The sequence below is a fragment of the Nothobranchius furzeri genome, chromosome 1, assembly GCF_043380555.1.
Source record: "Nothobranchius furzeri strain GRZ-AD chromosome 1, NfurGRZ-RIMD1, whole genome shotgun sequence".
Classification (NCBI taxonomy): domain Eukaryota; kingdom Metazoa; phylum Chordata; class Actinopteri; order Cyprinodontiformes; family Nothobranchiidae; genus Nothobranchius; species Nothobranchius furzeri.
This window is the reverse complement of record NC_091741.1, coordinates 92,761,793-93,338,508: the sequence shown is the minus strand read 5'-3', so window position 1 is coordinate 93,338,508 and position 576,716 is coordinate 92,761,793. Positions and strand designations below refer to the sequence as shown.

Sequence of the window (576,716 nt, the reverse complement as noted above, 5' to 3'; positions counted from 1 at the left end):
TGACATCCAGACTCAGTTCAGAAACGTGCCTCTAAAGGAGGACAGCTTCTCGGATCTGAACCTGTATCTGCTGATCGCCATCGTGTCGGTGTCGGTCGTCTTTCTGCTGAGTCTGATCAGTCTAATAGCTGTCAGATGCCACAGGACAGACGGTGGTTTCAGCAGGTACAGCGCCCCGATGATCACCACCCACCCTGACGGGAGCTGGTCTTACTCTAAAGCTACTCAGCAGTATGACGTGTGTTTCAGCTCAGACACACTGAAGAGTGACGTAGTGGTTTTCCCCGCCCCGTTCCCGCCTGTAGATGCTGAACTGATCAGTATTAATGGAGGAGACACTTTTACCAGAACTCAGACCTTACCTAACAAAGACAAGGTGAGTCCGAGTATATTTCAAAATGTTGTACAATTTGCTAATAAACCCACAACCACGAATTTTAGAAACGGAGGAAGGCACTCCTTAACCAAACTATCTATCCATCTATCTATCTATCTATCTATCTATCTATCTATCTATCTATCTATCTATCTATCTATCTATCTATCTATCTATCTATCTATCTATCTATCAATCTATCTATCTATCTATCAATCTATCTATCTATCTATCTATCTATCTATCTATCTATCTATCTATCTATCTATCTATCTATCTATCTATCTATCTATCTATCTATCTATCTATCTATCTATCTATCTATCTATCTATCTATCTATCTATCTATCTATCTATCTATCTATCTATCTATCTATCTATCTATCTATCTATCTATCTATCTATCTATCTATCTATCTATCTATCTATCTATATCTATATATATATCTCTCTATATATATATATATACATATGTGTGTGTGCGTGTGTGCGTGTGCGTGTGCGTGTGTGTGTGTGTGTGTGTGTGTGTGTGTGTGTGTGTGTGTGTGTGTGTGTGTGTGTGTGTGTAGTACCAAGAACTTAATTTAGCACTTGGTTATTAAAAATAAGATATAGCGCTGACTGGATAAACGTTATTTTCTAATGCTGCTAATCTTTCTTTTTTTTTTAAATCATGTTAAATGTGCTGATTGTCACAAATGGTTTGAAAATAGTCGTTGCAAGTTTTACGTAGAAAGATAAATGTTAGAGAAAATAGGCTGAAACCTCCGAGAGCCGTCCATGGTGCTGAATTCACGAGTCTGGCCCCGAGCGCCAGACAAACGTCGCTTGTTTTAAAAGTGAACTGAAACTCCTCTCTTTCCCATGTACATTTGCGCTCGCGTGCACACACACACACACACACACACACACACACACACACACACACACACACACACACACACACACACACACACACACACACACACACACACACACACACACACACACACACACACACACCTTCTACATTCAATAGTGGAACTAGAGATTAATTTAGAGTTTTATTTATTTATTTTTAATATAAATTCAGGAGACAATTACAATGTATTTGTTTCTTTTTTAGAGATAGCAGCTGGTGTCGCTGAAGACCACAAATATCTGCGTGTTTCTTTTTTTTCTGCTCAGGCTCCTCCTCTCCATGTGTAGTCACGGCAGAAGATCCGCGGCTTTGTGACTAAGCACACAGCTCAGCGATGTCCAGGAGAACGGACAGGACTTGGTTGAAAAATTACATTAACGAGAACATGTTCAGAATTTAGATTTTTTATTTTATTGCGTGGTAGCAATGGGACGTGAAGGACAAAAAGTCCCATACTGGATACAAATAATAGCGGTGCTTTGTTCCTGCGGCGCGTCTGCAGCGCAGCTCTCTTTCTCCGTTTCCGAGGAGGCTGACAAAGGAACGGTGGTGGGAAACCTCGCTAAGGATTTACACATCAGTGTCGACGAACTGGAAAAACGCGATTTACGAGTGGTCTCTGGGAATTCTAAAAGGCTTTTTGACGTGGATTTACGAGCTGGCACCTTATTTGTTTGCGACAGAATTGATCGTGAAGAGCTCTGTCCAAATACGGCAAAATGCTCTCTCAATATAGAGGCCATGCTGAGCAATCCGATGCATCTGCACCGCATAGAGGTCCTGATTACAGATATTAATGACAACGCGCCATCTTTTCGTGAAAAGGAAATGACTTTAAACATTTCAGAATCTTCTTTTACCGGTGAGAGGTACTTACTCCCGATGGCAAATGACGCCGACACGGGGAGTAACACGGTGAAGAACTACAAGCTGAGTCCGAACGAATATTTCTCTCTGGATGTGCAAAGTAGCGGGCAGATCAGCGAGTCTGCCGAGTTGGTGCTGCAGAAATCTTTAGACAGGGAGAGGAAATCTGTTATCCTCCTGACTTTAACTGCTTTTGATGGAGGAAAACCGCCCCGGACAGGAACATTAAAAATAACTGTACAGGTTATGGATATCAATGACAACGCTCCGATTTTTAGCCAGTCTCTGTACAAGGCCCAGGTCCCTGAAAACGCCCCACTTCAGACTTCTATTCTGACCGTGAGTGCTACAGATCTAGATGAGGGCATTAACTGTGAAATAGTGTATTCGTTTATTGAAAGAGGAAACTTCAATCCTAAATCTTTGTTCTCAATAAACCCAGACACAGGGGAAATAACTGTTATAGGAAACATAGACTATGAAGAAAATGCAGCTTATGATATTCGTATTCAGGCAAAAGACAAAGGCACACCTTCAAGAAGTGTGCATGGCAAACTATTAGTGGAGGTAATTGATGTTAATGATAACACTCCTGAAATCCTTGTCACATCTCTGATGAGTCCAGTTAAAGAAGATGATGAATTAGGAACAGTTGTTGCTCTGGTGACTGTAACTGACAAAGATGGTGGCAACAATGGTCTCACTGATGCAACAATTGTTGGGCCCGTCCCTTTCAAACTCAAGCTAAATTATAAAAACTATTACTCATTAGTTGTTGACGGGCCTCTTGACAGAGAGAGTATTTTGTGCTATGATGTCACCATTATAGCTACTGATGAGGGGAGTCCGTCTCTCTCCAGTACAAATATTCTTACTATTGACATATCTGATGTGAATGATAATGCCCCTTTATTCTCAGAGCCTGTAAGTATTGTATTTGTGAAAGAAAATAGTGCAATAGGGTCTACTATTTCCCACATTACTGCATCAGACCCGGACACAGCAGACAATGCTAAAATAAGGTATTCACTATTAGGTGATCTTTCAATTAATATTCCAATAACTTCAATTGTAAATATAAATGCTGAAAATGGAGACATCATCAGCCTGCAGTCTTTTAACTACGAGGAGCTAAAAACATTTCAGTTTAAAGTTCAGGCCACAGACTCTGGTGTTCCTCCACTCAGCAGCAACGTGACTGTTAACGTTTTAATCCTGGATGAAAATGACAACAATCCAACAATTCTGGCTCCTTATTCTGAGCTGGGTTCTGTTAACAGTGAGACCATCCCCTATTCTGCTGAAGCAGGGTACTTTGTAGCAAAGATCAGGGCTGTGGACGCAGATTCTGGATACAATGCGCTGCTTTCTTATCACCTGACGGAGCCCAAAGGAAACAACCTGTTCAGGATCGGAACCAGCACCGGGGAGATCAGGACTAAGAGGAGGATGAGCGACAACGACCTGAAGAGTCACCCCTTGGTGGTGCTGGTTTCTGATAACGGAGAGCCTTCTCTGTCAGCTACTGTGTCTATTGATGTGGTGGTGGTTGAAAGCACAGCTGACATCCAGACTCAGTTCAGAAACGTGCCTCTAAAGGAGGACAGCTTCTCGGATCTGAACCTGTATCTGCTGATCGCCATCGTGTCGGTGTCGGTCATCTTTCTTCTGAGTCTGATCAGCCTAATAGCTGTCAGATGCCACAGGACAGACGGTGGTTTCAGCAGGTACAGCGCCCCGATGATCACCACCCATCCTGACGGGAGCTGGTCTTACTCTAAAGCTACTCAGCAGTATGACGTGTGTTTCAGCTCAGACACACTGAAGAGTGACGTAGTGGTTTTCCCCGCCCCGTTCCCACCTGTAGATGCTGAACTGATCAGTATTAATGGAGGAGACACTTTTACCAGAACTCAGACCTTACCTAACAAAGAAAAGGTAAGATGTGTTCCACTTTTTTTTTACATAAAAAACAACATATTTTGATATTATGTAGAGCTTTCCCTTCAGGAAAAATAGTTTCCTTGGTCAGGACTTGGCCCTTTGGATTTTTCTATGAGCACTGTCCATGGTCCTGAACATCTTCAGTGTAGTAGGGCCTTGTCGCTCCTAACTCCGCCATCATGTGTGTCAACAGAGAAACAATAATATTTATTATAATGTGTTGAGGAGATTTGATCAGTTTAAATAAACAGGTTGGGAATGTAAATGTCTCCTAATTTCAACAACATAACAACAATCACATTTGGATAACTTAATCAAATAATTTTTAAAGACAATTGTAAATGTATTTAAAAATATGTTGTGGCAACATCAAATTGCTCAACCTTTTGCATTCCAAATAAAGTAAATGTACATACCGGTAGGCTATTTCAGAATGCACAGTCAAAATCAAAAATCCTAAAATATGGTGATTTAAGTATATCTTGTTGATATTTCATCCTTTGTGGACATTTGCATTTCTGTCCTGTAAACTCTCAAAGTGAATTTTCAAAAATAAGGAGCATATTAGAACATTTCATCACTTAATGCTAGTACGTTGAATTGAAGGTGACTGTGTGCTTTAAAAAAAAGTTCAGTTTCCTTCATTTGACCATAGATTACTGAGACCTGAGTGACTGACAACTTTGACTTTCCATCATTTATTCTTTTGCTTTTGCTACATTTAATAAATGAGGCATCTCAGATAGACAATATAAACTATATTTTATTGCATTTTAGAACTCTATAGTGATAACAGAATAAAAAAATACATAATCTTTTGCATTCAGACATTTGCTCACTTTTTGTTTCCTGCACTTATATTATATATCTATACACCCATGCCCATACTCACCATTAGTGCTGCTATCGTTCTGCTGTTTGTAGAAAAAGAGGCTCCACACTCAGAAATCAGCTATCACACTGAAACACAAAACAACCTTCTATATTTGAAATTAATTTATCTGCACCATTTTGATGCTTTTACATTCATTTTCTTGAGCTGCATGTTTTAAATGAGGTGATGATTGATTATGCTGGTCTACTGTTTATTTTTTAATGATCATTTACATTTCATTATAGTCACATGTGCACTGTACCAAGTGTTCTTCTATGTCTCAGTATCTTACACCCACATTTCTAGTCTGCTCTGTCCTGTCCTCCTTGCTGCTGGATTTCTTCCCCTCCCCCACCCTTCACTCTCCTGAAGAAGGGGAGCAGCTGAACAATCTAACAGGAAATTAACACTATTTCTGCAGGCATGTATGCTATCAGCTCTGAAGCTCTGTAAACATGATTGAATATGTTTTCATTACCATCCTGAATATATTTACAAAATCCTGTTTGGAGTGAAGTCACGTGCATTCCTGTAACATTTAGCAGCATAGAGTTGTGGCATTTTGCTATTGCTGGTGGGCATTGCTCACACAATGTTGGTGAGACTCAGTCGTGCACTTTGTTGAAATGGATTCGTGATGCTTTGAATCGCTGAGACGCTATGACCTCATTTCAGGGAGTGGTTTGGTGTAAACAAACGTGGCCTGATCTGTTGAAACACTGGTCATTTGATTTTTTTTCACTGAGGAAAATAAAGGGAATCAGAGCTCTGTGAGAATCAAGAGACGAGTGTGAGTCTGTGCTTCTTTTAACTGGGTCAGAGAGTGATTTAAACATGGCCGCACTCAACATGCACCATCTGACTGAACCGGTGTGTTATGTGTGTGCGTGCTCTTTGATCCCCTTTATACTGTGCATGCACAAGCTCCGAGCACTCCTAAAACCATGTCTGGATCCATCTCTCTGTGTTTGTGTGCTGCAGTTCTCTCTGTGTGTGCAGGCAGGGATAGGGGGGAGGGGCAGGTAATTTTCCGCTACCCTTTGCAGCAGCAGCAGGGAGCTTCCGTTCCGATCGAGGTATCAGCAACTCCATTCGGTTCAGCTCTCCGGTCCCTCTCGCTCTCCTCTGCAGCTGGGCGGGGCAGAACAACTCTTACTGTCATTCACAGCTGCAGGAGGAAAAGGGGAAGAGAGGCTTTTAGGCAGATGGTAACCTTCAGATCATTATGCAGTTTATTTTATGTGGTCGTGTGCTGCCTGCATTAGACGGATGTTTAGGAGATGTGTTGATAACAATAGTGATAGTGATAAATAATATACACAGTTATTCATTAATTTAAATAAAAGCTTAATTTCCTCAATAGTTTCCGAAAAGCTAGAGTTCAGAGTCGCAAAAGCTTCTAACCTTCACTCCCCCCATGCAGCAAATTACATGAAATTATTAATTTTACAGTGCATTATTGTTGTTACTAGAGCTTTAGATTTGTATCCTGATGCGGAAGCTTTATATTGCAAATCATTTATCCAGATGTGCTCAACAGCTAGACTAAAGGGGTGGCATTAAAATATCCTGACCCTATAAACATACTGTCTTATAAAAAAGTGACTTGGACATTAAATTAGAGTTTCTGATGCAGACATTTCATGAAGCACTTCCTGTTTTCCTCCTTCACAAGGGTGTGTCCTTTGTGTGAGAGTGAGGTTAGTGCTGCTATCCGTATGGTTACCATGGAGACTGCTCTGAGCTGTAATGAAATGATGAGCCAATCTGCTTCCAGGGAGTTGCCCGTATGTACCCACCCCCACTGAGACTTCCATCCCAGCGTGTGCATGCAACCTGACAGGAAACAGCACGCACACAAAGAAAACAGAAAAGAGACTAAAACAAAATGCATGCAAAAAGGTGCAGTATCCTCATCAGAACTGTTTAGTCAGCTAGACAATAGAAGATGTGAGCAAAGGAAATTGGGAAAATAGTGTAAGGATAGAAAATCTGTTTCAAAATGGGAACAGGTTTTAGAGGGAGTTATTAATTCAGCAGCACAGAATCAAGCCTCGAGCATTGAGAAAACTGGAGGATTTGAGGATGAGTTGGATAAAAAAAGAGAGAGAGAGAGAGAGAGACATTAAATGCATGCCCTCCAGCTGAGTGAGAACACCACAGGCTTACAATTGGTCACAGATAAAAAGAGGAACTTATCACCAATCCCCTACTTTCACCAAGCTTTCCTCCATGCTGCTTCAGTGGCATCGGTCTGTTTTGGTTGTCATTAGATTAGCTTTGTCATGCTCAGAACCCCAGCCTCCATCTTCTCCCATCTGGCTGGAATGAAAAGCCAGGCCAGTCTGAGACGGAAGTATCGAAAGCCTGCCTGCATTTCCTGATAGCTTTGTTCAGCTCCACAGTGAGAATTTGTTTGATTCATGGTTGAATCAGGGAAAACCGAGGAGCTGTTTAACCCTCACTAGCTCCCACGAGGAGGGATTTGTTCTGCATTTTTGTTGTCTCATGCCCTTTTACTTTTGGAAGAAAAGGTACACACGGGATCAGAGTAAATACAGAACGCGCTTTCCTTGCAGTTGCCATGCACCCAAGTATTGTGGTTTCCAGGGGACTTTGTCAGGGAATTATAGATGGGAAATTTATTCAGCCTGGAAATTAAAGATGTGAAACCCCAATTCTGTTCTACACGATGGTGAGCCATTTTGTAAAGACTCATTTAAGCATTTTTTTTAGAAAGACTGATGAACAATCTGTTTTAATTCCCTAAGATATAGTATTAGTTCAGTGGAGATTTTTGTGGGCACTATTTTATTTTACAAGAACATTCTCTGAAGAGATAATACTTCTTTAGCACATATTTATACATTCTTTTGTGTGGCACAGTGGGTAAAAAATATAGTTAAATGTATTAATGTCTTACTGAAGTTGTTTCTTTAGAATATTTGCCTATGGTGGTGTAGTTGCTAAAACGCTTGACCAATGGTTTAGATCCGCGTCTCTCCACTCTCCTCTTCTCTGTCTCTGTCTCTGTCTCTGTCACACACACACACACACACACACACACACACACACACACACACACACACACACACACACACACACACACACACACACACACACACACACACACACACACACACACACACACACACACACATTGATGGGATTATGTTTTAGTGCTCCGGCTTAATGATAAAGCCTGGGTGGATGGGCAGAGAGGTGGAGATCACGTGTCCACCCCTTGTACTACCGATATTTTCCAACAGAGGGACCAGTTTCACTGTCTCCCCCACCTTCTGCCTCTCCTGGCTCAGGCTCTCTCCCACCGACATCAGGAGTGACTTTGCAGTGCTGTTGCTATTGACCTTTTCCTTTATACTGACTCATTACTCCTAATATACAACTGATGTTACAATTTTCCCAGTAATAATGCTTTGTAGTTGCATGGGTTATTTTATGCTCATGTCCATTAGTACAGATACAACTGGAGCGAAGCCCTGAGAATCCTTTAAGTGATAAATCATTTTGTGGTAACTGCATGTGGTCCACCATTAGGAACTATAATTACTTATTTTACATTTCTCATAATCATATCCATTCAGAGGATATATTAAAAAACGGTATGATATGTATGGCCTTTGAGGATCAGATTTATACACCACAGCCCTACTTGCACTAAACAGTTTTTAAAGGATTATTTTCCCTATTATGCAAACATGTTCAGATAGGTTAAGATTAAATGAAATAAAGCTCAGTTGTAAGATAACAAGCCTAATTTCAGAATCTTTGATAATGGAAGTGAGCTAATAATTCTTGTTTTTGCCCTGTATGTCCTCCATCTACCTGCGTCCGTTCCCTGAAATAAATCTGTTCATGAAAGCTCTCGGCTGGAGACGGTTTCATGACATTTAAAAACAAAAGGGGACAACTGCTAAAGATCTTCCGACATTTATTCAGACATGATGACTTTGTCCTCAGATAACATTATTGTTGTTCTGTGCACATCTCAAGAATGAGTGTAATGGCCAACAGGCTCAAATGCCCTTTACGTTTGCATGACTGCCTCTGTTTGAGGGAATGATGTAAGGAGTCCAGCCTCATGATAGCCCCACCATGACCTGCTTCTTTGTAGTTCTCTTTGTAATCTGACTCACTAAAATGGGGTTTTCCACAGAAAAGTCTCCTAGGGGAAGTCATACAAATGGCTTTTAGAGTGGCTGCTTACAGTATTAATGAGGTTTGAGAGGACATTATTAATCTAGTGGCAAAACCGAATAATTTATACATTTGGGGGATTTATAATATGACAGTTAGGGGAAACAAAGGGAATATCTTCCCTTTTAAAATCTGAATTATTGTTTTATTAATTGCTTACACCGTTCTGCATTTACAAAGCTGTTATTTATTTTTTATTTTTTGTTGCATCCACTTTTCAGTCCATAACTATTGTCATTTTCAGTAAAACTCGATATTTCTCTCAGACAATTCTCTGCTGGAACAGCAGCTGACGATTAGTGTTGCATTCGGTCAAAAGCCAGAGAAAATTCAGTGTCTGCAAGGATTGGGAACAAAAATCCGTTAAAATTTTCAAAGTTCCAACAGAGATCTACTGACAACTCATTAGTGTCTTGTTCAATGTAAATAATAGCAAAATATTATTAGGAAATTATATAATTTGACAAAAAAGCAGACTATTGACTTTTTAATTAGCGTTTGATGAAGCGAGACAGACATCTGTCTGCAGGTGTTGATAACATTATCTACAGCACTCTTGAGTAAACAAAGTAATCTACAATTCTGAGACATGCAAATATTACTGAAACAGATGGACACATTTTGAGAAGGTATATGACAGGTATTCGAAGAAAATATGGTATGAGGAAAGCTGACGGTGAGAAGGACAGGAATGTTAACTAGATAGCTATCACCTATTTTCTTTTACTTTAAAAACACAAAAGTTTAAAAACGCTATAGAAAATATGTTTAATTTTAGTTATGTTAGATAAACATAGTGAGATTTTAGTCCCCATTGAAAAGAAAATGATGATGCTATAATGAAATAAATAAATATGCAGTTTAATCAGATTAAAACATAATAACATGCTGTCATCGTATGCACTTTGACATTATAATCTACCAAATATGTCCCTAAAAACCAACGTTACCCTTCCTCTCAGCCTCACTGCCTTATTTGTTGCTTTTTGACTTTGAAGAGTTTCAGCATCCTTTAGCACCATCAATGTGAGTCACTGTCTTCCCGGATGCCAGGCTCTGTCATCGCTGTGGGCAAGTGTAGCGTGGGTGAGAGTGGCAAAACACCAGAAAAAGGAATGGATGATGTGGGAGTTAGACACTTATCTTGGCCCAGTGGCTGCAGTGAAGCAAAAGGATCCAGGGTTTCACAAAGTCATTTCTGCACACCGTACAATGTGTTTTTATTGCATCAGCATGCTTTAAATGGCATATAACCCTCATTACAAACCCAGTTTCGAAAAAATAATAATACTAATTAGTAAATAAAATGTATTAAGGGTTGTTCAAACCTTATAACGGACAAAGGAAAAGATTTTGCATTTTTTAACAAAGTTTATAAATCTTTAAATTGAAAAACAAATGATTTTGGGAAAACGACATTTAAACTAACATTGTCTCATGTTTCTCAGATTTTTAGTTAAACATTTTTATCTTTTTGGACATGAGCACTTTTAGCTTGTCTTAATCCGTCTTTAGTCTTATTGCTGATTGAGTTGATTTTGGAGTTTTTAGGGTGAAAGATCAACAGAAAATTACATGAAGATTGAACAGTCTGCACAAAAGTTGTCTATTTTATTTATCCTTGTGTTTTACCAGATGTAAATGAAGGTCACATCTGGAGCATCTTGTCTGTGACCCGGTTAAGGTCTTCAGCAGCGTACAGCGTCATGACGTCACAGTCTTGTGCTTTTAACTAAGACAGTGGACATTGTAGCAAAACAGGTCTGCGTCTGCTCAGCTGCAGCACCGGAGTCCAAAATGTGCAAAACATTGTCATTATTAAATTAGGATATCATAGATGAATAATGCATTAATTGAAGAATTGTTAGTTCAAGTTAGAGCAGCCATTTACCCTTATATTGGCAATATTTATTCTTCCTCGTGTGAGTGCGTGCGCGTGTGCGTCAGGATTTAAATTAATCTTTTTTAGATCGATGCCTTTTGTTAAATAACTCTCTCTCTCTTGTATTCTAACGCTCTGCTTCGGGTTTTCTCTGGCTCGTTCTCCATCATTAACTGGAATCAGGGAGGAACTTCTACCGGCGGAGTGGTTAATAAAAATCAGTTGTTCATAACAGGGCGGTGGCACTGACAAGAGAGAGGAGGAAAAATACAGAAAAAAAAACGTTTTAAAATCCTCGAAATCTGCGCTCGGCTTTTCCCGTCTGCTTCATGCTGCATTTAGCTGCGCGCATACACAACGCATGCTTATAAAACTCGAAACCTTTTTGTTATTTAGTGGTTTAACGCTTATTTGGTGTTCGATCGGAGGTGCTGAATGCAGCCAGCGCTGTCGGAGTGGTTCTTCCTCCCCCTCTTTGCCCACCGACAGCATCACCGTCACAGGCAAAGGAGGAGAGGGAGACCAATCGCAGCAACAGAGGAATGGAGACAGCTTTGCAATACAGGTAGACTGTATTGAAAACAACAGCCATACAGACAATGAAAAACATGGATGCACAGGAGAATTTTTTTTGGCAAAGGGAGGAGAGGATGCAGTATTTACCCTGCTCATAGCCGGAGTTATGCAGAGACTATTTCTCTGGTTTTAATGAGGCGGGTGGGGACCCGCAGCAAGCCGGAAAGGCGGAAAGATTTCTCTAAATCATGTTTTATTTCTGCTTGCCTGCGATGGCTGTGACAGTACGATGCTGCTACAGTGTAATGGAGTACGTGACTTTTTCTTTATTTCTGCTTTTCTTCGTGTTCAGTGGCTTAACTAACGCACTAATTCAATACTCCGTTCCGGAGGAGCTGGAAAATGGAGCGCAGGTTGGCGACATCGTTCGGGATTTGGATCTGGATCTGGGAAAACTTTCCACCCGACGCATCCGAATTACATCGGACAGTGGACGGAGATATTTCACCATAAACCACAAAACCGGGAAGCTGGTGGTGAGTGACCGCATTGACCGAGAGACCGTTTGTGGATTTAGTGGCACCTGTTCGCGCAACCTGGAGGTGGTCTTAGAGAACCCGCTGGAAAGGCACAACGTGGAGGTGGAGATCTTAGACGTGAACGATAACGCACCACAGTTCCCTCGAGATGAATATCAACTTGAGGTGTCGGAGTCAGCTCTCACGGGCTCGCGGTTCCACATCGAGGGAGCCCAGGATGCTGATGACGGTTCCAACTCAGTGAAGCAGTACAGACTCAGTCCAAACGAACACATTTCTTTAGAGTCTTCTAAAGCCTTTTCCAATAATAAACAAATTGAGCTCATCCTGAAGAAGCCCTTTGACCGGGAGCACATGCCCTCCCATCAGCTTGTCCTGACAGCTGTAGATGGAGGCACCCCACAGAGAACTGGCACAGCCAAAATCAACGTCCGTGTCCTTGATGCCAATGACAATGTCCCTGCTTTCAGCAGTTCTGTGTATAAAGTAAAAGTTTTTGAGAACTCTCCAAAAGGGACACTTGTGATCCGATTAAATGCAACAGACCCGGACGAGGGCTCAAATGGAGAGGTTTTTTACTCTTTTAGCAGTTACACACCTGAACGAGTCAGGCAGATGTTTTCTATGGACATACATACAGGGGAAATTAGGGTGAAAAATAACATAGACTATGAGGAAACCACCTCCTATGAAATGTACATTCAGGCTATGGACAAGGGTCCAGCCCCTGTGGCAGTGCACTGTAAAGTCGTTGTGGAGGTTTTGGACGCCAACGACAACATTCCTGAGATTGTTTTGTCTTCACTCTCCAGCCCTGTGCGTGAAGATGCTCGGGCTGACACAGTGGTGGCATTGATCAGCATCAATGATCGGGATTCTGGACAAAACAAACAAGTGACCCTTGAGATCATGCCCAACCTGCCTTTCAAGATCAAGTCCTTCCGAAACCACTACACCGTTGTAACATCTGCTTTCCTAGACCGAGAATCCATCTCATCCTACAATATCACAGTCAGCGCTGTAGATGGAGGAGCTCTGCCTCTTTCTGCTGAAATGACATTCAGGGTAGAAGTTGCAGATGTTAATGATAACCCACCTCGCTTTGAGCAGACATCCTATACTGTTTACATAACAGAGAACAATGCTCCTGGTGCATCTCTGTGTGTTGTCAAGGCAACGGATGCTGATGATGCAGAAAATGCACGCATCACCTATACTGTTCTCAATGATAACAATCATGGTATCCCTGTGGCCAGCTACGTCAGCATCAAACCCAACACAGGTGAGGCCTACGCCCTCCAAGCCTTTGACTTTGAAAAGCTGCGGGAGTTTCACTTTCAGATTAAAGCCCAGGATAATGGTGTGCCTCCTCTCAGCCGTGTGGCCACAGTATATGTTTACATTATGGATCAGAATGATCACGTGCCAAGGATTGTCTACCCTCCTGCCAACGGGAGCCACACAACCGAAACTATCATGAAGAATGCAGAAGCAGGAGTACTAGTTAGTAAGGTTACAGCATGGGATGGTGATGCGGGGCAGAATGCCTGGCTGTTTTACGACCTGGATCCGACCAGCACAGTCCTCAATCTATTTAAGGTGCATGAGTACACGGGTGAGATTCGCACCACAAGGAGGGTCATTGAGGACAACTCTACCACCTTTGTTCTGACAGTCGTGGTTTGTGACCATGGCATGCCTCCACTCTCCGCCACCGCCACCATCCATGTTCATGTGATGGAGCTGCTTCCAAAGTTGACCCCTGACACAAAGCGCATTGTGAGGCCTGACAGCCCACTAATGTTTTCCCCTGTCACACTTTACCTCATCATAGCCCTTTGTGCCACAACTTTTGTATTTCTGGTCACCGTCTTTGTTCTAGCCATTGTGCGGTGTCATGAGTACTGCACCAAGACTGGCTCATGCTGTCCATGTTGTGTCTCCCAGAAAAGTATGCCAGAGGGCGGCACCTCTGCAGGTGGTGGAGGAAGAGCTGTAGGTGGAGGAGCTACAGCAACACAACAAAACATCAACGTTGCTCTTCGACGTGACCTCAAAGTGGAGCCACATTATATTGAAGTGCGAGGAAATGGTTCTTTGACTAAAACTTACTGTTACAAGACATGCTTGACTGCCACATCAGGAAGTGACACGTTTATGTTCTATAACACGGGAAGGCCGCACAGTGGCACCTGGGGGTCAGGGTATGTCACCAGCCACAGTGGACAGAGCCAGATATTTGTACGGCGTCTCAGTATGCCAGATGCAACTGCCATTCAGGTGTGTGTCTGCAGCAATTTTGTGAAATGTTTTGAAAACTACACTAAAGATTTTCTTTTAAAACGTATTGCAGAATTTCTGTAGCTTTTTAAAAAAAGTGTTTGATATTTAGTTTAAAATGAGAATCTGACATGTGAGTTTCTGTAATGCAATTCCATAATTAACAAACAGATCACATGATTTTCTTGTTTAGGTTGTCTCAACGTTATTCACAATCTTTATGAAAATATCAGATAATAATGTATTTATCCCAGGTATGAAGTTTGGAGAATTTTTTACTCACATTTCTAAATTCAGTCCGAACAGTCCAGTAGATTCTAGAATCTCAGTGACTTACAAAGTCACACAATATCTCACAGAGTCAGTCGTCTATAGTGGATCGTATGCTACAGTTGTAAAGTGAGTTCAGAGAGCACTGGATACTTGTCCTGGATACTTAAAGGCAAATGAAAACTAGTGCTGAAGTGCCACCAACTTCACAGCATCTAAACCATAGTCTTGCATTTATGTGCTTTTCTCATAGTAAACAGTTTTTAATAAACTTAGAATTTGGTGAAGAAAATATAAATAGCAACTGGGTTTTGACGTTTAGCTCAAGTTAGAAATGACCTGGTATTTCAGCACCCACAGTGACAGGGTGTTTAAAAATGTTTTGAATGGTTAACATTGCTGGTAATTGCTAATGATGCATTTTTACTATATCAATACATTATTTTTATTTAGCTGAAGAGTCTGTCTGAGCAGGGTAGGAAAGAGTAGAGAATAAAAGTGACTATAAAAGCAATACGGAAACGATTAAGGTTGTTGTGATGCTATAACTTGGCTCGATCCTTATTACATGCAAGTCATGTTTGAGCTTGCTGTGTAATTAAATAGCAGCAATGTGTTTTCCAGCTCTGTGTGTGTGGATTGGCTGCCTAAAAGCTGGTGAGGCGGGGGATAGAAGGTGATTGGACACAGTGTTGTTGGTGGAGGTGTGAGCTCTGTCTCCATGCAAGGGGATTTCACTCAGGAAGAGGCCAGAAATGAAGAAAAGGATCGGAAAGGGGCCTAGCAAAACATTTATAATGTTTTTCTTTTTCTTTCCTTTGTATTTTTCATATGCATTTGTTGTTTTAAATGGTAACATTCCAGTTCGGTCAATTCGATTCCCCTTGGGTGCATACTAAGCTGCAGACAAGTTTATATTACAGATGCTTGTATTCTATGCAGATCCCCACAAACACCATATGGCCAAATAACCCAGTCTTCTTTTGGAAAAAGCCATGCAACTATTGACAAAAACATAGCTGTTTAGTTTCATTTGTGGATAATCACTTTTTTAGTACATTATGGCTTTTTGCCTTGTGCAGGAATTTAAATAAGCAACATGTTTCCCACAGAGTAAATACTTCCACACTAATTCTCTTATTTGTCCAGTAAACTATTGATCCACACTCTTTGTGCTTTTGAATGGTCGATTGTCTTCATCTAATGGAGTTTCACCCTGATGCTGCTATGCTATGATTCTTTGTGAACCGTATATATTTTCTTTTCTTTTTTCTTTGGATCACTCCAGGAGGAATAAGCTTCTCTCATTAGGACTAAATATTGAGTTTCAAGTGTGATGAATGTGCACTGCATTTGCAGAGAGGTCAATGCAGCTTCAGCAGCATGTGAACATCTGTCAAATTTGAATGGAAATTAGATTGCAAATGAACTGCTTGGCCAACCTATGAGAATATTGTGTCCTCATTCAGGTTGGTTCAGCTCAGTAAAGCTTGAGATGAGAGAAAATGCATTCTCATCCTGCTTATTTGGTTAGATTACCAGCATTTTGTTCTTCCTTTTTGGGGTGATCTTCCATGGAACCGCATAGGATTGTTTATTTATTTACCTAAACAAAATCCTTCTGGTTTAAATAGCTTTTTTTATTTACTATTGCATCAAAAGAACAATGTGAATGGTTCATTTAATGTCAGTATGCTACATTCCATGCATCCAGGTAGAGGATTTGGTCACTAAGTGTCCTTCTGTGTTCCTTGGTTGTAGGACTGGTAGAGTGTCAGTGCTGAGGAAGATAAGTTGATACTTGCGTTCCACCTATGACCTTCACAGAACCAAAATGACAGGCTGGTGGGTGTAGAGTAAAATATAGACAGAGTTCTGCATAGTTACCATGGTGAAACCTGCCATATTGTGTCAGGCAGTGATGAAACTCAAGGTTATGATCAGAGTGAACACGATGAAGCATGGGAAGGTGGACAGCAAATGAAAGAAGCTAGTGAAAAAGACAAGGAAGGGAAGGAATAAGAGGCATTAACAGGAATTGTTTTGAAATATTGAAAGTCTGTGTTAAAAATAAATCAGATTAGGCTATGTTGAAAACATTTTGTAACTTATTTCTCCTTTTTGGGTTGTTTTTATGCCAGACCAGATAATTGAGAAAAGATGGAGGACATTTAGCCTGTGTCTGTAAAATTTAGTTGGGTCTGTTAACAATGCACCTATCAACAGGAGAACTCCTGAGCCTTGCTGTGTTAATGGGCTATGCAGCAATAGGAAGATGTACTCTGGGTGAATTGCTTCAGGTCAATTGTGCTACAGCAGGATCAGTTGACGTAAAATCTTTAAATGTCCTTTTACTTTTCAAAGTCAAAAACATAAGGAGAGGGAGGGGGTAGTAGGGGTGAGGTGAGCGGTATAGATCAGCAAGAGGGGAGATGCATGCATCAACAAGATTACATTAATCTGCTCATTACTCACTTCTCTTGAAAGGCAGGAGAAAGCTGTCACTTCTTGATTCCATGTGTGTGTATGTGTGGAGCCAATCCACAAGCAGTTCTCACCATGATTTATTAATGAGGCGGCATTGGCTTTCACCTGTACTTAAGACTCAATTCCTCTCATCTTCTCTTGCAGCCAAAGGTGCCTAGCTCGGACTGGAGATACTCAGCCTCCCTGAGAGCAGGAGGTGTAATGCAGAGGTAAGCAACTTTTTTTTTCTTTGCTTAAACTACTCCATTAGTCACTTCACTTGAAAACATAAAAATTCCTATTTATATAATCTGATAAATTCCAAAAATGTTTTAATGCACAGACCAGCTCATCACTTTAAATTCATTTTTATATATTGTTTTTTTTTCACCCTGAAGTTGATTCCATCCATCATAACCTTGCAAATTAATACATAATCCTAATAATAACTAAACAATACTTGGAATGGCATTGTGATGCTCGAAGTACTTATTTTTTTAAACATAATGAGACTTTGAACAAAAATGAAATAAAAATAAACACCTTGGAACACAGTCTAATAAACAACTCCAATCCTCTTTGCAAACTACCAACATCTTAAAAGTGCTGTTCTAGATTAATAACCCTAAACTTTACAACAAATAAGTTCTGCTTCATTTATTTTTTTCACAAGCTAAATGATCTTAAAGTCTTCAAAAATGTGTCCTTCACAACCATCTCAGCTACAGTAATTTGATTCTTTTTCAGATGTAATGATTTAAATTACTTGTTATTTAATAAGCCATAAGACATAGGATTCCATAGGAAATATGAAATCAACCTTATGGATCTGTGGGTACTGTTTAACCAGAAGATTGGAACTTTTTATTGCAGGGATTAGATAACAACCTCATATTAATTCAGAAACAACAGAAGAAAGAGAGAGTCAAGTTTAAAATTTTAAAGATTTATAACTAAACAAATTAAAACTAGACTAACTTTAACACTAAATGTATGGTGTAACTAAGGTGAATGAGACGGAGAATGGCGTAGTGTGGAATGTTGCTCAGAACCAGCAAATCCAAAGAAATGATTAGTTCTGATGGGAAGTGAAGGTGATGTCTTCGCGCTAAGCTTTGGTTAGGAGATTCATAAACACATTCGACGCCATTCTTGTCGGCCTACATACCCTTAGCAGAAGTCCCCGTCTAGATCAGGAGGTGAAGAGGTCCAGCAGAAGTCCCCGTCTAGATCAGGAGGTGAAGAGGTCCAGCAGAAGTCCCCGTCTAGATCAGGAGGTGAAGAGGTCCAGCTTGACCTTTTAGAGCCGAAGTCTGTAGGAACAGTCGCGGCAGCCGACCACCAGTCTTGAGATACTGCCGGGTCACAACAGTTTGTGGGCATCTAGCGAGACCCGAACCTGGGTCGTGATGGTTCAGCTTTTATTCTGAAAGGAACCGTTGCAGCAGTTGGAACAGCAACAGATTTTATCCAGCTTGTCGTTGGTTCTTTTGGCTGAAGAGGAAAGTTACGGATTTGCCACTCCAACAATTTCTAGAATGCTTTGAACTGGTGTTAAAGATGACGTGGGCATAGTTTTATACTTCGGATGTTTTGGTTTATGGTCGAATGAAAAGATGACAGATTTACCAAGCACCACCAAAACCACGCCTCCGTCAGATCTGGCAGATTCTGATTGGATCAGTAAAGCAATGTGTCGTCTCTTGACGCTACCTGAGATCAGTCCTAGTGGAAAAATTTAAAGTCATCTTACTTATTATATACTATAGGATTATAATAAATTAATATTTTGATTTCACAGATTGGTCACATCTTATTATTGACTAACACTTTGTTTGATTAGCTTTATTAAAATAGAGTTCTTTGATTTATTAAAAGGAAAGAGTTCATTCTTTATTCTTCTCTTGAGCTGGAAAGAAAGCAGTTTATAGCAAATGCATGGGACCTTGAGGCCATATCTCATGTAGACTGGTTCTGTGTCAGAGGAGAGGGGGAAAATGACTTTTGGTGTAAAACAGTCATTTCATTTTGTTACACAGACCTGATTCTGTTCAAATATCTAACAAATACAAATAGGAAAATAAGTAATTGTAATGATTTTTGCTTTTCCTTGTTTAACTGATAATTGAATGAGACCAAAAATCTGATTTGAATCAGCGATATTCATTGTCTATCTCAGTGTTACCATAGACAGATGGAGGACTGACAGGAGGGTAGAGTGAGCTGGACGGCGGTCAGGGATGTATGAAGGGTAGGCTGTTGGGTGGACAGATGAATTATCAGGGACATGGTGACTCCTACATGACCCCCCCCCCCCCCCCCCGTTACTGCATCACCCACAAGACCCTGAAAACTGAGTCAAGGGTCAATATAGTGAAATGTCACAAAAGTATAAATAGTCACAGGTCTGATGTGTATCCTGTGTTTATTTTGTCACACACAACCATCTTTTATTTTTGAAAATATAAACCACAATTTTAACCTTAAAACACAAGTGGAATTTCAGTGTTTTTGACAAGACTGTTTTATTTTATGGTTATGAATATGAGAAAAACTAAGATACTCATGTTTAAACAGACATGCTAGTTGCTGCTGGTATCTACACTGCTAGTGCACATGGTGTAAAAATATATAGTCTCTGCAGGTATATACTGTCTGGGGTAGTTTAGATATCTACATACAAATACATATCAACGTATCCACATGTACCAGCTAATGTCCACACTGTTTATAGCAACAATCATTGTTGTCACAGACTCCCTTTTAATTATACTAATCAGAAAGAATGAACCTGAGTGAACCAATAATTCATACTAGTTCTGCTTCCTGACTCACTGATTTATCTTCTTTTTAAACATCTTTGAAGGTTGATCTGTTTATGCTGTGACATAATCAGGTCTTGTATGAAATATATTTAGGATTGCACACAGCTGTTGTAGTGGCCGTAAAGGACAAGAGGTCATCTGTACAAACAGTACAGAGCTGAATTGTGAATCTTTGGGTTAAGAGCTTGATTGTTGATTGGAAACTTCATGTGTTCCCATCAGCTCCTCAAGAGTTTTGTTGTGAAGACTGTTTCTAGGCAGAGCTAGAATGCATTGCGTGCAGAAGTGGTTATCAGATAAGTTTATGGCCAGTGGTCCAGGCTTCTAATAACAGTATTTAGACAGGGCTATTAATTCTTAAAGTCCAACTGCCAAGTTAAAGCTAACTTTGGAAAGATCTGTTATGAACTGGAAAAGTCCAACCAAATGTCAAAGACTTGTAATACCATTGGAACATCATCAAGTTAGGGGAGTCATCACTGTGGCGCATGCACGCGCAGCTCGTGCTTGAGCAGAAGTATATGAAATAAAGTGCTGTGTTCTTGTCTTTGGTATTTGGTCCAAAAGGCTGTTTGTATGTTATGAGCAGATTTGACTCATTAAAGACCCGCTGTCAAATGGTAGGCCCTTCTCCAACTCTTTTTTAAAACCACTCAACCCTCTACACTATTATGTTACAACAGCAACGTTTCCATCTCTATTTAATCTCTAAACAAAAACTAAAACGTACTTGTGGACCTACTAAAACATTAAAATGTTGAAAATTGATGAGAAAACCGATTAAATTGAAAATAAGAATGATTTGATTGTCATCAATAAAATATGATTCAGTAATTATTAGATCTGGATAAGCTTTAGAAATGAAGCTCATTTTATTTAATTTTTGGTGTCTTATTTTAAGCTTTTAGATAAAATTATTTGATAACACAAAAAACAATTGTTTTGATAATATATATTTAAAAAGAAACCCCTTTATATTTCATGCAAAACAACATGAACTTTTATGATTGCACTGTTGCAATAAACCAACCTTTTAAGGGAATATGCTCCTTTACATGCCATGAAATCATTTTGTGGAATACTAAATCATTAAATTATTTTAAAGGGGTGGTTAATTGAAAACCCATTTTTAAAGGATTATTTCTGATTATAAACAGTCACTCTGAGATTTTCATGCAGGCTGAACATGAAAACCATCTCCTACACTTGTCTCCTGCATTAGCTTCTGATAGAAAAAAGACAGAGAAACATCTGGATGTGATAGGCATGCCAGATCTACGTCACACTGTCACTTAACATTCATGGACTGACCTATCTTGACTTGCGACAGGAAATGCTGTTGTTGTTTTACCATCCAGGAATTAGCAGCAGATGTCTCGGCTAGTAGAAGCTAGCCGTTGTTAGCAACTCCACCACACAGCAGAAGCTCCTCTTGGCTTGAATTAATTGTGAAGATAAAACATCCACGCTGCAAGTCAGTGATAGAGTCATGTTGCTGTTAACAAATCTGGGGTGAGAAGTCCAAATATCATTAAATACGAGTCCAAAGCCTGCTGTCTGAAGCTCAGCTTTGACATGGGCAACTTTTAATTCCAAAAAATGGTATATATGTTCCCCCGAGAACATCTTACAAGACCTTCATTCCTAATAGAGATCACTGCAAATGTATTGATAAACATGAAGTCGAGTCTCTTTGGATTGTAACAGAATATCTGTTGTAGTTTTGTAGCACAACAGAGAGTGTGATTTTTTTTCAAGTAAAAGAAAAGGTGCTGAAATTCACCAGACCAAGTGTGAAAATGCAAGAAGGACCTTCTGTAGTCCATAATCTGGGGAACGTAATACAAATGTAGCATCAATTCATTCTAATCTTTATGGGATCAGGATTTTTTTTTTCATGTATCAATTCAGTTTACAGAGGTAAAAATACAGTTCCACAACATTGTTTTATTGATTCTCAAATTCATAAAAAATCCACAAATACAGATTTAGTAACTTCAGAATGTCAGCTCACCACCTATCTTTGGATGCTGTAGAATTAAGAAACCTTCTCCGTTTTTTAACATTTTGATGTGCATCTTTTACATTTCAGTTCAGTGCACATGGAAGAGTCGTCGGTCATGCAGGGAGCTCAAGGCGTCCTGGTGCAGAACTGGCCCACTGCATCGAGTGCTGCTGGTAAGAATCTGTCAAGATGCTCTCACCTAAACCACGTGTCAGATAATGGGTACCCTAGTCTTAAGACTCAAATTGCACTCACCATTGTTTCTGTTTAAGTAGTGTGACAAGACAAGAAATAAAAAACTTCCATTTCTTTCCAACGTTATCTTCCAGCTTTTCAATAAAAATGATCAGGTAAAGATAAGCAAAGTGGGATATTTCACTAAAGATATTTAGCTTAGTTCTTTATTAGTATTATTTTGCTGTTATCACTAATTAAACTTTGAGTCACATTTAGTTGAATTTAGAAGTAAAAAAAATGGGTTTCTGAAAATATGACAGCAATGGTAAATAATTTAGGGAGAGCAAATGAAACTTTTATTATAGATGCAATGTAAGAACAACAATACACGGGCATGCACAAAAATGAAATGAATAGTTTGGTTCTCATATTGTTAAATACATTTGTTCTGTTAGAGCAAGTGTTATTGTTAGTCAAAACAATTCTGAATCAGTCGTTTCTGCACTGACATGAGCTGTCTCTTCACAGCTGACATGCATCTTCCCATAAACCTGTTTTCTAACTGCAAATTAAACTCATTCTTTATTGATGTGGGCTTTATTTCTCTGAGAGTTTAAGAGACGTATAAACGTAAGGTTTGCTGGCAGCACATTAAGACTCAAGACTTCATATGGACTTGTTATATGGACTTTGCTTTGATTTATTGCCCAGTCATAAAGATGTTTACAAATCCATTTTCACTATATTTGGTCACATAAATACAATTTGTGGTGACAAAGGAGGTATGGAACATCCAAAGTGAACATTTGATAATAAAGAAGAAAAAGGAGGATTAGGAGTGAAATACAAAGCAGTAAACATGAGACACATAAAACTAATCTATAGAGGCAACATTAAGTAATTGCAATGAACATTGAGCCGGACCAATCTGGTATCCATTTTATAGACAGGAGGCAGTGGGCTAGGCATGAAAACAAACTACCCACGCTAACGAATGTGTCTTTCTATCTGAACTCATGTACGTGCAGCCTCCTCCGCTCTGTCATCGATTTCTTGCCTTTGCTGAGGACTTACAGCTTACAGGCACTTCAAAACACAAGTGATAGAAAGGAAAGAAAAACAGACAGAATGAAAGATGGAGGGAACGAGACAGACAGTGGTGACGTCCTCAGGGTAGGTCAGTAGCAATAAGATCAGCTTGCAAGGATTAAAGATGGTCTCATCTGGCTGTTGTTGTTAAAGACAACATGCCGTGCACACGCATTAAAATCACCTTAACCCCAGGGCTGATTGCTCCTTCTGTTTTTCATTGCTGTTCAGGTTAGGAATTGAGGAACAAGCTGGAGGCGACATTAGTTTCATGTTCAATTTGAGCAGTTCATGACTAAGCTTGTCAAACATCTGAAAACCTTTGATTCTATCTGAGTTGCTGATGGACGGGAGAATCATTTCATTCTGCTGATCCCATCTGAGGAACGAGGGAAATGGAGATATTGATTGGATGTGACCTGTCGGCTCCTTCTGCGTCACAGGCTGTGCTATTTAAAGCCGCATCTTCTCATTTGTCAGTCATCCTCTCATATTAAGGGAGTTTTCAGTGAATGAAATGTTTCAACTTAGGTGCAGTTTACCTACAGGGTTCCATCTCTTCAATGAAACACAGGAAGCTGAAAAACACCCGTGTGTGTGTGTGTGTTTTTCTTTTCCATTTTGGATCTGCAGCCGCATGTGCTCATAAGCAGTCAGTGTGTGTTTGGTGATGTCTTGTGTCGCCATATTTGCTGGACAGTCTCATTGTAAGTGTGTGTTTTGTCTGATGTTTTGTGTGCTTCGCCGGCTGTGGCAGATGGTGCACAGCAGACGCCCAGATTAACAGAACCACATTAGTGAAATCAGGCTTCTGCTTGGTGTAGAAGTCACCCTCCCTGCCTGTTCATCACTCCCTGTGTGTCTGTCCCTTTATCACAGATTGTGTGGTGAAAAAAGGGCAGCGCTATATTAAAACAAACCATCCTTCCAGACTGGAAGAGAAGATGGAGGGTGATGGATGACTTGAAAGCCCCCCCCCCCCCGAAAGAAAAAAAAAACAATCACTGTCAGATATAGCAATAGATTCTTTTTCGAGGAGGTGACAGTGACTAAATCAAAGTGACATTTGAGAGAGCCTGCAAAATAAAAATAAAAAAGGAAAAAAGGAAAAAGCAAACAAAAAAGAGGGAGGGATTCACAGGGATGCTGTTGCTAAGGGAGAAAAAGCTTCCAGCATTATTCTCCCATCACCATAAGCACAGCCACCAGCCTGCCTCACAGAAGGGCTTTGCTTGCCTCCTGGAAACCATTTGTGCCCCCCACCCCACCCACACCACCCCCCACCCATCACCCCTTAATCACACTGGCATGAGAGGGACGAAGTGGGGCATTTATTCAAGAGCTGAAGCAAACATGAGGTGCTGGACAAAAGGTTCCCAAGGGGAGGAAATAGGGGGGAGATAAAATCAAACAGACTGTATCTTTAGATGAAGGATGTGACACTGGCAGATAAAATCTAAATTGAACAAGCAGGTAGTGAGCACAAGATAGGAGAGGGAAACAGAGGACAAGCTGTTAAAAGAGAAAGATGATAACAGACACAGGAGTGTGACCTAAATTCACTTGGGCGTTGGTCTGTTGCAGATATGGATGCGGGTTTACTGTTTTGACCTAAAGCTTACACGCACACATTAAAGCATTCAGCACTTATATGGACACAGAGGAAGCCAGCTCTGATTAGTGTTAGCAGTTATCAAGAGCAGTTGGCAGATTTTGAAGTAAATATAGACTCAATGTTGAAAGCTAAAAGGCAGAAAGATGTTGAGACCAGATTCATGCTGCATTAGATCCTTCTTTGGCTAAAAGCACAAATAAAGAAGCTGCATTCAATTTTTAGGATTGTCAACCCATAAATGTACTTTGTTAAACCCATATGTTCCTAGGGTGGCAATAAAATAACTCTGAATTATGATGAAATTATGTTTTCAGTTACCAACATTTCAGTTAAAACACGGATAAAACACATTTTAGGCACAAAGATAAGGCAAAGCGATGATTCTGGGATCTTTCACTGTTCCTGAATCCTTCCAGCCCATCTGTCTCCTTTTCTCTGGTGTTATTTCGTGTTCTTTTATTAGCATGCTGTTGCTTTGTTCTATTCGGTGCTGCCATCATCTTTAAATATCATGCCAGCACACTCTCTCTCTCTCTCTCTCTCTCTCACTCTCTCTCTCTCTCACTCACTCTCTCTCTCTCTCTCTCTCTCTCTCACTCTCACTCTCACTCTCTCTCTCTCTCTCTCTCTCTCTCTCTCTCTCTCTCTCTCTCTCTCTCTCTCTCTCTCTCTCTCTCTCTCTCTCTCTCTCTCTCTCTCTCTCTCTCTCTCTCTCTCTCTCTCTCTCTCTCTCTCTCTCTCTCTCTCTCTCTCTCTCTCTCTCTCTCTCTCTCTCTCTCTCTCTCTCTCTCTCTCTCTCTCTCTCTCTCTCTCTCTCTCTCTCTCTCTCTCTCTCTCTCTCTCTCTCTCTCTCTCTCTCTCTCTCTCTCTCTCTCTCTCTCTCTCTCTCTCTCTCTCTCCACAAAAGGTAGAAAAAATGAATTTCACAGTTTATTACGGCAAAAATGATTTCTTCTAATGATCCAAAGTTCAGACACCTAACATTTATCGTAGCACTGATCGCTTTCTGATTTGTATTTGATCAGCATGACCATATGTTCAATGGCAATCTGCCCCAAAATATCTGCGCAAGATCTCGCACAAAATCATGTTTTATATTCAATAATCTTTTGACAACATTCATCAGTACTTTTTTTGCTAAGAACTCTCTTTGCTGTTAGCAGAGTTGGGAATTTATGGTAATTTATGCAGGCACTCTGAAATATTCAGCTATCCTCGAAGAGGGAGCAGTAAAACAGAGATATGAATATGAATCATATTTCTGAGTTAACAACAGTAACTCATTTTGGTTTTCAAATAAGCATGCCTCAAACATAAAGATATGCCCTTTTAGACCAGGTGTGGTCCCACTGCAAAAAAAAAAAAAAAAAAAAAACATTACATCTAAGTTTAATTCCAGCTTATTTGCACGATTTGAGACACAGAACAACACACGCCCACAGAAAACACCACCACCTCCACACGACCAGCCTCTGTGCCTGTCTGTTGCCAGCGTGAAGAGGACACTCATCACCATCAACGCCCGGAAAGCAGCAGTTTCGGACAACATCCCTGGTAGTGTGCTGAAAGACTGCGCAGAGGAGCTGAAGAATGTCTTCACAGACATCTTTAACACCTCGCTGAGGCAAGCCACTGTCCCATCATGTTTCAAGACTGCCACCATCATACCTGTACCAAAGAAACCATCACCAGCTTGTTTCAATGACTACCGCCCTGTGGCACTGACACCCATTATTATGAAGTGCTTTGAACGACTAGTCATGTCACACATCAAATCCACCCTACCCCCCACTCTGGACCCATACCAGTTCGCATACAGAGCGAAATGATCCACAGAGGATGCAATCTGCTCTGCCCTCCACCCAGCCCTAACTCATCTGGACAAGAAAGACTCGTATGTGAGAATGCTGTTCATAGACTTTAGCTCAGCATTCAACACCATAATACTACAACAACTCATCTGTAAACTGGACAGACTAGGCCTCAGCACCTCCCTTTGCAACTGGCTGCTGGATTTCCTCAGCCAGAGGCGGCAAGTGGTGCGTGTGGGCAACAAGGTCTCAAACAGCATCACCCTGAGCATGGGGGCTCCACAAGGCTGTGTGCTCAGTCCTCTGCTCTTCACCCTGTTGACACATGACTGCGCACCAACCTATAGCTCCAACCACCTTGTGAAGTTTGCGGACGACACAACGCTGGTAGGACTCATCACCAAGGACGATGAGACCCACTACAGGAAAGAGGTTGAGCTCCTGACCACTTGGTGCAGAGACAACAACCTCCAGCTAAATGTTAGTAAGACCAAGGAGATCATTGTCAACTTCCAGAGAGGCCACAACAACTACCCCCCATTGACCATCGACGGCGCTGCGGTGGAGAGAGTGAGCAGCACGAAGTTCCTGGGGGTGCACATCAGGGAGGACCTCTCCTGGACCACCAACACAGCTTCACTGGCCAAGAAAGCACAACAGTGCCTCTACTTCCTGCGCAAACTCAAGCGGGCAAGTGCTCCACCACCCATCCTGATCACATTCTACAGAGGAACTATTGAAAGCATCCTCTCCAGCTGTATCACTGTGTGGGGCGGTAGCTGCACTGACTATAACAGGAAAGCTCTACAGCGCATTGTGAGAACGGCTGAGAGGATAGTTGGTGCACCACTCCCCTCCCTGCAAGACATTTACACCACTCGCCTCACCCGCAAAGCCATCACAATTGTCAATGATGCCACCCACCCTGTGCACTGTCTGTTCAGCCTCCTGGCCTCTGGAAAGAGATACAGAAGTCTCCGCTCCCGCACTACCAGGCTCACCAACAGTTTCGTCCACCAGGCTGTGAGACTGCTGAACTCTCTTCCCTCACAGATCCCAGCCAGCAGAATCACCAGGGTGACAGGGGTATAGGATGACAGACTGGACCCTACACCACACCCCACACACACACACACACACACACACACACACACACACACACACACACACACACACACACACACGCACACGCACACACCACACACCACACACACACACACACACACAAAAAGGAAATAGTGGTTGAACCAATAATGGGGTAAACATTTCTGATTGTAAAAAACTACCTCTGCATAGAAATTGCACACACCTGCTGCTATATGTTTTGTATATTATTAGCGATATTTACCTGTTTAATATTATCTTATTGTTAGGGATGTTTTTTGTTTTGTTATTGTTGTGCATCTGCACTTTATGTAAATGTCTACGCATGGGACAGTCTGAAACGTAATTTCAATTCCTTGTATGGCAAGCACATTCGAAGAATTGACAAATAAAGTATTCTATTCTATTCTATACTATTCTAATTTCCACCTTCCTGTCCTTCCAATTTTGCGATGGGCATCATATTTTTATCTGCATCGGCACCCTTCTCGTCTCCTTTTCTACCACCTCCTCCGTAAGTTATGTAACACTGCACTGCAGTTCACTGTGCCTCAGCCCAACTGGCTGATGGGAGGGCAGGAAAAGGGGGTGAATTAAATAGATGCGGCTAAATGGAGCACTTGTGATTTGAGTCACTGTGAAAACCACAAGGGGAGGGCACAAACATCAACACACTGGGAATGATGACTTCACAAATTAAACTCAACAGAGCATAGCTTAAGCTGTAAAGATGCATAGTGAGTGCCATGATTCTCTTTAGGGTTCTGTTCATGAGACATTGGGGTTAATTTCATCCATGTGCTTAAACAGCAATGACAGTGAAACTTATGTGCAATTTATATGAATGTAATGTGCAAGAAGGTTATCAGTGACGGACGAGCAGTTTGATACCCAGTCACATTAGAGTTGCCGTGAACATTGATGTGCATGATTAAGACTGGTGTCAGTAACTTGCAGGGCTGGGTGTTGGCTGATAACATTTTCACGCTGAATTAAGGAAAAGGTCACAGCAAATCAGAGATAAGCTGAGAAGGGAGTGGAAGACAGAAAAAATAAAATAAGTCGAGCAGAATGAAGAGAGAGGTAAAATAACAGCAATACACTAATCAAAAATCACAAACCTCACTCCAGCATTGGATTAGGAGTTTTTGATTTGATCTAGAAATACATGAGAAAATAAAAATATGTAAATCTAGTCATTCAAATTGTGTACTTAAGACATGGTTGGAAAAACATGCAACCCTTTGTTTACACCATCTCATTTTCAGTTGAATCAGAGCTGAATGCAACCTGACCAAAAATGTCATGTATATTTTAAAGTCAACATAAGACATCGTCACTTTTTGTTTGCATTACTCTGTCCTGCTTTACTCGTTTCCATCTGTCTGCTTTCAGCATGACTCATCACTCTCTTGGGTGTAATTGTGTTTATTGCTGCAAGTTTCCCATGGGCACTACTGTCTCGTCAAGTTTTCACAATTGGTTAGACAGGTAGTATTATAGAACCAAAGGAAGGAACACTTTAGAGCAAAGCCCTGCCCTGTATTGTGGTATTATGGCTTCTCATTTATGAATATTTATGCTGTCTATTTAGCTTTTGGTTTATATGTAAAATTGAATCAGATTCAAATCACTGGAGGGAGTCAAATGAGGACATTTTCTCTGACAAAAGTCTTGTTTGTTAAATAAGTGTAACTTTTTCTGTCTCAGTGTCTAAATGTCAAACAAGCACTGTCTGGCTTTAGGCTTGTCCTGTCCTAAATATCTTGATCTCTTTGTCAAATAATGTGCTTTCTGCAGCACCCAAGTTCCATCGTATCATTGGTTTAGCTAAAATGACCAGCTTTAGCACACAGCATGGTGGTACAGTCTGTACTACTGTTTCCTGGCAGCAAAAACTTTACCATTTCAAATCCCACCTGTGCATCCTTTTTTAATGCAGAGTTGGCATTTCCTCCCCATGGATCTAGTTGCACTTTACATTGGTTACCTAAACATAAATAAATATGAAAAGAGAAAAATCCAGGTTCAGGATCCAAACCAGTTTTAGCATATCCACCTAGATGCTGTAGTGCTACACAAACAGACTCTACCTCCCAATGACGTCACAATTGCTGTGTAACTTTGGTCCTGCCATGCAGTAAAGAAAAGAAAAGAAAGAAGTTAAAGTCTTTCCACAAACTTGACATCTTTGCCCTGGGTCCTTCTAGAGGCCAGTTTTATGTCTTCTGGTTGGATGGAGCATTGTTTAGTTAATCTTCCCTTTGGTAAGCAATCAGAGTAAAGTATAGCAAGTGGGTCATTGCACTGAAGAGGAAAGCAAAATGACAGATTGTTTATTTTTCCCAGCTATATATATTTGGTTATACTGTTTGAATATCAGCAAAAGTGTGTGTTTTATGGCAGATGACTGCAGCAGAACATTGCATATGTGATGGAGGTATCTCAGATTTGTCACTGACATAACATCAAAAGTCATCAATGACCCACAAAATTAATATTAAAATTATACTCTGTGAGTTAAAAAAATGCAATTAAGACATAAAATATAGCTGATATTAAATTCTTTAAAAAATGTCAGGACATGAGATACATGTTACTTATTCACCTATATCTTTCTAATTACACAAACAAGAACCAAGGGATTTCCAAACATGTATTTTATCAAATAATAAAAGGTGTAAAGATGCTGAAACAAAATCTGAATGCACATTCATTGTTTGAACATGCATGGGAATAACTAGAAAGAAACAATAGATTTTTTCTGTCTGTGCTCTTTTTGTCAGATGGTGAAGGAGGAGAGGTTTCACCCCCGATGGGTGCCGGCGTAGACAGCAACAGCTGGCACTTTCGTTACGGCCCAGGTGGGCCCGGTGGACCCCCGCAGCACCTGAAGCCTGGCGAGGTTCCTCCTGAAGCTTTCATCATTCCTGGCTCACCCGCCATAATATCCATCAGACAGAACCAGGGAGGAGAGGACGACAAGAGCGATTTCATCACCTTTGGAAAGAAAGAGGAGGCCAAGAAAAAGAAGAAGAAGAAGAAGGAGAAGGAGAAGAAAGACAAAAAGGATAAGGGGAAGGATGATGGGGATGAGTAAAGCTGTAGAAAAAGAAAGCAAGTTGCAAAGGATAAAAGGGCGTTGCTAAAACAGAGGTACCAACCAAAGTTCACTGGGCAAAAAGAGAATCTTATTTACTACCTATCGTCATTGAAACATTGCAGAGTGTTTACTCTTGGTCCTGGCCTTACCAAGATTTATTTTACCTTCAGTTATCTACTGATGTAAATTATATATCTTGCCTTTATTCAACTAAAGATTAAACAGACAATAAAAGGATTGTTTTTTCTCTCCATGCCCCATGTGCCTATGCCCCCTTAGTCGAGCCGAGTCATGTCACAATTTTGCGAAACAAAGAACCACTCTTTGCCCCTGTCTTGATTTGTTTCTCCTTTAGCCCAATGGGTATGTTGGCACCTCTGTCTTACCCCCTCCCCAATGTGTAAAGCATCCTCCCAACAAGGAGACTAATGTTTTGAATAAAACAACAAAAAACTGTGCCAGCTTAAGGAAAAGAAGACACACGAAGAAGACTGACACAGTTGCATGCAGTCTGGAGCTGGACACACTACTTGTAAATAGCACAGACAAGAGTCACTGAAACTAAGGCTAATATAACACTGCTGCAGATTCACTGGTAATTACCAACAGTGTTATCGGAAATCTGAACGAAACCACATGTACACACACATCCACACGTTCAAACACCAACTTATTATCCATGACAAAATGGACTAGGAAAGCACTTGAGGCCTAAAAAGAGGAAGAGAGGAGAAAGGAGAGAGAATAAACTGACGTACAAGAAATGTGCTTAAAACTGGACACCGCAAGCTTGTTGCCCTGCACTATCACCTCTTACGTGCAAATATACGTCAGCTCTCTCAGGATGGAAGCAGAATTGATTGCAATCACTTTATATTTGCTCACTGCATTGAAACAACAACAAGCTTCATCTCTTGCCAGAACCCCAGCTGAGGATTATGGAGATCACTGGGGAAAAGAAGGAGGAACAAAGGAAGATGCTTCATGTTTTCCTGAGCATCAAAGAGGGTAGAGTCCAGCTGAGCTGGCTGGAGCCTTGGAAGTCTTTTAGTGGACTCTAAAGAAACATCACTTTTTCTTCTCTTCCTGGTGCAGGAAAAGCCTGATGCTTTCTACTCTGAATGTTTGGTAGCAACCAATCCTCACCTAATACCTTGAGTTTACAAACAATCACCTGCTTGTACTTGCTCCCAGCTGCCACAAACCAAATTTTACCCCAGCTACTGTTTTTCCCCTAGTTACTCGTCCTGCATTGACTGACTCTCATAGAATATTTTTGATTTATTATTGTTGTTTATTCTTTGTTTGAGATTAATTTTTACACTGTCAGTTATTGTCTTCATCCCAGTTTCATGCCTTACCTGCCCACTATGAATTTACCCTCAGACATTGACCCAAACCCCTGCTCTGACCCCCTTCTCAGGATCACTTCTGGGGACGGCCTGCTTTGAACATTGTGGTGTGCTGAGAACAGCATGGAGTAATGTAGACAGGGGCCTGGGGAGAACCAGTCAGGGGTCTGGGCCCTGAATCTTTTTCAGATGTTACTGAAGTGCAAAACGGTTCAGTGCTTTTAACTTGTGAATACTACAGTATGTGGTTAATTTCCTGTTTGTAGACACTGCTGAGAGGGAAGCAGGTGGGAGGAGACTGTGAAGAGATGGGATAAAGCGAGGACTGGTGCACCATCGGCGGAACCTTCTTCTTCATGTATATTAGAAGAAAGGTTAACAAATTTGATTGTTTAGTAACACAGAGTCTCATTTTCGCATCTATGTATGCTGTAAAGGTAGCGTAGACCTTCTGTAGATTGTCTCAAAAGTACTGATGGGGGGGTCTAGATTTCACACCCCAAAGCTTTATCCTATAAACTCTATCACAGGCTGTTCTGAAAAGGGACACATTCACAGCTCAACACCTGCTTCGGTTGGTTTCCCTCCTTTTGCCTGTAACTTAATGCCATGTCCAAAAAGTTTGTTATTTTTCTTTTTTGGCTCAGTATGATGTCACTTCATTAGGTGGCTGCTGCATGTACTGCTCTAAGGAAACACATACTATATAGAGAAATATATATATATAAATATAGCTCGATAGATTACTATGATTTAATTATTTTCTAATATCATTTTTCTTCATTTTTCACACAGGAACTATTTGTGTGTACAGCTGTTTCTGCCAAACATCTATGTAAAACAATCTTCACGCTCCACAGATGTTTACTGGCATCCACTAACCTTCTCTAGGTATTTGTAAATGATATAGTGTGATACCTTTCAATGCAAGTTTTTTTTCTCTCTCTCTCTTTTACCAACAGGGGTTCTGCATTTAAGAACAAGCAAAGCAAGAAAAAAAATCACTCTGTGTCTGGCTTTGACATGATGATCTAACACTGTATTATTGTATCTGAAATATGTATGTTCTTATGAAGAGCTATCACTTCCCTTTCACTCTCATGAAAAGAAAAAAAAAGAAAAGAAAAAAGTGTGTTAAAAGAAAAATAGCAAAAAAAAATATATGTTAGTGTATGCTTATGTTTGGTGAGCATTCATGCTGTCAATCTTTCCCAATGTATGGTGGTGAACTATGGTGGCGATGTGCTGTCCAAATTGGATCAGCAGAGATTTGTTGTGAAACCTTTTCTTGTACACCCTTTCATCAACTGTAACAGTGATGTAGTGAATTTCATTTATTTCATTTACTTTTTTAATTTTTTTGTTTTACCTAAATTGATACAGTGGTAATGTGTTTGGTTTAAAAATCACCAATAAAATTTCTTTTGTAAAAGAAATGTTGAATTTATTGTTTGGGAATTAATACTTCATCCTTAGCAGTCAGAAAGGATCACACGGACAGAGACTGATTACCTCCCCCCCAAGTTTGTAGGGAAAAAAACAATCATTTAGATGCATGACAGTCAGCATGAGACAAACCTTTCTAGGCAGTAGATTCAATTTGTTACCTTGTCTTGCAAATTTTCACTTTCCCAAAATGTTATTCATTTTTAAATCCCACATTGATGTGTGGAATGAAAACATATTGCCACTTTATTTGGACTGAAATACTGAGAAAATGCCACTGTTACTTTAAAAACATATTCAGAGAAAACGTATTGTCTACATAATTCAAAGGTGGCTGACTGAGATAGGAGGGGTTCAAGATTTCTACAATCTATAAATCTACAATTTGTTAAGCTCCTACAGGAAGCAAGGAAAACTGTTTCCGTGGTTACAGCTATATAGGGAATTATTTCTATAGCAACAACCTGATATATGTACCCGACATGGGCATGTTGACAGCAAGGTGCTCCTTATGGGCTCAAGGGTGTGTCCTCGTCAGACGACTCAGAAAAAAACTCTGCAGGTTAGTCTGGGTGGTGAATCCATGATGAAACACCACAAACACTTAACAGATATAACAAAGCAAAAAGATGGAGTCTTGTAGAGAATCTCTTAAACAAAAGCACTTTACACCCACATTTCCAAAGTGCCTTCGGCTACCCATTCTCTAGAGAATTCATGAAATGTGCGCTGGTATTTTCAGAGTGTGTTTGAGACATACAAACACATCTTAAAGGTGCAGCCTCCAGTTTTTTATCTGCAAGACTAAGCATCCGTAATTTATGAACATGATACATGAAAGAAAGAGCACAGCATTCAAAATCTGTTATCCAATTTAGACATTGCCCAATCAAAAGACACGTTTCTATACAGCATAATCACATGCAATAGCATGCTTTCACTTCACACATGAACACAGGAATCAATATATTTTGTTTTAAGGCTTAAGTGGTTGCCAGCTGCAGTGACTCAGCAAAATCATTAACCTGCAAGACAGAAAGTTCTTTAAAAGGAGATGGTAAGATATAGATCAACACTATTATTAAATTATTATTCTAACAGTGAGCTGCTTATAATATCACATACTCAGAAAATGTGTTTGCTTAATTAATAAACACCAAATTAATTATTTTCTTTGTGTGAACTAAAATGTATTTTAAACCGACAGAGGCTGATACCTGAAGCCTGCTGCACATGAGAGCAAACTGCTGAACAACCTCGAATGACTTTTAGCTCAGCAGATACCTCGCTGTGTGCCCCTGATTTTCACTGAGTTTTCTGCCTTACAAGATGCTGAGGTGAAAATCTAACCGGTTTGAAATTTTTCGCCTTAAGCGATTACTCAGCGTGTGCGCACTATGTGAGCTGCAGGCTGACTCATTCAATCAATAAGATTTTATTTATAAAGCGCTTTTCAAGCAAACGTGCGACTCAAAGTGCTTTACAAAATTAAAATGACCCCAAATTCCCTTAACTGTTTAAAAGCAATAACAGTCACACACACACACACACACACACACACACACACACACACACACACACACACACACACTAGTGGCCAATCAAATTGCGTTATTCACTCACATGATTCCAAGAATGACAGCCTTCTTCTCCTTCTTCTTCTCCTTCTTCTTCTTCTTCTCCTTCTTCTTCTTCTTCTTCTTCTTCTTCTTCTTCTCCTTCTTCTCCTTCTCCTTCTTCTCCTTCTTCTTCTTCTCCTTCTTCTTCTTCTCCTTCTTCTCCTTCTTCTTCTTCTCCTTCTTCTCCTTCTTCTTCTTCTTCTTCTTCGAGTTAGGCAAGCTGGACACCTAAAAGGCATATTGCTGCCACAACAACCACCCCCACCAGTGAGCCAGCACGACCCAACACAACAAGCACACAAACCGAGCGGGTCCTCCAAATCAACAACAAAGTAGCTAATAAGACGGCAGTCCATGATTACAAAAAACAAAAACAAAAAAATTAAACTAACACCCCCCACCCACCCCCACCCCCCCCAAAAAATAAACAGAAGAAAAGAAAATGTACCATGGTTCACCAATGATTGCAACTACATGCATTAAAGGTGATAATAGCAACTCAGACAATTTCAGTAAACACTGACAGATTTGCATATATAAAACAACAATTGGAAAATAACACTAAAACAGTCATCTTCATAAAATAGAGTTTTTCATGGGTACCATGAAAGGCGTTCGTTGACTGTGATGAGTTCTGAAGGGACAACGTAAAACAAAATGACACATGCTGTTTTAAATTACATCTTGCAAATGAAGAAATGTAAGTGAGTTCAAATAAATTATGTTTGTATAGTCAAAAATAGGAAGCAGAAGCAGAGTCACAATATGCTTCCGTTATTCAAAGTAAAAACAATAAATTGTGTTCGTAAGCAACTACAGATCTTATGAGAAACTGCCTGGATATGATTTTTGAAGAATAAGTCTGGTTCTATCTGTTACAACCCCCATGCCATGCAGCTGGTGGTCCAGTGTTTTATGTAGCCTTTTCTTTTGATTTCTTATTCCTGTCTTCCTCCTGCTGCTGTTTACATCAGAGTTGCACTGGGCACCACAATGAGATCCACATACTTGGAAACAAGATGGCAGCCTCCACAGTGCATACCGTTACCATGGGAGCAACAATGAGATCCGGCATTAGCCCCTTCACCAAAGATCCCTCCACGCTGTGCCAGCTGTGCTCGATTGGACTGATTGTTTCAAAGACACCAGAGAAGATTATAAAAAATGTATATATTTTGGAATATTAGACATTTGTATTTATTTTATTTAACACTTATTCTAACGGTGCCATTATAATTTCAGAGAATGAGGAAAGCAGCAGCAGCAGTGAGGCAAATGAGTAGCCTGGCCAGCCAGACTCTCTCTAACTCTGCACAGAGACTGAGGCCTAGTCCACACGTAGCCGGGTTTTTATTAAAAACGAATATCCGCCCCTCCAAAAACTTGCATCCACACCACCTCGTTTTTAAAAAAAAACAACTCTGTCCACACGTACCCGGATAAATACGTTGTTAAGGACATGCCAGACCTGTAGGCGGCAGTACTTCCCCCGTTCTTAACCTCGTCCTTCGTCTGTGGTCTTCCGCAAGGAGCAGTAATTCCGCTTGCAAAAACAAACAAGCAAAAAGAGCTTGGACAATTGATAAAGCGAGTGCAGCTCTGAGGGCATCCAAGTTGTCGGCTAGTGTAAACACAGGTCGCACACGTGATGTCAGCATTTTTTTTGTCGCGGAAAGTGACGTTGCGGACCTTAAAACTCCGGTTCTCTTTCTTAACATTCGTTTCGATGTCTCACTATGGGATACGCCACTCCGCGGATTCCTCAGAAGCACTTATCTCAATACGCCAATCCTGATTGGCCAGTGACCGTGACGTACGCGTCACCTGCTACTATAAGTAGCAAGCGTCCCAACGCACACACCATTCAATCACCTCTTCTCGCTTCGGTGGTCGCTTATCTCTAAGGTAAGTTAACTCAACTGTTCACAGACGGAGCCAGCTAATATCCTCTCCGTCGCCGAACGTTAACTTACTGTCCTTCTGTCCTGACCTTCACCATAGGCTCGGGGCATAACGAGCAGCTTCACACTCCAGTGCACCTGTTCGTTATCTTGCTAACACACCAGTTAGCCCACATGGAAGCCGCTCCTCCCACCAGAGGAGTCGACGGCGCAGGAGCTCGCCTCGGTACCTGTGGGAACAAAATCTCAAGCAAAGACCCGCACAAGGTCTGCTCGAGCTGCCTCGGGCTGGAACACACCCAGCTGGCATTGGAAGTCCCCGGGTCATGTGAGAGCTGTGCTTGCTTCACCCTGAAGAGCCTTCGCCGGCGGCTAGCGCGCCAAGCTAGCCTGTCGGGGACGGACCCTTGCCTGCCGGCCCCTGGGCCACCGCCTGGGGACACCAGCGAACATGTCCTCCCGGAGCCGGAACCGTGTGCCGAACTCAGCTGGGGCTCACAGCTCGTACCAGCCGGTCCGAGCCACCCCGTCGAGGACGTGTTGGAGTTGGACTACGGAGACGACGCGGACACCTCGGAACTCTTCATTTCAGAGGAGGACGAGGATGACGACGTTTTTCTCCCCATCGCTCAGGCCTCCATGCCTAGCTTTCCGTCCTCTCCCAGGGATGGAGCGGCTTCTCCGGCCGCCCACCTGGACATGCAGTCAGTCTGCCGACGCGCTGCGACCAGGCTCAACATCCCTTGGCCCACCGTGGTCACTGAGGCTGTCAGATCCCGCTATGAGGGAAAGAAGCTGCCTCAGGCCACAAGGGCGGCAAAGCCTCTCCTTCCCGCCTTCCCGGAGCTTCTCCAAGAAGTGAGGTCCTCCTGGGACAAACACCCTTTCAGCTCCAGGTCTCCTGTCCAAGGAGCCTCCTCGTTGGACTTCGAGGGGATGGAGAAGGCTGGCATGCTTCGCATGCCGCCGATGGAACCGCTGGTTGCAGCACACCTGCACCCACGGCTCTCGGCAACTTCCTCCAGGCCTCCCGCTCTCCCTGCGAAGGCGGACCGCTTCCAGGTGGCGCTGAACGAGAGGGCGTACAAGGCTGCCGCCATCTCGGTCCTAGCTTTGAATGTCTCCTCCATGCTCTCGGCGTACCAAGCAGAGCTCTGCGAGGACATGAATACAAAGCCGGACCCGGAGGTGTGGGAGGAAATCACCGTACTGACCGACATCTGCCTGCATGTGCAGCGCTGCGCGGTCCAGGCTACGGCTAAAGCTATGGGCATGATGGTGCTTCAAGAACGTGCACGATGGCTGAACCTCACCAACTTCTCTAATAGAGAGAAGGAGGACATTTTGGACATGCCAATCGTGCCTGAAGGCATTTTTGGCTCTGCCCTGGCATCAATGCAGCAACAGTGTGAGGCCAAAAAGAAAGAGGATGAAGCCCTTCATCTCTGCCTTCCCCGTAAGCCCTCACCGGCGCTGCCGGCTCGCCCGAACCTTCCTCAGGCAGCTGCCAGAGCCTCAGTTCCGGATCCCAAAGCGCCCAAAGCCTCAAGCTGTCCAACCAGCTCCTTCGGGCTCAGCGCTTCGACCAGTTTGGCCTCAGAGATCCGGCAACCAAGCCGCTTCGCCGTCGGGACAACCCACCCGACCCGGTGGTCAGCAGGTGAGGAAGAAGAAGAGGGCAGCCTGACGGAGTTCTTTCCCTCCCGACGCTGCAGCTGGCAGTTCCCCGTTCGCCAGCTCCTCCTGTTCGATGTTGCCATGGTGCCTTCTCCCCCCCTCACGGAACCCCTCCGGCAGAGTCCCCGAGCGGTCCAGGGTGGGGCCAGGACGTGCAACCGGCTGTGCTGGCTCAAAACACACGTCACAAGCACTCACAGTTTTTTACAAACATGTCACGCTCAAGGAGCATTAAAACGTTCGCTGACGCATCCAGACAAAATGTCAAGGGTGCAGCAAAAATCAATAAAAATGTTACCCATGAGCGGAACCAGGCGGGGGCGGCCCCTGGCGGACTTACCCGCCAGCCACGGGTCGTCCCCGTAAGCCTGGGCCGTCAAAGCACAAAGCCCCCGCGCATGCGCAGTGGTTGCCACGAGCACCGCTGCCCCACAACCTCTGGAGGGAGCTGCTGCTCCGTGTGTCACGGCTGTGTCACCGCTCTCCACTCACATGGAGGAATGGAAAGCGGTTTCTGCTTCACGTTGGGTGCTGAGAACTATTTCGAGAGGTTACAGGCTCCAATTCGCCTCAGTTCCTCCTCGATTCTCCGGCGTAGTGTTCTCCCACGCCCAGGGGACGTCAGCTCACATCCTTCAGGGAGAAATCTCCTCCCTGCTGGAGAAAGGAGCGATATGCATTGTGCCTCCCGATCGGTCTCAGAGCGGTTTCTACTCCAGGTACTTCCTGGTCCCGAAACGGGGAGGGACCGGGATTCGCCCGATCCTGGATCTGAGGGCCCTGAACCGATGCCTCAGAAAGTACAGATTCAAAATGCTCACGCTCTCATCCCTTTTGCGTCTGATTCACCAGAACGACTGGTTCACCTCAATCGACCTGAGGGACGCATACTTTCATATTCCCGTGTACCCTCCACACAGGAAATTTCAGAGGTTTGCCTTTCAGGGAGTGTGTTACGAATACACCGTGCTCCCATTCGGCCTCTCGCTGAGCCCGAGGGTGTTTGTCAGGTGTATGGAGGCGGCGATCTCCCCTCTGAGAGGGAGGGGCATTCGGCTGGCCACGTATTTAGACGACTGGCTCCTGCTGGCACGATCCAGAGAGGAGGCAGCGTCTAACACGCTGGTTGTGATCCCTCACTTGTGTGGTCTGGGTTTCAGAATAAACTGGCAGAAAAGCGCTTTACTCCCCTCCCAGAAAATAACCTTTCTAGGTCTGAATCTGGACTCAGGGGCGTTCACGGCCGGTGTTGAGCCATAAATCGACTCGCTGCCAAAAACTGATTAGCCACCGCGGGATCGCGCACGGTTAGGGCAATTGCATTTCTAGACGAAATTCCCCAGGATTTTGCCCTAAAACTCAGCATATCTAGCAATATGGACATTCGGAAAGCAGAGGTAACCTCTTCCGGTACTTAAACAGATGTTTATCGCGGATATTAGTTTTTCCAGTTCGGAAGTTGTTTTAAGTGTTGCTATTTGTCTTAAACGTTCACAATGAGGATATATTAATCCTTTTTGCAATATTTGCGATTGAAAGACGGATTGTGGTAAGAACTGGCTATCTTTATGCTACAGCCTTGATACAAAAAATAAATAAACAATGTAAAATTGAATGTAAACGTATAAATGGAAATAAACATTTCTCCAGCGATTTGATTTATCCCCCATTCCTTTCTTTAGTCCACTTGACATGGAGCCACGGTTAACTAGTTTGGGGCACATTTTTACTTGAAAAATAGTATTTAAACTGATCAAGCTTTGGCTTTAATGACACTGTGTAGGTTACTATCTATACATTACGTTGCTCTATTTAAAAGTAACAAGATAAAAGCACTTCAGCACATGAAATTAAGATTGTCACTTGCCAAATAGAGACTACACCCCCCTGTTTACTTATAAGAAACGCCTAAAAATATCTTTAAATTCTTTTTTGATGATTAATTGTAGACAACTAAAGTGGCATTTTACTTGCCAAAAAGTGATTAAATCACTCAGATTTTCATGGAGCCTAAAATTGACCAAATAAAGGTTTTATGTATTATCTGTTGATGTTACTGTACTCATACTGTCTACTGTATCATCAAAAACACCCCAAAAATGGCAAAAAAAAGATAATTTCCCTTGCCAAAAATTGATCACAGTGTCCTGATCACATGTAAAGGGTTAAACTTACCTAAATATTACTTTATTTATTATCTCTTGATGTTATTAGTGCCATCACAGGATGCTGGGTGTCTTTCACATTCATAAACACCCCAAAAATGGCAACAAATGATCATTTCCCTTGCCAAAAATTGATCACAGAGTCCTGGTCACGTGTAAAGGGTTAAACTTACCTAAATATTACCTTATTTATTATCTCTTGATGTTTTTAGTCCCATCACAGGATGCTGGGTCTCTTTCACATTCATAAACACCCCAAAAATGGCAACAAATGATCATTTCCCTTGCCAAAAATTGATCACAGAGTCCTGGTCACGTGTAAAGGGTTAAACTCACCTAAATATTACCTTATTTATTATCTCTTGATGTTATTAGTGCCATCACAGGATGCTGGGTGTTTTTCACATTCATAAACACCCCAAAAATGGCAACAAATGATCATTTCCCATGCCAAAAATTGATCACAGTGTCCTGGTCACGTGTAAAGGGTTAAACTCACCTAAATATTACCTTATTTATTATCTCTTGATGTTATTAGTGCCATCACAGGATGCTGGGTGTTTTTCACATTCATAAACACCCCAAAAAATGGCAACAAATGATCATTTCCCTTGCCAAAAATTGATCACAGTGTCCTGGTCACGTGTAAAGGGTTAAATTTACCTAAATATTACCTTATTTATTATCTCTTGATGTTATTAGTGCCATCACAGGATGCTGGGTGTCTTTCACATTCATAAACACCTCAAAAATGGCAACAAATAATCATTTCCCTTGCCAATAATTGATCACAGAGTCCTGGTCACCTGTAAAGGGTTACATTTACCTAAATATTACCTTATTTATTATCTCTTGATGTTATTAGTCCCATCACAGGATGCTGGGTCTCTTTCACATTCATAAACACCCCAAAAATGGCAACAAATGATCATTTCCCTTGCCAAAAATTGATCACAGAGTTCTGGTCACGTGTAAAGGGTTAAACTCACCTAAATATTACCTTATTTATTATCTCTTGATGTTATTAGTGCCATCACAGGATGCTGGGTGTTTTTCACATTCATAAACACCCCAAAAATGGCAACAAATGATCATTTCCCATGCCAAAAATTGATCACAGAGTCCTGGTCACGTGTAAAGGGTTAAATTTACCTAAATATTACTTTATTTATTATCTCTTGATGTTATTAGTCCCATCACAGGATGCTGGGTCTCTTTCACATTCATAAACACCTCAAAAATGGCAACAAATGATCATTTCCCTTGCCAAAAATTGATCACAGAGTCCTGGTCACCTGTAAAGGGTTAAATTTACCTAAATATTACTTTATTTATTATCTCTTGATGTTATTAGTGCCATCACAGGATGCTGGGTCTCTTCCACATTCATAACCACCCCAAAAATGGCAACAAATGATCATTTCCCTTGCCAAAAATTGATCACAGAGTCCTGGTCACGTGTAAAGGGTTAAATATACCTAATATTACTTTCTGTATTTTCTCTTGACGTTATTAGTGCCATCACAGGATGCTGGGTCTCTTCCACATTCATAAAAACCCCAAAAATGGCAAAAACTAACTAAATAAATAAATAAAAAATGACAGTTTCACTTTTTTGAGCTTATATATATATATATATATATATATATATATATATATATATATATATATATATATATATATATATATATATCACTTTCTTTTGTTTTTGTTATCATGGTAGGCTGAATTGTTTCAAGGCAACAAACTTTGCTCATAGCTCACTGGCCAATAGCGTTAATTAGTAGGCAAGTTGGTTAATTGCATCAACTGTCGGCGCATTTTGCAGTGCAAGATGGATGCAACCTTGCATTTTCAAATTTTGGCTTTCAAAAACGAAGGAATATATCCCCCTGGTCTTTCTCTTTCACAGAAGTCCAACTTTCGTAGAAAAGCCAAGAGTTTTGAGGTCCAAGGTATGTTTATTGCTTTCATAACCAGTTTTTCTGCTCATTACACAACCGCAAAGTCTGCTATGTTTTAATTATTATTTTTTGACCAGGTTGTAGAATGTGTAAGTTGGCTTTACGTATACTTAACAGGGTTATCTTTATGATCGGGGCACGGCAGAGCCTCCCTCGTCCGACCAAAGTGCTCGACTCGGGTCATACTCGGACCCACGACCCAGCGCGAGAAACGCAACTAATGGTTATCCTTTTGAGCTCCAGGGGGGATGTCAGAGCCTCCCTAGTCCGACAGAAGTGCTCGACTCGGGTCATACTCGGACCCACGAGCCAGGGCGAGAACCACATATTTAAAATTTTTATTGATGTCAGTTGTACTGTAGCTTATTCACTATTACTTCTAGACCCTGCAACCAACTCTAAAATAATTTTTGCCACCATTTGTTGTTAAGTATAATTTGGATCTATTTAGCATGCTACACAATGTGACAGGAATTATGGAATTATGCTACATTTCTTCATTGTCAGTCTCTGGTCCCCTCATTTCGGGAAGATACACCCCTTGTGTTGGCAATATGATTTGGTATCCTACAGGGTAGTGTTACAACATGCACTGTGCAATCAGTTATGTAAAAAAAAAATCAAAATTTAAATATTTTTGCTTGAAAAACTATGGACAACAGTGAATGAGACAATCAGTGGTTTGGTGGACTCTTCTTGTAGACAGCATGGACGTAATTTTGGGGGTGGGTGGGGGGGACATGTCCCTCCATCCTTTCCAAACTCAAGGTTTGACGCCTGCACTTTTTACCATCCAAAAACAATATTACGCTATATTAAAATGACACTGGTTGAGCTCTAGGACCAAGCGGAAACCAAATGTTTGTTTTGAAGCCTGTTTCCCTTTAGAGCATACTGTAAGGACCCCCCCCCCCCCCCCCCCCCCCCACCACCACCACCACCACCACTTCTAAAGTGAAAATTATGTCCATGGTAGACAGAATATGTAGGCCTTATGTACATGCTCCATACTAAGAATGTTTTAAAAGGTCAGTCATGAGTACAGCGTTATTTTTTTCTCCACGAAAACAAGTATGCAGTGTAAAGTATCAAATCAAGAAAAAACCTATTTATATTCCTTCATTTCGATCCATATTGTACTTTTTTTGTACGTTGTTAATCAAAAGTATTCCTGTTTTGCTCTTTAGAAAAAAACTATTTATAGACCAGTAACTTCAAGTGTATTTGTGTGATTTATCTTGAATGCTGTTCATCAAATAGTATGAAATATTTTTTCCCAGGCTCTTTCGAAGCATGCCAGATGCAACATTGATATATGTTTTAAAAATGTTATGTGAAATTTTCATATTATATATGTGATGAATGAATATAAAGTTTTATATTGTTAATTATGATTTTTATCGCCTGTCACAGATGGAGAATTGTTCTATGTTCGACATGCTGGCAAACCAAATTCCTTAAAAGCAAAAGTGTTGGTTGGCCAACAGCAAGCCAACGAAATTTTCCTTGATTGCCATGCTGCCAGCAGGGGAGCTCATTGTGGGCAAAAAAAGACCAGGGAGGCAATCTCTAAAAGGTTTTATTGGCCTGGAATGTCTGAGGACATAACATTGTGGGTCAGTGTTCAGTCACATTCTTGATGTCTTATCAGACCTATGTAAGGTTGAAATACATCTGTAAATATCAATCAACTGAAATCACATTGATTTTTAATTCATTTAAAAAAGTACGTAATTTAATGTTATCTTTAAAACTTCCTCTCAGGTGAGTCACTGTGTGGAATGCCAGGCCAGCAAAACTGTGATCAAACAAAAGGTGGAGTACACACCAATAAAAGTAAGATAGATCTATATCTCCCACTCTGCTGTCTTTATATATATATATATATATATATATATATATATATATATATATATATATATATATATATATATATATATATATATATATATATATATATATATATATATATATATATATATATATATATGTATATATTTGTATATATATATATATATATATATATATATATATTTGTATATATTTGTATATATATATATATATATTTGTATATATTTGTATATATATATATATATATATATATATATATATATATATATTTGTATATATTTGTATATATATATATATATATATTTGTATATATATATATATATATATATATATTTGTATATATATATATATATATATATATATATATATATATATATATATATATATATATATATATATATATATATATATATATATATATATTTGTATATATATATATATATATATATATATATATGTGTGTGTGTGTGTGTGTGTGTGTGTGTGTGTGTGTACTGCACTTTTCTGGACTGAGATATTTATCACAATATTGGCTAAATGACACTTGAGACTGATATCTGTATTTCTTTTTGCAAAGGTTATCAAGCCTTTTGAACTACTTGGGATGGATTTGATTGGGAAACTGAAGGCTACGTCTGGTGGATATCAGTACATATGTGTGCTGATTGATTATTACACCAAGTGGCCTCAAGCATATCCCTTGAAAAGCAAAAGTGCAGACGAAGTCACCCAGTGTCTATTAAAGTTTGTGTACCAGTTTGAAGCACCTAAAAGAATCCTTACTGATCAAGGGAAGGAGTTTGTCAATGAGGGAAGTATTGGTGCAAACCAGTTTGGCTCAAACACAAAATGTTTTTAGACATTAATTGTAGCTGTTGTCTTACACTGTATAATTTTTATTTATTGATTATAGTTTTAAAGTAATGTGTACATTTAAATTTAATTATAACAGATCAATCAAAAGTTGTGTCAAATGCTGGGCATTCGGAGAAGCCTTTGTGCTCCATACCATCCCCAGACAAATGGACTGGTGGAACGAATGAATGGCACAATACAAAGGTATATTATCTCTTTCAAATTTGTATATGTTTCTTAGCTTTAAACTGCTATCTTTGTTTGTTTGTTTTTTGGTTACAATTATCACTTGATTTTAGATCACACTTCACTCTGATTTTTGTTTTACCATTTAGATGCCTGAGTAAACTTGTGCAAAACAAACCAGAAGGGTGGGACAAGCATTTGGATGCCGTCTTATTCGGCCTCAGAACCAAGCGTCAGGTGACAATGAAACTGTCACCCTATTTTATGATGTTTGGCAGAGAAGCTAGATATCCATCTGAAATCCCTGATGACTACAGGGTGAGGTTTCATCACAAATGTATGGCATTAACTTGTTTTCATGTCATATGAAGTCTATGCACTTAATTTTTTTCATAATTTTTATTTAAAAGGTTGATAATAGTGTGGAGGACAATTTGTCCATAGAAGAGGCTACAGAAAACATCATAAAACGAGATGAAGCCATTCAAGCTGTGTTGTCCTCGAAGACAAACAAAAAAACCAAAACAAAAAGCAAAGGCAAGGTCTCCCCTATCTTTCAGGTAGGGATGACAGTGTGGCGACTCAATGTGAGGAGCCAACAGAGAAAGGGGGGAAAGTTAGATCCTAACTACCTCGGCCCCTACACAATTGTTGGGATAATTGGAAAAAGTGTGGATCTCCAGGACAGTAAAGGTATGATCACTCCCAAGATCAACATGGATCATCTTTCGCCTTTCACGGAGCAGAAACCCAAGGTACCCCGGAAGTGTAACGAGGATCCATTAATCAATCCATCTACTTCTGAGACTACCATTGGATCCCCCGCCCCCATGACAACTGCTCCACCTTCTGCTCCATCCACATCCCCCATGACAACCGCACCACCCACACCCCCTGTGACAACCGCACCGCCGTCTGCTGCGTCCAAACCCCCTGTGACAATCGCACTACCTTCTGCTTCACCCACATCCCCCATGACAACTGCTCCACCTTCTGCTCCATCCACATCCCCCATGACAACCGCACCACCCACACCCCCTGTGACAACCGCACCGCCTTCTGCTGCGTCCAAACCCCCTGTGACAATCGCACTACCTTCTGCTCCACCCACATCCCCCATGACAACTGCTCCACCTTCTGCTCCATCCACACCCCTTGTGACAACCGCACCACCCACACCCCCTGTGACAACCGCACCGCCTTCTGCTGCGTCCAAACCCCCTGTGACAATCGCACTACCTTCTGCCCCACCCACATCCCCCATGACAACTGCTCCACCTTCTGCCCCACCAACACCCCCTGTGACAACCGCACCACCTTCTGCTGCGTCCAAACCCCCTGTGACAATCGCACTACCTTCTGCTCCACACACATCCCCCATGACAACTGCTCCACGTTCTGCCCCACCAACACCCCCTGTGACAACTGCACCACCCACACCCCCTGTGACAACTGCTCCACCTTCTGCTCCATCCACACCCCTTGTGACAACCGCACCACCCACACCCCCTGTGACAACTGCACTGCCTTCTGCTGCATCCAAACCCCCTGTGACAATCGCACTACCTTCTGCTCCACCCACATCCCCCATGACAACTGCTCCACGTTCTGCTCCACCCACACCCCTTGTGACAACTGCACCACCCACACCCCCTGTGACAACTGCTCCACCTTCAGCTCCACCCACATCCCCCATGACAACCGCTCCACCTTCTGCTTCACCCACCGCTACACCCACTGCTCCTGAGACCACAGGGACTTCCACCACTTCAGTTGATCCATCCATTATTCAAAGTAAGTATAACAAGTTGAAACAAAACTGTTTTTTTTTTTTCAGTTTTGTCACACAGTGTGTTATTTACATTAGAAAACTGTACCCCCAAAATTTTTTTCCATAAATATTTTAAAAAACATGACTGACTCCATTTGTCTGAACAAAACATTTTCATGTTTGTGAGTGTTATAACTGAAAGAAAAAATTGAAAGTCAGCATAAGGGTGGTGTCATGTTAGGCACACAATGTTGTGAAATGCAAAAAAGTATAGTGTTCATATTTGTCAACACTGCTTTTGATTATGGATTGAAACTCAGACACTAAAACGTGAAAAACACAATTACTTTAAGCACCTTAATATATTATTAATTGATCAATGAAATATATAGAACCAAAGCAGTTCAAATAAGACCAGTTTAAATACTAAAGCATTTAATTTTTTTTTCTTTTTTTAGTTGTTAACGATGCATGGAAGGGGAAAAATATGTATGTGCTGTTGTCCAAGATTGGACCATATAAAATATTCTTCAGTGACATACATAACACTGGTCCACAGAAGGAACTGGAAAGTGAGGTAAGTATTCCTTTATTTTTGGGTGAACTTTAATTTCTCTGCTTTAGTAATTGAATTGTATGTGCTTTTTAATAACAGGTTATCAATTCCTACCTGACACTGCTTGTCAAAAAATTCAATGAAAAAAGTTGTGAAAGGGCCTTTGTGATTGACTCATTTGAGATGACAAAAATCTGGCAACAGAACAAGCCAAAGATGAAGAAGGTATGACTGTTTTTTTTTTATATATCTGGGAAAGTTGTAGTTTCTTTAAAAGAAACGTCAACACTCTTATTTTTTTCTGATGTTGCCTCAGATGGACCCAGGGCTTTACAAGTATCTCATTGGAGTGGTGAATAAACAACATCATTGGGTGCTTGTGGTAAAGTTTAATTGCTTAATTTACTATTTTAAAATTAAAATGTCCTTTAATCTCCTATGTACCATTACATACTGCCATGGACAAAATTGTTGGTACCCTTCAGTTAATGAAGGGAAAAAGGAAAAAAGTCACAGAAGCAACCTGAATCTGAGAAAAGTAATTTTAAATTCTATGAAATTCAACTAATAAATGTCAGACATTTTTAATAATGCTTTAGCAGAATTATTAAAACTTATTTAACTCATGAAACAGGTCTGGACAAAAATGATGGCACCTGAAACAGAAAATAATGTGACCAAAGGGACATTTTATTGAAACGCGTGTCCACTAATTAGCAATACAGTTGACTAGGGCTACAGGTAGTCACTGGGGTGCTTGGTGTTATCGTGTGGATCACACTCAACATGGACCACAGGAAGCGGAGGAAAGAGCTGTCTCAGGAAAAAGTTAAAGAAAATGATAGAGCAGCATTTATAGGTAAAGGATAAAAGACCATCTCCAAGCCGCTGGATGTTCCTCTGACTACAGTAGCATGTTATTCAGAAATTTAGGATCCATGCGACTGCAACCAACCTCCCTGGACATGGCTGCACGAGAATTGATGACAAATCAAAGAGACGAATAATAGGAATGGTAACAAAAGATCCCAGATAAACTTCTAAAATGATCCAAGCCGAACTTGAAGTTCAAGGAGCATTCGGGTTAGGTCTCACCATCTGTCGTTTTTAGATCCTAAATGGACTTAATGGGAGAGTCACCATTATTGACAACAAATCATAAAAAACAGACTGAAATTTGCCAAACGGCATGTAACAAAACCACATAGCTTCTGTAAAAACGTTCTATGGTCTATGGACAGATGAGACTAAAAGAAAACTTTTTGCCAATGCTCATCGACTCTATGTTCACAGATGGAAAAATGAAGCATATAAAAAAACAAATAAATAAAAAAACACTGTCTCTACTATAAAACATGGAGGAGGTTCTGTTGTATTCTGGTTCTGCTTTGCTGCATCAGGCTCTGGGTGTCTTTAATAAGGAAAGGGTTCAATTAAATATCCAGACTATAAACAGATTCTAGAGGTAAATGTGCTGCCAGGGTCCGAAAGCTGTTCTCAGTTACAGATTGTGGGTCTGGAAACAGGACAATGGCACAAAACACAACTAAAAACAACCAAGAATGGCTGAGAAGAAAACATTGGACTATTTTAAAGTGGCCTTCTATTAACTCTAACCTAAATCCACCTGAGCATCTTTGGAAGAAGCTAAAACTTGCCACCTTGAAAAGGCGCCCTTCAAACATGAGACACCTGAAGCAGTTTGCTGATGAGAAATGGGCCAAAATCTCTGCTAAGAGGTGCAGAAGTCTCACTGACAGGTACAGGAATCGTTTGGCTGCTGTGATTGCCTAAAAAAGTGCTGCAACAAAGTATTAAGTTAGGGGTGCCATCATTTTTGTCCAGTTCTGTTACATGAGTTTATTTTTTTAATAATTCTGTTGAAGCATTGTTGAAAAACAATGTCTGACATTTGTTAGTTGAATTTCATAGAAATTTAATTATATGTCAAATTCAGGTTGCTTCTGTGACTTTTACTTTTTCCCTGCATTGACTGAAGGGTAACAATAATTTTGTCCACATTTGTATGATCTTAATTTCACTTTATATTTTTGGGTCCAACAAAAATACAGGTCATGCTACCAGGAGAAAGGAAGAGTCTCTTCTTGGACCCTTTGGGCGAGGGCAAGCTGGACATCAGTCACTGCAGGAACATTTCCAGGTAAGGATGTTTTTATCAATATTAATTTAAATTGGAAGACCAAATGCAGTAGGGTGCATGGACACAATCAAGCTTCCTAAATGCATCTCTATTTCAGATCATTCATGAGACTCACAGGATTAAACGTTTCTCGATGGGCATGTGAAACTGTTTCTCATCCAATTCAACAAGACGTCACTTCCTGTGGTGTCTATGCTTTAAAGGTATTTCCTCTTTTGGCAAACCAAAAAGTATTACTATGAATATTAGTATTATCCTTGATAAGGTCTTGCACCGTTTCTACCACAGTGATTGCCTGACATACAAAAAATTAAAAGGAAGACGATAAAAAGGTTGTTTTAGTTTTAAACCTTTAAAAAATAAGCTGTAGATCACACATTGAATGAGTGTAACAAGAAAAAAATGTTGGTGTCAATTCAATATTGTATGTCATACAAGTTAAACTAATGTATTTGTGTAAAAAGCAAAACTTTAATTGAATGTACATGTAATCCAGTTTTTATTTACATATGAAATTCATTATTACACTGTTGCTTTACCAGTTTGCAGAGTGCATTCTCAGTGGCATTTGACAACTCACCAAAAGCAATCAATGCTATTAGAGAGCAGATTGCTGTCTGCCTCTTGGAAAACACAGGTATCTTGGTGAAATATCATGCACATGTAAAACTCCTTAAATTTATGGTCCTGAAACTGCATATATTTTTGAGTGAAACAATATTAAATACACAAGACTATTAAATTATAATTTATTATAATAATTATATAATTATAATTTATTTTTCATGTACATGCATAGATGACTTGACAGGAGTGTGTCATCTTTGTGGCATGACATACGGCGACACTCACTGGGTAACTTATCAATATTCTTAGTCATGAATAGACTTTTAAGAATATTACAATACACTGTAATAACATTGCATCTCATTGAGTTTAAGCTAAACTAATGTGATTGTTTTAAAGTATCTTAAGAATTTTTCGAACTGAATTATTTTTACTTATTTAATTTATGTACTTTTTTGTCCTCTTGTCTCCAACAGATTGGATGTGATGTGTGCCCAAGATGGTACCACCAAAAGTGCCTGAGTAAGCCACCAAAAAGAAAGAAAGAAGAATATGTCTGTGAAGCATGTCTGTAAAGACACTGTATATGGTTTGATTAAACATATTTGTACCTATTTCTGTGGTTAATTGTAAATAGTTTCTTGAAATGTTTCTCCTATTTTAACTGTAAATCCTTCTAGCTGTTATATTTATAACAAGAAACAAATATTCGGACGGAATATTTTCATGTTTATTCGAATATGATTGTGGAACACACCCAGCATCATAATAAAGAAGGTAATATTTAGGTAAATTTAACCCTTTACAGGTGACCAGGACACTGTGATCAATTTTTGGCAAGGGAAATGATCATTTGTTGCCATTTTTGAGGTGTTTATGAATGTGGAAGAGACCCAGCATCCTGTCATGGGACTAATAACATCAAGAGATAATAAATAAGGTAATATTTAGGTAAATTTAACCCTTTACAGGTGACCAGGACTCTGTGATCAATTTTTGCCATGGAAAATGATCATTTGTTGCCATTTTTGGGGTGTTTATGAATGTGAAAAACACCCAGAATCCTGTGATGGCACTAATAACATCAAGAGATAATAAATAAGGTAATATTTAGGTAAATTTAACCCTTTACACGTGACCAGGACTCTGTGATCAATTTTTGGCATGGGAAATGATCATTTGTTGCCATTTTTGGGGCGTTTATGAATGTGAAAAACACCCAGAATCCTGTGATGGGACTAATAACATCAAGAGATAATAAATAAGGTAATATTTAGGTGAGTTTAACCCGTTACACGTGACCAGGACAATGTGATCAATTTTTGGCAAGGGAAATGATCATTTGTTGCCATTTTTGGGGTGTTTATGAATGTGAAAGAGACCCAGCATCCTGTGATGGGACTAAAAACATCAAGAGATAATAAATAAGGTAATATTTAGGTGAGTTTAACCCTTTACACGTGACCAGGACTCTGTGATCAATTTTTGGCAAGGGAAATGATCATTTGTTGCCATTTTTGGGGTGTTTATGAATGTGAAAATCACCCAGCATCCTATGATGGGACTAATAACATCAAGAGATAATAAATAAGGTAATATTTAGGTGAGTTTAACCCTTTACACGTGACCAGGACTCTGTGATCAATTTTTGGCAAGGGTAATGATCATTTGTTGCCATTTTTGGGGTGTTTATGAATGTGAAAGAGACCCAGCATCCTGTGATGGGACTAATAACATCAAGAGATAATAAATAAGGTAATATTTAGGTAAATGTAACCCTTTACAGGTGACCAGGACTCTGTGATCAATTATTGGCAAGGGAAATGATCATTTGTTGCCATTTTTGGGGTGTTTATGAATGTGAAAAACACCCAGCATCCTGTGATGGCACTAATAACATCAAGAGATAATAAATAAGGTAATATTTAGGTGAGTTTAACCCTTTACACGTGACCAGGACACTGTGATCAATTTTTGGCAAGGGAATTGATAATTTGTTGCCATTTTTGGGGTGTTTATGAATGTGGAAGAGACCCAGCATCCTGTGATGGCACTAATAACATCAAGAGATAATAAATAAGGTAATATTTAGGTAAATTTAACCCTTTACAGGTGACCAGGACTCTGTGATCAATTTTTGGCAAGGGAAATGATCATTTGTTGCCATTTTTGGGGTGTTTATGAATGTGAAAGAGACCCAGCATCCTGTGATGGGACTAATAACATCAAGAGATAATAAATAAGGTAATATTTAGGTAAATGTAACCCTTTACAGGTGACCAGGACTCTGTGATCAATTATTGGCAAGGGAAATGATCATTTGTTGCCATTTTTGGGGGTGTTTATGAATGTGAAAAACACCCAGCATCCTGTGATGGCACTAATAACATCAAGAGATAATAAATAAGGTAATATTTAGGTGAGTTTAACCCTTTACACGTGACCAGGACACTGTGATCAATTTTTGGCAAGGGAATTGATAATTTGTTGCCATTTTTGGGGTGTTTATGAATGTGGAAGAGACCCAGCATCCTGTGATGGCACTAATAACATCAAGAGATAATAAATAAGGTAATATTTAGGTAAATTTAACCCTTTACAGGTGACCAGGACTCTGTGATCAATTTTTGGCATGGGAAATGATCATTTGTAGCCATTTTTGGGGTGTTTATGAATGTGGAAGAGACCCAGCATCCTGTGATGGCACTAAAAACATCAAGAGATAATAAATAAGGTAATATTTAGGTGAGTTTAACCCTTTACACGTGACCAGGACACTGTGATCAATTTTTGGCAAGGGAAATGATCATTTGTTGCCATTTTTGGGGTGTTTATGAATGTGGAAGAGACCCAGCATCCTGTGATGGCACTAAAAACATCAAGAGATAATAAATAAGGTAATATTTAGGTGAGTTTAACCCTTTACACGTGACCAGGACACTGTGATCAATTTTTGGCAAGGGGAATGATCATTTGTTGCCATTTTTGGGGTGTTTATGAATGTGGAAGAGACCCAGCATCCTGTGATGGCACTAATAACATCAAGAGATAATAAATAAGGTAATATTTAGGTAAATTTAATCCTTTACAGGTGACCAGGACTCTGTGATCAATTTTTGGCAAGGGAAATGATCATTTGTTGCCATTTTTGGGGTGTTTATGAATGTGAAAGAGACCCAGCATCCTGTGATGGGACTAATAACATCAAGAGATAATAAATAAGGTAATATTTAGGTAAATGTAACCCTTTACAGGTGACCAGGACTCTGTGATCAATTATTGGCAAGGGAAATGATCATTTGTTGCCATTTTTGAGGTGTTTATGAATGTGAAAAACACCCAGCATCCTGTGATGGGACTAATAACATCAAGAGATAATAAATAAAGTAATATTTAGGTAAATTTAACCCTTTACACGTGACCAGGACTCTGTGATCAATTTTTGGCATGGGAAATGATCATTTGTTGCCATTTTTGGGGTGTTTATGAATGTGGAAGAGACCCAGCATCCTGTGATGGCACTAAAAACATCAAGAGATAATAAATAAGGTAATATTTAGGTGAGTTTAACCCTTTACACGTGACCAGGACTCTGTGATCAATTTTTGGCAAGGGAAATTATCATTTGTTGCCATTTTTGGGGTGTTTATGAATGTGAAAAACACCCAGCATCCTGTGATGGGACTAATAACATCAAGAGATAATAAATAAGGTAATATTTAGGTGAGTTTAACCCTTTACACGTGACCAGGACTCTGTGATCAATTTTTGGCAAGGGAAATGATCATTTGTTGCCATTTTTGGGGTGTTTATGAATGTGGAAGAGACCCAGCATCCTGTGATGGCACTAATAACATCAAGAGATAATAAATAAGGTAATATTTAGGTAAATTTAACCCTTTACAGGTGACCAGGACTCTGTGATCAATTTTTGGCATGGGAAATGATCATTTGTTGCCATTTTTGGGGTGTTTATGAATGTGGAAGAGACCCAGCATCCTGTGATGGCACTAAAAACATCAAGAGATAATAAATAAGGTAATATTTAGGTGAGTTTAACCCTTTACACGTGACCAGGACTCTGTGATCAATTTTTGGCAAGGGAAATTATCATTTGTTGCCATTTTTGGGGTGTTTATGAATGTGAAAAACACCCAGCATCCTGTGATGGGACTAATAACATCAAGAGATAATAAATAAGGTAATATTTAGGTGAGTTTAACCCTTTACACGTGACCAGGACTCTGTGATCAATTTTTGGCAAGGGAAATGATCATTTGTTGCCATTTTTGGGGTGTTTATGAATGTGAAAGAGACCCAGCATCCTGTGATGGGACTAAAAACATCAAGAGATAATAAATAAGGTAATGCAAATAGAAAAAATGCTGGAAGTGCTGCAGGGGTGTGAGAAATCTTATCTGGTGCTCTCACTGGTGCTCTTCAGCCAAGGGATCCACATAAATGTTGGCAAAAGGAGATCTGAGGCACTCAGGAGGTACACAAATAAAAAGCCTTTATTAGTACATGGCTTAAATTGTTAAAAACATCAATGCCAACGCGTTTCAGCCCACAGGGCCTTCATCAGGGCTCAAAATGGTTGTATACTCACTCACCCCCATGTTAAAAAGGCCAATCAATGACACCTGCCAAAGCTGGGCAGGTAGACTGCATTCTGATTGGATGGCCAGTACAACACAAAAACTTTTTACATCTAAACAATCCTATTGTAAGGATGAATACTTACAAATATGAAATTTAACTTCTAGAATTTGAGAAAAAATTATAAATATGGTACACAAATTGTAAGAAAACATGAGATTATAAATAAGGAGCTAAATCTAATTCTCCATTAAGACCTGGGAAATTAGTAGCTTTTAGTGTGTAAATCCAAAAAGATTCTCTTTGCAAGAGTTTTTTAAGCCTATCTCCTCCTCTAATTGAATTTTTTATATGTTCAATCCCTGTGATTTTAAGAGAGTTACAGCTTCCATGATTTGTGTCTTTATAATGCACTGCCATAGGATATAGATGATTACCAGATCTGATTGCTTGTTTGTGCTCTGCAAGTCTTGCTTTTAACTTGCGTTTAGTTCTTCCAATATAGAAGCAACCACACGGGCATTCTAGTCTGTAGACCACGAACGAAGTATTACAGTTGATGAATGTATTAATGTAAAAAGTACGTCCTGTGAAAACATCAGCAAAACAGTTAGTGTTAGTCATGTTGTCACAGTGAACACAATTTCCACATTTATAGTTGCCTTTTCGAGTTGATAACCAGGTTTTTTGTTGCTGTGGAGGAAGGTGACTTTGAACAAGTTGATCATTTAATGTTGGGGCTCGTCTGAAGCTGATAGTAGGAGTATCTGGGAGAGCTTCCCTAAGAACACTGTCAATTTTCAGTATGTCCCAGTTTTTTGTAATTATTTTTTTGATCTTGTGGGCTTGATCACTGAATTGGGTCACAAAATAAACACCATCTGATCTTTGTTGGTTCTTCTCTTTAGGTACCAATAGCTGTTCTCTTGGCAGGCTTTTAGTCTTATTATACGCTTTGAGTATCGTTCTTTGCTGGTATCCTCTTGTTGTAAAGCTCTGGCCCATAACTGTAGCATTTCTTTCAAATTCTTCTACTGTGTCACAAATACGTCTAAGTCTTTGAAACTGACCAGTGGGAATGTTGTTTATTAACCATGATGGATGGAAACTGTCTGCTCTGAGGATTGTATTACGGTCAGTAGGTTTTCTAAAAATAGAAGTGTGTAAATCTCCATTATCAGATTTTGAGATTTTTATATCTAGGAAATTAATTTCTGATGAGGAGAAGTCTAGGCTGAGTTTCAAACTTTTGTTAGTTTTGTTAAGATATGAATGGAATTGAAATAGTTCTGATTCTGAACCAGACCACAGCAGAATAATGTCGTCAATGTATCTTCCCCACCACATCATCTTATCAGCATAGACATTACGATCAGAGTATACATATGTTTCTTCCCAAAGTCCCATAAAAAGATTAGAGTAATTGGGTGCAAAGCATGCTCCCATTGCTGTACCTTTTTTCTGTCTAAAAAATTGGTTCTGAAACAGAAACACATTGTTACATAGAGTCCACTTCGCCAGCTGAAGGATGAAAGAAGAAGGAGGCATATCTTCTGAATGTCTTTGGTCCAGGTAATAGGTTAGTGCTTCTAGTCCTTCTGTGTGGTCAATGTTAGTGTATAGCGCCTCCACATCCATAGTAACAAGAAGTCCAGGTCCTATGTTCCTTATATCATTCAGTTTGTTCAGTACTTGAGTAGTGTCTTGAACAAAAGAGGGCAGTTCAGAAACAAATGTTTTAATGAAAAAATCTACAAACTGTGAGGCTGGTTCTGTGATTGATTCATTGCCACTAATTATTGGTCTGCCTGGTGGATTCTCCAAGTTCTTATGGATTTTAGGGAGCATGTAGAAGGAAGGAATTCTTGGGTGCTCATTCAGTAGAAAGTCATGTTCTTTTTGTGAGATCCATTGTTCATTTTTAGCGTGTAAAAGCATCTCCTTAAGTTCAGTCTTTATTTGCTCTGTTGGATTCATTTGAATGTGTTCATAGTATTCACTGTTATCCAACTGTTTCTTAGCTTCTGTGACATATTGGTCTCTGCCCCACACAACTACCGCTCCTCCTTTATCAGCTCTCTTGATGATAATGTCTTCATTAGCTGATAACCTCTTAATTGCATCTCTTTCTTTGTTTGTGAGATTATGCTTCGTTTTATTTTTAGATGCAAAGAGTTGATCAACTTCTTGTGTAACTTTTTTGTAGAAGACATTCAGAGTCTGATTACATATGTTGGGTATAAAGGTGGACTTGGGTCTGAATGGGGTTCTCCCACCATCTTGCTGTATATGGTCTCGAGAAGCTGCTTGACTTGGATTCGTATGGTACCAGACTTTCAGCTGAAGATTACGGTGAAACTTGAACAAATCTATTTTGGTCTGGAATTCTTTAGCCGTGTTCTTAGGAGCAAACGTGAGACCTTTTGATAAAACAGAGATCTGACAGGTTGAAAGAGGAACCCCTGAAATGTTAATTACTTGTTGATCTTCATCTTGTCTCTGCTTCTGGTATGTCGACTGTAACTTGTGAATCCTTGATGACTTGCTTCTCCCTCTTCTTGTCTTACGTTTTTTTGTCTCTGCTTGTTTCTTTGGGATCTGGTGCCTAAAAAAGTAGATGGTGAGGATTCTAATGTCTCCGGGTGATCCTCATCACTGCTAGGCAGTTGGAAGGAAACAGTTCTTCTTCGTTGTGACTGAGTTTGAAAGCTTTGTCTTTGTTTCCACATGTAAACTTTATTATCTTTGTAGTCTGATACGTCTCTATTGAATTTCCTCAGCTTTTCTTGTTTAACTTCCCTTTGTAATTTTTCTAAATCCATTTGCAGTTCTTTTTCAAAAGGGATTTGTTGTGTTTTGAAATTAGTAGAGATTTCTTCTTTCAAAGTGGCAATTTCATTTTGAATTTGAGTTTTCTGTTTTTTTGCCTCTTGTATTAGGAGAAGCATGAGATCTAGGGAGCATTTATTGAGTATGGCCTCCCATTTCCCTTTGAAGTCTGAATCTTCTGTTCCAAATGATGGAAATTTTTTAATTCTCAGTCCTCTTGGTATCATTTTCTCTCTCCAGTAATCAGACAATGTAGTCATATGTAGTTGTAATTTCAAATCTTTTTCAGAGAGTCTTTTAACTTCAGAGAGTAGTTTTTTAGCATCTGTAGTTATTGCAGAGCTCTGGTCAAATAGGGTATCAGAAATGATAATGCTCTCACCTTCTTCTTTTGAATATGAGAAGTATCCAGTAGCCATTTTTGGATGAGAAGAAGGTAAGTCCCCAACGTTGAAAAAACGGAGCTACTTCAGCCAAGAACAATCCCTTGATGTCCTTAAGAAATGCAAATAGAAAAAATGCTGGAAGTGCTGCAGGGGTGTGAGAAATCTTATCTGGTGCTCTCACTGGTGCTCTTCAGCCAAGGGATCCACATAAATGTTGGCAAAAGGAGATCTGAGGCACTCAGGAGGTACACAAATAAAAAGCCTTTATTAGTACATGGCTTAAATTGTTAAAAACATCAATGCCAACGCGTTTCAGCCCACAGGGCCTTCATCAGGGCTCAAAATGGTTGTATACTCACTCACCCCCATGTTAAAAAGGCCAATCAATGACACCTGCCAAAGCTGGGCAGGTAGACTGCATTCTGATTGGATGGCCAGTACAACACAAAAACTTTTTACATCTAAACAATCCTATTGTAAGGATGAATACTTACAAATATGAAATTTAACTTCTAGAATTTGAGAAAAAATTATAAATATGGTACACAAATTGTAAGAAAACATGAGATTATAAATAAGGAGCTAAATCTAATTCTCCATTAAGACCTGGGGAAATTAGTAGCTTTTAGTGTGTAAATCCAAAAAGATTCTCTTTGCAAGAGTTTTTTAAGCCTATCTCCTCCTCTAATTGAATTTTTTATATGTTCAATCCCTGTGATTTTAAGAGAGTTACAGCTTCCATGATTTGTGTCTTTATAATGCACTGCCATAGGATATAGAGGATTACCAGATCTGATTGCTTGTTTGTGCTCTGCAAGTCTTGCTTTTAACTTGCGTTTAGTTCTTCCAATATAGAAGCAACCACACGGGCATTCTAGTCTGTAGACCACGAACGAAGTATTACAGTTGATGAATGTATTAATGTAAAAAGTACGTCCTGTGAAAACATCAGCAAAACAGTTAGTGTTAGTCATGTTGTCACAGTGAACACAATTTCCACATTTATAGTTGCCTTTTCGAGTTGATAACCAGGTTTTTTGTTGCTGTGGAGGAAGGTGACTTTGAACAAGTTGATCATTTAATGTTGGGGCTCGTCTGAAGCTGATAGTAGGAGTATCTGGGAGAGCTTCCCTAAGAACACTGTCACTTTTCAGTATGTCCCAGTTTTTTGTAATTATTTTTTGATCTTGTGGGCTTGATCACTGAATTGGGTCACAAAATAAACACCATCTGATCTTTGTTGGTTCTTCTCTTAATAACATCAAGAGATAATAAATAAGGTAATATTTAGGTGAGTTTAACCCTTTACACGTGACCAGGACTCTGTGATCAATTTTTGGCAAGGGAAATGATCATTTGTTGCCATTTTTGAGGTGTTTATGAATGTGAAAAACACCCAGCATCCTGTGATGGGACTAATAACATCAAGAGATAATAAATAAGGTAATATTTAGGTGAGTTTAACCCTTTACACGTGACCAGGACTCTGTGATCAATTTTTGGCAAGGGAAATGATCATTTGTTGCCATTTTTGAGGTGTTTATGAATGTGAAAAACACCCAGCATCCTGTGATGGCACTAATAACATCAAGAGATAATAAATAAGGTAATATTTAGGTGAGTTTAACCCTTTACACGTGACCAGGACTCTGTGATCAATTTTTGGCAAGGGAAATGATCATTTGTTGCCATTTTTGGGGTGTTTATGAATGTGAAAGACACCCAGCATCCTGTGATGGCACTAATAACATCAAGAGATAATAAATAAAGTAATATTTAGGTAAGTTTAACCCTTTACATGTGATCAGGACACTGTGATCAATTTTGGCAAGGGAAATTATCTTTTTTTTTAGCCATTTTTGGGGTGTTTATGATGATACAGTAGACAGTATGAGTACAGTAACATCAACAGATAATACATAAAACCTTTATTTGGTCAATTTTAGGCTCCATGAAAATCTGAGTGATTTAATCACTTTTTGGCAAGTAAAATGCCACTTTAGTTGTCTACAATTAATCATCAAAAAAGAATTTAAAGATATTTTTAGGCGTTTCTTATAAGTAAACAGGAGGGTGTAGTCTCTATTTGGCAAGTGACAATCTTAATTTCATGTGCTGAAGTGCTTTTATCTTGTTACTTTTAAATAGAGCAACGTAATGTATAGATAGTAACCTACACAGTGTCATTAAAGCCAAAGCTTGATCAGTTTAAATACTATTTTTCAAGTAAAAATGTGCCCCAAACTAGTTAACCGTGGCTCCATGTCAAGTGGACTAAAGAAAGGAAGGGGGGATAAATCAAATCGCTGGAGAAATGTTTATTTCCATTTATACAACGTTTACATTCAATTTTACATTGTTTATTTATTTTTTGTATCAAGGCTGTAGCATAAAGATAGCCAGTTCTTACCACAATCCGTCTTTCAATCGCAAATATTGCAAAAAGGATTAATATATCCTCATGGTGAACGTTTAAGACAAATAGCAACACTTAAAACAACTTCCGAACTGGAAAAACTAATATCCGCGATAAACATCTGTTTAAGTACCGGAAGAGGTTACCTCTGCTTTCCGAATGTCCATATTGCTAGAAATGCTGAGTTTTAGGGCGAAATCCTGGGGAATTTCGTCTAGAAATGCAATTGCCCTAACCGTGCGCGATCCCGCGGTGGCTAATCAGTTTTTGGCAGCGAGTCGATTTATGGCACAACACCGGTCTCTCGACACCGCGCGTGAACGCGCTCTCGCTCTGCCTGGCGCGCTTCCGCCTACACAGTTCGGTGCGGTTTGCGTTATGCCTCAGGCTTGTGGGTCTCATGGCGTCGGCTATATCAGTGGTACCACTCAGCCGTCTACACATGAGAGATTTTCAACGCTGGGTGGCTTCTCTGGGTCTCTCTCCAGTGTGCCACAGAGCGCGCAGGGTGACGGTCTCTGCAGCGTGCGTCGCGGCGCTCCGCTGTTGGCGTCACCCCTCCCTCTTGGCACAGGGGGTGCCTTTGGGGTTGGCTCTCGTGAGGAAAGTGGTCACGACAGATGCGAGCCTGTCAGGTTGGGGGGGCTCCTGGATGGTCGCTCTGTCAGGGGTGTGTGGAGCAGAGAGCTCTGGGGCAGGGGCAGATTTAGGACTGAAGAAGATCCGTGGCTTAACACACGCGCGCGCGCACGCACGCAGACGTGACACGCACTAGTCAACATCATATATATTTGTCTTGTACCACATCATTTTAATCTGAAGCTACATATTAAGCATATTCAGGGCAGAGTATTGTTCCTGTTAGTGTTTAGTGTGAGATGATAGTAAATATTCCCTTTCTTTCTCCATCAACTTTACCTGATAGTAAGCTAACTTTAGGCAAACCAGCAGCACAACAAATATTTTCAAATAAGACTCACAAACCTGAGTCAACACCAGTCTCATCAAAGCTGGGGTTCTGTTGTTGTACTTTTGGTCTAAAAAAACGTCCTTATGTCCATCTTTACTCATGCGTTTCAGGCAGAGACTGTAGAAGAAGCCAGCTGCTGAAGGGCTTCTTCTTCAGTGGTGGAGGCTCAGGCAGGCTGTATACAAACTACTGCCAGCTGCGCCCTCTCTGTTGGACTTTGGTACTGCATGTTACTTCCGCGATTTAGATCCGGGGCTTATCATGAAAGATCCGGGGCTTCAGCCCAAGTAGCCGGGCCTAATGCCGCCCCTGCTCTGGGGGACACACATAAATTATCTGGAAGTCCTCGCGGTCTTTCTGGCCCTGAGGCGCTTCCTGCCTTTTCTCTCCGGCCATCATGTCCTAGTGAGAACAGACAACACCACGGCTGTGGCTTATATAAACCGCCAGGGGGGGCTGCGCTCCATGCGGTTACACACGCTGGCACGCAGACTGATCCTATGGTGCAGCAGGCATCTCCTCTCAATCAGAGCCACCCATGTCCCGGGTGTTCTGAATCGGGGGGCGGATCTGTTGTCCAGAGGGACACCCCTGTACGGGGATTGGAGCCTGCATCCAGCTGTGTTGGAACAGATTTGGATCCGGTTCGGCACAGCCATAGTGGATCTTTTTGCCTCCAAGGAGAATGCTCAGTGTCCACTGTTTTTCTCCCTGCGCGACCGAGACGCTCCACTCGGCGTGGACGCGCTGGCGCACGACTGGCCACGGAGACTGCTTTACGCTTTTCCCCCAGTGGCCCTGATACCACCCACCTTGCTGAGGGTACGAACCCAGCGCCACACTCTCATTCTGGTGGCCCCATACTGGCCAGCCATGCATTGGGTGGCGGACATTTTCCAACTCCTGGAGGGCCAACCTTGGAAACTGCCGCTTCGCAGGGACCTGGTGTCCCAAGCGGGAGGCTCGATCTTCCACCCTCATCCAGAACGGCTGGCCCTGTTGGCCTGGCCCCTGAGGGGTGCGGGCTAGTGTCAGCAGAGCTGCCCCAGGCAGTCATTCGAACCATTCAGAATGCTAGGGCCCCCTCCACTAGGTCCCTATATGACTGTAAATGGAGGGTGTTTGAAGCCTGGTGTCAGGGCAGGGAGGTCTCACCCTTCCAATGCCCGGTGAACGTCATTCTGTCTTTCCTGCAAGACTTGCTAGATGGGAAGAAGGCTTTCTCCACCATTAAAGTGTACCTAGCAGCCATTTCCGCCCGACACTTGGGTTTTGGGAAGAAATTGGCAGGTCAACACCCCCTGGTGTGTAGCTTCATGAGGGGCGCGCGCAGGCTTCTCCCTGTGTCTCGACCCCTGGTGCCCTCATGGGACCTGTCCTTGGTGCTGTCGGCCCTCTCCGGGCCTCCATTTGAACCTATGGACGGCCTGGACCTTAAGATCCTGTCTCTTAAGGTGGTGCTACTCCTGGCTTTGGTATCTGCAAAGCGAGTTAGTGACTTACAGGCTCTCTCTGTGCACCCATCCTGCACCCAGTTTGCACCCGGTGACATGAAGGTGTCCTTGAAGCCCAACCCTGCCTTTGTGCCTAAGGTAGTGGGCTCCTTTTCTCCTATTATCCTCACAGCTTTCTACCCACCGCCCTTCTCCTCTCCTGAGGAGGAGCAGTTGCACAAGCTGTGTCCGATTCGCAAGCTCAAGGAGTATGTGAATCGGACGGAGAACCTTCGCAGGGGGGACCAGCTTTTTGTGTCATGGGGTGGGCCTCGTAAGGGGAAACCCGTCACAAAGCAGCGGCTTTCCTACTGGATTGTGGAGGCTATTTCTATGGCTTACACCTGTCAGGGCATTCAGGCACCTGTAGGGCTCATGGCCCATTCTACTAGGGGCCTGTCTGCTTCTTGGGCCCTTTTTCGGGGGCTGTCAATCCAGGAGATTTGTGCTGCAGCAAGTTGGGCTTCTCCACTTGCATTTGCACGCTTCTATAAGCTTGATGTTTCGGTCCCTGCAATGACTCACACGATTCTGAGTGTCGGGTCTTTGGCGGGCCAAGACGTATCCCTGTAGGTTGGTGATCGCTGGATAAGCTGTCTGGCAATACGGAAGTCTCCATATCCCATAGTGAGACATCGAAACGAATGTTAAGAAAGAGAACTTTAGGTTACTGTCGTAACCCCGGTTCTCTGAGTAACATGAGTGAGATGTCTCACCAGACAACCCTTCTTGCTGGGCGAAGCGAGAAGAGGTGTTTATCTTGAATGGTGCGTGCGTTGGGACGCTTGCTACTTTTAGTAGCAGGTGACGCGTACGTCACGGTCACTGGCCAATCAGGATTGGCGTATTGAGATAAGTGCTTCTGAGGAATCCGCGGAGTGGCGTATCCCATAGTGAGACATCTCACTCATGTTACTCAGAGAACCGGGGTTACGACAGTAACCTAAAGTTTTGTCTGTCAACACGCAGACACCCAAAATGGAGAAAACGCAGATCTTCACTTTGGCCAGAGTTTTTAAAAAGATCTGTTTTCGTGTGAAAAAACTCCGTTTTCGTGTGGATGACAGGCCAAAACGTAGAAAAATATCTACGTTTTGGCAGATCCCCAGCTACGTGTGGATAGGGCCTGAGTCTGGTAACTCTCGGCAAAGAGCACCATGAGAGGCGGGAATAGCCAACTCAAATATAACCAATCAGAAAAAAGGCAGAAATGATGACTATATCGAGCGATGCTGTAGTTTTTTTTACCGGTAGTAAGATGGCATCTGGTGTACACATAAATGATAGTTTTCATCTTTGTAGTAAAAATCTAAGAAGCCACAGAGTTATAAGCAATTCTGTTTTAATATTTGAACAAAAACTACAAGACAGGGCAGTTTCCGACAGATGTGCGTGTTTGAGATTAAATTTAAGCCAAGAACGAAAAAAGTCGGTGCGTATTTGCAGAACATGTGCAAACGTGGTAGCACGTCTCGAAAGAGATTTGCCTTTATTGAAAAAATGGCAGGAAAATGAAAAAAAACATCACATCAGAGGACCAAACTTCACCAAGAACAGAGAAAAGAGACCATACAACACCATCGAAAACACCAAGGGCTACTAAAAAAGTTCGCTGTAGTCCTCTGCCACAGACATCCGAATCACGGCGAAGCTTGATGCAGGTGAGCATAAACCTATTGTGACATTTGTTTGTGTATGACTGTATTTGTCAGGTGGGGCCTTTGACTCCTCCCCTCTCCTGGAACTTCTTTTGATGCTATACATCTTCGTCCCCCCTCCCCCTGCCACACCTGGTGTGAGGGGTTGTGCCTTGGTCTGCCTGAGTGTTAGTGGCAACCGGGTCTGGGGGTTTAAGATTTTGGCATCTACCTGATCAATCCCGGTGGCTGCCTGGTGGGGTCTGGGTCCCTGGGCTCTGCTGGGTCCCCGGCGGGGGTGGTCGCCCCTGGGTCCCGGGTCGCTGGGTCCCGGGCTCGGCCAACTAGGGGGTGGGAGGCTGCGGGCGGGCCTGTGGGCTTGCTGCTGATGTCTCCCGGGAGTCTGCCGGCTGCTGGTTGTGGCCCCCCGGGGCGATCCTCTGTGCCTCTCGATGGGGGCGGGGGCCTTTCTGGTTGCAGTCTCCTTGGGGTTTCTGTGTTCTGGGGCAGCGCCTGGATCTCTGGGACTTGGAGCTCCCCCCGTCTCCTACGCATCTTTGGGGGTCGATCTGTGGTCCCTCGCACTCTCTATTGGATGCTTTTATGGAGAAACCTTACATAAACAAGTGCCTGTACACACACAGGTGCTCACATGATGCTCTCAAAAGTATGGGCTTGGGCACGTTAAACACAGGTCTTAAGACTATGGTGGGCACTTAATGCACTGTGATTTATTATCGTGATTCTTCAGTTAAACAATGTTGATTATATATTTCTTCATCAAATTGACGCAGTGATAGCTAGATCTTGTTGTATTGTTGTTGTGTCCCATTTTTTTTTTTGCTCTTTTGCTTTTTTTGTCTTTTTCTGCAGGTCTAGAAGCAGACTCTTGTTCATTATTGTTTATTTTTGTGGATCCTCCTCCTCCTCTCTCCTCACCTTTTGTTTTCCTTTCTCTGTCACCTCTGTCTCCGTGTCTGGTCGGAATTACAAAGCATTCAAAAACAATAACAATAAAGTTTTAAGTATCAGGCGTGACATTAAAAGCAGACACTTTGATGCTCCACCTGAGAGTAAATCTGTAAGGCTTGTTACCAGCATTCAGACATCAATTCTGTTTGCTTCACAGCCAGACAGAACACGGTAAAAAAAAAAAAAAAAAAAAAAAAACTATCGTGACATGTAAAGTTCGCTGGTCTGGGAATTGTAGCGTAATAATAGTACTTAGAATGAAACTGTCATTTTTCTATTGTGTTATCATGGCAACACGCATTAATCACCATTTTAGTGTTAACAATATTCTTTAAAGTTGGAAATGTGTATAATTCTAAATCTTTATATTTCCAATGAAGATTGCATGTGCAATCTAAGTATATTTCTGAGCTCTATGACTCTACTAAACACCCACAATGTGCCTGTAGTGTTTCTGTTCCTGTGTTGAGTGACTTCATACATACATACATGCATTTGTTTGTGTGTGTAACTTTTTCTGTTGTAGAAATAACGTATGCAAGCCATTTGTTAAATACAATTCCCAACCCAGCATAATGAATTAATTATATGTATGTATGTATACATGTTTAAAATCAGTATTTTGTTTTATCCAGATGACCACACAGTACAATCATGTAACTGTTTCTGCACAGCCTGAAGCTGGGATAATACAGCATCTTAGCACATGCAACTGGAAATCGGCAGTCAATTTAATTTCAAAACATAAAGAACTCATGGAAGAAATGAAAATAATAATGATCAGCATCATCCACGAAGAATGCAAGGGACTCACTAAGGCTGAAAATGGGTGCATGTTGTGAAAAACAACTCCAGAGGACTTGAAAAAGTTCTCTTTTGAAACTTTATTCACGGACTTTCAACGCTTTCACCTTTCTGGTCTGTTTTCAAAGCTGTAACAGAAGACAATGTGTCTGCTACTTGTGCTGCTGCATCAATAGCACTAAGGGGACGAGAGCTTCGGATGTCTGCCTTTGCATACTACATCAATGGTATACTGCAACATGGTGGAGCAAAAAAAGCCGCTTTCACAAGGCTCTCAGAAATGGGCATTACAACAGTCTTCAAAAATGCTGTAGGCAAGCAAAAAGAAATTGCAGCTACATGTGGAGAAGAACTGCAGCTCCTGAAAGTCAGCAATGAACTGTTCCTCAGATCAGAAGCTGAATGCGATGCAGACAAGCTTTCTGCTGTGTACAAGAGCATGGAGGATCTTGCAGCATCAGGTAAGAGCTGTCAGTATATAATGGCATATTTGTACAACTCAGTTTATACATATACCATTTTTTGTTTACAACAGAAGGCAGGGTTGACGGCTGTAGCATCATGAATGCCCTGTTTTTGACGTAAAGGTCTTGATCTGCTGTGTCTGCTCGAGTGGAGACATAATGTCTCTGACACAGGCCTAATCTGCATGATATATTGGCCAAGGACTTTCATGCACTCTGCTCATCTGAACTGCTTCACCTTTTACAGCTAAAGACGAAGACGAAGAACTCTCTTGATAAACACATAATCAAACAACTGAAGCTCCCAGGAGGGGGCATGAAATCCTCTAGACCTCACAGCAGGATCCTGAGGGCAAGGCAGCGAGCTGGGGCCTCAATCAGGTGGCATGGCTGGACCGCAAGACGCAGATCCAAAGGAGATCTAGAGATGGCCGGAAAGTTGATATACTGTAGAGGAGCAGAGTGAGAAAACCAGGATCAGCGGCAGGTACTCAACAATCCAGTCAGAGCAGGTGCACATCAGGATACACTGGGTCCACAGGCAGAGGCTCAAGTGAAGGGAAGCAGTAGAGGAGCGGGGAGATGAGCCCTATCACCCAGAGAACATTGGCGTGCGTAGGGGGTCTACTCCACCAAATTTCCAGGACTTGTGCAGATCCCGTGGCAAAACCAGGGCAGGGTGGACAGCAAGGAGAGAAGAATGTGTTCGACCACCCGGAAACAGCTCGGATGCGCCAAAACTCCTTCTGCTTGAATGAAGACAAAGCAAAAAAATAAAATAAAAAATCCTCCAGGCAGGTGTTAAAGCTCACCACAGGGTCAGGTTGGTCAGATCATTCTGTCACGGTGCAGTGTAGGTGGTGGTGGACCCATGTGTGGTGGAGCTGGACCAGGAGGCAGAAATGCAAATAGTGGCGGGTGGGTTGATACAGCAGGAGCAACGTAACAGGGTGAAAACGCACTGATCTGACAAAGGACAAGTGCAAAACAGGGAGTATAAATACACAAGGATAATCAGAAAAACATGGGCAGGATAACAAGGGGCAGGAGAGTCCAATAAACTAATTAAGGGTAAAACAGACCAAGGCCTACGTAGCCGGGTTTTTTTTAAAAACGAATATCCGCCCCACCAAAAACTTGCATCCACACCACCTCGTTTAAAAAAAAAAAACTCTGTCCACACGTACCCGGATAAATACGTTGTTAAGGACATGCCAGACCTGTAGGCGGCAGTTCTTCCCCCGCTCTTAACCTCATCTGTGGTCTTCAGCAAGGAGCAATGATTCCACTTGCAAAAACAAACAAGCAGAAAGCGCTTGGACAATTAATAAAGCGAGCGCAGCTCCGAGGCATCCATGCTGTCGGCTAGTGTAAACACCGGTCGCACACGTGATGTCAGCATTTTTCTGTCGCGGAAAGTGACGTTGCGGACCTTAAAACTCCGGTTTTGTCTGTCCACACGCAGACACCCAAAACGGAGAAAACGCAGATCTTCACTTTGGCCGGAGTTTTTAAAAAGATCCGTTTTCGTGTGAAAAAAGTCCGCTTTCGTGTGGATGACAGGCCAAAACGTAGAAAAATATCTACGTTTTGGCAGATCCCCGGCTACGTGTGGACAGGGCCCAAGAGTCAGAGGGGTTGGAGCAGATCCTGACAACAGCTTCCAGAATAATTGCCTAAATAACTCAAAATTACTTCTGAGTTGTGCTACTAAACTAAATTTGCAAGACAGTTTTATAACATTTCACACAATCTGATCTGTTTTATAAAAATGTTTTAAAAATGAAGGGACTTTTTTTCAATAGCTCCTAGGTTAATAGATTGTAATATCCAAAACCAATTCTCAATGATGTTACTAATGTTGACCAATGAGACACAGCAGTTTTTAATATTTCAGAAGATCTGACCTTTATTAGGAATTTTGTCAAAAATTAAGCGATTTTTTTTTCAATACGTCCTAGGTTAATTGATCTAAACACCCCAAACCATTTCTCAAGGATGTTACTAAGCTAGACCAATGAGACACAGCAGCTTTTAACACATTTCATACAATCCAATCTTTTTTATTAGGATTTTTATCAAAAAATAAAGTGATTTTGTAATGACCAGACTGGAGAGACCCGTGAAGACAATGGAGACACAGTAAGGCGCTTTGAAGTTTTTATTATGGAACATACAGAGTAATGTTAACAGTCTGAAGGAAGGGCTGCAGAGGCTTGGTCAGGAGGAGAGCGGTCAGAGGTAAGAGCCAGGGAGACCAGTGTAGTTCCAAAAATGGACAGGCAAGAAGCAGAGTCCAGGATCCAGTGCTGAGGTCAGAAATCCAGGTAATCCGATGCACTAGCTAATCCAGGCAGGGTGTAGGCGAAGGGGTAACCCAGAGGTTCATAACAGGGTCGAGATGCGAGAGCAGTGGGTCAAGAGCGCTGGAGAATACAGTATACTGGCAAATGCTTTCAATAATCTGGTGCTGGTTTGGTGTTAGTCCTAGTGTTTTATAGGAAGCATTGCAGGTGGAGCTGATGGGGAGTTACTGTGAGGCAAGTGGTTTGGATGAGGTTGATGGTGAGCTGGTTGTATTTGCTGGGGAAACGGGGCTTGGCTGGAGCAGGGGCATGACAGATTTCTTTCAATAGCTCCTAGGTTAATTGATTTTAATATTCAAAATCATTTCTCAATGATGTCACCAATGGAGTCCAATGTGACACAGCAGTTTTTATAACATTTCACAAGATCCAACTTTTTTATTGGGATTTTTATAAAAAATTAAGTGATTTCTTTCAATAGCTCCTAGGTTAATTGATTTTAATACCCAAAATGATTTCTCAATCGTGTTGCTAAGCCAGACCAATGAGACACAGCAGTTTCTAACACCTTTAATACAATACCATCTTTTTTTATTAGGATTTCTTTTAGAAAATAAAGTGATTTATTTCAATAGCTCCTAGATTAATTGATTTCAATACCCAAAACCATGTCTCAATGATGTCACAAATGGAGACCAATGAGACACAGCAGTTTAATAACATTTCACAAGATCCAACCTTTTTATTAAGATTTTTATCAAATATTAAGCTATTGTTTTTTGATAGCTCCTAGGTAAATCAGTCAAAAAACCCAAAACCAGGGAGACTGGCAAGATGGTGACCTAGTAGGCAGCACAGACAAGGGCTCCAAGATTTTCCTAACTCACTTATCCTTTTGTGTGGGCTCAAACTGCAAAAGAGTACTTGGCATGAACATTGGTGACTATTTTAAGAAAAACTCTACCAATATGCCAAAACCGAAGGGTAAAAGGAACGAAGCTGCCGAAGAAAACCAACGAGTTGACCCCGAAGCTAACGGAGGGCAAGCTAGCGTTGGCACTGACTCAACCGGGGGGGGGAAGTCGGAGGCTAACAAAATAATTCAGGCTCTCACAGCAGTCACAGACAACAGGATAGCTGGAGTCAAGCTACAGATTGAAAAAAATGGAGACTACCGTTGCACAGATGGTGGACAAAAAAATAGCTGGCATAACGCAAATGATAGAAACACACATAGCCTCTGTGCTAGAGGCCGTCGCAGCTCGACATGCTGAAATACAAACACTGACTGGGAGAATGAACTCAGCAGAAAAGCAACTGGATACCATAGACAAGAATGTGTCTGCCTCAAGCGAAAATACTATATTTGGAGAAAGTTGTTAATCAGCTGAAGGATCACACTGACCAACTCGAGAATTACTCTCCGAGTGATGGACTGCATCCACAGACTCCGCCAGAACGGGCCACCGCACAAACAGAGGATCCATTTCTTCAATGACTATCCAGCAGTGAGGAGCTCCGTGTCTGTGAGTTGTACCACGTTAACAAAGGCAAATAAACCATATATTACCGGCATTGTTGTTCAAGGAACCGCTTATGCATAAGATAAGAGGAAGAAGAACTTGTTACTGAAAGGATACTCACCTCCACGTCGACTATTTCTAGCTGGCTAGCTTACAGTCATCTCAGCTAAACTTTTGAAATGGCAAAAAGAGTACCGAAAAATTCCAAAGAGGAAGCCTCTTTACTGCAACGAGGTATGCAGGACTTTGATGCTGCTTTCACTCCACTAACTGTTACACCCACAAAGAGCCCTGATACAAAAAAAGCAAAATCAGCTAACATCTCGCCTGAAGGAACATCTAACGATGACATCTTGAAAGCCGTAATGGAACTATCTGGCTGCTTTGCAGCGCTAGAGCAAAAAATAACTAAAAATACAGAAGTCATCGCTAATGTCTGTGATCAGCTAAAAGCGGTTGAAATGCATGTACAGAAGAACGAAAACATGATTAAAGTGGTATCAGAGCAGTTGGTTAAGGAGCAGCAAAGAAGTGATGATGCCGAATGATACAGCAAACGCTGGAACCTGCGGCTGTATGGCAAGAAAGAAACACCGGGGGAAAACATCAGAGAGGAGATAATGAAGCTCTTCGTTGCGCATGCACCAGAGGATGAGGAAAAGTTGGATTTCCTTGTTGATACTGTGCACAGGGTTGGTGTAGTCCGGGACAATTCCACTCGACATGTCATTATTCAGTTCACTATGCAAGCTTTCAGAAACAAGATCTGGAAGGTATCCCGTGACAACAAAACACTTAAAGAGAAGAAACTGTTCCTGAAGGAAGATCTGACACAGGCTGACCGGATGGAGCGAAATCGGTTGTGGCCAATAGTGGAGGAAGCCAGGAGGCAAGGAAAGCGTGCTGGCTTCAGAGGCCCTCATGCTTACATAGAAGGGAAAAAAGTTACTCGCTAGACGTTGATTTAAAGCTGTGTAACGATGTAGATTTAAAGCTGTGTAACGATGGATGCTGGTAAAATTATTTTCAGTTAATACTTGAAAAAGGTTTAAAAATGCAAATAAATCAAATGGGTACTTGCAGTTAAGGTTAAAGGTTTGTCAGTACAAATCTTTTATTATTTTTCTTTTTTCTTCATCTTTTTTCTTCTCAGTGAGTGTTATTGACATCAGCAATTTGTTCAAACATGACAAGTTTTAGTTTTAAGGCACTAAATGTTTGTTCAGTTAATGTTAGGGGTCTACGGGAAATCACAAAAAGAAAGGCAATTTTCATATTTTGTAGGAACTGCAATGCAGACTTCGTTTTTCTGCAAGAGACTCATTCATGCAAGGATGACGAAAAGTTTTGGAAGTCACAATGGGAGGATTCCATATTTTTTTCTCATGGCTGGCACGGCAATTCTGTTAAATAGATTTTGTGGTGACATACTGCAGTCTGTAATGTCAAATGAAGGTCGCTGGTTTATGTTGGCTGTGAAATTGGATAACCAACATTTTATTTTTGGAAATGTTTATGGCCCAAATAATTCATCTCATGCGAGAACTGTTTTTCAGGAATTTTCTTTAAAGTTGGATTTTTTGAAAGCAAAATACAATAACCCCATTTTAATTATTGGTGGTGACTTTAATGATGTTTCAGATGATTTTGTGGACCGTCTTCCTCCAAAGTTTACATCAATAAGTTTCAAACATACTGAATTTTTGAGCGCAAATTACCATCTTACAGATGTGTGGAGATATATGAACCCTGGCGCTACACAATATACATGGTCCAATTCTAGCAGGAGTTCCCAGTCACGAATAGATTTATGGTTAATGTCTACACATGGATTACAATATGTCACAGATGTTTCTCACTCACATGCCCCATTATCGGATCATAAATTAATAAGTCTTAGATTAAAAGGAATTTTAAAAACAACCAAGTAGTAGGGGCTATTGGAAATTTAACAATGACCTTTTGGATGATAGAAAATTTAAGGAAAGTGTTTCATTTTTGGTTGAGAACATTTTTAAGGAAAGGGAGATTGATCCAATTCAAAAGTGGGAGTTTTTCCAAATATAAGGTTCGGGAAACAGCAATAAAACGTTGTAAAGAAATAAAGAAACAGAACACAAATAAAATGCAACATTTAATTGTTAAATTAGAGCCCCTAATATCTAAGCAAGACTTGTCTGAAAGTGAATTAAAAACTGTCCAATCTAAAAGATGAACATGATAAAATGTATGTCAATTTAGCTAAAGGTGCATTCATAAGGTCTAGAGCTAAATGGTTAGAGAAAGGAGAGAAAGATTCTAGTTACTTTTTTGCTCTAGAATAAAGAAACAGGAAAAGAAACAACATTGTGGCTCTTAATATTAATGGTATAATAAACTTAGACCCTGCTATGATCGCCAATTATAATACCTTATTTTACAGTGATTTGTATTCTACAAAATTTTATCAGACTAATTGTGACAGATTCTTCAATTATATTAGGATGTTTACACCTCAACGGATTTCTTCCCAAATGTCACATTAGCTCTAATATTAGACTAGTGTTGGATCTAATCGATTATTCAAACTTTATAAACTCCAATGCTTTGATGATTTTCCTTGACTTTTATAAGGCATTTGATTCGATTGAACACACCTTCGTTTTACAAGCACTTCGAATTTTAGGTTTCGGAGAGTCATTTATTAGTGTTATTAAAATGCTTTATAAAGATATAAACAGCTCAATTATTTTAAATCCGCAGATGTCTGGGACGTTTCCAATATTAAAAGGTGTATGACAGGGCTGCCCAATTTCTTGCTTTTTGTTTCTGATTGCCGCTGAACTTTTGTTTTTAAATATTTCACACAATCCAAATATTCATGGTTTAGAAATTTTTAATAAAGAAGTTAAGATGTCCCAATTGGCAGATGACACAGTCTTGTTTCTTAGAGATAAATCACAGATACCAAATGCTCTACATGCAATACAGGAATTTTCAGAAGCTTCAGGACTGAAGCTAAATGTTGATAAAAGTGAATTTTTATGTTTATATGCAACCGATGACCAATATATGTTCAATATTCCCATCAAACAAACTGTTTGATATTTAGGAATTCACATAATAAAAGACAAAATGATGAGACAACCATTAAATCTGCAATCAAGGATTAAAAAAACTCATTTGATTCTTAATATGTGGCTGCAAAGGGACCTCTATTGTTGGCAGGGTGTTGTTAAAAGCGGAAGGCATATCAAGGTTAGTATATCCCGCTCTCTCCCTTCATGTTAATGATACAACTGGTAAATGTCACGATCTGCCCCTGCCTTCCTGACTGTGTCTCTCTCCTGCCCTGATTGATCCATATTGTTCTCACCTGTCCCTCGTTAACCTGCCCATGTGTTCCTTATTTCCCTGTGTATTTATACCTCCCTCCTTGTGCCAGTCTTGGTCAGATCATTGTTGTTTGTCGTGTTGTTCTCGTTGTTCCTGCCGTATCCTGTCATTAAACCCATTTTTACTTCATCCGTGCCTGCATTCCTGCCTCCTGGTCAGCTCCACCACACGTGGTCCATCATCTCCACCATCACAACATGACAGAATGATCTGACCAACCTGATCCTGTGGTGAGCTCTGCAACATCTGTTCTGGAGGATTATTTTTTTCTTTTTTCTCCATTTAGCAGAGGGAGATTCTGACTCAAGGGTTTTTGGCGCATCCTACCTGTTTCCGGGGTGGTCGAACCATTGAGGGGGTTCGGCGCATCCTACTCGTTCCCGGGGTGGTCGAACCCCTTCTCCTCTTCTGCTTTCTGCCCCGTCCTGTTTTTTCCGATGGAAGCCGAGGATCCTGGAGTTTTGATGGAGGTAAAAACCCCTACGCATGCCAACATTCTCCGGGGTGGTAGGGCTGGTCTTCCTGCTCCATATTCTGGTTCTCTTCACCCGAGCCTCCGCCTGTTGGATCCAGTCGAGTCACCGTGTGCACCTGCTCAGGACTGTTGCTGAGTGCCTGCTACCGCTCCTGGTTTCCTCGCGTCGCTCCTGCTGTTTCGTCCCACATCCTGGTCCACGCCTGCAAGGTCTATGCCTGCGGGTCCTTCATGCTGCAGTCTCTGCTGGGTCCCACGCCTGCTGTTGCAGTTCTCTGCTGGGTCCCACACCGGCTGCTGCAGTTCTCTGCTGCGTCCCACGCTGGCTGCTGCAGTTGAAGTGTTCCTGTCCCAAGTCAAGTGTTCCTGTCCCAAGTCAAGTGTTCGTGTTCCTGTCCCAAGTCAAGCGTTCGTGTTCCTGTCCCAAGTCAAGTGTTCCTGTCCCAAGTCAAGTGTTCCCAGTCTCCTGTGTTGTCTGGCCTTGTGGGCGTCTGGTATCCGCCCCTTAAGGGGTGGGTACTGTCACGATCTGCCCCTGCCTTCCTGACTGTGTCTCTCTCCTGCCCTGGTTGATCCATATTGTTCTCACCTGTCCCTCGTTAACCTGCCCATGTGTTCCTTATTTCCCTGTGTATTTATACCTCCCTCCTTGTGCCAGTCTTTGTCAGATCATTGTTGTTTGTCGTGTTGTCGTTCCTGCCGTATCCTGTCATTAAACCCATTTTTACTTTATCCGTGCCTGCATTCCTGCCTCCTGGAACTCTCCACCACACGTGGTCCATCATTTCCACACCCTCGCAACGTGACAGTAAAGAAATTAACAGTTTATTTGTAAACTTTGTCTGGAAGAACAGGTATCATCATTTAAAAAATGACATACTCTATCTGGAAAGAGCAAAGGGGGGGGGCTTAGAACTCTTAAATTTTTCCACTTAAACAACACCTTTAAAGTCAAATGGATTAAAAAATGTCTAGAAATGCCAGAATCTTTGTGGAATTTTATTCCACACAACATATTTAAAATGGTAGGGGGTTTAAATTTTCTGTTACATTGCAACTTTATTATTTCTAAATTACCAGTGAAACTTTCAATGTTTCACCAACAGGATTTACTTGCGTGGAAATTATGCCATACACATAATTTCTCCCCACACAAAGAAATATTATGGAATAATGGTAATATTACCATAAACAACAAAAGCTTATACAAAATTAATTGGGTTGAGAAAGGCATCATTTTTGCTGCAGATTTATTTGATGATAACGGAAGCCTTCATAGCTATGAAAACTTTTTGAAAACTAAGGATTTTCCAGTGAAATACAGAGAATTTGCCTCGGTCGTGAGAGCCATTTCTTCAGGCATAGTTGTGTTAATGAGAGCACACTCTGTTTATCAGAGATTTAGTTTGCAGATGCCTTCTCTAAAAGTTGGGGGTATTGATTTATTAGACAAGAAATGTTCAAATCAGCATATAAGGAAGGTTTTATGTTGTTCTGATACGGTGGCACCCAAAGGAAAGTTTTTCTGGAACACACAGTTTGATATAAATTGGAAGAAAGCATCATTGCCAATTCGTTTGATCTTTCACAGAATTTAACAAAGCTGAATAGCAACAGCGTTAAATTCTAGTTATGTAGATTAACAACGCTACATAAAATGGTGAGCCTTTGCCAGTCTTGATCAGAGCAAAACACCCTGTTTTTGTGTTTTATTTTCAATAATTTATAAAACGGGGAGCTGTGTCTCTTTAATTTTCTCCCTCCAGAACGCCCGGGAGGGACGCTTTTTACAGTAACACTGGCTTCCGGCATAAACTTCCGGTAGTCCAAAACACAGCAAAGATAGCCAAGTCTGTAAGAAGCAAGCGCTTCAAATTACATTCTAACTCCTAGAAGTAAGTGAATGTGTGTTTACTTGCGCATTTATTTGTCACCTTGTCTGTACACGTTGTGTCACTCCTGAGTCAGAGAAACTCGTTTCTCTCTCTTCAAGTTAGCACAAAGCTAATCGCTAGACAGTCTGATCAACTGTTAAATAGCACCTTTTCCGGCAAATACCCGGACTCTTCCGAGCCTTCGGAACAACCAGACTGTGGTCTGAAGAGTGACCATGCTCAAACTCGCACTTTCACCCGCTTAGCTAGTGACTAGCACAGCCTGCTACTGTCCGAACGCCACAATAGCGGTAAGCGTTTGCGCCTGAACACCGCATAATATACGCTAAAGCCGGCCTAAGACAACGAGAACCAGTGCACAGGTCCGTTGCAGTCAAAGAGGTTGTCCCCATTGGACATAAACTAACCTATTAAGTAGGGATGAGCCGGATACTCGTTTCAGACGAGTATCCGGTACGGATAAAGCATTTTGACGAATACGAGCATGAGACGAGTAAACCTCGGAAATCTCTGTAATCGTGCTTAAGGAAAATCCTCATTGGGTAACTGACAGTCCACGCTCTGTGATTGGCCAGTCACATAGAGCGCCCACCCCTCCCTACACACAAAACTCTCTAGCCGGCCGGGAGCGCATGCACACACAAAGACAGTAACGGATCTTGCTGTGCTTGCTTCACTGATGCTCACGTTTCTTCAGTTTTCCCTAGGTTTTCTTCAGCTCACCTCTTTTTCAGTTGAATATTTAAAGTAACTTTTTTTGTAACTTACTGTACATGGTGCATTTGACAAGACAGAGCTGACGTGCTGCATTAACTCACTACCTCCGCTCCGGTCGGGTTTTAATTTTTTTTTTAACTCCATCTCTCTCCCTCTCACCCTCTCTATCTCTCTCAGACACACACACCTTAATCAACATTGTTTTGTTTAACTTTGTGTGGGGCAAAATGCCAAGAACGTTAGGAAAAAAATCAGTTTAATCAAATTAAAATACAAAATATATATATAAAGTTGTGTCTGGTTCTAGCATTTCATATTTCCTAGTTCCTACTGCATGAGTTCAGATGTATTAATCCATGCACTTAAATATTAATGTTCTGATTTTATTGAAAAACTTGTTCTGTAATAATTTCTTTACTATTGTGATAAAAAATATTTAATCTCAATTCTGAGGCAGCTCTGTAAATAGTTTTCAAATAAACAATACACATATCAACTTCTGATCATTCCATATCAATTTCAGACTTAAAATAATGTATTGATGTAAACCACACCCACTTCCGGTTAAACCACGCCCACTTACGGGTTATGTCACGCCCATTCCGAGTACAGATACAGATAATTTAGTTGGTTGAACAGATACAGATAGTGGTGTACTAGCTCATCCCTACTATTAAGTCCTGATTCCACAAGCGTCTGGCTGCAGACATCAGCTGGCATCTTTGCGGTGACCAGAAATGACGTACCCGGAAAAACAAGACATCGCCGGAAGTCGTTACCTTTGCAGGAAGTAGTTTGGATTTCACAAGAAAAACCATACCGTGTTGTTTTTCTCTTCGATATGTATATAAACATATACATATCGAAGAGAAAAATTATATGGTGGGTCATTACCTTAACCAGAAGGCATTACTTTCACAGGAAGTATTTTTTTTTAAACAAAACTTACCGGAAAAAGATTTTTATTTCGGATTTTTTTTTCTCTTCAAATCTGGACTGGCAGACTTTTAAATAACGTCGTTAACTATGTTGTATGAAAATTGAATATTAAATCCCTTTGTCATTCAGACAGGGATTTGTTATGACAGTAGCACACACACACACACACATATATATATATATATATATATATATATATATATATATGTTTATGTTTATGTGCTTAGCAGACGCTTTTACCCAAAGCGACTTACAATTTTTTTTTTTTTTTACCTATAGGGCGTGTTGTGATCTGTGGGGGAAACCGGAGTACCCGGAGAAAACCCACGCATGCATGGGGAGAACACGCAACTTCCCGCAGAAAGGCCGCAGCCGAGTTTTGAACCTGCGGCCTTCGTGTTGCGAGGCAAAAGCACTAACCACTACGCTTGATGTTATAAATATATATATATATATATATATATATATATATATATATATATACGTTGATTTTTTTTTCTCACTATTCTGTTTAAGTGCATTGAAAGCCTAAAATTCTGTATAATTAATGAGCATCCGACACACGTGACCGCCACCTCTGACCCACGTGACCACAGAGCTAGCTCCATGGAAAGGCCTCAGTACAGCCTCGGTCTCTCCTGGAAACTGTTTCGGGATTTTGAGTCTCTGTGCTTGTGTATTCTGTTTTGGATATTATTGGTGCAATTGTTGGACAAAATGACTTGCTGTGGTATTAATTGCACTAATAGAGCATCCAAGGAGTCTCCACTTCATTTTTTTTGGTAAGTTAAATTATATGTATGTATTTTAGGTCACTGCCGCCTTTAAACTAGCTGAGTTTATCGAAGTAGCTAGCTAACTATCATTTTAACATGTAGCATGTACTGTTTAACCATGAAATTTAGATGTAAAATACGGTAAAATACTTAATAGGGCATATGTCGATGGGTAAAACCCAGTGCATTTAACATAAAAATGGGTTGAAATCGTTGAAATATGACAGAGCGCTTGGAGGGACACTTCTGTGTTCCATTCTTCCATCCGGTTCTCCCCAGTGGTCAGGCCGGTGCATGTCTGACCGATGCAGCGCCTAGCAGCTACGCGGGCTGACCGTTCGTGGAGCTCTCGGACTTGGAGACAGATCTGACCGGAGAAATACTATAACTCGGTGAGTTGTTTGATAGTGCTTGATGTTAGTCTCCAGAAGTCTATAGGGCATACAGGGTTTCCCTTAAATCCCACCGCCACGCCCACAAGATCCCAAGTTTTTTTGTTTTTGTTGGCGCTGTTTTCTGAAGAAGCAGCGGGAACTACTATGTGGTCGCTTGTGATCACAGCCGGCGGGCAGCAAGGAGGAGCAGGCAGGGCAAGGTGAAGTTACAGCATAAGTTACTGAGTTTAAAATTAGATAGGTAGCAGTGGATATAATACCTTTTGGTTTACATGTTTCAATAGCGTTAAGATAAACGAGTGTTGACGATCTTGACAGGGTTTCCTCCAGTGCTTACTAGGCCAGGTTTTCCTCCCCCCACCAGGCTAATCATCACTTATTCATGTAAAATTTATTTATTTTTTCATGTCTGACTTTAACCGCATCTAATACTGTATTACGGCGTGAGCGCAACAGCGACAACTTAAGATCGATGTATGAGCAGCCTGAGAGGTCGGGTGTTTCATCTGAACCCTTAAAACCTCCAGCAGGGTACGCTGCACTGTTGATGTGTAAGCGCGCGGTGCTAACAACTTAGCAACGTGACATGCCTCACAGAAAGCGTAAAAACATGTTGGACGCTTCTTCTGAAGCGGGAAAATAACACCTCTTCTTAAGCAGAGCACGACGCCGCCTCGACTCGTTCACGGCTGAGCCGGACTGAGCTCGATAACATTGACCCAGCACAGCCACTGGGTCGTTGGAGCTGCCACAGGGCCTGCCTGAAGGAACACCAGCAGGTTTCATCAGACTCGTAAAGTTTCTTGTTTTTGCTGGGGACCCCCTGTATTTTACCGCTCCCTCCTGCAGTCTTCCCCTATTAAAATTTAAAATGATTCTGTAAATTCCATGTATCAATAGAAAAAATCTCTGCCTCTGTCAGCTGCAGTAACTGTAGTCTCCAAATAATAAATGAGGACCATTCATCTGTGTATCTCTTGTGATCCGCATTACCATACCATACCATACCAACTTTATTTATAAAGCACATTTAAAAATGGCATGGCAGCCGACCAAAGTGCTGTATTAGTGATATTCTCAGCACCAGAACAGTGAAGCAACAGATTCCTGAGTTTGTTAGTAAATTTATTTATTAGGTGCATCTAACCTGTTATTTTTCTCCCGCTCTTTTTTCTTTTTTTTTTTTTTTTTTTGGTGAGGCTTATATTGAGGTACGCTCGAGTACATAAATTACGGTAAGTTTTTTTAATCCCATATGCTTAATAAGTTCTTTGTATGAAGTTTTCCTCTAGGTGATCCAGAGAGGCTTGACCTTTGGGTAAGCAACCAAAGAAGAGAGTGCTGGACTCCCAATTCACACTCCCGCTTGTGCAGTGAACACTTTGAGAGTCATCGCTTCACCACGGACTCCAGGGTACAAACACATTACTTCATATTTTGGTTGAGATTAAAAAAATTGAAGCATTAGCTGTTTATATTATGTTTTTTGTACATAAGACTTTTTAACAGACAAATTTGTCTCTCATTCTCCTCCACCTCTTCATGGGCTCGCCACCTCTAAACCCATGTTTCCTGTCATTTCCGTCTACAAATAAAACGCTTGCTGTGCATCTTTTCACTCCTCCAGTCACGGGGAATAAAAATGTTCATGTTTTTAGAGTTTTTTTGCGAGGCGTTCTTCAAGTTTCTCCCATGTCTGCCGCTAGTTATCCTCGGCTCTTTGTTTTTGAGTGCGCAATGGTGGCGGTATAGACGACAGCGGCGTCCTGACCAATCACAAGCTTGCGCTGTCCGTCTCGTTAAACGGATGTTTAAAAAAGTGGGCTTGACTCTGTGCGTACTTGCGTGCCTGCTGGGGCCCTACGCAAGGACGGATAATGGAGTTGCGTGTTACCGCACTGACACAGGAGAAGCATGAATCAGGCTTAAGATCAACCCTCCTATATTCATGAAACCAAAGGAGTCCAATTGCCTTCTTTAAAAATCCATTTGATGTCATACTGAACAACTGTTGTATTTGATTCTAATTTTAATGATTCTGTTTCAGGTGGAAATGCTGTGTGATTCCTGTGTCCTGTGGCCCATGACCTGTGTCAGCCCGGTTCTGGATGTAGCCTTGCTGAGTTCTCTGTAGCAAGGTTTTCTGGTGCTTGGGGCCGTTCCAGAGTGCACCTGATCCTTGGAGGTCTAACACTTCACATCCCAGCACACGCACGAACACATGCTTGTTGATATTTGTTGTTCATGATGTTTGTGGTTCATGGTTTACATGTTTATAGTTGTTCATCCCACGTTTTCTTGATGATTCTTAGAAATGTTTCTTCACAGATGCAGCTGCTGGTTGCTGTTTTTTATGTTGGTTTCCTGGTTGTTTTAATTTTTCTCTTATTTACTTGTTTATCCTCTATCAACAGTCTTTATTCCATATTGTATCAGCATTTACATGCTGATGTGGTGATACATAACCCAAACCAATATTACAAAAACATAATGTTTTATTCAAGGGGAACCTCGTACACATTAAGGCTTCTCTTGATAGAGCAAATCTGTTCAGCACATTCTGACAGACAGATCACCATTCTTCTGTCATGTTGCTGTACAGGACATTTTTAGTTTTTCTTTTTAAAGATAAATAGTATTACATTTAAAGAGCAATACTTTCACATTATCATTTTCCCACACTTTCTGTATACCTGTATTTTATTGTTTTTCAATAAAGAATGACAAATTATTTAAGTTTATGTTTTTTTTAGCACACAAATATCTATCTGTAAAAATATCTACAAAGCTAATATTTACATAACAAGTATGATTTGGTTTTGCAATACAGCACTCTGTTTATTTTAGTAAGATTTTTAAACCAAGTAAAGTTAGTAAAGAACACATTTCTATTGGCTGCTAAGAAACTGTTGGACTTAAAACAGGCCTGTTGTAGAAACAACTTGGCATAAATGATTCTTCCTTACTTTTTTGTCTTAACCAATTAATTCCAGTAATTGAGCAAAAACATTTATTTTTTTACATCACATTTTATAAAATAACAGGACACAAAGTGTCGGGACATTTAAAAAATACTTAAAATAATAAAAGGGGCCCAGAGAGCTGCAGAGTGAGTGGAACATTGGGTTGTGAATGAAGAACAGTTCTCAACAGTGTGATATGAGGATGTAGAAGGTGAAGCCAGTGCAGGTCCTCCTTCATGTTCACCAGATTCACACTGCTGACCACCTCCATGTCATTGCCGCCACAGTGGATGAGAAGAACGTTAGGAGCTGCTCTTCCATGCATGGAGTTGAAAAAGAAGGAGAGAAGGTCTTTCCACCTCAGTCCGCCCCAACCGAACCAGGAGACACAGACGTCATGGAGGTTGTGTCAGAGGGTCTCTGCAGCTCTGGGCACCATGCCTCACTCAGCTGTCACAGATGATCCAAATGGCTATGGAGAAAAAAATAACAGGTTTGGCCTAGCTGTTTAAAGTACAAAATCATACATGAAGTGGTCAAGGCAGGTATTTGGAACTTACACTTGCTGCATTGTGTAGCTGATGTTGGAGACACAGGCTGCCATGGTGACCTTTTAACAAGGGATAAGCCGGATACTCGTTTCAAATGAGTATCCGGTACGGATAAAGCATTTTTGACGAATACGAGCATGAAACGAGTAAAACGAGTCAATATCTGTAATCGTGCTGAAGGAAAATCCTCATTGGGTAACTGACTGTCTTCACGCTCTGTGATTGGCCAGTCACATAGAGCGCCCACCCCTCCCTACACACAAAACTGCAGCCGGCCGGGAGCGCAGTCTGTCCTGTTCATTCACGCACACACACACAGACAGTAACGGATTTCGCTGTGATTGCTTCACTATTGCTCACGTTTCTTCAGTAGTTCCTAGGTTTTCTTCAGCTCGTCTCTTTTTCGGTTGAATATTTAAAGTCACTTTTTTCGTAACTTAGTGTACATGGTGCATTTGACAAGACAGAGCTGACGTGCTGTAGTCACTACCTCCGCTCCGGACGTTTTTTTTTATTTTTTTGATCTCTCTCTCTCTCTCTCTCTCTCTCTCTCTCTCTCTCTCTCTCTCTCTCTCTCTCTCTCTCTCTCTCTCTCTCTCTCTCTCTCTCTCTCTCTCTCTCTCTCTCTCTCTCTCTCTCTCTCTCTCTCTCTCTCTCTCTCTCTCTCTCTCTCTCTCTCTCTCTCTCTCTCTCTCTCTCTCTCTCTCTCTCTCTCTCTCTCTCTCTCTCTCTCTCTCTCTCTCTCTCTCTCTCTCTCACACACACACACTCACACACACACACACACACACACACACACTAATCAACATTGTTTTGTTTAACTTTGTGTGGGGAAAATGCCACGAACGCTAAGAAAAAAATCAGTTTATTCAAATTAAAATATATATATAAAGTTGTGTCTGGTTCTAGCATTTCATATTTCCTAGTTCCTACTGCATGAGTTCAGATGTATTAATCCATGCACTTAAATATTAATGTTCTGATTTTACTGAAAAACTTGTTCTGTATTAGTCTCCATACTCAAAACATGTTGTGACCAGTTTGGGGGTGAAAATTGATGCTGGACTTAAATTTGATGCTCACATCAACTCTGTGATCCGGTCCAGTTTCTTTCACCTGAGACGCCTTGCAAAAATCAAGCCCTTGCTGTCAAGAGCCCACCTGGAGCGGGTACTGCATGCCTTTGTAATTTCTAGGCTTGATTACTGCAGCTCTCTATTTGCAGGGTTGTGTCAGTCTTCACTGCGTCGCCTACAGGTTGTGCAGAACAGCGCAGCCAGGTTCTTGACTGGGACCAGGAAACGGGACCACATCAGTCCGGTTCTGGCCTCCTTGCACTGGCTTCCGGTTCGCTATCGTTCACAATTCAGACTCCTCGTCTTTGTTTTTAATTTCTTCCAGGGTGGTGCTCCCCCCTATCTGGCCACGCTCCTGGACAGACATTCCCCATCACATGCTCTGCGCTCCTCTGACCAAGGCCTGCTCGTTGTTCCTCGTTCTAGGTGTCGTACTCGCGGGGACCGGGCTTTCTCAGTACTAACACCATCACTTTGGAACCAGTTGCCACCCTCAGTTAGGCTGTCCCCATCTCTGCCAGTCTTCCAGAGCCGCCTAAAAACACACCTCCTCCGCTTGGCGTTCCCTGAATGTATTTGAGTTAACCGTCATTTATGCTGATTTTATCACAGTCTTCATTGGTTCAATTTTTCCCTTGTTTTACACATTTGTATTCTACTAGAATGTTTCACCTTTTTTGTAATTTGTAATCTGTAATTTGAATTGCTTTTATTTTCTGATTTATTCACTTTATTTGACTTTGTACTGTACAGTGTTCAGCGCCTTGGGCTTCCTGACAGGGTTGCGGAAGGCGCTTTATAAATAAAGCTTTGATTGATTGATTGATGTTGGCCCAAGAGACTATCTACACTTATTTTTCTTTTGTTTGCCTTTTCCTTATTTCCCTTTGTAATGAGGTCCAGTTGGAAATCACCAGTGATTTGGTGGGAGTGTGGCTGCCGTCAGCCACAGTCATGCAGTTTTGAGATAATTTTATGGTTCAAGTTACGATAAATAAGCTAAGAATACTTTATTTAATAAATCAGATTAATGTATACGTTATGGGGTTTAAAAGCACACATTTAAATGGTTTACAGAATTTTTCCAGGGTGGAACCAATGTTTAGTTTGTTGTTTGAGGGTTGACAATATTTCAGTTGCACGCCACATTTGATAGGGGGCAGTGTAGCGTTATGAAGATTATAATTGTCTGCCCTTAACAGCTGCCCCTTCACACAGTAACATCGCCAAGGTCGGACGCTTGGTTCAGTATGTTTACATTCCAGGAGAAGAGACAGAAGAAGAGAAGAAGAACACTTTCCTTTAATTAAAGTACTTTATTCGTGATAAAGCTAATCAGAGCATATGTTGATCATTAATAATCAGGTGAATGATCTGTGAAATAAAGATGTCATGAGTTATGTGTTTAATGAATAAACAGGACTGCACCAGACAGACTGATCTACATTACCATGGAAACGCAAGACACATTGTTTTCAACCAATCAGAACTTTCGTCTGTCGTAGAGAGAACCTGGGTTGTTTACTTAATTTGTCCAATCCGGTCTACTAAGATTTATAAACAACTGGGAGATATAAAACAAGGCAACGCCATTTTATATTCAGTTCCATATTAACCTCAGTTCCGTTCACTTGGAGGTCCTAAGGATTTCCATCGTCATCATTAAGAAAGTTACAGGCTGGCCAGCTGTACTTTCTATTTTAAGCTGAGAACTGTCAAGCTGGAGATTTCCGTCGTTTTAACAACATGACGACGTTCCTTCAAAATAAGAGTGAACTTGCTGACGCCTGCCGACTGCTACCGGAGCCGACCCACAGACGGGCTTTGTAGTGCTGCGACCGCTGTTTCACCAGCTCCGGTACATCCGAGGTCTGAGGACCTGGCATTTCCTGATCTACACGGGAGACTCCATAGGTACGTGGTCACGGCATAAAATGGCGGCTCATGTCATCAGCTTCTGAAGCCTCGTGGTAGCCTAGTCATAACAACCAGATTCGCTACGTCAGCCTAGAGATTCTGAACAACACACACACACACACACACCAACACGAAAACTCCAAATCCATTTGCATCCATCATTGAGATAGTCCTGGTAGATTGTAAGAAATTATAATTATAGAAATTAAAGATTCTTAAACGATCCCAACTCTCTCTTTTCTTGTCTCTCAATCAATACAGAGTGTTTAAGTAAACTCCCTGATGATAAAAACGACCACTTCTGATTATAATACTTAGATCTAATTACAGTGTATAAAAATACAACTTCAGATCATTACAGCAGCATGCTTTCTGTCAGGTTCGTTGGCAGATCTGAAGCGTGACTGAGAGTTCTGTTGCCCAGACGCGGAGAGATGGAGATAGCCGGCGTGGTTATCTCCTGAAGGTGTAGTTTGAGGGTTTAGAGGGCTGGTAAGCCTGGAGACTCGATACAAAGTCTGGTGAGAAACGATGACTGAGCAATGAATGAAACGCCGGCACTTCCTTAAGTAGTGTCGGCGTGATGATGTCAGTCGCCACGTTAGTGGCAGGAATGAATGGAATGCAGTCAGCTGGAGGAGTTCGTGACAGGACCCCCCCCCTCTAGGGACGGCACCCGAAGTCCCAGGACGGCGGGCCCAGAAGTCTGTTAGCAGGGCAGGATCGACAAACGAGCTCGTAGGCTCCCAAGAGCGTTCCTCAGGCCCGTACCCCTCCCAGTCCACGAGGTACTGCCAACCTCGTCCCCGGCGGCGGGCGTCCAGTATCCTGCGGACCGTGTAGGTGCGATCCGCCTCAACACCGCGGGGCGGAGGCACCCGGACCGGTGGAGGGTGGAGAGGAGAGGAGATCACCGGCTTAAGCTGGGAGACGTGAAAGACCGGGTGGATCCGGAGAGTAGCCGGGAGGCGTAGACGGCAGGTGACCGGATTGATGACCTTGAGGACAGGGAACGGACCCAGGAAGCGAGGAGTGAGCTTCCGGGAGCCAGCCGGCATCCTCAGGTTAGCGGAGGAGAGCCACACCTGGTCGCCAGACCGGAAGACGGGGCCAGGCCGGTGGCGGCGGCGATGCTGACGGGCATACTCCGTGTTGGCCCGGGTGATGGCCGCACGGGCCCGGATCCAGGCGAGCCGACAGCGGCGGACCAGCGTCTGGGCAGCAGGGACCTCCACCTCCGGCACCTGATGATCAAACAGAGGAGGCTGATAACCGTAACAGGTCTCGAAGGGAGACAGACTCGTGGCAGAGGAGGTCTGGAGGTTGTGTGACAGCTCCGCCCACAGGAGGAAGCGGGGCCAGGTGGTCGGCTGGGACGAAGCGAAGCAGCGCAGGTAGCGTCCAAGCTGCTGGTTAGCTCTCTCTGTCTGACCGTTTGTCTGCGGGTGGTATCCAGAGGACAGACTGGTGGAAGCACCGACCAGGCGACAGAATGCCTTCCAGAAGCGTGAGGCGAACTGGGGTCCTCGGTCGGAAACCACGTCCTGAGGGAAACCATGGAGCCGCACCACCTGTTCCAGGAGCAGTTCGGCCGTTCTCTTGGCAGTGGGGAGGCCGGCCAGGGCCACTAAGTGCACGGCCTTGGAGAAACGGTCCGTGATAGTCATTATAGTGTCCAGGTGGTCGACCACCGGCAGTCCCGTGACAAAGTCCAGCCCGATGTGTGACCACGGCCGTTTGGGCACAGGGAGAGGCTGCAACTCTCCAGCGCCGGGTCGGTTGGAGGACTTGGAGCGAGCACACACATCACATGCAGCTGTAAACTCGCGGACGTCCTTCCTCATGGACGGCCACCAGAGAGCCCGACGGAGGAACTGGAGGGTACGGGCTTGTCCTTGATGTCCCGCGAGCCGCGAACAATGCCCCCACGTGAGCGCCTCTTGCCGGCAGGAGGCGGGAACGTAGAGACGGTTCGGTGGGGTCTCCGGCGGCGCTGGATCGCCAGGAAGTGCCGCCTGTATGGACTGCTCCAACGGCCATTGGAGGGAGGCCAGGAAGCGCTGAGTCGGCAGAATGGTCCGAGGCTCCGGGGGGGCGGCATCTGGTGCGAAACGCCGAGAGAGAGCGTCCGCCTTGAGGTTCTTGGAGCCGGGCCGGTAGGCGATATGGAAGTGGTACGGCTCGAAAAAGAGGGCCCACCGAGCCTGTGGAGGGTTGAGCTGGCGGGCAGTCTGTAGATGAATGAGATTCTGGTGGTCGGTCCAGATCAGAAAGGGATCGGTGGTCCCCAGGAGCCACTGCCTCCATTCCTCCAGCGCCCACTTTATTGCCAGCAGCTCTCTGTCGCCGACCCCGTAGTTCTGCTGTGTGGGGGAAAACTTCCGGGAGAAGTAGGCACATGGGTGGAGCTTAGAGTCTGGACCCCGTTGCGAGAGAACGGCCCCCGCTCCCACATCTGAGGCGTCCACCTCCACGACGAAGGGCCGGGTCTGGTCCGGGTGGAGGAGGATGGGTTCCTTAGTGAAACGTCCGACCAGCTCATGGAAAGCACGGACAGCCTCTGGAGTAAGGCGAAAAGGGCGAGGCTGATTGGTGGTTTTGGTGAGTGAGGTCAGTGGCGCTGCGAGGGAACTGAAGTTGCGTATAAACCTCCGGTAAAAGTTCGAGAAACCCAGGAAGCTTTGCAGCTGCTTCAGGGTCGTGGGTAGAGGCCACTGAGCTACGGCCTGAACCTTCTGGGGGTCCATCTTCAGGCCCTGGGAGGAGATGGTAAAACCCAGGAAGGAGGTGGACTCCTGGTGAAACACACACTTCTCCAGTTTGCAGTAAAGTCCATGGTCCAGGAGGCGGGACAGAACAGCTCGAACATGACGGATGTGCTCTTCGGCCGTGCGGGAGTAGATGAGGATGTCATCTAGATAAACAAAGACCCAGCGACCCAACATGTCTCTCAGCACATCTGTGATGAACCGCTGGAAGACGGCGGGGCTGTTGCAGAGTCCAAAAGGCATCACCAAATATTCATAGTGGCCAGTGGGCGTGATAAAAGCGGTCTTCCACTCCTCACCTTCCTTAATACGGATGAGGTTATAGGCGCTGCGCAGGTCCAGTTTAGTAAACACTGCGGCTTGTGTGATGGCGTCCAGAGCGGTGCCCATGAGAGGGAGAGGGTGACGGTCCCGGATCGTTATTTTATTTAACCCTCGATAGTCTATGCAGGGCCGGAGATCCCCCTCCTTCTTTTTAACAAAGAAAAACCCCGCGGCCCCGGGGGAAGTTGAGGGACGGATGAATCCCTTCTGCAGGGCATCAGTTATATAATTGTCCATAGCCCGGTTTTCCGCCGGAGAGAGGGAGAACAAGCGACCCCGAGGGGTGGTGGTGCCGGGCTGGAGCCTGATCTCCAGGTCGTAGGGTCGGTGAGGAGGTAACCTGGTAGTGGGTTCTTTAGCGAAGACCTGAGCGAGGTCGTGGTATTGAGGAGGGATGAGCGTCAGGTCTACGTCTGTGGGAGGGGCTGCTCCAGTCCGAGGTGCAGGGGAGTCCCGGTGGTTATGGCAACCCGTGCCCCAGACCAGGACTTTACTGGTGGACCAGGAGATGTGAGGCTCATGGCGGCAGAACCAGGAATGACCCAGGATGAGAGGCGTAGCCGGAGCCTGGATGACCAGGAAGTGGAGGGTCTCCCGGTGTTGGTCAATAGTCATGTGGAGACCCTGGGTTCGGTGGGTGAGAGGGTACGGCATGATGGGCCGGCCGTCCACAGAGGTCACGGGAATGGGTCGGTCGAGGGCGGTGAGGGGTATATTGAGCCGAGTAACCAGTCCGTGGTCGATAAAACACTCCGCAGCCCCAGTGTCTAAAAGTGCCTCCAGTCTGGTCAGGCCTTGGTCCAGGTGGAGGGAGACCGGGAGAGTGGTTCGGTGTGGAGCCGGAAAAGTGGAGACTCCGGGCGGGACAGCTCCTACTCCGACCCGGAGGGACCTTTTCCCGGTCGTTTTGGGCACGTGCCACGGTGGTGACCCAAATCCCCACAGTAAGCGCATCTTCCCTCCTGGTAGCGCCGTGCCCGTTCCTCAGGGGGAAGATGTCCCAGCTGCATCGGCTCCTCCGTCGGTTGGTGAGCCGGCCGGCGGGGTGACGTCCTGGTGTGTACGGGGACTGACATGGTGCTCGGCCGGTTCAGGATGCAGCGGTCCAGTTGGAGAGCCAGATCCACTGCCAGGTCCAGGGAGGTTGGGACCTCGTGCCCGATCATGCCCTCCCGGATTCTCGGTGACAGTCCCTCCAGGTAAACTGCCTTTAGGGCGGCGTCATCCCACCTCAACCGAGCTGCTGTCGTCCGGAAGCGAGAGGTGTACTGAGCCGCCGTCTGGGAGCCCTGGCGAAGCTGAAGCAGCCGCGTCTCGTCCGAGACCTCGCTGCTGGGGTGCACAAAAGTCTTTTTCATCTCCTTTACAAAAGTCTCATAGTCATTGCAGGCAGGAGATTTCTGATTGTAAAGAGCCGCCGCCCATTCACCGGCTCGACCTGTCAGCAGTGAGGTCAGCAGGGCGACGCGAGAGCAGGATGTGGGGTAACGTGCCGGCTGGCACTCGAAAGTCATGGCCAGGGTCGCCAACATGCCCTCCGGGGATCCCCTGGTTCCGTCCCACTTCTCTGGAAGGCTGAGGCGTGGTTCCATCCTGTCAGGAACAGCTGCGGTCTGACGTTGCAGAGCGGTGGTCAGCTGGAGTACTAGCTCGGTGAGTGACTCAATCTTGGTGGCTTGGCGATCAGCTATGGCACGGAGCTGGTTCATGTCTGCCGCATGCTGATCCAAGATTGCGCGCTGTTGAGCCACTTCGGCACGCAGACGCGCGAACTCCGCTGGGTCAACTTGGGGCTCAGTCATCCTGTCAGGTTCGTTGGCAGATCTGAAGCGTGACTGAGAGTTCTGTTGCCCAGACGCGGAGAGATGGAGATAGCCGGCGTGGTTATCTCCTGAAGGTGTAGTTTGAGGGTTTAGAGGGCTGGTAAGCCTGGAGACTCGATACAAAGTCTGGTGAGAAACGATGACTGAGCAATGAATGAAACGCCGGCACTTCCTTAAGTAGTGTCGGCGTGATGACGTCAGTCACCACGTTAGTGGCAGGAATGAATGGAATGCAGTCAGCTGGAGGAGTTCGTGACACTTTCCCCTATCATTCGTTGGTAGAGCTATGCAGACGCATGCAACAACGTTTTCCAGCTGTGGAAAGGAGTGACACTGCAAGATGTGTTTTTTATTAACCCCTGCAAATTAGTGCGGCCAATGAGGTTTGCAATGTGTGTTTATGTTGTGATGGGAAAATAAGATGTTTGTTCACCAGGGGTGCGCGAGCTGCCGCTAGGGCATGCGCAAGGTGAAAAGTGTAATGGCTGCGGAGCTCAGAGAAGTCTGTCACCTTTAGCGTAGCCAGAAACTCATTTGTGGGTGGGCCTACGAAAAAGTAAGCAGGCCCAATAAATGCTACTGAAAACAAGTATATTTTGCTTGTGTGTGTGTGTCCTCCGCATGTGCCCTAGCTTCATAATAATAATGCGCTCCGAGCTTCAGCACTCTGGCCTGCGCACGCTGTTAATGGCAAGATATGTTCCGTATTTGATCCTTTTTATCTGTGTTGGAGAAATCTGAAGGTGGTGAGTCATTCTGGCAGATTGTAACTAACACCCTGTCTCATGCAGGTGTTCTAACATTGTAAATCTCACACAAAGAACATTGTGGATGTAACAAAATAAATCAAGAAATCATTACCATCTGAGCATTTTAGCATTATTATTTTAGCACACTGACTGTGGGACATCATTCTAAACGTGTCAGACTATTAACAGTGCGCTGAAGATCTGAAGTTCATAGTGCGTCTGTCAGAGGTCAGACGCATTCCAGTGGAACCACGGCTCACGGGTGCACAAGTGAGCACATCTGGGCTGGGCAGAAGTAATTTTACAACATTGGTTTAAATAGCACCAATAACGAGACACAGTGACTTGAGCGGCTCATGGAGCAGTGCCGCACACTAGGGGCTGCACGACTTAATATTTTTAAAAGTCGACTGTCAAGTAATGAAAATCGAGTCGACTTTGACTAGTTGTTGATGACGTCATACACCTGAAGCGGTGCGTGCGGGGGGGTGGGGGTGGGGGGGCACAGGAGTTTTTGACAATTAAATTGCGCCCACATTGTCAGTTAAACACACCTATTTTAACAGCGGTAGTTTCTGCATCTATACTGCTCCACTTCAGCTCTCCCCCATCCCCATGCGCCTGCAGCCTCTCAGTGTTCCTGCTGCTCTAAACATTGAAATAATTATTTCATTTTCTGTTCCTCACTTCTGATTACCTTCAGTGGTGTCGGTTTGTTGCAACCAGCAGGTACAAAAACTAGCTTGTTTTTATTTGACTATTTTTCTGTCCTGTCTCTGTTTATTGTCTTCCTGCATCTCCTCTCAATCCTAAAGAAAAACAGCTGTGTGGATTCATATATATTCACCTCATGAGTTACCTTTGAACTGCAGTTCTAAAAGATCTACCGACCGCAAAAACAGCGGACTGCACGCTGCTCGCCGACCGCATCAGTGAGGTGAAGTTATTGGAGGACAAAACAGGTGATACGCCCCCAATCCACAGCAGCGAAACGCATCAGGCACAAATAAAAGACAGAAAACATCAAAAGAAATGAGCCGACATGATCGCGTGTTAAAAGGTGGCGACAACTAATTTGATGTTACTGTTGCCGTGCTCAGGACGCAGAAGTCTGGAGTGCGTAAACAATCAGAGCTTTGCATGCACAAGCTGGTTAAGATTAGGATGTGGGTGAGGAGAAGGTTAAATTGCAAGAGGGTAAACGTCACAATTTAGTTAAATGTCCGTTTTACGGCGGGCATCAGTACTGACGCTCTGGCACAGCACGTTGCCTCCCGATGCGCAGGGGCTCGTCACCTGCTGTCTTTTCTGAGGACTGCATCTTGTCGCTCATTATCACGTGACAGCGACTAGTCGCTGAAAGGCATAAAAAGTCACTACAGAGCAGTGAAGTCGACTAGTTCATACAACCCCTACCGCACACACACAGACACATAATGATTCAACAAGCCCACGCTGCACAAACTCCGGCGCTGCGCTGTGCCGTCAGACTGAAGGCAGAAATGAGCGCTGCCTCCTCCGTGATAAAAACTTTTAAGAGGTTTTATAAAAACATATTTCGTTCAAGGTCTAATTAAGACATTAGCTTCTAATTTGGGATGACATATTAAAATCGAGTCCGCTCCAGCCAGTGACTCCTCATGAACCTGATCACAACTCATGTTACTGCAGCATTTGTTATTCCAGTCCGCGTGGCAGCGGATCGCAGATTCAGCCACACCATAAAACAGCAATAAGTCGGTCTGAGGCAAAAGTGAACCTCATGGCTATATCTTTTCCATCTTTTCCCCTATAGACATTTGATTATGCACAAGTAGGTGGCCAGTTCAGGCTTACGCAGAACAGAAGGAAAGAGAGCGCTCTGGCCACAGGTTAAACGTTCCTGCTTTAAGAAAACTGTTAAACTGCATTTTTTATGTGCTACCTGGGCACTCTAAATATTGATTTAAAATTAAATCAAAGGAAACTTTAATGGTATTGAATGTTTATTAATTACTATTTCAAAAATGCATAATACATAAAAATGAAAGTGATGGGGAAAAAGGTTGACCATATTTTTTAACCCTGTCTGTCGAGTGACTGTTTAGCTTGATGTCTGATGTATATATATATATATATATATATATATATATATATATATATATATATATATATATACACATCTACATATATACAGCCATGCCCAGATGTGGGGCTGGGGGGTGCGTCAACATGGTCGGTACATAGAAGGGGGTGCGCGGCTAAATAAGTTTGGGAAGCGCTGCTCTAGTTTATCCAATCCAGCAAGAGCATAAAACAAAAGCAGAGTATTTGGACTTTCACGAAATCTTTTCTTTTCTAAACTAACACAAACCATTCATATTTTGTCAGACACTTCCACGAGTAAAGCAACCACACCCAGCAGAGCTTTCACACTCACATAAAGAGTAGAAAAACACACTTTAGAGCAACATTTCATGCCAAGCACACAAACACAAAGACATTATTATTTATCTATTAATCATAATCAATATTTCTCATATATTCACTTTTTCCAGCTGGTAAAAACAATTATCAAGCTTGTGCACTTCAATATATATATATATATATATTACTTTAAAAACTTTTATTTTTAACTTATGGTTTTCTGTTTAAATACTAATCAGAACAGGATTACAGAATTTGAAGTTTGTGTAACTGTAAACATTAATTTTAGCACTGCAGTGAATTTTACAGCTGTCATGTTCTGAGGTATGTGCTTGACCCAAGACATGCAGAATCAGAGACCGGAGACAGGTTTGATAGTAAAAGGTAAAAATGATATTTATTTAACGGGAAACTAAGGGCGCACTGAAGTCCAGGTATCCAAATCAGGAAACGGCGTCTACAGGGAAACAGAAGTGAGTATGGGTTTTGTAGTTCCGGGAGACTTTATTTGTAGGCGGACTTACTATGCAGAAGAAGAGTTGTTTGGAGGGGGAGTGAGCCGGGGTGATATCCAAGATGGGGAAACGGTCCAAGATGAAGGTGAGTCGGAGAGTGAGCGAGGATATCGATCCGGAGAGGGAGCATGAGCGAGGTGGAGAGCGGGTCGGCAGGCGGAGGAGACAAAACAGGAATTAACCAGAGATTTCCTTCCAGGGGCAGAGCGAGTTATCCAAGAATCCAGGAACCTGAGGTAAGTATCAAACATCACATGAGCGAATAATCCAAGAAGTCAAAAATTCAAAAATCTAAGAGCAAACAGAGCGAAAACTCGGGGGGCAAGCGACTACCAGTTAACGGCAATCATCCGGCGTCGTAGTCTGGTCTTCCTCCTCCTTATAAAGCCGGCCCGCTGATGAGAAACAGCTGTTGCCCCCTCTCCTGCAATCAGAGCTCAAAGGTGGTGAATGATGTGACGAGTACTCACCCTGGCTCATGACAACAGCTCTGAGTTACACCTATTTTTTTTTAAAGCTTTTCTAGTATTTTAAGCAATCTGATCCTTTTTCCATCGGACCTTCATACACACACACATTCTTCCTTCAGCGCTGACATACACACACACACACACACACGCGCGCGTGCACACACACACACTTCTCCAGCGCTGGCAGGCACACACACAGAACTCCCAAGATTTGGAGCCCGTTCAACAGCCTCTTTGCTGCAAACTTCAAGACGTCATCATCAGGCCTCTCTTGCTTTGCCAAAAACTCTATTAAATTTACCAATCCCCTGGGATAACCGAACTCAGCAAAGCCTTTTTTTTTCTTCACAACTTTCAGCGCTTTTTCCCAACTGCTACCTCAGATTCCCGTCTTTGCTCGCCTTTACCGAGGCAATCGACTGGATCTCAGGATGTTGACATTTTGTCCTCCCAGGACCTTATCAGCTGTTGAAAATATTTTCCAATTTTCGCTGTCCCACCTTTAATTTGTCACTTAAATTTTTTCTGTCATCAAAATGACACAGCTGATTTCACACAGTGTGAAAAATTTTACACAGCTGTTCTGGACAAGTGCCTTCGTGTTATAATTTCTCAATTATGAGCAGGACATGTAATTCTCAAAGACCAGTCCACACCCCACGGAGGAACTCCAAAACTGAACAAAAATTGTTCTTACCTCTGGGGCCCCGGGGTCACCTCCGTAGACTGTGGATCGATCCGAAGAGCACGTCTAAACTCCCCCAATCTGGGGTGCCAGAATGTGGTTCTTTTCCTTATCAAAATACAAGAGAATGAGACAACTTTGCCCTTACAGCGTGGGGCTTTTTATTTGTATAGTTCATCAATACATCACCAGTAACTTGGGACAGCATTCAGCTAGACCACACAGGGCCTCTGGCTGCATTTCAGAAAAGCCTCCTTACACCAAAAATGCGACCCCAGTTATACTTTTTACTGACGTCAGTCCTGCATAGCTTAGGAAATGGGTCTCACATACACATGAATTGGAAACTGTTTGGGGAGACTTTCCCGTGCAACAAGGCAGGAACCATCTGGCGCTGACTTCCGATAAACATTCATGATAAATGTTATTCTTACTGGAAATTATGCAAACTGGACTGGAAAACAGGATACTAAACATCACGTACCCAAACACAGCTCTTGGCACCTACAGTGTCTGAATGCCTCTTTTAAGAAATAATTTAGCTTAACTGCAAACCAAATTCTTTCACCCAGAATGCGTTTTTCTCTCTCTAAGATAAAACCTTCTGAGACCTACACATTCAAACACACACGCTTCATGTTTAGTTTCATCCAGACACAAATTGCTTTAATACCAAGGTTTTAATACCAAAGCTTTTATAAATTGTCATTTATGAATTGTCTTTTAAATTGTCATCTTTAAATTGTTAATAATAAATTCTTAACTTTTTAAACCTGACTCTTCTTTGAATAAAACACAGAGTGGTGTGTATTGATCACTGAACGAGCAAAGATCTCTTTAGATCTTCTGAATTAATAAATAAACTTTTGCCATTAATTTAAATCTCTTAAATTAAATATTAATCTTTTGATCAAATATAGACCAAGCCAGTTGGTGTATGAACTTCTATTGATTATATAAATATCCGTGGATATGATATAAGTTTCATTGCCAATTCATTTGATCTTTCTCAGAATTTAACAAAGCTGAATAGCAACAGTGTTAAATTCTAGTTATGTAGATTAACAACGCTACATAACATGATATTCATTTGCAACTTCAATCATTGAGCACAGACTAATGAAACATTTCATTATATTATAATTATAAGTAGCAATAAACAGACGTTTATTTAATGATTATCTAGCTTATAAGTTTTAGAAGTTCATATTTAATTTAGGAAGTCATTCTTTGATTTAGCAACTGATCCGAGCTGCGAGTGTTAGGCATGAAGAGTACTGTAGGACGATAAGGATGGACCTTGAGGAGAGAACATTATTGTTGACAATTCGTTTGTGTTCAGAGCTGCAGAGAGGCTCTGAGATCCAGCTGATGGGATGAAGGCAGGCCAATTTAAAGGGAACGCATGCAGTCTTGTGTCTCCTTTTTGACCAGATGTTGAATGGTCAAACAGTACCTAAAAACTGACCATCGCTGGATGTTACACTTTTAATATGAACATAAGACAAACAATAGTTAAACAAAAGTTGTCAAGACAGAAACATGCAATGATTGATCAACCAAGAAATCTTGAATTCAAGCGGTTAAAACGTTTTCAAATCACAGCTAATAGATCTTAAACTTTGCCATCACTGTTATTTCTAAAAAACAGTTTTCTAATAATTGTTCAAAAGTAAAGCAGATGACAGAGACTAATCAGCCTAACACAGTTGAATGTTTGTTATTGTTAGATCTTACGAATGAAAGGTGATCCCACGTTGTCGTGATTGAAGACATTGTCTATTAGTGCATCCACAGGCAGCACAAAAGTCAGGCATGCTTGTTGTGTTTCACGTGTATTTCTGTAAAAACAAAGCCAGCAATTTCCACTATTTTAATATACTTCAATCTAAGTTTTTTAAATTTTTTTAACAAAGTAAGCCACCTGGAAAACAAGGGCAATTTTACCCTCAGCTTCCACTGAGGTAAAACATTGTAGCTAAGTGGCGCAGCCACAGCAGCCTTGTCTTCTCTAAGCCAAGTTAGACAGCTAATAAACACATAAAACACCCACCAAGACAGCCATTTAGACAAACATTAGGTTTTCGTACACTTCTTAGTTTTGTTTAACCATACGAACCCTATAAAAATATTGATTGTGGTCTCTCTCTCCACCTAACGTGCAAAAGAGCTTCGCCGGGAAACATTGTTCACAATTATGTTGTGTTTCAAAAGTAATAGCAGTAATTTCAACATGTGTAAGTATCCCGCGTCAAGTCTATGTATCATACGGTTTGTAATAAGGCAAACCGTTTGTAAATCCGTTAATATTTCATCGAGTTATATAAGTATTTTTATTTGAGCCGTGCACTCACCCTCAGCTAGAGAATGGTTTGCTGTCCGAAGTAAGATGACCACCGTGTAAGGATGCTGTTGACTCCCAGTTAGGGCATCAAGTTAATATATATGATATCTATATCTATGACTGCTATAGGGAGCCTAAAGCCTGATTTATGCTTCTCCGTCTGCGTCAGTGCGGAGACACGCAACGCCATTATCCGTCCTTGCGTAGGGCTCCGGCAGGCACGCAAGTACGTACGGAGTCGAGCCCACTTTTTTAAACATCCGTCGAACGAGATGGATTACCCAAGCTTGTGATTGGTCAGGACGCCGCAGTTGTTTACAGCGCTGCCATTGCAAAGAGAGCCGAGGATAACTAGCGGCAGACACGGAGAAGCTTGAAGAATACCTTGCGAAAAAACTGAAAATATGAACGTTTCATCCTCCCGTGACTGGAGGAGTGAAAAGATGCGCAGCAAGCATTTTATTTGTGGACGGAAATTACAGGAAACGTGGGTTTAGAGGTGGAGAGCGCATGAAGCGGTGGGAGAATGAGAAACAAATATGTCTGTGTTAAAAGTCTCTTATATACACAAAAAACACAATATAAACACACGATCTTGGACCGATACATGACAGGATACCACAGAACAGCGCTACGCCCTCTGTTGTCCTGCCAGGCAATTGCTTTGCAACACTCTCCAGGAGACGGAGAAGTAAAAGAGCAAAACGCTTCCATCAATCCGTGCGTGTCTGTCCCTTGCAGAGCTGATGGAGAAGCATAAACCAGGCTTAAGTCACGCCCATCTACTTCTGGACCATGGGTCCCTGGAAAAACGAAAAAATGAATGCTAGTCAATGAGGCTAAAAATGCTATTTTCTAATTCCACTTTTTACGTGCCATGGATCTCACATATGATGCCCATGAATTTTAATTACGCATTTTGATACCAAGAACCCACTTATTTTCAAATGGGGAAAACATTATTTTAGGTTTCGTGTGAAAATAAGTCCAGGAATACAAATGTGCTTCACAAAAGTGATGTCATTGATCCAGACACAGAGAAAAAAACAGAGGGAAAATGGCTGTAGGTTTAGCGAATGTAAAATCCTTCCTTCAGGAGGGGAAAAAAAAAAACACCATAAATCTGGTCATGTGGTAAGTAGCAGCTACGCATGAAGAGATTCTGTAGTGACATCATATATACAAAGTGCCAATATCTAATTTGTTGTCATGTTAATTATGAACTTTTACAAGCTGAAAAATCTCAAAGTATGTGACAGGCATGGTCAAAACACCCATCATTAGTTTTCATTTAAATTTCAGTAAAACACGTGTGCGATCCAGTCTATAAGGCAGGGGTGGGGAACCCTGGTCCATGGAGGGCTGCTATCCAGCATATTTTTGTTTCAACCATGCTTCAACACACCTGATTTCAATCAACAGGCTTCTGTAGAGATTGATGAGCTGCTGAACAGGTGAATCAACCACTGAATCAGAAGTGATGGAGCAAAGACATGCCTTGGATGACCAGGGTTCCCCACACCTGGTCTAAGGCAAAGCAGATTAGAAAATAGCTCTTTTAGGCCAGTTGACTTGCATTAATTTTTTCGTTCTTCCGGGGACCCATGAGCTGACCGGAAAGGGAGGAGACTTAAGCCCCCTTCAGACAGGCCATGAAAAACGGAAAGGTTCCGGACTCTGTCTGTAAGACCTTTGTGTCTGAATACAAACATCCGAATAACGTGTTCCGGAATTTATCCGGACAAAGCCCCTAGTAACAGGTCCGGACTTGTTACGGACAGGGTGGCTGATTCAGACTGGTGAGGTAAAGTTCCGAACAAGGGGGAGGAGGAGGGGACTGGGGGACGCTGTGTGCACCAAGATTGCCCGCTGCTGTAGAATGCGGCGAACCACGGCAGCTCGCCTCCTACGGTACCGTCTAGACGCACGACGGAGCACTTCACACCGCTTCAGTGATTCCTTTAACCATTGAGCTTCATCATCCAGGTCTCTTATGCGTGTTCGTGTGCGCAGAATTATGCTTAAGCGCCTCGTGATTTTTATCTTGAGAGGCGCTATAGAAATGATATTTTCTTCTTCTTCTTAACATAAGTCCGATTCTCTCCCCCCACCCCCACCCCCACCCCCCCCACCCCCGCCGCCGTCAGACATCTGGAACTTCCCTGCTGTGTGAACGCAGCCGAAAGGACAAGTTCCGGTACAAAAGTGGTGTGTCTGAAAACACAGTTCCGGTTAAAAAAACGGATTGAATTGTCCGCAAATGTTCCAGAATGTCTATCTGAAAAGGGCTTTAGGGTCCCTATCCCTTAGCTACGAAAACAGCCAATGGCTATAACTATGAATTGCTGTGACAGCACCCACTGCCTGGACGGACTCCTTTACGTTAAAGGTTTTGTGATAGGTCAACACTTAACTGAGAAGCATTGTTTTGGCAGTTTATAAGTACTGTAATTTAAAAAAACAAGTTCATATTTGAAACTTTGTTCATATTTGGTGTTTAATGAATGTCTTTGGTGTACTCGTCGGTTATCTCCAATTGAAGTAGTGTTTGAGGTATCTGTTCTGTAAACTGTAGTGATGCAAAATCATGCCTACTTATCAGCACTAGTATGCTCTACATACTACGACATTTACTTTTTGAAAGAAAAAAACCCTCCAATTTTTAGTGAATTTTTAAATCTTTGTAATTTCAATCATATACTGTAAACTAATGACACAAAATCATGTCTACTCATCTACCCTTATCTGCTATACATAGTACAACATTGATTTTTGGGGGGGAAAATGCATCTCTGATTTGTCATGAGTTTTTTAAACTTTGTAATTTCAGTAACTCCTACACTATAAACTCTAGTGACACAAAATCATGTTCTTCTCATCAACACATACCTGCTCACATTCTACAACATTGGTTTTTTGAAAAAATGCATTTCTCATTTGTCATGATTTTTTTTTTAACTTTGTAATTTCAATAGCTCCTACACTGTAAACTCTAGTGATGCAAAGTCATACCTGCTCATCAAAACATATGTGCTCTACATACTACAATATTTACAGTTTATAAAAAAAGCATCTCTGATTTTTCATGATTTTTTAAATCTTTGTATTTTTACTAGCTCCTACACTTCATGCCAGCTGATCAACACTAACATGCTTCACATACTACAACGTTGATTTTTTTTGGGAAAACATAATTCTCTGATTTGTCAGTCATTTCAATAGCTCTTACATTGTAAACCCTCTTGACACAAAACCATGTCTACTCATCAACACTTACCTGCTCTACATTCTACAATGTTGATTTTTGGGGGAAAAATGCATCTCAGATTTTTCATTCAATTCAATTCAAATCAAGTTTATTTATATAGCGCCACATCACGACAAGAGTCGTCTCAAGGCACTTCACATAGTAAACATTCCAAAACAGGTCAGTTCATTAAGCCAATCAGGAAAAAAGTGCATCGACTTGTGTCAAGTGTCTTTACAGCAATCCTCATACTAATCAAGCATTTAGTGACAGTGGAGAGGACAACTTCCTTTTAACAGGAAGAAACCGCCAGAAGATCCTGGCTCGGTATAAGCAGCCATCCGCCACGACTCACTGGGGGTCGAGCAGACAAAGCAGACACACGCACACACCAACACGGACCCACCCACACACACAACATATATACCAAGTAGTGTTTCTATGGTTACATAGTGATTTCTTAGTAAATATTTTATTTAGTGAGAGATAAACATTTTTTCTATTTAACTACATTTTTGGTTCATTTTAAAACACAGAAAAAATTATTTTTTACTTTGCTGACAGTTTCGTTTGCTGACTTTAAAACTTCCTCAGAGCTGACGCTGATGGTGGCGTCACTTCCTTCTCCATTTATCCGCGGGCAGCAGAGGACGTTGTCACCCTCTGCTGCCCGCTCTCCCCTCACCGATGACACAGTCTCATGCACGATCCAATGTGTAAACCCCATCGTCTCTGTTCATGGTCCCATATCCACATCTCCTTGTCTCTATGGCTTTCTTTATCCATCTTTTGTACTTCAGTGTGTGAATGTGTGTGTGAATGAGTGGCTGTGTTGTACCTGGGGGGGAGTCCAGGACTCTAAAAAGCGCTATAAATACAGGCCATTTATCTTTTTTTTTCTCTGTTGTTCGGTGTTTATGATCCTTGTGTTGTCCAAGTCCATTATATGGGTTTCTCTCGTGCAGTGATCTGTTTGTTACACATGACTTCTTTATTGTACTTTCTGCTTCTTGTTTTGCTGCGCTTGTGTGTCTTTCACTTGTTTCTCTCTCACATTCATTTCTATTTTCTATTGTTTGTGTGTTGAGTTGGCATCCGGTTTCTCCTATGTATTTTTTATGTCAGAGTTTACATGGGATTTCGTAAACGACACCACACTTATGTCCTGCTGGTTTCTTGTCTTTTGGGTGTAAAATAAAAAATAAAAACCTTACTGTGTTTTAAAAAGAACCAAAAATGCAGTTAAAAACCAGGCACAGCAAGAACATACCAAAGATGTTTTCTATTCATCCTAGTGAATCTATAATTGAACAGGCAAATTAGTAGTAGCACATTCAATGTCTAAGAAAGTAAAATGTTATTATCAGGAGAGGAAGAATTTTTAAGTGGTTAGAAGCAGTGTTCAAGCCAATGGCCCCCTCCATGAGGCTACCACAGCTCAGCAGAACACCATTGTAGCTTCTTCTGGGGAGAAAAACACTTAGAGAAAAAATAGAAATGGCAGGAAATAATGCAGTTAAAGAGCAGATTGGAGAAGAAAGTAGTAGAGTGTGGAAAGTGGTCAGTATGTCCTCCAGCAGTCTAAGCCAATAGCAGCATAACTACAGAGATAACTGTAGTGTAATGGTTTATGGCTCTTTTATTAAAGAGGAACCATCCTACAGAATAATCTGGAATATTGATTTTTACAAATTAATAACCAAATGTTATAGAGATAAGAAGACTCAAAGGTTGTTTTCATCGATAAACTGACGATCATATCCGTGTGTCTGTGTTTCAGTTCAATGAAAAGACAAGTTTGAAATTTGAGTTTTAATTCTTCAATTTAAACTAATGATTTGAAATGACAATCATAGGAAAAATAATCAACATTGGCAACCTTGTTGGACAATCTTTAACAGTTGATATTCTAAGCTTGCACAAATAGACCTTGTGTTGGATGTGCTAAGATTGAGGATGATATAATTATGAATGCATGCATGCAGGTGTCTGAGATTGCTTCAGGGAGAGAAAAGGTGAATCTGAAACGTTAAGGTTTAGGTGCGGTTAAACGAGGTGGTTCGGTGCCGCATCGGTTAAATGAGCTGGTTCAGTGCCGCATTTAAGGTTTAGGTGCAGTTAAACGAGCTGGTTCGGTGCTGCATCTGTGAAATGAGGGTTAAGGTTAGGATGAGGGAGAGGGGAAGGTTATAAATAGTGAAACGTTAAGGTTTAGGTGCGGTTAAATGAGCTGGTTCGGTGCCGCATCAGCGGATATCTAATCACGTCAGTTTTACGCTGCATTGGGATCTGCAGTTACAAAAGGGGAAAACCCCTTTTCGCACATAAGTAACGAAAAAGGGCACTTTTGGCATCTGGGGTCTGACGTGGAGGGTGGCTGACCAAGCGTTTGTTTCCGACGCTTAGGGTGTGAGAATGTGTTGCGGAGGATGTTTATCCAGGTCACACCTTGGCTGGCTGAGGAGACAAAGGTGTGCGACGGTCCAGTCCAGATTTGACCTCGGTTCACGTTGCTGAAGCGGTCGGCAGATGCGCTTTCTCAAGTTTAAATTAACTCAGAAATCAAAGACTCTGGACGAGTCTGCATTAGCTGGCTGCATTTCAGCTATCCTGTCTGGCTTGACAGAAATAGCGTGGGGGGAGAAAAGAGCCGTCAGGGCTCCTTTCCCCGTGGCGTTGGTACCGCACGTCCTCTCTCTTTCGTTGACAATCTCGTTCTGACTAACTTACCAAAAACCACTTCTCTTCCCAAAGCCAACTTGTGCGTCAGAGCAAATGTGTTTTGGAGTTACTGTGGATACAGACCTGTGTGAGCGGGTGTGAAGGGCATCACTAAACATCTCCCAAAAACATTATTTAATTAAGTATTGATTCATTATAGTTCATTATGATTACCCAAAGCATAATAATAATTAATTTGATTAAAATACATGTATAATGAGCAAAGTGATAAATTGATTATTTAGCATTAATAAACAAAGAAAGCGTAAGACTCTTTTTATTATGACTAGATTGTGTGAGAATTCCTTCTTCTTGAGCTGCAGGTGTTAGATGTTGTGGCTTTCTTCAGACTTGCTGTCGGCTCAGGTCTTAATCTGTGGGTGAAAGTTGCTGCGTGACCCAGCCGGGCAAATACGACCTTTGGCACAGAAAAACCCATACTTCCTCACGTTACATAACTCTGGATAACCTCGCCTTTTAGATGGAGGCATGTTGGAGGCAGGGCAAGGGAGAGCCATCTTTACCATCTGTATTCTCCATCTCCCTCTACTCCCTCACTTGTCCAAATCTGGGCTAACATCAGATTGTAACCATCTGCCCTTTCAAATTAAAATGTTTTAAGCCCAGTCTTAAAAGTAAGGTGTCTGTCTCACAGACTAAAGCTGGGAGCTGGTTCCACAATAAAGGAGCCTGATAGCTAAAAGATCTGCCTCCCATGCTATTTTTAGATATTCTGGGAACCACCACACATTTTTAATTCATTGCTATTTTAATAGATCCCACACTGTAAACTCTAGTGATGCAAAATCATGTCTGCTCATCAACACTTACCTGCTCTACTTACTAGAATGTTGATTTTTTTTTTTGAACAAAAATAATTGTCTGATTTGTCATGCATTTTTTAAAACTTTATAATTTTCCATAGCTCCTACACTGTAAACTTTTGTGGCACAAAATTGGGGCTGCTGATCAACACTAACATGCTCTACATACTACATCGTTGACTTTTAGGAAACAAATGCTTCTTAGATTTTTCAAGAATTTCTTAAACACTGTAATTTCAATAGCTCATACACAGTAAACTCTAGTGACACAAAAGCATGCATTCTGATCAACATGTACCTGCTCTACAAACCTGTATTTTTTAGAAAAAAAAGCATCTCTGAATTTTCATGAATTTTTAAACCTTTGTAATTTCAAAATTAAAGACAGATAAACAAATCATTTGCCACATTAGCAAGACTATCCCAGACTTAAAGAGACTTTGTTTCAACACCTTAAATTAACTGCTGGAATTTCTCCTCAGCATTCATTTTTATGTAAATATTTCCTCATTAAATATAGACATTATTCTTTGTTTACGATCAAAAAGATGCAGGAATCATATGCTGTAAGCAGACTCCAGGGGCAGCATGTTTATATGCGGCATTACTATTGTGTAACGTAATTTTTCAGAAAAATAAAGTAACCAACACAGAAAGAAGACACTAAGAGGAAAGCAGTGTTATGACCACAGGTTAAAAACTGTTGAACGTAAGCAAAAATAAGCCCTGAAGTCCTAGGAATGGGTGATAACAGACATACACATTACTCAAAAATTGTTGTGGCCCTATATGGTGCTTGTAAGTGTTCTTTTTGCCTTTTAAGGAACAGTGAAATTGATGTAAAGATATCAAAAAGTTGTTTTTATTGTGCATTTAATGGAGGGGAAAGGAGCCCTGGTCCTGGAGAGCCGCTATCCAGCATGTTATAGAGGCTACCCAGCATCAACACACTTGATAATAATCAGCAGGTGATTAATATGCTTCTGTAGAGCCTCATAAGCTGCTGAACATGTGAATCAACTGTGTTGTAGAAGGGAAACATCTAAAACGTGCTATATAGCGGCTTTTCAGGACCAGGGATCCCTACCCCTGCTTTTATGAGTGAATGACTGGATGAATAACTTTAGAGCAGTGGTTCACAACTTTTATTCCCACAAGCACCCTCTTGTTTGTCTCCAACATGACCCAAGCCCCTTACAAACACAGTCCTTATGCACATACTGTTACGACCCATCTAGGTGGGCCATAATGACATAAGAGTGTGGAATCCCCTTTCAACTGCCACCAAAACAACCACTGGCTCTAAAAATATAACCAAGGCATTTATTTACCAAAACGGCAGTTTATACTCTTTACACTCAAATGTACAGGCTAACAGAAATGAAGCTCTAATTCAACAACTGAGGTGGGAAATCAAAATAACCCCCAAATTCCACTACCTCCGCTCCGCTGCGCTCCGCTCCGACACGAACGCCGGAGCAAAATCGGTCCCGTTGTAGTCAATCAGAGCTATTCCACTACTGCGACCGTGCTCCGGCAGTGCGGCGCGTTCCGGCGTCTGGCAAAAATAGAATCGATCCTATTTTCGCCGGACGCCGGAGCACGGTTGCAGTAAATGGACAGAAATCACAACCGTCCAACAGGAAAAGGAGCGGGCACAACTTCCGTTTTTCACAATACATCGATAAACAAAAGGCGTTTTTTGTTTCATATGCACAGGTTTAACAACTTTTAACAACTATCAGTGGCGGCTGAAGTTTAAATGCACAAAAGTAAGCCATAAATACAGTTTCCACTATCAAAGTAGTCACACTTTGTTGATCCAAACACTGCTGATCTGTCAACACAAATGATGGGCAGATTAAACAGTTCATTTCGATGCTTCTCCCACACAACGGGTGTTTGGATCTAACTTCCGCGTTTATTGCTCGGACTGTATCGCAAGATCTCGAAAATCCCGCGCATGCTTATTTGCCCACCTCAGGTCTCCGCACCGGAGCGGAGCCGTTGTAGAGCGGGTAGCAGTAAAAATTGAGTTCGGAAGCGAGCGGCTGCGGAGGGCGGGGGCGGACCGGAGCGGAGCGGAGGTAGTGGAATTTGGGGGTAAGAGTGAGCCAACGCCTAAAATAACAAACAAAAATATCTCACTGAGTTGTTGTCTAAAAATGTAAAGAAAGAGAGTGAATAGTGTTGGTCTTTCTTCTGTTAGACCAAGCACAGGTACGGAGAAGATGGAGTTAAACACCTTTTGAGTTGGCAGAATATGGAGTCAAATGATCAGAGAAGTCCAGTCACTGTTTCACCGCTCGAGAGGGGGAGAGCCTTTACAACTTCCAGCAGGTCCCGCGATCTGCTCCTGACAGTTGCTTCGGACAGACTCTCGCCGTTCTGCTGAAAACGGCTGATTTTTATTGAAGATTACAGGAATGTTACATACGCAGTTTGCCATGTACATACGTCATTGGTCATGACAGGTAAAAAATAACAGCCTTGTTAGTGGACAGTTTAATACATCACTAGAACATGCATCCTTGAGAGTACTAGGAACATCCTGATACATGAAGATACATTTCACCGGTGCCGAGAGGAAAGTGAGAGGAGCTGGAACGTGCTCACTCCCTTCAAGGTTGCAGAACAGAACATGCTGCTGTAAATCTTTGTGTAGAGGCCTTGAGTATCTGAGCAAGTGTCCATAGCATAGAGTAATACAAATGAGCTTATAAGGTAAATATAAAAGAAGCTTATAAGGTAGATACATATATTTTCAATCCCCCTTTTGAACTCTTTTAAGAGTTCAACAAAGATGTAGGAAATCAAAACAACAACACCAAATTTCATCAAAAAAATCTAATAAGCAAAGTTTTAAAATACCAATACAAACAATCAATCAGTTTAAAATACCAATACAAACAATCAATCAGACTACAGCTTCTCATATTTCTAGCAGTAAACTAATACAAAAAACATGATCATATATGTAACTGAACATGTTACAACATGAATGGATCGCATGCTCACCCGTATGAGGGCGAAAAACCCTAATTGTCGTACGTTAATAGGGAAAATTCCCCCATGTCGTCCCATTTTGGGACGAACACCTTTTGGCACAGAGTGGGCATGCATAAGTCAACAATGATCAAAAAAAATAAAAAAACAACACAATCAAAAACTCATAGAAATGAACAGGTGAAAGGATTGTTACATAAATCACTGAACATTCTCACACTCTAACAACATCTTCTTCATCATGAGAGTCATCACTATCATCAGAGGGTTCCACTCCCAAATTGATGTTAGGATTGGCTAGTAACAAGGGCATCTGGATAATTGGGTCAGCAGGTGGAGGAGAGATGGCAATGGTAATCAATCTGTACATTCAGAATTGAGTTTGGAAATGCAATGAGTATAAAAATATATCTCAACTAAACAGGCAAATGAATAATAATATAAAATGAGTAGAGGGTGTAAAATATAACCCTTGTAAAATAAATGAGGGTGTTAAATAGAACCCTTGTAGAATGCTCGTAGGGTGGTTACTTCTTCCCCCTGTTGAGGTCCCTTCACTGGCTCCAGGCAGCTGCAGGGGGTGATGATATCACGATTCTCGTCCTGCAGGATGTGATGGTAGCTTGGCACGCTACCTCGTCCTGCAGAATTGGTAGCTTGGCACGCTACTGTAGTCAGCTACTTCTCTTCCTGGTTTTTGGATCCTTCTTTTTTTGGTCAGGCAGATGTCAGCTGCTTCTCGTCCTGGTCCTTGGGTCCTCTTTCTGGTCAGGCAGATGTCGGCTGCTTCTCTTCCAGGTTAGGCTCCTCCCTCTGTGACAGGTTCTCTTGGACCTCGGTCAGGGTGCGGTGTGGCTCTTCCGCTGCAGCACACTGGATCCAATGGTACCATGAGTCTCCTTTGCCGTCCAGCCGGACAGCGTGTGACATCCTCTCTGTGATCCTGTAGGGTCCGGTCCACCTCGGTTCCGTCCACTTCCTTTTGGTGACTTTCAGCAGGACCCAGTCTGTCCCAGGTTGTGGAGATGGGGCATCTGTGGTGGTACGATCAGCCTTAACCTGTAACGAGAACTGAGAGACAAGACTATGCAACAGGTTATAATATGACCTTGAGTCGAGGGAGTCAGTCAGGTCAGCAGTCAGAGGTAGTTTTGTGGCAGGTCCTGGAAACGGCCGTCCAGTCTGTAGTTCAAAGGGAGTGAACCTTGTGGTTTTGTTAACTGAGCTCCGTGTGGACATCAGAGCAAGGGGCAAAGCATCTAACCAAGTTAATTTGGTCTGTGCACAGATTTTAGCCAATTTGACCTTTAGCGTTTGATTCATCCTTTCCACCTTTCCCTGGGACTGAGGATGATACACTGAACCAAACTTGTGTTTCAGTCCCAGCATGGTTCCAACCTCTTGTAGATCTTTGTTCTTAAAATGTGTCCCATTGTCCGATCTAATTTTTTCCGGGAACCCGTGTTGGGGAATGTAATGATTGATCAAACATTTGATGACTGTTTTGCTGTCTTCTTTTTTCGCAGGCCAAGCCTCCGGCCATCCAGTGTAGGCATCTACACACACTAGGAGATACCTGTAGCCTTTTACCCTGTCAATCATATCTGTGAAATCTATGATTATCTCTTTTCCAGGGCATGTTGGTATTCTTAAATTGACCTTGGATTGGTTTCAGGGTAGGTTTAATGCCAAACTGAGTACACTCTGTACAAGTTTTAACCAAATATCTGGCCATGTCTGTTAGGTATGGATGCCACCAGGGGGACAAATTTCTCATCATCTGTGCAACACCAACATGTCCAACACCATGTGCTTCTTCCATTGCTGTTTGCCTGATGCCAGGTGGTAGTATGGGTCTACCATCTGGACTTCTCCAAACATCTGTGTTAGTGGCGCCTCTTGCCAACCATAAAGTTTTTTCCTGTGCTGAAGCTTGATCTTGCATGTCTTTCAGTAGCTGCGTTTACATGTGCAAAATGTCTTTAATCCGATCATTATTCGGATTAGAATATGACTGTGCACATGGGCCCTGGAAATTTAAATCCGATTATGTCAAGTGTTTACATTCGTCATAAATTTGATCGGAATAAACCATTTTGTCATGCGCAGATCGATCTATTACGCTGAAAAAGACCGTAGAAGAAGAAGTAGCAGACTTCCGCTGTAAACAAACATGGCTGCGTGTATGTAAAAATGGAGCACGACGATGTTTTTCGGAGCGTAATTTTATTTTTTGTCGTCACAATTTTACAAATACAAACTAAACTTTTTGTAATTTTCCAGATGTTAAATAGGGGGAGACAGCAGGATGAAAATTTCTTAATACCAAGAACCGTAACTTTAGTCCCCCCTCCTCCTGCAAAGACAAGGAGCCACTGGATGAAAGTGAGGAGTAAAGACTGGTGGGAGAGGATTGTTCTTTTGGAGTTCACCGATCAAGAGTGGAAGCAGAATTTCCGCATGTCACGTGCGTCATTCATGAAACTTTGCTCGTTAATGGAGAGTTATATGGCTCCCGAGGACGTTACTGTGAGGGCTGCTGTTCCTGTCGTCATGCGGATTGCAGTAGTTCTGTATAAACTGGGTAGCTGTGCAGAATACAGAGTCGTGGCGAACCAATTTGGAATAAGTAAAAGCAGCATAACGAAGTTTGTTTACATGTTCTGCAAAGGCATGGTGCAGGGTCCAATCAAACAGTTGATCCGTGCACCAACTGAGGAAGAGGCAAAAGAGATAGCCAGACGGTTTGAAGCATCCCATCACATTCCACAAATAATGGGGCTTATCGATGGAACACACATTCCCATCCTTCCTCCTTCAGACGGCTACAAGGATTTTGTAAATCGTAAAGGATGGCCATCCTACGTACTCCAGGCTGTTGTAGATGACAAATTCAGGTAAAAATTACTACTCAATTACCTGCCATGTTCAGAAATAAATTAGTGGGGGTAGATTTTTCAGTAACCTGAGACCTCAAACTGCACCAAATTATTAGAATTACCCCTTCGTTTACAGCAAATCATGTGCACAATAAAGCAGTTTAATTTGTTTCATTTATTCCTCTCATGAAGGTTTTGGAACATCAGCTGTAAAATGCCAGGCAGTGCACATGATGCAAATGCCCTACGCCAGTCAGACCTCTTCAAAAGGGCTCATCTCCTACCCAAAGTAAGAAAACATGTTTTTGAATGGAGAGAGCCGCTTGAAATGACTGCTTGACTGGAGTTAAAAATACATCAATATGTGCTTGTAAATCACATATTAGTAAAAAATTACTTCATTCCCTTTTCTGTAACAGGGCATCAAGACCATTGGGGGGAAAGACACCAATCTTTTAATAGTTGGAGACCCTGCCTACCCACTTCTTGACTGGCTGATCAAAGGATATTCAAACTCACCTCGGCTGACTCCGGAGCAGGAGTCCTTCAACACCTACATCAGCTCAGTCAGGGTTGGAGTGGAAATGACTTTTGGATTGTTAAAGTCAAGGTGGAGGGTTCTGCTAAAAAGAAGTGACTTTCACTTCACCTTTGCACCGACCATGATTGCCACATGCTGTGCACTGCACAACTTCTGTCAGAATGAAGAAGATCAGGCCAGCAACAGCTGGTTGGAGGAGGCCTGTGATCGGGCAATTAATTTTCCTCAACCCAACCAGCCAGTTAATCTCCAGTGCAGCAGTTGTGGAAGCAGCACTAGAGAGGTGTTGACTACCTATTTGGCCACAACATTCCCACTCCGAACGGGACACCTACACTAAGTGTTTCTTGGTTCCAGATTTACAAAAAAAGTTCTAAGTTACACATTTTAAGTTCAGAAAAATGTTTCCCCAAGTACTGAAAGGCATTATTTCCCCGGTTTGTACATATTATAGCACAAGAACAATGAAGCATTACTTTGTGCTTAAAGCACTATTTATTAATCCATTCAATTAAATGAACATTCTGCTGTACTTTTTGAACTTGACAGCTAGTGTTGTGTGAATACTCCTGAGACTCGAAATTAAACATTTTCCAAAGCATTTAAAGTTAAAAAAAAAAAGCATATACAGCGCTTTTTCATGTGGTGAACTCTGTGGAATTTTTTTGTCATCTAGGTCACCAAATCAAACAAAACATAAATATAACATGTTCTGACCTCAGAAACGTTTTTTTTCTTCTTCACCTGAGTTATACTTCAAAAATACTGGAACATATGAAGAGTACTTTAAAGAAAAGTTCGTACTTAGCTACTATTGTGAACATAAATAAAGTGCAAAAATACGTCTCCAGAACATCTACTCTATATTACTCAAGTTTGCTAATGCACTGCAACTACCATGGGAAGTTGCAGAAACCAACATGTCACAACTGAATTGTTTAAAATAACATACTACAGAACAGAATTTCAAATTGTGAATATCATTTTAGCTCAAATCTTGTAGGGTGTAGTCAGAATTGTAATTATTACTGTAGTGTTGTGCATTTTGGCCAAACTCAGCCGACCCAACGTAGTTGCGGTAATGGTGCTGCTGAGAGGAGTATGGAGCTACTGGTGGTGGAGGAGGTGGACGAATGATGGTTCTTAGGCCATCCAAAAGGTGGTCGACGAGTCGCTCATTTGACCGGGAACTCTCTTCAATGAACCGTGTGACAAGACGCTCCTCTCTCTGCAGTCTTCTTTCCTGATGTTCTTCAACCCACCTATTTTGGGACTCTTGCATTTTTTTCATAAATGCTTGCTGTTCAGTCGACCAAGTGCACATAGCTTTGGCATATCCAGATGAGCTTGATCTTTTTCCTAAAAGTTAAAAAGAATTATAAGTGTGTGATATAGAAGACACACTGTTTACAGTGGGGATGGGGAGCTGCTGACGTCAACTGAGGCTATAGTCGGACGGTGGAAGGAATACTTTGAGGAGCTCCTCAATCCCACCAATGCGCATTCCGAGGAGGAACCAGAGCTGGGAGGCCTGGGGATGGACTGTCCGATCTCGGGGGCAGAAGTTGCTGAGGTAGTCAAACAACTACACAGCGGCGGAGCCCCGGGGGCGGATGAGGTTCGTCCTGGGTATCTCAAGGCTATGGATGTTGTAGGGCTGTCATGGTTGACACGTCTCAACAACATTGCGTGGTCATCGGGGGCAGTTCCTAGGGAGTGGCAGACCGGGGTGGTGGTCCCCATCTTTAAGAAGGGTGACCTGAGGGTGTGTTCCAACTATAGGGGGATCACACTCCTCAGCCTCCCTGGAAAGGTCTACTCCAAGGTACTGGAGAGGAGGGTCCGATCGATAGTTGAATCTCAGATAGAGGAGGAGCAATGTGGTTTTCGTCCTGGCCGTGGAACTGTGGACCAGCTCTATACCCTTGCAAGGGTGATGGAGGGGGCATGGGAGTTTGCCCAACCAATCCACATGTGCTTTGTGGATTTGGAGAAGGCTTATGACCGTGTCCCCAGGGGCACCCTGTGGGGGACGCTCCAGGAGTATGGGGTGGGTGGCTTTCTGTTAAGGGCCATTCAGTCCCTTTACCAGAGGAGCGTGAGTTTGGTCCGCATAGCCGGTAGTAAGTTGGACCTGTTCCCAGTGAGGGTTGGACTCCGCCAGGGCTGCCCTTTGTCACCGGTTCTGTTCATCACATTTATGGACAGAATTTCTAGACGCAGCCGTGGTGTGGAGTGTGTCGAGTTTGGTGGCAGGAGAATCTCGTCTCTGCTTTTTGCGGATGATGTGGTCCTCCTAGCTTCATCCAGCTCTGACCTTCAGCTCTTGCTGGGTAGGTTCGCGGCCGAATGTGAAGCGGCTGGGATGAGGATCAGCACCTCCAAATCTGAGACCATGGTTCTCGACCGGAAAAGGGTGGCTTGCCACCTCCGGGTCGGGGGAGAGGTCCTACCTCAAGTGGAGGAGTTTAAGTATCTCGGGGTCTTGTTCACGAGTGAGGGTAGGAGGGATCGGGAGATCGACAGGCGGATTGGTTCGGCGTCTGCAGTGATGCGGACGCTGAGCCGATCTGTCGTGGGGAAGAGGGAGCTGAGCCAGAAAGCCAGGCTCTCGATTTACCGGTCGATCTACGTCCCAATCCTCACCTATGGTCATGAGCTTTGGGTAATGACCGAAAGAACGAGATCGCGGATACAAGCGGCCGAAATGAGTTTCCTCCGTAGGGTGGCCGGGCTCAGCCTTAGAGATAGGGTGAGGAGCTCGGACATTCGGGAGGGACTCGGAGTAGAACCGCTGCTCCTCCGGATCGAAAGGAGCCAGTTGAGGTGGTTTGGGCATCTGGTCAGGATGCCTCCTGGACGCCTCCCTGGGGAGGTGTTTCGGGCATGTCCTGCCGGCAGAAGGCCCCCGGGTCGACCCAGGACACGTTGGAGAAGTTACATCTCCAATCTGGTCCGGGAACGCCTTGGGGTCCTGCCGGAGGAGCTGGTGGACAAGGCCGGGGAGAGGACGGCCTGGAGCTCCCTAGTTGGGATGCTGCCCCCGCGACCCGGACCCGGATAAGCGGAGGAAGACGAGACGAGAGACGAGATATAGAAGACTGAATGTAGAAAAAAAATACACTGCCACCTATACAAAAAGAAAACATAGAATTATTGTGAAAATCAAACGTGGCTTTAGTGACCCCCAAACTAAATATTTAGTTAATAAGCTAAATGATCATTTTTTCATACTTAGGTATAAACTGTGACATTTATCAATTAATGAATAACATAGTAAAAATATTACATAGAAGAATAAACTCCCATTCATATTTCCTATAACAGTCCAAATAACCAAATAAACGAAATTTACTAGTGTTAATCTGGACTGGACATTTGGCTTTATAGCCTGCCATAGTCCCTTACTCAAGCAGTTAAACATGTGTCATCTCCAACAACAAAAAGCTATTATACTTTGACCTAATTTAGTCTCTCGAGCGATAACTTACTCTTTTTAATGGATTCACTAGATGGATGAGAACTGTCTCCTCCGTTTGTGGGCATCTGTTCAGTGGCTTCTGCTGCTTCGCTGCTGGATTCATCTGAATGACAAAAACCCAAGTCTGAAATTTGATATTCTCAAAAACGTTGTATGTTTTTTAAATGTGAGGTTTACAAACTTACCACTAATGCTATCTTCAGTAGCATCAAGGCTCTGGCTCACGGGTGTGTTACATCTGTCTACCACCTCGTCCTCGAACCCAACGTCCACGCCAAATAAAGGCACATTTGACAACGGCCTCGCCGCCATGAATTCGTCTATTGCGCGGTAGAAGGGAAAACTGGAAGGGTCGAACCCGCTTCTGCTGTTGTGATTCTTGGCTTTGTAGTACGCGGTCTTCAAACTTTTCCATCGGTTTTTTATCTGTTCAACCGTTCGATCGATCCCCGCTTCCTTCAAGCGCTCATGTACTTGAATGAATAACTCAGAGTTTCTAGACTTCCTACCATCAAGTCTTTCTACAATTTTTAGTTCTTTGAGTACATCCAGCAATGCATTTGTGTCCGAAACAGACCAGTTTTGTTTCGCACCCGCCATGTTTTCCGACTTCCGTAAACGACAACGTAACGTACGTAAACGTGTGACGTTACTGACATGCGCAGTGATGCGCAGTAGTCACTCGAGTGTTTTCATGCACCATGATCGGATTAACAATCGGCATAACCCAGCTGTCTCAATCGGAATGAAAAGTTGATCCGATTGAGTTTAATCGGGTCAGAGTATTCTGAATGGCTTGTTTACATGACGCATTTTAATTCCGATCAGGCTTTTATTCCGATTAAATGTGTCCATGTAAACGCAGCTAGTGTTTCTCTTGTGATGGAGATTCTAGGATCAATGCTTTTTTCAACAGTTACTGTTTCAACCACTAGGTTATATACAGGAAGATATTCAGCTGTTATCTTGGCAGCTCTATCTGCCTCCTGATTTCCCTTAGATACAAAGTCAGAGCCCTGACTATGTCCTTTGCATTTTATCACCGCCGCTTCTGCTGGAAGGAATAAAGCTTCTGCTAGTTCCCTCATCTCAGACTCATGTTTTATGGGTTTCACCCCAGCAGTCACAAAGCCAGCTCTCAACCATTGTTTCAATTCAACATGTACGGCTCCTACAGCATAAGCTGAGTCACTGTAAATATTTACCTTTTTCCCTGTGCTCATTTTGAGAGCTGCAATAATAGCTAATACTTCTGCTCTCTGTGCTGACTGTTGTCCTTTCAGCTTTTCCGCTCCTGCAGTGAACCACTCGCCTGTAGGGAGTTGCTCTACTACTGCCCAGGCGGCTTTTAATCCATCATTGTCATCTCTGTAGCAGCAGCCATCTGTGAACCAGTTCTTATCAGGATTTTGTAGTGGGATTGCACTTAAATCTTGCCTGACTTTTTCTTCTATTGCTGTTCTTTGTTCGCACGAATGAGGTTCCCCATTACCCATGTGGTCTGCCATGTTTATCCCTTCATGTGTGTAGGTGATGTGTGGGGCCTCTAGGATCTTACTGATTTTTCTTTGTCTTAGTGGGGTCATGGTGAAAGCTTGTGATGCTTGTGATGCTTGTGAAGCTTGTGATGTTAGCTACTACACTGTGTGTTGTAATTACTTTCAGAGGATAGCCCATTACAATATGTGCTGTTTTTTGTAAAATTTTTGCAAGGCCTGCTACATGTTGTGTGCAGGGTGGGTGTCTTTTTTCCATGTTATCTAGCATGACACTTATGTACATCAAGAGTTGTCTCTGACCTCCCCCTTTTTTCTGGAACAGAACTCCATTTACATGAGTTTCTGATCCAGAAACATCAAGGAAAAACGTAGACTTGTAGTCTGCAGTAGCTAAATCACTAGCGGTTGAGAGTTGTTGTTTGAGTTTTATGAAAGCTTCTTCTGCTGGAATAGTCCAGTTCAGGTGAGCTGTGAGTTGACGCATACCAAAAGGTGCTATAAGAGCACGTAGTGGGGCAGTGAGACCAACATAGTTAGGGATGAAGTGTCTACTGTAGCCTGTTAGGCCTAGGAAGGATAACATGTCTTTGACTGTTTCAGGTTTAGAGTGATGGAGAATGGAGTTTCTGTGATCTGGTGACAATGAAACACCAACTTGTGAAACCATTCTGCCCAAAAATGACACTTGTTTCCTGGCTATTTGAAGTTTGGACCAGCTGATCTTAAATCCAAGCTTGGCCAAATGAGTTAGTAATGTTTGAGTAGCTTGCAGACAGGAGCCTGCAGAGGGCGCTGACAGGAGCAAATCATCAACATACTGCACTAGAACACAGTGATCAGGTAGGGGGCATGTGTCTAGGAGCTGACGCAAACATTGGTTGAACAAACCAGGTGACAGGGTGAATCCTTGTGGCAACCGCGTGTATCTGAATTGCTGCCCTCTGAATGTGAAAGAGAAAATGTCCCTCAGAGACTCATGAAGTGGAAGACAAAAGAATGCATTTGCCAAATCTATGCAGGTAAACCATGCATGTGAAGGTGGTACGTTTGTCAGAGCCACATATGGGTTAGGGATGGGAAGTGAGTCTGTGTTAAGTAGGGCGTTTATACGACGCAGGTCATGAACCATTCGATATTTACCAGTATTTTTCTTTTCTACAGGTAAAATCGGAGTGTTCCATTCTGACATGGATGGCTCCAACACCCCTGCCTGCAACAGGCCATTGATGGTGTCTGCTATCCCCTCTTCAGCATATGGTTTGTGTGGGTATTGTGGAACCCACAGGGGAGCATGATCTTTTAGGTGAAAGGTCACAGGTGGGATGGACACCAACCCAACATCAGTGGGGCCTGTTGACCACAGGGAGGTGGGAAGCGAGTCTAACATTATCAGAGCATCAGGGTGATTGGTTCGCTCACGGCCATGAGATCTGCTAATAGTTTCCTGTTGTAAATGTGTCGAATTAGTACAAACCGCAGTGATTTTAAATGTCTGAGTTGAGTCTGAATACGACACTTGTGGAAGAGGAGTTGAACGCCAATCAGTGGTTGCTAGGGAACGTTTAACCATTCCTCCTAGTTCTTTTGCCTGATGGGCTGGATGTAAAGCAAGAGAGACATGAGGTACTGCCTCATTTTCCATCATGTACCATGCCAATTGTTCCTGGGTTAGGTTGGCTGCTGCGGCCACACCTTCTGGTGCAGCATAAATATCTGTTGTTTGTACACACCATTGCTGTCCCTCTAAATGATTTTGGAAGGCTTCCTTGTACCAAACTGAATCATGTCTGTCATAGAATAATGTTAGGTGAGGAGGGTCAGGGGGAGAAACATAAGGATGGACCTGAGTCAGCCAGGGTTTCCACTGCTGGTACAGAGTCATTAAGCCAGGAGTGTCCTTGGTTTCTGTGTCCAACAGAGCCCAATAAATCTCAGCACAGTCTGATATGTCAGGCAGTTTTTGGGCCAAGTACATGCCATCACTGGCTTCTCCGGTGCAGGGCAAAATAGTCCCTTCTGGCAGAGTGACAGTAAGTCCCATAGGACCACACAAAATGGTGGCTCCTAACTTGATGAGGAGATCTCTTCCTAGTAAGTTGACTGGAACTGTTGGTGAACAGACGAAGCTGTGCAGTACTGTCTGATTTCCCACCGTAGTTGGGAGTGGCAGGGAGAAAGGCAGAGTTTGTTGTTCCCCAGAGAAGCCCGTAACTGAGATAGTGCGTGTAGATGTCTTAGAGGGTGGTACAGTTTGCATGGTGAAGCAGGTGGCACCAGTGTCAACCAAAAATGGTTGATGTTGTCCATCTACAGTTATTGACAGCAGGGGGTCTGCCGTGGCTCCCTGACCGTCGGAGTTTCTCTGTGGGGCGTCCTATTGTCTTGGACCACCCTCCCACTGTTCCCAGCCCATCATTGGCATCTGGGTGTGGGGTCCGGTAGGCCCTCCTCGTCCTGAAAAGGTGCCTCTGCCTCGACCTTCCTTCTGTGGGCTGTATGGCAAGGGGCAGTTCCTGTACCAATGTCCTGGTTGACCACAGTTATAGCAAATGTCTTGAGCACGTGGTCCCCCTTTGCCGCCTACTGGCCTCCACTGTCCCCTTCCCCTGAAACCGCCTCTGGTTCGACCAGCAAAAGGTGGTCGCTGGGCAGCATATGGGCTGGGTGTGTTTACATATGGCCCTGAATATGGTGGCTGTGGCTGCCAAGCTATAGGTGAAACCTGATCAGGAAGTGTCTGCTGTGGTGGGGGTGTGGCTGTGGACGCAACCATTTGTTTCTTAACCTTGTCCCCCTTTTCTCCTAAAGTCTTTTTTGCAGCTTGTAATTGGACCCTGAGCAATTGTTTTTGTAAATCTTCTAAGTTATCAGAGTCTTTTTCTTCCTTTACCTGCATTTTATTAAGGTTAAAAATATGGTGTTTTTTCCACTTGCTAAAATCACAATCCTGCAAATCAGGGTTGTCTTCCATTTTCTGAGTCACCGAGTCAGGGACTCCTTTCAGGACTGCATTTTTAAACCACATACTGCTCGTGCCCCGTTTGGATGGGTGTTGGCCAGTTTGGGCCACCCAGGTGTCAATGGCTTGGTTCAGGTAAATTGAAGGATTTTGTTTAGCATCCCATTTAAATTTGCACATTGAGCTGCTATCTTTCAGCGGAAACATCTTTCTGACTGCTGGGCCTAATTGAGCTATCACTCTACCGAGAGGTACAGAATTAGAATCACGAGTTGTGCCAGCATCCTTCTCGAAGGCCTCCGCCTGTGAGCGTGACGTGCATCTAGTGATTACTGCTCTGAAGTCTCCCAATGCAAGATCCTGTCCAGCAGTGAGGGTGTCAAAGTCTGAGAGCCAAGTGATTCCACCCTCCTGTATGTCTGGTAATTTATCTATTAAAGCCTGAATGTCCCCAAGGGAATACGGCTGATAGACTTTCTGGGCGTTGGGTTTATTCTGCACCAGGGGTAATTGGTAAGTGGGTGGTCCCATGGACCTAGTGTGTCTTCTTTCTTGTTCTGGGGATGGAGGGCGGGAAAGCAAATCCCCTTCTCCCCCAAACTCTTCCTTAGTGGGCGGTTCTGGCCATTCCTCCTCTAGGAGAGATTCATGACTCTGACTGGCTGCTGGAGGGGGATCAGATGATTCATGCCCCACCAGAACCATCTTAACTACTACACTTTTATTAGGGTCTTCCTGCTCTTCACCTTTTAACTGGGAGGATGCAAAAATTGGTGTTTGCTTTTGATCTGGTGCTTTAGGCCATACTGGTGGGCAGTTTGCCCAAGGCGCTGGAGGGGGAGCATGGGAGCTCATACCCGTGTTGTAGTCAGGTGCGACCAGGCCCTGACTGAAGTAGGGAGGGGTGAATTGTTTTTGTGAGTTATCTATTTCCTGTCGTTTAGCTCTTAATTCGAACGGTGCAGCTGGGCTGGTTGCAGACGGACTGCTGTTTAATGTTTCATTGCTTATCAGAAAAGGATTATGTGTCTCAGGGGCTGTGGGCCTGACTTTAACGTCTGATCCTGAGGTCATAGTTACACTTGACCACTCACTCATATTATCAAGCGGGACTTCAGGCTGAATGTCCAATGTACCGCTTGTAACTTTAATTAATGGATACATTCCAGCTGGCGGAGCAGTAGTAGAAGAATAAGGAGGTGGAGATTTATTTTCCTTCTTCACTTTTTTCATGTTGGGCCTGGCGGCGTTCCATAACATTATCCACTGCATGTATTTACTCACAGCTGCCTGCTTGTCAACCTCACTTTTTACTTTCTTTCTTGTCAACACTCCAGCTTCCCTCAGAGTCTCTGCAGCTTCCTGCCTTTTATCTCTCGCTTCTGCAGCCTTCACTTCCCAAATCTTGCTCCAGTTACCTCTGCTGTTAACATCTACTCCTTTTTCCTTCATCGCCTTTTCTGCTGACTTTCTCAATAAAACCTTATTTCTCGTGGCTTCAACTGGGCTACTTGTCAAATTTATTACAGTCTCCATGCAAGCTAATTGCTCTCCCAGTGTACTCAGAATGTCACCAGGTCCCCATCCATCATCCTCCGTTCCACAATCATATTCTTTTTCCATCATTCTGTTAGTATGTTGCTGATTTTGGTGACAATTTGGACTGATGAGGGTTTTAGCCCATAGGGGGCTCTAACTCACCAGTATTAATTAGTGAGACAGTGCCAATGACCTTTGTGGTATTTCCTTCTTCAACCGTATTTCAGGTGAGGAAATCTTGCCTAGAGCATCCACAAAGGCGCGCTGTATTTCTCTCACTTACACATACAATTTGTTAGTACAGTTCAGTCATTCGTTACCCATCTTAACTGCGGTGGGTGTGGTGATCACCGCTTATTCAACTAATCCCTATTAGCTGTGATATGAAAAATCTATGTGTTTTTACACTTATCCTTACTATTCTGCACTTGTGAGAGCAGATAATATGTTTGCTAAGCCTAAAGAGACTTATTCACTCTCATTTGGAGTTTATTCTGTCTCTTTTATTATGTAATTCAAGTTAATCAGTCAGCTCCATCTGTTTTACCGACAAAGCTGATTTAGACTTGACATTCATACAGCGTGCTCTCTAACTATAGCGTGTGTTTTGTGTAAAAAAAAACAGTTTCACAACAACATTGCTCATTTCACACAGTAACAGCCAAAAACATTGCTCATTTCATGCAGAAACAGCCAAAAGCACTGCTCATTTTATGCAAAAACAGTTAAAAACATTTTTCCCATCTCATGCAAAGGTCCTCGACCTTTAGAATTTAGGGAGCTCTCTCTCTAGCCTCCCAGGCCCTTAACCCGAACCAGGTCCTCGACCTGTGCTATAAAATTTAGGGAGCTCTCTCTCTAGCCTCCCAGGGCCTTAACTCGAACCAGGTCCCTGACCTGCAGTATTTTAGGGTTCCCACCCCTAAGGCCTTACCCTAGCTTAATATAACCTCGTTATATTTTCTATTAACTCGTCAGCAAATAGTGTGGTCAGCCACGACCTGGAAAATGGATTTTAGGGCTTTTCTAATAACCCTGGGTCTCCAACCCCTCTTCTGTACTATTTCCTTATCTCATTTATCATTAAACCATTGTAAAAATCCTTATTTTATTTTACCATTAAACCATTACAAAAATCTCTTATTTTTTCTGCACTTGTCTCCACTTTCTTCTCCAACTATTATTTTAGGACCACAGCTACTATGATTCTGGACACAAAGGCTTTGGATAAATCCAATGAGCAGATTTTAGAAAATAAGGCCTGCTTACCTTAGTTTTTCACCGCAGTGTTTTGTGCCAAGATCGTTCGCTGGGTCGGTTGGTCAAATCGTCCTCCAAAAACTCCTTTTTCTTCAAAAAGAAAAAATCCTGTTCGTGACGCCAAATTTTGTTGGTCTTTCTTCTGTTAGACCAAGCACGGGTACGGAGAAGATGGAGTTAAACACCTTTTGAGTTGGCAGAATGTGGAGTCAAGTGATCAGAGAAGTCCAGTCACTGTTTCACCGCTCGAGAGGGGGAGAGCCTTTACAACTTCCAGCAGGTCCCGCGATCTGCTCCTGACAGTTGCTTCGGACAGACTCTCGCCGTTTTGCTGAAAACGGCTGATTTTTATTGAAGATTACAGGAATGTTACATACGCAGTTTGCCATGTACATACGTCATTGGTCATGACAGGTAAAAAATAACAGCCTTGTTAGTGGACAGTTTAATACATCACTAGAACATGCATCCTTGAGATTACTAGGAACATCCTGATACATGAAGATACATTTCACCGGTGCCGAGAGGAAAGTGAGAGGAGCTGGAACGTGCTCACTCCCTTCAAGGTTGCAGAACAGAACATGCTGCTGTAAATCTTTGTGTAGAGGCCTTGAGTATCTGAGCAAGTGTCCATAGCATAGAGTAATACAAATGAGCTTATAAGGTAAATATATAAAAGAAGCTTATAAAGTAGATACATATATTTTCAATAGGAAAGAGGGAGTGGATCCTGAGGAAGAGGAGAGAGAGAGAGAGAGAGAGAGAGAGAGAGAGAGAGAGAGAGAGAGAGAGAGAGAGAGAGAGAGAGAGAAGAAAAAAAACCCGACCGGCGCGGAGGCAGTTAGTGACGCAGCACGAGCCGTTTTCAGCTCTGTCTTGTCAAATGCACCACGAATGTTACAAAAAAAGTAACTTTAAATAACTTTAAAATAACTTTAAAAAGAAGCTAACTGAAGAAAACATAGGGAGTACTGAAGAAAGGTGAACAGTGAAGCAAGCACAGAGAGATCAGTTACTGTCTGTGTGTGCGTGCATGGGCCGGACGTAGACTGAGCTGTGAGCTCCCGGCTGCAGTGTTTTGTGTTTAGGGAGGGGCGGGCGCTCTATTTGACTGGCCAATCACAGAGTGCGAAGACAGTCAGTTACCCACTGGGGATTTCCCTTCAGCACGATTACAGATATGTACGAGTTTTACTCGTTTCATGCTCGTACTCGTCAAAAATGCTTTACCCGTACCGGATACTCGTCTGAAACGAGTTTCTGGCTCATCCCTATTGGTTACTCCACATCAGTGTTGGGAAAGTTACTTTTTTAAAAGTAATTAGTTATTGTTACTAATTACTTTGTCAAAAAAGTAACTCAGTTACTTACAGAGTTACGAGATTCTAAAAGTAACTAATTACCAAGAAAAATAACTACTTAGTTACTTTTTCATTAAAGAATGCATGAAAAATGGGTTCCCCTCTTAATAAAACTTACTTAATTTACCATAAATTACTACAATAGTGAAATATAACTGACTAATGACTGGAACATAATACAATGTATGTCCAAATGCTTTTTTATAAACCTGAGTAATTTAAATAAATTACTACTACTATTACGGCACTACTATTGTTGACGCATGTGCCGTTAGCGGTTCTGTTACATTTGGGCTGCAGCGCTGTTTCAACAGTGTCATAGAATCACAAGCGACTAGCAGATTTTCAAACATTTTTTATTTTCGTGCAACTGAACAATTGCTGATAGGAAGCTGGTCATGGGGGTTTTGTTTCTTGTTACCCCTACCCCCTGTATACTACACAACATAAAACACCCTGACCTCAAAGATTGTTGCAAGAGAGACAAATCAGATCAAAATCACGCAAAATTGCACAGTGTACACCCAGCTTTAGGAATTCCAGTCATTTAAAATGTACTAATTCTGTGATTATATCTAGGTGAGTGAGTGATATCTAGGTTGTATGAAAATGCAAACACTTTGATACTGAGAATAAAAGTACAAATCTAGCAACGGGCTAGCTGTCGTGTCTAACTATAAATAACTTGTTGGCAGTAGGGGTGGTATCAACTAGTCAACTAGTCACCTTCGCTGCTCTCTAGTGACTTTTTATGCCTTTCATAGACTAGTCACTGTCACGTGATAATGAACGACAAGATGCAGTCCTCGGAAAAGACAGCAAGTGACGAGCCCCTGTGCATCAGGAGGCGATGCCATGCCAGAGCGTCGGTACTGACACCCGCCGTAAAACGGACATTTGACTGAATTGTGACGTTTACCCTCTTGCAATTTAACCTTCCCCTCACCCCCATCCTAACCTTAACCAGCTTGCGCATGCAACGCTCTGATCGTTCACGCGCTCCTGACATCTGCGTCCTATGCATGGCCACAGTAATTTGTCGCCACCTCGAAAAACAAATTTAACGTGATCGTTCATGTCGGCTCATTTCCTTTTATGTTTTCTGTCCTTTATTTGTGCCTGATGTGCTTCGCTGCTGTGGAGCGGAGCACATCACCTGTTTTGTCCTCCGGTGATGCATCTCACTGGTGCGGCCGGCGCGCAGCGCGCACTCCACTGTTTTTTTGGTTGGTAGATCTTTTAGAACTGCACAAAGGTAACTCATAAGGTGAATATTGAAAATATATGTATCTCTCATATATGCTCTTTTATACATTATCCTAAAGCTCTTTTATACATTATCATATGCTATTTTCTACATTATGGAAGAATCCTGTTATAATATCAAGTGCCTCTCAGTATTTTTCTGCACAAGCTCTAAACAGCTGCATATTTTCTCCTGCACAAAAAGGGAGTGAAAACATTCCTTCTCCTCTCAGTTCCTCTCAGTACCAGCGTGTGTCTTTGTTGTCAAGGATGTTCCAGGATGTTCCTGCCTATCTTAGAATTACATGTCCTTGTGATGTATTAGTTCCTGACTAACAAGGCAATTAGCTCCTGCTTATCAAGACTAATGACGTGTGCAACTGCAGGTGCAAATGGCAAACTGCAGGTGCAAATGGCAAACTGCGTATGTTACATTCCATTATTTCTCAATAAATACAGCTGTATGGTCAGAGAGCTTCAGAACACTGGGTGCAGCAGTAAGAGCTGGATGCGGATTCAGCTAAAGAGCTGCGTGTTCTCCCCTCTGCAGCAGCGGAAAAAGATCGATCCTTCTGATTATTTGACTCCACTCTCTACCAATGATAGGATTTTCTCTCCATTTACTCCGTACCTGTCTGGTCTCATAGAAGAAAAGACCAACAATATATATGAAGCCATGGAGCAGTTTTTCTTTAGGATTGAGAGGAGATGCAGGAAGACAATAAACAGAGACAGGACAGAAAAATAGTCAAATAAAAACAAGTTAGTTTTTGTACCTGGTGGTTGCAACAAACAGACACCATTGAAGGTAATCAGAAGTGAGGAACAGAAAATGAAATAATTATTTTAATGTTTAGAGCAGCAGAAACTCTGATCCCGGCTTTCCACGGGAGCCGTCAGCAGCACGTTACTGCAGCAGCACGTCATAGCTGCTGATAGGAACTGCTGTGGTCAACAGAACCTTTTCCACTGGAGCTGTCAGCAGCGCGAGTTGGCCACGTCTCAGGGGCAGCATGTCGCGGCCTTTACGCACCGGTTCTATTTTCTACGCGCGACGCCTCAGAAACGGGTCAAGTTCGACATTTTTGGGGAAGGAAAGACAGGAAATCGGACGCGGAAATGAAGAGAAGCTCCCGAGATTTTCAGAATAAAGAATATACTGCCTTCTGGTTGCTTTACTTTAAAAAAGGTTACTAAATGTGTGGCCCCGTGAGAAGTTATCACATAGCTAGCGGTCTCCTTTGTTTTTCAGGTCCGTATTGGCGATTATAAAACGGACAGAACATAAAACACAAACCTTTTGGAGCCATGTTGTAGTTTTCTCCTGCTTGTTGTTGTGTTTACTGACAAAGTCACTCGTGTGACTTCGTGCTCGGTCGGTGACAGCTGCTCCCCTGCTGCTTCGCGTCTCGTGGGAAGGGCCAAGCAGCAGTTTACGCGAGCAAGGCGTGCTGCTGCAGTAACGTGCTGCTGACGGCTCCCGTGGAAACCCGGGGTGAGAGGCTGCAGGCGCATAAGTGAGTTTGCGGCCGCTGCGCAGGGGGAGGGGGGAGAGGGCTGAAGCAAGAAGGAGAAACTTCTGTTGTTAAAAAAGATGTGTTTAACTTAGAAAGTGTGGGTGCAAGTTTAATTGTCAAAAACTCCAGCAAACCACTGGAGATTACTGGAACTGGAGATGCCCAGAGGATTGCAGATTTCAAAATCATCTGCATAAAATATAAGTGAAATGGCACATTCCTTTGACAAGAGCAATTTTTCTTTGTAGCTGCTACCATCATATGAGGATTGATAAAGATTTTTAGTAGTGAAAATATATATCTCTCATATAAGCTCTTTCATATATTATTATAAGCTCTTTTATATGAACAAATATGTATCTCTCACTTATGCCCCTTATATATTATCATGAATACATTATTATATGCCTTTTCTTGGAATCTTGTTATAATATCGAAAACCTCTCTGTGCCTTTTCTGCTCAAGCTGAACAGCTGCATAAGGGAGTGAAAGTGTTCCTTCCTTCATTTCCTCAATACAAGAACAACTGTCTTTGTTAGCAAAGGATGTTGCAGGATGTGTCCTGATCATCTCAAGGTTGCATGTCCTTGGGATGAATTGGTCTTTCATTAACAAGGCTATTAGCTGACGTGCGTCTGCAGGTGCAGATGGCAGAATTACGTGTGTGTATGGCAAACTACGTATGTAACATTCCTGTAATCTTCAATAAAAATCAGCCGTTTTCAGCAGAACGGCGAGAGTCTGTCCGAAGCAACTGGCAAGAGCAGATCACGGGACCTGCTGCATGTTGCAAAAGGGCTCTCCCCCTCTCGAGCGGTGAAACAGTGACTGGACTTCTGATCATTTGTCTCCTCGTTCTGTCAACTTAAAAGGTGTTTAACTCCATCTTCTCCGTACCCGTGCTTGGTCTAACAGAAGAAAGACCAACAATTTGGCGTCACGAACAGGATTTTTTCTTTTTGAAGAAAAAGGAGTTTTTGGAGGACGATTCGACCTACTGACCCAGCGAACGATCTTGGCACAGAACACCGCGGTGGAAAACAAGGTGAGCAGAACCTTATTTTCTAAAATCTGCTCATTGGATTTATCCAAAGCCTTTGTGTCCAGAATCATAGTAGCTGTGGTCCTAAAATAATAGTTGGAGACGAAAGTGGAGACAAGTGCAGAAAGAATAAGAGATTTTTTTTGTAATGGTTTAATGGTGAAATGAAATGAGGATTTTTCTAATGGTTTAATGGTAAATGAGATAAGGAAATAGTACAGAAGAAGGGATGGTGGCCCAGGGTTATTAGAAGAGCCCTAAAGTTCCATTTCCAGGTCGTGGCTGACCACACTATTTGCTGACGAGCGAATAGAATATATAACGAGGTTATATAAGAGCTTGGCGAGAGAGTCCATAGGTGTGGGAACCCTAAAAGTCCACAGGTCGAGGACCTGGTTTGTGTTGAGGCCCTGGGAGGCTAAAGAGAGCTCCCTAAAGTACAGGTCGAGGACCTGGTTCGGGTTAAGGGCAGGGGAGGCTAAAGAGAGCTCCCTAGATTTTAAAGGTCAAGGACCTTTTGTATGAGATGAGAAAAATGTTCTAAGGTAACTGTTTTTGCATAAAATAAGCAATGTTTTAAATATGACAAGCAGCCCAGTTGAAGCCATGAGAAATAAGGTTTTATTGAGAAAGTCAGCAGAAAAGGCGATGAAGGAAAAGGGGTAGATGTTAACAGTAGAGGTAACTGGAGCAAGATTTGGGAAGTGAAGGCTGCAGAATCAAGAGAAAAAGGCACAGCTGTAGACAAGCTTCACTGTGTGTGTAAGCTGAGTTCAGCCTGTGTGTGTGAGGCGCAGCAAGAGGCTGCTTACGGCTCTGGATTGAAAGTGCAGCACTAGGAGAGTGCAGAATGCAGAGCAGAGTTTTGGGAGCTCCGTGTGTGTGTGTGTGTGTACAGCGCTGGATGGTGTGTGTGAAGGCCTGATGCGGTACCAGAAAATAAATAAATAAGATAAATAAGAGCTTTAAAAAGTTGCAACTCGTATATGTAAATTACACTGCAGTGCTAAAATTAATGTTTGGAGCTACGCAAAATTCAAAATTCTGCAACCCTGTTCTGATCAGTCTTTGAACAGAACACCATAAGTTAATAAATAAAAGGTTTTTAAAGTAACATATGTGTATGTATGTGTGTATGTATGTATATGTGTATACATATATATACATATGTAGTGTACAAGCGTGATAATCATTTGTGTGCGGGGCAGCATGTGAGGGACCCCGATCTGGGGGTTAAGTGGCCTGGAGAAAAAAAAAAAAAAAAAAAACCAATAAGAAATGCAAGTAAGGTTGTATATGACAGCTTTATTTCAGAAATATATGGATATACATATACATAAAGCCAGGTAGCTACTAAACAGTAAAATCAAAACAGATCTGCAGAAAATAAATATATAAACTATTCCTCAGAGCGCTCTCAAAAAATTGCAATTGGATTTGCTCTAATGTTACATAAGGCCTGCTTAAAAGCATAGTAAGCATTAAATTCTGAAAATAACCAGTGCAGTGTTAAATAAATTCTGTGCTTAAAATATTATGTGACGAACTGACTTACTTTAAAAAAAAAAAAGACTGTGACAAACAAAGAATGTCTCTGTGCCTTGTGAATGAGTGGATGCGTGTCTTCTTGCATGAGAAGTAAATGTTGCTTTCGCTGGATCTTCTCCTGAAATGACTCAGTTTTTAATAGAGGGAGCAGCTGCTTGAGAAACGGTGCGGTCCATGTTTTTGCTAGACGGTTATTTAGTTCAAGAGACTGTGGAAACAATAGAAAAAGAATTTATCGTTAGTGTGATGACAAGTAAATCCTTTAAAATACAAAAGTTGCATGGTTGTGGTTATAAAGGAAGTATTTTGTCTGATTATGGGCCGTGGAGTCAGCTGGACTCCCTCGCTCTCACTGTTTTTCTGTGTAACATGCAGTTTTAAGCAATTTGTGACTTTAGAAAGGATATTTTTCGGTGTTTTGGACGTACCTTAAGGCTCCTGGTTAGGGTAATCAGGAGATCCTTCCTCTCGGACAGATCTAGTGAGAATGACTGGAGTTTCAGCCTGGGGACCTGACTCCACCCACTTTTACACACAAGAATCCCATAGTCTAAAAATAGCACAGGGTGCTGCGAAAAGCAGCTCTGAACTTCTCAGGATCATCTTTATGAAAACCATAAAATTAACAAATAATCAGTCAGGAAATAAAATATTTGTTAAATCTTGCTATAAAACAAAATCCAATAATTGTCTTGCCTCAACTTTAAGAACCATTAACGTTAATGGCTGGATTTTGAGATGCTGAATAATGAAAAAACAGATAAACTAAGTATTATTTCCTGTAACCTGGCTAGAAACTGTACTAGGCTGTTTTGAGTTAAAAACTGGTAGTTATTTTCCCAAAATAAAATAGATAAATAAAAAATGAAAGGAGGGATTTTGCATTTGGGATAGATTGTGCCTAACGTTTAAAACCTGTGTAGAACTGATTTGATGATTCAGAACAAATTGTGCATAGGAAGTAGTCTAGATTTACCTTTGGGTCAATAAAGTCGACTAATTATTAGAAACCATCGTTGATTTTGATTTGTAAAAAGAGAAAGTTCTGTCATTTCAACCCAATCAACATATTTAAGGAAAACGTTTGCTGTGCATTGTGGCGGGCATGAACTTTACTGGGTGGGCCTGTCACAACCAGCTGCAAAGAATGTTTGGGTCTGACTTCTATACAAAGAGAACCTGGAAGCCCTCACCAAAAACTGTGACTTATAACATCAAGACGGGGAGCACTACAAGATGGACAAAGAGGCAGAAACTTATTTGCCCTGCTGCTGATGAAACAAAGTACAAAAGGGGGAGCATGTGTGCTAACATGTGAACTTTAATCAATGACGGTGGTCATCCTGGACTTACAAAGAGAGGCTCAAAAGAGACTGTTTCCTATGGTTACACCCAGTAAAAGAGTGCTTGCTGCAGTCAGGTAATGAACAAGGCTTTTTGGCAACAACCAGTTGAATTGATGAAATGTCAGAACTGTGGAAAATTTACTAAACTACTGTAGAACATAGTTAACTGAGAGAGTTAGCCTAAAAAAAGATAATAATAATAATATCAATAAATAAATAAATAATAGGATTAGTAACCTGGATTTCAGCCCAACTCACCATTGGACGTCAATATAATCTTTATTGTCCTAGGATTCTCAGCTGCAGCGGACATGCAGTAAAGCCTTATTTTCTTTTCAAAACGGAATACATCAGCGTCATCACTTATTTTCATTGGTTAAGGAAACGGTGTCTATTTATAAGTCTAGGAGAACGCTTTAGGCTTCAACAGTTTTCTCCTTCGAGCAAACATGCGCAAATTTCCGGATAGTTTATAGTAACGTTCCATCCCATTCCATTCATTGCATAAAAATAAACATTAAATGAATAATTTGGCATTCAGCTGACTAAATGATTCATGGAACATCTCATCCGAGACAACAGTGTTGTTTCAGCTCCGTTGAGTTTCCCAACAGATCTAGCCAAACCTAGCTGATCCTATATTTTTCTATCAGCTGTAAGTTCTAACGTAGAAAATAATGTCACAAAAATATTGAATAATTGTACCCCTCATTCGATAAAAATTATGTTCACATTTTTATCTTGTGAAATCTTTAACATAATATTTTTAATTGGCCTTTTTGACGACAATTGGCTAAAAAGTCTTTAAGATTATCATCACAGGATGGCATGATAAATAAGTAAATAACATAAATAAATAAATAGACAAAAATAAGAGAGAAAAAGCAAAATTAATTAAATGAAACGTAATAGTGATAAAACGTTAAATTGATCTAAAATCTGTCATTCAGCGCCACTGGAAAAAGGAAGAGGATAGGGGAGTATTTCTTAGCACAAATCACGTTATTGATTTAGCAATGCAGCTTAATTTCAGATGCTTTAAGGATGATACTAACTTGTGTTATAGATGGAGGAGTAGCACAGAAACACTTCTAGATGAGGAGATAAGGAAAAAAAACTGCTGATTACCAATACTATGCACAAACAAACCTGTAACTGCAGTTTCGTTATTTATGAATTAACCTTAAGTAGTGAATTAATTCTTAGGATTTCTTGTGCGAGTAGTGTTCCTAAAAAAGAAAGAAAGAAAGAAAGAAGGTAAGAAAGACAGGTAGTTTAGGTAAGGGACAACCTGAAACTATTTGGTTGAATTGATAGTAAAAGTGGTTGTCCTAATTTCTAATTGGAGAGATCACACCGCAACATGAGTTTAGAACGGCAGTTATGGGAAGTTTTGTTGGATTAATTTGATTACACGCTTTAGGTCTTATTTTTTCTTTCCACTGATTTAGCGTTAGGTTGAGTGTTTTCACACTTTCGCTTCAGTCTGACATTTGCTTGGTGTGTGGGGGCACAGAGACGTGTATGGACCGTGTGTTTGACTGTGTTTGTCTTGTTTGTTTGTTTATTTATCTATATGGGTGTGGCTGAGCCTTGAGAAACATCAACAAAGCCATTGGGCTATTCTGAGTAAATTGACCAATTCAACTTCAGGATCCTGAAACAATTTGGCTATAACCTCTAATTGATGAAGGACATCTTAAGAATTCATTGTACAAGGCTTCCTCTCCAGTGTTGCCGGAACTGTTATAAAACCCATGCATGGTTGTATATTTTAGTTTGATCATTTATACTCATTGAATTATTGTTGTTTGCTTTGTGTTTTAATTTCTTTGTAATTTTTTCTCTGTGACACAGGTGAAGATGCTGGTGGCAAAGTGGATCCCACTCATTTCTTTCTCCCACACACATTCTTACTCTCTCCCTCTCTCTCTGTGTGTGTATGTGCATGTGTATGTGTTTGTGTGTCTGTGTGTGTCCATGTCGTGATGTCACTGTACCTTTAATTGCGCTTGCTGTTCGTAACTGTATGTGTCTGATGTTGAAGGTATCAGAGGCTAGGGTCAGTAAGAGCTAGGACATTTTTGTGCATAACCTTTAATCCCTAGGCGATCGGTTCGGGGAACTTCTGGTCCGGCCGGAGTGTGAATCTTCCTACCAACTATCTGCCAAGATCAATTGGACTGCACAAGCCGAGAAAGCCTTCATTGGACCAAAACTACACACACGAAGAGGCTTCGCCTTCGGTGCCAGGCGTCTGGGTCCTGCTAAAAGTCACCAAAAGGAAGTGGACGGAACCGAGGTGGACCGAGCCATACAGGATCACGGAGAGGACGTCACACGCTGTCCGGCTGGACGGGAGGAGCCTAACCTGGAAGAGAAGCAGCCGACATCTGCCTGACCAGAAGAAGTACCCAAGGACCAGGACGAGAAGCAGCTGACATCTGACCAACCAGAGAAAGGATCCAAAAACCAGGAAGAGAAGTAGCTGACTACAGTAGCGTGCCAAGCTGCCACCACATCCTGCAGGACGAGAATCTTGATATCATCACCCCCTGCAGCTGCCTGGAGCCAGTGGAGGGACCTCAACAGGGGGAAGAAGTAACCACCATACGAACATTCTACAAGGGTTATATTTAACACCCTCCATTTATTTTATCTGGGTTCTATTTCACACCCTCATTTATTTTACAAGGATTATATTTTACACCCTCCACCTGCTGACCCAATTATCCAGATGCCCTTGTTACTAGCCAATCCTAACATCTATTTGGGAGGGGAACCCTCTGATGATAGTGATGACTCTCATGATGAAGAAGATGTTGTTAGAGTGTGAGGATGTTCAGTGATTTATGTAACGATCACTTCACCTGTTCATTTCTATGAGTTTTTTTTTTTTGATTGTTTTGTTTTATTTTTTGATCATTGATGTCCTAGGCATGCCCACTCTGTGCCAAAAGGCGTTCGCCTCAAAATGAGGGGACATGGGGGAATTTTCCCTATTAACGTACGACAATTAGGGTTTTTCGCCCTCATACGGTGAGCATGCGATCCATTCATGTTGTAACATGTTCAGTTAAAAATATGATCATGTTTTTTTGTATTAGTTTACTGCTGGAAATATGAGAAGCTGTAATCTGATGGATTGTTTGTATTTGTATTTTAAAACTTTTCTTATTGGATTCTTTTTGATGGAATTTGGTGTTATTGTTTTGATTTCTTATATCTTTATTGAACTCTTAAAAGAGTTCAAAAGGGGGATTGAAAATATATATCTCTCATATAAGCTCTTTCATATATTATTATAAGCTCTTTTATATGAACAAATATGTATCTCTCACTTATGCCCCTTATATATTATCATGAATACATTATTATATGCCTTTTCTTGGAATCTTGTTATAATATCGAAAACCTCTCTGTGCCTTTTCTGCTCAAGCTGAACAGCTGCATAAGGGAGTGAAAGTGTTCCTTCCTTCATTTCCTCAATACAAGAACAACTGTCTTTGTTAGCAAAGGATGTTGCAGGATGTGTCCTGATCATCTCAAGGTTGCATGTCCTTGGGATGAATTGGTCTTTCATTAACAAGGCTATTAGCTGACGTGCGTCTGCAGGTGCAGATGGCAGAATTACGTGTGTGTATGGCAAACTACGTATGTAACATTCCTGTAATCTTCAATAAAAATCAGCCGTTTTCAGCAGAACGGCGAGAGTCTGTCCGAAGCAACTGGCAAGAGCAGATCACGGGACCTGCTGCATGTTGCAAAAGGGCTCTCCCCCTCTCGAGCGGTGAAACAGTGACTGGACTTCTGATCATTTGTCTCCTCGTTCTGTCAACTTAAAAGGTGTTTAACTCCATCTTCTCCGTACCCGTGCTTGGTCTAACAGAAGAAAGACCAACAGTAGACTCAATGGAATGAGGTGATTTCAAATTGATTGCTTTGTCCAAAAATGTTTCAGAGTTTCAAATTTCTTGTAAAGACTTTAGTAGAGAATGTACTGAAATGATTTTCAGTTTTGGGCATCGATTACAAATTCCACAGGTTCCACAACATTAAAATGTGTTTTATAATACTGTTTTCAATTCCAGGCAGTGGAAAGAGGACCTTGGTCACTAAAAGTAGTTGTAACTGGATTTGACTTACAAAGATTTAATGCCAATTCTTTTAGAACTGCTTCATCTACTTGATGGTTACCATTCTCTAAAAAACACTCTATGTTTTGATATACAAGAGGGACAGTTTTTCAACATGCAACACCTGACCAAAATCAAGCCTATGCTGTCGAGAGTACACCACGCTCTTAAAAATAAAGGTTCCAGTTAGAACCAAAGACGGTTCTTCACAGTGATGCCATAGGGGAACCTTCTTTGGTTCTCCAAGAAACCTTTTGCCTATTGGTTCCTCAAAGAACCATTTATAAATGGGTTCTTTGAAGAACTTTTATTTGGTTCTCTGTGGAACCTCACATATAGAACCTTTTAGGGTTCCACAAATAACCATTTATCAAAAGGTTCTATGAAGAACTAATTTAATTGGGTGCTTCAGAGAACCGAAAAAAGTTCTTTAAAGAACATCATTAGATTCTTTGTGGAACCTTAAAATCAGAACCTTTTAGGGTTCCTTTAGTAACCATTTATCAAGGGGTTCTCTGAAGAACTAATTCATTTGGGTGCTTCAGAAAAAGTTTTTTGGGGTGTTTTAATCAGAAATTATCAATTTAAGTGCAGTAATTAAACCAAAAAGAAAATTTTGGGACCCAATTACATTAAATCACAGTTTCATTCCTGTCAAATCTGTTTTCATTTACACCCAGACAAAACTTTGTTTTTAGAGGTTATAAAGGGATGTTTTTTGTTTCTACATTTCTTGAAAAAATTATTTCCACAAAATTAAACACAAAAAAAACTGATCATATAACATGTCCTTCAAAGCAAACAATGATGCCATTAAAAAAGGTACAACTAATTGTTTTTCATAAAATTGTATAAAAATGACATTCTCAAAGAAAGTCCCTACCCACATCTGTACCAAAAATCTTGGGCAGGTGAAAGTCAAAAAAAGAACTCACATACTGCAAGGTTCCAATATGCAGCCAATTTATTTGCTTCAGGAAAGTAGCTGTAACTTCTCAAGCAAGAAAGCTCTGTCACGCAAGTTTACAGGCGCCATCTTAAATGTCTTGTGATGCAAGTCACTTGATGGGCCATGCACTGCGAAATAAACAGTGTAAACAAGCAGACATAATATAATCCTATGCAAGGCAAAAAGGTACTATAAAGTGCTGAATTTTTTTTTTTATAATGCTGGAAAAATAGTGACGGTAAAGAGCAACTCGAGTTGAACACATTTGCAAAATCACACCGACAGAACAAAGGGAAAACCATAACAGACAGTGCCAGGCTTGCTTTTTACAGTGAATTATAAAACCTTTGCACAGCAATTGGAACAGAACCCTTCATTTCGAAAACAAAAGTTTCCAGAAAGGAAACAGTCTTTCTCAAGTTTTTTGGGATACTGAACTTGGAAGATGTGGTAAAGAGAAAAAGTAACAGCCAGGGCAAGGGAGATGTCCGCACTGCCATCATCAAGGAGTATCTCTTCATTATCCATCTTCACAGTGATGGCCTCACTCTGCAGTGGGTTTTCGTCCCTGCAGTCTGTCAGGACAACAGTTGGTGTTGGAAACACTGGATCCTGTAAAATGCAATCATAGAAAAGCCCTTAAGACTCCCTTTGTCAGACAAAATGACCAATTAAGCAAAGTTGAAAATATTTTATAGTTTAAGTAGCGAGGAGTTATTTGAAATCACATGCGCCGAGGCGTCACCGGTGATCCTGGTGACGCCTCGGTGTTAAAGGGTTAAAAACTAAATGAAAACAAAGTGCGTCAATCCTGACCGTTTGTTAAAGGGGGGAGTCGAGGGGTGCGCGCAGTCTCTTTAGTCTTTATCCGCAAGAGCGCCAGGGGTGGGGGGTATTGGAGATGTAGCGTAAGAGCTTGTGTACAAGGTCAGATGCATGTGTCTCATGCTCAATGTGTTAGAGCTGGCAGCCCTGGTGAAAGCAGGATGGTATTTAGTAATTTCTCATCATGTTTGTACATTTCACTATAATTGTGACTAATCTGCTGCAGCTAAACCTTGATTAGAAAACTAAAAATCACAAATTCAACAGAAATCTTAATTTGTGCTAGAAACATAAGCACAACTTAATATTTTCCTGAAATAGTTTAGTTCTAGTAAAATAAAGATATTTAAATAATATATTTAAGTCAGGTTTTGTCTGTTCTTTACTGAAAGTAGTTAATGAGCATATAGCATAAAATGGCCAGGGCCGCACTTAAAATTACGGCTGCAGCTATCGAATATTTTTGTAATCGAGTACTCTATCAAATCTTTTATCGATTAATCGAGTACTCTAATAAATTACCCTTTTGCGTTTTTAAACCATTATATCAAATAGCATGTTATAAAATATGAAAGACCTCTTGAAATGAGAAAGCAATTGCCAGTTATTCTTCAAGTTTTATTCAAAATTAGTTTTCAAAACTTCAGCACTTCAACTTTACTTCACAGTAAACAAATGCGAGCGACTGCGGCCCAAACAGCACCAGAACCGCTCACGGCGCATGCGCAAACATGTCTCGCCAACTATTTCCCTATTAACACACGTCTGTTTTAATTTCTACACTTTTTTTTGTCTCACACTAACAAGGATTGTCGAGAAAGCATGTTTGCCGTGGTTATGTCAAATTACACTGATCACACAACATTTATTTACTTTCTTTCGTTTTCCTCCGCCACTCATAATACCCGTGTCCTCCTGCAGCAATCCTGAGGGACAACGGACGTCAATAACAACACAGTAAAAAGTCCAACGTGTTGTAAAAGCTGCTATTTTTAGCACATTCTAAGACCCGACGTGTTGCTACCAGACGTACGGTGTGAGCTGAAACTAAGTGCTACAAACGAAAAAGTCGCACAGTGTCTGCAGAATATATAGAAATACAGGCTAAAATGCATTATCTTGTAGAGGCTCCGAGTCCGCTTGCAGAAGTGACATTTACATGTGGATGTTTCCTGGTCAGGTGCTGCAGCATGGGGGATGTGGTGTTGTAGGCTAAATTCATTTTACAGTATTTATACTGGACTACGTTTTCCACCTTACGACGTGAAAAATGGTCCCACATCTTGACATTTTGTGTCTTTTTCGCACTCCACCGGGGTCCACGTTGTCCGCCATGGCTTAAGAGAAAGTTAAGTTACATTCGCTACTCGCGTGTGCATTCATTCCAGTGTGTATGTGTGTCACTTATTTCGGTCCGGGTGAAACATGACCCCGGGCGATTGCAAAGCCATGAATTAATTAAATATGAATTAAACGAAGCCTCGAGGCAGAGAATTTGACTCGAGGATTTTTTGTACTCAAATTATCCAAGGTACTCAAGGAATCGTTTCAGCCCTACTTAAAATATAAATTCTATAGTTTTTTTAATATCTAATTTTTCAATAATTATTCATATGGATCATAATGAATTTGATCAATATGCTTTTTTTCCTATATTGTCCAGCCCTAATTCAAACAAAAGAAATTTCACATGTTGGAGTCTGAGTCCATGTCCAAGTTCAAGTCCTGATGTTGCAAGTCTGAGTTCAAGTGCAAGTCATATTTACCTTGTCAATGACAAATAGCTGCTGTGGGTCCTCTTTGAAGATGGAAGGTAGTAGAAGCACTGCAGTGTTGACAATCTGACCTTAAAAATATACAGAAGAATTGTAAAGAAAAATATAAGTGTCTCAAATAACACGTAATTGAGCATGGTAAAGTAAAATGCATAACAATTTATTAAACTGTAAAGTTGTTAAAGGCACAACATGCCTCTTAGCCCAACCAAACACTTGTCCTTGAGGGCACTTATAGGAGCCTTGTCAACAATTTTTTTGGGACATCTTGGCAAAGTTGGTGACTATGCGTTTCTCTACGTCCACTTTGCTGATGAGCTTCACTTCCTCTAGAATCTAAAACACACACAGTACAAAAAAAGATATTGATACCAAGAATTTAAAAGGAACTCCAGCTATGAGGACGTGTTTAGCCTAATAAGCCAATATTTTTCTGTTGTACCAAAATATGTTGTTAGAAGCACACAAAATATAGCCATTTATTTACAAAACTATGTTTAGTACATTTGTTGACATACGTAGGATGCCATGTTTTCCGCGTGCAATGCACTTTGGGGACGATGACGTATGTTTATGTGTTCACCGTTATAATAATTAAGTAAAATGCTGCATTGCGCTGCTTTTGGATGCAATTTCCAGTCAAAAGGCAACAAGGGGAGTGATGTGAGTTACAGCTTTCCTACTGACAAGAAGAGGCGAAAGCAGTGGGAAGATGCCTGTGGACAGACAACTTTTTTCAGCTGCCAAATTATGAATCCCTGTCAGGGACTTGCATAAACCAGTCAGCAGAGCACGGATGATTTTCTTGACATCTTAATTTATTACTTTTTTTCTTTTCTCCAAAGAGGGTCAACCAGCACTTGACATTACAAGACAATGGACGTAGTAACAAAGTAACCCAAACTCAGGACCTGACTACAGACATGTACAAAAAAAAAACCTACAGACACAACAGGATCAACTTAAATAGTGGCTGATCAGACCACTGCCAACACAATAGGGTGGGGAGACATCAGTAAACAAAGAACATAAATAAACTACCCCTAACAAATTCATACTAATCAGTCCATTCTGTTTGAGTTACTTCAAATGAAAACATATTACTATCAAAACCCAACTATTATTTACAAAAGAGAATAACTAAATACATAAACACAGGAATCTTCTCCCTTGAGAGTTGGTATGACCCAATGGTGCTGATTAGGCCAAGTGATCTGCTACAGCTGCTCCAACTCCAAGGCCACTGGCAACTCAAAGAAAACATATCATACACCCCTACAGACTAAAACCGATGAGCAACCCAATGTGTGCACTTCATACAGCTACCCAAACAGTCACTCCAATTCCAATTCATGTGTATGTGGGGCCCGTTTCCTACGCAGCGACGTCAGTAAAAAATTATATCTGGACTCAAATTCTCAGTGTAGAGAGGCTTTTTGGAAGATCCAGCCGGAGGACTGTTACGTCCTGGCTGAATGCTGTCCCAAATTTACTGGTGATGTATTGCTGAACTTTACAAATAAAAAGCCCCACGCTGTAGGACAAAAGTGTCTCATTCTCTTGTGTTTTGATAAGGAAAAGAACCACAAGACTAAATCATATCTTTATGGTGGTACTCAAAATTTGTACTTATTGTTGATAAATTTTTTCAGATTATATTCTATATTTTAATAATTAAGATTAACTCAAAAAAAATATATATATATTTTCATTTAATAGTTTTTGTGTTTGTTGCAGTTAAAATTTTAGATGCAACTGAATGTAATTATATTGCAACCTAAACTCAAATAATATGATTATTAATTAAATTACCTTTCTTTCTTAATTGTTTGTGTGTGGACCACTCATAAAATTATAAAGTGATTCATTTAACATTTTGTTTATTAACATTTTTATGGATTTGTGAAAAACATCACTTAAATGTTTTTTATAAAACCACCAACATGGAATAAAACCACTAACATGGACTAGAGCACAAGTGAGCGTGCAAAATGCTGCAAATAACATTTGCTTACACTTTTATAAAATCACAAAAAAACATCAGTCCTAAAAGTAATCTTTCTTCAAATATCCATCCATCCATCCATCTTTTGAACCCGCTTTGTCCACACAGGGTCACGGGGGGGGGGGGGGGGGGGGGGGGGGTTCTGGTGCCCATCTCCAGCGGTCAACGGGCAATCAGGCGGGGTACACCCTGGACAGAGAGCCAGTCCATCGCAGGGCAACACAGAGACACACAGGACAAACAATCATGCACACACACTTACACCTAAGGACAATTTGGACAGACCAATCAACCCAACGGTCATGTTTTTGGACCGTAGGAGGAAATCGGAGTACCCAGAGAGAACCCACTCATGCACAGGGAGAACATGCAAACTCCATGCAGAAAGATCCCAGGCCGGAAAGCGAACCCAGGACCTTCTCGCTGCAAGGCAACAGCTCTAACCACTGGGCAGCCTCTTCAAATATCCAAAAATGAAAAACAAAAGGTCAAACACAAAACAGATTTTTTTAAATAAACAAAAACAAAATAAAATAAATGTTTAAATGTTTTTAAACAGGTTCAAATAAGGTTTATCAGCTTCCAAATAACCTTATATAAAAAATGAGGTAAACTGATGGGAATTACATCCACCCAAAGCCTTCAGAAAACTTAAAGTGCTTTAAATAAAATACTTCTAGGTGCTCAATAACAGTGTGCCTGTCCTAACTCTCAGTTGCCTTGTATATCTTTCATAAATACTCACTCAGTACCAAATCATTTCTAAGAGAATGAAGGCTGGGTTTCAGTGTTTTACCATCATCAAGCCCCATGACCACTTTCTGGACAAAGGTGAATGTGTGAACTAGTTTCCTGGGGTAGTCCAAATGCAGAGCTTAGATTAAGCCAAACAATAAGGCATATGCATCAGCAAATCTGGCATTATCACAGATGACCAAGTCACCTTCCACCACAACAGCCATGCTTAAGGGCCTGAAATGGACTGGACTGGTCTCAGCAGCGCCGTCAGCAACCACTGTGAGAAGGGCAACTGGAGTGTCAGTCAGGTTTGTCTCACCCAGCGTGTCCGCCTGGAATAGACACAGTATCAATAAGTAAAGTTGACTTGAAGGAGCGTGACAAGCTTTATTTGTAATCTACACAAATAAATGCTGTATAGGGCTGGGACGATGATAAATCAAAATCATCTATCGTACAATAGATGTAAATGAACTCAATAATTTTTCCAGCTTCAACATACTGTGGTTAAAACATGTACAACTCTATTATTATTTATTATCATAATTGAACTGCAGTTTTGGTTGTTGACACTGGATAGCCCATTGTATTTACTGTTTTGGAGAGACTGGTCTATTTGATTGTTTTTGGTGCAATATTTTCTAACAGAGTGAGAGTCCTTGTTTAATTTTTATTTGTTTGTTTTATTTATTCAGAAGTTCTGGTTCTGGACATTACAAATAAAGGTTCTAATTCTTGCATTTTAAAGGGTGTACTTGCATCATTATGATATTAGCATTACATAAGTGGTTATTTTGGTCTCTATAATGTTGACAATAAAATTGTTTATCATCAATAATTTGTCCGACAATATATCGTCCCAGGCCTGACGCTGTCATATTACCCCGGTTTTGGAACATCCACACTGGCTGCCCGTGACTTTTAGGGTGTGTTTCAAGGTATTATTATTGTCTATAAGGCATTAAAGTAGCTTTCCGGAGTATTCCACTTTCAGAAATGATGTATGACTTATTAGAAATACATAAAAGTGATTGTCTTATCATGTTCTGTGATATAATGTAGGAAATATGTCTTTTTTTTTTGCTAAGCACGTCCCTTGCCCTGCCGAGCTCTGTGAAATAGGTAACTGAGCGCTGACCAGAACTAACCAATATTGTTTAGACTACCACTTTCCTGCTTCAAATTTAAGGAAGTACCTGGCTGATGCAGAGTTGATGAACTTTTCACGGACAAGTAAGTGTTTATGAAAACACAACATGACATGAGAATAATACTTGTAAAACAATGTGTTTTAGCTCAGCTTGTCAGCTACAGAAGAACAGTTATAAACAAAAGATGTGCAATCGCCATCTTAAAAAAACGGGGCGATGGAATTCTGGTGTGATATGTGTGTGATCAGCTAGATGGTGCCATCAGAAAAGAGAAATACCCTGGAAAGAGACTAAATGGCCTAGCATCCCCTTATGCTTATTTTATTGAATTATTTGATTTGATCTTTTTTTTATCTAAATGTTTTGTTCTGCTTATTTCTGACGCACTGTAAGGCACTTTGGTCAGCTGTGTTGAAATGCACTGTACAAATAAACTGGTATGGTAAATATGTCACTATGAAAAACCCCATTATGAAATTAAAGCTGACTTTAGGAAAAAGAGATTTTGGAATAAAAACTGATTGAAAGAAATAAAAGTGTCTCTAAATAATTTCCAATATATTTAGTTAATATTAAATCATGCTGATATTTTTTTTCATAATGTTTTATTTATTTAATTTAGAACACTTAGGCATTCCATAAAGAACACAAACACAGCAGCAGAGTCATCCTGGACCTGCACGGTAATGGCATAGCATATTGACCCTTTGCACCTACGTCACCTAATCACGTGGGTCCGCCATACTGGACGGCAAAAGCATGTAAACAGTGAGCGACATGAGTACTAAAACAAAGGGAAAAGAAGAGCCTGAAATTGTTTTTGCGATCTAAAGCATTCCCTCTACTAGTTCAAGCCCATGTTCAGTTATCAGAAGAAGTAGCGCATCTAGATGGGGCTCATAGAGAGCGGTATTTACAAAAGTTAAGTGTTATTAACTAGCTTACGAACGTTAGCTTAGGTTCTCTCTGCCACTGTTCACCGATGTAAACAAGCTGCCTACGTTGCCTAAATTCACCCGACTGGATTTATAACATTATGTTATAAACAGCGATTAAAAAAAAGTCCGGATCCTTACTAATTTTTGTTGCTGGTGGTGTCACAGCGTGTTCAGCTGCTGCTCTCACACTGGGATGACACAAGATCTCTTTTTACGGCGACGCTTGTACTAAATAACATAATTTTAACACACAATCGTGCATTGGAGCAATATTGTAATTAATTATCTCGCATTTCACTAAAGTGGACGATACTGCGGTACCGCACGTGCTCCATGGTGGAATATCCATCCATCAGAAGAATGCAACACATTTGTCCCTGTGTTCATCATGAAATAAATAAACATTAATCTTACCCGGTAAAAACATGTTTGCTGTAAACCTGGGGGCTGCTAGTCCGTTTGATTGATCGCTGCAGTTCAGTTCTGTCCTCAGTCTCGATCATCGTCGTTTGAAAAAAAAATAAAATAAAAAAACGAGTTGGCTTTACATCCTTGTCTGTTAGTGCAGCCAGTCACATAGCAAGTTGTTACCATTTTACTGTGAAACCAACTAAATAAAAGCGAAAAAATGTCACGACTCCCAATCCTTCACCCTCCTCTGCCTCCTCATCTAGCCTTCAGCCTTTATGCAGCACACCTGGTTCCCTCATCATGCTCCTGACAAGCCCTGTTTCCCTGCCAACCACAATCAGCTTCATCCACTTCACCTGTTCCTGTCATCAGCCTCATTCACCACACCTGTTCCTCCTGCTTTATATTCACCAGCCAGCCACCAGTTCCCTGCCAAATTATTGAAAGCTAATGCCAGTAAATTCTCCAGCACTCCTAACCTCTGCCTGAATCATTGATCCTGACCTTGTTCCTGAATCTCTACCTGCCCACATGCCCGCTCCCTGCCTCGATTGTGTCTCTGCTTCTGACCCCCTGGATTCTCTACCTTCGGACTATTCTCTGGATTCTGCCTCCCGCCTGCCCCTTGTAGCATTCACGGATCTCTCTGGTTTTGACCCATGCTTCCTCCTGACCCTGCCTCACCCTCGCCCACCTCTGGTAACTCCACTCCTAATAAAGACTTTTTATTTTACTCACTGTGTTTGGCGTCATTACGGGTCCTTCTAGTTCAGCTCATGACATAAAAAGCTACAAACGGGCTTGTTTTGACTAGCTTCACTGGAATTTCAACGTGTGTAAACGGTCTTTTTGCCATCCATCATGGCAAACGGGGCGGTCCCATGAGTGGCGTGACGTCACGTGCAAAATGTCAATAGCAAAATCAGGGTTTCTGCGTGTGGGTGATCTACTTGGCTTTGCCTCCCCCCACCCCCACTCGAGACAGACAGACAGTCAGACACACACACACACACATTCTTTAATCTCAGCCCAGCTTTCACCCCCCCCCCCCCCCACCCCCCACCCCCACCCCCCCAACACACAAGTCTAATGCAATGTTTGTTGGAGCAATTGGGAAGCTGCTTTGGAATAAAATTGTATAAAATAATCCATGGTATGTTTTCTCACTGGTAGAATTTAAGTAATGCAAGAGACACATCACATGCCTTAAAGAATTCTGGGTCTTCCTCACGCAGGTATACTGGAAGGGCACATAGCACTGCAGTCCATTTCACATCGACATCAGGTGCTTCCTGAAAAGGGAAAAGAAGTTATATTACCACAAAGTTTACAGGTGTCATTGCCTGGGGAGAATACATGTTTATGACACATTAGGCTCTGCATAATTTTGGAGACATTTTGTTTGAGACACAACCTTTCAGTATCTCATGACAAAGAGCTTGTTTCTTACTCATTTGACAAAAAATTTAAACCAATTTTTACAGGGTTATCCAAACTGACACTTTTGTTTTTGCTTCCATTTTTTAGGCTGGTTGGATGTACTGCCAAATTCTCTGAAACGCCTTTGAAGATGGCTTATGGTAGAGAAATGAACATTCATTTCACTGGCAACAGCTCTGGTAGATATTCCTGTGGTCAGCATGCCAATTGCACACTCCCTCAAAGATTGCACATTTCAGGGTGGCCTTTTATTGTGGGCAGTCTAAGGCACATGTGTACACTATTCATTCTGTCTAATCAGCCCCTTGATATGCCACACCTGTGAGGTGGGATGGATTATCTTGGTAAAGGAAAAGTGCTCACTAACACACATGTAGACAGATTTCAGAAAAGTATTTGAAAGTCATGGGTGTTTTGTGCATGTGGACAAAGTTTCAGATGATTGAGTTCAGTTCTTGAAAAATGGGAGTAAAAACAAAGTGTTGCATTTACATTTTTGTTTAGTGTATATAGAAAACAGATTTTCCCAGCAATTAAAAGAAGCCCATAGGCAGTCTAAAAGCAAGCAAAATTGAGTGATTAACATTGAAACTTTTTAAATTACTGGTAGCAATTATATCTTTATCAATATTCCCCTGATGATCATAGTTATTCAGAATGTTTCGTAGAGCCTCCGATATCTTGCTAGTGCATGTGGCCTTCTGTCTGTATAGAGCCATAAGTCGTGGTGTGTGTCTGTCAATTTCCGCATTGAACTGTTTTTGCAGGTTTATGTTTGAGACTCAGTGGAACTCCGCACAAACCTAAAAAATACAGGAACATAAAAACATCCAACATAAAGCAAAATTACTGGCCAAATTGACAAATCTTATATTTATAGAGGGATTTCCAAATTTGTGCCCAGTCTTTTCTTAATACTGTCATTTTAACATGTGTTTTTCAATTTGAACTTAACCTTTCCAGCACAATTGTATCACAAATCTGTAATATATTTTTCAGCATCATGAGCCCATGAATGTAGGAATGCTTCTCTTTAAATCCTACATTAAAGACTCGGCAAGTTTTATCTGTGGTTGCCTGTCTACTTAATATTGAAGCACCACAATTAATAGGGTGCTTAGTTGTAGTACTTTTAAGATATTTTTCTACCTATTTGAACAATGTTTATAAGAAAAAAATAAACATTGTTCAAAGAAAAAAAAAATGTGTGCAACACCAACCTGTGAAATCGCAGAGCTGGCCATTTCTCTAACATGTTCTTCACCATTGGGTTTTCTTGAACGACCTTATGGCGACACAGTGCAAAGGTTGTTTGCATCAGTTATTTGATCATTACTTTGTTGGGCTCGGTCTTCTCAACCTCATTTTTTATCTGGACTCTCATTTACTCCAGACTAGCCTCATCTTCTTCTCTTGGAAAGTTTGGGAGGTAGTTTACCTCAGCTTTTCGTGCTCTTTTTATGTTGGAGGGGGATACTTCTGGGTTGTTGATACTCCTCCTACCAGTGTTCACGGACACCTCCACGCATCCGCTCTGGCTAGCTTGGTGCGGTAATTTCCCATGTAAAATTTTAAACTGGTCTTCCAACCATAACGTCCATTCCTACTTCCAGGCTCATTAAAGAGCAAGTAACGTCTAAATTAACTTTTTTTTTTCTGATGAACTGTATAAATGAGTGTCTAATAGTGTTTTAAATGTGTGTATTCATTTTTTTAGCATTTTGGTACATTTTCTTTAAAAATTCTGCCTAAATACCACAGTATAGCGCCACCTTCAGCTTAAAACATAGAACTTGACTCATTTTGAATAAATTTTAGCCAATGGCTAAAGAGTAAGATACTACGTAACCCAGTAGAGTACTACGTAGCAGCTCTGTGTCAAAGATATAAAAGCAACGAGCGTCTCGGCCACGCCTTGTGGCCAGTTGGGAGTTGGATTTGCAAGTGCTCCTAGGAGGTTAGCCGTAGTTCAGCATTAGCATATAGCATTAGCATATCCTAGTCTTTAGCGTAGCCTTTAGTGTTATACATACTTATTTAGAGTTAGCTTGGCTGTTGGATAGTAGTTTAGTTAGTGTTTGGCTGTTAGTGTTATTAGGAAAGTAGTTCAGGTTTAGTGCTCCATATCGTGGTAGTATGCTGTGAGAAGGTGTAGTGTAGTATGGTTGCGGTGGCTCTGTGGGGTTGTACTCCTTTCCGCTGGACTTAGAAATTAGGCGCCAGTGGTTGTGTGTTTGGAAAACATTCAGCTCCCGCCTGGTGCTGTAGTTTGCAACCAGCATTTTACCCGCGATTCTGGTCTCCGTTTGAAGAGGGAGGCTGTGCCCACCGTGGCTCTTCCGCGATTTAGATGCAGCCCACCGACTCTGCTCCCCCACCATGACGGGCTCCAATCTGAGGTGAGTAAGCTAAATAGAAGTTAACATCTTCTAAAGACAATTTCCTACCTAAATGCAAAGTTTGCGAGACGTGGTTCACTCCATTTAGCTAATATCAGCCTGCACTGCCTTCGGGCAGATTTGTCAAGTTCACAAAATGTGGAACGGGATGTAAGGTTAGAATCAGTGGCGAATCGGAACATATCTCGAAGCCCTGGCCGACAAAACGGTCCACAAGACTGTCAGGCTCAGAGAAAATTTGGGTTGTTTTTGTGTCAGTCGGTAATTCTGCAACAATGACTCTAACTAACGCAGCACTAGTTGACAGACATCATTACAGCGTGAAATCCAGCACAGCGTGACCCAGTTCCGTGAGGAATTCTTTTCAGGAGGTCACATTTCAGGCTCTCCACATCATATGTGACTGACTTTTACGTTATAATAACGTTCACACACTAGGAATGTTATAAAGCACCTACATAGGACAGTTTCTTTTGTATAGTATCTGACTTTATAAACAACAATGTGCTTCTATTTTTTTTTCAGGCTAAATCTACCCAAGACACTGGCTGTCAGACTGATTTAGTAATCTGCAAGAATGCACTTGTCCAGGCTGACGTGAAGCGTTACCCGTAGCAAAGGTGAATTATTTTTAATAATCTTCTATGTAAACATTTTATTACCTTCTAGTTTTAATTTGTTTTACAGATTGTTGCACATGATTTTATGCTCTTTTAAACGTTTATAAATGTGCTGCTTCTTTGTTTTTTATAGAGCTCACAGCCGCTGTGTGTCTTGTGACACAGGGACCATGACGGAAATTCATCTTCCAGAAAGTCCCAGAGCAGCGTCCACACCCCTGAAAAGACCAAGATGTGAGGTGTCTGCTGTTGATTCCAGCTTCCACCTCAGTGACAGTGCAAGCTCAGTGAACTGTTCAAGGTAAAAAAAAAATAAAATAAAACATTTCTGAATTTTTAAGATATTAACAATTAAATAAGTATGTGATTACATCATGACATCATGAAGGAGGCTACTGATTCTGGCCCTGTGACACTTGGTGGTGACGTGCGAGCTGATTCACCTGGTAAATAACTTTTCCATTAAATATTTTGTTCTTTGCTATCAAAAGTAAATTAACTAATAACCTGCATTATTGCAGGACACTCAGCAAAATATGGACTCTACACCATGAGGCAGGCACACGTTAATAACTCTATAAGAGCACATAAGGTGAGCAACACCACATATTATTTTTAATACTGTACACTGTCCTGGATTTGTTTTCTTTCTGCATGATTTGTTTTCTTTCTACATCTCATCATTAGCCTGGCTGATCACCTGATAACTCCTGTCATCTGGTTATGACAGCATGAGGATGTCCTCACACACCTGTAACCTATCAGCTCATCTGGCAGAATAGAGAGAGAAGAGACACCACCACATCTCCTGTTCCTGGAAAGCCTTCAGCCATCCTTCAATGACTGAGAACCTCCATCAGCTCTGTCTCCTGTCTGCCTAAAATTATTATAATAAATATTGTGTTTGACAAGTTTTTTGTGCTGCCAAATATCTCATTTTGATTCCAGTTTTGATATTTTAATGGATATTTATAAATGACATTGATTATCACATTTTTGTTGCATGTTTAACTAGCTCTATTGTGATGAATTAAACTAGCACCTCACTGTTAAAAGCTTGTTTTAATTTCAAGCATGTTTAAGTATTTATGGACATGAACAAAAACAGGAAAAATATAAATTGAGATTTATTTAATTAATATAACAAATAAGGGGGAAAGAGTCATTGAAAGGCACATTCTTCCGGAAACTCCTGATCCTGACGACACCAGACCAGCTGCAGACACCAGAGGACCTAGAACCAAGAGAGCAGCTGGTATCAGTAAATAAATAAATCAGGGCAGTTTTAGTGGGCTGAACACATTACAGAATAATTTTCTCATGGGGTATTTTCATAACTTTCTATGCAGCAGACTGTAACTTGAGCTCCTGGAGAGCTGCTATCCAGCACGTTTCAGTGGTTTTCCTGCTTTAACAGGTTAGATTAGCTGTTAAGCAGCTCAGCTATTTGTTGCTGATTAAAACCAGGTGTGCTGAAGCAGATAAACCTCTAAAACATGCTGAATACTAGCTTTTTAGGGCCGTGGAGCCAAACCCTGCAGCTAATCCATTGCTATGGCTAACAGCTACTTACCATTCAGAGCTGGTTCTGTTGGGTCGGTTCCGCTAGTTTCAGGCAACTCACAAGCTCAAAACAATAAGACTCAGGTCCGCTTGTCTCCTCCAAATAGACTTGGTCCCTTTCTTCTCGAGTGTCTGGGTAAGGAGGGGGAGAAACGTCCTCCACTTCTAATAACTGCTCAGAGAGAAGGGAGCTAGCATCGTCTAGTTAGCCATCGTCTTCGTCACTGCCGCGGCTCCGCCCTCTCGGTCCTCCAGGCAACGCCTACTAATGTTGCATTTTTTAAAATTTATATGTGGGTGGAGAAGGACTCCGAGGCACACTTTACCTGCTCTTTAAGACATGGATGAGTGGTAACAAGAGCTTTGGCTGCCAAACACACATCTCTGTCACTCAGACAGGCTTTGAGGGTGTGCATCAATCAATCAATCAATCAATCAATCAATCAATCAATCAATCAATCAGAATTATTTATAAAGCGCTTTTCAAACAAAGAGCGACTCAAAGTGCTTTACAAAATGATCCCAGATTCCCACAGCAGGTTAAAAACATTAACAGACATATGCAAGCACACACACACGCACACACGCACAGGCACACACACGCACACACACACACACACACACACACACACACACAAGTAAAAATTATATTTGGCTGAGTCCAGATGAGCCAAGTAAGCATGCATCACTGAAGCCATGGTCTCCAAGATATTGTGCTTTTGGGCTCGAGTCAATTTCAGTTGCTTTCCAGACATCTCAAAGGCTTTATTTCCCTTCTTCTCAAGGAGATTTTCGACTTCATAAGAAAAGGTTGGTACTGGGAAAGTGTCAGGCTAACACTTCAGACACTGAGCTAAAGGCACATGAGGAAGGATGTCTGTGTCAGAACTTGCACAAGAACTGGCATCACTTTCGGATCGCACAATTTTTAATGTGCTCTTCTCCAGTAGCTCTTGAATATCATGTAGACAGGTAAGTTGTCAGTCAAAGTCAGGGTCTTTGTATTGTAAGGTAAACTCAAAGTCCAGCCTTGGGTTGAGCTTCTCCCAGAGAATGGTGATTAGTTCTTCGAATGGACTCAGGCCGCTTAATTAGAGAAACCTTCACAACAACATCTGTAGTGATGTGAACCATCCTATGTATAAAACAAGGAATGGAGATGATTAAAAACTACTGCAATGGTCTCAAAACATATAAAAACAATGCACATCATACCATTAACCTTTTTTTATGTGTCCTGTCTGGCAGAGTGGTACTCAGATTTGGCGTCAGAGTACCAAGCGATAGCCCAACAGATTTACTTTTACAAGTGGAACATTACCTCTTGTGGTAATGCATAACAATAACCTTATTATGGTCTGATAATTGTATACTCATCAATCATTTCAGCTGTCAAAAATGTAGGTGTGAGTGGGGGCCAAATATACTATAGTCTTGTTTTCTAATTTTAATTTAAGAAGTCCACTGTAAATTTCATTACAAAATAAACTTACAATTACTGCTGTTTACTTTGGGTGCGTTCTTGCATTTTATGGCCAATCTTTCAACAGTCCAGAACATAGGTAAGTATTTCAAATGTTACATAGTCACAGGCCATCATTTCATTTAGTCATGGTAAAAGGTAAGCCTATTTCAGTTTTATGGTTTTACATCATAATCAACATTTTCTCACCAGACATACAAACAATACGTAAGAATTTACACAGCAATTATTTTACAAAACAGAGACAAACGGCAGGAGAAATGTTTGGAAACACACATCATGTGATACTAAATCAGTGAGATACATCTAAAAGGAAACAGGAAAGAGAGAGGGAGTTTTGATGGAGTAGGACGCGAGTCTGGGAGCTCCCGCTGACTTCGACTAAATTGTTATTCATTTGTGCTTTTTGGCCATATTTCCAGGTCTATTTTGTTTCTTGAATTGTTTTTTGCTGAGACGTTTTAAGTGGGCCGGCGGAAAATGGCAGCAAAAAATGTTAAAACCTGCAGTACTATTCAAACATAACTGAGGCCTGGTTTGCAAACCGTGGCCACACCCTCGAGTGAGCCATCGTCTCCTGCAAAGCCTCCCCTGTGCCAAGCTAATCCTGATATTGAGGCTCTCAAGGTCGAGTTGCTTGCTTCGATGAGGAAAGAAATCGCCAACATTTTTAAAAAGGAACTTCAGGACTCTCTGGGTGATGCTTTGTCCACCATTAAGTTCGGCCTACAGGCGGTGAAGACACAGCTGGCGATTGATAAAGATGCCAATGACTCTACCTTGTTTGAGGTAAAAGGTACAGTCAAGGAGATGGAGGACGCACTTACTGTCTGCTCTGATGATGTAGCTGAGATGAAAAACACTGTCACAAGCCTCACTGCTCATGTAGCCAAGCTGGAAAATAAGTGTGAAGACTTGAAGTCCAGGTCGCGGCGCAACAATGTTAGGATAGTAGGAGTACCAGAGGGCCCTGACACGTGCACCACTGCTGCCGTAGCCTCCTCGCTAAAAGAAGCATTCGACCTGGGGAAGGAGCCGCTTTTGGATCGTTCACACAGGACCCTCCAGCCCGCACCTAAGCCTGGCGACCGACCACGAGCTATTGTATGCAGGTTTCATGACCACACTGTGTTGACATTTTACGACGCGCTAGAGAACGCCAACAGATTAAAGTTGGAGACCGAACCATCGCAGTCTTCCCCGACTACACCGCCAGGGTGGCACGGGCTCATGCTGCATTCAACACGATCAGGCTGCAACTCCGTGGTATTGAAGGCGTCCGGTATGGCCTGCTTCATCCAGGACGACTTCGCATCACATATAAGGGTGTCGAGAGGGACTTTGTCTCAGCAGAGGAGGCCAGTGATTATGTTAAAACTTTGATCTCTGGGTGAGCCTTAATAGCCCTTCAGTTTGACGCTGTAATGTTACTAAGTGCTCACGCTCTTGTTAGTTTTAACGCTACCGGTGCATTGTTTTCTTACCCCGTTGGGCCGGTTGCTATATTGTTGGTGTACTGGTTCCTTTTATTTTCATTGTTAACTAATGATACTGAATTACATATTATACTCTAGAGTTCTGGACCAGTCCAGCACAATCTTATCCAAGCTTGCTGCATTGGTTTGCATAGGACTAGGTGGCATGTTGTTAAGCGCACACTGTTATACTGTAGAGAAGTTGACGAGAGGTTGTCTTTTTTCTTTCCTCTCTCGCTTTTATTTTTATTTAGATGCCAATTAGTCCAGTTACTTTGGTCAACCATTTTGGCTACTTTGGGGTACACTGCAGTCTCCTTTGTTTTGTTCCGTGGAGACTCGGGGTGTATTTGTGTTTAGGGAGGGGGGGGGGGGGGGGGGCTGTCCCACTTCGGCTCTTCATGGCCACTTGCATCTTGGTTTAGTTTTCTTTTTTCTCCTTTTTATGAATGGTTAATTTTAATATAGACCCCAGCATTGCTGGGTCAGGCATGCCTCTTAGATTCATTAGTTGGAATATCAGAGGTATGGGTAATCCTGTCAAGAGATCTAAGGTTTTTACCCACTTGAAACGTCTGAATTCTGACATAGCATTTTAACAGGAGACCCATCTTCCTATTAAGGATCATCATAGGTTATATTGCCCTTGGGTAGGTCAGGTCTTTCACTCAAATTTTAATTTGAAAGCTAGAGGAGTGGCCATTCTCATCAATAAGAAAGTTCAATTCTCTTCGACCAATGTTATCGCTGATGGTAATGGTAGACACATCATTGTTGCTGGCACCCTAATGCAGAAAAAGGTTTTGTTGGTAAATGTAGATGCCCCGAATTTTGATTATGCTGAATTCGCTAATAGATTGTTGAGTAACATCCCCTTTTTTAATACACATTTGCTTAGTCTCGGTGGTGATCTGAAATGTGTTTTTGATCCAAGCTTGGATCGTTCTGGTCCTCGTAAGTTGACTATCATCTATGTCTAAAACATTCTCATATTTTATGGAACAGAATGAGCTTGTTGATCCATGGAGACTTTGCAATCCTACAATCAAAAAATTCTCGTTTTTTTCCCAGGTCCACCAATCTTATTCCAGGGTTGATTATTTGTTCATCGACAGAACTCTCAATTCATCTGTTACTTCCTCTGACTATTCTGGTATTGTAATATCTTATCACTCTCTTCTGCTATTAGATGTTCAATTCCCTACCTATAAACGTAGTCCTTCACTTTGGAGATTTAATTCCCTCCTTCTGGCGGATAAAGAATGTTGTGAATTTATTTCAAGCTCTATTGAGGAGATTTTGTCCTTCAATCAGGATGATTCTGTTTCATATTCTCTGCTGTGGGAGACTCTTAAATGCTATTTGAGAGGTCAGATTATTTCTTACTCTGTTCATGCTAATAAAAAGATTAATGCTGGGCTTAAAAAACTTACGGCTGCAATTAGTAATTTTGATCAAAGTTATGTACTGAAACCTTCTCCAGAATTACTGAAGCAGCGCCTTGATTTGCAAGCAGAATTTGATTTTATGTCAACCAAAGAAGCTGAGCACTTATTACTACGCAGTCGTGGCTCATATTATGAATACGGTGACAAGGCTAATCGCTTGTTGGCACATCAGTTACGACGTCAGGCCTCCTCACGAGTGATACCCAGTATTAAAAACCCTTATGACAATATTACTACAGATCCCTTGGAAATCAATTCTACCTTTAAAACATTTTACTCTTTGTTGTACAAGTCAGAATTTCCCACGGATAAAGCTAAAATGAATGAATTTCTTCAGTCGCTTTCAAACCCTGTTATTTGTGCTGATAAGGCCGGGCAATTGGACTCCTCATTATCTGTTGAAGAAGTATTAAAAGCTATTACAGCTATGCAGTCTAATAAAGCCCCAGGCCCGGATGGATTTCCAATTGAATTTTATAAAACATTTATTGGTAAACTGGCACCATTGCTTTTGTCAGTGTTTAACGAGTCCTTGGAATCAGGTTCATTACTACCTACTTTCACACAGGCCACCATAGAGCTCCTTCTCAAAAATGATAAGGACCCAACCTCTTGTGGTTTGTACAGGCCATTATCTCTGCTTAATGCCGATGCAAAGGTATTGGCTAAAGTAATTGCGTCTCGCCTTGAGGACGTGCTTCCTCGAATTATATCTGAAGAGCAGCACGGCTTTATACAGGGACGGCAATTGTTTTTTAATACCCGTACACTCTTTAATGTTATTTACTCAAAGCATTTATCTCAGCTTCCTGAACTTGTAATTTCTTTGGATGCTGAAAAGGCTTTCGATAGGGTGGAGTGGGAATACTTGTTTGCGGTTTTGGAGAATTTTGGTTTTGGTGATAGGTTCATTTACTGGATTCGGCTTCTTTATTGATCCCCTAAAGCCAGTGTTCATACTAATGATGTTTACTCTGATTATTTTGCGCTGGGTCGTGGTTATCGTCAAGGTGTCCCTTTGCCACCTTTACTCTTTGCCATTGCCATCGAGCCGCTGTCCATTACATTAAGATCCTCTTTTGTATTCACGGGAATCATCCGTAATGGAACTACACATAAAGTGTCATTGTATGCGGATGACTTGTTATTATATATGACTGACCCTGCTCGCTCAATCCCTGCTGTTTTAAGTATTCTGGAGAATTTCAGCTCGTTTTCAGGTTATAAATTAAATTTAGGGAAAAGTGAGTGTTTTCCTGTTAATATGGCATTACGTCAACTCCAACAGTCCGATCTACCTTTTCTTCTCAGTCCCTCTGGGTTTAAGTATTTAGGGATTAACGTGACTCGCTCTCTATCTGGCCTTAAATCAGCAAATTTGTCTCCTCTTCTTTCTAGGATCACATCTGATATTCAAAGATGGGGTAGTCTCCCCCTTTCTTTAATTGGTAAGATTAATGTTGTTAAAATGAACATCTTACCAAAATTTTTATTTTTATTTCAGTCAATTCCCTTATTTCTGCCGAAACATTTCTTTGCTTCACTGGACAAGATTATTGGTTCTTTCATTTGGGGAGGGAAGCTGCCCAGGGTTTCTAGAACTTTGCTGCAGCAATGCAGATTTAGTGGAGGACTTGCATTACCTAATTTTCTAGCTTACTGCTGGGCCACTCACATCCATAAACTTTGCTACTGGCTAAAATCTTCTGGTTCCTTGTGGTGTAAATTGGAGCTATCATCATGTAAGGGCTCTTCTTTACCAGCTATGCTCTATTCCTCTTTACCCGTAAAACCCTTTCTGTATACTGATAATCCGGTGGTTCTTAACACACTCAAAATCTGGTTTCAGTTTAGACGGTGCTTTAATTTTCTAATGCCATCTTCATCGGGTCCTCTAAGCGACAATCACTTGTTTCCCCCTTCTCTTTTGTACTCGACATTGTCAGTGTGGCGTGACCAAGGTATAGAACAGTTTAAACATTTATATTTGGATGGTGTATTCGATAGTTTTTCCAATTTGTCTTCTCGTTATAATCTCTCTACTACCCATTTGTTTCGCTATTTTCAAATTCGAAATTTTGTTGCCAAATGTTTTCCAAATTTCCCCTCTTTACCTTCGGAACAGTGGTGGGAAACTATGTTATCTTTTATTCCTCATCACAGAGGAACCATTTCGAAACTCTACGATGTTATTCTGTCTTTTAGTAACCACTCTAAGGTTAGGCTTAGATGTATATGGGAAGGAGAACTAGGAATTCGATTACATGAGGAGTCTTGGGAACAGGCTATAGCAAGGGTACGATCTTCCACCTCCTGCACTCGTCTTGGACTTATTCAATTTAAGGTTATTCATAGGGTGCATTTCTCTAAGTCTAGACTTTCTGAACTGTACCCAGAAGTGGAAAATAAATGTGATAAACGCCAGGGTTCTCCTTGTCACCTTAGCCACATGTTTGTTTTTGTGCCCTGAGTTACAAGGTTTTTGGACAGGGTATTTTGCTATTATGTCAACTGTTCTTGGGGTAACTCTTCATCCTTGTCCTCTGATTGCGGTGTTTGGGATTCCTGATCGCTCACTTATATTGGACTCCACACAAAAGGATATTATTGCCTTCACCTCCCTATTAGCGAGACATCTAATATTGTTGCATTGGAAGTCTGCTAAGTGCCCTACTGTTTCCCAGTGGCTTAAAGATGTCATGTTTTTTTTAAACTTGAAAAAATTAAATATACGTTGAGAGGTTGCACGGCCAAATTTTTTCACAAGTGGCAACCCTTTATCTCTTATTTTACTAGTCTAGCAATCTACTTTGTTATTTACAGGCTACTGTCTCCAGTGTTGCCCCCCCCCCCCCCCCCCCCCATGTGCACACACATAGCTTCTTAATTTTGAAACAGCAAAGACAAAGGTGTCCTATGTTTTTCATCTGAAGTTTATCTAATTTCAACTTGGTTATCAAATTTTCATTTACATTGATTTCAAAACAGTAAAAAGAAAACAAAAAGATTTACATTTGTACATTGAACTAATAAAAATGTCCATTACAAGTGTTTTGCAAAAATGAATATATTTAAAAGGATGTTCCACCCCAAAGTGAAAATGCACCGTATTTCCCAGAGTTAGATAAGTGGGAAAAAAGCATTTGGTAACAGCACAGTAATTCTCCTGATCTGGCAGCAGCCCATTAGCTTTTGCCTAGCATAAAAAATGGAGTGAATGGGAACTAGTAGCATTTTGGTTGCAAATAACTCAATGATACCAATTTTTTTCTGGTGAGATCAATAATCATGTTGACTGGAAATGAAAAGTAAGAAGTCACATGAAGGATATGCATGAGCCGATTTAAACTTGGGACTACATTATGGTTACGACAATGCACCGCTGTAAACCGCCCACTGCATGGCGCATGGATATAACTCAGCGGTTGAAAAAAACTCCAGTTTCCGTAAACAAACACAAACTCGAATATCCATTCGCCATGAAGCGGCGGCTTACTGTGTTGTTTGTGGTAACCGCAATGTAGTCCCAAGTTTAAATCGGCTCATGCAAATCCTTCGTGTTACTTCTTACTTTTTATTTGTAGTCGACATGATTATTGAGCTCACCAGGAATAATTGGTATCATTATTGAGTCATTTGCAACCAAATTGCTACTAGTTCCCATTCACTCCATTTTTATACTAGGCAAAAGCTAACTGACTGCTGCCAAATCAGGAGAATTACTGTGCTGGTTACAAAAAGCTTTTTTCTCACTTATCTAAATCTGGGACTTATGGTAATAGACACATTTTCACTTTGGGGTGGAACATACCTTTGAATATATGTAGATCACATAATGCAAATACACTTTCAGTGTAGAAGTATAAAACGTTCTGGTGTCAAAAGCAGTTTCCCTTCCACGTAGTAGAGCCCTGCACTGAAGCCCTAGGCCCTCGGGTCGGCCCAGCCCCACGGCCCTCGGGCCGGGCTTCGGGCCAACGACTGTGTAATTACCTCGGACACGGGCCGGGCCGGGCGCCTTTATTTTTAATCAAATTCATTAACAAAAAATTGAAACACTTAAACCAGGGGTCTGCAACCTGTTCCCATCAAAGAGCCATTATTACCCATTTCCCACAGTAAAGAAAACACTGGGAGCCACAGCAGCCGTGGCGTTGTGGGCGGGGCCTACCCTCAGACAGCAGAGAGCTGCTCACAACAGGTGACAGCAGCCAGTACCGGTCGCTCGTGTACGTCAAAGTTATCTTTCGTAAAAAGATAATCAATAAAATGATTTATATAAAGTGTATCCAGAAGTTGTAGCCCGTCTCTGCCGACAATATTTTGATATTTTTCACCCTGTTGCTGGTTTTACTGAGCAGGTGCCACTTTTGTCATACGTTTCTTTTTAAAACATGTTTAGACTGTTCAGAATACAAATCCAGGCTCTGTCATGTTTGACTGTTGTAATTAAACTTTGTTGGTGGGGAAGGTCAGAAAAGGATCCGATCATTTTGTTTTTCCCTCATTTACAGTGACGGAGATAATGGCGCAGTGCGTCTGGCTCTGGTGTTAATCAAGTTTAATTTTATCTATTTTCACGAGAAAACAGAACAGTTTAAAGCAGAGCTTGTGTTGTGTTGACCGTGTATTTGACCGTTTATTTTGACGGAGAAAGAATAGAAAGAATTACCCCGACGCATGCAGACGAACTGACACTTTATTCTATCGCAAATCGCAGATATAGCTAAATCGCTCAAGAAAAGATTCCCATCTGAACATCTGCTGTTTTTGTTTGACACAAGGACATCGCAAATGCCCAGACTACCTGCGTGCGCCCTATTTTGTGTGTATTAAAGGATGAATACACATTTGTGTGGTAAGTGCAGTTTTTATATGGGCAAGCCACATTCTCGTGTTTTTTTAGGTGTCTTCTTAAATGGCTGAATATTGCAGTCTCTGAGAATGGTTGCTTTAATTTGCACAAGGAACATGTAAAAATCACAAGAACTTCTTGTGCACCTTGACTTGCACCCGTTTTAGATGGCTCATTGTGAAGCCGTGGCAAATGGATTTTCAATGCATTCAATGATTTGAATGTACAAATGCAAGAGCCATAGAGACAAGGCAATGGGCTACCCTTAGAATAAATGCTATGGCTCAAACGTTAATGCTTAAATAAATGTGCTCAGGTGTCTGAGGTGACTGCACACAATTTGCACTTCCAATCCATTGGCTTATTTGAACAATTTTAGAGAACATCAGTATTACAGTTCTTAAAGGAAACACCTGATTACAAAACTTCTAAGTAATTACAATTACTTCCCATCACTGCATGGTGACTGTAAAAGGCCAAATGCTGTCCAATATTAAATTGGATCCTAAAGATAAATGTAGAGAAAACAAGCTCAGTTTTTAGTTTAAAATTCTTTCAGTTTTTCTTTCAAAATCACTTCAACTTGAGGACATATCCATAGCTTTTCATCTTTTAGTAACAATTTTAATGTGTAAATCACACCTGCTTAGGTTTACTTTACCATTGGAAATAATTAGAACTCAACATTTATATAAAACAAGGGCTGCAGCTATCAACTACTCGAGTAGGCTATTGAATCCTCCAACAATCAATCGAGTATTCTATTTGACAAGTTTCAAGTGAAAAAAGACTTTGGTCTGCTGCTGAAAATATGAAAATAAAACAACAAAATTATAAAAAAATATATGTATTAAACTCATGTTGTCTAGTTCCCTCTTTCCCAGCTGATATTTCTATATATAAATTTTATGGAACAAAATTTGACCTACATTAGAGAGAGAATTATAAGATACCTTTCGTCAAACTTTTTGACAGGTCTATTGTTCTTTGACCTTTTTGACCTTTCAGTCCTATTGTTCATTTGACCCTTGACCTTGCCCCCCCCTTCCTATCATTAATCAAATGGACAGGTGTATTGTTCAATCTTTGCCCCCCCTTCCGTATCATTAATCAAATGGACATGTGTATTGTTAATCGTCCAGATGGCCTAGACCCCCCACGCCGCATCATCAATGACGTATTGTTGAACGTCCAGATGTCCATGATTCCCCACGTCATAGGCTAATGTGTGTAATGGCGTGTGAAGTTTCTTATTGTGTTACCCAGCGGTTCCCACAGCCCCCCTCCCTTCTGAGTGTAATCCTATTGTGTATAACTCTTTAAAAGCTCAGATCTGTCCGAATGGTGAAAAGCCGAGCTCTAAGAAAAAATGATGAACCACGAGGAGATGCATGAAGCACCAAGCCACGAGGAAGAGGTGCCTACTACATCCGACGCTTCAACTTCAACTCAAAAAGTGAAAGAAGAGAGCGTGGATACGCCGCTGTCAAAAACCATGCTTTGTGAAAAATCCATCGCTATACATCAGATGCCGGCTGGAATTGGTGCTCCCCGCAAATCTACATTTTACATCTGCAGAGTGCAGGTTCCTCCTTTCGGCGGTAAAGAGATCTTGGAGCAAATATGGCAGTTGGAACCTTACGGCTATTCCGGTAGTTTTGGGTACCGGTTCAGCTACGACACTAAGGAACTGTGTTTAATCCAAGATGTGGCTGAGGGGGAACCTCTTAAATCCTATTTATCAAACTCACCAGCGGTTCTCTCCTACAACGATTGGGCTGTGCTCAGGCTGGCTGTTCCACGCAAGGTGCACAGAGATGATGAAGAGAGACCTCGTCCGCCTGTCAATCGCAGTGGGCCGCAAGCTCTTCCAACGTTGGATGAAATCCAGAACGCTGTGACAGCATTCAGCGCTTCATGGGAGGGGGAAGAGGATGCTGATGGAGAGTGGATGTTCAAGGCCTCGGTCCGTGTGAGAGGATTTGAGCTCTTTTTTGTGCTGGAGAATGTGCATTCTGTATGCGGAATTTACCGCCTTCTACAGGTTGTACCTTTCGAAGCCTGGTGTGAAAAAATAAATGAAGTGGAGGATCGTATTACTTCACTTTTTCGTACCAGCCGCTGTTGGAACGACATTCTGACAGTGCGAAAAAAGCTGGAGTTCTAAGACCTGCCTTAGGAGGAGGAGGAGGAGGTTGCATCATCATACCACGCCCCCCACCCAGCACTAGTTATAAAGAGCTTACAGTTAGAAACCATTTCATCCAGACGATCTAAGGCATCAGCATGACGGGGTTCTACAATCAGACGACCCTTAAAGACCTTTGGAGCCCACCACCGAGCTGGGTACTAACGGATTCATCACCACCGAGATACAACACCAGTCCGAGGTCCAGATCGCTACCATCACCACCACCGCCGAGATACAACGGCAGTCCGAGGCCCGCATCGGCGCCACCGTGTTTTCCAGAGGATAACCTATCACGACTCCCCACCATCATGGAGGTTCCGGAGAACGTACCATTCAGGCCCTGGGTCGACGGGGCTGATCCACCTTTGGTGACATCAAACCCTGAGCCGCCGCCAGGTCATGAGGAGGAGGAGGATGTGCAACCCCTCGACATCCAGAGCACCGATGAGGAGTCTCACCGTCTGCCTGACTGGGTGTTTTCAGAAGACAAAGTAGACCGTGTGAAAATGGGTCTTCTTCACTTGGTCAACATGGCGATCAAAGCTCACTTACCAACCATCTGCCACGGATGCAAGATCGATCATCCCAGTCAACGGCAACACGAATGTCTTTACGTAGCTGAAAATGAATTATTTTACGATTTTCACTTTACGGACATTATTCGCAGGGTTTTAACACCTAAACTGATTCCGGCTCTTCAAAGTTTTCTCAGTCTGCACGGCTTCCAGCCTCTGGACACTGAGATTCTGTTCACCATGGCTGTGACGCAGCTGCACGGATTCAGGGCTGTGATGCCCATTCACAAAGACATTTTTCCGGTGTACGATCGCCTGTCCAAAGCTGACCTGGACGCGCTGTCCGGGGTGGTGATGGAGTGAGCGAGCTGCGGAGGGTCTCTTCTACAACTTTATTATTATATTTGACGACAGTATGATTAGATTTTAGTTCTGACTAGTGTTTAGATTAGACTGTGTGATTTTATTCATTATATTTGATGACTGTTTTTAGTTCTGACTAGTGTTTAGATTATATTTGACGACAGTATTAGACTGTGTGATTTTATTCATTATATTTGACGACTGCTGTTTTTACAGTATGATTAGACTGTGTGATTATATTTGATGACTGCTGTTTTTTACAGTATGATTAGATTTTATTTCTGACGGTAGCGTCATTAGATTTTAGTTCTGATTAGATTGTGTGTACAATTTATGAAATAAAAAGAACTAATGAAAACAATTATGCATCATTTTTGCCAACCATTCATCAGAGATGGAGGAGGTAATGAAAAAGGTTTATTTTACACCAGAACATCAGGGTAGTTACGGTGGTGTGGAAAGGTTTAGAACCGGTTTACAACAAGATATTGGGGAGAAAGTTTCATCGGATAAGGCTCGCGATTTTCTCTCAGAACAAGACGCCTATACACTTCACAAACCTGCAAGAGTTCATTTTCCGAGAAATAAGGTTTTTGTCTCAGGGCCGCTAAAACAGTTTCAAGCTGACTTATGCGACATGCAGGCCTTGTCAAAATCAAACGACGGCTTTAATTACCTATTAACCGTCATAGATGTATTTTCAAAGAAAGCCTATGTACGAGCCCTGAAAAACAAATCGGGGAAAGATGTTACAGAAGCTTTTGCTTCAGTTTTGAAAGACAGCGGTGTCCCTAAAAAATTGCAAACGGATTCCGGTAAAGAATTTTTTAATAAGAAATTTGAAGCCCTCATGAAGAAACACGAAATTGTGCATTTTGCCACAGCCAGCAGCGTAAAGGCCAGCGTTGTGGAGAGATTTAACAGGACTCTAAAAGGTAGAATGTGGAGATATTTCACAGCCAAAAACACCCATCGCTACATAGATGTGATTCAAGATTTGGTGAAAGGTTATAATCATAGCTACCACACTTCTATCAAAATGGCTCCCTTTGAAGTTAACACGGAAAATCAATGGCAAGTGTTTCGCAACCTTTACGGGACCACCGCACCGAAGCCTGCAAAGAAAATGAAGTTTAACAGGGGTGACGTTGTGAGAATTTCCAAACTCAGAGGTGTTTTTGATAAAAAATATGAGCAGAGTTTCACGCACGAGCTGTTCACAGTGGACCAGTGTCTTCATCGAGCACCGCCGGTTTATAAACTCAAAGATTTTGATGGGGAAAAAATTGAAGGGTCATTTTATGAACCCGAATTGCAGAAAGTAAACTTATCGACCGCACGATCCTTCCACGTTGAAAAAATTTTAAAGCGCAGAACTTACAGAGGCCAGAAGCAAGTTTTTGTTAAATGGCTTGGCTGGCCTCAAAAATTTTCCAGTTGGATTAAAGCCTCAGACCTGCACGACGTTTAAAAAACAGATACAATAAAAAAATGGATCTGAGACAAGAGGAGGGTTTTTATATCACATTGCCCTCTAACGCCAGTAACGAAGTGTTTAAAAATAACACGATTGCCAGTTACAGAACCGATCTAGCCCGTCACATCAATCTCAATGGCAGGTGGCAAGTGGGACTGTCTGAAATCACTTACGTGCACTCGTGGTTTAATTTACTGAACGATCGTGCGTTTGTTGAATGGCGACGAGTGAAAGAACCTAAGAAAATCAACAGAGCTCCGATTACTCCCGGATATTATAAAGCTATCCAAACACTTAGAATGGAATGTGAGACTGCTATGAGAAAGATTGATCCTGATTTCTATCTCATTCACAGATTCCCCGATCCCATTCTCAAATATCAGATCGGTGATGAAATAGAATTTAGATTTTTAGCGCCTCTGGCCTATCTGTTAGGTTTCAACGCGGGTGAGTGGTTGACGCCTGAAGGTACTTCAGGCCTCGATGAACCGATCAAATCGGCGCCTCACCCACTCGATTTAACAGGCGGTCTATATCAGTTTTACTGCTACACGGATGTCGTGACCGAGCAGTTGGTCGGGGACGTCTTTGCGCCTTTATTACGTACGGTGAAAGTTGAAGGGACCTTCGGTCACACGGTCACTCATGTGTTTAATCCTGTGGATTACATCAGCGTTTCTACGAATCATATAGAAAGCATTCATATCGAAATAAAATCTGATCAGAATGAGCCGATTCACTTCTTATACGGAAAAACAACGGTGAGGCTTCATTTCAGGCCCGCACATCAGAGAAATACAATAATATAACGCTCGTGAAACAGGGTGAGAGAGTCAGTTACGCTCGTACGTCTTGCAGACATGATTTATCACCTGCAGAGAAACGATCCCAACCGTTTTATCAATTATTACGTCACTCAGGCCGGTCATGGTTTACCAGGTTTTAGCGGTGTTCCTTATATGTACGGACGTGGCTTTGGATCGATATTTTCAAGACTGTTTCGATTCATATCACCTTTTGTTAAAAAAGGATTTGCTCTGGCTAAACCGCATCTCAAAAAGGCCGCTACAGGAATCGTGTCAGATGTGTTGACGAGAGCCGTCGGTAAAATCAATGACCCTAATGCCCAAGAGGGGTCAGGCCTCATGGTTCTGTCGAGGCGTGTTCGCAAAAGACCCCTCGGCAGGCGTTTAAAGACATCTACATCACGAAGCGACCGACGCATCAAAGCTCCAGTTACAAAACGCAAGCAAAAGAGGAAGAAGTCTCGTCAGACAGGCTCTGATATTTTTTAATCATGTCACTGCTCCACAGCAAATCGTCAGAATGTACGCTGAGTGAACTGGATCTCTTCACCGTACCCATGACGCAGTTGTCTATCGAAGATAAGATCTACAGCGAAATTTTACCCATAGCGGCCCTGACGGACGGCGGGCCTGTAGAATTTTTTGTCCCCGGAGATGGAGAAAAATATTTGGATTTAAACGACACTCTTCTATTTTTGCGGGTGAAAATTACAAACGATGACGGCAGCCCGCTAGATGATGGTGCTGCCACCGGTCTGATTAATTACCCGATAAACACGATTTTCTCACAATGTGACGTGGTTCTCGGCGATCGTCTGATTTCACAATCCAGCGCCACGCACCCCTACAGAGCGATCATCGAAACCCTGCTGAACTTTTCTGAAGCGAGTTTGAATTCTCAATTCAGCGCGGGATTGTTCTTCAAAGACACCGCAGGCGTGCACGATTCCACCGTTGTAATTAACGGACGCAATTTAGGCCTTAATCAACGAGCGACTTTTACAGAAAACTCCAGAGAAGTGGATCTGATAGGACCCCTGCATTCTGATATATTTTTCTGTGAAAGACTTCTTTTAAATTCTGTCGATCTCAGAATTAAACTGACACGCGCGTGTGATGCTTTTTGCCTGATGGGGGCGCGTGATTCCACCTACAAGCTGAAACTGCTAGGTGCATCGCTTTTTTTGAAGAAAGTTAATATTTCACCCGCCGTACGTTTGGGTCACGAGTCTGCTTTACTAAAAGCAAACGCCATGTACCCGCTCTCACGCGTGACCGTCAAAACTTATTCCATTCCACAAAATTCGAGGATATGTAATCTGGAGAACCTCTTTCTCGGCGCCATTCCTAAATATATCGTCTTAGGATTAGTGGATCACGAAGCTTACACAGGACGTCGAGATCTTTCGCCTTTTAATTTTCGCCACATGAATGTGGAATATCTGGCGTTGTCCAGAGACGGAAAACAGATTCCATCGAAAGCCTTCCAACCTACTTTTTACCAGGGAACATCGGTCAGAGAATTTTATAATCTGTTTACAGCCACTTCAAGACAATTGAAAGATTTGCCTCTATAGATTAATAGGTTGGAATATCAACAGGGGTATACACTCTTTGCCTTTAATCTGAACACAGCGGATGACTCGGAGGCGCTTTCAACCGTTTCCACCGGCAACCTGAGGATGGAGATGCGCTTTGGAGAACCTCTGAGAGCCACGGCTACACTCATTGTGTATGCGTGTTACGACTCCATTCTGGAGATAAACTCAAAGAGAGAGGTATTGGTGGATTATTATTAATGGATAATCACGAATTGGACGGCATATTATCGAACCTGCTGGGAGATTATTTTGGTGGCGTGTACGCGTCTGATCAGCTGTCTACCGTCCCAAAAAACATTCGACTACCGGCCTACTTTGTGGTAAACACTCATCCTGTCCATTTACCCGGTGAACACTGGTTGGCGCTAGCTGTGGAACAAAATGGCCTCGGAACATTTTTTGACTCTTACGGTCTATCGCCTGAATTTAAATATTACCTTGAAAACATCCTGAATTTTCTAACAGAACGTTGTTCAAGAATACAATATCAGGATCGTCAGCTACAGAGTTTTGCATCCGACCGTTGTGGCCAGCATTGTGTTTTTTTCCTGTGTCATAAGGCTTGTGGACTTTCTCTGAAACAAATTCTGTCTAAATATCATAAAAATGTAGATAAAAATGATGCTATGGTTTATCATTTTGTTAAAAAATTTTCAAATTGCATCAAACGTCATGATGTATACTTCACACAGGTGAATTGTACTCTTGAAATGTTTAAAGAATGTCACGGACTGTGAAATTTGTTTTGAATAAAGTTTTATTGAACAAACAAGAGAGTTAAGGTGTAAAGCTGATCCATTTCTTCAAAGTGGGGACATCGCTCCAGCTTGGTGATAAAATGATATTTCTCCTCGTTTTTTTCTTTTTTTTCTTCAAAACACCGTCTTCAGAATCCGGAAGCACAACCCCTCCGTTCCTGAGTTGCGTAATCTGACATTTCGCTAGCGGATTGGACACGATAGATAAGGGCACATTTTTTTCTACTAGAGTTTTTAGGAAATGAAAATATATATCTCTCATATAAGCTCTTTCATATATTATTATAAGCTCTTTTATATGATTAAATATGTATCTCTCACTTTTGCCCCTTATATATTATCATAAATACATTATTATATGCCTTTTCATGGAATCTTGTTATAATATCAAAGACCTCTCTGTGCCTTTTCTGCTCAAGCTGAACAGCTGCATAAGGGAGTGAAAGCGTTCCTTCCTTCAGTTCCTCAATACAAGAACAACTGTCTTTGTTAGCAAAGGATGTTGCAGGATGTGTCCTGATCATCTCAAGGTTGCATGTCCTTGGGATGAATTGGTCTTTCATTAACAAGGCTATTAGCTGACGTGCGTCTGCAGGTGCAGATGGCAGAATTACGTGTGTGTATGGCAAACTACGTATGTAACATTCCTGTAATCTTCAATAAAAATCAGCCGTTTTCAGCAGAACGGCGAGAGTCTGTCCGAAGCATCTGGCAAGAGCAGGTCGCGGGACTTGCTGCAGAGACTCTCCCCCTCATGAGCGGCGAAACAGTGAATGGACTTCTGATCATTTGTCTCCTCGTTCTGTCAACTTAAAAGGTGTTTAACTCCATCTACTCCGTACCCGTGCTTGGTCTAACGGAAGAGAGACCAACAAATTTGGCGTCACGAACAGGATTTTTTCTTTTTGAAGAAAAAGGAGTTTTTGGAGGACAATTTGACCAACCGACCCAGTGAACGATCTTGGCACAGAACACCGCGGTGGAAAACAAGGTGAGCAGAGCCTATTATCTAAAATCTGCTCATTGGATTTATCCAAAGCCTTTGTGTCCAGAATCACAGTAGCTGTGGTCCTAAAATAATAGTTGGAGAAGAAAGTGGAGACAAGTGCAGAAAGAATAAGAGATTTTTTTGTAATGGTTTAATGGTGAAATGAAATGAGGATTTTTCTAATGGTTTAATGAGTAAATGAGAAAAGGAAATAGTACAGAAATAGGGGTTGGAGGCCCAGAGCATTAATAAGCTCTAAATTCCATAGGGGTTGGAGGCCCAGAGCATTAATAAGCTCTAAATTCCATTTAAAGAAGGGTTGGAGGCCCAGAGCATTAATAAGCTCTAAATTCCATTTAAAGAAGGGTTGGAGGCCCAGGACAAGGTCCTAAATTCCATTTCCAGGTCGTGGCTGACCACACTATTTGCTGACGAGCGGATAGAATATATAACGAGGTTATATAAAGCTTGGCTGGATCCATAGGTGTGGGAACCCTAAAAGTCCACAGGTCGAGGACCTGGTTTTTGTGTTAAGGGAAGGGGAGGCTAAAGAGAGCTCCCTGGATTTTTAAGGTCAAGGACCTTTTGCATGAGATGAGAAAAATGTTCTGAGGTAACTGTTTTTGCATAAGATGATAAATGTTTTGACTGCTTCTGTGTGAAGAGAGCAGTGCTTTTGGCTATTTCTGCGTGCTTTTGGCTGTTTTTGCATAAAATGAGCAATGTTTAAATATGACAAGCAGCCCAGTTGAAGCCACGAGAAATAAGGTTTTATTGAGAAAGTCAGCGGAAGAGGCGATGAAGAAAAAAGGGGTAGATGTTAACAGTAGAGGTAACTGGAGAAAGATTTGGGAAGTGAAGGCTGCAGAATCAAGAGAAAAAAGGCACAGCTGTAGACAAGCTTCACTGTGTGTGTAAGCTGAGTTCAGCCTGTGTGTGTGAGGCGCAGCAAGAGGCTGCTTACGGCTCTGGATTGAAAGTGCAGCACTAGGAGAGTGCAGAATGCAGAGCAGAGTTTTGGGAGCTCCGTGTGTGTGTGTGTGTGAGTGTACAGCGCTGGGTGTGTGTGTGAAGGCCTGATGCGGTACCAGAAAATAAATAAATAAGATAAATAAGAGCTTTAAAAAGTTGCAACTCGTATATGTAAATTACACTGCAGTGCTAAAATTAATGTTTGGAGCTACGCAAAATTCAAATTCTGCAACCCTGTTCTGATCAGTCTTTGAACAGAACACCATAAGTTAATAAATAAAAGGTTTTTAAAGTAACATATGCATATGTATGTGTGTATGTATGTATATGTGTATACATATATATACATATGTAGTGTAGAAGCGTGATAATCATTTGTGTGTGGGGCAGCATGTGAGTGACCCCGATCTGGGGGTTAAGTGACCTGGAGATGAAAAAAGGGAAAAAACCACCAAGAAACGCAAGTAAGGATGTAAATGACAGCTTTATTTTCGAAATATAGTCATATAGCTGCTAAACAGTAAAATCAAAACAGATCTGCAGAAAATAAATATATAAACTATTCCTCAGAGCGCTCTCAAAAAAAAAAAAAAAAAAAATTGCAATTGGATTTGCTCTAATGTTACATAAGGCCTGCTTAAAAGCATAGTAAGCATTAAATTCTGAAAATAACCAGTGCAGTGTTAAATAAATTCTGTGCTTAAAATATTATATATATATAGAGAGAGAATAAATAAGTGACGAACTGACTTACCTTAAAAAAATAATAATAATAATAAAAAGAGACTGTGACAAACAAAGAATGTCTCTGTGCCTTGTGAATGAGTGAATGTGTGTCTTCTTGCATGAGCTGCTTTCGCTGGATCTTCTGAATGACTCAGTTTTTAATAGAGGGAGCAGCTGCTTGAGAAACAGGGTGCGGTCCATGTTTTTACTAGACGGTTATTTAGTTCGAGAGACTGTGGAAACAATAGAAAAAGAATTTATCGTTAGTGTGAGGACAAGAAAATCCTTTAAAATACAAAAGTTGTATGGTCGTGGTTATAAAGGAAGTATTTTGTCTGATTATGGGCCGTGGAGTCAGCTGGACTCCCTCGCTCTCACAGTTTTTCTGTGTAACATGCAGTTTTAAGCAATTTGTGACTTTAGAAAGGATATTTTTCGGTGTTTTGGACGTACCTTAAGGCTTCTGGTTAGGGTATTCAGGAGATCCTTCCTCTCGGACAGATCTAGTGAGAATGACTGGAGTTTCAGCCTGGGGACCTGACTCCACCCACTTTTACACACAGGAGTCCCGCAGTCTAAAAATAGCATAGGGTGCTGCGAAAAGCAGCTCTGAACCTCTCAGGATCATCTTTATGAAAACCATAAAATTAACAAATAATCAGTAAGGAAATAAAATATTTGTTAAATCTTGCTATAAAACAAAATCCAATAATTGTCTTACCTCAACTTTAAGAACCATTAACGTTAATGGCTGGATTTTGGGACGCTGAATAATGAAAAAACAGATAAACTAAGTATTATTTCCTGTAACCTGGCTAGAAACTGTACTAGGCTGTTTTGAGTAAAAAACTGGTAGTTATTTTCCCAAAATAAAATAGATAAATAAAAAATGAAAGGAGGGATCTTGCATTTGGGATAGATTGTGCCTAAAGTTTAAAACCTGTGTAGAACCGATTTGACGAGTCAGAAAAATTGTGCATAGGAAATAGTCTAGATTTACCTTTGAGTCAATAAAGTTGACTAAATATTAGAAACCTTCGTTGATTTTGATTTGTAAAAGAGAAAGTTCTGTCCTTTCAACTCAATCAACATATTTAAGGAAAACGTTTGCTGTGCATTGTGGAGGCATGAACTTTACTGGGTGGGCCTGTCACAACCAGCTGCAAAGAATGTTTGGGTCTGACTTCTATACAAAGAGAACCTGGAAGCCCTCACCAAAAACTGTGACTCATAACATCAAGACGGGGAGCACTACAAGATGGACAAAGAGGCAGAAACTTATTTGCCCTGCTGCTGATGAAACAAAGTACAAAAGGGGGAGCATGTGTGCTAACATGTGAACTTTAATCAATGACGGTGGTCATCCTGGACTTACAAAGAGAGGCTCAAAAGAGACTGTTTCCTATGGTTACACCCAGTAAAAGAGTGCTTGCTGCAGTCAGGTAATGAACAAGGCTTTTTGGCAACAACCAGTTGAATTGATGAAATGTCAGAACTGTGGAAAAATTTACTAAACTACTGTAGAACATAGTTAACTGAGAAAGTTAGCCTAAAAAAAAAAAAAAAAGATAATAATAATAACAATAAATAAATAAATAATAGGATTAGTAACCTGGATTTCAGCCCAACTCATCATTGGACGTCAATATAATCTTTATTGTCTTAGGATTCTCAGCTGCAGCGGACATGCAGTAAAGCCTTATTTTCTTTTCAAAAAGTCATTCATCGGCGTCATCACTTATTTTCATTGGTTAAGGAAACGGTGTGTATTTATAAGTCTAGGAGAACGCTTTAGGCTTCAACAGTTCTCTCCTTCGAGCAAACATGCGCAAATTTCCGGATAGTTTATAGTAACGTTCCATCCCATTCCATTCATTGCATAAAAATAAACATTAAATGAATAATTTGGCATCCAGCTGACTAAATGATTCATGGAACATCTCATCCGAGACAACAGTGTTGTTTCAGCTCCGTTGAGTTTCCCAACAGATCTAGCCAAACCTAGCTGATCCTATATTTTTCTATCAGCTGTAAGTTCTAACGTAGAAAATAATGTCACAAAAATATTGAATAATTGTACCCCTCATTCGATAAAAATTATGTTCACATTTTTATCTTGTGAAATCTTTAACATAATATTTTTAAATGGCCTTTTTGACGACAATTGGCTAAAAAGTCTTTAAGATTATCATCACAGGATGGCATGATAAATAAGTAAATAACATAAATAAATAAATAGACAAAAATAAGAGAGAAAAAGCAAAATTAATTAAATGAAACGTAATAGTGATAAAACGTTAAATTGATCTAAAATCTGTCATTCAGCGCCACTGGAAAAAGGAAGAGGATAGGGGAGTATTTCTTAGCACAAATCACGTTATTGATTTAGCAATGCAGCTTAATTTCAGATGCTTTAAGGATGATACTAACTTGTGTTATAGATGGAGGAGTAGCACAGAAACACTTCTAGATGAGGAGATAAGGAAAAAAACTGCTGATTACCAATACTATGCACAAACAAACCTGTAACTGCAGTTTCGTTATTTATGAATTAACCTTAAGTAGTGAATTAATTCTTAGGATTTCTTGTGCGAGTAGTGTTCCTAAAAAAGAAAGAAAGAAAGAAAGAAAGAAGGTAAGAAAGACAGGTAGTTTAGGTAAGGGACAACCTGAAACTTTTTGGTTGAATTGATAGTAAAGTGATTGTCCTAATTTCTAAATTGGAGAGATCACACCGCAACATGAGTTTAGAACGGCAGTTATGGGAAGTTTTGTTGGATTAATTTGATTACACGCTTTAGGTCTTGTTTTTTTTCTTTCCACTGATTTAGCGTTAGGTTAAGTGTTTTCACACTTTCGCTTCGGTCTGACATTTGCTTGGTGTGTGAGGGCACAGAGACGTGTATGGACCGTGTGTTTGACTGTGTTTGTCTTGTTTGTTTGCTTATTTTATCTATATGGGCATGGCCGAGCCTTGAGAAACATCAACAAAGACATTGGACTATTCTGAGTAAATTAACCAATTCAAATTCAAATTCAGGATCCTGAAACAATTTGGTTATAACCTCTAATTAATGAAGGACATCTTAAGAATTCATTGTACAAGGCATCATCTCCAGTGTTGCTGGAACTGTTATAAAACCCATGCATGGTTGTATATTTTAGTTTGATCATTTATACTCATTGAATTATTGTTGTTTGCTTTATGTTTTAATTTCTTTGTAATTTTTTCCCTGTGACACAGGTGGAGATGCCGGTGGCAAAGTGGATCCCACTCATTTCTTTCTCCCACACACATTCTTACTCTCTCCCTCTCTCTGTGTGTGTATGTGCATGTGTATGTGTTTGTGTGTCTGTGTGTCCATGTCGTGATGTCACTGTACCTTTAATTGCGCTTGCTGTTCGTAACTGTATGTGTCTGATGTTGAAGGTATCAGAGGCTAGGGTCAGTAAGAGCTAGGACATTTTTGTGCATAACCTCTAATCCCTAGGCGATCGGTCCGGGGAACTTCTGGTCCGGCCGGAGTGTGAATCTTCCTACCAACTATCTGCCAAAGCTCAATTGGACTGCACAAGTCGAGAAAGCCTTCATTGGACCAAAACTACACACACGAAGAGGCTTCGTCTTCGGTGCCAGGCGTCTGGGTCCTGCTAAAAGTCACCAAAAGGAAGTGGACGGAACCGAGGTGGACCGAGCCATACAGGATCACGGAGAGGACGTCACACGCTGTCCGGCTGGACGGGAGGAGCCTAACCTGGAAGAGAAGCAGCTGACATCTGCCTAACCAGAGAAAGGATCCAAAAACCAGGAAGAGAAGTAGCTGACTGCAGTAGCATGCCAAGCTGCCACCACATCCTGCAGGATGAGAATCATGACATCATCACCCCCTGCAGCTGCCTGGAGCCAGTGAAGGGTCCTCAACAGGGGGAAGAAGTAGCCACCCTATGAACATTCTACAAGGGTTGTATTTAACACCCTCATTTATTTTACAAGGGTAATATTTTACACCCTCCACCTGCTGACCCAATTATCCAGATGCCCTTGTTACTAGCCAATCCTAACATCTATTTGGGAGGGGAACTCTCTGATGATAGTGATGACTCTCATGATGAAGAAGATGTTGTTAGAGTGTGAGAATGTTCAGTGATTTATGTAACCATCCCTTCACCAGTTCATTTTTATGATTTTTTTTGTTTGTTTTGTTTTATTTTTTGTTGATCATTGATGTCCTAGGCATGCACACTCTATGCCAACAGGTGTTCGCCCCAAAATTGAGATATGACAAATGGGGGGACATGGGGGAATTTTCCCTATAAACATATGATAATTAGGGTTTTTCGCCCTCATATGGAGTTGCATGCGATCCATACATGTTGTAACATGTTCAGTTGAAAGTATGATCATGTTTTTTGTATTAGTTTACTGCTAGAAAGATGAGTAAATGTAATCTGATTGGTTGTTTGTATTGGTATTTTAAAAAAAAAAACTTTGCTTATTGGATTCTTTTTGATGGAATTTGGTGTTATTGTTTTGATTTCTTATATCTTTATTGAACTCTTAAAAGAGTTCAAAAGGGGGATTGAAAATATATATCTCTCATATAAGCTCTTTCATATATTATTATAAGCTCTTTTATATGATTAAATATGTATCTCTCACTTTTGCCCCTTATATATTATCATAAATACATTATTATATGCCTTTTCATGGAATCTTGTTATAATATCAAAGACCTCTCTGTGCCTTTTCTGCTCAAGCTGAACAGCTGCATAAGGGAGTGAAAGCGTTCCTTCCTTCAGTTCCTCAATACAAGAACAACTGTCTTTGTTAGCAAAGGATGTTGCAGGATGTGTCCTGATCATCTCAAGGTTGCATGTCCTTGGGATGAATTGGTCTTTCATTAACAAGGCTATTAGCTGACGTGCGTCTGCAGGTGCAGATGGCAGAATTACGTGTGTGTATGGCAAACTACGTATGTAACATTCCTGTAATCTTCAATAAAAATCAGCCGTTTTCAGCAGAACGGCGAGAGTCTGTCCGAAGCATCTGGCAAGAGCAGGTCGCGGGACTTGCTGCAGAGACTCTCCCCCTCATGAGCGGCGAAACAGTGAATGGACTTCTGATCATTTGTCTCCTCGTTCTGTCAACTTAAAAGGTGTTTAACTCCATCTACTCCGTACCCGTGCTTGGTCTAACGGAAGAGAGACCAACAGAAAGGAGTCCAACCCATCGGTTCTGATTGTGGATGTTTTTTTAACGGGTTGCTGATGCTTTTAATCAAGTCAAGGATGTGCGATCCTTTCTGCGCCTTTATATTTAAATTCCCCCGTCGGAGTCCAGTTTAATCGTGTCATTTTCAGCAGGTACTCGGCGTTTTTTCTTCCGCGTACAGGAAGATTCTGTAGCGTTTCATTAATGAGTGTGTCAGCCGCTGTTTCTACAGCTGACGTAGGCTCAGCCGTCACAGTGGGCGGTTCAGTGGGAGGTGCGCTTTCGTGTAATCCGCTTCTCATCAACTTTAAATAACGCTGTAGCAGCGCATTGTATTTTTTAATTTTCTCATACGGCGTTAATCCCGTCTCCTGCATAATTAATTTCATTTCAGAGTCAAGATTCTCTTCAGCCACGTCCCGTATCGTAGGTTTAACAAGCTGACGTAATTGTTGGGGGGTCACCATAAACATTTTTTGAGAAGCCATCGTTTATTTCCTTATTAAGCCACCTATCAGTTCGCCGATTAGAGGCGCAGCGGCTGCTAAGAGTATGGGTAGAAATCCGCCTTTCTGGCCGACTAAAAGCTTCTTTTTTTTAAAAAGGCTAGTTTTGTTATGAGTCAACTGTCTGAGCACCGTTCTGCTTTTAGACAACTTTTGAAATTGACGCGGCGACAGACGTATATTTCCTTTGATCACGTTTAAAGCTATCTCGCACAAAGCCTTCAGAACGTCCTCGGAGCACCCTTTTAAAAACTCCCGACGTTGGCGAGGCTTCATACGTGACAAAGCACGTAGAATCTTGGCGTTGCGTTTTATCCGGGCTGACATGGCTCTGTTTTAGACAAATACACCACAGTGAGCTGATCCGGAAGTAAACCCGTACGGAGACGGAAAGATTCTGGCGTTTCCGCTTTTAAATCCACAATTAAATAACCGTACGGTTCTGACGTAGCGTCTTGAAAACTCTCCATGAAATATCTTTTTTGGGTAGGATATATTTGATTTGCTAAAACATTGATTTGCAATTTGTCTCGAGGGTTTTTAAACAAAATCAAATAATTGGTGTTTAAGCTGATGGAACGACTATGTTTTCCTTGATGAAAAAGATTTTGAGTGATTAAAATGACGCTCATATTTCTGTGATGTCTCAGCTGCGTAAATAATTTTAGCACTCCAGGATGGCTGGACGTTTGAGACATCATGTCATCCAAGATCACCAAGTGGTTATGACCCGATGGAAATAAATCATCATCCTCGAATGAAAGCGGGAGACCTTGAACGAATCGAATACTTTTATTACAAAGATCATCATACATAGGTTGATAAGATGTAAAAAACCACACAATGTTTTCTGGCATTTCAGTTAAACATTGCATACAATTTTCCAAAATACTTTTTACAAAAAAGGTTTTTCCACAGCCTGACGGACCAGCAATTTGTGCACTGAATGGCAATTTTAGTCTAGCGTCAAAATCAGTTTCCATTTTTAATACCCAAATGGTTCTGTACTGCCGTCAGCAAATAACCTCCGCTTATCAAAAATCACACGAAACCTTTTCACAAATGAAACATTCGAGAGAGTGAGGCCTTTTTTATCTCTCTTGACAATCTCCTGCCGAGTTTGCAAAAATCTTCCCCTTTCTCCAGACACGTACCCCTCAACCAGCAGCGCTAAGCTGTCAAAATTGATGTGATCAGATGAAATGAATGACTGTGTGATACCCTTAGCCTTTAGCACCACCTGCTGGCGGTCCCGGGTTTTGTAAGCATACGTTTTTGGACCGGATGAAGCAAATTCTGTGATGGAATCGCCGTGCAGTTCATCGGTTAAATCCCCCAGCAGCGGTCCTGTTGGTAAAACACACTCATTCTCTTTGACAGAATAAATTATAGAATCTGTATCGTAATAAATGACGCGATTTCCCAGTTTGTTCAACGCATTTAATAATTTCAATCTGGCATAAGTTGTGGTGAAAGCGGCGATAAATATGTTGTTGCTTCTGCCAGGAGTCGTTAGGAATTTTTCTGTCAAACTGTGCTGCACCAGAACGGCTCCTGAAGTGACAAAGCTGAAGAATTTAACTTTATGTTTCCCTGAAAACAGAATGTCAAAAAATTCATCAGGTTTTTGAACAAATGTGGTTTGTACAAGATCATCTCTTTGACCAAACTTTCCCCAGAGTGAATTGAGACATAATTTTGAAATGGCACGCTTAGCAGGATTGTGCTGAATCTTAGACTCATCTAATTGTATTCCCTGATGAAGTTGGTAGTCCTGAATGTATTTTCTTTTCGAGTCATCGTCAATCAATCCTTCAGGAAAACCAGACGCTTGTTGTTTCTGCTTCAAAAACGTGTTAATGTAACCTGCGAACACATCTTTACTGCTTTTCTCAAAATCCCAGACTTCAATCATTTTCACCAGACGGTAACCTGACTCCAAAGCGTAAATGAACTCTACACTCACCCAAACCCCCGTCAAAGCACGTTGAGACGCGCTGTGTGAACAAGAATCAGATTGATTATTCATTTCAGCGCATGTGCGACATAGTGTAAAAACAAGTTTACCTTTGGATGTTTTAAAAGGCAGAACAGGGAAAAACAGTTTTCTGGGTGGCAAAACGACAGCTTTAATCAAGCCAAAATAGTGACTTGGATCTCTGAAATTTTTAACATGAATTTTGGGATGGCCTATGGGGTAAGTCTGTGTGGCGTTTACATAAGGGTACAGACTCGTAAAATCCACATAGTGGATTTTTTCACCGCTCTGAGCCGAATGCCTCAGCCGAACCGGACAAGTTCTGCCTCCATACAGGGCTTCACGAGGTGAGAGAGGAGCTGGCGGTGGGTCAAATCTTGAGACAAACTGTTTCACGTCCGGATCAGTTTTTACCATCTCCTGCCAATCATGTTCCCAAATGACATTCATTTTTAATCGATGCACAGTTTCCAACGACTGAAGCTTTTCGACGGTTTTGTCATAAATTTCACCAAAAGTGATTTTTCTCAGAGGACATATGGATGACTGTAAGAAACATTTTGGACAGCCGTGGAAAAAACAACCCATATACTCAAACCCTTGTTCGACGCCTGAAATAACAGCATATCCGTCGAGATAAAAATCTCCCACTTTATACTCCCCCAAAGGCGTTAAAGCGTGTTGAATGTCTACATTTTGACTGCGTGAAACCCATTCCAGCCACACGATGCTTGAACTTGAAAATGGTTTTTGTTGCGGTCGATAGCCGAGCGGACAAGGAATGGCTAATGTGTCTGGTTTTAGGAATTTTGATCTAAACACGCGCATGCAAGCTGAAGCGATCGTGACAGATTTCAGCGGGTCAATACCTGTTTCATTAAAAAACTCCTCTCTGAAAATACCGCATGCTTTACGCAGAATTTCTACATCGTTTCTACAATAAAACACGGCCTCCTTTCTGAAATCAAACAGCTGCTGTTTAGACACATCGGTGTACCATTCTAAAAATATTTTTTTATGCTCCGGAGACATTTGTTCATTGTTGGCTGACATCTGGATAAGGCCGTATATAATTCAGATGTTCAAGCGATGAAAATCTGTGAGGAAAATAACCTTTAGTTTTATCTGTAAAGCCCAAAGCAGCTGGAAGGTTAGCTAATTTCATCATGAGAAAACTTAAGGAATCAATGAATCTCAACCCGAAATCTGGATCGTGAAAACTCAGGATTTTACAGCCTTGCATGAGTATATTTTTGGGAACAATTTTTAATTGACACATAGCTCTCAAAATTATATAAGCATCAAATCCGCGCGCATTGTGTGCAACAAATGTATAATTGCTGAATTTAGGACGACGCATCTGCATAATAAAATCTTTAATGCAATCTAAACCAAATTTCTCCCAAACGTCGCCTGAATCGGATTTTGCACAGATTAAAAAAGGTGTATGCACACCGTTCTGATCCGTAAACGTTTCAGTGTCGTAATAAATAACCTTTTCCGTTAAACCGTCATCTTTTTTTTCAAGCTGAATAAAACAGCGATGATCATCCGTGACCACCGACTGTTTGCAAACGATGCATTTGGTCGCTGAGCAAACGTGCTGTGAACCATTTCCACCCATGGCGATGTAATAAGTTTGTTTACAAATGGTGCATTTTTTAAACATTTCGCAAGGAGAAACTAACCTGTTTGCTTGAGGCCTTAAAACAGGTGTTTTGTGAGTTTGAAAACATATCACATTTTGGCATATTCGATTACAATCAGAACATGTGATGAGAGACGTTTCTGTCCGTTTGCATAAATCGGTATTACACACGCGACAGAACCATTTACAATGATGTCCGTTCATGTTATTATAAGCGGAAAAGCACCATGAACAAAAATATTTGGCTCCTAAGAAACCTTTAATATTTTTTATGCCGTAATAATGTTGATTCATTAGCAAAATGAACAACGGATTTAATCGATCGCTAAAATCTGTTTCAAATTTAGAAATGATTCTGTCGGATCTGTAAAAAATGATTATTTTTCTTTGAACAATATTTTCAAATCGAATCACGTCGCTAAATGAAACGGTTGATTGCTCCTGAAGCCCTGCCTGTTGATGAATATTTTTAGCCACATTCAATAATTCTGTATCTCTCGCTGAGGGATTTAACAGTCCGGCTATGCTTAGCGCAAAACACAACGGCTGATTGGCCTCTGGAGGGCAAATGAGATGGTTTCGTTTTTTATTGACTAATTCGTGATCCATAATGGTTTCGATTTTTCGTTTTCCGCCGCCGGACGGATTATTTATCACTTGCAGTCTGAAATTAAATTCGTTGTCGGCCTCTAATGCTTCATTTGATTGGACTAACAGATCCAGTAAATACTGAAGCTGATTTAACATATTTGATCCGTCATAATTAAAATTAACGTGGTGCGTCGTGTGCAAAGTATTGATTTCAAACTGGACTCTATCGTTGGGACGAGCGATCTGGCTTCCTCTTTCAGCAAACCTGTTTAATATTTCCATCAGATTAATATAAAACTCGGCTGGGTCGTTGATTGCTTGAAAAGACACTCTCTCTCTAATTTTACGCTGGTTAAAAGCTGCGTTTATGCTCCCTCCGATCTGCCGGTGTTCTATTTGTCTCAAAATTTCATCTACAGCTTCTGATGAAGGCTCATCTGAATTTGCTAGTATTTGATCGATCTCGTTTACGCGCTGCTGGTGTTCTATTTGTCTCAAAATTTCATTTATTGCTTCTGATGAAGGCTCATCTGAATTTGCTAGTATTTGATCGACCTCGTTTGAAACGGCTTGGGATGCTAAAATATCGTCTAAGATCTCACTATCTGAAGCTAATTCATCTACTTCACTCAGTCCGCTTACATCAAACCAGTCAGTTAACAGATTTTCGCAGGATGGATGAAGAGGGGGGGTTTCATTATCTAAAATTCGATCTAACAATTCATCATCTACGTTTAATTCACCATCTACTTCAAACAAATCTGAAAGGTCATCAAACCAATTTTCACTCATGATACAAAAGAAATTAAAAACCTACTAAAAATGAAGAAAAAAAATCTGCGTCGTCCTTTTACAGAGCCAGAACTTGTTGCATCACATCCACCAGGCCGGAATTCACTTGCAGGAGCAAGTACCCAAGCTTCATCCTGTTTAATCTCTGAAGTGGCGTAAATCTGCCCCGCTTCTTCTTCTTCAACCGTTTTTCTGATGAAAAAATAAATAAAAATAAATAAAATGAACGAGCTTTTAATAAATTATATATATAAATTTAACTTACTCTGTACAGGTGCAGGAGGTGGTGCGTTCTCTTCGTCGGTCGTGGGTTGTTCTGAAAGGATAAAAAAACATAATCTTTTTTACTTCAAAAATTTAATATACTCTGCAGAGCGGTTTTGAGAAACAGCTTACCGGCTGGCTGCTCAGGAGCACGTTCAGCGGTTTCAGAGTCGCTGTCGGATTGTTCTGAAAGAATAAAAATAATGAAAAATATGAACGAATCATCTTTGAAGTAAATAACCACCTTTTTATAAATCTCTTACCCTGTGCAGGAGAAGGGGGAGGAGGAGGAGGAGGTGTGGGCGGAGATATTGAAGCGGCTGTCAGATGTTGTTCTGAAAGTATAAAAAACAACGGTAAATGTGAACGAGTCATCTTTGACTTATTAATCAGTTGTTTTTTTTATCGTTACCATCCGTCTGCGCATGAGAAGGGGTTGGAGGTGGTGGGGGCTGAGATATTGGGGGTGCGTAGGCCGTCGGCCGTTGCTCTGGAGAATAAAAACGATAAATATGAACGACACATCTCTGACTTATTAATCGCTATTTTGTAATCACTTACCAGCTTCGAGGATCGTCTGTGGCGTGATGTTCCTGTAACGAACAGCTTTCACGTTCGCATTCGCGTGTGATCTGACGGTATGGCTGGGCTGATACGAATGTAAGACGGTTCGGCTGGTGGATGGAGGCGTGGTTGGGTAAAAGTTATCACTTCCGGGGTAAGGTTGAACCCCCTCCTTTTCTGTAAAATGAGATATTTCTCAGCTGAAGAAAAGAACGTTACGTATATATTTATAAAATCCACTCACTCAGATTCTCGACCGCACGATTAATTTTAGACAAATCATCGAGAGGGATCGGAGTTTTACAAGTTAATTCCTCAATAGGAATTTCTTCCCACTCGCCGTCCGATATGACAATAGCGTCTGAAAATAAAGATGTTAAACCAGAAAGAGAAAAAAAGATTTGCGTCTTAAGTTAAAAACTTACCCGTCATCTTAGCTTGTTACACCTCAAATCACGACTCCGAAAATGCGGTTTTACATTTTATACAGCTGTTTAAAAAAATCTTGAATAGAAAACGGTTGCGATTGGTCGAAAAAAAATGTTTATAAACAATACATAGTCATTTGCTTTGTTGTATAGGTAGACAAATGTCTGAATGGGTGTTTAGAGTTGTGTGTGTGTGTGTGTGTGTGTGTGTGTGTGTGTGTGTGTGTGTGTGTGTGCGTGTGTGTGCGTGTGTGCGCGTGTGTGTGTGTGTGTGTGTGTGTGTGTGTGTGTGTGTGTGTGTGTGTGTGTGTGTGTGTGTGTGTGTGTGTGCGTGTGTGCGTGCAGATCCAAAAAAATAATACCGGACCGGTTTTGTACCGGACATTTCTTCCTGAAATCGCTTATGAAAAATCTGTTGCGTTGTCAAGCCAATCTCATCATGTCTCAATTCGAACGTTGTTTTTAGCAGAGGAAGGCTATATTCAAAACACGTATCCATCGGTTCTTCTTCTTCGCTCGTGTGTAAATCCGTTTACGACATGCATGTGCCTTAGTTTAACTATTCTGAGAGGTATGACATTAAAGGTTTGACCAGAGGTACGTCTGCTCTGAGACTTTACTAATCCACCCCTCCCAAAAAACAAACCTCATAAACAGCTTTTTATTTATTTCAGCTGTTATAGGTCCTACAAAAAGGATCAAATCTTTTCTTTGAGGCAGGAAGCAATGTGTGTGTGTGTGTGTGTGTGTGTGTGTGTGTGCGTGTGTGTGTGTGTGTGTGTGTGTGTGTGTGTGTGTGTGCGTGTGCGTGCGTGCGTGTGTGTGTGTGTGTGTGTGTGTGTGTGTGTGTGTGTGTGTGTGCGTGCAGATCCAAAAAAATAATACCAGACCGGTTTTGTACCGGACATTTCTTCCTGAAATCGCTTATGAAAAATCTGTTGCGTTGTCAAGCCAATCTCATCATGTCTCAATTCGAACGTTGTTTTTAGCAGAGGAAGGCTATATTCAAAACACGTATCCATCGGTTCTTCTTCTTCGCTCGTGTGTAAATCCGTTTACGACATGCATGTGCCTTAGTTTAACTATTCTGAGAGGTATGACATTAAAGGTTTGACCAGAGGTACGTCTGCTCTGAGACTTTACTAATCCACCCCTCCCAAAAAAACAAACCTCATAAACAGCTTTTTATTTATTTCAGCTGTTATAGGTCCTACAAAAAGGATCAAATCTTTTCTTTGAGGCAGGAAGCAATGTGTGTGTGTGTGTGTGTGTGTGTGTGTGTGTGTGTGTGTGTGTGTGTGTGTGTGTGTGTGTGTGTGTGTGTGTGTGTGTGTGTGTGTGTGTGTGTGACAGTGAAAACAAAATGTGACACTAAAGGCAGGAGGCGATGGTTAAGCTTAAACTGCTGATGATGACGAACCAAAGATGCTGTTCACCTAAATAGCTCTTTGAAACAATAGCAAGTCATTTGCTTTTGTGAATTGTTTCCATGCCGACTAGGTTAGAATGAACCAAATCTTTGTTTTAAAACTTCCCCGCCACCTGCAAAAAAAAAAGGAAGTCATTTGCTTTGTCAGAAGTCGCTGGCCGTGTAAAATTGTTTAGAATGAGCTTTAAGAAAGCTCAACAGATCTTTGTTGAACCAACTTCCCGCCACTCTTTCAATTCAGCCCACCTGCAAAACAATACAGAGTCATTTGCTTTGTGAGTTGTCGACTAAAAGCGTCACACTGAGGTAAGGATCAACTTTTATTCTTATAGGCTTGAGTATGCAGGGTGGTTTACAATAGAACCATAAATGGTTTAGGATGGCAAACCATTGCTTTTCTGAAGTGAGAGAAATGTATGAATGGTGTTTAGAGTTGGTAACAGAGAGAGTCAGACATTTTCTGAAAGGGGAAAGTGCTTTAAATGTGTGTGTAAGTGTGTGTGTGTGTGTGTGTGTGTGTGTGTGTGTGTGTGTGTGTGTGTGTGTGTGTGTGTGTGTGTGTTTACAGCCTCTGATGATTCATCCATTATTTGAGGTGCTGCTAGACAGAAAGTTTTACACAATAGTTTTAGTTCTGGTCAAAAAGTGTCAGTGAGCTGCATGTAAATAACACATTTAAACACAAAGTTTAAGACTGAACATACGAAATCCAACGTGAACATATGCCAGATGGCTGAGTAAATCAAAGAGAGTATTAATGACATAGACAATGTGTCACTCTGAAGAGTTTGTGTGTGTTCAGCAAAAGGCTGCAAAAGTTCTTGCATTGACTTCAGCTTATGCCACTCACTCGAGAGCAAGCAGACCATCCCATCTTGTTTGCTACTTCACAAACAGATTCTTTAACTTTGAGGAGACGTACAACCATTTCATAAGTACTTGACCAGCGTGTGGGGCTGTCATTCACAGCAGTTAGGCCGCACTCATCCACTGTCAGTGAGCCATGTCATGTTAGATATAACTCATTTTTTCTTAGAGCTCGGCTTTTCACCATTTGGACAGATCTGAGCTTTTAAAGAGTTATACACAATAGGATTACACTCAGAAGGGAGGGGGGCTGTGGGAACCGCTGGGTAACACAATAAGAAACTTCACACGCCATTACACACATTAGCCTATGACGTGGGGAATCATGGACATCTGGACGTTCAACAATACGCCATTGATGATGCGGCGTGGGGGGTCTAGGCCATCTGGACGATTAACAATACACATGTCCATTTGATTAATGATACGGAAGGGGGGGCAAAGATTGAACAATACACCTGTCCATTTGATTAATGATAGGAAGGGGGGGCAAGGTCAAGGGTCAAATGAACAATAGGACTGAAAGGTCAAAAAGGTCAAAGAACAATAGACCTGTCAAAAAGTTTGACGAAAGGTATCTTATAATTCTCTCTTACATTTGATTAACATTTTAAGTTTGTACTAATATCACTAATCCTAGTCTAAAGAATATCTGTATATATCCATATATAAATCAGTAGAATTTAATTATTTCATTAACATGTTCAGTAGTAAGCTACTGAAAATGCAAATAAAATTAAATTTTTACGGGTAACAATAAAATGGTGGCGTATATATTTTCTCATGTAAGGGTTGGCAACATAATCCAGTCTTAATTGATTCTAATATACAAGCATCTGGGAATTACATGCTACAACAGCTTGCCATACATCTCCTGCGTAGCAACCATCGACATATACATATATGGACAATGGGTTTCCATATACTCCAATAACACGTTTTTGAAGAAAAATGGGAGGTGGCCACCATCACCATTTTGACCGTGTCACAGGTTCCGTCAAGCCCAGACAATTCCACAAAAGGGAAGAGAGGTGAAGCTGAGGGTGGGGCTGTAAGGCTGGGATCAACTGACAACACCTGGTAAAACTAGCTACAAGCTAACCCAAAGCTAACGCAGAGGTGGGAGCTAAGCTAATGGAGGTAGCAACCTAGCTACAACCGGAGTTAACTGTGCACAACACCAGAGCTTCTGAGTCAGCGATACACCGGGCTGACCGCTGGGTAAAACCGGGTGGAACACAAAGGTCTCCCGAGAGCTCCACAAGCCGGCAGCCGCACAGCAGACAAGTGCCGCTGAGATCTGAGATGCGCAGAGCTGCCGCTGGGGAGAACCGGGTGGAAAGGTTTCCATCCCAGAGCTCCACAAGCCGGCAGCCCACGCAGCAGACAGGAGCCGCGATCAGACAGAGATGCACTGAGCTGCGGGGAGGGGAGAACCGGCGGGAAAACATCGGTTTCCATCCCAGAGCTCTACAAGCCGGCAGCCCGCGCAGCAGACAGAAGCCGCGATCAGACAGAGATGCGCCGAGCTGCGGGGAGGAGAGAACCGGGTGGAAAACATCGGTCTCCCGAGAGCTCCACAAGCCGATAGTCGCAACCCAGCTCCACCAACATGTTATATTTCAACACATTTTCTAAAGTGCAGCATTATGTTAAATGCACTGGCTTTTACCCTATTACATTTAACTTTCATGGTTAAACAGTACACGTTAAAATCTAAGCTCAGCTCGGCAGTGACCTAAAATACATAAATATAATTTTACTTACCGAAAAAAATGAAGTGGTGACTCCTTGGACGCTCTATTAGTGCAATTAATGCCACAGCAAGTCATTTTGTCCAACAATTGCACGAATAGTATCCAAAAAAGAATACACAAATGCACAACTAATGGTCTAAGTTGAGAGACTGAAACTGACAGAACAGTTTTCAGGAGACCGAGGCTCTACTGAGGCCTTTCCCCGGAGCTAGCTCTGTGGTCACGTAGGTCTGATGCTCATTAATTATACAGAATTTTAGGCTTTTAATACACAAACAGAAGAGTGAGAAAAAATTCACCCCCCTCAGAGTTGTCATGAGTGTAAACTAGATAATTTAAACAAAAAACATGTTTTGGTACCAGGCTGTAAACATGTTTATTTCTGCTGTGAAATTGGTATTTTTAACATGGGAGTCAATGAGGATTTGCTCGCTTCTGACACCAACCCCCAGCAGATGAGGGTGGAACTGCATTTTATTTCACTTCCGCTTTTGCTTCAATTTTTCACCCGCATTGTGGGGGCTTGGGTTAAACGCATTCCCCAAACCATGTCAAGGGCAGCCATATTGAACAGATTTTTCTGGAACGTCGTTCATGGTAGAGAGAAAACGTCATGACGTAGTTGACGTACGAATGTGTAGCTTGAAAAAAAAACACTCAAAAATAATAAATAATGAAGCATCATTTACTCTCAACTTTTGAGCCATGCACAATTATAACTGCTTTAAATTGTTAAGAGAGCAGAAAAGTTTTGAGTTCTTTAAACTTGCTGAGAAATTTCAATTGATATGTCCACAAACTTTATAGGTCAGGTTGACTGTTGGGGTTTACAGTGAGTCCTGCAAAAATGCTTAGTTTTCTATATTTAGACCATATTATCCATGTCAATGATTCTGTTTAGATTTGTGGATGTGTAATGAAATTTTATATAAAAATCTACACATTTCAGTTTGTTTACAAAGTTCTCTCTGTTTGTATTTTTGACTTATTCATTGTTTTAAAATAAAGCCTTTGAAAGCCAGTGACATATTCTGTTATCTTTCTATAAGATATTTTTAAGCTTAGTTGAATTTTTGCTCATGCGTTTTTCCTGCGTAATCCAGAGTTTAGCAGCTGTACCTGCTTGCCTATACAGCGAGTCCCAGTAACATCCTGATTGCTCACTTTCTCTGTTAAACTGAGATTGGAATGGTTGAGAAGCTGCTGAACTCTGAAAAAGAGGGAAAAAGAACAACTTTACACAATCAGCATGAGAAAGCTAGATGCATGACTTTAGCTTGAAATAAAGAGAGATGCCTTAAGATCATTTTGTTGTTTTGTTTATTTAAAACATTTTGGTGTTTTGCTATTGTTAAAAAAAATTGTGTTGTTTTTACAACATTTCTAAACTTGTGTGGTGATCATAAGCATTCCAGTGTGGGGCTGGGCTCTTCCAGACCTGAAGCTCTGAAATTTTAAAAGTGAATATACGGTCATTAGTGTTATATCCTTTTGTCAGCTAATAATCAATCTGATGCTTTTATAATCTCACAATGCACAAATGCCCTATTTGATATTTTATTATCACACTTTAAAGAATTTTAATCACTTAAATCTTCATACACACAGTTTGATCCTTTTATAATTACATGCAATAAAGATCACTGATTTTCTGATTAGTGTGTTTACTCAGAGAAGAGAGCACATTTACATATCCTCTTAGTGGTTAGTATAAAACCTTGGACCAGTCGGAGATAGGCTTCAGTTGAGCTCCTGAAGGGTCCTCTGAAGGTGGTGTACGGTTGGTACAGGTTTAATAAATGATCAGTGAATCACTTGTAACTTAACAATTCTCTTTATCGATTTTCATTTTTCACCTGTAGGTACATTTATTAGTGAAAACCAGTTTAGTGGTATGTTTTTGTGTGAACTCAGTTCCAAATTTTAGGGATTTTATAAACTAATTTGCTTTTAAGGAACCACGTAACAGTGAAAACATTTAATCAGAAAACATTACTGATTTAAATGCCGTTTTGCACAAGTAATTTAGCATAAAGTGCAGTTAAAATGCAACTCCTTAAAAACCTGTTGTTAATTTTTAGATAGGAAAATTGTTGCATTAACAGATCATTTTGGTGAAATGCTCATATAGGTAAACCATGAACAGGGATTCACATGTAAAATCTACTTATTTTTTGAGAGGAAAAGTGTGATGCACTACCACCTTTTCTTAGTTATTTGCATAAAGTTATTTAAGTTATATAAAGCATAAATTAAGTGGGTTCAGCACTGAAACCTGAAGAAAATAATCTATTCAGTAGTTGGTTATTTACATTTAGTGTTGTGACATTTATCTGAAAATAAAATATATAGTTCTAACTGCATTTCATCAAGGTCTTTTTTTTCTAAACTGGAGGACAAACAATCGAACATCCTTGTGGTTGTGTTTTAAAATGGGGAGCAGTTTCACTGAAATGGTGTGAGATAACATGTTCGGCTTTGTTCAGGATGTCTGTTGTTTGAGAGCCTTTGACATCTAACTGTCTAAATATTTTGGCATGTTGTGCTGAACAAGTAAATAGGCACAGAGAATTATAATGTTGCTATTGCAGTGCTCTCCAGAAACCTTTATCATGGCCACAGTCACTCACTGCTGTTTGTTGCTGCTCCCTCTGCAGGATAGGAGACCTGAGTGCTGAGCAGAGGCGCCATCTGCTGGTTAAACTAGCACAGCACCTAATTTAAAAGTTGCTACAAAAGCTTTTCTAGTAAATAATAGTTTATCTTTCCACACTAAAATATGTATGAAGCAATAGGTAATATTTATTTAAGTTAGAATATGACAGATTTTAACCAGTTCTTTTTAAATAAGGAAAACTAAAGCAGAAAGCACTGTGCATGTTTGCCTTTGGTTTCTTTTATGTACATTTTTAACACAAGGATTTTTAATTGATGCAATATAAACTGGCATCACCATATGTAATCAATAAAAGTAACAACATGATATGGCCGGTTGACTAATGTCATTCTTTCCCAGTTAGTTTGTTTTCTCATTTTCTTTGTTTGTCAGGGACATTGCATGGTATTCAATTGTACCAGAATTAGCCATAAGCTAACTTGCATCTGTAGTCCCTGGGCAGGAGGAAATAAAATACAAAAGAAAGGTAATTTAAGCAATTTTGCCAGGCTTGAGTATTTCAAAATCTGCTCAGTTACTGGGATTTTCACGCACAACCATTTCTGGGCTTTACAAAGAATGGTGTGAAAAGGGAAAAGCATCCAGTCTGCGGCAGTCCTGTGGATGAAAATGTCTTGTTGATGTTAGAGGTCAGAGGAGAATGGGCCGACTGATTCAAGCTAATAGCAGAGCAACTTTGACTGAAATAACTACTTGTTACAACCAAGGAATGGAGCAAAGCATTTGTGAAGCCACAACACGCACAACCTTGAGGTGGATGGGCTACAACAGCAGAAGATCCCACCAGGTACCACTCCTCTCCACCACAAATTGGAAAAAGAGGCTTCAATTTGCCCGAGCTTACCAAAATTGGACAGTTGAAGACTGTAAAAATGTTGTGTGGTCTGATGAGTCTCGATTTCTGTTGAGACATTCAAATGGTAGAGTCAGAATTTGGTGTAAACAGAATGAGAAGATGGATCCATCATGCCTTGGCTGGTGGCTGTATAATGGTGTGGGGGATGTTTTCTTGGCACACTTTAGGCCCCTTAGTGCCAATTGGGCATTGTTTAAATGCTACGGGCTACCTGAGCATTGTTTCTGACCATGTCCATCCCTTCATGACCACCATGTACCCATCCTCGGATGGCTACTTCCAGGAGGATAAGGCTCCATGTCATAAAGCTCCAATCATTTCAAATTGGTTTCTTGAACATGACAATGAGTTCACTGTACAACAATGGCCCCCACAGTCACCAGATCTCAACCCGATAGAGCGCCTTTGGGATGTGGTGGAACGGGAGCTTTGTGCCCTGGATGTGTATCCCACAAATCTACATCAACTGCAAGATGCTATCCTATCAATATGGGCCAACATTTCTAAAGAATATTTTCAGCATCTTGTTGAATCAATGCCACGTAGGTTTAAGGCAGTTCTGAAGGCGAAAGGGGGTCAAACACTGTATTAGTATGGTGTTCCTAATAATCTTTTGAATATATATATATATATATATATATATATATATATATATATATATATATATATATATATATACAATTTTTTAATTTTATTTATTTATATATATGTTTTTAGAGTGCCATGCTGAAGCAGTATTTTTTCCATTTGGGCCTTTGGTTCAACTGGAAGTTGCACTTTAATTCTGACATGAACAGGTTATTCATAAATGTATTTCTCTGGTAAATTTCAAATAAGTGACCAAAATGTCATAGTCTGAAACAATAGTCTAATAAAGTTTCACATTACAAAATGTCAGTAAATTTAATGAATTCTATTACATGTGCTTAAAACTAGTGATTACATTTTCTAATCAGCATAACCAATCAATTTTTACTGGAATTTTCTTTATCAGACTTCTGACAAGAAAAGAAAAACTGTGAAATTGTCAAGGTTGTGGGGAGTTTCCTGACCCAAGACATGCAGATTCACACTAGGAGATGGAGGTAAGTGAAAACAAAAATGTTTTATTTTGTAAGGGAAACTAAAGGTGCACTGCCAGACGTGGCGGTAATGATGAGCAGAGCTCTGGGGCTGGGTCTGCTGAGACAAACAATGGTCACGATTGGGCAGAGTAGAATGCTAGGAGGTATTTGTTTCTGTAGGTCTTACGGTAGGATTGAGATCCAAAATATTGAGGGGGGAGTCAGGACTAGGGTGAGCTGGGGAGGTGGGAATGTGGAATCCAAGGGAGGTGAGCGGTGGGAGAGCGGGTCGGTCCAGTCATGGAGGGAGGTCAAGCTTGAAGGTGAAATCCAGGTTATTGCAGAATTGGTCTGTGGTGAGAGTTCCTGGGGAGGACAAGGCAGGGTACATTCAAAACAACAATTGATAGTGAGCACAAGGCAAAATACTAAAGCTATAGTTATCTCTGTAATGACAAGAGCTACCCAAAGTGCGTAATCATCGGCAAAGTGAAGTGATCTCCCAGCTCCTTATATCCTGGACCGGTTGATTAGGAGTTGACTGCAGCTGGCCCTCTCCAGAATCGCCCACCTGCAGAGACTGAGGCAAGGTGAACAGAATTGTGCAGCACTCACCCCAGATCCTGACAGAAATATGCCATACAAAATACTGGTTTTACAGTAAAAAATCTAATTGATTTTATTCTCTGAAAAAAAATTAAGAAATATAAAACCTTCCACACCCATTATGGCTTAGTTTACCCTGGGGATCTTTAATGTTTCAGGGATAAACGTCTACTAATTTAATGGCAACAATGAGAAATTTCTTTTGAGTATTTGTTTTGCATCCTTGTCAAGATGTTACATCTGATTTTAAGTGGATCTGTGAAGGTACAAATGTTCACACTATCTTATTGGCAGCGGTATGAAGGGTTGTCATTGACTTCAATGCCCTTGCACAGCTTTGTTGTGTACAACTTGCAAGTGACTACCTTTTAATTGTAAATAGTGAAATGGCGAGTTGCTTTTATGTCTGTAATATGATGTGTTTATCCATTTGTTTCACATTGTGTTGTCAAACGTCATAGTGAGTCGTTGATTTCGTTCACTTTAAGTTTGTTTAAACTAATTAATCTCAATATTTCTATTGGCACAACTGAGAAAAGTCTTAGTACGATTTTGTATTTTATGGTAAACAACTGAACCCAGATGTTCGCAGGAGTCAAGCGTTTACTTCAGAATAAGCTGAAACATGGGCAAACCCTTATTCTTGCAGCTAAAGCTTTATTTCGCTGTCTGTGGTCCTGAAATCCCCCCGTTGCTTTAAATTGCGGAGCCGACACTATTACTGTTAGAAACCACTGTTAATATTTGAATTGCTTCATGTGTATTGCCTTTATTCTAATAACAATTCTGATACAGTTAAAACTGATCAATGTTGTGGGGAAAATTGTTTATTGTCGAATTTGTTATTTCATGATTATTTTAATAAACAAATAAAAAAAGTTTCTTGGTAATTTTGGTTTATAAATCAACAGCAATTACGTGAACAAAACATCAAAAATAATAAATTCCTATCAGGTGTTTTGGAAATTTGTGAAAATGTTGCTCACGTTTTTCCTGTTTAATAATAAAATAAAATGAAAAAACAAATGTTTTTGTTCAATTATGCTATCGTTAAAACAGAAGGAGGTCATATTTATCGTGTTTTATCAATCGATGTTCTGATAAATAGTCTGTCTGCTTTAGACCCCTCTATTAGGTAACGATGTGGAGAGTTTAGAGGTGTCTCCCGAAGATGTAAATGTGAAAGGCGACTCGAGGTGCCGCTGTTGGCTAATCTAAAAGTGGAGCAGACTTCTCCACCCTCTCTCATAGCTTTTGTAGACAGACATTATTCAGTAAAAACCCATGCAACCTATTTCCAACATCGCTGCTGCTAGTGGTTAGTCGGCTATTCTGTAATCGCCTTTTTGTAGTTCGTATGCAGACTCTGAACGTGACGCTGACCGAGGATGGAAGACAAAGGATTTTCAGCGTTTGGTCTGATCCTCTGCTTTGTTTCCTTTATGGCGATCCACCTTGTTCATGGAGATCTGAGCTACTCGTTTCCAGAGGAGCTGAGTCGAGGATCTGTTATCGGAAATATAGCCAAGGATCTAAGTCTGGATCTGAGAGCTTTATCTGAGCGAAAGGCCCGTGTGGATTTTGAGGGGAGTCGGAAGAGCTACTGTGACGTTAACATGAACACCGGAGATTTGATGACATCGGAGAGGATCGACAGAGAAAGCCTTTGTGGAAAGAAGCCTGCGTGCGTGATTAAAATAGATTTGGTGTTAGAAAACCCTTTAGAGCTGCATCGTGTGAGTCTGCATGTGCAGGATGTGAACGACAACTCACCAAAATTCAAAAAGAATTTGATTGAATTTGAAATAAGTGAATCTGCGGAAAGAGGGAACCGCTTCTCCGTTGAGGAGGCTCATGACGCAGATATAGGTCAAAATGGTGTGCAAAGGTACGTTCTGCAGAAGAATGACAATTTTATTTTGGTAGTGGAAAACAAAAGAGTAGAACTGGTTTTAGAGAATAAACTTGACCGAGAGAAACATAAGGAAATAAATTTGCTGCTGACAGCTTTAGATGGTGGATCTCCTCAGAGATCAGGTACAGTAGTCATTCACGTCACTGTGCTGGATGCTAATGATAACGCCCCAGTGTTCAGTCAGGAGGTTTATAAAGCCAGTCTGCCTGAAAACTCTCCCTCTGAAACCGCAGTGGTTACTATTAGTGCGACTGATGCAGACGAGGGCATTAATGGAGATGTGACTTATGATTTTGGTCATCTTTCTGAAGAAAATGTAAATGTGTTTTCTATCGATTCTAAAACTGGAGAAATTAGGGTAAAAGGTGTAATTGACTTTGAGGAAATTAATTTGTATGAAATGAGCATTGAAGCTAAAGATGGGTTAGGCCTGACCTCTTATGCTAAAGTAATAATAGATGTTACAGACATAAATGATAATGCACCTGCTATCTACATAGTCCCTGTCCAATCCGGTACCCGAGAACGTACCACCTGGTACAGAGGTGGGCATCATCAACGTGCAGGACAGAGACTCTGAGAAGAACCGTCAGGTCCGCTGCTCCATCCAGCAGAACGTTCCTTTTAAGTTGGTTCCGTCTATCAAAAACTATTATTCTCTGGTGACCACAGGGCAGCTGGACCGTGAACTAGTGTCTGATTACAACATTACAATCAGTGCCACTGACGAGGGCTCTCCACCTCTGTCCTCCTCTAAAACTGTTCAGTTATCTGTAGCTGACATCAACGACAACCCACCTGTGTTTGAGGAGCAGTCCTACAGCGCTTATGTGAGTGAAAATAACAAACCTGGCTCCACTTTATGTTCCGTTAGTGCTCGAGACCCGGACTGGAGACAAAACGGTACCGTGATTTATTCCCTGTTACCTGCTGAGGTGAACGGCGCGTCGGTGTCCTCCTTTCTATCAGTTAACGGAGACACGGGGGTGATCCACGCTGTCAGGTCGTTTGATTATGAACAGCTGAGGAGTTTTAAAGTCCACGTGATGGCCAGAGACAACGGTTCTCCTCCTCTCAGCAGCAACGTGACCGTTAGTGTGTTCGTATCAGATGTGAATGACAACTCTCCTCAGATACTGTACCCCGCCCCGGAGGGCAGCTCCTTCATGACCGAGCTGGTCCCCAAAGCTGCACACGGAGGCTCTCTGGTGTCCAAAGTGATAGCGGTGGACGCGGACTCTGGACAGAACGCCTGGCTGTCCTATCAGATAGTCAGATCCACTGATCCGGGACTTTTCACTATCGGTGTGCACAGCGGAGAGATCAGGACGCAGCGGGACATTTCTGAATCTGACAGCATGAAACAGAACCTGATTGTAGCAGTGAAAGATAACGGACAGCCCTCTCTGTCTGCCACCTGTGCCATGTATTTACTGATTTCTGATAACTTGGCTGAGGTGCCAGAGCTGAAAGATATTTCTTATGATGACAAGAACTCCAAACTGACCTCATATCTGATCATTGCACTGGTGTGTGTGTCCACCTTCTTCCTGACCTTCATCATCATCATCCTGGGTGTGAGATTTTGTCGCAGGAGAAAGCCCAGACTGTTGTTTGATGGAGCAGTGGCCATTCCTGGAGCTTATCTCCCTCCAAATTACGCAGATGTTGATGGAACAGGAACTTTACGCAGCTCCTACAACTATGACGCCTACCTGACAACAGGATCTAGAACCAGTGACTTTAAGTTTGTGTCATCTTACAATGACAACACGCTGCCTGCTGACCAGACTCTGAAGAAAAGTCCCTCTGAGTTTGAGGATCCCTTTGAAGGATTTAATACATCAGAAGAGGTAGGGCATTTTAGAGCATGCTTTTTATTCTTTACCACTTGAATGGCTTTGCTCATCCAACCTATTTTATTTACACGTAAGTTGTCATAAATGTTGCTCAGCTCTACTGGCAATCTAATAGTTTTTATGTTATTATCTTATGAAGACTAGAACGAAATGCTCAACTTCTTCACTTCATCCATTCACGACTGATTGTGTGAAATCGATTTACAGAAATAATTACGTTTTTTGCATATTTAGAAGTAAATGTTTATACTAAAATTTCCATTCGTTTGGTGGTTGTATTGATGCCTATTTCCTGAACAGTACACAATATTTTTATTTAGTGCTCAGTGCTAAAATAGAATATGTGTTTTAATCCCTTTTTACATCAAGTTTACTAGCTCCGATGAAGTTTAAGCACATAACCTACAAACACAACATTTAAAATCTTAGCATTCATTTTGCTTTTTATTTTTCTTCTCATTTATTTTTGGGGTACCTTTCCGTGGTGCTGAAATAATGACGAGTATTTAACGATATAATTTCACTCACGTGGAACTGCCTAATTTGATTTATTTAAATCAGCTAGGAATATTTTTAAAAGATATTTTGTCTACTTGAGAACTGGGGAAAAGACCAGATTGGAATAAGAATGTTGCAACGTGACTATTAGTATTGAAAAAATCGGTCCCACCGTTTAATATCAACCCAACGTGCGTGTTATTTTTCTACATTAACACGATTTTTTTTGTTTGTTTTGTTTTGTCTGTGAAAAAAAAAAACAGGCCAGACTTTCCAATATTAAAAATGAGGATCCATGTCGCCTAACAGTTTAAAAAGGAAACTATTGTTTGATTCAGTACATTCGTATAACCGGCTCTCTTATTATTAATATTTTATTTTTTTTTTAAAGTAAACATTTTATAGTTTGCCAGCTTTTCTTTACACAAGCGTTTGCATCAAAATTACTCAAGAGGTCGCTGGTGACTGGCATACAACATTAAATCTTTACCACTCCACCCATTGTTGCAGAGGCTTTTCCAGCTTTGTCTTTGATGGTTTATTTCGGAACACTGCGGACATTTTTTCGTAAAAAATAGCTTCATTATTATACGTTTACTCGCACATATAAAATCGTTGCGCTGCGCTGCGGTTCTGCTCCTAACTGCTCGGCATGGAGGACAACGGGTTTCCAGCGCTACGTCTGATCTGCTTTGTTTCCTTTATGACGATCAACCTCGTTCATGGAGATCTGAGCTATTCGTTTCCCGAGGAGCTGAACAGAGGATCTATAATCGGAAATGTGGCGAAGGATCTCGGTCTTGATCTGAAAGAATTTTCTTCTCGGAAGGCTCGTGTGGATTTGGAAGGACCCCAGAAGCGCTTTTGTGACATAAACATGAATACTGGTGAACTGGTGACATCAGAGAAAATAGACAGAGAAAGCATTTGTGGAAAGAAACCTTCTTGTCTCCTCAGAATTGACCTGGTGTTGGAAAATCCCCTAGAGCTTCATCGCGTGAGTCTTCACATACAAGATATAAACGACAATTCACCTAAATTTAGAGTAAATTTGATCGAAATGGAAATCAGGGAATCAGCGGATAGAGGGAACCGCTTTCCGATCGAAGTGGCCCATGACGCAGATGTTGGTCAAAACGCCGTACAGAAATACGTCCTCCAAAAAAATGATAACTTTATTCTTGCAGTAAATAATAACAATGTAGAGCTGGTACTAGAAAACAAACTTGATCGAGAAAAACAAAAAGAAATGAATTTGCTGCTGACAGCTTTAGATGGAGGATCTCCTCAGAGATCAGGTACAGTAGTCATACACGTCACTGTGCTGGATGCTAATGATAACGCCCCAGTGTTCAGTCAGGAGGTTTATAAAGCCAGTTTGCCTGAAAACTCTCCTTTAGACACTCGAGTGGTCACAGTTAGTGCAGCTGATGCTGATGAGGGACTGAATGGAGATGTGACTTATGAATTTGGCCACATATCTGAGAATGATATAAATGTGTTTTTTATTAATCCAAAAACTGGAGAAATTAAAGTAATTGGTGCAATAGATTATGAGGACACAAATTCCTTTGAAACGAGTGTACAAGCCAAAGATGGGTTAGGGCTGACCTCTTATGCTAAAGTAATAATAGATGTTACAGACATAAATGATAATGCACCTGCTATCTACATAAAGTCCCTGTCCAATCCGGTACCCGAGAACGCACCACCTGGTACAGAGGTGGGCATCATCAACGTGCAGGACAGAGACTCTGAGAAGAACCGACAGGTCCGCTGCTCCATCCAGCAGAACGTTCCTTTTAAGTTGGTTCCTTCCATATTCTCTGGTGACCACAGGACAGCTGGACCGTGAACTAGTGTCTGATTACAACATTACAATCAGTGCCACTGACGAGGGCTCTCCACCTCTGTCCTCCTCTAAAACTGTTCAGTTATCTGTAGCTGACATTAACGACAACCCACCTGTGTTTGAGGAGCAGTCCTACAGCGCTTATGTGAGTGAAAATAACAAACCTGGCTCCACTTTATGTTCCGTTAGTGCTCGAGACCCGGACTGGAGACAAAACGGTACCGTGGTTTATTCCCTGTTACCTGCTGAGGTGAACGGCGCGTCGGTGTCCTCCTATCTATCAGTTAACGGAGACACGGGGGTGATCCACGCTGTCAGGTCGTTTGATTATGAACAGCTGAGGAGTTTTAAAGTCCACGTGATGGCCAGAGACAACGGTTCTCCTCCTCTCAGCAGCAACGTGACCGTGAGTGTGTTCGTATCAGATGTGAATGACAACTCTCCTCAGATACTGTACCCCGCCCCGGAGGGCAGCTCCTTCATGACCGAGCTGGTCCCCAAAGCTGCACACGGAGGCTCTCTGGTGTCCAAAGTGATAGCGGTGGATGCGGACTCTGGACAGAACGCCTGGCTGTCCTATCAGATAGTCAGATCCACTGATCCGGGACTTTTCACTATCGGTGTGCACAGCGGAGAGATCAGGACGCAGCGGGACATTTCTGAATCTGACAGCATGAAACAGAACCTGATTGTAGCAGTGAAAGATAACGGACAGCCCTCTCTGTCTGCCACCTGTGCCATGTATTTACTGATTTCTGATAACTTGGCTGAGGTGCCAGAGCTGAAAGATAATTCTTATGATGACAAGAACTCCAAACTGACCTCGTATCTGATCATTGCCCTGGTGTGTGTGTCCACCTTCTTCCTGACCTTCATCATCATCGTCCTGGGTGTGAGGTTTTGTCGCAGGAGAAAGCCCAGACTGCTGTTTGATGGAGCAGTGGCCATTCCCGGAGCTTATCTCCCTCCTAATTACGCAGACGTTGATGGAACAGGAACTTTACGCAGCTCCTACAACTATGACGCCTACCTGACAACAGGATCTAGAACCAGTGACTTTAAGTTTGTGTCATCTTACAATGACAACACGCTGCCTGCTGACCAGACTCTGAAGAAAAGTCCCTCTGAGTTTGAGGATCCCTTTGACACACTGGGTTCAACATTAGAGGTAGGACACTTTTCCCCGTTAAGTTCCAATTGCTCATTTAATATTGCCCCCCTTTTAAACGTCATAAATGCTTGTTTCTTCATTTAAATGCTTGTGTATTTATAATCTTCCAATTATAATATGCATTGTTGTCCCACTTTACATAATCATCATTCATCTGTGTATAATCCACACTTGGTAGGAACTTGTTTCTATTCATTTGTTGCTGTTTGCTTTTTCAAACAAAGCCACATTTTATAGTTTCTCTGTGGTTTTAGAATATTCCATAACATTTTTTTGCTGATTCCAAATCTATTGTACAGCTTTACATCACATCAACCACTATTATTACATTTTAAAAGTCACCATTTCAAAACTTTATTAACAGTTATTTCAGTACCTATTTCAAGTCATTTTCAAGCTACAAAGATGTTTTAGGTTTTTTCATATTTTGCTGTAAACTTTTGCTTTAAAATCACTTCTGAGAGAAAAATAATGCTAGAAAATCTCTGTCCATAATCCTGAAACCACTACATTCTCCCTTACTCTGGGTTCAATTCAATTCAAGTTTATTTGTATAGCGCCAAATCACAACAAGAGTCGTCTCAAGGCACTTCACATAATAAACATTCCAATTCAGGTCAGTTCATTAAGCCAATCAGAAATAATGTTTCCTATATAAGGAACCCAGCAAATTGCATCAAGTCACTGACGAGTGTCAGTGACTATACAGCAATCCTCATACTAAGCAAGCATAAAGCGTCAGTGGAGAGGAAAACTCCCTTTTAACAGGAAGAAACCTCCAGAGAATCCCAGCTCAGTATAAACAGCCATCCTCCACGACTCACTGGGGATCGAGAAGACAGAGCAGACACACACACACACACACACACACACACACACACACACACACACACACACACACACACACACACACACACACACACAGAGAGACAAGTAATGTATCTACAGTTATACTGTGATGTCTTAGTAAATATTCTATTTGGTGAAAGATAAACTATTGTATTTATCCTAGTGGATCTATAATTAAACGGGTAAACTAGTATTAGCACATCCAACGTCAAGGAAAGCAAAAAGTTATTATCAGGAGAGGGAGAATGTTTAAGTGGTTAGCAGCAGTGTGCTAGACGGTGGCCCCTTCCATGAGGCCATCACAGCTCAGCAGAATATCATTGTAGCTTCTTCTGGGGAGAAAAACACTTGGAGAGAAAATAAAGTTAACAGCTGAAATTGCAGAAAGTAATACAGTTAAAGAGCAGATAGTAGAAGAAGGTATAGTGTGGAAAGTGGTCAGTGTATCCTCCAGCAGTCTAAGCCTATAGCAGCATAACTACAGAGAAAACTCTGGATAATCTATCCTATTTAGATGGAGGCATGTTGGAGGCAGGGCAAGGGAGAGCCGTCTTTACCGACTGCACACTCCACCTCCCTCTACTCCCCCACTTGTCCTGATTTAGGCTAACATCAGATTTTAACCATAGGCCCCATCAAATAAAAATGTTTTAAGCCTATTCTTCAATGTAGACAAAGTGTCTGCCTCATGGACTAAGGCTGGGAGCTGGTTCCACAGGAGAGGAGCCTGATAACTAAAAGATCTGCCTCCCATCCTAATTTTAGATATTCTGGGAACCACCAGTAAACCTGCAGTCTGGGAGCAAAATGCTCGGTTAGGAACATATGGAACAATCAGATCACTTATGTATGATGGAGCTTGATTATTAAGAGCTATATATGTGAGAAGGAGGATCTTAAAATCTATTCTGAATTTAACAGGTAGACAATGTAGGGAAGCTAATTCTCATCAGAACTCTAGCTGGAGCATTTTGGACAAGCTGAAGACTTTTAACTACATTCTGTGGACTTCCTGAGAGTAATGAATTACAGTAATCTAGTCTTGATGTAATAAATGCATGAACTAGTTTTTCAGCATCACTCCTGGAAAGGATGCTTCTAATCTTAGCAATATTCCGAAGGTGGAAAAAGGAAATCCTACAAACCTGTTAAACATGGGATTTGAATGACATGTCCTGGTCAAATATAACACCAAGGTTCCTTACTTTGTTCTTGGAGATTAATGTAATGCCATTCAGGTCAGGCGATTGGCTAAGCAATTTCCTTTTCTGGATGTCTGGTCCAAAGATGAGAAATTCTGTCTAGTCTTGATTTAAAAGCAAAAAGTTTAGAGTCATCCTATTTTTTATGTCCTCAAGACAAGCCTGTAATCTACCCAACCGATTAGGTTCATCAAGGTTAATGGATAAATATAACTGAGTATTGTCAGCATAACAGTGGAAGTTTATCCCATGCTGTCTAATGATTTTACCAATTGGGAGCATATATATAGTAAAAAGAATTGGTCCAAGCACTGAACCCTGTGGTATTCCGCAAGTAACCCTGGAGTATGAAGACAATTTGTCATGTACATTTACAAAATGAAATCTGTCAGACAGATAGGATTTAAACCAGCCTAACACTGTTCCTTTGATCCCTACAAGATGTTCAAGTCTTTCTAAAAGAACATTGTGATCAACTGTGTCAAAGGCAGCACTGAGATTTAACAAGACTAGAACAGAAACAAGATTCTTATCTGAGGCCATGAGAATATCATTTGTAACTCTCACTAATGCAGTTTCAGTGCTGTGATACTCTCTAAAACCAGACTGAAATTCCTCAAACAGAGCATTAGTGTTTAAATGCTCACATACTTGGATGGCCACTATTTTCTCCAGGACTTTGGATAAAAATGGAAGGTTAGATATTGGTCTATAATTCAGTGGGTCATCTGGATCCAGAGAAGGCTTCTTAATTGAAGGTTTGATTACAGCAACCTTAAAATCCTGTGGTACATACCCATTTACTAAGGATAGATTGATTATATCTAGAATGGGGGCAGTAACCAAAGGAAATGCTTCTTTAAATAATTTGGTTGGGATTGGATCCAAAATGCAAGTTGAAGGTTTAGATGAAGCTAATATTTTTGATAACTCTGAAAGCTCAACTGGATCAAAACGGTTCAAGCACAGATGAAGTTCTGCAGTCACCTTTGATGCTGCCTCACTTACTGAGGAAGAAGAAATTGCATTAGGGAGGATGCTAAAGATTTTGTTTCTAATATAATTAATTTTACTTGTAAAAAATCCCATGAAGTCATTGCTGCTGAGGGCTAAGGGAATAGATGGCTCAGAGCTATGATTCTGTGTAAGTTTAGCAACTGTACTGAAAAGAAATTTAGGATTATGCTTATTCTCCTCAATCAATGCTGAGAAATAAGCAGTTCTAGTTTGTCGAAGCTTATTTTTATAAAGCACAAGACTATTTTTCCAGGATAGGTAGGCCTCCTCATGGTGCGTAGAGCGCCATTTTCTCTCCAATTTCCTAGAGTTTTGTTTTAAGGCTCGTAAATGAGAATTAAACCAGGGAGCCAACTTCCTGTCCCTAATTACCTTCTTTTTTAAAGGGGCAACATCATCTAATGCCACACTCTTGGGCACTCTTTTCTTGTCATGAATTACTGCAGCGGTTTCTCTCGTTTAATGCAACCTAACGCTTTAAACATTCATAAATGAGAACGTGGATGTGGAACTTGTGCCATATTTTTTTATGATTTAAAATGTAATTGAGTTTATGTAATTGTACATTTTTAATTATCTGATTCACTGGCTTCTGCTTTGATGTTGATGAAGATGCAAATCCAACCTTTTTCTAAATATAGGACTTAAATACCATACAAATCTATCTGCTCTTGACTCAAAGAAAAGCCATAATCTGCATAGTCCAGAAGTGATGCCAAAACTTTCAAACAAGCTGCCACCATCTTTGTTTTGGTCAGTAGCAGTAACATTCCACCCACCAAACCAATAAAGCACTATGATTGGCCCACCAAACCGATAAAGCACTGTGATTGGCCCACCAAACCTAAAAAGCACTGTGATTGGCTGGCCACAATAGTGGTCAGAACTGCTAAGGTACCAGTGGAGCGTCGCTAGACTAACATGCAAAGCAGAATCATTTTGCTTCTGCCAATATCTGTCTAGATTTCTAGTCTATGGATTTGCTACAAACTACTAATAAAACTGCCTGCCACAACTTTTTAAGCAAAAATAGTATTTTTTTTTTGTGTGTGTGTGTTCTAAAAGTCAGCAGACACAATATTTTCTGTACTTGTGGTTGCGAGTGATGGCATCAGTGACTCCGATTTAATGTCAAAGAAAGGCTTTTTTGGACAAAAAATGTTTACCATCACATAATCTCTAACTCATGCCCACACTTGTCTTCTGGTTTAAAATAAAGCGCTTTTGTTTAAAAACTTACAGGAAAACGGACCTTCATCATAAAGCACACCTTTTCATTTTAGAGAATCTGGGCAAAATTTGTTAAAACTGAAGTCTTAAAAATGTAAAATATGCATGTAAATGGATCATAGTATTTTTTATGTTATTCTAAAATGCAGAACAGGTGCCCCATCCATGCTATAACTGTTTGTTAATTAATTAATTAATTAATTAATTATTTTTTAACAGGAAGTGAGAAAACACAGAGATGCAGCTGCCCTCTGTTGGTGGGATGAGTATTCAGGACAAGCTGAAAATAAACAGAACTCAGCACATTTTCCCACAATTAAAACGTAATAAAAGAAAATGCACCCGCGAAACTCCTGAGCAACATTAATAAACAAACCCTATGACTGTCAATGAAGAACAAATAACAGGAGTTGAATGAACAGTTCTGATTAAAACAACAACACACATGACAAGCACTAATGCAGTTGTAACATCATGGATCAGTTGTTACTATAAGCAGCGCTTCTTAACGCTATCACAAACTTAAATCAAGTATTTCAGGTGGCCTCACCTCTCTGCCACATAGTTGATGAGTGTGTAGCAGAAAACAACCAGTTTTTAAGGAGAAGCTTTTGGTTCCCAAAATCTCTGTGATTCTGAGTTGCTGTGAAATTGAAGTTAAGAATAAGCTAAACGGCCTTGCTTGTCATTTTAAAAATGCTATACTGAATTTGTTAGCATACAACATTTTTATACGGTGACAGAGGTGTGTTCCAGTATTATTATTTGCAGAAAAAGTGCCAGCAACAGGTCAGAAACTTAAAACTGAACCCTCATTGCTGTGTTCTGGAGGTTAATACACCTTTAAAAATAGGGTTGGGTTTTTATTTTTGTGTTTTCAAAAAGCAAATGTTCTTGAAATGCTTTTTCAGTATTGCAGATGCCCTTTTTGAGTTGTTTTGATAGCTTACTGACCCTGCCCTTGTTATAAAGTAACCTTTGAGTTTGGATGTATTCAGCAGCTGTTTGGCTTTGTCAGTGTCGTACACTTTTGGCACAAGAAGTGTTTTAGCTGCAGCCAACATTATTTTGTGTCTACTGCTAATTAGTAGCTGAGAGGGTTTCAAATGATGGAAGGGAAGTGGTACAATCCAGCATTGCTAACTATTAGTGCACTGCTTTTTTCCAGAGTCTTACTTTTCTACTCTCTGCACATATTTTGTATTCTCTATTAGAAGGAGAAGTATGGGGTGATGATGATACCATAACACTCACAAAATCCTTTGAACTTTTTCAGCGATGCACTGCAGGATGGATGGGATGTCTGCTAAAGTCAAAGTTCTTTATTTGTCCCCTTTGGGAGAAACTTGGTTCAGAAAGAGGGGGGTTACACTGCACCACCATCCTTCACTCATCCAGACCATTACTGAAATAAAACAGTACATGCACAGATTAATAACAAAAATAAGGAGAAAATTAAGAAAGTGTAAAATAAAATAAATAAATAAAAACCTACAAAACAATGTATCTTAAAAGGAAATATACACGTTCATTTTTAACCTGCCTGCCTATAGACAACAGCATGTTCTACCAGATATGTTCATCTCATGCTTGATGTGCACTCATTGTTTTGGGAGAAATTTAGGGTTGTACCAGTTATGCTTACAGAGACGGACACTCTTCCTTTGTTGCAAGTTTAGTAAAACACCTTTAGTGTAAAACATGGCAGGGAGCTGTTAAAATACTGTCTGCCTGTCTGAGGATGGTCTTCTCAAACATCTCTGTGGTGTTAAGAGATCAGTTGAACCTATTATCTTCCCAGTTATCAGAGTTTAAATCTGAGTCTTTGACTTCACAGTCACGCTATGTTTCAGAGACAGTATAACAGCATGACTGTTTAAGTTTATTCACATCAATACTTTCTGTAGTACTAGTTCTATATCTTGTTTAGATTTAAACTTGAATATGTCAGAACCCACTTGGCCAAAGGGGAAGTCTGAGCCTTTGCTGGTTTTTGGGGGTCTTTGTCATTTGTTTTTGAAGCTTTGAACACTTTCTATTTTTTTTGTCAGAAGTCATTCTAGATCACTTCAGGAGCCATTGTCTGTTCACAATTCCCAGATGTGACTGATTTATGAGTTCTTATATGTTCTTCCTCATGAAAGGTGGAAAAACTGCACAGAGCACTTTGTAAACTATTCTGTAACAAAAATTTAACACCTTGGGTCCCAGTATTGTTGAATGACAAGTGGAACATCTCTCATTTGTCTGCCCAACCCTGATATATTGGGTTCTGCAAGACTTGAAAGTTCCTTATATGTTGCTTACGGCTTACTTCTCTCAACACATTCCAGCAAAGCGTTCTAACTGTGCGTGTGAGCTGAGCCCTTGACAATGTTTCTGGAAGTCCCATACTTTCTTCTGCTGTACAGGACACACATCATTCCACTGTAGCCACTGACATATGCACATGGGAGCTGAAGGCAGCGACTTTAATGCTTTTAACTGGTTTGTGGTAATTTAAAACTGTAACCTGTCTGCCAAAGATGCAAAAGGGTTTACCTAAAAAATATAATATTTAATAATATGAAAACAAAATTAGATACCTTTTTTTTATCAAACATTTTGTAAAGTTGTATTGTTAACCACTGATATAGTATTTTTGATCTATGATTCATTCACCTCTGGGTCTAATTTTTAACATTCTGATACATTTGCAAGATCACTGTCAGATAACATTTTTTTCCAAACTAAAGGTGTTTGGTAGTTAAAAGCCGATCATTGCAGATTTTACTCCTAACTTTGGTAACTTAGACTGAGAATGTGAAGTAATGTAAAAGAGTTATCATTAAATAAATGAACTTAAGTTATTATTTATTTTATCAAAATACACTAAGAAACACCATTTAGGTAAGGTTTAAATCGTTTCATTTGAGCCTGTTGCATTTACTGTCGCTAATCTATAAGCAAAGCAACAACTGATAAACATGAGCTTGAGCTGCTTTTGAGAACCTATCAGTGTATTTTAAACACTTTTGAATTATTATATTAATTATATATGTACAATAATTTTAATGTTTTGTATACAGAGCAGACTTCCTCACCACACAGGCTCTGAGCACTGTTGTAAAAATAATCCTTTGATTTGCATTTCTTGAGCTGAAATTGGAGAGGCAGGCTAATCTGGACTTCTATTTCTTCCCCATGTCTTTCATTTCAGAAAAGTCCTCATCTACTAAAATCAATAGCAAGTTTCACGTGGTAACCTGAATTTTATAGATTATTTTCGTTTTAATTTAATAACAAGTTGGACAGCAGCCTTCTCAGAGGAGACTGGACACAGAAATCAGAAATTTTTTGGAAAAATCTCAACTTCTAACTGGTAAAACGATCTTATTTATCCTTATTTGATTCTGTAATTCAGTCACAGTAACGGACATTATTATGCTCCAGTGTAATTATGAAAGGAGGCTAAAGATGTCGCTCTTGGCTTTAAGAAAATTAATTCGGACCACTCCACCCATCGCTGCATAAACGATCGGTTTGATCTACAAAGAACCATCGGGATAGACTCACTCGTGTTTCTTTGAGAAATCCTGCGCTTATTTGCTATTTGTTACCCAATTTGTTGTTTCAGCATTGATCTACCGTCTTATGGAAACATGGGATACCAAGGGATTTTAACATTTGGCTCGATCTTCTGTTTCTCTTTGTTTTTTGGAGCGCTGCATCTGGCCTGCGGGGATCTGAGTTATTCGTTTCCAGAAGAGAAGAAAAGAGGGTCTGCGATCGGAAATATAGCAAAGGATCTCGGTCATGATCTGAAGACTCTCTCTTCTCGCAAGGCCCGTGTGGATTTTGAGGGGATGCATAAACGCTACTGTGAAATTAGCTTCGGTTCTGGGGATTTAATAGCATCGGAGAGGATCGACAGAGAAAGCCTTTGTGGCAAGAAACCTTCGTGTGTTGTAAAAGCAGATCTGGTGTTAGAAAACCCGCTGGAGCTTCACCGCGTGAGTCTACATGTTCATGATGTAAACGATAATTCACCACAGTTCAATGAAGAAATTATTCAAATGGAAATAGGAGAGTCTGCGGAAAAGGGCAACCGGTTCTCCATAGAGGAGGCCCATGACGCAGACATAGGACAAAACGATATTCAGAGATACAGCCTGCAGAGAAATGAACATTTTATTCTCGCAGTGGATAACAACAAAGTCGAGCTCGTACTAGAAAACAAACTTGACCGGGAAAAGCAAAAAGAAATTAATTTGCTGCTGACAGCTTTAGATGGAGGATCTCCTCAGAGATCAGGTACAGTAGTCATTCATGTCTCTGTGCTGGATGCTAATGATAACGCCCCAGTGTTCAGTCAGGAGGTTTATAAAGCCAGTCTGCCTGAAGACTCTCCTTTAGACACTCTAGTGGTCACAGTCAGTGCAGCTGATGCTGATGAGGGACTGAACGGAGATGTGACTTATCAATTTGGCAACATAGCTGATGATGACGTCAGCGTATTTTCCATTGATCCGAAAACAGGTAAACTTAAAGTAATTTCTGCGATTGATTATGAAACACAAAGATACTTTGAGATTAGAATAAAAGCCAAAGATGGGTTAGGGCTGACCTCTTATGCTAAAGTAATAATAGATGTTACAGACAAAAATGATAATGCACCTGCTATCTACATAAAGTCCCTGTCCAACCCGGTACCCGAGAACGCACCACCTGGTACAGAGGTGGGCATCATCAACGTGCAGGACAGAGACTCTGACATTAACGGACAGGTCCGCTGCTCCATCCAGCAGAACGTTCCTTTTAAGTTGGTTCCTTCTATCAAAAACTATTATTCTCTGGTGACCACAGGACAGCTGGACCGTGAACTAGTGTCTGATTACAACATTACAATCAGTGCCACTGACGAGGGCTCTCCACCTCTGTCCTCCTCTAAAACTGTTCAGTTATCTGTAGCTGACATCAACGACAACCCACCTGTGTTTGAGGAGCAGTCCTACAGCGCTTATGTGAGTGAAAATAACAAACCTGGCTCCACTTTATGTTCCGTTAGTGCTCGAGACCCGGACTGGAGACAAAACGGTACCGTGATTTATTCTCTGTTACCTGCTGAGGTGAACGGTGCGTCGGTGTCCTCCTATCTATCAGTTAACGGAGACACGGGGGTGATCCATGCTGTCAGGTCGTTTGATTATGAACAGCTGAGGAGTTTTAAAGTCCACGTGATGGCCAGAGACAACGGTTCTCCTCCTCTCAGCAGCAACGTGACCGTGATTGTGTTCGTATCAGATGTGAATGACAACTCTCCTCAGATACTGTACCCCGCCCCGGAGGGCAGCTCCTTCATGACCGAGCTGGTCCCCAAAGCTGCACACGGAGGCTCTCTGGTGTCCAAAGTGATAGCGGTGGACGCGGACTCTGGACAGAACGCCTGGCTGTCCTATCAGATAGTCAGATCCACTGATCCGGGACTTTTCACTATCGGTGTGCACAGCGGAGAGATCAGGACGCAGCGGGACATTTCTGAATCTGACAGCATGAAACAGAACCTGATTGTAGCAGTGAAAGATAACGGACAGCCCTCTCTGTCTGCCACCTGTGCCATGTATTTACTGATTTCTGATAACTTGGCTGAGGTGCCAGAGCTGAAAGATATTTCTTATGATGACAAGAACTCCAAACTGACCTCGTATCTGATCATTGCGCTGGTGTGTGTGTCCACCTTCTTCCTGACCTTCATCATCATCGTACTGGGTGTGAGGTTTTGTCGCAGGAGAAAGCCCAGACTGTTGTTTGATGGAGCAGTGGCCATTCCCGGAGCTTATCTCCCTCCTAATTACGCAGATGTTGATGGAACAGGAACTTTACGCAGCTCCTACAACTATGACGCCTACCTGACAACAGGATCTAGAACCAGTGACTTTAAGTTTGTGTCATCTTACAATGACAACACGCTGCCTGCTGACCAGACTCTGAAGAAAAGTCCCTCTGAGTTTGCTGGGATTTTCAATTCCCCTGATTCGTCTCCAGAGGTAGGCCTGATCCTTTTACATGCAATTCAATACAGACTCTTTTTTGATGTTGCCAAACCAACACGTTTTTTATTATTATTATTATTATGATTTGGAATGTGCTCACATGTTTCACGCTTCTGTAGATTAACTTTGCAGTTTTGTAAACATCATGTATGCTCTAAGTATAATCGTTTTTTCATTACTGACCGACACTTTGGTGTAATTACTCTTCGTTTATTAATGTGCGCCATGGTCTTTTCATTGGTTTGTTTCGTTGTGCTTTATTGATGTATTTCTTTGACTTCCCAGATTATGGGGACATAATCAACACTTTCAGCATTGTCGAGTGTAATAACAAATAACGTGCCTTTTTTAACTTCTTACCTATATATTTTTTTCTCTGAAAAATCAGATGTAGTTTTACATATTTACAATATTTTTTTCGCCTCATTTGCATTTTAAAAACAGTTTTAAAATATTTCCCATCAGTCGGACTGATTTTGTGCTGAGTGTGATATTGTTAAGTTTGTATTATCTATACTCACTTCAGGGTTTGTTTTTTCCTACCTTCTCTTCATTATCAAATGATAAAAAACCACCAGAGACATTAACTGATGCACATACTCATCTCTGTAGTGAACTTTGGTTATTGAGAAACGTAATTAACCCGATGCCGCGGCTGATTCAGCGTCACACTTAACTTGACCGACTTTTGTTTAATGTCAGTGACTGATTTTGTTCATATATGTGTATATATATATATATATATATATATATATATATATATATATATATATATATATATATATATATACGTGTGTGTATATGTGTGTGTGTGTGTGTTATTTATTTATTTTTCTGCGGTAATATTTTGAACATTTCAATTTTGAAAGTTGGTTCTTTGGTAGATGCGCTCTCCATGGTGCTGAAGTTGTGTGTGTGTGTGTGTGTGTGTGTGTGTGTGTGTGTGTGTGTGTGTGTGTGTGTGTGTATGTGTGTGTGTGTGTGTGTGTGTGTGTGTGTGTGTGTGTGTGTGTGTGTGTGTGTGTGTGTGTGTGTGTGTGCTCTGTCTTGATCCGCAGTGAGTCGTGGAGGATGGCTGCTCATACTGAGCCAGGATCCTCTGGCGGTTTCTTCCTGTTAAAAGGGAGTTCTCCTCTCCACTGTCGCTGCATGTTTGCCTAGAGGATTGCTGTAAAGTCACTGACACTAGTCAGCGACTTTTCTGGGTTCTTATATAGGAAACTTTTTCTGAGTGTCTTTATGAATTGACCTGCATTGGAATGTTTATTATGTGAAGTGCCTTGAGACGACTCGTCGTGATTTGGCGCTATATAAATAAACTTGAATTGAATTGAATTCTATAGCAAAGCCTTTCAATGAATATTAAACCAATCATGATTAATTGCCTTAATCTTTACTAATAGCATCTGCATTATTATTATTATTATTATTATTATTATTATTATTATTATTGTTGTTGTTTGTTATTATTATAAATAATTTTTCAAACCATTTTACCTAAACAGTTTTCAGTAAATTATTATTATTTTTGCACAGAGACTTAAGTCAGACATTTGTAATAATAAAAATTAACTCACAGAGTCGCTCTTTGCCTGCAGATGTCAAGAGGTTTAGTTCTCCACCCACTGCATAGAAAAAGACTTGGACTAAAATTGGGTGAGCCATTGTTGTCTCAGAGGCGTCGACCTTCTTTTATTTAAACGTGTCAGTTTTGTTTGGTGGATTTAAAAACGTATATCTAATTCTAAGCAGATCTAAAATAATGGGATACAAAAGACAGTCGCTGCTGGTTTTTATCTGCAGCGTTGCTCTTTGTGTCCAAATCGCCTCCGCGGACCTGAGCTATTCCGTTCCGGAGGAGAAGAGGCCCGGTTCCATTGTTGGAAATATTCCCAAAGACCTCGGACTGGGTGTGGGGACATTTATGTCTCGTAAAGCTCGGATTGACGCTGAGGATACCTATCAGCATTTCTGTGATCTTGATCTGAAGACGGGAAATTTTATCATCCGAGACAGGATCGACAGGGAGGAACTGTGCGGTGAGAAGGTTTTGTGCATGCTGAAATACGAATTAGTTCTAGAAAGCCCTTTGGAGGTGCACCGCGTGTCCCTGCTCATTCAAGATGTGAACGACAATTCGCCCGTTTTCCCCAAAGATTCGGTTAAATTAGAAATAACGGAGTCAGCTTTAAAAGGAGCGCGATATCGTGTCAATGAAGCGCATGACGCAGACATCGGACAAAACACAGTCAGGCAATACAGCCTAGAAAGGAATGAACATTTTATTTTAACTGTTAGAGATGATGCAGAAGGGTCCAAGAGTATCGAGTTAGTTTTAGACAAAGAATTGGATCGTGAGAAGGAGCATGAATTAAAATTCGCTCTGATTGCCGTTGATGGTGGAAATCCACAGAGATCGGGGACTGCTGTTATACACGTGACTGTTCTCGATGCTAATGACAATGCACCTGCGTTTGATCAAGCCATTCACAAAGCTAGTTTAGCTGAGAACTCACCTCTCGATACATTAGTTGTGACAGTAAGAGCTTCCGATGCAGATGAGGGCGTTAACGGGGAGGTGAGCTACGAATTCAGTCGCATTTCAGAGAAAGCAAAGAAAGTTTTCTCATTAAACAGTAAAACAGGAGAAATAAAAGTCACTGGAACTCTTGATTTTGAGACTAACTCTAAATATGAAATGCGTGTTGATGCTAAAGATGGTTATGGACTTTCATCTGATTCAAAAGTAGTTATTGATATTACAGATGTTAACGACAATGCTCCTGTTATTCATGTAAAATCTCTGATAAACCCAGTAACAGAGAACGCACCACCTGGTACAGAGGTGGGCATCATCAACGTGCAGGACAGAGACTCTGACATTAACGGGCAGGTCCGCTGCTCCATCCAGCAGAACGTTCCTTTTAAGTTGGTTCCTTCCATTAAAAACTATTATTCTCTGGTGACCACAGGACAGCTGGACCGCGAACTAGTGTCTGATTACAACATTACAATCAGTGCCACTGACGAGGGCTCTCCACCTCTGTCCTCCTCTAAAACTGTTCAGTTATCTGTAGCTGACATCAACGACAACCCACCTGTGTTTGAGGAGCAGTCCTACAGCGCTTATGTGAGTGAAAATAACAAACCTGGCTCCACTTTATGTTCCGTTAGTGCTCGAGACCCGGACTGGAGACAAAACGGTACCGTGGTTTATTCTCTGTTACCTGCTGAGGTGAACGGTGCGTCGGTGTCCTCCTATCTATCAGTTAACGGAGACACGGGGGTGATCCACGCTGTCAGGTCGTTTGATTATGAGCAGCTGAGGAGTTTTAAAGTCCACGTGATGGCCAGAGACAACGGTTCTCCTCCTCTCAGCAGCAACGTGACCGTGAGTGTGTTCGTATCAGATGTGAATGACAACTCTCCTCAGATACTGTACCCCACCCCGGAGGGCAGCTCCTTCATGACCGAGCTGGTCCCCAAAGCTGCACACGGAGGCTCTCTGGTGTCCAAAGTGATAGCGGTGGACGCGGACTCTGGACAGAACGCCTGGCTGTCCTATCAGATAGTCAGATCCACTGATCCGGGACTTTTCACTATCGGTGTGCACAGCGGAGAGATCAGGACGCAGCGGGACATTTCTGAATCTGACAGCATGAAACAGAACCTGATTGTAGCAGTGAAAGATAACGGACAGCCCTCTCTGTCTGCCACCTGTGCCATGTATTTACTGATTTCTGATAACTTGGCTGAGGTGCCAGAGCTGAAAGATATTTCTTATGATGACAAGAATTCCAAACTGACCTCGTATCTGATCATTGCGCTGGTGTGTGTGTCCACCTTCTTCCTGACCTTCATCATCATCGTCCTGGGTGTGAGATTTTGTCGCAGGAGAAAGCCCAGACTGTTGTTTGATGGAGCAGTGGCCATTCCCGGAGCTTATCTCCCTCCTAATTACGCAGATGTTGATGGAACAGGAACTTTACGCAGCTCCTACAACTATGACGCCTACCTGACAACAGGATCTAGAACCAGTGACTTTAAGTTTGTGTCATCTTACAATGACAACACGCTGCCTGCTGACCAGACCCTGAAGAAAAATCCCTCTGAGTTTGCTGATGTGTTTGGAGACTCTGATTCTTCCCCTGAGGTAAGCATTCTTGTTTTACCGTTCCCCAGTGTTTGATCAGTTTTTTCTTCTTCAAATAATTATTTACATTTTGTTGTTTGATGTTTTGTAAATGCACACAAATAACTAATACAAATTCTAATAAGTGGCATTTTACTTGTATCCATCCACATGCTCCACAAATTATTTTGAATTTCGTAAAATTCCTCAAATTGTTTTAAAACCATCCCTACCCAAACTTTTAGTTGTCACAGTTTAATCCTTTGAGTAGTTACAGCAGATCAACATATGTTATTCATTCAAAATCCCAACAGTAAACTATCATTTTTACTTTTAAATCAAACACCAGTATATACGTAGTTAAAAATAGCAAAGTTTTTCGACATGTGTGTTGCTGTCAGTCTAGAGTGTGTCTCAGTCATTAAATGAACACCACAACATGTTTTTTTTACCTCACAGCTGTTTTAATTTTTACAGTCTTACCAGTCATTTTAATGCCAAACTAATACGTCATGAAGAGATGTGTCTTTCTGTTTTTATCTTTCCACTATGTGTGTGAAATTGTTACAAGCTAAATCCTTTGTGCCCAGTTAGTTCCTGCTTACCACTATTTAAATATTTCATGATTACAGTTTTTTTTATTTTACTGTTTAAATTGAGGGTTAATAATGATACAAATAAAACATTTAATTTTACCTCGAAAGTGAGACTTATTCATTATTTACAATATTAACTCAAATTTGAGTGCAGTGGGATGGTGTGTGTGTGTGTGTGTGTGTGTGTGTGTGTGTGTGTGTGTGTGTGTGTGTGTGTGTGTGTGTGTGTGTGTGTGTGTGTGTGTGTGTGTGTGTGTGTGTAAGTAAGTAAGTAAGTAAGTTTATTATGTTATTAACCATTTCACAACTTTAATGCTGATACCTGTGTTTTGGCTCGTAAGTGTTTGTTTTATTCTTGATTATTTTGGACAGAGATTTGGATGCAGTTCACATCAAATATCTTACAAATACAAAGTTTAACTTTATATTCATGTTTCCTTGTTGTTTGCTGAGTTTGTGCTGGTGTCACGGAGTGTACTGAGGCAATTAAACTTTGAATGTTCTAATGTGTTGCTGTGGTTAGCTCGTCAATTACTTTCAGTAAAGGATCAGTGGTGACACAGCTGTCACCACCCATTTCAGGGTGCTGAAAAAAATGCTAATTGTTTATGGATTAATTGTCAGTAATTTTTGAAACTGTTCACAAAAACTGGAGTAGGATTTATGTGCATGTTGTGACTTTTAATTATTGTACTCAGTCATCAAATGACACTTTACACACAACAAGGCTTGAAAAAGATGTAATTATCATAAGACTGCATATCCTTCCTAACTATGAATATACCATATACCATATACTTATTATTATAGTTAGTGCAATATAGTGACACACTCAAAACCCTGTTGGTGTTCTATTTTTGTTTGTACTGCACTGCTATATTCCATAATGACTCGTGGTGTCACTGTAGACCAATGATGGGAGACGTCTTCACTCATGCCTTTGTTTTTCACCATTGGCATCATTGTGTTCCTGTCTGTCTCTCGGTTAAGGACGCCATAGAACGCCACGCTTGGAAGTATACTGCTAAATAATTATTCTCAATAGAATCACCATGTTAAGAAATGAGAGGAAGGCATTGCCAACTACGAGGAATACAATCAATGGAAGAATTGCTTTAATTCTCCTCTGCGTTTGGCACTTCACCGCTCTTCATTTTGCGCACGGAGACGTGAGTTACACCATCGCCGAGGAGATGAAACGCGGTTCCGTTATAGGGAATATCGGCAAAGATCTTGGTCTCCAGATTTCTGACCTGGCCTCGCGTAAAGCCCGCATTGACACGGACACGAATGATAAAAGGTACTGTGATATTAATCTGGGTAGCGGGGATTTAATTGTTACTGACAGGATCGACCGCGAGAGCCTTTGTGCCAAAAAGGCGGCCTGTCCTTTAAAGATGGAACTCATTCTGGAAAACCCTTTAGAGCTTCAACGTGTCACTGTTCATGTGCAAGATGTAAACGACAACGCTCCGGAGTTTAGTGACGACGTGATTTCATTTGAAATAAGCGAATCGGCAGTCAAAGGAGCAAAATTCCTACTGGCCGAGGCCCGAGACGCGGACATCGGTCAGAACGCAGTTCAAAGCTACAAATTGCAGAATAATAAGCATTTCAGCATTAATGTAAACACAGAGGTTAGTGGCAGGAAATATTCTGAGCTCGTTTTGGTGAGAGAATTAGATCGAGAGGAAGAGAGAGAAATCAAATTAGTTCTAACAGCTCTGGACGGCGGTGCGCCACAGAGATCAGGCACAGCTGTAGTCCACGTCACTGTGCTGGATGCTAATGATAACGCCCCAGTGTTCAGTCAGGAGATTTATAAAGCCAGTCTGCCTGAAAACTCTCCTTTAGACACTCTGGTGGTTAGAGTCAGCGCAACAGATGCAGACGAGGGACCGAATGGAGAGGTTATTTATACTTTTGACCACATGTCAGATGATCACGTGTCTCATTTCACACTTGATGATAAAACAGGAGAGATCAAAGTTATTGGCCCTATTGATTATGAAACAGGAAATTCGATTGAACTGAGAGTGAGAGCAAAGGATGGGCCAGGTCTCACCTCATATTGTACAGTAAATATAGAAATAACGGATGTTAATGATAATCCACCTGTTATCAGTTTAAAGTCCCTGTCCAACCCGGTACCTGAGAACGCACCACCTGGTACAGAGGTGGGCATCATCAACGTGCAGGACAGAGACTCTGAGAAGAACCGACAGGTCCACTGCTCCATCCAGCAGAACGTTCCTTTTAAGTTGGTTCCTTCCATTAAAAACTATTATTCTCTGGTGACCACAGGACAGCTGGACCGTGAACTAGTGTCTGATTACAACATTACAATCAGTGCCACTGACGAGGGCTCTCCACCTCTGTCCTCCTCTAAAACTGTTCAGTTATCTGTAGCTGGCATCAACGACAACCCACCTGTGTTTGAGGAGCAGTCCTACAGCGCTTATGTGAGTGAAAATAACAAACCTGGCTCCACTTTATGTTCCGTTAGTGCTCGAGACCCGGACTGGAGACAAAACGGTACCGTGGTTTATTCCCTGTTACCTGCTGAGGTGAACGGCGCGTCGGTGTCCTCCTATCTATCAGTTAACGGAGACACGGGGGTGATCCACGCTGTCAGGTCGTTTGATTATGAACAGCTGAGGAGTTTTAAAGTCCACGTGATGGCCAGAGACAACGGTTCTCCTCCTCTCAGCAGCAACGTGACCGTGAGTGTGTTCGTATCAGATGTGAATGACAACTCTCCTCAGATACTGTACCCCGCCCCGGAGGGCAGCTCCTTCATGACCGAGCTGGTCCCCAAAGCTGCACACGGAGGCTCTCTGGTGTCCAAAGTGATAGCGGTGGACGCGGACTCTGGACAGAACGCCTGGCTGTCCTATCAGATAGTCAGATCCACTGATCCGGGACTTTTCACTATCGGTGTGCACAGCGGAGAGATCAGGACGCAGCGGGACATTTCTGAATCTGACAGCATGAAACAGAACCTGATTGTAGCAGTGAAAGATAACGGACAGCCCTCTCTGTCTGCCACCTGTGCCATGTATTTACTGATTTCTGATAACTTGGCTGAGGTGCCAGAGCTGAAAGATATTTCTTATGATGACAAGAACTCCAAACTGACCTCGTATCTGATCATTGCGCTGGTGTGTGTGTCCACCTTCTTCCTGACCTTCATCATCATCGTCCTGGGTGTGAGGTTTTGTCGCAGGAGAAAGCCCAGACTGTTGTTTGATGGAGCAGTGGCCATTCCCGGAGCTTATCTCCCTCCTAATTACGCAGATGTTGATGGAACAGGAACTTTACGCAGCTCCTACAACTATGACGCCTACCTGACAACAGGATCTAGAACCAGTGACTTTAAGTTTGTGTCATCTTACAATGACAACACGCTGCCTGCTGACCAGACTCTGAAGAAAAGTCCCTCTGAGTTTGCTGATGTGTTTGGAGACTGTGAGTCTTCCCCAGAGGTAGGACTTCAGCCTTTGCCAAACATGCTATTGAAGAAGCTGTGTGTGTGTGTGTGTGTGTGTGTGTGTGGGGGGGGGGGGTATGGGGGGGCGTGGGGGTAAGTGTGTTTGAGAGAGAGAGAGAGAGAGAGAGAGAGAGAGAGAGAGAGAGAGAGAGAGAGAGAGAGAGAGAGAGAGAGAGAGACCCTTGTTTAACATCAGTCTCATCGCATTGTGGGCTCATAATTTCACTGATTTTCCAGTTCTCAACCCACCAAACACCAAACTTTGAAATTCAAGGGGTTTGCTTTTGCTTGTTTTACTGTTTAATTTAGTCTGCAGACATTTTTTGTCGCTTGTTTACTAAAAAAAGTGTTTATTTTGGGTGAACGTCTCTCTCCATGGTGCTGAATCATTCCACTTTAAGTTGTAATGCTCTTTTTAAGTGGCATCACTGCACATTTTGAACAATAAGTCAGCATTATTTGAACGAATAATTTTGTATAATTTGAAACTAATTGTTTTCTTGCACTGAAAATTGAAAATTTCAGACTTTCTAACACAATGAATATATTTACACTAAATTAGGACGTGAATCCCACTTATTTTAGAAAAAAAATCAAGTTACAGTTTTTTTTAACATTGGGGGATTGTAAAATCACAAATAAAACCATTTTGATTAAGTTCTTGTTTAGTGTGTCATGCCTTGGAAACGACTCAAGAGGTCAGTAAGAGCTAATACACGAGAACCTTCCGTCCCACGTTTTTACGTCAGCATAATTATATGCAGCTCTGATCGACATTGAACAAAAGCTCCCAAAAGCAGCAACTCCACAATTAGACTCTACTCAACATTCGAGGACTATATGATTTTTTTTCAACTTCTATTTCGGTCAATGTTGCAATATTTGCGTTTAATTTTCATTCAGTAATGGAATATATTATATTTCTTCATTTTTCTTTATATTTTTCCTGTGTTCTTCGTGTTGTAAATGGAGACGTGACCTACAATATTCCAGAGGAAATGAAACGAGGATCCTTGATTGGAAATATCGCTAAAGACCTAGGTCTGGATATAGGCAAACTAACCGCCCGCAACGCACGCATTGATCCGGAGGAAAATAGCACTCCGCATTGTGGAATAAACCTCCAAACGGGAGAACTGACTGTACTCGAGAGGATCGACCGGGAAAGTCTTTGTGGAAAAAAAAACGTCTTGCGTTTTAAAACAGGAGCTAGTGCTCGAAAATCCTTTAGAGCTGCACCGGGTTAATATACGGGTACAAGATGTCAATGATAACTCGCCCCAATTTAACGAGGATTTGCTGAAAATTGAAATACACGAATCAGCAGTCAAAGGCGCTCGCTTCTCCTTGGATGAGGCGCATGATGAAGACATAGGGGAAAATGCAGTTCAGAGGTACGCCATTGAGCAAAACGATCATTTCAAGTTAAACGTAAACACAAAAGGTGTCGGTGGCAAATATTGTGAGCTAGTTTTAGATAAAGAATTAGACAGAGAAGACAAAAGCGAGCATGTGCTGCAGCTCACAGCGTTTGATGGCGGATCTCCACAGAGATTAGGCACTGCAGTGATACATGTAAAGGTACTGGATGCTAATGATAACGTACCTGTGTTTACCCAGAATATTTACAAAGCAAGTCTGCCTGAAAATGCTGCACTGGATACATTAATCATAACAGTTAGCGCTAATGATGCAGATAGTGGGCAGTACGGTGAAGTCACTTATGGTTTTAATAGATTATCTGGTCAAAAAAGCAACATGTTCTCTTTACACCCGAAAACTGGTGAGGTGAGAGTAGGTGGAGCTATTGATTTTGAGAAAGAATCACTGCATGAAATGCAAATTAGCGCTAAAGACGGTCTGGGATTGGCCTCTTATGCAAATTTAATTATTGAGATAATAGATGTAAATGACAACGCCCCTGTCATACATCTAAAGTCCCTGTCCAACCCGGTGCCAGAGAACGCACCACCTGGTACAGAGGTGGGCATCATCAACGTGCAGGACAGAGACTCTGAGAAGAACCGACAGGTCCGCTGCTCCATCCAGCAGAACGTTCCTTTTAAGTTGGTTCCTTCCATTAAAAACTATTATTCTCTGGTGACCACAAGACAGCTGGACCGTGAACTAGTGTCTGATTACAACATTACAATCAGTGCCACTGATGAGGGCTCTCCACCTCTGTCCTCCTCTAAAACTGTTCAGTTATCTGTAGCTGACATCAACGACAACCCACCTGTGTTTGAGGAGCAGTCCTACAGCGCTTATGTGAGTGAAAATAACAAACCTGGCTCCACTTTATGTTCCGTTAGTGCTCGAGACCCGGACTGGAGACAGAACGGTACCGTGATTTATTCTCTGTTACCTGCTGAGGTGAACGGTGCGTCGGTGTCCTCCTATCTATCAGTTAACGGAGACACGGGGGTGATCCACGCTGTCAGGTCGTTTGATTATGAACAGCTGAGGAGTTTTAAAGTCCACGTGATGGCCAGAGACAACGGTTCTCCTCCTCTCAGCAGCAACGTGACCGTGAGTGTGTTCGTATCAGATGTGAATGACAACTCTCCTCAGATACTGTACCCCGCCCCGGAGGGCAGCTCCTTCATGACCGAGCTGGTCCCCAAAGCTGCACACGGAGGCTCTCTGGTGTCCAAAGTGATAGCGGTGGACGCGGACTCTGGACAGAACGCCTGGCTGTCCTATCAGATAGTCAGATCCACTGATCCGGGACTTTTCACTATCGGTGTGCACAGCGGAGAGATCAGGACGCAGCGGGACATTTCTGAATCTGACAGCATGAAACAGAACCTGATTGTAGCAGTGAAAGATAACGGACAGCCCTCTCTGTCTGCCACCTGTGCCATGTATTTACTGATTTCTGATAACTTGGCTGAGGTGCCAGAGCTGAAAGATATTTCTTATGATGACAAGAACTCCAAACTGACCTCGTATCTGATCATTGCGCTGGTGTGTGTGTCCACCTTCTTCCTGACCTTCATCATCATCGTCCTGGGTGTGAGGTTTTGTCGCAGGAGAAAGCCCAGACTGTTGTTTGATGGAGCAGTGGCCATTCCCGGAGCTTATCTCCCTCCTAATTACGCAGATGTTGATGGAACAGGAACTTTACGCAGCTCCTACAACTATGACGCCTACCTGACAACAGGATCTAGAACCAGTGACTTTAAGTTTGTGTCATCTTACAATGACAACACGCTGCCTGCTGACCAGACTCTGAAGAAAAGTCCCTCTGAGTTTGCTGATGTGTTTGGAGACTGTGAGTCTTCCCCAGAGGTAGGACTTCAGCCTTTGCCAAACATGCTATTGAAGAAGCTGTGTGTGTGTGTGTGTGTGTGGGGGGGGGGGGGGGTATGGGGGGGCGTGGGGGTAAGTGTGTTTGAGAGAGAGAGAGAGAGAGAGAGAGAGAGAGAGAGAGAGAGAGAGAGAGAGAGAGAGAGAGAGAGAGAGAGACCCTTGTTTAACATCAGTCTCATCGCATTGTGGGCTCATAATTTCACTGATTTTCCAGTTCTCAACCCACCAAACACCAAACTTTGAAATTCAAGGGGTTTGCTTTTGCTTGTTTTACTGTTTAATTTAGTCTGCAGACATTTTTTGTCGCTTGTTTACTAAAAAAAGTGTTTATTTTGGGTGAACGTCTCTCTCCATGGTGCTGAATCATTCCACTTTAAGTTGTAATGCTCTTTTTAAGTGGCATCACTGCACATTTTGAACAATAAGTCAGCATTATTTGAACGAATAATTTTGTATAATTTGAAACTAATTGTTTTCTTGCACTGAAAATTGAAAATTTCAGACTTTCTAACACAATGAATATATTTACACTAAATTAGGACGTGAATCCCACTTATTTTAGAAAAAAAATCAAGTTACAGTTTTTTTTAACATTGGGGGATTGTAAAATCACAAATAAAACCATTTTGATTAAGTTCTTGTTTAGTGTGTCATGCCTTGGAAACGACTCAAGAGGTCAGTAAGAGCTAATACACGAGAACCTTCCGTCCCACGTTTTTACGTCAGCATAATTATATGCAGCTCTGATCGACATTGAACAAAAGCTCCCAAAAGCAGCAACTCCACAATTAGACTCTACTCAACATTCGAGGACTATATGATTTTTTTTCAACTTCTATTTCGGTCAATGTTGCAATATTTGCGTTTAATTTTCATTCAGTAATGGAATATATTATATTTCTTCATTTTTCTTTATATTTTTCCTGTGTTCTTCGTGTTGTAAATGGAGACGTGACCTACAATATTCCAGAGGAAATGAAACGAGGATCCTTGATTGGAAATATCGCTAAAGACCTAGGTCTGGATATAGGCAAACTAACCGCCCGCAACGCACGCATTGATCCGGAGGAAAATAGCACTCCGCATTGTGGAATAAACCTCCAAACGGGAGAACTGACTGTACTCGAGAGGATCGACCGGGAAAGTCTTTGTGGAAAAAAAACGTCTTGCGTTTTAAAACAGGAGCTAGTGCTCGAAAATCCTTTAGAGCTGCACCGGGTTAATATACGGGTACAAGATGTCAATGATAACTCGCCCCAATTTAACGAGGATTTGCTGAAAATTGAAATACACGAATCAGCAGTCAAAGGCGCTCGCTTCTCCTTGGATGAGGCGCATGATGAAGACATAGGGGAAAATGCAGTTCAGAGGTACGCCATTGAGCAAAACGATCATTTCAAGTTAAACGTAAACACAAAAGGTGTCGGTGGCAAATATTGTGAGCTAGTTTTAGATAAAGAATTAGACAGAGAAGACAAAAGCGAGCATGTGCTGCAGCTCACAGCGTTTGATGGCGGATCTCCACAGAGATTAGGCACTGCAGTGATACATGTAAAGGTACTGGATGCTAATGATAACGTACCTGTGTTTACCCAGAATATTTACAAAGCAAGTCTGCCTGAAAATGCTGCACTGGATACATTAATCATAACAGTTAGCGCTAATGATGCAGATAGTGGGCAGTACGGTGAAGTCACTTATGGTTTTAATAGATTATCTGGTCAAAAAAGCAACATGTTCTCTTTACACCCGAAAACTGGTGAGGTGAGAGTAGGTGGAGCTATTGATTTTGAGAAAGAATCACTGCATGAAATGCAAATTAGCGCTAAAGACGGTCTGGGATTGGCCTCTTATGCAAATTTAATTATTGAGATAATAGATGTAAATGACAACGCCCCTGTCATACATCTAAAGTCCCTGTCCAACCCGGTGCCAGAGAACGCACCACCTGGTACAGAGGTGGGCATCATCAACGTGCAGGACAGAGACTCTGAGAAGAACCGACAGGTCCGCTGCTCCATCCAGCAGAACGTTCCTTTTAAGTTGGTTCCTTCCATTAAAAACTATTATTCTCTGGTGACCACAGGACAGCTGGACCGTGAACTAGTGTCTGATTACAACATTACAATCAGTGCCACTGATGAGGGCTCTCCACCTCTGTCCTCCTCTAAAACTGTTCAGTTATCTGTAGCTGACATCAACGACAACCCACCTGTGTTTGAGGAGCAGTCCTACAGCGCTTATGTGAGTGAAAATAACAAACCTGGCTCCACTTTATGTTCCGTTAGTGCTCGAGACCCGGACTGGAGACAAAACGGTACCGTGGTTTATTCTCTGTTACCTGCTGAGGTGAACGGTGCGTCGGTGTCCTCCTATCTATCAGTTAACGGAGACACGGGGGTGATCCACGCTGTCAGGTCGTTTGATTATGAACAGCTGAGGAGTTTTAAAGTCCACGTGATGGCCAGAGACAACGGTTCTCCTCCTCTCAGCAGCAACGTGACCGTGAGTGTGTTCGTATCAGATGTGAATGACAACTCTCCTCAGATACTGTACCCCGCCCCGGAGGGCAGCTCCTTCATGACCGAGCTGGTCCCCAAAGCTGCACACGGAGGCTCTCTGGTGTCCAAAGTGATAGCGGTGGACGCGGACTCTGGACAGAACGCCTGGCTGTCCTATCAGATAGTCAGATCCACTGATCCGGGACTTTTCACTATCGGTGTGCACAGCGGAGAGATCAGGACGCAGCGGGACATTTCTGAATCTGACAGCATGAAACAGAACCTGATTGTAGCAGTGAAAGATAACGGACAGCCCTCTCTGTCTGCCACCTGTGCCATGTATTTACTGATTTCTGATAACTTGGCTGAGGTGCCAGAGCTGAAAGATATTTCTTATGATGACAAGAACTCCAAACTGACCTCGTATCTGATCATTGCGCTGGTGTGTGTGTCCACCTTCTTCCTGACCTTCATCATCATCGTCCTGGGTGTGAGGTTTTGTCGCAGGAGAAAGCCCAGACTGTTGTTTGATGGAGCAGTGGCCATTCCCGGAGCTTATCTCCCTCCTAATTACGCAGATGTTGATGGAACAGGAACTTTACGCAGCTCCTACAACTATGACGCCTACCTGACAACAGGATCTAGAACCAGTGACTTTAAGTTTGTGTCATCTTACAATGACAACACGCTGCCTGCTGACCAGACTCTGAAGAAAAGTCCCTCTGAGTTTGTTGATGTGTTTGGAGACTCTGATTCTTCTCCAGAGGTAGGGTGACCTAATTCCATTTTGTTTGAAATTGAAATATTTTTTCTTAACATTTTGATGAGCAACATTAGAAAACATAAAATTCACATTACAGTTTTACTATCTCTACATAATTAAATATATTTTAAACGTTTTACATTAACTTCATTTAGTTTTCACAATCATTCGGGTATTTTTTGTTTTGTTTTTGTTTTTATGTTTTTTTCATGAACATATCCATCTTTTGATCTTTCTTATTCAAACTGGAGCCTGGAAAAAAAAAGTGCTTAATCCTACAACGTTTTGACACCAGGGAAGTGTTTTCCGAGTGAATTTACCAAAAGTCAGTAAGACTCACTTAAGAGACCGTTCCTGATCCCGAAGCATGGGAGGATGCGCTCCGTGTGCACCAACTCTCCACCAGTATGTGACCACGCACTTCAAAGCGCATGCATGACTGTTATAAGCAGGCACGTGCGGGGGGGGGGGGGGGGGGGCGCTTGAGACCCTGCCCCTTTTGGCCGAAGTGCTCAAAGTGCCCTTTTTCCGGTCGTTCGTCAGATTTTACCGTACAAAACTGTTATACTGATACAAATCAGGCACTAGGACCATGCGGAGGCAGCCGCCTCAAGCTGAAGGCTATTTTCCCGTAGACCCGCCTACAAGCTCACTGATTGGCTCTGCCGCATCATACTAACGTGTGATTGGTTGTCCCTGCTGTTGCTCTACCTTGTAGCCATGGAGACGACAGACCAGGTTTTCCCTGCGGACAGGAGTCTGCGTTCATCTACCTGTAAGTTTTTTTTCTGCCTGCTTTACGTCAGCTGGATAGATTTTAATATCAGAGCTTTTGTTTATGTGGTTAGTGTGTGTGGAGCAGAGTCAGGTAGCTGCATGTCTGGGACAGAAAATGAGACATGAGAGAGACTTCTCCTGAAGAGTTGCAGAAACTCTCAAAGAATCACAGATGTTTCTCACTCTAGATTCTCCGGGTCATAACTTCTGACTTACTAATCGAATAAAAATAATTCAAACGGTTCCTAAAAGTACATAAAACGAGCTTTTCAACGAGGTATCACATGATGTAATTCACGTTACTTCAAAAATCGCTATTAGATGGAAACCAGCTTTGCAGCGTCACAGAAAGAAACGGAGGAACCGCGATGGGAGAGCAGAGAACCGAAAGGAGGAGATGATCTGATCATCTTCATCAGCAGCTTTTATAGAGTTATGGAAACGTCACAAATAAAATCCACCTGGTTGGTCAGGTGTCCCAGAAGGCTGTTTCTGTAGATGGTGACATGAGGAGGGACAGTTTAAAGTCACACTGGTTTTTATTTGAACACTCAACTGTTTACTAAATGATTCAGCTTCATTCCAGCATTATTTATACATACAATAAACATTTATTTAGCTGAAAATATGATTTTATCAGTGCAGAATTTTATTAGTTGACTTTTTTGTAATGAAATGTTTACATTTAACCTTTTATCTGCTTATTGATCTTCATAATGCTGGTAGAAATGTAGCTACAGCTGTGAAGTAGCCCATGAGGTTTATTTGATGATACCTAGTATTTATTTTACTGTATCCCGTTCTCTGGACCAGAGCGTAGACCTGTGGTCACAGACAGGCTGCAGTCATTAAACTGGTTAACATGAGGTCAGGGGTCACACTGTTTTCTGAGTGTTTGCAACACAGTTCTGAGTTTAAACAACGGTAGGTCTTTTGACATAGTTTGCTCAAGTCATTTTGAAGTTCCTGTTTAGTAATAAATGTAAAGAAAATTCAAATCTGTTTTTTTTTTTCATTTAAGCTGCAGTTTTACAAACTTTAATAAACATAAACACTAAATACAAACCAGACACTGAAAGCTGAGGTTGTTCTGAAAAAAGGAGCAGAGTTACAAACATTTTAGACTTTTATTACAATTTTAAATCCATAAATAAAAAAAAAACAGTTATATTTATGGTCATAAGAGGGTTAAACATGATAAATTTTCTGCCTCCCACAAAGAGATGGTAAAAGTGAATGTGAGCATAATTATATACGTTTTAGTACTTTATTATGTATTTTTTATTATTGACTATTACTCCATAGAGTTCAGATGAAGGCAACTGGACTTCTTTGGTTTCTTTAAAACATTTCACTTCTCTTCTGAGGAGCTTTGTCAGTTCTAACTGGAATATGGGAGAGTCAAGCTCATAAGCTGTAGCTGTCTGTTGTTATTTAAAGAGCAGAAACTACTCTGAGTACCCCGCCTCTCCATCTCCTGATGAGTCGTTAGCCTCTATTGGTGGTGAGTCATCGTGTTGATTAGATGCAGGAAGGTGTGACCTAGACTGAAACTGAATGAGATTCAAAAAAAAGTTCTAATCTTTTAAACAACGCTGTTGGTCCTCTTGGTCCTTGTTCTGGTTTTCTAAAACTCGGTGTTAAAAACCTTGGTGTGTTTTTAGACGGTTCTTGTAATCTTTACAGACAGGTGAGTGCAGTGGTCCAATCAGGTTTTTATCATTTAAGGCAGATAGCAAAGGTGAAGCCATACCTTCCTGCTAATGTCCTCGAACATGTCATCCATCTGTTCGTGTCTTGCCGATTGGACTACTGCAACTTCCTGTATTCTGGCCTGGACCAGTCCTCCCCACACCGACTTCAGCTGGTCCAAAATGCAGCGGCTCGCTTGCTGACTGGAACCAGCAAGTGGGATCACATAACCCCGGTTCTGGCCTCTCTCCATTGGCTTCCTTTCTCTTACAGGATCCGTTTCAAAATTTTTACTTTTTGATTTTAAATCCCTTCATGGCCTGGCCCCAGTTTACATCTCGGAGCTGCTGTCCGCTTACGTCCCTGCCAGAACCATGAGGTCCAGCTCTCAAGCTCTTCTAACAGTTCCAAAAACCCGCCACAAGACTCGCGGCGACAGAGCGTTCTCTGTGGTTGGGCCCAAACTGTGGAACAAGCTACCTCTCAACATCAGGACCACACAGAATCTAGAGCATTTTAAATCCCTTGTTAAGACGCAATTTTTTGATTTGGCTTTTAATGCAGGCTGACTTGAGCATCTTAATAGTTTTTAACATTTTTTATCATAGATTGTGACTGTTGTGTGCTCATCTTATTTTAGGTTTTTATTGTTGATTTGGTGTATCTTGATTTGTTTTACCTTGTACAGCTCTTTGGTGTAGCTTTGCTGCTGTAAATGTGCTCTGTAAGTAAAATTGACCTTGACCTTGACCAAAGCTGCATTATTGGTACTGGAATGGTGAAATCTAAGCCCCGCCCCTATTTAAAGTGGGGTTTTCATGTTTTGACATAGATAGCTTCTTTTACTCCTCTCTCAAATCATCTATCTTCTCTGTCCAGAATGTGGACTTTGTCATCTTCAAAGGTGTGTCCCTTGTCCTTCAGGTGAAGGTGGACTGCAGAGTTTTGACCTGAAGAGGTGGCTCTCCTGTGTTGTGTTATGTTCTTGTGTAAATGTTGTTTAGTTTCTCTAAGGTAAACATCTGGACAGTGCTCCTACACTGGACTGCATAAACGACCCCACTGAGCTTCTGTTTGGGTGTTTTGTCTTCTGGATGGACCAGGTTCTGTCTGAGGGTGTTGTTGGTTTAAAGTTTACCAGGATGTTGTGTTTGGAGAAGATTCTTCTAAGTTTCTCTGAGACTCCTGCCACGTATGTGATGATGGTGCCTTTGTGTAAAGGGTGTTGTTGTTAGGTTGGTAGCAGAGTTCTCATGTTTAGTGTTAAGTTCAGTGAGATCATGGAATGGAATCAAGAATTTTCTACTGACTGGAAAAATATCTCAGCAAACATAGCTGTAAATCACAATGGATAACTCTCTGTGGTGCATTTATTTTACATTTATTTTACTACCTCTTACTAGAGCTGTCTTTAGTAAGCACAAAATATCTTTGGTTGTACACCTGTGCAATAGCAATAAATGATCTTGATTTCTGTTAAATGTACTTCCTGAATGAGTGACCTTTTCAGGCTAAAATAACAAAATGACAAATACAGACAGAAGGACGACTTATTTCTTCTTTTATAATGTGTTGCATCACCACCTGGTATCAGAACAGGACTCAGTATTGGAAGATAATCAAAAATCAAACAACTTGGACTCGGATCAGGGGCAAAAATGTGGTTGTAACATCTCTAGATATAAGTCAGCTTTAAAAACTAAAACTATTATTTATGAACTAACATTAACACTAATGACACTAATTTATATATTTTTATTATGTTGTTTGAACCCAAGGGTCTCATTATCTGAATTTTCTAACTTACCTGATTGCTCTATAAGTGCCCCTTTTTTTTTTACTTTGAGCACCCGCCCCGTCAAAGGTCTCTGCACGGCCCTGGTTATAAGCACTTTCGTGTTCATCATCAGAGATGATTCAAAGATGTTCTGATTGAATCTGTTTTGATTTTTTACCCCTTCGCAAAGTGATTTGTGCGTGAAGTTGAAAATGTCTCGCGCCTGCGTTAGTAAGTTGTGATGCCATAGAAAGTGGCTTATTTTGTGGCCCCGTCATTTTTTTCTACTCCTTCTGAGTAGTAAAATGTTTAAATAATCAATTTAGAAAAACAAACTAATTAACAGATTTTTGATCTTTGTAAAATAAAAAATATTACGAGATTGAGGTTGTTGGTCAGTTTGAACATTTAGTGGTTTAATCTTTCTTGATCAGAACTTTAAAGTTTTGATAAAGCTGACGCCGAATTGCATGTCTGAGTGACTGAATCGAGACAGATCTTAAAATAACCTTTTATGTATTTATTTAATATTATACACGTTGCATCAGTTTTTTTAACGATATTTAATAGAGTTTTGATTTCTGGTGTACAATTCTTTGTCATCTGATAAACCTCAGCAGTTTAAAACTGACAGAAATGCATGCACACGCACATATTATTTTGTATCATATTGCACAATATAATATCTTCAGCATTTACCTGCTGGTTGTGTAACTGATTTAATGATTAAGAAGATTAATAATTAATTGATTGCATGGATTCATTGATGACTGCATGGGAATACAGATTGACAGCAAATCTTCATTTAACTTAAATTCGTTACAAACTGTCATGGGAGTGTAACCATGGCAAAAGGCACGATAACACAAAATACAAAAACCCTTAATAAATAAAAAGCATAAATATTAATAATTCGCGTGTAACTTTCATATTTAATACATTGGTGTTTATGTTCAACGTTAAATAAAGATTATGGCCTATCATTTAAGCGGAACGTATCTATTAAAGATGCTTACTAAGTCTAACCCAGCGCCATACCGACATTAATACTCATGGTGTCAGTGTGTACCAATAAACCAAAAGTCATGCTCGTGCCCCCCTTTTGCGTCATCGATTGTACCCTTATTCCTCCTTTAGTCGGCACTGAAAAAGCGCTGCATGAAGGCTGTAGGATTGGTTTAGGCTTTAATGAAAAAATAACAAGGATCTCAGGTTGAATATTTAGACTGAAATAGTATTAAAATCTGGATTTTCTGATTTATGGAACGATGGCCTCAGCTTTTTCGCTGCACCTCGTCCTTGCTTGTCTTTTTCTTTCCCTCCCTCTGGTCAAAGGAGACGTGAGCTACTCGATTCTGGAGGAGTTGAAACGCGGATCTGTGATCGGAAATATTGCTAACGATTTGGGTCTGGACCTGCGCATGCTGTCTGCTCGGAAGGCGCGGATCGACACAGAACACAATGATGTTAAGTACTGCGGAGTGAATTACAACACTGGAGAGCTGATTGTACAAGAGAGGATCGACAGGGAGGGCCTTTGTTCAAAGAAAGTATCGTGCGTAATGAAGCAGGAGCTGGTTTTGGAAAATCCGCTGGAGATTCATCGCGTTAATATTCACGTTCAGGACATTAATGATAATTCTCCACAGTTTAAGGAGGGATCACTGAAACTAGAAATTAGGGAATCAGCAGCGAAAGGTGCGACGTTCCTCCTTGATGAAGCGCACGATGCGGACATCGGAGATAATGCTGTGCAGGGCTACTCGCTCCAACAGAATGATTATTTCAAATTAAATGTGAAATCAAAAGGTGCTGGACGGAAATACAGTGAGTTGGTGCTTGAGAAGGAGCTAGACCGAGAGGAGAAAAAAGAAGTCATTTTGTTGCTGACAGCTTTAGATGGAGGATCTCCTCAGAGATCAGGTACAGTAGTCATACACGTCACTGTGCTGGATGCTAATGATAACGCCCCAGTGTTCAGTCAGGCCGTTTATAAAGCCAGTCTGCCTGAAAACTCTCCTTTAGACACGGTTGTTCTTACAGTAACTGCTGCTGATGCTGATGAGGGAGTGAATGGAGAAGTTATTTACGGGTTTGATCACGTTTCTGATGAAAATCAGATGTTTTCTTTACATCCAAAAACAGGTGAAGTTAAGGTAGCGGGAGCTATTGATTATGAAAAAGAATCAAAATATGAAATGCAGATCAGCGCTAAAGATGGCCTAGGGTTGGCGTCTCATGCAAGTGTTTTAGTTGAAATAATAGATGTAAATGACAACCCCCCTGTCATATATCTAAAGTCCCTGTCCAACCCGGTACCTGAGAACGCACCACCTGGTACAGAGGTGGGCATCATCAACGTGCAGGACAGAGACTCTGAGAAGAACCGACAGGTCCGCTGCTCCATCCAGCAGAACGTTCCTTTTAAGTTGGTTCCTTCTATTAAAAACTATTATTCTCTGGTGACCACAGGACAGCTGGACCGTGAACTAGTGTCTGATTACAACATTACAATCAGTGCCACTGACGAGGGCTCTCCACCTCTGTCCTCCTCTAAAACTGTTCAGTTATCTGTAGCTGACATCAACGACAACCCACCTGTGTTTGAGGAGCAGTCCTACAGCGCTTATGTGAGTGAAAATAACAAACCTGGCTCCACTTTATGTTCCGTTAGTGCTCGAGACCCGGACTGGAGACAAAACGGTACCGTGATTTATTCTCTGATACCTGCTGAGGTGAACGGTGCGTCGGTGTCCTCCTATCTATCAGTTAACGGAGACACGGGGGTGATCCACGCTGTCAGGTCGTTTGATTATGAACAGCTGAGGAGTTTTAAAGTCCACGTGATGGCCAGAGACAACGGTTCTCCTCCTCTCAGCAGCAACGTGACCGTGAGTGTGTTCGTATCAGATGTGAATGACAACTCTCCTCAGATACTGTACCCCGCCCCGGAGGGCAGCTCCTTCATGACCGAGCTGGTCCCCAAAGCTGCACACGGAGGCTCTCTGGTGTCCAAAGTGATAGCGGTGGACGCGGACTCTGGACAGAACGCCTGGCTGTCCTATCAGATAGTCAGATCCACTGATCCGGGACTTTTCACTATCGGTGTGCACAGCGGAGAGATCAGGACGCAGCGGGACATTTCTGAATCTGACAGCATGAAACAGAACCTGATTGTAGCAGTGAAAGATAACGGACAGCCCTCTCTGTCTGCCACCTGTGCCATGTATTTACTGATTTCTGATAACTTGGCTGAGGTGCCAGAGCTGAAAGATATTTCTTATGATGACAAGAACTCCAAACTGACCTCGTATCTGATCATTTCGCTGGTGTGTGTGTCCACCTTCTTCCTGACCTTCATCATCATCATCCTGGGTGTGAGGTTTTGTCACAGGAGAAAGCCCAGGCTGTTGTTTGATGGAGCAGTGGCCATTCCCGGAGCTTATCTCCCTCCTAATTACGCAGATGTTGATGGAACAGGAACTTTACGCAGCTCCTACAACTATGACGCCTACCTGACAACAGGATCTAGAACCAGTGACTTTAAGTTTGTGTCATCTTACAATGACAACACGCTGCCTGCTGACCAGACTCTGAAGAAAAGTCCCTCTGAGTTTGCTGATGTGTTTGGAAGTTGTGATTCTTCTCCTGAGGTAGGCAAGTCCGTCTTATTTTCAGCTTTAACCCTCTGGAGGTAGGCGTTGCATATTTGCTACGTTAAAACCTACCTGGTTTTCCTCATATGTATTTCATGAGCATTTTTTAACTCAGAATTACACCTGAAGGACTTAGTTGTTCACATTTTTATCAAACTTATTTTGAGCCTGAGAGGGTTACATTTTATTCATTGTCAGAACTATTTCTAGAAGTGTGGGGGACTGGTTTTTACTTTTCTTTATATTCTTACATAAGCATATCATTTTTCTTTCATGCTGGTTGCTTTTTTAAATATCTTACTCAATTCAGATGCTTTGCATTTAGAATATTATTTTTGAATATTTTTCATAATCTGATTAATAATTCACATAACTGATTATTTATACATAAATGCACCCTCTGCGCATTTTCTAATGATATACCCCATCTAAAGTAACAATATTGCGTTGACTCTTTTGATAATTACCAACCTTACCACTTTTTTTTTGTCTTTCACAAATGGTCAAACGGACAGTTTGTTTTCAACGTCCTCAAAATATTCTGGCCCCTTGTGTGTCCCTTATGTCAAATAGAAATTTGAGTGTGTCTGTTGACATTTATTCTCTAATAATTATATAGTAATAATTTTTCTTTGTTAAAAGAATTTTTTTTACTATTATGTTGTTTCATAAAACAGTTTTAACTAACGCAACATCAGAAAAAAAGTCTTACACGCTACTCTTTTAATTTATTCAATCCACCAACGTTTCGTTTATTTGAATTGTCTTGCTTTCACAAAGTTTGCCGATGCATCACCTGTATGTCAATGTTTTTATTTTGAAGGGGTTGCTGCTGCCCTACGTTTAGTTTTCCTGTCACGTGTGTTTTTCTGACTGCGTCACTATTGTGGAAAACAGCAGCTTTGCGTGTTTGCCTCTCTCCATGGTGCTGAAACTCGTCTAAACCGATATCTAATGTTCAGTGTTTAGTGGCAACATATTTTGATAATTTACAAATCATTTAAATTATAGTTTGTGCACCTATTTTTGAATAGTTTAATTCTGGTGTATTTTTCCACATACAATGTCTAGTTTCATTTTTGTTTGCTATCAGTTTATAGTAAGCAAAGCACAGCTTGTCTTTTAAAAAAGAGTGTTTGCCTTTGAATTACGTAGTTCAGTTTCTCTCATATTGTTCTCGTGTTTATTTCCTTCTAATGATAGTTTAAAAATAATTACCATCAGGGGCAGGGCTTGGGGGGTGGGGGTGGAGGGTGGGGGGCATGGTCCGTCTGCCGGGCTTGGGAGGGGCCCGCCCCGGCAACGCAGCGGATGAGAACGAACGGAACCTCTAACACAAACGATGGATGCTGCAGAAGACAAGCACCTCGTGTTCAGAGGAAAACGAACTCCGTTATTAATAATTCCTCTCATGCAGGGACGAAATTTTGATTTCAGAAGTGGGGGGGACACAGCAGGCTTGTGCGGATTTGGGGTGGGGGGTGTTATGTAAAGACCCCTTGACACGTCACGTGCCCATCTCAATAATTTTTCCATCCTCATATATATATATATATATATATATATATATATATATATATATATATATATATATATATATATATATATATATATATATATCAAAGTTAAAAAATGTACAACTCTATTATTATTTTTATTTATTATCATTATTGAAGTGCAGTTTTGGCTGTTGACAATGGATAGGCCATTGTATTTATTGTTTTGGGTCTTTTTTATTGTTTTTGGTGCAACATTTTCTAACAGGGAGTGAGATTCCTTTTTTATTCAATTTTTGTTTGTTATTTTTATTCATTTAGAAGTTCTGGTTCTGGACATTTCAATGTTAAATGAAGGTTTATTTGTTGCATTTTAAAGGGTGTACTTGCATTATTATGATATATTAACATTATATTAGTGGTTATTTTGGTCTAGATAATGTTGACAATATCGTTTATCATCAACAATTTGTTGGACAAAATATCGTCCAGCAAAATGTGTTACTTTCCCAGGCCTAGTCAAAAGTATAAAAATGATTTATACATAAACGGTCCCTCCTGAGATCTGGCCGTTTGTTCATTTGCTGTGTTAGAGGACATGCTGAACTAATGTTTTACACATGATCATCACCCTAACATTTGAGTGTATAAAAACATATTAAATATGTTTTTTCCCTTAAAAGTGTTTAAACAGTTGTTGCATTTCAACACACAAAAAATAAATGGAAAAAATAAGATAAATCTAATGAAAAGTGTACATCTTTGACATTAAGCTTAAAAAAATCTGTTGACGATGACGATACTGTTCATTTTTCAGAGCTTTTTAATGTGAACATATACATTGCAATAGATAAGTTTACAATAAAGTTAAATGATAAAAGTTTTGAAGTTACACTTCTACTACTACTAGTAATAATAATTATGATGATAATAGTAATAATAATAAAACAATAATTATAATAATACGAATAAATTGTGTCTGAGGAGTCAGTTATGTGGAGGAGATGAGTTTGTAAAAGTTAGTTTTGAGTATGTTTGTGAAGGAGGAGGTGAGTCTGAGCTTAATGCAGGTCTGTCACATGTTCCAACTTGCGTTTTGACTTTGAAAGAAGTCTCTTATATCCACTTTTCGTTTTCTTGACATGCTGCCTCCTGGCTGTGCCTAACTACCAAAGACTCACAAATGAACAGTTGTTCAAATGTTATGTAATGGAAGCTGAGCTGAGCTCTGATATTACACAGCGTCTAGTTGACGATGTGACTCAGTACCGGTGTTCCCTAGCGGCTCCAAACTAGCAAAACAACGTGAGCACGTTCTGACTGTTTCCAACTTGAGTGACAGCAGCAACAGCCAATAATACGTTAGCAAGTATCAGCAGAGCCAATAGATTAGCTTTTGGGCGGGTCTAATAGTAAACCGGTTTCCGTTTCGGTCCTAGTGCTCAACCAAATCCATTTAATGGAGCGTAACATTGTTTTTGGACGGAAAAAAGTGCAGGGGACCAAATCTGCCTTTTGAAAAAGTGGGGGGGACATGTCCCACCCGTCCCCCCCCAAAATTACGTCCCAGCTCTCATGCAGATTTATTTAGGGTTTTTATAGGTTGCCCCAGTCAGGATTGAGTCATGGCTGCTAACTTTACAAGACCGACTGACTTTAGTGACGTAAAGGTGTAAAATATTGAATGAAATGTTGGGCTGCATGACTGGCTTTTTTTAAACTCTTATCTTCATGACCTGGACATTTACAAGTGGATCTCCGAAATCATCTCCAGGTGGATTATGGCTAAAACTCGCCATCAGCCGTTCACCAACACCATCATCACTTGTCAACAGATAGCAAGTGGATGGCTAACGGAGATGAAGAAATTGATCTGGTCTCAGGGATTATTTCAGTTACATGTTAACGATACACTTTTGCAGCGAAGCTGATCATTATTGTGAGTCTTCCCAACACAGTCGCTAGTTTGTCTCAGAGATAACTTTATGACAAAGTCACTGAAGTCTCCCTGTGTAGAGGGGATGATGGTTTTCGTATAAATAATCAGCAACTTTGATTAGTGTTATTTAATTTTATTCACATAAAACCCAATTAGTTATTTTTTAGCTATTGGTCATGAACTGCGGCCAGTAGTGGCGCAGTTGCCGCTGTGTGATTGTAGAGGTTTGAAACGGTCTTAACGGGGTTTCTTTTTGTCACAATTGTATTCCACCTCAATACACACAATATCCTCCTTAATATAAATTTTTTAACAAACTAATTGAACAAACATCCATGTGTAATCTCGAAATTACGCAGCGTTCTGTGACTCACTCCCTCCTCACCCCACTCATCTCTTGGTGAGCTTCATAAACAAGCAGCAGCTGATGACAAATATATGTAAAAACTGAATGAAACCTCCGGAAGAAAGTATTTCAAAAGCATACTTTCGTTAAAAACACGAATAGTGAGTCCACATCCAGATAGAATAATCCTTTCTTCTGTCTAATGATCTGCAGCAGCTGGTTTTTAAATGACCACATGGTTTTATTTTTATTTGTATTTTGTCTTTCTCAACCACATGCCCATTTTCAAATGAAGCACACTCCTCTTGTTTGACATTTTCTTTTAGCGCTTTTTTACTTTATTTGCGCTTTGGGTTCCATCTATCCAGCTCCATGGATACAAGAGAGTATTATAAGACACCTTTCGTCAAACATTTTGACAGGTCTATTGTTCTTTGACCTTTCATTCCTATTGTTCATTTGACCCTTGACCTTGCCCCCCTTCCTATCATTAATCAAATGGACAGGTGTATTGTTCAATCTTTGCCCCCCCTTCCGTATCATTAATCAAATGGACATGTGTATTGTTAATTGTCCAGATGGTTTAGACCCCCCACGCCGCATCATCAATGGCGTATTGTTGAACGTGTCCAGATGGTCTAGACCCCCCACGCCGCATCATCAATGGCGTATTGTTGAGCGTCCATGATATCCCACGTCATAGGCTAATGTGTGTAATGGTGTGTGGTTTCTTTTTTGTGATAGCCCATCGGTTCCCACAGCCCCTCCCTTCTGAGTGTAATCCTATTGTGTTTAACTCTTTAAAAGCTCAGATCTGTCCGAATGGTGAAAAGCCGAGCTCTAAGAAAAAATGATGAACCACGAGGAGCTGAATGAAGCACCAGGCCGCGCTGAAGAGGTGCCTACAGACATGGCTCACTGACAGTGGATGAGTGCGGCCTAACTGTTGTGAATGACAGCCCCACACACTGTCAAGTACCTATGAAATGGTTGTACGTTTCCTCAAAGTTAAAGAATCTGTTTTTGTAGTAGCAGACAAGATGGTATGGTCTGCTAGCTCTTGAGTGAGTGGCAGAAGCTGAAGTCAATGCATGAACTTTTGCAGCCTTTTGCTGAACACACACAAACTCTTCAGAGTGACACATTTGTCTATGTCATTAATACTCTCTTTGAGATGTTCACGTTGGATTTCGTATGTTCAGTCTTAAACTTTGTGTTTAAATGTGTTATTTACATGCAGCTCACTGACACTTTTTGACCAGAACTAAAACTATTGTGTAAAACTCTCTGTCCAGCAGCACATCAAATTAATGGCTGTAAGCACACACACACACACACACACACACACACACACACACACACACACACACACACACACACACACACACACACACACACACACACACACACACACACACACACACACACACACACACACACACACACACACACACACTTCTCTAAGAAGTAAAGGGATTACATTCAAACATTTGTCTTTGACTAAACCATTCAAACATTTCTATCACTTCACAAAAGCAATGGTTTACCATCCTAAACCATTTAAGGTCCTGTTGTAAACCAGCCTGCATACTCAAGCCTATAAGAACAAAAGTTGATCCTTACCTCAGCGTGATGCTTTTTAAGATCTGTTGAGCTTTCTTAAAGTTCATTCTAAACAATTTTGCACGGCCAGCGACTTCTGACAAAGTCAATTACTTCCTTTTTGTTCTGCAGGTGGCGGTAAGTTTTAAAACAAAGATCTGGCTGAACCAAATCGTCACAGAAACAACACACAAAAAGCAAATTACTTACTTTTTTTTGCAGGTGGGCTGAATTGAAAGAGTGGCGGGAAAGTTTTAAAAACAAAGTTCTGGTTCATTCTAAACAAGTTGGCACGGTGATACTCACAAAGCAAATGACTTGCTATTGTTTCAAAGAGCTATTTAGGTGAAAGCTTAACCATCGCCTCCTGCCTTTAGTGTCACATTTTGTTTTCACTGTCACACACACACACACACACACACACACACACACACACACACACACACACACACACACACACACACACACACACACACACACACACACACACACACACACACACACACACACACACACATTGCTTCCTGCCTCAGAGAAAAGATTTGATCCATTTTGTAGGACCTATAACAGCTGAAATAAATAAAAAGCTGTTTATGAGGTTTGTTTTTTGGGAGGGGTGGATTAGTAAAGTCTCAGAGCAGACGTACCTCTGGTCAAACCTTTAATGACATACCTCCCAGAATAGTTAAACTAAGGCACATGCATGCCGTAAACGGATTTACACACGAGTGAAAGAGCTGCTACATTTTAACCAAAACATGAGCAAAGAATAAGAATAAGAAGAAGAAGCGATGGATACGTGTTTTGAATATAGCCTTCCTCTGCTAAAAACAACGTTCGAATTGAGACATGATGAGATTTCAGGAAGAAATGTCCGGTATTATTTTTTGGATCGTAAAGGTTTTTTTATTTCTGCTCCAGGGAGTTTTGACGAAGCAATGGATACGAGCACACACACACACACACACACACACACACACACACACACACACACACACACACACACACACACACACACACACACACACACACACACACACACACACACACACACACACACACACACACAACTCTAAACAACCATTCATACATTTGTCTACCTATACAACAAAGCAAATGACTCTGTATTGTTTATAAACATTTTTTTTTCGACCAATCGCAACCGTTTTCTATTCATGATTTTTTTAAACAGCTGTATAAAATGTAAAAGCGCATTTTCGGAGTCGTGATTTGAGGTGTAACAAGCTAAGATGACGGGTAAGTTTTTAACTCAAGACGCAAATCTTTTTTTTTCTCTTTCTGGTTTAACATCTTTATTTTCAGACGCTATTGTCATATCGGACGGCGAGTGGGAAGAAATTCCTATTGAGGAATTAACTTGTAAAACTCCGGTACCGGTCCCCCTGGATGATTTGTCTAAAATTAATCGCGCGGTCGAGAATCTGAGTGAGTGGATTTTATAAATATATACGTAACGTTCTTTTCTTCAACTGAGAAATATCTCATTTTACAGAAAAGGAGGGGGTTCAACCTTACCCCGGAAGTGATAACTTTTACCCAACCACGCCTCCATCCACCAGCCGAACCGTCTTACATTCGTATCAGCCCAGCCATACCGTCAGATCACACGGGAATGCGAGCGTGAAAGCTGTTCGTTACAGGACCGTCACGCCGCAGACGATCCTCGAAGCTGGTAAGTGATTACAAAATAGCGATTAATAAGTCAGAGATGTGTCGTTCATATTTATCGTTTTTATTCTTCAGAGCAACGTCCGACGGCCTACGCACCCCCAATATCTCAGCCCCCACCACCTCCAGCCCCTTCTCATGCGCGGACGGATGGTAACGATAAAAAAAACAACTGATTAATAAGTCAAAGATGACTCGTACACATTTACCGTTGTTTTTTTATCCTTTCAGAACAACATTCGACTGCCGCTTCAATATCTCCGCCCACACCTCCTCCATCTCCTCCTCCTCCTCCTCCTCCCCCTTCTCCTGCACAGGGTAAGAGATTTATAAAAAGGTGGTTATTTACTTCAAAGATGATTCGTTCATATTTTTTCATTATTTTTATTCTTTCAGAACAATCCGACAGCGACTCTGAAACCGCTGAACGTGGTCCTGAGCAGCCAGCCGGTAAGCTGTTTCACAAAAAGCTCCGCATAGTATATTAAATTTGAAGTAAAAAAGATGTTTTTATCCTTTCAGATGAAGAGGAAGAGAACGCACCACCTCCTGCACCTGTACAGAGTAAGTTAAATTTTATATATAATTTATTAAAAGCTCGTTCATTTTATTTATTTTTATTTATTTTTTTCATCAGAAAAACGACTGAAGAAAAAGAAAAACATCCGTCTTTCACCACTTCAGAGATTAAACAGGATGAAAATGGCCTACTTATTGCTGCAGGTCAACTCAGGCCTGGTCGAAGTGGTCCAACAAGTGCTGGCTCTGTAAAAGGAGGACGCAGATTTTTTCTTCATTTTTAGTAGGTTATTAATGTCTTTTGTATCATGAGTGAAAATTGGTTTGACGACCTTTCAGATTTGATTGAAGTAGATGGTGAATTAAATGTAGATTTGTTAGATCGAATTTTAGCCAGCCAAAATCCCTCAGATGAGGCCGATAATTTGGTGTTAAATGACTGGTTTGATTTAAGCGGACTGAGTGAAGTAGATGAATTAGCTTCAGATAGTGAGATCTTAGCATCCCAAGCCGTTTCAAACGAGGTCGATCAAATTCTAGCAAATTCAGATTCGCCTTCATCAGAAGCAATAAACGAAATATTGAGACAAATAGAACACCAGCAGCACGTAAACGAGGTCGATCAAATTCTAGCAAATTCAGATTCGCCTTCATCAGAAGCAATAAACGAAATTTTGAGACAAATAGAACACCAGCAGCGCGTAAACGAGATCGATCAAATTCTAGCAAATTCAGATGAGCCTTCATCAGAAGCAATAAACGAAATATTGAGACAAATAGAACACCGGCAGATCGGAGGGAGCGTAAACGCAGCTTTTAACCAGCGTGAAATTAGAGAGAGAGTGTCTTTTCAAGCAATCAACGACCCAGCCGAGTTTTATATTAATCTGATGGAAATATTAAACAGGTTTGCTGAAAGAGGAAGCCAGATCGCGCGTCCCAACGATAGAGTCCAGTTTGAAATTAATACTTTACACACGACACACCATGTTAATTTTAATTATGACGGATCAAATATGTTAAATCAGCTTCAGTATTTACTGGATCTGTTAGTCCAATCAAATGAAGCATTAGAGGCTGACAACGAATTTAATTTCAGACTGCAAGTGATAAATAATCCGTCCGGCGGTGGGAAACGAAAAATCGAAACCATTCTGGATCACGAATTAGTCAATAAAAAACGAAACCATCTCATTTGTCCTCCAGAGGCCAATCAGCCGTTGTGTTTTGCGCTAAGCATAGCCGGCCTGTTAAATCCCTCAGCGAGAGATACAGAATTAATGAATGTGGCTAAAAATATTCATCAACAGGCAGGGCTTCAGGAGCAATCAATCGTTTCATTTAGCGACGTGATTCGATTTGAAAATATTGTTCAAAGAAAAATAATCATTTTTTACAGATCCGACAGAATCATTTCTAAATTTGAAACAGATTTTAGCGATCGAACAAATCCGTTGTTCATTTTGCTACTCAATCAACATTATTACGGCATAAAAAATATTAAAGGTTTCTTAGGAGCCAAATATTTTTGTTCATGGTGCTTTTCCGCTTATAATAACATAAACGGACATCACTGTAAATGGTTCTGTCGCGTGTGTAATACCGATTTATGCAAACGAACAGAAACGTCTCTCATCACATGTTCTGATTGTAATCGAATATGCCAAAATGTAATATGTTTTCAAACTCACAAAACACCTGTTTTCAGGCCTCAAGCAAACAGGTTAGTTTCTCCTTGCGAAATGTTTAAAAAATGCACCATTTGTAAACAAACTTATTACATCGCCATGGGTGGAAATGGTTCACAGCACGTTTGCTCAGCGACCAAATGCATCGTTTGCAAACAGTCGGTGGTCACGGACGATCATCGCTGTTTTATTCAGCTTGAAAAAAAAGATGACGGTTTAACGGAAAAGGTTATTTATTACGACACTGAAACGTTTACGGATCAGAACGGTGTGCATACACCTTTTTTAATCTGTGCAAAATCCGATTCAGGCGACGTTTGGGAGAAATTTGGTTTAGATTGCATTAAAGATTTTATTATGCAGATGCGTCGTCCTAAATTCAGCAATTATACATTTGTTGCACACAATGCGCGTGGATTTGATGCTTATATAATTCTGAGCGCTATGTGTCAATTAAAAATTGTTCCCAAAAATATACTCATGCAAGGCTGTAAAATCCTGAGTTTTCACGATCCAGATTTCGGGTTGAGATTCATTGATTCCTTAAGTTTTCTCATGATGAAATTAGCCAACCTTCCAGCTGCTTTGGGCTTTACAGATAAAACTAAAGGTTATTTTCCTCACAGATTTTCATCGCTTGAACATCTGAATTATAAAGGACCTTACCCAGATGTCAGCCATTATGGGTTTGAACAAATGTCTCCGGAGCATAAAAAAATATTTTTAGAATGGTACACCGATGTGTCTAAACAGCAGCTGTTTGATTTCAGAAAGGAGGCCGTGTTTTATTGTAGAAACGATGTGGAAATTCTGCGTAAAGCATGCGGTATTTTCAGAGAGGAGTTTTTTAATGAAACAGGTATCGACCCGCTGAAATCTGTCACGATCGCTTCAGCTTGCATGCGCGTGTTTAGATCAAAATTCCTAAAACCAGACACATTGGCCATTCCTTGTCCGCTCGGTTATCGACCGCAACAAAAACCATTTTCAAGTTCAAGCATCGTGTGGTTGGAGTGGGTTTCACACAGTCAAAATGTAGACATTCAACACGCTTTAACGCCTTTGGGGGAGTATAAAGTGGGAGATTTTTATCTCGACGGATATGCTGTGATTTCAGGCGTCGAACAAGGGTTTGAGTATATGGGTTGTTTTTTCCACGGCTGTCCAAAATGTTTCTTACAGTCATCCATATGTCCTCTGAGAAAAATCACTTTTGGTGAAATTTATGACAAAACCGTCGAAAAGCTTCAGTCGTTGGAAACTGTGCATCGATTAAAAATGAATGTCATTTGGGAACATGATTGGCAGGAGATGGTAAAAACTGATCCGGACGTGAAACAGTTTGTCTCAAGATTTGACCCCCCGCCCGCTCCTCTTTTACCTCGTGAAGCCCTGTATGGTGGCAGAACTTGTCCGGTTCGGCTGAGGCATTCTGCTCAGAGCGGTGAAAAAATCCACTATGTGGATTTTACGAGCCTGTACCCTTATGTAAATGCCACACAGGCTTACCCCATAGGCCATCCCAAAATTCATGTTAAAAATTTCAGAGATCCGAGTCACTATTTTGGCTTGATTAAAGCTGTCGTTTTGCCACCCAGAAAACTGTTTTTCCCTGTTCTGCCTTTTAAAACATCCAAAGGTAAACTCGTTTTTACACTGTGTCGCACATGCGCTGAAATGAATAATCAATCTGATTCTTGTTCACACAGCGCGTCTCAACGTGCTTTGACGGGCGTTTGGGTGAGTGTAGAGCTCAATTACGCTTTGGATTCAGGTTACAGTCTGGTGAAAATGATTGAAGTCTGGGATTTTGAGAAAAGCAGTAAAGATGTGTTCGCGGGTTACATTAACACGTTTTTGAAGCAGAAACAACAAGCGTCTGGTTTTCCTGAAGGATTGATTGATGATGAGTCGAAAAGAAAATACATTCAGGACTACCAACTTCGTCAGGGAATACTATTAGATGCGTCCAAGATTCAGCACAATCCTGCTAAGCGTGCCATTTCAAAATTATGTCTCAATTCACTCTGGGGAAAGTTTGGCCAAAGAGATGATCTTGTACAAACCACATTTGTTCAAAAACCTGATGAATTTTTTGACATTCTGTTTTCAGGGAGATACAATGTTAAATTCTTCAGTTTTCTCACTTCAGGAGCTGTTCTGGTGCAACACAGTTTGGCAGAAAAATGCCTAACGACTCCTGGCAGAAGCAACAACATTTTTATAGCTGCATTCACCACAACTTATGCCAGATTGAAATTATTAAATGCGTTGAACAAACTGGGAAATCGCGTCATTTATTACGATACAGATTCTATAATTTATTCTGTCAAAGAGAATGAGTGTGTTTTACCAACAGGACCGCTGCTGGGGGATCTAACTGACGAACTTGGAGGTGATTCCATCACGGAATTTTCATCAGCCGGTCCAAAAACGTATGCTTACAAAACCCGGGACCGCCAGCAGGTGGTGATAAAGGCTAAGGGTATCACACAGTCATTCATTTCATCTGATCACATCAATTTTGACAGCTTAGCGCTGCTGGTTGAGGGGTACGTGGCTGGAGAAAGGGGAAGATTTTTGCAAACTCAACAGGATGTCATCAAGAGGGATAAAAAAGGTCTCACTCTCGCGAATGTTTCATTTGTGAAAAGGTTTCGTGTGATTTTTGATAAGCGGAGGTTATTTGCTGACGGCTGTACAGAACCATTTGGGTATTAAAAATGGAAACTGATTTTGACGCTAGACTAAAGTCTCCATTCAGTGTACAAATTGCTGGTCCGTCAGGCTGTGGAAAAACCTTTTTTGTAAAAAGTATTTTGGAAAATTGTATGCAATGTTTAACTGAAATGCCAAAAAACATTGTGTGGTTTTTTACATCTTATCAACCTATGTATGATGATCTTTGTAATAAAAGTATTCGATTCGTTCAAGGTCTCCCGCTTTCATTCGAGGATGATGATTTATTTCCATCGGGTCAAAACCACTTGGTGATCTTGGATGACATGATGTCTCAAACGTCCAGCCATCCTGGAGTGCTAAAATTATTTACCCAGCTGAGACATCACAGAAATATGAGCGTCATTTTAATCACTCAAAATGTTTTTCATCAAGGAAAACATAGTCGTTCCATCAGCTTAAACACCAATTATTTGATTTTGTTTAAAAACCCTCGAGACAAATTGCAAATTAATGTTTTAGCAAATCAAATATATCCTAACCAAAAAAGATATTTCATGGAGAGTTTTCAAGACGCTACGTCAGAACCGTACGGTTATTTAATTGTGGATTTAAAAGCGGAAACGCCAGACTCTTTCCGTCTCCGTACGGGTTTACTTCCGGATCAACTCACCGCGGTGTATTTGTCTAAAACAGAGCCATGTCAGCCCGTATAAAACGCAACGCCAAGATTCTACGTGCTTTGTCACGTATGAAACCTCGCAAACGTCAGGAGTTTTTAAAAGGGTGCTCCGATGACGTTCTGAAGGCTTTATGCGAAATAGCTTTAAACGTGATCAAAGGAAATATACGTCTATCGCCGCGACAATTTCGAAAGTTGTCTAAAAGCAAAGAATTGCTCAGACAGTTGACTCATAACAAAACTAGCCTTTTTAAAAAAAAGAAGCTTTTAGTCGGTCAGAAAGGCGGATTTCTACCCATACTCTTAGCAGCCGCTGCGCCTCTGATCGGCGAACTGATAGGTGGCTTAATAAGGAAATAAACGATGGCTTCTCAAAAAATGTTTATGGTGACCCCCCAACAATTACGTCAGCTTGTTAAACCTACGATACGGGACGTGGCTGAAGAGAATCTTGACTCTGAAATGAAATTAATTATGCAGGAGACGGGATTAACGCCGTATGAGAAAATTAAAAAATACAATGCGCTGTTACAGCGTTATCTGAAGTTGATGAGAGCCGGTCTACACGAAAGTGCACCTCCCACTGAACCGCCCACTGTGACGGCTGAGCCTACGTCAGCTGTAGAAACAGCGGCTGACACACTCATTAATGAAACGCTACAGAATCTTCCTGTACGCGGAAGAAAAAACGCCGAGTACCTGCTGAAAATGACACGATTAAACTGGACTCCGACGGGGGAATTTAAATATAAAGGCGATGTGCAGAAAGGATCACACATCCTTGACTTGATTAAAAGCATCAGCAACCCGTTAAAAAAACATACACAATCAGAACCGACGGGTTGGACTCCTTTCCTAAAAACTCTAGTAGAAAAAAATGTACCCTTATCTATCGTGTCCAATCCGCTAGCGAAACGTCAGATTACGCAACTCAGGAACGGAGGGGTTGTACTTCCGGATTCTGAAGACGTTTTGAAGAAAAAAAAGAAAAAACCGAGGAGAAATATCATTTTATCACCAAGCTGGAGCGATGTCCCCACTTTGAAGAAATGGATCAGCTTTACACCTTAACTCTCTTGTTTGTTCAATAAAACTTTATTCAAAACAAATTTCACAGTCCGTGACATTCTTTAAACATTTCAAGAGTACAATTCACCTGTGTGTAGTAAACATCATGACGTTTGATGCAATTTGAAAATTTTTTAACAAAATGATAAACCATAGCATCATTTTTATCTACATTTTTATGATATTTAGACATAATTTGTTTCAGAGAAAGTCCACAAGCCTTATGACACAGGAAAAAAACACAATGCTGGCCACAACGGTCGGATGCAAAACTCTGTAGCTGACGATCCTGATATTGTATTCGTGAACAACGTTCTGTTAGAAAATTCAGGATGTTTTCAGGGTAATATTTAAATTCAGGCGATAGACCGTAAGAGTCAAAAAATGTCCCGAGGCCATTTTGTTCCACAGCTAGCGCCAACCAGTGTTCACCGGGTAAATGGACAGGATGAGTGTTTACCACAAAGTAGGCCGGTAGTCGAATGTTTTTTGGGACGGTAGACAGCTGATCAGACGCGTACACGCCACCAAAATAATCTCCCAGCAGGTTCGATAATATCCCGTCCAATTCGTGATTATCCATTAATAATAATCCACCAATACCTCTCTCTTTGAGTTTATCTCCAGAATGGAGTCGTAACACGCATACACAATGAGTGTAGCCGTGGCTCTCAGAGGTTCTCCAAAGCGCATCTCCATCCTCAGGTTGCCGGTGGAAACGGTTGAAAGCGCCTCCGAGTCATCCGCTGTGTTCAGATTAAAGGCAAAGAGTGTATACCCCTGTTGATATTCCAACCTATTAATCGATAGAGGCAAATCTTTCAATTGTCTTGAAGTGGCTGTAAACAGATTATAAAATTCTCTGACCGATGTTCCCTGGTAAAAAGTAGGTTGAAAGGCTTTCGATGGAATCTGTTTTCCGTCTCTGGACAACGCCAGATATTCCACATTCATGTGGCGAAAATTAAAAGGCGAAAGATCTCGACGTCCTGTGTAAGCTTCGTGATCCACTAATCCTAAAACGATATATTTAGGAATGGCGCCGAGAAAGAGGTTCTCCAGATTACATATCCTCGAATTTTGTGGAATGGAATAAGTTTTGACGGTCACGCGTGAGAGCGGGTACATGGCGTTTGCTTTTAGTAAAGCAGACTCGTGACCCAAACGTACGGCGGGTGAAATATTAACTTTCTTCACAAAAAGCGATGCACCCAGGAGTTTCAGCTTGTAGGTGGAATCACGCGCCCCCATCAGACAAAACGCATCACACGCGCGTGTCAGTTTAATTCTGAGATCGACGGAATTTAAAAGAAGTCTTTCACAGAAAAATATATCAGAATGCAGGGGTCCTATCAGATCCACTTCTCTGGAGTTTTCTGTAAAAGTCGCTCGTTGATTAAGGCCTAAATTGCGTCCGTTAATTACAACGGTGGAATCGTGCGCGCCTGCGGTGTCTTTGAAGAACAATCCCGCGCTGAATTGGGAATTCAAACTCGCTTCAGAAAAGTTCAGCAGGGTTTCGATGATCGCTCTGTAGGGGTGCGTGGCGCTGGACTGTGAAATCAGACGATCGCCGAGAACCACGTCACATTGTGAGAAAATCGTGTTTAACGGGTAATTAATCAGACCGGTGGCAGCACCATCATCTAGCGGGCTGCCGTCATCGTTTGTAATTTTCACCCGCAAAAATAGAAGAGTGTCGTTTAAATCCAAATATTTTTCTCCATCTCCGGGGACAAAAAATTCTACAGGCCCGCCGTCCGTCAGGGCCGCTATGGGTAAAATTTCGCTGTAGATCTTATCTTCGATAGACAACTGAGTCATGGGTACGGTGAAGAGATCCAGTTCACTCAGCGTACATTCTGACGATTTGCTGTGGAGCAGTGACATGATTAAAAAATATCAGAGCCCGTCTGGCGAGACTTCTTCCTCTTTTGCTTGCGTTTTGTAACTGGAGGTTTGATGCGTCGGTCGCTTCGTGATGTAGATGTCTTTAAACGCCTGCCGGGGGGTCTTTTGCGAACACGCCTCGACAGAACCATGAGGCCTGACCCCTCTTGGGCATTAGGGTCATTGATTTTACCGACGGCTCTCGTCAACACATCTGACATGATTCCTGTAGCGGCCTTTTTGAGATGCGGTTTAGCCAGAGCAAATCCTTTTTTAACAAAAGGTGATATGAATCGAAACAGTCTTGAAAATATCGATCCAAAGCCACGTCCGTACATATAAGGAACACCGCTAAAACCTGGTAAACCATGACCGGCCTGAGTGACGTAATAATTGATAAAACGGTTGGGATCGTTTCTCTGCAGGTGATAAATCATGTCTGCAAGACGTACGAGTGAAACTGACTCTCTCGCCCTGTTTCACGAGCGTTATATTATTGTATTTCTCTGATGTGCGGGCCTGAAATGAAGCCTCACCGTTGTTTTTCCGTATAAGAAGTGAATCGGCTCATTCTGATCAGATTTTATTTCGATATGAATGCTTTCTATATGATTCGTAGAAACGCTGATGTAATCCACAGGATTAAACACATGAGTGACCGTGTGACCGAAGGTCCCTTCAACTTTCACCGTACGTAATAAAGGCGCAAAGACGTCCCCGACCAACTGCTCGGTCACGACATCCGTGTAGCAGTAAAATTGATATAGACCGCCTGTTAAATCGGGTGGGTGAGGCGCCGATTTGATAGGTTCATCGAAGCCTGAAGTACCTTCAGGCGTCAACCACTCACCCGCGTTGAAACCTAACAGATAGGCCAGAGGCGCTAAAAATCTAAATTCTATTTCATCACCGATCTGATATTTGAGAATGGGGTCGGGGAATCTGTGAATGAGATAGAAATCAGGATCAATCTTTCTCATAGCAGTCTCACATTCCATTCTAAGTGTTTGGATAGCTTTATAATATCCGGGAGTAATCGGAGCTCTGTTGATTTTCTTAGGTTCTTTCACTCGTCGCCATTCAACAAACGCACGATCGTTCGGTAAATTAAACCACGAGTGTACGTAAGTGATTTCAGACAGTCCCACTTGCCACCTGCCATTGAGATTGATGTGACGGGCTAGATCGGTTCTGTAACTGGCAATCGTGTTATTTTTAAACACCTCGTTACTGGCGTTAGAGGGCAATGTGATATAAAAACCCTCCTCTTGTCTCAGATCCATTTTTTTATTGTATCTGTTTTTTAAACGTCGTGCAGGTCTGAGGCTTTAATCCAACTGGAAAATTTTTGAGGCCATCCAAGCCATTTAACAAACACTTGCTTCTGGCCTCTGTAAGTTCTGCGCTTTAAAATTTTTTCAACGTGGAAGGATCGTTCGGTCGATAAGTTTACTTTCTGCAATTCGGGTTCATAAAATGACCCTTCAATTTTTTCCCCATCAAAATCTTTGAGTTTATAAACCGGCGGTGCTCGATGAAGACACTGGTCTACTGTGAACAGCTCGTGCGTGAAACTCTGCTCATATTTTTTATCAAAAACACCTCTGAGTTTGGAAATTCTCACAACGTCACCCCTGTTAAACTTCATTTTCTTTGCAGGCTTCGGTGCGGTGGTCCCGTAAAGGTTGCGAAACACTTGCCATTGATTTTCCGTGTTAACTTCAAAGGGGGCCATTTTGATAGAAGTGTGGTAGCTATGATTATAACCTTTCACCAAATCTTGAATTACATCTATGTAGCGATGGGTGTTTTTGGCTGTGAAATATCTCCACATTCTACCTTTTAGAGTCCTGTTAAATCTCTCCACAACGCTGGCCTTTACGCTGCTGGCTGTGGCAAAATGCACAATTTCATGTTTCTTCATGAGGGCTTCAAATTTCTTATTAAAAAATTCTTTACCGGAATCCGTTTGCAATTTTTTAGGGACACCGCTGTCTTTCAAAACTGAAGCAAAAGCTTCTGTAACATCTTTCCCCGATTTGTTTTTCAGGGCTCGTACATAGGCTTTCTTTGAAAATACATCTATGACGGTTAATAGGTAATTGAAGCCGTCGTTTGATTTTGACAAGGCCTGCATGTCGCATAAGTCAGCTTGAAACTGTTTTAGCGGCCCTGAGACAAAAACCTTATTTCTCGGAAAATGAAGTCTTGCAGGTTTGTGAAGTGTATAGGCGTCTTGTTCTGAGAGAAAATCGCGAGCCTTATCCGATGAAACTTTCTCCCCAATATCTTGTTGTAAACCGGTTCTAAACCTTTCCACACCACCGTAACTACCCTGATGTTCTGGTGTAAAATAAACCTTTTTCATCACCTCCTCCATCTCTGATGAATGGTTGGCAAAAATGATGCACATTTGTTTTCATTAGTTCTTTTTATTTCATAAATTGTACACACAATCTAATCATACTGTAAAAAACAGCAGTCATCAAATATAATCACACAGTCTAATCATACTGTAAAAAACAGCTGTCAAATATAGTGAATAAAATCACACAGTCTACAAATATAATCTAAACACTAGTCAGAACTAAAAACAGTCGTCAAATATAATGAATAAAATCACACAGTCTAATCAGAACTAAAATCTAATGACGCTACCGTCAGAGCTAAAATCTAATCATACTGTCGTCAAATATAATAATAAAGTTGTAGAAGAGCCCCTCCGCAGCTCGCTCACTCCATCACCACCCCGGACAGCGCGTCCAGGTCAGCTTTGGACAGGCGATCGTACACCGGAAAAATGTCTTTGTGAATGGGCATCACAGCCCTGAATCCGTGCAGCTGCGTCACAGCCATGGTGAACAGAATCTCAGTGTCCAGAGGCTGGAAGCCGTGCAGACTGAGAAAACTTTGAAGAGCCGGAATCAGTTTAGGTGTTAAAACCCTGCGAATAATGTCCGTAAAGTGAAAATCGTAAAATAATTCATTTTCAGCTACGTAAAGACATTCGTGTTGCCGTTGACTGGGGTGATCGATCTTGCATCCGTGGCAGATGGTTGGTAAGTGAGCTTTGATCGCCATGTTGACCAAGTGAAGAAGACCCATTTTCACACGGTCTACTTTGTCTTCTGAAAACACCCAGTCAGGCAGACGGTGAGGCTCCTCATCGGTGCTCTGGATGTCGAGGGGTTGCACATCCTCCTCCTCCTCATGACCTGGCGGCGGCTCAGGGTTTGATGTCACCAAAGGTGGATCAGCCCCATCGACCCAGGGCCTGAATGGTACGTTCTCCGGAACCTCCATGATGGTGGGGAGTCGTGGTAGGTTATCCTCTGGAAAACACGATGGGGCCGATGCGGGCCTCGGACTGCCGTTGTATCTCGGCGGTGGTGGTGATGGTAGCGATCTGGACCTCGGACTGGTGTTGTATCTCGGTGGTGATGAATCCGTTAGTACCCAGCTCGGTGGTGGGCTCCAAAGGTCTTTAAGGGTCGTCTGATTGTAGAACCCCGTCATGCTGATGCTTAGATCGTCTGGATGAAATGGTTTCTAACTGTAAGCTCTTTATAACTAGTGCTGGATGGGGGGCGTGGTATGATGATGCAACCTCCTCCTCCTCCTCCTAAGGCAGGTCTTAGAACTCCAGCTTTTTTCGCACTGTCAGAATGTCGTTCCAACAGCGGCTGGTACGAAAAAATGAAGTAATACGATCCTCCACTTCATTTATTTTTTCACACCAGGCTTCGAAAGGTACAACCTGTAGAAGGCGGTAAATTCCGCATACAGAATGCACATTCTCCAGCACAAAAAAGAGCTCAAATCCTCTCACACGGACCGAGGCCTTGAACATCCACTCTCCATCAGCATCCTCTTCCCCCTCCCATGAAGCGCTGAATGCTGTCACAGCGTTCTGGATTTCATCCAACGTTGGAAGAGCTTGCGGCCCGCTGCGATTGACTGGCGGACGAGGTCTCTCAGGATCATCTCTGTGCACCTTGCGTGGAACAGCCAGCCTGAGCACAGCCCAATCGTTGTAGGAGAGAACCGCTGGTGAGTTTGATAAATAGGATTTAAGAGGTTCGCCCTCAGCCACATCTTGGATTAAACACAGTTCCTTAGTGTCGTAGCTGAACCGGTATCCAAAACTACCGCTATAGCCATAAGGTTCCAACTGCCATATTTGCTCCAAGATCTCTTTACCGCCGAAAGGAGGAACCTGCACTCTGCAGATGTAAAATGTAGATTTGCGGGGCGCTCCAATTCCAGCCGGCATCTGATGTATAGCGATGGATTTTTCACAAAGCATGGTTTTTGACAGCGGTATATCCACGCTCTCTTCTTTCACTTTTTGAGTTGAAGTTGAAGCGTCTGATGTAGTAGACACTTCTTCAGCGCGGCCTGGTGCTTCATTCAGCTCCTCGTGGTTCATCATTTTTTCTTAGAGCTCGGCTTTTCACCATTCGGACAGATCTGAGCTTTTAAAGAGTTAAACACAATAGGATTACACTCAGAAGGGAGGGGCTGTGGGAACCGATGGGCTATCACAAAAAAGAAACCACACACCATTACACACATTAGCCTATGACGTGGGATATCATGGACGCTCAACAATACGCCATTGATGATGCGGCGTGGGGGGTCTAGACCATCTGGACACGTTCAACAATACGCCATTGATGATGCGGCGTGGGGGGTCTAAACCATCTGGACAATTAACAATACACATGTCCATTTGATTAATGATACGGAAGGGGGGGCAAAGATTGAACAATACACCTGTCCATTTGATTAATGATAGGAAGGGGGGCAAGGTCAAGGGTCAAATGAACAATAGGAATGAAAGGTCAAAGAACAATAGACCTGTCAAAATGTTTGACGAAAGGTGTCTTATAATACTCTCTGATACAAGTCGCCGCATGTAACCATCATGTAACCACAGGTTGGTCAGATGCTGCTGCCTGCTGCGATCAGTCGAGGCACGAGCACGGTGTCAAATAACGATGTTTACCACGCTTGTGCCTGGACTGAAGGTGCTGCATGCACAGCGCGCCTCACGGAAGTGATGCGCCTTGTGCGCAAAATATGGTCCTTTGTGGAGCACGAGTCCGGCGTATCAGGAGGGGCAGCGCTGCGTGGAAGCGGATGGCTGATGTTTGAGGACGGACAGATATACCATCAGAAATCTCCAATTTCGACTAATAAATGACCAGAAAAAACTCTAAATAAGAAGTGACCTTACCGGTCCTCACTGGGTGGCTGGACGTTCCCTTAGCCTGGGGGATCTCCGACAGGTGGGGTGAGGAGAAGGCCAGCACAGAGCTTTCTGGGAGAATTCACAGATGGCCAGTTAACCTCCGTTGTAACATCATATTAAGTCAGTAAACTGCACTGAATGCCCAGTTCCCAAATGGGCGCCACAGTTAAAATGTTGCCATGGCCTTTATGGGTTTAAATGGACCGGATTTTTTATCCGCACCGGCCGGTTCTGATTTGCTCTGCTAGTGATTATCATGTCTTGTTTTATCCACTGCAAAAGAAGCAGCCATTAGGAGGGCACTAGATTGTTTTTCAAAGCACGTTGAGTATTATTTTAATTACATAAACTGACATTTTTCCACTCAATATTTACAACGAGTGTTTTATAAGGAAAACATGAATGTTTTGTAATTGGGAAAACAACATATTGAAACCTAAAATAAGTTGAACCAAATTATTTCATCAAAGAAAAGAAAAGCTGAGTTAGGAAGTAATTAAAACGTTCATACAGTATGTCAGCTGTCACTCCAGTGAAGTGCGTTCTGTGACTTAAAATAACGTTTAAACCACCATCTTATTTCAGTAATGCATTTCTGTGTTCTTTCTGTATTATTAGGTTAATGTTCTATTAACTTCATACGAACCCTGTTGTGATGTTCCATTTATGCTCACGGTGTCAGTATAGACCAGCTTATTGTGATCAGTGTGGTTCTCAAGTCCTCCATGATCTCGTCCTGCCCCTGCGTGTTCTAGATTTTATGAAACGGAGACAATTGCGGATATTTTCGTTGCGGTCGAGATTTGTTGGATTATTTGATGTCAGCTTGTTTAACAAACAACAGAACCAACTTATGATGGCGCACTTGCTGAGAATTGCTGACATCTGGGGTCTCGTCTTTGTCTTCTTTGTGCTGCATTGCGCTCACGGTGAGCTGACCTACACCGTCCAGGAGGAACTGAAACACGGATCTGTTATCGGTAATGTCGCTAAGGACCTGGGAATGGACCTGGGGAGGCTCTCTGCTCGTAAAGCTCGTGTTGAAATGGAAGGAAACGATAAAGTGTACGTTGGCATCAACATGGGAAGTGGGAGTTTAATGGTTGCGGGGAGGATAGACAGAGAGGAGCTTTGTGGGGAAAAGCCGACGTGTTTTCTAAAATTCGACTTGATTTTAGAAAATCCTCTGGAATTACACAGGATGTCTGTTCAGGTGCAGGATATAAACGACAACCCGCCAATTTTCCCTAAAAGGGAAATAAAGCTGGAAATCACAGAATCAACAGCGAAAGGAGCGAGGTATCGTATTAATGCAGCGCAGGATGCAGATATAGGCCAGAACGCCGTTCAGAATTACATTTTGCAACAAAACGCAAATTTTTTGTTCAGCATTCAAACCACAAGCAGTGGCAGTAAATATGGAGAGCTGGTTTTAGATAAAGAGTTAGACCGAGAAGATCAGAACGAACTGAGACTGCTGCTCACAGCTGTAGATGGAGGATCTCCTCCTAAATCTGGGACTGTAGTTATTCACGTCACTGTGCTGGATGCTAACGATAATGCTCCCGTTTTTACCGAGTCTGTTTATTCAGCCATGTTACCGGAAAACTCTCCAATTAACACCCCAGTTGTTACAGTTAGTGCAACAGATGCAGATGAAGGTCTAAATGGAGAGGTCACGTATGAATTTAGTCGAATGTCTGATAAATCACAAACATTTTTCTCTCTTGATCCCAAATCTGGTGTAATTACAGTGACAGATAATATAGATTATGAAGATGGTTCAAAATATGAAATTGTTGTAGAAGCTAAAGATGGATATGGGCTCTCTTCAGAAGCAAAGTTGATCATTGATATTACTGATGTAAACGACAATGCTCCAGTTATCCATCTAAAGTCCCTGTCCAACCCGGTACCCGAGAACGCACCACCTGGTACAGAGGTGGGCATCATCAACGTGCAGGACAGAGACTCTGAGAAGAACCGACAGGTCCGCTGCTCCATCCAGCAGAACGTTCCTTTTAAGTTGGTTCCTTCCATTAAAAACTATTATTCTCTGGTGACCACAGGACAGCTGGACCGTGAACTAGTGTCTGATTACAACATTACAATCAGTGCCACTGACGAGGGCTCTCCACCTCTGTCCTCCTCTAAAACTGTTCAGTTATCTGTAGCTGACATCAACGACAACCCGCCTGTGTTTGAGGAGCAGTCCTACAGCGCTTATGTGAGTGAAAATAACAAACCTGGCTCCACTTTATGTTCCGTTAGTGCTCGAGACCCGGACTGGAGACAAAACGGTACCGTGATTTATTCTCTGTTACCTGCTGAGGTGAACGGTGCGTCGGTGTCCTCCTATCTATCAGTTAACGGAGACACGGGGGTGATCCACGCTGTCAGGTCGTTTGATTATGAACAGCTGAGGAGTTTTAAAGTCCACGTGATGGCCAGAGACAACGGTTCTCCTCCTCTCAGCAGCAACGTGACCGTGAGTGTGTTCGTATCAGATGTGAATGACAACTCTCCTCAGATACTGTACCCCGCCCCGGAGGGCAGCTCCTTCATGACCGAGCTGGTCCCCAAAGCTGCACACGGAGGCTCTCTGGTGTCCAAAGTGATAGCGGTGGACGCGGACTCTGGACAGAACGCCTGGCTGTCCTATCAGATAGTCAGATCCACTGATCCGGGACTTTTCACTATCGGTGTGCACAGCGGAGAGATCAGGACGCAGCGGGACATTTCTGAATCTGACAGCATGAAACAGAACCTGATTGTAGCAGTGAAAGATAACGGACAGCCCTCTCTGTCTGCCACCTGTGCCATGTATTTACTGATTTCTGATAACTTGGCTGAGGTGCCAGAGCTGAAAGATATTTCTTATGATGACAAGAACTCCAAACTGACCTCGTATCTGATCATTGCGCTGGTGTGTGTGTCCACCTTCTTCCTGACCTTCATCATCATCGTCCTGGGTGTGAGGTTTTGTCGCAGGAGAAAGCCCAGACTGTTGTTTGATGGAGCAGTGGCCATTCCCGGAGCTTATCTCCCTCCTAATTACGCAGATGTTGATGGAACAGGAACTTTACGCAGCTCCTACAACTATGACGCCTACCTGACAACAGGATCTAGAACCAGTGACTTTAAGTTTGTGTCATCTTACAATGACAACACGCTGCCTTCTGACCAGACTCTGAAGAAAAGTCCCTCTGAGTTTGCTGATGTGTTTGGAAGTTGTGATTCTTCCCCTGAGGTAGGCAAGTCTGTCTTATTTACTGCTTTACAAGGTTTTCATCTTCAGGACTGTTAAGTAGAAGTGTGGGGGACTGGTTTTAACCTTTCTTTCTATTCTTTTACAGCAGCATGTAATTTTTGTTTCGTACTGATTACCGTTTTTATATATGACAGGCTGTATCCCGGCTTGAATACCTCGCGGAAAACTTCAAAAAATGTTAACCATTTATTCACCTGTTATTGGATGAGTAAAAATATGCAGCAAGCATTTTATTCGTAAATGGAATTGACAGGAAACGTGGATTTAGAGGTTGCGAGCGCACGGAAAGGTGGAGTGGAATGAGAGACAAATGTGTCCATGTTAAAAAAGTAACTGAAATACAAACAGTTATTATAATAATAAATAATAAATGAAAATATACAATATAAACACAATAGTAAATGCATTGTCTTGGACTGGATACATACAGGATACCACAGAACAGCGATGTGCTTTCAGTTGTCAAGGCGGGGATTTGCTCTGCAACACTTCGGCTGAGGAGAAAAAACATCTCTGTCAGTTCGCCTGCATCTCTTCCACGTAGAGCTGACGCAGAAGCATGAACTAGGCTTTACTCAACTCAGATGCTTTACATTTGTATTCATGATTCACGTAAATGCATATTTACATATACGTTTATCCTCAACGTACAGCTCCTAAAACATAAAATCCCATTCAAGCAACTGCTTCAAATATTGGTATCTAAGTTCATCACTTGTTTTTTTAATAAATATTTTTTTCATAAAAGTTAAATTTGCAATTTATGTTGAACATAATCAAAAACATTTGTACCACGGTGTCTTTCTTAGACAGTAACTCAATAGAAATGTATACTTTGTGTACATCAGTTCACTTTTATTCTCCAATAAGTTTTATAACTCATTGCATTTGTTGTAATAAAATATGGTTTTACCATTTTGTGGCTATATAAAATAGCTTTATCTAATGCAGCATCAGTTAAAAACAAAAGCATACACCTTGTTCTTTTAGGTCATTCATTCCATGAACGTTTTGCTCCGTTTACTTTATTTTTTTGCTCACGAAAGGTTTGCCAGCACATCACGTTTATATAATTGTCCTTATTTTGGACAGGTTGTTGCTGTTCTACTTTTAGTTACCAAAGCCTACTGGTTGTGCCGAGCACCAGGCTAAAGACCAAAGGGGACAGATCATTTGCTGCTGTGGCCCCCAGACTCTGAAACTCTCGCCTCCTGACCCTGAGATCAGTGGACTCAGTGGTCTCGCTTCGCCTCTGTCAGTGCGCCCCAGGGCAGCTGTGGCTACATTGTAGCTCATTACCATCAGTGTGTGAATGTGTGTGTGAATGGATGAATGATACACTGCAGTGTAAAGCACTTTGGAGTCCTTACTCTGAGAGGCGCTATAAAAGTGCGGGTCATTTATCATTTATCTCCTTTAAAAAGCAGCTGTAAACTCCTTGTTCAAGCTGGCGTTGCATGAATTTCATCACCCTTTCCTTATTTTGCTCTTTCTACCTGTTCTGCCTTTACCGGGATCTTCGGATTTTCCTCTTTCCTACTCATCTTCTCTCTCCCTTTCCTAACATTTTTGATCACATTTCTTTTCAATTTAAACTTATTTTCAGTTTTTTTATACATGTCTTTTTATTTTAGAAAAATAGACCTGTCAAGTACATTTCAAAACAACGTGAATTTTCTCAAGTTTTACCCCCAAGAACAAGCGCCAGACTGCCAACCCTAACAGGAAAGGAAGAGAGGAAAAAAACAAAACAGAAAAAAAAAATAAATAAATAAAACATAATACAATTTAAGGGGGGCTACTCAGAAACAATAGTTGTGGATTTCTCGACGAATGTCAAACATGTTTGCCAAGCTTTATAGAATTTGTTTACAGAACCACGGACGGTGTGTCTGATTTTTTCAAGATCCATGCAAAACATAGTATCTCTTATCCAGTGGGCATGAGAGGGAGAAAAAGAGTCCTTCCACTTTAGCAAAACAGCTCTTCTGGCCAGTAAGTACGGAAACTCCAATTTCACTCTGAGATTAATAAAATATCTTTGATTTGATGGTCAAAAAAGATAGTATTCTTAGTTTGGAATGTGGTAAGGTCAGATCTGGGGCGACACCAATTATAGCAGAGACAGGGTTTGGCTCCACCTGACACTGCAGAACTTCAGAGATTGTACCAAAAACTGATCTCCAAAAGTTAGCCAGGGAGGGGCACGGCCAATACATATGTAGTAAAGAGCCACTAGCACCCCTACATTTTTTGCAAGTTGGGTCTATGTTTGGGTATAGACGTGCCAACTTGGCCTTAGACAGGTGCACATGGTGGACCACCTTAAATTGCACTAGTGCATGTCGAGCACACATAGATGAGGAGTGCACCTGGCCCAGTATAGATGCCCACACCTCATCTGAGATTGCAAAATTGAGGTCCTGCTCCCAGGCAGTTTTAATAGCCACTAATGAAGGACAACGTAGTTGAGTGATAGAGTTATAAAGCTTAGACATTACTCCTCCCACTGTGGGGTTTATGAATAAAAACTCATCCAATGGGTTCTCTAGGGGTTTATTTGAAAATTGGGGCATCGTACTCTGCATGTAATGCCTGACCTGTAAGAACCTGAAAAAATTGAGTGGAAGCAATCCCAAATTTTGTTGTCAGCTGGGTAAAACTAGAAAAGAGATCATCACAATATAAGTCTGTGAAATGTTTTAGACCTTTTTTATGCCAAAAAAGAAAGGCAGCATCAGACATTGATGGAGAGAACAAGTGGTTAGCTGCACTTGGACTTAAAAGTGAAAAAGCCTGAAGACCCAGAGTTTTTCTGAATTGAGACCAGGTTTTCAGGGATTGCTTAACCACTGGGCTCCCAGAAGCGATAGGGCAAGAAAGTGGAAGTGGCGCACCTAGGAGTGCAGAAAGAGAGACTGTTGCACCAACCGCATGGGCCTCCATGGTGACCCAGATTGGAGGTGAAGATTCAAGATGAAAGTGCCTCCAGTGAAGCATACGCCTAATGTTCGCAGCCCAGTAGTAGTGCTGTAAATTGGGTAAGGCCATCCCCCCCCTGCTTAGGCCACTGGAGGAAGGCCTTTCTCAGCCTAGGATGTTTGCCAATCCAGAAAAAAGAGAGGAATAAGGAGTCTAGAGATTTAAAAAAAGATTTAGGGATCATAATAGGAAGTCACTGGAAGAGATAAAGAAATTTGGGGAGACGCATAATTTTCACAGAGTAAGAGACAGTACTAGTGGGGACCATTTAGATAGTGGTTGCTTCGCTTGATCAAATAGTGGAAGAAAGTTACTCTTGAACAAGTCACAAAAATGCCTAGTGACACCCCCTCCCAAGGTATTTATATTGGTTAGTAACAACCTTTAAGGTAAAACTTCCATACTTGAGACAGATGGCCTCCCTATTAATCGGAAACAGTTCGCTCTTATTCAAGTTAAGTTTATAGCCGAAGAACGTACTAAAGTTGTCTAAAATCTGGAGTACCGCTGGGAGAGACCTGAGTGGATCGGAAATATATAATACCAATTTCTCAGCAAATAGAGAGACCTTATGCTCGAGACCGCCTCTAAGGATGCCCTGTATTTCATCACTGCCACAAACCGCAATAGCAAGTGGCTCAATGGCCAAGGCAAGGAGGAGGGGGCTCAAAGGACAGCCCTGCCTCACCCCACAGTAAAGTCTAAAGTAATCAGAGCAATGGCCATTTGTAAGCACTGATGCTACAGGGTTCACATACAGTAGTTTAACCCAGGATTGAAATAAAGGACCAAAACAAATTTCTGTAATGTAAAAAACAAATAAACCCACTCAGCCCTATCAAACACCTTTTCAGCATCCATAGACAACAGGCATTCAGCTACACGGTGACTAGTTGTGTAAATTATATTAAACAAACAGCGAAAATTATCGAATGAGTGGCGATTCCTAATGAATCCAGTTTGGTCAGGAGAGATTACAGAAGGAAAGGCAGTTTCTAACCTACAAGCAAACAACTTTGCCAAAATCTTAACATCAGTATTTAATAAAGATATAGGCCTGTAAGAGGTGCAGTCAAATGGGTCTATGTCCTTCTTAAGCAGCATGGAAATGCAAGCCTGATAACATGATGGGGGAAGTACCACAGACTCAGACGAACCAGTAAATAATAAACTTAAAAAGGGGAAAGATCATCTGAAAACCTTAAAAAAATATGTCGAAAACCCGTCTGGGCCCGGTGATTTCCCCGACTGCATGGATGATATAGCTACTTTGATTTCCTCTACGGTGATGGGTGCTTCAAGATTTTGTCTAGTTTCTGGGAGAATAGAAGGCATATCCACAGAGTTAAAAAAAACTCTCCATATCGCTCAAACATGTAGTAGAATCTGACGTATATAGATTTGAGTGAAGGCTCTAAATTTGTCAATGATTGCTGTCTGATCAGATGTGATGTCCCCGCTGTCTGTCCTAATGCCCCGTATAGATTGTTTGGCCCTTGCACCGCGCAGCTGATTGGCCAGAATTTTATCGGTCTTTTCACCATGCTCATAAAAATTGCTCTTACACCTGATCAAACAGCCTTCGACCTGGCGGGAAGAAAGAATATTGAATTCAGTCTGTAGCCTTAATTGTTCTTTATACAATGCAGGAGATGGTGAGTGTGCATATAGTCTATCCAAATTAAGATTTTGGTCTGAAATATCCTTCTGTCTCTTTTCCTTAGCTCTCCTTTTAAATGCAGCAAAAGAAAGGATTTCGCCCCTAAGGAAGGCCTTCAATGCTTCCCAGGATGTTTGACAAGGCATGCATGGGGTCCTATTTTCAATCAAAAAGGTTTTAAATTTAGAGGAAATATCTGAAACAAATGTTACCTCTGCAAGCAGCGACGGATCTAACCTCCAATGCTTTTTCACAAAGCCACTATCCAGAAGAGCCATTTAAAGAAGCAGCGGGGCATGATCGGAAACTGTAATACTTTCATAACTGCAAGATTTAAGGTTTGGGAGCAGCTAATTGTCTATAAAAAAGTAATCGATGCGAGTGTATGTATGATGTACGTGAGAGAAAAAGGAGTAGTCCCTACCGGTTGGATATAAGAAACGCCAAGGATCAGTAAGGCTAAAGTCTTCAAGAAATGACCTAATATATTTGGCTGACTTATTTAGACTAGCAGGCTTAGAGGAGGAACGATCTAACTGTGCATCCAACAAACAGTTAAAGTCCCCACCTAAAATCAGAGAATGAGGATTCAAATCCGGGAGCTGAGAGAAAAGGTTTTGGAAAAATTCCACATCGTCGAAATTAGGCGCGTAAACGTTGGCCAAGATCACAGATTTATTGCAAAGTGTGCCAGATACAATCATAAAGCATCCATTTTTATCTGAAATGATATTTGAGGCAACAAAGGGAATATTATGTTCAACAAGAATGGCCGTGCCCCTGGCCGTTGCTTTAAAATTTGAATGAAATGACCGCCCCGACCAGCATTTCCCCAAATACCGCTGATCTGAATCTCACAAATTAGTTTCTTACAAAAACACCATCCAGACCTGAGCTGTTTAAGGTGAGAAAACACTCTTTTCCGTTTAACTGGGTGGTTCATTCCTTTTACATTCCATCTGACAAGGTTAAGATTGCTGTTCATTCTAGAGTGATCCTGTAATCATAGTACCTAGAGTACCCCCTAGTGAAAGGAAGGGAAGAAAAACAACATACATAAAGAAAGTAAAATACAATTTAAGAAGAAAATTTGCTGTCTCAAATGAACCCACCACCCCTTCAAAAATAAAAAAAAATAAAACCCTGAAAACAACACAGGTTGCAAAACAAAAAAAAAAAGCCACTGTAATTCTCCTACTACTCATCACCAGCATACCAAAAATATACTCTCAAACTAAACCAACTTTTCCCCGCATCACAACAAATAAACAACTATTCTTCACAAAGCTGAAAATTGAGGGCTAAATAGAGCGTCAAACATACAACAAGATATTTTATCTAGGAATGAACTGCCAACAAATACATGGAAACAAAACCGCGCTCTGGTCCTTTCTCAACAGGTGTTGATTATTAAAATATGTATGCAGTATAATCGTCCTGTGGCTGTTGGAAGTCCCGGTAGTACCTGAGAAGTTCAGAAGGTCCAAGCTGGATCACGGTGATGCACTATGTTCCCCCTCCATAGACCGAAGGAGGTCGGCTGCCGCGGAAATGCACCGCAACCACCGTCTCTCCCCATGACGCGCAGCCTCGCAGGGAAGAGAAGAGAAGGCCGCAGTCCTTTGGTGTAGAGTTCAGCCATAACTTTCTCATACTCAGCCCGCTTCTTCAGGACGTCAGCACTGTAATCCTCATAGAAACGAAGCTTGTGCCCCCGGTAATCCACCGTGCTGTGCTTCCTTGCCTCCCTCAACACCAAATCTTTAATTCGGAAATGATAAAAACGAATAATCACCGGGCGCGGACGCCCCGCTGGACTGGGTTTTGGGGCAAGGCTGCTGTGGGCTCTATCCAGCTCAGGTGGAGATGATAGAATCTGGTCACCAAATATCTCCACAAGAAGCCTGGAAAAAAATGCTGTTGGCTGCGGACCTTCCAGAGACTCGGGTAAGCCAAACACTCATAGATTCAGCCTCCTGCTTCTCCCCTCGAGGTCAGAAAGTTTAAACTTCAGCATTGCATTGTCTTCCTGTAGAGTCGCACACACAGTTTCGAGTTGCTCTAAGCGTTGGCTAACTTCCTCGGCGTTTGATTCGAGGTCCTTGATGCGTTGCCCGTGTCCTGAGACATTGGTTTGAATTTTGTCCAGTTTGGTGTCCAAATGATCAAACAAGGATTTAAAGTCAGTACCAATCTTCATTCAGAGTTTATCAAGCACCTCTGAGATTTGTGCTGCGGTCAATGGCATGCTAGCTCCGTTAGCTGCGTTAGCCCCTGCCGAGGAGCTTTCTGCTACCGAGTCCTTTTTGCTGCCTTTAGTCGATTTAGACATGACTTCCCAGCTCGTGATGTTGTTGCTGATGGTAACGCCCAAGTCCCAACGGGGTTACAGATGGAGGAGAGGTGAAGAGAGTAATAAAAACAAATATTCTAGCGGGAGCCAGCAAACTGCACACCTACGCCATCGCTTGCCAACCGCAAGTCCTCACTTTCAGTTTTTAATACTTAAAGAGCAAGTCACCCCCTGCCAGAGTCTTACTCCACTCCCACTTCCTGTTTGAAAAATGCAAAAAATGCTGTCGCCTGGCAGACTGAAAGGGCGGAGCCACTAACAAAATACACACACACACACACACACACACACACACACACACACAAAACACACACACACACACACACACACACACACACACACACACACACACACACACACACACACACACGACATTGTGACCTCATAATGTACCAGCTGACATCATAGTGTACTTCTTAGCCTATAGCAATGGCATATTAAATTTAAATGCAATGCAGTTTTTACCTGACAACTGTGCAACAATGACAGTTTTAGGCAGAATATTTAAATTTTAACTAAGATGCACTTAAGTGCCAAATGATTGACTGCATGTGTCTACAGCATGGTTAGACACTCATTTATATAGTTAATCAGCAAAAAATAATTTAATTTGGGGGTGAGTTGCTCTTTGTTTTTTGTTTTCGTGAAGCGCCTCATATGTTTTTTTATATTTGAGATGCGCTTTATTAAGGATCGTTTTCTTTCTTTTCTTTCTAGTTCTTCTGTAACGTGTTTCACCGACTGCGTCATTATTTTGGAAAAAGCAACAGCTTCGAGTGTTTGTCTCTCTCCATGGTGCTGAAACTCCTCTCAACCACGGACTAATTTTGTGTTTTGAGGCAACATCGCTTGTTTGTTAATTTAAAATTCGTTTACATTGTAGTTTGTGCAAATATTTTTGATAGTTACATTTTGATGGTTTTTTTATTTTTTAAACAATAAATAGCTTCTCATTTTCGTTTTTTTTGTTTACAGTAAACAAAGAACAGGTTGATGTCTTTAAAACAAGCGTGTTTCCCTTTGAATTACGTTTCCAGTTCGAATCACAGTGTTCACGTGTTTCTTATCTTTAAAAGCATATCGTTTAAAATTATCTTATGTTGTTTTTCACTGCACAAAAGGCAAACATTATGATGCCAATATATTGTTCTTCAAAGAATTTTAGGAATCATTTAATTACATAACATTCACGCTTTTTCCACTCAATATTTGCAGGGAGCATTTTTTAAAGAAAAATACGAATAGTTGGTAATTGGGGAAAAACTGAGCATCAAGAATGATAAAATAATTTGAACCAACACATTTTATTATCATCAAAGAAAAGAAAAGCTGAGTTAGGAAGTAATTAAAACGTTCATACAGTATGCCAGCTGTCACTCCAGTGAAGTGTGTTCTGTGACTTAAAATAACGTTTAAACCACCATCTTATTTCAGTAATGTATTTCTGTGTTCTTTCTGTATTATTAGGTTCATGTTCTATTAACTCCATACGAACCCTGTTGTGATGTTCCTTTCATGCTCGCGGTGTCAGTATAGACCAGCTTAGCGTGATCAGTGTGGTTCTCAAGTCCTCCATGATCTCGTCCTGCCCCTGTGTGTTCTAGATTTTATAAAACGGAGACAATTGCGGATATTTTCGTTGCGGTCGAGAGAATTGTTGGATTATTTGATGTCAGCTTGTTTAACAAACAACAGAACCAACTTATGATGGCGCACTTGCTGAGAATTGCTGAAATCTGGGGTCTCGTCTTTGTCTTCTTTGTGCTGCACGGCGCTCACGGTGAGCTGACCTACACCGTCCAGGAGGAGCTGAAACGCGGATCTGTTATCGGTAATGTCGCTAAGGACCTGGGAATGGACCTGGGGAGGCTCTCTGTTCGTAAGGCTCGTGTTGAAATGGAAGGAAACGATAAAGTGTACTTTGGCATCAACATGGGAAGTGGGAGTTTAATGGTTGCGGGGAGGATAGACAGAGAGGAGCTTTGTGGGGAAAAGCCGACGTGTTTTCTAAAATTCGATTTGATTTTAGAAAATCCTCTGGAATTACACAGGATGTCTGTTCAGGTGCAGGATATAAACGACAACCCGCCAATTTTCCCTAAAGGGGAAATTAGGCTGGAAATAAGGGAATCAGCTGATAAAGGAGCGAGGTATCGTATTAATGCAGCGCAGGATGCAGACATAGGCCAGAACGCCGTTCAAAATTACATTTTGCAACAAAACGCAAATTTTTTGTTCAGCATTCAAACCACAAGCAGTGGCAGTAAATATGGAGAGCTGGTTTTAGATAAAGAGTTAGACCGAGAAGATCAGAACGAACTGAGACTGCTGCTCACAGCTGTAGATGGAGGATCTCCTCCTAAATCTGGGACTGTAGTTATTCACGTCACTGTGCTGGATGCTAACGATAATGCTCCCGTTTTTACCGAGTCTGTTTATTCAGCCATGTTACCGGAAAACTCTCCAATTAACACCCCAGTTGTTACAGTTAGTGCAACAGATGCAGATGAAGGTCTAAATGGAGAGGTCACGTATGAATTTAGTCGAATGTCTGATAAATCACAAACATTTTTCTCTCTTGATCCCAAATCTGGTGTAATTACAGTGACAGATAATATAGATTATGAAGATGGTTCAAAATATGAAATTGTTGTAGAAGCTAAAGATGGATATGGGCTCTCTTCAGAAGCAAAGTTGATCATTGATATTACTGATGTAAACGACAATGCTCCAGTTATCCATCTAAAGTCCCTGTCCAACCCGGTACCTGAGAACGCACCACCTGGTACAGAGGTGGGCATCATCAACGTGCAGGACAGAGACTCTGAGAAGAACCGACAGGTCCGCTGCTCCATCCAGCAGAACGTTCCTTTTAAGTTGGTTCCTTCCATTAAAAACTATTATTCTCTGGTGACCACAGGACAGCTGGACCGTGAACTAGTGTCTGATTACAACATTACAATCAGTGCCACTGACGAGGGCTCTCCACCTCTGTCCTCCTCTAAAACTGTTCAGTTATCTGTAGCTGACATCAACGACAATCCACCTGTGTTTGAGGAGCAGTCCTACAGCGCTTATGTGAGTGAAAATAACAAACCTGGCTCCACTTTATGTTCCGTTAGTGCTCGAGACCCGGACTGGAGACAAAACGGTACCGTGATTTATTCTCTGTTACCTGCTGAGGTGAACGGCGCGTCGGTGTCCTCCTATCTATCAGTTAACGGAGACACGGGGGTGATCCACGCTGTCAGGTCGTTTGATTATGAACAGCTGAGGAGTTTTAAAGTCCACGTGATGGCCAGAGACAACGGTTCTCCTCCTCTCAGCAGCAACGTGACCGTGAGTGTGTTCGTATCAGATGTGAATGACAACTCTCCTCAGATACTGTACCCCGCCCCGGAGGGCAGCTCCTTCATGACCGAGCTGGTCCCCAAAGCTGCACACGGAGGCTCTCTGGTGTCCAAAGTGATAGCGGTGGACGCGGACTCTGGACAGAACGCCTGGCTGTCTTATCAGATAGTCAGATCCACTGATCCGGGACTTTTCACCATCGGTGTGCACAGCGGAGAGATCAGGACGCAGCGGGACATTTCTGAATCTGACAGCATGAAACAGAACCTGATTGTAGCAGTGAAAGATAACGGACAGCCCTCTCTGTCTGCCACCTGTGCCATGTATTTACTGATTTCTGATAACTTGGCTGAGGTGCCAGAGCTGAAAGATATTTCTTATGATGACAAGAACTCCAAACTGACCTCGTATCTGATCATTGCGCTGGTGTGTGTGTCCACCTTCTTCCTGACCTTCATCATCATCGTCCTGGGTGTGAGGTTTTGTCGCAGGAGAAAGCCCAGACTGTTGTTTGATGGAGCAGTGGCCATTCCCGGAGCTTATCTCCCTCCTAATTACGCAGACGTTGATGGAACAGGAACTTTACGCAGCTCCTACAACTATGACGCCTACCTGACAACAGGATCTAGAACCAGTGACTTTAAGTTTGTGTCATCTTACAATGACAACACGCTGCCTGCTGACCAGACTCTGAAGAAAAGTCCCTCTGAGTTTGCTGATGTGTTTGGAAGTTGTGATTCTTCCCCTGAGGTAAGAATAGGTCAGATGTTACCCATGTGAGCTTTGTCGTGAAAGAAAACAGGAACTTGTTGTGCTGTTTCAATATCACTTAAGCTGTGTGTGTGTGTGTGTGTGTTTGTGTGTGTGTGTTTGTGTGTGTGTGTGTGTGTGTGTGTGTGTGTGTGTGTGTGTGTTTGTGTGTGTGTGTGTTTGAGTGTTTGTGTGTGTGTGTGTTTGTGTGTGTGTGTGTTTGTGTGTTTGTGTGTTTGTGTGTGTGGATGGGTGGGGTGTCAAATATACAAATTGAAGTTAAGAAATTTGCTTTGCAAGTGCTTACAGCTGTTTTTGGAATGCTGGGTCTACATCCCTCACAGAAAAAGCATTAGTAAAGATACCTTTGTCCACCGTGGTTTCAAATTCTGGTTCTAATTGAAGGAGGGAGGATTGAGTTAATGAACTAACTGAAAGCCTGGCTGGTGGCGTTAGAGGTAGAGGAAGAATAGTAGATGGCCAAGCCCTGACCACTGATGAATCTTAGCAGAGACTTTCGGTGAACATAGTCTGGAGCGTCCAATGCAGATGTAGAGTGTTTGATTTATGATGCATTTAGTAAGAAGAAGGTTTCATTTGGATAAGCAAATTGAGCATTTTTGATATTTTTGGTTGAGAAGTTATTTCAAGTAAGGTTTGGCCTTTCCATATTTGCATTGATGAGTATGAAGAGAAATCTTGCTTTTCATCTTGGTGGGGATGACAATATAAATGTGCATATTGTCCTCAATCATTGGCCCTGTATTCAGGATCTTTGGCAGATATTGTGAAAATTTTGGAACCTCTGAAATGTCAGCTACCCAAAAGAAGAGCCATGTACTATGTAGAGGTGTTTAGCTGCAGGTGACTGTGGCACATACAAGCCTTTTACTCTTCCAGAGATATCACAAGATGAAGTAAAAATGATCAGAATGACAAACACATGCAGATGAGCTAGAAACTGCAGCAATTGTTTAGATATGCAGCTGTGTGCCACCAATATAACAATGAAGAGAGAGAGTCTTCAATGACTTATAACATGGCTGATAGGAGAAGAGGTAGAAGATGAAGAGAACAGGGCCATGAACTGAACTCTGATGGATCCACCAGTAACCGTGGGTGAACCTGATCAGAAGTCTCAAACTGAGAGGTATTGCATTTGATTTGAAGTATTAACCAACTGAGGACTGTGTCTGAGTCTAATGATGTGGTGAAGCCACTTCAGGAGGATTCTATGATCAGTTGCAGACAGATCAAGGAGAAAGAGAAGAGACCAAGAGCCAGTATCTGTAGACATTTAGAGGCCACTTGTGACTCTTGCCCAAGCTGTTTCAGTGCTGTTGCCAGAACAGAACCTGGGGCCTCATTTATAAACCAAACTTGTGCACCGATCTGTGCATATTTCATGTGTAGAACTAATTTATGCATTGTGTGGTATTCATCATTTTGTAATGTTCCTAAATATAAGAAACTTCAGACATGCTGAGGAACAGCATCTAGTGGTAGAACGGAGGAACAGCAACACTGAAGGTCTCAGTCATCTACACGTTCCTCATCCACAAATTATTTTACCCAATAAGATGTGTCACATAGTTGGTGCCAAACCCCCCACATGGGAATTTGACATTGTAGAATGAATTTCATGTTTTTTGATCACAATTGTTACTCTTCCCATTTTTATGATGATCTTAATTGTTTTTAATTAATGAAAGGCAGAAGAGCAGGCAACAGTTGAAAAAATAAAAATGTTTTAATTGTAGAAACGGGAGCGACAGGACAAACGAACATGCACAAAATGACAATGATCCAACGAAGACAGCAACAAGGAGGGAGGTATAAATACACAAGGGAATCAGGAACACATGGGCAGAGTAATGAGGGACAGGTGAGAACAATAAGGCTAATCAAGGCAGGAGAGACACAGTCAGGGAGGCCGGGGTGGATCATGACAGATACCAGAAATGGATGTGTGATTTAATAAGACGTGTGGATAATGAGTGGATTTATTGACTACTGGTCTCATCATGGCATTTTATGGCTGGAGGAACATGACCAGTTTGCTCGGAGTGCTTCACACTCAAAGTAATGATGGAACAGACGCGTCTTCACCAAGGACTGGGTCCAGGAAGCAAGCAGAAGATTTCCTTTCTAATAAAGCCTATTTATTGCTTCCAGTGGTACTTTAGTTCAGAATGTATTTGAGGACAGGTGGAGTCTGAACAATCTGTTTGTAGGGAAGCCAGTCGAAACAGAGGAAATAGATAATGTAAGATGTAGAGAAAGCAAATATATAATCACACTTTTGTTCAGTGGAGGCTGTGGATGGTAGAGATTGGAGTTTAACAAGATAGTTAGCTAATCTAACAGTTAGCTTCTACTAGCCGAGATATTCTCTGCTGTTTCCTAGATGCTAAACCAACAGCAGCTTTCCGCGTTGCAGGTCATGATGGGTGAGTCCATGAATGTTAGTGACAGTGTTACAGAGATCTGTCAGGTTTTTCAAATCCTAGAGTTTCACTGTCTAATTTTTATCAGTGAGAGGCCTCCTTTAACCGGGGAAGCAAACAATGTGTGTTTCATCAACATGTTCTCACACCTGAAGCGTCCAAACATTATGTTGAGGGACCAAGCTTTTGTTTTCGATGCATTAGGAGCATCAGGAGGCGTCGGTTTCCGACACCTGTGATAACATTTCACTGACATTTAACCTCTAACCTCTTGCTATTTAACCTTCCCCTCACCCCCAAACTAACCATGACCTTGTTTCTCATTCTAAACTTCCAGTTAACAATGTTTGAGAGGGATGTTACAACTAGAAACTAAGTTTTGCATGCACAAGTGGGTTAAGCTTAGGATGGGGGAGAGGGGAAGATTAAATAGCAAAAGGGTAACGGTCAGAATTCGGTGACATCTCCGTTTTGTCGTGGAATTTGGAAAGTGACGCTCTGGCACAGCTCCCAAAACAAAGGCTTGGTCACCCGTCATCAGTTTTTGACACTTTGAGTGTGAGAATGTGTTGGTTTCATGGGGGATTTCACATCAACAAGGCTACTGTGGGTGAGGTATTAGTTCACTGCTTCATCAGCTGTAGGAAAGATTGGTTGAGAAAAGGTTGGAGTTCTGCTCCAATCATATGAGGATTTGGATATTTCTGAAAGAAATACTTAGCGTTTAGACCTAATGAGAAGAGATGAAAATAATACACATTCATGGGAACCACTTTATGAGAGGACACAACCAGATCACAAACAAGCTGAGGAGTGGAGCAGAGTTTGTGATGAGCAGATCTATAGTGTACTCCTTGTTGTATGTATAGCTACTGAAAAGCTGCTTTAAATGGAAAAAGTCCAATAACTCAGGGAATTTCGCTGCACTGTGATGAGAGCGTGTGGGAATATGAATGTTCATGTCTCCCAGGATTAGGATATTTGCATGGGGTTGCAGATGGTTGTATATCTGACGAATCAGCGTTTTTGTTGAGGATGAAGATTCTTCTTCCTGAAGGAAAATAATGGAAAACATGAACTCATTTTTGACAAAAGCCTTTTTGCCTTTTATTCTACTGTGCTTATTTTTTAATCATTTGAAGAAAAAATATATATATATTTCTGTGTTAAACGTTTGGATTGTTTCTTTTTTATTGCTTCCTCATCAAATCAGTGGTATTTGTTACAGTGATTTAGACATTTAAATGAGACATCAGATTAAATTATCACACAAAAAATCCATGCCAAAAGAGGCATACATATTCTTTGATAATGTGAATTCAAGCAAATCAGCAAATGTATCAGGGGAGATGGCTTGTTTAAACTCACCATGTAAAACTATCTGGTTTTGGCTGGACTGGACCATGAACTCAAGAGCCAAAGATGTTTAAAAGAAGTAAAAAGCATGCTACATCTGCATTTATGCTATTGTGTCTGTTATTTGTGGTGATCCATTGCAGCCTAGGCATTTGTCTGAAAGTTTACCTGCACAGTTGTGCCCTTGATTTGTCTGAAGTCTCATCTGTTGATTGAAATAATAATTTAAAATGAAGAAACTAAAATGGCTTCATAGAACCTTTAAAGCACTTTTGAACAGTCTTGAAATATTATTTAATCCAAACAGATACCCTTCAGGACATAGCTCTGCCCTTTCCATAATCCAAAGTGTGCCTCCCACTAATTGTATTTGGGTTATTTAACTTTTTGATTTATATATGTTGTTGGTTATTTTGGGTGTTTAAATGTTAAGTTAAAACTGTGCAGGAGTCCAGCTGCAGTGTTACATGAGGGGGTGGCAACATGAATGTTCATGTCCCCCAGAATTAGGATTATTTTTTTGAGGATGTGCGGAGGCTGGTGAGGAAGTGGAACATTTCTGGTAAAATCTGGTTGCTTTTAGTCAGTCTTCTGGTTCGCACTTGAGGGTGGAGCGTCTTCATCCTGAAGGAAGATGATACAATATTTGACCATAATACTTGATTTGACCAAAGCCTTTGTGCAGTTTATGCTAATTCACTTTCAATGTTTAATTTTATTTTTTTGAAAGCATTTTAATATATAATTTTTGTAGGTGTGTTGATTTTGGTCAGTGACTAATGTTTTCTTACCTAATCAGTGACAACTGTCATGATTTAAACATATAATCACAAAACCAGGATTAACACATCACACAAGGCCAAACAAACTTACTCCTTTATTGGCTGCTGTGGCTTAAATCATTCAGATTAAAAATGTATTCATGCCAGTATAGCTTCCTTGGACTCAATGCTCAAAACTCTTATGGCTGGACTGGACCTTTAGGCCAAAACCTGAAGATCTCAGAAAAAAACAACAGCTATGAGTTCAATTCTGCTACTAATTGCATCATGTATGAGTTTAATAATGCATATAAACTACCTTGTAGTAGGCTCTCGTCTCATTTCACTCAAAGTCCGACTGCATAGCTGCGTTCTTCATCAGTAGAAATGATCTCATTTGTCAATCGAAATTAAGACATTAAACAGAAGGAACACATGCTCTGATATAACAAGTAATTAACATTTTACATTTTTTTTCATATTATCTGTGCTCTTTCTAATAAAATGAAAGGAGGACAAAAAACACAGATGACTCCTTTGCAATTGTTGCCCAACACTACTCATGGTCTATACTATATCTTATGCGTGTCTTTTCTAATAATGATCCATTTATTTGTGTTATTGTTTCATTACGAATGAGAAAGGAAGCCCTGTGCAGATTGATGTGAGCTATACCTTTGATAATGTTTTCTGTAAAAATAAACGTTGTGGGATCAGATATATTTTAAAACAATTAACAATACATTATTTTTAATTTGCAATTCTGTCACATGAGAATAACACTGCATTTGAACTAATTAAAGAGGTTTTTCATAATGACATAAAACATATTAAGTTTCAGCACTAAAATAGTTGCTGGAGAGTTTGATCATTTCTATGCAGTGGTTATATTTTATTTCTACTCAAGGTGTCAGTATAGACCAGATAAGCGTGTAACATTGACCGTGCTTGTCTTACATCCTCCATTACTGGGATTGGTCGGTGTGTGTTCTGTGCTATTTAAGACTGGTGGTCACAGCGGAGAGAAAATCATAGATTTGTGAGGAAATTATTTTACGGGTAAAAACGTAGTTTTGTCGCTTGTGGCATTAAGCTGCGCAACGATGGCATTTAGTCTGCGAATCGCATTAATCTGCGGACTCTTTGTTTTCTTTGTGCTGCACTGCGCTCACGGAGACCTGACCTATTCAGTCGAAGAGGAGCTGAAACACGGATCTGTCATTGGAAATATCGCAAAGGATTTGGGACTGGATTTCGGGAGACTGGCTGCGCGTAAAGCGCGTGTCGAAATGGAAGGAACTGATAAACAGTATATAACAATCAACCAGAAAAATGGGGATGTGGTCGTTGTAGGGAGGATAGACAGAGAGGAGCTTTGCGGGGAGAAGCCGACATGTGTTCTCAAATTCGATCTGCTTTTAGAAAATCCTCTGGAATTACAAAGACTGTCTCTCAAGGTGCAGGATATAAACGATAATTCACCCGTTTTCCAAAAGGATGTAATGAAGCTGGAAATCGGAGAATCGGCTGTTAAAGGAGCGAGGTACCGTGTGATTGCTGCTCATGATTCAGACATAGGCCAGAACTCCGTTCAAAGCTACGTTTTGAATCAAAACGCGCACTTCGTGTTTAATATTCAGACATCCAGCAGTGGCAGGAAATATGGAGAGCTGGTTTTAGATAAAGAGTTAGACCGAGAAGATCAGAACGAACTGAGACTGCTGCTCACAGCTGTAGATGGAGGATCTCCTCCTAAATCTGGGACTGTAGTTATTCACGTCACTGTGCTGGATGCTAACGATAATGCTCCCGTTTTTACCGAGTCTGTTTATTCAGCCAGGTTACCGGAAAACTCTCCGGTAAAAACTCCAGTTGTTACAGTTAGTGCAACAGATGCAGATGACGGTGTTAATGGAGAGGTCACGTATGAATTTAGCCAACTGTCTGATAAAGCAGGGAAGCTTTTTTCTATTGATCAGAAATCTGGAGTAATCTTTGTAACAGGTGATGTAGATTATGAAGAAGGTCCTAGATATGAAGTTATGATTGAAGCTAAAGATGGATACGGACTAACCTCAGAAATTAAACTAATCATTGACATAATTGATGTAAATGACAACGCCCCCGTGATTAATCTAAAGTCCCTGTCCAACCCGGTACCGGAGAATGCACCACCTGGTACAGAGGTGGGCATCATCAGCGTGCAGGACAGAGACTCTGAGAAGAACCGACAGGTCCGCTGCTCCATCCAGCAGAACGTTCCTTTTAAGTTGGTTCCTTCCATTAAAAACTATTATTCTCTGGTGACCACAGGACAGCTGGACCGTGAACTAGTGTCTGATTACAACATTACAATCAGTGCCACTGACGAGGGCTCTCCACCTCTGTCCTCCTCTAAAACTGTTCAGTTATCTGTAGCTGACATCAACGACAACCCACCTGTGTTTGAGGAGCAGTCCTACAGCGCTTATGTGAGTGAAAATAACAAACCTGGCTCCACTTTATGTTCCGTTAGTGCTCGAGACCCGGACTGGAGACAAAACGGTACCGTGATTTATTCTCTGTTACCTGCTGAGGTGAACGGCGCATCGGTGTCCTCCTATCTATCAGTTAACGGAGACACGGGGGTGATCCATGCTGTCAGGTCGTTTGATTATGAACAGCTGAGGAGTTTTAAAGTCCACGTGATGGCCAGAGACAACGGTTCTCCTCCTCTCAGCAGCAACGTGACCGTGAGTGTGTTCGTAGCAGATGTGAATGACAACTCTCCTCAGATACTGTACCCCGCCCCGGAGGGCAGCTCCTTCATGACCGAGCTGGTCCCCAAAGCTGCACACGGAGGCTCTCTGGTGTCCAAAGTGATAGCGGTGGACGCGGACTCTGGACAGAACGCCTGGCTGTCCTATCAGATAGTCAGATCCACTGATCCGGGACTTTTCACTATTGGTGTGCACAGCGGAGAGATCAGGACGCAGCGGGACATTTCTGAATCTGACAGCATGAAACAGAACCTGATTGTAGCAGTGAAAGATAACGGACAGCCCTCTCTGTCTGCCACCTGTGCCATGTATTTACTCATTTCTGATAACTTGGCTGAGGTGCCAGAGCTGAAAGATATTTCTTATGATGACAAGAACTCCAAACTGACCTCGTATCTGATCATTGCGCTGGTGTGTGTGTCCACCTTCTTCCTGACCTTCATCATCATCGTCCTGGGTGTGAGGTTTTGTCGCAGGAGAAAGCCCAGACTGTTGTTTGATGGAGCAGTGGCCATTCCCGGAGCTTATCTCCCTCCTAATTACGCAGATGTTGATGGAACAGGAACTTTACGCAGCTCCTACAACTATGACGCCTACCTGACAACAGGATCTAGAACCAGTGACTTTAAGTTTGTGTCATCTTACAATGACAACACGCTGCCTGCTGACCAGACTCTGAAGAAAAGTCCCTCTGAGTTTGCTGATGTGTTTGGAAGTTGTGATTCTTCCCCTGAGGTAAGAATTTGTCCTTCATAAAAAAAATGAATTGCCCTTAAAAAGGAATCAGATTATATATATATATACATATATTGTTAAATTAAAATTGTTTTGTGCGTTATTTGTCTTTTGAATCAGAGTCCAGCTAATGCTGCTTGAAAATGTGTCTTTTTCAATGAGGATATTAAAATAAATTATTATTATTATTATTATTATTATTATTAGTAGTAGTAGTAGTAGTAGTTGTAGTAGTAGTAGTAGTAGTAGTAGTAGTAGTAGTAGTAGTAGTAGTAGTAGTAGTAGTAGTAGTTGTTGTAGTCGTATTCGTATTATTAGGAATATTAATATTATTTAAAAGCAACCTATCCATCTGCATTGTTCCTTTGGGGTCATCTACACTTTTCGTTTTGTATTTCTGTCTTTAGTGCTGAATGTTCTATTAGCTGCTGCCATTCACTATCTAGTTTTATGTTTTTTTATTGTCCTTTGTTTATTTCTTTATTTTTTGTTACACATTTATGAGAAATCTTTATCACTGTGAGGAACAGCAAATGTTAAAGTATTTAAGACAATAAAATAAGGTTTTAATTTGTTTTGACATCTTCTATAATAACTGCTTCATTTAAAAAGAATGTTGTGTTGGATTTTGCTTGATTTGTTACATGTTTACCCACCAAGATATTGAAAATAGGCTGGAGTTGTAATAACTTTTTATTTTATTTTGGTATCATCATTTGGCCAACCTTTTTAAAATCAAATCTAACTTATTTGTCTAACTCTCCTCGTTTGGTCACCTGCATCGTTGAGTGATGTTACAGTCAGTCTAGCCCCTCTTAGCACTCTTCTGACAACATGATCTAGAACCAGTGCCTTTAGGTTTGTTTCATCTTGCACACTACCTGCTGACTACACTGAAGAAAATTCCCTCTGAGTTTGCTGATGTGTTTGTGATTATTCTGCTGATGTTTTAATTTCTTAGTGATTGACAGCTAATCTACGACACATTTTGTATCTGCTTTATATGAAGGTGGAGATGGGTTAAGGGAACTTTTACCCCCTGGTTTGTGGTTTCATCTTAGTGTAGCCTTTCTTATCTCAGGAATTACTTGAGTGGGCTCTGGGTTCTAACAACTTGTTCTGTATCCTTTAATTACCTCTCAGGTAATATACTTTTGGACCTACACACTCTTACTGAGACACAAACTCAATTATTATTTAACACCAGGTAGAATGTGAACACAATAACCCCCCTTTATTAAATGAAATTATAAGTAGAATAAATATCAGGCTCTTAATTTCCAAACCACAAAGTTACACACACAGGATATGCACCAACCGTAATAGTCCAACAGTATAGCATTCATTAACTGAACCTAAAGTCGGCAAACCCCAAACTGATGCTACGTTGCAGGCCTGTTTTAATCCTTGTGTTTGTAGAAAACTCGTTCTTCGCTACTGTGAGCAAAACAAAATAAAAGCAGGGTACCTTCTGCCAGATGAGTACTAGTCCAAACCGATTGTCTGTCAAGTCCTGTCCTGCCTCCGGTAGAGCCGTTAGATCTCCACAGTCACGCCCCCTCTACTGTTAGTCCAAGTGTGTGGCCCACACTCAGTCACTGGCAGTAGCGGTTTTAGGCACGGGCAGACAGGGCAATTGCCCGGGGCGGCATTTTTTCATGACACAAAAGGGGCGCACAAGCGCTGAGTAAAAAAAAAAAAAAAAAAAAGGAAATCTGCGCCGCACCGAGGTTTTCAATTATCTGTCATATGACAGTGTCTGGATTGGAAACAGCAAGTTGGCGCCCCCTGCAGCTGCAGGCGCTCCTGCTGACTGAGAACGTTCACGTGCACCGTGTGTATATGAAGAACAGGAAGGGGAGGGGTGCGGCGGGGGAATTCACCTCTGCGACTTTCCCAAATGAAATGAGCGTGCAGGGGCTGAATCAACTGTATCAACATGGCTAAAGTCAATCACATCTTAACGTTCTTCCACATTTCATTCATAATATCATAAACACAGGCCTCTCATTCTTTCAGGTTTCTCTGAATTGTGTGAAATGGCCGAATAAAAAAAGGAAAAACAAAACGATTTTGTGGTCACCCCCCCATCAAGGTCAAATAGTTTAGTCCTGACTAAAGGAAACTTACTGAGTCAGGAGCCAAACAGAAGAGATGAACATAAAAAGGCTAAAACCACCAGTTGCCCCATTCAGGAAAAAAAAAAAAGAAAAAAAGAAGAGAAAGATAAAGGTATGCTCTCATGATGCATGTTGCATGATGCATGTTTAACGGTTAAATGCGGTCAACTAATTGCTAACAGAGCTAATAGGGCTGAAATATTGAAACGAATATTCAAATGGTTCGAAAAAAGTCCTTGAATCGTTTTTTACTGATTCAAACTAGGATTTGTTAAATGCTCGCTGCAGCCTGTGGCCTGCCTGAACAACAACAAACACATGTTGGTCATGTTCACATAATAATAAATAAAACAATTCTACAAGCAGAAGAAAACTCCCCAGTCACCACTAACTATCCTGTTTATTTATTGCAGATGGCTGCACTCATTATTTTTACATGATTTGTTCTGTAAAAGTTGGCATTTTTGGTAGTCTACAGTTTTTTTATGTCAGTTTAAATTACAATTTCAGAGGCAATTCTAAAATATTATGGATCATGAGATCTATTAGAGATACCCCAACTTTTGGACTGCTCTGCCAGTCACTGTGGCTCAAGCTGAGAGGAGCTTTTCAAAACTTGACCAAGTCATACCTGAGGTCACCTATGTTTCAGGGGCGGCTCACTAACCTGGCTCTGATTAGTATCAATCACTCAGTAGGGGAGCAGATTTCATGTGATGACATTATTGATGACTTTGCATCAAGGTTAGGTTTTAATTTTAGTTTGTGTTTTCTGTTCTAAGTGCAATGCTGTAGTGATTATCTTTAGTTTGTTATGTGTGAAATATTTTTGCTATTTAGAATATTTATTATCTATTATGTTCATATATTCTTAATATTTAGTTATTGTTTGTTTTTGTATATTTGATTCTATATATTTTGATACAGTATATAATGTATAGTGCTTTACATTCTGACAACTTCATAGTAATTAATGTAAATATGTGCAACTTAGAAAAATGAATGTTCAATAGTCGTTCTAATAAAACATGCCTGTTTGTAGAAAACATGCGTGTGTTCGTGCAGGTGGGGTGGTGTGGTGGTGGTGGGGGGGCGGGAGGGGGGTCGCTCAAAGGGGGCCTCGCCCGGGGAGTAATTCGATGTAGAACCGCCACTGGTCACTGGTTCTTGGCTCCCACGGTGCCAGAGGTCCTCTGAGCGCTTCCGGGTGGCTCAGAGTGCTATCTGGGTCCGATCTGTCGTTTTCGTCTTCGGTAACGACACTCTACAAACTGCTATGCCCAGCTGGGTTAGCGAACAGCAGCATATCCTTATATCAGCTGGATCTCCTCGGCTTCTCATATGCTAAACAAACGGTACTAGCAGTCCAAAAGCTTCGGGTGGAAACTTAAATATGCTTTACCTGTTGCTTAGCACTTAAACTTTTGAGCGGGTTCCCTCACCGACAACCCACATCACAAATTACTTCTTTTCTTTTTTAATCCAAAAACCAGCACACTCCCTCTTTCCCGTTCTCTCTCTCTCTCTCTCTCTCTCTCTCTCTCTCTCTCTCTCTCTCTCTCTCTCTCTCTCTCTCTCTCTCTCTCTCTCTCTCTCTCTCTCTCTCTCTCTCTCTCTGTCTGTCCTTCTACCGTCCTCTTTACAGTTTTTTTCCGTTTTTTCTTTTCACCGTTGCGTTCCCTTCAAAGACTCTCTCACTGCATAGGAAATTACACCTCTCACATATACCTCTAATAAACAAAATAAAACACATACATGCACTTATATCTTGAACATACTTTTCTAAGATTAACATTTTTAATAACACAACAATTATTTGTGAACTTTAATTTATGAAAATATTAATAAACTTTTACTTTCTAAACCTTTGTAATGCCTCTCATTTATCCGGGCTACATAAGCAATCCTGAACAATCTGGACAAATGGATTTGTCTAACAACGTTTAAGAGTTGACCTGCTGCATTACTTTAGATTAGCCATTTGATCACATAAAATTTCACTTGTTTTAAAGCTATTGAATTTGTTATAGAACAGCTGACGTCTGTTTTAAGTTTGACTTTAGTTTATCAGCATTTTGCAGGTTTAATCCTGTAAGAGGTTTGTGTTTATTTGTATTGTTTTCATTTGAAACAGCTGCCAATTAAGCACAAACGTGATTACTAAAACTTAACTGAAAACGTGACTGCACTAGATAATCACCTGTGTGATGATGAATTGTCTGGGTTCTGTTTTAAGAAATCAAGTTCACTTGATCTTTAATTTATCATGATTTTCATTTGCTTGTTTTGTATTTGTTTTTTAAATCTTGAGTGAGAGAAACCTATCATCCGCAACAAAAGGGAAAAATCAACAAAAATGGAAGAATAATATTTTAAGACAACCATGAAAGGAAACGCTGATGCATTATTCTAGTAACAGTTTTTTTCAGTATTTGTGAACAAGCTGTCATGCACCAACAAATACTCATGGTGTCAGTATGTAGTTATGAACGGGAGGGCGATAGATCTCTCCACCCTTTAGAAACAGCACATCCACCTTCACTCAGAGGCGGAACAGCCTTAGATGAAAATAGCTTGGTATAACTTGCGCTATTTATTTTATTTTGTATTTATATTAATCTAATTGTACCTTCACACTTGCATTATTACACATCGAGGGCCTTTCTACTCGGAATAATGGCGCGTATTGCGTTTGCGCTGCACTGCGGCCTTTCTTTTGTTGTTCTGTTCCTTCACCCCGTCATCGGAGACGTGAGCTACTCTATTCCGGAGGAGATGAAACGCGGTTCCGTGATTGGAAACGTTGCTAAGGATCTGGGACTCGACCTGGGCACACTGTCGGCTCGGAAGGCGCGTATTGATACCGAGGATAACAGCGGCAAATACTGCATGATCAATTTTAACACGGGAGAGCTGATTGTGCAGGAGAGGATCGACAGAGAAGGTCTTTGTGAGAAGAAGCCGTCCTGCGTTGTTAAACAAGAGCTGGTTCTGGAAAATCCCCTCGAACTGCATCGAATTAACATCCACATCCGGGACATAAATGATAATTCTCCCCAGTTTAAGGAGGAATCCCTTAAATTTGAAATACAGGAATCAGCAGGTAAAGGTGCGACATTTGTTCTTGATGAAGCGCACGATGCGGACATCGGAGATAATGCTGTGCAGGACTACTCGCTCCAACAGAATGATTATTTCAAATTAAATGTGAAATCAAAAGGTGCTGGACGGAAATACAGTGAGTTGGTGCTCGAGAAGGAGCTAGACCGAGAGGAGAAAAAAGAAGTCATTTTGTTGCTGACAGCTTTAGATGGAGGATCTCCTCAGAGATCAGGTACAGTAGTCATACACGTCACTGTGCTGGATGCTAATGATAACGCCCCAGTGTTCAGTCAGGCAGTTTATAAGGCCAGTCTGCCTGAAAACTCTCCTTTAGACACGGTTGTTCTTACAGTAACTGCTGCTGATGCTGATGAGGGAGTGAATGGAGAAGTTATTTACGGGTTTGATCACGTTTCTGATGAAAATCAGATGTTTTCTTTAAATCCTAAAACTGGAGAAGTGAATATAGTCAAAATTCTTGATTATGAAAAGAAATCATCTTATGAAATACAAATAAGCGCTAAAGATGGATTAGGATTAGCATCATATGCGTCTTTATTAATTGAAATAATAGATGTAAATGACAACGCCCCCGTGATTAACCTAAAGTCCCTGTCCAACCCGGTACCTGAGAACGCACCACCTGGTACAGAGGTGGGCATCATCAACGTGCAGGACAGAGACTCTGAGAAGAACCGACAGGTCCGCTGCTCCATCCAGCAGAACGTTCCTTTTAAGTTGGTTCCTTCTATCAAAAACTATTATTCTCTGGTGACCACAGGACAGCTGGACCGTGAACTAGTGTCTGATTACAACATTACAATCAGTGCCACTGACGAGGGCTCTCCACCTCTGTCCTCCTCTAAAACTGTTCAGTTATCTGTAGCTGACATCAACGACAACCCACCTGTGTTTGAGGAGCAGTCCTACAGCGCTTATGTGAGTGAAAATAACAAACCTGGCTCCACTTTATGTTCCGTTAGTGCTCGAGACCCGGACTGGAGACAAAACGGTACCGTGATTTATTCTCTGTTACCTGCTGAGGTGAACGGCGCGTCGGTGTCCTCCTATCTATCAGTTAACGGAGACACGGGGGTGATCCACGCTGTCAGGTCGTTTGATTATGAACAGCTGAGAAGTTTTAAAGTCCACGTGATGGCCAGAGACAACGGTTCTCCTCCTCTCAGCAGCAACGTGACCGTGAGTGTGTTCGTATCAGATGTGAATGACAACTCTCCTCAGATACTGTACCCCGCCCCGGAGGGCAGCTCCTTCATGACCGAGCTGGTCCCCAAAGCTGCACACGGAGGCTCTCTGGTGTCCAAAGTGATAGCGGTGGACGCGGACTCTGGACAGAACGCCTGGCTGTCCTATCAGATAGTCAGATCCACTGATCTGGGACTTTTCACTATCGGTGTGCACAGCGGAGAGATCAGGACGCAGCGGGACATTTCTGAATCTGACAGCATGAAACAGAACCTGATTGTAGCAGTGAAAGATAACGGACAGCCCTCTCTGTCTGCCACCTGTGCCATGTATTTACTGATTTCTGATAACTTGGCTGAGGTGCCAGAGCTGAAAGATATTTCTTATGATGACAAGAACTCCAAACTGACCTCGTATCTGATCATTGCGCTGGTGTGTGTGTCCACCTTCTTCCTGACCTTCATCATCATCGTCCTGGGTGTGAGGTTTTGTCGCAGGAGAAAGCCCAGACTGTTGTTTGATGGAGCAGTGGCCATTCCCGGAGCTTATCTCCCTCCTAATTACGCAGACGTTGATGGAACAGGAACTTTACGCAGCTCCTACAACTATGACGCCTACCTGACAACAGGATCTAGAACCAGTGACTTTAAGTTTGTGTCATCTTACAATGACAACACGCTGCCTGCTGACCAGACTCTGAAGAAAAGTCCCTCTGAGTTTGCTGATGTGTTTGGAGACTCTGATTCTTCCCCTGAGGTAAGAATAGGTCAGATGTTACCCATGTGAGCTTTGTCGTGAAAGAAAACAGGAACTTGTTGTGCTGTTTCAATATCACTTAAGCTTTGTGTGTGTGTGTGTGTGTTTGTGTGTGTGTGTGTTTGAGTGTTTGTGTGTTTGTGTGTTTGTGTGTGTGGATGGGTGGGGTGTCAAATATACAAATTGAAGTTAAGAAATTTCTATTGTAAGTGCTTACAGCTGTTTTTGGAATGCTGGGTCTACATCCCTCACTAAAAAAGCATTAGTAAAGATACCTTTGTCCACCGTGGTTTCAAATTCTGGTTCTAATTGAAGGAGGGAGGATTGAGTTAATGAACTAATTGAAAGCCTGGCTTGTGGTGTTAGAGGTAGAGGAAGAATAGTAGATGGCCAAGCCCTGACCACTGATGAATCTTAGCAGAGACTTTCGGTGAACATAGTCTGGAGCGTCCAATGCAGATGTAGAGTGTTTGATTTATGATGCATTTAGTAAGAAGAAGGTTTCATTTGGGTAAGCAAATTGAGCATTTTTGATATTTTTGGTTGAGAAGTTATTTCAAGTAAGGTTTGGTCTTTCCATATTTGCATTGATGAGTATGAAGAGAAATCTTGCTTTTCATCTTGGTGGGGATGGCAATATAAATGTGCATATTGTCCTCAATCATTGGCCCTGTATTCAGGATCTTTGGCAGATATTGTGAAAATTTTAGAACCTCTGAAGTGTCAGCTACCCAAAAGAAGAGCCATGCATTATGTAGAGGTGTTTAGCTGCAGGTGACTGTGGCACATACAAGCCTTTTACTCTTCCAGAGATATCACAAGATGAAGTAAAAATGATCAGAATGACAAACACATGCAGATGAGCTAGAAACTGCAGCAATTGTTTAGATATGCAGCTGTGTGCCACCAATATAACAATGAAGAGAGAGAGTCTTCAATGACTTATAACATGGCTGATAGGAGAAGAGGTAGAAGATGAAGAGAACAGGGCCATGAACTGAACTCTGATGGATCCCACCAGTAACCGTGGGTGAACCTGATCAGAAGTCTCAAACTGAGAGGTATTGCATTTGATTTGAAGTATTAACCAACTGAGGACTGTGTCTGAGTCTAATGATGTGGTGAAGCCACTTCAGGAGGATTCTATGATCAGTTGCAGACAGATCAAGGAGAAAGAGAAGAGAGCAAGAGCCAGTATCTGTAGACATTCAGAGGTCACTTGTGACTCTTGCCCAAGCTGTTTCAGTGCTGTTGCCAGAACAGAACCTGGGGCCTCATTTATAAACCAAACTTGTGCACCGATCTGTGCGTATTTCATGTGTAGAACTAATTTATGCATTGTGTGGTATTCATCATTTTGTAATGTTCCTAAATATAAGAAACTTCAGACATGCTGAGGAACAGCATCTAGTGGTAGAACGGAGGAACAGCAACACTGAAGGTCTCAGTCATCTACACGTTCCTCATTCACAAATTATTTTACCCAATAAGATGTGGCACATAGTTGGTGCCAACCCCCCCACATGGGAATTTGACATTGTAGAATGAATTTCATGTTTTTGATCACAATTGTTACTCTTCCCATTTTTATGATGATCTTAATTGTTTTTAATTAATGAAAGGCAGAAGAGCAGGCAACAGTTGAAAAAATAAAAATGTTTTAATTGTAGAAACGGGAGCGACAGGACAAACGAACATGCACAAAACGACAATGATCCAACGAAGACAGCAACAAGGAGGGAGGTATAAATACACAAGGGAATCAGGAACACATGGGCAGAGTAATGAGGGACAGGTGAGAACAATAAGGCTAATCAAGGCAGGAGAGACACAGTCAGGGAGGCCGGGGTGGATCATGACAGATACCAGAAATGGGTGTGTGATTTAATAAGACGTGTGGATAATGAGTGGATTTATTGACTACTGGTCTCATCATGGCATTTTATGGCTGGAGGAACATGACCAGTTTGCTCGGAGTGCTTCACACTCAAAGTAATGATGGAACAGACGCGTCTTCACCAAGCACTGGGTCCAGGAAGCAAGCAGAAGATTTCATTTCTAATAAAGCCTATTTATTGCTTCCAGTGGTACTTTAGTTCAGAATGTATTTGAGGACAGGTGGAGTCTGAACAATCTGTTTGTAGGGAAGCCAGTCGAAACAGAGGAAATAGATAATGTAAGATGTAGAGAAAGCAAATATATAATCACACTTTTGTTCAGTGGAGGCTGTGGATGGTAGAGATTGGAGTTTAACAAGATAGTTAGCTAATCTAACAGTTAGCTTCTACTAGCCGAGATATTCTCTGCTGTTTCCTAGATGCTAAACCAACAGCAGCTTTCCGCGTTGCAAGTCATGATGGGTGAGTCCATGAATGTTAGTGACAGTGTTACAGAGATCTGTCAGGTTTTTCAAATCCTAGAGTTTCACTGTCTAATTTTTATCAGTGAGAGGCCTCCTTTAACCGGGGAAGCAAACAATGTGTGTTTCATCAACATATTCTCACATCCGAAGCGTCCAAACATTATGTTGAGGGACCAAGCATTTCTTTTCGATGCATTAGGAGCATCAGGAGGCGTCGGTTTCCGACACCTGCGATAACATTTCACTGATATTTAACCTCTAACCTCTTGCTATTTAACCTTCCCCTCACCCCCAAACTAACCATGACCTTGTTTCTCATTCTAAACTTCCTGTTAACAATGTTTGAGAGGGATGTTACAACTAGAAACTAAGTTTTGCATGCACAAGTGGGTTAAGCTTAGGATGGGGGAGAGGGGAAGATTAAATAGCAAAAGGGTAACGGTCAGAATTCTGTGACATCTCCGTTTTGTCGTGGAATTTGGAAAGTGACGCTCTGGCACAGCTCCCAAAACAAAGGCTTGGTCACCCGTCATCAGTTTTTGACACTTCGAGTGTGAGAATGTGTTGGTTTCATGGGGGATTTCACATCAACAAGGCTACTGTGGGTGAGGTATTAGTTCACTGCTTCATCAGCTGTAGGAAAGATAGGTTGAGAAAAGGTTGGAGTTCTGCTCCAATCATATGAGGATTTGGATATTTCTAAAAGAAATACTTGGCGTTTGGACCTAATGAGACGAGATGAAAATAATACACATTCATGGGAACCACTTTATGAGAGGACACAACCAGATCATAAACAAGCTGAGGAGTGGAGCAGAGTTTGTGATGAGCAGATCTATAGTGTACTCCTTGTTGTATGTATAGCTACTGAAAAGCTGCTTTAAATGGAAAAAGTCCAATAACTCAGGGAATTTAGCTGCACTGTGATGAGAGCGTGTGGGAATATGAATGTTCATGTCTCCCAGTATTAGGATATTTGCATGGGGTCGCAGATGGTTGTATATCTGACGAATCAGCGTTGTTGTTGAGGGTGAAGATTCTTCTTCCTGAAGTGAAATGATGGAAAACATTAAATCATTTTTGACAAAAGCCTTTTTGCCTTTTATTCTACTGTGCTTCATTTTTAATCATTTGAAGAAAAAAAATTATATTTCTGTGTTAAACGTTTGGATTGTTTCTTTTTTATTGCTTCCTCATCAAATCAGTGGTATTTGTTACAGTGATTTAGACATTTAAATGAGACATCAGATTAAATTATCACACAAAAAATCTATGCCAAAAGAGGCATACATATTCTATGATAATGTGATTTCAAGCAAATCTACAAATGTATCAGGGGAGATGGCTTGTTTAAACTCACCATGTAAAACTATCTGGTTTTGGCTGGACTGGACCATGAACTCAAGAGCCAAAGATGTTTAAAAGAAGTAAAAAGCATGCTACATCTTCATTTATGCTATTGTGTCTGTTATTTGTGGTGATCCATTGCAGCCTAGGCATTTCTCTGAAAGTTTACCTGCACAGTTGTGCCCTTGATTTGTCTGAAGTCTCATCTGTTGATGAAAAAAAAGTCCGACTGCATAGCTGTGTTCTTCATCAGTAGAAATGATTTCATCTGTCAATAGAAATTAAGACATTAAACAGAAGGAACACATGCTCTGATATAACAAGTAATTAACATTTTACATTTTTTTCATATTATCTGTGCTCTTTCTGATAAAATGAAAGGAGGACACAAAACACAGAGACTCCTTTGCAATTGTTGCCCACCACTACTCATGGTCTATATAATTTCTAATAATGATCCATTTATTTGTGTTATTGTTTCATTACGAATGAGAAAGGAAGCCCTGCGCAGATTGATGTGGGCTATACCTTTGATAATGTTTTCTGTAAAAATAAACGTTTTGGGATCAGATATATTTTAAAACAATTAACAATACATTATTTTTAATTAGCAATTCTGTCACATGAGAATAACACTGCATTTGAACTAATTAAAGAGGGTTTTCATAATGACATAAAACATATTAAGCTTCAGCACTAAAATTGTTGCTGAAGAGTTTGATCATTTCTATGCAGTGGCTATATTTTATTTCTACTCAAGGTGTCAGTATAGACCAGATAAGCGTGTAACATTGACCGTGCTTGTCTTACATCCTCCATTACTGGGATTGGTCGGTGTGTGTTCTGTGCTATTTAAGACTGGTGGTCACAGCGGAGAGAAAATCATAGATTTGTGAGGAAATTATTTTACGGGTAAAAACGTAGTTTTGTCGCTTGTGGCATTAAGCTGCGCAACGATGGCATTTAGTCTGCGAATCGTATTAATCTGCGGATTCTTTGTTTTCTTTGTGCTGCACTGCGCTCACGGAGACCTGACCTATTCAGTCGAAGAGGAGCTGAAACACGGATCTGTCATTGGAAATATCGCAAAGGATTTGGGACTGGATTTCGGGAGACTGGCTGCGCGTAAAGCGCGTGTCGAAATGGAAGGAACTGATAAACAGTATATAACAATCAACCAGAAAAATGGGGATGTGGTCGTTGTAGGGAGGATAGACAGAGAGGAGCTTTGCGGGGAGAAGCCGACATGTGTTCTCAAATTCGATCTGCTTTTAGAAAATCCTCTGGAATTACAAAGACTGTCTCTCCAGGTGCAGGATATAAACGATAATTCACCCGTTTTCCAAAAGGATGTAATGAAGCTGGAAATCAGAGAATCAGCCGATAAAGGAGCGAGGTACCGTGTGATTGCTGCTCATGATTCAGACATAGGCCAGAACTCCGTTCAAAGCTACGTTTTGAAACAAAACGCGCACTTCGTGTTTAATATTCAGACATCCAGCAGTGGCAGGAAATATGGAGAGCTGGTTTTAGATAAAGAGTTAGACCGAGAAGATCAGAACGAACTGAGACTGCTGCTCACAGCTGTAGATGGAGGGTCTCCTCCTAAATCTGGGACTGTAGTTATTCACGTCACTGTGCTGGATGCTAACGATAATGCTCCCGTTTTTACCGAGTCTGTTTATTCAGCCAGGTTACCGGAAAACTCTCCAATTAACACCCCAGTTGTTACAGTTAGTGCAACAGATGCAGATGACGGTGTTAATGGAGAGGTCACGTATGAATTTAGCCAACTGTCTGATAAAGCAGGGAAGCTTTTTTCTATTGATCAGAAATCTGGAGTAATCTTTGTAACAGGTGATGTAGATTATGAAGAAGGTCCTAGATATGAAGTTATGATTGAAGCTAAAGATGGATACGGACTAACCTCAGAAATTAAACTAATAATTGACATAATTGATGTGAATGACAACGCCCCACTGATTAATCTAAAGTCTCTGTCCAACCCGGTACCTGAGAACGCACCACCTGGTACAGAGGTGGGCATCATCAACGTGCAGGACAGAGACTCTGAGAAGAACCGACAGGTCCGCTGCTCCATCCAGCAGAACGTTCCTTTTAAGTTGGTTCCTTCTATTAAAAACTATTATTCTCTGGTGACCACAGGACAGCTGGACCGTGAACTAGTGTCTGATTACAACATTACAATCAGTGCCACTGACGAGGGCTCTCCACCTCTGTCCTCCTCTAAAACTGTTCAGTTATCTGTAGCTGACATCAACGACAACCCACCTGTGTTTGAGGAGCAGTCCTACAGCGCTTATGTGAGTGAAAATAACAAACCTGGCTCCACTTTATGTTCCGTTAGTGCTCGAGACCCGGACTGGAGACAAAACGGTACCGTGATTTATTCTCTGTTACCTGCTGAGGTGAACGGCGCGTCGGTGTCCTCCTATCTATCAGTTAACGGAGACACGGGGGTGATCCACGCTGTCAGGTCGTTTGATTATGAACAGCTGAGGAGTTTTAAAGTCCACGTGATGGCCAGAGACAACGGTTCTCCTCCTCTCAGCAGCAACGTGACCGTGAGTGTGTTCGTATCAGATGTGAATGACAACTCTCCTCAGATACTGTACCCCGCCCCGGAGGGCAGCTCCTTCATGACCGAGCTGGTCCCCAAAGCTGCACACGGAGGCTCTCTGGTGTCCAAAGTGATAGCGGTGGACGCGGACTCTGGACAGAACGCCTGGCTGTCCTATCAGATAGTCAGATCCACTGATCCGGGACTTTTCACTATCGGTGTGCACAGCGGAGAGATCAGGACGCAGCGGGACATTTCTGAATCTGACAGCATGAAACAGAACCTGATTGTAGCAGTGAAAGATAACGGACAGCCCTCTCTGTCTGCCACCTGTGCCATGTATTTACTGATTTCTGATAACTTGGCTGAGGTGCCAGAGCTGAAAGATATTTCTTATGATGACAAGAACTCCAAACTGACCTCGTATCTGATCATTGCGCTGGTGTGTGTGTCCACCTTCTTCCTGACCTTCATCATCATCGTCCTGGGTGTGAGGTTTTGTCGCAGGAGAAAGCCCAGACTGTTGTTTGATGGAGCAGTGGCCATTCCCGGAGCTTATCTCCCTCCTAATTACGCAGACGTTGATGGAACAGGAACTTTACGCAGCTCCTACAACTATGACGCCTACCTGACAACAGGATCTAGAACCAGTGACTTTAAGTTTGTGTCATCTTACAATGACAACACGCTGCCTGCTGACCAGACTCTGAAGAAAAGTCCCTCTGAGTTTGCTGATGTGTTTGGAAGTTGTGATTCTTCCCCTGAGGTAGGCAATTAACTCGATTCATATTCCCAAATGTATCTTTGTTGCTCAGCAAACTTTCGTTTATACTTTCAAATTTGGTAGTCGTTTACATTTTGTCTCGTTTCTATTGATTGAAAATATTTTTTACGCATTTATATTTTGGAGATGCATCAGCTTTATCCTCACCTATTTTCTCAATTTTTGTGTCATAGGACAGCATTTACTTTCCATAAACCCCTATTTAGAAAATGTATTCTAAACAATAGAAAGGAAATTACAAAACAAGTAGGAATGAGAAACAATCTAACTTTTCTGTGGTCTGTTTAGTTACTGTAATATGGGTGCCATCTGCAGTTTTGGTCTTACGTCTCTGTCCTTGGTGCTGAACCTTTTAGTAGCTGCTAGCATTTACAGCTCTCTTCTTTACTTATTTGTTTGTTTATTTATTTATGTCTTATTTAATTGATGCTAATATTGAATATATTCTGTAAATGGCCTAATCAAGTTTTATGATATCTCTGGAGAGTTTGATGCTTGATACAATTTAATTGATTTTTTGAATATTATCTTAGGAACAGCTTTTAATGCCAGTTAATACCACAACTAAATTAAATAACATGCAGAGGTGATTTTTATTTAAATAGAATGTTCATGATTAACCATTTTAGCATGGTACTTGATCAGAATTAATTAATTTTTTATTGAAACATAGTTTGTGGAAAGGTTATTTAAAATTATTTAAGACACTCAAATGGGGTTTTTATTTCTTTTAAACAGACTTTATTACACTGGGTTCGTTTAAGATAATTCTATAATTGGTTTTGATTAAGTTGGTAGATGTTATTATTCACCAAGATACTTAAACTCTGAAACTTGGCTTGTGTTTTTAATCAGTTATTATTTTGATTTTTTCGTCCTACATTTGAATCAGTTATTAACATTTCTCTCTCTAATTCAATTATTTTTAGGCAACATTTAATGTTGCATCATGCATTATTGTAGCTGATACTTTCACCTATACGTATTCAATTTTCAATTTTCAAATTTCTACCTTTAATTTTCACAAATATTTTATTCAGTCGATTCTTAAAGTATGATTTGGGTTTCCACAGGCTGTCTGAATTATTACTAGGTCTTACTGTTAATGAAAAGTCTAATCTCCTTCCTTTTCTTATTCAGAAATGTTGTTAAATAAAAGGCATAACATTCTGCCGGAAATTCAAAGACATTTACTGAACTCTTGATTTATGGTTATTTTATTTTGGTCACAATTTCCGAGCTGCTTCTCAGCGGAAATTATTTCATCCCATCTTTGTCTTTCTGATGCAGTTATTTTTATTATTGTGCTGTGCCTTTTCTGCTCTCATGGCGTCGCCATCCGCCTTATAACGTGAAGATTTGTCTCCTCCACTCTTTGTTAAGACTGATTCAAGGGCATTTTTTTTCTCATTTCGAGTCAGCTCGTGCTTTGCGCTCTGTTTTCCTGGAAGCTGCGTTTATTTCCATTTTAACAGACAGGATTCCTAAATATCAAGTCGGGGTTGCATTTTCTTCACTAATCCACCTTCTCTCGTCCATCATGGAGCCTCGAATTACTTTCTTTGTTTTCGTTTTATTGGGGAATGTCGCAAATGGTGACGTGAGCTTTTCGTTTCAAGAGGAAATGAAGCGTGGATCTGTTATTGGAAACATAGCGAAGCATCTGAGTCTGGATTTGCGTAAACTATCATTTAGAAATGCTCGCGTGGATGCGACAGGAAACCGCAAACATTACTGTGATGTAAACGTGAGCACTGGAGATCTAATAGTGGCCGAGAGGATTGACCGAGAGGAGCTTTGTGGAGAAAAACTGTCGTGTGTGATCAAACGGGATCTTGTTCTGGAAAATCCTCTTGAACTGCACCCTTTTAATCTCCATATTCAGGATATTAATGATAATTCTCCGCTATTTAATGAAGCGTCTTTTAAAATAGAAATTCAGGAGTCGGCAAGTAAAGGAGCTCGGTTTGTGATCGAGGAGGCGCATGATGCGGACGTAGGACAGAATGCAGTTCAGGAGTACAGCCTCGAACGTAACGATCATTTTATTTTGGATTCTGATGGAAATAAGATAGAGCTTGTTCTAGATAAGGAGCTTGATCGTGAAAAGCGGAAGGAAGTAAATTTATTGCTGACAGCTTTAGATGGAGGATCTCCTCAGAGATCAGGTACAGTAGTCATTCATGTCTCTGTGCTGGATGCTAATGATAACGCCCCAGTGTTCAGTCAGGAGGTTTATAAAGCCAGTCTGCCTGAAGACTCTCCTTTAGACACTCTAGTGGTCACAGTTAGTGCAGCTGATGCTGATGAGGGACTGAATGGAGATGTGACTTATGATTTTGGTCACGTGTCTGAGGATGTAAAGAAAGTTTTTCAAATTGACCATAAAAATGGTCAAATAAAACTTATTAGTGCAATCGATTTTGAAACTGTTACATCATATGATTTACGCATTAAAGCGAAGGATGGATTAGGATTGTCAACATACACAAAAGTTACCATAGATGTCATTGATGTCAATGATAACATCCCTGTAATCTACATCAAGTCTCTAACTAACCCAGTGCCAGAAAGTGTGCCACCAGGAACAGATGTAGGAATTATCAATGTGCAGGATGCAGATTCTGATAATAATCAACAGATCCGTTGCACTGTACATGGAAATGTTCCTTTTAAGTTGGTTCCTTCTATCAAAAACTATTATTCTCTGGTGACCACAGGACAGTTGGACCGTGAACTAGTGTCTGATTACAACATTACAATCAGTGCCACTGACGAGGGCTCTCCACCTCTGTCCTCCTCTAAAACTGTTCAGTTATCTGTAGCTGACATCAACGACAACCCACCTGTGTTTGAGGAGCAGTCCTACAGCGCTTATGTGAGTGAAAATAACAAACCTGGCTCCACTTTATGTTCCGTTAGTGCTCGAGACCCGGACTGGAGACAAAACGGTACCGTGATTTATTCTCTGTTACCTGCTGAGGTGAACGGTGCTTCGGTGTCCTCCTATCTATCAGTTAACGGAGACACGGGGGTGATCCACGCTGTCAGGTCGTTTGATTATGAACAGCTGAGGAGTTTTAAAGTCCACGTGATGGCCAGAGACAACGGTTCTCCTCCTCTCAGCAGCAACGTGACCGTGAGTGTGTTCGTATCAGATGTGAATGACAACTCTCCTCAGATACTGTACCCCGCCCCGGAGGGCAGCTCCTTCATGACCGAGCTGGTCCCCAAAGCTGCACACGGAGGCTCTCTGGTGTCCAAAGTGATAGCGGTGGACGCGGACTCTGGACAGAACGCCTGGCTGTCCTATCAGATAGTCAGATCCACTGATCCGGGACTTTTCACTATCGGTGTGCACAGCGGAGAGATCAGGACGCAGCGGGACATTTCTGAATCTGACAGCATGAAACAGAACCTGATTGTAGCAGTGAAAGATAACGGACAGCCCTCTCTGTCTGCCACCTGTGCCATGTATTTACTGATTTCTGATAACTTGGCTGAGGTGCCAGAGCTGAAAGATATTTCTTATGATGACAAGAACTCCAAACTGACCTCGTATCTGATCATTGCGCTGGTGTGTGTGTCCACCTTCTTCCTGACCTTCATCATCATCGTCCTGGGTGTGAGGTTTTGTCGCAGGAGAAAGCCCAGACTGTTGTTTGATGGAGCAGTGGCCATTCCCGGAGCTTATCTCCCTCCTAATTACGCAGATGTTGATGGAACAGGAACTTTACGCAGCTCCTACAACTATGACGCCTACCTGACAACAGGATCTAGAACCAGTGACTTTAAGTTTGTGTCATCTTACAATGACAACACGCTGCCTGCTGACCAGACTCTGAAGAAAAGTCCCTCTGAGTTTGCTGATGTGTTTGGAGACTCTGATTCTTCCCCTGAGGTAAGAATAGGTCAGATGTTACCCATATGAGCTTTGTCGTGAAAGAAAACAGGAACTTGTTCTGCTGTTTCAATATCACTTAAGCTTTGTGTGTGTGTGTGTGTGTGTGTTTGTGTGTGTGTGTGTGTGTTTGTGTGTGTGTGTGTGTGTTTGTGTGTGTGTGTGTTTGAGTGTTTGTGTGTTTGTGTGTGTGGATGGGTGGGGTGTCAAATATACAAATTGAAGTTAAGAAATTTCTATTGTAAGTGCTTACAGCTGTTTTTGGAATGCTGGGTCTACATTCCTCACAAAAAAAAACATTAGTAAAGACACCTTTGTCCACCGTGGTTTCAAATTCTGGTTCTAATTGAAGGAGGGAGGACTGAGTTAATGAACTAACTGAATGCCTGGCTTGTGGTGTTAGAGGTAGAGGAAGAATAGTAGATGGCCAAGCCCTGACCACTGATGAATCTTAGCAGAGACTTTCGGTGAACATAGTCTGGAGCGTCCAATGCAGATGTAGAGTGTTTGATTTATGATGCATTTAGTAAGAAGAAGGTTTCATTTGGATAAGCAAATTGAGGATTTTTGATATTTTTGGTTGAGAAGTTATTTCAAGTAAGGTTTGGCCTTTCCATATTTGCATTGATGAGTATGAAGAGAAATCTTGCTTTTCATCTTGGTGGGGATGGCAATATAAATGTGCATATTGTTCTTAATCATTGGCCCTGTATTCAGGATCTTTGGCAGATATTGTGAAACTTTGGAACCTCTGAAGTGTCAGCTACCCAAAAGAAGAGCCATGCATTATATAGAGGTGTTCAGCTGCAGGTGACTGTGGCACATACAAGCCTTTTACTCTTCCAGAGATTTCACAAGATGAAGTAAAGATGATCAGAATGACAAACACATGCAGATGAGCTAGAAACTGCAGCAATTGTTTAGATATGCAGCTGTGTGCCACCAATATAGCAATGAAGAGAGAGAGTCTTCAATGACTTATAACATGGCTGATAGGGGAAGAGGTAGAAGATGAAGGGAACAGGGCCATGAACTGAACTCTGATGGATCCCACCAGTAACGTGGGTGAACCTGATCAGAAGTCTCAAACTGAGAGGTATTGCATTTGATTTGAAGTATTAACCAACTGAGGACTGTGTCTGAGTCTAATGATGTGGTGAAGCCACTTTAGGAGGATTCTATGATCAGTTGCAGACAGATCAAGGAGAAAGAGAAGAGAGCAAGAGCCAGTATCTGTAGACATTCAGAGGCCACTTGTGACTCTTGCCCAAGCTGTTTCAGTGCTGTTGCCAGAACAGAACCTGGGGCCTCATTTATAAACCAAACTTGTGCACCGATCTGTGCGTATTTCATGTGTAGAACTAATTTACGCATTGTGTGGTATTCATCATTTTGTAATGTTCCTAAATATAAGAAACTTCAGACATGCTGAGGAACAGCATCTAGTGGTAGAACGGAGGAACAGCAACACTGAAGGTCTCAGTCATCTACACGTTCCTCATTCACAAATTATTTTACCCAATAAGATGTGGCACATAGTTGGTGCCAACCCCCCCACATGGGAATTTGACATTGTAGAATGAATTTCATGTTTTTTGATCACAATTGTTACTCTTCCCATTTTTATGATGATCTTAATTGTTTTTAATTAATGAAAGGCAGAAGAGCAGGCAACAGTTGAAAAAATAAAAATGTTTTAATTGTAGAAACGGGAGCGACAGGACAAACGAACATGCACAAAACGACAATGATCCAACGAAGACAGCAACAAGGAGGGAGGTATAAATACACAAGGGAATCAGGAACACATGGGCAGAGTAATGAGGGACAGGTGAGAACAATAAGGCTAATCAAGGCAGGAGAGACACAGTCAGGGAGGCCGGGGTGGATCATGACAGATACCAGAAATGGATGTGTGATTTAATAAGACGTGTGGATAATGAGTGGATTTATTGACTACTGGTCTCATCATGGCATTTTATGGCTGGAGGAACATGACCAGTTTGCTCGGAGTGCTTCACACTCAAAGTAATGATGGAACAGACGCGTCTTCACCAAGGACTGGGTCCAGGAAGCAAGCAGAAGATTTCCTTTCTAATAAAGCCTATTTATTGCTTCCAGTGGTACTTTAGTTCAGAATGTATTTGAGGACAGGTGGAGTCTGAACAATCTGTTTGTAGGGAAGCCAGTCGAAACAGAGGAAATAGATAATGTAAGATGTAGAGAAAGCAAATATATAATCACACTTTTGTTCAGTGGAGGCTGTGGATGGTAGAGATTGGAGTTTAACAAGATAGTTAGCTAATCTAACAGTTAGCTTCTACTAGCCGAGATATTCTCTGCTGTTTCCTAGATGCTAAACCAACAGCAGCTTTCCGCGTTGCAGGTCATGATGGGTGAGTCCATGAATGTTAGTGACAGTGTTACAGAGATCTGTCAGGTTTTTCAAATCCTAGAGTTTCACTGTCTAATTTTTATCAGTGAGAGGCCTCCTTTAACCGGGGAAGCAAACAATGTGTGTTTCATCAACATGTTCTCACACCTGAAGCGTCCAAACATTATGTTGAGGGACCAAGCATTTGTTTTTGATGCATTAGGAGCATCAGGAGGCGTCGGTTTCCGACACCTGTGATAACATTTCACTGACATTTAACCTCTAACCTCTTGCTATTTAACCTTCCCCTCACCCCCAAACTAACCATGACCTTGTTTCTCATTCTAAACTTCCTGTTAACAATGTTTGAGAGGGATGTTACAACTAGAAACTAAGTTTTGCATGCACAAGTGGGTTAAGCTTAGGATGGGGGAGAGGGGAAGATTAAATAGCAAAAGGGTAACGGTCAGAATTCGGTGACATCTCCGTTTTGTCGTGGAATTTGGAAAGTGACGCTCTGGCACAGCTCCCAAAACAAAGGCTTGGTCACCCGTCATCAGTTTTTGACACTTCGAGTGTGAGAATGTGTTGGTTTCATGGGGGATTTCACATCAACAAGGCTACTGTGGGTGAGGTATTAGTTCACTGCTTCATCAGCTGTAGGAAAGATAGGTTGAGAAAAGGTTGGAGTTCTGCTCCAATCATATGAGGATTTGGATATTTCTGAAAGAAATACTTAGCGTTTAGACCTAATGAGAAGAGATGAAAATAATACACATTCATGGGAACCACTTTATGAGAGGACACAACCAGATCACAAACAAGCTGAGGAGTGGAGCAGAGTTTGTGATGAGCAGATCTATAGTGTACTCCTTGTTGTATGTATAGCTACTGAAAAGCTGCTTTAAATGGAAAAAGTCCAATAACTCAGGGAATTTCGCTGCACTGTGATGAGAGCGTGTGGGAATATGAATGTTCATGTCTCCCAGGATTAGGATATTTGCATGGGGTCGCAGATGGTTGTATATCTGACGAATCAGCGTTTTTGTTGAGGATGAAGATTCTTCTTCCTGAAGGAAAATAATGGAAAACACGAACTCATTTTTGACAAAAGCCTTTTTGCCTTTTATTCTACTGTGCTTATTTTTTAATCATTTGAAGAAAAAAAAAATATATATTTCTGTGTTAAATGTTTGGATTGTTTCTTTTTTATTGCTTCCTCATCAAATCAGTGGTATTTGTTACAGTGATTTAGACATTTAAATGAGACATCAGATTAAATTATCACACAAAAAATCCATGCCAAAAGAGGCATACATATTCTTTGATAATGTGAATTCAAGCAAATCAGCAAATGTATCAGGGGAGATGGCTTGTTTAAACTCACCATGTAAAACTATCTGGTTTTGGCTGGACTGGACCATGAACTCAAGAGCCAAAGATGTTTAAAAGAAGTAAAAAGCATGCTACATCTGCATTTATGCTATTGTGTCTGTTATTTGTGGTGATCCATTGCAGCCTAGGCATTTCTCTGAAAGTTTACCTGCACAGTTGTGCCCTTGATTTGTCTGAAGTCTCATCTGTTGATTGAAATAATAATTCAAAATGAAGAAACTAAAATGGCTTCATAGAACCTTTAAAGCACTTTTGAACAGTCTTGAAATATTATTTAATCCAAACAGATACCCTTCAGGACATAGCTCTGCCCTTTCCATAATCCAAAGTGTGCCTCCCACTAATTGTATTTGGGTTATTTAACTTTTTGATTTATATATGTTGTTGGTTATTTTGGGTGTTTAAATGTTAAGTTAAAACTGTGCAGGAGTCCAGCTGCAGTGTTACATGAGGGGGTGGCAACATGAATGTTCATGTCCCCCAGAATTAGGATTATTTTTTTGAGGATGTGCGGAGGCTGGTGAGGAAGTGGAACATTTCTGGTAAAATCTGGTTGCTTTTAGTCAGTCTTCTGGTTCGCACTTGAGGGTGGAGCGTCTTCATCCTGAAGGAAGATGATAGAATATTTGACCATAATACTTGATTTGACCAAAGCCTTTGTGCAGTTTATGCTAATTCACTTTCAATGTTTAATTTTATTTTTTTGAAAGCATTTTAATATATAATTTATGTAGGTGTGTTGATTTTGGTCAGTGACTAATGTGTTCTTACCTAATCAGTGACAACTGTCATGATTTAAACATATAATCACAAAACCAGGATTAACACATCACACAAGGCCAAACAAACTTACTCCTTTATTGGCTGCTGTGGCTTAAATCATTCAGATTAAAAATGTATTCATGCCAGTATAGCTTCCTTGGACTCAATGCTCAAAACTCCTGTGGCTGGACTGGACCTTTAGGCCAAAACCTGAAGATCTCAGAAAAAAACAACAGCTATGAGTTCAATTCTGCTACTAATTACATCATGTATGAGTTTAATAATGCATATAAACTACCTTGTAGTAGGCTCTCGTCTCATTTCACTCAAAGTCCGACTGCATAGCTGTGTTCTTCATCAGTAGAAATGATCTCATTTGTCAATCGAAATTAAGACATTAAACAGAAGGAACACGTGCTCTGATATAACAAGTAATTAACATTTTACATTTTTTTCATATTATCTGTGCTCTTTCTGATAAAATTAAAGGAGGACAAAAAATACAGATGACTCCTTTGCAATTGTTGCCCACCACTACTCATGGTCTATACTATATCTTATGTGTGTCTTTTCTAATAATAATCCATTTACTTGTGTTATTGTTTCATTACGAATGAGAAAGGATGCCCTGTGCAGATTGATGTGAGCTATACCTTTGATAATGTTTTCTGTAAAAATAAACGTTGTGGGATCAGATATATTTTAAAACAATTAACAATACATTATTTTTAATTTGCAATTCTGTCACATGAGAATAACACTGCATTTGAACTAATTAAAGAGGTTTTCATAATGACATAAAACATATTAAGTTTCAGCACTAAAATAGTTGCTGAAGAGTTTGATCATTTCTATGCAGTGGCTATATTTTATTTCTACTCAAGGTGTCAGTATAGACCAGATAAGCGTGTAACATTGACCGTGCTTGTCTTACATCCTCCATTACTGGGATTGGTCGGTGTGTGTTCTGTGCTATTTAAGACTGGTGGTCACAGCGGAGAGAAAATCATAGATTTGTGAGTAAATTATTTTACGGGTAAAAACGTAGTTTTGTCGCTTGTGGCATTAAGCTGCGCAACGATGGCATTTAGTCTGCGAATCGCATTAATCTGCGGACTCTTTGTTTTCTTTGTGCTGCACTGCGCTCACGGAGACCTGACCTATTCAGTCGAAGAGGAGCTGAAACACGGATCTGTCATTGGAAATATCGCAAAGGATTTGGGACTGGATTTCGGGAGACTGGCTGCGCGTAAAGCGCGTGTCGAAATGGAAGGAACTGATAAACAGTATATAACAATCAACCAGAAAAATGGGGATGTGGTCGTTGTAGGGAGGATAGACAGAGAGGAGCTTTGCGGGGAGAAGCCGACATGTGTTCTCAAATTCGATCTGCTTTTAGAAAATCCTCTGGAATTACAACGACTGTCTCTCCAGGTGCAGGATATAAACGATAATTCACCCGTTTTCCAAAAGGATGTAATGAAGCTGGAAATCGGAGAATCAGCCGATAAAGGAACAAGGTACCGTGTGACTGCTGCTCATGATTCAGACATAGGCCAGAACTCCGTTCAAAGCTACGTTTTGAATCAAAACGCGCACTTCGTGTTTAATATTCAGACATCCAGCAGTGGCAGCAAATATGGAGAGCTGGTTTTGGATAAAGAGTTAGACCGAGAAGATCAGAACGAACTGAGACTGCTGCTCACAGCTGTAGATGGAGGATCTCCTCCTAAATCTGGGACTGTAGTTATTCACGTCACTGTGCTGGATGCTAACGATAATGCTCCCGTTTTTACCGAGTCTGTTTATTCAGCCAGGTTACCGGAAAACTCTCCGGTAAAAACTCCAGTTGTTACAGTTAGTGCAACAGATGCAGATGACGGTGTTAATGGAGAGGTCACGTATGAATTTAGCAGACTGTCTGATAAAGCAGGGAAGCTTTTTTCTATTGATCAGAAATCTGGAGTAATCTTTGTAACAGGTGACGTAGATTATGAAGAAGGTCCTAGATATGAAGTTATGATTGAAGCTAAAGATGGATACGGACTAACCTCAGAAGTTAAACTAATAATTGACATAATTGATGTGAATGACAACGCCCCACTGATTAATCTAAAGTCCCTGTCCAACCCGGTACCTGAGAACGCACCACCTGGTACAGAGGTGGGCATCATCAACGTGCAGGACAGAGACTCTGAGAAGAACCGACAGGTCCGCTGCTCCATCCAGCAGAACGTTCCTTTTAAGTTGGTTCCTTCCATTAAAAACTATTATTCTCTGGTGACCACAGGACAGCTGGACCGTGAACTAGTGTCTGATTACAACATTACAATCAGTGCCACTGACGAGGGCTCTCCACCTCTGTCCTCCTCTAAAACTGTTCAGTTATCTGTAGCTGACATCAACGACAACCCACCTGTGTTTGAGGAGCAGTCCTACAGCGCTTATGTGAGTGAAAATAACAAACCTGGCTCCACTTTATGTTCCGTTAGTGCTCGAGACCCGGACTGGAGACAAAACGGTACCGTGATTTATTCTCTGTTACCTGCTGAGGTGAACGGCGCGTCGGTGTCCTCCTATCTATCAGTTAACGGAGACACGGGGGTGATCCACGCTGTCAGGTCGTTTGATTATGAACAGCTGAGGAGTTTTAAAGTCCACGTGATGGCCAGAGACAACGGTTCTCCTCCTCTCAGCAGCAACGTGACCGTGAGTGTGTTCGTATCAGATGTGAATGACAACTCTCCTCAGATACTGTACCCCGCCCCGGAGGGCAGCTCCTTCATGACCGAGCTGGTCCCCAAAGCTGCACACGGAGGCTCTCTGGTGTCCAAAGTGATAGCGGTGGACGCGGACTCTGGACAGAACGCCTGGCTGTCCTATCAGATAGTCAGATCCACTGATCCGGGACTTTTCACTATCGGTGTGCACAGCGGAGAGATCAGGACGCAGCGGGACATTTCTGAATCTGACAGCATGAAACAGAACCTGATTGTAGCAGTGAAAGATAACGGACAGCCCTCTCTGTCTGCCACCTGTGCCATGTATTTACTGATTTCTGATAACTTGGCTGAGGTGCCAGAGCTGAAAGATATTTCTTATGATGACAAGAACTCCAAACTGACCTCGTATCTGATCATTGCGCTGGTGTGTGTGTCCACCTTCTTCCTGACCTTCATCATCATCGTCCTGGGTGTGAGGTTTTGTCGCAGGAGAAAGCCCAGACTGTTGTTTGATGGAGCAGTGGCCATTCCCGGAGCTTATCTCCCTCCTAATTACGCAGATGTTGATGGAACAGGAACTTTACGCAGCTCCTACAACTATGACGCCTACCTGACAACAGGATCTAGAACCAGTGACTTTAAGTTTGTGTCATCTTACAATGACAACACGCTGCCTGCTGACCAGACTCTGAAGAAAAGTACCTCTGAGTTTGCTGATGTGTTTGGAAGTTGTGATTCTTCTCCTGAGGTAAGCATTTGCCCTTCATAAAAATAAAAAATAAATGAATTGCCTTGAAAAAAGGAATCAGATTATATAAAAATAATTTTCAATTAAATTTGTTTTGTGTTTAATTTGCCTTTTGAATCAGAGTCCAGCTAATGCTGCTTGAAAAATTCTCTTTTTCAATGAGGCTATTAAAATAAATTATTATTATTATTATTATTATTATTAGTAGTAGTAGTAGTAGTAGTAGTAGTAGTCGTCGTAGTCGTAGTAGTAGTAGTCGTAGTAGTAGTCGTATTAGTATTATTAGGAATATTAATATTATTTAAAAGCAACCCAATCCATCTGCATTGTTTGGGGTCATCTACACTTTTCGTTTTGTATTTCTGTCTTTAGTGCTGAATGTTCTAGTAGCTGCTGCCATTCACTATCTAGTTTTTTGTTTGTTTATTTCCCTTTGTTTATTTCTTTATTTTTTGTTACATATTTATGAGAAATCTTTATCACTGTGAGGAACAGCAAATGTTAAAGTATTTAAGACAATAAAATAAGGTTTTAATTTGTTTTGACGTCCTCTATAACAACTGCTTCATATAAAAAGAATGTTGTGTTGGATTTTGCTTGATTTGTTTCATGTTTACCCACCAAGATATTGAAAATAGGCTGGAGTTGTAATAACTTTTTATTTTATTTTGGTATCGTCATTTGTCCAACCTCTTTAAAATCAAATACAACTTATTTGTCTAACTCACCTCGTTTGGTCACCTGCATCATTGAGTGATGTTACAGTCAGTCTAGCCCCTCTTAGCACTCCTCTCTGACAACATGAACCAGTGACTTTAGGTTTGTTTCATCTTGCACGCTACCTGCTGATTACACTGAAGAAAATTCCCTCTAAGTTTGCTGATGTGTTTGTGATTATTCTGCTGATGTTTTAATTTCTTAGTGATTGGCAGCTAATCTACGATGCATTTTGTATCTGCTTTATATGAAGGTGGAGATGGGGTAAGGGAACTTTTACCCCCTGGTTTGTGGTTTCATCTTAGCATTCCTGAACAATCTGGACAAATGGATTTGTCTAACAACGTTTAAGAGTGGACCTGCTGCATTACTTTAGATTAGCCATTTGATCACATAAAATTTCACTTGTTTTAAAGCTTTTGAATTTGTCATAGAACAGCTCACGTCTGGTTTAAGTTTTACTTTAGTTTATCAGCATTTTGCACGTTTAATCCTGTAAGAGGTTTGTGTTTATTTGTATTGTTTTCATTTGAAACAGCTGTCAATTAAGCACAAACGTGATTACTAAAACTTAACTGAAAACGTGACTGCACTAGATAATCACCTGTGTGATGATGAATTGTCTGGGTTGTTTTAAGAATCAAGTTCACTTGATCTTTAATTTATCATAATTTTCGTTCGTTTGTTTTGTATTTGTTTTTTAAAACGCGAGTGAGAGAAACCTATCATCCGCAACAAAAGGGAAAATAAACAAAAATGGAACAATAATATTTTAAGACAACCAGAGAGTGTGGGAACATTTGATCACGCGATTGCGATGATGCTGGAGATTCGGTTGTGAAGTGAATAGAATGTCGAGGCAATTTTGATAGTTTTCCGATCATTGTGTAGAGAAAATACAGTGAAAACTGGTGTTTGCTTTGCGTTTTGATGCACTTAAACTGAAGCGAGGAGTGATTAACATTTTTTTTTAAGTTCGCTTTCCGTTTTGACAAAACATCCATGAAAGGAAACGCTGATGCATTATTCTAGTAACAGTTTTTTTCAGTATTTGTGAACAAGCTGTCATGCACCAACAAATACTCATGGTGTCAGTATGTAGTTATGAACGGGAGGGCGATAGATCTCTCCACCCTTTAGAAACAGCACATCCACCTTCACTCAGAGGCGGAACAGCCTTAGATGAAAATAGCTTGGTATAACTTGCGCTATTTATTTTATTTTGTATTTATTTTAATCTATTTGTACCTTCACACTTGCATTATTACACATCGAGGGCCTTTCTACTCGGAATAATGGCGCGTATTGCGTTTGCGCTGCACTGCGGCCTTTCTTTTGTTGTTCTGTTCCTTCACCCCGTCATCGGAGACGTGAGCTACTCTATTCCGGAGGAGATGAAACGCGGTTCCGTGATTGGAAACGTTGCTAAGGATCTGGGACTCGACCTGGGCACACTGTCGGCTCGGAAGGCGCGTATTGATACCGAGGATAACAGCGGCAAATACTGCATGATCAATTTTAACACGGGAGAGCTGATTGTGCAGGAGAGGATCGACAGAGAAGGTCTTTGTGAGAAGAAGCCGTCCTGCGTTGTTAAACAAGAGCTGGTTCTGGAAAATCCCCTCGAACTGCATCGAATTAACATCCACATCCGGGATATTAATGATAATTCTCCCCAGTTTAAGGAGGAATCCCTTAAATTCGAAATACGGGAATCAGCAGGTAAAGGTGCGACTTTTGTTCTTGATGAAGCGCACGATGCGGACATCGGAGATAATGCTGTGCAGGGCTACTCGCTCCAACAGAATGATTATTTCAAATTAAATGTCAAATCAAAAGGTGCTGGACGGAAATACAGTGAGTTGGTGCTCGAGAAGGAGCTAGACCGAGAGGAGAAAAAAGAAGTCGTTTTGTTGCTGACAGCTTTAGATGGAGGATCTCCTCAGAGATCAGGTACAGTAGTCATACACGTCACTGTGCTGGATGCTAATGATAACGTCCCAGTGTTCAGTCAGGCTGTTTATAAAGCCAGTCTGCCTGAAAACTCTCCTTTAGACACGGTTGTTCTTACAGTAACTGCTGCTGATGCTGATGAGGGAGTGAATGGAGAAGTTATTTACGGGTTTGATCACGTTTCTGATGAAAATCAGATGTTTTCTTTAGATCCTAAAACTGGAGAAGTGAATATAGTCAAAATTCTTGATTATGAAAAGAAATCATCTTATGAAATACAAATAAGCGCTAAAGATGGATTAGGATTAGCATCATATGCGTCTTTATTAATTGAAATAATAGATGTAAATGACAACGCCCCCGTGATTAACCTAAAGTCCCTGTCCAACCCGGTACCTGAGAACGCACCACCTGGTACAGAGGTGGGCATCATCAACGTGCAGGACAGAGACTCTGAGAAGAACCGACAGGTCCGCTGCTCCATCCAGCAGAACGTTCCTTTTAAGTTGGTTCCTTCCATTAAAAACTATTATTCTCTGGTGACCACAGGACAGCTGGACCGTGAACTAGTGTCTGATTACAACATTACAATCAGTGCCACTGACGAGGGCTCTCCACCTCTGTCCTCCTCTAAAACTGTTCAGTTATCTGTAGCTGACATCAACGACAACCCACCTGTGTTTGAGGAGCAGTCCTACAGCGCTTATGTGAGTGAAAATAACAAACCTGGCTCCACTTTATGTTCCGTTAGTGCTCGAGACCCGGACTGGAGACAGAACGGTACCGTGATTTATTCTCTGTTACCTGCTGAGGTGAACGGCGCGTCGGTGTCCTCCTATCTATCAGTTAACGGAGACACGGGGGTGATCCACGCTGTCAGGTCGTTTGATTATGAACAGCTGAGGAGTTTTAAAGTCCACGTGATGGCCAGAGACAACGGTTCTCCTCCTCTCAGCAGCAACGTGACCGTGAGTGTGTTCGTATCAGATGTGAATGACAACTCTCCTCAGATACTGTACCCCACCCCGGAGGGCAGCTCCTTCATGACCGAGCTGGTCCCCAAAGCTGCACACGGAGGCTCTCTGGTGTCCAAAGTGATAGCGGTGGACGCGGACTCTGGACAGAACGCCTGGCTGTCCTATCAGATAGTCAGATCCACTGATCCGGGACTTTTCACTATCGGTGTGCACAGCGGAGAGATCAGGACGCAGCGGGACATTTCTGAATCTGACAGCATGAAACAGAACCTGATTGTAGCAGTGAAAGATAACGGACAGCCCTCTCTGTCTGCCACCTGTGCCATGTATTTACTGATTTCTGATAATTTGGCTGAGGTGCCAGAGCTGAAAGATATTTCTTATGATGACAAGAACTCCAAACTGACCTCGTATCTGATCATTGCGCTGGTGTGTGTGTCCACCTTCTTCCTGACCTTCATCATCATCATCCTGGGTGTGAGGTTTTGTCGCAGGAGAAAGCCCAGACTGTTGTTTGATGGAGCAGTGGCCATTCCCGGAGCTTATCTCCCTCCTAATTACGCAGACGTTGATGGAACAGGAACTTTACGCAGCTCCTACAACTATGACGCCTACCTGACAACAGGATCTAGAACCAGTGACTTTAAGTTTGTGTCATCTTACAATGACAACACGCTGCCTGCTGACCAGACTCTGAAGAAAAGTCCCTCTGAGTTTGCTGATGTGTTTGGAGACTCTGATTCTTCCCCTGAGGTAAGAATAGGTCAGATGTTACCCATGTGAGCTTTGTCGTGAAAGAAAATAGGAACTTGTTGTGCTGTTTCAATATCACTTAAGCTTTTTGTGTGTGGTATGTGTGTGTGTGTGTGTGTGTGTGTGTGGGGGTGGGGGGGGGGGTGTCAAATATACACATTGAAGTTCATAATAACACCCAATTACAGAATCTGAAAAAAAACAACACATTTTCTTTAAGAAATTTCTATTGTAAGTGTTTACAGCTGTTTTTGGAATGTTGGGTCTACATCCCTCACAGAAAAAGCATTAGTAAAGATACCTTTGTCCACCGTGGTTTCAAATTCTGGTTCTAATTGAAGCAGAGAGGACTGAGTTAATGAACTAATTGAAAGCCTGGCTGGTGGCGTTAGAGGTAGAGGAAGAATAGTAGATGGCCAAGCCCTGACCACTGATGAATCTTAGCAGAGACTTTCGGTGAACATAGTCTGGAGCATCCAATGCAGATGTATAGTGTTTGATTTATGATGCATTTGGTAAGAAGAAGGTTTCATTTATGTGGCAAGGTGGAGAAATGAGGGCCCGGGTGGGATTCGATCCCCAGACTCCCGGGTGAGAGTCATGTGGTCTAACTAGTCAGCCAAAGGGACATCCCCTTGGCCAAGTAGCCAGGGCGCATGATCAATCGGGACACTGTGACAGGACGCTCACACTGTCACATTTAGATAAGTGAATTGAGCATTTTTGATAGTTTTGGTTGAGAAGTTATTTCAAGTAAGGTTTGGCCTTTCCATATTTGCATTGATGAGTATGAAGAGAAATCTTGCTTTTCATCTTGGTGGGGATGGCAATAAAAATGTGCATATTGTCCTCAATCATTGGCCCTGCATTCAGGATCTTTGGCAGATATTGTGAAAATTTTAGAACCTCTGAAGTGTCAGCTACCCAAAAGAAGAGCCATGCACTATGTAGAGGTGTTTAGCTGGAGGTGACTGTGGCACATACAAGCATTTTACTCTTCCAGAGATATCGCAAGATGAAGTAAAAATGATTGGAATGACAAACACATGCAGAGGAGCTAGGAACTGCAGCAATTGTTTAGATATGCAGCTGTGTGCCACCAATATAACAATGAAGAGAGAGAGTCTTCAATGACTTATAACATGGCTGATAGGGGAAGAGGTAGAAGATGAAGAGAACAGGGCCATGAACTGAACTCTGATGGATCCCACCAGTAACTATGGGTGAACCTGATCAGAAGTCTCAAACTGAGAGGTATTGCATTTGATTTGAAGTATTAACCAACTGAGGACTGTGTCTGAGTCTAATGATGTGGTGAAGCCACTTTAGGAGGATTCTATGATCAGTTGCAGACAGATCAAGGAGAAAGAGAAGAGAGCAAGAGCCAGTATCTGTAGACATTCAGAGGTCACTTGTGACTCTTGCTCAAGCTGTTTCAGTGCTGTTGCCAGAACAGAACCTGGGGCCTCATTTATAAACCAAACTTGTGCACCGATCTGTGCGTATTTCATGTGTAGAACTAATTTATGCATTGTGTGGTATTCATCATTTTGTAATGTTCCTAAATATAAGAACCCTCAGACATGCTTAGGAACAGCATCTGGTGGTAGAACGGAGGAACAGCAACACTGAAGGTCTCAGTCATCTACACGTTCCTCATTCACAAATTATTTTACCCAATAAGATGTGTCACATAGTTGGTGCCAAACCCCCCACATGGGAATTTGACATTGTAGAATGAATTTCATGTTTTTTGATCACAATTGTTACTCTTCCCATTTTTATGATGATCTTAACTGTTTTAACTAATGAAAAATATGTTTTCATAAATTTTATTGTATTATGTTTTTGTCCTTGTGAAGCGCTTCCTGATTTTGCTTGAGATGCATTTGATAATATATTTTATTATTACTATTGTTATTATTATTATTATTATCATTATTATTATTATTATTATTTAAAAAATTGTGATGCACAATATATTGGCATAAATATCGGTATCGGCCGATATTTGTCATTTTTTAACATATTGGTATTGATCCGATAAATAAAACCGGCCGATATTAACAACTGATATTTTTTCCATCTCGTCTCCATTTGTTTGCCTCTTTCAGAGGGAGAGGGGGTGATGTGAATTTTTTTAGTCATGTGAACAGTGAATGTGATCATCTCAGAAGCATAAATGCGTGTGTTGTGTGCACATAATTATGTAAATTCAGCTTTAATATTTTTCATTTAGCTGATTTTAGAAGCATTAATGTCAGCATATGCGTATTGGGAAATATCGGTCATCGGCCATAACAGTGATATTAATGTTGTTCATGGGTATCAGCCCAACTTTTTATTATCGGTGCATCACACATTATTATTATTATTATTATTATTATTATTTATCAGAGCATGTTGATTGATTGATTGAAATCTTTATTTTGAACACAAAAAATAAAAAAAAGTACAACAACGTAGAATTCAAAGAGACAAATAATTACCTCAAAACAAACAGAAAAAGAAAACGAGCAGTCACAACTAATAACCTTCATGTTCAAAAAGGAGCAGGAAGAAGCATAAGCTTCATTCTTTCGTTCTTTTTTAAACACAGAAACAGTTTTGTTTACCTGTTTGTAGCTACAGTTTCGCCGACGGCTGCCGGCTTCTTCAGGCTGACGCTGATGGTGGCGCGTCACTTCCCTCTCCGTTTATCTGCGGGCAGCAGAGGAGCATAAGCTTATTTAATCCCACCCCTTTTCCATTTTAGTAATAAATAGATATTTCTACATATACACATACATATATGTTTCTATCTACATACATGCACATACACACCTATTCACAATTTCAGTATCCCCAGTAACACTTCATAGTATACACAACCTATATATATATATATATATATATATATATATATATATATATATATATATATACATACACACACACATACCATCATACCCATGTCCCCGCAAAAAAAAAATATATATATATACATAATAAAAAAATCTCAACGTGAACACCCTATCAAGTCTCTACCTCCTCCCTGTATCCTGCAAAAACCATATCCTTAAACCGCTTTTTAAGCTGCACCATGCTCGGACATTGCTTCATATCTTTACCTAGTCTGTTCCACAGCTTCACTCCACATACAGAGATGCAAAAACTTTGTAATGTTGTTCGGATACAAGGAAGTTGTAAAATTAACTCCCCTCTCAAATTATATCCACGCTCCCTTATAGTAAACAGTTTTAGAATATTATCAGGAAGCAATTTATTTATTGCTTTATACACAATTTGAGCAGTGAGAAAATGAACTAGATCTGTGAATTTTAGAATTTTAGCTTTTAAGAACAGAGGATTCGTATAATCTCTATAACCAGTTTTATGGATTATCCGTATTGCCCTTTTTTGTAATATAAAGATTAATGATAGCGAACATTTGTAGGTATATGGATCTGCACTTGTGCATTTTTAAGGGAATTCCCAAATAAGATTATTTTAGTTTTACTTAAATTCAGAGATAGTTTATTCCTGATGAACCATCTTTTAATTTTGCACATCTCTGTAGTAAATGTATCCAGCAGTTCCTTTAGATTCCCCCCAGAACAAAAAATATTTGTATCATCTGCAAATAATATTAGTTATAATATATCAGATACCCTACAAATATCATTTATATAAAGAATAAATAATTTTATCCCAGTACAGAGCCTTGTGGAACACCACAAGCAATGTCCAAACATGTTGAGGAATGGACAACCAGCTTCACAAATTGTTTCCTGTCACTTAAATAATTTTTCACCCATCGCAGTACAACCCCCCTTATCCCATACCATTCAAGTTTATTAATTAATATATCATGATTAATTGTGTCGAATGCTTTCTTGAGATCCAGGAATAGTCTAGCTGCATACTTTTTCTGATCTATGGCATTTGTAATCTCCTCAATTGATTCGATTAAAGCCAGAGATGTTGAACTTTTCGATCTAAATCCATATTGACTATCAGAGAGTAATTTATATTTATCTAGGAATTTGTCTAATCGTTTATTAAAAAGTTTTTCTAGGATTTTGGAGAATTGTGGTAGTAAAGAAATCGGCCTGTAATTTGTGAAGTGGTGTCTATCCCCATTTTTATACAGCGCAGCGGCACAACTTTAGCTATTTTCATTTTGTTTGGAACTTTTCCAGTCTGAAATGATAAATTGCAAATATATGTTAGAGGTCCAACTATTCCTTCAATGACCTTCTTAATAATTACCATATCAATATCATTACAATCAGTAGATGTTTTATATTTACACATGTGTACAGTGTCAATTATTTGTTTTTCCTCCACTGCTATGAGGAACATTGAGTTTGGGTTCCTGTCAATCAGGCATTCCCTACAGTCTACTGCTGGCAGTGACTCAGGAATTTGTTCTGCTACTTTTGGTCCAATATTGACAAAATAATGATTAAAGCTGTTGACCATATCAGCAGGGTTTTCCATAATATTGCCATTGTCAATAAAATGTTGAGGATAACTACGTTGCCCAGAACTATTTTTAATGATACCATTTAAAACATCCCATATACCCTTCATATTATATTTATTGTTGTTCAAAGTTTTACTATAATACTCCTTTCTACATACACGTATAATATTGGTCAACTTATTTTTGTATTTTTCATATTTATTTTCAGCATCTTTTGTTCTATGTTTTAGGAATTCCCTATAAAGTGTATTCTTCTTTTTGCAAGCATTTTGTAAAGCCTTAGTGATCCATGGTCTATTTGAGTATTTATGCTTCCTGCTGTATTTTATTATTGGACAGTTTTTATCGTACAATTCCATAAATATATTTAAAAATGTACTATATGCAATATCATATCAGCTTCTTTGTACACATTTTTCCAGTCCTGATTTAATAAATCGTTCTTAAGTGCATTCATAGCTTCATCAGTCCTTATACGTCTGTATCTCAGTTGTTCTTCGTGCTGATTTCTCTTATAATTGGTGTTATAGACTGCAAAAACTGGTAGGTGATCACTGATGTCATTAACTAATAATCCGCTCACGATGTTGTTTTCCATATTGTTGGTGAAAATATTGTCCAGTAAGGTGGCACAATGTGGTGTAATTCTGCTAGGCCTGGTTATTCTAGGATGTAAACTCAAACTGTACATGGTGTTTAGGAATTCATCAGTCACTTTATGCTTTTTTGGATTCAACAGGTCAATATTAAAATCACCACAGATAAACAAAACTTTTGATTTGTTTTAGAGAATATTTCTTCTATAAAGTCATTAAATAGCTGAATACTAGAACCAGGTGTTCTATATATACAGCTAATTATTACATTTTTGTCTTTTTCCTTATAAATTTCAATTGTTATACTTTCTAATAAATTGTCAATCGCAGATGTCATACTTTCCACCACCTTATAATTTAAATTTTTGTCCACATACACAGCCACTCCCCCTCCACTTTTGTTCCTTCTATTTACTAAATTCACATCATATCCCTCCAGTCCAAAGTCCAGTCCTTTTTCCGCATTGATCCAGGTTTCAGAGATGGCAATAATTCCAAATGGATTTGTCAACTCATTTAGATATTCCTTTATATTGTTGAAGTTAGCATATAGACTTCTGCTATTAAAATGTATTATTGATAATTTATTTTCCGTATTGATCGTGTGTTTAAACTGTTAATCAGTGAAGTAGCAGCAGTTATTGCTGATGTTGTAGAAGAAGTTATTTTCCGGGTCTATATCATTTTCTAAATCTAGAACATTATGATCTGTGTATCGAAATGTTCTCAGTTCCAGATGATCATAAACAGAATTCCAATGAGTTAAATCGATATTGCTGCCGTTTGCAGATGAAGTTCTTTTAGACTGTACCATATGTTGAGTTTTGTGTCACGTCACGTGTTAGTAGTCATACCTCCAGTGTGAATTGAACCTCAGTATTTGTCCAGCTCCTCCAAGTTTCTGATGACCAACACTCTGGCTTGTTCTGGTGCTCCATTTAGTTTAATGAATACCTTACAATTGGCGGTCCATGTATTTTGAAATTTTCCCGATTTCTTCAAGTAATGTGCTTTTCTGGCGATGTCCGCATTTTTTTTTTTTTTTGTCAGATGTTCATTCATGAAGACCTCGGATCATTTCAATTTCTTCCCTTGTTTTAACAGTGCTGTTTTGTATTTCCTGTTAACAAATCTCACAATGATGGCTGGTTTGTCACTGTCATTTTTTCGGGGTAGAGGATGGCAAGCCTCAATGTTGTTATAATCCACTTCCACACCTTTGGACCGCAGAAAGGTACCCACTTGAAGCTCCGTGGAGTTAACATCTTCCTCTCCTGACCCTCCTACATTGTCAGCTGCGACCGCCCGGGCATATGACCGGGGTTTGATGCGAAGCCCCGTGATAATGACATCGTTTATCCGGGTGTGCTGCTCCAAATCCGCCACTCTGCTCTCCAGGTATGCCAGCCGCCTATCTTTCTCGGCGTTCTGGCCGCGGAGAGCCTAAACTTCCTCGACCAGGTCCAGGATGGCTTTCATCTGCATTTTGACAGCAGAAATCTCCTCTGTCATAAACTCCAGCGACTTCTTAATATCGTCACCGTCCTCGGCTGACAGAACCTTTTTCGGGCCCATGCTGAGAGACGCTCTGGTTAAAATCCAAGTCCCAAGTTAGCGGGCTAGCTAGCTTCCAATCAGGCTGCATGTTTGAAACAGATCAGAGTTCCCCTGCTTCTCCCTGTTCTCTGGAGTTAACACTTTTTGTGAACACACTGACAAGAAATCCATCTGGAGCTATGCTGTGATTTGGGACCCATTGTGGAGCGACAGATAAACCTCATAAATCTGATTCAAGTCTGATTCTATGACAACTACGAGACACCCCCCCCCCCCCCCCCCCCAGAACCTCCTCTGCTCCCTGATCGCACATGTGTTGCCAAGGTAACCAGACTGAATGACAGGTCAGAGGAGGTTGCACTCTCAGACAACATTTCCAAATAAAACTAAGCCCAAACAGAATAGTGTAAAATGTAAATAATAACCCATTACTCTACGACCTATCTGATTATAGTTTTTATTTATTCCTGACAGGAACCTCTTCTCCCTCCAACCACGTTTATAACCTCTGCAACTTTGTTAGATCCTTTTGCGCCTCAGCTGCCAGTGTCTCGATCTCGCAACAAAGTTTTTTTTATTTTTTGTGTGAAAAACCCAGAGAGTTCCCTCACGTGCTGAGGATGTAGTGTGACCAAATATAGTTTCTGTATGTAAATGACTGAGAATGGATACGAGCAACTGGGTACGGACTGGTGGGATTTATCATCAGATGATTGCATAGCAACATGCATACAAGAGGCCGCCGCATGTTTCTTAAATCTGAATTTTGACCGTACGTACAAACATTCTAAATTTTGTTCATCAGAAGGAATTTAAGAATAGTTCTACAAACATTTGAAGAACCCTTGACTGGATATTTGTTACCTTTTATTTTGTTTGAGATAGTCCTGAAAGTAAAAAGCAACAACTCTCTCCAATATTTTGAATTAAAGGAAGATACCAGAAATGGGTGTGTGATTTAATAAGACGTGTGGATAATGAGTGGATTTGTTGACTACTGGTCTCGTCATGGCATTTTAAGGCTGGAAGAAAGTGGCCAGTTTGCTCGGAGTTCTTCACACTCAAAGTAATGATGGAACAGACGTGTCCACCAAGGACTGGGTCCAGGAAGCAAGCAGAAGATTTCCTTCCTAATAAAGCCTATTTATTGCTTCCAGTGGTACTTTAGTTCAGAATGTAGAATAGAGAAGAATAGAATAGAATACTTTATTTGTCAGTTCTTCGAATGTGCTTGCCATACAAGGAATTGAAATTACGTTTCACACTGTCCCATGCGTAGACATTTACATAAAGAGCAGATGCAAAACAATAACAAAACAAAAAACAAAAAACATCCCTAACAATAAGATAATATTAAACAGGTAAATATCGCTAATAATATACAAAAAATATAGCAGCAGGTGTGTGCAATTTCAATGCAGAGGTAGTTGTTTACAATCAGAAATGTTTACCCCGTTAGTGGTTCAACCACTATTTCCTTTTTGTATAATGTGTGTGTGTGTGTGTGTGTGTGTGTGTGTGTGTGTGTGTGTGTGTGTGTGTGTGTGTGTGTGTGTGTGTGTGTGTGTGTGTGTGTGTGTGTGTGTGTGTGTGTGTGTGTGTGTGTGGGGTGGGGTGTAGGGTCCAGTCTGTCATCCTATACCCCTGTCACCCTGGTGATTCTGCTGGCTGGGATCTGTGAGGGAAGAGAGTTCAGCAGTCTCACAGCCTGGTGGACGAAACTGTTGGTGAGCCTGGTAGTGCGGGAGCGGAGACTTCTGTATCTCTTTCCAGAGGCCAGGAGGCTGAACAGACAGTGCACAGGGTGGGTGGCATCGTTGACAATTGTGATGGCTTTGCGGGTGAGGCGAGTGGTGTAAATGTCTTGCAGGGAGGGGAGTGGTGCACCAACTATCCTCTCAGCCATTCTCACAATGCGCTGTAGAGCTTTCCTGTTATAGTCAGTTCAGCTACCGCCCCACACAGTGATACAGCTGGAGAGGATGCTTTCAATAGTTCCTCTGTAGAATGTGATCAGGATGGGTGGTGGAGCACTTGCCCGCTTGAGTTTGCGCCAGAAGTAGAGGCGCTGTTGTGCTTTCTTGGCCAGTGAAGCTGTGTTGGTGGTCCAGGAGAGGTCCTCCCTGATGTGCACCCCCAGGAACTTCGTGCTGCTCACTCTCTCCACCGCAGCGCCGTCGATGGTCAATGGGGGGTAGTTGTTGTGGCCTCTGAAAGTTGACAATGATCTCCTTGGTCTTACTAACATTTAGCTGGAGGTTTTTGTCTCTGCACCAAGTGGTCAGGAGCTCAACCTCTTTCCTGTAGTGGGTCTCATTGTCCTTGGTGATGAGTCCTACCAGCGTTGTGTCGTCCGCAAACTTCACAAGGTGGTTGGAGCTGTAGGTTGGTGCGCAGTCATGTGTCAACAGGGTGAAGAGCAGAGGACTGAGCACACAGCCTTGTGGAGCCCCCATGCTCAGGGTGATGCTGTTTGAGACCTTGTTGCCCACACGCACCACTTGCCGCCTCTGGCTGAGGAAATCCAGCAGCCAGTTGCAAAGTGAGGTGCTGAGGCCCAGTCTGTCCAGTTTACAGATGAGTTGTTGTGGTATTATGGTGTTGAATGCTGAGCTAAAGTCTATGAATAGCATGCTCACATATGAGTCTTTCTTGTCCAGAATAGTTACGGCTGGGTGGAGGGCAGAGCAGATTGCATCCTCTGTGGATCGTTTCGCTCTGTATGCGAACTGGTATGGGTCCAGAGTGGGGGGTAGGGTGGATTTGATGTGTGACATGACTAGTCGTTCAAAGCACTTCATAATAATGGGTGTCAGTGCCACGGGGCGGTAGTCATTGAAACAAGCTGGGGATGATTTCTTTGGTACAGGTATGATGGTGGCAGTCGAAACATGATGGGACAGTGGCTTGCCTCAGCGAGGTGTTAAAGATGTCTGGGAAGACATTCTTCAGCTCCTCTGCGCAGTCTTTCAGCACACTACCAGGGATGTTGTCCGGACCTGCTGCTTTCCGGGCGTTGATGGTGATGAGTGTCTTCCTCACGCTGGCAACAGACAGGCACAGAGGCTGGGCATGTGGAGGTGGTGGTGTTTTCTGTGGGCGTGTGTTGTTCTGTGTCTCAAATCATGCAAAGAAGCTGTTCAGGTTGTTGAGCAGAGTGGTGTCGTTCTCACAGCTACGCGCTGCAGGCTTGTAGTCTGTAATAGCCTGGATGCCTTGCCATAGGCTCCGTGTGTCCTTGCTGTCATTGAAGTGGGAGGTTATCTTGTGTGTGTAGTCCTGTTTCGCTTTCCTGATGCCGCGGGACAGGTTTGCTCTCGCTGTTCTCAGGCCTATTTCATCCCCAGCTCTGAAGGCCTTGTCTCTGGCCTTTAGCAGCCTGAGGACATCTCCTGTTAGCCATGGCTTCCGGTTTGCTCGAGTTGTGATGCTTTTCACCTGTGTAACGTCATCAATGCATTTGGTGATGTATGATCTCATCGTATCAGTGTACTCCTCGATGTCTCTGCTGTTATTGTAGGTAGCTACTTCCCTGAATATGTCCCAATCAGTTGACCCAAAGCAGTCTTGAAGAGCAGAGGTGGCCCCCTGTGGCCACACTCTTACCTCTTTCTTAAGCGGTTTGACAACCTTCACTCTCTGTCTGTATGCTGGCATTAGCATCACAGTGAGGTGATCAGAGGTGCCGATATGGGGGAGGGGAATGGCTTTGTATGCTCCTTTTTCCTGTGTGTAGACCAGGTCCAATATGTTTTCTCCCCTTGTTGGAAAATGTACATGCTGATGAAACTTTGGGAGAACAGTTTTAAGATCAGCGTGATTAAAGTCTCCTGCGAGGATGATGAAACCGTCTGGGTGTGCTGTTTGTTGCTCACTGATGGCCTGATACAATTTGTTCAGCGCCGCATTTCTATCGCTGTTGTTGCTAGATGGAGGTATATAAGTAGCGACCAACAAGATCGAACTTACCTCCCTGGGCAAGTAGAAGGGGCAGCACTTCACTATCATGAACTCCGCCAGTGATGAGCAGTGTTTTCGTACTACAGTGACATCACGACACCGCTCGTCATGGATGTAAACACAGACCCCACCACCTCGGGTCTTGCCTCCGTCTACGAGAGCCCTGTCGGCTCTGTAGCATGCTAGCTGCTCCAGCTGTATGGCCGAGTCCGGAATGTTGTCATTAAGCCATGTCTCAATGAAAACAAGCACACAACAGTCATTTACTCTGCGATTCACTGATCTCAGAAGTCGTATGCTGTCCATTTTATTGTTCAGAGATCGTACGTTGGCCAAGAGTAGCGATGGAATGGCTGGGCGAGTTGGCTTAGCATCAAGCCTGACTCAGACACCTCCGCGCTTTCCCCGCTTCCTTGTCCTAGCGCACCGCTTTCGATGTCTCCTTGCCCAGCGAGGGGTAGCAGGCGAGTCCTGTGGGTTGCTAGGCCAGCTAGCAGGCTGTTGCAGAAGTCCTATTTCCCTTAACACCTCAACGTTAGTGTTCAAAACTTGGCAGATCTTGCTTCTCCGAATGTGTAAGAGAGCCTGACGACTGTACACATATTCCGACGTGGACTGGCAAGAAATACTTGCAGAAAGACACTTACTTGACAAACAAAACACCGCATTTTCAGGAGAGCGTGAGGTCGCTGCGTCTACACGCACCACCATCTATATCTATGTATCTATGTATTTGAGGACAGGTGGAGTCTGAACAATCTGTTTGTAGGGAAGCCAGACGAAACAGAGAAAATATATAATGTAAGATGTAGAGAAAGCAAATAAATAATCACACTTTTGTTCAGTGGAGGCTGTGGATGGTAGAGATTGGAGTTTAACAAGATAGTTAGCTAATCTAACAGTTAGCTTCTACTAGCCGAGATATTCTCTGCTGTTTTCTAGATGCTAAACCAACAGCAGCTTTCCGCGTTGCAAGTCATGATGGGTGAGTCCATGAATGTTAGTGACAGTGTTACAGAGATCTGTCAGGTTTTTCAAATCCTAGAGTTTCACTGTCTAATTTTTATCAGTGAGAGGCCTCCTTTAACCGGGGAAGCAAACAATGTAGGTTTCATCAACGTATTCTCACACCTGAAGCGTCCAAACATTATGTTGAGGGACCAAGCATTTGTTTTCGATGCATTAGGAGCATCAGGAGGCGTCGGTTTCCGACACCTGCGATAACATTTCACTGACATTTAACCTCTAACCTCTTGCTATTTAACTTTCCCCTCACCCCCAAACTAACCATAACCTTGTTTCTCATTCTAAACTTCCTGTTAACAATGTTTGAGAGGGATGTTACAACTAGAAACTAAGTTTTGCATGCGCAAGTGGGTTAAGCTTAGGATGGGGGAGAGGGGAAGATTAAATAGCAAAAGGGTAAAGGTCAGAATTCGGTGAAATCTCCGTTTTCTCGTGGAATTTGGAAAGTGACGCTCTGGCACAGCTCCCAAAACAAAGGCTTGGTCACCCGTCATCAGTTTTTGACACTTTGAGTGTGAGAATGTGTTGGTTTCATGGGGGATTTCACATCCACAAGGCTACTGTGGGTGAGGTACTAATTCACTGCTTCATCAGCTGCAGGAAAGATTGGTTGAGAACCTGTGATGAGAGCGTGTGGGAATATGAATGTTCATGTCTTCCAGGATTAGGATATTTGCATGGGGTTGCAGATGGTTGTATATATGACGAATCAGCATTGTTGTTGAGGATGAAGATTCTTCTTCCTGAAGGAAAATGATGGAAAACATGAACTCATTTTTGACAAAAGCCTTTTTGCCTTTTATTCTACTGTGCTTCATTTTGAATCATTTGAAAAAAAAATTATATTTCTGTTTTAAACATTTGGATTGTTTCTTTTTTATTGCTTCCTCATCAAATCAGTGGTATTTGTTACAGTCATTTAGACATTTAAATGAGACATCAGATTAAATTATCACACAAAAAATCTATGCCATAAGAGGCATACATATTCTATGATAATATGATTTCAAGCAAATCTGCAAATGTATCAGGGGTGATGGCTTGTTTAAACTCACCATGTAAAACTATCTGGTTTGGGCTGGACTGGACCATGAACTCAAGAACCAAAGATGTTTAAAAGAAGTAAAAAGCATGCTACATCTTCATTTATGCTACTGTGTCTGTTATTTGTGGTGATCCATTGCAGCCTAGGCATTTGTCTGAAAGTTTGCATGCACAGTTGTGCCCTTGATTTGTCTGAACTCTCATCTGTTGATGAAAAAAAAGTCCGACTGCATAGCTGTGTTCTTCATCAGTAGAAATTATCTCATCCGTCAATAGAAATTAAGACATTAAACAGAAGGATCACATGCTCTTATATAACAAGTAATTAACATTTAACATTTTTTTCATATTATCTGTGCTCTTTCTGATAAAATGAAAGGAGGACAAAACACAGATGACTCCTTTGCAATTGTAGCCCACCACTACTCATGGTCTATACTATATCTTATGTGTGTCTTTTCTAATAATAATCCATTTATTTGTGTTATTGTTTCATTACGAATGAGAAAGGAAGCCCTGTGCAGATTGATGTGAGCTATACCTTTGATAATGTTTTCTGTAAAAATAAACGTTGTGGGATCAGATATATTTTAAAACAATTATTTTTAATTTGCAATTCTGTCACATGAGAATAACACTGCATTTGAACTAATTAAATAGGTTTTCATAATGACATAAAACATATTAAGTTTCAGCACTAAAATAGTTGCTGAAGAGTTTGATCATTTCTATGCAGTGGTTATATTTTATTTCTACTCAAGGTGTCAGTATAGACCAGATAAGCGTGTAACATTGACCGTGCTTGTCTTACATCCTCCATTACTGGGATTGGTCGGTGTGTGTTCTGTGCTATTTAAGACAGGTGGTCACAGCGGAGAGAAAATCATAGATTTGTGAGTAAATTATTTTACGGGTAAAAACGTAGTTTTGTCGCTTGTGGCATTAAGCTGCGCAACGATGGCATTTAGTCTGCGAATCGCATTAATCTGCGGACTCTTTGTTTTCTTTGTGCTGCACTGCGCTCACGGAGACCTGACCTATTCAGTCGAAGAGGAGCTGAAACACGGATCTGTCATTGGAAATATCGCAAAGGATTTGGGACTGGATTTCGGGAGACTGGCTGCGCGTAAAGCGCGTGTCGAAATGGAAGGAACTGATAAACAGTATATAACAATCAACCAGAAAAATGGGGATGTGGTCGTTGTAGGGAGGATAGACAGAGAGGAGCTTTGCGGGGAGAAGCCGACATGTGTTCTCAAATTCGATCTGCTTTTAGAAAATCCTCTGGAATTACAAAGACTGTCTCTCCAGGTGCAGGATATAAACGATAATTCACCCGTTTTCCAAAAGGATGTAATGAAGCTGGAAATCAGAGAATCCGCTGTTAAAGGAGCGAGGTACCGTGTGACTGCTGCTCATGATTCAGACATAGGCCAGAACTCCGTTCAAAGCTACGTTTTGAATCAAAACGCGCACTTCGTGTTTAATATTCAGACATCCAGCAGTGGCAGCAAATATGGAGAGCTGGTTTTGGATAAAGAGTTAGACCGAGAAGATCAGAACGAACTGAGACTGCTGCTCACAGCTGTAGATGGAGGATCTCCTCCTAAATCTGGGACTGTAGTTATTCACGTCACTGTGCTGGATGCTAACGATAATGCTCCCGTTTTTACCGAGTCTGTTTATTCAGCCAGGTTACCGGAAAACTCTCCGGTAAAAACCCCAGTTGTTACAGTTAGTGCAACAGATGCAGATGACGGTGTTAATGGAGAGGTCACGTATGAATTTAGCCGACTGTCTGATAAAGCAGGGAAGCTTTTTTCTATTGATCAGAAATCTGGAGTAATCTTTGTAACAGGTGATGTAGATTATGAAGAAGGTCCTAGATATGAAGTTATGATTGAAGCTAAAGATGGATACGGACTAACCTCAGAAATTAAACTAATCATTGACATAATTGATGTGAATGACAACGCCCCTGTTATTAACCTAAAGTCCCTGTCCAACCCGGTACCAGAGAACGCACCACCTGGTACAGAGGTGGGCATCATCAACGTGCAGGACAGAGACTCTGAGAAGAACCGACAGGTCCGCTGCTCCATCCAGCAGAACGTTCCTTTTAAGTTGGTTCCTTCCATTAAAAACTATTATTCTCTGGTGACCACAGGACAGCTGGACCGTGAGCTAGTGTCTGATTACAACATTACAATCAGTGCCACTGACGAGGGCTCTCCACCTCTGTCCTCCTCTAAAACTGTTCAGTTATCTGTAGCTGACATCAACGACAACCCACCTGTGTTTGAGGAGCAGTCCTACAGCGCTTATGTGAGTGAAAATAACAAACCTGGCTCCACTTTATGTTCCGTTAGTGCTCGAGACCCGGACTGGAGACAAAACGGTACCGTGATTTATTCTCTGTTACCTGCTGAGGTGAACGGCGCGTCGGTGTCCTCCTATCTATCAGTTAACGGAGACACGGGGGTGATCCACGCTGTCAGGTCGTTTGATTATGAACAGCTGAGGAGTTTTAAAGTCCACGTGATGGCCAGAGACAACGGTTCTCCTCCTCTCAGCAGCAACGTGACCGTGAGTGTGTTCGTATCAGATGTGAATGACAACTCTCCTCAGATACTGTACCCCGCCCCGGAGGGCAGCTCCTTCATGACCGAGCTGGTCCCCAAAGCTGCACACGGAGGCTCTCTGGTGTCCAAAGTGATAGCGGTGGACGCGGACTCTGGACAGAACGCCTGGCTGTCCTATCAGATAGTCAGATCCACTGATCCGGGACTTTTCACTATCGGTGTGCACAGCGGAGAGATCAGGACGCAGCGGGACATTTCTGAATCTGACAGCATGAAACAGAACCTGATTGTAGCAGTGAAAGATAACGGACAGCCCTCTCTGTCTGCCACCTGTGCCATGTATTTACTGATTTCTGATAACTTGGCTGAGGTGCCAGAGCTGAAAGATATTTCTTATGATGACAAGAACTCCAAACTGACCTCGTATCTGATCATTGCGCTGGTGTGTGTGTCCACCTTCTTCCTGACCTTCATCATCATCATCCTGGGTGTGAGGTTCTGTCGCAGGAGAAAGCCCAGACTGTTGTTTGATGGAGCAGTGGCCATTCCCGGAGCTTATCTCCCTCCTAATTACGCAGATGTTGATGGAACAGGAACTTTACGCAGTTCCTACAACTATGACGCCTATCTGACAACAGGATCTAGAACCAGTGACTTTAAGTTTGTGTCATCTTACAATGACAACACGCTGCCTGCTGACCAGACTCTGAAGAAAAGTCCTTCTGAGTTTGCTGATGTGTTTGGAAGTTGTGATTCTTCCCCAGAGGTAGGCAGTTAACTCGATTCATATTCCCAAATTTATCTTTGTTGCTTAGCAAACTTTCGTTTATACTTTCAAATTTAGTAGTCGTTTTCATTTTATCTCGTTTCTATTGATTGAAAATATTTTTTACACAAATTTTTATTTTGGAGAAACATCAGCTTTATCCTCACCTTGATGACATATTTTCTCAGTTTTTGTGTCACAGGACAACATTTACTTTCCATAAACCCCTATTTAGAAAATGTGTTGAAATCAACAGAAAGAAAATTACAAAACAAGTAGGAATGAGAAACAATCTAACTTTTCTGTGGTCTGTTTAGTTACTGTAATATGGGTGCCATCTGCAGTTTTGGTCTTACGTCTCTGTCCTTGGTGCTGAACCTTTTAGTTGCTGCTAGCATTTACAGCTCTCTTCTTTATTTGTTTGTTTGTTTATTTATTTATGTCTTATTTAATTGATGCTAATATTGAATATATTCTGAAAATGGCCTAATCAAGTTTTATGATATCTCTGGAGAGTTTGATGCTTGATACAATTTAATTGATTTTTTGAATATTATCTTGGGAACAGCTTGTAATGCCAGTTAATACCACAACTAAATTAAACAACATGCAGAGGTGATTTTTATTTAAATAGAATGTTCATGGTTAATCATTTTAGCATGGTACTTGATCAGAATTTATTTATTTTTTATTGAAACATATTTTGTGGAAAGGTTATTTAAAAAGTATTTAAGACACTCAAATGGGGTTTTTATTTCTTTTAAACAGACTTTATTACACTGGGTTCGTTAAAGAAAATTCTATAATTGGTTTTGATTAAGTTGGTAGATGTTATTATTCACCAAGATACTTAAATTCTGAAACTTGGCTTGTTTTTTAATCAGTAATTTTGATTTTTTTCGTCCTACATTTGAATCAATTATTAACATTTCTCTCTCTAATTAAATTATTTTTAGACAATATTTAATGTTGCATCATGCATTATTGTAACTGATACTTTCACCTTCATGTACGTTTTCAATTTTCAAATTTCTACCTTTAATTTTCACAAATATTTTATTCAGTCGATTCTTAAAGTATGATTTGGGTTTCCACAGGCTGTCTGAATTATTACTAGGTCTTACTGTTAATGAAAAGTCTAATCTCCTTCCTTTTTCTATTCAGAAATGTTGTTAAATAAAAGGCATAACATTCTGCCGGAAATTCAAAGACATTTACTGAACTCTTGATTTATGGTTATTTTATTTTGGTCACAATTTCCGAGCTGCTTCTCAGCGGAAATTATTTCATCCCATCTTTGTATTTCTGATGCAGTTATTTTTATTATTGTGCTGTGCCTTTTCTGCTCTCATGGCGTCGCCATCCGCCTTATAACGTGAAGATTTGTCTCCTCCACTCTTTGTTAAGACTGATTCAAGGGCATTTTTTTTCTCATTTCGAGTCAGCTCGTGCTTTGCGCTCTGTTTTCCTGGAAGCTGCGTTTATTTCCATTTTAACAGACAGGATTCCTAAATATCAAGTCGGGGTTGCATTTTCTTCACTAATCCACCTTCTCTCGTCCATCATGGAGCCTCGAATTACTTTCTTTGTTTTCTTTTTATTGGGGAATGTCGCAAATGGTGACGTGAGCTTTTCGTTTCAAGAGGAAATGAAGCGTGGATCTGTTATTGGAAACATAGCGAAGGATCTGAGTCTGGATTTGCGTAAACTATCATTTAGAAATGCTCGCGTGGATGCGACAGGAAACCGCAAACATTACTGTGATGTAAACGTGAGCACAGGAGATCTAATAGTGGCCGAGAGGATTGACCGAGAGGAGCTTTGTGGAGAAAAACAGTCGTGTGTGATCAAACGGGATCTTGTTCTGGAAAATCCTCTTGAACTGCATCCTTTTAATCTCCATATTAAGGATATTAATGACAATTCTCCGCTGTTTAATGAAGCGTCTTTTAAAATAGAAATTCGGGAGTCGGCGATTAAAGGAGCTCGGTTTGTGATCGAGGAGGCGCATGATGCTGACGTAGGACAGAATGCAGTTCAGGAGTACAGCCTCGAACGTAACGATCATTTTATTTTGGATTCTGATGGAAATAAGATAGAGCTTGTTCTATATAAGGAGCTTGATCGTGAAAAGCGGAAGGAAGTAAATTTATTGCTGACAGCTTTAGATGGAGGATCTCCTCAGAGATCAGGTACAGTAGTCATTCATGTCTCTGTGCTGGATGCTAATGATAACGCCCCAGTGTTCAGTCAGGAGGTTTATAAAGCCAGTCTGCCTGAAGACTCTCCTTTAGACACTCTAGTGGTCACAGTTAGTGCAGCTGATGCTGATGAGGGACTGAATGGAGATGTGACTTATGATTTTGGTCACGTGTCTGAGGATGTAAAGAAAGTTTTTCAAATTGACCATAAAAATGGTCAAATAAAACTTATTAGTGCAATCGATTTTGAAACTGTTACATCATATGATTTACGCATTAAAGCGAAGGATGGATTAGGATTGTCAACATACACAAAAGTTACCATAGATGTCATTGATGTCAATGATAACATCCCTGTAATCTACATCAAGTCTCTAACTAACCCAGTGCCAGAAAGTGTGCCACCAGGAACAGATGTAGGAATTATCAATGTGCAGGATGCAGATTCTGATAATAATCAACAGATCCGTTGCACTGTACATGGAAATGTTCCTTTTAAGTTGGTTCCTTCTATTAAAAACTATTATTCTCTGGTGACCACAGGACAGCTGGACCGTGAACTAGTGTCTGATTACAACATTACAATCAGTGCCACTGACGAGGGCTCTCCACCTCTGTCCTCCTCTAAAACTGTTCAGTTATCTGTAGCTGACATCAACGACAACCCACCTGTGTTTGAGGAGCAGTCCTACAGCGCTTATGTGAGTGAAAATAACAAACCTGGCTCCACTTTATGTTCCGTTAGTGCTCGAGACCCGGACTGGAGACAAAACGGTACCGTGATTTATTCTCTGTTACCTGCTGAGGTGAACGGCGCGTCGGTGTCCTCCTATCTATCAGTTAACGGAGACACGGGGGTGATCCACGCTGTCAGGTCGTTTGATTATGAACAGCTGAGGAGTTTTAAAGTCCACGTGATGGCCAGAGACAACGGTTCTCCTCCTCTCAGCAGCAACGTGACCGTGAGTGTGTTCGTATCAGATGTGAATGACAACTCTCCTCAGATACTGTACCCCGCCCCGGAGGGCAGCTCCTTCATGACCGAGCTGGTCCCCAAAGCTGCACACGGAGGCTCTCTGGTGTCCAAAGTGATAGCGGTGGACGCGGACTCTGGACAGAACGCCTGGCTGTCCTATCAGATAGTCAGATCCACTGATCCGGGACTTTTCACTATCGGTGTGCACAGCGGAGAGATCAGGACGCAGCGGGACATTTCTGAATCTGACAGCATGAAACAGAACCTGATTGTAGCAGTGAAAGATAACGGACAGCCCTCTCTGTCTGCCACCTGTGCCATGTATTTACTGATTTCTGATAACTTGGCTGAGGTGCCAGAGCTGAAAGATATTTCTTATGATGACAAGAACTCCAAACTGACCTCGTATCTGATCATTGCGCTGGTGTGTGTGTCCACCTTCTTCCTGACCTTCATCATCATCGTCCTGGGTGTGAGGTTTTGTCGCAGGAGAAAGCCCAGACTGTTGTTTGATGGAGCAGTGGCCATTCCTGGAGCTTATCTCCCTCCTAATTACGCAGACGTTGATGGAACAGGAACTTTACGCAGCTCCTACAACTATGACGCCTACCTGACAACAGGATCTAGAACCAGTGACTTTAAGTTTGTGTCATCTTACAATGACAACACGCTGCCTGCTGACCAGACTCTGAAGAAAAGTCCCTCTGAGTTTGCTGATGTGTTTGGAGACTCAGATTCTTCCCCTGAGGTATGAATCCCTTTTCATTAAATTGCATTTAACAGCAAGTCTTTAAGTTCCCTAAGGGGATGAATACCATCTTTCTCTGCAGTCAATGTCACTGAACAACAAATACAAATAAGTCCATAGAACAGTTTTAAGACAAAAGCACAAACATTATAATTAGAACACACATAATGCTGAATCATAATCAGAGTGCAAAAATTATTTCAATGAGATGAGCTTGGAGATTTAATTTAAAAAGAGAAACGGATGCAATAATTCTGAGCTCAAGTGGTAGTCTCTTTAATGTATTGCAGCTGAGCGGCTGAATGCTCTACTCCCCATGGTAGGAAGACATTCAGGAGGAATGGACAAGGCTGTGGAGGATGAAGGTTCAAGCATGTGTGTGGGAGTGTCAACATGAAGACAGTCAGAAACACTAGATGCAAGGTTGTCTACGGCCTAAAATGGTAATTAAAGAGGTTTTCAATTACCTGCAAATCTGGAGCAAACTGATGGGAAAAGTTCTTGAGATGATTGGGCAGCATTCAAGGCAAGAAATGACAAGATTGAATAGCAGTGATGTTGAGTGAGAGGGAGGGGTGAAGACAAAAATGTTGTGTACATGTAAATATGCAGACTGGGTGATGAAATTAATGAGACATTGAAAGTGTAACATGCTATCAAAGGCTGTCCAAGCTCTTAACATGTGTTGCAGATGGGATACAGAGGAGTTATCAAGAAAAGGCAAGAAGTTGTCTGGTTTTGTTGGTTTTCTTTAGCCAAGGAGGATACTCTTAGTTTACCGCTGTTTAATTTTAGCAAATTCAAGGAGAACTAGGATTCAGTTTCTGCAACACTTCCAGTCAGCGTTGTGTGTAGAGGGGGACGTGGGATTGCTAGTAAATAGATTTGTGATTCATCAGTATGTCAGTGAGAACTGATGTTATATGTACCAAGGGAAAGAAGATAAATTATGAAGAGGAGGGGACCCAGGACATAGCCCTGAACCTGACATGACACAACTGGACTGAGATGTGGGTCATTAATCACTTTCATTTATTATGGAAATAAACTGGTGTCATGTCTGCATTTGCTTTGAAATATAAAGTGGCCCTAACAAAGACCTTTAATGTACCTTTCTTACTTTGTAAATATATCACATTTTGAAAAACAATAGACTGAGTTTTATTTTTAGACATCCATCACAAACATGGACAAAACAATATCATTCCGATCATCAGTACTTGGATTTTTTTTCTCACAATACAAAATGCTCACATATGATTTTCTCTTGGCCTTACGTGTGTTTCGTCTTCGTCTTCCTCCGCTTATCCGGGTCCGGGTTGCGGGGGCAGCATCCCAACTAGGGAGCTCCAGACCGTCCTCTCCCCAGCCACCTCCACCAGTTCCTCCGGCAAGACCCCAAGGCGTTCCCGGACCAGATTGGAGATGTAACCTCTCCAACGTGTCCTGGGTTGACCCGGGGGCCTCCTGCCGGCAGGACATGCCCAAAACACCTCCCCGGGGAGGCGTCCAGGAGGCATCCTTACCAGATGCCCAAACCACCTCAAGTGACTCCTTTCGATCCGGAGGAGCAGCGGTTCTACTCCGAGTCCCTCCCGAATGTCCGAGCTCGTCACCCTATCTCTAAGGCTGAGCCCAGCCACCCTACGGAGGAAACTCATTTCGGCCGCTTGTATTCGCAATCTCGTTCTTTCGGTCATTACCCAAAGCTCATGACCATAGGTGAGGATTGGGACGTAGATCGACCGGTAAATTGAGAGCCTGGCTTTCTAGCTCAGCTCGCTCTTTTAGTCTTTTAGTTTATTTTTCTATATATCTTTGTTTATTTTTCTAGTTTATTTTGTTTTTATCCAAACTGATACGTTTTTAGTTTTGATAACATTGAAAAAACTTTCAGACACAAATACAAATTTTGTTTTAAAGCTCTCAAGGCAGTGCTTCTTCCTACTTAGCAGTACTTTTAACCAGATGATGTGGAGCTGACAGATTTTGGCCCCCGGGATGTGTCCAGATCCAGCTTTAACTAGAGTTGACCAGGTTATCTTGGTTCTGGCTTTGCAATTTTGGATCAATTTATTAATACATAATTGCATTCCCACCATCCAGGTTTTCAAAATATTGTATTTATTGGCTAGCCGTAATGAGCAGTAATGCAATCCTGGCAGCAGTTTTTTTAATGTGTTGTAATTATTTTAAGTTATGTTTATGCTATGTGTTTTTGCATGCTTTGTTTTTTTATGTTTGTATGTTTTTATAACTTTAAATGCTGTGTTCATTACTTTGTGTCAAGCTGCTGGGTGTTGAAAGGACTATAGAAATAAAAGAGATGATGATGATGATGATGATGATGATGATGAATAGTACTGGCTCTTTTAGGCCCTCCATGTTTTTGTCTGTTAAAGCTTGTCAGGGCTATGCCTTCCTGGTCAAGACTCAAAGCAGCTCTTTGCCAGTTGGACCACCTTTAGTAACTGGTACTGGTAAAAGTTGACCTAAACCGTTTTAGGTATCAAGAATTCTTTATTACATAATATGGATTACAGTTGTTGAAGAAAGGTTAAGGCTGCTTAAGCACGGACACATTCAGTGGCACACAATTGGTTACATGAAACTGTGAGTAGGTGAATTATTGAGTTGTTCCTCTTGAGATATATATATATATATATATATATATATATATATATATATATAAAACCATACATTTATATACATTTATACAGAGTGATGAATCAACTTAAAGCTGATGAAACTGTGCATACAAACACACACACTAATAACACGAGTATTAAATATACTGAATATTAAAAACATACAATCTCTGTATCAAAACCTTCTGAATTTTATAGAGCAGTGGTTAATTCTGGTCCTGGAGGGCTGATATCCATGCTTTACCCTGCTTCAACACACCTGATTTCAATCGGCAGGTGATAAACAGGCTTCTGCAGAGCTTGATGAGCTGCTGCACGTAAGTTGGAGCAAAGAAACCACTAAAATGAGAGCACAGCAAATCTCTAAACATCACTTCTTGGAATGAAGTAAATCTTGGACTTGTTTGGGAAGCCACATGCATCACAATAGGCATTCGTGGCTGTGATGGTTTTCCAGAGAAGGGTGTCTGATGGTCCAGGAAGCTTGAAGGTTTCTTCTCTCCTGCTGCCCTGAAGTGGTCAGGAAATAGCTTTTGGTGTGGCTGATCTGGTCCATCAACTCTGTATTTCAAAGAAAAAGATGCTTTATTAATCCCAGAGGGAAATTAGAGTTTCAGTAAACACAATTCAGAGATCAGACATACACGGGCAAGACACGACAAGAATTGGTGACTGTGGTCATTCGCAACCCTGAGTCGCACTACCTTAATAGAGATAAGAGGGTTACATGAGGATTGGTTCAGGTGGAGGGAAAAAAGGCACTTCAGAGCTACCCTCCACTGCAAAAAACACCTCAAACATATATGCAACAGACTTCAGACAACACAACATAAGTGTCCACTAGGTGGGGTGGTGGGTTGGGACTATCCCCATTTCAGTTCCTGCAGCTACAATAAGCAGCGCATGTCACCTCAGTGTGGATAGGGGGAGGAGCATTGAGGGTTGGAGGGTTGCAGTGACCCTGGAACGATTCAGCGGCCTTCCCGCAGTCCCGACCAGGCTAGAAAAGGAGACAGAGTTGAGTTGCCATAGCGACGGTACATTCCACATATCTTCTGAGGGGGGAGTTTTTGTTGGAGCCTTGCAGGCTGAAGGGCATCAGATTCCGATTAGAAATTGTTTTGGGGCCAGACAGAGATAATTTCCTTTCTGCCTTAAAGTTCCTTGGTCCTCAACCTCTCAAAATCCCAAAATGGGTTGTAAACTATCCCAATCCGTGCTAATTTGTCCACTCTATCCTTGATGGCATCCATCTTTTGTGCCAATGAATGAACCTCGGCCAAAGTTATACGATTCATCTCGACTATTATGTGAGTCTGTGAATTCACAGCGAGATGCAATCCATCTCTGAGCTCCGGGAGCAGGCCAATATTCCTCAACAGCTCATTAATTTTCCGGTAAGCCAGGTAGCTTCCAAGGCAATGAGCAGGAAACCTGACACCAACACCACGAATATCCACACGTTTAGAGTCCTCCACAGACAGCTGAGATAGACAATTCAAGTTCCATTGTTTCCAGGAGTCCATTATGTGTCCAACTGGGTCTGTCGCGGAGGGACATCCGGGAGCCCCTTCTCCCGTTCTCATCGTTGAAAACATTTTAACAGTCGCATTGAGTGACCAACTGACGAGATCCATTTTAGTGATTTCAGTTTCCAGTTTCCAGAAAAAAAATGCAGAAGCAGCCGTGCACCCAGCACACAGAGAAAGACAAAGGCCTTGAGGATAAGATATGGAGGAGAGGAGGAAAAAAGCATCTGCACCCTCCGAGAGCCGGAAGAATGCTGTCTGTTTAAAAGAGGAGATGAAAAATCAACATGAAATATTCTAATATAGCAGAGATTGTCACGCTGACAGGCAGGAGGTTTGAACCCAAGATGCAGAACACCAGATCACGCAGACAGGAGCGGAGGTAAAGAAATAAATTCTTTATTCTTTAAGGTGAGGCTTAATCCAGCAATTAAAAACACAAAAAACTGAAGTTTCAATTACAGGAGCAGGGACTCAGGCAAAACCACGGGAGGAAACAGAACAGCTCAGACACAAACAATGGACCAACAAACACTGAAGGACAAGACAGGGGTTTTAAACACAGAGGGAGGTGATCAGGGGAACAGGTGGCAGGTGTGCATAGTGAGAGCTGGAGGGAAGGCAGGTGAATACAATAATCTAATTGAGGGGAAAGAAACAAGCAAGATGACAGAAAACCTTAACCTATAACACAAGGATTAAACTAAACCTAAAGACTGAGGGCCAAAAATAAACAACTAATAACTAGACTGATGAGGAGGACTAAATTAAGATTGACTAGGAATGGGGAATGATTAGAAGGACACCTGAGGGAAGTCTACAGAGGGCTGGGGATAATAATGGGACACAAGAGGAAAACCTGGAGTGGGAACTGGAGGGGCTGGGGAACAAAGGGACACAGAACATGACAGAGATTAATAGTAAAGTTACTATTTCCCTCATTATACAACCACCTTAATGCTTCATTCTCATGATTTATCCAACTCTACACTTCTGATAGTGGCACATGAATGATGCAGCAGAAATAATTATGAAATCAGACACATTAACATTGTTACTGGCGTCAGTGGGAACTCCTCATTCTCTGCTGGCTCTCTTCAGAAACAATAACAAATGTGTCAGACCTAAGGGTGTTAGAGTATTTTAAAACATATTTTAACAAACTGCTCCTCCTTTACTCAAGAGGGACGCTGTCTGCTGTCTTTCCCTTCATCTGCTCTGACACAAACCAAATTGCCTTCTTCATTGTAAACAGTCATGGCAAAGTAGCTGAATAAAAACTGACTCAGCATTTTACAAGTGGAAGATTACGTCACATGACTTGTACACGTGCACAAAAAGTTAGCTAACGTTAGCTAAAGCTAAATGCCTGCTAACCACCAGTACAGTCACAGAGGAACAAGCGACATGTAAAAACACAATCTCCCTCTGATGTTACTGCTCACCCTGGTTAAATGTGGGTGTTGGCTGGCAGACAGACAGGTACGCAGCTGAGGATGAGGATGAGATGTGTTCAGAGCGGAGGAGACCAGATAGCGCCTGGATAAAACGAAGCGCTTTGTTTTGTCACCCAGAGTCTGAACAATAAAGTAACGACACCCATCTTTCAGTGATTTCACAGAATATAAACACAATTCTACGCCTAGTGAGCTGGAGGCGCAGTGGAGGGAATCTGCGTCTTCCTACGCTCCTGACTCAGGGCCACATTCTGTCGGGGATACTCACATCGCACATCGGAACGACACCTGTTGACGCCAACCTAAGTGACTTATAAAATATTAAAATAAAATTAGGCTCTGAGACCATTTTTCCACTCCTAATTTTTATCCGAGAATAAAACATAAAATACGGAAAACAGGACTTTTTTAGTCTTTTTAAAAATCTCTTATGAAACAAAAATAATTAGACAAATCCGTTTTTCATTTCTTGATTTAAAACACAGAACGAGTGACACATTAATAGTTTAATTAATTTAAATAGGTGAATGAGAGGCAATCTGTATTTATTTTTGTATTTGTTTTTCTGTGGTCTATTGCACAACATAACCTAATCAATAGTGTATTTGTGTCACAAATATCTATACATTAATGGGGAAAGGAAACATAGATAACTTCGTAGAAATGTGATTGCATGCGAAATTCACGCAGCAATTTTATTAACTAACACAATTTTTAAAACTGGATTCGCGGGAAAATGTTCTTGATTTGGACATATAAACACACCCCAGACCATGATGAAAAGAATTCATGTTTCAGCTAACTTAAATTGGAACTCCATCTCTATCAGAACAAAATGGAAATGTTCCCCAAACGTTTTTACTTTTTATTTTATGTCTACGGTTGTTGTGATTGTTGAACACAGCTCAAGGTGTCGCTATCTACCAGTCTAAAAAATGTTTTGTATCCACTTCTTTGTTGATGCGCCCATCGGTTATTCTAGAGAAAAGCAAATGCGATGAAGCGACCTCCCGTCGTGTTGTGTGTGTTATTCTCGTGCTTTTAAGTGGCTCTAACTCATATCACGTATTCATTAGAATTTCAACATGGATGCTAAAAAGAATGCGTTATTCTTCTGGAGCTGCTTTTCCGCCGTTCTGTTTCAAAACGCGCACGGAGACGTGAGCTATTCTTTCCCGGAGGAGATGAAACGAGGATCAGTCATTGGGAATGTCGCCAAGGATCTCGGGCTGCAGACGGGAGCGCTCACTAACAGGAGACCCCGCATTGACACCGACGGGCCTGAAAAACGTTACTGCGATGTAAACCTGAATAACGGAGAGCTGATTGTGGCCGACAGGATTGACCGTGAGGGCCTTTGTGGTGAGAAGGCTTCGTGCATCCTGAAACAGGAGCTCGTGCTGGAAAACCCTCTAGAGCTCCATCGGGTCAGCCTTCATATTCAGGATATTAATGATAACGCGCCACAGTTTAAGGAGAAAATGGTCAGTTTAGAAATTCGGGAATCTGCAGACAGAGGAGCTCGTTTTGTGCTGGAGGAGGCGCATGATGCAGATGTAGGACAGAATGCAGTTCAGCAGTACAGCCTTGAAAGGAACGATCATTTTATTTTAGCTGTTGATAGAAATAAAATAGAGCTTGTTCTGGATAAGGAGCTTGATCGTGAAAAGTACAAGGAAATAAATGTGCTGCTGACAGCTTTAGATGGAGGATCTCCTCAGAGATCAGGTACAGTAGTCATTCATGTCTCTGTGCTGGATGCTAATGATAACGCCCCAGTGTTCAGTCAGGAGGTTTATAAAGCCAGTCTGCCTGAAGACTCTCCTTTAGACACTCTAGTGGTCACAGTTAGTGCAGCTGATGCTGATGAGGGACTGAATGGAGATGTGACTTATGATTTTGGTCATGTGTCTGATGAGTTCGTGAAATTGTTTAGTATCAACAGTAAAACTGGTGAAATACGCACCATTGGTTCTGTTGATTATGAAAGTACTTCCTCATATGAAATACGCGTTAAAGCAAAGGATGGTCTTGGGCTTTCATCTTATGCTAAAGTCATCATTTCTGTTACTGATGTGAACGACAACGCCCCTGTCATTAATGTGAAGTCACTGACCACTCCCATACCAGAAGACACCTCACCTGGTACAGAGGTGGGCATCATCAACGTGCAGGACAGAGACTCTGAGAAGAACCGACAGGTCCACTGCTCCATCCAGCAGAAGTTTCCTTTTAAGTTGGTTCCTTCTATCAAAAACTATTATTCTCTGGTGACCACAGGACAGCTGGACCGTGAACTAGTGTCTGATTACAACATTACAATCAGTGCCACTGACGAGGGCTCTCCACCTCTGTCCTCCTCTAAAACTGTTCAGTTATCTGTAGCTGACATCAACGACAACCCACCTGTGTTTGAGGAGCAGTCCTACAGCGCTTATGTGAGTGAAAATAACAAACCTGGCTCCACTTTATGTTCCGTTAGTGCTCGAGACCCGGACTGGAGACAAAACGGTACCGTGATTTATTCTCTGTTACCTGCTGAGGTGAACGGCGCGTCGGTGTCCTCCTATCTATCAGTTAACGGAGACACGGGGGTGATCCACGCTGTCAGGTCGTTTGATTATGAACAGCTGAGGAGTTTTAAAGTCCACGTGATGGCCAGAGACAACGGTTCTCCTCCTCTCAGCAGCAACGTGACCGTGAGTGTGTTCGTATCAGATGTGAATGACAACTCTCCTCAGATACTGTACCCCGCCCCGGAGGGCAGCTCCTTCATGACCGAGCTGGTCCCCAAAGCTGCACACGGAGGCTCTCTGGTGTCCAAAGTGATAGCGGTGGACGCGGACTCTGGACAGAACGCCTGGCTGTCCTATCAGATAGTCAGATCCACTGATCCGGGACTTTTCACTATCGGTGTGCACAGCGGAGAGATCAGGACGCAGCGGGACATTTCTGAATCTGACAGCATGAAACAGAACCTGATTGTAGCAGTGAAAGATAACGGACAGCCCTCTCTGTCTGCCACCTGTGCCATGTATTTACTGATTTCTGATAACTTGGCTGAGGTGCCAGAGCTGAAAGATATTTCTTATGATGACAAGAACTCCAAACTGACCTCGTATCTGATCATTGCGCTGGTGTGTGTGTCCACCTTCTTCCTGACCTTCATCATCATCATCCTGGGTGTGAGGTTTTGTCGCAGGAGAAAGCCCAGACTGTTGTTTGATGGAGCAGTGGCCATTCCTGGAGCTTATCTCCCTCCTAATTACGCAGATTTTGATGGAACAGGAACTTTACGCAGCTCCTACAACTATGACGCCTACCTGACAACAGGATCTAGAACCAGTGACTTTAAGTTTGTGTCATCTTACAATGACAACACGCTGCCTGCTGACCAGACTCTGAAGAAAAGTCCCTCTGAGTTTGCTGATGTGTTTGGAGACTCTGATTCTTCCCCAGAGGTACGAGTCCTTTTTTATTCAATAGCGTTTAACAGCAAATCATGAAGTACCTTATAGAGTATATATACCATATTTCTCTGTAGTCTTTGCCACTGAACAAAAATGACAAAGAAAGTCCATGAAACAGCTTAAAGACAAAATCAAAAACATGATTATAATAGGAACAAACATAATGCTGAAATGTAATCAGACGGCAAAAACTATTTTATTGAAATGAGCTTAGAATTGTTATTTAAAAGGGGGAGCATCTGCGATAAATCTGAGCTCAGGTTTTTTTCATCGTGGTCTTCTGTATTGTTAAAGCTAGAATGCTAGGTACCGTAGCTTTTACGGGTTTAATGGCTAGTGCCCCTGTTTTTGTCTCGGCAATCCGGAAAAACAGCTTCAGAACCTGAGAGGATTTGGAAATTTAAACCGTAAAACAGATTTGCCTCACCCAGAATGTGTCATCGGACGAGATTAGAACACGAGGGTGATCAGGTCTCGGCGACAGGATTAGCTATGGCGAAGGTCGGCAGTTTAGAGCTTTCTCTATTACCAGTTGCACCAAACAAACACACATAAGAGACAAATGAGTACAAAAAAACACATTCACTCCCTTTTGAAGGTAAAACAGTCTTGCTAGCACAAACTTTGCAGACTTGCTTATGTGAGAGATGAGTCATCCCTTTGAAAAGATATGGATTAGGAGACAGGAGGCCCCGACTGTTTCAGCAAAACAAAACACAGCAAAAGAGATTTTAACTGTAAATATGTGAACTAACAGAAGTGTCATGATTTGAAAAGACTGGACTTGCTTGCCATTAAATATGTAGCTTAAAGGACTGGCTATTTAAATATTAAATTATAAACAAGGTGTGATTTTCCATCTAAATAGGAAACATCAAACTGGTTGGTCTTTGAATATTCAATTTAGTATTCCTTTAGGTTCTTTGACGATTCGGGGAACATACACTCTTCATATTAATTCAGACAGAGTCAAGAATATAGTTTATAAAAATTATTTTAATTATATTTTCCTAATTTGTTGTACGTGACAAAGTATGAATGAAATGAAAGTTATCTAGATAACAGATGATGGATGGAATGATGAAATGTGATCTACTGTAGATGTTTGACCAAAGCCTTCCTTAAGTATCTGAGAGAGATTGGGGAGTCTGGGTGGTAAAATCAGTTTGGCTGTATGGTTTCATAAGCTAGAAATGTGTTTATAAAACCATCTGATGCAATTTGTGCCGGTCTACACACCCTTGTGTGAAGATCCCCAAGTGATCCAGGGGGTCAAGAGGTCGAGATGGACAATGCCGATGGCGAGGGCCTCTTGTAGCTGAGCTCGTAGCCAGCTCAGAATTTGACCCTTCTAGTCTGAGTTATCTTCAGGTGACAGCAGGAAGCTGCAGTGTTTGCATCTAAGGCTGTTCAGTGGCTCTTAAAAGAGCCGTTGTGTCTGAAAACACTCGCAAGTGTTGCAGAGAGGCTTTAACCTTGAGGTCAAAAGACAGGATGTTCTTAAAATGCTTGTTCACCCGATTGGCCTTATTGAGTGAACATCAAATACTGAATAGATGAGGAAGTGTTCTCACTTTTATTAACTTTTGTTTATAAACTTAGACAAATCAGAACTGGACACATTTGAAAGGCATTACCAAAATACCTCAGAAATCACACCTTCACTCAGATATTCAGAGGTTAACTCTTAGTGTGAAGTGCAAATTTTATAACAAATATGAGAAGTGAATGTTAACCTTAATACTAGTCTTATGATGTATGAGTATACTGATAGATTAACTTCTTAAATCAACAAATACTGATCTGGTGTGGTTTAAGATCTGAAATGAATCATTAAAAGAAAAATATTCACATTAAAAAAATAATTGATTCACTCTAAAAAATAAAGCATTGGTTCAACAAAAAAACATATGTTAACGTTTTCCACTAGAATTTTTAAGTTAAACCAACTTCTGGCAGAATTACATTAAATCAGCGCAATATTTTTGAGTGTGGTGAAGTAGCCTTTTCGTGACTACAAAGCACATTCCTAAATTACATGAACTTAATAATTGTCAACAAGAACTCAAGAATTTAAGTTGGTACAACATAATATTGATGTATGTTGACGTAACTTTTTGGCTACATTAAAACATATTCCTAAGTTACATGAACTTAATAATTGTCAACAATTACGCAAGAATTTAAGTTGATCCAACATAATATTCATTTATGTTGAAGTAACTTTTTGGCCACATTTAAACACATTCCTAAGTTACATGAACTTAATAATTGTCAACAAGAACGCAAGAATTTAAGTTGGTCCAATATAATATTTCAGTTATACAGTAGTGTAGTAGCTTTTTGGTCACAAAAAATAAACTTCAAATATTAACTCAATTATGTATGATCCCTGCAGGAGATTCTATAAGGGCATTTTTCTGTTTCTCAGGAGGCTAAGTTGCTCCAAAATAGAACCATGATGATTTGGTCGTCTCTTATAACCATGACTACCTTGTGGGAGGGTTCATCCAAGGTGGTGCCTGCCCACAAAGAAGTCAAGGTTCTAAGACATAAGAAAGTTGTTGATCAGACTTTTTACCAAATGAAATTCAGCCTCAACATGTGCTTTGACTGCTCTTGTGTCATGACCTTCAGAAAAATAATAGGATGTTGTGTGTATTTTTGTTTGAAGGTGGCTGAGTAAAATCAGCTCTCAGCAAGGAGATGCCAAATACCTTCTGAATGGTTGCTAGGAGTATTCAGGGTAGGGGTGTCACTCCAGTCCTCAAAGGGCCGTAATCCCACGTTTTAGCGTTTCCCGGTTTCAACACACCTGATTTCAGTCAGCAGTTCATTAACAGGTTTCTGCAGAGTTTGATGATCTGCTGCACAGGTGAATTATCTGTGTTGGAACAGGGAAAACACTAAAAGATGCAGGACACCGGCCCCCATGGACCAGAATTTGACACCCCTTATGTAGAGGCATGAGGGAGATGTCCTAACCTGGCATCTGGACATCAGCTAAGGAACTCAGACCTGGTGCTCAGAAATAATAGAAATTCAGACAGAATTATTCAAATGAGTTAGACCCATTTAATAACAATAACAGCACAATTCTTTAACATGTAAAGTGCAAGATTTGAGGGCTTAATTTTCTTAAGACACAAAACGCCCACTGAAACTTATGAGGAACAGTGTATTAAAGTGTAATAAAACCCAATACATGAATCATAATTTTTGACTTGAATAAGGGACAGTGAATCAAAACAAAATATCAAAGAGTTCAATACATTTAAATTCACTAATTTAAACATAAAATGAGCAAAGTTTCTCTCATTCAACTTTGTCAGTACTTTAGCAAAGTCATATTCATTCTCATTTATATTTGACTTTTCAACTACCAGATTAATGCCAGCTAAAGAGGGCATTATATATAAACTTCAAAACACACCACTATCCTCAGAACAAAGAGGTAATGGGAGGAATTAACCACAGCTCAAATTCCTTAAAAATGTGCAAACAGCAGCATTTAAGACACAAAAAATTAACTCAGAAGCTTATGAAGAACAGTGCTTTAAAATTTAGTAAAAGCCAATGACTGAAGTAGTGCTGCAAATGCAGAAATAAGAAAAGGTTTTGTGTCTACTTTGAAACTCCCTCATGAACAGTTCATTAAGTCTGCTCTAGAAAATACCCAACTTGAGATTCGTTACTTTAGAGCTGGCTTTTTGTCCATCAAGCTCAAGGCATAGCTTTTGAAATACCTCAAAGGTAAATTTCAGCTGCTTTGGGTAGGTAAGGTTCAGAGTGTAGATAACTCCCATCAGCAAAACACAGGATCTGGCAGCATCAATCCCCTCCAGGATCTTGGATTCCTCAACGATGATCGTTTCAGGCCCATCACCAATGATAGCAATCTTCATGACTTGCATTGCAAGGTCTGCGTTGAGCTCCTCCACATCCTTGTAAGAGAAATTAAAAGAAGTTAGGATGTATAAAATACGTAGCTCAAGCTCTTCAGGATGACGTGAATCAAGTAATGAACTACGACTTCAGGTATGAAAATAAGCTAAAACAGGTTGTCTTTTGTGTTTATCTTTCAGTGATTTTTCTTTGTCATTCTGCAACCCATACAAGCAAAATCAAAGCAGTTTCAATTTTTTTTAATCTCTATAACGTTTGAAAATTTTTCTATTGCCATATTCCCCAGAGTTGGAAAAGTGAGAAAACATTCTTTTGTAACCAGCGCAGTAATTCTACTGATCTGACAGCAGTCCATTTGCTTGAGCATAACATAAATGTTAGAAGTGAATAGCAGGTACTAGCATTGTGTGCAAAAGTGATTAAAATTACTCAATAATGAAACAAACTATTCCTGGGGGTAACATGTCTTTTAGCTTTATGCTAACTTTTTAGGTTCAAGCTAATGTTTATAGCTTTAAGATCATATTTTTAGCTTTATGCTAACTCTTTTAGCTTTAAGCTAATGTTTTCTACTTTATGCCAACATGGAAGTACTGCCGGTAGCACGCCCTCTCAAAGTTTCTTCAGGAACTTTTCCAGTTGGTATCATTATTGTGTCATTTTAATCACTTTTACACACAAAATTCTACTACCTGCTATTCACTTCCATTGTTTATGCTCAGTTAAAGCAGACATATAACTGCCAGATCAAGAAAATTACTGTGCTGGTAACAAAAGGTGTTTTTCTCACTTATCAAACTCTGGGGATTATGGCAATAGACAAATTTTCACTTAGGGGTGGAACATCCCTTCATTACTCAAACTTGAACAGAAAATCCAATGAACAAAAACACACAGAACCTACAGACACATATTTCAAACAAAACAAAAAATTGAAAAAGTAGTCAAGTACTTACGCTGTATTGTTTGAAAAGATCCTCCTCCTTCTCTCCAATATAGACTATGAGGCAGCGAATGGTAATCTCTCTGCGCTTTTCAACTGTGTTGTCCTGATTGATAGAAAAAAATAGATAACGTGTTAAAAAAAATCAGATGCAGGTAGGGCTGGGCAATATGGCAACAATTTCATATCCTGATGCGGCTGATTTTCTATGCTAAAAATTATATACATAACGATATAGCATTAAGTCGCCGTCTTCCTCCGCTTATCCGGGTCCGGGTCGCGGGGGCAGCATCCCAACTAGGGAGCTCCAGACCGTCCTCTCCCCGGCCACCTCCACCAGCTCCTCCAGCAGGACCCCAAGGCGTTCCCGGACCAGATTGGAGATGTAACCTCTCCAACGTGTCCTGGGTCGACCCGGGGGCCTCCTGCCGGCAGGACATGCCCGAAACACCTCCCCGGGAAGGCGTCCAGGAGGCATCCTGACCAGATACCCAAACCACCTCAACTGACTCCTTTCCATCCGGAGGAGCAGCGGTTCTACTCCGAGTCCCTCCTGAATGTCCGAGCTCCTCACCCTATCTCTAAGGCTGAGCCCGGCCACCCTACGGAGGAAACTCATTTCGGCCGCTTGTTTTCACTGTTGTTGAGTGAGTAGAGTGTTTCCTTGATATGTGTGATTTTAGGCTACCCCATGATTTAAATGAACAAAAACAATCTAGGTAAGGGCATGGCAGAGGCTGCACACCAGGGATATGACGTAACCTATAATGTTTCAACTACTCGTCTTTAGTGGAGGTCGCAAATTTACAGATTTTGCAAGGCCAATCCATACTTGATGTTTCTGTCTTACTCCATGTTTGTTCACGCTTACTTCAGAAGGCTGATGACGTTTTAACTTGAACCCCTTGGCACGTGACACCAGGATACCAGGAGAAGATGAAGGTTTGAGTTTTTGTCCTTGCGAGGCACACAGCAAAGTAACTGAATATTTAGGTGAGATTCCCACGTTCTTTAGAAGGCTGACCACGTCTTAACTGGAACCCCTAGATCCACAACACCAGGACACTGTAGAACACCAGAAAGTCACACCTGCACAAAAACACACAAGTTGGTATTGTCAATTTCACTTGTGAGTCTTCAATACAGTGAATAAGTTTCACCTGCGTCTTTGTCAATAATTGTTGATGGACTCGGAGAGCTTCTCACCTCAGGGGACAGAGGACGGGATGTCTAGCTTGTCCTGAGAGGCTGACCTATCTCAACTTGAACTCTTGGTCTATGACACCAGGATACCAGTGTTTTGTCCTTTCAAAGTCACTGAAGACCTGAGTAGGAAAATAAATGAAGTTAAATGATTTTAAACTTGAAAAGCCTGGTGGCCCATCAGTAGCCAATATGTGTTTTTATGATATTTAACTTACTGTTATGAGGCATTTGTTTACACTTTTGAAACAACTTTTCCAATTAGTATCTTTTGCACCATTTTTAAATAGTAATATATAACTCTGTTAGATACATTTAACATTAGTCTTTTACTATATTTTGCTTTTACAGCATTTGAATGAACTTTTACAACCAGGTGGTGTGTGTGTGTGTGTGTGTGTGTGTGTGTGTGTGTGTGTGTGTGTGTGTGTGTGTGTGTGTGTGTGTGTGTGTGTGTGTGTGTGTGTGTGCGTGCGATGCTAGTAACATTTCTGATTCATAAAATTATAAAGTTGGGGACCTTTTCGGGGACAGTGTGAGCTGGGACCAGTCATTCAAAACAGAATACCTGAATTTGTTGAGCGCTGGAAAGCCCAACAGCCATAGAAATCATATATGCATAGATGCAACATGTAGCTTTCCATAGACATCAAATACACGTAGAGGTGACCTTGGACTGGGCCTGTCTGTTGGAGCTGGTGTACCCGCAGACCGCTATATTGGATGGGTCTCCATTTTCCCCCAGTGCATTTATTTCTACCAGGAATGTGTTCACTAAACTAAAAGCCTTTATCATGTTTTTTTTAAATAAAATCAAACGTAAGATTCAGCCATTTTCTGACAGTAAATACGGAAAAACTTTTTCATACACAAGCTAGAAAAGTCAATACTCCCACATGATCTGTTTTCAACAGTACGCTGGTTGTTGGAAGAGTGCTGGACCCATCCAATATGATAGCAAAGCATGTAGCTCTCCAACAACAACTGTTGTCTCTATGAATATATGCTCTCTATGGTTGCAGCGTCACTGCCATATTGGTTGGGTTTATCATTCTCCAAAACCCAATTGGAGTCAATGCTGAGTCAGAATCCATGGTCCTTTTTATGCAGCCAACTGTTGCAAAAACTGGCATATTGCTAAAAACAGTGGGGTTGTTGACTTTTTTTTGCCTTTCTGTGTTTGGAAAAATGTTTTAACAGTTTCATTATTTACCATCAAAATTTGACTCTGGTAGCCCTGTCATGCCACTCCTTATATCTCATTTTGTTAAAAAGAACGACAACGTGTTTTAACTGGAGGAACACATTCCTTCGTAGAAAAAACCTGCACTAGGGGCGAATGGAGACCCATCCAAAATGGTGGTCCGCTACCACGCAGCTCAATTTTTTTCTTCAAACTTTATTGAGACATATCAATGGCACAAACAATCCGTGTCGCCTCTCCGTATTTCTCTTCAAAACACCGAAAGTCACCAAAAATCACCCTTACCCTACCATAATAATAATAATTACCCTACCATTGTGCGGCAATGTCCACTTAAGTCTGGCATCTTTCATGGCTCGGTACTGGGTTGAACTCCCGCCCTTAACATTAACAAGATGGTGGCGCTGTTGACGTAAATGTAGAAGCGAAAAGCGGCATCTAGCTTTAGCATTTCTTAATGGTTATTAACATAAAATGCTTCTCTTTACAAAAAATAATTCCACATTTAGATAATAAAACGTTTCAATCGCTGCTTAACTAACAACAAACACATCAGTGATAGCTACTTACCTTGGCTAGCATCAACATTATAGCTCACATCCTACAGAACCCAGCGTTAGCATAGCAGTTAGTGCCGTGGCTAACAATATCTGTGATCTTTTAAACATTAGACAATTACAATGGTCTATATCAGAGTAACGTTAGTATTAGATGTTTCAAAAAGAGCCCAACAATTTCTACTATCGCAGAATTTGCGTCTCCGTGTATGTTACAGCCGAACTGCTATGCACACAGATGTGGGTGAAAGCTAACTGGAGCGTCTCGCTTGCTACCGGGAGAGATAATGTTACGTCCTTGTTTTAAACTAGGCTATATCACTAACAAAATCCAGGGTGACTGTAAAATATGTGTAATTCCGCATAAATGTACTTACCGTTCTCCACCAACACAGTGCTTCATATCCTGAACATGTGCTGTTGAAAATGTCCGCCTGAGAAAAAGTGAGGAACTGTGGGAGGTTTACACGTCATCAAGTTTTATTTTACATCGACACAACTTAAAATTATATTGTGTTTTGATTAACTGATCATTTTAAATTCAGACTAATCATAATTATATATTGAGTAAAAAGGCTAAATTTGTGTGTTACCTGAACTCAATATAATACAATTTCTAATTAAGAAGTCTAACAGTGTTTATGAACTTGATTTTTCATTTCACAACAACATATATATTTAAGCAATGACTAAAGGTCCCATTAATTACTTTTTAGGGTGTTGATGAACACATCATTCAAACACTGGGATTTAAGAAGAGATGATTATATGACACTTATGCAATTATCAGGTTTTAAAAAGTCATTTATGAATCAAGGAAAATTAACTTTATTCAGAGTGAAGAGGTCTTGTCTTCTTGAGCAAAGACTTTAAGGTCTCCTTGTTCGGTAGCAAGGTCTTGTGCAGTGCTTTCCTGTTTGGAGGCCAGGCAGATGGAGTGTTTGTGTCTGCAAATTAAAAAGTTAATTTCTGGTCATTGGTGATGTAAATACTGGCCTGTAGGTACACCACAAGTGGTAGTCTGTTTGCAGCAGAGCAGCTGCCTGCTGTACTCCCCATGGTAGAAAAACTTTCGGGACGGACAAGTGTGTGGAGGATGAAGATTTAGGTGTGTGTGAGGGGTGTTGACATGAAGAAGGTCAGAAACATGAGAGGCAAGGTTGTCTATGACCTAAAATGTCAATTAAAGAGGTTTATAATTACCTGCAAAACACGAACAAAGTGAACTGATGGGAAAAGTTCTTATGAAGATTGGGCAACAGATCAAGGCAAGAAATGACAAGATTGAATAGCAGTGATGTGGGGTGAGAGGGAGGGGTGAAGACATAAAGTTATGTACATGGAAATATGCAGACTGGGTGATGATATTAATGAGATATTGAAAGCCTAAAGTAAAAGCTGTCCAAGTTCTTAACATGTGTAGTGGGTGGGAAACAGAGGAGTTATCTATTTCTGAGTGGGGAGCTGAAAAGATGATATTTAGTGACTAGATGAGTGATATTCAGACATTAAACTGGAAGCATGAGAACCAAGGTGTTGGTGGATCAACCATATTTCATTTTAGGGGAGAGAAGGGGAGACAGTAAAGAGTCTGAGGATTGAATTAAAGTATTGGATGGAGACAACAGTGAATTGTTATCTTTATTATAGAAAGGGGGCATCAGTAACTCAGGAGGTAGAGCTGCTTGTCCAGCAGAGTTGCAGGATCAATCCTGACCCCCAGCAGAGAATTCAGCTGTTGTGTCCATGACCATTTCCAAAAGGGGCCAACAAGTCCTGAACACCTCTGGGAACTCCTTCAAGACTGCTGGAAAACCATTGCAGGTGACTACCTCTTGAAGCTCATCAAGAGAAGGCCAAGAGTGTGTAAAGCAGTAATCAGAGCAAAGGGTGGCAATTTTGGAGAAAATTGCACATAAAACATGTTTCAGTTATTTCACCTTTTTAGTGAAGTACATAACTCTGCATGTGTTCATTCATAGTTTTGATGCCTTTAGTGATAATCTACCATGTAAATGGTCATGAAAGTAAAGACAACTAATTGAATGAGAAGGTGTGTCCAAACGTTTGGCCTGTGCTGTAGAAAGTTTCAAAACAAATGATTTTATTTGCATAAACAAACTCAAGTCCACACAAAGGTAAAATATAAAACAGACAAAAACTGTAATAGAAACTGTGAATATTGCCTGGAATACGTAAACACCCAGAGATTTTGTTAGGAGGAGTGCTGGTCATAAATGTGCTGCTGTGAGGGAGGATGCATGAGAACGTAGACGCCTATGCAGCAGAGGGGTCAGGGTGGATCTGAGATCATGTGTGACGTATCACTAGGCACCAAAACTATGTGTCAAGGTTTTTAGAATAAAAGCAGTACATTTAGTACATTTATACAGTATGGTCAATCAACTTAAAGCTGATAAAACTATGTGTATACACAAACACACAAACACACACATACACACTAAAAACATGATAGCTAGTCCTGAATATTAAAAACATACAATATCTGTATCAAAACCTTTTGAATTTACTTATAAATTAGCAAAGATTATAGAGCAGTGGTTAATCCTGGAGTGCCCGTATTTAGAATGTTTTAGTTTGAACTCTGCTTCAGCACACCTGATTTCACTCAGCAGGTGATTAACATGCTTCCACAGAGCCCGATGGGCTGCTTCACAGGGGATTCAACCACTGAAATGCATTAGTTGGAACGGAGAAACCACTAAAACGAGAGCGCAACAAAATTGACGTGTTGCAGGTAAAGTCACCGGATGTCACTTGGATAAAACGTAGCGCTTTGTGTTGTCACCCAGAGACTGAACTATAATGACACCCTTCTTTCACTTTTATTTTACAAAATATAAACAAAATTCTACGTCAACTGGAATCCAGGCGCAGTGGAGTGAATCTGCGTCTTCCTACTCAGCGCGCGCTCCTGATTCAGGGTCACATTCTGTCGGGGATACTCACATCGGTACATGTGTCGAGGCAAACCTGACATGCAAAATATTAAAATCAAATTTGGTCCCACGGTCGTTTTTCCATTCCACATTTTTGACTGCAAAAGAAAATATGAAAAACATAAATTTTTTATCCGTTTCTGTAACAACTATTTTTCAAAATTCCGTTTTTCCTTTTTTAATTTTTTATTGAAATCTGAAAGAACGAAGATACACGGATTCTGAATGTCTGAATGAACAGAAGCAAGTCTGTATTCATACACTTTTGTTTGTTTTTCTGTGGTTTGATGCACAGCATAACCTAATCAATATTGTCTTTGTGTCACAACTATATATCGGCCTAAATTAAGGGGTTTAAGACACAAATAAAACAGTATGTGTAAATGCGATTGTATGCAAAATCCACCCATAAATTTTATTAACTAACACGAGTTTGACAACTGGACTCGCGGGAAATTATTCTTGATTTGGACAAATAATAAACACACCCCAGACCATGATGAAAATAATTAATGTTTCAGCTAACTTACATTGAAACTACATCTAAAATGGAAATGACCCCCAAACGTTTATACTGTTTATTTATCTGTCTAAGGTTGTTGTGATTGTGGAACACAGCTCAAGGTGTCGCTATCTACCAGTCTAAAATATATTTCATTCCCACTTCTTTGTTGACGCACCCATCGGTTATTCTAGAGAAAAGCAGATGCGATGAAGTGACCTCCCGTCGTGTTGTGTGTGTTATTCTCGTGATTTTATGTGGCTCTAACTCATATCACGTATTCATTACAATCATTTCAACATGGATGCTAAAATGAATGCGTTGTTCTTCTGGAGCTGCTTTTCCGCCGTTCTGTTCCTTAACGCGCACGGAGACGTGAGCTATTCTTTCCCGGAGGAGATGAAACGAGGATCAGTCATTGGGAATGTCGCCAAGGATCTCGGGCTGCAGACGGGAGAGCTCACTAACAGGAGACCCCGCATTGACATCGACGGGCCTGAAAAACGTTACTGCGATGTAAACCTGAATAACGGAGAGCTGATTGTGGCCGACAGGATTGACCGTGAGGGCCTTTGTGGTGAGAAGGCTTCGTGCATCCTGAAACAGGAGCTCGTGCTGGAAAACCCTCTAGAGCTCCATCGGGTCAGCCTTCATATTCAGGATATTAATGATAACGCGCCACAGTTTAAGGAGAAAATGGTCAGTTTAGAAATTCGGGAATCTGCAGTCAGAGGAGCTCGTTTTGTGCTGGAGGAGGCGCATGATGCAGATGTAGGACAGAATGCAGTTCAGCAGTACAACCTTGAAAGGAACGATCATTTTATTTTAGCTGTTGATAGAAATAAAATAGAGCTTGTTCTGGATAAGGAGCTTGATCGTGAAAAGTACAAGGAAATAAATGTGCTGCTGACAGCTTTAGATGGAGGATCTCCTCAGAGATCAGGTACAGTAGTCATTCATGTCTCTGTGCTGGATGCTAATGATAACGCCCCAGTGTTCAGTCAGGAGGTTTATAAAGCCAGTCTGCCTGAAGACTCTCCTTTAGACACTCTAGTGGTCACAGTTAGTGCAGCTGATGCTGATGAGGGACTGAACGGAGATGTGACTTATGATTTTGGTCATGTGTCTGATGAGGTCGTGAAATTGTTTAGTATCAACAGTAAAACTGGTGAAATACGCACCATTGGTTCTGTTGATTATGAAAGTACTTCCTCATATGAAATACGTGTTAAAGCAAAGGATGGTCTTGGGCTTTCATCTTATGCTAAAGTCATCATTTCTGTTACTGATGTGAACGACAACGCCCCTGTCATTAATGTGAAATCACTGACCACTCCCATACCAGAAGACACCTCACCTGGTACAGAGGTGGGCATCATCAACGTGCAGGACAGAGACTCTGAGAAGAACCGACAGGTCCGCTGCTCCATCCAGCAGAACGTTCCTTTTAAGTTGGTTCCTTCTATCAAAAACTATTATTCTCTGGTGACCACAGGACAGCTGGACCGTGAACTAGTGTCTGATTACAACATTACAATCAGTGCCACTGACGAGGGCTCTCCACCTCTGTCCTCCTCTAAAACTGTTCAGTTATCTGTAGCTGACATCAACGACAACCCACCTGTGTTTGAGGAGCAGTCCTACAGCGCTTATGTGAGTGAAAATAACAAACCTGGCTCCACTTTATGTTCCGTTAGTGCTCGAGACCCGGACTGGAGACAAAACGGTACCGTGATTTATTCTCTGTTACCTGCTGAGGTGAATGGCGCGTCGGCGTCCTCCTATCTATCAGTTAACGGAGACACGGGGGTGATCCACGCTGTCAGGTCGTTTGATTATGAACAGCTGAGGAGTTTTAAAGTCCACGTGATGGCCAGAGACAACGGTTCTCCTCCTCTCAGCAGCAACGTGACCGTGAGTGTGTTCGTATCAGATGTGAATGACAACTCTCCTCAGATACTGTACCCCGCCCCGGAGGGCAGCTCCTTCATGACCGAGCTGGTCCCCAAAGCTGCACACGGAGGCTCTCTGGTGTCCAAAGTGATAGCGGTGGACGCGGACTCTGGACAGAACGCCTGGCTGTCCTATCAGATAGTCAGATCCACTGATCCGGGACTTTTCACTATCGGTGTGCACAGCGGAGAGATCAGGACGCAGCGGGACATTTCTGAATCTGACAGCATGAAACAGAACCTGATTGTAGCAGTGAAAGATAACGGACAGCCCTCTCTGTCTGCCACCTGTGCCATGTATTTACTGATTTCTGATAACTTGGCTGAGGTGCCAGAGCTGAAAGATATTTCTGATGATGACAAGAACTCCAAACTGACCTCGTATCTGATCATTGCGCTGGTGTGTGTGTCCACCTTCTTCCTGACCTTCATCATCATCGTCCTGGGTGTGAGGTTTTGTCGCAGGAGAAAGCCCAGACTGTTGTTTGATGGAGCAGTGGCCATTCCCGGAGCTTATCTCCCTCCTAATTACGCAGATGTTGATGGAACAGGAACTTTACGCAGCTCCTACAACTATGATGCCTACCTGACAACAGGATCTAGAACCAGTGACTTTAAGTTTGTGTCATCTTACAATGACAACACGCTGCCTGCTGACCAGACTCTGAAGAAAAGTCCCTCTGAGTTTGCTGATGTGTTTGGAGACTCTGATTCTTCCCCAGAGGTACGAGTCCTTTTTTATTCAATAGCGTTTAACAGCAAATCATGAAGTACCTTATAGAGTATATATACCATATTTCTCTGTAGTCTTTGCCACTGAACAAAAATGACAAAGAAAGTCCATAAAACAGCTTAAAGACAAAATCAAAAACATGATTATAATTGGAACAAACATAATGCTGAAATGTAATAAGACGGCAAGAACAATTTTAATGAAATTAGCTCAGAATTGTTATTTAAAAGGCGGAGCATCTGCGATAAATCTGAGCTCAGGTTTTTTCATCGTGGTCTTCTGTATTGTTAAAGCTAGAATGCTAGGTACCGTAGCTTTTACGGGTTTAATGGCTAGTGCCCCTGTTTTTGTCTCGGCAATCCGGAAAAACAGCTTCAGAACCTGAGAGGATTTGGAAATTTACACTGTAAAACAGATTTGCCTCACCCAGAATGTGTCATCGGACGAGATTAGAACACGAGGGTGATCAGGTCTCGGCGGCAGGATTAGCTATGGCGAACGTCGGCAGTTTAGAGCTTTCTCTATTACCAGTTGCACCAAACAAACACACATAAGAGACAAATGAGTACAAAAAAACACATTCACTCCCTTTTGAAGGTAAAACAGTCTTGCTAGCACAAACTTTGCAGACTTGGTTATGTGAGAGATGAGTCAGCGCTTTGAAAAGATATGGATTAGGAGACAGGAGGCCCCGACTGTTTCAGCAAAACAAAACACAGCAAAAGAGATTTTAACTGTAAATATGTGAACTAACAGAAGTGTCATGATTTGAAACGACTGGACTTCCTTGCCATTAAATATGTAGCTTAAAGGACTGGCTACTTAAATAATAAATTATAAACAAGATGTGATTTTCCATCTAAATATGAAACATCAGACTGATTTTTTCTTTGAATTTTTAATTTGGTATTCCTTTAGGTTCTTTGACGATTCAGGGAACATACACTCTTCATATTAATTCAGACAGAGTCAAGAATATAGTTTATAAAAATTATTTTAATTATATTCTCCTAAATTGTTGTACGTGACAAAGTATGAATGAAATGACAGTTGTCTAGATCACAGATGATGGATGGAATGATGAAATGTGATCTACTGTAGATGTTTGACCAAAGCCTTCCTTAAGTATCTGAGAGAGATTGGGGAGTCTGGGTGGTAAAATCAGTTTGGCTGTATGGTTTCATAAGCTAGAGATATGTTTATAAAGCAATCTGATGCAGTTTGTGCCGGTCTACACACCCTTGTGTGAAGATCCCCAAGTGATCCAGGGGGTCAAGAGGTCGAGATGGACAATGCCGATGGCGAGGGCCTCTTGTACCTGAGCTCAAGGCCAGCTCAGAATTTGACCCTTCTAGTCTGAGTTATCTTCAGGTGACAGCAGGAAGCTGCAGTGTTTGCATCTAAGGCTGTTCAGTGGCTCTTAAAAGAGCCGTTGTGTCTGAAAACACTCGCAAGTGTTGCAGAGAGGCTTTAACCTTGAGGTCAAAAGACAGCATGTTCTTACAATGCTTGTTCACCCGATTGGCCTTATTGAGTGAACATCAAATACTGAATAGATGAGGAAGTGTTCTCACTTTTATTAACTTTTGTTTATAAACTTAGACAAATCAGAACTGGACACATTTGAAAGGCATTACCAAAATACCTCAGAAATCACACCTTCACTCAGATATTCAGAGGTTAACTCTTAGTGTGAAGTGCAAATTTTATAACAGTTATGTGAAGTGAATGTTAACCTTAATACTGGTCTTATGATGTATGAGTATACTGATAGATTAACTTCTTAAATCAACAAATACTGATCTGGTGTGGTTTAAGATCTGAAATGAATCATTACAAGAAAAATATTCACATTAACAAATCATTGATTGATGAACACATCATTCAAACACTGGGATTGAAGAAGAGATGATTATATGACACTTATGCAATTATCAGGTTTTAAAAAGTCATTAATGAATCAAGGAAAATGAACTTTATTCAGAGTGAAGAGGTCTTGTCTTCTTGAGCAAAGATTTTAAGGTCTCCTTGTTCGGTAGCAAGGTCTTGTGCAGTGCTTTCCTGTTTGGAGGCCAGACAGATGGAGTGTTTGTGTCTGCAAATTAAAAAGTTAATTTCTGGTCATTGGTGATGTAAATACTGGCCTTTAGGTGCACCACAAGTGGTAGTCTGTTTGCAGCAGAGCAGCTGCCTGCTGTACTCCCCATGGTAGAAAACCTTTCGGGATGGACAGGTGTGTGGAGGATGAAGATTTAGGCGTGTGTGGGGGTGTTAACAAGAAGAAGGTCAGAACACGAGATGCAAGGTTGTCTATGACCTAAAATGTCAATTAAAGAGGTTTATAATTACCTGCAAAACACGAACAAAGTGAACTGATGGGAAAAGTTCTTATGAAGATTGGGCAACAGATCAAGGCAAGAAATGACACGACTGAATAGCAGTGATGTGGGGTGAGAGGGAGGGGTGAAGACATAAAGTTATGTACATGGAAATATGCAGACTGGGTGATGATATTAATGAGATATTGAAAGCCTAAAGTGCTATCAAAAGCTCTCCAAGTGTGTAGTGGGTGGGAAACAGAGGAGTTATCTATTTCTGAGTGGGTGGGGAGCTGGAAAGATGATATTTAGTGACTAGATGAGTGATATTCAGACATTAAACTGGAAGCATGAGAACCAAGGTGTTGGTGCATCTACTGTATTTCATTTTAGGGGAGAGAAGGTGAGACAGTCAAGAGTCTGAGGATTGAATTAAAGTATTGGACAGAGACAACAGTGAATTGTTATCTTTATTATAGAAAGGGGGCAGCAGTAACTCAGGAGGTAGAGCTGCTTGTCCAGCAGAGTTGCAGGATCAATCCTGGCCCCCAGCAGAGAATTCAGCTGTTGTGTCCATGACCATTTCCAAAAGGGGCCAACAAGTCCTGAACACCTCTGGGGACTCCTTCAAGACTGCTGGAAAACCATTGCAGGTGACTACCTCTTGAAGCTCATCAATAGAATGCCAAGAGTGTGTAAAGCAGTAATCAGAGCAAAGGGTGGCAATTTTGAAGAAAATAGCACATAAAACATGTTTCAGTTATTTCACCTTTTTAGTGAAGTACATAACTCTGCATGTGTTCATTCATAGTTTTGATGCCTTCAGTGATAATCTACCATGTAAATGGCCATGAAAGTAAAGACAACGTATTGAATGAGAAGGTGTGTCCAAACATTTGGCCTGTGCTGTAGAAAGTTTAAAAACAAAAGATTTTATTTGCATAAACAAACTCAAGTCCACACAAAGGTAAAATATAAAACAGACAAAAACTGTAATAGAAACTGTGAATATTGCCTGGAATACGTAAACACCCAGAGATTTTGTTAGGAGGAGTGCTGGTCATAAATGTGCTGCTGTGAGGGAGGATGCATGAGAACGTAGACGCCTATGCAGCAGAGGGGTCAGGGTGGATCTGAGATCATGTGTGACGTATCACTAGGCACCAAAACTATGTGTCAAGGTTTTTAGAATAAAAGCAGTACATTTAGTACATTTATACAGTATGGTCAATCAACTTAAAGCTGATAAAACTATGTGTATACACAAACACACACATACACACTAAAAACATGAGCAGTTATTTCAATAGCTAGTCCTGAATATTAAAAACATACAATATCTGTATCAAAACCTTCTGAATTTACTTATAAATTAGCAACGATTATAGAGCAGTGGTTAATCCTGGAGTGCCAGTATTTAGAATGTTTTAGTTTTAACTCTGCTTCAGCACACCTGATTTCAGTCAGCATGTGATTAACATGCTTCCACAGAGCCCGATGGGCTGCTTCACAGGCGGTTCAACCACTGAAATGCATTAGTTGGAACGGAGAAACCACTAAAACGAGAGCGCAACAAAATTGACGTGTTGCAGCCAAAGTCACCGGAAATCACTTGGATAAAACGTAGCGCTTTGTGTTGTCACCCAGAGACTGGACTATAACGACACCCTTCTTTCACTTTTATTTCACAAAATATAAACAAAATTCTACGTCAACTGGAATCCAGGCGCAGTGGAGCGAATCTGCGTCTTCCTACTCAGCGCGCGCTCCTGATTCAGGGTCACATTCTGTCGGGGATACTCACATCGGTACATGTGTCGAGGCAAACCTGATATGCAAAATATTAAAATCAAATTTGGTCCCACGGTCGTTTTTCCATTCCATATTTTGGACTAAAACAGAAAATATGAAAAACATAACTTTTTTTATCCGTTTATATAACATCTATTTTTCAAAATTCCGTTTTTCCTTTTTAATTTTTTATCGAAATCTGAAAGAACGAAGATACACGGATTCTGAATGTCTGCAAGTCTATACTCATACATTTTTGTTTGTTTTTCTGTGGTTTGATGCACAGCATAACCTAATCAATATTGTCTTTGTGTCACAACTATATATCGCCCTACATTAAGGGGTTTAAGACACATATAAAACAGTATGTGTAAATGCGATTGTATGCAAAATCCACCCATAAATTTTATTAACTAACACGAGTTTGACAACTGGACTCGCGGGAAATTATTCTTGATTTGGACAAATTATAAACACACCCCAGACCATGATGAAAATAATTAATGTTTCAGCTAACTTACATTGAAACTACAATTAAAATGGAAATGTTCCCCAAACGTTTTTACTTTTTTTATTTTATGTCCAAGGTTGTTGTGATTGTGGAACACAGCTCAAGGTGTCGCTATCTACCAGTCTAAAATATATTTTATTCCCACTTCTTTGTTGACGCACCCATCGGCTTTTCTAGAGAAAAGCAGATGCGATGAAGTGACCTCCCGTCGTGTTGTGTGTGTTATTCTCGGGATTTTATGTGGTTCTACTTCTAACTCATATATTCACTAGAATTTCAACATGGATGTTAAAATGAATGCGTTATTCTTCTGGAGCTGCTTTTCCGCCGTTCTGTTCCTTAACGCGCACGGAGACGCGAGCTATTCTTTCCCGGAGGAGATGAAACGAGGATCAGTCATTGGGAATGTCGCCAAGGATCTCGGGCTGCAGACGGGAGAGCTCACTAACAGGAGACCCCGCATTGACACCGACGGGCGTGAAAAACGTTACTGCGACGTAAACCTGAATAACGGAGAGCTGATTGTGGCCGACAGGATTGACCGCGAGGGCCTTTGTGGTGAGAAGGCTTCGTGCATCCTGAAACAGGAGCTCGTGCTGGAAAACCCTCTAGAGCTCCATCGGGTCAGCCTTCATATTCAGGATATTAATGATAACGCGCCACAGTTTAAGGAGAAGATGATCAGTTTAGAAATTCAAGAATCTGCAGACAGAGGAGCTCGTTTTGTGCTGGAGGAGGCGCATGATGCAGATGTAGGACAGAATGCAGTTCAGCAGTACAGCCTTGAAAGGAACGATCATTTTATTTTAGCTGTTGATAGAAATAAAATAGAGCTTGTTCTGGATAAGGAGCTTGATCGTGAAAAGTACAAGGAAATAAATGTGTTGCTGACAGCTTTAGATGGAGGATCTCCTCAGAGATCAGGTACAGTAGTCATTCATGTCTCTGTGCTGGATGCTAATGATAACGCCCCAGTGTTCAGTCAGGAGGTTTATAAAGCCAGTCTGCCTGAAGACTCTCCTTTAGACACTCTAGTGGTCACAGTTAGTGCAGCTGATGCTGATGAGGGACTGAACGGAGATGTGACTTATGATTTTGGTCATGTGTCTGATGAGGTCGTGAAATTGTTTAGTATCAACAGTAAAACTGGTGAAATATGCACCATTGGTTCTGTTGATTATGAAAGTACTTCCTCATATGAAATACGTGTTAAAGCAAAGGATGGTCTTGGGCTTTCATCTTATGCTAAAGTCATCATTTCTGTTACTGATGTGAACGACAACACCCCTGTCATTAATGTGAAATCACTGACCACTCCCATACCAGAAGACACCTCACCTGGTACAGAGGTGGGCATCATCAACGTGCAGGACAGAGACTCTGAGAAGAACCGACAGGTCCGCTGCTCCATCCAGCAGAACGTTCCTTTTAAGTTGGTTCCATCTATTAAAAACTATTATTCTCTGGTGACCACAGGACAGCTGGACCGTGAACTAGTTTCTGATTACAACATTACAATCAGTGCCACTGACGAGGGCTCTCCACCTCTGTCCTCCTCTAAAACTGTTCAGTTATCTGTAGCTGACATCAACGACAACCCGCCTGTGTTTGAGGAGCAGTCCTACAGCGCTTATGTGAGTGAAAATAACAAACCTGGCTCCACTTTATGTTCCGTTAGTGCTCGAGACCCGGACTGGAGACAAAACGGTACCGTGATTTATTCTCTGTTACCTGCTGAGGTGAACGGTGCGTCGGTGTCCTCCTATCTATCAGTTAACGGAGACACGGGGGTGATCCACGCTGTCAGGTCGTTTGATTATGAACAGCTGAGGAGTTTTAAAGTCCACGTGATGGCCAGAGACAACGGTTCTCCTCCTCTCAGCAGCAACGTGACCGTGAGTGTGTTCGTATCAGATGTGAATGACAACTCTCCTCAGATACTGTACCCCGCCCCGGAGGGCAGCTCCTTCATGACCGAGCTGGTCCCCAAAGCTGCACACGGAGGCTCTCTGGTGTCCAAAGTGATAGCGGTGGACGCGGACTCTGGACAGAACGCCTGGCTGTCCTATCAGATAGTCAGATCCACTGATCCGGGACTTTTCACTATCGGTGTGCACAGCGGAGAGATCAGGACGCAGCGGGACATTTCTGAATCTGACAGCATGAAACAGAACCTGATTGTAGCAGTGAAAGATAACGGACAGCCCTCTCTGTCTGCCACCTGTGCCATGTATTTACTGATTTCTGATAACTTGGCTGAGGTGCCAGAGCTGAAAGATAATTCTTATGATGACAAGAACTCCAAACTGACCTCGTATCTGATCATTGCGCTGGTGTGTGTGTCCACCTTCTTCCTGACCTTCATCATCATCGTCCTGGGTGTGAGGTTTTGTCGCAGGAGAAAGCCCAGACTGTTGTTTGATGGAGCAGTGGCCATTCCCGGAGCTTATCTCCCTCCTAATTACGCAGATGTTGATGGAACAGGAACTTTACGCAGCTCCTACAACTATGACACCTACCTGACAACAGGATCTAGAACCAGTGACTTTAAGTTTGTGTCATCTTACAATGACAACACGCTGCCTGCTGACCAGACTCTGAAGAAAAGTCCCTCTGAGTTTGCTGATGTGTTTGGAGACTCTGATTCTTCCCCTGAGGTATGACCTGTTTAAGTATCATAACATCACTACATTTTCTTCATGAGGTCATTATCCAAATTGCAAATTACTGTTTTTTTCTGTGACTGATTGCTACAGCTTGCTATTAGCTTGGTTCAGGAAAAGCATTTTATTCAAGTAAAGTCAGCCAAGTTTAGTGTTTGTTTTTAGTCTTTTGTATAACTAGAAACTTTTGTCTGAGCCGATACAACTAAAAGTCAATTGTAGGTTATTTAAATCTTTCTTGTTTTCCTAATGAATTTAATACAAGTCAGGTGGGCTGTAACATCATTTGAAATACAATTTTACATTGGTATCTGACATCCCAGACGTTATCAGTGTGTCCCAGTGCTGGCTTCATGTTTACATTTGATGGCAGTTGAATTGTTTGGATCTGTTGTTCATTGAGTTTGCTAAATTAATCCTACTGAGGGTCAGTTTCACTTGGAGGGTTCGTTCACCGGTTTTATGTTGGAACTAGTTATCAACCACACACGGTCTTATGTAGTTTTCTTTTGCTTCCAATTATTGACCAAAGCTTGTTGTATCTATGTGTTTTTTATTGTTACTGCTGGTCCACCTAATTCAGGCTGTTACAGAATACAATGCTGAAAGCTTGAGGAACAGCCAGTTTAAACACAAGTTTAAAGTTTGACAGCAATATTAACCTTCTTTTTATCAGGTAATTCACCCGGGCATCAACATAACATGACCTAATCCATTTTTTAGTTCTTTTCTTACACAGTTTAGTAAAACTTATTTATTGACCTTACATGTTTCAGCTAGTAGCAATGGTAGCATCACTTCCTTTTATCCACGGGCAGCAGAGGACAGTGTCGCCTTCTACTGCCTGTGTCCTTGCTGATGACACGGTCCCAAGCGTGATCCAATGTGTGTGTTCCATCGTCTCTGTCCATGGTCCTGTGCGAACGCCTCCTTATCTCTATTGCTTCTTTGATCCATCTTTTATATTTTGGTTGTTCTGTGTTTATGATCCGTGTGCCGCCCCAGTCCATTGTGCGGTTTTCCCTTGTGCAGTGGTCTGTTACAGCTGATTTCTTTATTGTACTTTCTGCTTCTTGTTTGGCTGCTCTTGTGTGCCTTTGACTTATTTCCCTCTCGCACTCCCTACTGTTGATATCTTATCTTTTCGGTATACTATTCTATCTTTCACTGTCACGTATGGTTTTGTTGCTGTGTTGATATTGTTTTTTCATTGTTGTTATTATTTTTTTCTCTTACGTAGTTGATATATGGAAGGGTTATTACTGGTTTTGGTTCTAGTCTTTCTGTGTTTCTGGTTCTTTCTGTTGTTTTGTTTTTTTTCTTTTCTATTGTACTTCGTAGTTTTCCTTTTTTAATTGCCCATGTTGGGCATCGGCAGGTTTTTGATGTGCCTTGTATGTGTCGGTCCTCCAGTTTGGAATCTTGTTCTTCTTTTTTTTATATTTGCTTTGTGGTATAATGTTCTGATAACTGACATTTTATGCATCGCGGTACGTTCTGATGTCCTTCTGAGGACGGCTAGATCTACTAGCTAACATGTCAGGTAAATACATTTTTTTTTACTAAAATGTGTAAGAAAAAAACTAAAAAATGGATTACGGACAAAAACACAACATGATCTCATTTGATAGAACAAAGAGTAATCTCTTAACTAATGTTCAAGTTTTTCAATATACCAACACCTTCCTGGTCTGTCCCCACTTCATCTGAGACAGCAGTAGCTCAGGAGGAAGAGCCGGCTGTTCAGTAATTGGAAGATTGCTGGTGCAATGCTGGATCTTGCCAGAGAATACTGCTGTTCTGTCCTTGGGCAAGACACCTAACCCGCCTTACCTGCTGGAGGTGCTCAGAGGGACCGGTGGCGCCAGCGTTCGGCAGGCATCGCCTCTGAGGGCAGCTGTGGCTACATTGTAGCTCCTCCCCACCAGCATGTGAATGTGTGTGAATGGGTGAATGACTGATTGTGTTGTAAAGTGCCTTGGGGGGTTGTTGATCAATAAGAAGGCACTGTATAATAAATACAGGCCATTAAACAAGGTGACCATCAATTATAACCAAGAACTTCATTTGCAGCAAATGCAATTTGGGTACAGGTGCATTTGTCAGATGGACACACACACAGAGTCTTCACTAGTACCATGTAGACGCACACCTATCTGGAATAATCCTGACATTTTGCAAAACAACAAAATGATGAACCTTCCGGACTGGAAAAATAAAGGAATCCTATACCTGGAACACATATATGAAGGATTGGACTTCATCCCATTTAATCAAATAGTCTCCCAATTTGGAATGGATAAGAATAGCTTTTTAGAATATCACCAAATTAAATCTGTAGTCAAACAAAAATTTAAGCTCAATAAAATAGAATTACAAACACCACCAAGGGTATTAGACTTTTATAATCTCAAACCCCCACAAACTACTGTCTAAAGTATATAAGACACTGTCAGAAATAGACGATAAAATTGCAATCCCTATTGAAAAATGGGAGGTGGATCTATCAGTTAGCTTTGACCAGGACTTCTGGTCCCAAACTTGTTTAAAAACTTTTAAAATGATCAGACACCCCAATTTACAATTAATTCAGTACAAAATTCTACACAGAGTACACTAGACAGGTCATCGAATGTTCAAGATGGGGTTTGTGTTGTCTGACACCTGTACACACTGCACAAACAACATTCCTGACAATTACATTCATGCACTGTGGTCCTGTCCACCTGTCCAGGAATTTTGGGGTAGAGTATGTGAGGATCTGTCAAAATGTCTGAAATGTCATATCCCAACTTCCCCTTCTCTTTGTTTACTGGGAAACCTGGACGATGTCCCGATTGAAACATCTTTGGTTCACGTGGTTCTGACTGCCATATGCATCACTAAGAAAACTATCCTCTTGAATTGGAAGAATAGAGAAACTCTCTGCATTAACCAGTATAGAAATCTTTTGTTACATCATATTGCACTTGATATAGCCTATGCTTCCACTTCAGATGAATCTCTCTGGGCTCCTTTGATCGGTTCCATCACATAGCGAGGGTGGGGGGCCGTTGATGTTGTCCTGCGGGATGGTGTAGGTGGGGGGGTGTGGGGTCTGAGTTTGGAGTATCCAGATGTTCCCTGGGGGTGGGTTCACTGGGGGTGTCTGGGACTGGGGGGCCGTTGCCCTCCTCTGGAGGTGCTTGGGTTGGCTCGGGGGGTGGACTACTAGCGGTTGTGAGTGGGGCCCCTTGGGGATCTTGGCGGCGGCCATGGGTCACTGCCTGGCGGCTGCAATGCCCCTGGGCGGGTCTGGGTGGGGGCCTGGGGGCTCGGGGTTTGGGGGTGGCCGGCCCCGTGTGGGGATCTGGGTGGGGCCTTGGGGGTCGGGTCCTGACATGTATGCCTTCGGGAAGAAGGCAGGAACACGCAGCAGTGCCTGGCCCGGGTTCGGGGGCCTCAGGTAGACCTTGGCTCCTCTGCCGTTCCATCACAGGGGAGGGGGAGGTCCAGTAGGGGGAGGACCCAACCTTACCTGGATGTCCCATGTCTTATATATTCTGGAAGTTGTGCAAATGCAGGAATGGGCATAGATATTCTGCTGGGGTGGGGCTGGGTTGGTGCCCTCGGAATCCGTGAGGCTCTGTAATGCTGCTGCTTTGGGCCTTGGCAGGATGGGCTGGGGTCTCCATGCCCTGGGTGGCAGTTGACAACAGAGGTTTCTATTGGGGCCAGTAGGGGAGCTGGCTCCCTGGAGGGCTAAGCCCCACCAGCCATTCCTTCCCATCCCCGCATATTTCTCTCCTCCTGCTCCCTCACATCATCACATAAACATACACATAGGACCTTGGGGGGTGGGCAAGTCAGGGAGTGCGGGAATGGACCCCATTTCCGCATTCCTGTGGCAAACTGCCCCCCAATTTTATTTGCACCTTATACACTTCCACTGACGACATTCCACACAAACACACACTTAGGGCCTTGGGAGTGAGCACATTCAACGGCATTTGGCAGGGGGATATTTCAGCCTCCTCCCGGGTGCCAGTGTCCACTTCCAATTTTAAACCGCACTCAGACACTGATGGCTGAAGGTGTAAGTGGGGTGGTGCGGTGGCATCAGCGGGCATAGGCTGGATGATGCCCGCACTGCCCACTCACCACAGCCAAGGAATACACCTCATGATTACACAACACTATATTGGAGCAGGCGGAGGGAGACTAGGGGTCTTTGCCACCTCTGTTGTTGCTATTTTTCCTGGGGCTGGAGGCTAGGAGGGGGATCTGGCCGTCTGGTTGGGGTCTGGGGTGGTGGGTTGCTGTGCTCAGTGTTGGGCGGGGGAGCCTGCTCATCAGCACCCCAGCAGAAAGGGTCAAACTCTGGTTACCGGTGATGGTTGTCAGCAGTACCGGGACCAGAGTGAATAGGGTGTGTATGGGGAGCATGAGTGGGTGTCCGGCGTGCATTTTTGTAAGTCTTGGGTTATATGTGCATGTGTGAGCATGAGGGAGGGAGTGTGTGACTGTGTTTGTGTATGACTGTATATGTCAGGTGGGGCCTTTGACTCCTCCCCTCTCCTGGAACTTCTCTTGATGATATAGATCTTTGTCCCCCCTCCCCCTGCCACACCTGGTGTGAGGGGTTGTGCCGTGGTTTGCCTGAGTGTTCGTGGCAACCGGGTCTGGGGGTTCAAGATTTTGGCATCTGCCTGATAGATCCCGGTGGCTGCCTGGTGGGGTCTGGGTCCCTGGGCTCTGCTGGGTCCCCGGCGGGGGGTGGTCGCCCCTGGGTCCCGGGTGGCTGGGTCCCGGGCTCGGCTGGCTAGGGGGTGGGAGGCTGCGGGCGGGTCTGTGGGCTTGCCGCTGATGTCTCCCGGGACTCTGCCGGCTGCTGGTTGTGCCCCCCCGGGGCGATCCTCTGTGCCTCTCGAGGGGGACGGGGGCCTTTCTGGTTGCAGTCTCCTTGGGGTTCCTGTGTTCTGGGGCAGCGCCTGGATCTCTGGAACTTGGAGCTTCCCCCGTCTCCTGCGCATCTTTGGGGGGCGGATCTGTGGTCCCTCACACTCTCTGTTGGACGCTCCTATAGAGAAACCTTAAATAAACAAGCGCGTGTACATACACAGGTGCTCACATGGTGCTCTCAAAAGTATGGGCTTGGGCACGTTAAACACATGTCTTAAGACTATGGTGGGCACTTAATGCACTGTGATTTATTATCGTGATTCTTCAGTTAAGCAATGTTATATATTTTTTCATCAAGTTGACGCAGTGATAGCTAGATCTTGTTGTATTGTTGTTGTGTCCCTTTTTTTGTCTTTTTGCTTTTTTTCTTTTTCTGCAGGTCTAGAAGCAGACTCTTGTTCATTGTTTATTTTTGTGGAACCCCCCCCCCCCCCCTCTCTCTCTCTCCCCACCTTTTCTTTTCCTTTCTCTTTCACCTCTGTCTCCATGTCTGGTCAGAATTACAAAGCATTCAAAAACAATAACAATAAAATTTTAAGTGTCAGGCGTGACATTAAAAGCAAACGCTTTGATGCTCCACCTGAGAGTAAATCTGTAAGGCTTGTCACCAGCATTCAGACATCAATTCTGCTTGCTTCACAGCCAGACAGGACACGGTAAAAAAAAAAGATGGACACACACACACACACACACACACACACACACACACACACACACACACACACACACACACACACACACACACACACACACACACACACACACACACACACACACACACACACACACACACACACACACACTGAGGGAAGCTTTGCCCATTAGGTACTCTGCTCCAGAAACACCATTGTTGACAGTTCTTACAGAAAATTGCAACAGTTTTTCTATATCACTAAACTTTTCCTGTAGGTCAGGTGTAGAATTAAGTTTTGTGGCTTTGCTACCAATTTGTTGTAGGGCAGCACCATGCCAGCTTAGGTTTTACACAAAAATGTGTTTACTCCATTCATTTCAAATGACTGGTCATTTTTGACGTGGGACATTAAGATGAATAGAATGCAACAACTTGTAAGCAACTCAATAGTTTATTTTGTGTGATCAAATCCTTTTTGTATACAAAGTGATGGAATCTTAGGCTAATCTGAACAGCTTAACTACAATTTTCAGAGATCAAACTTTTAAATACCTGAATCCTCTTGCAGAGGCTTATGTCTTGGCCTGGCCGCTCCGATCATCACACGATCGTCGGCTAGCAGTGCCTACACCACACTCAGGACAATCCAGACTCTTCTCATGCATTGTTCCACAAATGTGGAATGACCTACCAAGCACTACCAGAACAGTGGCTTCCTTTTCAATTTTCAAGAAACTCCTGAAGACCCTGCTCTTCAGAGTGCATCTTCTAAACTAGCACCCTCCCTGCACCCGTCCCCCCTCTCTACTGTCCACTCCTTGTTCCGTCCTCTCCATGACTGATGTCAAGTTGTTGTTGGTGTTGTTGTTGTTAGACTCAAGGGCGACATGCCGGTTATCACTTGTAAGTCCCTTTGGACAAAAGTGTCTGCTAAATACATAAACATAAACATAAATCGGTTACATTTGAGTGGGACAAAACCCAAAGATTAAACATAAATTGCTTTTGTATTAAAAGCTTATGCTTGTTTGGGGTTTTATCTAAATTCGCGGAAACAAAGATAAATGGGCGAGTTGTCTAAATGCGGGGTTTAATTTATTGTTGCTGACTCTGACAAGTTAATTCTGATTGTTAAAACATCTTTTCACACTCGGTATACCTCTTTGAAATGTTCTACTAGAGAAATCTTGTTTCTGTCCATATTATACTAACTCCCACACTCTTGATTAAACATGATGATGACAGAGCTCAGAAAAAAGATGGATTGCTAAAAAGCTCCAAAGAGTTTTGAATAGTTCCTTTGGTTTTTTGCTTCAGTTCAGAGTTGTTCTAGAGTTAAAAAACACTGTAATGTGACTTTAATAAATGCGTGTTAAAATCTATTCATAAATTAGGAACTTTGCTAACTTTGTCAAATAAATGCCGGTTTCTAAATTGTAAATTATGTGTCAACATAGATGAAAGTTATTTTGAGAAAAGGGGGACCTGAGGATGTTGTAAAGTCTCAAAAAAAAAACAACTCAGAATCACTTTTTTAATTGCTATGATTTCATATTTATTTGGACAAAAACTAGTATAATTGACAATTCAGTATCCAAATGAGAAATGCACATATAGAGTATATTTAACTTTTTCTTAGTTTTTTTATTTAGTTTGTTTTTTCAGAACTTTTTTTTCTCCAAGCTGTATGTGATTCTTGGATCATTGTGCATCATAGCCTGGTTTATTTGAGATGCTTGTGTGGGTTACACCTGGTAAATTGTGGAGCTGAGAAAAGACAGGGAATAATTATACTGTCAAAGAAAAGCCATAAACTCACAAATTGAAACTAGCAGGATGATGGTGCGTGATGTTTCCTTGTTGTTTTCCTCTGTTAAAAAGTGGAAGCGGAAAGGTGGAGCAGCGTTGTCCTTCAGGTGGACATCTGTGGGTGTGCAGCTCACCTGGGGCCTTTAGTGTGTATGTTCTCACAGTGCATGAGTGAGTGTCACTGGGCCAGCTGGTCTGTTTTCCTTCCACATGCATGGTGGCTGTTGCACCAAACAAGTTTGAGTAAATTTGCAATTGGTTTCAATGGGAATCTGTGAGTCCAGTGGTTTTACTTCTCCTCTGAAACCTGTTGATCACAATCCAAAGCCAACAGGTCCTTCTGGCAACTGATATAATTAAGTGCCAACAGAAAATTGATTACTATTGAAAAACAATTTGTTCAATAAAGCAAACTTCTGCTGAATATTGCCGTGACTATCTAAACTCAAAGAGAAGTATTTAGCTGTATTAGCTGGTTCTTCTTGTATGTTTTACAAACTTCCTGAAACTGCAGCTTTGTTGGTCATGAGTTAGAACTGCCGTTGAGCAGATCCCTGATTTTAATTGAATACGTTTGTGTATTCTTGGGCAAGTATTTTTGTATTAGGCTACTGCAAAAATAAAACTTTGTTTTACATCTTATCCCATAGTCTCCGATGTCGGTCAATGCACCGCTGATCTATGTCTCACTAACAGGTTGCAATGATTTGAGGTCTTTACAGAAATGCAAGGACCACTGAAATATTTCAAAGTGTTTTTAAGTTTCAAAAGGGGATTTTTTTTATATTATGATAGTACATCCAAACATTGCTTGTAAAAAAATACTTACCATTGACACAAAAGGAAAATGTGTAAAGGCTGAGCACAATTTGTTCTTTTATTTTAGATGTTAGGTATTAAATATTTGTATTAATTTGTGGTTTTGCAAAAATACTCACGGTGGCGCTATCCACCAGCGTTAAATATTACCTGTTTTATTTTTTTGTGGACTGAAGGCGTTTTTCACCCAGTCCTTGTTCCGTTGAGATCGGCAGACATAAGGACGAGATGATTGCTGTCATTTTGGTAATCTTCTCAGAATAGTGAATCATTTAAACGTGCCGGCAGAAACTATAATCATATTAAAATGCATTTTACAATGAAGACAGTTTTGTTTTTAAGTTCCTTTTCCGCTGTTCTGTTCCTTAACGCGCACGGAGACGTGAGCTATTCTTTCCCGGAGGAGATGAAACGAGGATCAGTCATTGGGAATGTCGCCAAGGATCTCGGGCTGCAGACGGGAGCGCTCACTAACAGGAGACCCCGCATTGACACCGACGGGCCTGAAAAACGTTACTGCGACGTAAACCTGAATAACGGAGAGCTGATTGTGGCCGACAGGATTGACCGTGAGGGCCTTTGTGGTGAGAAGGCTTCGTGCATCCTGAAACAGGAGCTCGTGCTGGAAAACCCTCTAGAGCTCCATCGGGTCAGCCTTCATATTCAGGATATTAATGATAACGCGCCACAGTTTAACGAAAAAATTATCAGTCTAGAAATTCAAGAATCTGCAGACAGAGGAGCTCGTTTTGTGCTGGAGGAGGCGCATGATGCAGATGTAGGACAGAATGCAGTTCAGCAGTACAGCCTTGAAAGGAACGATCATTTTATTTTAGCTGTTGATAGAAATAAAATAGAGCTTGTTCTGGATAAGGAGCTTGATCGTGAAAAGTACAAGGAAATAAATGTGCTGCTGACAGCTTTAGATGGAGGATCTCCTCAGAGATCAGGTACAGTAGCCATTCATGTCTCTGTGCTGGATGCTAATGATAACGCCCCAGTGTTCAGTCAGGAGGTTTATAAAGCCAGTCTGCCTGAAGACTCTCCTTTAGACACTCTAGTGGTCACAGTTAGTGCAGCTGATGCTGATGAGGGACTGAATGGAGATGTGACTTATGATTTTGGTCATGTGTCTGATGAGGTGAGAAAAATATTCAGCATTGATCGTAAACGTGGTGAATTAGTTTTAATTGGTTCTGTTGATTATGAAAGTACTTCCTCATATGAAATACGTGTTAAAGCAAAGGATGGTCTTGGGCTTTCATCTTATGCTAAAGTCATCATTTCTGTTACTGATGTGAACGACAACGCCCCTGTCATTAATGTGAAGTCACTGACCACTCCCATACCAGAAGACACCTCACCTGGTACAGAGTTGGGCATCATCAACGTGCAGGACAGAGACTCTGAGAAGAACCGACAGGTCCACTGCTCCATCCAGCAGAACGTTCCTTTTAAGTTGATTCCTTCCATTAAAAACTATTATTCTCTGGTGACCACAGGACAGCTGGACCGTGAACTAGTTTCTGATTACAACATTACAATCAGTGCCACTGACGAGGGCTCTCCACCTCTGTCCTCCTCTAAAACTGTTCAGTTATCTGTAGCTGACATCAACGACAACCCACCTGTGTTTGAGGAGCAGTCCTACAGCGCTTATGTGAGTGAAAATAACAAACCTGGCTCCACTTTATGTTCCGTTAGTGCTCGAGACCCAGACTGGAGACAAAACGGTACCGTGATTTATTCTCTGTTACCTGCTGAGGTGAACGGCGCGTCGGTGTCCTCCTATCTATCAGTTAACGGAGACACGGGGGTGATCCACGCTGTCAGGTCGTTTGATTATGAACAGCTGAGGAGTTTTAAAGTCCACGTGATGGCCAGAGACAACGGTTCTCCTCCTCTCAGCAGCAACGTGACCATGAGTGTGTTCGTATCAGATGTGAATGACAACTCTCCTCAGATACTGTACCCCGCCCCGGAGGGCAGCTCCTTCATGACCGAGCTGGTCCCCAAAGCTGCACACGGAGGCTCTCTGGTGTCCAAAGTGATAGCGGTGGACGCGGACTCTGGACAGAACGCCTGGCTGTCCTATCAGATAGTCAGATCCACTGATCCGGGACTTTTCACCATCGGTGTGCACAGCGGAGAGATCAGGACGCAGCGGGACATTTCTGAATCTGACAGCATGAAACAGAACCTGATTGTAGCAGTGAAAGATAACGGACAGCCCTCTCTGTCTGCCACCTGTGCCATGTATTTACTGATTTCTGATAACTTGGCTGAGGTGCCAGAACTGAAAGACATTTCTTATGATGACAAGAACTCCAAACTGACCTCGTATCTGATCATTGCGCTGGTGTGTGTGTCCACCTTCTTCCTGACCTTCATCATCATCATCCTGGGTGTGAGGTTTTGTCGCAGGAGAAAGCCCAGACTGTTGTTTGATGGAGCAGTGGCCATTCCCGGAGCTTATCTCCCTCCTAATTACGCAGATGTTGATGGAACAGGAACTTTACACAGCTCCTACAACTATGACGCCTACCTGACAACAGGATCTAGAACCAGTGACTTTAAGTTTGTGTCATCTTACAATGACAACACGCTGCCTGCTGACCAGACTCTGAAGAAAAGTCCCTCTGAGTTTGCTGATGTGTTTGGAAGTTGTGATTCTTCCCCAGAGGTAGGCATTCAACTTAAAACATGTATGTTATTACCCTCATTTGTTGTTTTTTGCATCAACAAAGCTTTTTTATTATTCTGTTGACAACACTATAGTACCATAAATAACGGAAACAAGGGCTTTTGGTTATGCCACTGTCCTTGGTGCTAAATTAATATGTCTGCCAACAGTTTAACTTTTTTTGTTTTAAAAACAGTTTCTCTGAAATACTTAAACATGTGTAATGAAACGTTAGCCTGTTGTCTAAAAATCTTGAACACAAATCCAAAACTCATATGTTCACCAAATCTCCGACTTTTCCATCAAATCAAACCATCACATGAGAATGTGTTCTTATCATATTCAAAGCAAGTAAAAATAAATTCACTACAACATTTATTAGACACTACACGAGGAGTGAATGCTTTTTGCTATCTGTGTCCAAGGAACTGAATATTTTTTGGCCAAAACTATCAATGATTAATAACGTTTGTTGAAGATTTGGTGAATTTGGTTTAGGGAATGGAGTTTAGTGCTTCAGCAAAAATTCAGAAAAAAACTATAAGATCAGACAACAACTTATACCAGGTACGCCTCTACTCTTTTGCTGAAATTATTTGCCTGCCAACAGTTTAACTGTCTTTTATTTTATTTATTATTTCTTTATAAGATATTAGTTTACTGCTATGTTTCCAGTTTTGGTGCTTTAAAATAGTTAGATAAATCACCATAGTTTTTTATTTTTTATTTTTTTTTTTTTACTTTTAATATTCACAAACCATATTTTGACCATTACCTATTTGACTCTTTAACTGACATAGCAAGTCACTTGGTTGAGCAAGTTTTAGTCCATGTATGGGATTGAAACATGCATTAAATTAGAAAGAAAGAAAGAAAGAAAGAAAGAAAGAAAGAAAGAAAGAAAGAAAGAAAGAAAGAAAGAAAGAAAGAAAGAAAGAAAGAAAGAAAGAAAGAAAGAAAGAAAGAAAGAAAGAAAGAAAGAAAGAAAGAAAGAAAGAAAGAAAGAAAGAAAGAAAGAGTTTTATGTTTCAGTTTTAGAGGTATCTGCATCCAGTCCCCCGATTTGACACTACACTTCTTGGTTCTGAACTGTATGTGCACATTTCAAAACATTCCAGTAAAAGCTAATCCTTTTTTGTCCTTTGCTGTTTATTTCAGGAGAATATAAAGCAGAAATAATGTTTGCAGTATGACAGGACAGAAAAAGTTCTACAGTATTGCTGGTAGTGAACAAAATATCATTGGAACAAACAAGAGCATTCTGAACAAAAAAACAGCACAAAGCCCAAATAAAGAGGAGGCAACTACAAAACACACAAAATTACTGTAGCTAATCTCTGCGATCTTCAGGGTTAGGCAACATGTTTTCATCAGCATCACATCTGATATCATCCAAAGCAATGCACCTGGGATAAAACCGCTTGCTATGTCAGATCCACCCTTGGCAATAGTCAACCATGATGCCCCTGCAGCCAGCATCCTCAGCTTCCAGGAGGGACATGTGGTCATCTCCCTTGGCCCCTTTCCCTTACTCTTCATGCAGTGTTTGTCTTTTATGTTTCTGTTTCCAAAAACATGACACCTCAAAGTCCTCCTTTTATTTTAGTGACAATGTATTAGAAAAAATAACACTTGCCACTCAGTCAAAGCCTGAATGTAATCAGCTGTGGTAGGCCCGATTTACCCGATATACATCAGCTGTGTGTCAATTATTCAATTGTTTGCTTATCATCAACTGAGCTATATTGTTTTTGAACTCATTATTGCAGAAGCAGAGGTTTTTGTACTGCATCAAAGGTTAGGAATAATGTTTTCGCTATTGTGGGATGTTGTGTGTTATCATTCACAAATACTACAAAAACAATCCATAGTTTTGTTGGGAGGAATAGCTTCTCTGTCAAGCCACTGTAAGCAATATGGAAATTTGTTGACTGACTGCATATTGTGTGAAAACGACGTGCAATGTATGAATTGTATGACCAGCTCAGTGGCCTAGTGGTAGAGTGTCCGCCCTGAGACTGGGAGATCAGGGTTCGATTACCTGGTCGGGACATACCAAAGACTTTGGAAAAATGGGACCCAATCCCTCCCTGCTTGACACTCAGCATTAAGGGGTTGGATTGGGGGGTTAAACCACCAAATGGTTCTCAAGCATGGCTGTGTCTGCAGCTCACCGCACCCAAGGGACTGTTTAATCAGCACAGATCAGTTGGTAGAAAGAGAATATAATGTGTGCACGTGTGTGCGTGTGCGTGTGTGTGTGTGTGTGTGTGTGTGTTTAATATGTGAAAATGTATGATTCCTGGTTTTTTGATGGTTTGAGAAATCATCCTTTCTTTTGTGTCTTGGCCTGAAACCGCTCAATCCCTACCTATCACAGGTGCATCGGAACACATTTAGTCACCTAGAATCAAAGGTGCATGGGATTGTAAGAGAAAGGTAACAAAACTATTGAAGGTGGTCGTACTGATGTGCAGAGAACACGGGCAAAGTGGATTTGACTTTCTTATCGTTGACAAAATCAGGTGTAAGCGGTGGTGCAGCCACCTGATTTCCCCCATTATGGACATTGCCACAGTGACTGCCTAGTTCCATTATAAGAAAGATTGAAATAGTGCTGGAATGGAATGCTATTCTAGTGAGTAATGTGGTCCTGAGTGCCACATTGGATAATGAAACAATGCTAGGTGCATGGTAGCAAGATGCAAAGCTACACTGATTTTAACCTCCACCCTTGTTTGTCGCCCAGCAGCAGATGCTTCTCAAAGGTCAATCCTGAAACACTGAATGTCACAAAACTTGCCTTGTGAAAAAGAAAAGTATTTAGTCATCCACTACTTTACAGAAAACACATTAAGAGAAGCATGATGATCTAAAACATTATACTTGACAAACAATTTGTGGTTACATTTAACTTAGTCTTTGTTTTTTGGTTTGGTGCTCAAACTTTGGCAGTTGTGTATTGATATGGCACATTGTTGTCTTAACACACCAGACTAATGTTTGGTTGGGGGAGGTGTCACATTTTCGGACTGATAGATTGTCAGGGTTGACATGCTTCCAAGAACAGGAAAATAAAATGAAAATGCCACAGATGCTACTAAGCTTTTATGGAATGGGTGCTATAAAATATATTTTTAGCTGATTTATTTATTTATTTTTTACTTTTGATCTTACTGTCCCTTTTTAACTCTGCGTCACTGGCAATATTTATTGAAATACTGACTTAAGGGTGATTTTAACATTTTTATCATATTCTGGCTAGTCGGGATGTTGCTGATTATTAAGCAAACCTGAGTAACTGTAAACACTGAAAAAACATGTTTTAATTAGTTTGTCTGATTATAATCAGTCAGTTTTTAATGCAGGCAGAGCATGAACATACGCTCCTACACCAAACTCCTGCTTTAGCTTCTAGAAAATAGAGTGAAATTCTAGGAAAGCCTGACACATCATCTTGACTTGCTAAAGGGAAGGCTGTCACAAGTTTGTTTAGAGTCCAGGAAACAGCAGAGAACTTCTCAACCAGTAGAAGCTAAGGATTAGCAACTCCACTGCATGGCAGAACTCCTTCAGGCTTGTGTTATTAGTGGAAATAAAACATCAACTTTGCAGAGCAAACTGAGTCATTGGTGGAGTGGTGCTGCTGTTAGCCAGTCCGAGGTGAGATGTCCAAATATCAAGAAATAGGACTCCAAATCTGCTAGTTGCTGAAACTGGTGCACTGGGGTTTTTTGTCCCCAGAGGAAAATTTACAATTCCTACTAGAGATCACTGCAAATGTAAGTGTTCGACAGCTTTAAAATGCATATTGTTTTTTTTTCAATGTGGGTTTTAAGATAAGATAAGATAAGATAAGATAAGAACAACTTTATTTATCCCGAGGGAAATTTTTGTGTCATGTACATGCTCAAAGCATTCGGAGAGACAAAGGAACAGGCGAAATAGAAATATGATATACAATATATACATTAAAAAATGATCTACAGTAGTACCATGTAGGATAGTGCAAAACAAACAATCGCATATCTCAATAATTAAATTTCAGAGAGCTACCTGGACAACTAAAATCATGTCAGTGTCTCCTGGTTCATGGAAGGGGCTTTGGAAATAAAGCTGATGCCGATGATGATGATGAGGATGATGATGATGATGATGATGATGAGGATGATGATGATGACGATTGTTGTTTTATTTTTCTAGCTTTTAATATAACTATGTTTGTTTTAAATGTGAATAAGTTAGAGGCAGGGTGACCACATGTCCCGCATTATTGACAGTTTCGTGTTTTGAATTTCAATCTTATAGAAGAAACTGTGGAGAAATATGCCTGTTGCTGTCAATTAAATGGAGGCGGGACTTTAAACGCAGATCCGGAGCGTGTGTGGAGCGTGCACCCAAACCACCAAAACACGTGTGAGTGAGCACAGAGGAGAAAATGCTGTAAACTCATGAATTAAATGTGTTCAGAGATACTCGACAGAGTCCTTGTTGTATGAGTCATTCCCTGTCAGTCCGCCCCAGGGCAGCTGTGGCTACAGTAGCTCATCACCATCAGTGTGTGAATGGATGAATGATACACTGTAGTGTAAAGCACTTTGGAGTCCTTACTCTGAGAGGCCCCATACAAGTGTGGGTCATTTGGCGCAGAGTCTGATATGAAGAGGTCAAAAGCAGTTTTTCCAGTAATTAGACAGGTCCATGATAAACACAATGGAGCCTCTAACACATACAAGGTGCTGCGGTTTCAGATACCTACATGCTGAGCCCCTTAAAGCACAGTGAAGACATAATGAGGGAATAAAAGGAAGCTGCAATCACTTATTCTCAGAAATTTGAGGCAAAAAGTAACTCTAAGAATCTTATTAGATTAAATCTGATTTTTTTTAGAGATTAGAATCTGTTGTTTATTCTCTCACCTAAAATCTAGAAGAGATTTGTTGTCATGTAAAAAAAAAGTTTTGTTTCTGAATTATGAAAAATATTGCAAAACAGCATGGCTACTTTTTCTATGAGATGTTGATTTTAGTGGAAAATTAATTAAAGACAAACATAAATAGATCTAAAAATATTACTGGTAATTTTACTGTCATTCTGTTGTAGAAAACATTCAATGAAAATTCTGAAAAGCTGCTTAAACCTGCATTTGTTTATTATTGTGGGTCTTTCTATATTATTAAAATGATCAGAGCCACTACAGAAGGCCCAAAGAGCCTGAGTTATGTTGTGGTAACTTGAGACGAACTGTGGAATAGTAAAGCTTTTGCTGTACGATTGTTCCTGTTGAATTCAAATAAAATACATACAAGAAGTATATGATGATAATAATATAATTTTATGTATATGTAATAGTGATGTTAGGGCTAAAAGGCAGAGTATACATGTAGTTTGTTTTTCTCATTACATTGGAACTTCCCATTGTCCCACATTTGGCAAGTTGGGATCTGGTCGCTCTATGTAGAGGTGTGTTTCTTCGTAAAGCTTTAGCTTGTAAGTTGTTTGTAGTTTTTATGAACAATTATGTTTAAATGAGCAAGTGTTTTTTTTCCCCGCCCAGATTGGTGACCAAACTGCTGATCGAAAAGGCGATTTTTTTTTTCAATACTTTGAACTGTGACACTTCTTTAATTTTAACATCACAGACTCATTCTGTCAGAAATGAGGAATCTTGGCTGGATGTATCACTTACTACTTTCTGCTTTGGTAATTTTTCAGTCATTTTATCCAAGGTGAGGCTTTTCAAATAGCTTTCTCTAAATTACATTAATGCTTTTGTTCATCCATTTTCAAAATAAAGTTATTTCAAGGAGCTGAGAAGTCACTTTAAAGGTTTTTGTCTTTAATAAGTGTTTCTCACTTAATTTGTTTTGTTGTTTAATCATTTGCATATGCTGGAGCCTTTTAAGTCTTACTAATGCATACTTTCTAATCTAATGTTGTACTGCAAAGACTTATATACAAATCTTATTCAATCATGTGTTTTGGGCTGACATCAAGAAGTTTTCTTTAAATAGGAATCTTTTTCATGCTTGCCTGCTTTTCTTTAGCATTAGATTGTGTTGCCTCTTTTTCAATGCAGTGCTTCCCATAAGATCCAGAACATATTCTGTTAATTGTAGACATTTTAGCAGTATGGGCATTTTCTGTTTTTAACTTACTGATAAGATTTTCATTTCTAAGTAATTTCAGTACTTGAAAATCTACCTTTTTCTTTTCAAAATTAAACTCACGGCTACAGAAGAAAACGCTTATCTTTTGTGGATTTGTGCAAATCTTCTATATCTGCCAATCTGAAACGTATCATAGAGACAACCACATGTGACAGAAAATAAACAAAATACACAAACATTCTTATAAAGATTATTATTGCATGTCTGGTCATCAAAGGTAAACCTCACAATAAAGGAAAATGTAGGTGCAAGTGCATAAAATAATGATGTCAGAGTGCTCCTAAACATCATGATTAAATTATTTGAAAGGGGATTTTTAAATATCACTCTCATAGTTATTAACAAACAACAAACTTACATTTGATGACAAGGATGAGTGATAATACAATTGCTTTTAAAACAAATAATTTTATAGTTTTTTTGTTTCATGTTGTCCGTTTTTCAAACCCGTTTGGTTGCTAGTGAAGCATGAACATTACATTCAAAATTACATTTTATGAAAACTAGTTATATGTTGTTTTAACTCACGGTGGCGCTCTATGTTAGCTCAATAACGTTAAGTTCCGTTTGCGTTTGTCGTGGCCACATTCTTGTGCTTCTCAAATGCGTGGCGGATCGGTCAGCTGCTGGTTGCGCTGCGTTGTCTGTTAATTATTTTCTTTTTTTCAAACTGGATGCTAATTCTTCGTGAATAATGGTTTCTCTGATTGCCTCTGTGCAGTTCTGTGCAATTTATTTGTCCTTATTGTGGTTCCATATCGCGCACGGAGACGTGAGCTATTCGTTCCCGGAGGAGATGAAACGAGGATCAGTCATTGGGAATGTCGCCAAGGATCTCGGGCTGCAGACGGGAGCGCTCACTAACAGGAGACCCCGCATTGACACCGACGGGCCTGAAAAACGTTACTGCGATGTAAACCTGAATAACGGAGAGCTGATTGTGGCCGACAGGATTGACCGCGAGGGCCTTTGTGGTGAGAAGGCTTCGTGCATCCTGAAACAGGAGCTCGTGCTGGAAAACCCTCTAGAGCTCCATCGGGTCAGCCTTCATATTCAGGATATTAACGATAACGCGCCACAGTTTAACGAAAAAATTATCAGTTTAGAAATTCGGGAATCTGCAGACAGAGGAGCTCGTTTTGTGCTGGAGGAGGCGCATGATGCAGATGTAGGACAGAATGCAGTTCAGCAGTACAGCCTTGAAAGGAACGATCATTTTATTTTAGCTGTTGATAGAAATAAAATAGAGCTTGTTCTGGATAAGGAGCTTGATCGTGAAAAGTACAAGGAAATAAATGTGCTGCTGACAGCTTTAGATGGAGGATCTCCTCAGAGATCAGGTACAGTAGCCATTCATGTCTCTGTGCTGGATGCTAATGATAACGCCCCAGTGTTCAGTCAGGAGGTTTATAAAGCCAGTCTGCCTGAAGACTCTCCTTTAGACACTCTAGTGGTCACAGTTAGTGCAGCTGATGCTGATGAGGGACTGAACAGAGATGTGACTTATGATTTTGGTCACGTGTCTGATGAGGTGAGAAAAATATTCAGCATTGATCGTAAACGTGGTGAAATAGTTTTAATTGGTTCTGTTGATTATGAAAGTACTTCCTCATATGAAATTCGTGTTAAAGCAAAGGATGGTCTTGGGCTTTCATCTTATGCTAAAGTCATCATTTCTGTTACTGATGTGAATGACAACGCCCCTGTCATTAATGTGAAATCACTGACCACTCCCATACCAGAAGACACCTCACCTGGTACAGAGGTGGGCATCATCAACGTGCAGGACAGGGACTCTGAGAAGAACCGACAGGTCCGCTGCTCCATCCAGCAGAACGTTCCTTTTAAGTTGGTTCCATCTATTAAAAACTATTATTCTCTGGTGACCACAGGACAGCTGGACCGTGAACTAGTGTCTGATTACAACATTTCAATCAGTGCCACTGACGAGGGCTCTCCACCTCTGTCCTCCTCTAAAACTGTTCAGTTATCTGTAGCTGACATCAACGACAACCCACCTGTGTTTGAGGAGCAGTCCTACAGCGCTTATGTGAGTGAAAATAACAAACCTGGCTCCACTTTATGTTCCGTTAGTGCTCGAGACCCGGACTGGAGACAAAACGGTACCGTGATTTATTCTCTGTTACCTGCTGAGGTGAACGGCGCGTCGGTGTCCTCCTATCTATCAGTTAACGGAGACACGGGGGTGATCCACGCTGTCAGGTCGTTTGATTATGAACAGCTGAGGAGTTTTAAAGTCCACGTGATGGCCAGAGACAACGGTTCTCCTCCTCTCAGCAGCAACGTGACCGTGAGTGTGTTCGTATCAGATGTGAATGACAACTCTCCTCAGATACTGTACCCCGCCCCGGAGGGCAGCTCCTTCATGACCGAGCTGGTCCCCAAAGCTGCACACGGAGGCTCTCTGGTGTCCAAAGTGATAGCGGTGGACGCGGACTCTGGACAGAACGCCTGGCTGTCCTATCAGATAGTCAGATCCACTGATCCGGGACTTTTCACTATCGGTGTGCACAGCGGAGAGATCAGGACGCAGCGGGACATTTCTGAATCTGACAGCATGAAACAGAACCTGATTGTAGCAGTGAAAGATAACGGACAGCCCTCTCTGTCTGCCACCTGTGCCATGTATTTACTGATTTCTGATAACTTGGCTGAGGTGCCAGAGCTGAAAGATATTTCTTATGATGACAAGAACTCCAAACTGACCTCGTATCTGATCATTGCGCTGGTGTGTGTGTCCACCTTCTTCCTGACCTTCATCATCATCGTCCTGGGTGTGAGGTTTTGTCGCAGGAGAAAGCCCAGACTGTTGTTTGATGGAGCAGTGGCCATTCCCGGAGCTTATCTCCCTCCTAATTACGCAGATGTTGATGGAACAGGAACTTTACGCAGCTCCTACAACTATGACGCCTACCTGACAACAGGATCTAGAACCAGTGACTTTAAGTTTGTGTCATCTTACAATGACAACACGCTGCCTGCTGACCATACTCTGAAGAAAAGTCCCTCTGAGTTTGCTGATGTGTTCGGAAGTTGTGATTCTTCTCCTGAGGTAGGCATTTAACTGAAATCATACACACACATTTTCACTCTTTTGCATATATTGTAACCCTCCTGATGTAGGAAATTGTGTTCTTTAATATATCAAACACATTTTTATCATTGCACATCTTAGTTAGTTATACTTTACTCTGCCCTGGTAATTATTCTTTCAGGATGTGATCATTAAGGTTGCTTGAAGAATTAAAGCTTTAATGTGATTGATAAAATTTTCTTGTATAAGTAACTGGTACGTCATTTTTGTCAACAGTTTATTCAGCACTAAATTTTTCATTATAATTCCCATAATGTAACTGTTGCCTATTAAAGGCAAGACAGCATCAGAATTTTCTATTTGGATTTAAGTTACTAGAGTTTAGGCACATTGGAGGTCATAACAGAGCCGATTCCATGTGTGCTGCATAATAGCTAATAGCAGCTTCACCTTGTGTCTTCTGGCCAGGGCTTCTACCACCTCACTGCTTCCCAAGGTTCTCATAGTCCAGCTGCAAACATGTTTTTTTAAAGGAAACTGACATGCATTTATATATTTTGGCCCTGTGCCGCTGAGTGATTTCTAACAGTAGCATTTTTAAATTATCTATGAAATTGACTGGTAGCCAGTGTAGAGATTTAAGAACAAGCCTGAGTCTTTTAGGTCTTGTCAAAACTGTAGCAGGATCACCCATCACCAGCACAGATGTTGCTGCCTGAATCTCTATTGACATAAAAATATGGTATGACTGGGCTGCACAGCAGTGCAGTATTTAACGCTGTTGCCATGCAGCAAGAAGGTTCTGGGTTCAAAACCCAGCCTGGGGCTTTTTGCATGGAGTTTGCATGTACTTCCTGTGCATGTGTGGGGTCTCTTAGGGTACTCCAGCTTCCTCCCACAGCCCAAAACCTGGGTGTGAGTGTCTGTCTTTGATTGAAATTTGATACACAGTTTTCCATGGGCCCTCAGATTAATGCAGTGGTCAGATCGTGTTTTTATCAGCTGCGCAGACTAGTCCGCTTAAAACCGATCCTGAAACGAGCACACCTGGAATCCGTAATCCATGCTTTTATCATCTCTCGATTGGATTATGCAAATTCCATTTTAATTGGTTTACCTGCCTCCGCTCTTAACAGGCTTCAGGTCGTACAAAACGCGGCAGCCAGGTTTTTAACAAACACTCCTAGGAGAGAACATATCACACCTGTACTGGCGCGGCTCCACTGGCTACCCGTAAACTTTAGGGTCAAGTTTAAAATCCTGATTTTTGTTTTTAAGGCCCTGAATGGTCTGGCACCGGATTACCTGTCAGATCTTGTCACTAGATATGTGCCAAACCGGGCATTGTGGTCTGCTGATTGCCTGCTGCTTCGTGTTCCATTAATGAAATACAAAATGCGGGGGCAGCGTGCTTTTGTCTATGCTGCTCCGACACTATGGAATGCACTTCCTCTTTCGGTGAGGCTGGCACCATCCCTCCGGTTCAAATCGCTGCTGAAGGCTCACTTTTACGACCAGGCATTTTTAAATCCCTGACATTTATTATTTTATTATGTGTCTTTTTATTGACTGTAATTATCTGCCTTGTTGTGCATTTTATTGTTGACCGTGTATTGTTTTATATTGTGTTTTTACTTTTTATTCTGTACAGCACTTTGGTCGGCTGCCATGCCGTTTTTAAATGTGCTTTATAAATAAAGATGGTATGGTATGGTTTATTTGTTCTGTGTGCCTTTGTGTTGCCCTGCGATGGACTGGCAACCTGTCAAAGGTGTACCCCGCCTGTTTGCCCATTGACTGCTGGAGATAGGCACCAGCCCCCTTATGACCCTGCATGGACACGCGGGTTCAGATAATGGATGGATGGATAGATAATGTATACTTTAATCAGTGCTGTCTCTTTGCTAAAATGTTGTCTAAAGCCTGACTGCAAACCACTCAAAAGGTTGTACCCAAGTCATTTTTCAGCTGTATCATAGCTACTTTTCGAGTTACTTGAAAGGAGGATAAGAGATTGGTCTGTAATTATTCAACAGAAGGATTGTTTACTCTTCAGCAGTAGCTCAGGAGTAGTGTGTTCTTGGGCAAGACACTCAACCTGACTTGGGGGTCGGAGGGACCAGTGGCACCAGTGTTCGGTAGGCCTAACAATAGTTTCAAAAACAAATACAACCCCTAACCCCCAACTCATTAACAAACAGTTAATTTTCTGTACATCAGCTTTCATTCAACTGCTGACATCTTAAAGTAGTGCATTAGCAGAGTGTTCAGACAGCAGGTAGATGAGTTTAGGGCCATAACTGCATCCTCATGTGTTTTTGCACTAATCACACTGAATCTACAGTAGCACCTGTAACATTCTAGCCAGGTTGTTGCTGTGTGGCTGTAGCAGTGGTCTGGTTCTGTTGGTTGATATGGAGGAATGAATGGCCCATCTGATGGTTATTATTTTCTCACTGAAAAAGGTGCAAACTCATTGCACTTAGTTAGGGATAAGAAATCAGGGGATAACTTTGCTGGGTGATAGCACATCATTGGCAATCAGGAATTGTTATTACAAGAGAGGGGGATTGTGGCATCAACAAGTCATCTCCATGCCATGATTTTGTTCTGCTCAGCAACTGAACAAGGTTCTTTCACTGTGCTGATTGAAATCACCTGGTTTCGTTGCTAAACTGAAGAAAAACACATTATGGAGATGACTTGTTGATGCCACAATGTCCCATCTCTGGTTATTACCACTGATGACTTTGAAGAAAAAGGCATGTCTTACCTTATTTCATTCAGAATTGTAAGTGCAAAATTTCTCTCTGAAAACGGCATAGTGACCTGGTTGGTTACTTATCCTCCGTTTACGCTCCTCTTTCCTGCACTTTTTTTAATTGTAACAGGTACCATTGAGGTTTGTCAGTGTAAATTTAACTTGGATGTTGTTATTTTTAACACTATCACAGTGCTTATAATCCTCACCAGTCCAGTGTTAAAATTACACTTATGATAGCGTTAAAAATGTAACTCATTTATAGTGTTATTTTGTGACACTTTCCAGTGTACTTTGACAGTTTAGTGTTGAAGGTGTCACTTTAACATGTATGTAACACTAATCAGTGTAACATGTACACTGTATCCAGTGTTAATATTCAGAGTCACTATTATACTCAAGATATTAATCAACACCATGATTTAAAGAATGTGCCATGTCAGGAAGCCACCAGTTACACTAACAGACACTGGCTAACTCAAGCCTTGTACATCTCATGACTGTAATCGGTCATTGGGAGAGGATCACAACAAGTAGAGTCCAGAGCATGTAGTGTGGACCTTGCACCACACTTTTATTGTGATCGTGGAACACACAGCGGTCCCATTCTTTTGACCGGCCTCCTCACTCATGGTACAATCATGACATAACAAGCAAAACCACATTTGCAACAGTGAAAAAAAGTACTAAGAACAACACAACTCCTCAAATTCAACATGCATAAACACCTCAAAATAGTACTAACTATCTAAAAACATGACTACCCACAATGCACCTCGCCCACTGCAGGTTACTACCAGTCCAACTTTTAGAATAAAAGGGTGGAGGCTACAAATTAACAGGTGTTACAGCTGCTATGGGAGTTCAGAGTTAGATGTTCAGGAGTTAATTTGTCCTAAATAACACCTAACAAGTTGATTAGGAACACTCATTTTTAACTCTGGGTTTTAACTCTCACGTCAGTGTTACATATCAACTAAATAACTCCTTTTAGTGTTAAATTAACTATTATTGTTGTTTAATTGGACCAACACCAGAAAATTAACACTTTTGAATTTGCCGTGGGGACTTTTCTTTTCTAAAGAATAGTTTGACCTTTTCGATATGATGGGGTGAATGACTTCATTTTGCAGCTGACGTGACTGACCGCTTCTTTCCACCGGAGCCGTCAGCAGCATGTCTTGCTAGCGTAAGCTGCTGCTTGGCCCTTCCCACGAGACGCGAAGCAGCAGGGGAGCAGCTGTCACCAACAGAGCATGAAGTCACACGAGTGACTTTGTCAGTAAACACAACAACAAGCAGGAGAAAACTACAGCATTGCTCCAAAAGGTTTGTGTTTTATGTTCTGTCCGTTTTATAATTGCCTATACGGACCTGAAAAACTAAGGAGACCACTAGCTAGGTGACAACTTCTCACGGGGACGCACAGTTAGTAACCTTTTTTTAAAGTAAAGCAACCGGAAGGCAATACGTTTCTTTATTCTGAAAATCTCCGGAGCTTCGCTCCGTTTCCTCGTCCGATTTCCTGTCTTTCCTTCCCCAAAAATGTCAAACTTGACCCGTTTCAGAGGCGTCGCGCGTAGAAAATAGAACCGGCGCGTAAGGGCCACGACATGCTGCTCCTGAGATGCGGCCGACTCGCGCTGCTGGCGGTTACAGTGGAAAAGGTTCTGTTGACCACAGCGGTTCCTATCAGCCGCTATGACGTGCTGCTGCAGTAACGTGCTGCTGACAGCTCCGGTGGAAAGAAGGGGTGAGAAGTGAATTATCACAGTCAGTTGTTGGACTTGCTGACATTTGCACAATTCCCATAAAGATTGAAGCAGTATAATAACTCAGATACCCTGATAGAGAGCAACTGAAGTGTGATGGGTAACAGGTGGAACCAGTTTTTCAAAGGGAACTGAGAAATGGTTAGTGCGACCCACATCCTTGACAACAATCTTTGACACATCAACATCTTTGGTTGAGACAAACATGATTTAACCAAACACCAAAATGATCTTAATCTGATCTAGAGACTTTGATTTATTAACCCTCTCAGGCTCAAAATAAGTTTTGATAAAAGTACGAACAACTAAATCTTTAAGGGGTACTTCTGAGTTAAAAAATGCTCATGAAATACGTATGTGGAGTAACCAGGTAGGTAGGTTTTAATGTTGAAAATCCACAACGCCTGCCTCCAGTGGGTTATATAGTTCACTGTTGTCTCTTGCTTCACTAATGGGAAATTAAGCAATACTCAATTTCTAGATTCTAGTCTTTTTTTTCCCTTCTAAGCCTTTTTATTTTATTTTATTTTATTTTTTTGCAGCAACCAGAAACAGCAAACACTAAGAAGAAAAGAGTAATTCCCTGTTAGTTCAAAGCCTACTGGTGGTCAACAAATCAAGAGACCAAGCTCTCAGATTATAAAAAAAATATTAATACAGCAAAGAAAAAAGCTCATTGTTTGTTTTCTCACACACACACACACACACACACACACACACACACACACACACACACACACACACACACACACACACACACACACACCTGCTAAAGGCCTGCATAGAACATCTCTCATGTTATGGTTATTTCTTTAACAAAATATTTTGCTTTCGTGCTTTTTGCGTTAGTCTAAATACATCGTTTTGTTTTTGTTTGTTTTTTTTGGATCTGTTTGCTAGTTCTTAATAATGGAAATATCATAACATCAGGGCAATGCAACTATTACACATTTTAGCAACAACTGGTTGTTTATTATTTGTTTAATTGTATTACTGTACAGCACCTTACAGGCATGCTTCATGCCTGTAAGGTGCTTCATAAAAAAAGGCTGAGTGGAGAACTGAGTTGACAAAACTCTCAGTTCCTTTTTACTCTACACACTTCAGGCTTTTAGTACAAGTCAGAGACCTGTCATATGCAAAAACATGCAGATAACTCTGCAGTCATAAGTTGTATCTGAACTTGGTAACTTCACAACCACAAATCAGACAAAATTGTGAGGACCCCCCGCAACCTTAACAGGACCCAATTAGGAGGTCCTGTACCTCAGATTGGGAACCACTGCTCTAAACAGAATCTGAGTCCAGTTTTTTATGTACTGACTTCTTCGTTGCAATAATCACTTCAGTAGGATTTAAACACATCTGTGGTAAAATAAAAATGAGAGAAACAGGATTTATTAATAATAATAATAATAATTATTATTATTATTATTATTATTATTATTATTATGACTATGAAGTAGGTTGTAATAATGCTCTTAGTCTCTTGGTGACGCTCTTCTATAATGCTTGACTTAGAGATTTTTTCCCTATCTGTGTCAGTTGAGCTGCAGAAGTGGGTTACAGCAGAGTTGTGCATGGATGCGCATTTATGCCAGGGTGCATGAGGGAGAGAAGGAAAGAGGCTGCGTGTTAGTGAGAGTGTGTGAGTCATAGAGAGATAGAAATAAGCAGTGGAGGAATGGGAGCAGAGAGAGACGAGTGCAAGCTGACAGCATCTCTAATAGAGCACGAATAACTCAGCTAAGGAAGTAGAGAGTGGTCGGATCACTGCTGCGTTTACAGCCTCACAGCTGGATGAGGATTTAAATATAATGTCGACGTTGTATCATTTTCTGAAAGCATGTTGTATGATGGATCGTCGAAGGAACCCAACATGGTGGATTGATTTCTTGCTGTCAGCTCTCCTGTTTGGTGTTTCGTTTGGAGAGCTCCGGTATGTTCTTCCAGAGGAGATGCAGAGAGGCTCGGTGATTGGGAACGTTGCACATGATCTTGGGCTGGAGCCTTTGGAGCTTAAAGCTCATCGAGCCCGGGTTGTTGCAGAAGGAACCAGCCAGCTCTGTAAGCTTGACGCTGCATCTGGAAATCTTTTGATCACCCAACGCATAGACCGAGAGGAGCTGTGTGCACAAGCCATCATGTGCACTCTGCAGTTTCAGCTTCTACTTGAAGATCCACTTCAAGCGTTCAGCCTAGTTTTGGACATTGTGGATATAAATGACAACAGCCCCGTGTTTACAACCAGGGAGATAAAACTGGATTTAGTTGAATCTACAGTTCTCGGGAGACGCTTTCCTATTGAGAGTGCGTATGACCCCGATTTGGGCACTAACTCTGTCCGTGAGTATAAACTGAGCCAGAATGATCATTTTGCACTAGAAATGAGCACCCAAATAAATGGAAATTCTTATCTGGAACTTGTTCTCAAAAAGCCTTTGGATCGTGAGGTGGAATCAGAACATCTGCTGGAAATCAATGGAATTGATGGGGGAAATCCGGTCAGGTCAGGAACTGCCTCTATCCAGATCCGTGTTTTGGATGCAAATGACAATGTCCCAGTTTTTAGCCAACGAGTCTACAAAGCATCTGTGCCAGAGAACTCCCCTTTAGGGACTGTCATTATAACCCTGAATGCCACGGACCTGGATGAAGATGTATATGGAGAGATAACTTACTCCTTCAGTCACCTCTCAGACGCGATGGGAGGAGTTATCGAAATCAACCCTCAGAGCGGAGAGGTTCTGGTCGCAGGTGTTATTGACTATGAAGAAGAAAGCTCCCACGAGCTGCATGTCCAAGCCAAAGATGGCGGAGGCCAGGCCTCTCACTGCAAACTCATAATCGATGTGATTGATGTGAATGATAATGCTCCAGTAATAGAAATAAAATCAGCCTCTGCTAAAGTGTCCGAGGATGCTAAACCAGGAACTATGGTTGCTCTGATTAACATTTATGACCTGGACACTGGCAGCAGTGGGCGTGTCACGTGCTCAATTTCAGATAGTGTTTCATTTAAATTAGTATCGGAGGTCAAAAACTATTATATGTTAGTTACTAATACGATGTTAGACAGGGAAACACAACCAGAGTACAACATAACGATCACTGCCACTGATGCAGGCGCTCCCTCACTCTCCAGCGTCAAAGTGCTAACTATTGTTGTGAGTGATGTAAATGACAACCCACCTACTTTTATGCAGAAACAGTACAATGCCAACATTTTGGAAAACCAACCAGTTGGTACGTTTGTGGTGAAGCTTGAAGCACAGGATGTTGACGACAGGGCTAATGCAAAAATATTATATCACATACCTAGGGACTCAAACTCTGATGTGTGGTCATTTCTTACAATAAACTCAGAAACAGGTGAGCTCTTTACATCGCGCCTCTTTGATTACGAACAGTCGGTCCACTTTCAGATTAGGATAATAGCTCGAGATGGAGGCCAGCCTCCACTTTCTACCACGTGTACTGTAAATGTTTTCATTAAGGACATGAACGATAACGCACCAGTTATTCTGTATCCTGTCCAAGCGTCCGAGTTTATAGCTGAAGACATGGTGCCGATTGAAGCTCCCAGAGGTTATCTGGTAACTAAGGTGGTTGCTGTGGATGCGGACAGTGGTCACAATGCCTGGCTGTCCTACAGAATAATCAAAGCCACGCGACCTAACCTGTTTATGGCAGATCTGCACACAGGAGAAATCAGAACTCTGCGCCCATTTATGGAAGAAGATGAGCCCAAACACACTATTGTTGTTTTGGTGACGGATAACGGCCGCGAGGCTCTTTCTGCATCTGCCACAGTCAGCATCATGATTACCGATGGCCTGCCTGTTTTTAATGAACTTTTTGAGCTCACAGATGAATCACAAGGCAGCGATAACATAACGCTCTATTTAATCATCGCACTGTCGGCTGTTTCTTTTCTTTTCATCCTTCTCATTAGTGGTGTGTTTTACTTTAAGCTCTGCCGGCGTGGTTATGTTTATCGTTCCACCACAACCAGCCTTCCCGTTTTCCCCACCGCCTACTGCTCATCCACTCTTGCGGATTTCAGTCATTGTGGGACTCTGCTGGATGACAGATACGACCCATTCCTAACCACTGGCTCATGGAGAGGCGACTTCCGTTTCGGATCAAGTACAGACACTGACACACTAAAGAAAAGAAGTGCAGCTTATCAGAAAAGTACACTTAGGCGCCTGAGTGCAGAAAGAGGCAGTCTGAAGGTCAGGACAGGGCTTCAGCATCCCTGTTATGTGATCAAATAAGAGCTCAATGTGAACTACCTGATGATTTTATTTAAATGTAATGATTACACATGGATTTATGTTTCCCCATTCACAATTTATTGCACGAATAAACCTACAGTATTCTAGTTATTAATCTATGTATTCTCAGAGGACCTGTTTAGTTGTTGACTTCAACTGACAATTTAATTCACAAGAAAAAATATCTACAAGCAGTAAACACTTTATTTAATGTTATAGTTATTTTTACTGCACGTTTGTGCTCTCAGTGAGTCGTCTTTCAGTTTTAACTTTTATACTCTGTCAGAATTATAGTTGGACGTTTGCATAAAAGCTCATATAACACTAGTGAGACTTTATACTTTTTTGTATATCTGAGCATGATATCTCCCAATTTGCTGTTCTTTTGTTCATCTCCTCCTAGTGGTCGGTCCTTTGATTTGTTAGTCTTACATCTTTCTGTGTTTAAATAATACAGTAGTTTTAATCCATGTTTAAAGTGTAAGTTTTTTAAATGATATTGACTCTTTGATAATCTGTTTGATAAACTGTTTAAAAAATGTTAATTGCCCTGTGATGGACAAATACACTTTGCACAATGTGATGTGATCAAATTATCTGTAAATAAACCATACATGTGATGAAAACTGATGAGCACAGTTAGATATATATTTATTACATCTTCTAGAAGTCTGTCTATCTATCTATCTATCTATCTATCTATCTATCTATCTATCTATCTATCTATCTATCTATCTATCTATCTATCTATCTATCTATCTATCTATCTATCTATCTATCTATCTATCTATCTATCTATCTATCTATCTATCTATCTATCTATCATATATCTATCTATCTATCTATCTATCTATCTATCTATCTATCTATCTATCTATCTATCTATCATCTTTCTTGTCTTGTCTTGTCTTGTCTTGTCTTGTCTTGTCTTGTCTTGTCTGTCTGTACCTCAAGAGCCAGTCAACAATGGCTACTGGTATACAAATTAAAAACAAAGTCACTTTTAAGTTTAATAGCAAACATAATTTTATTATGAAGGTCATTATTTCTACCCCTCTGAGCTACACTGAGGTCTGGAGTGAGTTTTCAAAACTATTTAAAACACAGTGCATGTATATGTATTTAGTCATTAAAGTTATCTTTTTTACAAGTTTTTGTAAGACAGTGTTTGTACTGCTACAGGCATAACTCAGAAAGAGTAGGGGGAGAAGAAAATACTCTATTTATTTATGTTTGGCTTAATGCTATCAAGGTCTTCGTCATCGTCTTCCTCCGCTTATCGGGGTCCGGGTTGCGGGGGCAGCATCCCAACTAGGGAGCTCCAGACTGTCCTCTCCCCGGCCTTCTCCACCAGCTCCTACGGCAGGACCCCAAGGCGTTCCCGGACCAGATTGGAGATGTAACCTCTCTAACGTGTCCTGGGTCAACCCGGGGGCCTCCTGCTGACAGGACATGCCTGAAACACCTCCCCAGGGAGGCGTCCAGGAGGCATCCTGACCAGATGCCATAAACCACCTCAACTGGCTCCTTTTGATCCGGAGGAGCAGCGTTTCTACTCCGAGTCCCTCCCGAATGTCTGAGCTCCTCAACCTATCTCTAAGGCTGAGCCCAGCCACCCTACGGAGGAAACTCATTTCGGCCGCTTGTATCCGCAATCTCGTTCTTTCGGTCATTACCTACCCAAAGCTCATGACCATAGGTGAGGATTGGGATGTAGATCGACCGGTAAATCAAGAGCCTGGTTTTCTGGCTCAGCTCCCTCTTCACCACGACAGACCGGCTCAGCGTCCGCATCACTGTAGACGCCGAACCAATCCGCCTGTCGATCTCCCGATCCCTCCTACCCTCACTCGTGAACAAGACCCCGAGATATTTAAACTCCTCCACTTAAGGTAGGACCTCTCCCCCGACCCGGAGTAGGCAAGCCACCCTTTTCCAGTCGAGAAGCATGGTCTCAGATTTGGAGGTGCTGATTCTCATCCCAGCCGCTTCACATTCGGCCGCGAACCTACCAAGCAAGAGCTGAAGGTCAGAACTGGATGAAGCTAGGAAGACCACATCATCCGCAAAAAGCAGAGATGAGATTCTCCTGCCACCAAACTCGACACACTCCACACCACGGCTGTGCCTAGAAATTCTGCCCATAAAGGTAATGAACAGAACCGATGACAAAGGGCAGCCCTGGCGGAGTCCAACCCTCACCAGGAACAGGTCCAACTTACTACCGGCTATGCGGACCAAACTTGCGCTCCTCTGGTAAAGGGACTGAATGGCCCGTAACAGAAAGCCACCCACCCCACACTGCTGGAGCGTCCCCCACAGGGTGCCCCTGGGGACACGGTCATAAGCCTTCTCCAAATCCACAAAACACATGTGGATTGGTTGGGCAAACTCCCATGCCCCCTCCATCACCCTTGCAAGGGTATAGAGCTGGTCCACAGTTCAACGGCCAGGACGAAAACCACATTGCTCCTCCTCAATCTGAGGTTCAACTATCGATCGGACTCTCCCCTCCAGTACTTTGTAGTAGACCTTTCCAGGGAGGCTGAGGAGTGTGATCCCCCTATAGTTGGAACACACCCTCAGGTCACCCTTCTTAAAGATGGGGACCACCACCCTGGTCTGCCACTCCACAGGAACTGCCCCCGATGACCACGCAATGTTACAGAGACGTGTCAACCATGACAGCCCTACAACATCCATAGACTTGAGATACCCAGGACGAATCTCATCCACCCCCGGGGCTCGGCCGCTGTGTAGTTGTTGGACTTCCTCATCAACTTCTGCCCCCGAGATTGGACAGTCCATCGCCAGGTCTCCCAGCTCTGGTTCCTCCTCGGAATGCGCATAGGTGGGATTGAGGAGCTCCTCAAAATATTCCTTCCACCGTCCGACTATAGCCCTAGTTGACGTCAGCAGCTCCCCATCCCCACTGTAAACAGTGTGGGTGAGTTGCTGCCTTCCTCTCCTGAGGCGCCGGACAGTTTACCACAACCTCTTTGGAGCCGATCGATAGTCTTTCTCCATGGCCTCACCAAACTTCTCCCATGCCCGAGATTTTGCCTCGGCAACTGCCACTGCTGCACCCCGCTTGGCTATCCGGTACCTGTCTGCTGCCTCCGGAGACCCACAGACCAGCCACGCCCTGTAGGCGTCCTTCTTCAGCCTGACGGCTTCCCGAACCTCTGGTGTCCACCAGCGGGTACAGGGGTTGCCACCATGACTGGCACCGGCCACTTTGCAACCACAGCTAGCAACGGCCACCTCAACAATCCCAGAGTGGAACAAGGCCCACTTGGAGTCAATGCCCCCCACTGCTCTCGGGACGCGGTCAAAGCTCTGCCGGAGGTGGGAGTTGAAGACCGTCTTAACAGGTTCTTCTGCCAGGTGTTCCCAGCAGACCCTCACTATGCGTTTGAGTCTGCCAGGTCTACGCGGCATCTTCCCCTGCCATCTGATCCAACTCACCACCTGGTTGTGATCAGTTGACAGCTCCGCTCGTCTCTTCACTCGGGTGTCCAAAACATACGGCCGCAGGTCAGATGATACGACTACAAAGTCTATCATCGACCTGTGACCTAGGCTGCCCTGGTACCAAGTGTACCGATGGGCATCCTTATGTTCGAACATGGTGTTCGTTATGGCCAAACTGCGGCTTGCACAGAAGTACAATAACTAAACACCACTCGAGTTCAGATCAGGCGGGCCGTTCCTCACAATCACACCCCTCCAGGTCAAGCTGTCACTGCCCACGTGAGCATTGAAGTCCCCCAGCAGGACAATGGAGTCCCCTGATGGAGCACTATCTAGCACTCGTCCCAGTGGCTCCAAAAAGGGTGGGTACTCTGAACTGATATTTGGCCCATAAGCACAAACAACAGTCAGGACCCGTTCCCCGACCCGAAGGCGCAGGGAAGCTACCCTCTCGTCCCCCGGGGTAAACCCCAACACACAGGCAGAGAGTCTTGGGGCTATGAAAAAGCCAACCCCAGCCTTCAGCCTCTCATCCGGAGCAACTCCAGCAAAGGAGAGTGTACAACCCCTCTCAAGGACTTGGGTTCCAGAGCCAATGCTATGTGTCGAGGTGAGTCCAACTATATCTAGCCGGTACCGCTCAACCTCTGCCACAAGCTCCTGCTCCTTCCCTGCCAGCGAGGTGACGTTCCATGTCCCAAAAACCAGTTTTCTTGTCGGGGGATCGGACCGCCAAGGCTCCCGCCTTGGTCTGCCACCCGATCCACACTGCACCGAACCCTTCATGTTCCTCCTGCGGGTGGTGGGTCCACAGTTGGATGAGCCCATGCATCCGGTTCGGGCTGGGCCCGGCCGGGCCCCATGGGCAAAAGCCCGGCCACCAGGCGCTCGCTCACGGGCCCCAACCCCAGGCCTGGCTCCAGGGTGGGACCCCGGTAACCCTCCGGGCCGGGTACTCTGACACTTTGAATTTACTTCCATGAAAGATCCTGTGAACCGTTCTTTGAGTATAATTTGAAATGTTGACTAATTGTAATGAATGAAACATATTTTAAGTGTAGGTAGTTTACAACATTTTGGAATTCAGTTTCTTTCCAGTTTTGTTGTGTATTACCAAAGTGTTTTGAGCAGAATATGAAATGAACCATTTATTGCACTGCAAAAGTATTTTGAGCCACAAGTATTTAGTTGACATATTTATCTAAATAATATATACAAGTGGAATGGTGTGCATAGAAGAAATTAAATCATGATTAATTGATTAAATAGTTTTGTCACAATAAGCACCCCGACAGTTATGCTTATTTTGACCCCTCCTGCATCCTTGCTGCTTTCTTATCAGTGACCTACACAGTTTTTTGAAAATCTATTAAAAAGAAGAAGAAACAAAACATTAATAATCAAACACATTGCAGCTCTTGAAGCTAAAACACTGTGGATACCAATAGGAAAATAGAACAATCTGCCAAACACATGCAGGACTCAAGACAACAGTCTATCTGTTTGCATTTACTGACACCACAAAAAACATTCTATTGAAAATGTGTTTATTTACCACAACTTCATGATTCAATATCATTTCAATCATATTGCATAAAAAACATGCATATCCTATTCTAACCCTGAACAAGATTGGGTTAAAAAAGTTGAAAAAATAAAAAGAAAAATGACCACTTACACTTTTTAATAGTCATTACTGTAATACAACTTTTTTATTATTATTTAAAGAGGAGCTCTACAACAAATTTATTTTTGTAATATCAGGTTGTATTTTATCACAGGTGAAAGTATTTGCACTTAACTTTTCTTTCCTCCACAGCTGACTTTTAGCCATCTAGATTTTTGTTGTTGAGATATAGATTTTTAAATAAGTTTTAGAGGAAATTGTTTAACCCTCTCAGGCTCAAAATACATTTTGATAAAAGGACGGACAACTAAGTCCTTCAGGGGTACTTCTGAGTTAAAAAATGCTCATGAAATATGTTTGTGGAGTAACCAGGTAGGTAGGTTTTAAAATTGCTAATCTGCAACGCCTGCCTCCAGAGGGTTAAATATTCTGCTCAATATTGAGCTAAAATTTAGGATTTTGTTGAATGTTTTATTGTAGGAGGAAAACAAAAACAATCGGAAGTTTGGGTTTGAATATTTACAAGTTAAAGCTCTGGATAACTATTTTAATGTGAACACATGAGAAACACAGACATGCTACATGTCCATATCCTTTTTTTTTTATTTTACATAATCAATCAATGCATTTGTTTTTTTATGACGTGAGACATGATTTTTTCAATGTCCATGTTTTAGGATTCAAACTTATCAACTTTGTTTTCTTTTTTTCTTTCCTCTATGATTGCTTGGATCAAAACTCCACATCTTGGGCCCAACAGGTAAGACAATTTTTATGTTTCTTTTATTTTAAAACTCACACAAGAATCATTCAGTTAATACACCTCCAACACAACCAAGATAAGTTCCCTCAAACAGTTCTCAACAACCTTGTTCCCTTTCTCTTCACGTTTGTATCGGCTTCTTGTTTTAGTTGCATTCCTTTGCATTGTCAGTGCTCATTGTTTCAAAATAAGGTTTCTGCTACAGCCCCCCTGCAACAGAAACAGCTGGCTGCTATGCCGCAATTTTTTTTTCTTTTTTGCAATATGGTTCTTCCTCAGGCATCACATGCATATTTATTATCCCAGTTTCGACTGTGCAGTCTTGGAATAAATAATGCATCCTCATGATGCACACACTTTCTGCTTTGGTGCAAGATAACCTTTTATATGCAAACATAGGTACATTTAGGAAATAATTCTGGTATAAGACACAATCTGAAACACACAAGCACACATTTGTGAGCTATGAAGAACATATGCTGCATTTAAATTTGCCATTGGTGTGTCAGTGCATGTGAAGGGATGCTGTGTGGTTTTGATTCCACTGCTCAAATGTAGGTCACTGGACTCATCAGTTAGATTAAAGAGAGGGGGTAGATAATCTATGTATCTGTTTCTGTCTCTGTTTATCTTTATTTCCAACAAACTGCTGTTATGTTTTTCTTTGTTAATGTATTTAATAAAAAGTAACATATATATATATATATATATATATATATATATATATATATATATATAATTTTTTTTTTTTTGCATTGTATTGCAGAATAACCTTAAGGGTCCTGATATGACTTTAGTCAGCTGTGGACAGTTAAACACATATTTGAGATTGTGAGCTGGGAAATTGTATTTTTTATGTCAGGTCTGTGAGGCAATTAACAGAATAGGGTGTGTAAAATGCAGGGAAAGAAGTCCGAAGATGCAGTGAAGCTGAGACCCACTCAGCCTGCAGTTAAACATTGTTCTTATTCATAACTGCTGGCGGTGCTGTTGCCTAAGAAGACTCAGTATTGTGTCACCAACTCCATAAAACACGCCACTGCCCGTCTTTCATAGAAAAAGAAGAGCTGTGAGCTTTCAGATCAAATCCTGTTTTTATTTTTATGATTTGGTTTAAATTATTTTCAGAATGTGCATGGTGCATATTATAGCAGTTAGTCCAGCTGTGGTATTTAGTAATATTTGTACAGAGAGACTTATTTTAAATGGATTGTTTAAAGAGCAGAGGCCCTCCGATGGATTGTAAAATTTCCATTTCTTTCTTTTTTCCTTGTGGCTTTTGTCAGCAGACAAATTTGCTATTTAGGAGATGAGGAAAGGACTGTTTATTGAGGATGTGGCTAAAGATGTGGGCTTGGATGTCAAAAGGTTGGTGTCTGGTCGAGCTTGTCTCATTATTGACGATGAATCCTTATATGTCACTCTGAACCAGAACAAAGGACACCTCGTTGTCTATGAAAGGATTGACAGAAACTGTGCGCCAAGAAGTCTCCTTGCTTTGGTCTGGAAATAGTCCTCGAAGATCCTCTTGAGCTTTTTTCCATTGCAATCAAAATTAAATACATAAACAATCACACTCCTACTTTCCCAAAGAAGGAAATAACTATTGATCTGCTTCAAAGAAGCTTTGCCAAACTGTCCGGCGCCTCAGGAGGGGAAGGCAGCAACTCGCTCACACTACTACAGTGGGTATGGGGAGCTGCTGGGGCAATAGTTGGACGGTGGAAGGAATATTTTGAGGAGCGCTTCAATCCCACCAACACGCATTCTGAGGAGGAACCAGAGCTGGGAGACCTGGGAACGGAATGTCTGATCTCTGAGGTAGAAGTTGCTAAGGTAGTCAAACAACTAGACAGCAGCAGAGCTCCAGAAGTGGATGAGATTCGTTCTGGGTATCTCATGGCTATGGATGTTGTAGGACTGTCGTGGTTGACACGTCTCTACAACATTGTATGGTCATCGGGGCAGTTCCTGTGGAGTGGCAGACCAGGGTGGTGGTCCCCATTTTTAAGAAGGGTGACAAGAGGGTGCGTTCCAACTATAGGGAGATCTTGCTCCTCAGCCTCCCTGTAAAAGTCTACTCCAGGGTACTGGAGAGGAGAGAAGTTGAATCCTGGTCGATAGTTGAATCCAGGATAGAGGGGCAGCAATGTGGTTTTCGTCCTGGTCATGGAACTGTGGACCAGCTCTTTGCTCTTGCTAGGGGGATGGAGGGGTAATGGGAGTTTGCCCAACCAATCCCCATGTGTTTTGTGGATTTGGAAATGGCTTAAGACTGAGTCCCCAGAGACACCCTGTGGGGGGGCCCTCCAGGAGTATTGGGTGGATGGTCTTTAGCTAAGGGACATTCAGTCTCTGCAACAGAGAAGTGTGAGTTTGGTCCGCATAGCCAGCAGTAAATCTAACCTTTTCCCAGTGAGGGTTGGACTCAGCCAGGGCTGCCCTTTGTCACCGGTCCTGTTCATGATCTTTATGGACAGGATTTCTAGGTGCAGTCATGATGTGGATGGTGTCGAGTTTAGTGCCGGGAGAATCTCATCTCTGCTTTTTGCGGATGATGTGGTCCTCCTAACTTCACCGAGGTTGAATCCTCAGCTCTTTCTGGGGAGGTTCGCAGCCGAGTGTGAAGCGGCTAGGATGAGGATCAGCACATCTAAATCTGAGACCACGGTTCTCGACTGGAAAGGGGTGGTTTGCCAACTTCAGGTCAGGAGCGAGGTCCTGCCTCAAGTGGGGAAGTTTAAGTATCTTGGGGTCTTGTTCATGAGTGAAGGAAGGAGGGAGCGGGAGATTGACAGGCGCATTGGGGCAGCATCTACAGTGATGCAGAGGCTGAACCGATCTGCTGTGGTGAGGAGGGAGCTGAGCCAGAAAGCAAGGCTCTCAATTTACCGGTCAATCTACATTCCAATCCTCACCTATGGTTCTGAGCTTTGGGTAATGACCAAAAGAACGATATTGCGGATACAAGTGGCCAAAATGAGTGTCCTTGGCAGGGCTCAGCCTTAGGGATAAGGTAAGGAACTTGGACATCCAAGAGGGACTTGGAATGGAGCCACTGCCCTCCGCATCAAAAGGAGCCAGTTCAGGTGGTTTGGGTATCTGGTCAGGATGCCTCCTGAATGCCTCCCTCGGGAGGTGTTTTGGGCATGCCCTGCTTGTGGGAGGCCCCCGGGTCAGCCCAGGACTACCTGGAGGAAATACATCTCTAGGTTGGCCAGGGAACGCCTGGATGTCCCAGCTGAGGAGCTGGCGGATTTGACCGGGGAGATTATTGCCTGGGAGGCCCTATTTGGGATGTGGCCCCCATAACCCAGACCCCAGATAAGGGGAGGAAGGTGAGGTGAGGATGGGAGAGAACTGCAGAAGTCAGGAAGAGTAAAGATCCATGTTAGTTTTAGATGCAAACGACAATGCATCGATTTTTATGCAGTCGTTAAAAACCATGCATGCTGGAAAATGTTCTGTCAGGTTCAAGCATGATAAAAGTCAGTGCAGTAGATGTTGATCTGGGTTATAACGGGACTGTTGATTATTATCTCACTCATCTAGAGAATTATTAATCTTCTCCTTTTAAAATAAATCCACACACCAGAGAGATTAAACTCAGCTGGAGGTTTCTCCATGTTATGAAATAACCCTCCAGGCTAAAGGTCTGTGGGGAGTCGCAGGCACCAGCAAACTAATGATAGGTGGTGGATGTTTATGATAGCAGCCCTGTCATCACAGTGGCTTCATACTCGGGAAATATTTCAGAGGATGCTTCTCCAAGCACAGTTGTGGCTCTGATAAGTCTTCAGGCTGAAGATTATGGGAGAAATGAGCAAGTGTATTTAACCTTAGATGAAAACATCCCATTTAAAATAAAATCATCTCTAAGAAGCTATTATACACTCATCACGGAGGGAATCCTCATCCGAGAAAATAGCTCAAAGTACAGCATCATGTTGACTGCCACTGATGAAGGCTTACCAGCATTATCGACCAAATGAATATTAATTTTGGACATTAGTGATGTCATTGACAATGCTCAAGGTTTTAGTCAACATCTTTACAGCACTCTGGTAATGGAAAATAACTCTCCAGGTGTCTCTCTGTTGCAGATCCACGCTACAGATCCAGATGAGGGACAAAATGCACAAATAACATATTTTCTTGTTGATAGTGATATAAACTGAAATCCTGTCTCTGCTTAATTTTCTGTTCATACTGGAAGTTCAGGCTTTACATTCACTTGACTATGAAAAGAATAAAAGGGTGCAAAATGTGGATTAAAGTGCAGGATGGAGGCTCCTCTCCTCTCAGCAACAATGCTACTATTATTGTACAGGTCACAGATCAGAACGATAACCCCCCTCAGGTCCTGTACCTGGTCCAGACTGGAGGGTCCGTGGTGGCTGAGATGGTGCCTCGTTCAGCAGAAGTGGGCTATCTGTTGACTAAAGTGGTGGCTGTTGATGTGGACTCTGGACAGAACGCCTGGCTCTCCTATAAACTGCAGAAAGCCACAGACAGGGCGCTGTTTGAAGTGGGCTTACAGAATGGAGAAATCAGAACTATCCGTCAAGTGACTGATAAAGATGCTCAGACACGCTGGGGACAGGAACTCTCCAACATGTGTACAACTACGAGGTGTGCAGGACCACTGACTCCAGAAAGAGTGACTGTAAGTTCGGCAGAGCTGCTAGTCAGAACGTGTTGGTAATGGACCCCAGTTCTACAGGAACCATGCAGAGGATACAGGGTAATAAGAGCATACTGGATGAGCCTGACTCTCCTTTAGAAGTTAGTTAGCCTTATTTAATTTATGTTTGGGTGTTTGTTTTAAATAGATTTTTTACAACATTGACAAATCATACATTTTATTATGATTAATTAAATATAAAAACTCTCCCAAACTAGGTCAACAAATCCATTCATTTTTCTTCCACCAGATTTGAACTGAAGCAAAAATGTGTTTTTGCAGTAAAACATGTAGACATACAACCTCACTCGTCTGCACCTCTAAACAAGCTATCATTATCATGTTGTCATAATTAAGCTATACGTAATGGTCTTATACTTGTTCCTTATTAGGCTCGTTGTAATTCTGTTGAGAAGACTGTCAGTGCTGTGGGTGTGCCGCTGTCCAGGGTGCTGATTAGCTGAAAGTATTTAACTGCCTTTTTTCTCTTTCCTTTTGAGCCCTTCAAAATTGTTTAAGATAAGTATTTATCTATTTTTCTTTAACTTTATGTTTAGTTATTAAGATATACTATATTTAACTTGAATGTATTTGACAGAGCAAAATTATTTGAACGAGGAGTTTTGAGTCATTTCTGAGCGTGAGACTCAAACTGACGGGCAGGCTTTCCTTTGCCGTGCATTTTAATAACATAATATATACATATAATTATGTGCGCGCTCGCGCACGTATGTGTTGTGTTGCTGTTATTTAAAAGCATATTAAATTGTGATGGTAAATCAAACAGAGTTCGGTGTGTTTTAGAGATCATTAATGGATATTTCTGCAATCAAAATGTTTTGAATTTAATCACAAATTTTATTTGTAATTGTTTTGTGGAATAAAGTTAATCTTTGAAGCCTGATGAGGAGTTCCGTATTTTATCCTCTAAGTGACGCTGTTGCCTGGTGAATAAAGGAGGTTATGATGTGGGTATTATTGGAAAGCTGTTTCCTCCCTCATTGCGTTTTACATCAGCAGATGAACCGTGCTGGGCACACAAAGCTGTGGTTAAATCTGAGCAAATCAACTTTAAATATTATCTTCAACATTGTATTATCCAGTAAGCTTTTCTTCATTATAGATATTTTTATAGATCTTTTTTTATTTTGATTTTCCTACGGATTTCTTACATGGAGTTGGAAGAACAGCACCGAGGCAGAGGAGAAAGATGGCGAATGCGACATTTGAAAGAGCTGTGCGTTTTTGTATTTCTTTGCCTTCATCTAACAAAAGCTCAGATCCGGTATTCAATTCAAGAAGAGCTAAAGACTGGATCGCTTGTCGGTAACATCGCTCAGGACCTGGGTTTGGATCTAAAAAGGCTCCGTTCTGGTCGGGCTCGCATCGTTACCGGAGAAAATATCCAGTACACGCAGCTGCATGCAGACAAAGGGACTTTAATTGTGAATGAGAGAATAGACCGAGAGCAGCTCTGTGGGGATGTTACACCATGCAGCTTCACTTTTGAGATTTTACTGGAAAATCCAATGGAGCTGCATCCGGTCACCATAGAGGTTCTGGACGTGAACGACAACGCGCCGACGTTTCAGAATAATCACTTGGAATTTGAAATAAGCGAATCCGCAGCGCTCGGTTCCCGTTTTGTCCTTGAGAGTGCAGACGATGCGGACGTGGGCCAAAACGATCTGCAAAATTATGTTTTGACTTCCAATGAATATTTTGTTTTGAAGCAACACGTTAATCCAGACGGAAGCAAATATGCTGAGATGGTGCTTCAAAAATCCCTAGATAGAGAAGAGCAACCACGCCTTTCACTGAAATTGCTGGCTGTAGATGGCGGAAACCCTCAGAAATCTGGTACAGTAAATATTGCTATTATCATTTTGGATATTAATGATAATGCTCCTGTGTTTAATCAGTCAAGGCTGTGGTGACTGAAAATGCGCCAAAGGGCACTCACGTTGTTACTGTTAATGCGAGCGACATCGACAGTGGCTCAAACGGCTTAGTGACGTATTACCTTTCCAAATCCAAAGCAGGAATTACAGGTTTGTTTGAAATAGATGAAGTGACAGGGAAAATATTTGTTGCAAAAGAAATCGACTTTGAAAAAGATAGAAAAATAGAATTTAGGATTGAAGCAAAAGATCAGGGAGGACTCACAGATTCGAGCAAAGTGGAAATTGAGGTTATCGATGTGAATGATAATCCTCCAGTCATCAACGTGATGTCATTCACCAGCCCGGTCTCAGAGGACTCCCCTCCAGGTACAACAGTTGGCATTATTAATGTTAAGGATCTCGATTCCGGCGATCATGGACAAGTAAGATGCCGGATTGAAGGAAATGTTCCTTTTAAGGTCAAATCCAACGTCAGGAATTATTATGCATTGATAACGGAAGCTGATTTGGATCGTGAATTTATCCCAGAATACAACATAACACTCATCGCTACAGACACAGGATCGCCCGCTCTTTTCACTAAAAAAACGTTTCATCTAAAGCTTTCTGACGTGAATGACAACGCCCCTGTGTTTACGAGAAACATGTATAGCGCGACGGTAGCAGAAAATATAACTCCTGGTTTCTTTGTGCTGAGCGTTAATGCTAACGACCCGGATGAAAACCAGAACGCGCGTGTTTCATATGTACTAGAAGAATGCCAGATTGGTGGAGCTCTGATATCAGAATATGTTTCTATTAATGCAGAAACGGGAGTGATCCGGGCGGTGCGCTCGTTTGATTATGAACAAATTAAGGAGTTAATTTTTGTAGTTAAAGCGCAGGATGGAGGCTCTCCTCCTCTCAGCAGCAACGTGACTGTGAAAATACTGATCATGGACCAGAACGATAACCCCCCTCAGGTCCTGTACCCGGTCCAGACTGGAGGGTCCGTGGTGGCTGAGATGGTGCCTCGTTCAGCAGAAGTGGGCTATCTGGTGACTAAAGTGGTGGCTGTTGATGTGGACTCTGGACAGAACGCCTGGCTCTCCTATAAACTGCAGAAAGCCACAGACAGGGCGCTGTTTGAAGTGGGCTTACAGAATGGAGAAATCAGAACTATCCGTCAAGTGACTGATAAAGATGCTGTGAAACAAAGACTGACTGTTATAGTGGAGGACAACGGCCAGCCCTCTCGTTCAGCTACAGTCATTGTTAACGTGGCGGTGGCGGACAGCTTCCCTGAAGTGCTGTCGGAGTTCACTGACTCTACACACGACAAGGAGTACAATGACAACCTGACTTTTTACTTAGTCTTGGCTCTGGCTGTAGTTTCCTTCCTCTTCATCACCTGTTTGGTGGTTATCATCTCAGTGAAAATCTACAGATGGAGACAGTCTCGCATCCTGTATCACTCCAGCCTCCCTGTCATTCCATATTATCCACCACGTTACTCAGACACGCTGGGGACAGGAACTCTCCAACATGTGTACAACTACGAGGTGTGCAGGACCACTGACTCCAGAAAGAGTGACTGTAAGTTCGGCAGAGCTGCTAGTCAGAACGTGTTGGTAATGGACCCCAGCTCTACAGGAACCATGCAGAGGATGCAGGGTGAGAAGAGCATCCTGGATGAACCTGACTCTCCTTTGGAGGTTAGTTTAAATACATTTTATAAACTTTTTTTCTTGCTTAGTGTAAAGACAAATTGTCTGCCTGGAATTATTTATTACTCAGAAACAATGAATATTTCATGATCTACCAAATTAATAGCCAATCAGCTTTTTGTATAACAGAAACATAGAAATCATTTGACCGCATCACTAAACTCAAACACATTTGCTCAACATAGCAATTTAGCAAAACTTGATTTCCTACACAATTGAAAAAAAAACTGTCACTTTATATTATTTGTTGGTAGTTGTAAATAATTATTTTGTGATGCTATTGAAAGATTACGTTTTTCTTTCTAGAGCATTACTGTTTTACAATATTGTTTCCTTTTTTCAACCAATCCTTTTTTTATTTTGCCAAACATGTTGATTTTCTTGGATAGTTTTTTTATATATTAACCTCACAATATGAAAAATATTAAAGGTGAAATTTTGATATTCGTAGAATGTGTTGTTTTACCAGTTTTGTTGAAGTTTAACATTTTTAAAGTCACCATGAATGACTATTTACAAGTTTTATTTATTAAATTGGAAATATTTAGCAAAACACACTGTTTGCATAATTTCGGGCTGCTTATTGGTTCTCCGCTACCTCAGTATATATTCTAAACGTAGGTTGAACCGGCAATCTATGTTTCAACTGACTTTAGTCAGATATCAGTCAGCTAGTGTCACGTGACAATACAGAAATTTCCCTCACCTGAAGGAGCATCAGTTCTGATTCGAGTCCCTCAGCCTTAGCAGGGAATGGGTGGGCGTGGCTGGCAGCAGTTTGTTTTTCATTAAAGAAACAGAATGTGGAAACGGCTTGTTGTGGAAGGTACTGAACTTGTCAGAAATAAAGATCGTGAAAGCATTTCATGTTATGGGGACTTTGTGCAAAGAATTTCATGAATGTGTTATTTAAAAAAAATATTTAAAATTATGTAAATAGTTCTCTTTATATATAGTTGTTTGTTTATTGTTTAAACAAGCAAAACCATTGGAAATTGAAATGTCTTCATTGCTGTTCTGTTTTGCGGGTTTTGGACTCGGAGGGACGCTGTTGGTTAAGGCAAGATATTTGGTGTTCATGCCTCCCCCTCCCTACTAATATTGCAGCTGAGAGAAAAAAAAGACTCTTGCTTTGTTTGTGGAGAAAAATCAGTGGATGTTTCGGGAACGACATCACCGTTTCATATTGTTTTATGAGTGATCTTTTTCAGGATCGGTGTTTAGGTTTCAATTAGAGTGTTACTCTATTTTATTTTACCATGGCGCATAGAATACAAGGCTTGATGCAATGGGAAAAAGGGCGTAATGGATTCGTCCAGAAAGTGTTCCTTCTTTTGGTTTTTGGTTCTTTCTGTGACTTTACCACCGGACACATCAGATATTCTATCCCAGAGGAGATGAAGAAAGGCTCTCTGATCGGTAATGTGGCGCAGGACCTGGGTTTGGACCTGAAAAGGCTCCGTTCTGGTCGGGCCCGAATCGTGAGTGGAGAAAACGCTCAGTACACCGAGCTGAAGGCGGACAAAGGGATTTTAGTGGTGAAAGAAAAAATCGACCGGGAGCAGCTCTGTGGAGACACAACCCCGTGTAGCTTCAGCTTGGAGATGATTCTAGAAAACCCGATGGAGCTGCATCAGATTATGGTTGAAGTCACGGATATAAATGATCACTCTCCAGCATTTAAAACGCACAATCTTAGTTTTGAAATCAGTGAATCCGCCACAACGGGCGCGCGTTTCTCTTTGACAAGCGCTGATGACGCAGATGTCGAAATTAATGGATTAAAAGAATATGTCTTGACCGAGAACGATCACTTTGTTCTTCAACAGCATTCAGATGCAGATGGTAAGAAATACGCAGAGATGGTTCTTCAGAAGCAGTTAGACCGAGAGAAAACCCCAAATCTGTCGTTTAAACTGATAGCTGTAGACGGAGGAGTTCCTCAGAAATCTGGTACAGTAATCATTGACGTTACAGTTCTCGATGCAAACGATAATGCGCCTGTATTTAATCAGTCTGTTTATAAAGCCACAGTAATGGAAAATGCTCCTAAAGAAACTTACGTCATCACTGTTAAAGCTATTGATGCAGATTATGGAGCAAACAATATTATAACCTATTATTTCTCTGACCGCAACAGTCCTCTTGCTGATTTATTTAGAATTACTGACTCTGGTGCGATCTACATAAAAGGTGATGTTGATTATGAAAAAGTAAAAAAATATGAACTTAGAATCGATGCAAAGGATCAGGGAGGTTTAACAGATTCTAGTAAAGTGATAATTGAAGTAACTGATGTAAATGATAACGCTCCAGACATCAGTGTGATGTCATTCACTAGTCCCGTGTCGGAGGACTCTCCTCCTGGTACAACTATCGGTATCATTAATGTTAAAGACCTGGACTCAGGAGATAACGGACAGGTTTCATGTAAAATAGAACAAAACGCTCCTTTCAAAATAAAGTCCAATTTAAGGAATTACTACACTCTGGTGACAGATTCTGTGTTAGATCGTGAAATTGTGTCAGAATATAACATCACTGTAGTTGCGACAGATGGAGGAATCCCTCCTCTCTCAGCTAAAAAAACCTTTAGTCTAAAGGTGTCTGATGTGAACGATAACGCTCCAGTTTTCCCACAAAGTCTTTACAGCGCGTTTCTACCTGAGAATAACTCTCCAGGTGTCTCTGTTCTCACTCTGATAGCTAAAGATCCTGATGAGAACCAGAACGCTCGCGTGTCTTATATTGTAGAGGACAGTAGCATCGGTGGGTCCCCGATTTCTCAATATGTTTCTGTGAATGTAGAAACTGGAGTAATTCAGGCGGTGCGCTCGTTTGATTATGAACAAATTAAGGAGTTAATATTTGTAGTTAAAGCGCAGGATGGAGGCTCTCCTCCTCTCAGCAGCAACGTGACTGTGAAAATCCTGATCCAGGACCAGAACGATAACCCCCCTCAGGTCCTGTACCCGGTCCAGACTGGAGGCTCCGTGGTGGCTGAGATGGTGCCTCGTTCAGCAGAAGTGGGCTATCTGGTGACTAAAGTGGTGGCTGTTGATGTGGACTCTGGACAGAACGCCTGGCTCTCCTATAAACTGCAGAAAGCCACAGACAGGGCTCTGTTTGAAGTGGGCTTACAGAATGGAGAAATCAGAACTATCCGTCAAGTGACTGATAAAGATGCTGTGAAACAAAGACTGACTGTTATAGTGGAGGACAACGGCCAGCCCTCTCGTTCAGCTACAGTCATTGTTAACGTGGCGGTGGCGGACAGCTTCCCTGAAGTGCTGTCGGAGTTCACTGACTCTACACACGACAAGGAGTACAACGACAACCTGACTTTTTACTTAGTCTTGGCTCTGGCTGTAGTTTCCTTCCTCTTCATCACCTGTTTAGTGGTTATCATCTCAGTGAAAATCTACCGATGGAGACAGTCTCGCATCCTGTATCACTCCAGCCTCCCTGTCATTCCATATTATCCACCACGTTACTCAGACACGCTGGGGACAGGAACTCTCCAACATGTGTACAACTACGAGGTGTGCAGGACCACTGACTCCAGAAAGAGTGACTGTAAGTTCGGAAGAGCTGCTAGTCAGAACGTGTTGGTAATGGACCCCAGTTCTACAGGAACCATGCAGAGGATGCAGGGTGAGAAGAGCATCCTGGATGAGCCTGACTCTCCTTTAGAGGTTAGTTGCCCTTATTTAACGTATTTTTGTGTGTTTGTTCTAATATACATTTTTTTATCAATTCATACTTGTTATTATAATTAAACTCCCCTTTTGATGGCAGTTAATACGTTCAATTTCAATTTCCTTGCCCTCCCAATAGTTAAGACAAATTCGCTGCTTGTTGGTTGTTGTTGTTCAGCACCATGGATAGCGTCTTTCAGTCAACTTTTTAGAATTCGTGGTTGGTACCAGATACATTTGGTTGAATATTTGGTGCTTGTGTTTTTCTGGACTGTTCAATAGGAGTAGCAATGCGACACTTGAATGGTGCTGGACCAGAAATGGGGTTAAATTTATGGTGGAAGAAATATACATTTTGTCCTTTTTTCTTGTATGAATTTCACACTTCAGATCACTTTTGTTCAGTTTGATATTTGGAAATTGTCTTATTGGGTTTCTTACATTTGCATTGAAAACTTATGGAAATCAGAAATTATCTCATTTTAAGAAATTATTCAATTTATCAAAGTATCAACAAAGAGAGTTGCAGAAAAAACATGCTAATTCAACTCTAGTACTTTTGGAATCCATTGATATTTTCAAGACGTAAACACCAAAGGTGAAAATTGTGGTTTTTGAGAACTCTTTTTATGACAAATCAAATAATTAAAAGAAGAACTTCAGAATTATTGAATTTGTTGACCACCAGCTCCTATTTTAACATTGAAATTCCTGTTTAGATTTTCATGTTGACAATTAACCCTTTGATGCATAAATTATGATATCTTCAACCACGATTTTTAACAGGTGTTTTCATTCATCTTCCGGTGTGAATGAAACAAATTTCAACAAATATTTTTATAACATCTAAAAATTTACAAATAATTTATTACACGTACACCTCAGTGGACTGCGTGCATTCTGAACATGAGATATGTTGGCTTGGCTTACTTAAGCCCAAATGGAGGAGCTCAAATGCAGTAAAGTATTCCACAGCTGTGCTTAATAACAAAAAATAAATAATGAATAAAAAAATAAAAACAATTTTGAGCACCTGTCCACTGTGGTGACCATTATGCATTAGGTTAAATACATATTTTTGTATTTCTTTATTCCTTTTTCTTCTTAAAATAAACGTTTGTTTTTAAATAATATTTCCCGACTTTAATTTACCTGTCAAAAATCCGTCTGCGTTTGTCTTGAAAAAAAAATCATTCCATACTGACTTCTTTCTTGTTTTACTGCTATTAGACTCTAAGAGGCGCCGTTGGTCAAGGTAAAAATATTATTTCACTGTTTCACACAATCCCCTCCCAACTTACAGGCTGGGAAGAAAATGATCAGTTTGCATTTGCAGAAAGACATTTTGACGACGGAAGACCTGCTCGGCTGATTGTGTGGATTTAAAGATGATGATTGCATGAATTACCATAATTTTTCACGAAATCCAGTTCAGATTAATGTAAACATTATATTGTCTGTGTTTATGATGGAATGGGAAACACGAAAAAGCAGGTGGATGAAATGGCGTTTTGGATGCGGACGGTATTTGCTGGGAGTTGTTCTCCTTTGTTCTCTCTGTGATTTTACCACCGGACACATCAGATATTCTATCCCAGAGGAGATGAAGAAAGGTTCTCTGATCGGTAATTTGGCGCAGGACCTGGGTTTGGATCTGAAAAGGCTCCGTTCTGGTCGGGCCCGAATCGTTAGCGGAGAAAATGTTCAGTACACCGAGCTGAAGGCGGACAAAGGGATTTTAGTGGTGAAAGAGAAGATCGACCGGGAGCAGCTCTGTGGAGACACAACCCCGTGTAGCTTCAGCTTTGAGATGATTCTAGAAAACCCGATGGAGCTGCATCAGATCACTGTTGAGATTATAGATATAAATGATCATTCTCCCAGGTTTGAAAAGGATAACATCCGCTTTGAAATCAGTGAATCCGCTACAACGGGCGCTCGTTTCTCGTTAAAAAGCGCAGAGGACGCAGATGTGGGTGTGAACGGACTGAGAGAATATTTATTAAGTGAGAACGAGCATTTTGTTATTAAACAACATTCAAATGCAGATGGAAAGAAATACGCAGAGATGGTTCTTCAGAAGCCTTTAGACCGAGAGACCAACCCAAGTCTGTCTTTAAAGCTGATAGCTGTAGACGGAGGAACTCCTCAGAAATCTGGTACAGTAATTATTGACGTGACAGTTCTAGATGTTAATGATAATGCTCCTGTGTTTAATCAGTCTGTTTATAAAACTACAGTCATTGAAAATTCTGCCAAAGAAACCTACGTCACCACTGTTAATGCTACTGACGCAGATTCAGGGTCAAACAGCATGGTTAGCTATTATTTCTCAGATGATAGCCGTGCTCTTCATGATGTTTTTGTGATGGATGAGAAAACTGGTGCAATTTACATAAAAGGTGATGTTGATTTTGAAAAAGATAAAAAATATGAACTTAGAGTCGATGCAAAGGATCAGGGAGGTTTAACAGATTCTAGTAAAGTGATAATTGAAGTAACTGATGTAAATGATAACGCCCCAGTCATCAGTGTGATGTCATTCACTAGTCCTGTGTCAGAGGACTCTCCTCCTGGTACAACTATCGGTATCATTAATGTTAAAGACCTGGACTCGGGAGATAACGGACAGGTTTCATGTAAAATAGAACAAAACGCTCCTTTCAAAATAAAGTCCAATTTAAGGAATTACTACACTCTGGTGACAGATTCTGTGTTAGATCGTGAAATTGTGTCAGAATATAACATCACTGTAGTTGCGACAGATGGAGGAATCCCTCCTCTCTCAGCTAAAAAAAACTTTAGTCTAAAGGTGTCTGATGTGAACGATAACGCTCCAGTTTTCCCACAAAGTCTTTACAGCGCGTTTCTACCTGAGAATAACTCTCCAGGTGTCTCTGTTCTCACTCTGATAGCTAAAGATCCTGATGAGAACCAGAACGCTCGCGTGTCTTATATTTTAGAGGACAGTAACATTGGTGGGTCCCCGATTTCTCAATATGTTTCTGTGAATGTAGAAACTGGAGTAATTCAGGCGGTGCGCTCGTTTGATTATGAACAAATTAAGGAGTTAATATTTGTAGTTAAAGCGCAGGATGGAGGCTCTCCTCCTCTCAGCAGCAACGTGACTGTGAAAATAATGATCCAGGACCAGAACGATAACCCCCCTCAGGTCCTGTACCCGGTCCAGACTGGAGGCTCCGTGGTGGCTGAGATGGTGCCTCGTTCAGCAGAAGTGGGCTATCTGGTGACTAAAGTGGTGGCTGTTGATGTGGACTCTGGACAGAACGCCTGGCTCTCCTATAAACTGCAGAAATCCACAGACAGGGCGCTGTTTGAAGTGGGCTTACAGAATGGAGAAATCAGAACTATCCGTCAAGTGACTGATAAAGATGCTGTGAAACAAAGACTGACTGTTATAGTGGAGGACAACGGCCAGCCCTCTCGTTCAGCTACAGTCATTGTTAACGTGGCGGTGGCGGACAGCTTCCCTGAAGTGCTGTCGGAGTTCACTGACTCTACACACGACAAGGAGTACAATGACAACCTGACTTTTTACTTAGTCTTGGCTCTGGCTGTAGTTTCCTTCCTCTTCATCACCTGTTTAGTGGTTATCATCTCAGTGAAAATCTACAGATGGAGACAGTCTCGCATCCTGTATCACTCCAGCCTCCCTGTCATTCCATATTATCCACCACGTTACTCAGACACGCTGGGGACAGGAACTCTCCAACATGTGTACAACTACGAGGTGTGCAGGACCACTGACTCCAGAAAGAGTGACTGTAAGTTCGGCAGAGCTGCTAGTCAGAACGTGTTGGTAATGGACCCCAGTTCTACAGGAACCATGCAGAGGATGCAGGGTGAGAAGAGCATCCTGGATGAGCCTGACTCTCCTTTAGAGGTGAGATGCTTTAGAATGTGTTTCATGTGATTTAACTTTGGTTTTGTTGGTAATTATTTTTACATCGAAACTGATTCCATAGATTCCTCATTTTGTTAGAAAAGGTTTTGCTGTTCTTTCAGAACCAACTTGTGGACAGCTCCTTTTTGTGTTACGTTGAGTCCTTCTTATGTACTTTTGTTATTCGTTGTTTTTCCACAACCAAAAAGTAACAAAACAACAACAACAACAACAATAATAATAATAATAATAATAATAATAATAATAATAATAATAATAATAACAATAATAATAATAATAATCTGTTCACAGTTTTGCAAATCAAAAATGCCAACACAAGTTTAAACTGCGTGTATTCTACTTTTAGGTTTAATAAAATATTCTGTGTACCACCTTTTGTACTCTAAGTGACGCTGTGTACCAAGGAATCCTCAATTCTGCCTCCATTTTCATTGTTTGCATGAGAGGAGACCCGCAGTGAAACAAACAGCTGAATCATAAGGACATGTCGTACTCCAGGGACGGATGATTGCGTTGCCTACAATCGTCTCCAGATTTTCACCCAGTAGAATATCGTACAAGGGCCCATAAAGGCGTGAACGTTTATGTGAAGTTGGAGAATCTAACCTTTTTTATTTTATTTTTTTAAAACGGAAAAACCTCCTCTCATAATGCCGTTTCATCCAGCCTCATCCAAATTCCGTCCGCTTTCTGGTCTGCAGACGACATTTCTTTTGTTTCTTTCGTGGAGAATTTTAGTCTCGGGAAATATCCGCTACTCTATTCCAGAGGAGCAGAAGCAGGGCTCTCTCATCGGCAATGTGGCACAAGATCTCGGGTTGGATCTTAAAAGGCTCCGCTCAGGGCGGGCCCGCATCGTGACAGGGGAAAGCGTTCAGTACGCCGCGCTGAAAGCAGACAAAGGGATTCTTGTGGTGAATGAAAGAATCGACAGAGAGCAGCTTTGTGGAGACTTAACACCATGCAGCTTCAGTTTTGAGATGATTTTGGAAAACCCCGTGGAGCTGCACACGGTCACTATCGAGGTATTGGATGTAAACGATCATCCTCCCGTCTTTAAGAAAACGGATATCATGTTAGAGATTAGCGAGTCTGCGAATCTCGGAGCTCGTTTTGTGCTTGACAGCGCAGATGATCCTGATGTTGGTGTTAATGGACTGCAAAGTTACACTCTAACTCCAGGTGATAATTTCGTTTTGAAGCAGCAGATAAATCCAGATAGAAGTAAATATGCAGAAATGGTGCTGCAGAAGCAGCTGGACCGAGAGAACGCACCTCGTCTCTCTTTAAAGCTCATAGCGGTAGATGGAGGAAATCCGCCAAGATCTGGTACAGTAAATATACATATAAATGTTCTGGATGCTAATGACAATGCTCCCGTTTTTAACCAGTCTGTGTATAAAGCAACAGTGACAGAAAATGCTGCAGAAGGCACTCATGTTGTTACTGTTAATGCTACAGACGCAGATAGTGGATCAAATAGTCACATCACATTTTCAATTTCTAACACAAAAGCTAACGTGGCTGATTTGTTATCCATAGATGAATATTCTGGAGTTGTAACTGTTTCAGGTACCATTGATTTTGAAAAAGATAAAAAATATGAACTTAGAGTCGATGCAAAGGATCAGGGAGGTTTAACAGATTCTAGTAAAGTGATAATTGAAGTAACTGATGTAAATGATAACGCCCCAGTCATCAGTGTGATGTCTTTCACTAGTCCTGTGTCAGAGGACTCTCCTCCTGGTACAACTATCGGTATCATTAATGTTAAAGACCTGGACTCAGGAGATAACGGACAGGTTTCATGTAAAATAGAACAAAACGCTCCTTTCAAAATAAAGTCCAATTTAAGGAATTACTACACTCTGGTGACAGATTCTGTGTTAGATCGTGAAATTGTGTCAGAATATAACATCACTGTAGTTGCGACAGATGGAGGAATCCCTCCTCTTTCAGCTAAAAAAACCTTTAGTCTAAAGGTTTCTGATGTGAACGATAACGCTCCAGTTTTCCCACAAAGTCTTTACAGCGCGTTTCTACCTGAGAATAACTCTCCAGGTGTCTCTGTTCTCACTCTGATAGCTAAAGATCCTGATGAGAACCAGAACGCTCGCGTGTCTTATATTGCAGAGGACAGTAGCATTGGTGGGTCCCCGATTTCTCAATATGTTTCTGTGAATGTAGAAACTGGAGTAATTCAGGCGGTGCGCTCGTTTGATTATGAACAAATTAAGGAGTTAATATTTGTAGTTAAAGCGCAGGATGGAGGCTCTCCTCCTCTCAGCAGCAACGTGACTGTGAAAATACTGATCCAGGACCAGAATGATAACCCCCCTCAGGTCCTGTACCCGGTCCAGACTGGAGGTTCCGTGGTGGCTGAGATGGTGCCTCGTTCAGCAGAAGTGGGCTATCTGGTGACTAAAGTGGTGGCTGTTGATGTGGACTCTGGACAGAACGCCTGGCTCTCCTATAAACTGCAGAAAGCCACAGACAGGGCGCTGTTTGAAGTGGGCTTACAGAATGGAGAAATCAGAACTATCCGTCAAGTGACTGATAAAGATGCTGTGAAACAAAGACTGACTGTTATAGTGGAGGACAACGGCCAGCCCTCTCGTTCAGCTACAGTCATTGTTAACGTGGCGGTGGCGGACAGCTTCCCTGAAGTGCTGTCGGAGTTCACTGACTCTACACACGACAAGGAGTACAATGACAACCTGACTTTTTACTTAGTCTTGGCTCTGGCTGTAGTTTCCTTCCTCTTCATCACCTGTTTAGTGGTTATCATCTCAGTGAAAATCTACAGATGGAGACAGTCTCGCATCCTGTATCACTCCAGCCTCCCTGTCATTCCATATTATCCACCACGTTACTCAGACACGCTGGGGACAGGAACTCTCCAACATGTGTACAACTACGAGGTGTGCAGGACCACTGACTCCAGAAAGAGTGACTGTAAGTTCGGCAGAGCTGCTAGTCAGAACGTGTTGGTAATGGACCCCAGTTCTACAGGAACCATGCAGAGGATGCAGGGTGAGAAGAGCATCCTGGATGAGCCCGACTCTCCTTTAGAGGTTAGTTGATTTTAGTTTTAGTTTTATTCTAATCTTAATACAAATAGTCTGCACCGTGCTATTTTATCTTCAGCACCATGGACAACGCCTCTTGCCATTGAAATCAAGAACTAGTCTCTCTTTTACAAGTTAGTTACGCAGTTATACGTAATTTTTCTTCAATTTTGTCCTGTTTTTGTACAGGCGAAGAAGATTGTCATCCTTAAATGTGAATATGAATATTTTATTCAAAACGTTAAAAACAAATTTATTTTAGATCTTCTATGTATGCAGAAGCATCATTACGAAGGTTTCTAGGTAGCTTCCTTTCTCTCTTTTACCTTTTGATATTTTTAAATCACCGATTCACAGCATTGTTTTTAAATCACTCTTGTTCAAATGCATTTTGTTGATTTAGAAGAAACACCTCATAAATGTTTTTAAAATTAATATTTTTATTTGTGTTTTACTGCCGTTTATATTTTTCAGTTTAATGACATAATAAGAGACTTTCAGATTTTTATCACCACATAAAATATTTTTGTGATTGTTATTACCTAAAATTTCATTAAAAATAAAATTCACTCTGAGAATATATTTGCACCATCAATGATTTTTCGTGAAGCCATAATACATTTTTTTTACTTTGCACTGCATTGTTTTATGCCATTTGAGGGCAAATGGACAGACCACTGCTTTATTTTGTAAAAATATAAGCAAATACCAATATTGTAATGAATTTTATTTCTGATAAAACTACTTCATACATATATTTTGTAGTTAAATCTTCAAAATCACCTGCTGATGAGGTGTTTATCTTTTTTCTCTTACTGGTTATTTTCATTTCAGACTCTAGGGACCGCTGTTTGCCTTTGCATCAAATATTAAGCTTTTGAAATACAGCTACACCTCCATCCCTCATCACATTGTACCAAGGAGGGCAGAACAGTTGCTGTGTACTCTCAGATTTTTTTATTTCAACTGGTTGGATTATAAGCAGACATCAGGCAAGATTCTGAATTCTTCAATATATGCTTTTTAGATCCACTTTTACGGTAAATTGGACGGATTAAATCGGAATAATGGTTTGCATCATCACGGAGCGCACGGTTAAATGGCAAGTACAGGCCCTCCTCCTTGTTTTTCTCATGGAGGACACGGTTTCCCAGATTCGCTACTCGGTCCCCGAAGAGATGAGAAAAGGCTCTTTTGTGGGAAATCTTGCTGAGGACTTGGGTGTCGACGCTAAAAGACTGAGATCAGGTGGTGCTCGGATCGTTAGTGGTGATAGCAGCGAGTTTATTAGGCTGGATGTAGATAAAGGGATTCTCGTCGTGGGAGAAAGAGTAGATAGGGAGCAGCTCTGTGGACAGACGTCACCCTGCAGCTTGAATTTTGAAATGATCATGACCAACCCAATGCAGCTGCACAGCGTTGTTGTGGAAATATTAGATGTTAATGACAATGCGCCAGTTTTCCACGAGAAAGAAATGCATGTGGAGGTCGTAGAATCTGCTCTTCCAGGAACAGAAATATTGCAAGTGAGCGCGTCAGACGCTGATGTCGGCGTGAACGCTTTACACGGTTACACGTTACACCCTACAACGCATTTTAACATCAAAGTTCTCTCTAGTCCAAATGGTCATAAATATGCGCAGCTGTATCTTTCCAGCGCTTTAGACCGAGAGAAAGAGGAAAAGATGCTTCTCACGCTGACTGCTGTGGATGGAGGTGAACCGCAGCGATCTGGGGTTCTAAAAATACACATAACTGTCCGAGACACGAACGACAATGCCCCAGTGTTTACACAGCCTATTTTTAAAGCATCGGTTAAAGAAAATGTTCCAAAAGGGACTTTAGTGGTGAGCCTGAGCGCAACGGATGCGGATGAAGGGATGAACGGACGTGTGACGTATCATTTTAACCGCATGTCTAATAAAGTAGCGGAGCTTTTCCACCTGGATGGAAACAGCGGAGATTTAACTGTAACCGGTATGATTGACTATGAAGATAATAAATTGTATGAGATAGGCGTGCAAGCCAAAGATCAAGGTGGACAAAGCACGTCCACAAATGTCATAATTGAGGTGATAGATGTAAATGATAACGCACCTATGATAACATTAACCTCTTTCTCTAATACTGTCGCTGAGGATTCTCCTACAGGAACCACAATAGCTATCATTAATGTAAAGGACGTAGATTCGGGTAAAAACGGAAAAGTTGACTGTTCTGTTAATCCTAATATCCCATTCGCTATCCAGTCGTCTCTAAAGAATTATTACACATTAGTCACAAATGGAGTTTTGGATAGGGAACAACACCCTGTATATAACATCACCTTCACTGCTGTGGATGAGGGCAATCCACCCCTCTCCGAGAACAAGACAATAACTCTGAGGATATCTGACGTAAATGATAATGCTCCGATGTTTGAACAGATGATTTATGAAGCTAATATATTGGAAAATAACCCACCTGGTCTACACGTGTTTTCTGTGAAAGCTCACGATTCTGATTCAGGACAAAATGCGCGGATCTCATACCTGCTTATAGATACTGAGTTGAATGGTAGCCCCATTTCCACATACATTTCTGTGAATGCAGAAAGTGGTGCTATACAGGCAGTGCGCTCTTTTGACTACGAGCAGATCAAAGACTTCCAGTTTCACGTTAAAGCGCAGGATGGAGGCTCTCCTCCTCTCAGCAGCAACGTGACTGTGAAAATACTGATCCAGGACCAGAACGATAACCCCCCTCAGGTCCTGTACCCGGTCCAGACTGGAGGCTCCGTGGTGGCTGAGATGGTGCCTCGTTCAGCAGAAGTGGGCTATCTGGTGACTAAAGTGGTGGCTGTTGATGTGGACTCTGGACAGAACGCCTGGCTCTCCTATAAACTGCAGAAAGCCACAGACAGGGCGCTGTTTGAAGTGGGCTTACAGAATGGAGAAATCAGAACTATCCGTCAAGTGACTGATAAAGATGCTGTGAAACAAAGACTGACTGTTATAGTGGAGGACAACGGCCAGCCCTCTCGTTCAGCTACAGTCATTGTTAACGTGGCGGTGGCGGACAGCTTCCCTGAAGTGCTGTCGGAGTTCACTGACTCTACACACGACAAGGAGTACAATGACAACCTGACTTTTTACTTAGTCTTGGCTCTGGCTGTAGTTTCCTTCCTCTTCATCACCTGTTTGGTGGTTATCATCTCAGTGAAAATCTACAGATGGAGACAGTCTCGCATCCTGTATCACTCCAGCCTCCCTGTCATTCCATATTATCCACCACGTTACTCAGACACGCTGGGGACAGGAACTCTCCAACATGTGTACAACTACGAGGTGTGCAGGACCACTGACTCCAGAAAGAGTGACTGTAAGTTCGGCAGAGCTGCTAGTCAGAACGTGTTGGTAATGGACCCCAGTTCTACAGGAACCATGCAGAGGATGCAGGGTGAGAAGAGCATCCTGGATGAGCCTGACTCTCCTTTAGAGGTTAGTTGAAATGTTTTCCTTAAAGCTCTTGCTGCTTTTTTGATTCATTTATTTTTTATCAATTTGTTCGGGCGTAGTTGCTTGGGGGTAAATGGGTGCTCAGAACCACGGACAGCTTCCTGGTATCTGTATCATCGAGTTTAGTTCACATATCTGTGTGTGTGTGTGTGTGTGTGTGTGTGTGTGTGTGTGTGTGTGTGTGTGTGTGTGTGTGTGTGTGTGTCTGTGTGTGTGTGTGTGTGTGTGTGTGTGTGTGTGTGTGTGTGTTTATGTATTTAGCAGACGCTTTTGTCCAAAGCAATTTACAAGTGATAATCGGCATGTTGCCCTTGAGGCTAACAACAACAATAACAACAACAACTTGACATCAATCATGGAGAGGAGGGAACAAGGAGTGGACAGTAGAGAGGGGGGATGGGTGTAGGGAGGGTGCTAGTTAAGAAGATGCTCTCTGAAGAGCAGGGTCTTCAGGAGTTTCTTGAAAATTGAAAAGGAAGCCGCAGTTCTGGTAGTGCTTGGTAGGTCATTCCACATTTGTGGAACGATGCATGAGAAGAGTCTGGATTGTCCTGAGCGTGGTGTAGGCACTGCTAGCCGACAATCCTGTGATGACCGGAGCGGCCGGGCCGAGATGTAAGCCTTTGCAAGAGGATTCAGGTAGATGGGAGCCGTACCATCTCGGACTTTGTATGCTAGTGTTAGCAATTTGAATTTGATGCGTGCTGCTAGCGGTAGCCAGTGGAACTCAGTGAACAGCGGGGTGACGTGTGCTCTTTTTGGCTGATTGAAGACCAGATGCACCGCTGCGTTCTGGACCATTTGAAGAGGTCTCACAGTACTGCCTGGAAGACCAGTTAGAAGGGCATTGCAGTAATCGAGGCAGGAGATGACAGTAGATTGCACCAGAAGCTGGGTGGCATGTTATGTTAGGTATGGTCTGATCTTTCGTGTGTTATACAACGCAAAGCGGCATGGACGAGCAACAGAGGCAACATGATCTTTAAAGCTTTAAAGCATCTTTAAAGGGTGCCTTTGGGGGAGTTGGTTTTAGCGAGCGGAGGTTTTGAAGGTTGCGAAAGTGGTTTGCTGTGTGTGACCTTCCTCTGAAGCCAGTGATCACAGATATAGGATAATGGCACATTTTACTAGGTGTCGACGGAGCAGCGTCTGGGTCGAGTTTGTTTGCTCTGTGTACCTGCTCTGTGGACACGCGCAGGTAGACACATATGTCTTTACCCCGGAAGGGCTGAGACACAAGGGCTGACGCTTCAGTTATGCCACCAAACTTATGCTGTGCAGCTTATTGGAAACAGGTGTTCATGCAGCAGCGGATTGCAATGGTTGAGACGTAGATCACCTGATGAGTGCTTTCAGGGAGGGGAGAAACAGCTCGTTTACAGCCCCTGATTGCACTGTGTGTGTGTGTGTGTGTGTGTGTGTGTGTGTGTGTGTGTGTGTGTGTGTGTGTGTGTGTGTGTGTGTGTGTGTGTACATCATCATTCTGCCATGTTGGACCACATAAGTTTTTTTTACAAAATTACCTTCTTATTTTTACATGCTATTTTGTTTTGCTTAGTTTTGTTTTGTTTTTTTCTCATTATTTGTTACATTTATTTGATTTGAATATACATATAAAGTTGTTTTTAAGTCGTAGATTTTTATGAATTTTTAAACACCTTTAGAAGAGCAAGCCAAATCCTTGTAAAAGTACTGAGTTTTCTGATTCCAAACATAGAAAATGCATATAACCCTGCATATATATATATATATATATAGTCACGATTCCTTTTTCAACTGCAATGTGCAGTACTTTATTCCATAGAAAAAATGTAATCTAGAAAGTTAACCTCAAGATTTGAGAACCCCCCCCTCCCCCAACACGCACACACTCGCACACACACACACACACACACACACACACACACACACACACACACACACACACACACACACACACACACACACACACACACACACACACACACACAGGTCTAAGATGTGGTGCACAATACTGTTGTTACTTTATGCTTATTTTGCATTAGAATTAACTTTTATGGAAACTTTTATCTTCTGACTGAATGCTATTGACCAGCTGAATTATATCTACTGCTTTTCTTCTATGAAATATATTAATTGGACAGTAAGGGACGCTGTAGGTCAGTAAAACACGCAGTGAGAGAGGACAGGGAGAGGCTGAGTCTTTTTTCTTCTTCACATTGCTGGAATAGAACACAAATGGTGAGACTCGTGAGCAGAGCAGACAACAACTGGTTTAGAGCAACGGGTGTCAAATAAAAAGGCATATTTTTTTCTTCTTTCCGCTTGGATTTCATACAATATTTTTTACCACGTTTTTCTTGGTTTTACAATGGTGGAAACCGCGGTTTCATCGTGTAAAAAATGGCGTTTGTGTTTCAGGTCAGTCCGCTGGTTTATGCTGTTCTTGTGTTGTTTCAAAAGCATTGTTTCCGGGCAGATCAGATATTCAATCCCAGAGGAGATGAAAAAAGGATCTCTCATCGGCAATGTTGCTCATGATCTCGGTTTGAACGTAGAAAGGCTGCGCTCTGGCCGTGCCCGCATCGTGACTAGACAAAGCATCCAGTACACGGAGCTGAAAACAGACAAAGGCGTTTTAGTCGTGAAGGAGAGGATTGACCGAGAGCAGCTTTGTGGAGACGTAACACCTTGCAGCTTCAGCTTCGAGGTGATTTTAGAGAATCCGATGGAGCTGCACCAAATAACGGTGGAAATAACGGACATAAATGACAACTTCCCGGTGTTTAGAAAGGGGGAGATTCAATTAGAAATAGGCGAGTCTGCAGCGCTGGGCTCGCGGTTTTTGCTACCCACTGCCGAGGACGCAGATGTGGGCAGCAACGGCCTGCAGACATATTTACTCACGGCCAGTGATGCCTTTGGTTTGAAGCAACACTCAAACCCAGACGGTCAAAAATATGCAGAGTTGGTTATACAAAACGCGTTAGATAGAGAAAAAGAGCCGCGCATATCACTGAGGCTCATCGCTGTTGACGGTGGATCTCCGCCTAGATCTGGAACAGTAAATATAGATATTACAGTGCTTGATGTTAATGACAATCCTCCAATTTTTAACCAGTCTTTATACAGAGCCGCTGTTTTGGAAAACGCGATAAAAGGCACTTATATCACCACTGTGAACGCAAGTGATGCGGACGCTGGGTCTAACGGATTGATGACATACAGATTTTCAAATGTAAAAAAACACTTGACTGATACATTCAGTTTGAATGAATATACAGGAACCATAACTCTGACAGGAGAAGTTGACTATGAAAAAGATAAGAAATATGAAATCATGATTGAAGCTGTGGATCAAGGGGGGCTTACGGATTCAAGTAAAGTGCTGATTGAAATAATAGACGTGAATGACAACGCTCCTGTCATAAATGTGATGTCATTCTCCAGTCCGGTTCTAGAGAATTCCCCGGTGGGTTCCACAGTAGCAATAATTAATGTGATTGATGCAGACTCGGACCAAAATGGGAAAATCACCTGTTCAACAGACAGACTCCTTCCTTTTAAGATAAAATCGACTTTAACTAATTATTATGCATTAATAACAGACTCGTCATTTGATAGGGAGGCAGTCCCTGAATATACTATAACTGTCCAGGCCACAGATTCGGGTTCTCCATCTTTATCAAGCACCACAGTTTTGCATTTGAAGATCGCTGATGTGAATGATAATGCGCCGGTATTTGATCAAATTAGTTATGTTACACATCTTATAGAAAACAACTCTCCTGGGGTTTCTGTATTTTCGGTGACAGCGGGAGATAACGATTGGAATCAAAATGCACGAATCTCATATTTTCTTGAAGACACAGCTATCAATGGCAGTCCTGCATCTTTGTACGTCTCCATAAACAGTGAAAATGGAGCAATCCACGCACTGCGATCTTTTGATTATGAGCAAGTTAAAGAACTTAACCTGGTGGTTAAAGCGCAGGATGGAGGCTCTCCTCCTCTCAGCAGCAACGTGACTGTGAAAATACTGATCCAGGACCAGAACGATAACCCCCCTCAGGTCCTGTACCCAGTCCAGACTGGAGGCTCTGTGGTGGCTGAGATGGTGCCTCGTTCAGCAGAAGTGGGCTATCTGGTGACTAAAGTGGTGGCTGTTGATGTGGACTCTGGACAGAACGCCTGGCTCTCCTATAAACTGCAGAAAGCCACAGACAGGGCGCTGTTTGAAGTGGGCTTACAGAATGGAGAAATCAGAACTATCCGTCAAGTGACTGATAAAGATGCTGTGAAACAAAGACTGACTGTTATAGTGGAGGACAACGGCCAGCCCTCTCGTTCAGCTACAGTCATTGTTAACGTGGCGGTGGCGGACAGCTTCCCTGAAGTGCTGTCGGAGTTCACTGACTCTACACACGACAAGGAATACAACGACAACCTGACTTTTTACTTAGTCTTGGCTCTGGCTGTAGTTTCCTTCCTCTTCATCACCTGTTTAGTGGTTATCATCTCAGTGAAAATCTACCGATGGAGACAGTCTCGCATCCTGTATCACTCCAGCCTCCCTGTCATTCCATATTATCCACCACGTTACTCAGACACGCTGGGGACAGGAACTCTCCAACATGTGTACAACTACGAGGTGTGCAGGACCACTGACTCCAGAAAGAGTGACTGTAAGTTCGGCAGAGCTGCTAGTCAGAACGTGTTGGTAATGGACCCCAGTTCTACAGGAACCATGCAGAGGATACAGGGTGAGAAGAGCATCCTGGATGAGCCTGACTCTCCTTTAGAGGTTAGTCTTTATTTATTTATATATTTTTATATTATTATTATTATTATTATTATTATTATTATTATTATTATTATTATTATTATTATTATTGTTGTTGTTGTTGTAGTTGTTTTATCAAATTTATAAGTGACCAAATTTGTTTGGAACGAACCATTTCCCTTTCACACTGATGTTCAGCACCACGGAGAGCGACACACGTTGCTACTTGTGGTAGTGCTGCTGTTTTCAAACTTAGATCTATTCTAAAAAAAATAATAATAAATAAAAACGAATGTATTCATGTACATAAATTGCTGTATTTTTAAATAATTAAATTGTTTTATATTTTTCAGATAACCATTTAATTTCTTTTGTTACAACGTTTATTTAGTTTTTAATTGCAACAGTGACAAAACATGTATATTTTCTAAGGAATCATACATTTAAATTAGGTGCTTGGAATGTAAACTGGTGCTTTAAGGTTTAGCATTTGGTAGCGCTAAGAAACACTAGCAGTGTCCGTTTTAGGTGACTGTCATTGTGGCTAAGTATGAGTGAGTGTGTGAGTGTTGTTTTGTGGCTGGCTTCAGAAGTTTCCTTTCGCCCTACCAATGATAAGTGGTTCATCCTAGCCTGATCAATATTACAGTGTTTAATTTATTGACCATTTGAGAATTAGCTTCTTTGTAAGTGAATGTTTGACTTACTCTAATGTTTTTAGAATCTTCAATTCATCATGAAAAAATATAGAATTAATGATGCACCTGTAAACGGTTTTTTTTTTCATGTCATATTTTGTAGCATCCAAATTTATTCTGACTGCTGTACGAATAATTATAGTGGCACATTTTCTTTTTTTATATTTTCCAATCTCATTTGATACATTTCTTAATAAGATCTGGTCATGTTTTTTAGAAGGTGTTTAGCACGTTTCCCAAATTCCCATCATTTTCCATAAAATGTTTATTCTTGTCTGCTTTATAAAGAAAACTGGCGTTTATACTGCAGACTGCATTGATGCTTACAATGATTAAATCAAAGGTGATCACGGTGCCAGGTCATATTTTAAGGTTGAGAACATTTGCAGTACTTCATTTTTTTATTGTGAGTAACTGATATTTAAATACAATTTGGGCAGTGACTGAAAAATACATTTAATCAAACAATTAATTATTTTTTTACAAACCTCTTTACTTCTCAGTATTTATTCTTTTTTTTCCTACTTAGTCTTTCAGTAAAACTTGTTTTAAAAATTGTAATCAGTGTCTCCTAAAGTAAGCACAGCTGGACAATTTTACTGGTGTAGAGTAAACGGCTAGAATTAAACGTTTTTAATTAATGTAACTTTAAAAACAGTGATATATATATATATATATATATATATATATATATATATATATATATATATATATATATATATATATATATATATATATATATACGAGGAGTGACTTTTTTGCCCACCCTTACACCCCCCACCCCCACCCCACCCCCGCGTCATATTGCACAATAGACCTTATGACTTTTTTTTTCTTTTGCAACAAGGAAGGGAAGGAACCAGTTGTTTTAGTTGTTTCCTATATTTCGACTCTAAGGGACGCTGTTGATCAGCAAAACTGAGCCGAGAGGTGAAGCGAGAGCTGGAGAGAAAAAGGAGAGACAGCGTTCTCACTCAGCATCTCTTCATTAGACATTCGGACCCATCAAACAGTAGCTTGTTTTCTATTGTTTTTTTCTCGCATAGGCTCAGATACTTTTAATTCTATCGTCCCTGTTAGGTATTACTGGATTATTTCTCCCAACTGTATTTTGATCGAAATAGAATGGAGACACGCCAGCATCTATGCGGAAAATGGCTGTTGCTTTGGACGCCCCTGGTGCTTTTCCTGATTACTTCCATCACCAACGGACAGATTCGTTATTCGATACCAGAAGAGATGAAGAAAGGTTCCCTCATCGGCAACGTTGCACAAGACCTTGGGTTGGACGTGAGACGGCTGCGTTCGGGCCGGGCCCGCATCGTCAGCGGAGAGAGGAGTCAGTACGCGGAGCTGAAGGCAGACAAAGGGATTTTGGTTGTGAGTGAGAAAATAGACCGGGAGGAGCTGTGTGGAGAGGTAGCGCCGTGCAGCTTCAGCTTGGAGATCATTTTAGAAAATCCGATCGAGCTGCACAGAGTCACAGTGGAGGTTCTGGATGTAAATGACCACGCGCCCACCTTTAAGAACAACGTGATCCGTTTGGAAATTAGTGAATCTGCGACAATAGGATCTCACTTTGACTTGGAAAGCGCATACGATCCCGACGCGGGCATCAACGGCCTGCAGAATTACGTCCTCTCTCCTAACGATCATTTTGTTTTAAAGCAACACTCCAACGCGGATGGAGTCAGATTTGCTGTGATGATTTTACAGAAAGCGTTAGACAGAGAGCTGAATCCGCAGCTCTCCTTAAAGCTGATAGCGGCGGACGGAGGAGCTCCGCAGCGCTCTGGTACAGTAAATGTTGAGATCAGTGTTCTTGATGTGAATGATAATCCACCTATATTTAATCAATCGATGTACAAAGCTGCTGTGTTAGAGAACGCCCACATAGGCACACATATAACAACGGTAAATGCGTCAGATTCTGATAGCGGTTCTAATGGTCTAATTACGTATTCATTTTCTAACGTGAAAGGGAAAGCAGCTGAAACTTTTCAAATTGACAGTTTTTCTGGAAGAATAACAGTAACTGATAATATAGATTATGAAAAGGACAAAAAATTTGAGATGAGGGTGATCGCCAAAGATCAGGGGGGGCTGAGTGACGCGTCCAAAGTTGTTATCGAAGTAATTGACTCTAATGATAACGCACCAGTAATTAATATCATGTCTTTTTCGAGTATAATTTCTGAGGATGTGGCTCCAGGTACAACTGTAGCTGTATTTAACGTGAAGGATGCAGATTCTGAAAGAAACGGAAAAATAACCTGCTCTATTGATTCAAATCTTCCATTTAAAATCAAGTCCTCTCTAACGGATTATTACAATTTGCTCTCAGATGTAGCCTTTGACCGTGAAACCACACCTGAATACAACATAACCATAACAGCTACGGATTCAGGGGCTCTCCCACTTTCCACTCAATCATTTTTACATCTGAAGATATCTGATGTAAATGACAACGCCCCCATTTTTACAAAAACAAATTATTTGGCGTCTGTTTTCGAAAACGATTCGCCCGGTTTGTCAATATTAAGCGTTAGTGCACACGATTCAGACTGGAATCAAAATGCAAGAACGTCGTATTTTCTTGAGGATGCAGAGATTAGTGGTAGCCCAGTTTCTTCCTTTGTGTCGATTAATGCTGAAAGTGGAATTGTAAATGCAGTGAGGTCTTTTGACTACGAGCAGATTAAACAGCTTGTGTTCACGGTGAGAGCGCAGGATGGAGGCTCTCCTCCTCTCAGCAGCAACGTGAGTGTGAAAATACTGATCCAGGACCAGAACGATAACCCCCCTCAGGTCCTGTACCCGGTCCAGACTGGAGGCTCCGTGGTGGCTGAGATGGTGCCTCGTTCAGCAGAAGTGGGCTATCTGGTGACTAAAGTGGTGGCTGTTGATGTGGACTCTGGACAGAACGCCTGGCTCTCCTATAAACTGCAGAAAGCCACAGACAGGGCGCTGTTTGAAGTGGGCTTACAGAATGGAGAAATCAGAACTATCCGTCAAGTGACTGATAAAGATGCTGTGAAACAAAGACTGACTGTTATAGTGGAGGACAACGGCCAGCCCTCTCGTTCAGCTACAGTCATTGTTAACGTGGCGGTGGCGGACAGCTTCCCTGAAGTGCTGTCGGAGTTCACTGACTCTACACACGACAAGGAGTACAATGACAACCTGACTTTTTACTTAGTCTTGGCTCTGGCTGTAGTTTCCTTCCTCTTCATCACCTGTTTGGTGGTTATCATCTCAGTGAAAATCTACAGATGGAGACAGTCTCGCATCCTGTATCACTCCAGCCTCCCTGTCATTCCATATTATCCACCACGTTACTCAGACACGCTGGGGACAGGAACTCTCCAACATGTGTACAACTACGAGGTGTGCAGGACCACTGACTCCAGAAAGAGTGACTGTAAGTTCGGCAGAGCTGCTAGTCAGAACGTGTTGGTAATGGACCCCAGTTCTACAGGAACCATGCAGAGGATGCAGGGTGAGAAGAGCATCCTGGATGAGCCTGACTCTCCTTTAGAGGTTAGTGCGACACAAATTAATTGAAATTGGCTTGAAAGAGGCAAACAGAGCTAACCAATGCATATTCAACTGCTAATTTTCATCAATGGAACAGTACCTGATTTTGATACTCATAATATAAGACGGATGTGGAAAGATTAACCACAACGATTGTTGTATATAATTCTAGAGGCCAGCCATGATTCCGTTTTCATCCCAGGCAGTTCCATCTTTTTTTTCACAGAAACAGGCTGTGTTTGTTCTACTTACAAATGATTCATTTGGGTTCCTTCCTCATTTTTCCATATGTTTTGACAAAAAGTCAGAGTATACTGTGAAGTACTGAATACAAGTTTATTGTCAAATGAGAGTACGCAATAATAATTTTTCCCGATATATTCATATTATCAAGACTGATGTCGCCTACTTGCCTTTATACAGAGTACATCCTATTTCACTTTCCAGCACGTGTGTGTGTGTGTGCGTGCGTGCGTGTGTGTGTGTGTGTGTGTGTGTGTGTGTGTGTGTGTGTGTGTGTGTGTGTGTGTGTTTGTGTGTGTGTATGAAGTGCTATTCTGTACTTAATGGTCATAAAAAATATTTCCTTTTTTCATACGTTTTAATTATGATGAATTTTATTTACATCTCAGTGCGTCCCAAGGCAGCTGTGGCTACATCGTAGCTCATCACCATCAGTGTGTGAATGTGTGTGTGAATGGATGAATGATACACTGTAGTGTAAAGCGTTTTGGAGTCCTTACTCTGAGGGGCGCTATACAAGTGCGGGTCATTTATCATTTATCAATTATTTTGACATTTTTTCCATTTTTCTTGCTCTATTTACATGGCTGATGATGCTCTTAAGGTTCACCAAACTAAAATGATAAACAACTGTTCATGCAGTTTTTTATTTTAATCTTATTGTACTCTATTTTCAGAATACAATCTTTTCATCTTCAAAGATTATTTTAAAAATGTAAAATCACAGGATAGTTTAATGTCTAGGAATATCATTCAAAATAATCCTGAAATTACGTTTTTATTTTTCGTTTTTTTATATAGTTTAACATCATGTACATCTCCCCCGTTCCTTTTTTTAGGGCTATATTTTATTAGTAGTGTGTTTTGTATAAAACTGTCCATCATGTGTGTTTGGGCGATTAAATATTCCAAAAAGGCATTTGTTATTTTAATTTATTTAAACTGTTAGGCCATATGACAAATTTTAAATGCTAAAACATGAAACTATGCTACTGACATGAGTCATCGTTAATTTTTTAGGAAAGTTAAATTATAAAAACACTATTGTTCATTTGAGCAAAACAAAATTTGAAACTAACATGTAGTCTGTTTATGATGGAATATAACGCGTTTGTATTTTTAATGTTGATCGGTATTTTCAGACTTGTTTATGGTGTTTGATGAAGATTTAGTTGGTTGTATACTGAAATAGGGTCTTCTTTTTATTTGACCTTTCCATTCAGTTTCTGCCACAATGAGTCGTTTGTCTCCATAAGTCCTGTGCACTAAACACACTCAAACATGTTCTGATATCTTGGAATATGGAAATTATAGATGTGTTCTTGTATTACAACATATTACCACTCTCTCTTTCGTGCTATGGTCTTTTATTTTCTGTTGTTAGTCGATATAGGTGAACGTTTAGATGTGTTTTCAGATATGAGCGGGTGCAGCTTCTAATTGTAAGTATTTTTATTTGAAGTAAAGCGAATAATCTCAAGAAAATATGTGAATTTGATTTTCTTCTATTTGCAACCTTCTGTAGTTCAGGATTATGGACTCGTAGGGACGCTGTTGTCCAATATCTGTGAGTAAAGACATGGAACCACCTGATCCGTCTTCATTGGTCCAGGAGGACACAAAAGACGCACAGGGTTGGGACGCACACCAGTAACGGGATTGACTCCGTTGTGGATGCTGTTTATTTTAGATCTCTTATGCAGGAGAAACATATAAAAAGAAGATTCGAAGAGACAAAGGATTAAGCCTTAAAGGACACTTTTTAAACGATAACTTTACACGGTGGGGGGAAGGACGACCAGAACAATGAAAGGAGAGGTGCTGCTTTTTATTTCTCTTCTGCGCGTCTGTTCAGTGAGAGGGCAGGTCAGCTACTCCATTCCCGAGGAAATGCCAAAAGGATCGTTCGTCGGACATGTTGCACAAGACCTGGGTTTGGATGTGAAAAGACTGATCTCGGGAAAGGCCCGCATTTACACGGGAGACAATGCCGAGTATATCGAGCTGAACAGAGAAAAGGGAGTCCTGCTGGTTAGAGAGAGGATCGACAGAGAGACTGTGTGTGCACAGACGGCTCCGTGTGCCCTCCACTTCCAGATTATTTTGGAAAATCCGATGGAATTTTACAGCATTGTCGTCGAAATAACTGATGTTAATGACAACGCCCCATTTTTTAAAAGAGGTGAAATTAATTTCCGGATTAGTGAGTCAGCGGTAATAGGCAGGAGATTTGAGCTTGAACAGGCGTTAGACTGGGATGTCGGAATGAACAGTCTACAAAATTATTTGTTAACTCCAACTGATAATTTTGTGTTAAAGCTGCAAAATCAGGTGGACGGAAGCAAGATGGTGGAAATGGTTTTGCAAAAGCCTTTAGATAGAGAACAGAAGGACCAATTGTCACTTGTACTAACTGCAGTAGATGGCGGTGAGCCACAGCTCTCTGGGTCGGTTCAGATAAAAATAAACGTGCTCGATAGTAATGATAATGCTCCCTTTTTTACTCAAAGAGTATATAAAGCCGCAGTAAAAGAGAATTCCCCCGCAGGAACGGCTGTGATAAAGGTCAGTGCTTCAGACTTAGACGAAGGATCTAATGCCAAGATATCTTATGTGATACTAAACACTGTTGATGACGCATCTGAGATGTTTAGCATAATGAAAGAAACCGGTCACATTACCTTAGCTGGAACCGCTGACTTTGAAAAGAAAAAGCAATATCAAATCCGCGTTCAGGCAAGTGATGAAGGGGGGTTGACTGATTCGAGTAAAGTTATAGTTGACATATTAGATACAAATGACAATAAACCTGTAATAAATATTATGTCAAAGTCAACCCTTTTAACAGAGAATATTCGGCCTGGCACAGTGGTGACGATAATCAACATTCTGGATCCAGATTCTGGTGAAAATGGGAAAGTTCGGTGTGAAATAAATAATGATATCCCATTTTCAGTGTCTTCAACGTCGAATAATTTCTACAGTTTAGTGACAGACAGCGACTTAGACAGGGAGGGAGCCTCTGAGTATAACATCACGGTGAGCTGCTCTGATGAAGGAGTGCCCTCCCTCTCCAGCAGCGTCACTCTCACCTTACAGATCTCTGATGTGAACGACAACGCGCCTGTCTTTGAGAGGAGCTCATATGAGGCCTACATTGTAGAAAACAACACACCAGGTCTCTCTATATTCACAGTGAAAGCCACAGACGCTGACTGGAACCAGAATGCCCGTGTTTCTTACATACTGGAGGACTCCTCCGTTAACGGAGTTCCAGTCTCCTCATATGTGTCCGTTAGTGCTGATAGCGGGGTCATCCACGCAGTGCGCTCTTTTGACTACGAGCAGATCAAAGACTTCCGGTTTCACGTTAAAGCGCAGGATGGAGGCTCTCCTCCTCTCAGCAGCAACGTGAGTGTGAAAATACTGATCCAGGACCAGAATGATAACCCCCCTCAGGTCCTGTACCCGGTCCAGACTGGAGGCTCCGTGGTGGCTGAGATGGTGCCTCGTTCAGCAGAAGTGGGCTATCTGGTGACTAAAGTGGTGGCTGTTGATGTGGACTCTGGACAGAACGCCTGGCTCTCCTATAAACTGCAGAAAGCCACAGACAGGGCGCTGTTTGAAGTGGGCTTACAGAATGGAGAAATCAGAACTATCCGTCAAGTGACTGATAAAGATGCTGTGAAACAAAGACTGACTGTTATAGTGGAGGACAACGGCCAGCCCTCTCGTTCAGCTACAGTCATTGTTAACGTGGCGGTGGCGGACAGCTTCCCTGAAGTGCTGTTGGAGTTCACTGACTCTACACACGACAAGGAGTACAATGACAACCTGACTTTTTACTTAGTCTTGGCTCTGGCTGTAGTTTCCTTCCTCTTCATCACCTGTTTGGTGGTTATCATCTCAGTGAAAATCTACAGATGGAGACAGTCTCGCATCCTGTATCACTCCAGCCTCCCTGTCATTCCATATTATCCACCACGTTACTCAGACACGCTGGGGACAGGAACTCTCCAACATGTGTACAACTACGAGGTGTGCAGGACCACTGACTCCAGAAAGAGTGACTGTAAGTTCGGCAGAGCTGCTAGTCAGAACGTGTTGGTAATGGACCCCAGCTCTACAGGAACCATGCAGAGGATGCAGGGTGAGAAGAGCATCCTGGATGAGCCTGACTCTCCTTTGGAGGTTAGCTGTTTTTCCTTACTTCTCATGTCAAGTTGTTCTACATTTTTAGTTCGTTTTCATCCAGTATTTTGTGTCCCTTGTCTACTTTCAGCACCATGGACAGAGATGTTTTCTTTCTGAGTGAATTAAATTCTTGCATTTTCACTTAATGCACATTTGACTATTTACATAGATTCACCAAATCCCTTAATTCTTACATTTATGTTAATTATCTTCAGAAACCTATAGTTTTTAAGTTCTTATGTAAAAAATATGAACTGATTTTTTGTGATAACCAAGAAATAGATTATGATCGCCATCAGTCAGGTTTTATCACTAAAGATAAGTGTGTGGTTGTTGTTGTTTTTTTCTTTACGTTTTTGAGCGTTGGTGTTGTGGTGCCTTCGGAGGTAAAATGCTCGTTCAATAATCAAAGTGTTGATGGTTCGAATCCAGATCCTTCATTTTTCCCATAAAATATCGTTTGTGACTGTCGAAGGCTGAATGGCAGCTTTACTTCCTTTGGTATCCCAGCCAGGTCAGTTGTGGATGTAAAGTGGCTCACCACTGAAAAAAGTTGATTGGAATGCAACCATTGGAGTCTCTCTGATCCTTTTTATGTGACTTGCAAAGAGCAAGGAAATAAATCTGATCAAAGTTTCTTTTATCACAGTAATATCTACAACACAACTACGAGTTTTATTTATTTATTTTTCATTTCCATAACTTATTTTTTCAACACATTCTCACACCCCAAGCGTCGGAAACAAACGCTTGGTCAGCCACCCTCCACGTCAGACCCCAGACGCCAAAAGTGCCTGTTAGCCGATGTTGTTTTAACACAGCGGAATCAAGACGTAAGTTGAAGTGTAAGTGTTGCAGCTATGGAGGTTAACTCATGAAACTCACACGGACTCAAAGATTCACCATTTTAGAGCTCGGCGTCAGACGGCCAGTCCATTACATCCGGGTACCGCTCACACGCCCATCTTTCGCCAGGAGTTCGCTTTTATTTACTAATGTCGCAGGTCAAAGGTTACACACACACACGTCACTTCCGTTTTTCCATGCCCATAAAAAGAACAAACCTCACATATACACAAACACACAACATCAGAACATAACACTTAACACTCCCACTTGTTCTGAGGTTTTGTTGTCCCATTGTCTCTCAGAAGCATTAAAAATCTTGACCAAACATAAAGTGGTTGAACTTGACAAGCTTGCAGGTTGTAACAGGTTTTGTCATGACATCTGCAACCATTTGGTCGGTTGGACAATAGCTCAGACATAATAATCCATCCCTTACGGTTGATCTTACAAAATGATACCGTATATCGATGTGTTTACATCGTTGTCTTTGTACGGGGTTCTTAGCTATTGCAAATGTCCCTTGGTTATCCTCATAAACATGTGTACAAGAGTATTCACATCCATCAAGATACCTCAGAAAATGCATCAGATACAAACACTCCTGCACAGTGGCCGCTAGTGCTATGTATTCAGCCTCACATGTTGATAGTGCGACAGTGGGTTATTTTCTTGTTTTCCATGAGACTACTGGTCCGTTTTTAGAGAGACTTACACAATAACCTGATGTGCTGCGATGATCATTTACATCAGTAGCCCAGTCTGCATCACAATATGCATGTATTCCCAGTTTCTCATCCTCGCTTTTCCTGTAGCACAATCCCTTGCTGGAGGTACTTTTCAGGTATCTTAGCACGTGTTTGACTGTGACCCACTGCTGCTCTGTAGGTTCTGCAAAATATTGTGACAGTTTACATATGACAAAACTTAAATCAGGTCTGGTACATGTAGCAAAGTAAATAAAACTGCCAACAGCCTCCCGATATTTCTTCACATTGTCCATCTTTTTAGAATCACCACTGTAGTCTAGCTTCAGTTCACAAGGAGTAGATCTAGGCTTGCAGTTCTGCATGTCAAACCTTTCTAGAATCCTTTCTACATTTCTTGTTTGTGACATCTTAATATAGTCTTTATCCAGCTTAAAATCATTGCCTAGAAAATAGGTCAGTTGTCCCAAGTCTTTCATTTTGAATCTTGAAGTTAAGGTTTCTTTGATCTCTTTTAGTACTTTCTCATCTGTGGCTGCAATAATCAGATCATCCACCCATATGATGAGTATGATTTTGTCATTTTGTGATTGTCTGGTATACACACAACTGTCTACAGGATTCTGTACGACGTTATTGTTACATAGGAAAACATGCAATGTGTGGTTCCAGTTTCGACCAGCTTGTTTGAGACCATATAATGACTTGTTTAATTTTAACACCATGTTGTCCCTTTCTGACCTTTCTTCACAACCTCTGGGTTGTTCTAGGTATATCTCTTGATCTATTGGAGCATGTAAATAAGCACTTTTCACATCCATTTGATGTAGAATCAGGTTTTCTTGGGCTGCTTTTTGCATTAACACTCGTATGCTTATTAGGTTTTCAGTTGGTGAGAATGTTTCCTCGTAGTCTATGCCCTTCTTTTGAGTAAATCCTTTAGCTACGTATCTTGCCTTGAATCTCTCTTTTCCCTCTGTATCCCTCTTTAATGCATACACCCATTTACCTCCCACTGTTTTCTTGCCCTCAGGCAAGATCGTTAGAGTGAATGTGTCATTTTCTCTTAATGACGACATCTCCTCCTCCAGTGCATCTTTCCATTCCTGAGCGATTTGTGAGTGTACAGCTTCCTCATATGTTAAAGGTACATTACATAGAAGTCTGTAACAGTAATCAATGTTTATTGAAGCTTGATCATCATATTCCTCCTCTGTCACATAATCCTGTAGATAGTTCGGTTTTTTTCTTATCCTAGTGGGGTAACGGGCTGCAGCTTGCTCTGCATTGAGGCTAGGGCTGATCTGACTGCTGTCCTCTGGTTTGGTGACTCGATCCTGTTTTGATTCCATTTCTGCAGTCTCAGCCACTCCTTTTCTGGTTTGGGGGTATATATCTAAGTCATCCTCATCTTCTGGTACCATGTTTGTTTGGGTTTCCTACCTTGTTCTTGTACTGAATCGTACTAACCTGTGCTTTTGCACCTGTCCTGTTTGTGGATAGTAAACCAGGTAGGCAGGGCTGTTTTTGTCATATCCTACAAAAAGTCCCTCCTCACTTCTCGAATCTAGTTTACCCTTCACCTGTTTGTATGAATAGCACGTGCTACCAAACTTATGCATTCTAGATAAATCAGGTTGTTTACCATGAACCGTTTGGTAGGGGGTCTGACCGGTGCGGTTGTTAAAGCACCTGTTTCTTGTTATGACTGCTGCCTGCACAACATAAACCCACAAAGTTTTAGGCAACTTACTATCTATCAACATGCATCTTGCCATGTCAAAAAGAGTCTGCCAGCTTCTTTCTGTGGTGCCATTCTGATGAGGCGAATATGAGGCTGAAGTTTTGTGTCTTGTCCCATTTCTAGTCAACACCATTTGGTAGCCCTGTCCTGTGAACTCTGTGCCGTTATCTGATCTTATGCATAAAACCTTGCCGTATGGAGTCGTATCTGCTATGAACTTCTCAGTAGCTTTTACAGTGTCACTCTTCTGTTTTAAGAAATATATAAAAACAGCTCCTGAATAATCATCAGTGAATGATGGGGCATACCTGTAGCCTTCCTTAGTCACGGGGCTAATCGGTCCAGCTAAATCTGTATGGACCAGCTCGAGTACTGCTTTAGCTCTAGCATCTGGTTTTCTGTTTCTCATTTGAATGAATTTCCCTTTAATACATGTTTCACATTGACCTTTTTGTTTATGTTCATTTCTTTGATATTCATCCCATCAACAACGTTTTGTAGTCTCCTTAAATCATCATAATTGCAATGACCCATGATTTTATGCCAAGTTTGTATGTCGTAGGAGGCGTTACATTGATCATTACTCACAGTTTGTAGATAGTACAGTCGGTTATGCTCTATGATGGGAAATCTGGTTCCATCAGCACATTTTAGCACGTCTTCACCCTCTTTAAAGAAAACTGTTGCACAGTTACTAGTGGCTGTCTTCACTGAAAAGATGTCCTGTGGATAAGATGGGATGTACAGCGAATGCTTAAGCACTGCTCGGTGTCGTCGTCCTCTGTTGTCTGTGAGAGTAACCACAGCTTCTCCTCTTTTCTCTGCTACACCCTTGCATCTCGTTCCATCAGCCAGCTCGATGTGATGGGTTTTAGGCTTGAAGTCCTCAACGAATCTCCGGAAGTTATCCAAGTTGGTGATGATATGTGATGTTGCTCCTGTATCCACCATCAACCCTGTAACCCGGCTATTTGTCTGGATTTCCTGATCCTCATCCCTCAGTCGAAATACGAATTCCTTGTCGTCATCTTCATCAGCTGCTCCCCGAGCCACATCCTTTTGTGGTTTCCTTCTGCATGCTTCAGTCTGGTGTGTGTTACTTTTGCAGTAGTAACACCATCTCTTGCGGTAACAGGTTTTAGCTTTATGTCCTTTCTGACCACATTTGTAGCAGATCACATCAGCATCAACAGTTCTCCAACTTCCCACACCTGGCGGTGCATTCTTAGTTTTTGTCTGAATTCGTGCTTTCATCACATTATCGCCTCCTGCTACTGTTGCAACTCTTATTTTCTCAGTGTCTTCATAACTCTTTAATTTTACTTTGAAGTCAGCAAAAGTCATTGTTGTCTCACTTTAAGTGACAGGTACAATGAAGGGTTTAAACGAATCTGGTAGTCCCTTCATGACCATAGCGATGAGTAAGCCATCACTCAAAGAGTCACCCGCACTCCTTAGAGCAGTAATGGTGGCTTCCGCTCTCAGGACGTAGTCCGTCACGCCTTCACTGTCGCCCTTCAATAGCGACGTCAGCTCCGTGTATAAACTTATGACCCGGGGCTTCCCTTTCCCGGCGTAGTAGTCTCTCAATATTTGTAGAGCCTTCCGCCCATCGTCAGTGGCGTCACGCATCACCAGGGACAGGCTCTTGTCATCCAGGAACTGGATCAGCTCCGCGTATGCCTCAGCGTTTTTATCCGTGTATTCCTCATCATCGTCGTCCTCATCAGGCTTCGAAATCACTTCCTTCAGGCCTTGTAGACGTAGATGGCCTAGGAACTTAGTTTCCCACAACTCATATTTGTCCTCATCCCCATCGAACACCAGCCTTGACCAGCGAGAGTTTGATTCTCGCTTCTGACTCATGGCTTCAGTTAGCTTAGCTTTACAATCTTCTCCGTCTTGAAGCATCTGGGCCAAAAACAAGTTAGCCGATGTTGTTTTAACACAGCGGAATCAAGACGTAAGTTGAAGTGTAAGTGTTGCAGCTATGGAGGTTAACTCATGAAACTCACACGGACTCAAAGATTCACCGCTTTAGAGCTCGGCGTCAGACGGCCAGTCCATTACATCCGCGTACCGCTCACACGCCCATCTTTCACCAGGAGTTCGCTTTTATTTACTAATGTCACAGGTCAAAGGTTACACACACACACACACACACACGTCACTTCCGTTTTTCCATGCCCATAAAAAGAACAAACCTCACATGTACACATAAACACACAACATCAGAACATAACACTTAACAGTGCCCTTTTTCGTTACTTATGTGCGAAAAGGGGTTTTCCCCTTTTGTAACTGCAGATCCCAATGCAGCGTAAAACTGACGTGATTAGATATCCGCTGATGCGGCACCGAACCAGCTCGTTTAACCGCACCTAAACCTTAACGTTTCACTATTTATAACCTTCCCCTCTCCCTGATCCTAACCTTAACCCTCTTGCTACCCAAAACGTTACTCTCACTGTGATCAAGCATTTGTTTCCCCTGCATTCTGACTCTGCCAGTCAGAGTCTGACTGTCAATTTTCGTATTTGCCACCCAAGGGGAACGTTAAAACATACCATCTGGCGAGGGAGAGGTTACACATACCCTCTACTTTTAACCTCCACCGTGGTAGTTGAACCTCCCCCTCACGTTGGCTTGGTCCAAACTCGACCAATCACAAGGCGGCTCCCGCCGTTCACTTCACAGAGCCGGCTTTTAGAGCGATCGACACATCACCAAGGTGTTCGCTAGCAAGATGGTTAAGGTTAGGATAGGGGTGAGGGGAAGGTTAAATAAGAGGATAAGGTTAAGGTGAGGTACAATGAGCTTGTTTGGTGCCCTGGCTGCGGACATCCCATCGCGTCAGTGTAACGCTGCATTGGGATCTGCACTCAAGTAAGGGAAAAACTCCTTTTCGCACATAAGTAATGAAAAAGGGCACGTTTGGCGTCAGGGGTCTGACGTGGAGGGTGGCTGACCAAGCGTTTGTTTTTGACGCGCTGGGAGTGAGAATGTGTAAATGCCTTCCTGTCAATTTGGTTATGCGGTTTTAGAGACACATTTAGCCTATTTCTTCAAATGTTTTTGCTTGTTTGCATCACCTAAATGTCGTGTAACGGTAATTGATAGATTTTGAGGAATCCTATGTATTTTTCTTAGACACTTTTGCATGTCTCGTTTTATGGACGGCTGTGCTGATGCAATTAGTTGAAAACTCCTCTTTCAGTTTGTAAGTTTAGACACATAAGAACAGGGTGAGCATTTTATTTTTTATTTTATTGTTTTTCTTATGTATTTTTTTATCTTTTTTATTTTTATTTGTTTGCTTATATGTCATAGAGACACTCCCACCTCCTAAATGCATTCCACGACCCCTCTTTAGCAACATTTGTATATTAAAATGCATTTATTAAGCTTTTTTATCATCTTAGAAGCAGAGCAGTTTGTTCCATTGGACAGAGAGAGACGCTGTTGGCCGTGAACTAACTGAGGAGGTGGTTATTTCAGCTCTTTATACGTCAGTGTGAGGAGCTGGGAGCGCTAGAGGAAACAGGGATTGACAAGAAGAGAAAGCGCCAGAACGGCACAAAGAGAATATTTTGTTTCATAATTTAGCACATCGTTTTTGGGACTGCAACTCTTTTTTTCCGTTTTCATTATCGGATCGAGACAGTAAACTGAAACAACATTTCTAATTGTCTCAATTTTCGTCTTTATTGGAACGATGAGGTGGCAAGTGCTGCCGTTGCTCTCTGTCCTCTCCCTCGGTGCTGTGTGTGGGCAGGTCAGCTACTCCATACCGGAGGAAATGAAGAAGGGATCCGTGATCGGTAATATAGCCCATGATTTAGGCGTGGAAGTGGACAGATTAAAAACCGGAAAGGCTCGGATTTATACAGGTAACACGGAAGAGTATATTGAGCTGCATCGAGATGAAGGAGCGCTCCTTATTAACGACCGCATAGACCGAGAATGGCTGTGCGGACAGACAATGCCCTGCGCTCTTCACTTTCAGATGATCCTTGAAAACCCGATGGAGTTTTACACAGCGACTGTTGAGATTACTGATGTAAATGATAATCCTCCCAAATTTGAAAGAGGTGAGATAAAATATGAAATTTCTGAATCAGCCCTCTCTGGAGCTCGATTTGTTTTAGAAAAAGCGGTCGACGATGACGTCGGCATTAATGGTTTACAGAGCTACACCCTTAAACCCACAGATAATTTCGTTTTGAAAACGAGCAGCAGAGCTGATGGAACCAAGCATGTCGAAATGGTTCTACGGAAGCCGTTAGACCGAGAGGAAAATGAGCATTTGTCTTTAACACTCACAGCTCTGGATGGGGGTGAACCACAGCTCTCCGGAACAATGCAGATTATCATCACAGTGTTGGATGCAAATGACAATCCTCCAGTTTGTTCAAAACCGGAATATAAAGCAAGTGTTGCAGAAAATGCCCCTGTTGGTACTGCAGTAACTACAGTGAAAGCTACTGACAAGGATAAAGGAAATAACGGAAAGGTAATCTACTCAATTCCGAAATCTGGTGCAGCAAATCTTTTTCAGATTAACACAGAGAGTGGAGTTTTAACACTTACAGGAAATGTAGATTATGAAAAAAGGAGACTATATGAGTTAGATGTTCAGGTGTCAGATTACGGGGGGTTGTCTGATGCATGTAAAGTTATAGTGGAGGTAACAGATGTGAATGACAACCCTCCAACCATTAATGTCATGTCTAAATCAAATGCTTTATCTGAGGATGTGAGACCTGGTACCATAGTAACAATGCTTAATATACAAGACCCAGACGCAAACGAAAATGGCAAAGTCATGTGTGTTTTAAACAGAAATGCTCCTTTTAAAATTAATTTATCTACCAATAATTTCTTCACTGTGATGACAGAAAGCGAGTTAGACAGGGAGAGAGCCTCTGAGTATAACATCACGGTGAGCTGCTCTGATGAAGGAGTGCCCTCCCTCTCCAGCAGCGTCACTCTCACCTTACAGATCTCTGATGTGAACGACAATGCGCCTGTCTTTGAGAGGAGCTCATATGAGGCCTACATTGTAGAAAACAACACACCAGGTTTCTCTATATTCACAGTGAAAGCCACAGACGCTGACTGGAACCAGAATGCCCGTGTTTCTTACATACTGGAGGACTCCTCCGTTAACGGAGTTCCGGTCTCCTCATATGTGTCCGTTAGTGCTGATAGTGGAGTCATCCACGCAGTGCGCTCTTTTGACTACGAGCAGGTCAAAGACTTCCGGTTTCACGTTAAAGCGCAGGATGGAGGCTCTCCTCCTCTCAGCAGCAACGTGAGTGTGAAAATACTGATCCAGGACCAGAACGATAACCCCCCTCAGGTCCTGTACCCGGTCCAGACTGGAGGCTCCGTGGTGGCTGAGATGGTGCCTCATTCAGCAGAAGTGGGCTATCTGGTGACTAAAGTGGTGGCTGTTGATGTGGACTCTGGACAGAACGCCTGGCTCTCCTATAAACTGCAAAAAGCCACAGACAGGGCGCTGTTTGAAGTGGGCTTACAGAATGGAGAAATCAGAACTATCCGTCAAGTGACTGATAAAGATGCTGTGAAACAAAGACTGACTGTTATAGTGGAGGACAACGGCCAGCCCTCTCGTTCAGCTACAGTCATTGTTAACGTGGCGGTGGCGGACAGCTTCCCTGAAGTGCTGTCGGAGTTCACTGACTCTACACACGACAAGGAGTACAACGACAACCTGACTTTTTACTTAGTCTTGGCTCTGGCTGTAGTTTCCTTCCTCTTCATCACCTGTTTGGTGGTTATCATCTCAGTGAAAATCTACAGATGGAGACAGTCTCGCATCCTGTATCACTCCAGCCTCCCTGTCATTCCATATTATCCACCACGTTACTCAGACACGCTGGGGACAGGAACTCTCCAACATGTGTACAACTACGAGGTGTGCAGGACCACTGACTCCAGAAAGAGTGACTGTAAGTTCGGCAGAGCTGCTAGTCAGAACGTGTTGGTAATGGACCCCAGTTCTACAGGAACCATGCAGAGGATGCAGGGTGAGAAGAGCATCCTGGATGAGCCTGACTCTCCTTTAGAGGTTAGCTGTTTTTTCTTACTTCTCATGTCAAGTTGTTCTACATTTTTAGTTCGTTTTCATCCAGTATTTTGTGTCCATTGTCTACTTTCAGCACCATGGACAGAGATGTTTTCTTTCTGAGCGAATTAAATTCTTGCATTTTCACTTAATGCACATTTGACTATTTACATAAATTCACCAAATCCCTAAATTCTTACATTTATGTTAATTATCTTCAGAAACCTATAGTTTTTAAGTTTTTACGTAAAATATATGAACTGATTTTTTTGTGATAACCAAGAAATAGATTATGATCGCCATCAGTCAGGTTTTATCACTAAAGATAAGTGTGTGGTTGTTTTTGGTTTGTTTTGTTTTTTTTACGTTTTTGAGCATTGGTGTTGCGGTGCCTTCGGAGGTAAAATGCTCGTTCAATAATCAGAGAGTTGATGGTTCGAATCCAGATCCTTCATTATTCCCATAAAATATTGTTTGTGACCGTCAGAGGCTGAATGGCAGCTTTACTTCTTTTGGTATCCCAGCCAGGTCAGTTGTGGATATAAAGTGGCTCACCACTGAAAACAGTTGCAACCATTGGAGTCTCGCTGGTCATTTTATGTGACTTGAAAAGAGCAAGGAAATAAATCTGATCAAGGTTTCTCTTATCACAATAATATCTACAACGCAACTACGAGTTGTTGGTTTTTTTTCTTTTTCTTTTAAATTTCCATGACCTAGTTTTGTCTGCATAAATGCCTTCCTGTCAATTTGGTTATGCAGTTTTAGAGACACGTTTTGCCTATTTCTTCAATTTTTTGCTTGTTTGCATCACCTAAATGTCGTGTAACGGTAATTGCTGGATTCTGAGGAATCCTATGTATTTTTCTTAGTCTCTTTTGCATGTCTCGTTTTATGGACAGCTGTGCTGATGCAATTAGTTTAAAACTCTTTCAGTTCGTAAGTTTAGACACAAAGAACAGGGTGAGCATTTTATTTTTTATTTTATTGTTTTTCTTACGTATTTTTTATTTTTATTTTTTTGCTTATATGTCATAGAGACACTCCCACCTCCTAAATGCATTCCACGACCCCTCTTGAGCAACATTTGTATATTAAAATGCATTTATTAACCTTTTTAAATCATCTTAGAAGCAGAGCAGTTTGTTCCATTGGACAGAGAGAGACACTGTTGGCCGTGAACTAACTGAGGAGGTGGTTGTTTCAGCTCTTTATACGTCGGTGTGAGAAGCTGGGATTGCTAGAGGAAACAGGGATTGTCAAGAAGAGAAATCCACGCACACACATACACACGCGCGCACACACACACACACACACACACACACACACACACACAAAGAGGCTCACCACAGACTGTGACAACTATTTCAACATGAAAAAATGTGTTTCTATTACTAAGTTTTAAATTTAAGAAAGAATAAACATTTGCAAGAGTGGTATGGACATGTCTGTCTATGTAATGTTGATATTTGCAGAAGATTATGTAAAACAACATAATGTGTGTGAATGGATGAATGATATACTGTAGTGTAAAGCGCTTTGGAGTCCCCTGACTCTGAAAGGCTCTATACAAATGTGGGTCATTTATCATTATAAATAGACCTAAAATAATACAGGAACTTTATTGTGTCTTTGTGTTTTGCAAATTGAATAGAAATAATCCACAAAAAAGGAAATAAGAAAACTGGAAAGCAGCTTAAACCACATCATTTTTAAAACCAACTGTTGCATTTTTATCATTACTAGCCAAATTCATCAAGAGCTATTAAGAATTTCCACAGAGCCACATGTGGCCCCCGAGCCACTTGTTGAAGACCCATGATTTGACCAAAGTATTAATTCATCACCTTTATTTATTTATTTATTTATTTATTTATTTATTTATTTATTTATTTTGCATTTTTTTAGAATAGTCTGATTGAGGACAAACAGGTATTGCATGAAATTGTATTTATTTTACATCTTGGAAGAAAATGAATAAACTTCAGTTAGTATATTACTTTTTAAAATGCATAATTATGAAGTCCAATTAATCCAGCTGTGTTTTTTAAAGTTGTGAGACCAACTATTTACTTAATATTAAATTTTTTGTTGTTAAAAACGTTATTTTATATTTGTGATATTATATTCATTAAAATAATAATAATGATGATGATGATAATAATAATAATAATAATAAAAATAATAATAATAATAATAATAATAATTATTATTATTATTATTATTATTATTATTATTATTATTTAGTAGTAGTAGTAGTATTTATAATGATAATAATAATTGGACTAAATTCTAAATTTAGAAGGGAGTCTCATAGACTAAAATCTGCAAAACTGTAAAGATCTGTCTTTTTTCTTGCTGAATAAATAATTTGGCAGTAATATATGTTAATGTTATATGTTTTTATTTGCATAATACATCTCAAACGCATAAATGACACTCCTGTTTTCTTACTTCAACCGTATTTAAATAACTGAAGACCTTTTTAATGCAAGCTCCATTGAGTTAATACCTTTATTTCCTTCTTTATTATGATTTCATTGTGTCCAGTGAAAGAATACATATAGTGAAGATTAAAATGACTTATAGCCACATCATTAATAAGGTCATGCAGCAGATGTGTTTCAGTTCCTAGTTAGAGGTTTCTGCTGCCCTGCACGTCACCTGATATTGTGTAGTTTTCTGTTGTGAACTCTTAGGGCCGCTGTTGACCAGCGTGTTGAAGTAGGATCCACATATTTAGTTAAACCTCCCATTTAATTTCTTCATAACAAAAAGGCAGCTTGGCAGTCGACACTGGGTTGCTCTCGCGGTGGATCACCGGAGCGTTTAACGGAGAATTCTCCTTTCAGCTTTTGTTTTAATAACGTGGGCATTTACAGGACATCGACCATGGATTTCTAATCCACTGCAGTTTTCTATATAATAACGGAGACGGAGAAGGGGAAATCGGACGGAACAATGAATCGGGAGGTGGGCCTGTTGTTCATCTTACTGTCTTTTCTCGACTCCACGGCCGGGCAAGCCAGCTACTCAATTCCAGAGGAAATGCCCAAGGGTTCTTTGGTTGGAAATATAGCGCAAGATTTGGGTTTAGAGATTAAACGGTTGATCTCTGGAAAAGCAAAGATTTTTAGTAGAAACAGGGAGGAGTACGTCGAGCTGAACAGGGAGAGAGGAGTCCTCCTCGTCGAGGAGAGGATCGACAGAGAGGCGCTGTGCGCAGAGACGGCGCTTTGTGCTTTAGATTTCCAGATAATTCTAGAAAATCCTATGGAATTTTATACGGTTACAGTCCACATCACGGACGTTAATGATAACACACCGACATTTGAAAAGGATGAGATGAAATTCAAAATTAGCGAATCTGCAGTGACAGGAGCAGTATTTGTTTTGCAAAGGGCGGTGGATCATGATGTTGGAATAAATGGTCTGCGAGACTATTTACTAAAACCATCAGACCATTTTGCTCTGAAGCTCCACAACAGCGCTGATGGAAACAAAAACGTAGAGATGGTTTTACAGAAGCCTTTAGACAGAGAGAAGCAGGAGCAGATCAATCTGGTGTTAACGGCTGTAGATGGAGGAGAGCCGCAGATGTCAGGAACGATGCAGATTGTTATTACAGTCTTAGACGTTAATGATAATGCTCCTGTTTTTACACAGAAAACATACAAAGCTACAGTTACTGAAAACTCACCTAAAGGCACCGTTGTTGCTACAGTTACAGCATCAGATGCAGATGAAGGCTCTAACAGTAAAATAACATACTCGATTACAAACACATTTGACAATGTGAGGAAAATGTTTAAGATAAGTGAGGAAACTGGACAAATCTCACTGATTGATGATATTGATTTTGAGATAGCGAGACGTTTTCAAATAAATGTACTTGCTAGTGATAACGGTGGACTGACAGACTCTTCAAAATTAATAGTGGAGATTATGGATGTTAATGACAACAAGCCTGAAATTAGAATTATGTCCAAATCGAATGTAATATCTGAAAACGCTAAACCAGATACTGTCGTAACAATGATTAATATTGAAGATTTAGACTCCGCAGAAAACGGGCTTGTAAAGTGTTTCATCAATGAAAATATTCCTTTTATTTTGAAGTCATCCTCAAATAATTTCTACAGTTTAGTGACAGACAGCGAGTTAGACAGGGAGAGAGCCTCTAAATATAACGTCACGGTGAGCTGCTCTGATGAAGGAGTGCCCTCCCTCTCCAGCAGCGTCACTCTCACCTTACAGATCTCTGATGTGAACGACAACGCGCCTGTCTTTGAGAGGAGCTCATATGAGGCCTACATTGTAGAAAACAACACACCAGGTCTCTCTATATTCACAGTGAAAGCCACAGACGCTGACTGGAACCAGAATGCCCGTGTTTCTTACATACTGGAGGACTCCTCCGTTAACGGAGTTCCGGTCTCCTCATATGTGTCCGTTAGTGCTGATAGCGGAGTCATCCACGCAGTGCGCTCTTTTGACTACGAGCAGATCAAAGACTTCCGGTTTCACGTGAAAGCGCAGGATGGAGGCTCTCCTCCTCTCAGCAGCAACGTGACTGTGAAAATACTGATCCAGGACCAGAACGATAACCCCCCTCAGGTCCTGTACCCGGCCCAGACTGGAGGCTCCGTGGTGGCTGAGATGGTGCCTCGTTCAGCAGAAGTGGGCTATCTGGTGACTAAAGTGGTGGCTGTTGATGTGGACTCTGGACAGAACGCCTGGCTCTCCTATAAACTGCAGAAAGCCACAGACAGGGCGCTGTTTGAAGTGGGCTTACAGAATGGAGAAATCAGAACTATCCGTCAAGTGACTGATAAAGATGCTGTGAAACAAAGACTGACTGTTATAGTGGAGGACAACGGCCAGCCCTCTCGTTCAGCTACAGTCATTGTTAACGTGGCGGTGGCGGACAGCTTCCCTGAAGTGCTGTCGGAGTTCACTGACTCTACACACGACAAGGAGTACAATGACAACCTGACTTTTTACTTAGTCTTGGCTCTGGCTGTAGTTTCCTTCCTCTTCATCACCAGTTTAGTGGTTATCATCTCAGTGAAAATCTACAGATGGAGACAGTCTCGCATCCTGTATCACTCCAGCCTCCCTGTCATTCCATATTATCCACCACGTTACTCAGACACGCTGGGGACAGGAACTCTCCAACATGTGTACAACTACGAGGTGTGCAGGACCACTGACTCCAGAAAGAGTGACTGTAAGTTCGGCAGAGCTGCTAGTCAGAACGTGTTGGTAATGGACCCCAGTTCTACAGGAACCATGCAGAGGATGCAGGGTGAGAAGAGCATCCTGGATGAGCCTGACTCTCCTTTAGAGGTTAGTTGTCTTTTAACATTCCACCCACAAGATTTTATATTATAGATTATTTTAACAGCTTGTCATGAAAGTTCAAAAGCAATACATTGGTAATCCATGTCATCTTTCATCTGTAGCAATTAGTACATATTAATTATGACCAATAAGATGGGATTATTCCATGTAAATATAAAATATGAACCTGATTGATCTTTGAAAGTTTCATCAGAAGATTCTAGGGTTTTTTGCATCTTTAGGGACCATAAACACACTTCGTATTAATTCAGACAGAGTCAGGTATGTGGTTTATAAAATAATTTAATTATTTTTTCTAAACTAACGATTTATACATGACAAGATATGAATAATGTGATGTGATGTGGTGGATGTGAGGTGTTGTAGCAACCGTTCTTTGTATCTGAGAGAAATTGTGAAATCTGGGTGTAAAATAATTTGTTGTTTGGTTCTAAACTAGAGAGTTGTTTATTAAAAACAGTATCAGATGCAATCTGCCGTGCTAAGTCTACACACCTTTGGTGTGGAGGTTCTCGTTCGATCTGGGGAGTCGATGGTCACTGCCATGGAGTAAACCTCTGATATCAGGAACCCGTAGATAGCTCCGATAAGACCCGTCAAGTCTGAGATCCTTCAAGTTGAAGGTCGAAAGCAGGAACGCTTATTTGCATCTAAGATTGATGAATGCTTGACTCTTAGAAGAGCAGGTTGTCTGGTATCATCCGCAGCGTTGCAGAGAGGCTTTGACAGGAGGTCAAAGAAGAAGATGGTTTCAAAAATGCTTCTTTCCCAAATTGGCCGGTTCGAGGGTCAGCAAGAAACTGAACTAATCGGGAAGTAAATCATGTTTTAATAACCCACAATGATATGAGTTCTGGCCAAGTTTGGCAACTCAGAATTTGACATGTTTTTATCTCTGTGTGAATAATTATTGTTGATCTTCAGATGTATTGAATAACAAACATGAAGCTGTGAAACTACACTATCTGAGGATGTGTGTTGTGCCCTATAATATTTTAATATATACATGTTTAACACTTAAATCTCTGCTGTCTTGGCTTTAGATGTTTAATTGTTAACTGTATGTTTTTAATTATGTATTTAATATTTAAGGTTCATGATTCCTGTGTCTCATGCATCTGATTAAATTCTAAGCATTTCGGTGTTTTTGACCCTTAGGGCCGCTGCTGACTTAAGTCTGGAGTATTGTGTGCATGTATGAAGCACTACCTCCTTTGTAACACCGCCATAATGCTAAAAGAACACGAAAAACAGCCCTCGGGAAATATTTAGCCATCTTTAACTGGGGCAACATTTGTTCTAGAAAGTGGTGGATGACAATGTTGGAATTAATGGGGTAAAAAAGTATGATTTAAAACCATCAGATAAGTTTGCTCTGAAGCTCCACAACAGCGCTGATGGAAACAGGCTGTAGATGGAGGAGAGCCGCAGGGTTCAGGAACGATGCAGATTGTTATTACAGTCTTAGACGCTAATGATAATGCTCCTGTTTTTACACAGAAAACATACAAAGCTACAGTTACTGAAAACTCACCTAAAGGCACCGTTGTTGCTACAGTTACAGCATCAGATGCAGATGAAGGCTCCAACAGTAAAATAACATATTCTGTCACTGACACGCAGGAACATGTCTGGAAGATATTTAATGTAAACTCAGAAAATGGAGAAATTTAAATAATGTTATGTGGAAATCAAACGTGATATTAGAGGATTCCAACATGTATACAATTGTTACCATAACAAATATTGAGGACAGAGACTAGAGAGAAAGGTAATGTGAAATGTTTTCTGAACGAAAACCTTGCATTTATTTTAAAGCCATCCACACATAATTTCTATAGTTTAGTGACAGACAGCAACTTAGACAGAGAGAGAGCCTCTGAGAGTAAAATCACAGTGAACTGCTCTGATGGAGTGCTCTCCCGCTAAATGCTAAAGTAGTATACAACTGTCAGACACTTTTGGATTTATGCTGTTCATTTTTAGACTTTGTGGAATCAAATCATTATGGATAGAAATCCACCTACATTACCGCCGCAGGGGGAGGCGTTCTGGTCAGCAGGTGAAGCTCAAGTCAGCTTGGTTGTTTTTCCACGCTGGGCGTGGGTGGTGTTGCTAGATGCTGCCGTTTGTCCTTTTCTCCATGACCTTTGGATCCACCAAGGTCGTGCCTGGTTCCTGTGTCGAGTGTTGGATTTATCCCAATCGTCTCTTCCGTGCTGCTCCCGGATTTTTCAGCATGGTATCGGCACTCAAATCTACGGCTTGTGGAGCAGATTCTTGGGATTAAGGATAGCTCCGATGCTACACTGAAATGAATTTGGAGCGGCATTTACTTAAAAAAGCTAGGACAGTATTTACACACATGAAGTGCTTGTAATTTTTGCTCAGGCTATTTTTAAGTAATATATACTTTCTAGAACCAATTATTTGTTATGAAAAAGACCCAAGTAAATTTTACAGGCAATACTTACATATAGCTTGTACTTTTTACTCACTTTAGTGAAAGTTGCTGATGTTTCTTTGTGTTTTTTACTCCACTTTTCTTTGTTATATTCTATCAAATTATAAAGTAATATTTATTAATAATGTTTTTGTTAATATAAATTGAAGTAACTAGTAAAATAATAATCTATTAAATAAATATTTACCCAAAATAAAAATTTGCACACACTGGATACTTGAAAGACATTTTTATTTAACATTAGAAAGTTTAGATGTTTTAATATCTATATAACATTGCACATGCATGGCCATCAAACTTCTTAAAGTTCAAAACAGTGCAGTGACCAATATGTGAAATATTGTATGAAGGTAGTAGAGATTGATATAAACCTCAATATTAGAGCAGTTTAAATGAATAAAAAGCTACACTTTAAATAACTGTCAGATAACTGACACAAAATGAAAAATTGTTTGTGCTGGACAAAAGCACAAGTGGCACTTGACCGCTCACTGTAAATGTTTCTTGTGCAGAGATGGACTTTTGCAGACATTTTCAATACGTCAAGCTCAAGGAACAGCTTCTGAAACACTTAAAACGTATATTTCAGTTTCAGTGGATAACTTAAACTGACAGCATAGATGACTCCCATGAGGAGGAGGCAAGCGTCTGTCACACTTTCGCAGTCTCCAAAACCTCGGTCCCCTCAGTGACAGACATGAACACAGGATCTTGGTGTTCCTGTGCCACACTGGCATGGATAACAGCAACCTTCATCAAGTGATTTTTGCTGTCCTCTTTCGCCGCTTCTTGGCTGATACCCTGAGAAAAAAAAATAAGCCACAATTAGAAATAACCATTAACAGCTTCCAAATATAAGAAACAGTTAACAAAGAAAAATGTTAAAATAAAAAAGAGGTATACTCAAATCAAATAATATTCACATGGCACTTTTTTAATGTCAAGTTACACAACATGCTTCACAGAGTCTGACCCTGAGACCCCACAGAAAAACTGTTTATGGGGCTATCAAGACCGACAGGAATCAACACCTACAACCACAACGAGCGCAGCCACAGTGACTACCCTGGTCAGGGCACAGAGGCGCAGAGCACTCCAGCCTTTCAGGCTGGTAACATTGCGCTGCAAGATGAATTCTCGTGAGATTTGGAGTTTTCCAAACTCAGGAGAGTTCATCTTGTACAGCTCCAATTCAAACCATCTGACCTCTGACCAAAAATAGACCTACCAATCGTGTGTCAGCACTGTGCTGTAGGGTGGGAGTTAGTTTTGACAATCGTATCAAGCGTCCTAACTTGGCAGCAGCCAGCCAGGCACTGCCTTGCTCATCCTCCAATCAGTTCAATATATTCTACCAGAGAACCCTCCCTCTTTCAGATGGTTTCTGCTGCAGAGATTCCAGATCTAAATGTGTAGACTCGACACGGGGCTACACATAGAGATCTGGCTGCTGCCAGTTTATCAGGCTGGAGCTGTCAACCGGAAAGCACTCATTATGGTTGACCAGATCTTCTCCCAGTGTGGAAGGTAACTTAAGTGGCATGTAACGGGAGGGCAAAGTTAAGAGACAACAGTGCACCGGCAGCGCGCAACTTTTTCTGTAAAATGTGTTTATAATTATTTAAGTCACTCGGTCCAGCAAGTATAATCTTTACCACATCTAGCTTTGATAAAACGTGAACTTTAATTAATGGGGCCTTTCCAGGTGAAAAGGTCACGTGTCAGCAAAGCTAGTTAGCTGTTAACTTAGCTAGCTAGCAGGAAAAAGTACCATTTGCTACCACAGCTGCTTTAGGACTAACTTAAGTGAGCCAACGAGGACGCACAAAGTTTGTTTCACTTAAAACTTACCATATTGGTTCCAATGTGCAAGTTCTTTCACGTCTCACTCAATGAAGTCCGCCAACATGTATGAAATGTGGCTCGTGGGCGAACAGCACCTGTCTGACAAAGGCCTCTGAAATGTGGGGAGGGGCTCTGACATCATGCTCTTAATACAGAAGGTTGTCGGATTAAGTTAAGTCTCTCTATTACATTTTACTTAGAAATATCAACTGATTAAGCCAACGAACTGATTAAGTGAATATTACTTGGATTGAAGGATTACATTTACATACAAAACTGAGGAAACATAATTACAAACAATTGCCAAGTAATGCACTAGCCTACATGAAAAATAGTGAATTCACGTTGTTTAGTAGAATTTATATAGATAGTTGAAATAATAATTACAGGGCCAAAAAATCATTTATTTCAGTGTACTTCCATAAAGTTCGCTTCAATGCCAGGTCCCTTTCCAATAGGGTTGTCACGGTAACCTGTGTAGCGGTAAACCCCGGTAAAAAAAGTTGACAATAATAATAACCGTCTTGTTTAAAAAAAAACTATATTATCTTGGTGGGTTTACCGTGGCTGCGGTGTAGGCGCGGTGACCCTTACCAGCCACCGTATAATCTGCTGAAGTTGCCGGCGGCACATGCGCGCTTTGTTGTTTACAACCAAAACTTTCTTGAAGCTAAAGCTGAAATAATGGCCAAAGGAGGAGATGGCAGCGCTCAGGAGGACATTTTTTATCCCTCAAAGACGACAAAGTCGGAAGTACGGGCATCTTTTGGATATTTGAAGAATGCTGAGAGACAGTTTATAGAAGACGGGCGGCTATCCTGTTTGCAGCACGTGCAGAAAAAGTGTCTGTGAAAGGCAGCAACGCTTCAAATCTCATGACACATCTGCGTGACCATCACCCACAACTCTACAGTCAACGCAAGGCAAGCTAACGTTAGCGTTTTAGCTAAAATGTGTGATCCGAGGATTTGGGTTGAGGGAGAATGTAACGAGTCGCTATATAAAGCAGCCGCAGCGCCGCTACCTGCATATAAACCGTGTCGCGGACTCCGCCATGTTGAAATGACGCTATGCATTACGGGGCTCCCAGGGGCAGATAAGAGTTGATCTCTCTCTGAGAATAATTATGAATTTAACAATGATTACTGCCTGATGACATTTTCCCACATCTGCAAAGCTCACTGGAAGGACACAAACCGAGGACAATATTTTCCTGATATAGGGTTTATTACTCAAGTAAGGGTAAAAAAGTATCTGATTAGAAGGCTACTTGAGTACTGAGTATCATCTGATCTAATATTTTTTAAATGATTACATCAAACAGACAAAAAATAAGAAGTTATGGGCAAATATTGGTATTTTAAAGACTAAAGGGAAAAAATGTAAACAAATAAACAAGATAATTACATAATAACACATTTTAGGCTAAATTTAGGCACAAACTGAGGACAATATTTCCTGACATACAGGGTTTTATTTAGTTGTCTGAAAATGTAACGCGTTTAAAAAAATACCGCGATAATACCGAAAACCGTGATAATTTTGGTCACAATAACCGTGAGGTTAAATTTTCACACTGTGACAACACTACTTTCCAATAAGTCTTTTATGTTGAGTGACTTATTTGGTGAGCAAAATCGTTCTCTTCTCTATCTGACTGAGATGTGGGGGTGAGCTGGGGAGTCCAGTTTGTTTTCTGAGCTTGTTCCACCTGGATGCTCATTTTTTAGCAACCCCTGTCTAGTGGGCCATGGGAGCGGCACGGCAGTTGTTTTTAGGGACGACATTTTTTGTAAGAAGATTTTTTTCCCTGCTCTAGTTTTGAACTCAGCCTTTTTGAACTGGGTCGGATTAAACCATTTCTCTGTGCAGGGATTTATAGACCACCAAGATACAATAAGGATTTTATGGATGCATATTCTGATTTTTTTGGCTTGTTACATCACAATGGTATGATAGACATATTATGGGTGATTTTAATATTCATCTTTACTGTCCAAATAAACTGCTTGTGAGGGCATTTTTAAATATTTTGGACTCTTTTGATCTGAATCAACTTGTTGCTGCCCGACTCATTCTGATGGACATTTGCTGGATCTTGTCATGACGAGGGATGTGTCTGTGACTAATTTGTTGGTTCAAGATGCTGTTTTTTCTGATCATTGTCCTATTCTGTTTGAAGTTCTAGTTCCTTTCTTACCTGCATTAAGTAGTTCCCAGTCTAGCAGCAGAACAATTGTAAATTCTTCCACTGCTACACGATTTTTGACGGAGTTTCTTAATCATAACTTGTGTTCATCTGCTGATGTTGCTGTTTTTGAAAACATATCTACTACTGAGCTGTTGGAGACTCAATGCATCTTGTGTCTTTGTTTTAGATCAAATTGCACCCAATCAATCTTGCAGACCTAAATGTAAGTGCAAGCCATGGCTGAATGGTCGCACTCATGCAGCAAGAAGAGAGTGCAGGAAATGTGAGTGGATCTGGAAGTAATCCAGGTCCCTGGCCTGTTTTGAAGACATGAGGTTTGCATGGAGCTCATATCAAAAGGCTGTAAAGAAAAGAATTAATCTACTATTTTATCTGATATTATTAGCACTATGGACATAAATTAAGAGCACTTTTTTTCTTCGGTGGATGGAATTTGCTGGTGGACTTGAAGCCTCTACGACATGCTGCTGAGAGGTTTCTGGCATATTTTATTGGTAAAACTGAAACTATTCGATGCTCAAATTCCCCAGTAATCTTGTTTGACTGTTGATGATATCTGTTTTGATTCAGCTATTTTGAATTATTTTGAGTCTGTATCTCTAGTTATGTTAGATGAAATTGTTGGAAGCATGAAACCATCTGGCTCTGCCCTCGACATTTTTCCATCTTCTATTGTTAAGGACGTTTGGCCAGCTGTTAAAATATGCTCCATAGTGTAACCAATTCTAGTTTGCACTCAGGGGAAGTTCTGAAGAGTTTGAAAAGAGCTGTCATCAAACCCCTTCTCAAGAAACCGGATCTTGTTGTCTCGGTATTATTCAATTATCGACCTATTTCTACACTGCCATTTCTTTCTAAGGTTCTTCAGAAAAAGACAATTATGTAAAAGGCAATATATTTATTGAAATTCTAATCATTTTTCAGTCAAGCTTGTTTAATCATTCCTGTTTTTTAATGTTCCTTTTTGCAAAACCTTGCTTTTGATATTTTTCAAATACAGTATTTTTGGTTATCATTTTTGTCAGTAGCGCTTTGCATTTTTATAGCAATACATTTTAGTGAACGTGTAACTTGAAAACAACAGTTACTCACTCCTTTTTCATCAAATTTGGATTTTTTTTTTCAACAAACAAGGGAAATAACCACTTTGCCCTCACCACCCTTAACGACTTTATGTGTTTTAATTAGTTGTGTTTATTGGTTTATTTAGAGAGGACAGTGCACATAAACACTCTGTACCGTTCCTTTGTGTAAATATGCCAGATGTAGACAGGCTATTTTTCATCTTTAGTCCTCTTTAGTCCTTAAGACAACAACAATAAAGTGAAGAGACATGGACTTTAAACATTTACATTATTTTCAACTAACCCTGTAATTTTTTTTAATCAAATTTCTCGAACAGGCAGTTCTACAAATGGTTCACAAGAGATTAACTTTAACTACAACCGTGTTCCATTGTGAAAGCAGTGAAGGAAGAGTCAAGAGTTCTTATTCGATTCCTCAATTTTCCTATTTAATTGACATCATATTTGATTTGAGAACTTACGTTCATACACACCTGGTTTTATTATTAGGAAGAATGTCCATTGATTGCATGTTCAGCCAACTATACTTTTATTTATTTGTTCATTTATTTATTCGTTTTCTTTTCCTAACTGCTTTCATGCATGTCTACCATTTATTCCAGGGTTTCTTGAGTCTGACAACAGATATTAATCAAACTCTGTCTAGCAAATATTTATAACTTTACTTTTCTGTTTTTAAATATTGATATTAACAATTCTGGACTCGTGTGTAATTATTTAAAATACACGTTTGGTTGTTTTGAGTCAAAATCTTGCTATTTCTTTTTTAGAATTGCAGGTGTAGTTTTATTTTCTTGGAAAAATGTTTTACTTTTCCTGTCTTTTCATCTTGTTGCAATATAATAAAAAGGCTCAGTTAAAGCATCTCTGTTGTAATATATATAATCAATAACACTAAATTATTCATAGTTTAAAGAGCAAGTCACCCCCAAATAAACTTTTTTGCTGATAAACTAAATAAACGAGTGTCTAATCGTGCTGCAGACACGTGTCGTCAATAATTTGGCACTTCAATGCATCTTAGTTAAAATTTAAATATTCTGCCTAAAACTGGCAGTGTTGTGCCGTTGTCAGGTAAAAACTCTGCACTGTAGTGTAATTTAAATCTGCCACCGCTATTGGCTAAGAGGTATGCTATGATGTAAACTGGTACATTATGATGTCACAATGCTGTCGTGAGCGTGTGTGTGTGTGTGTATTTGTTAGCAGCTCTGCCCTCTCGGTCTGCTAGGCAACAACATGTGTTCCATTTCTCAAACATGAAGTGGGAGTGGAGTTGGACTCTGGTAGGGGGTGACTTGCTCTTTAATAAACAGCTGGACTATGGCTTTTCAATTGTAATAGTTCAAATGTCATGTCATTTTAAAGGATTCTTTGGACGTGTTATAGAACTATTATACTCATTGATCGTCATGGTAACTGAGGTAACCTGGGGAGAAGGGAGAAAACAGTCCCTTCATGACGCTGCACCTGCATCATGTTTGTTAATCTCATGCTTAAAATTGATTGATTATTTGTCAGCAATCGTCCTACTTTTAAGAAACAACTCATATATATATATATATATATATATATATATATATATATATATATATATATATATATATATATATATATATATATATATATATATATATATATATATATATATATATATGCATGCTTCCCTGGTATTTCTTCAAGTTTAAATTCTGAACTGCATTCTGCAGTATTGTGGTGTGGACTCGTAGGGCCGCTGTTGGCTTTAGTTTGGAAGGTTGTGTGCGTGTATGAAGCCAACACATTCTCACCGTCGCCATTATACAAAGGGAGCTCGATGGACATCGATGGACAGTATTTGGAGAAATCAAGAGGAGAATAAATAAAATTATCGTTTGTTTGTTTTTCCCATGATATTTCTCTACTGGGCGGATTTTTTGTCGGCCAGTTGAGAGCTCATCTTTAGACTCTTAAGCGCTGCGTTTTCATGGAATAAACTGCCAATCTTTGAACGGAGGAAATTTGAAGAGACAATGAATCGGCAAGTACTGGCCTTTCTCTCTCTCCTTTTTATCAATGCAGCATTTGCGCAGATCATCTATTCTGTTCCAGAGGAAATGCCAAAAGGTTCTTTACTGGGAAATATCGCTCGGGATTTAGGGCTGGATATTAAACGTTTTATTTCAGGCAAAGCAAGGATCCATACGAGGAGCAGCGACGAGTACGTGGAGCTGAACCGGGAGAGAGGACTCCTCCTTGTTAAAGAAAAGATCGACAGAGAGGCGCTGTGCGCAGAGACGGAGCTTTGTTCTCTAGAATTCCAGATCATTTTGGAAAACCCAATTGAATTTTACATGGTCACAGTCCAGATCACAGATATTAATGATCATCCACCTACTTTTGAGAAAGGGGAGATTCAATTCAAAATTAGCGAGTCTGCAGTAACTGGGGCAACATTCGTTCTAGAAAGAGCGGTGGATGACGATGTTGGAATTAATGGGGTAAAAAAGTATGATTTAAAACCATCAGACCATTTTGCTCTGAAGCTCTACAACAGCGCTGATGGAAACAAAAACGTAGAGATGGTTTTACAGAAGCCTTTAGACAGAGAGAAGCAGGAGCAGATCAATCTGGTGTTAACGGCTGTAGATGGAGGAGAGCCGCAGATGTCAGGAACGATGCAGATTGTTATTACAGTCTTAGACGCTAATGATAATGCTCCTGTTTTTACACAGAAAACATACAAAGCTACAGTTACTGAAAACTCACCTAAAGGCACCGTTGTTGCTACAGTTACAGCATCAGATTCAGATGAAGGCTCCAACAGTAAAATAACATATTCTATCACTAACACACAAGGAAATGTAAGAAAAAGTTTTGAAATAAACCCAGAAAACGGTCAGGTTTTTTTAACTGGAAACATTGATTTTGAAAGGAATAAACATTTTCAAGTAAATATAGGAGCAACTGATGATGGAGGGCTGACAGATTCATGTAAAATTATTGTTGAAGTGACAGATGTTAATGACAACAAGCCTGAAATTAGCATAATGTCAAAATCAAATATAATCTCGGAGAATGTTGAGATCAATACAGTTGTTACAGTAATAAACATAGAGGACTTAGATTCTGAAAACAATGGAAAGGTGGAATGTTTCATTGGAGAAAATTTACCATTTATCTTAAAATCATCCTCAAATAATTTCTATAGTTTAGTGACAGACAGCGAGTTAGACAGGGAGAGAGCCTCTGAGTATAACATCACCGTGAGCTGCTCTGATGAAGGAGTGCCCTCCCTCTCCAGCAGCGTCACTCTCACCTTACAGATCTCTGATGTGAACGACAACGCGCCTGTCTTTGAGAGGAGCTCATATGAGGCCTACATTGTAGAAAACAACACACCAGGTCTCTCTATATTCACAGTGAAAGCCACAGACGCTGACTGGAACCAGAATGCCCGTGTTTCTTACATACTGGAGGACTCCTCCGTTAACGGAGTTCCGGTCTCCTCATATGTGTCCGTTAGTGCTGATAGCGGAGTCATCCACGCAGTGCGCTCTTTTGACTACGAGCAGATCAAAGACTTCCGGTTTCACGTTAAAGCGCAGGATGGAGGCTCTCCTCCTCTCAGCAGCAACGTGAGTGTGAAAATACTGATCCAGGACCAGAACGATAACCCCCCTCAGGTCCTGTATCCGGTCCAGACTGGAGGCTCCGTGGTGGCTGAGATGGTGCCTCGTTCAGCAGAAGTGGGCTATCTGGTGACTAAAGTGGTGGCTGTTGATGTGGACTCTGGACAGAACGCCTGGCTCTCCTATAAACTGCAGAAAGCCACAGACAGGGCGCTGTTTGAAGTGGGCTTACAGAATGGAGAAATCAGAACTATCCGTCAAGTGACTGATAAAGATGCTGTGAAACAAAGACTGACTGTTATAGTGGAGGACAACGGTCAGCCTTCTCGTTCAGCTACAGTCATTGTTAACGTGGCGGTGGCGGACAGCTTCCCTGAAGTGCTGTCGGAGTTCACTGACTCTACACACGACAAGGAATACAACGACAACCTGACTTTTTACTTAGTCTTGGCTCTGGCTGTAGTTTCCTTCCTCTTCATCACCTGTTTGGTGGTTATCATCTCAGTGAAAATCTACAGATGGAGACAGTCTCGCATCCTGTATCACTCCAGCCTCCCTGTCATTCCATATTATCCACCACGTTACTCAGACACGCTGGGGACAGGAACTCTCCAACATGTGTACAACTACGAGGTGTGCAGGACCACTGACTCCAGAAAGAGTGACTGTAAGTTCGGCAGAGCTGCTAGTCAGAACGTGTTGGTAATGGACCCCAGTTCTACAGGAACCATGCAGAGGATGCAGGGTGAGAAGAGCATCCTGGATGAGCCTGACTCTCCTTTAGAGGTTAGTTGTCTTTAAACATTCCACCTACAATATTTTATATTAGGTTAGCCGACTATGCTTTTTTCCTTCCATTTTGAGGGTTTGTTTTATTTAAACCTTTGGAATCAAAATATAAATCACATGCTACAATCATTAGGTCATTTCCAAACTGACATCCATATCTCATGCATAGTACGCTCAATTTGTTGAGGGGGTTGTCCATCAGACCTTTGTCGGATCGATCCCGGTTCCTGCCAGAGAATGCTGCGGTTGTGTTCTTGGGTAAGACACAACCCACCTTGCCTGCTGGTGGTGGTTGAAGGAACTGGTTGGGCCAGTGTTTGGCAGCCTCGCTTCCATCATTGCACCACAGGGAACCTGGGGCTATATTTTAAGTCATCAGCAGCAGCGTGTGAGTGTGTAGATGACTTATCGTTGTGAACTGCCTTGGAGGGTTGTAGAACCTTAGAAGGCACCATACAGAAACAAGTCCTTTATCATTCATAATAGTAACATGTTGTTTAATTAACACTATCTGTAAAACAAACACAAGATACTTGAATTCAATTGTTTGGTGTCTTTAAATAATATTTTACACATATTTTGTTTGGCATGTTTGTAGGACAGAATCCAGTGCTTAAATAATTTTATGTTTTCATTGCAGTTATGATGAACTTGAGTGAGTACTGTAATCTTCCTGAAATCTGTACAAGGTCTCTAGCATATAAACTGAAGTATTCATTTAGCATTTTTTTTATAATCAATGTTGGGCTTTCTTTAGACAAGTTTCCAGTGATCAGACACAGGTTGATCACTTCCTTGAACTTGTAGTATATATATATAAAACCTCTTTAATTAGCATAACTCTACTTCAAATGGTACATTAGTTAAGTTTTTATGAATCAGACTCTCCTAGAGAGGTCAATTTTGAAAGAGTTTCTCTTCCCTGAATAAGGTGTTCAGCCAGTTTATTTTCTCTTTTCTGTTCATGATAGAATCTAAATTCATCTCCTTGAAAAAATGTATGTAAACAAAAGCGTCCTGTTAGAGGGAATAGCTTTACATAAGTTTCAGTAGAGTAACAAATTCAATTTTACATTCCTACAACCTAACTATCATGATTATAATATATAGTTTTGGTTAGTTTATTGCTTGTTTGCTTGTTTGTTTGTGGTCGGCTCCTAAACAGTTTTCATTCAGCTTGTTGGTTCTTTCAGGACCTTGGACAGCAACATTCATTGTAGTAGTAGTAGTACCAACCTTTATGTGTCTGGTTAAACTTCGCCTTTTCACTGCGTGCTTAACCTTTTAATCATAATAACTAAATCAATTGTTTAATTTTTGAATTTTATAAAGCAATATATACAAAAAAAGAGAAATTATCATTTTATAAGTTCATCAGCATGTGTGTTCTGAAAGTTTCAATCGACATGTTTCTTTCTCTTTCGCTCTCTCATTTTCTGAAACTGTGTTATGTTCTTTGGTCTGAGACAATCTTCAGTTTTACCACAAACAAGCCACATATTATTATGTTTTTAATAGTTAATATTTCTTTCTCCCGCATTGCTGTTGTGAGGTTTCCAGAAGATCAAATGAGCGATTTCTAACTAAACTTGACATAATTTTTCACTAATCTAAAAAAAAGGTACGGGAACATTTGTTTTGACTTACGTTTGTCTTCCATAAAGTGTTTGGTGAACTTGGTTGTTTTTCTGATTTAGTTAAGTTTGGTAAACTCGACATGAACTCTACATTTCTTTGCTAGTTGTAACTAACAGGATCTGTTTGTTTATTATTTTATTTAACTTTTTTAAGTGTTGTTTTCTTATTCATTTTTTTCTGTCTTCTCGTTTAGCTGCTATTTATAAAACTCTGGTTAAAACTCTCCTTCCTCCAATCTGGCTTGAAATTTTTTAACACACCGTTTACCTTTTCAAAAATATGCTGAGATGTTTTCTGAGTTAAATATTCACCAATTTACAAAAACAGTTGTTGGCAATATGTATCTTAGATCACTGTAAAATGTGTTTTTTTATTCCAGACATGCAATAATAGTATTTAAATATAAGTATTAGTATTTTCAACAAGGTGTTTAAGAAGAGCTTATACAAATAAATAATGTAGATTGTTATTGCTGCAGTTTTCATATATGAACTCTTAGGGCCGCTGTTGACCAGTGTGTGGATGAGTGTGTGAAGGATTTAAGCAGAACCTCCCTTGTTACATCGAGATCATAAAGACGAGGCAAAGAAGGAGAACATAACATTTTATTTTCTGGAATTCAGACGAAGATTTGTGACCCTCTTCGATTTATTTTGTGGATTATATTAAAATTAATGCTCACACTTGATTGGAATAACCAGAATTTTTCGGAAGGGCAAACATACATTCTGTTACCTCGATGAGAAAACGCACGGATCTAACAATGGAAGGACAGACGCTGCTGTGGTTTGCTCTTTTTTTCTTTAGATCGGGAAGCGGGCAAGTGAGCTACACCATACCAGAGGAAATGGCTAAAGGATCGTTAGTGGGAAACGTAGCAAAGGATTTAGGTTTAGAAACGAAGCGTTTTATTTCAGGTAAGGCTCGGATTTATACCTCGAACAGTGACGAGTACGTGAGGCTGAGTAGAGAGAGAGGAGTCCTGCTCGTGAAAGAAAGGATCGACAGAGAGGCGCTCTGCAAACGGACGACGCCCTGTGCGTTACATTTTCAGATTATTCTAGAGAATCCGATGGAGTTTTATAGTGTTACAATCCAGATTACAGATATTAATGATAACGCACCTACGTTTGAGGGACAGAAGATCGAATTTAAAATTAGCGAATCAGCGGTTTCCGGGTCCAAATTTGTGCTGGAGAGGGCTGTTGATCTGGATGTGGGGACAAACGATCTCCAGAAGTACGATTTAAACCCATCAGACCATTTTGCTCTGAAGCTCCACAACAGCGCTGATGGAAACAAAAACGTAGAGATGGTTTTACAGAAGCCTTTAGACAGAGAGAAGCAGGAGCAGATCAATCTGGTGTTAACGGCTGTAGATGGAGGAGAGCCGCAGATGTCAGGAACGATGCAGATTGTTATTACAGTCTTAGACGTTAATGATAATGCTCCTGTTTTTACACAGAAAACATACAAAGCTACAGTTACTGAAAACTCACCTAAAGGCACCGTTGTTGCTACAGTTACAGCATCAGATGCAGATGAAGGCTCCAACAGTAAAATAACATACTCGATTACAAACACTTTAGATGATGTGAGAAAAATATTCATCGTTAACAGAGAAAATGGTGAAATATCTTTGATTGGAAATATTAACTTTGAAGAGTCACAAAATTTTCAAATTAATTTGCGAGCAAGTGATGATGGAGGCCTGACGGATTCTTGTAAATTATCTGTAGATGTACAAGATGTAAATGACAACAAGCCTGAAATTAGCATAATGTCTAAGACAAATGTAATTTCAGAAGATGCTAAACTAAATACAGTTGTTACAATGATCCATGTTGAAGACAAGGACACGGGAGAAAACGGAAAAGTTAATTGCTTTATTCTCGAGAAAATAGAATTTTCGCTAAAATCCTCCACAAATAATTTCTACAGTTTAGTGACAGACAGCGAGTTAGACAGGGAGAGAGCCTCTGAGTATAACATCACGGTGAGCTGCTCTGATGAAGGAGTGCTCTCCCTCTCCAGCAGCGTCACTCTCACCTTACAGATCTCTGATGTGAACGACAACGCGCCTGTCTTTGAGAGGAGCTCATATGAGGCCTACATTGTAGAAAACAACACACCAGGTCTCTCTATATTCACAGTGAAAGCCACAGACGCTGACTGGAACCAGAATGCCCGTGTTTCTTACATACTGGAGGACTCCTCCGTTAACGGAGTTCCGGTCTCCTCATATGTGTCCGTTAGTGCTGATAGCGGAGTCATCCACGCAGTGCGCTCTTTTGACTACGAGCAGATCAAAGACTTCCGGTTTCACGTTAAAGCGCAGGATGGAGGCTCTCCTCCTCTCAGCAGCAACGTGAGTGTGAAAATACTGATCCAGGACCAGAACGATAACCCCCCTCAGGTCCTGTACCCGGTCCAGACTGGAGGCTCCGTGGTGGCTGAGATGGTGCCTCGTTCAGCAGAAGTGGGCTATCTGGTGACTAAAGTGGTGGCTGTTGATGTGGACTCTGGACAGAACGCCTGGCTCTCCTATAAACTGCAGAAAGCCACAGACAGGGCGCTGTTTGAAGTGGGCTTACAGAATGGAGAAATCAGAACTATCCGTCAAGTGACTGATAAAGATGCTGTGAAACAAAGACTGACTGTTATAGTGGAGGACAACGGCCAGCCCTCTCGTTCAGCTACAGTCATTGTTAACGTGGCGGTGGCGGACAGCTTCCCTGAAGTGCTGTCGGAGTTCACTGACTCTACACACGACAAGGAGTACAATGACAACCTGACTTTTTACTTAGTCTTGGCTCTGGCTATAGTTTCCTTCCTCTTCATCACCTGTTTGGTGGTTATCATCTCAGTGAAAATCTACAGATGGAGACAGTCTCGCATCCTGTATCACTCCAGCCTCCCTGTCATTCCATATTATCCACCACGTTACTCAGACACGCTGGGGACAGGAACTCTCCAACATGTGTACAACTACGAGGTGTGCAGGACCACTGACTCCAGAAAGAGTGACTGTAAGTTCGGCAGAGCTGCTAGTCAGAACGTGTTGGTAATGGACCCCAGTTCTACAGGAACCATGCAGAGGATGCAGGGTGAGAAGAGCATCCTGGATGAGCCTGACTCTCCTTTAGAGGTTAGTTTTTTGGATTCATTTACCCATATTTGCATATTTAGTTTTTTCATCGCTTCTCAACTACAGTATACCTTTTTTTTTTTTTTTTTTTTTTTGCTGTTGCCCTCTGTTCACAAACCATCAAACTCGGACAGACACACACATTGTTAACCCTAATTTTGAAAAATTGTTTCCTTGGAGCCTTTTTCAGAGAGTTTTTTGGAATCTGCTAGTGGCAGTGATATATTTATTTTGTGTACCATTTGAGATTCTTATTTACATTTTATTCCTGCTTTCCAGATGATTGCACCTGTTTTTTTTTTCGCTTCAGGTTTGCGTCTGGTGACGATTCTTGAGAGATCGCATTTTTATCATATGTATTTGTTTTTCTAAAGTATCAAACCTATCTGTTTGTTAATTTATTTCTGTCATTTTCAATCATTTTGATTCTGGTGTCCACCTCCCTCTTTTGTGCACACCGTTTTAGAATTAACTTAAACCCACAGAAATCATTTTCGTCTCCTAAACGATCAAAGTCTTGACTAACATTTTTAAAACTAATGTTTATTTGTTTATTCAGATTTTAAATGGCTTAACTGACTGTTTTTCTTCAGAATCCCTCGGTTATTTTTTCATGATTACGTCATTTGTTAAAGTTTGGAACTTTTTAAACTTTAAGAGCATTAGTTTGTAACAAAACTATAAATTCTAACTGCCCTTTTCACAATGTCTGAGCACCATGTACAGCGACACTTCCTCATCTTGGGCCTAACGTTTATTTGCGGTTCAATTTAATTGGATTGTTAAGCTTAATTTATGAGGAAAAAAGCTTATTTATTTTGCTTCTTATCTAATGAAAGGTAATTTGTCTTCAATTATAATTATACCTATATCATTTAGGGTTTTTGTGTGTTTTACGTAAACTTTGGGACAATTTATTTAATCATAAAAATGCAATTTTCAAAATAAATTATTGAAGTTAACCTAAACATGTGTACTAATATGTATGCAGCCCTAAATGCAGATTATTTATTTTAGTTTTTGTTTTTACACATCTAAAGAACCTAAAACACATTTTAAAACATCACAAAAGCTCGTGTAAAAGTTTAATTCCTGGTATGATGGTGCAGTTTTTATATATGAACTCTTAGGGCCGCTGTTGACCAGAGTGTGGAAACAGACAGTGGCTGGGCATCAGCACATCCTCCATAACATCGGCATAATAAAGAAAGACCTCGATGGAGTAAAAAGGCTCGCTGGGGAAATATGTTTTTTGGGGGAACGTGACGTGGAAATTTGCACTTCTCATTTTTCTGTGGAAACGTCAGGACATAAAGCTATTATAGGTGGATTTATTTTTCGTTTTATGGAATATTAAAAGGCTGAAATTCATGGATGAAACATCGGATAGAACAATGAGGCAAGTGACGTTGTTCGTCTTTCTCCTCTCGCTTGGTTCTGTAATCGGACAGGTCAGTTACACTATTCCTGAAGAAAAACCAAAGGGATCTATAGTTGGAGACATAGCTCATGATTTAGGTTTGGATACTAAACGTTTTGTCTCGGGTAAAGCTCAGATTTATACCCGAGACAGTGGAGAATACGTGGCGCTGGGCAGAGAGAGAGGAGTCCTGCTTGTTAAAGAAAGGATCGACAGAGAGGCGCTCTGCAAACAGACGACGCCCTGCGCGTTACATTTCCAGATTATATTGGAAAATCCTATGGAGTTTTACACGGTTACAGTCCAGATTACAGATGTTAATGATAACGCACCAACATTTAAAAAAAACGAGATTGTTTTTAAAATCAGTGAGTCAGCGGTAATTGGGTCACGATTTGTTTTAGACAAAGCTGTGGACCTGGATGTAGGAATGAATAGTGTTCACGGATATGATTTGAAACCATCAGATCATTTTGCTCTGAAGCTACACAACAGCGCTGATGGAAACAAAAACGTAGAGATGGTTTTACAGAAGCCTTTAGACAGAGAGAAGCAGGAGCAGATCAATCTGGTGTTAACGGCTGTAGATGGAGGAGAGCCGCAGATGTCAGGAACGATGCAGATTGTTATTACAGTCTTAGACGCTAATGATAATGCTCCTGTTTTTACACAGAAAACATACAAAGCTACAGTTACTGAAAACTCACCTAAAGGCACCGTTGTTGCTACAGTTACAGCATCAGATGCAGATGAAGGCTCCAACAGTAAAATAACATATTCAATTAAGAACGAAAACGATGAAGACAGTGGAGTATTCGAGATTAATAGAGAAAATGGTGAAATAATTGTGGTTGGAACTATTGATTTTGAAAAGTCTCGCGATTATAAAATCAGTCTGCTTGCCAGTGATGACGGAGGACTTTCAGATTCGTCTAAATTAATTGTGGAAGTTCAAGACATTAATGATAATAAACCTGAAATTAACATAATGTCTAAATCAAACGTGATATCTGAGAATGCTGACGTAAATACAGTTGTTACAATGATAAATATTGATGACAAAGACGCGGGAGAAAATGGAAAAGTTATTTGTTACGTAACCGAAAATATACCGTTCATGTTAAAATCCTCCTCAAATAATTTCTACAGTTTAGTGACAGACAGCGAGTTAGACAGGGAGAGAGCCTCTGAGTATAACATCACGGTGAGCTGCTCTGATGAAGGAGTGCCCTCCCTCTCCAGCAGCGTCACTCTCACCTTACAGATCTCTGATGTGAACGACAACGCGCCTGTCTTTGAGAGGAGCTCATATGAGGCCTACATTGTAGAAAACAACACACCAGGTCTCACTATATTCACAGTGAAAGCCACAGACGCTGACTGGAACCAGAATGCCCGTGTTTCTTACATACTGGAGGACTCCTCCGTTAACGGAGCTCCGGTCTCCTCATATGTGTCCGTTAGTGCTGATAGCGGAGTCATCCACGCAGTGCGCTCTTTTGACTACGAGCAGATCAAAGACTTCCGGTTTCACGTTAAAGCGCAGGATGGAGGCTCTCCTCCTCTCAGCAGCAACGTGAGTGTGAAAATACTGATCCAGGACCAGAACGATAACCCCCCTCAGGTCCTGTACCCGGTCCAGACTGGAGGCTCCGTGGTGGCTGAGATGGTGCCTCGTTCAGCAGAAGTGGGCTATCTGGTGACTAAAGTGGTGGCTGTTGATGTGGACTCTGGACAGAACGCCTGGCTCTCCTATAAACTGCAGAAAGCCACAGACAGGGCGCTGTTTGAAGTGGGCTTACAGAATGGAGAAATCAGAACTATCCGTCAAGTGACTGATAAAGATGCTGTGAAACAAAGACTGACTGTTATAGTGGAGGACAACGGCCAGCCCTCTCGTTCAGCTACAGTCATTGTTAACGTGGCGGTGGCGGACAGCTTCCCTGAAGTGCTGTCGGAGTTCACTGACTCTACACACGACAAGGAGTACAATGACAACCTGACTTTTTACTTAGTCTTGGCTCTGGCTGTAGTTTCCTTCCTCTTCATCACCTGTTTGGTGGTTATCATCTCAGTGAAAATCTACAGATGGAGACAGTCTCGCATCCTGTATCACTCCAGCCTCCCTGTCATTCCATATTATCCACCACGTTACTCAGACACGCTGGGGACAGGAACTCTCCAACATGTGTACAACTACGAGGTGTGCAGGACCACTGACTCCAGAAAGAGTGACTGTAAGTTCGGCAGAGCTGCTAGTCAGAACGTGTTGGTAATGGACCCCAGTTCTACAGGAACCATGCAGAGGATGCAGGGTGAGAAGAGCATCCTGGATGAGCCTGACTCTCCTTTGGAGGTTAGAATATTTACCATATCTAAATCGTGCAAGTTTTTATTTTTCATGGAATTGGTGTGTTTATTTATTGTTATGAGACTTCTATATCATTGATAGTGGTAATCTTTTTCACGTTCATAAAAGTTTCTCTTTTTACATAAATTTATTATTATACATTGTAGATATTGCTCCAAAGTGTTTTACACATTTAAACCTCATTTCACAGTTTCTCGTTAAATTTGCTATTTTTAGAAATCTTATTACTTGCGCCTTTTTAATTGCTGATTGTGGAAACAAAATCAGAACCTTGGACAGAGACACCCAGGTCGTAGCTTCTCCTTCCTGCATCTGTCCTTCCTCTCTCATTTTTTTTCCACGCTTAAAAAAGCAACTGTTTTAGTTGTGCTGTTTTCTTCACCTTATGCACATCTTTCTCCATTTTACTTGCCTATATGATGCATTTCAGGACACTAGTTTGAATAGTTTATTACTTTGTGGTTTAACTAAATTAAGCAGCAATTCACTTGTTTTTAAAACTCTTGTAGTTTTACTTTTTAAACTCAACGGGCCGCTGTTGGTCAATTTGTTGCTGATATGAACAGCATTTATAGCACAGACTCCATTACCACATTGACGTTTAGAGAAAGAAAGGAGAGGACACTCGGCTGCTTCGAGTCTCTCTGACTCCGTTTTGAGTCATTTTAAGCGTTCACTATCATTTTCATTGCGGCTGGATATTAAGGTTGTTTTTGTTTGTTTACTCTTGGGATTTTTTTTCTTCTTGGCAAACAACCCATCACCCATATTTAACGGAGCAAACCGCGGATAGAACAATGGAACGGCAAGTACTGTTTTTCACCCTGTTCGTTGTCGCTCCAGCTGTCGGTCACGTCAGCTACTCTATTCCAGAAGAGATGGTAAAGGGCTCTGTTGTGGGAAACATAGCACGGGATTTAGGTTTAGATGTGAACAGATTAAAATCGGGTAAAGCCCGCATTTTTACCAGTGACAGTTCAGAATACATCGAGCTGAGCAGGGAGAGAGGAGTCCTCCTGGTTAATGAAAGGATCGACAGAGAAGCGCTCTGCAGGCAGACGACGCCTTGTGCTTTACATTTGCAGATCATCTTGGAAAACCCAATGGAGCTTTTTCGAATAACAGTTGAGATCAGCGACATCAACGATAACAGCCCCACCTTTAAAAGTACCGAGCAACACTTTGAGATAAGCGAATCTGCAGTTGTGGGATCAAAATTTGTCTTGGAGAGAGCAGTGGATTTAGACATCGGGAGAAATGGTTTGAAAAATTACAGTTTAAAACCTGCAGATAATTTTGTGCTAAAATTAGAAAATCAGCCCGATGGGAATAAAAAGGTTGAGATGGTTTTACACAAACCTTTAGATAGAGAGAAAGAGGAGCAAATATATTTGATGTTGAAAGCTGTAGATGGAGGAGAACCTCAGATGTCAGGAACAGTAAAGATTTATGTTACTGTTCTAGATGCAAATGACAACCCTCCTGTTTTTACACAGTCATTTTACAAAGCAGCCATAAAGGAAAATTCTCAGAAAGGGACCACTCTGACACAGGTGAGTGCCTCTGATGCAGATAAAGGATTAAATCAAGAAATAGCTTACTCAGTGTCTTCTACTATTGATAGTGTATCTGACATATTTCAACTGAATATGAAGGGTGAAGTGATTTTAGTTGGTGAAGTGGATTTTGAAAAAGCTAAGTCTTATCAAATAGATATTAAAGCTAAGGACAGTGGAGGTCTTTCTGACTCCAGCAAGATTATACTTGACATTATTGATGTTAATGATAACAAACCTGTAATCAGTGTAATGTCAAAATCAGATTCTATTTCAGAAAATTCCCCCTATCACACAGTTGTTGTTCTGTTCAGTGTGCTTGATCCAGATTCTGGAAACAATGGGCGAGTCAACTGCAGACTAAATGAAAATATTCCATTTATTATAAAAACATCTTCAAATGACTTTTACACCATTGTGACAGACAGCGAGTTAGACAGGGAGAGAGCCTCTGAGTATAACATCACGGTGAGCTGCTCTGATGAAGGAGTGCCCTCCCTCTCCAGCAGCGTCACTCTCACCTTACAGATCTCTGATGTGAACGACAACGCGCCTGTCTTTGAGATGAGCTCATATGAGGCCTACATTGTAGAAAACAACACACCAGGTCTCTCTATATTCACAGTGAAAGCCACAGACGCTGACTGGAACCAGAATGCCCGAGTTTCTTACATACTGGAGGACTCCTCCGTTAACGGAGTCCCTGTCTCCTCATATGTGTCCGTTAGTGCTGATAGCGGGGTCATCCACGCAGTGCGCTCTTTTGACTACGAGCAGATCAAAGACTTCCGGTTTCACGTTAAAGCGCAGGATGGAGGCTCTCCTCCTCTCAGCAGCAACGTGACTGTGAAAATACTGATCCAGGACCAGAACGATAACCCCCCTCAGGTCCTGTACCCGGTCCAGACTGGAGGCTCCGTGGTGGCTGAGATGGTGCCTCGTTCAGCAGAAGTGGGCTATCTGGTGACTAAAGTGGTGGCTGTTGATGTGGACTCTGGACAGAACGCCTGGCTCTCCTATAAACTGCAGAAAGCCACAGACAGGGCGCTGTTTGAAGTGGGCTTACAGAATGGAGAAATCAGAACTATCCGTCAAGTGACTGATAAAGATGCTGTGAAACAAAGACTGACTGTTATAGTGGAGGACAACGGCCAGCCCTCTCGTTCAGCTACAGTCATTGTTAACGTGGCGGTGGCGGACAGCTTCCCTGAAGTGCTGTCGGAGTTCACTGACTCTACACACGACAAGGAGTACAACGACAACCTGACTTTTTACTTAGTCTTGGCTCTGGCTGTAGTTTCCTTCCTCTTCATCACCTGTTTGGTGGTTATCATCTCAGTGAAAATCTACAGATGGAGACAGTCTCGCATCCTGTATCACTCCAGCCTCCCTGTCATTCCATATTATCCACCACGTTACTCAGACACGCTGGGGACAGGAACTCTCCAACACGTGTACAACTACGAGGTGTGCAGGACCACTGACTCCAGAAAGAGTGACTGTATGTTCGGCAGAGCTGCTAGTCAGAACGTGTTGGTAATGGACCCCAGTTCTACAGGAACCATGCAGAGGATGCAGGGTGAGAAGAGCATCCTGGATGAGCCTGACTCTCCTTTGGAGGTTAGACCACATCTTTGTTTTATTTAAATGTTCAGAGTCAAGCTTCATCACTTTTATCATTTTTCTCTTCTTCAGCATTCACCTATCTTCACTTATACAATGTCAACACAATTTGTAAGCATCATCCTTATATGGCTTTCTTTACAAATGAAAATGCATGCAATTTGACACGTTTAGTCATCGTTATGTTTTTGTAAACATTTAATTCAATTTTACTGATCTATTGAATTATTATTCTGTAGGACTACTGCCCTGCATTTTTTGTTGTTTAACTCTTCTAATACACAAGATAAATGTATTTGTTCACCATATAAATAAGTTTGCAAATTTTAAAGGAGCCTCTTTATCACCTATTGTTTCAAACCAGGTCTGTTGTTTAAAAATAGGCATAGAAAACATACAGTCACAGGCTCTTGAGAACAAGCACTGAATAACTCTGGGTTGGACTATTAAACAAACTACCCACAAAATGTAGAATTTCTATTTTGATAAGATCATCATTTTTCACTTTAAATTTTCTGAGAGCAAACCTAGACATATTATTGTCATAAAGCACTCAACCAAAAAGGCTTTGTGTTTGAATGTTTACCGAACACCCCCACTGCACATCATACGAAGAGTTTATTTGCAAAAATCAGATAAAAGCCATGTTGATTTTAAAAATCAATGAAACCATCTAAAGTGCATATTAAAAGATACATTTTTAATAATTTATGTAAAAGATGTTGTATGATTTTGCAAATGAAATGCAACATTTTAAACCTTTAGGATGTTACACAGTTGTGTTAACACCATCAGTTTTTATCACTTTTAAAACATTGCAGTGATGCAGGGAAACGTTCTGTTCTGGTTCTGATGGACCTGGCTTTAGCTTTGGACACCTTTGACCATTACTTTCTACTTGATTAGCTAAAAAAACTGGGTAGGCCTCTCAGGAACAGCTCTGGAGTGGTTTTCCTCTTGTCTATCTGAGTGTTCCTTCTCTGTGGCTGTCTCTAAATTTTGGTCCTCCTTCCTCACCCATGGTGTCACACTAAGTTCTATGTTGGGGCCTCTATTGTTCCTCCTTTATCTGATCTCTCTATTTCACATTGTAAGCGCTCTTTTAATGGAATCTGGAAGTAATGGAAGTATTTTTATTGATCAACTGGACAATATCATAAACAATGGGACAGCAGTAGATCAAGAGGTAGAGCAAGTTGTCCAGTAAGTGAAGGTTGCAGGTTCGATCCCGCTCTGACCAGAGAATGCTGCTGTTGTGTCTTTGGGTAAAACACAACCCACCTTGCCTGCTTATGGTGGTTGCTGTGGCTATGGTGTAGCCCATCCCCACCAGTGGGAATGTGTGTGTGAATGGGTGAACGATTGATTGTATTGTGAGGCATTTTGGGGTGTTGTAGAACCCTAAGAAGGCACTATGCAAATACAGGTCATTAATCATGTTACCATAACTGTACAACTACTTTAAAGATATTGGCCAGAGGCAAAAAAATTATTAAAACCTCAGGTGAAAAATGTTTTTGGATTTTCCCAGCTGGGATTTTAAGTAAATCTGATGTTTTTTACTGGTGCAGGAAAACAAACAATAATGTCCGGTCTGAGCCCTGGGCAGCTGGTGATGTTTCACAAGGAAATCTGCTGAAACAGCTATAGAAACAACCTCCGACTCCGGTGTTTCTGCGGTAGCGTTACAGCAGAGAACAATGTGTCAGCAGTCAGATGTAGCTTCTGAAGCCTCTGCTAGTCGGTCAGATTTGTTTTTTCTCTGGGTTATGGCAACAAGAACGGATATTGGATTACCGGAGTAGTTCAACCGAACTCCAACCCCGCTAGCTAGATGTCACTACTGGAGGTGCAGACATGTTTTAGACCATTTGACTCAGAGGACCCGTGACCCGATTTGAGCATCGAGGTGGATACTGTTCATCTTTAGAACCAAAATCAGTACAGTTTGTTTACTTTTTAAAAAAATATTTCATTTCTGTGCTCCACCGAGAGCTCTAACCGAATGAGTTCTCAGCTGGTCTTAGCTGCATTATCTGGCCCAATATAATTCAATAATCTACAGATAAATAAAATAATGTGCTGCCAGTATTACCACTCCATGTATATGCTGATATAATTCCGGAAAGTATTTAACCAATTGCTTACTAGAATAAATCTTCCAGATGCTGGAGTAACTTGTTAGTTTGGCTCATTGTTTGCACTAAGCCAAGATGGCACGGAGGTTCTACCAGTCCACGGGTGATTTGTTGTTGAAATATGGAGATCATCTTTTAGATTATACCTTGTGTTAACAGTCCCTCGTGTTTTCTCAACATTTAAGACAGAAGAAAATAGTCGTTTATTCTTTATAGTTATAAATGTCATCAAAATGTTAAAGTGAATCGTAGTTGATTATTTTTGTGTAGTATTTTCTGATTTGTTTGTAATTTGAAAAAATATATATTTAGATGTCAAATACTGAATCAAAAAGTCTACTAAAACATTTTTTGCGCCCATAATTTGTTCGTTGTTACATTTTTTTGTGAATTACTTTTCATTTTAAGCTGGGAGATATTCTAATTAGGCAGTCTCACCCAGTCAATTAATTAATATTCATTATTTACTTGATTTTGAAACTCGGGCTCACACAAAGCATTTATTTAGTGTTATGGTGACTTTGGAGAGAACTGACCTGTTTTTTCTGCTGCATGTAGTCGTTTTATGCAGTGCACAAGTTTGGACTCTCAGGGCCGCTGTTGGCTAATGTAGAAATGTGTTCATGTGTCACTGAATAGAGGGGAAAATCACGCACCCAGCTCAGAAGCCCTGGTGATGAAGACGGGTGATGGTCTTTCTGTGGATTACAAATATTTTTGGATCAGAAAATTCAAAGCTTTTGTCTGGGAGGTTATTTTATACTACGGCAAATTCGAAGATTTGGAACATTCGAGCTTTTATTTTTTGATTTCTGAAAAGGAAAAATGTCGGACAGAACAATGAGATGGCAAGTACTGCTCCTGATTTTCTTGTTTCTCAGCTCGGTGGTGGGGCAGGTCACTTACTCCATTCCAGAGGAAATGTCGAAAGGCTCCCTGGTCGGTAACATAGCGCAGGATTTAGGAATAGAGGTGAAAAGATTAAAGTCCGGGCGAGCGCGCATTTATACAGAAGACAAAGCGGAATACATCGAGCTGAATGCAGACAGAGGGCTCCTGCTCGTTAAGGAGAGGATCGACAGAGAGGCGCTGTGCGGACAAACAACGCCGTGCGCTTTACGTCTACAAATCACGCTAGAAGACCCGATTGAATTCTTTTCAGTTACAGTGGAAATTAACGATATTAATGATAATATGCCTGCATTCAAAAAGGAGGAAATGAGATTTAGGATCAGCGAGTCGGCTGTGATTGGAGCGAAATTTGTGCTGGAGAGAGCCATGGATTTAGATGTCGGTGTCAACGGACTGCAAGGTTATTCACTTAAACCTACTGACAATTTTAATTTAAAGCTTCAAAATCAGAAAGATGGGAGCAAAAAGGTGGAGATGGTTTTACAAAAGCATTTAGATAGAGAAACAAAAGATCACATCTCCTTAATTCTCACAGCTACTGATGGAGGAGAGCCTCGGCTGTCGGGAACAATGAGAGTGGACATTTCAGTACTAGATGCGAATGATAACGCCCCAGTCTTTACGCAAGAAGAATACAAGGTTACTGTAAAGGAGAATGTGCCAAAGGGAACAATTATGTGCACAGTTAATGCTGTCGATGCAGATGAAGGTTCTAATGGGAACGTGTTGTATTCAATAACAAACACGCTAGATGATGTTCCAAATGTGTTTCAAGTTTCTGAAGAAAGCGGGGTTGTGTCTCTAATTGGATACTTAGATTTTGAAAAAACTCAAATTTATGAAATCCACGTGCAAGCCAGTGATGACGGGGGATTAACAGATTCGTGTAAGATTATTGTTGAAGTAACAGACACAAATGATAACGCCCCATCGATAAACATAATGTCTAAAACAAATTCAGTATCAGAGGATTCAAAACCTGGAACCGTTGTGACTATTTTTAATGTTCAAGATCCAGATTCTGGTGAGAATGGAAAGGTTGCATGTGAAATAGAGGAACAAATTCCGTTTTTCATAAAAGCAACATCTAAAAATTTTTTTAGTTTAGTGACAGACAGCGAGTTAGACAGGGAGAGAGCCTCTGAGTATAACATCACGGTGAGCTGCTCTGATGAAGGAGTGCCCTCCCTCTCCAGCAGCGTCACTCTCACCTTACAGATCTCTGATGTGAACGACAACGCGCCTGTCTTTGAGAGGAGCTCATATGAGGCCTACATTGTAGAAAACAACACACCAGGTCTCTCTATATTCACAGTGAAAGCCACAGACGCTGACTGGAACCAGAATGCCCGTGTTTCTTACATACTGGAGGACTCCTCCATTAACGGAGTTCCGGTCTCCTCATATGTGTCCGTTAGTGCTGATAGCGGAGTCATCCACGCAGTGCGCTCTTTTGACTACGAGCAGATCAAAGACTTCCAGTTTCACGTTAAAGCGCAGGATGGAGGCTCTCCTCCTCTCAGCAGCAACGTGACTGTGAAAATACTGATCCAGGACCAGAACGATAACCCCCCTCAGGTCCTGTACCCGGTTCAGACTGGAGGCTCCGTGGTGGCTGAGATGGTGCCTCGTTCAGCAGAAGTGGGCTATCTGGTGACTAAAGTGGTGGCTGTTGATGTGGACTCTGGACAGAACGCCTGGCTCTCCTATAAACTGCAGAAAGCCACAGACAGGGCGCTGTTTGAAGTGGGCTTACAGAATGGAGAAATCAGAACTATCCGTCAAGTGACTGATAAAGATGCTGTGAAACAAAGACTGACTGTTATAGTGGAGGACAACGGCCAGCCCTCTCGTTCAGCTACAGTCATTGTTAACGTGGCGGTGGCGGACAGCTTCCCTGAAGTGCTGTCGGAGTTCACTGACTCTACACACGACAAGGAGTACAATGACAACCTGACTTTTTACTTAGTCTTGGCTCTGGTTGTAGTTTCCTTCCTCTTCATCACCTGTTTGGTGGTTATCATCTCAGTGAAAATCTACAGATGGAGACAGTCTCGCATCCTGTATCACTCCAGCCTCCCTATCATTCCATATTATCCACCACGTTACTCAGACACGCTGGGGACAGGAACTCTCCAACATGTGTACAACTACGAGGTGTGCAGGACCACTGACTCCAGAAAGAGTGACTGTAAGTTTGGCAGAGCTGCTAGTCAGAACGTGTTGGTAATGGACCCCAGTTCTACAGGAACCATGCAGAGGATGCAGGGTGAGAAGAGCATCCTGGATGAGCCTGACTCTCCTTTAGAGGTTAGTTAAAATGATCCACATACATTTTTAATTATATTATATGGGGTGCTGATTATCAGTCAGTTGCAGTCAGCACCATGGACAGAGTCACTGTTATTGCTCTAACCTAACCCCTTAATCTAATGTGATGCATTTCCATTCGTTCATACAAGCTTTATTTAAATTACGCACTCATTGTCCCGGATAAATCCACATTTTATTTCTTGTTTCAGCACGCTGGAAAGCAACACTCGCAACTTCTCTGTCATACCTCTAACGAATTTTGTTGTTTTGAGATGTGTTAATAACTTTTTATTGATTAGAATACAAATAATTTATTAGTTATGAAAACAGCATGTCTCTCTCATCTGCAGCCTTTATGCGCGCTAGCATGTTCTCCTCCTGCATGTGCGGATTGTGTACTCCGGTTAGCTCCCTCTGACCAAAAACACACATGTCATTTGAGATGAAAAGTTTCAAGTGTCTCTATAAATATAAGTTAGCCTCTGTGTCTCATTTTGGCATGGAGCTAGACGGGGGACCGGTCCAGAGTGTTTCCTGCCTCTCGAGGTTGCTCGCTGCAGAACCACAAATGCGGAGCTGCGCCCGAGTCAGCCCCGCCCACTCACGCAAACAGCCTAGCCCACTGACTTCTTCAGTTTTTTAGTTCTTATTTTATTTTATCGCAAACTAATCCGACCCACATGAATTACGACTGTTACTAGTTTGCAAATGTTAATGCTATGCTATATGCTCCAATTAAGCAAGATAAATTTAACTTGCTACATGACAAAGCCTGAATATATACCGAAATGAAAAGGTTTCTTTTAGCGAATATCTGTCCATAGCCACTCCAACAGAACCGGGCTACTATAGCATTTAAGGGTAACTGTTCAGTGGATTGTGGTAGTCCAGTTTCATGATCGTCTAATTTAAGTTTTGTTTTCCCCTCAGCTGATGTTGGTTCGACTCTCGGTGGGGTCGGCAGCAATCTATTCAGCCAGCTGAAACATTTAATTTATTTATATTTAGTTGTAATGTTTATTTTCTGCAACATATTTATGTATCTAAAAGTTCTTTGAATTTGGTCGTTCCTAAACAGCGTTTTAGTTGAAACTCTGCTCACAAATGGACTCACACTGGCTAAATAAACTAATAAATAAAAAAACAAACACATTAGTCATTATGTTTTAAACGGTATACCAATAAATGGTTGTAAACATAGTACTGGCAAGTGTAGCTATGAGAAAAAAGTTTGCGCCGCTACCGGGAGGCGAACCTGCGCAAAACTACATGCCAAGCAGACTGCTCAAACACTTCACCACTACATCTGACAACAAGCTGGAGGCATCACATGTAATTGTCCCATGCAGTGTGTTTTTGTAGATGGGACGTATGGTTTTTCGGCGGTATCTCAGTAGAAGTCGTTTCAGAAATAATTTGTCAGAAAATTCACAGAATATCCAGATTTGAGAACCAAGACCAGACCAGCTTCGGAGGAGAGGACCAAATTGAAACTGAGATGGGAGGAAAATGTGTGAATGAGTCCAAAAATGGCTTTGGCGTGTTTCTTATGAGGAAATGACAATATAACATGAGAAACAGTTCTAAAAGTTAGATTTTTAATTAAATAGAACCTTTACAAAAACGGTTCAGTTAACCTCTCAACTCAGTCCTCAGTGCTCAATCTTGCATTTTAGATTATTTAACACCCTCGTTGGTTCCAGAATGCTATCAAGTCTGACAACTGGAAGGAATTGGACGGACTCTGATGGAATGGGCGGGGCTGACTCTGGTGCAGCTCCGCCTTTGTGGTTCTGCAGCGAGCACCACTTGGTTTTTCTTGTGAGATATGTAAATGCTTTTTCATAGATAAGAATAAAATGCCACCACACGTTATTAAATTATTTTGTAGCATTTGTGTCTAACTGATTTTTAGAAAGGAGTTCGTGTGGCAGTTTGTAGCGCTGCTTCCTCACAGCATAAAGCCTAATTATACTTCTCCGTCTGCGTCGGGACTGACACACGCAACGCCATTATGCGTTGAACGCTGCTTCCTGTTGCCATTCGTCAACTGCACCGTCTTTGCCGCTTCAGAAAATAAAGAGATATTTAGCAGCAGACACAGAACAGACTGAAGAATGCATCACGGAAAAAGTCTAAAAATATGAACGTTTTTAGCCCGTGAATGACGGAGTACAAAGACATGCAACACATGTTTCATTCATGGACGGAAAAGACAAGAAACATGACGTTATAGGTGCTGAACGCACGAAGAAGTGAATTAAAAAAATCTGAAACACACCCAAACAATGTAAACACAAAAGTATATACTCTATTGTGGAACGGATCCTTGACTGACGCGATGGGATGTCCACTGATGCGGCACCGACCCAGCTCATTTAACCGCACCTAAACCTTAACGTCTTACCATTTATAACCTTCCCCTCACCCTAACCTTAACCCTCTTTCTACCTAAAACGTTACTCTCACAGTGACCAAGCGTTTGTTTCCCATGCATTCTGACTGTGAATTTTCGGATTTTCCGCCCAGGCAAGGGAACCTTAGAACATACCATTTGGCGAGGGGAAGGTTACAAATACCCTCTAATTCTAACCTCCACCTTAATTGAAACCTCCTCCTCGCGTTGCCTCGGTCCAAACCCAATTAATTTTATGTGGGAAGCAAATGCTTGGTCACTGTAAGGGTAACGTGTTAGATAGCAAGATTAGGAAAGGGGTGAGGGAAGGGTTAAATAACAAGAGGATACGGTTCGGGTGCGGTACAATGAGCTCGTTTGGTGCCCCGGCTGCGGACATGCCATTGCGTCAGGTTTACGCTGCATGGGGATCTGCAGTCAGAAAAGGGAAAACCCATATAAGTGACGAAAAATGGCACTTTTGGCGTCAGGGGGGTGTGACGCAGAGGGTGGCTGGCCAAGCGTTTGTTTTTGACGCGCTGGGAGCGAGAATGTGTGGGACGGAGAAGTATTATTTAGGCTTAAATGTTTTAATCTCAGCTGTGGCATTTATGCATTAGCGTGGCTTTTTCCTGCGACTCCGGTTTGCTCTCTCTGACCAAATTTGTGCATCCCAGGTTATTCTGAAACTTTAAATTGTTCTAGGTGAGAATGAGCCTTGAATGGTTGTGTCTCTGTGTGCTGTGATGCCGGACTGGCGACCTGTGGCTGCCCCGCCTCTGAACTGATGAAGAGAGGAGTAAGGTTGACGCTCCCTGCGAACCTATAGATGAAGTGTTGTGGGGAAAGTACTGATGAGTAGATGATTATTCAAAGAGAAAAAAAATAAAACAGTCATTTATTGTTAAGTTTAGGTTTTAATTTACTTACTTTTGGTGAATATGTGCTTAAAATATATATTAAAAACTAACATCGGTCAGATTTACTAAAGCACTTCCATATTAACCTCAAATATAAACTGGGAGAAGTTTAATAATTCCTAAGGGCTTGGATTCTGTAGTAATTCTGTTTGAACTCGTAGTGCCGCTGTTGACCATGATGTCTAATAACAGCAGTTTGTTGCTGCACCTCCAAGCATCGCCATTATGAAAAGGAACACGACACGATCCGAGGACCGCTCCAGTTCTCTGATTTATTTTAGAAAAGGAAACACGGAAGATTGAAGCTCCGCAGTTTTTAAAGGAAGCATTTTTCACGTTTATTGTGTGACTGGGATTTATTTTTTTCTTACTGGATTTATTAAAAAGGAAGCTCTGGATTTAATTTCAGACAACAATGGAAAGGCAAGTGACGCTGCTCATCTTTCTCCTCTCATTCGGCTTTGTGCTCGGGCAAGTCAGCTACACCATCCCAGAAGAAATGTCAAAAGGATCTTTAGTTGGTAACATAGCTCATGATCTAGGTTTACAACTTAGCCGTTTAAAATCGGGAAAAGCGCGGATTTTTACCAGAGACAGCGAGGAGTTCGTGGAGCTGAACAGAGAGAGAGGAGTCCTCCTCGTTAAAGAAAGGATCGACAGAGAGGCGCTCTGCAAACAGACGACGCCCTGTGCGTTACATTTTCAGATTATTCTAGAAAACCCCATGGAGTTTTATACTGTCACAATTCAGGTTACAGATATTAATGATAATCCACCTATATTTGGAAAACGCGAAATGAAGTTTAAGATCAGTGAGTCGGCGGTGATCGGAGCTACTTTTGTTCTGGAGAGAGCTGTGGATCTGGATGTCGGTGTTAATAATCTGAAGAGCTACAATCTGAAACCAACTGATAATTTTGCTCTGAAGCTCCACAACAGCGCTGATGGAAACAAAAACGTAGAGATGGTTTTACAGAAGCCTTTAGACAGAGAGAAGCAGGAGCAGATCAATCTGGTGTTAACGGCTGTAGATGGAGGAGAGCCGCAGATGTCAGGAACGATGCAGATTGTTATTACAGTCTTAGACGCTAATGATAATGCTCCTGTTTTTACACAGAAAACATACAAAGCTACAGTTACTGAAAACTCACCTAAAGGCACCGTTGTTGCTACAGTTACAGCATCAGATGCAGATGAAGGCTCTAACAGTAAAATAACATATTCTATTACTAACGCGTTAGAAGATATCATTAACATATTCAAAGTAAACGAGGATAACGGTAAAGTTACTCTAATAGGAAATACAGATTTTGAAAATTCGAGAAGCTACCAGATACATTTACTTGCTAGTGATGAAGGAGGACTCACAGATTCTTGTAAATTAATCGTTGACGTGCAGGACACGAACGATAACAGCCCTGAAATAAAGATCATGTCCAAATCCACTGTTATATCAGAGGATGTCAAATTAAATACAGTTGTTACGATAATAAGCGTGGATGATGAAGACTCTGGAAACAACGGAAAAGTAAATTGCTTTATCAGTGAGAATATGCCTTTTATTTTAACATCATCCTCAAATAATTTCTATAGTTTAGTGACAGACAGCGAGTTAGACAGGGAGAGAATCTCTGAGTATAACATCACGGTGAGCTGCTCTGATGAAGGAGTGCCCTCCCTCTCCAGCAGCGTCACTCTCACCTTACAGATCTCTGATGTGAATGACAACGCGCCTGTCTTTGAGAGGAGCTCATATGAGGCCTACATTGTAGAAAACAACACACCAGGTCTCTCTATATTCACAGTGAAAGCCACAGACGCTGACTGGAACCAGAATGCCCGTGTTTCTTACATACTGGAGGACTCCTCCGTTAACGGAGTTCCGGTCTCCTCATATGTGTCCGTTAGTGCTGATAGCGGGGTCATCCACGCAGTGCGCTCTTTTGACTACGAGCAGATCAAAGACTTCCGGTTTCACGTTAAAGCGCAGGATGGAGGCTCTCCTCCTCTCAGCAGCAACGTGACTGTGAAAATACTGATCCAGGACCAGAACGATAACCCCCCTCAGGTCCTGTACCCGGTCCAGACTGGAGGCTCCGTGGTGGCTGAGATGGTGCCTCGTTCAGCAGAAGTGGGGTATCTGGTGACTAAAGTGGTGGCTGTTGATGTGGACTCTGGACAGAACGCCTGGCTCTCCTATAAACTGCAGAAAGCCACAGACAGGGCGCTGTTTGAAGTGGGCTTACAGAATGGAGAAATCAGAACTATCCGTCAAGTGACTGATAAAGATGCTGTGAAACAAAGACTGACTGTTATAGTGGAGGACAACGGCCAGCCCTCTCGTTCAGCTACAGTCATTGTTAACGTGGCGGTGGCGGACAGCTTCCCTGAAGTGCTGTCGGAGTTCACTGACTCTACACACGACAAGGAGTACAATGACAACCTGACTTTTTACTTAGTCTTGGCTCTGGCTGTAGTTTCCTTCCTCTTCATCACCTGTTTGGTGGTTATCATCTCAGTGAAAATCTACAGATGGAGACAGTCTCGCATCCTGTATCACTCCAGCCTCCCTGTCATTCCATATTATCCACCACGTTACTCAGACACGCTGGGGACAGGAACCCTCCAACATGTGTACAACTACGAGGTGTGCAGGACTACTGACTCCAGAAAGAGTGACTGTAAGTTCGGCAGAGCTGCTAGTCAGAACGTGTTGGTAATGGACCCCAGTTCTACAGGAACCATGCAGAGGATGCAGGGTGAGAAGAGCATCCTGGATGAGCCTGACTCTCCTTTAGAGGTTAGTTAAAATGATCCACATACATTTTTAATTATATTAAATGGGGTGCTGATTATCAGTCAGTTGCAGTCAGCACCATGGACAGAGTCACTGGCATTGCCTATACATTTTCTCTTCCCCTTGTTATTTTTGCACTAGATCTATCTATCATCTATCTATCTATCTATCTATCTATCTATCTATCTATCTATCTATCTATCTATCTATCTATCTATCTATCTATCTATCTATCTATCTATCTATCTATCTATCTATCTATCTATCTATCTATCTATCTATCTATCTATCTATCTATCTATCTATCTATCTATCTATCTATCTATCTATCTATCTATCTATATCATCAGCGTGTTATATGATTTGACCACCTTACATAAAAAATATTGAATCCATTTTCGTAACAGAAAATTGTTAGCAGTTTTTTAGATTGACTTCCACCCTTTTAAACACTTCAGTAATTGTTTCAGTCTTCTGCTTTTTTACTTGGTTGTGTTTATGTGAGGGAAAACACTTCTATCCATTTATTTTATTAACCCCTGTATCAAAAATCGGTGTTGACATAATTTTTAACTCCTTACTTACTTTTTTAGTGTTCAGTTTTAAATTTCCTCATATATATTTTTTTCTTCTTCGCCATTAGTGGGTTTAGAAGTTTTTAATATACTGTATTTAAATACATTGCTACAATATTTGAATTTATCTCGTCACAAGATACCATAGCTAATGTTCTTCACTCTCTAACCTAACCCCTTAATCTAATGTGATGCATTTCCATTCGTTCTACAAGTTTTATTTAAATTGCGCACTCATTGTCCCGGATAAATCCACATTTCATTTCTTATTTCAGCACGCTGGAGAGCAACACTCGGAACTTCTCTCTCATACCTCTAATTTTGTAGTTTTGAGATGTGTTAATAACTTTTCATTGATTAGAATACAAATAATTTATTAGTTATGAAAACAGCATTTCTCTCTCTCATCTGCAGCCTTTATGCGCGCTAGCATGTTCTCCTCCTGCATGTGCGGATTGTGTACTCCGGTTAGCTCCCTCTGACCAAAAACACACGTCATTTGAGATGAAAAGTTCAAAGTGCCTTTATACATATATGTTAGCCTCTGTGTCTCATTTTGGCATGGAGCTAGACGGGGGACCTGTCCAGAGTGTTTCCTGCCGCTCGTCTGATGGCCGCACCGCATAAATTAGGCCCCAGCTCCCTGCGAGCTTAAAGAGGATGAAACGGTTCAGGAAAAACACAGATGAATTATTAGAACGAGGACAGTATAAACACAGAGATCTTTAAACTTAAGTTTTGTTCTGACATATTTGAATTGGTTAATGTTTTATAAACATCTTTTTTTAAATGCCCGCAATATTTTTGCAAGTTCTTAAAAACAGCAAATAAACAGTGACGTTTATCTTTATTCTGTAGTAATTCAGTTTTAACTCGTAGTGCCGCTGTTGACCATGATGTCAAATAGCAGTTTGTTGCTGCACATCCCAGCATCGCCATAATGAAAAGGACACGACACGATCAGAGGACCGCTCCTGTTCTCTGATTTTGTGGGAAAGGAAACACGGAAGATTGGAGCTCCGCTGTTTTTAAAGGAAAAAAATCAAGTCGATTGTGGGACTGGGATTTTAATTACTCTTACTGGATTTATTAAAAAGGAATTGCTCTGGATTTAAACTCAGACAACAATGGAAAGGCAAGTGACGCTGCTCATCTTTCTCCTCTCCTTCGGCTTTGTGCTCGGGCAGGTCAGCTACATCATCCCAGAAGAAATGTCAAAAGGATCTTTAGTTGGTAACATAGCCCATGATCTAGGTTTACAAATTAGCCGTTTAAAATCGGGAAAAGCGCGGATTTTTACACCAGACAGCGAGGAGTTCGTGGAGCTGAACAGAGAGAGAGGAGTCCTCCTCGTTAAAGAAAGGATCGACAGAGAGGCGCTCTGCAAACAGACGACGCCCTGTGCGTTACATTTTCAGATTATTCTAGAAAACCCCATGGAGTTTTATACTGTCACAATTCAGGTTACAGATATTAATGATAATCCACCTATATTTGGAAAACACGAAATGAAGTTTAAGATCAGTGAGTCAGCGGTGATCGGAGCTACTTTTGTTCTGGAGAGAGCTGTGGATCTGGATGTCGGCGTTAATAATCTGAAGAGCTACAATCTGAAACCAACTGATAATTTTGCTCTGAAGCTCCACAACAGCGCTGATGGAAACAAAAACGTAGAGATGGTTTTACAGAAGCCTTTAGACAGAGAGAAGCAGGAGCAGATCAATCTGGTGTTAACGGCTGTAGATGGAGGAGAGCCGCAGATGTCAGGAACGATGCAGATTGTTATTACAGTCTTAGACGTTAATGATAATGCTCCTGTTTTTACACAGAAAACATACAAAGCTACAGTTACTGAAAACTCACCTAAAGGCACCGTTGTTGCTACAGTTACAGCATCAGATGCAGATGAAGGCTCTAACAGTAAAATAACATATTCTATCACTAACGCGTTAGAAGATATCATTAACATATTTCAAGTAAACGAGAATGACGGTAAAGTTACTCTAATAGGAAATACAGATTTTGAAAATTCGAGAAGCTACCAGATACATGTACTTGCTAGTGATGAAGGAGGACTCACAGATTCTTGTAAATTAATCGTTGACGTGCAGGACACGAACGATAACAGCCCTGAAATAAAGATCATGTCCAAATCCACTGTTATATCAGAGGATGTCAAATTAAATACAGTTGTTATGATGATCAACATAAAAGATAAAGACTCTGAACAAAACGGAAAAGTGAAATGCTCCATAAATGAGAATGTCCCTTTTATTTTAACATCGGAAACAAATAATTTCTACAGTTTAGTGACAGACAGCGAGTTAGACAGGGAGAGAGCCTCTGAGTATAACATCACGGTGAGCTGCTCTGATGAAGGAGTGCCCTCCCTCTCCAGCAGCGTCACTCTCACCTTACAGATCTCTGATGTGAATGACAACGCGCCTGTCTTTGAGAGGAGCTCATATGAGGCCTACATTGTAGAAAACAACACACCAGGTCTCTCTATATTCACAGTGAAAGCCACAGACGCTGACTGGAACCAGAATGCCCGTGTTTCTTACATACTGGAGGACTCCTCCGTTAACGGAGTTCCGGTCTCCTCATATGTGTCCGTCAGTGCTGATAGCGGAGTCATCCACGCAGTGCGCTCTTTTGACTACGAGCAGATCAAAGACTTCCGGTTTCACGTGAAAGCGCAGGATGGAAGCTCCCCTCCTCTCAGCAGCAACGTGACTGTGAAAATACTGATCCAGGACCAGAACGATAACCCCCCTCAGGTCCTGTACCCGGTCCAGACTGGAGGCTCCGTGGTGGCTGAGATGGTGCCTCGTTCAGCAGAAGTGGGCTATCTGGTGACTAAAGTGGTGGCTGTTGATGTGGACTCTGGACAGAACGCCTGGCTCTCCTATAAACTGCAGAAAGCCACAGACAGGGCGCTGTTTGAAGTGGGCTTACAGAATGGAGAAATCAGAACTATCCGTCAAGTGACTGATAAAGATGCTGTGAAACAAAGACTGACTGTTATAGTGGAGGACAACGGCCAGCCCTCTCGTTCAGCTACAGTCATTGTTAACGTGGCGGTGGCGGACAGCTTCCCTGAAGTGCTGTCGGAGTTCACTGACTCTACACACGACAAGGAGTACAATGACAACCTGACTTTTTACTTATGGCTCTGGCTGTAGTTTCCTTCCTCTTCATCACCTGTTTAGTGGTTATCATCTCAGTGATAATCTACAGATGGAGACAGTCTCGCATCCTGTATCACTCCAGCCTCCCTGTCATTCCATATTATCCACCACGTTACTCAGACACGTTGGGGACAGGAACTCTCCAACATGTGTACAACTACGAGGTGTGCAGGACCACTGACTCCAGAAAGAGTGACTGTAAGTTCGGCAGAGCTGCTAGTCAGAACGTGTTGGTAATGGACCCCAGCTCTACAGGAACCATGCAGAGGATACAGGGTGAGAAGAGCATCCTGGATGAGCCTGGCTCTCCTTTAGAGGTTAGAATTCCTTGTTTTTAAGAAGCCTTTTTTCTTCCATCTGTTTAAAATCAAATTCCGTTTATATTTTATGTAATCATTGCTGAAAATGTATTAATAAAAATAACAGAAACATCAACTATTTATTTATCATTATTAATAGTTTTATTATTATTATTATTAGTATTATTATTATTATTATTATTATTAGTAGTAGTAGTAGTAGTAGTAGTAGTAGTAGTAGTAGTAGTAGTAGTAGTAGTAGAAGTATTATTATTATTATTATTAGTAGTAGTAGTAGTAGTAGTAGTAGTAGTAGTAGTAGTAATATATCAACAATTATAATGCATATTTATCAATTAATAATAATATTTACAATAACAATGTTAAATTGACCTCTAAATGTTTTTTCTTTAATAATAATTCATTAAGCTGTAAATATTTTTGTCTTCTTTGTTTTTAATGTCCCAAATGTAAAAGGCTGCTTCTGACCAGTGTGTGGCAGTCTTTGATAGTTATTCGCAACTGTTCCTCCCCTAGATGTGATCTAGTAGACAATAAAACAGAAGCAATCCGCAAATACTTGGTTAAAAGGACATTTGTTGTCACCAGTGTAAGGCTGCTCTTTACATGAACATATATCTGGTTAACGTTGGGATATTTCTACCTATTTTCTCGTGGATTCGTGTTTGGAATATCGCTTCAGCACAATGAGACGGCAAGTACTATTGTTCCTCTGGCTTTCATGCACCATTGCGGTCTGCGGGCAGGTCAGCTACTCTATTCCCGAGGAAATGGAAAAAGGCTCTTTAGTCTGCAATGTAGCTCAGGATTTAGGTTTGGATGTTAAGAGGCTAAAATCGGGCAAAGCTCGCCTTCATTCAGGAGACAGTGCAGAATTCATCGAGCTGAGCAGAGAGCGAGGAGTCCTCCTCATCAGGGAGAGAATAGACCGAGAGACGCTTTGCGGAGAAACGACGCCCTGCGCTTTACATCTACAGATGATTCTGGAAAACCCGATGGAACTGTTTAGAATAACACTCGAGATCACAGACGTTAACGACAATGCCCCCAGCTTTGCTTCGAGCGAGAAACGTTTTGAGATCAGCGAGTCGGCGATTGTCGGCTCTAAATTTGTCCTGGACAAAGCTGTGGATGCGGATATAGGATCAAATGGTCTTCAGAGCTATTTACTGAAGCCCACTGATCATTTTGTTCTGAAACTAGAGAGTGAAGCGGATGGAAGAAAAAAAGTAGAAATGGTTTTACAAAAACCTTTAGATCGAGAGCGGGAGAGACACCTGTCTCTGTTACTGACGGCTGTGGACGGAGGACAGCCGCGGAAGTCAGGGACCATGCAGATAAGTGTTAATATTTTAGATGTTAACGATAATGCGCCCGTTTTCTCTAAATCCGTTTACAAGGCGTCATTAAAGGAAAATTCTCCGCGAGGGACAAGCGTCATTGCTGTTAGTGCGTCAGACAAAGATGGAGGATCAAATGGAGAGATAGCCTATTCTATTTCAAACAGCAGGCAGCGTTTATCAGACATGTTTAAGATTGACAGAGAAACTGGAGCAGTAATCCTGACCGGTGAAATAGACTATGAAAAGGCAAAGGTCTTACAGGTTGATATAGAAGCTACAGATAACGGAGGGCTTTCTGATTCCAGTAAGATAATTATTGATGTAATTGATATAAATGACAACAGGCCTCAGGTAAAAATACTCTCTAAATCAGAATATATTCTTGAAAATGCTCCAGAGAGTACAGTGGTAGCCATGCTGAGTGTAAATGACCCCGATTCAGAAAAAAATGGCGAAGTTAGGTGCAGAATTAATGATGAAATTCCGTTTAAAATAGAAAATGCAATAGGCGGATTTTATAGTTTGGTGACAGAGGTAGCTCTGGATAGAGAAGTCGACGCGCAGTATAACATCACGGTGAGCTGCTCTGATGAAGGAGTGCCCTCCCTCTCCAGCAGCGTCACTCTCACCTTACAGATCTCTGATGTGAACGACAACGCGCCTGTCTTTGAGAGGAGCTCATATGAGGCCTACATTGTAGAAAACAACACACCAGGTCTCTCTATATTCACAGTGAAAGCCACAGACGCTGACTGGAACCAGAATGCCCGTGTTTCTTACATACTGGAGGACTCCTCCGTTAACGGAGTTCCGGTCTCCTCATATGTGTCCGTTAGTGCTGATAGTGGAGTCATCCACGCAGTGCGCTCTTTTGACTACGAGCAGATCAAAGACTTCCGGTTTCACGTTAAAGCGCAGGATGGAGGCTCTCCTCCTCTCAGCAGCTACGTGACTGTGAAAATACTGATCCAGGACCAGAACGATAACCCCCCTCAGGTCCTGTACCCGGTTCAGACTGGAGGCTCCGTGGTGGCTGAGATGGTGCCTCGTTCAGCAGACGTGGGCTATCTGGTGACTAAAGTGGTGGCTGTTGATGTGGACTCTGGACAGAACGCCTGGCTCTCCTATAAACTGCAGAAAGCCACAGACAGGGCGCTGTTTGAAGTGGGCTTACAGAATGGAGAAATCAGAACTATCCGTCAAGTGACTGATAAAGATGCTGTGAAACAAAGACTGGCTGTTATAGTGGAGGACAACGGCCAGCCCTCTCGTTCAGCTACAGTCATTGTTAACGTGGCGGTGGCGGACAGCTTCCCTGAAGTGCTGTCGGAGTTCACTGACTCTACACACGACAAGGAGTACAATGACAACCTGACTTTTTACTTAGTCTTGGCTCTGGCTGTAGTTTCCTTCCTCTTCATCACCTGTTTGGTGGTTATTATCTCAGTGAAAATCTACAGATGGAGACAGTCTCGCATCCTGTATCACTCCAGCCTCCCTGTCATTCCATATTATCCACCACGTTACTCAGACACGCTGGGGACAGGAACTCTCCAACATGTGTACAACTACGAGGTGTGCAGGACCACTGACTCCAGAAAGAGTGACTGTAAGTTCGGCAGAGCTGCTAGTCAGAACGTGTTGGTAATGGACCCCAGTTCTACAGGAACCATGCAGAGGATGCAGGGTGAGAAGAGCATCCTGGATGAGCCTGACTCTCCTTTGGAGGTTAGAATTCTTTAAATTGCCTAAAACGTGCAAATGTTCCTTTATTGTTTTTACTTAACAAATAAACATGTAGGGCCATATTTGATACATTTTATACAGGAAAAAAAACAAATAATTTTATTTTATGCACTATTTTAGTAATCCATGAAAGTGTGTCTTTTTCTTTTCTACTCTCGTGTCAGTTTTTGTTATCTGGAATAATTTTATGCTAAAAAAAAGTCAGTTAATTCATTCTTGACTTTAGTTTTATTTTTTACTTTTATTTTATTTTTGTTTCCGTCTTATAAAGGTTTTTTTGCAACTAGAGGCATTTATGCTATATTGGTGTGATTAGAAGTATGACCTTGGCATGGTACGGATTCGCAAATATCTAAAAGTGTAAATGAATATGTGTTTCTTGATCACCTTATGGGGGCAAAACTTTAATTAGTCATAACGTTTAGTTTACTTTCAGAGACGTTATTTATATGTTATTAGTTGTGGAGTAAGATGTGGTTTTGTAAGAGTAAATCTTCGACTTGAGTTGAGAGGTAATGGAGTGATAGTCAGCACCATGGACAGCGAAACGCATACTCTTTTTTTTCCATCTCGACGTTCTTATTCTTCTATTTTATGATCATTGGCAATGTCGTGTTTGCTTTGTACAATTTTATGATGCTTTGCTTTAGCCTTCTTTATTTTCCACATTTTATTCATCCTAAAATATTTTTTACATATAATTTTGTGTCTCAACATTGTTTTTTTATATGAATTAATATCACACTCTCCTGTATTTTCACAATTTGGACTCAAAGGGCCGCTGTTGCCCAGTGATTTGAAGCTGCAATAAGCTTTTATTAAACATCCTCTCTTACTCTGGTCAGACATTTTTATGAGGAGCGCTCACTTGGCAGACGTGGGAGCTCGGCTTTATTCCTGGATCTATTAGGCCACTATTGACATTTTTCTTGGAATTACGCGTTTCTTTCATTTCAATATCCATTTGGTCGGATTCATCTTCTCTTCAATGGAATAAAACGCGGCATCCATTGTTCGGCATTGCCTTCGGACAGAACAATGAAACGGCAAGTGCTGCTCATATCGGTCCTGTGTCTCGGTTCTGTGTTCGGTCAGGTCAGCTATTCAGTTCCAGAGGAAATGCCAAAAGGCTCTTTGGTCGGGAACATAGCACAGGATTTAGGCTTGGATCTTAGACGTCTTAAATCGGGCAAAGCTCGCATCTACACGACAGACAGGACGCAGTTTATCGAGCTGAGCAGAGAACGGGGAGTCCTATTCATGAAGGAAAAAATAGACCGCGAGGCTCTGTGCAGACAGACAACGCCTTGTGCGTTACATTTCCAGATCACGCTAGAGAGCCCACTAGAGCTGTTTCCCGTTACCGTTGAGGTTACTGATATTAACGACAACGCGCCGGCTTTCCAAAAGGAGGAGAGGGTTTTTGAGATAAGCGAGTCAGCAGCCATCGGCTCTAAATTCATGCTAGAAAAGGCAATTGATCCTGACATTGGACGCAATGGTCTTCAGAGATACACTCTGAAACCGAGTGATAATTTTAATCTGCAAGCTCACGCTCGGTCTGATGGAAGCAAGAAAGTGGAAATGGTTTTACAAAAGCCTTTAGACCGAGAGAAGCAGGAGCATTTATCGTTAGTGTTGACAGCGGAGGACGGAGGAGAACCGCAAATGACAGGAACAATGAGGATCAGAGTGACCGTGCTGGATGCAAATGACAACACACCAGTTTTTAGTAAAACAGTTTATAAAGCGACTATTACTGAAAACTCGGCAAAAGGGACGCTCGTTACCAAGGTTACAGCTAATGATGCAGACAGCGGCGCAAATGCAAAGGTAACTTATGTTATTGGAAACAGCATGGAGACGGTTTCTGAACTATTTTACATTAATAATGACGGTGATGTTCTTCTAGCTGGAGCAGTAGATTATGAAAAGGAAAAAATGTTTACCCTCGATATAGAAGCGATTGATCAGGGTGGGCTCTCTGGATCAAGTAAGATCATAATCGATGTAATAGATGTAAATGATAATAATCCATCCATTAATGTGATTTCAGCATCAGGCTCAATACCAGAGGATTCAGCCCTCAAGACAGTTATAGCCCTAATAAGTGTTAATGACCCTGATTCTGATAATAACGGTAAGGTAACATGTGTTTTGAATGATATAATCCCTTTTGAAATTAAGGCTACATCGAATAATTTCTATAGTTTAGTGACAGACAGCAAGTTAGACAGGGAGAGAGCCTCTGAGTATAACATCACCGTGAGCTGCTCTGATGAAGGAGTGCCCTCCCTCTCCAGCAGCGTCACTCTCACCTTACAGATCTCTGATGTGAACGACAACGCGCCTGTCTTTGAGAGGAGCTCATATGAGGCCTACATTGTAGAAAACAACACACCAGGTCTCTCTATATTCACAGTGAAAGCCACAGACGCTGACTGGAACCAGAATGCCCGTGTTTCTTACATACTGGAGGACTCCTCCGTTAACGGAGTTCCGGTCTCCTCATATGTGTCCGTTAGTGCTGATAGCGGAGTCATCCACGCAGTGCGCTCTTTTGACTACGAGCAGATCAAAGACTTCCAGTTTCACGTTAAAGCGCAGGATGGAGGCTCTCCTCCTCTCAGCAGCAACGTGAGTGTGAAAATACTGATCCAGGACCAGAACGATAACCCCCCTCAGGTCCTGTACCCGGTCCAGACTGGAGGCTCCGTGGTGGCTGAGATGGTGCCTCGTTCAGCAGAAGTGGGCTATCTGGTGACTAAAGTGGTGGCTGTTGATGTGGACTCTGGACAGAACGCCTGGCTCTCCTATAAACTGCAGAAAGCCACAGACAGGGCGCTGTTTGAAGTGGGCTTACAGAATGGAGAAATCAGAACTATCCGTCAAGTGACTGATAAAGATGCTGTGAAACAAAGACTGGCTGTTATAGTGGAGGACAACGGCCAGCCCTCTCGTTCAGCTACAGTCATTGTTAACGTGGCGGTGGCGGACAGCTTCCCTGAAGTGCTGTCGGAGTTCACTGACTCTACACACGACAAGGAGTACAACGACAACCTGACTTTTTACTTAGTCTTGGCTCTGGCTGTAGTTTCCTTCCTCTTCATCACCTGTTTGGTGGTTATCATCTCAGTGAAAATCTACAGATGGAGACAGTCTCGCATCCTGTATCACTCCAGCCTCCCTGTCATTCCATATTATCCACCACGTTACTCAGACACGCTGGGGACAGGAACTCTCCAACATGTGTACAACTACGAGGTGTGCAGGACCACTGACTCCAGAAAGAGTGACTGTAAGTTCGGCAGAGCTGCTAGTCAGAACGTGTTGGTAATGGACCCCAGCTCTACAGGAACCATGCAGAGGATGCAGGGTGAGAAGAGCATCCTGGATGAGCCTGATTCTCCTTTAGAGGTTAGACATTTGAGCTTATACTGATATTTGTAATTTTTTCCTGTAATATTTAGCTGCATGCTACTTCAGCACCGTGAACAGCAAAACCACCAGTTTGATATCTCTCTTTGTTGGTCTTCATATCTTGACTTGCTGCATTTTCAGTCAGACTAAATGAATAGCAAGTCACAACACATTCTCTCACCCTAAGCATCGGAAACAAACGCATGGTCAGCCTCCCTCCACGTTTTGATTGAAAACAAAAAATCATTCTAGGAAATGTTTTGCTTTTGGTTTTTTGTTTATAATTGACTTTAAAAAAGCAAAGAATGTTTTGTTTTTCATATTTTCTATCTCAGTCTCGGATCAAATATAAGAAATGGAAAAATGGCCTCTGAGCAGAATTTGATTCATTTCTTGGGTTCATGAGGACAGGTGTTGTATCGATGTAGGTAAAGCTTATGAAGTTCACACAGAAGTGAGGATCCCCTTGTTAGGAAAACATGAACTCCCTCAGTTCAGGTGGGCATTTTTGGATGTAGTAAGAATTAGTTTATGACAGAGCATACAGATTCATAATCTGTCGCTGTGGCAACGAGGTGACACAAGCTTATTCTGCATTGGGAGCATGCACTGACCAGAATGTGTGGATCCAGGGGGCGGCGCCTTGATTCCAACTAGATGTGGAAATGTTTCAACTAGTTGTGTAGTGTCATCGTTACTTCATCATTCAGCCTGTGGGTGACAACAGAAAGTACTACGTTTATTATTCTGGTGTTGGATTGCTCTTTATGACAACAAGCCAGTAAGTTTCCTATATGAGAATAATCACATCAGCTCCATTCATATAAAAGCTCAACAAACCAGGTTCTCCAGCTGTAAACAGCTTTGTGTTAGTTTCCAGACGTTCTGTTAGCTCTGTTAGCATCACTGCTAGTTCTGTCTGACTGCCTGAAACTATTTAACACACCTGAAAACAGCTGATTACATTATTCTAGTGAAACACATTTAAGTAGCTAGATGCACAAATTGAATAGATTATATAAAACAGATCAATATAAATAATACCTGAATAACGTGGATCCCAGAATTATTCCTGACTCTGAAACATCTGGATTTCAATTGATTTTCATTTAACAAAGATGTAGAAAGAAATTTTAAACATGCTTTTATTTGTATAAACGAGCACACGTTCACACAAAAGTAAAGTATAAAACAGACAAAAACTGTAAAGTAAATAGAAACTGCAAATATTAACTGGGATGTAAACACCTAAAGGTTTTGTTGGGAGGGGGGTGGTTATAAATGTGCTGCTGTGAAGAAGGATCTGGAGCGTAGACTCAGGATGGATCTGAGATCATGTGTGAAGTAGCATTAACGTGTCACTTGGCACCAAAACCACATGCCTCAATGTTTTTAGAATAAAGTGGTGACAAAAAAAATCTTATCATATATGATTAATTAACTTAAAGCTTATGAATCTACAAGATTTATTCAACAGCAATATAATTAATGTTACACACACTGTAGGAGCCATATGTGTCATTTCTTTTTGTGCACTTGAGAGGAGGCTTGGCCTAATATTATTGGTTAATTGCTTGTGGAAGCACCAGCCTACTTAAGCCAACACAGATTGGACTCAGGTGTGGCTGGATGGGACAAACTGTTTTTTACTGTGTGGCGAGGACTGTGACTGGATGCAAAGCACTCTGCGGACTGTCATTGGGGCAAGTAACGCATTCGCTGCAAATCAATTTTACTGCTGTAAATGGATCCTGGACATTTTGGAACAAGACATCATAATAAACAACATCGGAAATAAACTCATGCTGCATTTCTTTAAGCACACGTAAAGACCACCTGCAACAGCTACCAGGTAGTGCCAGTGTATAGGGCACTGGCGCTACACACGCACTAATAACATGAGTAGTTATTTTTATTAACTAGTCTAAAACATTAAAATCATACAATCTCTGTATCAAAAACCTCTGAATTTACTTCTTAATCAGCAAAGATTATAGAGCAGTGGTTAATCCTGGTCCTGGAGAGCCAGTATCCATGTTTTAGTTTTAACCCTGCTTCAGCACACTTGATTTCAATCAGCAGGTGATTAACAGGCTTCTGATGAGCTGCTGCACAATTGATTCAACCACTGTCACATAAGTTGGAGCAAAGAAACCACTAAAATGAGAGCACAGCAAATCTCTAAACATCACTTCTTGGAATGAAGTAAATCTTGGACTTGTTTGGGAAGCCACATGCATCACAATAGGCATTCATGGCTGTGATGGTTTTCCAGAGAAGGGTGTCTGATGGTCCAGGAAGCTTGAAGGTTTCTTCTCTCCTGCTGCCCTGAAGTAGTCAGGAAACAGCTTCTGGTGTGGCTGATCTGGTCCATCAACTCTGTATTTATAGCTGTCTGTTTAAAAGAGGAGATGAAAAATAAAAATGAAATATTCTAATATAGCAGAGATTAATAGTAAAGTTACTATTTCCCTCATTATACAACCACCTTAATGCTTCATTCTCATGATTTATCCAACTCTACACTTCTGATAGTGGCACATGAATGATGCAGCAGAAATAATTATGAATATCAGACATATTAACATCGTTACTGGCGTCAGTGGGAACTCCTCTCATTCTCTGCTGGCTCTCTTCAGAAACAATAACAAATGTGTCAGACCTAAGGGTGTTAGAGTATTTTAAAACATATTTTAATAAACTGCTCCTCCTTTACTCAAGAAGGACGCTGTCTGCTGTCTTTCCCTTCATCTGCTCTGACACAAACCAAATATGTACCTCTGCCTTCTTCATTGTAAACAGTCCTGGCAAAGTAGCTGAATATAAACTGACTCAGCATTTTGCAAGTGGAAGATTACGTCACATGACTTGTACACGTGCACAAAAAGTTAGCTAACGTTAGCTAAAGCTAAATACCTGCTAACCACCACATAGAGTCACGAGGGGAACAAGTGACATAAAAGTGTAAAAACACAATCTCCCTCTGATGTTATTGCTCACCCTGGTTAAATGTGGGTGTTGGCAGACAGACAGGTACGCAGCTGAGGATGAGATGTGTTCAGAGCGGAGGAGACCGGGTAGCGCCTGGATAAAACGAAGCGCTTTGTGTTGTCACCCAGAGTCTGAACAATAAAGTAACGACACCCATCTTTCAGTGACTTCACAAAATATAAACACAATTCTGCGTCTAGTGAGCTTGAGGCGCAGTGGAGTGAATCTGCGTCTTCCTACCCAGTACACGCTCCTGACCTCCTGACTCATCGGTGCGACACCTGTTGACGCAAACCTGACATATAAAATATTTAAAATCTAATTAGGCTCTGAGACAGTTTTTTTTTTCATTCTATATTTTTTTATCTGAGACTAAAACAGAAAATACGAAAAACGTTTTTTTAACCCGTTTATTAAACAAATAAAAAAATATCCGTTTTCCACCCCTTTTAATCAATCGAAAATAGAAAGAACGTCTGATACACGGATTCAAAGCACATTTGAATTTTTATCATTCCAAATATTTACTTTATATAATTTTATTATCACAATAGTTAATTTTAACCGATAATTTCTATTTATTTACACTTTGTTTTGATTTTATGTAATGCGGTTTTGTTATTTAAGATTTATTTTTACAAGGAAAAGGGTTTTTTTCTTCATTTTCCTGTTTGAATTTTCAGATTATTATTATTATTATTATTATTATTATTATTATTACTGCAGTTTCATAAGCTGAACTCAGTGAGACGCTGTAGACCACTGTCGTGCTCTTCTACCTCCACATATTCGGGAGGAACGCTCCTTTTTTTCTCATAAAGCCGTGGCACTCGCCGGGATAACACACAGATGTCCGTGGATTAAATTGCATTCAGAAACACATCCGGTTGGATGCTCTGTGATTTTGTTCATGGCCGACTAGAGAAAACCTTTCATCGTGTTTTATTTGGTTTTGCTGTGCTGAGTGAAACAAAAGGAGAGAGCAGAATTGTGCTGCGGATGCTCCCGACATAACAATGAAACGGCAAGTACTCCTGTTGTTCTTCGTGGTCTTGGCTTTCCATTCAGCGCTGGCCCATATCAGCTACTCCATTCCGGAGGAAATGGCAAAAGGCTCGTTGATCGGTAACATAGCTCAGGATTTAGGTCTGGATTTAAAACGATTAAAGTCAGGTAGAGCTCGGATCCACACTGGGGGCAATGCGGAGTACATTCAGCTGAACCAGGAGAAAGGACTCATCACCGTAAAGGGAAAAATAGACCGAGAAGCTCTCTGTGGCCAGACAACGCCTTGTGCTTTACATTTTCAGATTGCTTTAGAAAACCCGATAGAAATATTTTCTGTTACCATAGAAATAACCGATATTAATGACAATCCTCCGATGTTTAAAATTGATGACAGAAGGCTTGAAATTAGTGAGTCTGCCGTCGTGGGCTCTAAATTCATGTTGGAAAAAGCCATAGATCCAGATATAGGTGTGAACGGGCTTCAGAGCTACACCCTGAAGCCTAATGATAATTTTATCCTTAAACTACACAGTCAGTCTGATGGTGGAAAGAAGGCCGAGATGATTTTAAAAACCCCTCTAGACCGAGAAAAGCAGGAGTCCGTGTCGCTGTTACTAACAGCTGTAGATGGAGGAGACCCGCAGAGGTCGGGAACAATGCAGATTCATATAACGGTGTTAGATGTGAACGACAACGCACCTGTTTTTACGCAGCACGTTTATAAAGCATCTGTTAAAGAGAACTCGGTAAAAGGGACACTCATTACCACAGTGAGCGCCTCTGACGCAGACACAGGCTCCAATGGAGAAGTAAGCTATGTGATCGGAAACAGTGTGACATCCGATTTATTTCGCATTACTGAAAAGGGAGATATTATTCTAAATGGCCCCGTTGATTATGAAAAATCCAAAAAATATGAGATTGATGTAGAAGCTGTGGACCTCGGGGGTCTTTCTGACTCTAGTAAAGTAATTGTTGACATCGTTGACCTTAATGACAACAGTCCTGTTATAAATATTATTTCAACATCAATTTCATTAGGAGAAGATTCCAAATCAAATACAGTTGTAGCTGTAATGAGCGTTAATGATCCAGATTCTGAGGAAAATGGTCAAGTTAGATGTGCGATAAATAAAAATTCACCATTTACAATCATCTCTACGTCTGTTAATCTTTACAGTTTAGTGACAGACAGCGAGTTAGACAGGGAGAGAGCCTCTGAGTATAACATCACGGTGAGCTGCTCTGATGAAGGAGTGCCCTCCCTCTCCAGCAGCGTCACTCTCACCTTACAGATCTCTGATGTGAACGACAACGCGCCTGTCTTTGAGAGGAGCTCATATGAGGCCTACATTGTAGAAAACAACACACCAGGTCTCTCTGTATTCACAGTGAAAGCCACAGACGCAGACTGGAACCAGAATGCCCGTGTTTCTTACATACTGGAGGACTCCTCCGTTAACGGATTTCCGGTCTCCTCATATGTGTCCGTTAGTGCTGATAGCGGGGTCATCCACGCAGTGCGCTCTTTTGACTACGAGCAGATCAAAGACTTCCGGTTTCACGTTAAAGCGCAGGATGGAGGCTCTCCTCCTCTCAGCAGCAACGTGACTGTGAAAATCCTGATCCAGGACCAGAACGATAACCCCCCTCAGGTCCTGTTCCCGGTCCAGACTGGAGGCTCCGTGGTGGCTGAGATGGTGCCTCGTTCAGCAGAAGTGGGCTATCTGGTGACTAAAGTGGTGGCTGTTGATGTGGACTCTGGACAGAACGCCTGGCTCTCCTATAAACTGCAGAAAGCCACAGACAGGGCGCTGTTTGAAGTGGGCTTACAGAATGGAGAAATCAGAACTATCCGTCAAGTGACTGATAAAGATGCTGTGAAACAAAGACTGGCTGTTATAGTGGAGGACAACGGCCAGCCCTCTCGTTCAGCTACAGTCATTGTTAACGTGGCGGTGGCGGACAGCTTCCCTGAAGTGCTGTCGGAGTTCACTGACTCTACACACGACAAGGAGTACAATGACAACCTGACTTTTTACTTAGTCTTGGCTCTGGCTGTAGTTTCCTTCCTCTTCATCACCTGTTTGGTGGTTATCATCTCAGTGAAAATCTACAGATGGAGACAGTCTCGCATCCTGTATCACTCCAGCCTCCCTGTCATTCCATATTATCCACCACGTTACTCAGACACGCTGGGGACAGGAACTCTCCAACATGTGTACAACTACGAGGTGTGCAGGACCACTGACTCCAGAAAGAGTGACTGTAAGTTCGGCAGAGCTGCTAGTCAGAACGTGTTGGTAATGGACCCCAGTTCTACAGGAACCATGCAGAGGATACAGGGTGAGAAGAGCATCCTGGATGAGCCGGACTCTCCTTTGGAGGTTAGAATGCTAAAATGCTCACAAAACAATATATAAAAATGCTTAAATGGTAAAATACGATATTATTTTCCTCCTTGAAATAATTCCCCTTTTTTTTTGGAAATTCTTTGTTTATACTTTTTGAGGCCAGCACCTACTCTTTTTTTTCAGCACCATGGAAAGCGAAAAACTTAAAAAAAGATTTGTTGATCTTTTGGTGCATTAATCAATCTTTAATTTGCTCATTTGTTTTATTTAAACGATCAATACAATATTATGAAGTCCATTTATCTATTAGTTTTTTTCTCTCTCTTTTTTAAGTAATGAGTGCAATGTATCTATTTGAACTCAGTGGGACGCTATTGCCCTCTAGGTTGTATTTGTACTATATCAGGAGCAGCAGCGCCTCTTTATGTTATTGCATCAGAGAGAGGAAAGGCATCGAGAGCTTTGTCTCCATTCATGACGCTGACTTTCTTTACGCATATTATTTCCCCTCAATAAGGATTCTTTACTGGTGTAGTCGAATCTGAGGATTTTTTAAAGGCACAAGTGGATTATTTAAGGACTGTTTTCTCCCTCCGATGATTTCTCAAACAATGGGACGGCAAGTGCTGCTGTTGATTTCTTTTTTGTCTGTAAGTCCAGTTTGTGGACAGGTTTCCTATTCAGTTCCTGAAGAAATGTCGATCGGCTCGTTAGTCGGTAACATAGCTCAGGATTTAGGCCTGAGTGTTAAACGTTTGAAGACTGGAAAAGGTCGTGTTTACTCCGGTGATAACAGGGACTTCATTGAGCTGAACACCGAGAGAGGACTCCTCCTTGTGAAAGAAAGGATAGACAGAGAGGCGCTCTGCGGGGAAACGACTCCGTGCGCCCTGCATTTCCAGATAGTGCTTGAGAATCCGATGGAATTTTACAGCGTAACAGTAGAAATAACAGACATTAACGACCATTCACCGAGTTTTGAAAAAAGCGAAATTAAATTTATAATTAGCGAGTCTGCAAATGTTGGAGCAAAATTTGATTTGGAAAGAGCAGCAGATTTGGATGTAGGAACGAACAGTCTCCAGTCGTATGTGCTGAAGCCGAGTGATCATTTTCTGCTCAAGCTGCACAATCAAGCTGATGGAACAAAGAATGTGGAAATGGTCTTGCAGAAGCCTTTGGATAGAGAGAAAAAAGAGCTGATGTCACTGGTTCTGACGGCAGCAGATGGAGGAGAGCCCCGGATGTCTGGAACAATGCAGATTCTTATTACGGTGTTAGATGTAAATGACAACGCGCCTGTTTTCACGATGCCGGTGTACAAAGGCACCGTTACTGAGAATTCACCAAAAGGCACCATCGTGACGTCAGTGAGTGCGAGTGATGCTGATCGTGGTTTAAACGGGAAAATAACATATTCTATTACTAATACTTTAGATGACGTGAGGCAGATTTTTGAAGTAAACGAGGAGAGCGGCGAGGTGAGACTGACGGGTGGTTTGGATTATGAAAAGAAAAAACATTTTCAGATTAATGTGCGTGCGAGAGATAACGGAGGATTAACAGACTCGTGTAAGGTTATTGTTGATGTTGTTGATAAAAATGATAACGAACCAATAATTAAAATAATGTCAAAATCCGCTATTATATCAGAGGACGCAAACATTTATACCGTGGTTACGATGATAAATGTTCAAGATCCAGATTCGGGTGAGAATGGAAAAGTTCGATGTTACATAAATGATAACATCCCCTTCTTGCTCAAATCAACGTCAAATAATTTCTACAGTTTAGTGACAGACAGCGAGTTAGACAGGGAGAGAGCCTCTGAGTACAACATCACGGTGAGCTGCTCTGATGAAGGAGTGCCCTCCCTCTCCAGCAGCGTCACTCTCACCTTACAGATCTCTGATGTGAACGACAACGCGCCTGTCTTTGAGAGGAGCTCATATGAGGCCTACATTGTAGAAAACAACACACCAGGTCTCTCTATATTCACAGTGAAAGCCACAGACGCTGACTGGAACCAGAATGCCCGTGTTTCTTACATACTGGAGGACTCCTCCGTTAACGGAGTTCCGGTCTCCTCATATGTGTCCGTTAGTGCTGATAGCGGGGTCATCCACGCAGTGCGCTCTTTTGACTACGAGCAGATCAAAGACTTCCGGTTTCACGTTAAAGCGCAGGATGGAGGCTCTCCTCCTCTCAGCAGCAACGTGACTGTGAAAATACTGATCCAGGACCAGAACGATAACCCCCCTCAGGTCCTGTACCCGGTCCAGACTGGAGGCTCCGTGGTGGCTGAGATGGTGCCTCGTTCAGCAGAAGTGGGCTATCTGGTGACTAAAGTGGTGGCTGTTGATGTGGACTCTGGACAGAACGCCTGGCTCTCCTATAAACTGCAGAAAGCCACAGACAGGGCGCTGTTTGAAGTGGGCTTACAGAATGGAGAAATCAGAACTATCCGTCAAGTGACTGATAAAGATGCTGTGAAACAAAGACTGACTGTTATAGTGGAGGACAACGGCCAGCCCTCTCGTTCAGCTACAGTCATTGTTAACGTGGCGGTGGCGGACAGCTTCCCTGAAGTGCTGTCGGAGTTCACTGACTCTACACACGACAAGGAGTACAACGACAACCTGACTTTTTACTTAGTCTTGGCTCTGGCTGTAGTTTCCTTCCTCTTCATCACCTGTTTAGTGGTTATCATCTCAGTGAAAATCTACCGATGGAGACAGTCTCGCATCCTGTATCACTCCAGCCTCCCTGTCATTCCATATTATCCACCACGTTACTCAGACACGCTGGGGACAGGAACTCTCCAACATGTGTACAACTACGAGGTGTGCAGGACCACTGACTCCAGAAAGAGTGACTGTAAGTTCGGCAGAGCTGCTAGTCAGAACGTGTTGGTAATGGACCCCAGTTCTTCAGGAACCATGCAGAGGATACAGGATGAGAAGAGCATCCTTGATGAGCCTGACTCGCCTTTGCAGGTTAGTCTTTATTGTTAGTTCTCGGGCATTGTAAATTCCTATTTATTTCTTATGGTGCCTTATCTTTTAGGCATCAGTTGTCCTTTTCAGAACCATGGATAGCGACAGCTTCCAACCTTTTACTAACATTTTATATTTTATGAAGGGGCCCCATTATTTATTTTTTGTTAAAGTGTATTTTTCTGGGGGGGTAATCACGTTTTCAGTATAAAAGTTTGCATTTAAAATATTTTAAACTTAAAATAATGTGAGAAAACAATGTGCTTCGATTTGTAAAAAAAATAAATAATAATAATCTATTATTTCTTGCTAAATATTCGCATTTTCTCAAAAATATTTTTACATATGTTACCCCTTCTTAACTTGACCTTAAATCGCGTTTATCTGTGTTTTTATTATGTTCTAACATATCTGTGTTCACACATGTTATCTATGTTGAGCTGCAGTTTTTGTTTTATGAGCAATGCTGTTGTAATTTTGGCTTTAAACTCTGAGAGACGCTGTTGACTAGTGAGTGTTAGTTTCATATTTGATGGTGTGGTGGTTCCACCCCATCTTCTTCATTTATCAGCTCAACGCATAACTGTGAGTTGAAAAACACGACAGGAGCACGGATGGCTGACTGGAAAACCAGAAGAATTTTTTTTCTATTTTAAAGGATTTCGGTCATTCTGTCTGATCGCGGGATTTGTATAAAATACATAACGGAGGACATAGCAGTTTGTTCCGCTGATTCAAAGATGGTGTCGGGCACAATGAGACGGCAAGTACTATTGTTCGTGTGCGTCTTCTTCCTCTGCTCAGTTGCTGGACACGTTACGTATTCTGTTCCAGAGGAAATGGCAAAAGGATCTTTTGTTGGTAACATTGCTCAGGATTTAGGTTTAGATGCCAGAAGACTAAAATCCGGAAAGGCTCGAGTCTTTACTCGAGACAGCACAGCTTACGTGGAGCTGAACAGAGAGAGAGGCTCTCTGCTGCTGAAAGAAAGGATAGACAGGGAGGCGCTCTGTGAACAAATGATGCCTTGCGCGCTACATTTTCAGATACTATTAGAAGATCCTATGGAGTTTTACGGCGTTACAGTCGAAATCACTGATATAAACGACAACCCGCCAATTTTTAGAACGAGAGAGATGCAATTTAACATCAGCGAATTCACGCAAATTGGCACAACGTTCATTTTAGACAGAGCAACTGATCTCGATGTGGGAGAGAATGACTTGAAAGCATATGTTCTAAAACCAACTGATATATTTTCTCTGAAAAGTAATAATCAAGGAGAGGGTGAAAGAAATGTGGAGATGGTTTTAAATGCGCCATTAGACAGAGAAAAATATGACCACCTCACTTTGGTTCTGACGGCGCTAGACGGCGGAGAGCCGCAGATGACCGGAACAATGCAGATCCTAATAAACGTTTTGGATGCTAATGACAACACTCCCGTTTTTTCACAACCTGTTTACAAAGCCTTCATAAAAGAAAACGAGCCAATAGGAACTGCGATAGTAACAGTCACTGCAACGGATGCAGATGAGGGATCTAATAGCAGAATAACTTATTCTCTTTCAGCCATGACAGATCAGACACATGGAGTGTTTAAAATAAATAAAGGAAGTGGCGACGTAGAATTAAATGGAAAAGTTGATTATGAAAAGACCAAAAGTTACCAGGTTATTATTCGTGCTAGTGATGATGGTGGACGTATCGGATCTTGTAAACTCATAATCAATGTGGAAGACGTGAATGATAACCGCCCTGATATTCATATTATGTCTAAATCAAACGTGATATCAGAAGATGCTAAACCTAACACGGTGGTAACAATGATAAATGTTGAAGATGCAGACTCGTCTGAAAATGGCAAAGTGCATTGCGTAATTAATGAAAGCAATTACTTTGTTTTGAAGTCAACGTCAGACAAGTTTTACAGTTTAGTGACAGACAGCGAGTTAGACAGGGAGAGAGCCTCTGAGTATAACATCACGGTGAGCTGCTCTGATGAAGGAGTGCCCTCCCTCTCCAGCAGCGTCACTCTCACCTTACAGATCTCTGATGTGAACGACAACGCGCCTGTCTTTGAGAGGAGCTCATATGAGGCCTACATTGTAGAAAACAACACACCAGGTCTCTCTATATTCACAGTGAAAGCCACAGACGCTGACTGGAACCAGAATGCCCGAGTTTCTTACATACTGGAGGACTCCTCCGTTAACGGAGTTCCGGTCTCCTCATATGTGTCCGTTAGTGCTGATAGCGGAGTCATCCACGCAGTGCGCTCTTTTGACTACGAGCAGATCAAAGACTTCCGGTTTCACGTGAAAGCGCAGGATGGAGGCTCTCCTCCTCTCAGCAGCAACGTGACTGTGAAAATACTGACCCAGGACCAGAACGATAACCCCCCTCAGGTCCTGTACCCGGTCCAGACTGGAGGCTCCGTGGTGGCTGAGATGGTGCCTCGTTCAGCAGAAGTGGGCTATCTGGTGACTAAAGTGGTGGCTGTTGATGTGGACTCTGGACAGAACGCCTGGCTCTCCTATAAACTGCAGAAAGCCACAGACAGGGCGCTGTTTGAAGTGGGCTTAACGAATGGAGAAATCAGAACTATCCGTCAAGTGACTGATAAAGATGCTGTGAAACAAAGACTGACTGTTATAGTGGAGGACAACGGCCAGCCCTCTCGTTCAGCTACAGTCATTGTTAACGTGGCGGTGGCGGACAGCTTCCCTGAAGTGCTATCGGAGTTCACTGACTCTACACACGACAAGGAGTACAACGACAACCTGACTTTTTACTTAGTCTTGGCTCTGGCTGTAGTTTCCTTCCTCTTCATCACCTGTTTGGTGGTTATCATCTCAGTGAAAATATACAGATGGAGACAGTCTCGCATCCTGTATCACTCCAGCCTCCCTGTCATTCCATATTATCCACCACGTTACTCAGACACGCTGGGGACAGGAACTCTCCAACATGTGTACAACTACGAGGTGTGCAGGACCACTGACTCCAGAAAGAGTGACTGTAAGTTCGGCAGAGCTGCTAGTCAGAACGTGTTGGTAATGGACCCCAGTTCTACAGGAACCATGCAGAGGATGCAGGGTGAGAAGAGCATCCTGGATGAGCCTGACTCTCCTTTAGAGGTTAGATATTACACTCTGTTAAACTACTACGTAGTCCATCATTTGTTTTAAACTTTTTGGTTGTGCGCTTATTTCAGCACCTCGGAGAGCGACACCATTGCACACTCAGTGGTTCTTCCTTTTAAGATTATTTATCTGCCTGTTACTACCGGTAGCTCGGTATGCACTTTTATGTCGCTCGCCTGGAAGCAGCAGTGGGACATCCTGTCTGACTTGTTAATAACGTTTTTAAATTTGTTGGCAAGCCCTCCCCGTTTTCTGTAATATCTATTTAAAATTAAGTTTGCAAAAGCAAATTAAAAATCTTATTAAGGTCAAGGTCACATGTATTTCTAAAGTTATTATTGCTTCTGCACCCCAAATTGCTGTACAACACAGAAGATAAAATTGCAAGAAGTATAACTAAAAACCATAAAAATTAGCAAGTTTGGATAAAAACAGCATTACATCACACAATTATACAATCATTAAAAATGAGAAAGAGTAACAATGACAAAATAAAATCATCCGACACAAAAGCAAGGTTGAATAAATGAGTTTTAAGCAAGGACTTAAAGACATCCAGATTTTGTGAGGTCCTGATCTGCAGAGGAAGACTGTTCCAGAGTGTAGGACTGGCCACAGAAAAAGCCCTATCTCCCCTCGTCTTTAGGCGAGCCTTTGGAACTGACAATTATTGCACAAATATGTAGGCAAAAGTGTTCTACTGGAAAAACACGGATTAAGTGATCCGGTTGCAGCACGGATTCCCATTTCTGATCTAAGTAGCTGCAGCTACATTAGTGGTGTGCATCTCTACCTGCCTCACGATTTGATCCGATTCCGATTACCTGCCTAACGATTTGCTTTGAGTCTGAAATGCATCACGATTCTTCACACAAAAATTTTCATTACTTAATAAAAGCAGTAGAATAGTTTTCAATTTCTTTTTGATTTCGAAATCCCTGAAAAACAGAACATTCATCTATTCACTATAGTGAGCAATAATTTTTAAAATGTGCTGCCTATAATTACTTAAATAATATAAGAAATAATGTTTTCGGTAGAGCAGCTTTAAGATAGAACATTACTGAACTTAAAAATAGTAAACAAATACTGTGTTAAGTGATTCTTTCACATCCAGGATCCCAAAACCAAAATTAGCCCAGACATCCGATTTAAATGTAACGGGTAGATCTTTGATTACTGGTAATGTTGGCCCTGTATCCCTGTCCGCCTTTTCTGTTTTAAACTGGCGCTAGGGCAACGCAGTGCGCATGTCATTGCAACTCGGCCCCCAGAAGTAATTACAAAACCTCAAAACGTTATTGTCCTGCATAGACATAGACCAGGGGTCTGCAACCTGTTCCCATCAAAGAGCCATTATTACCCGTTTCCCACAGTAAAGAAAACACTGGGAGCAACAGCAGCCGCGGCGTTGTGGGCGGGGCCTACCCTCAGACAGCAGAGAGCTGCTCACAGCAGGTGACAGCAGCCAGTACCGGTCGCTCGTGTACGTCAAAGTTATCTTTCATAAGACGATAATCAATAAAATGATTTATATTAAGTGGATCCAGAAGTTGTAGCCCGTCTCTGCCTACAGTATTTTGATATTTTTCACCCTGTTGGTGGTTTTACTGAGCAGGTGCCACTTTTGTCATACGTCTCTTTTTAAAACATGTTTAGACTGTTCAGAATACAAATCCAGGCTCTGTCACATTTGATTGTTGTAATTAAACTTTGTAGGTTGGGAAGGTCAGAAAAGGATCCAATCAATTTGTTTTTCCCTCATTTACAGTGACGGAGACAACGGCGCAGTGCGCCTGGCTCTGGTGTTAATCAAGTTTAATTATATCTCTTTGCAACAATTTTCACAAGAAAACAGAACAGTTAAAAGCAGGGCTTGTGTTGTGTTGACCGGATAGTTCCCGTATATGATTTTTTATTTTTGACAGAGAAAGAATAGAAAGAATTACCACGATGCAAGCAGACGAACTGACACTTTATTCGTTTCGCACAGATGTAGCTAAATCACTCAAGAAATGATTCCCATCTGAACATCTGAGCTGGACACCGCTCAGCGCAGCTGGCTGTCAGCGTGTACGTACGGTGCACAGCGAGCTGAAGATGTGGAGAGGGGCTTGGAGCCCGTCGCAGAACCAGAGCGCATGCAGGAAGATTCCTCCGACTGAAGCGAGACTTGTCGCTTAGAAAATGTTCCCTGATTATGAAACTTTGGCTGAATAGCGCTTGTTCCTGTCTCCAATGTGGCGACACATCCAGAAGCTGAGGAGAATCCCAGAATCTCACATCCTCGTCAGCTCAGAACGCATATGATTACGCACAAGTGTGACCCGTCAACCCGGTCTCATAGTAAGAACGGGTTGGAACTGTTCAGGTTTACGCAGACAATCTTTACATTTAGAATTGGCATACAGATGTAAAATTAATGCAGTAAAATATAAAGCATTTTATTTAAATATCCATTCATTATTTTACAAGCACAGAGAGCCACATCAGATGGATGGAAGAGCCGCATGCAGCTCCAGAGCCGCGGATTCTGACCCCCGACATAGACATAGGGAGAGAATCTCATTATGCCACGTTGCTGCATCGATGCGGAATCATGCACGGCTGAATCGTGATGCATCTTAGAATCGATCATTTTTCCCACCTTTAAGCTACAAGTGGATAAAGATGCGCTTCTAAAGAAATGGGGTCACGTCGGTTATACAGACTGATTTAAAAAAAACATCCTCAGTGAAATATTCTGGGTGAAAGTAAAAGTCTGACTGTGGTGATAACTCGTTAACACAAATTAAAATCCATTTGTTTGTGACCACTTGATGAACACAGGCGACCAAACTCTGAACATCGCCTGTGATTTACCGTAAATCCTCTAATACAGGCCCGGGCCTGTATTTGACTCAAGCTCATCAAGCTCCAGGCCTTTATTGGAAGGAGGGCCAGAATTAGAGGCAGGCCTCTATTTCTATTTGAGCAAAATGAACTAATGGTTCGCTGGAGTTTTTGACAATTAATAGTGCGCCCACATTTTCAAAGTTAAACACATTTCTTTTAACAACGGTAGTTTCTGCTTCAGTCCTCTCCCCCCTCCCCCTGCGCAGCGGCCGCAAACTCACTGATGCGCCTGCAGCTTCTCGGAGTTCCTGCTGCTCTAAACATTAAAATAATTATTTCATTTTCTGTTCCTCACTTCTGATTACCTTCAATGGTGTCTGTTGCAACCAGCAGGTACAAAACTAACTTGTTTCTATTTGACTATTTTTCTGTCCTGTCTGTTTATTATCTTTGTGCATCTCCTCTCAATCCTAAAGAGAAACTGCTACCTGGGTTCATATATGTTCACCTCATGAGTTACCTTTGAGCTGCAGTTCTAAAAGATCTACCGACCGCAAAAACAGCGGAGTGCTCGCTGCTTGGCGGCCGCATCAGTGATCGATGCGTCACCGGATGACAAGGTGATGCGTCCCGCTCCACAGCGAAACGCATCAGGCGCAAATAAAAGACAGAAAACATTAAAGAAAATGAACCGACATGAATGATCGCGTGTTAAATTAGTTTTGAGGTGGCGACACCTGATTTGATAATGTTACTGTGGCCGTGCTCAGGACACAGATATCGACCTCAAAAACAGCGGAGCGCTCCCTGCTTGGCGGCCACATCAGTGATCGGTGCGTCACCGGAGGACAAGGTGATGTGCCCCGCTCCACAGCAGCGAAACACATCAGGGGCAAATAAAAGACAGAAAACATTAAAGGAAATGAACCGACATGAACGATCACGTGTCAGTACCGACGCTCTGGCACAGCGCGTTGCCCCCCCCCCCCCCCCCCCCCCCCCCCCCCCCCCGAGCACAGGAGCTTGTCACCTGCTGACAGCAGGCTGCTGTCTGTTCCGAGGGCTGCATCTTGCCAGTCATTATCACGTGACAGCGACTAGTCGATGACAGGCATAAAAAGTCACTATAGTGAAGTCGACTAGTTCATACAACCCCTATTGCTCACCAGTGTTCTGCAGCGCACGTTCTCTTTGAACTTGATATCAAATTTTCGCCTCCTCTTCGTCTCCGCACGGTTAAAGTTACCCTCGCGGTCTATCACTGGCAAATCAAAAGTGAGACGATGACACAACCGCCCCCTGTACTTGCTTGTTACCACATTCCACCCGGCCACAATAAGAGACCGGCCATTATTCACCTCCGCCGACACCGGCCAAAATATGAGACCCGGCCGTTAATTGAATACAGGCCTGTATTCGAGGATTTCAGGTAGTTTCAACTAATTTCCCTCAACGGTTTCAGCTGATTGTCTCTTTTAGAAATAAAACCCGTTTTTCATCTCTCTCTCTCTCTCTCTCTCTCTCTCTCTCTCTCTCTCTCTCTCTCTCTCTCTCTCTCTCTCTCTTTCCATGTTGTGCTGTTCTGCAGTCAGACCCGTGGATCAGCTGTTCCAGGGGCAAATAAGAAGGATAAACCTCCAAACGTAATATTGTCAACAAAAAACGCAACAACGCCTTTTTAATCTGCAGTTATCGAAGCAAAACCTTACTTTTGTGACCTAAAAAGAGCTCAAATTGATGATTCAGTAAATCAGGAAAGCAGGAAGGAATGTTATTTCTGTTTTTAAACGATTTTACTTCAGTTCAAACTTTAGCATGTTGCGTTTTCATCACATTTAGCTTGTATTTTATTTAAAATATTTTCAGCTTTATTCATTTTATGAAAAATGTTGTGTCGGATGTTTGGAAGAATAATCGTAACACTTCATAATTCATTGAAACATTTTGTATTAAATGCCATTTTCAAAGGCATTCTGTAGCTTTGGGAAGTTTGTGTTCATTTATGACAAAATATCTTAACACTGCGACAACCTGACGTTTCTGCTTAGGCTCCGGTTAGGGCTCAGGGTCAGGAACAGATTATCTGCTCTTGTGTGCCGAAAAAGTCATGTTACTGATTCATTCTAAAACAATGTTAAATCACACGTAAATTATTTTTGTATTTCATTATCTGAAAGTATCTGATTCAATGTTTTGTTTTGTTTGATTTTCAGAATGTCACTATTTGTCTTGTACTTTTTATAATATTGACGTATTGAAATACAAGGAGTAGCATGGACTTTTTTTAACATATTAAGCGTATTCACACATGGATGTAGCCTATAGGTTAATAAACCGTATGGCAGTAGCTCTCCTGTACTTTCATAATGTAAAAGTAGCACACGTGAAAAAAGGTTGGAGACCCCTGATTTAGATTCTTGTCATAGATGCAGCCATTTTTCTGCTCTATCATCACTAATATATCTGTATTTTTATTTATTTTTAGCAACCATAAGTTTTTTTTTTTTTTTTTTTTTTTGCATTTTTAGTTGCACTTTTACTAACTGAGCTCAAAGTGCCGCTGTTGGCCTGTCTCTGACACTCCAGACTATTTGCACCTCCCTACATTTCTTTTTGTTAGAGAGAGAAAGGGAGAGATGACAAACGCACCGTCTGGATTTAATTCGACTCTTGTATTCCTGGAGACAACTGCATGTTTGGAATTAGCCTTAAATGTTTTGTTGGACTTTTAATTTTGTTGGACTTATTTCCCTAAGCTGTCATAGGTGGATGACGGCGGACAAACAATGAGAGGGCCAGTGCTGTTGTTTTTGTCGCTCCTCTCCTCCAGCTCGGTGCTTGGGCAGGTCAGCTATTCCGTTCCGGAGGAAATGCCTAAAGGATCTCTAGTTGGTAACATGGCTAAAGATTTTGGCTTGGATGTTAAACGATTAAAATCTGGAAACGCTCGGATATTTAGTCGAGAAGGGGGTGAATATGTTGAGATGAGTAAAGAACGAGGCGTCCTCCTAATCAAGAACAGGATAGACAGAGAGGTGCTTTGTGCGCAAACGACGCCTTGTGCCTTACACTTCCAGATTCTATTAGAAAACCCCATGGAGTTTTACAGCGTAACCATTGAAATAACGGATGTTAATGATAACTCACCTTCGTTTGAAAAAAATGACGTGGAATTTAAAATCAGTGAGTCCGCTGTCCGTGGGGCGAAATTCATTTTAGATCGCGCTGTCGATCTGGATGTGGGTGTGAACGGCTTACAGACATATAAGCTGCACCCCACTGACAATTTTGTTCTTAGATTACACGATCAGGCGGATGGAACGAAAAATGTTGAAATGATTTTAGAGAAACCTCTCGATAGAGAGAAACAGGAGAAGATCTCTTTGGTTCTGACTGCGCTGGATGGCGGAGAGCCGCAGATGACGGGAACAATGCAGATTATAATCACCGTTTTGGACGTTAATGATAACGCTCCTGTATTTACACAGTCTGTTTATAAAGCCTCAGTCAGAGAAAATTCACCCGTAGGAGCGGTGGTGAGGACGGTTACTGCTACTGATGCAGATGAAGGGTCTAATGGTAGAATAACGTATTCAGTATCCAGCATGCTCGATAATGCGCGTGGGTTATTTGAAGTAAACGCAGACACGGGTGAAATCCGACTAAAGGGGAATGTAGATTATGAAAAAGCTCAATCATTTCAGATAAATATCCGTGCTAGTGATGACGGAGGACTGGTTGATGCATGCAAAGTGACTATAGACGTCATTGACGTGAATGACAATAAACCTGATATTCAGATTATGTCAAAGTCAAACATTATATCAGAAGATGCTAAACACGGTACTGTTGTGACGATGATAAATATAGAGGATGCTGACTTTGGTGAGAACGGAAAAGTCCAGTGCTTCCTTAATGAAAATATTCCTTTTATGATGAAGGCATCAACTGGAAATTTCTATAGTTTAATGACAGACAGCGAGTTAGACAGGGAGAGAGCCTCTGAGTATAACATCACGGTGATCTGCTCTGATGAAGGAGTGCCCTCCCTCTCCAGCAGCGTCACTCTCACCTTACAGATCTCTGATGTGAACGACAACGCGCCTGTCTTTGAGAGGAGCTCATATGAGGCCTACATTGTAGAAAACAACACACCAGGTCTCTCTATATTCACAGTGAAAGCCACAGACGCTGACTGGAACCAGAATGCCCGTATTTCTTACATACTGGAGGACTCCTCCGTTAACGGAGTTCCAGTCTCCTCATATGTGTCCGTTAGTGCTGATAGCGGAGTCATCCACGCAGTGCGCTCTTTTGACTACGAGCAGATCAAAGACTTCCGGTTTCACGTTAAAGCGCAGGATGGAGGCTCTCCTCCTCTCAGCAGCAACGTGACTGTGAAAATACTGATCCAGGACCAGAACGATAACCCCCCTCAGGTCCTGTACCCGGTCCAGACTGGAGGCTCCGTGGTGGCTGAGATGGTGCCTCGTTCAGCAGAAGTGGGCTATCTGGTGACTAAAGTGGTGGCTGTTGATGTGGACTCTGGACAGAACGCCTGGCTCTCCTATAAACTGCAGAAAGCCACAGACAGGGCGCTGTTTGAAGTGGGCTTACAGAATGGAGAAATCAGAACTATCCGTCAAGTGACTGATAAAGATGCTGTGAAACAAAGACTGACTGTTATAGTGGAGGACAACGGCCAGCCCTCTCGTTCAGCTACAGTCATTGTTAACGTGGCGGTGGCGGACAGCTTCCCTGAAGTGCTGTCGGAGTTCACTGACTCTACACACGACAAGGAATACAACGACAACCTGACGTTTTACTTAGTCTTGGCTCTGGCTGTAGTTTCCTTCCTCTTCATCACCTGTTTAGTGGTTATCATCTCAGTGAAAATCTACAGATGGAGACAGTCTCGCATCCTGTATCACTCCAGCCTCCCTGTCATTCCATATTATCCACCACGTTACTCAGATACGCTGGGGACAGGAACTCTCCAACATGTGTACAACTACGAGGTGTGCAGGACCACTGACTCCAGAAAGAGTGACTGTAAGTTCGGCAGAGCTGCTAGTAAGAACGTGTTGGTAATGGACCCCAGTTCTACAGGAACCATGCAGAGGATACAGGGTGAGAAGAGCATCCTGGATGAGCCTGACTCTCCTTTAGAGGTTAGTTGATACGAGTATTAGTAAGTTCATGTGATAAAAACATCCAAATAATGGTATCATACCACACGGATCACTGTGCCTACTTTTGCAGTCAGGACCATGGACAGAGTGATCAATGTTAACTGGCCTTTTTTCTATTTCCCGTAATGTTTTTGCATTTATATCTATTCATCCTTCTAAAATGAACTTTCGTGTAATAGACTCTATAGGTGGATTTATTTACCTCCCAACATTTTAAGCTTTTCACCTCAAGCCTTCAGTAAGAAGCCAAAACTGGTGGCAGGTAATTAAAATAGTGCCCATCATATAAAATGTATTTATTACATTCACAAAGTAGTAATGCACTATCTATCAATCTATCAATCTATCAATCTATCTATCATCTATCATCTATCTATCTATCTATCTATCTATCTATCTATCTATCTATCTATCTATCTATCTATCTATCTATTATCTATCTATCTATCTATCTATCTATCTATCTATCTATCTATCTATCTATCTATCTATCTATCTATCTATCTATCTATCTATCTATCTATCTATCTATCTATCTATCTATCTATCTATCTATCTATCTATCTATCTATCTATGTTAGTTAAAATGATCCAAATAAATTTTAATTTTATCACATAGGGTGCTGGTTGTCAGTCAGTTGCAGTCAGCACCATGGACAGAGTCAAAGGCATTGCCTATACATTTTCTCCTTCCCTTGTTATTTTTTGCACTAAATCTATCTATCATCTATCTATCTATCTATAAACTATCTATCTATCTATCTATCTATCTATCTCTCTATCTCTCTATCTCTCTATCTATCTATCTATCTATCTATCTATCTATCTATCTATCTATCTATCTATCTATCAATCTATCAATCTATTAATCTATCTATCTATCTATCTATCTATCTATGTAATCTATCTAATCTATCTAATCTATTTATCTAGGTGCCTGTCTGTCTCTTTTTTATCTCTCAGTTATATATATATGTGTGTGTGTGTGTGTGTGTGTGTGTGTGTGTGTGTGTGTGTGTGTGTGTGTGTGTGTGTGTGTGTGTGTGTGTGTGTGTGTGTGTGTGTGTGTGTGTGTGTGTGTGTGTGTGTGTGTGTGTGTGTGTGTGTATATAAATCAGTTTCTGTAGTTTCTTCTTCACGTCTCTAAGTGCCGCTGTTGGTTAGTGTGTGAGAAAAATATTATTTTGTAGCATGAAATCCTCCCTCCTCTATTTTAATCGCAGCTAACCCGACAAAGAGATCCACCCTCAGCAATGGACTCCTGATTCAACGCACCATCGCGGTTTCACGAGCCTTTTTTCTGTTGTATTCGCTATTTTTAAATAATGGCTGCTCTCTCACATGGACCTAAAAGGAAAATGGTTCCGAGGTTGCTTCTGCTTCTGTATTTCTGTGTCGCAGAAATGACTGTCGGTCAGATTCGTTATTCAATACCTGAAGAGATGGCTTCGGGATCTGTTGTTGGGAATATCATGCAGGATCTGGGTTTGGATGTTAAACGACTCAAATCCGGACGGGCTAGGATTTTCACCGAGGATGGCAGTGAGTACATCGGTCTGAATGCAGACAAAGGGACGGTGGTTGTGTCTAAAATGATGGACAGAGAGGAACTGTGCAAGCAAATGTCTCCCTGCTCGCTTCATTTCCAGATTATTCTAGAAAATCCGATGGAGCTGCACAGGGTCGATGTAGAGATTACAGATATTAATGACAACTCCCCGTTTTTTTCCAAGAAAGAATATAATTTTCAGGTTAGTGAATCCGCCTCACAGGGATCTCGATATTCACTCGAGAGTGCCAGAGACCCGGATGTAGCTCAAAACACGATTCAGTCGTACAAACTAAACCCCACCGATCATTTTAAATTAAACATCTTATCACGACCAGATGGAACGAAGTATATTGAGATGGTTCTTCACACGCAGTTAGACAGAGAAACGCAGGAGGAACATAAATTAACCTTGACGGCTTTTGACGGCGGGAGTCCTCAGAAATCAGGATCTGTTAAAATAAATGTGGTTGTTTTGGACGCAAATGACAATGCTCCGGTTTTTAGTCAGTCTGTTTACGGGGTCACTGTTCCTGAAAACGCGTCGCAAGGCACAGTTATCCTAAGAGTCAGTGCAACTGATGATGACAAGGGCGCAAATGCGGAGGTGACGTATTCATTCTCACAACACAGTCGTGCGTCATCCTTGTTTAAAATCGATCCTCATTCTGGGGAAATTACGGTGACTGGTGTTTTAGATTATGAAAAAAATAAGATGTATGAATTAGATATTGAAGCTACAGACAAAGGGGGGCTGTCAGACGCAAGCAAGGTGCAAATTGACGTCACTGACCTTAACGATAATCATCCGATGATCAGCATAATTTCTTTCTCGAATCCCATCCCTGAAGATTCTGCTCTGAATACTGTTATAGCGATGATCAACATCAAAGACTTGGACTCGGGTAAAAACGGCCACGTTCGGTGTTTTATAAACTCGGATTTACCTTTTAAAATCCAGTCATCTACAACGAACTTTTATAGCCTGGTGTCTGATGATGTTCTGGACCGAGAAACTGTTCCCGATTACAACATCACCATAACAGCAGTAGATGAAGGCTCTCCACCTTTTTCTGCGAACAAAACTATTCATTTGAAAATATCAGATGTAAACGACAACGCACCAGAATTCCCTAAAAATCATCTAACCGCGTTTGTTGCTGAAAATAATTCACCTGGCCTGTCGCTGCTGACGGTGAAGGCCAGGGATCAGGACTACGGAAACAATGCACGAGTTTCTTATTTCCTGGAGGACAGCCAGCTTAATGGAATGTCAGCTTCCGCTTATTTTTCGGTGAATGCAGAGAGTGGGGAGATACTTGCAGTGCGCTCTTTTGACTACGAGCAGATTAAAGAGTTTCAGATCCGCGTCAAAGCGCAGGATGGAGGCTCTCCTCCTCTCAGCAGCAACGTGACTGTGAAAATACTGATCCAGGACCAGAACGATAACCCCCCTCAGGTCCTGTACCCGGTCCAGACTGGAGGGTCCGTGGTGGCTGAGATGGTGCCTCGTTCAGCAGAAGTGGGCTATCTGGTGACAAAAGTGGTGGCTGTTGATGTGGACTCTGGACAGAACGCCTGGCTCTCCTATAAACTGCAGAAAGCCACAGACAGGGCGCTGTTTGAAGTGGGCTTACAGAATGGAGAAATCAGAACTATCCGTCAAGTGACTGATAAAGATGCTGTGAAACAAAGACTGACTGTTATAGTGGAGGACAACGGCCAGCCCTCTCGTTCAGCTACAGTCATTGTTAACGTGGCGGTGGCGGACAGCTTCCCTGAAGTGCTGTCGGAGTTCACTGACTCTACACACGACAAGGAGTACAACGACAACCTGACTTTTTACTTAGTCTTGGCTCTGGCTGTAGTTTCCTTCCTCTTCATCACCTGTTTAGTGGTTATCATCTCAGTGAAAATCTACAGATGGAGACAGGAGCGCATGTTTTATAAATCCAACGGGAACCTTCCTGTCATTCCCTATTACCCCCCTCTTTACGCAGACGCGGGTGGAACTGGCACCTTGAAGCAAGGTTTTAATTACGAGGTTTACGGAACTACTGATTCCCGGATGAGTGACGTTAAATGTTCCAGACCATTCAGTCAGAATACTCTGATTGTTGACCACAATGCTACCCGGACCGTTCCACGATTTAAAACTGAGTCAGAGAACAGCACCCTTACAGAGGTGAGATCAGAGGCTTTACTAGTTACTGTTAGTGTTTTTGTAATATATTTTTCACTAATTTCCTTGAAATCTCACGTGCAGGTTCTAGTTTTTGGTTTTGTTTTAAAATAAGAAACTTTTACTTTTGTAAAAGTAAACAGATCAAACTCCACTACGTGTCTGCTGTTGAAGTTAATAACTTTGACATGTTTAGGTCTTGAACACCAAATATCGTGACACAAAAAATGATTATCTGATTTTGATAATGTGATTTATTTATTCCCCTATCTGTGCAAAGATTTAAAATTATCATTCATAATTTTTCTGTGATGGAGTTTTTTTATGTCTAAATTCTGATAAACCCTTGTTAAAAACTGAAATAGCTTAAGAACATTGCAAAAACTAAATGTTCTGTGCAAATTTGTCAGATTTCATAGTTTTAAAACATCCATCCATCCATTTTTTGAACCCGCTTGTCCGTGTAGGGGGCGGGGGGGGCACAGACACACACAGGATAAACAATCACACACACACACGCGCACGCACACACACACACACACACACACACACACACACACACACACACACACACACACACACACACACCTCAGGACAATTTGGACAGACCAATTAACCTAACATGTCTTTGGACTGTGGGAGGAAGCCGGAGCACCTGGAGAGAACCCACGCATGCACAGGGAGAACATGCAAACTCCATGCAGAAAGATCCCAGGACCTACTTGCTGCAAGGCAACAACTCTAACCACTGTGCCACTGCGCAGCCTAGTTTTAAAACAATCACACATTTTCCATAAATATTCTAAAATAGCATATACTTATTTAATATAAAGTAACCAGTCTCAATGTTGTTTAGTGTTTGCTTTTGATATATTGGATATTTTAATTTTAATTTCTTTTTTTATTATTTTTTATTTTGGGAGGGCAACATTTAACATGTGACATCCATTTTTGTTGCTTTGTTTTGACCGTACACCCTGCTTGCATTGGACTTGAACTGAATCTAGTCTCAGATCCATGCTCCTTTTCTTTTATCCCTAATAGTCTTTTTTTCTGAAAATTTCTAAATTAATATAATTTTTTGTTGTTTGTCTCATCTGAAACCTGATGGCAGGAGGAAATAAATACTCTTCAGTGTTTGGATATACTGGAACTATTAACCCTGATTATTATACTCTTCAGGCTAGTGCATGTTAAAGAATCTGCTTTGATGGTCAGCTGAGGTGTGATGACTACTTTTCTGTTTTTTAGATCACTTGGTTTCTATCCAAGCTTTAAAGACCCTCAGAGAGAGAAACACAACACTGCACTAGTTTTTCAGTGACCTACTTCTCTCCCAAACACCATGCAGCAGGGCTGCACACACACAAACGTGAGGGAGGATTGCGCTCCAGATTGTCTTCAACACAAGAAATCAATTCAAATACAAATGCAATAAAATAAATATATATTTGGTCATTAAAGGTTTAAACTGTCTGAAGAATGATGGTGCATTTGTGTTCTGTGGAGGAGGGAGGCAAAACTGTGTTGATGAAGAGGAGAGAGGCATCGGGGGAGGGGAGGAAGCACGTGGTATCCACCTCAGCCTCACTAACCCTGTGCAGCATTTGTGGTCGTGATGCTCAGCAGCCATTTTGATCTGCAGCGTTCTCTAATAAAAGAAATGAGCTGAAATAGACGAGTCTTATGTGTGAAACTGATTTTAGATTACATCCTGCTCTGTGAAAGACACAGACTCAGGAAATATTCACAAGCCAAGCAGGCATCAACAGTGGGATGAAGATTAGTTACATAAAACAAGGAGGTCAGTTATCAGGATGGAGGCAGATTTAAAGTCCCACGACAACTGACCTGGATAAATGTGAAATCTAAAAAAATCAAATATAATCAAGATTATTCAAAATCAGACGGAGGGAGTTTTCCTCTTGTATAACCAAGCATGATCAAAGCTGGGATTCTCCAACAGCATGTGTTTTATTTACATTGATTCTAAAGTTTAGGAATTTCAAACGCATGTTGACACAATGAGTTTCTGCAGCTGTTGTGCTTGGTTCCAGAGAAATCATTAGGAATACAAATCAGTCTGCATGTGGAGGCTCAGTAGGAGGCGTTTTGAGGTGTGCATTTAAGGTAATATAACCAACCACAAGTAACCAAGTTGATGCCTTTTCACTGGTAGATGTTATTACTGAACCACATCCGTGCTGCTTTAGTCTGTTTCAGCTGTGCTTAAATACTACGTATGTCTCATTTTCCCAAGTCTGGTGTTGTTTTTGCTCAAGAATTCCTCTGATCACATTTAATCCAAAATACATCTCTAATACTTTTATAACCGGCGAGTAGGTCAGACTTTTTATTTTACATCAGTGTTGTTCTTCCCCTGTGATCGTCACAACAATATATAATTATTAGTTTGCTAAACTTAGAAAAAATTCTGACCAAACCTCAGAATTCTGTTTTCCACAGACCTTTAAGATGCTGCTGATGTTATGTTTTTCTGGTCAAGGTGTCTGTTGAGCAGCTGTGTGACCATGTTCATGCTGCTGGGCTTGTCATTTTGTTTTCTGTGGCTGAGGAAAGTAGTTGAAAGTTGTGCTTTAACCCCTGCTGCTTATTTGTCTAAAATACCTCTTGTTTGGGACTTAGTGTGACTTCAACATTAATTGTAGATAATTTAAGATGATCCCTTGTAGAATATTGTCTCTGTGTGGTTGTTGCAGCTGCTGCTGTTATTTATTTATTTATTTTCATTGGTTGGTTCTTTTACATGAACATCTATAAATAAACTCACAGGGAACAAGACGATAGAGTATTTAGAGCTCAACATTTAGTCTGCTCTTTACATTTTTATTATTTTCTGCTTCAGATTCAGCTGCTGCATCATCCTGCCTCTATGATCGTGGGATGAAAACCCAATTTGAAAACAGTGATTTAAATTATTTATCTGGCATTTTCAAAAGATGTTGTCATGGAATGTGAGCTGTTGATGTTTCAGAGGTAAAGACATGGCCTTACTGGATTATTTTTATGGTTAACTCTATTCGCTGCAAAGCGTTCGGTATGATCATGAATTTATAAACAATTAAAATTGTGTGTGCTTTATTTATGGGTATTCTTGGAAAAGAGTCTTTGGGTTTAGATTTAACAGTAAACTCATTGATATTGCTGAGCCAACTCTTGAGCATCATCATGTTTTTTCTTCTATCACATCCAATAACAATGAGAATATAATTATTTTACCTCCAGATAAAAACTGTATGGCTGCTTTTCTACCATCAGTCTCAGTTTCCAGCAGTCCTCCTTTTTCCTCCTGATGTCATTCTCTGCATGTCTCCCCTCCCCCTCTCCAGCTGCACCACTCTGCTGCAGAGAGAAAACACAGAGAAAGGCATAGAAGATAGTCAGGGTGGGACATTTTACTCTGTCTATAAAAAGAATTTTACCCTGCAGTGTCACTCTAGTCTATGTATGGAACACAGGGCTTGTGAGAAAGATAAAAATCTGCTTTGTTCTGCTTTCTTTGTGAGGAGAGTATTTAAGGCCTGCGAGTGCTTTGATGTTGGCTCCATATAATCATATAATCAGGTATTGGATGCATCAGAACTCTGTCTCCCATGTTTTCTTCTGCTATCATGCTGTCATTTTAGTCCTCCATGTTGTTTTCTTAACTCCTTTTCCATCACTCCAGTGGCTTGCAGAAAGCAGGGTGGGATGCAAGCAGGGGAGGTGGGATGTGGTACCATAGCAACAAGCTGACTCACAGGCCAGACTGTACCATCTTTATGAACCTGTGGGGGAGGCAGCCTCTCCTGTGTGATGCAGACATGGATCTGCTGATCCTGAGAGGACAGGAAACACCCCTGTCTTCAGTAGATCTGCTGTAGTCAGCTCTGACGTTAGGGGGTCTGATGATAGAGAAGGAGGGGGGTGTCAAGGCTGTTTGTGATATTATATCTTCTAATCTGTGCTGGTACATACATATCATCTCAGTTTTACATAAACATGTCACATAACTACACTGTTTACACTAACTAACTAAAATTATTCTGTTGATCATTACATAATGTCCTGCTGTCTACATGATCCTTTGTGTTTCATTGTTCTCCTGGGTGACCTCCCTTCTGCTGTGGATATGGGCTCCACTGTTATCTGATGCACAAACATGGATTCTGTAGTGGATATTTCTGGTACACTACAGTAACCTCTAATTAAAGCAGGTGGTGTTTCATTTTATTTTTCATTTATCCCGTGTTTGCCCTCACAAAGACACTGATATCAGAATGAGCTGTGGCCAGCATGAAGCCCCAGCATAAAGAACCTCATTATTACTGAATAGATTTGTCTCAGGCCTTCGCCTCCAGGCCCTCTGCTGTCGGTGTTAGGTAGTGATTTTCTGCAGCAGTGCAGTGTTTTTGGTTGGGATTCACACGATAGTTGTGTAATCACATTTCATTGTGTTTGTTTTCCTCATGTATAGACAGAAGGTGTGGAGATTTAAAGTGGCATGAGTGTGGGTTTGTTCTGAGAATCAGGATCATTCCATAGCAAACAACAAACCTGTGATTAATATCTATCTATCTATCTATCTATCTATCTATCTATCTATCTATCTATCTATCTATCTATCTATCTATCTATCTATCTATAGATAGATAGATAGATAGATAGATAGATAGATAGATAGATAGATAGATAGATAGATATATCTATCTATCTATCTATCTATCTATCTATCTATCTATCTATCTATCATCTATCATCTATTATCTATCTATCTATCTATCTATCTATCTATCTATCTATCTATCTACCATCTATCTATCTATCATCTATCTATCTATCTATCTATCTATCTATCTATCTATCTATCTATCTATCTATCTATCTATCTATCTATCTATCTATCTATCTATCTATCTATCTATCTCTGTCTGGGAAAACAGGATGAAATATATCATAAAAATGTTAGGTGTTTTTTTATACTTTCCATAGGTTTTTTCCTGTTGTTGGTTTTTAATTTTTTAATTTTCTTTTTTTTCCAAATCTGCATCCATAAATCTAACAAATCAATCTCACTGTAGAAAACTGTTGATTTATTTTCTCTACACACATTTTACAAACAGTCCTGGAAAATTCCTATAAACATTTTGTACTTTCATTTTTGCGCATTTTTCCCTTTTTTTACGAATCGTGACCATACAGACATACATAGGTGCAACCCTCCCCAAAGCACGCACACACACACACACACACAGACACACACACACACACACACACACACACACACACACACACACACACACACACACACACACACACACACATGCATACAGAATCTTTTAAAAGTAGTTCTGAACACATATTTGGCCAAATCACTATTTATGATTACAGCTATGTTTCTAATGATAATGGTAAGTATGCTGAACTCCCTCATACCCTGAGAACTGACCACCAGTCTAACTGACTATCTGTCTCTCTTGTGTTTCTCTTTCATGTGTCCCCCTTGCTGCTGGGTGGTGTCACCCTTTCCTCCACCTGTTAAATCCTAACTCCTCAAACAAGGTAAGAAATCGTTTTTTTCTCTAAAATATTCAAAGTATCAGCAACGAGCACACACTTGCACAAACTTTGATGAATAGGCAAACAGGAAAACACACACCCAAACATTGATTTTTGTTTTACAAACATATATAAATACAGACCTAACTCTGAATTTAGCAGGTAATCTGATTTATTTCAACAAGCTGCATATTCATTCACAAAACATGAACCACATATGGATGTTTCAGTCAGGCTCAGTTGCTGCTCAGAGCACTGTTGAGGGGGGTGTTACAGTACACTGAATGCTGCACATTGCCAGATAATTATTTTATTCTGTTTCACACATACAAATCCTACATAGCTGCACAACTATTCAGGCCACCAAGCACTTCATGTTTGAAAAGCATCCCAGGTGAACTGCTCTACTTACTAACAGGCTTACATGGTTTAAGAAAAGTATTAGTAGTGGGGACCAGCTGGTGGGAACTTGTGTCCACCAGAAATGACAGACGTTACACTGTCCTGGACCAAACTACAGGTGTGTTTATAACAAGCACAAACATAAAGTGCTGTTAAAAGACAAACTCATACTGTTCCAGTTAATAAGACACACACACACTCTCTCTCTCTCTCTCTCTCGCTCTCTCGCTCTCTCTCGCTCTCTCTCTCTCTCTCGCTCTCTCTCTCTCTCTCTCTCTCTCTCTCTCTCTCTCTCTCTCTCTCTCTCTCTCTTCTCTCTCATTTTATTTGTTTTAGTTTTTAGTAGTTTAATTTTGTTGTTTTATTTTTGAGGGTGACTCACGGGCATTCACGAATCTCCAAACCAAAAAGAAATGACACAATGATCCTAGACTAATGGGAGATGAGTACGGTGGAGAAAATGCTGTTACGATAAGGACTGAAGGCATTTACTCCTGGGTTAAAGCTGTTCAGAGTTTCTCTGAGATGGGTCACTCATGTCTCTGTGACAAAGCTGCTCAGGTTCCTCAGTAATCAGACAGGTTGGTGCTACAGAAGCCCAATAATAAGATTCTAGCACAGACAAAGTGGTTGTTTTGTTTCATTGCTAAACGGTTTTAAATAACATAAAAGAGTTGAAACAATTTTATTAAAGCCTTGATTATTCATTCTGAGCCAAGGGAGGGTCGAGGACAGAAGATTAGGAACCACTGACCTAGACTCTCTAAGCCTGGATCAGATTCTGCTACAGTGTTAGCAGAACCTGTTAAACATATGGATTGTTATGTTTAAAGCTGTAATTTGATTAGTGAAAACAGTGTTTTAGTTTTCTTTCATAAATGTGAGGATGAAATTGTGTTAAAATGTAGAAAATGTTTAAATGTAACTTGCTTGACCTGGCAGATCTCTGGGTGCTCAGCACCCCTAAATCTCTGATGCTAAAATCTCTCCTGCGGTGACTCCATACTTTGTCTAAAATAAAGCTAAATTCACACTAAATAGTAATAATGTGTGCTTGTGAAATGCAAGTGGTTTTGTCTTGTTCATGAAGATGTTTTAAAAACTAAGCTGAGTACTAGCCTCCTGCTCATGCTATAACTTATGCTTGGTTTGTGAGGACTCAGATGTGTCCAGTATGTGCATCATATGTGAACTTAACATTAGATTTTCTACACAACAATTATAAAGTGTGTGTTCAAAAGAGACAATTTAAGATGCAGCGTGTTACCATCTAAAATTATTACAGTCTAAATACATGTTTATTTAAAAAAAAACAATGCTACTATTTCTTTCACACGCGTGTGTTTATCATGTATTTAGAACGACTTAGTAAATTAGTAAAGGCTTTTACACTCGCGTAAAGCAACTCTGAGCTTGAGGCTGTTTATGTCCTCCCTGCCTGCTCTCAGAGAGCCTGACACTGCAGCTGCAGCACTTCACCGCCTGTGTGGCGCTGTCCACAACCGTGGTGCTGAAAGCAGCTTGGAGCTCTCTCCTCTTCTTTCCCTCTTTGTATCTCTCACACACACACACAGACACACACACGCACACACACACAAACACACAGCTCTCCACGTCTCCCTCTGCTGCTCATCTCTATATATTATATTAGATATAATTTCTGAATGTTTTGGGTGTATTTTTTTTATTTTAGGAGTTAGTTTTACTGAATTCATTTGATTATTTGGGCATTTTTATGTATTAATAGTTTAACACCATATACGTCATGAAACACATTTCTGTGAATTATTCTACGAACACTGAATTACATTAATTATTCCTATAACTGTGTTTCCCTTTATATTAAATATGTGAAATGCTCTTTAAGCGTGTGCGATGCAGAAAATTAGATCAGCCATGATGTGTGTGTCTGAGAGTCAGAAAGACAGAGACGAAGGAAGAGCAGCATTAAGCGCCGTTCTGCCTCATGCGCGCTCCCCCTCCCCAACTCACTTGCTCTACAGACCTACATACGGGTATTTCACGTTGGCTTCTGTCATAAATCTTTGTCTGAGCCGTGCGTGGAGCTGTGGAGACGTAGTGACGTAATGTGAAAGCTGCACTGGCTTTGTCTGACCACAGGAAGGCAACAAAGAGCCTTGTTTCCCATACAGACATCCAGGTGTATGAAGGAAAAACGAGTCTCATAACCTTTTAATTAATTCAAATATTATTAATGCGTCTACTTGTTAAAGTAGCACACTAGGAAAATGTCACACACACACACACACAGCTCTACGTTCTGAATTTTCTCTCCTCCTGCAACAGTCACCATCTCTGCAAGCAGGACTCACGTTTGTGTCATGCTGACGCACACACTTAACCTTTTGGACCCAACACACTTTTCCTCGCCTCGTATTGTTGTTCTAATCAACTGAGGGAAAGTGTAATCCGTGTTATCTATGTAACCATGTTATGTTCTCCTCGCGCATGCAGGCCTCCTCTGTGCAAACGCTGTCGAGTTTCAATTACAAGGAAATGTTAATCTTGTAAACACCGATCTATTTTTGTTCTCTGAACGAAGGTATAATCAGTGGTATATTTATTACAGAAATATATGACATTTACAAAACATTTTGTGATTCTTTTGTTTCATTTTCTTTAAAAACAAGATTTCATTTATATATTTTCATCTCAGAATGCACAGTCAAATGTCTTATAGTTTATAAATATTCAAAATAAAATATGAGAGGGTTAGTTATTTAATAAGAGCCATTAATATTTCATATTGCACTATTCAATGCAGGGTGGTTTTACTTTGGTCCTACCGTACGTCCCTGCTATGCCAGGATTGGTGGAAACCACTTTACCATTTGCACCAATCACGTGCTGAGCTGTACAAAGAGATCTTCTCTGTCTCAGCGACTCGCATCAGGCTGGGGGCGTTGCAATGTTCCGCACAGGAGGAGAGGAATGCAGACACAAAGCATGACTTTTATATCAGATGCTTCATCTGAATGGGATTTTAAACCTTCGATTTTTCATTTAAAACTCTGGGAGTCGGATGAAATAATATGGCATTTTGGGGACGTGGAATAATGTGGATCAAATCACCGACATGGCAGCTGCTTCTGTGGTGGCATCATTTCTTGCTCTTGTGGAGTACAATAGACGGACAGACTCGCTACAGCATCCCAGAGGAGCTGAAACGTGCATCGGTGGTAGGAAATATAGCCAAAGACTTGGGTTTGGTTGTTTCTGAGCTCTATCAACGCAAATTGCGGATAACCTCTGAAGCTGGTAAGCAGTATTTTAATGTAGACCTGGGGAAAGGAGAACTGGTGGTGACTGACAGAATAGACCGAGAGGAGCTGTGTGGACAAAGCCCGTCGTGTTTGCTGCCTTTGGAGTTGGTCATAGATAACCCTCTACAACTGCACAGAGTGGAAATTGAAATTCAGGACACAAACGATCATTCTCCCAGCTTTAGCACGAAAGAAAAACTTGTGAAAATCGCAGAGCTTGTAAACCCAGGAGCGCGATTTCCTTTAGAGAGCGCACAAGATCCTGATGTGGGCTTGAACTCTGTCCGGACGTATCTCATAAGCAAAAATGATCATTTCAAGCTGATTGTTAAAAACCTAAAAGATGGAAGAAAGATCCCCGAACTGGTTCTGGAAAAACCTCTTGATAGAGAAAAGCTGCAGGTGCACAACCTCATCCTGACCGCGGTAGATGGAGGGGATCCGGTGCGTTCAGGGACGTCTGAAATTACAGTGATTGTTCTTGACAATAACGACAACGCGCCGCAGTTCGAAAAACAACTATATGAGGCTAATATCAGTGAAAAGACTAGACCTGGTACTGAGATTTTACGAGTTAAAGCCACAGATGCAGACGAGGGATTAAACGGGGAAATTGAATATTTATTTGCGGAACAAACTACTGATCTGATCGTATCATTATTTCACGTTAATCCGTCTACAGGAGCTGTTGCTGTCAAAGGAACGTTAGATCATGAAACCAGCGCTTTACACAGGTTTGATATCACAGCAAAAGATAAAGGAAATCCTGAAATGGATGGTCACTGCAGCGTGGAAATAAAAATAACTGACATTAATGATAATATTCCTGAAATAATAGTCACATCCTTAACAACACCTGTCGCTGAGGACTCTGCTATCGGTACAGTAATTGCAATAATAAGTGCAAAAGACCCGGATTCAGGTGATAATGGCAAGGTTACCTTGACTGTTTCTCCCAAATCTCCCTTTAAGTTAAATCCTTCAGTCTCTAAACATTATTCTTTAGTAACGAATGGTCCGCTTGACCGGGAGAAGAATAGTTACTATAGTGTTCAAATAACTGCTACTGATTCAGGGAAACCCGCGTTATCGAGCGAAAAAACAATTGTTGTTGAGCTATTAGATGTAAATGACAGTCCACCACTGTTCTCCCAACTTTCTTACATAGTTTATGTTAAAGAAAATCATCCTCCGGGGATAATTTTGTGCTCAGTATCAGCATCTGATCTGGATTCAGGAGAAAACGCAAAGATCTCTTACTCCATCCTGGACTCGAAAGTCCAGGACGTCTCTGTCTCATCTTATGTTTACATGAACTCAGACAACGGCAGCATCTACAGCATGCACTCGTTTGACTATGAGAAGCTGAAGGTGTTTCAGATTGTGGTCCAGGCAAAGGATCAGGGCTCTCCGTGTCTCAGCAGCAACGCTACAGTCCATGTTTTTATCCTGGACCAGAACGACAACGCCCCCATTGTTATTTACCCCTCCTCCGCTGCCCTGGGCTCCCTCTCTCACCAGAGGATGCCCCGCTCCGCTAAGGCGGGTCACCTGGTTACCAAGGTGACGGCGGTGGACGCTGACTCGGGACACAACGCCTGGATCTCCTACAGACTGGCGGAGGCCACGGAAACCTCTCTGTTCACCGTCAATCGGTACACAGGAGAGGTGAGGACTAAACGCGCTGTGTCCGAGCAGGACGAGTCCTCTCAGAGGCTGCTGATAGAGATCAAGGACGATGGAGAACCGCTCCAGTCCGCCACCACCACGGTGTCCATCCTGCTGGAGGACGGTCTCCATGAGCCCATGTTAGAGCTCCGACACAAAGCGTCCGAGCCCAGCAAGAAAACTGGCAGAATCACCCTTTACCTGATCCTGTCTCTGGCCTCGGTGTCCGTGCTGTCTCTGGTCACGTTTCTCATCTTAGCGGTTAAATGCATCAGGAGCAGCAGGAGCAGCGGGAGCTGCTGCATCAGACGGAGCGACTGTGATGATTACAAGAAGCCCAACAGGAACCTGCAGATTCAGCTCAACACTGATGGACCCATAAAGTACGTGGAGGTCCTGGGAGGAGACATGATGTCCCAGAGTCAGTCCTTCAGGTCCTGCATGTCTCCCATGTCAGAGTACAGCGACTTCACTCTGATTAAACCCAGCAGCACCACAGACTTTAAAGAAGTCATCAGCGTTCTGGATGCGTCTTTACCCGACAGCACCTGGACCTTTGAGAGCCAGCAGGTGAGCAGGAAACAAGATCTTTATTAAGTAAAAATTACACAAAAGTTACGTCTCAAATACATTTATGTAAAGAATATATCTGTCATTAAGCCCCTGACTTTGCACTGTATTTCTGTATCAATGCATTTAAATAAATATGCATTTGCGGCACTTTATGCATTAAATATTATCCACAACAATATAACTTTAAACTCGACAACGTCTATATTTCACGTGAACGATGCGTACCTGGTACTTTAAATCCTAAAATCTTAAATCATTCCTAGAACTTTCAGCAGCAAAAATGTGGAAAGTGACTCCACATTCCTTTGGATGAGATGTTTAAATTAATAAATTAATTAAAACAATCATTATAACATTTTACCTTTTCAAAATGGCGTATCATTGCTTTCTTTTTGTCCCTTTTTTTCTTTTGTTCTTTCTTTTTAATTTACTTTTTATGCTTTATTCGTTTGTTTTCCTGTAACATGATTTAATGGCACTGGCTGGTGTTTGTAGTTATCCCTTTAGAAAAGCCGCACAAGCCATGATTGCTCTGTGCCTTTAAGTGTTGATCAGCTGTCTTCCCATTGGACGGGAGTCAGACGCATCTGCACCAATGTGATTCAGAACTGTACAAAGCAATCTAGTCCCTGCCCCCGTCCAGCCTCCGTGCTCAAACGCGCACAATGCATCGAACAAGAGGAGAGGAGACGCAATGAGCTTCACTTTACGATATGAAGATTTTATATTTTGGTTTAAATTCACGCTCCGTCCGTTCTGAAGACTATGGGTGGATAATAAAGTTTGAGAGAATGGATTTTATCATTTTCCTCTGTGCTTTTTCGGGTGGACTTAACGTGTTATAGCGGACTAAGGATGACAAAGAAAAAAGGATGCCGAGGCTGGAGATGGCTTGCGCTCTGGTGGCACCTTTTCCTTCTCCTGTGGAAGACAATAGACGCACAGACTCGTTATAGCATCCAGGAGGAATTAAAAGATGGATCGGTGGTAGGAAATCTTGCAAAAGATTTAGGCTTGAGATTATCCGAGATTTATGACCGCAAACTGAGCGTTCCTTCTGCTGCAGGTAAGCAGTATTTCAGCGTGGATGCGGGGAAGGGCGAGCTGCTGGTGAATGACCGGATAGACAGAGAAGGTTTGTGTGGACAAAGCGCGAGCTGCGTAATACCTCTGCAGGTTGTGGTGGAGGATCCGTTACAACTGTTCCGCGTGGAAGTAGAAATCCAAGACATTAACGACAACTCACCGACATTCCCCTCTAAAGACATTTCTCTAGAGATAGCGGAATCTACAGCAACTGGAGCTCGTTTTCCACTTGAATACGCTTTGGACCCGGATGTTGGCAGTAATTCTCTGAAGTCGTACACACTCAGCAAGGACGAGTGTTTTGCCATTAGAATTAAGGAGGTTGCTGGTGGAAGAAAGGTCCCTGAATTAATTTTGGCAAAAGGTTTAGATCGAGAGAGAATAGCTGCTCACAAGCTTCTGTTGACGGCTGTAGATGGAGGGAACCCAGCCAGGTCAGGGACCGCCCAGATAACTATTACAGTCCTAGACAATAATGATAACATTCCTGCTTTTGAAAAATCCTTGTATAAAGTCTCTGTTGCTGAAGATGCTGCAGAGGGGGCGTTAATAGCGCAAACTAAGGCTTCAGATACGGATTATGGTGCAAATGGAGAGGTTGAATATTCTTTTGGAGTGCACACATCAGATGCGGTTCTGTCTGTTTTTACCATCGATCCTGTAACAGGAACAGTTTTCCTTAAAGGGAAATTAGATTTTGAAACAACTGCCAATTATGAAATAGACATTAGCGCAAAAGACAAGGGAACTCCGAGAATGGAGGGGCATTGTAGTTTACATGTTGAAGTTTTTGACATTAACGATAATGCTCCAGAGATCCTGATTACATCTCATCCAAAGCCGGTGCGCGAGGACGCCCCTAATGGCACCGTGGTGGCTTTGATCAATGCACAAGATCTGGATTCAGGTGATAACGGAAAAGTTCAGTTAAAGCTACCAAAAAACTCAAATTTTGCGCTGAAACCTTCATTTTCTCAGAATTACGCACTTATAACAAACGGTGTTTTGGATCGAGAGAATGTGTCAGAGTATCATGTTGAGATAACAGCGACAGACGCAGGCTCACCTCCACTGTCCAGTAAGAAAACTGTAGTTGTCAGCATCACTGATGTGAATGATAACGCTCCTGTGTTCTCTCAGCCCTCCTATAACGTGTATCTAAAGGAGAACGGAGTACCAGGTTCTATTCTGTACTCAGTATCAGCATCTGATCTGGATTCAGGAGAAAACGCAAAGATCTCTTACTCCATCCTGGACTCTAAAGTCCAGGACGTCTCTGTCTCATCTTATGTTTACATGAACTCAGACAACGGCAGCATCTACAGCATGCACTCGTTTGACTATGAGAAGCTGAAGGTGTTTCAGATTGTGGTCCAGGCAAAGGATCAGGGCTCTCCGTGTCTCAGCAGCAACGCTACAGTCCATGTTTTTATCCTGGACCAGAACGACAACGCTCCCGCTGTTATTTACCCCTCCTCCGCTGCCCTGGGCTCCCTCTCTCACCAGAGGATGCCCCGCTCCGCTAAGGCGGGTCACCTGGTTACCAAGGTGACGGCGGTGGACGCTGACTCGGGACACAACGCCTGGATCTCCTACAGACTGGCGGAGGCCACGGACACCTCTCTGTTCACCGTCAATCAGTACACAGGAGAGGTGAGGACTAAACGCGCTGTGTCCGAGCAGGACGAGTCCTCTCAGAGGCTGCTGATAGAGATCAAGGACGATGGAGAACCGCTCCAGTCCGCCACCACCACGGTGTCCATCCTGCTGGAGGACGGTCTCCATGAGCCCATGTTAGAGCTCCGACACAAAGCGTCCGAGCCCAGCAAGAAAACTGGCAGAATCACCCTTTACCTGATCCTGTCTCTGGCCTCGGTGTCCGTGCTGTCTCTGGTCACGTTTCTCATCTTAGCGGTTAAATGCATCAGGAGCAGCGGGAGCTGCTGCATCAGACGGAGCGACTGTGATGATTACAAGAAGCCCAACAGGAACCTGCAGATTCAGCTCAACACTGATGGACCCATAAAGTACGTGGAGGTCCTGGGAGGAGACATGATGTCCCAGAGTCAGTCCTTCAGGTCCTGCATGTCTCCCATGTCAGAGTACAGCGACTTCACTCTGATTAAACCCAGCAGCACCACAGACTTTAAAGAAGTCATCAGCGTTCTGGATGCGTCTTTACCCGACAGCACCTGGACCTTTGAGAGCCAGCAGGTGAGCAGGAAACGAGATCTTTATTATAAAAACACATAACGCACAGAGGTAATTAAATGACAACATAACATTATTTTGTTGGTCTTTAACTCTATTCTATTTTGCGCTGTCTGTGAGTAAATGTATATGGTACGTTATTTTATTCCTCAGTATGAAATGTTATCCACGTAAAGTTTTTTGAATAAATCGGCTATCTATCTATTATCTATCTATCTATCTATCTATCTATCTATCTATCTATCTATCTATCTATCTATCTATCTATCTATCTATCTATCTATCTATCTATCTATCTATCTATCTATCTATCTATCTATCTATCTATCTATCATCTATCATCTATCATCTATCTATCATCTATCTATCTATCTATCTATCTATCTATCTATCTATCTATCTATCTATCTATCTATCTATCTATCTATCTATCTATCTGAGCTGTGAATTGTTGTATAAACATGTGAGGCAGCTGTACTGGCGCAGTTCAGCACCATGAGACTGGACACCGACAAGTGACCGTTTTATAGCTGCAGGGTTAGAATAGTAAGCTAATATGTATTTATTTATTTATTTATTTATTTATTTATTTATTTATTTATTTATTTATTTATTCATTCATTCATTCATTCATTCATTCATTCATTCATTTAAAATGTTTTGACTTTGATTAGCAACGTGGCTTAGAGCTCAAATGCACATGTGCAGGCTGCCACTTTAAGAGCTGATCCGCTGCACCTCATTGGCTGTTGCTGAGGGATCCCGTACACCAATAGGATTTTAAACTGTACAAAGCAATCTAGTCCCTTCCCCCATGCAGCTACAACGCTAGACTGCAATGAGCTCAGGATGGGAGAGCAATAAGCGGTTGTTTTCTTTCATTGTAATACGCGATCGCCCGGAGATTTGCTCAAAGGATGTGGTTTTGGTAGAGAATGAGATATCTGTCACTACTATGGGTACCGATGCTGCTTTAAAAAGGACACAAATGGAAATTACCGAAAAATAAAAGCTTTAGGATGACAAAGAGAAAAGGATACCGATGCTGGAGATGGCTGACTCTCTGGTGGCATAATTTCTTCCTTTTGTGGAATATAACAAACGGACAGGCGCGCTACAGCATCCCGGAGGAGCTGAAACGTGGATCTGTTGTTGGAAACGTGGCCAAAGATCTGGGTTTGGGATTATCTGAGATTTTCGACCGCAGGATGCGTGTCGCCTCTGAGGCTGGCGAGCAGTATTTCAGCGTGGATGCGGGAAAGGGCGAGCTGGTAGTGAATGACAGAATAGACAGAGAGGCTTTATGTGGACAAAGCGCCAGCTGCGTTCTACCGCTGCAGGTTGTCGTTGAGAATCCGTTGCAATCTCATCGAATAGAGGTGGAAATAAGAGACATTAATGACAATTCTCCGAGTTTTCTCACACAAGAGATTAACCTGAAAATACCGGAGTCGGTAGTTGTCGGCAAACGTTTCCCTGTAGGAAGCGCGGAGGATGCTGACGTTGGAAGTAATTCTTTAAAAACATACTCACTTAGCAAAAACGATCACTTCAGTTTAAAGCTTAAAGACACAAAAAACGGTAAATCCGTTCCAGAGCTGGTGTTAGAACGCCCGCTGGACAGAGAGAAGAATGCTCTGCATCAGCTGCTACTGACAGCCTTAGACGGAGGAAACCCGGTCAGATCAGGAACCTGTAAGATCACAGTCACAGTCCTGGATGTTAACGACAACTTCCCAGTTTTCAGCGAGAGTGAATACAAAGTTTCCTTAAAGGAGAACAGCACTAAAGGGACATTTGTGATCAAGCTAGTAGCTACTGATGCTGATGAGGGTCTCAATGGCGAAGTTAAATTTTCCTTTGGGTCTCAAACTTCAGACACTATATTATCAACATTTGAAATTAATGATGTAACTGGTGAAATTAAATTGAAAGGTCCCCTAGATTATGAAACGAGTAAATCCTACCTCATCGATGTAACTGCTAGAGACAAAGGGGTTCCTGAAATGGAGGGTGACTGTCGTGTCCAAATTGACTTAGAGGATAATAATGATAACGTTCCTGAGATTGTACTGACATCTAAACCCAGCCCCGTGCGCGAGGACGCACCAAGCGGAACGGTGGTAGCTTTAATTGGTGCACGAGATCTCGATTCTGCTGAGAACGGAAAAGTAACGTTACATCTCACCAAAAACGTTCCTTTCACTCTGAAACCTTCGTTTTCTAATAATTATGAACTATTAACAAACGGTCCTCTAGACCGGGAAAAAGTCTCACAATATAATATCGAAATTACGGCTTTTGATTCGGGCTCTCCGCCACTGTCCAGTAAAAAGATCATACCTGTCAGCGTGTCTGATGTGAATGATAACGCTCCTGTGTTCTCTCAGCCCTCCTATAACGTGTATCTAAAGGAGAACGGAGTACCAGGTTCTATTCTGTACTCAGTATCAGCATCTGATCTGGATTCAGGAGAAAACGCAAAGATCTCTTACTCCATCCTGGACTCTAAAGTCCAGGACGTCTCTGTCTCATCTTATGTTTACATGAACTCAGACAACGGCAGCATCTACAGCATGCACTCGTTTGACTATGAGAAGCTGAAGGTGTTTCAGATTGTGGTCCAGGCAAAGGATCAGGGCTCTCCGTGTCTCAGCAGCAACGCTACAGTCCATGTTTTTATCCTGGACCAGAACGACAACGCCCCCACTGTTATTTACCCCTCCTCCGCTGCCCTGGGCTCCCTCTCTCACCAGAGGATGCCCCGCTCCGCTAAGGCGGGTCACCTGGTAACCAAGGTGACGGCGGTGGACGCTGACTCGGGACACAACGCCTGGATCTCCTACAGACTGGCGGAGGCCACGGACACCTCTCTGTTCACCGTCAATCAGTTCACAGGAGAGGTGAGGACTAAACGCGCTGTGTCCGAGCAGGACGAGTCCTCTCAGAGGCTGCTGATAGAGATCAAGGACGATGGAGAACCGCTCCAGTCCGCCACCACCACGGTATCCATCCTGCTGGAGGACGGTCTCCATGAGCCCATGTTAGAGCTCCGACACAAAGCGTCCGAGCCCAGCAAGAAAACTGGCAGAATCACCCTTTACCTGATCCTGTCTCTGGCCTCGGTGTCCGTGCTGTCTCTGGTCACGTTTCTCATCTTAGCGGTTAAATGCATCAGGAGCAGCAGGAGCAGCGGGAGCTGCTGCATCAGACGGAGCGACTGTGATGATTACAAGAAGCCCAACAGGAACCTGCAGATTCAGCTCAACACTGATGGACCCATAAAGTACGTGGAGGTCCTGGGAGGAGACATGATGTCCCAGAGTCAGTCCTTCAGGTCCTGCATGTCTCCCATGTCAGAGTACAGCGACTTCACTCTGATTAAACCCAGCAGCACCACAGACTTTAAAGAAGTCATCAGCGTTCTGGATGCGTCTTTACCCGACAGCACCTGGACCTTTGAGAGCCAGCAGGTGAGCGAGATTTAAATAAAAAAAATTACCGGGTTTTGTATGTCTGAACAGCTCGATTTTGATTCGTGTCCAATGTGTTTTCACTCATGGCTTAATCTGCTTCAAAACCAAACTATATGTTTTGCAAATTATTACATCATAATATAAGATTTAAAAACTACTGACATGCGAAATAATTTATACATATCTTTTACGAAGATTTTGACATTTTACATATAAATTACACTCAACTAAAATATAAATGCAACACCTTTGTTTCTGCCCCGATTTTTCATGAGATGGACTTAAAGATCTAAAATTCATTCCAGATACACAATATTACCATTTCTCTCAAACATTGTTCACAAATCAGTCTAAATTGGTGATAGTTAGCACTTCTGCTTTGCTGAGATAATCCATCCCACCTCACAGGTGTGCCACATCAAGATGCTGATCTGACATCATGAGTGGTACAAATTTGTACCTTATACTGCCCACAATAAAAGGCCACCCTGGAATGTTTAGTTTTGTCTCAGCAAAATGCCACAAGCATTGATGAAGCATGCAATTGGCATGCTGACAGCAGGAATGTCAACCAGATTTGTTGCTCGTGCATTGGATGTTCATTTCTCCACCATAAGCCGTCTCCAAAGGTGTTTCAGAGAATATGGCAGTACATCCAACCGGCCTCACAACCGCAGACGACGTGTAACCACACCAGCCCAGGACCTCCACATCCAGCAGGTTTACCTCCAAGATCGTCAGAGACCAGCCACTCAGACAGCTGCTGAAACAATTGGTTTGCATAACCAAACAATTTCTGCACAAACTGTCAGAAACCGTCTCAAGGAATCTCAACTGCATGCTCATCGTCCTCATCGGGGTCTTGACCTGACTCCAGCTCGTCGCCGTAACAGACTTGAGTGGGCAAATGCTCACATTCGATGGCGTCTGGCACGTTGGAGAGGTGTTCTCTTCATGGATGAATCTCGGTTTCCATTGTTCAGGACAGATGGCAGACAACGTCTGTGGCATCGTGTGGGTGAGCTCTTTGCCAATGTCAATGTTGTGGATCGAGTGGCCCATGGTGGTGGTGGGGTTGTGGTATGGGCAGGAATCTGTTATGGACGAAGAACACAGGTGTGTTTTTAGGGATGGGTACCTTTGACATTTGAATTGATTCGGTACTAATTCCCGGTACCTAGGAATCGATACCGGTACTTAACGGTACCAACTTTCGATACTTTTGAGTGTTTATTATTTTAATTCTCTTTTATAATTAAATATATATTTTTCTCAATATATTACAATATTTGATAAATTCACGATAAATAACATTCAACTGTTTGTATTTTAACTTTGTCCTTGTAGTTTTATAAGCTGATAATTAATCTGAAGCAAACATCTTTACTGTGAACTAAATTTACTGTGTATCTTCATTCCTTTGGCCATCTTTTTTCATTTAATTTTTTACAGGGAAGTTAGAATTTCCGAGGAGAAAGTGAACGCACCATTAGCTGATAACAACGGTGGCAATGGAAGCTAACATATCAAGCTAATGTTATCTTGAACAGTTTATTTAACTGCTGGAGCAGATTAAAACGATGATGCCTCACACTTAAATCGTTGTCACTGGTTTCATCTTCACCCAATCACCCGTCGCATTTAGTAAAGTGAAGCCAAACTTTAGAGCGCGTTCATGTTCTTCTAGTCGGATTTTTGGAGTTCCGAGGAGAAAGCGAATGCACCATTAGCGAAACGGAAGCTAACATATAAAGCTAACGTTATCTTAAACATTTTATTGACCTACCAGAGCAGATTAAGATGAGGATGTCTCACTTAGATCGTTGTCGCTGGTTTCATCATCACCCAGTTACCCATCACATTTAGTGAAGTGGACCCAAGCTTTAGCGTGTGTTCTTTCTACCATGCTGCTCTGTTTACAACTCACTCGCAGCGACCGACAACATAATGCTCTTGCGCATGCGCAGCTGTTTTGGCAAGTTCTCATTATGAAGGATGGGTACCGAAACGAGGCACCATTTGAAATGACGTGAATCGGTGCTCGGTCGGTACTATGGAATTTGGTCGGTACATTAAAAAGTACCGAATTCGGTACCCATCCCTATGTGTTTTATTGATGGCATTTTGAATGCACAAAGATACCGTGATGAGATCCTGAGGCCCATTGTTGTGCCGTACATCCATGAACATCACCTCATGTTTCAGCAAGATGATGCGCGGCCCCATGTTGCAAGAATCTGTACTCAATTCTTGGAAGCTGAAAATGTCCCAGTTCTTGCATGGCTAGCATACTCACCGGACATGTCACCCGTTGAGGGATGTGTTTGACCGGCATATACGACAGCGTGTACTAGTGGTGTGCATCTCTACCTGCCTCACGATTCAATCCGATTATCTGCCTAACGATTCGCTTTGAGTCTGAAATGCATCATGATTCTTCACACAAACATTTTCGTTACTTAATAAAGGCAGTAGAATAGTTTTCAATTTCTTTTTGATTTCGAAATCCCTGAAAAACAGAACATTCATCTATTCACTATAATGAGCAATAATTTTTAAAGTGTGCTGCCTATAATTACTTAAGTAATACAAGAAATAATGTTTTCGGTAGAGCAGCTTTAAGATAAAATATTACTGAACTTAAAAATAGTAAACAAATACTGTTTTAAGTGATTCTTTCACATCCAGGATCCCAAAACCGAAATTAGCCCAGACATCCGATTTAAATGTAACGGGTACATCTTTGATTACTGATAATATTGGCCCTGTATCCCTGTCTGCCTTTTCTGTTTTAAATTGGCGCTAGGGCAACGCAGTGCACATGTCATTGCAACTCTGCCCCCAGAAGTAATTGTAAAACCTCAAAACTTTATTGTCCTGCATAGACATAGACCAGGGGTCAGCAACCTGTTCCCATCAAAGAGCCATTATTACCCGTTTCCCACAGTAAAGAAAACACTGGGAGCAACAGCAGCCGCAGCGTTGTGGGCGGGGCCTACCCTCAGACAGCAGAGAGCTGCTCACAACAGGTGACAGCAGCCAGTACCGGTCGCTCGTGTACGTCGAAGTTATCTTTCATAAGACGATAATCAATAAAACGATTTATATTAAGTGGATGCAGAAGTTGTAGCCCATCTCTGCCTACAATATTTTGATATTTTTCACCCTGTTGGTGGTTTTACTGAGCAGGTGCCACTTTTGTCATACGTTTATTTTTAAAGTTAAAGTCCCATTAGTTGTCACACACACAGGTGTGTGTGCGAAATTTGTCCTCCGCATTTGACCCATCCCCTGGGGGAGCGGTGAGCTGCAGACCCAGCTGCGCTCGGAAACTATTTGGTGGTTTAACCCCCCAATCCAACCCCTTAATGCTGAGTGTCATGCAGGGAGGCATTGGGTCCCATTTTTTCAAAGTCTTTGGTATGACCCGACCAGGAATCGAACCCCTGATCTCCCAGTCTCTGGGCAGACACTCTACCACTAGGCCACTGAGAAAGGGTTTTAAAACATGTTTAGACTGTTCAGAATACAAATCCAGGCTATGTCACATTTGATTGTTGTAATTAAACTTTGTAGGTGGGGAAGGTCAGAAAAGGATCCGATCAATTTGTTTTTCCCTCATTTACCGTCACAGAGATAACGGCGCAGTGCGGCTCTGGTGTTAATCAAGTTTAATTTTATCTCTTTGCAACAATTTTCACAAGAAAACAGAACAGTTAAAAGCAGGGCTTGTGTTGACCGGATAGTTCCCGTATTTGACTATTTATTTTGACGGAGAAAGAATAGAAAGAATTACTCGACGCAAGCAGACGAACTGACACTTTATTCGTTTCGCACATCGCAGATGTAGCTAAATCACTCAAGAAATGATTCCAATCTGAACATCTGAGCTGGGCACTATCAGCGTGTACTACATAAGGCCCACAGCGAGCTGAAGATGTGGAGAGGGGCTTGGAGCATGTCGCAGAACCAGAGCGCATGCAGGAAGATTCCTCCGACTGAAGCGAGACTTGTCACTTAGAAAATGTTCCCTGATTATGAAACTTTGGCTGAATAGTGCTTGTTCCTGTCTCCAATGTGGCAACACATCCAGGAGCCGTCTGAGGAGAATCCCAGAATCTCACATCCTCGTCAGCTCAGGAAGTGCCGATATGATTACGCACAAGCGTGACCCGTCAACCTGGTCTCACAGTAAGACTGGGTTGGGCCTGTTCAGGTTTACGCAGACAATCTTTACATTTAGAATTAGCATACACATGTAAAATTAATGCAGTAAAATATAAAGCATTTTATTTAAATATCCACTCATTGTTTTACAAGCACAGAGAGCCACATCAGATGGAAGGAAGAGCCGCATGCGGCTCCAGAGCCACGGGTTGCCGACCCCCGACATAGACATAGGGAGAAAATTTCATTATGTCATGTTGCTGCATCGATGCGGAATCATGCACGGCTGAATCGCGATGCATCTTAGAATCGATCATTTTTCCCACCTCTAGCGTGTACCAGTTCCCACTAATATCCAACAACTTCGCACAGCCATTGAAGAGGAGTGGACCAACATTTCACAGGCCACAAATGACAATCTGGTAAACTCTATGCGAAGAAGGTGTGTTGCACTGCATGAGGCAAATGGTGGTCACACCAGATCCTGACCGGTTCTGAGTCCCCAAACCCCCAATAAAGCAAAAAAAACTGCACATTCCAGGGTGGCCTTTTATTGTGGGCAGCATAAGGTACACCTGTGCACCACTCATGATGTCAGATCAGCATCTTGATGGGCACAACTGTGAGGTGGGATGGATTATCTCAGCAAAGCAGAAGTGCCCACTATCACACACTTAGACTGATTTGTGAACAATGTTTGAGAGAAATGGTAATATTGTGTATCTGGAATGAATTTTAGATCTTTAAGTCCATCTCATGAAAAATCGGAGCAGAAACAAAGGTGTTGCGTTTATATTTTTGTTGAGTGTATATTTATAATATGTATTTTTGATGTTGTGTATTTGTGCCGGATGAGGCCGAACCCTCCGATCAATTTAAAGAGGTAATATTGAACAATAAATAGATTAAATATTAAACTGGACTGCCATCAAATCAAATGCACTTTGATCTTTATACTTGTTATTAGTTAGTGAAAAAAAAACTTCATTTTAAATTCGTTATAGACCAACGTGAAAAATGAAATAGAAGAATTGTGCATTTCCTTGAGGTAAACAGATGTTGTCTTTATTTAACGTTTCTATTTTAATTACTTTATTTCACAGTGGTTTTAGATTCATACTAAATGTTTAACTTCCTCCAGTCCACTGATGCGCTGCCCCAATTCACCCTTCTGTCTCTGGCTTATTGGTTTGTGTGGTGGAAGCTTTGCTCCAATAAAACCCGCTGCTGTACAAAAAGATCTACTCCCTCCCCATCCTCTCTCTGCACAGAGGGTTTTGCTTAGACACCGCCAGCAGCGAACGGTTCGTTCGAACACCCATTTTGGATCAGATATTGTTAATTTACATCTCATGATGCGTACATTTGGATTTTCTTGGAGCGCGAAAGTTTCCTTATTGGTGGATTTCCATGTCGGATCAGTTTTTCTATAATATTTCTGTGGAAACAAACATGCAGTAACGGACCTGGGATGACAAAGACAATGGATTACCGAGACTGGGGATGGATGGCTCTCCGGTGGCATTATTTCTTCCTCTTGTGGAGTCTAGCAAACGCACAGACTCGCTACAGCATCCCAGAGGAGCTGGAAAACGGCTCCCTGGTTGGAAGCCTGGCCAAAGATCTGGGATTGGGACTTTCGGATATATTTGAGCGTAAGCTGCGTGTCGCCTCTGAGGCTGGTGAGCAGTACTTCAGCGTGGATGCGGGGAAGGGCGAGCTGCTGCTAAATGACCGGATAGACAGAGAGGCTTTGTGTGGACAAAGCGCGAGCTGCGTTCTACCTCTGCAGGTTGTGGTGGAAAACCCGCTGCAGTTACACAGAATAGAAGTCGAAATAAAAGACGTCAACGACAACGCTCCCACTTTTCTCAAAACGGATCACGTAATAGAAATAGCCGAATCCACCGTTGTAGGTGTCCGTTTTCCGCTCGAGATGGCAGAGGATCCCGACGTTGGTAGTAACGGGTTAAAAACCTATTCACTCAGCAAAGACGAGTGCTTCTCTTTAAAAGTTAAAGAAATTGAAAATGGGAGAAAAATTCCCGAGCTGGTATTAAATAAATCATTAGATCGGGAGAAAAGGGCGAGTCATAATTTAGTTCTTACAGCCATGGATGGAGGTAATCCTGTTAGGACCGGAACTTCCAAAATAACCATTAACGTGCTGGACATAAACGACAACGTTCCACAGTTTGAAAACGGCTTTTATAAAGTTGCTGTCAAAGAAAACAGTGAAAACGGTTCTTTTGTTATTACGACCAAAGCAACAGATGTAGATGAGGGTCCAAACGGAGAGATCGAGTATTCTCTTGGTGTTCACACACCACCAGCAGTTCTGTCCTTGTTTCATATAGATGTGGTAACCGGAGATGTTTATTTAAAACAACAATTAGACCACGAAATGCAGGCATCTTATCGAATAGATATTAGTGCAAGAGACAAAGGGCTGCCTAAAATGGAAGGTCACTGCACCGTGCAGGTGGATGTGTTGGATATAAATGATAATGCTCCTGAAATAATACTGACTTCTAAATCCACCTCTGTCCCTGAAGACTCACGCAGCGGGACTGTGGTTGCTTTGCTCAGTGTGCGTGATCTTGATTCAGGTGAAAACGCTAGAGTAACCCTGCAGCTCCCCAAAGGTTCCCCGTTTACACTCAAACCATCTTTTTCCAATAATTATGCTTTAGTGACGAACAATCCTTTAGACCGTGAGAAATACCCAGAGTTTAAAATAGAGATAACAGCGACTGACTCAGGCTCTCCTCCACTGTCCAGTAAGAAAACTGTAGTTGTCAGCATCACTGATGTGAATGATAACGCACCTGTGTTCTCTCAGCCCTCCTATAACGTGTATCTAAAGGAGAACGGAGTACCAGGTTCTATTCTGTACTCAGTATCAGCATCTGATCTGGATTCAGGAGAAAACGCAAAGATCTCTTACTCCATCCTGGACTCGAAAGTCCAGGACGTCTCTGTCTCATCTTATGTTTACATGAACTCAGACAACGGCAGCATCTACAGCATGCACTCGTTTGACTATGAGAAGCTGAAGGTGTTTCAGATTGTGGTCCAGGCAAAGGATCAGGGCTCTCCGTGTCTCAGCAGCAACGCTACAGTCCATGTTTTTATCCTGGACCAGAACGACAACGCTCCCGCTGTTATTTACCCCTCCTCCGCTGCCCTGGGCTCCCTCTCTCACCAGAGGATGCCCCGCTCCGCTAAGGCGGGTCACCTGGTTACCAAGGTGACGGCGGTGGACGCTGACTCGGGACACAACGCCTGGATCTCCTACAGACTGGCGGAGGCCACGGACACCTCTCTGTTCACCGTCAATCAGTACACAGGAGAGGTGAGGACTAAACGCGCTGTGTCCGAGCAGGACGAGTCCTCTCAGAGGCTGCTGATAGAGATCAAGGACGATGGAGAACCGCTCCAGTCCGCCACCACCACGGTGTCCATCCTGCTGGAGGACGGTCTCCATGAGCCCATGTTAGAGCTCCGACACAAAGCGTCCGAGCCCAGCAAGAAAACTGGCAGAATCACCCTTTACCTGATCCTGTCTCTGGCCTCGGTGTCCGTGCTGTCTCTGGTCACGTTTCTCATCTTAGCGGTTAAATGCATCAGGAGCAGCAGGAGCAGCGGGAGCTGCTGCATCAGACGGAGCGACTGTGATGATTACAAGAAGCCCAACAGGAACCTGCAGATTCAGCTCAACACTGATGGACCCATAAAGTACGTGGAGGTCCTGGGAGGAGACATGATGTCCCAGAGTCAGTCCTTCAGGTCCTGCATGTCCCCCATGTCAGAGTACAGCGACTTTTCTCTGATTAAACCCAGCAGCACCACAGACTTTAAAGAAGTCATCAGCGTTCTGGATGCGTCTTTACCCGACAGCACCTGGACCTTTGAGAGCCAGCAGGTGAGCAGGAAATGAAATAAGTTTAAAGTTTTTCTGCACGAATTTTAATTAAATTTTTAGTGACTAAAATATCTTCAAAATATAAAAAAATCTGTCAAATATTTATTTTTGTTCATGTTTTATATTCCTTTTATTTCATTTTATTTTTCTAAATAATCACTGATTTTTGGCGACGTGCTTTGAGTAGTATCAACATAAGTACACACACACACACACACACACACACGCGCACACACACACACACACACACACACACACACACACACACACACACACACACACACACACACAGCTGTCAATCTATCTATAAAATCTCATGAAAAATGTCAACGTTTCCCATTCGACTGGCTTTAATGTTTCAGCACCACAGATCTGGACAGCAGCATTTACAATTTCTGTGTTAGAAATCGTGGGCTTTATTTTTTTTTATTTTTATAAATTCGATAAAAATCTGATGGTGTTCAAGCAAACTCGTTATACAATATGATTCCTATTTGGTAACCAACTTTCTTTTATTTCTATGAAAATGATATAATATTAATTGAATATTTTTTGCGTATTTTCTTCATTATTTCCTGCAAATCTGTGTCTAAAACACTCCTCTCCTGCTCTCCTACTGGTTTGTAGGGAGAATATTGAGCACCAATGAAACGTGCAGCTGTACAAAGAGATCTAGTCCCTCCCCCTTGCAGCGAGTCTTCACAAACACCTACTGCATGGAGATGGAAGAAAGGCAGCGATGCTGCTATTAAATCTAAAACACATTATTTTTGCTCTTTGCTCGGATGTAATTGTGTGTTTTCCTTTGGAATAAGTCTCTGTGATGATGGATGGAATAGATATTCTTTTTGATCACGTTACTGGGAAATAATTCTTGCGAATCCGGAATGACAAAGACAAAAGGATACCGAGACTGGAGATGGAAAGCGGTCTGGTGGCATCATTTCTTCCTGTTGTGGAGTACAGTAGAAGGACAGACTCGCTACGGCATCCCAGAGGAGCTGAAACAGGGATCTGTAGTTGGAAACCTGGCCAAAGATCTGGGTTTGTCTTTATCTGACATCTTTGAGCGTAAACTGCGTGTCGCCTCTGAGGCTGGTGAGCAGTATTTCAGCGTGGATGCGGGGAAGGGCGAGCTGCTGGTGAATGACCGGATAGACAGAGAGGCTTTATGTGGACAAAGCGCCAGCTGCGTTCTGACTCTGCAGGTTGTGGTGGACAAACCATTACAACTGTTCCGGGTAGAGGTAGAAATACAAGATGTTAACGATAATTCTCCTAGATTCCCCTCGGCAGAAAAAACATTACAGATCGCTGAATCAGCCGCGGTAGGGACACATTTTCCACTGGAAACCGCGCAAGATCTCGACGTCGGAGTGAATTCTGTCAGGTCGTACACTTTGAGTAAGGATGACTTTTTTAGTTTAAAGATTAAAGACGTGTCCGGTGGAAAGAAGGCTCCAGAATTAATTCTATCTAAACCTATCGACAGAGAGAAAAAATCTACACATAAGCTTACACTAACCGCTCTAGATGGAGGAAATCCAGTAAAATCTGGATCCTGCCAAATAATAATACATGTGCTTGACAATAATGATAATTTTCCCGTTTTTGACAAAAACGTGTACAAGGTTTCTGTGAGTGAAAATAGTGTTAAAGACGCCTCCGTTGTTAGAGTGACAGCGAAAGACGCAGACGAAGGTTTGAATGGAGAGGTGGAGTTTTCATTCGGATCTCACACACCAGGCACTGTCCTGTCCATGTTTAACATCGACTCGTCAACCGGAGAAATCCGTTTGAGTGGAAACTTGGATTTTGAAAAAATAGCTAACTACGAAATTGACGTGACAGCTACAGATAAAGGAAGTCCGAGAATGGAGGGGCATTGCACGGTCCACGTGGATGTGCTGGATATTAACGATAACGCTCCAAGCATATTACTGACGTCAGAGCCGAACTCGGTGCCTGAGGACGCAGCGAGCGGTACCGTGGTTGCCTTAATTAGTGCTAGAGATCTTGATTCTGGAGAGAACGGCAGAGTAGTTTTAGAGCTTCCTAAAGCTGCTCCGTTTAAACTAAAACCATCTTTTTCTGATAATTACGCGCTGATAACAAGCGGAACTTTAGACCGAGAGACATTTTCAGGCTATGATGTTGAGATAACAGCAACTGATTTAGGTTCTCCCCCACTGTCTACTAAAAAGACTATTTCCGTTAATATTACTGACGTGAATGACAATCCACCCATTTTTACTCAGCCCTCCTATAACGTGTATCTAAAGGAGAACGGAGTACCAGGTTCTATTCTGTACTCAGTATCAGCATCTGATCTAGATTCAGGAGAAAACGCAAAGATCTCTTACTCCATCCTAGACTCGAAAGTCCAGGATGTCTCTGTCTCATCTTATGTTTACATGAACTCAGACAACGGCAGCATCTACAGCATGCACTCGTTTGACTATGAGAAGCTGAAGGTGTTTCAGATTGTGGTCCAGGCAAAGGATCAGGGCTCTCCGTGTCTCAGCAGCAACGCTACAGTCCATGTTTTTATCCTGGACCAGAACGACAACGCCCCCGCTGTTATTTACCCCTCCTCCGCTGCCCTGGGCTCCCTCTCTCACCAGAGGATGCCCCGCTCTGCTAAGGCGGGTCACCTGGTTACCAAGGTGACGGCGGTGGACGCTGACTCGGGACACAACGCCTGGATCTCCTACAGACTGGCGGAGGCCACGGACACCTCTCTGTTCACCGTCAATCAGTACACAGGAGAGGTGAGGACTAAACGCGCTGTGTCCGAGCAGGACGAGTCCTCTCAGAGGCTGCTGATAGAGATCAAGGACGATGGAGAACCGCTCCAGTCCGCCACCACCACGGTGTCCATCCTGCTGGAGGACGGGCTCCATGAGCCCATGTTAGAGCTCCGACACAAAGCGTCCGAGCCCAGCAAGAAAACTGGCAGAATCACCCTTTACCTGATCCTGTCTCTGGCCTCGGTGTCCGTGCTGTCTCTGGTCACGTTTCTCATCTTAGCGGTTAAATGCATCAGGAGCATCAGGAGCAGCGGGAGCTGCTGCATCAGACGGAGCGACTGTGATGATTACAAGAAGCCCAACAGGAACCTGCAGATTCAGCTCAACACTGATGGACCCATAAAGTACGTGGAGGTCCTGGGAGGAGACATGATGTCCCAGAGTCAGTCCTTCAGGTCCTGCATGTCTCCCATGTCAGAGTACAGCGACTTCACTCTGATTAAACCCAGCAGCACCACAGACTTTAAAGAAGTCATCAGCGTTCTGGATGCGTCTTTACCCGACAGCACCTGGACCTTTGAGAGCCAGCAGGTGAGCAGGAAATGAAATAAGTTTAAAGTTTTTCTGCGCGAAATTTAAAACACTTTCTGTGAGTGCTAAAAATATCTTAAATCAGGAAATAAAAAACGTTAATTTTTTCTTACTTCATATTAATTTGATTTTCTAAATAATCACTGATTGCTTGTGAAGTGTTTTGTGAACACACAGAGAGAGAGAGAGAGAGAGAGAGAGAGAGAGAGAGAGAGAGAGAGAGAGAGAGAGAGAGAGAGAGAGAGAGAGAGAGAGAGAGAGAGAGAGAGAGAGAGAGAGAGAGAGAGAGAGAGAGAGAGAGAGAGAGAGAGAGAGAGAGAGAGAGAGAGAGAGAGAGAGAGAGAGAGAGAGAGAGAGAGAGAGAGCTGTCTTTAGTGTTTCAGCACCACAGATCTGGACAGAGACGTTTCCGCTTTCAGTCTTTTAATGATCGAATTTTTTTATAATAAATTAGTGGATTCTGCTGGCATTCAAACAAATATATTATTTTGCGACATGATTTTGTTCTACCTTTGTTTTATTTCCATGAAAATTATTTAAAAAAAGTAAATGAATGAACTTTTTCATTATTTTCATTATTTCTAGCTTTTTTCCTGCAAATCTGTGTCTAAAACACTCCTCTCCTGCTCTCCTACTGGTTGGTAGGGAGAATATTGAGCACCAATGAAACGTGCAGCTGTACAAAGAGATCTAGTCCCTCCCCCTTGCAGCGAGTCTTCACAAACACCTACTGCATGGAGATGGAAGAAAGGCAGCGATGCTGCTATTAAATCTAAAACACATTAATTTTGCTCTTTGCTCGGATATAATTGTGTGTTTTGCTCTGGAATAAGTCTCTGTGATGATGGATGGAATAGATATTCTTTTTGATCACGTTACTGGGAAATAATTCTTGCGAATCCGGAATGACAAAGACAAAAGGATACCGAGACTGGAGATGGAAAGCGGTCTGGTGGCATCATTTCTTCCTGTTGTGGAGTACAGTAGAAGGACAGACTCGCTACGGCATCCCAGAGGAGCTGAAACAGGGATCTGTAGTTGGAAACCTGGCCAAAGATCTGGGTTTGTCTTTATCTGACATCTTTGAGCGTAAGCTGCGTGTCGCCTCTGAGGCTGGTGAGCAGTATTTCAGCGTGGATGCGGGGAAGGGCGAGCTGCTGGTGAATGACCGGATAGACAGAGAGGCTTTATGTGGACAAAGCGCCAGCTGCGTTCTGACTCTGCAGGTTGTGGCTGAGAATCCGTTACAATTACACCGAATAGAAGTAGAAATTAGAGATATAAACGATAATTCTCCGGTTTTCTTAACAGCTGAGCGGGTTTTAAAGGTGGCCGAATCCACCGCCACGGGTGTACGCTTTCCTTTAGACGCTGCGCAGGACCAGGATGTTGGTAGTTATTCAGTTAAGTCATACACACTGAGTAAGAATGAATGCTTTAGTTTAAAAATGAAAGATTTGCCAGGTGACAGACAAGTTCCCGAACTGGTGTTGGAGAAATCTCTTGACCGAGAGAAACAGAGCATCCATCATTTATTGTTGACGGCGTCAGATGGAGGCAACCCTGCAAAAACTGGAACCTCAAAGATCACTGTTAGTGTTTTGGACATTAATGATAACGTGCCCATGTTTAAAAAGGCTCTGTATAACGTGTCTGTCTCAGAAAACAGCGCAGTCGGATCTATTCTAGTACAAGTTGACGCCACGGACGCAGATGAGGGTGTTAATGGTGAAATAGAATACGTGTTTGCTGTTCACACACCCCAATCACTGCTATCCATTTTAAAGCTGGACCCAACCACTGGAGAGGTCGCGCTGATTGGACGGTTAGATTATGAAAGTAGTGCCAAGTACGAGATCAGCATCACCGCAAAAGACAAAGGATTTCCTGAAATGGAAGGGCACTGTCGTGTGCAGATACTAGTTGTGGATGTTAATGATAATGTCCCTGAAATAATTGTAACATCAAGGCCAAACCCGGTGCGCGAGAACGCACCAAAGGGCACTGTCGTAGCTTTAATTGGTGCACGAGACCTCGACTCTGCTGAGAACGGTAAAGTAACGTTGCAGCTTCCAAGAAACGTTCCTTTCACTCTGAAACCTTCATTTTCTAATAATTATGAACTATTAACAAACGGTCCTCTAGACCGGGAGAAAGTCTCACAATATAATCTCGAAATTACAGCGTTTGATTCGGGCTCTCCGCGCATGTCCAGTAAAAAGATCATACCTGTCAGCGTGTCTGATGTGAACGATAACGCTCCTGTGTTCTCTCAGCCCTCCTATAACGTGTATCTAAAGGAGAACGGAGTACCAGGTTCTATTCTGTACTCAGTATCAGCATCTGATCTGGATTCAGGAGAAAACGCAAAGATCTCTTACTCCATCCTGGACTCGAAAGTCCAGGACGTCTCTGTCTCATCTTATGTTTACATGAACTCAGACAACGGCAGCATCTACAGCATGCACTCGTTTGACTATGAGAAGCTGAAGGTGTTTCAGATTGTGGTCCAGGCAAAGGATCAGGGCTCTCCGTGTCTCAGCAGCAACGCTACAGTCCATGTTTTTATCCTGGACCAGAACGACAACGCCCCCGCTGTTATTTACCCCTCCTCCGCTGCCCTGGGCTCCCTCTCTCACCAGAGGATGCCCCGCTCCGCTAAGGCGGGTCACCTGGTTACCAAGGTGACGGCGGTGGACGCTGACTCGGGGCACAACGCCTGGATCTCCTACAGACTGGCGGAGGCCACGGACGCCTCTCTGTTCACCGTCAATCAGTACACAGGAGAGGTGAGGACTAAACGCGCTGTGTCCGAGCAGGACGAGTCCTCTCAGAGGCTGCTGATAGAGATCAAGGACGATGGAGAACCGCTCCAGTCCGCCACCACCACGGTGTCCATCCTGCTGGAGGACGGTCTCCATGAGCCCATGTTAGAGCTCCGACACAAAGCGTCCGAGCCCAGCAAGAAAACTGGCAGAATCACCCTTTACCTGATCCTGTCTCTGGCCTCGGTGTCCGTGCTGTCTCTGGTCACGTTTCTCGTCTTAGCGGTTAAATGCATCAGGAGCAGCAGGAGCAGCGGGAGCTGCTGCATCAGACGGAGCGACTGTGATGATTACAAGAAGCCCAACAGGAACCTGCAGATTCAGCTCAACACTGATGGACCCATAAAGTACGTGGAGGTCCTGGGAGGAGACATGATGTCCCAGAGTCAGTCCTTCAGGTCCTGCATGTCTCCCATGTCAGAGTACAGCGACTTCACTCTGATTAAACCCAGCAGCACCACAGACTTTAAAGAAGTCATCAGCGTTCTGGATGCGTCTTTACCCGACAGCACCTGGACCTTTGAGAGCCAGCAGGTGAGCAGGAAATGAAATAAGTTTAAAGTTTGACTGCGCGAAATTTAAAACACTTTCTGTGAGTGCTAAAAATATCTTAAATAAGGAAATAAAAAACGTTAATTTTTTTCTTACTTCATATTAATTTGATTTTCTAAATAATCACTGATTGCTTGTGAAGTGTTTTGTGAACACACACGCAGAGAGAGAGAGAGAGAGAGAGAGAGAGAGAGAGAGAGAGAGAGAGAGAGAGAGAGAGAGAGAGAGAGAGAGAGAGAGAGAGAGAGAGAGAGAGAGAGAGAGAGAGAGAGAGAGAGAGAGAGAGAGAGAGAGAGAGAGAGAGAGAGAGAGAGAGAGAGAGAGAGAGAGAGAGCTGTCTTTAGTGTTTCAGCACCACAGATCTGGACAGAGACGTTTCCGCTTTCAGTCTTTTAATGATCGAATTTTTTTATAATAAATTAGTGGATTCTGCTGGCATTTAAACAAATATATTATTTTGCAACATGATTTTGTTCTACCTTTGTTTTATTTCCATGAAAATTATTTAAAAAAGTAAATGAATGAACTTTTTCATTATTTTCATTATTTCTAGCTTTTTTCCTGCAAATCTGTGTCTAAAACACTCCTCTCCTGCTCTCCTACTGGTTGGTAGGGAGAATATTGAGCACCAATGAAACGTGCAGCTGTACAAAGAGATCTAGTCCCTCCCCCTTGCAGCGAGTCTTCACAAACACCTACTGCATGGAGATGGAAGAAAGGCAGCGATGCTGCTATTAAATCTAAAACACATTAATTTTGCTCTTTGCTCGGATATAATTGTGTGTTTTGCTCTGGAATAAGTCTCTGTGATGATGGATGGAATAGATATTCTTTTTGATCACGTTACTGGGAAATAATTCTTGCGAATCCGGAATGACAAAGACAAAAGGATACCGAGACTGGAGATGGAAAGCGGTCTGGTGGCATCATTTCTTCCTGTTGTGGAGTACAGTAGAAGGACAGACTCGCTACGGCATCCCAGAGGAGCTGAAACAGGGATCTGTAGTTGGAAATCTGGCCAAAGATCTGGGTTTGTCTTTATCTGACATCTTTGAGCGTAAGCTGCGTGTCGCCTCTGAGGCTGGTGAGCAGTATTTCAGCGTGGATGCGGGGAAGGGCGAGCTGCTGGTGAATGACCGGATAGACAGAGAGGCTTTATGTGGACAAAGCGCCAGCTGCGTTCTGACTCTGCAGGTTGTGGCTGAGAATCCGTTACAATTACACCGAATAGAAGTAGAAATTAGAGATATAAACGATAATTCTCCGGTTTTCTTAACAGCTGAGCGGGTTTTAAAGGTGGCCGAATCCACCGCCACGGGTGTACGCTTTCCTTTAGACGCTGCGCAGGACCAGGATGTTGGTAGTTATTCAGTTAAGTCATATACACTGAGTAAGAATGAATGCTTTAGTTTAAAAATGAAAGATTTGCCAGGTGACAGACAAGTTCCCGAACTAGTGTTGGAGAAATCTCTTGACCGAGAGAAACAGAGCATCCATCATTTATTGTTGACGGCGTCAGATGGAGGCAACCCTGCAAAAACTGGAACCTCAAAGATCACTGTTAGTGTTTTGGACAACAATGATAACGTGCCCGTGTTTAAAAAGGCTCTGTATAACGTGTCTGTCTCAGAAAACAGCGCAGTCGGATCTATTCTAGTACAAGTTGACGCCACGGACGCAGATGAGGGTGTTAATGGTGAAATAGAATACGTGTTTGCTGATCACACACCCCAATCGCTGCTATCCATTTTAAAGCTGGACCCAACCACTGGAGAGGTCGCGCTGATTGGACGGTTAGATTATGAAAGTAGTGCCAAGTACGAGATCAGCATCACCGCAAAAGACAAAGGATTCCCTGAAATGGAAGGGCACTGTCGTGTGCAGATACTAGTTGTGGATGTTAACGATAATGTCCCTGAAATAATTGTAACATCAAGGCCAAACCCGGTGCGCGAGAACGCACCAAAGGGCACTGTCGTAGCTTTAATTGGTGCACGAGACCTCGACTCTGCTGAGAACGGTAAAGTAACGTTGCAGCTTCCAAAAAACGTTCCTTTCACTCTGAAACCTTCGTTTTCTCATAATTATGAACTATTAACAAACGGTCCTCTAGACCGGGAGAAAGTCTCACAATATAATATCGAAATTACAGCGTTTGATTCGGGCTCTCCGCCACTGTCCAGTAAAAAGATCATATCTGTCAGCGTGTCTGATGTGAACGATAACGCTCCTGTGTTCTCTCAGCCCTCCTATAACGTGTATCTAAAGGAGAACGGAGTACCAGGTTCTATTCTGTACTCAGTATCAGCATCTGATCTGGATTCAGGAGAAAACGCAAAGATCTCTTACTCCATCCTGGACTCTAAAGTCCAGGACGTCTCTGTCTCATCTTATGTTTACATGAACTCAGACAACGGCAGCATCTACAGCATGCACTCGTTTGACTATGAGAAGCTGAAGGTGTTTCAGATTGTGGTCCAGGCAAAGGATCAGGGCTCTCCGTGTCTCAGCAGCAACGCTACAGTCCATGTTTTTATCCTGGACCAGAACGACAACGCTCCCGCTGTTATTTACCCCTCCTCCGCTGCCCTGGGCTCCCTCTCTCACCAGAGGATGCCCCGCTCCGCTAAGGTGGGTCACCTGGTTACCAAGGTGACGGCGGTGGACGCTGACTCGGGGCACAACGCCTGGATCTCCTACAGACTGGCGGAGGCCACGGACACCTCTCTGTTCACCGTCAATCAGTACACAGGAGAGGTGAGGACTAAACGCGCTGTGTCCGAGCAGGACGAGTCCTCTCAGAGGCTGCTGATAGAGATCAAGGACGATGGAGAACCGCTCCAGTCCGCCACCACCACGGTGTCCATCCTGCTGGAGGACGGTCTCCATGAGCCCATGTTAGAGCTCCGACACAAAGCGTCCGAGCCCAGCAAGAAAACTGGCAGAATCACCCTTTACCTGATCCTGTCTCTGGCCTCGGTGTCCGTGCTGTCTCTGGTCACGTTTCTCATCTTAGCGGTTAAATGCATCAGGAGCAGCAGGAGCAGCGGGAGCTGCTGCATCAGACGGAGCGACTGTGATGATTACAAGAAGCCCAACAGGAACCTGCAGATTCAGCTCAACACTGATGGACCCATAAAGTACGTGGAGGTCCTGGGAGGAGACATGATGTCCCAGAGTCAGTCCTTCAGGTCCTGCATGTCCCCCATGTCAGAGTACAGCGACTTCACTCTGATTAAACCCAGCAGCACCACAGACTTTAAAGAAGTCATCAGCGTTCTGGATGCGTCTTTACCCGACAGCACCTGGACCTTTGAGAGCCAGCAGGTGAGCGAGACAGAAAAAAACGCAGATGGATTTATAGTAACGTTGTGTTGTTGTTTGGAACATACTCTTTACTGAAAGTCACAGGCATTTAACAATACATTTAATAATAATCGTTTCCTTCAGAAGTTTGAATAAATGTAAATAGCAATAATTCATAGTTTTATATTAACTCGAGTCAGTTTTCTGGGATGCTATTGTTAGTTATGACCGAGTTATGATAAAGCGTATTTGTGTGTGCGAGCTGCGTGCTTCAGCACTGCAGGGGTGGACAGCGACGGTGACTCTATCATCAGAGTAGAGAGCATGTGTTGGTTAAACTGATTTTGGCGTTAGAGTGATTAATTAACGACAGTTTTAAGTGTGAAATTATTCCCCCTACGTTTTGTTAATCTTTCAGCAGTGCATCTTCTCAGGGTAAAACAGAAAGAAAGCAAAAAAACATATAAAATTAATAAAATTACACACGTATCTTCCAAATAATCTAAATATTTTATCTTAAATAAAAATAAAATGTATTAAAACATTTAATTTTACAATTGGAGAGCGCTTTGTGAAACTAAAATATACATTCAGTTAATAATAAATTAAAATGAATAATTAAAGTGAGTCTTGTGATTCAGACGTTTTTAAACGTGTCTGATGCATCTCTAACTGACCTGCTCAGTCGGACTCTGATTGGATAACAGAGAGGGATGCTCTCCACCAGTAGAATAAAGAACTGTACAAAGAGATCTACTCCCTCCCTCACGCAGCCTCGGCAATCACAAAGCTCTGAGTGGGAGTGCAGCGGGCAAAATGGTTCTTAGACATCCAGAATTGTGTTTTAATTCAGTTTTTTATCAGTAACCGTTTATTATAACCGGTCATGTGGCACTGTTGGAGTCTGGATTTGTTTAGTTTTGATCTTGACTCACCTGGAATGGAAATGTTCTCTTTTGTGGAATAAGCATGACAAAGACAAAAGGATACCGAGACTGGAGATGGCTTGCGCTATGGTGGCATCATTTTTTCCTCTTGTGGAGTACAACAAACGCACAGACTCGCTACAGCATCCAAGAGGAGTCAAAAACGAGCACCGTGGTTGGAAACCTGGCCAAAGATCTGGGTTTGGGATTATCTGACATCTTTGAGCGTAAACTGCGTGTCGCCTCTGAGGCTGGTGAGCAGTATTTCAGCGTGGATGCGGGGAAGGGCGAGCTGCTGGTTAATGACTGGATAGACAGAGAGGCTTTGTGTGGACAAAGCGCCAGCTGCGTTCTACCTCTGCAGGTTGTGGTGGAAGATCCGCTTCAGCTGCATCGGATCGAGGTCGAAATACGAGATATTAATGATAATTCTCCAAGTTTTCTTTCGAACGAATTATCTTTAAACATAGCCGAGTCAGCTGCAGTTGGGACGCGCTTTCCTTTGGAGAGTGCAGCGGACCCTGACGTGGGCACAAATTCAGTTAAATCATATACCCTCAGTAAAAACGAGTGTTGTTCCCTCAAAATAAAAGAAATCGAGAGTAAGACCGTTCCAGAGCTGGTTCTAGAAAAACCTCTAGATAGAGAGAAAATGTCTGTTCATAAAATATTACTGACGGCCTTGGACGGAGGAAGCCCAGTCAGGTCCGGGACCACACAGATCACCATATCTGTTTTAGACATAAATGATAATTTCCCAGTGTTTGAAAAAAATCTTTATAAAGTATCTTTGGCGGAGACGAGCATTAAAGGAACTGTCGTTGTTAAACCAAAAGCCGCGGACGCAGATGAAGGTTTAAATGGTGAAATAGAATTTTCGTTTGGCTCGCGCGCACCAACGTCTGTGTTATCCACCTTTGATATCAACTCACTAACAGGTGAAATCACTCTGAAGGGCAACTTAGACTACGAAGCTGCCAAGTCGTATGACATAGATGTAACAGCAAAGGACAAAGGCAGTCCTCAGATGGAAGGCCACTGTCGCGTGCAGGTGGATGTTACTGACTTCAACGACAACGCTCCAGAAATCGTTTTCACTTCTCAGCCCAAACCCGTGCGCGAGGACGCACCGGGTGGTACCGTTGTCGCTTTGATCAGTGCGCGAGACCTTGATGCAGGTGAAAACGGTAAAGTAATGTTAGAGCTCACCAAAGGTTCACCTTTTAATCTGAAACCGTCGTTTTCTAATAATTATGCGCTGGTGACCAGCGGAGCTTTAGACCGGGAGAAATACCCAGAGTATCATATTGAGATAACAGCGACGGACTCAGGCTCTCCTCCTCTGTCCAGTAAGAAAACTGTAGTTGTCAGTATCACTGATGTGAATGATAACGCTCCTGTGTTCTCTCAGCCCTCCTATAACGTGTATCTAAAGGAGAACGGAGTACCAGGTTCTATTCTGTACTCAGTATCAGCATCTGATCTGGATTCAGGAGAAAACGCAAAGATCTCTTACTCCATCCTGGACTCGAAAGTCCAGGACGTCTCTGTCTCATCTTATGTTTACATGAACTCAGACAACGGCAGCATCTACAGCATGCACTCGTTTGACTATGAGAAGCTGAAGGTGTTTCAGATTGTGGTTCAGGCAAAGGATCAGGGCTCTCCGTGTCTCAGCAGCAACGCTACAGTCCATGTTTTTATCCTGGACCAGAACGACAATGCCCCCATTGTTATTTACCCCTCCTCCGCTGCCCTGGGCTCCCTCTCTCACCAGAGGATGCCCCGCTCCGCTAAGCCGGGTCACCTGGTTACCAAGGTCACGGCGGTGGACGCTGACTCGGGACACAACGCCTGGATCTCCTACAGACTGGCGGAGGCCACGGACACCTCTCTGTTCACCGTCAATCAGTACACAGGAGAGGTGAGGACTAAACGCGCTGTGTCCGAGCAGGACGAGTCCTCTCAGAGGCTGCTGATAGAGATCAAGGACGATGGAGAACCGCTCCAGTCCGCTACCACCACGGTGTCCATCCTGCTGGAGGACGGTCTCCATGAGCCCATGTTAGAGCTCCGACACAAAGCGTCCGAGCCCAGCAAGAAAACTGGCAGAATCACCCTTTACCTGATCCTGTCTCTGGCCTCGGTGTCCGTGCTGTCTCTGGTCACGTTTCTCATCTTAGCGGTTAAATGCATCAGGAGCAGCAGGAGCAGCGGGAGCTGCTGCATCAGACGGAGCGACTGTGATGATTACAAGAAGCCCAACAGGAACCTGCAGATTCAGCTCAACACTGATGGACCCATAAAGTACGTGGAGGTCCTGGGAGGAGACATGATGTCCCAGAGTCAGTCCTTCAGGTCCTGCATGTCTCCCATGTCAGAGTACAGCGACTTCACTCTGATTAAACCCAGCAGCACCACAGACTTTAAAGAAGTCATCAGCGTTCTGGATGCGTCTTTACCCGACAGCACCTGGACCTTTGAGAGCCAGCAGGTGAGCAGGAACTGTATCAACGAAAAAAAAACAAGATTTAATTAGAAAGCAAACAACGTTTATCTCATTTAACTTACTTTTGGGTCTGGCAACATGTACATTTTGTGTGTTTTAAAACCCAACTTCATCTTATTTACTCCGGTTTAAGGATATTTTATAAAGTTAAACCTAACTTGTCATATCAAATACATTTATAATAAAAAAAATCAAAATCTCACTTCCCATAGTCAAGATTCATCTTTTCATAAGAACATCTAATATAAACAGAACCATTAATAACATAATATTTAATATGTTTCCTCTGTTTTTGTCTTGCATTGCGTTTTTATTTAATTGGTTACTTTATACAGTAAATGTGTATCTAGATTTCCTACATTCAACAAATACGTTTATGATTTGTCACGTTTAATCCTTTTTCTCAGAAGTTTGGGGACTTGAAATGGATTTTTCCTCTAAAATGTACATTTAGAGAGAGAAAAGGAGGAAATCACGCCCCCACGCGGGTACTATGGGTGTAGTTTTCTGTGATCTATCACTGGTCCTGATACTGACGAGCCCTGACTAGTTTCTTCTCTATAACAAAAGTAATCTAACATACCGTTTCTCAAAGTTACTGAATAAAACGTTACAATAAAAGATAGCCATGCTCCTAAAACACAGCTGTGTCCTTCAGCTCTAAAGCTGCTTGTCAAACTTTCAAACTCGCCTGCTTTCCTCTCCCTGTGGGAGAGGAGCCAGGGAAAAGTTCAGTGTGGGTGTGGGAAGCGTGACAGCGCTGCTCCTTTGTCTTCCAATCAGAGGACAGACATCCGCGGTCTCTGCCCGCCCATGGAGGGAGTGAGGCGGAGGAGACAGAGCGGAGCGGAGAGTTTTAGTGGAGCCAGAAACAACTTTGATTTTCTCCTCTTCTTTCTTTATTTTTTTGTTCGTTGTTCATGTCGCCCGTCATGATCTTATCAAAGCTTCCAATCGCTTTGCTGTTAGAGTGGAAATGCTTGCACCGAGTCTGGTTTTGACGCAGTTATGGATACGTGACGGCCCAAGAAGTTTGAAACTTTCCACCGATCCTCGGAGCGCACAATGGACTCGTGTGGGAGGAAGCGCTCCGGAGGAGGGAGGCTGTGGAGGGTCTACTTCTGCCTAGCCTGGATGTCCCCTGCCTCCGCGCAGCTCAGCTACTCTGTCTCAGAGGAGCTGAGTCTGGGCTCGGTCGTTGGGAACATCGCCAAAGATTTGAGCCTGACTGCGCAACGGATTGTTGAGAGAAAGTTAAAAGTGGTTTCGGGGTCAGAGGTGCAGTACTTCGAGGTGAGACAGACGACCGGAGATTTGATTATTAAACAGAAAATCGACAGAGAACAATTGTGCGAACAGAGTCCCGCCTGTTCGCTTCACCTACAAATCCTGCTGGAGGACCCGCTGCAGATCCACCGCGTCGTGGTGGATGTTCTGGATGTGAATGATAACGCGCCGCGGTTTTCAACCAGCAACATCACCCTGGAGGTGTCAGAGGCGGCCGCGCCGGGCACACGCTTCCGCCTGGAGAGCGCGCACGATCCAGACGTGGGTACCAACTCTTTACGCACCTACCAGCTGGCAGCAAACGACTTATTCGTTTTAAAAGTGGAATCTAAAAGCGATGGCAGCAAGTTTCCGGAGATCGTCGTGGATAAAGCTTTGGACAGGGAGAAGCAGGCCTCGTTCCGCCTGCTGCTCACTGCTGTGGACGGGGGTCAGCCGGAGAAATCCGGCTCCACGCTTCTGCTAATTAGGATCCTGGATGTCAATGACAACGCGCCGGTTTTCGACGAGCCGGTGAAGAAAGTCACCCTCTTGGAGAATGTGGCACGAGGCACTTTAGTGACGAAATTAAACGCGACCGACGCAGATTCGGGCAGCAACGGTGAGGTATCCTTCCTGTTTAGTAAATACACGTCGGATCGCGCCCTGCAGCTGTTCAGCGTGGACTCTAGCAGCGGGGAGATCCGGGTGAAGGGAGACGTGGATTATGAGAAAGGTGTCTCTTATCACATCACCGTGCAGGCCAGAGACGGGGGCTCCCCCGCCATAGAGGGCTCCTGTAACGTCATAGTGGACATCACTGATGTGAACGACAATGCACCGGAGGTGACACTGACGTCGCTGATCAGCCCTATCAAGGAAGACTCTGCTCCAGGGACTGTGATCGCCCTCATAAGTGCCAGAGACCTGGATTCTGGTGTGAACGGCCAGGTGAAGTTAACCATCTCACCAGGTGTACCTCTTCAGCTCATTTCAGATTTTGGGATGCATTACAAACTGACCACATCTGGTGGCTTGGACCGAGAGACTGTTCCAGAGTACACAATGGTTGTCAAGGCCACTGATGGTGGCTCCCCGCCCCTTTCATCCCAAATCACCTTTGTGGTGAAGCTCTCTGATGTAAATGACAATCCTCCCACCTTCTCCCAGCCGTCCTACTCTGTGGACATCCCTGAAAATAATGCCCCGAGCTCCCCCATCACTGCCGTTTCTGCCACAGACCCGGACCTGGGAGAAAATGCACACGTCTCCTACTCCATCCTTCCCAGCATGGTCCAGGGCTCACCCATATCATCTTATGTGTACATAAACCCAGACACCGGCCACATCTACAGCATGCGCTCTCTGGATCATGAACAGCTTAATGCGTTTCGTGTCGAGGTGCAGGCCCGGGATGCTGGGGTGCCCCCACGGACAGCAAACGTCATGGTGCACGTGTTTGTGGTGGATGCTAATGACAATGCGCCGGCACTTGTTCATCCCTCCCACCATAAAGACAAAAGGTTGCAGCTCAGTGTGCCCCCATCTGCCAGACCGGGGCTTCTCATAAATAAGCTGGTGGCGGTGGATGCAGACAGCGGGCACAATGCTTTGTTGTTCTACTCCATCGCCCCTGGGCCAAACGCTGGCATGTTCCGCATCGGGGCCCGCACCGGGGAGCTCCAAACAGCCCGCAAGTTGGCTGAAGAGGAAGGGGGCTCGACTTATGATTTAACAGTCATCATCCAGGATAATGGCGAACCACCAAAATCCTGCTCTGTGAACATAACAATAACTGTGGATGAGAAAGGTGCAGCCATAGATGCTCCTGAAAGCCCCCGCCGCAATCACCGCACTGGGCTGCAGGACATCACGCTGTACCTGATCATCTCACTTGCCTGCGTGTCAGGTGTGGCATTCATCACTTTTGTGGTCTTCATGGTGCGCTGCTTGAGGCACCGTGACCCAGTGCTGGGGGGCTCTGAGTGCTGCTGCTGCTACGGTCGCCACAGGTCCAGTCGCTACCACCAGAGGCCCAGCAAAGACCTGCACCTGCAGCTCAACACTGATGGACCCATACGATACATGGAGGTGGTGGGTGGTCCTCAGGACCCTCACACACGCACCTACAGGCCCTGCTACTCCACCATATCAAGCAGAAGTGACTTTGTGTTTATGAAGACACCCATGCTGAGTCACAACAACACGCTCAACATGACCCTCAGCAGGAAGCAGCTCATGAGCCCAGCCAATGAGGTGAGGGCAGAAAGCGTTCCACTTTTGGGATAAACACAAATCTTAGGTGTTATTGTAGATAAATAAGCTTTTTTAAAATTCTTTAAATAACTGAAAGGGTTATTTTAATGTTCTGACATTCAACAGTAAAGATGGCGGATCCTTCTCTCCACATGGCGAGGTACATTTTGGAGCGCTGCTAGGCGAGTTTTACTCATAAATCATAGTTACTGTCACAAACGTAAGTGACTGAGCACTTTCCTGTGGAGGAAAGGGTAGAGGCGGCAGAAATTTAGAGGAGAAAAGTAAACAGCTGAACTGGAAACAGGAAGGAGGAAACAAGTATGTAACAGATGGAGACCTCCAGATGAAATGGGGTCTTGCAGACTTGGCTCAGTGAAGTGGCTGGAAGAGAAGAACAGGATGAAAGAAGGAGAGAGAGAGAGAGGGGATGTGATGGAAGAGGAATATGGAAGAGGGTGGAGATAGAGAGGCACAGCGTTAACCAGTAACTGAAAAACAGGAATTTGTGCGGTCACTGGCCTGAACCTGACTTCCTGTTGTCCTCTGACCCTTTGGTGATTAGTTCCAGAACTCACATGTGTGAGTCAGACATGTTGTTGCTGTGTTTGACAACAATCGAGTAAGGATCCAATGCATGCAACAGCAGCTTAGTGGTTAAAAGTATTCCCTCCATCATTCACTACTGGAGTTTGCTGAGATTTTTCTCTGCTGGTTATGGTGAGTTTGTTTTGCCCTGAGGTCAGGAGGCTGCCATCTGTCTTTGTGACACGTGCCCAAATAGGACAGCAGTGGAAAAGAGACAGAGGGGTAGATAACTGGACAAGAGGGACGGCTTTATGCACATGTGCCACTGCAACAGAGTGAGCGGGCTGCAACGGCCGCCATCACTGTGGGTGTTTATGAGCATGACATTGTGCGTACAAAGCGTTAAGCACGAGGAGCCTGCAGTGGTGTGTAATTTTAGCAGGACCCTGGGGCCTCAGTGCCTTCCCACTGCCCCTCTCTCTCTTCTGTTCATCTGCAGAGTGCTGTTTTGGCACGCTCACTTTAACCATGTGTGAACACACACATTTTTGGGGGGGTTCATGCTGTACCGAAGCAGATCATGAGTTTAAACCACAGGAAGAAATGTTCACACTTGTTTCATGTTTTGTCGGTGATTAATTTTCTCAGGATCTGAATATTTTCATGAGTCTGGAGCTAGGTTTGGGCTTTAGCAATGAGACTGCTCTGTTTTAAGGTTTAAGAATCCAACAACAGTAGTTTTTCTTACAGTCATCTGTCACTATGGAGCATGTCCTGTAGGAAAACCTCGTTATTTCAGTGCTTTTTTACTTTATTGAAGCAAAAACAGAAACAAGTGCAAGAACCACCAGGAAAATATTATCGTTTACTCTTCTCATTCTCATGTACTCACCTCAATAAAACAGCAGCATTCATTTAAGCACAACACAACTCATTTTTAAACCCTTAAGCAAAGAGAAATGTGTAAATGTGCCTAAAAGCTGCAGTCTTTCAGAATATAAGTTGTTTTCACAGCTTTCAGTGTAAAAACTCTTTAAAAAGTCTGAAATCTGCTGAGAAGTTCGCTGAAAAAAAGGTTTCACGCTACTAAATTTCAAATGTTTTGATGAAAAATTGCCGTAACTTTTGAAAAGATTTTTGAAAAATGGCAACGAGGAGACTGGTAACCAAACAAGACACATGCAAAACACCAAAAATCTTCTGGGTATGATTCACTAAACCATTCTGATGGTTTATGCTGATGTAAGTGTTATTATAACACCTCTTTATGCAAAGTCACTTGCTTTACTTGTCTTTAATAGGCTGTGGTACAGTCCTGGTGGTTTTACCACCAACATTACTGGAGCACATTTCTGAAAACTGAATTTATTCATAACGTTTCTAGATTTATGTTGTGTGTGCTGCTTATCCTCAGCATTTCTCTGTCTCAGAAAATACCATCCAGCTGCTTTAACTCTAGTTTATCTGGATTCATGTGTGCCCACCATATTATTTTCACATGCTCACACACTGGATAGTTTCCAAGTGTGTCATTCTGCTGATCAGTTTAACATAAACCCTGATAAATCCCACCCTGCACGTGCTAGTCCTTCAGCTGACACACTTTATGGAGCAACAGTGTAATTCATGTGGAGACGTCTCCGAGCGAGCTCTTTGATTCATCTGAAACATGGATAGAAAACAGACTGCAGGCTTTAAAGCTTCCAGGTCAGTCTGATAATCTGTCTGTGGGATGAAAATCTGAACCAACTGGGCAGCATGTTTATCTGACTCATCCTCTCCCCCTTAGATGGAGATTGACTAGAATACTTTTAACGCTTCAACCTAGTAAAACTGCCACTTCATTTACTACTAAATATCTGCATGGATATCTGTGAGCAACAATTACTTACTGGCAATATTATCCAAAAGCAGGTCTTACAGGGTGCTTCCTGTACACACCTGTCCTGTAGAGAGATCTAAAGAACCAGTGTGTGTGTGTGTGAGTGTGGTGGAAAGCGAATCACTCGGCAGGAATGCTGGGCCTCTTTCTGTGGACGTTTGCTTCCATGCGGATGTGTCCTGATCGTTTTCTCATCTTTCGTTGGTCTTTTTTTTTAAGCCGAGTTCTGCTGTAAAGGAGGAAAAACGTGGCTTTCATCTTAAACCAGGCATTTTTTATTTGGACTACTTTGTTTTCGACTTACTGGCACATCCATCATAAACTCCAGTCATGATAATAAACAGATTCTCTTTACATTCTGCGTAGGAATTTTAAGGCGGATTCAAAGCTCGTCTCCCTCCAGTCGGACAGCTCTGTTAATAATGCAGCCCATCGGGCTGCTGGCCTCTCCCTCTGGGGAGCTCTCGTGTCGATTAGGTAGCAGAATCTGGAGCCGAGCCAGGCTTATTTATTCACCGCATCAGTGCACAATAAGAGAGTCAGAGAGAGGAGGGAAGAGCAGGAGGGTGACATGAGCAGTGAGGTGGAGATGGACAAGATGGGAGCGGCTGAGAATACATTCGGAGTAGAGATGCCTTTATCTTTATTTAGATAAATCCCTGTAGTTTGTGGAGTTCTTGTTTCAGCCTAATATCGGAGGACTTCCACTTTCCAGTTTGTGTATAAAACATTTGTTCTTTTAAGATGCCATGGTTTTATCTCAACCTTTCTACTTGATAGTTGGCGCATCCATCTATATACCGGTAAACCTGTGGACATCCTGTTTATCATGGTGCTACTTCCTGTCTGGCAGTTTAAAGACTCCTTGAATAATCATCTAGTTTACTTCCTGACAGTCTACCTTTCTGTTTTTAACAAATAATACAGGGTTATAATACACATTTCCTCTCCTTATGTGATTTATATTCTTCCGTGCAGCGCTAGATTTGCCCCCGCAGCTCTCAGAGCAGCAGGGATGCCTGACACAGAAATCTGAGGCCATCTGTAACTCTTTGTTGAGCCTCCTGTTTTCTAAACCCCACAAAAGGGACACACGTCTTTATCATCATCACATTCAGATGTCTCAGCTATGAAGCAAATACACACACACACACACACACACACACACACGAGCATGTGAGGAACATCTTGCTGCCGCGGTGAAACATCCGTTTAATGTTGCATCCTCTGTTTTCTTCTCACAGCAAAAGCCTCCCAACAACGACTGGCGATTTACGCAGGGACAGAGACCCGGACCAAGTGGGTGAGTCAGCAGAAACACTCCTTATTAATTTACCCAGTGACTATGTTGTTGTTCATCGGCAGATAGAAAAAGGAGAAATGAGGAAAAAGCAAAGAATTTATAATGAAAAAGGTTTTAATCATGACTTCAAGTGATGTCATAGAGACAAAAACGGCTGAATTTGTGTAAATAATAGTTCTGAGTGTGTTCAGGCTCCTGAATCTCTGCCTGTTTTCAGGCTGCTTTATAAAATGGCTGCCGCAGCTTCCACTCCCCTCCCCCTCCTCTGCTGTTCCTCTCCTCTCCGCGCTCCCCGAGCCTCTGCGCCATCACTCAGTACTGCTGATGAGGGATGGTGACCAGAGCTGGAGGGGGCTGTGCTTATCCGTTGCTTTTTCTCCATTTGATGCAGAAAAGTGGATGTATATGACCAGTCTTTGCAGCAGATGAGGTGTTTTTTTGTGGTTTAGTGAGCATGTGTGTTTCTCATGCTGTTTGGGTTGAAAAGGGTTGTGTGCAGCACTAGAGATAGCTCACCATGTTCTAGAAGTGAAACTTTTATCTGGGCAAAAAAAAATCAAACCCTCTACTGCCAGAAATACACAAGACACTGCAGTTTGGAGATTTCAGCTCAGTTTAAGAGAATTATTTAAAAAAAAAAGAATTAAAAAAAAAGAAATTTCTTCAAAGAACTGGTAAATGTACCACAGATTCAACACATTTGTCTCTAAAAGGTAGAGCAAAATGTTGTTTCAGGCTGTATAACTTGTTGTGTTTTTAGTCCCCACATGCCATACGGTACACACATACGATGGACGCCGAAGAATGGGACAAGGTACCAGCTTAGACCTTGACACCTTGACACTTTGGTCACTTTCTGTCCTCGATCAGGGTTCACATTTCATCCATTCATCCTGTCAGAGAGAACACGGATGAGGGCCGGGAGTGACCAAACTATCCGAGGTAGTGCACTGCAGTTGAGTGCTGTGCTGTGTGTAGATGTAGCTAACCCATAGCTTCTGATAGTCTCCCTAAAAGTTTGATGGGGTTTGTTGTCGATCGATGTGCATTTATAGGCCACAATGCCTGCTGTGGCATAGAAAGACGTGTGACACGTTTGCGTGCCGTGTTCTGTAGACTTGTTGTGCCTTATATGTGTGCTATAAGCCTGGAAGCTCCTCCTTCTCCTCTCCTCCTCTGAGGTTTGCTCGCCATGCAGTGTCGCCTTTGATGTGTGTCTGTGATGGTTGTAGCTCAACATCACCACATGCAGCTTTTTCTATGTGATCTACGATGAAAGCAAAGGAAGTTGAAGGAACTAGTTTGCAAATGATGCGGTGAAGATTATCTAAAGAAGAGGAAGAGGAGCTGTTAGCAGGGACAAAACATTACAGAGGAAGAAATGATGGCCCTGTCAGGTCCTTGTTGTGCAGTGCTGCCCACAGGAAGTGATAAGCCCGACCACAGGAAATGTTCTACTAAATATCAGGATGTGATAAGCCACCGTAGATGCTGATTCAGCATAAATGATGCATTTACTTTAATCTTCAGTTGTGTGAAGAGCTACAAAATGTCTGCCCTGACTTAGTCTGTTCCTCATTGGCTGCCTGGCACAGGACCTACGTGTTTCTCTCCCTCTGTTTTCTCTCTGGCATCAAACCCAGAATCACTTCAGAGTTCTGGCACAACAAACTGGCAACCTTTGCTTCAACGGGGATCTAGTTTTTGTCTTAGAATTCCTTTTCCACTTTGTCTCAGTTAGTCTTTTGCCTTCTCTTGAATCGCTGGAGAAGACTGGTTGGTCTGGGGGTGTTTGGGATACAAAAGAGTTCCTGTTTAGGCCTCAGTGGAGTTGTAACGCTATCTGATGTGCAAAGGTTTTAGGCAGTTAAGATTATTTGAAGATGGTGTCTGACATAAAGTTGTAAGTGCTTTTTGTTTAAGTTCCTGGAAAGCAGGGAGAAAGCCGATTTAAGGCCTGATATCAGCAGACATATAAGTATTCTCTGTCACAAAGTCTAAGTCAGTCTGTTTGATTAGTCGGGGCTGTGCTGCACAAGTGCATGAAGCTTTATCAAGAACCAAAAATATATAAAGAGCATTGACCTCTCTATAACCCTTTTCATTACATTCACTCCTTTCCACATTTACTTCTAACCTCTTTTACCTCCAACATAAACCAACTAGCATGCTGCACACACTGAAACCCAGTTCTTCGTATTTGTGTGGTACCACTAATGCAGGGACATGAGACGTCATCAGTACTTAAGAGGTTCTGTTGCCTCTTAACATCTAAAAATGGATGATTTAGTTTCTCTTTGGCCACAGCAGCAGAGATGGGATTAAGGCATTGTGACCTAGTTGTTGTTGGTAGAGCTTATGCTGATTTGCAGCATGTGAGAGTTGTTTGACTGAGCATACTCCATCACATCTCCCTTGTTAGCCCCACATGCAAATTGCAGCAGTAAATAAAGCAGCCTTTGAAGGTGAAGTCTGCCCAGATGGAAATGTTCAGCGCTCACTGTGTGTGTGTGTGTGTGTGTGTGACTACGCAGATTGAAATTTCCTTTAAAGGTGGAGTCATTAAATATTTAATCAGATTTACTAGAAGGTCCTGTGCTCCCAAGCATACCAGTTGTACTCCGAATGCGCCGACACGCTAGCTGCTGTGAGCCGATGCATTTGTTCACTCCGTAAAAAGGCATTTTTATTTTATTTTATTTATTTTTAGATGGTTTTGCAGACTACATCCTTCTTGTTGTTTCTGCTGAGTCCTTCATCAGCTGCTTTGCCTTTACACCTTAAACTCTTAAGCCTGCAAGGTTTAAATCCTGTTTTTTTAAGTTGTGCCCATCCTTATTGTTTCTACAGGGCAACTGGAGGACCTGAGGTTGCCATGGGAACTGGCCCATGGCCCCAGCCCCCTACTGAAGCAGAGCAGCTTCAGGCACTGATGGCTGCCGCGAACGGTGGGTCATCGTTTTCCTCCTTCCTGTCTCTTCCTAACGGATGCATTTGTCTGCACATGCTCATGGATGCGTGGGAGGTTGTTTGTGCAGCTTCCCGTTTTGTTGCAGGGCAACAAGCCAGACTCATTCATTGATATGTTCCTCTCTGTCCACATTGATATTTCCATTCCAATAACCAAAACACCGGACATCACTACCTGCCTTACAGTTGATGTGTTGACTTTAAAAACATGACGGAGACGTGTGTTTCCACCGTCCACTCGTCACATGCTGAAAGGTTTGATCACAAGCACAGCTACAAGGACACACATGACCCTTTTATTAATCTACAACTCACATCCTCTTCTTCCTCTGGTGCTCCAGCGAAGGTCTGCCAAACAGACGAAGGGCACGCACATGCAGCGAGTCATCTTCAGGCATCGCCCTGGAAAATAGTCACAATGCTAGCTAAAAAGATGCAGAGCAAACCGATCAGAATAGATTAAGGACTAAACTCAACCAGACTAATGACATAACAGGCTCAAGCATTTGTTTCCAGTGTTTCAACACACCATATCTCCTTCCTTTGACAAACACGTTCACTCCCTTCTCAGACATGACTCGGTACGTTGCAGGGAATTTTTCCCACTGGATGAAAAAGCAAGATGGAGAGTCTGCTTCTATGGCAGAGTGAGATTAATGCCAGCACAGGGCTGGACTGCATTAATAGTTACTCATCTATCATGGAGGGAGAGGAAGGGTTAGCAGCTAATGTGATGAACACTGAAGGTCGTCTGTTCTGGTTTAGCATAGCTGACTTGACTGGCAGGACTCAACGACTAGAGATATTTGTTGCTTTCAGTAACGGACCATTTGTCCTGCATGTGTGTGTGTGTGTGTGTGTGTGTAGAGTCTCTGGCTCTGCAATGCAGGGGCTGTGAGAGAGTTATGAGCTGAGCACCTACGTCATGCACTCAGACACAGAGCATGCTCAGTGGAGCTCCACTAACACAAACGGATCCCTTCACAGTCCCACCTCTTCTTTCACTCTGCTCTCATTTCAGCTTGATGCATTTTTCTCTTTAGTTTTCTTGCTGATGTTTTCACCTTTAGAAGCTTCTCATGCGTTTGTGCTTTGCTTCATGATTTTAACACTGCCACTGTGAGACTTTCCAGCACCTTAACACGTTTCACTCCCCCCCCCCCCCCCCCCCTTGTCCCTCCACCCTCCCTCACACCCCCAACTCTGTCTCTGTTCTCCCCAGAAGTGAGTGAGGCCACGGCCACCCTCGGGCCCGGCACCATGGGGCTGAGCACCCGCTACAGCCCCCAGTTCACTCTGCAGCACGTGCCTGACTATCGCCAGAACGTCTACATCCCCGGCAGCACGGCCACCCTCACCTCCAACCCGCAGCAGCAGCAGGCCACGGCCCAGCAGGCTACGCAGCAGGCGCTGCCCCCGCCTCAGGCCGCCGCCCAGGCTGAACCCCCGAAAGCGGCCCAGACACCTGCCTCCAAGAAGAAGTCCACCAAGAAGGAGAAGAAGTAGACGTGGACGGAGAGAGGTGAAGGGATGATGATGTGATGAGAACCCCCCACACCCCCCCATTAGGTATCTCACTGCTCTGCTGTCACATGGACGCTGTTGGTGGTTCTCTGAAAGGTTGTAGAAGAATCCAAATGTGCTGGAGGTTTTCATTATTAACCCATGTTATGCTTCAGTCTAGTAATGTTCATGTAATCTTTGTGGGTAGATATTCTTGGCAGGGTATGAGGGGTTACCGTTGTTTTGTCTTTTTTTTTTCTTTTCTTTCAACAAAAACAAAAAAACAAAAAAAATCTGGTGGACAAAGAGATTGAGTGTAATGAACCTTGCTGGGATGACAAGGCCACACACAACGATGTATTCAGAGATGAAATGTTAATGTCTCTCATGTTGGATTTATTGTTGCGCTCTCCCGCAGAGGGAAAGTCGACTTTTGTAAAGTACGCTGGTTGCCATCCACTCTCCTCCTCCATAAGGGTCGGCCTTAGCTTACGGCTGATGTTGAACAGGTATTACAGACTCTTCTTCTGCATGCTCATTTAGGTTCAAACCACTTACATTAGTTTAGAGTTGCAAACTATGCATTGCAAAAGGAAAGAGGAGGACATCCTGGATCCAAGTTCCTCCCGCCAATCCAAGGTCAACATAATGCTCACATAAGCATTTACTTGACACAGAATGAATTACTTTTGTAATCATAGTTTTAAAAAGATTTTAAAAAGTATAAGATATTAATCATCTGATATTTTTTATGACCCGAGCATGCACCCACAGGAAAGGGCTGGCCTTAGCCACGCCGGCTCAGTGTACCACCTAGGATGGGTGTAGTACTGTCCTGCTGCCCTCCTCTTCCTCACACCCCGCTCGTACCCTTCCCTCACCAATCCCTCCATGGTTTGAGCCAATCTAAGAGAAATGCACTGTCCATAACCAGTAGAAGAGTCAGGGTTGTAATCACTTCTGTCTTTAGGGATAAATAGATGTGGTAAACTTACGTGCATAGGACTTTCTAAACACTTTGTAAACCTGTAGGGCCTTGATAGAGACTTTCCTTCACTTTCTCAAGGTGCTGAAGAAATATCTTGATGTGACATCGTACATTCTTGCTTTCTTTTCTGTTGGGAGACCTTAGTTCAGTTGTGTAATGCAGTTTGTTTAAAATATGAAGTCTTTGATTTGCCGTCCATCCGTCTGTCAAGCTTCTCGCCAGGTTAAACTGCATGAAAGTAAAAGGCAGCTTGCAGGTGGGAATCAGGGGGGGTCAGTGACAAGCTAAAGGACTGAGGCGGCACCAGAGAAGGGTGGGATGCAACTTTGGCTCTACTCACTGAATGTACAGAGGACCCGCAGTTGGCCTGCCCACCCTTAAAGCACTGACCCAGGTGGAGGTCAACAAGCACAGCCACCCCAGCTCTCAAGCATCTCCTTTACTGAAATGAACGAGAATTCTGGTCCTCTCTGCCTCTCACCTGCCTGCACCCCCCACCCCCACCTGGCTCTGTGAGGCCTCGGCCCCCCCACCTGTAAATAAACACGAGTCAGATCGATAGTACGAGCCAAGTGTTTGCAAACGCAGGGACCTCATCTGACATTTTCACAATGAAAGTCCCTCTCAACAAGGCGTGGCTTACTACTGGAATGTGTTGCATTTTGTTTTTCAAGAAAATAAAAAACCCACACTCAAAAAAACTAGATCAACAATAAACAAAAAAACTGACATGTTCTCCAAGAGTTTGTGTTGCAATGTAGTAACTAAGCACCAAGGAAGCCAACTAACTCGTCAGTGTAAATAAATGAATTAAAGATAACTTTAGATAAGTTAAAAAAAAAAAAAGTGACACACGTAGACTAGATATAACTTGTGGTATCTGTTGCGCATATTTTTGTGTTTATTTCCTCTTTATTATCATTTATCACCTCGTAAAGAAAGAAGACAAAGAAAAAAAAGAATATGGAAATGTTTCTATCCCTCTGTAACATCTTAATGTTATTTTTGCAGTGATTTCTCTCTTGTGCATTTGTGAAATAATGCCTCTCATTCTCTCTTTCTGTCCATATGAACAAATGATTATAAATATTATATGTGTGAGTCCGTCCGCTGCTGAATTAATACTACTCTATCCTGCTGTATTATCTTTCTTATAAAATGCTTTTCCCCTCTTCATGCTTCACTTCTTGTGTTGCGCTCTTATTTTTATGCTAATATTTATATTTCTGTTTTATTTTCTCTTGGACACTGACATTTCAAATAAAAAGAAATCATATAAAAAAAACTTTAAATGCCTTTTTGGGTTATTTTTTCATATTAATTATATTCCTATTTTCAAAATTTGAGATCCAACTGATCTAATATGCAGTAGGATCTAAATTAATCTCTGAATTGTGTGTTTTTTTAACTCATAAATCTTTAATTACTTGTCTAGTTCATCTGTTTGGGTTTAAACCTTTAGGAAAGGTGGAACGAGGTGAGAAACAGTATGAAATGAAGATGCTTTGGTTAAATTCATGTTGGAGAGAGCATTTTTCACCATCTGATCCTTAATCACACAGGAGTTATGGATCATCTGGCAGTGTGAGGTTCATGACAGGATCTTGAGATGATGCATGATGACAATAAGAAAACCCATTGCTCATCCTGGTGCTACCAAAGGGATCATGGTAGCCAGCCCAGGCTCTCTGTGCCTTGCTTACACAATAACACGTCCCTATAAATAGGCCACAGGACGTCACAGAGCCAAACAAAAGAAGCAGAAGACTGCAGATGTAGGAGGGAAGGAAGAAGCAACACAAAGACTGTGGGGAAGGAGATGATCTTAGTAATGATGTTTATTTGGCTACATGGATAATGTATTTGAGTTGTATTATGCTAAGAATGTAAACATATTATTAATATTAAGGCAATAATACTTCCTTCTATTCAAAAATCCTCATTTTTGTACTTTTTAGTTTAGTTGCTTTTATTTCCAGATTAGTTGATTTCATGCTTCAGTGAAATGTTGGGACTAACACGAGCACGGATGTCCTAGAAGTCAACGAGTTACAGACCTGCAAGAGATTTATGCAGCTGAACCTTTTATAGTCTGATAAAAGGGACGATAAACTAGCATCAGAGTTATTTACTTTGACTTTCTAAATTAAACGAGTCTCTCTTCGACTCTCCAGCTTTCCAAAATCAATCACTACAGACTCACAAATCCAAAATGGCTGCCTCTTTTCAACCTTCTCTAGATGCATTACACAGTTGCCACGACAACTGTCAGCCCCAGCTGCTGGATGTCCTTTTTCCTCTACACATATTCATTACAGAACTATGAAGAGCCTGTTATTGGCTGCTGCTCCAGCATTAGTCAGACCTGGCAACGCAGACGGACGTATGCAGGAAGCACGGAAGCATTTCCCTCATAGAGACACAAATAGATGAGTCAGAAGCGTAAAAAAACATTTGGATTTACTGAGTGATCTTATTCTGGGTAACAATCACAGGAAACTACAGAGGTACCCAGAAATTAAGGGGACATGATTAATTAATTATTAGGCGTGAAGTCACAGAATGACAAATCAGCTGAGCATGCATCAGCCCCCTCCCCCAGTAGGGCAGAAAGAGTAGATTGTTCTGGTATTACCTCTGTATTCAACACAACGAACCACATTCCTGCTGATTAACACACACACACACACACACACACACACACACACACACACACACACACACACGAGGGTGACAAAAATACAGTCAGACAAAAAACAACTATCTAGTGATGCGCAGCAGGGCTGACCTGAGAAAGGACTGCGTGGTGACAAAGAAGCTCATGTGTGCTGTAACAGCATTAGCCAGACAGGCTGGACACCAGACAGAAGAAACGCCATCATCACTTCCTTCATCATGAAATCCCAACGGCTCTGTGACAAGAAGCCACACCCACAGACACGTTCTCTGAAATGCATTTTGTTTCAGTTTGGTCTAATTTGCTTCATTTGATGACAACACAAATCGTTTCCCATTCAGTAGATGACCTAAACAAGGAGACAAACCCCTCATTTCAGGCTTGGACGGCTCTGATTTGTCAGAGGAGGAAGTGATGTCATGCATGCTAGTGGCGGGACAGGAAGTGAGTTTCCCCGCCAGTTCTACTATTTTTTTTAACTACTGAGAGCTGAAGAAGGAATCTGCCCCCTCATCCTCCTCCATTTGCTTCCTGTCTCTCCTTCCCTTCCCTTCCCTCCCCCTCTTCCTCCCATCCTGCAGCTGTCTCTGGGTCACCACATGTTGGAGGACAGAGACCCACTCTGTGCATGGTCACACTGGAACCACAGCCGGGGACAAAGCCCAGCTCAACCGGGTCTTTAACAGAAAAATCACTGTCAGATGAAATAAATCCGGGTGACATGCTTCAGGAAGATTAGGAATGAAAGTGAAAGAGAGACAGAAAAGGAGAGTTAAAGTTGGAGGCCAGGTTGCATAAGTCTGCTTTGTAAAAAGTGAACAGAGGAATGAAAGCCTGCGTTTCCTTTGGCTTGCTCAGTCGGCTCTAAAAATACTCGCTGACACTTCTGCACAACATCAAACATCAAATAACATCCAGGGATTGGGTTGGAAACATGCAGTCCATGTGCTCTATCCAGTCAGTCTCACTTTTAAATCTAACACACACACACACACACACACACACACACACACACACACACACACACACACACACACACACACACACACACACACACACACACACACACACACACACACACACACACACACACACACACACACACACACACACACACACACACACACACACACATTTCCCAAAGAGTCTGTTTTTATTTATTATTCCAGCTGAGAGGAATGTGCCCATCAGACTGGGTTAATAATGATCCCAGTGGTCTTTGGCTGAGCGAGGAAGAGGAGGAGGCCATAAAGGAGCTGAAGCTCTGGAGCCTGAGCGTTGCTACGGCTAACGCTGCGCTGATTTAAAGCGGCGCAGTAATGTGCTGGCTGCTGGCTCGGCTAAATGATGAAGCTGTAGCAATGAGGGGGAAGAGCACAATGATTCCTTTCAAGGCTTTAAACTCTTTTCTTTCTCTCTTCATCTAAAAAGCGCCCTTCTTTCCTCCTTTTTCTTACTCTCTCTCTCGCTTCATCTCCTCTGCCAAGAGCTCTCCGAGCCTATTTTCTCAGCTGGAAGGATGGAAGTCAGACGGGAGGGGGAGGAGGGGGGAGACGGGAATGAAGCTGGGAATAATAAACTGAGGAATAAGGATGAGTGTGATGTTTTGGGGAGTTTTGAGATCAGGATGGAGAATTTGACCCCCACACATATACAGCAGGAAAAACAGAATCTAAAAACACAATTAAACAATTTTTGTGATTTTAATGGAGGTTGGAGGGCACCTCCCCCACCCCTGAAAAGCACATTCAGAAATAATCCAAAACCTGCTTTATAGGCAGACACAGCAACACAGCCCCCCCCCCCCCCCCCAGTGCAGATGAGCTAATACACTCCCTCCACCATGGTTGTCATGGTTACAAAAACCTCCATATTTCAGTGATGGGAGAGTCACCGAAGAAGCTAGAAGATGCACTCTTCAAACACAGAATTGGGAGTCAGGTGGCTTTAGACTCTGTACATGCCAGTGGTGTGTGTGTGTGTGTGTCCCTCTGACATGCATGCACTGACACAGAGGCATGTGGACAGCTCAGCACCATGGAGACAGGTGCTGCTGTGGAAACGCTGCAGCTGCTGCATTCATATTTCAGGCTAAACGTGCTTCATCAAGCAGCTCACCACTAACACCCCCCCCCCCCACCCCCCCACCCCACGCCGCTCCCGGCTGACAGCCTGACTCCTGAAACTCTGAGGGGTGTCCAATTTTAAACATCCATCTGGGTCTTCTCTGGGTGTTTCCATGGTGACCTTTTCTTCATTCAAAACACCAAACTGAATCTAGAAACCACACTGCTGAGTAAAATAGTCAAGAAACAATCCCTCACAGAAGTTTCTAAACCCTAAAACACATCAATCCGTTTCAGTCATGCGTCTTTTGACTGAAGTGAAATCATGAGCCAGAATCGATCAGTTGATGTTTTCTGAGGGTATCAATCATTTTTATAATTTCACCCGTTCTAATGTTGAGCCACCGTGTTTAGCTGCATGAGGAATCATAAAAAACAAAACATTTGTTCATCTGGTCATGATGTTTTACAAAATCTGTTTACGTTCTCACGACTCATCGACCACCTCCTCAGAATCTTGTTGATCACACACACAACCAGAAAATAATTATTCTACATTTTCTTCAGATAGGAAGTCTTTGAGCTGCTAAATAAATCCTCAACATCTGAACTCTCTCCATCTGCCTCCTGAAGGATCCCAGGAAGTCAGTTGCAGCTAATATTCCTCCATCTCCATTAAATAAACATGCTTTTCAACACCTGCGTGTGTAGATTTCCGTGTTTAACAGACTATTTTCTGTCTAAGTCATATTTAGTTAATCATGGAATAATGTGGCTACTCTGAGTCATCTGGTCTGTGTTGGAACATATATTAGAACACAGCAGTGTCTCTCTGGCAACTAATCATCCTTATTATGTTGTTAAACTCATTTTTACACAACAAGGCTCAAACAATAATGAATTCCTGAGGCCTTTAACAGCTAATAACATCAATAGATATCAGACATCAGTTTGGCTAGTTTTCCTTTAAGTTACACAACTGTTAAAAAGTAGAAGGCATGAAGTTAAATCTAAAACATTTTAAAAATGTGTAGAATAAAACGACTGCAATGTGAATCCACAACAAAAGCAGAGATGGCCTCGAGCAGCCAGACAGAAAGCAGCAAAATGACAGGAACTAACGATGAAGCAGCATATTTGCTTAACACCAGGGAATAACAAACTGCTCCTGAACACATGCAATCACCCAAAAGCAACCATGGGAATATTATAGGAGCTGTAGCTCATGTTGTGACAGTGATTTAAATGTTAGCAGCGCTGATGGGACACCAGGGACTCTGCTGAAGCGAAGAGGTCAGGGAGAGGTGTTTAAGTCATCAGGACTAAGGACTCATGAGAAACCGATGTAAATACAAATCACAAGCAAAGTTTAAAGTTATTCAGAACAAGAGAGAGGATAAATAACTGGTAATTGAATATTTGATCTTTCTTTTGTTCTTTTTTGACGCAGTGCATACAAATGGTGTCCAACTTCCTGGATCTGATCAGCAGTCTGCATCATGACTGGCTTGTTTCTGTGTTTATTATGCAGAGAAAACATCTCTGGGAATTAAAAAAGAAAGAAAGCTGCAGGATGTTTTGGGAAAATGAGGATACAAAAAAGGAGCTCCAATGCCCCAGTTACAAATCCCACAGCAAGTCATCTCTCCCTCCCTCAGTCTCTTTGTTCCCTCTGTTATCATCTGCTTTTCTCTACTTTGCATTTTTGTCAGGGCAAAAGAAAAAAGAAAGAAAAGAATTGAATTGACCAAAGTTCTTTTCAAAATCCTATTATTAGTCTTTTCCCACACCTGTTCCCTTCTGCCCTTTTAACTAACCAAGATAACCAGACTCCTGCTCTAGAGAAGATTAAGGTCTGTCACATCCCCTTAGTGACCCCACCTTTTATCCTTCCTTCCTCTCCTCCATTCATGACCTCTGCATCTACGACACCTAACAGAGGTCCTGAGGGCAGTTTGAGTTGGTACATGAAGATCAAATATTCATGCCACTGATACGTATTGTGCAGCAGCAGATGTTGGCTGGCAAAATGACTCACAGTTTCCATGGCAACCGCCACCATCCATTTCCCTCCCCTCCTGTCTGCAATGTGGTTTAGGGAGGGGCAACCTCCTCCCTGCCAGCATGTCTCGATGCTGGCATCCAAGAGAGTAGATCACTACAGAAGAAGTGAGGACAGAAGAAGGAAATGAAATCAATCCAAAAACACACGAAGCAGCACAGGAACTGGGACTATCAGCTGCTTAGTACGATGCAGCTGCACAAAAGCTTCTAATGTGCCTCCTCTATCGCTCACCATAAATGAATATCCGAAAAAACTGGACAATAACAGAATACACCTCTTAATGTGTCGCTTCTGCAGAGCTCCATCTCTAGTTAACAGTTTAAATGGAGCATGTTACTCATCGTCCTTTGATGCGACTCAGAACGAGCTCACGCCCACCTGGAACTGTCTCCGAATCTGTCTTTTTTTGGTCCACTGATATTTGGTCTCATCGCCTCTGTTCCATTGTTACATTCTGCTCAAAAGAGCATCATAATTCAGTGTTTATTGCCCTTTGTTACAGACGATTTGGCTCTCCAGCTGCAGCTCACATCTGTCTTCTCTCTGCTGATGTGGACCCTCTCCATCTCAGAATGTGTTCCTCTTTGTTTTCCTTTCATCCATTTCCTCTACCACCACCAAAGCCCCCAACGTCACTGGAAGCCCAAGGAGGAGAGCCCCTTGAAGACATCAGGAAAACACATTTAACAGACAATGTTTTAGGAAACATGAAACCACTGGAAAAACATGGAGGAAGACATGAGAGGAGAAAGGAATCTGGAGAAGAATGATGGGAGAATGAAAAACAGTAACTAAGAGAAGAAAAATGTTACCGAAGCAGACAGGAGAAGTGTGTGTGTGTGGGAGGGGGGGGTAGTATGATATCTGACGGGAATGGTAACCATAGATACCAGGCAAAAGGAGTGATGTCATACCACTAAGAAGTTGTAATGGTGATTTTTCGTTAAATTTCTTCACTTTCAAGTTGATTTTTTTATGAGATTTAATTCATGAATTTAAACTTGTTATTTTCAATGAAAAAAAACTAATTTAGCTGAAACATTTCCCACTATTTACATGTCTATTTATTTCTACAGCAACGGCAGCTGATATTTTAACCAAAAATGCTAGACTGGCCTGCCAGAATCGTCCTCTGTTTAAATCTGCACAGAGTAAGAGTCTGGTAACTCACAGGCAGAGAGGCACATGAGGGGCGGGACAAGCCAGCTCAAAAATAACCAATCAGAAAAAAAGACTGAAATGCCGACTAACGCGCAACGCTGTAGTTTTTTTTTTAGCTGTAGTCAAAAATAGCATTTGGCAACGGCGCAAACATCTCTTTTTTTAAGACGAAAGGCTTTTAGCGCTTCTACTTGTGGTTTTAAAGACATTCAAGTCATTTAGAACAGAGGAAAGAACCACAGCGACAGTAGCCCACGTGAGGCACTACTTTGTGCATGGGTGGCACCAATGGTTATGCATTTATTTTTTTTTACCCCAAGCCTTTTGTGGACAATGAAAAGCCTATTTAAAGGGAATTCAGTGTGGTGGCTCCTGGGGTGGCCAATCAGATTCCAAGGGTGGCATTTGCTACCCCAGGCCACTCCCTGGACACACCCCTGCACAGCGAACTCCGCCGCTGTCTTCGTTGTTTATGAGAAACTAAGCGTCGCTGTGTGTGACGTCTGCGATGCTGTAGTTGTTTAGCTGTTGTCAAAAATGGCGTCTGGTGAGAGTGCAAACATCTTTCTTTAGAAGAAAGGCTTTTAGCGCTTCTACTTGTTGTTTTAAAGACATGTCCAAGTCATTTAGAACAGAAGAAAGAGCCGGAATGAACTTCGCTTCAGTCGCCATGTTTATGACAAACTCTGCGTTATGGTGTGTGACGTACGCTGCTCAGCGCTGATTGGCTCGGTTACAATTCTCAGCGGGTGGGGTTAATTGAATAGGGAGTTCCCAGACCCTTTCTCTGTGCAGAATTAAACAGAGGAGGAGTCTGGCAGGCCAGGCTAGTAAAATACATGTAGCTTTTTAGACTGTTTATTAAAATGTGGGTGGAAAATCCCTCTCACTCATTTTCTATTCTGCATTTTCCTCAGTTGGGCTGCAGGGAGCTCTCATCTACAGTAATCATCTGAGGACAGGCGGGGGACGACCTGCTCAGGTCTCCAGTACATCACAGGGACACATGGAGACAACCAGCTAGTCATACTCTCACCAACACCTTTAGGAACTATTTAGGGGTTCAAATCAACCTTGTTTTTGGTCTGTGGGAGGAGACAGGAGAACCTGGAAAACCCACACAAGCATGCAGAGAACTCCAGGATTGGAACCTTTGGTCTGTCTCCATGCAGTCCTCGTAGATGTAAACAAAACAAACCAGCAGCAGTGACATTGGACAGCCTTTTTTCCCCCTTTAAATCAGCCTAAACTCTTTGATTTAGCTCTGAAACAAAGGACAGCTGATGGATGGGATGGTTCACAGAACATAAAAATTACAGAAATATCATACACACATACCCAAAAGTGAGATTATGGTGCAAAGTCCATTTATGTCACTAATCCATCTTAGACTGAGAGACCATCTAAAGTAGGGATGGGTACCGAATTCGGTACTTTTTAAGGTACCGACCGAATTCCACAGTACCGACCGAGCACCGATTCACTTCATTTGAAACGGTGCCTCGTTTCGGTACCCGTCCTTCTTAACGAGAACTTGCATAGACAGCTGCGCATGCACAAGAGCGTTATGTCGTCGGTCGCTGCGAGTGAGTTGTAAACAGAGCAGCATGGTAGAAAGAAAGCACGCTAAAGCTTGGGTCCACTTCACTAAATGTGATGGGTAACTGGGTGATGATGAAACCAGCGACAACGATCTAAGTGTGACATCCTCATCTTAATCTGCTCCGGTAGGTAAATAAAATGTTTAAGATAAGGTTAGCTTGATATGTTAGCTTCCGTTTCGCTAATGGTGCATTCGCTTTCTCCTCGGAACTCCAAAAATCCGACTAGAAGAACATGAACGCGCTCTAAAGTTTGGCTTCACTTTACTAAATGCGACGGGTGATTGGGTGAAGATGAAACCAGCGACAACGATTTAAGTGTGAGGCATCATCGTTTTAATCTGCTCCAGCAGTTAAATAAACTGTTTAAGATAATGTTAGCTTGATATTTTAGCTTCCATTGCCACCATTGTTATCAGCTAATGGTGAGTTCGCTTTCTCCTCAGAAATTCTAACTTCCCAGTAGGAAAAATCAAATGAAAAAAGACGGCAAAAGGAATGAAGATACACAGTAAATTTAGTTCACAGTAAAGATGTTTGCTTCAGTTTAATTATCAGCTTTTAAACTACAAGGATGATGTTAAAATAAAAACAGTTGTATGTTATTTATTGTGATATTTATCAAATATGGTTATATATTGAGAAAAATATATATTTAATTATAAAGAGAATTAAAATATCAAACACTCAAAAGTATCGAAAAATGGTACCGTTAAGTAGCGGTATCGATTCCTAGGTACCGGGAATTAGTACCGAATCGATTCATATGTCAAAGGTACCCATCCCTACTCTAAAGGGTCAGAAACACTTTGCAGGTGTTTTGGATTCATCAGCTGATTAGAGTGTGACACTTTGAATCTAGAATATTGAACCTTTCACAATATTCTAATTGTCTTGAGATTTTGAATGTGGGGTTTTCATCAGCTGTAAGCCACAATCATCCCTATTATAACAAATAAAGACTGAAATACCTGGCTTTGTGTGTTATGAGTCTGATTCATTAGTTTAACTTTGAATTACTGACAAATGATGTTTTGCAACATGTTCTAATTTTTTTTATTTTACCTGTACTCATAGTACAACAAAAGGATATCGTCAGCCACAGATCTAAATATCTGCAGGAATGGAAACAAAAGTCTTCCTTTCCCTTTGACCTCTTAATGTCACTGCAGATCTGTGGCCTGTCACTGACCCCGTTTAAATGGAAACACACACACCCACGCTTCCTTATAAGACATGTCTGTGCAACACACACACACATATAGTAAGCACCACACCCACGTCTTCAGGGCACCAGAGGAAATCAGATTGCTGCAGGCTCAGCTGATGTAGGTCGATCGACTTCCTGACCTCTAGAGCCGTGTGTGCCAGGAGGGACAGATGGGCAGACAGCACACACAATCATCGCTTTAATAAACTATATTGTATCTTTTCTGCCCTAAAAACTTAATAAGATCATGTGTAGCAAACTGTACCATGTGATCATCAACGCATCAACAACTAAAGCGTCATTAAATGGGTCAGAGGGGTTTCAGACTCTTGTGATTTGAGCCAGACTGCTTCATTGAGACAGAACAGCCTCAGGTGGAAGGTCCATCATCAGTTCAGCTTTCTGTCCATATAAACTAACAAATAAATAAACAGTTTGTCTAAAATGGTGCTTCCTCACAAAACTCCTCAAAACAAAAACAAGAAACAGGAACAGAGGAGCTCTGTGGTGTTTGGATCTCAGGGGGGGGGGGGGGGGGATTTACTACATGATTGTTATCTTTAAACCACAAACCTTCCCACTACACACCTCCTCTGTTCTCCATTAGGATCGGTTCTTCACCGTCGTCATGAAGAATTATTTTAGTCACAGTGCTAAAGATAAAAGGCAGAAGCTGAACTTGCCGACTTCCTCTGAACATGTTGGGAGTCAGATTTACTGACTCACACACACCAGCTCTGACAACATTAACACATTGTCTAAGCATTAACACACACACACACACACTGCTGTCAACTTCTCACCATTAGCTGTGTGTGTGTTTGTGTTACATAACTGTGTCCACCACGATTATGAGTTCAGGAAAATTTTCACACCATGAAGTATTTATTTCCTGCATGTGTGAGGAGTTTGTGGGTTAGACTGACTGCATGTGTGAATGTGAGAAAAATCGAGGCAACTGCATGTTGCTGCGTAACTTCTGGTCCTTATTATTTGTGTTTGCATCAGCAGACCCTTGTCTCATTCACCTGAGCTGGACAGTCTCCGAGGTGTGATGATCTACTGCAGCAAGCCACCAAGGACATAAAGCAGAAGATGATCTAAAAGTAACTCTAGGTCTGAGTGGGATGTGTTTGGAATCTCAGGAGTAAAACTGGTTTTACTGTGGAGTTGCTGTGTGTGATGTTTCTCATCGTTTCATCGTGCTGATTGACTGCCTTAGAAAAACATGGTTGCTTTCTTGCCATCAGCAACTTGAAAGGAAAAAAAAGGCGGTGGGGAAAAATGAATAGAAGGCGGGGCTGAATGTTGGAGAAATATTAAACCCAAAAATGAAAAAGGAGAATTTCAGAAGATGAAAGCATAGAATACATACAGGAGCCACTCAGACTGTTATTGTGAAAACACTGGGCCCTCATTTATTAAATGTTTGTAGAGACTGCCCTATATTCCTTCCTACGAATGAAATTTAGAATGTTTGCACAAACAGTCAAAATCCTGACTTATGAAAACATGCAGTGGCCTCTCGTACGCACGTTCCTCCACAATCGTCTGATCATAAATCACCTGTGTGTACCCAGGTCCGTTCTCAATCATTTACATAAAGAAACACCCTCTATTAACCATATTTGGTCACACCAGGTCCTCAGTGAGAAATAGGGAGCCAACGTCACGCCCATCTCCTTCCGGACCATGGGTCACCGGAAGAATGAAAAGATGAATGCAAGTCAACAGGGCTAAAAACGCTAATTTTCTAATCCTGCTTGTCATGTGCCACGGACTCACATATGATGTCCGCGAATTTTAAAGACCCACTTTGATGCCAAGATAGTGCTTATTTTCGAAGGGGGAAACGTTATTTGAGGTTTTGTGTGAAAATAAGTCCAGGATTACAAGGAAAATGGTTTTAAGTTCAGTCAACTTCAAATTCTTCCTTCAGGAGGAAAGAACCACCATAAATCTGGCCATTAGGCAAGTAGCAGCTATGCTAGGGTGGAGGAGATTATGTGGTGACGTCATATATACGGACGTCTGATTTGTGGTCATGCTAATTACAAATTTTTACAAGCTGATAAATCTCGAAGTACGTAACAGGCATTGTCAAAACACACTTCCTTACTTTTCATTTTAAACTGCATTACAACACATGTGCGATCCAAGGCCTAAGGTAAAGTGGATTAGAAAACAGCTCTTCAGCTCCATTCACTTGCATTCATTTTTTCATTCTTCTGAGGACCCATGAGCTGACTGTAAAGGGAGGAGACACAGGCTCCCTCTTCCCTGGATATTTCCCAAAAACAAAAACTTTATTGACATTGAGATTGAGACACTGGCTGTCGAAGTGCAAGAGAACCAAACACGTTGCGTAGGTTACCATCAGCAATAAATAAAAATAAATTGTAGAGTAACTGGTTGACATTTATAATGAACATTTAAGGAGTCGTTCTGTTTGAAGTTAGTTTTATTTGGAAATGTTGTCTGAGAGAGCAGCCTCTTCTGAGCTGTGATCCAGTCTGGTTACCTTGGCAACGCAGCATGTATGATCGGGGAGCAGAGGTGGTTCTGGGAGGTTCTCGTAGATAAAATATAAACTGGAATCGAATTTGGATCACAGATCGGCCATGATATAATGTCAGATTCCTGTCTGTCACATGTGTCTTTTATTGGTTTTAGCACCAATTATGCAAAAAGGCTGTTTTTCCACCGACAAGATTATTTATTGTGTAAAATACTTTATGGATGAGGAACAAGTGTGGAGGACTGAGACCTTCAGTGGTTCCCCCGTTCTACCACTAGATGCTGTTCGTACGCATGGTCAGAGCGGTTCTTATATTTAGGAACATTTCTACGCACAAGTACAAATGTGTAAATACCACACAATTAATATGTGTACTACACACAAAATAGGCACGGATCTGTTTTTAAGCACAGTTGATAAATGAGGGCCAAGATGACTAAACACTTTCCTTTGATGATATATTCTTGAGCTGATATCTTTATATTGATGATCAATCTTGTAAACATATTTTAAAAAGCAACCAGCAGGTGTAGAGGCTATAGTAAGCTGAATGAAAATATCAAACAGGAAAATCTTCTATTAAA

At 41.8% G+C, this 576,716-nt stretch overlaps 41 protein-coding genes, 3 long non-coding RNA genes and 3 pseudogenes across 87 annotated transcripts in view; 44 read left to right on the top strand and 3 right to left on the bottom strand.

Moving 5' to 3' along the window:
* Positions 1-33,650, top strand: part of LOC107395889 (protocadherin 2 alpha c) — a 171,913-nt gene extending 138,263 nt beyond the window's left edge. For 10 of the 12 annotated variants that reach the window (XM_070551817.1, XM_070551812.1, XM_070551814.1 and 7 more), the window contains exons 2-4: positions 17,299-17,363; positions 22,051-22,136; positions 30,546-33,650. In XM_070551817.1, coding sequence (XP_070407918.1) covers positions 17,299-17,363; positions 22,051-22,136; positions 30,546-30,859 — 465 coding nt within the window. In that variant the 3' untranslated portion in view covers positions 30,860-33,650. Of the gene's footprint in view, positions 377-931; positions 4,083-17,298; positions 17,364-22,050; positions 22,137-30,545 lie in introns of those variants that run through there. The other 2 variants (XM_054734137.2, XM_054734131.2) reach the window with 2 other exon arrangements.
* A 14,463-nt stretch (positions 33,651-48,113) lies between these two features.
* On the top strand, positions 48,114-48,724 carry LOC139071166 (uncharacterized). Its single transcript, XR_011521288.1, has 3 exons — positions 48,114-48,226; positions 48,305-48,430; positions 48,522-48,724. It is a non-coding gene; the product is annotated as an uncharacterized lncRNA (long non-coding RNA).
* Positions 48,725-110,310: 61,586 nt separating this feature from the next.
* Positions 110,311-112,186, top strand: LOC139072093 (uncharacterized). The gene is made up of 3 exons (XM_070555313.1): positions 110,311-111,190; positions 111,365-111,461; positions 111,592-112,186. The coding sequence occupies exons 1-3, from the start codon at positions 110,487-110,489 to the stop codon at positions 112,051-112,053; spliced, it is 1,263 nt and encodes a 420-aa protein (XP_070411414.1). The 5' UTR covers positions 110,311-110,486; the 3' UTR covers positions 112,054-112,186.
* Positions 112,187-115,068: 2,882 nt separating this feature from the next.
* Positions 115,069-115,928, bottom strand: LOC139072092 (myb/SANT-like DNA-binding domain-containing protein 7). Its single transcript, XM_070555312.1, has 2 exons — positions 115,380-115,928; positions 115,069-115,297 (listed from the first exon to the last, which is right to left on the bottom strand). The coding sequence occupies exons 1-2, from the start codon at positions 115,792-115,794 to the stop codon at positions 115,176-115,178; spliced, it is 537 nt and encodes a 178-aa protein (XP_070411413.1). The 5' UTR covers positions 115,795-115,928; the 3' UTR covers positions 115,069-115,175.
* Positions 115,929-180,110: 64,182 nt separating this feature from the next.
* LOC139070126 (uncharacterized) lies at positions 180,111-180,430 on the bottom strand. The gene is made up of 3 exons (XR_011520768.1): positions 180,373-180,430; positions 180,242-180,295; positions 180,111-180,161 (listed from the first exon to the last, which is right to left on the bottom strand). It is a non-coding gene; the product is annotated as an uncharacterized lncRNA (long non-coding RNA).
* Positions 180,431-180,521: 91 nt separating this feature from the next.
* On the bottom strand, positions 180,522-180,966 carry LOC139070125 (uncharacterized). The gene is made up of 3 exons (XR_011520767.1): positions 180,918-180,966; positions 180,671-180,850; positions 180,522-180,599 (listed from the first exon to the last, which is right to left on the bottom strand). It is a non-coding gene; the product is annotated as an uncharacterized lncRNA (long non-coding RNA).
* A 10,604-nt stretch (positions 180,967-191,570) lies between these two features.
* On the top strand, positions 191,571-192,987 carry LOC107374107 (protocadherin gamma-B4-like). The gene has a single exon (XM_015942260.3). It carries the CDS (start codon positions 191,746-191,748, stop codon positions 192,850-192,852), a length of 1,107 nt encoding a protein of 368 aa, XP_015797746.3. The 5' UTR covers positions 191,571-191,745; the 3' UTR covers positions 192,853-192,987.
* Positions 192,988-194,151: 1,164 nt separating this feature from the next.
* LOC107374104 (protocadherin gamma-A12-like) lies at positions 194,152-204,366 on the top strand (annotated as a pseudogene).
* Positions 204,367-204,892: 526 nt separating this feature from the next.
* Positions 204,893-216,297, top strand: LOC129160928 (uncharacterized). The gene is made up of 4 exons (XM_070553483.1): positions 204,893-207,976; positions 208,102-208,118; positions 213,619-213,694; positions 213,754-216,297. Exons 1-4 carry the CDS (start codon positions 205,592-205,594, stop codon positions 216,295-216,297), a joined length of 5,022 nt encoding a protein of 1,673 aa, XP_070409584.1. The 5' UTR covers positions 204,893-205,591.
* Positions 208,779-213,767, top strand: LOC107374105 (protocadherin beta-15). The gene has a single exon (XM_054738019.2). The coding sequence runs from the start codon at positions 209,745-209,747 to the stop codon at positions 212,169-212,171; it is 2,427 nt and encodes an 808-aa protein (XP_054593994.2). The 5' UTR covers positions 208,779-209,744; the 3' UTR covers positions 212,172-213,767.
* A 31-nt stretch (positions 216,298-216,328) lies between the features above and the next one.
* LOC107374106 (protocadherin beta-16-like) lies at positions 216,329-219,755 on the top strand (annotated as a pseudogene).
* LOC107376386 (protocadherin gamma-C5) lies at positions 219,639-564,126 on the top strand. Of its 33 annotated transcripts, none has more exons than XM_070551650.1 (5): positions 219,639-222,779; positions 557,315-557,373; positions 558,134-558,187; positions 560,224-560,321; positions 561,566-564,126. In XM_070551650.1, the coding sequence occupies exons 1-5, from the start codon at positions 220,395-220,397 to the stop codon at positions 561,847-561,849; spliced, it is 2,880 nt and encodes a 959-aa protein (XP_070407751.1). In that variant the 5' UTR covers positions 219,639-220,394; the 3' UTR covers positions 561,850-564,126. The 33 variants fall into 33 exon arrangements, with proteins under 33 accessions (XP_070407751.1, XP_070407796.1, XP_070407745.1 ...); XM_070551644.1 differs by lacking the exon at positions 219,639-222,779 and adding an exon at positions 285,803-288,195; XM_070551641.1 differs by lacking the exon at positions 219,639-222,779 and adding an exon at positions 297,318-300,116.
* Positions 223,249-238,199, top strand: LOC129160932 (protocadherin beta-15-like). Its single transcript, XM_070551721.1, has 5 exons — positions 223,249-230,675; positions 237,575-237,754; positions 237,826-237,903; positions 237,982-238,068; positions 238,147-238,199. The coding sequence occupies exons 1-2, from the start codon at positions 228,291-228,293 to the stop codon at positions 237,704-237,706; spliced, it is 2,517 nt and encodes an 838-aa protein (XP_070407822.1). The 5' UTR covers positions 223,249-228,290; the 3' UTR covers positions 237,707-237,754; positions 237,826-237,903; positions 237,982-238,068; positions 238,147-238,199.
* Positions 252,138-260,102, top strand: LOC107372974 (protocadherin beta-15-like). The gene has a single exon (XM_054738016.2). The coding sequence runs from the start codon at positions 252,186-252,188 to the stop codon at positions 254,835-254,837; it is 2,652 nt and encodes an 883-aa protein (XP_054593991.2). The 5' UTR covers positions 252,138-252,185; the 3' UTR covers positions 254,838-260,102.
* Positions 262,501-265,992, top strand: LOC129160930 (protocadherin beta-15-like). Its single transcript, XM_054738018.2, has one exon. The coding sequence runs from the start codon at positions 263,501-263,503 to the stop codon at positions 265,925-265,927; it is 2,427 nt and encodes an 808-aa protein (XP_054593993.2). The 5' UTR covers positions 262,501-263,500; the 3' UTR covers positions 265,928-265,992.
* On the top strand, positions 266,053-276,341 carry LOC139070104 (protocadherin gamma-A12-like). The gene has a single exon (XM_070551773.1). It carries the CDS (start codon positions 271,565-271,567, stop codon positions 273,974-273,976), a length of 2,412 nt encoding a protein of 803 aa, XP_070407874.1. The 5' UTR covers positions 266,053-271,564; the 3' UTR covers positions 273,977-276,341.
* LOC129154319 (protocadherin beta-15) lies at positions 278,235-281,169 on the top strand. Its single transcript, XM_054734119.2, has one exon. It carries the CDS (start codon positions 278,752-278,754, stop codon positions 281,167-281,169), a length of 2,418 nt encoding a protein of 805 aa, XP_054590094.2. The 5' UTR covers positions 278,235-278,751.
* On the top strand, positions 288,216-293,110 carry LOC129160931 (protocadherin beta-16-like). Its single transcript, XM_054738023.2, has one exon. The coding sequence runs from the start codon at positions 289,754-289,756 to the stop codon at positions 292,142-292,144; it is 2,391 nt and encodes a 796-aa protein (XP_054593998.2). The 5' UTR covers positions 288,216-289,753; the 3' UTR covers positions 292,145-293,110.
* LOC107396858 (protocadherin beta-15-like) lies at positions 300,127-304,625 on the top strand. The gene has a single exon (XM_070551769.1). It carries the CDS (start codon positions 302,129-302,131, stop codon positions 304,544-304,546), a length of 2,418 nt encoding a protein of 805 aa, XP_070407870.1. The 5' UTR covers positions 300,127-302,128; the 3' UTR covers positions 304,547-304,625.
* Positions 315,876-321,084, top strand: LOC107396874 (protocadherin gamma-A12-like). Its single transcript, XM_015976719.3, has one exon. The coding sequence runs from the start codon at positions 318,125-318,127 to the stop codon at positions 320,525-320,527; it is 2,403 nt and encodes an 800-aa protein (XP_015832205.3). The 5' UTR covers positions 315,876-318,124; the 3' UTR covers positions 320,528-321,084.
* On the top strand, positions 321,797-328,811 carry LOC107396877 (protocadherin beta-16). Its single transcript, XM_054734126.2, has one exon. It carries the CDS (start codon positions 322,080-322,082, stop codon positions 324,444-324,446), a length of 2,367 nt encoding a protein of 788 aa, XP_054590101.2. The 5' UTR covers positions 321,797-322,079; the 3' UTR covers positions 324,447-328,811.
* On the top strand, positions 329,039-335,296 carry LOC107396871 (protocadherin beta-15-like). The gene has a single exon (XM_070551758.1). It carries the CDS (start codon positions 331,160-331,162, stop codon positions 333,578-333,580), a length of 2,421 nt encoding a protein of 806 aa, XP_070407859.1. The 5' UTR covers positions 329,039-331,159; the 3' UTR covers positions 333,581-335,296.
* LOC107373469 (protocadherin beta-15) lies at positions 347,504-390,250 on the top strand. The gene is made up of 2 exons (XM_070551703.1): positions 347,504-354,781; positions 389,573-390,250. The coding sequence occupies exons 1-2, from the start codon at positions 352,406-352,408 to the stop codon at positions 389,921-389,923; spliced, it is 2,727 nt and encodes a 908-aa protein (XP_070407804.1). The 5' UTR covers positions 347,504-352,405; the 3' UTR covers positions 389,924-390,250.
* LOC107396859 (protocadherin beta-1) lies at positions 393,815-396,402 on the top strand. The gene has a single exon (XM_015976707.3). The coding sequence runs from the start codon at positions 395,432-395,434 to the stop codon at positions 396,194-396,196; it is 765 nt and encodes a 254-aa protein (XP_015832193.3). The 5' UTR covers positions 393,815-395,431; the 3' UTR covers positions 396,197-396,402.
* LOC107396857 (protocadherin gamma-A2-like) lies at positions 393,816-394,280 on the top strand. The gene has a single exon (XM_070551788.1). The coding sequence runs from the start codon at positions 393,816-393,818 to the stop codon at positions 394,278-394,280; it is 465 nt and encodes a 154-aa protein (XP_070407889.1).
* On the top strand, positions 397,864-403,310 carry LOC107396861 (protocadherin gamma-A11). The gene has a single exon (XM_015976709.3). The coding sequence runs from the start codon at positions 399,129-399,131 to the stop codon at positions 401,646-401,648; it is 2,520 nt and encodes an 839-aa protein (XP_015832195.3). The 5' UTR covers positions 397,864-399,128; the 3' UTR covers positions 401,649-403,310.
* On the top strand, positions 402,967-405,501 carry LOC107396860 (protocadherin beta-12). Its single transcript, XM_015976708.3, has one exon. It carries the CDS (start codon positions 402,967-402,969, stop codon positions 405,499-405,501), a length of 2,535 nt encoding a protein of 844 aa, XP_015832194.3.
* Positions 408,585-412,165, top strand: LOC129154317 (protocadherin gamma-A5). The gene has a single exon (XM_054734116.2). It carries the CDS (start codon positions 409,628-409,630, stop codon positions 412,046-412,048), a length of 2,421 nt encoding a protein of 806 aa, XP_054590091.2. The 5' UTR covers positions 408,585-409,627; the 3' UTR covers positions 412,049-412,165.
* On the top strand, positions 413,549-417,039 carry LOC107396865 (protocadherin gamma-A10). The gene has a single exon (XM_015976712.3). It carries the CDS (start codon positions 414,408-414,410, stop codon positions 416,964-416,966), a length of 2,559 nt encoding a protein of 852 aa, XP_015832198.3. The 5' UTR covers positions 413,549-414,407; the 3' UTR covers positions 416,967-417,039.
* Positions 418,310-421,503, top strand: LOC107396869 (protocadherin gamma-A5). Its single transcript, XM_015976715.3, has one exon. It carries the CDS (start codon positions 418,643-418,645, stop codon positions 421,079-421,081), a length of 2,439 nt encoding a protein of 812 aa, XP_015832201.3. The 5' UTR covers positions 418,310-418,642; the 3' UTR covers positions 421,082-421,503.
* Positions 421,555-436,015, top strand: LOC107396862 (uncharacterized). The gene is made up of 14 exons (XM_070555855.1): positions 421,555-425,602; positions 426,403-426,502; positions 426,643-426,734; positions 426,845-426,996; positions 427,091-427,181; positions 427,563-427,630; positions 429,523-429,700; positions 429,791-429,916; positions 429,960-430,005; positions 430,274-430,327; positions 430,408-430,630; positions 430,816-430,864; positions 432,302-432,362; positions 432,454-436,015. Exons 1-14 carry the CDS (start codon positions 423,104-423,106, stop codon positions 435,000-435,002), a joined length of 6,288 nt encoding a protein of 2,095 aa, XP_070411956.1. The 5' UTR covers positions 421,555-423,103; the 3' UTR covers positions 435,003-436,015.
* LOC107396878 (protocadherin gamma-A2) lies at positions 437,134-441,688 on the top strand. The gene has a single exon (XM_015976723.3). The coding sequence runs from the start codon at positions 437,841-437,843 to the stop codon at positions 440,271-440,273; it is 2,433 nt and encodes an 810-aa protein (XP_015832209.3). The 5' UTR covers positions 437,134-437,840; the 3' UTR covers positions 440,274-441,688.
* LOC129154314 (protocadherin beta-16-like) lies at positions 449,601-452,261 on the top strand. The gene has a single exon (XM_054734112.2). The coding sequence runs from the start codon at positions 449,862-449,864 to the stop codon at positions 452,259-452,261; it is 2,400 nt and encodes a 799-aa protein (XP_054590087.2). The 5' UTR covers positions 449,601-449,861.
* LOC107396879 (protocadherin beta-16) lies at positions 454,627-457,769 on the top strand. Its single transcript, XM_015976724.3, has one exon. The coding sequence runs from the start codon at positions 454,627-454,629 to the stop codon at positions 457,183-457,185; it is 2,559 nt and encodes an 852-aa protein (XP_015832210.3). The 3' UTR covers positions 457,186-457,769.
* Positions 457,911-460,904, top strand: LOC107396881 (protocadherin beta-16-like). The gene has a single exon (XM_015976725.3). The coding sequence runs from the start codon at positions 458,406-458,408 to the stop codon at positions 460,902-460,904; it is 2,499 nt and encodes an 832-aa protein (XP_015832211.3). The 5' UTR covers positions 457,911-458,405.
* LOC107396882 (protocadherin beta-16) lies at positions 461,624-464,029 on the top strand. The gene has a single exon (XM_015976726.3). The coding sequence runs from the start codon at positions 461,624-461,626 to the stop codon at positions 464,027-464,029; it is 2,406 nt and encodes an 801-aa protein (XP_015832212.3).
* Positions 466,969-472,047, top strand: LOC107396883 (protocadherin gamma-A2). Its single transcript, XM_015976727.3, has one exon. It carries the CDS (start codon positions 466,969-466,971, stop codon positions 469,372-469,374), a length of 2,406 nt encoding a protein of 801 aa, XP_015832213.3. The 3' UTR covers positions 469,375-472,047.
* LOC129160936 (protocadherin beta-16) lies at positions 472,089-475,634 on the top strand. The gene has a single exon (XM_054738026.2). The coding sequence runs from the start codon at positions 473,099-473,101 to the stop codon at positions 475,490-475,492; it is 2,394 nt and encodes a 797-aa protein (XP_054594001.2). The 5' UTR covers positions 472,089-473,098; the 3' UTR covers positions 475,493-475,634.
* On the top strand, positions 475,861-479,470 carry LOC129160938 (protocadherin gamma-A2-like). The gene has a single exon (XM_054738028.2). It carries the CDS (start codon positions 477,183-477,185, stop codon positions 479,238-479,240), a length of 2,058 nt encoding a protein of 685 aa, XP_054594003.2. The 5' UTR covers positions 475,861-477,182; the 3' UTR covers positions 479,241-479,470.
* Positions 492,469-516,552, top strand: LOC107373084 (protocadherin beta-16). Its single transcript, XM_070551756.1, has 2 exons — positions 492,469-495,424; positions 515,891-516,552. The coding sequence occupies exons 1-2, from the start codon at positions 493,025-493,027 to the stop codon at positions 515,912-515,914; spliced, it is 2,424 nt and encodes an 807-aa protein (XP_070407857.1). The 5' UTR covers positions 492,469-493,024; the 3' UTR covers positions 515,915-516,552.
* LOC107376445 (protocadherin gamma-C5-like) lies at positions 518,722-521,861 on the top strand. Its single transcript, XM_015945552.3, has one exon. It carries the CDS (start codon positions 519,343-519,345, stop codon positions 521,836-521,838), a length of 2,496 nt encoding a protein of 831 aa, XP_015801038.3. The 5' UTR covers positions 518,722-519,342; the 3' UTR covers positions 521,839-521,861.
* LOC107373266 (protocadherin gamma-C5) lies at positions 522,670-525,160 on the top strand. Its single transcript, XM_015941456.3, has one exon. It carries the CDS (start codon positions 522,670-522,672, stop codon positions 525,151-525,153), a length of 2,484 nt encoding a protein of 827 aa, XP_015796942.3. The 3' UTR covers positions 525,154-525,160.
* Positions 526,131-532,916, top strand: LOC107376455 (protocadherin gamma-C5). Its single transcript, XM_070551732.1, has one exon. The coding sequence runs from the start codon at positions 526,131-526,133 to the stop codon at positions 528,597-528,599; it is 2,469 nt and encodes an 822-aa protein (XP_070407833.1). The 3' UTR covers positions 528,600-532,916.
* Positions 533,504-536,709, top strand: LOC129162851 (protocadherin gamma-C5). Its single transcript, XM_054739075.2, has one exon. The coding sequence runs from the start codon at positions 534,226-534,228 to the stop codon at positions 536,692-536,694; it is 2,469 nt and encodes an 822-aa protein (XP_054595050.2). The 5' UTR covers positions 533,504-534,225; the 3' UTR covers positions 536,695-536,709.
* Positions 537,098-540,242, top strand: LOC139070094 (protocadherin gamma-C5-like). The gene has a single exon (XM_070551741.1). It carries the CDS (start codon positions 537,567-537,569, stop codon positions 540,033-540,035), a length of 2,469 nt encoding a protein of 822 aa, XP_070407842.1. The 5' UTR covers positions 537,098-537,566; the 3' UTR covers positions 540,036-540,242.
* LOC139070093 (protocadherin gamma-C5-like) lies at positions 540,514-543,700 on the top strand. Its single transcript, XM_070551737.1, has one exon. The coding sequence runs from the start codon at positions 540,926-540,928 to the stop codon at positions 543,392-543,394; it is 2,469 nt and encodes an 822-aa protein (XP_070407838.1). The 5' UTR covers positions 540,514-540,925; the 3' UTR covers positions 543,395-543,700.
* LOC139070074 (protocadherin gamma-C5 pseudogene) lies at positions 543,766-546,799 on the top strand (annotated as a pseudogene).
* Positions 564,127-576,716: the final 12,590 nt, after the last annotated feature.

Bases quoted from the DNA above. Each gene is read 5' to 3' on its own strand.
- LOC139072093 (XM_070555313.1), top strand. From the start codon at position 110,487: ATGGAGCACGACGATGTTTTTCGGAGCGTAATTTTATTTTTTGTCGTC. The intron at 111,191-111,364 runs GTAAAAATTACT...CCTCTCATGAAG, and splicing joins GTTGTAGATGACAAATTCAG to GTTTTGGAACATCAGCTGTA. The intron at 111,462-111,591 runs GTAAGAAAACAT...TTTCTGTAACAG, and splicing joins GGGCTCATCTCCTACCCAAA to GGCATCAAGACCATTGGGGG.
- LOC139072092 (XM_070555312.1), bottom strand. From the start codon at position 115,794: ATGGCGGGTGCGAAACAAAACTGGTCTGTTTCGGACACAAATGCATTG. The intron at 115,298-115,379 runs GTAAGTTTGTAA...TTTGTCATTCAG, and splicing joins TACTGAAGATAGCATTAGTG to ATGAATCCAGCAGCGAAGCA.
- LOC107374107 (XM_015942260.3), top strand. From the start codon at position 191,746: ATGGAAGACAAAGGATTTTCAGCGTTTGGTCTGATCCTCTGCTTTGTT.
- LOC129160928 (XM_070553483.1), top strand. From the start codon at position 205,592: ATGGGATACCAAGGGATTTTAACATTTGGCTCGATCTTCTGTTTCTCT. The intron at 213,695-213,753 runs GTTAAGGACGCC...ATTATTCTCAAT, and splicing joins GTGTTCCTGTCTGTCTCTCG to AGAATCACCATGTTAAGAAA.
- LOC107374105 (XM_054738019.2), top strand. From the start codon at position 209,745: ATGGGATACAAAAGACAGTCGCTGCTGGTTTTTATCTGCAGCGTTGCT.
- LOC129160932 (XM_070551721.1), top strand. From the start codon at position 228,291: ATGGCCTCAGCTTTTTCGCTGCACCTCGTCCTTGCTTGTCTTTTTCTT. The intron at 230,676-237,574 runs GTAGGCAAGTCC...CTCATTTTACAG, and splicing joins GTTGTGATTCTTCTCCTGAG to AAAAGGAGGGGGTTCAACCT.
- LOC107372974 (XM_054738016.2), top strand. From the start codon at position 252,186: ATGTTCCATTTATGCTCACGGTGTCAGTATAGACCAGCTTATTGTGAT.
- LOC129160930 (XM_054738018.2), top strand. From the start codon at position 263,501: ATGATGGCGCACTTGCTGAGAATTGCTGAAATCTGGGGTCTCGTCTTT.
- LOC139070104 (XM_070551773.1), top strand. From the start codon at position 271,565: ATGGCATTTAGTCTGCGAATCGCATTAATCTGCGGACTCTTTGTTTTC.
- LOC129154319 (XM_054734119.2), top strand. From the start codon at position 278,752: ATGGCGCGTATTGCGTTTGCGCTGCACTGCGGCCTTTCTTTTGTTGTT.
- LOC129160931 (XM_054738023.2), top strand. From the start codon at position 289,754: ATGGAGCCTCGAATTACTTTCTTTGTTTTCGTTTTATTGGGGAATGTC.
- LOC107396858 (XM_070551769.1), top strand. From the start codon at position 302,129: ATGGCGCGTATTGCGTTTGCGCTGCACTGCGGCCTTTCTTTTGTTGTT.
- LOC107396874 (XM_015976719.3), top strand. From the start codon at position 318,125: ATGGCATTTAGTCTGCGAATCGCATTAATCTGCGGACTCTTTGTTTTC.
- LOC107396877 (XM_054734126.2), top strand. From the start codon at position 322,080: ATGGAGCCTCGAATTACTTTCTTTGTTTTCTTTTTATTGGGGAATGTC.
- LOC107396871 (XM_070551758.1), top strand. From the start codon at position 331,160: ATGGATGCTAAAAAGAATGCGTTATTCTTCTGGAGCTGCTTTTCCGCC.
- LOC107373469 (XM_070551703.1), top strand. From the start codon at position 352,406: ATGGATGTTAAAATGAATGCGTTATTCTTCTGGAGCTGCTTTTCCGCC. The intron at 354,782-389,572 runs GTATGACCTGTT...TGGGCCCAACAG, and splicing joins ACTCTGATTCTTCCCCTGAG to GTAAGACAATTTTTATGTTT.
- LOC107396857 (XM_070551788.1), top strand. From the start codon at position 393,816: ATGAAAAGAATAAAAGGGTGCAAAATGTGGATTAAAGTGCAGGATGGA.
- LOC107396859 (XM_015976707.3), top strand. From the start codon at position 395,432: ATGGAGTTGGAAGAACAGCACCGAGGCAGAGGAGAAAGATGGCGAATG.
- LOC107396861 (XM_015976709.3), top strand. From the start codon at position 399,129: ATGGCGCATAGAATACAAGGCTTGATGCAATGGGAAAAAGGGCGTAAT.
- LOC107396860 (XM_015976708.3), top strand. From the start codon at position 402,967: ATGAATTACCATAATTTTTCACGAAATCCAGTTCAGATTAATGTAAAC.
- LOC129154317 (XM_054734116.2), top strand. From the start codon at position 409,628: ATGGTTTGCATCATCACGGAGCGCACGGTTAAATGGCAAGTACAGGCC.
- LOC107396865 (XM_015976712.3), top strand. From the start codon at position 414,408: ATGGTGGAAACCGCGGTTTCATCGTGTAAAAAATGGCGTTTGTGTTTC.
- LOC107396869 (XM_015976715.3), top strand. From the start codon at position 418,643: ATGGAGACACGCCAGCATCTATGCGGAAAATGGCTGTTGCTTTGGACG.
- LOC107396862 (XM_070555855.1), top strand. From the start codon at position 423,104: ATGAAAGGAGAGGTGCTGCTTTTTATTTCTCTTCTGCGCGTCTGTTCA. The intron at 426,503-426,642 runs GTTACACACACA...ATTGTCTCTCAG, and splicing joins ACTAATGTCGCAGGTCAAAG to AAGCATTAAAAATCTTGACC. The intron at 432,363-432,453 runs GCACAAAGAGAA...GATCGAGACAGT, and splicing joins GAAGAGAAAGCGCCAGAACG to AAACTGAAACAACATTTCTA.
- LOC107396878 (XM_015976723.3), top strand. From the start codon at position 437,841: ATGAATCGGGAGGTGGGCCTGTTGTTCATCTTACTGTCTTTTCTCGAC.
- LOC129154314 (XM_054734112.2), top strand. From the start codon at position 449,862: ATGAATCGGCAAGTACTGGCCTTTCTCTCTCTCCTTTTTATCAATGCA.
- LOC107396879 (XM_015976724.3), top strand. From the start codon at position 454,627: ATGAGAAAACGCACGGATCTAACAATGGAAGGACAGACGCTGCTGTGG.
- LOC107396881 (XM_015976725.3), top strand. From the start codon at position 458,406: ATGGATGAAACATCGGATAGAACAATGAGGCAAGTGACGTTGTTCGTC.
- LOC107396882 (XM_015976726.3), top strand. From the start codon at position 461,624: ATGGAACGGCAAGTACTGTTTTTCACCCTGTTCGTTGTCGCTCCAGCT.
- LOC107396883 (XM_015976727.3), top strand. From the start codon at position 466,969: ATGTCGGACAGAACAATGAGATGGCAAGTACTGCTCCTGATTTTCTTG.
- LOC129160936 (XM_054738026.2), top strand. From the start codon at position 473,099: ATGGAAAGGCAAGTGACGCTGCTCATCTTTCTCCTCTCATTCGGCTTT.
- LOC129160938 (XM_054738028.2), top strand. From the start codon at position 477,183: ATGGAAAGGCAAGTGACGCTGCTCATCTTTCTCCTCTCCTTCGGCTTT.
- LOC107373084 (XM_070551756.1), top strand. From the start codon at position 493,025: ATGATTTCTCAAACAATGGGACGGCAAGTGCTGCTGTTGATTTCTTTT. The intron at 495,425-515,890 runs GTTAGTCTTTAT...TCCTCAAACAAG, and splicing joins AGCCTGACTCGCCTTTGCAG to GTAAGAAATCGTTTTTTTCT.
- LOC107376445 (XM_015945552.3), top strand. From the start codon at position 519,343: ATGGCATTTTGGGGACGTGGAATAATGTGGATCAAATCACCGACATGG.
- LOC107373266 (XM_015941456.3), top strand. From the start codon at position 522,670: ATGACAAAGAAAAAAGGATGCCGAGGCTGGAGATGGCTTGCGCTCTGG.
- LOC107376455 (XM_070551732.1), top strand. From the start codon at position 526,131: ATGACAAAGAGAAAAGGATACCGATGCTGGAGATGGCTGACTCTCTGG.
- LOC129162851 (XM_054739075.2), top strand. From the start codon at position 534,226: ATGACAAAGACAATGGATTACCGAGACTGGGGATGGATGGCTCTCCGG.
- LOC139070094 (XM_070551741.1), top strand. From the start codon at position 537,567: ATGACAAAGACAAAAGGATACCGAGACTGGAGATGGAAAGCGGTCTGG.
- LOC139070093 (XM_070551737.1), top strand. From the start codon at position 540,926: ATGACAAAGACAAAAGGATACCGAGACTGGAGATGGAAAGCGGTCTGG.
- LOC107376386 (XM_015945448.3), top strand. From the start codon at position 551,204: ATGGACTCGTGTGGGAGGAAGCGCTCCGGAGGAGGGAGGCTGTGGAGG. The intron at 557,374-558,133 runs GTGAGTCAGCAG...TTGTGTTTTTAG, and splicing joins CAGAGACCCGGACCAAGTGG to TCCCCACATGCCATACGGTA. The intron at 560,322-561,565 runs GTGGGTCATCGT...TGTTCTCCCCAG, and splicing joins ACTGATGGCTGCCGCGAACG to AAGTGAGTGAGGCCACGGCC.